This window comes from Elephas maximus, chromosome 12 (assembly GCF_024166365.1).
Source record: "Elephas maximus indicus isolate mEleMax1 chromosome 12, mEleMax1 primary haplotype, whole genome shotgun sequence".
Classification (NCBI taxonomy): Eukaryota; Metazoa; Chordata; class Mammalia; order Proboscidea; family Elephantidae; genus Elephas; species Elephas maximus.
The window spans coordinates 99951934-100527018 of NC_064830.1; the positions used below are offsets into that span (position 1 = coordinate 99951934).

General features: G+C 48.6%; 8 protein-coding genes, 1 long non-coding RNA gene and 1 other non-coding gene across 29 annotated transcripts; 5 read left to right on the forward strand and 5 right to left on the reverse strand.

Annotated features, from left to right (window-relative positions):
• Positions 1–21357: 21357 nt before the first annotated feature.
• SLC29A4 (solute carrier family 29 member 4) lies at positions 21358–40448 on the forward strand. The gene is made up of 11 exons (XM_049903448.1): positions 21358–21438; positions 26133–26318; positions 28144–28275; positions 28582–28695; positions 29611–29739; positions 31135–31209; positions 33524–33774; positions 35583–35724; positions 36063–36250; positions 37655–37895; positions 39306–40448. Exons 2-11 carry the CDS (start codon positions 26144–26146, stop codon positions 39446–39448), a joined length of 1590 nt encoding a protein of 529 aa, XP_049759405.1. The 5' UTR covers positions 21358–21438; positions 26133–26143; the 3' UTR covers positions 39449–40448.
• Positions 40449–42800: 2352 nt separating this feature from the next.
• On the reverse strand, positions 42801–162318 carry TNRC18 (trinucleotide repeat containing 18). 7 transcript variants are annotated; one of them, XR_007519518.1, is made up of 31 exons: positions 162227–162318; positions 159848–160284; positions 129907–130062; positions 127635–127760; positions 125562–127229; positions 116025–116127; positions 115285–115490; positions 114522–114668; positions 113642–113832; positions 111969–112392; positions 109375–110361; positions 102790–102965; positions 101824–101960; positions 101493–101621; positions 99599–99770; positions 97565–97928; positions 93765–94040; positions 88289–88534; positions 79839–80257; positions 70448–70600; positions 69656–69797; positions 66268–66385; positions 65271–65346; positions 65067–65175; positions 58376–58492; positions 57365–57529; positions 55537–56903; positions 46259–46495; positions 45553–45627; positions 43615–44524; positions 42801–43223 (listed from the first exon to the last, which is right to left on the reverse strand). XR_007519518.1 is itself a non-coding variant. In XM_049902652.1 (30 exons), exons 2-30 carry the CDS (start codon positions 160032–160034, stop codon positions 44318–44320), a joined length of 8877 nt encoding a protein of 2958 aa, XP_049758609.1. In that variant the 5' UTR covers positions 160035–160284; positions 162227–162318; the 3' UTR covers positions 42801–44317. The 7 variants fall into 7 exon arrangements, 6 of the variants coding, with proteins under 6 accessions (XP_049758609.1, XP_049758607.1, XP_049758610.1 ...); XM_049902652.1 differs by having other exon boundaries at positions 42801–44524; positions 111969–112389; XM_049902650.1 differs by having other exon boundaries at positions 42801–44524.
• LOC126087541 (protein FAM246C-like) lies at positions 160157–162520 on the forward strand. The gene is made up of 3 exons (XM_049905066.1): positions 160157–160179; positions 160218–160284; positions 162227–162520. Exons 1-3 carry the CDS (start codon positions 160157–160159, stop codon positions 162518–162520), a joined length of 384 nt encoding a protein of 127 aa, XP_049761023.1.
• Positions 162521–171782: 9262 nt separating this feature from the next.
• On the forward strand, positions 171783–195510 carry LOC126086636 (uncharacterized). The gene is made up of 3 exons (XR_007519563.1): positions 171783–172538; positions 178974–179142; positions 189646–195510. It is a non-coding gene; the product is annotated as an uncharacterized LOC126086636 (long non-coding RNA).
• On the reverse strand, positions 178555–178616 carry LOC126087613 (U7 small nuclear RNA). Its single transcript, XR_007519793.1, has one exon. It is a non-coding gene; the product is annotated as a U7 small nuclear RNA (small nuclear RNA).
• A 3311-nt stretch (positions 195511–198821) lies between the features above and the next one.
• On the reverse strand, positions 198822–252569 carry FBXL18 (F-box and leucine rich repeat protein 18). Of its 4 annotated transcripts, XR_007519562.1 has the most exons (6): positions 252438–252569; positions 248146–248361; positions 243537–245080; positions 235129–235347; positions 212572–216507; positions 211885–212391 (listed from the first exon to the last, which is right to left on the reverse strand). XR_007519562.1 is itself a non-coding variant. In XM_049903135.1 (5 exons), the coding sequence occupies exons 1-5, from the start codon at positions 252453–252455 to the stop codon at positions 199144–199146; spliced, it is 2016 nt and encodes a 671-aa protein (XP_049759092.1). In that variant the 5' UTR covers positions 252456–252569; the 3' UTR covers positions 198822–199143. The 4 variants fall into 4 exon arrangements, 3 of the variants coding, with proteins under 3 accessions (XP_049759092.1, XP_049759091.1, XP_049759090.1); XM_049903135.1 differs by lacking the exons at positions 211885–212391; positions 212572–216507 and adding an exon at positions 198822–199162; XM_049903134.1 differs by having other exon boundaries at positions 211885–216507; positions 235129–235254.
• Positions 252570–264503: 11934 nt separating this feature from the next.
• Positions 264504–268309, reverse strand: ACTB (actin beta). The gene is made up of 6 exons (XM_049904810.1): positions 268213–268309; positions 267033–267161; positions 266663–266902; positions 265758–266196; positions 265483–265664; positions 264504–265272 (listed from the first exon to the last, which is right to left on the reverse strand). The coding sequence occupies exons 2-6, from the start codon at positions 267153–267155 to the stop codon at positions 265129–265131; spliced, it is 1128 nt and encodes a 375-aa protein (XP_049760767.1). The 5' UTR covers positions 267156–267161; positions 268213–268309; the 3' UTR covers positions 264504–265128.
• A 73524-nt stretch (positions 268310–341833) lies between these two features.
• FSCN1 (fascin actin-bundling protein 1) lies at positions 341834–352629 on the forward strand. Its single transcript, XM_049904809.1, has 5 exons — positions 341834–342754; positions 350157–350313; positions 350408–350529; positions 350692–350859; positions 351237–352629. The coding sequence occupies exons 1-5, from the start codon at positions 341923–341925 to the stop codon at positions 351437–351439; spliced, it is 1482 nt and encodes a 493-aa protein (XP_049760766.1). The 5' UTR covers positions 341834–341922; the 3' UTR covers positions 351440–352629.
• Positions 352630–357571: 4942 nt separating this feature from the next.
• Positions 357572–519438, reverse strand: RNF216 (ring finger protein 216). 4 transcript variants are annotated; one of them, XR_007519747.1, is made up of 18 exons: positions 519307–519438; positions 490113–490248; positions 482646–482776; positions 480891–481724; positions 478984–479060; positions 472887–472989; positions 471451–471615; positions 461188–461302; positions 455615–455754; positions 454851–454901; positions 453126–453263; positions 449144–449292; positions 447928–448006; positions 393584–393681; positions 383193–383415; positions 363041–363110; positions 359271–362135; positions 357572–357784 (listed from the first exon to the last, which is right to left on the reverse strand). XR_007519747.1 is itself a non-coding variant. In XM_049904808.1 (17 exons), the coding sequence occupies exons 2-17, from the start codon at positions 490177–490179 to the stop codon at positions 361816–361818; spliced, it is 2589 nt and encodes an 862-aa protein (XP_049760765.1). In that variant the 5' UTR covers positions 490180–490248; positions 519307–519438; the 3' UTR covers positions 358017–361815. The 4 variants fall into 4 exon arrangements, 2 of the variants coding, with proteins under 2 accessions (XP_049760765.1, XP_049760764.1); XM_049904808.1 differs by lacking the exon at positions 357572–357784 and having other exon boundaries at positions 358017–362135; positions 480891–481553; XM_049904807.1 differs by lacking the exon at positions 357572–357784 and having other exon boundaries at positions 358019–362135.
• Positions 519439–530695: 11257 nt separating this feature from the next.
• Positions 530696–563543, forward strand: LOC126087167 (zinc finger protein OZF-like). 8 transcript variants are annotated; one of them, XM_049904338.1, is made up of 7 exons: positions 530696–530821; positions 543324–543456; positions 551318–551375; positions 551599–551694; positions 558520–558670; positions 558960–559055; positions 560101–563543. In XM_049904338.1, exons 4-7 carry the CDS (start codon positions 551665–551667, stop codon positions 561183–561185), a joined length of 1362 nt encoding a protein of 453 aa, XP_049760295.1. In that variant the 5' UTR covers positions 530696–530821; positions 543324–543456; positions 551318–551375; positions 551599–551664; the 3' UTR covers positions 561186–563543. The 8 variants fall into 8 exon arrangements, with proteins under 8 accessions (XP_049760295.1, XP_049760291.1, XP_049760294.1 ...); XM_049904334.1 differs by lacking the exon at positions 530696–530821 and adding an exon at positions 540626–540908; XM_049904337.1 differs by lacking the exon at positions 530696–530821 and adding an exon at positions 540626–540908 and having other exon boundaries at positions 543324–543372.
• Positions 563544–575085: the final 11542 nt, after the last annotated feature.

Genomic DNA, 575085 nt, shown 5'->3' on the forward strand with positions numbered 1-575085 from the left:
ATATGCAGGCAAGTGTGTGTGGCACTGTGTGTGATCTCTCGAGCTGAAGATATGGTTTCCAGTGAAAACGAGGCTGAGCATAGGGGGTGACATCCTCTACTCCAAAGCTCCAATTTGCTTGCAAGTGCCTTTGAAGAGGCGAAGGGGAAGAAAGGAGAAGAGGCTGCCACTGGAAAGGAGGGGGCAGGGTGGGAGCCAGACAGAGGCAGTGCCAGGGCAGAATGGAGTGGGGTAGCAGAATCCCAGGGGCTCCTAAGTCAGTGGCTGGATGAAGTGCCCCAAGACCTTTGGGCCTACCCCCGCCCCTGCAGGCACAATGGGCCCTGGAGGAGACCACGGTCCTTGCAAAGGCAATCATTTGGGAGCAAAGAAGGATTCCTAGATAAAAATATAAACTTTGTTGTTTACAAAAATCACTCATGGCTTAAAAGAGCTTATCCCCTCGTTGTCATGGGATTGGCAATGCCTACAAGGATCAAAGGGACCAGAATAGATTCAAGAGCTCTGCTTCCCACTTAACTCTTGGAATCCTTTTCTTCAACCTTAGACTCTCTCCTCTCTCTGAAGAATATTCTAGACCCTGTAGGCGGATCCTTCATCATTCTGACTACCAGTACAGTCCCAGTTCTGGAAACAACACTTCTTTCTTAGGAAGAGCCACTCACTCCTCCCCAGCCATGTGGCTGCCCACCTGATTGCCACCCTCGAGCCACCAGGCAGCCATGTTATCCAAGCTGGGCCAAGCAGAATTCTTCCCTGGGATTTCTCACATTGGAATCAAAAGAGGCAGATCAGGCCTTCTTGGGAGATGAAGGCAGGTAGCTGTGAGCCAGGAGCTGTGGGTGGCCCAGACCACACAGCAAGCAGCTGGCCTGCAGTAGCTTTATCTTATCTCCCTGTTATGGATTGAATTGTGTCCCCCAAAAATACATGTTGAATTCCTGGCCCCGGAACTTGTGAATGTGATCCTGGTTAGAAACAGGATTTTTCTTTTGTTATGTTAATGAGGTCATACCAGTGTAGGGTGGGTCCTAAACCTAATCATTTCTGAGTTACAAAGACTAGAATAGACACAGAGACACACGGGGGGAGACAGGTGTCATGTGAGGGTCGCAAAGGAACCCAGGAATGCCTGGGGCTACCAACAAGGAAAGAATCAACATGGCTGAGACCCTGGTTTGGACTTCCGTTGTCCAGAACTGCAAGAAAATAAATTTCTGTTCTTTAAAGCCACCCACTTGCGGTATTTGTGTTACAGCAGCACTGAGTAACTAAGACACCCCCCAAGTTAAAAGGCATCACAGAACACGACTCACACAGGGAGAGCCAGTGGAAGTTCGGAGGATGGCTCTGATGGGCCGGCTGGAGTCTGTGCCCATCCTCAGTGGATGTTGTTCCGTGATTGGCCAACCCTGACAGCAGAAGGTGGTGACATCATGCTTCAAGACTGAGACCCCCACCTTTCTCCAGGAGCAGTTGGGGTGATGAAGCTTTCCAAACAGACACACATGATAGCAACCACAGTCTACCCCCTTAGCCTCACACCATCTCAGGGGAACCCAGACCACCTCCAACCCTTCTTCTTTACAGCTGGAGGGACAGACGCCCAGCTCAAGGTCACATAGTGAGTTAGGAGCAAAGTCTGGAGCTGCAGCAAGTTCTTTAAATCCCTCATTCGGTGCTTTCCTTGGAAAGCCGAAGCCTATTAAATCCTCAAATAGCATTATCAAGGGAACGTGCTTTGAGTTTCCTTAATCCTCCAAGAGGATTAGGAGAATTCAGTCAAGATAAGCTCCTTCCAGGTAGGAAACAGCCGCCTTCTCCAACCCTGCCCTCCTTCTGAACTGGACTAACCCCCTTAGGATGGGTGGGGAATGAGCCCCACAGTAAACGCCTCAGAGTGTTTGTCCACTCAGGCCAAAGGACCACCTCATTATACCAATCACAAACACAGTTTCTATTCCGACAGGTGTAGAGAGGCTTCCAAGGGGGCAGACAAAACAACGTGAGGGAAGGTATAAGCATCAGGAACATAGGGTCAGGCCCACCCCTGAATTTACAGCCTGGGCATAGCCCACACAGGTCTCAGTAGTTGAGACTTAGAAACCAAGTGAACAAAACTGTGAACAGATTTGCTCTATCCTCAAATTCTTTCTAATCACCTGGGAGGCCAGTGTGAATTGAGTTTCCTGCCAGAACATAATGGCGGCAAGTGACACCCTGCTGGCCTCTGACCTCTAGTTCCCGATGGTGGCCCACTGTGGCCACCACCTTCCTTCTTCCCCATCTCTGCCAGCTCCATGCTCACAGCGAGACATCACGTGTGCATGCATGCAGGTGTCCCAGCCTGCCTGTCCTCTTCCCTTCAAACACACACCGTGGCCCCCTCGGGTCTATGGGTGCTCACACCAGCCACGTGACCTTCCCTCAGAGCAACGTCCATGCAGGCCCTGGAAGCTGACTTGGGGCTATTTGGATGGGAATTCTAGGGTCCCGGGAAGACCAGAGAGGGGCCTAGGGCGGGGCCCCATCCTAGGTTTACAGGCAGTTCCTTATGGCTATATCCATTTGGCAGAATGTGGGGGGCAAACAATGAGGCGGGTGGGGCTGGCAGTGACCAGCCTGGCTAAGGAACTTGGGTTTACTCTGAAGGCAGGAGGGAACCATGGAAGGCTCTGGAGCCATGGGTGGCATAGTCAGCTTTGTCCTGGAGGAGATGCCTCTGGAGGCTGTGGGGAGAAGTGGGTAGTCTTTGTTACCTAGTGCTGCCATAACACAAATATCACAAATAAGTGGCTTTAAAGAACAGAAATTTATTTTCTCACAGTTCCGGAGGCTTAGAGGTTCAAATTCAGGATGTGGCTTTAGGGGGCGGTCCTTCTCTGTCTATTTCAGCTTCTAGTAGCTGGCAATCCTTGAAGTTCCTGGGCCCATAGATTTATCTGCCTCCATTGTCATCACATAGAGCCTGTCTTCCCCCTGCATCACTTCTCTGTCTAATCTGCACTTTCTATAACTCAGAAGTGTGGTTTAGTATCCACCCTGCACTGGTATGGCCTCATTAACATAACATCAGATAACATTATGGAAGTTGATTACATTACATCGTACTGTGTTACATCCACAGGTATAGGGGTTAGGATTCCAATATTTTGAGAGGACACAATGCAATCCTTAACAGGGCTGAGGGTGGGGGAAGAGAGGTCCAAGAGGCCAAGGAGGAGGCTGCTCCAGTTGTCCAGGAGAAAATGTGATGGAGAGGAGACCCCAGGCTGGAGCTGAGGGGATGGAAAATCTGGGATGTGCTTGAGGGCCCCTCAGAGGAGAGGTCTGCAGGATGCTCCAGACGTAGGGTTGGGGTCAAGTTGAAACAGTGATGTGCTGGTAAATGCTTAACAACCGTCTCTTGGGTAGGAAAAGCCTGTTTTGTAGCTGTTGCCAATTTCCACGGTGTAAATAGTCCCACCAGGGCGGATTTCAAGCTACCAGCATGATCATTGAACACAGCTGGGAAGAGATGTGCAGTCACACCCCGTTATCTACAGATACAGTGGACACAAAGAACCTCCAGAGCATGCTGTTGTTGTTGTTGGCTGTTGTCCAGTTCACCCTGACTCATGGTGACCCCGCACACAATGAAAGAAAATGCTGCTCAGTCCTGCGCCATCCCCATGATTGGTTACAGATCGGACCATTGTGATTCATAGGGTTTTCATGGGCTGAATTTTTGAAGTAGATCACCAGGAAGCTCTGCTGAAACCTGTTCGGTATCATGGCAACACATGAGCCTCCGCCGACAGGTGGGTCGTGGCTGCACATGAGGTGAATGGGGCGGGAACTGAACCGGGGACTCCAGTACGGAGGGCGAGAATTCTGCCAGTGAATCACCACTGCCTCAGGAGCACAGATAATGGTAAAATAATCGGGAGACAGCGGGGTTTGCGTATATATTATCTTTATAAAAAAAAAAAAAATACGTTTCTGTAATTGAATTTTTTTAACAGCGACTGAGTTTAATGACTTTCCTGCAAAATTTCCTTTCCTTTCAGGAAATTTTCTCCAGAACTGGTGGGGGCCAGCACAGCACTGGATAGGTAGAGTTGGGGTATCTGGAATATTCTCTCATTAAATCCCAGGGGATGGGAGGTAAGTGGGACTGGGCCCCCACCTCCCAACGGCCATATCCAGCCCCCTTTCCTGCCTGAGGGACGGGCCTGGCCACCAAATGGCAACCACCCCGCAGATCCTGACCACAGCCTGACCTCACTCACTTTGGAGACAAGGCCATCCTGCACCCCACCCTGGGGGAGGCAGTCCTGGGCTCTTAAAGAGGGAATGCCCACTGTCCTCCACCTTGGCATGGAAGACGCCTCAGAGACAGCAACATGGACATGCTGTGGTCAGAGCCAGCTGGATCCACACGCCCTCTGTGACCATGAGCAGGTGAAGGGCGCCCCCCCCCCCACCTCGGAGGTACTTCCTGTGCCAACCCCAGCATCCCAGCCTGGGCTTTGCCCTGCCACTGTGACAAGGTGAATGGGACTCCCGGCTCAGATTTGCCCTGGCCGTCTGTCCCCCAACCCTGCAGACTGGAACAGTGGGGAAGGGGCATCCTGCTGGTTTCAGGCCACACAGGCCACAGGTCAGTGGGCCCATGGGTGGGTGGTCCAAGGGCTGCCCTTGGCCGTCCATTGCCAATGTTCCTGACAGGGCAAACAGCTCCAGGCACTGGTCCAGTGCCAGCCCAAGCTCAGCCACAGCCACACAATTTTAATTTAACTTGCAACCACTCTATGACAGGGCATCTGTGCTACCTCACGGGTGAGGAAACTGAGAAAATTGAAGCAAAGGAACCTGTGGCTAGGAGGTGGCCAGGCCATGCTAGAACCTAGGTCTGTTTGTCTGGTGGCAAAGCTGGAACTCCACCTTCACGCTCCCAAGGGGGAAGAAAAGGACGAAGGTGGTGAGTGTGAGCACCTATCTACAGGAGCCTCCTCCCCTGAGGCTTAGAAGCTTCCAGGGAACCTCCCAGGATTCTGGGGTGAGAGTAGGAAATTCCCTCTCTCACTCTCTCTCTCTCTCCTTCTTGTCTTTTCCTCCCTCTCCCCTCTCCTGTCCATTCCTCCTTTCCCGGCTTCCTTCCCTGCCTGCCTCTCTATCTATATGTCTATCTATCTACCTATCTGTCTGTCTATCTCTATGTCTCTCTCTCCCTCCCTCCCTCCCTCCCTCTCTGCCTCTGTCTCTGTTCCTTCCTTCCCCTCTCCCTCCATCTCTCTTATCCCTCCCTCCATCCTTCTCTCTCTCCTTCTTTCTCCCCTCCTCTCTCTCTCCCTCCCTGTCCTGTCTCCCTCTCTCTCTCCCTCCCTCGCCTTCTTCCTCTCTCCTTTCCTCTCCCTCCCTCCCTCTCTCTATCTCTTGCCCCCTCTCTTCTTCTCTCCTCTCCCTTCCTCTGTCCCTCTCTCTTTCTAGCAAAGATGCGGTGAAACCCATGTGAAATTGCTCACAACAGATTTGTAAGTAAGCACAAGTAAGCCCACCACGCTTACCTTGCTTGTTGGGTAGTCTGCCCCGCCCCCATGGACGATCTCACCCCATACATGGACCCAGAAGCAGCGAGCTGCTCACAGAGAGGACTGGGCAGATGTATCTCTCCACCCAAGGAGAGATGCTACTCCCCAGGTTTACCTTTCTGCATCATGAATTTCTGAATTGAAAAACCAAAAAACCAAACCCATTGCCATCAAGTCGATTCCGCCTCATACTGACCCTACAGAACAGAGTAGAACTGCCCCACAGGGTTTCCAAGAAGCAGCTGGTGGATTTGAACTGCTGAATTACTACCTTTATATTCAGAGGAAACAATAAAGCCGTTTCAGGCTTAGAACCACACGGGTCCGATGGGCAATAAAATCCACCAGTCCTCTTGGCAGTTGACTGCCTTCCTCTACTCGGCTGAGGGTGGCTTGGTCTGCACAGAGAGTGGGGCTGGGGATCGAAGAGGAGAAGGGAGGAAGTGGGGGCTTCCTGAGGTGGACAGATCCCTTGGTTTTACAGCTCTCCCCACTGAGGCCCAGAAAGGGCATGGCCCTGCCCAGGCCACACAGCCCTCAGCCTGCTGCTCTCCTGGCTCAGCAGGCGCTGTGGCTCCAGCCTCAGCTCCCGTGTTTTCTCAGCACCCTGGAACAGATGGCTCCAACTCCCTCCCACTGAAGCCAAACATTTTCCCTGGTTACCCTGCTAATTTGCTCACAAGCCTCCTCTTGTAAATAGAGAGTACAAAGGCGCCTCCGCACAGCCTGTCTGACTAGCGAATTCTGACTCCACAGGGAGAAGCTTTTGAGGGTGCCTGGGAAAGGCCCAGGAGAGGCCAGGTAAGGGCAGGTAAGACTAGGTGAGGCCAGGAGCCTCATAGTTGGCAGATCATATAGACTGGGGCCACTCGCTGCCTGGGAAACCTGGGCTCTCTGCCTCAGTCTTCTCACCTGTGAAATGGAGAGCTCTCATTCTGAAGAAAGGAGCCTGATGGCACAGTGGTTAAGTGCTCAGCTGCTAACCAAAAGGTTGGCGGTTCAAACCCACAAGGGGTTCCACAGGAGAAAGACCTGGCCTAGGAATTTTTTTTTTTTTTTTAGGAAACCCTATGGGACAGTTCTAGTCTGTCACACGTTGTCACTATGAGTCGGAATCAACTCGATGGCACACAACAACGACATTCCAAAGGAAAGTCCCATAGGGGCTCTGGAAGTGGGTCTGTCTGTAGGAGCCTGGCTGCCCGTCCTGCCTTCCTCCAGGTGGGCACAGGGGGGACCAGGCCTGGGCCTGCATCACTCTGCCTCACCTCCACATCAGTCCTTTCACCCAAGCCCTGGTCACCAGCGTTTGTCAATGACACTTAAGAGCCCCTTCCACAGCCTGCCCTGTTCCGGGCCCCTGGGAGGATTTGGAGGCCAAGCCTTCTCAGCTGTGTGGCCTTGGGCCAGTGCCTTCACCTCTCTGAGCCTCCTCCCTGTTGGGAAATGGGAGAGCCATGGTGCCTCCCTCAGAAGCAGAGGTGGGGATTTGAGGATGCCTGAATCCCCGGGAGGCTTCCTGGAGGAGGGGACAGGGCCCTGAGATTGGAAGCATGCATAGGCGTCCATGCGTGGAGGTGAGTGAGCAGCAGTGGGCAGGGAGTCCAGGTGGACGGTACTGAGTGGGAAAGAGACCCCTCATGGTGGGCAGGAGATGGGGAACCCCATGGAATCCCCTGGGGCTGAGGGAGGGGCAGGTGCTGGGCCCAGGACTGGTGGGATCCAGCTGGAGAGAGGAGGAGGGAAGGACTCCCAGGTGCAGCAGGCCTGGAGTCCCCTGAGGTTCCTCCTTCCCCGCCTGCCAACCTCGGTCCCCAGCAGCCGGTAATGAAGAGATCTTTCCTACTTAAAGCTGCTGGCGCCCATCCAGCCAGCTCCTCAGGCCTGGGCCAGCCTCCAGCAGCTGCCCACAACCCAGGGGGAGCCTTCACCAGCCTCCCTGGCCTGAATGTCCTGGGAGACAGCCCATGAGGCCGCTTACGACCTGGGGCCCCAGAAACCTAGGGACCTGGGGTTTGGCGCCCTTTGACCTCCAGGTCTAGGCAGCTTAGTCCTGCTGGACAGACAGGGGCCCTGGGGGGATCACGCCCCCCTGGCCTTGCTGTGTGGCCTGGGCGCGTCCCCTCTCGGGGCCATGGCTGCCTCTTCTGTGACAGTTTCTCCTCCCGGGGCCCTCGTGAGGTCCGGCTACATCATGCATTTGGCACAGAGCCCTGTGTGTAGCCGGTGCCAATAAACGCCAGCTCCCAACCCGTCCTGCTCAGCACTTGCTTGGTGCCTCCGCAGCGCACGGGTCCTTGTCCTCTGAGGACAGAATCATAGGTTCTGTTTGTTGATTTGATTTGTCTTCTGGACCCAGATGGCTGTGTCTCTTGTTCTCCCGTGAGTTTGACTCCATGTCCTTGAATGGAGGGTGAGAAGGCAGAGATGAGGTCTGGGGAGTTTTGGGGGCATTTCTATCCTTGGTTAGAAAACCAGGCTTTGAAGCCCATGACCTGGGTTTGAGCCCTGGATCCCTGGATCCACCCTAAAGTGGCCCAAGAATACCAGGTTGGATTCTCTTCTCTGTGAGCGCTACGCTGTTGATATTGATGTGATTATGACTAGTGTTGCAGGTATAAGACCCACCACACCCAGTCCAAATCCCAGCCTCCTCAGTTACCAGCTGGCTTCCTCGTCTGAAAAGGGGCTCTTGGGGTACCCGGGGCCCCTGCAAAAATTAGAGGAGATGGCATCTGTGGAGGCTGTACCCTGCACCCAGGGGTACCTGAGGAAGTTAAGACCCTCACCCTTCCAGATCCTGCTGGGGCGGCCCCAGGGTGGCCTCCCCCTGCCCACACCCCCCACCCCGCAGCCAAGGCTGGCCTTGTTCTGGGCAGGCCCCCTTGTCTCTGTCTGGCTCTCAGCCGCATGGGCAGGTTGATGGGAAAGATTCTAATGGGCTTTAAGTTAATAAGTTGAGAATAAATTAGGTTTGAGCTTTGCAGAAAACAGATGGCCTGGAACAACCCTGCCAAGCAGTGGAGGGCAGAGGTAGGGGGCACCAGTGACCTGCTTTTATTTTTCTCCCCCCACCCCAGCATTTGATTGTGAAAATTTTAAGCATAGAGAAGAGTTGAAAGAATTGTACAGTTGTTGTTGTGTACTGTCGAGCCGATTTCAACTCCTAATGACCCCATGTGACAGGGTAGAACTGCCCCATAGGGTTTCCTAGGCTATAATCTGTATGGAAGCAGGTCACCAGGCCTTTCTTCTTCAGGGCTGCTGGGTGGGTTTGAACTGCCAACCTTTTGGTGAGAAGCCGAGCACTTAACCACCATGCCACCAAGGCTCCTAATTGTACAGTGAACACCCCTGTGCCCATGGCCTGGATTCTACATAGCATTTTGCTCCCTTTGCTCCATCTCCAGATCCACCCATCAATCCATCTTACTTTTTTACACATTTCAGAGTCAGGTGCAGACATCAGCATCCTTCATCCCTAAACACGTGTATCATTAGCTAGAGGTCCGTACTCATTGTCTTAGTTATCTAGTATTGCTATAACAGGAATACCATAAGTGGGTGGCTTTAACAAACAGAAATTTATTCTCTCACAGTCTAGGAGGCCAGAAGTCCAAATTCAGGGTGCCAGCTCCAAGGGAAGGCTTTCTCCCTCTGTCGGCTCTAGGGGAAGGTCCTTGTCATCAATCTTCCCCTGGTCTAGGAGTTTCTCAGCACAGGGACCCCGGGTCCAAAGGACAAGCACTGCTCCTTGTGCTTCTCTCTTGTTGGCATGAGGACTTCCTCCTTTCTACTTGCTTCTCTCTTTTATATCTCTAAAGAGATTGACTCAAAATACAACCTAATCCTGTAGATTGTGTCCTGCCTCATTAACATCACTGCCTCTAATCCTGCCTTATTCACATTCAGAGGTTAGGATTTATGACACATCAGATCACAAAATGGAGGACAACCACACGACATTGGGAATCATGGCCTCGCCAAGTTGATACGTATTTTGGGAGGACACAATTCAATTCAATCCATGAGAGTTGCAAGCCACCACAGTATGACAGACTGACAGACAGGTGGTAAAAGCAAAATTTATGAACTGTGAAATGTACATATCTTAACTGAACATTCGTTGACTTTCGACAAGTGCAGAAATCTTTGTAAGCCAAACACTTATCAAAATCTAGACCATCACATTACCCCAAGTGTGCTCTCATGTTCCTTCCAAGTCAGGCCCACCCCCAACGCCCCCAAGGGTAATCAACATCTTGATCACCTTAGATTTGCTTTGACTATTTTTCACATTCATATGAATAGAACCCTGTATGTGTTCTTTTGGGTCTTTTTAACTCAGCAAAATACATTTGAGATTCATCCAAGTTGTTGGTGTATCAATAGCTTGTTCCTTTTTATGGTTGAGTAGTTATTCCATGGAGGAGTCCTGGTGGTGCAGTGGTTAAGTGCTCAGCCGCTAATCGAAAGATTGGCAATTCGAACATATTGGCAGCTCAGTGGGAGAAAGACCTGGCAATCTGCTCCCATAAAGATTACAGCCTAGAAAACCCTATGAGAGATTTCTACTCTGTCACATGGGGTTGCTATGAGTCAGAACACTCCCTGACTCCCCTGTACATAACAACAACAACAGTAATCCATGATATGGCTGTACCGTCTCCTCTTGATGGACACCTAGGCTGTTCCCAGCTTTTTACTATTATGAATAAAATGTCTACATATATCCTTGTACATACATGTCTTTTTGTGGACATTCATTTTATGTTTAAACTTATCTTGAGTCTCTCTCCTCTCCCAAACAAGACAACTCTACTTTTCAGAAAGACCACACTACAACTGGAGGGGATAGGAAAAATACCTTAATTTAGTCATTGGTCTTTGGTTGGCATGTCTTGGTGGGCATGGTGGGACAAGATGATATGTGGCAGCTCCTGTCCCTCAGGGAGGGAAAGACAAGGAGTAAGGAGGATGGTGGCCATTGTCACTGCAGTCCCATTGCCCTCAAGTCAACTCTGATTCATAATGACCCTATAGGACAAAGTGGAACTGCCCTATAGGGTGTCCAGGGAGCTGCTGGTGGATTCGAACTGCCAACCTTTTGCTTAGCAGCCAAACTCTTAGCCAGTGCACCAGCGAAGCTGGTAGTTATTCTAGAAAGTCCAAATTTACCCAGAGTGTCTTCTCCCGGGATTCAGGCACAAGGGCATACACCTGGAGGATCAGTTGGATGGGCCACTAGAAATAACAAACCTAAGAGCCTCTTGGGAAAGAATTCACCTTAAGGGCGAGATCAAATTCAGAGTGTCGCCAATAAAACATGGTCTCATATTAAGCAAGATCTCAGGAGTGCACTCTAAGGCCCTCGTTACTAAATATTTCAGGCAGTGCTCAAAACCTTCTCAGCTAGACAAAAAAACTCCAACTCATGTCAATCCCATAGTGGTGCAAACAGTTAACATGCTTGGCTGATAACTGAAAGGCTGGAAGTGATCTACTTCCAAAAAAATCAGCCATTGAAAATCATATGGAACACAGTTCTATACTGACACACATAGGGTTGCAAAAAGTCTTCTAAGAGTCTTAAAAAGCATGCATCTTATATTCTCTCTGTTAGACTAACAGGATTCCAAAAATTTTAAGGGTCTGTCTCACAGTACCATGACTTGTTGCCTAAGGCAGAGAGAGGAAATTTCAAAAAAGATTTGTGAATGTGGCTTTTATCAAATGGAGTGTATTTATAATTTGATACACAGGAAGCCCACAAAGTTTTTAAAGGAATTATATCAGCTTGGACTGAACAGAGGCAAGCCGAATCCCTGATGGTGGGGCCTGAGATACAGGAAGCTGAAATTTAACCTGCCCACCTTTACCCTCCGTTCATAAAATTGAGTGCCTGGTGGGAAAAAGGTGGAAAAGATCAGCAGGAGATTGAACACTTTGGGCTTTGGGTTTTATCCCTGCGGGCACTGAGGGATCATAAGAGAGATTTAAGCTGGAAGAAGACCTGATTAGATTTGCTTTTTGGAAAACTCTCCCTGCCTGTATAGGGAAGATGGATGGGAGGGTGTACTGAGGAAAATCAAGAGGCCAAGGAGGGGATCTTGGCAGCCATCCTAGTGAGATCATTTTCTTGAGAGTGTCTGAGGCTATTTAGAACAGAACTCGGCACTTGCCAGGTGAGAAAGAGCCGGTGCTTTGGTCCCCAGCAGGAGAAGCCCCCTCATCACCTTGTCCATGATGTAGACCCCACTACAGGCTCTCCCCCACCAGCCCAGCTACCCTGCATGAGCCCAGATGACAAAACACTGGTGGGCTACTGTCCCCTCCCTAGGTCCCTGCCTCAGCCTGTCACCTGCTCATTCCATGAGCCCTTAATTGGATCCATTTTTCATCCTGACAAATGGCTGTTCTCCAAGGGAGAGTTGCTAACAGGGGAGGGAAGACAAACATCGATTACCAGAGCCTTTGCTTCTGTCAGCAAAGAGGGCTGCTTGGGCGAATGGATGTCACTGGCAGTGACAGCAGGAATGGCCCTGAGCCTAGCCCTCCTGGGACCTCTCTGAGAACCCTCCCCCTAGTCTGCATTCCACCCCCAAAGAGGCATCTGCACCTCACAGCAAACACACAAGACTTGGAGCCTCAAGACCCAGATTCAACACCCGGATTTGACATTGCAGCCAGGGGCCTTGCTGGGCTTCAGGTTGCTCATGTGCAAAATGCAGGATGACAGTAGTAGTCCCACATAGTTGGGAGATGCCAGTGGAAGCATGTCTGCAAAGTGCTAGCAGCAGGCTTTGGCTTTGTCCTTAATATTCACTGAGGGCGCAGTGAGTTATCTTTTTACTCCTGACAGAAGTCCTATAAGCTGGCACTCTTTAGCCCTTTTGCAGATGAGGCACAGGGAGGGTCACACAGCCTTGGTGTATTAGTGCTTATAATTTGAAACAGAGTAGACTTTAATGTTTTGCATTAATTAACTGATACTCAAGATGCATTTCTCTAAAGCCCTCCCCAGTGTCTGATCAAAAGAGTAGATCCTCTAATCTATTGATTTAAAAAAAATTTTTTATTGTGGTTAAATATACATAATATAAAATCTGCCCCTTTTAACCATTTTTAAAAACAATATTTTATTGTGTTTTTGGTGAAAGTTTATACAGCAAATTAGGTTCCCATTTGACAATTTCTACATAAATTGTTCAGTGACATTAGTTACATTTTTCACAATGTATCACTCCTCTCTTTATTTGTGTCTTGGTTGTTCCATTTCTAGTACTCTAGTTTCCCTGCCCCTTTATTGTCTCACCTTTGCTTTAGAGCAATTGTTGACCTTTTGATCTCATATATATTTTTTAAATGAAGCACTGTACTCATAGGTAATATCCTTTATTTTGTCCACCAATCTGTTATTTTGCTAAAAGGCGACCTCAGGGGATAGTTTCCATTCAAGGTTTAAAGAGTATCTCAAGGCAGTAGTCTCAGGGAGTCCTCTAGTCTCAAATGGTCCAGAAAGCCTGGTCTTTTTAAGAATTTGAGTTCTATTCTGCATTTTTCTCCCATCCTGTCAGGGTCCATCTCTTGTGGCCTTGATCAGAAAGGTCAGTAGTGATAGCTGGGCACCATCTAGTTTTTCTGGCCTCAGGGTCAATGAGGCCATGGCTCGTGTAGGCTATTAGCCCTGTAGACTTGTTTCTTCTCTGAGACTTTGGTTTCCTTCTTTCTCTTCTGCTCCTGATGAATAGAGAACAATAGTTGTACCTTTTAACCATTTTTAAGTGTACAATTCCATGGCATTAAGTGCCTTCACAATGTTGTATAACCATCTCCACTATTTCTAGATCTTTCTTTCTTTCTTTTTAATTATGGTGTAGATAGGGTTGCTATGAGTTGGAATCGACTCGATGGCAGCAGGTTTTTTTGGGGGGGATAGATAAATACGTAGATGCTGTTGTGTAGTTGCCAACGAGTCAATTCCAACTCATGGCGACCCCATGTGTGCAGAGTAAAACTTCCCCATAGAGTTTTCAAGGCTGTGACGCTTCAGGAGCAGATTGGCAGGTCTTACTTGTGAGGTACCTCTGGGTGGGTTCAAACCACCAATCTTTCAGTTAGTAACCCAGCACTTAACCATTTGCTCCAGGGATTCCTGTGACGCAATATGTGTACGTATACATATGTGTCTGTGTATATATACACATATATATGCAATATGTATATGTGTGTGTACATATATGTTGTTGTATGCCGTCAAGTCGATTCTGACTCATAACAACTCTATATAACAGAATAGAGCTGCCCCCATAGAATTTTCTTGGCTGTAATCCTTATGGGAAGAGATCACCCTGTCTTTTGTCCCGCGAAACCACTGGTGGGTTCAAATCACAGACCCTTTGGTTTGCAGCCAAGCGCTTAACTATTGTACCACCAGGGCTCCTGTACATATACCCACACATACACATATAAAAGTGTATATATATATATGTATGTTTGTATATTTGATATTTCAACAATTTTCACATGCCCAGATCTTTTATTATCCCAAACAGAAACTACTATACCCAATCTTTTGCTGTTACAACTGTCCCAGTTTTGAACAGCTATGCAAGTATAATGTACAAATGCTTAGAAATAGAACTAATGGGACGAAGGATTTGTGCATTTTAATTTTTTTAAATAATTTATTTTATTTTGTTGTTGAGAATATAGACAGCAAAAACATACACCAATTCAATGTCTACATGTACAATTCAGTAACATTGATTACATTCTTTGAGTCATGCAACCATTTTCACCCTCCTTTTCTTCGTTGTTTCTTCCCCATGAACATTAACTCACTTTCCCCTAAGGCTCCTATCTTTTGAGTTGCTATTGTCAATTTGATCCCATATGGATAAATCCTGAAAGAGCATAATGCTCAAGGAAGATATTCTTTACTAGTTTTAGTTTACTATTGTTTGGTTTTAAGAAGACTTCGGGGGATATTTTTGGCTTAAGGTTTAAAGATTATTTTAGGGTAATAGTTTCAGGGATTCATCCAGCCTCCATGGCTCCAAACAGTCTGGATTCCATGAGAATTTGAAAGCATTTTAAATTTTGATTGGTGTGTCAAATTTCTTTACATAGAAGTTGTATAAATTTACACTTCCACTGTAATGCATGGGCAGGCCTGCTTGCCCTCACTGTGCCAACACTGACTTCAAACATTTTAATCTTTGCCAATATGCCGAGAGAAAGATGGTCTCTCAATGTAGCTTCCAGTGCTGGAATTGCTCACTCGTCTATGCCAAGAAATTTGGAAGACAGCTACCTGGCCAACTGACTGGAAGAGATCTATATTTGTGCCTATTCCCAAGAAAGGTGATCCAACCGAATGTGGAAATTATCAAACAATACCATTAATATCACATGCAAGCAAAATTTTGCTGAAGATTATTCAAAATGGCTGCAGCAGTATATGGACAGAGAACTGCCAGAAATTCAAGCCGGATTTAGAAGACGACGTGGAAACAGGGATATCATTGCTGATGTCAGATGGATCCTGGCTTAAAGCAAAGAATACCAGAAGGATGTTTACCTGTGTTTTATTGACTATGCGAAGGCATTAGACTGTGTAGATCATAACAAATTATGGGTAACATTGCAGAGAATGGGAATTCCAGAACACTTAATTGTGCTCATAAGGAACCTGTACATGGATCAAGAGGCAGTTGTTTGAATAGGACAAGGGAATACTGCAAGGTTTAAAGTCAGGAAAGGTGTGTGTCACAGTTATATCCTTTCACCATATTTATTCGATCTTTATGCTGAGAAACAATCTGAGAAGCTGGACTATACGAAGAAGAACAGGGCATCAGGATTGGAGGAAGACTCATTAACAACCTGCATTATGCAGATGACACACCCTTGCTTGCTGAAAGTGAAGAGGCCTTGAAGCACTTACTGATGAAGATCAAAGTCCACGGCCTTCAGTACGGATTACACCTCCACATAAAGAAAACAAAAATCCTCACAACTGGACCAATGAGCAACATCATGATAGAGAAAAGATTGAGATTGTCTAGGGTTTCTTTTCACTTGAATCCACAATCAACACTCATGGAAGCAGCAGTCAAGAAATCAAAAGGCACATTGCACTGGGCAAATCAGCTGCAAAAAACCTCTTTAAAGTGTTGAAAAGCAAAGATGTCACCTTGAAGACTAAGGTGCGCCTGACCCAAGCCATGGTGTTTTCAATCGCATCATATGCATGCGAAAGCTGGACAATGAATAAGGAAGACCAAAGAAAAGAATTGACACCTTTGAATTGTGATGTTGGCGAAGAATGTTGAATATACCATGGATTGCCAAAAGAACGAAAGAATCTCTCTTGGAAACAGTACAACCAGAATGATCCTTAGAAGCAAGGATGGGGAGACTTTGTCTCACATACTTTGGACATGTGATCAGGAGAGATCAGTCCCTGAAGAAGGGCATCATGCTTGGTAAAGTAGAAAAAAAAAAAAAGTAAAGTGGAGGGTCATCTAAAAAGAGGAAGACCCTCAGCGAGGTAGATTGACACAGTGACTGCATCAATGAGCTCAAGCATAGCAACAATTGTGAAGATGGCGCAGGACCGGGCAGTGTTTCATCTGTTGTGCACAAGGTCACTATGAATCGAAACAAACTCGACTACACCTAACAACAATTTAGCTTTAGTTTGTTCTTCTCTTACTAGGTATAAATTTGAGCGGTTTTTCATATGTTGAAGCCATTATGTTTCCTTTTTTGTAAATTGTCAGCTCACGTACTTTACCCATCTTTTCCATCGGGTTGTGGTCTTTTTCTTTATTTGTAGGCACTGTTTATATATTAAGGAAGTAAGCCTACTACCTGTCATTTGATGCAAATAATGGTTTTTACCCTGCACTGATTTTACATTTTTAATGAAATAGTCATTTCCTTGTGGCTTCTGAGTTTTGTATCTTGCTTAGAAAGACCTCACTACAAGATTATCAGAACGGAACAATTGGTCTGGAATTTTTTGGGGGGCATACAAGGTAGGGACCCATTTTTTTTTTTAGATTGTCACCCAACTGTGCAAATGCCATTTACAGAATACTCCATTGTCCCCCTGTAATATGAAAATCTGCCTTCATCAACACATGCATTAAGGTTGACTTCTGGAGATTCCTTTCTGTTCCCTTGTTGGCCCAATTATAGGAGTTTTATTATATACTTTGCACATAGCAAATTCTCTCTCCTTATTACTCTTTTTCTTTCCATCTCTTCCTGGCTCTTGCAAATTTGTTTTTCCATATGCACTCCAGAATCAGTTTGTCTAGTTCCAAAAGAAGGCTATCTTGCTGGTATTTTTACTGGGATGATGTTGAATAAATAGACTGATGTAGGGAGAAATGAAATCTTGGTCACATTTTTAATCTCTCTCTCCAAGAACAGGGTGGATGTTCCCATTTTTTCCAGTCTTCCTTCCTGCCCTTCATGATGTTTTTCATAATGCCATTCCAACTGTTTTATGTGTACAACGCAGTGACGTTAATTACTTCCACCATGTTGTTCTCCCATCACCACCATCCGTCCATTTCCATCACCCATAACAGAAACTCAGCACCTCTTAAGGAACACCTCGTTGTTTCCCCCCTCACCCGCCCCTCGCTACCACAAATCACCTCTGGTCCTCTATATATGTGCCTATTCCCTATAAGTGAGATTATACACTATCTGTCCTTCTGTGTCTGTTTTACTTCAAGCAACATAATGTCTTCAAGGTTCAGCCACCTCATAGCATGTATCAGATCTTCATTTCTCTTTAAGGTTGAGTAATATTCCATTGTATGAATAGACCACACTTTATCTATTCATCTGTTGTTTCCACTTTTTGGCTATTGTAAAAAATACTACTAAATTGTCCCTTTACATTTTTTGTTCATATAGATGTTGAACATCTCTAATTAGGATTTTGTAGAAAATTGTATCTATTTTCTTGGCACTGTAAATCAATCTTTTTTTTTTTTTTTAATTACATTTGCTAATTGTGTCTGTGTAGGAAGGCTTTTGAAATCCATTATAAGTTTTTCATTTGGGTCACTTGAATCTTGTAGCTATAGAATCTTGTCATCTACAAATAACAACAATTTAAGCTCTCTTTTCCAATTTGTATACAGTCTTTTTTTTTTCTTTTCTTATCTAACTATGTCAGCAGGGGCTCTTCCGGGATTAAATAACAAAGGTGAGAATAAATATTCAAGTCTCGTTCTTGAGTTTAATGGAAACTTGTCTTCTGACTTGCTACACATGGAGAGACTATCTACTGATTCCTATTTTATGAAAGTTTTATGTTGTATTTTTTCAAATGCCTCTTTAACACTATGTAGATGATCAGAGGATTTTTCCTGTGATCTATTAATATGATGAATTATGTTCATAGCATTCTTCATAGGAGACTATCCTTTCCTTTGGAGCATAACTTGACTTAGTATAGAGGATTCTCACTGCTCCTAAATTCTGTTTGCTGATATTTTATTTTAGGATTTGATCCTAATACTCATGGGTGAGGCCAAGTGTAATCTTTATCAGGTTTAGGAAGATTTTGTTTTCTTTCTTTTTTGCTCTGGATATCTCTCTTAGTCATCTAGTGCTGCTATAACAGAAATATCACAAGTGGATGGCTTTAACAAACAGAAATTTATTCTCTCTCAGTCTAGGAGGCTAGAAGTCCAAATTCAGGGTATCAGCTCCAGGGAAAGGCTTTCTCTCTCTTTCGGCTCTGGGGGAAGGTCCTTGTCATCCATCTTCCTTTGGTCTAGGAACTTCTCAGCTCTGGGACCCCAGGTCCAAAGGACGTGCACTGCTCCTCAAGCTTCTTTCTTGGTGGCATGAGGACCCCCTCCTCTCTGCTCGCTTCTCTCTTTCATGCCTCAAAAGAGATTGACTTAAGATACTACCTAATTCTGTAGATTGTGTCCTGCCTCATTAACACAACTGCCTCTAATCCTGCTTCATTAACATCATGGAGGTTAGAATTTACAACACATAGGATAATCATGTCAGATCATGAAATGGTGGTCAATCACACAATACTGGGAATCATGGCCTAGCCAAGCTGACGCACATTTTGGAGGGACACAATTCAATCCACAACAATATCTTAAATTCCCTTGTCATTCTCTCTTCTTTGGGTAGGTGCAGTGTTGGGAGAGGGAGATGGTAGTTCTTTAACAAATTTGTCATTTTCCTGTCTAGTGGTTGTTTTATTTAGATTTCTTTCTCTTCTGATGGCAGCTTTTCTGTTCATTTATGTTTTCCCAGATCATTTTACCTAGGTTTTTCAATATTTTTACATGGAGTGCAAAGTATCTTTTGCATTTCTTCCCATTTCTTGCTTTTGTGTTACTTAATATTTTCACACAAGCAGTTTTCCATGTTATAAGTACTCTACAACCATATATTGCAGTGGTGACATAAAATTTCTCTGCAGGGTTAGACATTATTCTGCTGATTTTCTTGAGTTTTTCAGATGTAACAATCATGTCATCTGTTCCCCACTGTGAGGAATACCACTTATCCATTCTTTTGGGGCAACTGGGCTATTTGCGATGTTTGGCTTTTATGATGAACATCTTTGTGTAGAAAGCCTTTTCTGTACTTAGAAGTATTTCCTTGGGCTAGATTTTCCATATCAAAGGGTAAACATGTTTTTTTAGTTTCTGGAAGGGTTGTTCCAATTTTCATTCCCCCTAGCAACCCAGCAAGAGCAAAATTTTTAAAACCTAAGTCAGAATAACTCAAGTGTCCATCAACAGATGAATGGATAAGCAGAATGTGGTCAACCCATACTAGGTAATATTATTTGACCAAAGAAAGGAATGAAGTTTTGATACATGCTACAACGTGGATGAACCTTGAAAACATTACGCTGAGCAAAATAAACCTGTCACAAAAGGGCAAATATTATATGGTCCCACTTATAGGAAATATCTAGAATAGGCAAATGCCTAGAATCTAAAGCTGATTAATGGTTTCCAGGAGTTTGAGGGATCAGAAAATGGGGGAGTTATTGCTTAAGAAGCATTGAGTTTCTATTTGGGGTGATGAAAACCATTTGGAAATGGATCATGGTGATGGTTGTACAACATGATGAGTGTAATTAATGTCAACGAATTGTATACTTAAAAATGGTGAAAGTGGCAAATTATATATATTTTATCACAATAATTAAAAAAAAAAGATGTAGTTAGTTAAAACAACTGGCCATCTTCCCTGTCCTAGACAGCACCCAGATGAAGGGTGGGGGGACACTGTTCACCCAGGACCCTCCCCAGCACAGTTACATTTCACTCAACACACCCTTACTCAGCACCAAATTCAGTCCACCCTTCAAACCTGTATTTGGTTGCTGAAGGGTCCAGAGGGAAATAAAGCCCCCTGCACTGAGTGGGCTTCCAGTCTTTTGGAAGAGACAGGGAAGTCCTGGTGGAGTGCTGGCCTCAGCTATAGGCAGAAGCATCTCTGCAGGCCTCCCAGGGATGATGACAGCTGACCTGAGTCTTGATGGAAAGTGAGGGAGGTCAGCAAAAAGCTTCCCATCTGGTCTCGGATCTCCCCTTGAGGCTGGGTCACCCCAACCCAGGTAACACCGTCCCCATCCTTGGTTCACTTCCCGTGCCGGGACCTGTGTGGGCGCTTCCTGAGACCTCCCCTGAGGCTCAGCACTGTCCCTCTTAGGGCCATTTTACAGATGGGTAAGCTGAGGCTCAGAGAGAAGTGCGCGCCCCTGGCTCTACATGCTGCAGGGAGAGTTCTAACTCCCACTTGCCTGTGAGAAAATTGAGGCTCAGTAATGGGCAGCGACCTTGTCACCCAGAGCTGCGGTGAGCTGGGCAGGGATGGGGCCCTAGCGAGGGAGCGATGCGGGGGGCACCGCAGCCCTCAGGCCTGGCAGGAATCCGTGCTCTGGCCAGGAGCTCTCCTACCCATCCCTCAAAACTTAGATTCTGTCGCTCCTACTCCGACTGTTCGCCAGCCGGCACCGGCCGCGGACTCTGGGTGGGGGCGGAGGCCTGGTCACTAAGGCTGAGGGGTCGGGGGCGTCGGGTGGGGTCACCAGGAGGTCCCTCTGGCCACCACGCTTCGCATCTCGCTGGGGGATCGGGGATTGCCGGGTCCCCGCCCCACCTCGTCCCCGCCCCACCTCCCCGCGCCTAGGGGAAGGAGGGAGGGGAGAAGAGAAGAGGAGGGGAGGTGTGGGGTGTTCGGGGTGGCCGGGGTCACCACACCCCGCCCTGTCCCGCCCTGAAGTGTCAGAATCGCGACCTCAACCTTAATCCCGCCCCCCGCACCTGCCAGCCGGCGCGGCTTGTAGGGGCGAAAGGAGAGAAAGAGGGGGGAAAGGGAAGGGAGAAAGGTGGGGGACAGGCAGGGTAGGGGACAGGGAAGGGACAGGGATGGGGTGGGGAAAGGCAGGGGCGAGAGAACAGGAGGAGGAGGAGGGCAGGGGGTGGAAGGAAGGGGACAAGAAGGGGAGGAGTAGAAGGGGCCAAGGTGGGGGGCGGGGGGAGGAGGGGCGGCCAGGGGGCCGGGCGGGGAGAGGGAGGGGCGAGGTGGGCGGGGCCGGGCTCCGGGGGGCGGGGCGGGGCGAGGCGCGGCCCTCGCTGTGCTCGCCGCTGCGCTCCCCAGACGCGCTCCGGAGCCGGGGGCGCGCGGCCGGGCGGTGGTGGCCGGCTGGGACCGCGGAGGACGCCCAGCCGCGCCCGGCCCGAGCAGCCTAGTGCGCCTGGTGCGGGCGCGGGGCGCGGGCGCTGCCGGGCCGGGGCGCGGGCTGCGGGCGGGAGCCGAGGACCCCAGCCCGGGCTGGGCCAAGGTAAGCGGGGAGCGGGAGCCAGAGCGCGGGGACCTGTCGGAGCCTTTGTCTGCGGCGCCCGCCCGCGCGTCCCCCCTGCCGCCGCGCCGACTAGGGGCACCCGGCCAGGGCGGGGGGAGACGTGACCTTCGAGGACCCGGGACGCCAGGAAAAGGATCCCGGTCCCACCCAGCATCTGGGCCGCCTCCGGTCGCATGGCCCTACTCGACCACCAGCCCCGCCCCCCCCCAAGTCTGAGGGTGCAGAACTCAGACCCGGGAAGGGGCAGACTCCGGGGCCCTGGCCATGCCCGGGCCTTGGCACCACCCCTTCTCCCGGGCACACCCCAAGAGTCCTGCCCCTGAAGTTCCTTCTCAAAACCCCTCCGCCCCAGCGCGCCCCTTTCGCCGGCCAGCCCCCTCTGGTTGGTGGAGAAGCGCTGGAAGACTGCGGGGTCGGTTCCCAGGGGTCACCTCGTGGACAGGCCGTCGCCTAAGGGGCCGTGTTCTTTGCCTGGGGGCGCAGCAACTTTGCTGCTGTTGGGGTCGTGCAGGGGGCAGGTGGAGCCTTCAGGGGCTACGGAGCATCTAAGCTCCCCAGGAACCAGGGCCAGGCGGGCCTGCCTGGGTGGCCTGGGCTGTCCTGACCGGGGGGAACTGCATGGGCACTGCCTGGCCCTGCCCAGCCTATGTGGTGGGTTCCTTCCTCAGCGCTCTGAGGGCTCTGGGAAGTGGCTGGTGGGAGCGTCTTCGGGTAGAGCAGATGGGAAGGAGTTCAGGGGTCTGGAGCTTGTGGCTGAGAGAAGGCAGCGGCATAGAGGGCCCCAGTGTCCAAGGAGCCGACAAGCTGGGCCATGGCGGAGGCATCCTGAGCGAGGCTCGGAGAAGGCAGGGTGCTGGCTGGCTCTCCCAACTGAGTTGAGTTTCTGGGTGGAGCTGGGCCCCAAGACAGGCCAGCTGCTCAGTGCCCCCACACCACCCTGGGGACACATCTCAGAACCAACATCCTCTTCAATCTGATGGATCCCAGGGCCCAGCTGAAATGGGGAAGGACTTTGTAGTCAAGGAGGCTCCAATTCTCCCTGAGCCTTGACTTGACCTCCCAGTGCCTGTCACCCTTTCTGCAAAACAAAGCACAAGCCCGGCTTTGCAGAACTATGAGGGCTCTTTAGGTGGTGGCTTTTACAGCTATTGAGCACCTACTGTGTGTAGCCAAGCCTTTCCTGCAAACCTCTCAGCCTGGCACCTACTTTCTCTCCATCTTCTGTTGGGTCCTCACCATAGTGTGGGAGGGGGGAAACAGGTGGCCCAGTGCCCTGGAGGTCAAAGAAATGACCACTGTCATCTTGGCTTCCTGGGCAGGCATCAGGGGCCCTGACAGCTTTGTGGGGGGCGGGTAAGACTCAGGGTGGAGGAACCTGAGGAGAACCTTGTGAACTCTTGGATGTTTAAACCTGTATGCATTTTTATTTTTATTTTAATTACAGAGGAAGAGGAGAGGGGTGGTGGTGGTGAGTGGGGGGAGAGGGAGCTGGGGAGAAGAAAACTGGAGCCTGAGACCCAGGAGAGGCTGGGCAGCCTCTGCAGAGGGCACCGTGACCACTGTGTGAGAATGACAGGCCTAGGGGTCATGGGGCGGGGGCAACAGGAGTTGGAGCCCCACCCCAGGAGGGGTCCTAGAGGAGGCCAGGGCAGCTGAGACAGGCAGTGGGGTGGCAGGTGCCTGCTGGCTCTGGCTGAGCTGGAGTGAGCAGGGGTGCCCCTCCCAGCTCCATGCTAAGCACGTCTGCCCTTCCAGCCAGTGTGGTCGCCCAGTGAGGCGGAAACCTCAGCTCTCAGGGAGAAGTGTGTTGTTGTACTGTATCTCCGGAGCCCCTGCTCAGCCGCATTCAGAGTTCAGATGCCCTCCAGGACAAAGCTGACATCCTCAGCGGGCTGGAGGCAAGGAGCCTCTGAGTTTTGTAAACGCTTTTTTACCTCCGGGTGGGCTGGGGCTGAAAGGGGGCCAGGAGCATCTCCATTGTCCCCTGGCTCCGTAGGGGGGACAACTCCAACAAGAGCCCCAGGCACACATGCTTGTCCTGTCGCAGGCCACCGAACTGGGCTACCATCAGTCCAACCTAGCCCAAGCTCTGTCCCACGCCCTTCTCAACACCCAAGCTCCAGATATGGCAGGAGGGGCTGAGGTTGGGGGTACTCGGGAAGTACATTGAGCCTGGTTGGGGGTTCTGCCAGGCACAGCTCATGGGGGCCTTCTCTTTCCTATTGGTCTTGGGTACCAGTCAGCTGGCTCAGCCCCAGCAGGCAGAGGCAGGATGTCCCCAGCACCCCAGGAGCTGGCCCTTGGGTCCCTCTCCCTGGCCTCAATTAAAACTCTGTATGGAGCCAGACAGGGGTTACATTAGTGGTTCAATGGTAGAATTCTCACCTTCCATGTGGGAGGCCCAGGTTCGATTCCTGGCCAGTGCACCTCTAGGCCAGCCACCATCCATCAGTCAGTGGAGGCTTGCTTGTTGCTATGATGCTGAACAGGTTTCAGCAGAGCATCCAGACTAAGACAAACTAGGAAGAAAGGCCTGGTGACCTATTTCTGAAAATCAGACAAAGGAAACTCTATAGATCACAACTGATGATGGGGATGGCAAAGGACCAAGCAGCTTTTTGTTCCACTGAGCATGGGGTTGCCATGAGTCAGCGCCGATTCAACAGTAGCTAACAACAACAACATGGAGCCAGCCAGAGACACTTGGTAACTGCTTGGCACAACCCATCCAGGATGGGAAGGAGGTAAACTGAGGCAGGGGAGCTGGAGGAAATAAGGGCCAGGAGATGGGACAAGGGCAGGCATAGGTGGTGTGGGGATCCTAGCACGTGGGATCCCTTGGAGAGTGGAACCTGCACCCTGCTTTTCTGGTGAATTCTCCCACATACGCCCTTGGGGCCAGGGAAATCAAGGCACCACATTCAGTGCCCCAGGCTTCAGAGTCCCATCTCTGTGTTTGTCCCAAGTCCTCAACAATGACCATGTATCCGTCAGATAAATGAAGACATGCTAGTAGAAAAATAAGTCCATAAATATTTTAGGTGGAAAAAGTTAAGATGCCCCCATATACACAGAGGGTTGCCTATGGAGTGGGGATATCTCTTCACTGTGGCTTGGTGAGCTCCTTCCTTTCCTTCCAAAGGTAAACCAAAACCCGTTGCCATCGATTTGATTCCGATACATAGTGACCCTATAGGACAGAGTAGAATTGCCCCCATAGAGTTTCCAAGGAGTAGCTGGTGGATTCAAACTGCTGACCTTCTGGTTACGAGTCGAGCTCTTAACCACTGTGCCACCAGGGCTCCCCTCCAGAGTTAAGGGCTAGCAAATTTGAATTGAAGCAAGAAATACTGAGGCAAAGCCAAAGAAAGAACTTCCTGGCCCTGTAGGTGGTTGGCCCCAGAACTAAGGGCCAAGGTGGCTCAGAGCATCACACAGACCTGGGTCCAGGCCCTACCTCTTACCTCCCCTGAGATTGTGGGGGGTTATTTACCCTCCAACCCTCACTTCCCTGGACTGTAAGATAAGTGAATAGCAGCCTCTTCCTCCCAGAGTCACTGGCGCGCAGGGAACTTCCAGCCCAGGGTACACACAGTCAGGGCTCAACAATGCCACCTGGTGATTCTGACTGCTCACCAGGTCCTGGAATTCCACCCCCATTATTTCTCCAATCCATCGTTTTCTGTCCAGGCCCATTGCCACAATCTCCACACAGACCACTGTCATCGCATCCCTGGATTCTGCAGCGGCCTCCGTGCTGGTCCCCTGGGCTCCATTCTCTTCCCTCCCACACCTTCTCCAGAGCATCTAGGGTGGATTTATTGAGATGTAATTATCACACCATACAATTCACCCATTTAAAGCGTACAATCCCATGGTTTTCGGTACAGTCACAGAGTCGTGTAACTATCAACGCTCTTAATTTTAGAACATTTTCATCACCCTCCAAAAAACCCCGTACCCTTTAGCTATCATCCCCTAGCCCCCATCTTACCCCAGCCTTAAGCAACCACTAATCTACTTTCTGTCTCTATAGATTTCCATATTCTGGCCTTTCATATGAATAAAATCGTGACTGGCTTCTTTCACGTAGCGTAATGTTTCTGTGGACCATCCACGTCATAGCGTGTAACAGAATTTCATTCCTTTTTATACCAGTTGCCAATGAGTCGATTCTGACTCATGGTGACCCCACGTGTATGAGAATAGCGCTCTGTAGGGTTTTCAGTGGCTGATTTTTCAGAAGTAGATCGCCAGGCCTTTTTTCCGAGGCAGCTCTGGGAGGACTCGAACCTCCATCCTTTTGGTTAGCAACCAAGCACGTTAACCATTTGCACCAGCCAGGGAGTCCATTCCTTTTTATAGCCACATAATACTCCACATAGCTAGACCACAGTTTGTTTATCCTTCGTCTGCTGATGGGTACTTGGGTTGTTTCCATCTTTTGGCTGTTGTGACTAATGACGCTATGGACATTCATGTACAAGTTCAGGGTGAACTTAAATCACACAACATCATTCTCTGCTTACATTTGTGTTCTCCATTACACTGTTTAGAAATTGCTGGAATGAATAGGAAGGAGGGTCCCCTAAGGGATGCAGGCTTGGGGACGGGGCAGTGAGTGTGTCCATCCTCGTTTATTCTCTCAGCTTCCCCCTCTCCTTTCTCCACAGCATCGGCAGCCATGGGCCAGGTTGGAAGCCAGCGTCTCAAGGAGCCCAGCCTGGCGGCCACTCCTGACAAAAACAGGGCCGTGAGCTTCAGCTTCGACAGTTACCAGCCGGAGGAGGAGGTGGCAGCAGGGGCAGTTCAGGGCCAGGGCAAGAGAACCAGGGGAGTCCCAACTTTCATGGACCCCAGTGAGTGAGGGTGCAGGAAAGGGGTGCATCTACTCCAAAGCAGGGATTGGCCAAATGCCCCCTTGTTTTCATTTCCCAGGGCTACTGTAACAAAATACCTCAAAGTGGGCGGGCTCCTCTAGGGTGTTACAGATTGAAGCATGTCCCCCCAAAAGACATGTGGAAATCCACATGGGTGGAAAGCCTCAGGGAGCAATTCAGCACCTGAGGCAGTACCTGTCTAGGTGGATTCATCTTCTGCAGCAACAAACAAGCCCATCCTCGCAGTGTCTTGACCCTAATGCTACATGTCCAGTATGTGAGGGGGCGCCGCTCTTGGATCCTGGCTGAAAAGGCTTCATCTCATCATTGGCTTTCACTATCCCTAAAGCAAGTAAAAGGACAGCTGGTGAATCATGCACTGACCAGAAAGCCTCTATTTGGAAGTGACACATATCACTTTGGTCACATTCATTGGTCAAAGCAAATCACGCCTAACATCAAAGGAGATGGGAAAGTGCCTAAGAGGACGAGTACTGGGTATAAGGTTCAAAGACCTGGTTTTTGCCCAGCTGTGTGACCTTGGGAAAGGGCCTAAACCTCTCTGTGCCTCAGTTTCCCCACATTGAGGAAATGGGCCAATTGAATGTGAGATCAGACCTGCATAGTGGGCAGCATGCAGGCTTCGGAGACAGAGGCTTGGGCTCAACCCCAGCTCCCATTTCCCTTGCCAGCTCGGAGACCTTGGGCAAGTCACTGCTCTTCTCAGGGTCTCAGTTTCTTCATCTGGAAAAGGAGAATACTGGTGCCAACCTCAATATAGTGCAACAAAATCCATAAAGCATTGTGTAGGACCGTCCCCTGCACTGAATAGGTACCCTGTACGTGATAACGATTTTCTGGTGGTTCGTACTTGTTTTTACTAGTATCACTCCAGGCTCAGAAATATGGGTCTCTTGTTGCATCCACTCTCTGCAGATGGAGGGGGAGAGGTTCTGGCCAGCCCTGTGGTGGGTCGAGGTAACCTCCCTGCTCCTTTGTGCATAGATGGAGCCAGTACAAGGCCAATTCTCAAAATGCTAGACTTCTCCTGGGCTAGTGTGGTAACAGACAACATCGTAGCAGTGGCTGCATCAGATGTGGGCATAGACGTGGATGCCCCACTTCTATTAACAGTGACATCCACCATGGTGCTGGTGTCCATGGTGATAGCGTCCATGGTGGTGGCATCCACAGTGGTGGTGTCCATGGTAGTGATGTCCACAGTGGTGGTGTCCACAGTGTTAGTGTCCACGGTGCTGGTGTCAATGGCAATGGTGTCCATAGTGTTGGAGGCCATGGTGGTAATGACCATGATGGTAATGTCCATGGTGGTGGTGGCCACACTGTTGGTATCCATTGTGCTGGTGTCCGTGGTGCTGATATCTATGATGGTGATGTCCATGGTGGTGGTGTCCATCGTGGTAGTGTTCCTGGTGGTGGTTTCCATGGTGGTGGTGTCCCTGGTGGTGGTTCCCATGGTAGTGGTATCCCTGATGGTGGTTTCCATAGTACCAGTTTCCATGGGGTGGTTTCCATGGCAGTGGTGTCCATGGCAGTGGAGTCCATAGCAGTAGTGTCCATGGTGGTAATGACCATGATGGTGATGTCCCTCGTGGTGGTATCTCTTGGTAGTGGCCGTGGAAGCAGTGACTCTGGTGTAGCAACAGTGGTGATTATAGGTGGCATGGAAGGATGGAACACTGTGTCTATAGTGATGGCCATGGTGGTGGGCGGTAGCTCTGGTGGTGGAGGTGGTGGCTGTGAGTGGGCTTGCCTGCTTTTCACCTGGTGTCTCTGGGTTTAGTGGTGGAAGAGCCGGTGCCAGATGACCGCTACCACGCAATCTACTTTGCAATGCTGCTGGCTGGTGTGGGTTTCCTGCTGCCGTACAACAGCTTCATCACCGATGTGGACTACCTGCACCACAAGTACCCAGGTGGGTTCCTCCATGGTTCTCCCCCTCCTCCACCAACACAGGCGACTCTATGGACCCTTCCTGTCACAGCACCTCAGCTCTGGCCTGTGGCCTTCAGGAACCCTGGTAAGCAGCACCCTGCTCGGGGAGCCCATTTGTTCAAACCTTAGCTCAGCTGTGAATTGCTGAGTGGCCGTTGGGCAGCCACTTACCCTTTCTGGGCATTCAGTCCCTTTTTGGTAGAGTGAGGAGTTAGCTCCTGGCAGGGATAAGTACAGAGGTAAGGGCTCCCTCCTTGAGCACCTGCTGTTGGCTGACCCTCCACAGGGACCTCTATTGTGTTTGACATGAGCCTTACCTACATCTTGGTGGCCCTGGTGGCTGTGCTCCTGAACAACGTCCTGGTGGAGAGACTGAGCCTGCACACCAGGATCACCGCAGGTATGCCTGGCCCCACCTGGCACGTCACACCTGCCCACTGGGGCTCCCAGCTCACATGCCCAGTACAGCAGCCACCTATTCAATTCCCCCGAACTTCACTCTCCCTATCTGTAAAATGGGCACATCTCCTGAGAATGTTGTGGGGTTCAATTAAAAAAAAAACAACACTCAGTTAAGGGTCAGCCTGTGGTGGGTGCACAATAAATGGTAGCATCATCTTCCTGGTCTATGTAGGCACCTTTGGGGGCCTTTGTGGACCCCACATTCTGTCCATGGGCCTTTGCCCAAGCTGTTCCTTTGCCTGGTGTGCTCTTCCTTCCTCACTCCTCATGACAATAACATCCAGCTTCAAAGGCCAGCTCAAACAGCACCTCCTGCAGGAAGTCTTCCAGGCTGCCCCACTTAGATTTCTGGCCCATCCAATACCCACCTACCCAGTTTCTCTGCACACCGGGATCACTGCAGATACATCTCGCCCCACCCTGCCAGGTCATACCTGCCCACTGGGGCTTAGCTTACATACACCCAGCCCAGCACCCACTTACCCAATTCCTCTAAGCCACATTCTCCCTAGCTATGAAATGGGCACACCTCCTAAGAACGTTATGGGTTCAGTGAAAAAAAAAAACAGGAGAGTGTCACACAACGCATACCCACAGGGACATTTAGGCAAGTGCCTGGGTTTCTCATATAAACTAGGCCTCAAGGACTATATCCATGTTACCGTTTCTCTTGGGCAGTGGGCTTCCATATTTGGGTTTTTTTTTCAAACTTTATTTTGAAAAAATTTCAAACCTATGCCCTAGTAGTAAGGGGCAAAGGCAGAGAGAGCTGGCTCTACAGGAGGGGTGGGATAAGGGGAGCCCCACCCAGCCCAGCCGGCCCACTGCCCCCTCACTGACCTCTCCCCTACAGGCTACCTCTTAGCCTTGGGCCCCCTCCTCTTTATCAGCATCTGTGATGTCTGGCTGCAGCTCTTCTCCCATGACCAGGCTTACGCCATCAACTTGGCCGCTGTGGGCACTGTGGCCTTCGGCTGCACAGGTAGGGAGGGGCTGGAGATGGGAGGGTGGGGACAGGGGCTCGAGATCCCATCCTACCCTACCCCCATCCTTGCTGCCGGGCCCCCATGGTGGCATACACACAAGCTGAACAAAGCATGGTGCACACCCTTCACATGTGCACACACGCTGTATACCCACACTTGCCCATGTGTGCTGAGCATAGGCAGTGTCAGGTATGCACGCTGTGCATGCAAACATGGATACCGCATACGCCCACAGAGACGTTTAGGCGGGTGCCTGGGTTTCTCCCTTATAAACTGGGCTTCAAGGACTGTGCCCATGTCACTGTTGCCCTTGGGCAGTGGCTTCCAAACTTTTTTTAACTTTTTATTTTGAAAAAATTTCAAACATATGGGAAAATTGTGAGAATAATACAATAAATATACCCTTCATCTAGATTTAGCAATTGCCAACATTTTGCTGCTCTCACTCCGTTCTTCCATCCACCCATCCACCCATCCACCCACCCATCCACCCATCCACCCACCCATCCACCCACCCACCCACCCATCCATCCATCCATCCATCCATCCATCCATCCATCCATCCATCCATCCATCCATCCATCCATCCATCCATCCATCCATCCATCCATCCATCCATCCATCCATCCATCCATCCATCCATCCATCCATCCATCCATCCATCCATCCATCCATCCATCATCATCTATCCCCTCTAAACCATTAAGTTAATGGTCATCACATTTCATCCCTAAATACCTCAGTATGCATTTTCTCAGAACCAAGACATTTCTTCTAGAACCACATGCCAGTGACCAAAATCAGGAAGTTTAACATTGACACCACACTATTATCTAATCTACCATCCATATTCAAATTCAGAAATTATCCAAATAATGTCCTTTGCAGCAATTTTTTTTTTCTCATCCAGAACCCAACCTGGAACCATTGGTTTAGTTGTCATATCTTTATATCTTTCACTGCACTTTCACCCGGAAAGGTCCTCAATTTTCCTTTGTCTTTCATGGCATTGGCATTTTGCAAGGGTCCAGACCAGTTGTTTTGCAGACTTTCAAACTTTCTTGACTCTGACCACTAAGGAGAAATATATGTTATGTTATGACCTGGCACACACATTTATATGTGTGTGTATATGTGTGTGTTTATAAGTGAAAGCAAGGTTTTGTGAAGTAATACCCCAATCCAGGCACCTTGCTGAGATATTTTCTGTTCTCGCCTGTTTTATTCTTCTCTTTTCAGCATGGTTGTATCAAATCCTTCTGCCTCTAGTGGCGTTAAAATCTATTTTCCCTGCATCCTTGCCAACACACTACTCTCAAATGTGCATTTTTTCCAAGCTAACAGATGATAAGTAGTGTCTCACAGTTATCTCTCTCTCTATCTCTCTTAAGTGCAGCAATCCAGCTTCTATGGGTACACGGGAATGTTACCCAAGAGGTACACACAGGGAGTGATGACCGGGGAGAGTGAGTATCAGCAGATGCTGAGGGGAGGGGCTGCTGGGCTGCCGGGCTGCCGTGGGCTCTGGAAGGGGTATCCCTGGGTGGATAGCTGGGTCCATGAACTCTGGGGATGCTGGGCTGGGGACGGTGGCCACCGTCTTCCGTCGCCTGGCTGGGGGAGAGGTGGGGTGGACTTACCGGGGAGAGGACCATGTGTGCAAACGCATGTGTGTGCTGTTTTCTGGGACTGTGATGTACGTGCCTTTCTCCAAGTGTGGGCTCCTGGGTGACGTGAGAAGCACATGCCCAGTGGGTATGTCTTGATTGTCCTTGCATGCCCTTCACCTAGATTCACCAGTTGCTGACATTTTGCCACTTTCATTCTCTTCCTTCATCCATCCATCCATCCATCCATCCATCCATCCATCCATCCATCCATCCATCCATCCATCCATCCATCCATCCATCCATCCATCCATCCATAACTATCAATCATCTATCATCTATCTACCTATCATCTATCTATCATCCATCTATCTGTCATCTATCTGTTTGTCTGTCATCTATCTACCTAGCTATCATATGTTTGTCTGTCTATATATCTATCACTAGGAAGAAATACATTTTATGTTATGACCCAGTACACATATTCATACGTGGTGTGTATGTGTGTGTTTATAAGGTTTTGTGAAATAGTATCCTCAATCTGTCTATCATCCATTTTGTGCCTGTGCACGTGCATGTCGAGGTGTTACCCATCCGCACAATACTCAAACTTTCTTAGGAGCCCTGGACCCCCAAGCCATCCCCCACTTGCTGCACCACTATAGCTTCTCAAACTCAGTCCTCCCGAGTCAACCCCGTGATCTCCCTTCCTGCCCCTCCTAGCAAATGCCCCCCACCCGCTGCTCAAGCCCGAAACTCACCAGACACCTAGTCCTCCACCAGGTTGTTTGGATTTGCCTCCAGACTGACTTCTAGTCTGTCTCTGTATGAGTGCACTGTGGCTGCTGTAACAAAATACCACAAACTGAGGGCTTAAAACGACAGAAATGTATTCTCTTAGGGTTTAGGAGGCTGGAAGTCTGAACCCAAGGTGTCAGCAGGGTTGGTTCCTTCTTGGGGACTCAGAGGGGCATCTGTTCCATGCCTCTCTCCTAGCTACTGGTGGTTGTCAACAATCCTTGGGACTCCTTGGCTGTGGCAGCATGATCCCAACCTTCCCTCCATACCCACATGGCCTTCTCCTTTCTGTGTCCGTGTCCAAATTTCCCTCTTCTTAAAAGGACACCAGGGATTGGATTTAGGGCCTACCCTGATCCACTCAGCCCCTGGGTGGTGCAAACAGTTAAGTGCTCGGCTGCTAAATGAAAGGTTGGTGGTTTGAATCCACCCAGAGTTGCCTCAGAGAAGGGCCTGGAGATCTACTTGCAAAAAATCAGCCACTGAAAACTCTATGGGGCACAGTTCTCCTCTGACACACATGGGATTACCATAACTAGGAAGGAATCCCAGCTGGTCTCGTCTCTGGTCTCTAATCCAGCCTGACTTTATCTTAACAAGAGTATATCTGCAAAGACCTAATTTCCAAATAAGGCCACATTCATAGGTTCCAGGTGGACATGAATTTTAGGGGGATGCTATTCAACCAGCCCCTGGTCCAGGCGGCTGACTGTCCCCTGGACAACCTCTCACGCCCTTCATCTCCCCTGGTCCTGCCCCCACCCTTCTCTACACGGCGGCAACACTGCCCTTAGCCCTGGCCTGCACTTCCTCCAAATGTTCTCAGCAGTGCTACCCAGCAGGAAGCGCTGAGCTCAGGCCAGGACCCACACGGACACTGTCCTCCATTTCTCCCCATTTGGGATACTCTCTAACTTCTACCTTGCCATGAGGTTGACCAGATGCCCTGAGGAACTTCAAGACTCATGCCTACGGGGCCCTGGTTTCAGGAAGGCGGCTGGGCACATGGATGGCTTCTGCTGGCCAGTCTATTACATTTACGGCTATGAGTGAGACTGGGCTGCCAGAGTGGTGCTATTTGCTGATTTGGGGTGATTCGGGTTATTTATACAGTATGGTCAATCAAAAAGCGAAACCAGTTACCACTGAGTCTATTCCAATTCATGGTGACTGCATGTGTGTCAGATTAGAACTGTCCAGCTGGGCTGAGCTCGGCAGGGCTGGGCTGGGCTGGGCAAGGCTGGGCAGGGCTAGGCTGGACACAGCCTGGCTGGGCTGATCTGCGCTGGGCACAGCTGGGCTGGGCAAAGCAGGGCTGGGCTGGGCTGGGTACCTGAGCTTGGCAACATCCCAGCCCCTGGCCGCCCACTTGCAGGCACAGCAGGGGTGATGATCTCCCTGAGCCGCATCCTCACCAAGCTGCTGCTGCCGGACGAGTGGGCCAGCACGCTCATCTTCTTCCTGGTCTCCGTGGGCCTGGAGCTGCTCTGCTTCCTGCTGCACATGCTGGTGCGGCGCAGCCGCTTCGTGCGCTACCATACCACCCGGCCCCGTGACAGTCGCACGCACCGCCGGGGCTCAGGCTACTGCGTACACCACGACGTGGCCACCGGGGACATCCACTTTGTAAGTCCATGCCCTCGGCCTCAGTTTCCTCATCTGTCCCTGCCAGGAGATGGGGGAGGGCAGAGAGCATTACTCAGGAGTTAGAAAGCAGCTCTAGGTATGGGTGTCACCTCCAGGGCTCAGCTTCCCAATCCACATTGTCGCTGAGAGTTCCCCAGCTATGACTCTTCCCCCATGGGTAGTCTGGGTGCCATCTGTGGCCTGAGGCTTCATCCTGCTCCTGCTGTCCCTGATCGAAGACCCCCTCCCCTGTGGTAATCCCACGTCTGTGGTCCTAGGGTACCTCCTCTGGGGTAAGACCACATTCTATAGTCTGAGGCCCTATCCTCTGTGGTAATCCCATGTCTCTGGTCGGAAGCCCCTCCAGCTACCATATCCCACAATCCTAGATGCACTGTCCCAGCCTGCTGTGACAGCCCTCCTTCTGCCCTCGTTGAGGCTGTGTTCTGCTGCCTCAGCCAGATGGTCAACTCTCCGTAGCTCACACTTTCCCCCACCTTCACTGTCCATGTTTTCTAGAGATGAACATATCAAGAGGGAAATCAAGGCCCACTTATACCCTGGGCTCCACCAGGGTCAGGGGAGAAGAGCCAACGGGGTGTAGAAGGGCCCCCAAACCCTCACAGGAGGGTACACTGGAGCCAGCCAGGAAAGAGGGTGGGCTGGCAGATGGGACCAGAAGAGAGCCAGAGAGAGGGTGAGAGACTAACTCAGGCCTGTGGCCCCTTGGTCTGCTGAGGTCAGGGCCCAGCTGGGGCTGACTGTGCTGTGCTCTCCCCTCCTCAGTCACATTCCTTCTGGCGTCACAACACAGACACCATGGTGGTGGCCCCACACGACACTCTCCATGGGCACTGGCAGGCCCCACAGGACCTCACGGAGCCTTCCTAGGGAGCTCGGCGCCCTCTGGTGGTGCAGGGCTGCAAAGGCACCCAGGGGGCAGCTGGTGTGGAGGTCCCAGGACACCTGCCAGGTGAAGTCCAGGAGCAGGGAAGGGCAAGCCAGGGATACTCGCTCCTAAGTGGACCATGGCTCTTCAGTGTTCTCATCAGCAGAGCCAGGATGGTCACGTGGGCCTTGGACAGCCAGTCACCAGGCCCTGAGCTGAGGACACTGCAGTGAGCCAGAAAGGCCATCTGTTTCAGGGGCTCACAGATAAGGGGACGGATCACAGGGCATGTGGGGAGGCCCACAATGGAAAAGGACAGGGCTGAGAGGGAGAAATGGGGCCTCTGAATGGTCAGGGAGGTTCCCAGGGAGAGGCTTTCAAGAACCATGTGAAAGTCAGCAGGAAGGGCCAGAGGGGATAGCATGTGCAAAGGCTGAGGAGTTTGGTGTGTGGAGGGACAGCGAGGAGGCCAATGTGGCTCTGGTGAGGGGTGAGGGAGAGCCCTGTGGCACATCTGGGCAAGGTAAGAAAGTGAGACACAGTCCTCTGTTGGTCAGAAGCTGGTGGCAGGTTTAATGGGAATGACAGGATGGATTTGCCACCCCAGAAATCTGAGCAACCTTGGCGAAGTGAGATGCACAGTACGTGCTAACTGAACGTCCTTCTGAGTATGGCTCCTTCTCTGACTGGGCTCAGGTGTCCTCAAGCACACCCCAGTGCTGAGCTCCTCCCATCCACCACCCCCACCCACTGAGGTCCTCTGAAACAGCCCATGTTCTTCAGTCTAAGGTGTCCATCTTATTGCGACAGCCCACCTCTGTGGTCTGAGGCCCCACTCAGCTGCAACAGGCCATGGGGTTCCTGAGGGCAGCAGCTGTTGCTCCCCTAAACCTGACCTACCCCTCTATCCTCCCTCCAGGAGCACCAAGCCCCAACCCTGGCCAACAGCGGGTCCCCAAAAGACAGCCCAGCACATGAGGTGACCAGTGGTAGGGGAGGGGCTTACGTGCGCTTCGATGTGCCTCCGCCCAGAGTCAAGCGGAACTGGCCCACATTCAGAGGTGAGGGGACCCCATCCTAACAGGGAGCAGCCTGGAGGCTCCCCCCCCTATGGTAACCCTATGTCTGTGGTCCATCTGTACCCACCTCTGGTAATCCCTGTCTGTGGTCTGAGACCCTCTCCCCTGTGGTAATCCCACACCTGTAACCCAAGGCTCCCCTCCCCTGTGGTAATCCCACGTCTGTGGTCTGAGGCCCCCTCCACGATCCTTGGGCTAGACCCCTGTGGGCCTCAGCCCCTCCAACAGAAGCAGGTGGTGCTCAGGCTGGAGGAGGAGGCAGGTATGGGGGCCCTGCCCCCCATAAGTACTGCCCTCTAATCCCCGCCTCCTCCCCCCAGCCCTGCTGCTGCACCGCTACATGGTGGCACGCGTCATCTGGGCCGACATGCTCTCCATCGCCGTCACCTACTTCATCACGCTGTGCCTGTTCCCCGGCCTCGAGTCTGAGATCCGCCACTGTGTCCTGGGCGAGTGGCTGCCTATCCTCATCATGGCTATCTTCAACCTCTCGGACTTTGTGGGCAAGGTGGGCCACCTACCCCAGCTCCTGCCCTGGGGTGGATGTGGGAGCCTTGGGGAGGCACTAGCCCATCTGGGGCAGGGGCCCATCTTAGCTTGGGGTCCCTGGATGCAGCCCCTGAGCTGAGGGTGTATGTGCAGGCCATTCGCTAAGGCTCCCCAGGTGTGGGGCCAGGGGGCATGGGGACAGGCGATGGTCCCATCTCAGACAATGTCTGAAGAACGTGGCCTCATCCTGGTCCTTGGAGTGTAGTTGCATCTCAGAGAGCAGAGAAACTCAAGCCTGGGCTTCAAGAGGGAGCAAGACCACCCCACAGTCTCTGGGAGTCCACTGAGGGGGCAGCAGGCACCAGCAACAGTTACGAAGAATCTGGGCAGAGCACTGTCTGCCTCAATTGAGGGTGGGGATGGGGGCAGAACAGGGCCGGGGCCAGATCAAAGCTGCCATTTCTAGTGCTTTGGACATGAGTCTTCTCTTACTGAGTGAAGAAAGTGAGACTCAGAGAAGGAAAGCCATTTGCCTGAGGTTACACAGCTGAGATGTCTGAAGAACTCAAGTCTATGCCTCAGGAGGGAGCAAGGCTTCAAAAAACCTGTTGCCATCGGATCGATTCTCATAGTGACCCTATAGGACAGGGTAGAACTGTTCCACAGGATTCCAAAGCTGTAGTCTTTACATGAGCAGATCACCAGGTCTTTTCTCCCTCAGCGTGGCTGATAGGTTTGAACCCTCAACTTTTTGGTTTAGCAGCCGAGCACTTAACCACTGTGCTACCAGGGCTCCTTGAGTGGGTCCAAATCTTAATCCTGCTATTTCCTAGCTGTGAGAGGCAACGAAAGTTCCCCTGGGCCCTGGTGTCGTCATTTCTTAAATTGGGTCAGTAGCCCCACTCCGCAGGGGAACCGTGAGCATTGAATAAGGAAACATGCGTGAAGTGCTTAGAACGGTGCCCAGCACAGAGCAAGCATGTTGCTATCATTGGTAGTATTTGAGGTATTGGTGGTTCAGGGGTAGAATTCTCTCCTTCCGTGCAGGAGACCCGGGTTCGATTCCCGGACAATGCACCTCACGCACAGCCGCCACCTGTCTGGCAGTGGAGGTTCGTATGTTGCTATGATGCTGAATAGGTTTCAGTGGAGCTTCCAGACTAAGATTAGTTAGAAAGGCCTGGCGGTCAACTTCCAAAAATCAGCCAGTGGTCCGATCTGCAGCCGATCATGATGGTGCAAGACCCGGCAGCATTTTGTTCTGTCGGCCACGAGTCAGGACCGACCCAACAGCAGCTCACAAGAGTAGTATCGAGTGGTTTGTTGTGGAAGGCTTGGGGGTGGGCTGGGGGCTAGGCTGCTGGCTCAGGGAGAGGCAGGGGACGCGAGTGGGGTCAGCACCCACATGCCTGGCTCCCCGCAGATCCTGGCGGCCCTGCCCGTGGACTGGCGGGGCACCCATCTTCTGGCCTGCTCCTGCCTGCGCGTCATCTTCATCCCCCTCTTCATCCTGTGCGTCTACCCCAGCGGCACGCCCGCCCTCCGCCACCCAGCCTGGCCCTGCGTCTTCTCCCTGCTCATGGGCATTAGCAATGGCTACTTCGGCAGCGTGCCCATGATCCTGGCGGCTGGCAAAGTGAGCCCCAAGCAGCGGGAACTGGCAGGTAAGGCCCTGCTGGATCTCAGGGTGCCTTCCCAGCAGCTTGACACCCACAGGACTGGTAGCACCCCACTGCCAGAAGGGGAAACCGAGGCCCATCGGAGCCAAGGCCACCCGGCGAGAAGGTGCCTTTCGGTTTCAGGGGTCAGGTCAAACGCAGGGAGGTTGTAGGTGTGTGGGCATTCTTAAATCCCTTATTCATTCATTCATTCATTCCCCAACTACTTTTGGAGCCCCACTGTGCATCAGGCACTGTTCTAGGAGCCAAGGCAACAGTGCAGACAAAAGAACAATCCCCGTGGCTGTGGGGCTGACATTCCAGAGGTGGAGACAGACAATAAACAAATAACAAAAAGAAGTAGTGTGTTGGATGGTGGTGAGTACTATGGATAGAACTTAACAGAGAAATGGGATGGGGGAAATGCAGAATGGAATGGTCTGGGAGGGCCTCCCTGAGGAGGTGTCTTTTAAGGAAAGACCTGGAGGAAATCAGGAGACAGCCGCGTGGAGGTATAGGGGAAGAGCTGTTCTAGGCAGAGGAAACAGCACTTGCAAAGACCTTGAGGCAGGAGGCCCATGTGCTCTGGGTATGGGAAGGGAGCTGCCTCAAGAGTGCAGAAGAGGAGGGGCTGGGTCAGACAGTGTTTAAAAGGGATCCTTCTGGCTGCTGTCCAGACAGACAAAGAAGGTCATGGGCAGAGGCAGGCAGGCAGGTGAGGTAGTTACTGAAATGGTCCGACCCAGTGAGGACAGGCTTGGACCAGGTGGGGCTGTGGAGCTGCGAGAAGGGGCTGGATTAAGGGGCTGGGTTCTTGATTATTTTCATGAGGCTTCTGGATCTATTTTGACATTGAGATTGGGATATGGTAGTAGGGTTGGGTGGAGTCAGAGAGGACACCAAGGTTTGGGGCCTGTTGCTCAGGGCAGAAATAATGTCATTGCCCACAACTGCAATGAGGAGAGGGGCGTTGATGGAGGGTCATTGGGAGTTGGGTCTGAGATGGACGTAGTATGCTTGAGATACCCACTGGACAGGCCACACTGCCTATGACAAGGAGGCAGCTGGAGGTTGGAGTCTGGAGATAAAATGGGGGCAGCCAGAGGAATAGGAAACCCCAGGGGAGATGGAGGGCAATTGCTGGGTCAGTTAGGCTGGAGGGGGTTCCCAGGAGGAGCTCGGGGCCATGGGGTGAGCCGCGAGTCAGACCATGGCCAGTATTTGCACCAGCGGTCCTGTTTCCCCAGTCACCGCCTTCTGGGAGCTGGAGTCACCACCCGCCTCACCCATGAGAAGCCTGGATGATGGTGACAATATGGGTGAGGTGGTCATAGTATGTTGGCTCAGGTCCCGGCTGCTGCACTAGAGGGCGGCACTGCCCTGTCCTCCACAGCTCAGGACTCTTCTTGTCCACAGGGAACATCATGACCGTGTCCTACATGACAGGGCTGACGCTGGGCTCTGCTGTGGCCTACTGCACCTACAGCCTCACACGGGATGCCCCCAGCAGCTGCTTCCACACTGACATCACCAACGGCTCCCTCCCCACTGGCCTCTGACTGGGCCTGGGCTGGCCCCTGCCAAGGGAGGGCCACTTGGCTCAGGCCTCAGCCTCTTCACCCCCAGGCCTGAGGGCCCCTCCCCATCCCTGCCTGCAGTGCCTGCGGGGGCCCCCGGCCTCCTCCTGTGCCAATCACACCACCTTCGCTGGGTCCAGCGCACCCATCACTCTGGCCCCAGAGTTCTGCCAGATTCTGTGGGGCCCGGAGCTCTGCCCAGCACTGTGGTCTGTGTTCTCCATCTCCAGCTGGCTCCTCACTGTCCGTCTATGTCCCGTGACCCCCACTGTACCCAGGCCAGTGCTCCATGGGGTCAGATTCTCAGACGTCCCCACCCAGGAGAGACCCCCAGCCAGAAGCCGGGGCACACAATGTCCCCCACCTGGTGACCCACCCCAGGCTCTGCTCTGAGGGCCCCACAGCCCTGGGCACACCAGCCACAGTTTTCCTTTCACCAGGAAGTCCCCTCATGAGCCATCAGCAGAGAGGGCAGTTCCAGCCTTGTCACTCCAAGGGCCGCTGCCCCTCCAGCCCCTCCTCTGAAATCCTGGCTATCCTAAAATTTTGTGATGAAGGAACTGCAGCCCTGGGTCTGAACAGACTCAGACTGCCGTCTGCAATGGCTTCTTGGGGACCGTGGCAACTGTGTGTCCTGGGCACGCCCACCCCAGCTGCCACATGCCCAGAGCCCCCCAGCACCCACCTGATGCGATGAGCCAGGGGGCACTGGGCCTGACTGGGGGACCTCCATGGCCTTCCCTGACTTCCAGGTGATACAGGAGATGGGACAAGTTTGGGGAACCAAAGGAAGGGCCCCCGCACCCTGCAAGGAAGGCCCTGAAAGGTAGGGGGCTGGACTCAAGCCCCAGTCTGGACCCTGGGGCAGGAGGACTCAAAGGCCTGCCTTCCCACACTCACCACTCTGCTGTGACCACTCTGCCCCAGCTGTGTCACGTCCATTTGTCTGTCCACTAACTACCGCACTGGCCATTAAAGATGGACGGCCTTGGGGCTGCCCCACCGCTGCCTCCATGGAGCGTTTGTGCGAATGACCAGGCAATCCTGACTTAGCCCTGGGGAAGCGGGAAGGACGGGCCTACCCTGCATACCCAGGGCCTCGTTCCTCCCACCCGTGAAGTGGCCCTGCCTGCACCCAGGCCAGAAGTTTCTAGGGGGCAGGTGTGGGTGGATCAGGTAGTGGGACGGTCTCCACATACCTGGTTGGTGTGGAGGGGACGCACCGCGGAGGCATGGAGGGGGGAACCACTTCGGGCCCCCTTAGACTTCACCACAATCCAGGGAGAACGTTACGTCGAACGCATTCGGAGGAGGAAAGTTCAGAGCTTACCCTCTGGAACTATTTCCTCAATGAGAGGGGTTGGTCCACTCCAGATTCTCTTTGATGGGAGTCCCCTGGAGGACTACTTGGGAGAAGTAAATGCCCAGCCGTGGGCAGGGAGGGGGGTTAGATGGCCGAAGGGGACCCCTGGCCCCGGGTAGGCATCTTTGGACGGGGGACCCCAGCGGGCACCCCAGTGGCCACCACATGGCCGGAGACCCAAGGGCGATGCCCGAGGCGGCCGCCTGGTGGCGCTGCTCTCCCGTGATCCGCGTGTGGGCGGGGCCGCCGCCGCCACGTACTCGTGTCTGGGACTTGGAGGCTGGTCCTGGAGCCCAGGCAGACCCCTCCCCGGCCAAATGCGGGCTTGTGCGTTGGTGTGTGAACTCTTAATCATCCGTCATGACAGTCCTTGCCTGCCCTGGACACGCAAGTATTGAACAGCAAAGGTCATCCACACTGACCAGACCCCACCCTCCCAGGGCTGCACCTGCGGGTTCCATAAGAGCCAAGGTCTCAACGATGAAGGGGTGGCAGCGCAGGACCAGGGCCAGCCTCAGGCCCAAGCAAATGCCTTCCCTCCCCTCCCTGCCCTCCCCCGAGAGTGTCAATGGCCTCCCTGCCCCTAGGACACTCAGCTCCAGCCTGGCCTGGTGCCTGTGTTGGGCTCCCCGGAGCATGGGGCCAGCAGTTCCTTCTCGTGGGGCCCCAGGACATTGGTGGGGTCTGCCCACCCTCTACAGAGAGAACCCCTTCCTGTAGAAGCTACTTTTGCTGGTTCTTGAGGTTCCACAAGCGGGGGCGAAATCTCCACTCTGACTCTGGGTGGTGCAGTCAATGCACTCAATTGCTAACCAGAGGTTGGAGGTTCGAGTCCACCCAGAGGCACCTCAGAAGAAAGGCCTGGCAACCTACTTCCCAAAAAATCGCCCTTAAAACCCGATTGGGTGCAGTTCTACTCTGACACACATGGGGGCACCATGAGTTGGAACAGATTCCACAGCAACTGGGTTTTGTGGTTGAACCAAGAGAGCAGTTCATGCAGCCCCTCCTCCATAGTGACCTGGCTGCAGGAGGGCCACCCCACCCTATCATGGCCTCAGACCATGCCTCCTTCAGGCATGGACAGCAGCAGTGTGGGCACTGGCCAGGAGCGCCCGGCTCTGCATTTTAAAAGAACAAATAGGAGATGGAAGCCCTCCCACCCTGCACTGTCCACCAGAACTTGGTGCAGTGATGCAATGTTCTAGAACTTCACCACTGCCCGATACAGTAATCACCAGCCACATGTGGCTGTTGGGCACTGAAAGTGTGGCTAGGGAAGGTCCCTGGGTGGTGCAAACAGTTTACACTCAGCTGGTAACCAAAAGGTTGTTGCGTCAAATCCACCCAGCACCCCCATGGGAGAAAGACCTGGCCATCTGCCTCAGTAAAGATTACAGCCTACTCTGTGACACATGGAGCCTCCAAAGTCACAAATCAACAATGAAAATGTGGCTTACGAGACCAAGGAATTGAACTTTTTTTCTTTCATTTAAACTGTTGTTAGCTGCCGTCAAGTTGATCTCTGACTCGTGGCGACCCCAAGCATGACAGGATCAGACCATTGTAATTCATAGGGTTTTCACTGGTTGATTTTTGGAAGTAGATCTCCAGGCCTTTCTTCCTAGTGTCTTTGGAAGTTCTGCTAAACCGGTCTAGCATCACAGCAACACGCAAGCCTCCACAGACATACAGGTGGCAGCTGCACATGAGATGCACTGGCCAGGAATCCAACCCAGGTCTCCTGCATGGAAGGTGAGAATTCTACTACCGATTTAAATTAATTCCAATTTAAATAGCCACATGTGGCCAGTGATCAGTCCTCAACAGGCCTCTGGTGTCCTGAGATGTCAGCCTGCCTGGCAGGCGCATTCCAACACCAGGAGCCACTGTGTCGCCTTACCTCTATCCTAAACACCCAATGCCAACCCCACCAGGCCCTGAAATAAATCACTCAGACAACAGTGCTTTTCCAATGAAATCTTTTTTTCTTTTCTTTTTTTATGAAAAAGATCACACAGAATTCTCCAACAAACAAAATTCCAAAAGAAACTTAAAAAAAGAAAGAAAGAAAGAAAACAATAATCCCCCAAAAAACAAAACCAAAGTCTGGCTTTTCCTTCCCTCAAGATTGTCTGGGCAAGCTCTCCTGTTCCCAGGGGGCTGAGTAAGTGCTTTCTGGGCCAGAGGGGGGACTCACAGCTGGGCCGGCTCCCTCCCTCTCTCCCTTGCTCGAGTCTCCTCTCTGCTTTCCCTAGCTCCTTATCCATCTGGGGGGCAAATACAGTACGGGGGGGGGGAGCTGGGGGGCAGGAGGGCCGGGCAGGCAGGGGTGTGCGTAGGGACATGGGTGAGGGTGGGGATCCGTGACGCCGGCTGTTTGGCACTCACAATCTAACAGGAAATAAAAAATAATATTCTGCACATCAGAATGTGTTTGCTTTTTATAATTTCATAGCTATTTTTCACAGTTTTAAAAAGTTTATATTTATATATATTTATATATATTTATCTTTATATATATAATTAAAAAGTTGACTCCATTTAAAGGCGTATGATACAGGGGCGGGGCTAGAGTCTCTTGGTACAATAAAACTGTACAGGTTAAGAACTGCCTCCTCCCGGGGTGGCCAAGGCCTGGCCGTGGAGCGGCCAGGTGTGATTGGGCCGGGGCAAAGGTTTCAGCACCATAGGGGTTGTCTGTAGTGTGAGGGTCTGGGCCAGGTGCGGCCAGCGCCTGGCCTCCACCTGGTGCCTTGCCGATGCTCCAGGGCTCTGCCCTCACCTGGCTGCGTTCCCCAAGTTCCAGGCCGTCCTGAGAGGGCGGAGGCCCAGGCTCCTGGCAGGGCACCCAGGAGCAGGCCTGGCACCGTTGGTGAGACTGGCTGGCGCTGAGCTGCCCCCTCCCATGGTAGGAGGCCTTGGGTTGGGCTCCATGCTGAGGTGGCTGGACCCTGGCAGCCCCAGGAGGGTCCAACGTGGGGGGAAACACCCTAGAGCGTCAGTTTGGTTCCTTAGAAACCCCCTCCTCCCCAACCGAGTCCCCAGTCCGAGTCTTGGATACTTAGCTGGCGTGGGCCTGGGGGCACCTGGGTTCCACGCAGCAGCCTGGGGCCTGGAGGGCCAAGTGCTTAAGAGGTGCTGGGGAGGCCTGGGGTGCGGGTGGGCAGAGCTATACCCTGATCATTGGGAGAAGCCCCTGTCTGGGGGGGGGCACCAAGGGGTCTAGAAAGGGGGTCTGGAGGCGTGTGCACATGTGTGCACACACGTGCATGCATACGGGCACACACATGTACACATCGCACTCACACCCCCGTGGGCGTACGCACACGCCCACGGGCACACTGCATGCACTCAGCCGTGGGCGCATGCCCTATCAGGGCTTGCACAGCCCATGTGTGGCCTCTGGCCGTGGCAGTGATGTAAGCAGTCCCCGGGGCCTGGGGGGCAAGGCAGCTGATGGAGCCCTTAGCCGGGGCGGCCGGCGCTCAGCAGAGCACGGGCACGCCGTCGGTGGAGAAGATCATGCCTGTGGTGGGCTCGTAGGTGCCCGCGAGGTAGTAGAGGCCCTCGCTGTCCTGGTACTTCTTGGTCTTCAGCATCTGTTCATACTGCTCCAGGCCCACCACCAGGCACTTGTGCGACACCGTCTGCACGTCGTTCTCGTCCACGTGAGAGGACTGGTATAGGGCACGCTGCGGGCAGGCAGGCGGGCGGGCAAATGGTCAGGGGACACGGGGTGAGCAGGGGCCATGGGGCAGGTGGGTAGTGGTCAAGGGACACAGGGCCAGTGGGGGAGGTGCATGGGGTGAGCAGGGGCCATGGGGTGGGTGGTCAGAGGCACAGGGCAGTGGTCAGGGGGCACAGGGCACACAAGGTGTGGGGTGTGGTCGCAGGGGGGACGAGGCAGTTGGGGTTGGGGCCGCAGGGCGGGGGCTGCCGGGCAGGTAGTGGTCAGGGGCACTGGGCGAAGGGGTATGGGACAGGTAACGGTCAGGGGGTGCAGGGTAGGTGGGGCAGGGAAGAGAGGCCAGACCCCGCTCCTGGAGTAGAAGGACCAGAGACGGCCTAAGAGCAAAGACCCAAAGATGGAGACACACAGAGGGGGGACTGCGGACAAGGACAGAGACTGAGAGAGACACAGAGACAGGGAGAGACAGCCCAGGAAAGACAGAGATCGAGAGAGACAGATGTGGAGATCTAAAGAGGCAGAGACAGACACAGAGCCTGGGAGAGGCAGAGATGGAGGGAGGCAGGGACAGATGCAGAGATCTGAAGAGACAGAGATCGAGAGACCGGGAGAGACAGAGACAAGGAGAGATGCAGAGAGATAGAGACAGATAAACCAAGAGAAAGAGACTAAAACAAAGAAACCAGGAGAGAGAGATATCGAGAGAGAACGAGACAGAGATCCAAGAGACAGAGATGGAGACAGATGTAGAGACCGGCAGAGCAGAGAGGAGTCCTGAGGACAAGGAGAGGCAGACCAAGAGAGACTGAGGGACAGAGGCGGAGCCCAACATAGAGGACGCAGAGATGGGGACCAGGAAACAAAAGGTCGAGAGTCACAGTGACAAGACATTTGGCGAGGGAGGAGGAGAGCAGGACACAACTTGGACACAGCTGGCTGCTGGACCCCACCCCCTGAGTGCAATCCAGAGCTCCCCTAGGCTATGTTCAGGAGGGTCTGGAGGTGGCGTCCGCTTCCTGGCGGTCCTCCTACCTCCATGAAGTCCTTCCTCTGACTGGAGGCCTGCAGGGCAGTGGGGAGGCTCCGGCCCGACTTCTGGTCCCAGGGCTGCTTGTGGTACAGGAGGGTGGGCGTGAGCCAGGCCGGCCTCACCTGGTCCTCAGCCCAAGGGCAGGGCTGGCCCATGATGGGCAGATGGGGCAGGGCCTGGGTCCGGAACCTCCCTGTTCTGTCGGGGCCACTGCAAGAGGCCACTGTCCACTGTCCTATAATGCCTGGGACTGCCTGGCCCCCGGGACTTCCAGGTGTTCTTTGTCCCTGGTCAGCCCTGTATCACCCAGACATTGTGGACCTGGGCAAGGGGATGTGGGCTAGGCCCATAGGGATCACCCAGCCTTTGGAGTTCGCCAGGACACTGGGAACCTGGGTAGAGGGATACAGGGCAGGCTGCAGGGCTCACCTGGCCATGGGCTCACCTGGCCACAGGGATCACCTGGTCCTGGCTGGCCCTAGGGCACCCAGACACTGAAGCCATGGGCAGGAAGACACAGGACAGGCAGTGGGGCTTACCTGCCTACAGGGCTTACCTGGCCTTGGTTGCCCCTAGGGCACCCGAGCACTGGGACTTGGGCAGGGGACGCAAGCCAGATTGCTAGGTTCACCTAGCCCTGATCAGCCCTAGGGTACCTGGACATTGAGGCCGTGGGCAGGGGTGCACAGGTTGGGCTGCGGGGCTCACCTGGCCCTCGTGAAACTGCTTGCCCGGGCTGGTCTCTTCAGGGTGGTAGAACCACTTGACACGGACCACCATGTTGTTGCCCCAGGACTCCCACATGCTCTGGATGCGGCCAATGTAGGGCAGGTTGGGGCGGCCGGCCGAAAGGAAGACGGCGCAGTCCCCAATGCGGATCATCTCCTTGCCACGCACAATGGCCTTGTAGAAGAGCTTGCGCGCCTTGCCCTTCATGCCACGCCGCTGTGGGGGGGCAGTCAGCAGAGAAGGCCAGTCAGCGCAGGCAGCCCTCCACTTACCCCTTGGGGCCACACCATGCCCCTCGGCCTTTGCCCAGGCAGATCCTACATCCTGGAGCCCCTTCACCTCGGCCTCGCTAAGTCACCTCTGTCAAATCTGGGGGTTCCTGGCTACCATTACTGAATGTTTTGATCAAAGATTCTACAGAAGAATCCAGATCAAAAGGGGGAAAATGCAGAACAAAATTTAAAAGTCCCATGGAATCCAGACTTTCTGGAGCTATGGAGGCTGGATGAACCCCTGAAACTATTGCCCTGAGATCGCCTTTTAAACTTAAACCAAAAATACCCTCTGAAGTCTTAAAACCAAACGATAGTTTAACTTAACTGGTAAAGAATGTCTGCCTTGAGCACCATGCTCTTTTAAGAATTACCTACTTGGGATCAAACTGACAACGGTAACTCGAAAGGTTAGAGAAGAAACTTCGGGGGCAGTAAGTTCATGTTAATGGGGGAGGAATAACTCGCAAAGTGGGGTGAGGACGGTTGTCCCACTTGAAGAATGGCATCAATGTCCTTGAATTCTACATGTGAAAATTGTTGAATTGGTGTATGTTCTCCTGTGTATATTCTCAACAGCAACAACAAAAAATAAAACAAAAATTTTAAAAATCTGGGGGCTCTCTGGGGGTGGGGGAGGAAACCTCTGACTTGTTGTAATGGAGAAGCCACTGCCATGTCTTTTGTACACTGGGTCTCCACTCCCATGTCTTTTGTATACTGGGCCTCCACTCCCATGTCTTTTGTATACTGGGCCTCCACTCCTATGCCTTTTGTATACTGGGCCTCCACTCCCACGTCTTTTGTATACTGGGCCTCTACTCCCATGTCTTTTGTATACTGGGCCTCTACTCCCGTGTCTTTTGTATACCGGGCCTCCAAGAGGGATTTCACTGAAACCTTCAATTAAGGATCCTGATCTGAAATGGACTTTCAACTCCCTGTTCCAGAGCAGCATGGCCACACGAAGCCTCCCAGGGTCCAGAGATCCCCACACAGAGGGCGTCCCCATGTGTGTCAGAGCAGAACTGTGCCCTATAGGGTTTTCAGTGGCTAATTTGTGGGAAGTAGATTGCCAAGCCTTTCTCCCAAGGCACCTCCAGGTAGACTCGAACCCCCAATCTTTCCGGTAACAGCCGAGCAGATTAACCATTTGCACCACCCAGGGACTCCACGTCTACTGCGTATTGGGCGTACTGCAGCCGGGCCCCTGCTTTATCCCCACTTCACAGGCAGGCAAAGAGGGGGGCAAGGAGGAGACAGGTGGGAACTCATCACTGTGTCTCTGGACAGAGCCCAGCATCAGGCCTACAACCGTGTCAAGTGTAGCAGATGCTGTGTGGGTGGCCACCAAATAAAGATGCACTCAACATGCCACTGGGTCATGGAACCCTCTGCCCCTCGTAGTACAGTCTCCATTGACAGTACAAACGGTATGGCTCCAGGGTGGGGTCACTCACATGATGTTTAAAAGTGGACCCTTGTCGCAGACACAGACTCTAAGACAAGCCATTTGGGCAAAGGTGACTTACTGGGAAGCGTTCCCGGGAAATGCAGGTAGAGTCAGGGGTCAGGGAGTAGGGCCAGGAAGGGCAGGAAGCCAAGGGAGAGAGATTACCAGCAGGAGGCTGGGGAGACAGTCTGAGCCACTTCCAGGGTGGCCTGAGAAGCTGCAAGGGAGCTGGGGGGTTTATACCACTGCCCCCACCCCCGCAGGCATGGGCTAAGGGATGTGGTGAGGTGGGGTCGTGAATCCACAGGCACTGCTCCTCCCTCCGCCTCAGGCAGCCAGAGACAGGTGCAGTACATGGAGCCCACCCACAGCTGCCTGGGCATTAGGCTTCAAGCACTGTGTTGGGAGTTTGCTTAATCACTCAACAAACATCTCCTGTACCCTCCTCCGTGCCCGAACCTGGGCCTGCAAGGGGATAGACTCACAGCTCTCTCTGGTCCCTGAGGCTCAGAGGAGAGATCTGCTGTCAGAATAAAAAATCCACCCCCAGTACCAGGTGGCTCAGGGACCTGCCTGCCTCCACTGTCACTGTCCTAGAGGAGAAATTTCTTTAAGCACCCAGGGCTAAGCAAAGCTCGGCCCACCCAAGGAACCAGCAGGTTTTTTCCTCAAGAAACTAGATCTAAAAACTCCTTCTTCCCTTTTCACTTTGGCTGCCAGGCAGCTTGAAGTTAATTTTTTTTTTTTTTCCTCTAAATTGGGGAAATCTACATGCAAATTTCCTACCTCATTCAATACTCTGCTTTTTACTTTTAATTTATTGGGTCCCTAGTAGTGACTGGACTTCATAATGTACATCTCACTAGAAGAGCTCAAATTCTTTTCAGTTCAAAGCACAGTATAAATTCAAGGTGGGAGAGGGACGGCCAAGACTTCTTTTTTGTTGTTGTTGACTGTAATTTTTTTTTAATATATATATGTATATATATATATATATACATACATATATAATTTTTTTAAATATATATATGTATATATGTATTGTGCTTTAGTGAAAGTTTGCAAATCAAATCAGTCTCTCATACAAAAACTTACATACCCCTTGCTATATACTCCTAGTTGCTCTCTCCCTGATGAGACAGCACACGCCTTCTCTCCACTCTGTATTCCCCATGTCCATTCAGCCAGCTCTGTCCCCCTCTGCTTTCTCATCTCCCCTTTACGACAGCAGCTGCCCACATAGTCTCATGTGTCTACTTCAGCCAAGAAGCTCACTCCTCACCAGTATCATTTTCTATCTTATAGTCCAGTCCAAGCCCTGTCTGAAGAGTTGGCTTTGGGAATCGTTCCTGTATTGGACTAACAGAGGATCTGGGGACCATGACCTCCGGGGTCCTTCTAGTCTCAGTCAGACCATTAAGTCTGGTCTTTTTACGAGAATTTGAGCTCTGCATCCTACTGCTCTCCTACTACTCCATCAGGGATTCTCTGTTGTGTTCTCTATCAGGGCAGTCACTGGTTGTAGCCAGGTACCATGTAAGTTCTTCTGGTCTCAGGCTGATTTATGTGGCCCCTTCTGTCTCCTGGGCTCATAATTACCTTGGCCGAGATTTCTAAACCCATTCGTCTTTGAAAGCAGTTATATTCTTCCCAGCCAGCCTTCTCTCCCTTTCTCACATACCCTCATCCCCACCCCCAGGAGTGAGCACATGACTTGAACATCCCATCCTCCTGGCCATTGTGATTGGTTTGGGGAGTGGGCACCTGACTTGGTCCAGGAAATTGGAAGAGCCCATCCTTCTGGCTAACAGAGCTCTGGTGGCACAGTGGTTAAGAGCTCAGCTGCTAACCAAAAGGTCAGCAGTTCAAATCCACCAGTGGCTCCTTGGAAACCCTATGGGGCAGTTCTACTCTGTCCTATAGGGTCACTATAAATTGGATCTGACTCCGAGGCACCTAACAACAACATCTTCCTGGCTATTGTAATTGGTTTGGGGATGGACTCAGTACCCAATCACCACCCCCAGGACTGGGCACATGACTTGATCTGGCCAATCAGAACATCCCATCGTCTTGGCCATTGTGATTGGTTTAGGGATGGGCTCATGACTTTAGCTTGACCCGTTTAGGAAAGAAAAACTTACTTCTGGTGTCACTTCTAGCTGCTAGACTGAGCTGAAAGCAGCTAGAGCTTCTTGTCATAAGAGGGGAGATAAGGCTGGCACAGAGGAAGGAGGTAAGAGTGACATTTGGACATGAGAATGAGTCTGAAGACACCCTCTGAGCCCTTGGGTCCAGCTGTACCTGTAGCCAGACACCCTGGACTTTTCTGTTAAAGAGGCCAATCAATTTCACTTTGTGCTTTAGTTCATTTCCCTAGTTAGGTCTCTATCCTTTGTAGCAGTGAGAGACATCAGTTGATCCTGGCACTGAAACCTGTGAATGGCAGATGCTAAAACGAGGAATGGGTACATCAAGGTGGGGGGAGGACGGTGGGATGGCCCTATGATCGACTCAAATCGTGTCACTCCTCCATCAAGTGCCTGCCAGGCTTAGCGCTCTAGGGACTTTGGTTTTAAAATACCAGGAGTTTGGAGTGCCTTCCAGAAAGAGCTTACAAGAATCTGCAAGCTCAAGGTGGCCTTTGGAAACTGTGGCCTGGCCTTGCCAAGAGAGGCTCTTTCTGCCTCAATCCTAGAGAGTTTAAATTCAGACAATCCTGTGCCCTGTAGGGTTGGAGGAGCCAGGTGATCTGCCCCAAGTTCAGGTTAGGGCTCCAAAGGCAGGGAGGCCCGAAACAAAGCTGGACCTGGAGAGAGTGGGGAGAAGCCAAGCCCTCGCTCCTCTGCCTGACAGAGGGGGAAATAACCCCCCTTCTAAAGAACCCTCAAGGAGCCCCGGTGGCACAATCGTTAAGTGCTCAGTCAGCTGCTAACCGAAAGGGTCTGAGCTGGGTTTGAGCCCAGCCAGCAGCTCCTTGAGAGAAAGACCTGGCTATCTCCTTTAAAGATTACAGATTAGAAAACCCTACGGGGCAGTTCTACTCTGTCATGTGGGGTCGCTATGAGTCGAAAATCAACTTGAAGGCACCCAACAACAACAACAACAACGAGCCCTCCATCGGGGTGGGGCAGATCAAGCCATCCTCCCACATGGGGGTTTCAAACTGCGCCTGGCTAGTGCGGGAGAACCCTAAAAGGCGGCTGCTAGGAGACAGAAACCCACAGGCTATTCTCAATTCCTAACACCCCACAACTTCTCCTTTGAATCACCCAAAGGAGTTGACGTAAATACGCCAGGAACTTCCCAAACTTTGAAGAGTTGCAATGCCTGTCACTGTCAGCCCCAAGCCCTCAAGCCCACACTGGCAGGAACTGAGCGGTCACAGAACTACAATGTACAGAAACTGGAATCCTCCCGCACTGCTCAAGCCCGTTACCGTCAAGTCGATTCTGACTCATAGCGACTCTACAGGACACAGTAGAACTGCCCCATAGGGTTTCCAAGGAGCAGCTGGTGGAGTCCAACTGCTGACCTTTTGGTTAGCAGCCAACCTCTTAACCACTGTGCCACCAGGGCTCCCTGCATTGCTCAGGGGTGGTAAAATGCTACAGTTGCTGTGAAAAGGTCTGGCAGTTCCTCAGTAATGCAAACTCAGAATTGCCATATAACTTGGTAAGTCTGCTCCTGGGTATATGCCAAGAGACTTGAAAGCTGGGACTCAAACAGATACACGTACACCAGTGTCCGCTGCAGCACTGTTCACAGTCACCAGAAGATGGAAACAACACAAGTGTCCATCGGTGGATGAAAGGATTAACAAAATGTAGTCTATCCACACAATGGAATATTACTGGGCCATAAAGAGAAACAAGCAAAGTTCTGATAACATGCTACAGTATGGATGAGCCTTGGAAACTTCATGCCGAGTGAAATCAGTCAGTCACAAAAGGACAAATACTGTATGATCCCACTAATGGGAAACATCTAGAAGAGGCAAATGCAGAGAGACAGAAAGTAAGTTAGAGGTTACCAGGAGCTGGGGAGTCACCGATGAAGGGGGAGATGAAAAAGTTTTGGAAATGGATAGTGGTGATGGTCGTACAACATGGCAAAGGTAATTAACGTCACTAAATTGTGCACTTAAAATGGTTAAAATGGCAGTTTTTATGCTTTTACGTATTCTACCACAATTAAGAAAAAAAAAGAAGAGGTTCATGCCCAGGACAGCATCCCCTCAAAGCCCATCTCTCATACGTGGCTTGGAGGACCCCGGACAGAGCGCGTGGGCAAAGCCAGGGCTGGGCGCGCCAGCCCACAAGGAGCTCGACCCCTTGCCAGCCAAGAGCTTTTGGCCTGGACTGGTGGCCACAGAGGGTCATTCCCCTTCTCCACACGGAAGCTTTTGGAATAGCTGCCCCCCATTTTTCCACCACTGCATGCCCAGCGTGTTGGGGCTGGCTCCACACCCAGAGACAAAGGAGGGCCTGCCATGGTCTGGAGCTGGCCACCCTGCTAGGGCAGTCTCTAGGAGAGAGAGCGGCTATGTCTGGGGTCAAAAAATAACCAAATCTGTAGACTCAGCGACTCTGTAGCAACGCTATAGGCTTTCCAAAGATCAGCTGATGGATTCACACTGCCAACCTTTCGGTTAGCGGCCGAGCTCTTACCCACTGCGCCGCTGGGGCTCTGTGTCTGGGGTAACACTATTTAAAAAACAAACAGTTGGGAACAATTCAAAAAGGAGGATGAGAATGGTTGCACGACTGAAAGAAGGTAATCCGTGTCACCGAATTGTACGGGTAGAAATTGCCGAACTGGTCTACGTTCTGCTGAGTACAATTTCAAAAACAACAAAAAATAAAATAAATTATTAAAAAAAAAAAAAAAAACAGGTTTGCTATGGAGGCGACTCCGGCACATGGACACCCATGGGTGTCGAGGAGAACTATGTGCCATAGGGTTTCCAGGGGCTGATTTTCCAGAAATAGGTGCTTGGTGTTAGGCAGAAGCACCAAGGTGCTGGGCTGAACGTTTTTGTATGCGGGAAGAAGTGTGTGCGTGTGGGTGTTAGGGACCCCCACCGTGGATGGGGAGGGCTCCTTCTGGAGAAGCACCCCCTTCCTCCCACTGTAAGGGTGGACAGGTGACAGAGACCTGGCTACTCAGAAACTCCTGTCCTTCTGGCTACCCTGATCACTCAGGCATGATCTAGGTCAGGCTGATGAGACCCAACCCTGGACTTCTGCTGGCAAATAAAAGGGAAGAAACTCTTTCTGCTGGGACTCCTCAACAGCAAGGCTGGGAGCCCTGAGCCATTTTGCCCCCATGAAGTTAAAGAGTAGGGGAAAATACAGCTACGGCAAAGAAAAACAGGCTCTTTGACTGAGAGGACTTGAAAGACCCTTTGGTGTCGTCAACAAACACCTGTTAGCGCGAACTGTTCTCTATAAGACTGGATAACAGTCCTAGAAAAAATAGAAGCAGAAGGCTCCTTACAAATGAGATGGCTAGCTTGCTTGCTTTAGACATGTCATCAGGAAACACCAGTTACTAGAGAAGGACATCGTGGTTGGTAAAATGGAGGGTCAACAAAAATGAGAGGAACCATCTGCTATGGTTTGAATTGTGTTCCCCCAAAATATGTGTTGTAAATCCTATACCTGTGATTAAAATCCCATTTGGGAATGGGTTTTCTTTCTTATATTAATGAGGCAGTATTATTACAGGGGGTGTTTTAGTTCATCTCTGTTGAGATATAAACCAAGAACCAAGCAGAGCTGGGGGAAGACAGACGCCACGCCACATGAAGATCACCAAGTAGCCAAGGAACACCAGGCTTACAGATGCTGCAAAGAGACAAGAACTTTCCCCTAGAGCTGACAAAGAATGCCTTCCCTCAGAGCCGGCACCATGAATTTGGACTTCTGGCCTCCTAAACTGTGAGAAAATAAATTTGTCTTTGTTAAAGCCACCCACTTGCAGTATGTCTGTTAGCACTAGGTGACTAAGACACACCGTCCATGAGAGAGATCAACACAAGAGCCACAACGACGGGCTCAAACACACCAACAACCATGAAGATGGAGCAGGACCGGCAACACTTGGTTCTGGTATACACGAGGTCACCATGAGTCAGAGCCAACCACCACCACCAAGGCGGCTCTGTTGGTTCTTCCAGATTTCCTGAATTTGGGTTCCATGTGGGATGGATCTGGGTCCCAGCGGGGAGAGGGCAGAGCTGCTCTGTAAAGGGCACTGGGCTCGGTTGAACAGTGTCTCCCAAAATTCATGTCCATCTGGAACCCATGTATGTAGCTACATTTAGAACTAGGGTCTTTGCAGGTGTAATTAATTAAGATGAGGACATCCTGGATTAGGGTGGGCAATAACTGGCATCCCTATAAGAAGAGGGAAACTATGGACACAGACACACAGACGCACAGGGGAGAGGGCCATGTGAAGACAAAGGCAGAGACGGAGCAATGGCGTCCATCAGCCAGGGAACACCAAGGACTGCTGGCAACCACCAGAAGCTGGAAGACACGAGGAAGGATCCTCCCGTAAGCCTTCAGAGGGAGCATGGCCCTGCCGACACTGATTCCACGCCAGGGATACTAGTTTCCAACTTCTGGCCTCCAGGATGGAGGCAATAAGTGTCTTTTGTTTGAAGCTGTCCGGTTCGTGGCACTTTGTATGGCAGCCCTTAGAAACCAGTAAGAGTCCCTGGGTGCACAGGTCTATCTACGGAAAACAGCGCCGGTGCCAAGCAGGGACACTGCGCCCCGACAGGGCCAGGAGGATGGTAACAAGTGCCCAGAGCAATCTAAGCTGCACCCCCCCATTTCAAGATGAACAGACGTTGGTAGCAGCGACGCTTCACAGAAACACCTGTCCCCATCTTGTCCGGCTGCCTCAGTCAGGCGCCTTTCATATTTGTGACACCTCAAATAGTCATTCTGCGCTTCATCTGGTGCCCCCTTGGACTTCCGCCTGGAGGCAAGCGCCCCCCTCTGTGCCCCCTGACCCCCACACCCCACTACCCTTCTGTGTCTACTGTGTTTAGGGAAGGATGTTGGGCTGTACCTGGTTAACTGAAACTGCTCAGTGGTGCCCCCCCTTCAGGTGGCACCCAGGGCATGTGCCGTACCTGCCACACCTTAGATACACCTCTGCGTGGTGATGCAAATGGTTATATGCTCAACTACTAACTGAAAGGCTGGCCGTGTGAACACACCCAAAGGCCTCGGAAGAAAGGCCTGTCCATCTACTTCCAAAAGTTCACAGCCTTGAAAATCCTATGGCACACAGTTCTACTCTGCACACACGGGGCTGCCGGGAGTTGGAATCGACTCGACAGCAACTAACAACAGTAGCCAACACGGCATGGTCCCTGGGCACTCGGAGACTCAGCGTGGGCATCCGTAAAATGGGACTCCACCACACCCCCTCCCCCCGCCTGCCCCTCCACCGGACCTGCTGGGAGGACACGGAGGAAGACAGCGCAGGTGACCCTCCGACGCCCCGGGTACCTGTGTGGGTTTCCCGAACCACTTCCAGAGCTGCCGCGCCGGCAGGAAGGCAGCAATCTTGGGCCGGTTCTCCACGGATGGCAGGCGCTGCCGCTTGGCCAGCTCCTTGGTGGTGGGGAGGTGGACGCCCTCCCTCTTTTTGGGCCGGCTCTTGCCACCGGCCCCGGCCTGGGCCTTGGGCTGCGGGGGCTGCGGCGGTGGGGGCGGCGGGGGCTGGGGGGCCGGGGCCTTCTTGCCAGGGGAGTGGACTGCAGCCCTTGCCTTGCCCGCCTGCTTGGAGGCCTTGGTGGGGAGGACAGGCTGGGGGGAGGGGGCAGCTGCAGGGGCTGGAGGGGCCTCGTCGTCCGAGCTGCAGGAGGAGTCCTCGTCGGTGGTGGAGGAGGACGAGGAGGAGGAGGAGGAGGAGGAAGAAGAGGAGGAGGAGGAGGAGGAAGACGAGGAAGAGGATGAGGAGGAGGAGGAAGACGAAGAGGAGGACGAAGAGGAGGAGGAGGAGGAGGAAGAGGAGGAGGAGGAGGAAGAGGAGGAGGCAGGAGAGGAGGCCCTGGAGCTGGCAGCACTGCAGGCCCGGCCCCCGCCGCCCCGGCTTTCCTCCCCGTTCTTCCCGCCCTCCTCCTCGGCCTCTGTCTCCGAGCTGCTGCTGCTGCCGCTGCTGCTGCTGCTGCTGCTTCCGCTGCCGCTGCTGTCCCCGCTGCTGCTGCTGCTGCTCTCTGACTCCTCCGCGCCATCCTGCTCAGCCTGGCCCTTGTCCGGGCTCTCGGGGCCCCCCGAGTCCTCAAATTGCAGCCCCGGCCCAGGCTCCGGGGCCAGCTCACCGTCCAGGGCCTTGGGCCGCCCAGGCTTGGGCTCACCGCCGCCTGTGGCAGGGGGGAAGCTGCCCAGGCCCGGGAGGCCCTTGGGCTCCTGCCAGCCGCCTGTGGCTGTGTCCTCACGGAGGAGCAGGGCCTCCTTGGCCTTCTTGCTCTTGGGTGACATCACGCCCTCGTGGTCCAGTTTAACAAGCAGCTCGGTCTCCTCACCGGACCTCCTAGGGCCCTTGGCACCCGGCTCCTCGGCCGCCCGCACCTTCTTGGGCTTGGGACGGGTGGCGGGCATGGTGAGGGGCATTGCCACAAGGGGCGCCGGGGCCACAGCCGTGGGGGGCACAGGCACCTCCCCAAAGGGCTCGGGAGTCGGGCAGCCAGCAAAGCTGGGGGGCACAGGGCTGGGCTGGGGGGGTGATGAGCGGGCCTTGGGGGCTTTAGGGCGCTTCTCCATGGGCTCTGGAGGGCTCTTCTTGGAACTTGGGGTGCTGATGGGCTCCAGAGCCAAAGGGGTGCTGGGGACCTCATCTGTGGAGCCCCCCTCCTCCAGGACAGTAGTTTTGTCTAAAAGAGAGAGGAAAACGTAGCAGGGGCTGCTGTTGGGCGAGGCAGGGATCACCTCATTTCAGTGACTCCCGCGTGGGGCTCGGGATTGGGCACAGCCCCCTAGCCTCAGGAAGACTGTGGTTCCCTCATCACAAGTGCCCTAACTCCTGTGGACCCAACGTCACCCCCTGGTGGCCTCAGCTTTTAGTCCCAACCCTGTTTTCCCAATTCCAGAGTCAAACGCGCTCAGGTTATGCTAGAACCTCCCTCCTGCCTCTCAACCTGGAGCGACCCTCCACAGACCAATTTCCCTCCTACAGCCTCAGTTTCCAAATCTGTCCACTGCTCCACACAGCCCTTCCCATGCAAGCAGGATTCTAACAAAGACGGAAGTGGTCGCCCACACGGAGACCCTGGCCGCCCCCACCCCGGTGGACACGTCCCTGGTGTGGCCCCTGTTCCGCATCTGCCCCACATACCGCCCTTGGCCTTGGTGCTGGGCTTTCGGCCACGGCCTCTGGCTTTGGCTCCGGGCTCCTCTGTCCCCGCTGTGCCCCCATCTTTGCCTTCCCCAGTGTCTTTGCTGGTTTTCCGGATACGGCGCTTGGCGCTCGGCACCAGGAGGGCTGGGGACGGCTCAGCACCTGCAGGGCACAGCAGACATAGACTCAGGCAGGTTCCTTCAGTAGGCTACCCCTGCTCATGTGTCAAGGGGGCACAGCCTTTGCAGGGCTATCGGGGGAAACAGATGACACCATGTAGTAGACTCGTGCCTGCTTTCCCAAAAGGCTGTGAGGTCAGGCAGGACAGCCATGTCCGAGGGGATGCGGCTCAGAGCTGTCTGCACACACAGGATGCTGGATCAGTGCTCATGGACATTAAGGGGCAAGGGCCCAAAATGGAGTCCTCTGTGGTTTCCATGGCTCCCCTGGTAAACGTTCAAAACGACTGGAGGTACCAATCTCTCTAAGTCGGGTAGTCCCAGGCCCAAACCTACCCCTTACGGATGTGGGCCCTGGGTAAATCACGTCTCCCTCCCCTCCAAAGCCCAATTTCCTCACTGTCAGTCAAATGAGATGGGAGCCCCAGCAGCACAGGAGGAAGGCAGGAACTCGGTGATCTGTGGACATGCAGGGCCCAGAGCTAACAATCAGTGCTCAGCCTCCTGCTGTCCAGCTGCCAGCCTGGGGCTGCCCTTGTGGACCACGGAACCCGAGAACAAGCCATGGGGGGAGCCAGGGCTTTACACATGGGACAGAAGAGAGGTGCCCCGGGACGCCCTCTCCCAGCCCATTCTGGGGGCCCTCCACCTATGGTTTCTGCCATTTCCATCTCCAGTGGGTCAAATGAGTGGGGCCCAGGGCGGGCAACCCAGAGGCTCCTGGGCCAGCAGCCACAGCCTAGAGCCGGGCTGAGGGAGCTGACCAGTGGGGGATCCTTGCCCTAGGCCAGGGCAGCAGGTCCCAGAAGGCAGCAGGCTCAGCACTCACACTGGATCTTGTAGTCGGGAGGCAGGAGGCGGATATGGGACAAGGGGATCCTCCCAGTGTCTCCGTCATCAAACTCCACGGTGATGAGGTCCCCATCGTCCTCGAGGTCAAGTAACCCTGGTGGGGGAAGGGCAGAATGAGGGGGGCCCTTGAACCTCTGGCTGCCTCGTGGGGCATGAGAGTGAGCAGTAACTGGTCCCTAAGTAACCTCAAAGGTCCCTGGGTGACACAAACAATTTGCACTCGACTACTAACCTAAAGGTTTGCAGTTCGAACCCACCTAGCAGCACTGTAGAAGAAAGTCCTGTCGATATGCTTCCATAAAGATTACAGTCAAGAAAACTCTATGGAGCAGTTCTACTCTATAACACACGGGGTCACTATGAGTCAGAATCAACTCAAGGGCAACTAACAGAAACAATTACTAAGTCAAATCCGATACTTTTAAAATTATTATTTACATAAAAAAATTTTTTTTTATTTTTTAATGGGTCTAAGGAAACCCTGGTGGCATAGTGATTAAGAGCTGCAGCTGTTAACCAAAAGGTTAGCAGTTCAAACCCACCAGGTGCTCCTTGGAAACTTTATTCCGTCTTATACGGTTGCTATGAGTTGGAATCAACTTGACGGCAGCAGGTTTGGTCAGGATTAATGGGTCTAAGGCATCAACTGTGTGGATCGTAACAAATTATGAATAACGTTGCTGAGAATGGGAATTCCAGAACACTTAACTGTGCTCATGAGGAATCTGTACACGGATCAAGAGGCAGTGGTTCGAACAGAACAAGGTGATACTGCATGGTTCAAAGTCAGGAGAGGTGTGTGTCAGGGTTGTATCCTTTCACCATACCTATTCAATCTGTATGCTGAGCAAATAATCTGAGAAGCTGGACTATATGAAGAACGGGGCACTAGGACTGGAGGAAGACTCATCAACAACCTGCGATAAGCAGATACACAGCTTTGCTTGATCAAAGTGAAGAGGACTTGAGGCACTTACTGATGAAGATCAAAGACCACAGCCTTCAGTATGGATTACACCTCAACATAAAGAAAACAAAAATCCTCACAACTGGACCAATGAGCAACATCATGACAAATGGAGAAAAGATTGAAGTTGTCAAGGATTTCATTTTACCGGGATCTACAATCAACAGCCATGGAAGCAGCAGTCAAGAAATCAAAAGACACATAGTGCTGGGCAAATTGGCTGCAGGAGGTCTCTTTAAAGTGTTAAAAAAGCAATGGTGACACCTTGAGGATTAAGGTGTGCCTGACCCAAGCCACGGTGTTTTCAATCACCTCATACACGTGAGAATGCTGGACAATGACTAAGGAAGACCAAAGAATTGATGCCTTGGAATTGTGGTGTTGGCGAAGAGTACTGAATATACCATGGGCTGCCAAAGAACAAATCAATCTGTCTTGGAAGAAGTACAAACAGAATACTCCTCGGAAGCAAGGATGGTGAGACTGTGTCTCACATACTTTGGACATGTTGTCAGGAGGGATCAGTCCCTAGAGAAGGACATCATGCTTGGCAAAGTAAAGGGTCAGCGAAGGGGAGGAGGACCCTCAATGAGACGGATTGACACAGTGGTTCCAACAACGGGCTCAGGCATAGCAACAATTGTGACGATGGCACAGAACTGGGCAGTGCTTCAATCCGTTGTACATAGGGTCCCTGTGAGTCAGAGCCGACTCGACGGCACCTAACAACAACAATGGGTCTTCAGAGCCCTGCTGGCACGGTGGTTAAGAGCTTGGCTGCTTACCAAAAGGTCAGCAGTTCAAGTCCACCAGACTCTCTTTGGAAACCCTATGGGGCAGTACTACTTTGTCCTATAGCGTTACTATGAGTTGGAACCAACTTGACAGCAACAGGTTTGGTTTTTGGTTTTTTAAGGGTCTTCAGGAGCCCTGATGATGGAGTGTTTCGAGCGCTTGGCTGCTAACTGTTTGAATCTATCTGCCACCCCGTGGAAGAAAAATATTGTAGTCTGCTTTCATAAAGATTTACAGCCTTGGAAACACTACGCAGCAGTTTTACTCTGCCCTATGGGGTCACTATGAGTCAGAATCAACTTGACAGCAACGGGTTTGGTTTTTTGGCTTTTAATGGGTCTTCAAGAGTCCCTGGATAGAGCCAACAGTTAAGCACTCAACTACTAGCCAAAAAGTTGACAGTTTGAATTCACCCAGAGGAACCTTGAAAGACAGGCCTGGCGATCTGCTTCTGAAAAGTTATAGCCTTGAAATCCTATGAAGCACAGTTCTACGCTGCACACTGGGGTCACCGTGAGTCAGAATCAACTCGATGATAACAACAACAGTTAACCTCAAGGCTGGCAGTTCAAACCCACCTAGCAGCACTGAGGAAGAAACGCCTGGAAATGTTTCCATAAAGATTACAGCCAAGAAAACCCTATGGAGCAGTTCTACTCTAACACATGGGTCACCATGAGTCGGAACCAATTGACGGCAACAGGTTTTTAAGCAGCCTTGATCTCGGGACACCCATGGCAGGTATGCAATGGCGCAGAATGTGAGCTTTAGAACGACACAGTCCTGGCAGGATACTGGCTCCCTCCTTTCTAGCCGAGTGAGCTCAGTCAACGCAAACGTTTCAGAGTGTGTGTCCTGGACTTCCTGCTCTAGCTGACAGCTGCTCACCTGCCCCACCCACTGAAGGCCCAAGAGCCTCACCAAAATAACAGTAAAGGAATCAAATGGGCTTAGACCCCAAAGACAGAGAAACCAGGCCAGGAGCTAGCAGCACATGAGAGGTGGCAGCATCTAGAAAGATGGAACTGCCATGGACAAGTGGTCACTGGCGTTTGACTCAGTGTTCTCTGCTTTGTTTGGTGCCTGAAGGGAAGAGACGCCAACAAGAAGACATCTGGCACCTCTGGAGGTAGGGGTGCTGGGGGCGCCAAACAGCGATCAGGCTAATGGTCATGGAGCCAGCATGAGCTAGGAAGTTTACTGCTGGAGAGGGGCTCTGGACTGAAGGCTATTAGGTACAGGGGAGGATGGTGGTACAGGTGAAGGTAAGGTGAGGGTACAGGTGAGGATGGTGGTACAGGCAAGGGTACAGGTGAAGGTACAGGTGAGGATGGTGGACAGGCACCACACCCAAATCATGGATAATAGAGAATTTTGCATCCTGAATGATGACACCCAATCCCTTTCCCAGATGCCGGATGTTAATACTAAAGCCCCAAAGATAGAGATTTTGGGGAACCTGGCTGGTAAAAGGGAAAAGAAGGTCCCTGGGTGGTGCAAACGGTTTGCACTCAGCTACTCATCTAAAGGTTGGCTGTTTGAACCCACCCAGTGGCGCTGTGGAGAAAAGGCCTCACAATCTACTTCCGTAAAAGATTACAGCCAAGAAAGCTCTATGGAGCAGTTCTACTCTGTAACACATGGGGACGCAGTGAGTTGCAATCGACTTAACTGCAATGTAAAGGGAAAAGGCCTATAGATGCTGGCATCTACGAGTCCCCCACTGAAAGATTCCTGTCTGCTCACTGTCATGAGGCCCCACCCACCAACAGCTTCCTCTTGTTAATGTCTCACTCTTTGCTCAAAAAATTTCTTTGCTAGGAATGACCAGAAACTTAAGGACAGCCTCTAAGGAAAAAAAGAACCTAGAACTAACAGAAGTGAAAAAGAAGGTAGAACAAACAGATAATAGAGTAAACTAAAGAAAAATACAATGAAAAAGATTTATCATTTGAAAAAAAAAATCTTTTTGTAAGGCAATGTATCCAGAAAACAATAAGATGTTATTTAAAAAAAAAAAAAAAAAATTCAGACAATATGAAAGAACTCTTGGGAATTTTTTAATGATGGCAGAATTTTTTTAATTAAATAGAAGGAGTAGAAGATAAAGATGAGATCTCCCAGAAGGTTAAACAAAAAGATAAAGAGATAAATACTAATTAAAAAAAAATATGTAAACACTGAGGGGTCAATCCAGGGAAAATACATAAAACTAGGGGAGGAAACTATCCAAGGTATAATACAGTAAAACCTGCCAAAGCCAGAACCTGTGTAAAGCAGAAACCTATCAGAGAGGGAAAACTCAAATATTTTCCACTAATAAAGAGCGACAGAAAACTAGTAAGACTGAACCCTATTAAAGACAGAAACCCTGTGAGAACCAGAAAAACGAGACAGTTCCATCGAGTTCTGGCTCTCACAGGTTTCAGCGTACAAGAAAAGTTTCCAGGGCTAAAGGAAATTTGCTTCAAAATCCAAGTCCTCCACCTCAAAATTCAGCATGATGAAAACACATACATGCACACGCACACCCAGAAAAACCACATGAAACTCCAGATCTAGGGATAATGACAAGATCCTAAAAGTTTCCAGACAATGATTTTGAAATGGTGAGAGGAAATTATTTGCAACCTAGAATTTTATACCCAGATCAACTGTCTCTGGGTATGCTGACACCCAGAGATTTCAGACATCCAAGTACTTGAGAAAGATCCCTTACTAAAATGAAGAAATGCACAAAGAGAAATACATGAGATTCCACACAAGAGGGAGGTAAAAGGAATTATCAGAAGGAGGAAATTCTCTTGGGGAAGTTCCAAGAATGACAGCTGTGTGGCCAGCCTAGAAAGCAACTAGTCCCTAATGGTACAGAGGGACAGAAAACTTCAAGAGACATGAACTCAAGACAAACTTTTACTGTATTAACAGCGCTTTCAGAATTTTCGGAAGAGTTTGATGATAAATTAGTAACTATTCAATGGAAAAATAAGCCTTCCTAGCCTGACGTCCAGTGTCAGACATCTGAGACAGAATTAGACATCTGTTGTTTTGCCTGCTAGTATCCCTTTTCCCAAGGAACCCTGGTGGTGCAATGGTTAAGTGCTTGTGCTCAGCTGCTAACCAAAAGGTTGGCAGTTTGAACTTCCTGAGTGGCTCCACTGGAGAAAGACCTGGTGATCTGCTCTTGTAAAACCCGATGGTTTCCTACTCTGTCCTATAGGGTCTACTCTGTCCTAGAGGGTCGCTGAGTCAGAATCAAATCAACTGCAATGGTTTTTTTTGGTTTATCTCTTTTCCCATATACATTTTATCCTCATTATTTGCAGATTCTGTGTTTGCAAATTTGTGTACTCACTAAAAATTATCCGTACCCCCATAATCAATACTTGGGGTGCTTTTGTGGCCATTCATGGACATGTACGTGCACAGTGTGTGAAAAACTCAAGTCGTTCAACATGCTCATTCCCAGCTGAGGTCAAGCGAGACTGGTACTCAATAATTCAGTGTCCATGGTGACATTATAGAACATAGCTACTATAAATAACTAGAATTGATTGTATGTGTGGATGGTCGGTAGCCAAGGGCTGGACTGTATTTGGCATCGAGTTTCTGTTTTTCTTACCAACTTCCTCCATACTGCCATCTTCTGGATGTGTTGGGTTCGCTAGAGCTAAAGATGTACCATTTTGAGTATCTGCTGTTCTTCTCTGCCTATGTCTTCTGGAGTACCTGTTATTTCTGTCTACCCAGCATCCATTCTCTCTTATTCTGGTAACAACATCCCAATTTTCCTTGGGAAGCCAACTTCCCCATCTCCCTCTGCCACGTGCAAGAGAAAGCTGACTTCAATTCTTAGCTTCAAGGATGAGAACATGAACAAGGGCTAGTCAGGACCCACAGTGAAGAGTTCAGTGACAACCACACGACTCAAGTCAGTTCAGTGTGACACCATCGTGTGTGGGAAAACTTGGGGAGCAAGAACTTCTTGGATCATAGGATTTGTTGAAATGGCAAAGACAGTCCCTAAGGTGCTGAGAGCCACCCGTGCCTGCCTGGGAGTGAAGCTAGCACACATGAGAGCATTGCTGAAAGGTGTTGAGAGCTAAATCCTAATGACATCGTTTGAATAACATCTGGGCCCGTGAGCTGGTAAAATTCTTTATGCTTAAGCCAGTGTTATGAATTGAATTGTGCTCCCCCCCCCCAAGATATATGTTGCGATCCTAATCCCTCTACCTGCAAAAGGAGCCCTGGTAGTGCAGTGGTTAAGCGCTCTGCTGCTAACTAAAAGTCAGTGTCTCGAATCCACCAGCCACTCAGTGGGCGAAAGATGTGGCAGTCTGTTTCCATAAAGATTTCAACCTAGGAAACCCTACAGGGCAGTCCTACTCTGTCCTATATGGTCACGGTGAGTCTGAATCGACTAGATGGCAACGGGTTTATACCTGCGGATGTGATCCCATTTGAGACTAGGGTTTAATCTTTGTTATGTTAATGAGGCCATGTCAGTGAAAGGTGTATCTTAAACCTAGTGACTTCTGAGATATAAGTAGAGCAGATCAGTCACACAGAGACCAGCAAGCACACACAGGGGGAAAGTAGATGTCATGTGAAGATCACCAAGGAACTGAGGAACACCAGGGCTACAGAAGCTGAAAGACACAAGGATCCTTCCCCAGAGTGGACAGACAGCAAGCCTTCCCCTGGAGCCAGTGCCCTGAATTCGGACTCGTAGCCTCCTGAGCTGTGAGAAAATTAAGTTTTGTTTGCTAAAGTCTCCCACTTGTATTTTTGTTACAGCAGCACTGGGACATGGAGACAGCCAGTTAGAGTGTAACTGTGGTGACCAAACGAAGCCATAGTGATATGTCAGGGAACAGAAGAGCCCCGGGGAGGGCAAGCTCACCTCGGACCACGGTGCCTGGGTAGAGGCAACGGTACTGCTGGCTCCAGTAGGCAGCAATTCTGGTCCCCTGGGGCAGGAAGCGTGCAGAGGCCGGCCTCACATCGATGATCTGAGGAGAGTACACGCATGAGGTGGAAAGAAGTCATAGCCTTAGCCTCTGACCCTCCTTGCCAACCCTCCCAGGCCCGGCCCCGCCCCCCTCACCGCCTCCTGCAGCAGCTGCTCCAGACAGTAAATGTGGGGTCGATTCCCGCGCTCGCCCTCCACCACCACGCGGTATCTGCAAGACCAGGTCAAAGGTGGGTGTGGTGGCAGAAGCCCAAGACCCCCCCATTGGGTGTCTTCCCCAGGCCTAGGCTCCCAGGCCCACCACCACTAGCTCCTTCCCTCAGAGTGCTGGGCCAGGAAATCAGAAACTGAAGGTTGGCTGATTTGCTGCAGAAAGTGGGAGGCCAAGCCTCAGTTTCTGTCTGTATAATGAGGGGTGCTAGGGTAAGATGGAGTCCCTGAGTGGTGCAATTGGTTCATGAACTCAGCTGCTAACTGAAAGGTTGGAGGTTTAAGTCCACCCAGAGGTACCCGGATGAAAGGCCTGGCGATCTACGTCCACAAATAAGTCACTGAAAACCCTGTGGAGTACAGTCCTGCTCTGACACACATGGGATCACCGTGAGTGGGAATCGACTCCATGATTTTTGGAGTCCCTGGGTGGTGCAAACAGTTAAGGCACTCAATTGCTAACTAAAATTTGGAGGGTCAAATTCACTCAGAGGATTCTTGGAAGAAAGGACTGGCAATCTACTTCCCAAAAAATCAGCCACTGACAATCATACGGAGCTCAGTTCTACTCTGACACGCACGGAGTTGCCATGAGCTGGACTGACTTGATGGCAACCGTTGGCAGCGGCGGTAGAGCAAGCTGAACCTGTCCAACCCAGATCCCAAGGGAGGCCACCACTCTCTCTCTCTCCCCCCTTCCCACTGTGACCCTGTGACCAGCCCCCTGCTCAGGGACCCACCAAGTGCCTTTCCTCCTGTCTCCCTGGAACCTGGCTTCACCCTCATTCACCCCATCTGACAGAAGGGAGCCAAGGCTTGGACAGCAGGTGCAGCTTGCCCAGAGGCACAGGAGGGCCCTGGTGCAGGCCAGGGGCAGGTCCCCCACACTGGCCTGGCACCCCCCGCCCTGATGCTCACTCACATGTCCGGCGAGTGCACAGTCTGCACATGCCCGGCGTACAGCAGCTTGTCGTCCATGGGGATGAGCACACGCAGCCCATCCTTGAGCTCGTCCTTGTCGATGACACAGGAGCGGGGGGCTGCAGGAGGGAGCAGTGAGGTGGGTAGAGTGGGGCGGCCCTCCTCTGCATGGCCCCCCTCCTGGGCCTGCCCTGCCCCCTTACTGAGTCTGTGGCCCTGTGTGCACCCCTGGTGCACGTGTCTGCACAGAAGCACGTGCGTGTGCATGCCAGCAGGTACTTGGGACCCTTGCCTCCCTCCACCCCTCTTCTCAGCCCTCAGAAAGATCCCAGACATGAGGGAGCCCCTAATCCCAAAGACCCACAGGCCCTGTGCCCAGACATGAAGCTCTGGATCATCAACCTACTCACCTTCCACTCAGGTCAAAGTTCGGGACCCTCTCCCTTCCAGGCCCACCTACCCCTTGCTGCTGCTGACCGAAGCTACACCCAGAACCTCAGACTGGCCTTTTCTTCACCTGGAACACCTTCCTCAATCCTCCTAGCCAGACTTCCCAAATGGCTCTCTCACCCCTGGGCCCAAGTCTACCCCCTCAGGCCCACAAAACTGCTCTTGCCTAGCCACCAGGAGTGTCATCCACACGAAGGCTATTGTTCAGTCTTTGCTCTCCTGACTTTTCACTAGCATTTAACACCATGGACCACTCTCTGCCTTAAACCACCTCTTTTTGGACCCCTTGCACACCATACTCCCTGCTATGGGTTGAATCATATCCCCCCAAAAATTTATGTTGATGTCCTAACCGCCGGTGCTGTGAACGTGACCTTGTTTGGAAATAGGGTCTCTGAAGATGTTATCAGTTAACATGAGGTCATACTGAAGTGGGGTGGGCCCTAATCCTAATCCCTTCTGAATGATATAAAAGGGGAAGAAGACCACAAACCTTTGCCATGAGACCAGCAGAACTGGATGGTACCTGGCTACCATTACTAAATGTTTTGATCAATGATTCTATAGAAGAATCTTGATCAAAAGGGGGGAAGAATACAGAAAAGGATTTCAAATTCTCATGGAATTCAGACTTTCTGGAGTCATGAGGCTGGATGAACCCCCAAAACTACTGCCCTAAGATAATCTTTAAACCTTAAACCAAAAATATCCCCTGAAATCTTAAAACCAAACAATAGTTTAGCTTTATTAGTAAAGAACGTCGGCCTTGAGCATCATGCTCTTTTAAAAACTACATGGGATCAAGTTGACAACAGCAACTTGTGAAAGATGACATAGGAACTTTAGGGAACAGTGATTTTATGTTATCGGAGGAGGAAAAAACTAGAAAAAGAGGGTGAGAATGGTTGCACAACTCGAAGGATGCAATCAATGTCACTGAATTGTACACATAGAAACTGTTGAATTGGTTGGTGTATGTTCTGCTGTGCATGTTTTCAACGATAATAAAAAAAAGAAAGAATTTTTTAAAATGAAGAAAAAACACTGCAGACCAGCTCCTGGGGCAGATGGAATGACCACCCACTTCCTCATCCCTCCCACACCCTGGCCATGGCCTTGTCCTCCAAGGACTGCACCTCCTGTCCCTTGATCTGGGTTTGGCCACACCACTTGCTTTGGCCAATGGCACAAGGTAGAGCACAGAGTGCCAAATCTGAACCTAGCCCCAAGAGGCCACACACATTTCCATCTTTGCTCTGCCCTGGCAGCATCACCATGAGAAGAAGACATCCTGGCTAGCTCACTGGCCTGAGGCTAGCTCACTGGACATGTGAGCCATGGAGCCAAGCCAGCCAGCCCAGCCCAGTCTGTCCCCAGCCTGCCACTGCATGGGGCAACCTGGCAGAGAGCATGCCTTGTTGTTCGTGAGATGTGGTGGTTGTTTGTTACGCAGCCATAGCTGACTGACCAACTTCCCCAGGTGACCAAATACCTCAGGGATGGCCCTGTTCCTCCTCTCACTGCATGCTACCTGCTAGAATGGTCATGTCCACCACCCTACTCTCAAAGGATCAATAACTACCCCTGCTCTGACATGTCCCAATTCACACCTGTGGTCTCTCCTCTGCGCTCCAGACCCCCAAGCCCAAGTGCCTCCTGGACATCACTTCCATGGGACGTCCACCTGCACCCCACACTTTACCCATCAGAGCCCAGTACACAATCTCTCCGTTCCTTCCCTGTGACCCCGGTCTCAGTGGCTGCCTCCCACCATCCCCCTAGCCACACTGGGGACTCTGCGCCACCACCAGCTGCCCCCGTCTCCTCTCTCATCTGTTCACACAACCCATCACCACATCCCAACCTGCTAATGTACTTAAACTCACCCCTTATTATGGATTGAACTGTGTCCCCCAAAATTACAGACCGAAATTCTGGACATACGCTGTTACAATTAATCACGAGATGAAATCAGTTCGCCTTGGGAGAGCGAATCACCTCCCACAATGCTATCTAATGAAATGTGATGACCACATGTCTAATGTGATGTAATGTAATCACCTTCCATAATGCAATGTAATGTAATACGTAATTAACTATCAGATGACATCATACCAATGTAGGGTAGGTCCTAAACCTAATCACTTCTGAGTTATAAAAAGAGCAGAACAGACACAGGGACACACAGAAGGAAGAAAGGCACCATGTGAGGGTGTTCTACAAGCGAAGGAACCAAGGAATGTCCAGGGCAACCAACAAGGAAGGAATTAACAAGGAAGGAATAGACATAGCTGAGGCTTTGGTTTGAGTTTGTAGCCTCCAGAACTGTGAGAAAATAAACTTCTGTCCTATCAAGCCACCTACCTGTGGTATTTGTGTTACAGCAACACTAGAACACCAAGACACCCTCTGTCTCTATCCTTGCTACACCCACAGCGGCCCAGGTCACCACCAAATCCTGCCCGGATGCTTGTAAGAGCCTCCTCACTGGACTCCCATCTCCCCTCAGGGCCCTTACAGTTCACCATGTGCAGCAGCCAGAAGGATCATTTCAAAACCAAATCCAACTACGCCACTCCCCCATGTACAACTTTTGATAGACAGCTTCTTGTTTTTCTTCAGGAGAATACAGAACTCCTCACCAAGGCCCACGAAACTGTGTGGACCTACTTCTGCCTCCCTAGGCCGTTCTCTCACCTCCTAAGCCACAGCCTAACTGGCCTTCTTTCAGTTTATCTTGGGGGACTATATTCCTCCCTACCTCAGGCCCTTTGCACATGCCCTTCCCTAAGGCACCCCCATCCCTGGCCCTTTGCCAGCTCCACCCCTACTTCTCTCAATCCTTGGCTCAGATCTAACTGACCCAGGGAAACCTCCTGCCTCGCCCCTTGTCCAGGTCTGAGCAGCCCAGAAGCCCCACCCCCAGTACAGGCACCCACCTGGCGTCAACGGCCGCTCCAGAGCCCCACCACGTGGGAGGTGCTCGTCTTCTGAGAAGCTGGAGTCTTGGTTGGGCTCAAAGTCCTCCTCGGCAGCCATGCTCTCCATGAGCTTGCTCACAGCGCCCCCCTTCCCACGGTTCTGGAACAGAGTGGAGGAGAGCAGACCCCAGCTCAGAGGAGGGCATGCCATCCTGCCGGGCTGGGAGGCTCCCTGAAAACCTGGGATCCTGGGTCAGGCTGCAGAGTCGTCCAGTAGGTGCTCTGCGGACTGTGCTGGCCATCTGCATGGGGGGACTTCAGCCCAGAGGCCACGCCCATGAGCCCCTGGCCAGGCCTTGATGCTGTGCTGAAGTGACCATCATGCAAGCACCTCAGCTCCCCACAGAGAAAACAAAGGGCACATTGGCAGCCCTGGGAGATGGAAGGTGGGAACTGGGCCCAGGTAGGCACTAGCTGGAACGAGGAGCAGACACGAACAGGTACACCCAATCTGCCATGTGGGCAAAGGAATTCGCCCAGGCCTGGGGGAGCGCTGTGGGCCCCCTCACTCAGATGTCATGTGGGGGTCACCAGCACCTCTCATTTTGGGGGCAGAGGCTGAGTCCTATTTATCCTCAGAGACTTAGCCATGTCCCTTTGCCTCTGGGACCACCATTGTGGCAAGGGTCCAAACGAGAGCCCCTTAGCACAGAGGGGACCCCAGCCCAGCCCTGGGAACACATGACACTATACCCCACACCTGGGCCTGTCCCACCTGCACCCCACCTCATACAGGGTGTGAAGCCTCACCTCCTTCTTCACTTCCTTCCCCTTGGCCTTGGCCTTGCTCCTCTTGGTGGCAGCCAGTGAGCTGGTGTGAGGGGCCCGGGCCTCAGAGGGCAGGGCAGGTGTGCGGGGTGGCGGCAAGGAGGCTGCAGACCCCGTCTCCTTCCCCTTCTTCTTCTGCAGGAAAAACAAGGCAGAGGGTCAGGAAGGCCCGGGATCCCTCCCAGCCTCGGCCCCCGCCCCAACCCAGCCTCAGCCCCCACACCCACCTATTCACCCTCCTTTCCACACCACACTAACACCCAGGAGTCTTTCTGTGAGAGGACCAACCACCCTCTCTCCTTGCAAATTTGTTTCTAATCTTGTTTTATTACTACTCTACATCGTCGTTGTTGTTGGGTGCTGTCGAGTTGATTAGACAACTCATATGGACTCTGTATGACAGAGTAGAGCTGCCCCATAGGGTTTTCTAGGCTGTAACCTTTACAGGAGCAGATAGCCAGGTCTTTCTCCCACGGAGCTGCTGGTGAGTTCAAACTGACAACTTTTTGGTTAGCAGCCTAGCGCTTAACCATTTCGCCACTTAACCACTTACTCTATATTACTTGTTGCAAAAACATATATATATATATGTATATATATATTGAACTGTATATAAAGCTGTGCGAACTCCTCCCCAACTCTCCTACCAGCCACACAGAGGTAACCTCTAGTGACAATTTTTTCCAGAGATTTCCACAAGCACACACAACCACATAAACACGAACAGTATACGAACACAAAAGAGCCCTGGTGGTGCAATGGTTAATCATTCAGTTGCTGACTGAAAGCTTGCAGTCTGCTTCTGTAAAGATTTACAGCCTTGGAAATTCTATAGGGCAGTTCTACTGTCCTATAGAGTCATTATGAGTTGGAATCGACTCAAAGGCAACAGGTATATGTGAACACATTTATACACAGGCAGTACTTTTTTTTTTTTTAAATACCAGTGGGCACTTGCTGAAAGTCCTGCTTTGCAACCTCCCTCCCCCGCCAATGCAGTATGCCTGGTACCAGATTCCCTGCGTGGCACAAACCGTTAAGAGCTCAACTATTAGTCGAAAGGTTGGCAGTTCAAACCCACCCAGAGGCATCTCAGAAAACGGGCCTGGCAATCTGCTTCCCAAAGGTCACAGCCTTGAAAACCCTACGGAGCAAGTTCTCTGCACACATGGGGTCGCCATGAGTTAGAACTAACTCAACTGCAACTAGCAACATGTCCGATATACACAGAGAGCTTCGTGTTTGTTTTCTAACAGATGACCAGTGTGCCATGGTGTAACCAAAAAAAGTTGCCGCAGAGTTGATTCCAACTCATAGCAACCCTACAAGAAAGGGTAAAACTGCCCTAAGGTTTCCAAAGAGCGGATGGTGGATTCGAACTGCTGACCTTTTGGTTAGTGGCCAAGTTTGTCATGGTACGGAGGAACCATAATTCATTTAATGCCCCCAATGGGGGACACGTAGGCTGTCTCCATTTTTTCATTCTTCTAAATGATGCCAGAAAAATATGACATTACTGATTAGTTCTATAACCTTCTTCCTGGGAGGGGAATGTAAAACCGTCTACTAGCTCCAGCCTCTAAACTGTTTCCAGAATGTCTGTGTTCATTTCCACCTGCCTGGCAGCGAGGGCAGGGCCACACGCACCCCCACCTCAAAGTCACCCCTACCATGGTGAGATGGGGGCTCTCCCCCACTGCAGGTGGGTGTGGAAACTGGTCCAAGAAAAAAAACAAGCCTCTTTAAAAACACCACATCCTACACTGAGCTTCAGTTGTTGTTGGATGCCATCAAGTTGATCTCAACTCATGCCACCCCATGTGACAGAGTACAACTGCCCCATAGGGTTTCCTAGGCTGTAATCTCAACGGAAGCAGACTGTCAGTCTTTCTCCACTGGAGCGACTGCTGGGTTCAAACCACCAACCTTTGAGCTAGCAGCTGAGCGCTTAACCACTGGACCACCAGGGCTCCTTAAGCTTCTGTTAAGGGTAATGATATAATTTTGGGAACAGAAAAGGGTGATGGCCGAACAACATGATGAACGTTACTGAACTGTATGTATATAAGGAGCAGGGGTTAAGCACTTGGCTGCTAGCCAAAAGGTCAGCGGTTTGAACCCGCCAGCCGCTCCACAGGAGAAAGACTCAGCAGTGTGCTTCCATAAAGATTTAAAGCCTCAGACACCCCACGGGGCAGTTCTACTCTGTCTTATGGGGTTGCTATGAGTCGGAATTGGTTCCATGGCAATTGGGACGAGAACTGTACGTGTGAAGCCTGTTGAGATGACAAATGTTTTGTTACATATATAACTACCACAATTAAAAAAAAAAAAAGTTCTTACTAAAGAACAAGACGCCCTGGACAAAGTAGACCAGAGGTTACCAGGGGCTGGGGGCAGGGGAGAATGGGAGTTATTGCCTAAGGGGCCCAGAGTTTCAGTTTGGGGAGATGAAAAAGTTATGGAAATCGATCACGGTGATGGTTACACAACTTGGTGAACGTGATTAACGCCACCGAGTTGCACACTTAAAAATGGCTAAAAGGGCAAATTTTATGTTATTTATATTTTGTCACAGTAAAAACAATATGTTCCATGACATTAAGCATCTGTCAAAACCCAAAGGGCTGTACAGAGGGAACCCTGATGTGAACTACGAGCTTTAGTTAATTATAGCATGTCAATACTGGTTCCTTAATTGTAACAAATATACCACAGGAATAGATGATACTAACACGGGAAACTGGAGCCCCTGGGTGTGCAAATGGTTAACGCAGTCAGTTAAGGTTGGAGGTTTGAGTCCATCCAGAGGCCCCTCGGAAGAAAGTCCTGGCCATCTACTTCCAAAAAATCAGCCACTGAAAATCCTGTGGAGCAAAGTTCTACTCTGACACAGACGGGGTCACCATGAGTCGGAGCTGACTCCATGGCAACCGGCTACCGATACGGGTGGAGGGGAGAGAGGCTATGCAGAGCTTTACTTTCCGCACAGTTTCTCTATGAACCTAAAACTCCTCTAGAAGACAAAGTCTATTAAAAACTAAAACAAAACCCACAACCATGTGTCCTAAGGAGTCATCAGAGACGGGAATAAGGCATTCTCACAGGGAGAGTATACAGCTTTATTCATCAGAATCCCCAAACTGGAAACAACCTAAATGTCCAGCGACCTGTTGGGGAAACGCAGGTCCGTCCACACATTGCAGTTACGTGCTTTTATGACAGCTGCCAACAGCCACGGCTCTCAAGAGCTGCCAACAGCGTGGGAAACGGGAAGGATGATACTTCGTGAAAAAAGCAGGACTCAGAACTACAGTCAGCATAACCCGGAAGCTCTCAGATTCCAGAGGAATATAATTTTATGCTTTTGAAAGAGAGAAAGAGACCTGCCTAAAATAAAACGACCAAAGAAAGGGCCCTGGGGAGGTTGAAAATAAACAGAAAAAGATAACTGGGCAATGGCTATCAAGACAACAATAGAAGCCACCACGTTCATATTAGACAAACCAAAATTGCATTAAAGGGAACAAAAAACAAAAATGTTATAAGGATAAAAGGTAATCTCCATTTTGGAAAAATCTTTAATAAAAAAGCTTAATCTCTATTTTGGAAAAAATATATATATTTATATACATGGAACCCTGGTGGCTTAGTGGTTAAGAACTCGGCTGCTAACCAAGAGGCTGGTAGTTTGACCCCACCACCTGTTCCCCGGGAGCCCTATGGGGCAGCTCTACACTGTCCTATAGGCTTGCTAGGAGATGGGATCCACTTGATGGCATCAAGTTTGGTTCGGGTTTATTTGTGTGTGTGTGTGTATGTATACACACACACACTGTATTATTTTCTCAGTTCTGATGAGCATTTTAATCATATCCATATTTCTGACAGCATGAGGCATTCTAAGGGTTGAATGAACGTTTAGCATGGTTAAATTTCCTTTTCCCTCTAACGTCTGTTATAAAAGAGAGTTCATTTTATGGGATACGTCCTTGCACCTATATACACAGGAAAAAAAAAGAAAACATTGTCTCTGAGTGGACTTTACTTCCTTCCTTTTCTTTATCTTCATTTTCCAAACTACCGTTATAATCAGATAAAACTGATAACTTCCTTTCTCTTTGGTCAGAAAATCTATTTCTGAGACTTTTTTTTTTTTTAATAAGAAAATAATGCCAAATGTGATAAAATTCTGCGCATAGAACAGAGATGTTCACTGCTATGGTTCTTTATAATGGCAAAATACTATCATCAACCAACTCACCTACAGGCAGCCTGGTCAACAGGGAGATAAAGCAGACCACAATGGGCTGTTACTCAGTGTTTACAAAAAAGCTCCTAAGATCTGGACGCGCATGTGATATAACGCTAAGTTTAAAAAGCTGAAAATAAAAGCATATTGCAAAACAAAATGTTAACGGGGGTTGTTCTTGGGATGATGAGATGTGGGGTAATTTCCTTGGGTGGGTGTTTTGTACTTTTTTTTGGACAATTAATCTGTTCTCTAGTTTCTTGGTACATCATCAAAAGGCTGGGATTGTGTGGGCCCCTGGTCCTCTCAGGTTGCCGGGTAGCACAAACGTTTTGCCCTTGACTACTAACATAAAGGTTGAAGGTTCAAACCCACCCAGTGACACTGTGGAAGAAAGGCCTGGTGGTCTGCTTTCGTAAAGGTTGCAGCCAAGAAAACCCTATGGAGCAGTTCTACTCTGAAGCACACAGGGTTGCCATGAGTCAGAATCAACTCCACCGCAATGGGTTTTTTTGCTTTTGATCTGGTCCTCTTACCTAATGGCTCTGGCTCTTCAGACACTAGGAAATGGGAAGCCTGGGGCTCCAGGGGGAGATCCAAGGGGGGACTTGGGGTGACTTGGGGTGAGGGGCAGTGGTGATTGTACAGTTAACAAGAGAAAGGGTACCATCTTGAGCAAGGCCCAGAGGCAGTGTGGTTCAGTGGATACAAGCCCAGCTCTGGGGTTCAACTCCCCCCCAGGTTCAAAGCTCAGCTCTGAGGAGTATTAGCTGCTATGGCCTTGGGCAAACCACTTATCCTTTCATGTGTCACCTGTAACATGAGTAGCCTATCACCCATCGTTTTTTTAAAAATTGTAGTAAAATATACACAACATAAAATTTACCATTTTAACACTGAAAATGTTTTAGTGTACAAGTATACAATTCAGTGGTGTTCAGTGAATTCACAAGGTTGTATAACCATCACTACTAACTATTTTCAGATCTTTTTATCAGCACAAACAAAAACTCTATCCATTAAACAGTAACTCCCCTCTCCCCTCTCCTTAGCCCTTGGTAACTTCTAATCTACTTTCCGTTCTTACATTTGCCTATTCTAGATATTTCATGTAAAGTGGAAAAAAAAAAAAAAAAAAACCCACTGCCGTCAAGTCGATTCCGATGCATAGCGACCCTAGAGGACAGAGTAGAATTGCCTGATAGAGTTTCCAAGGAGTGCCTGGTGGATTTGAACTGCCGACCTCTTGGTTAGCAGCTGTAGCACTTAACCACTATGCCACCAGGGTTTCCAGTGGGGTCATACAACATTTGTTCTTTTGGGTCTGGCTTCTTCCACTCAGCATCATGTTTTTCAAGGTTCATCCATGTTGTAGCTTGTATCAGGACTTCATTTCTCTTTATGGCTGAGTGATATTCCCACGTATGGATGGGGCATGTTTTGTTTATCCATTCTTCTGTTGACGGACACTTCGGATGTTTCCACCCTTTAGGTATTGTGAGTAGTGCTACAGTGAACACCGGTGAGCCTGTATCTGAGTCCTGCTTCCAATTCCTTTGGGTACATGCCCAGGAGCAGAATTGCTAAGTATTCAATAAGTTAAGTATATGGGTGACACCATTAGCACAGTGCCTGGGCCCTACTATGGGTCAGCTGGTAGGGTCATCTTCATTTTATTTTTATTACTCTGGCACTTTCATCTCCAAGGCCCTGAAAACTTGAGACGGTTTCAGCCACGGCTGAGGGACAAAGGAGACAGGAGATGGGTACAAACCCAAGGTGTCTGGAGATGACACGCAAACGCAGCCCATCCTCACTACCACCTGTTGTCTGGAGCTCAACGCTTGAATCTCATCCTTCACTGGTATTTGAGGGTTCATCCTCCGTGTTCTGGATTGAACTGTGTCCCCCGAACGATATGTTGAAGTCCTGTACCTGTGAATGTGACTGTGATAGTTAAGATCGCGTGTCAACTTGGCTGGGCCACGATTCTCAGTGTTTTGGCCTTGTACAATGTTGTGACCACTATCCTGTTGAAATCTGATACGCCGTCACCCCCAGAACGGAATCTGCTGAGTAGTACTGGTGGAGGTGGGGCCTGTGGTGGCTCACCGCCCCCTCACCCTTCATCTCTCTGCCCTCCTCTGCCTACTTCCTTCTTGCTCACCTTGCCCTGGCTTTTTGCTTGTTCCAGGTTCTACAGCTTGCTCTGTTCCTCTGGCTGGCAGCTTCCCAGAGGTCTTGCCTGCCGACCTTGAATTTGTTGATCTTCACAGCCTACAGCGACACTAATCTTGGGTTCACCAGCCCCTGCGGCTACGTGGATCAAGAAAGTCCTCTTTTCCGAATTACAGACTTTGAACTTACAGCCTCTAGGGGCCTGTGAACCATTTCCTTGATGTAAATCTCTCTTTATATGTTTATATACATATACACATACATTTTGCCTGTCTTTATATATATACGTTTTGCTTCTCTAGAGAATTCAGCCTAAGACAGTGACCTTGTTTGGAGTTCGAGTCTTTCTTTGAAGATGTTACCAGTGAAGTTAATGAGGTCTTACTAGAGTAGTTGTTGTTGTTAGTTGCCATCAAGTTGATTCTAACTCATGGAGACCCCAAGGGTGTAGAGTAGAACTGTGCTCCACAGGGTTTTCAAGGCTGTGACCTTCTGGAAGCAGATCACCAGGTCTTACTTCCGAGGTGCCTCTGGGTGGGTTTGAACCACCAGCCTTTCAGTCAGTAATCCAATGCTTAACCATTTGTGCAACCTAGAGACTCTTAACTAGAGTAGGGTGCGTCCTAACCCTATATGACTGGTGTCTCATAAAACAGGAAGACAGACATGGAGACAGAGTCACACACAGGGAGAAGGCACTATGTGAAGATACATCCACAAAGAAGCAAAAAAACACTAAGGATTGCTAGCAGCCACTAGAAGCTAGGAAAGAGACATGGGACAGTTCCTCTCTGAGAGCCCTCAGAAGAAATTGACATGGCTGATTCTGATTTGGACTTCTAGCCTCCAGAGATGTGAGACAATAAATGTCTATTCCTTAAAGCCATCTACTTTAGGATACTTAGTTATTGCAGTCCCAGGGGACTAAAATATTCCATTTGGGACACAGGGTGGACAGGCTTGAGTCAGAGACTCCTGTTGAGGGCTGGCTGTTAAGTCTGAAGACAACCGTCTAAAAGGGGAACACTGGCTTTCAGCTTCCTAGCAGCCAGTGCAAAAAGGGAAATAGGTCTAATCATCACAGAGTTCTTGAAAAGCAAATGTTGGTAATGTGGGTGTCTACAGAGGTTCAGAGAATCTGTGAACTTGGAAGGGAGAAAATTCCATCTCTGTTTCCACTAACCTCTCAAGAAATGAGCCTTTCCCTTGGGTTTGCACAGAAACCACGGCAGTATGTGCCAGGCTTGTGACTGTCACCAACAGACATCAGAGAGGCTCATATCACATGATAGTTATTACAGATACCTTGAAATATGATTGATGCTTATTTCATCATCGCTACTTCAAAATTACAGCAGTTTTTAGAGCTGTTGCCAAATATCCTTATTAACTACGTTCATAAAGAAACACATGGGGGACGAGATGACAAATTCATTTTTAAAGTATTTTGACAATCACATTTCAAAATCACTGTTTTCCCTTGTGAGCCTGTGTATTTTACGCACATTTTAAAATGTTATTCTGTTAAAGAGAGTCGTCATGCCAAACAAAAAAAAAAAAAACAAACCTGTTGCCATTGAGTCAATTCCAGCTCATAGTGACCCTACAGACCCAGCAATTCCCTACGTAGGTATATACCCAAAAGGATTAAAAGCAGGGACTCAAACAGACACTTGTACACCAACGTTCATAGCAGTATTATTCATGATAGCCAAAAGTTGGAAACAACTCAAGTGTTCATCAATAGACAACTGGATAAACAAAATGTGGTATATTTGTGCAATGGGATATTATTTGGCCATAAAGAGGAATGACGTACTAATACATGCTATGGTTTGGATGAACTCTGAAAACGTTACACTGAACTTCAAAATACGCCAAGCACAAAAAGGACAACTGCTGTAGGATCCCACTTATAAGAAATATCCAGAACAGACAAATTAGAGACGAAAGTTTATTGGTGGTTACCAGGGGAGGGGGAAAGAGGGGAATGGCAGTTATTGCTTAATGGACACAGAGCTTCTGTTTGAGGTGATGAAACATATTTGGAAACAGTACTGATGGCTGCACAATGTGGTGAGTGTAATTGTTGTTAGATGCTGTCCTGTGACAGAGTAGACCTGCTCCGTAGGGTTTTCCAGCCTGTAATCTTTACGGGAGCAGACCACCAGGTCTTCCTCCTCTGGAGTCGCTGGGTGGGTTTGAACTACCAACCCTTCCATGAGCAGCTGAGTATTTCGCCATTGCACCACAATTAATGTCACTGAATTGCATACTTAAAAATTGTTAAAACCCAAAAGGGGGAAAAGGCAGAACAGAATTTCAAATTCTCACGGACTCTAGACTTTCTGGAGCCATGGTGCGTGGATGAACCCCCAAAACTATTGCCCTGAGATAATCTTTAAACCTGAAACCAAAAATATCTCCTGTAGTCATCTTAAAACTGAATAGCTTAGCTTAACTAGTAAAAATGTCTGCCTTGATATTATGCTCTTTTAAGATCTATCTGGGTTCAAATTGACAACAGCAACTGAAAAGGTTAGATGGAAACCCTAGGGAGCAGTGAGTTTATGTCAGTGAGGGAACAACTCAGAAAAGGAAAGTGAGAAATAGTTGTACAACTGGAAGAATGTAACTGTTGTTATGGTGTCATGTTCTGCTGTGTATATTCTCAACAGCAAACTAAATAAAATTTAGGAAAAAAAATTGTTAAAAGGGCAAACTTTACGTTATACGTAGTTTATTGCAATGAAATCAATTCTTTTAAAGTTACTCTAAGATAGACTGCAAAAGGGGGTCCATGACGCAAAAAAAGAGCTTAGGAGGGATGGCAAGTCCCCGGGAGGGGCAGCCATCAGTGACCACAGTACCCAGGTAGGAGGGGCCGGGGCTGGGCACTCCAGCACCCCAATCCCCTCCCGCCGCCCACACCTGCCGCCCTACCTTGCGGGGGTCCTTCCTGTCCCTGGCGCGGCCGGCGTCCTTGCGCGGGCTCAGCGCGCCGCCCTTGGCACCGCGCGTGGCCTTGGGCGCTGGAGCCGCTGCGGGGGCAGGGGCTGCCGGGGCCGAGTCGTGCAGGAAGATACGCTCACTGCGCCGGCGTGTCCACAGGTCGTCGTCGCTGGCCTCGGGCCCCGCCTCGAAGCCAGCTTCCTTGGGGCCGCGCAGCTTGCGCGCCTTGCGCCCCTTCTCTGCTGCCAGCTTGGCCTTGTCAGGGCTGGCAGGGCCGCGGGTGCTAGGCACAGGCCCGGCCAGGCCGCCCCCCGGCTCCCCGAGCCCCTTCTTGGGCCGCAGCAGCCCGGCAGGTGAGCGCTTCCGCACCTTGACCTCGCTCTCCGAGTCGGTGTACTCGAACTCTGTGCCTGGACACAGGGGGCGGGAAGCATTGTGGACAGGGGTCCTCTGGGGCCCCTTTTCCCACCCACCCTGCTCACTGGTCCCCAGCAAAAAGGCCACAGGCAGGGTCCACCCTCCAAGGTACTGCTCTGTGAGTAGGGGCGTTTCTCCCCATTTCCAGAGGGGGTAACTGGGGCCCAGAGAAAGGCAAGCACTCACTGCTGGGAGTAAGAGTGAGGTACAGGCCTCACTTTTACCCTAAACCTCCCTCTGTGGCCCGGACTCGGCTTCCTAGCCCTCACCCCAAGAGGAGCCCTCACCCCAAGAGCAACGTCTGGGAATGTGAAGGTTAGTGCTTAGGCCAGCAAGAGCCTCCCCTGGGTGCTCCCATGGAAATCCCAGAAGCCAGGCCAGGTGAGCAGTGAGGGCCTCACACCTGGGAAAGCCCCACAAAACCCGCAAGCCCTCCAGGCCTCCTCTCCCCGTTCCTGGTGCCACTTTTCAGAGCTGGGAGGCCCCTAGCCGCCCCCTGCCCTCATACAGTGAACCTACCCACAGAAGGCAGAGACCCCAGAACAGCACAGCTGAGGAAGCAGCTTCCCATCGCCCAAGGGCAGCCCTGACCCAAAGCCTCAGTCCTGCCTGGGCTCTCACCCACCCAGTTCTACTCAGTCCTTTCGGACCCCCCAGACTTTTGCTTCTGCAGTTGCCTCTACCCGGACCCCTGTCTCTCCTCCAATCTCTACTTGGAAAACTGCTGTGTCCTTTGTGACAAGATCTGCCTCAGTGTCCCCTGGCAATCACGTGTCCACCTTCTGTCACAAGAGACATGCACTGCCATGTAGAATTTCTGTATCTCTGCCTGTCCCATCCTGCCCCCAAATCCCCAAGTTCCCCAGGAGCCCCCGGTATTGCATAGCTCAGAGCTGGCCCAAAGCTGGCACCTAGGGAGAGTATGTGATGGGGGTTGGCGGTGCTTCTCCCCGGGGCCAGGAGCCTCAAGGGGCATTCAGCCCATAGGGCATGAAGAAGGCCCGCCTCCTCCAGCCAGATTCCTGGATGATACATCTCCAGAGCTCCTTAGCACTCACCCCTAGAGAGGCCCAGCAACTTGCCCTGCGGCCCCACAGCACAAGAGCAGAGAAGCCACTTCCAACCCCCAAGCCTATGGACTCCTGGGGGGCAGCAGCCTGTCAACAGCTGCTTTGGGAGACCCGGCCCCATGGCACCGAAAGACACAGCCACAGCAGCAGGGACCTGTCTGGGGCCCCTTAGCACGAAAGATCCACTTGCAAAGCTTAATGATGCCGTTAATTAATCTTTTATTAACAGACTTCCCGATGCACAGGGAGGCAGCTGGGGGCGGGGGTTGCGGTTGACTAGGGTGAGGGCCGTGAAACACAAGCGTGAGAGCTCTGCTTCAGATATGACGGAATAAGACCCTACCTGATGGCACCTCCTGTCTGCAGAAAACAAGCGTAGAGCCTAGATCTAGGAAATACCCTGTAGTGCATTATGTATGGAGACGGTGCTGGAGAGAGGGCAGAAACAGTGAGCCTCTAGCGGGGAGCAAACACTCACTTGGAAGCTATACAGGTAAAGATCCCATCCTGAAGCTTCTACCCTGAGGCTAAGTGCATTCTTCTTGGCACGAATATTTGGGAGGCTGGGGCACCCATAAAGAGCCCGAGTAGCACAGAAGTTAAGTGCTTGACTGCTAACTGATAGGTCAGCACTTTGAACCCACCAGCCACTCCGAAGGAGAAAGATCCAGCAGTCTGCTTCCATAAAGATTACAGCCTTGGAAACTCTAAAGGGCAAGTCTGCCCTGTCCTATAGGGTCTCTATGAGTCGGAATCAATTCAACGGCAACGGGTTTGGTTTGGGGCACTCATGGAAAAAAAAAAAAAAAAAGAAGTCTGTATGTTCTCAAAAACCAAGAAAGGAAAGTCCGGAAACTGAAAGCAAAAAAGAGGCGGAGGGATCCCCAAACTCTACCTACCCACGTCTCTCACAGATCCCTGAACCACACATGCATAGGACAGACTCAAAGCCACCCAGGTAAAGGCAAAAAAAGATCTGAACAGAGACCAGAGCTGCTGCCAAGAAAAAGAAATTGGTGGTCAAGCCCTGCCAAGGAAAAATCCACTGAAACGAAGGCAATAATACTCATTTGAGAAAAATCAGAGAATTCAGACTCTCCACAGCTTAATTTTCAAAATGTCCAAATTTAGATATGCAATCTAAATTTACTTGAAAAATGAAGAACCAAGAAAATGGGTAACATTTTGGAGAGAAAAGAAAATCAACTGAATCTGACCTGGAGAAGAAACCAGATGTTGGAACTAATGGACAAAAATTTTGAAGTGGCTACCATAATAACTACCTTCGATGAAGGAAAACAAAATTATTTTAATGCATAAACATTTCACCAGAGAAATGGGAAGTATCAGCAAAAAAATAGCAACAACAGAAAAGAACCAAATGGAAATTCTATAAGTGAAAGATGATTTCTGAAATAAAAAATTAACTGAAAAGGACTAAGAGCTAGGTGGACATGATTAAGGAAAGAACCCTGGTGGCACAATGCTTAAGTGCTCAGCTGCTAATCAAAAAGTTGGGGTTTGAGCCCACCCAGTGACTCCACAGGAGAAAGACCTGGAGCTCTGCTCCTATAAAGATGACAGCCAAGAAAACTCTACAGGGCAGTTCTACTCTGTCACATGGGGTCACTATGAGTTGGAAATGATTCGACAGCACCTGACAACGACAACTGATTGGAAGCCAAAAAACCACACTCGTTGCTGTTGAGTTGATTCCGGCTCACAGCGACTGTAGAGGACCATAGGGCTTCCAAGGAGTGGCTGGTGGATTCAAACTGCCAACCTTTTGGTTAGCAGCTGTAGCTCTTAACCACTGGGCCACCAGGGCTCCACTTGATTGGACTAGCAGTCAAGAAATCAAACAACGTAATGCATTAAGCAAATCTGCTGCAAAAGACCTTTGAAGAGTGTTAAAAAGCAAAGGTGTCACTTTGATGATGACTAAGGTGAGCCTGACCCAAGCCATGGTCTTTTCAATCACCTCAGATGAATACAAAAGTTGGACAGTGAAAAAAGAAGACAGAAGAACTGATGCATTCAAACTGTGGTGTTGGCAAAGAATGTCTGCTCTCTCCACTTCTACTGAACATTGTACTGGAGGTTCTAGCTAGGGCAATCAGGCCAGAAAAAGACATAAGAACATTCCGATTGGAAAGGAAGAAGTTAAACTGTATTTGCAGATTACCTAATCTTGTATGTAAAAAAATCTTAAAGAATCTACTAGAAAACTATGAGAATGAATAAATGAGTTCAGCAGGATTGCAAGATACAAGATCAATATACAAAATATATGCTATTTTCAAAAGTACCTGTTATGGGTTAAATCATGTCCCCCAAAAATATGTTTTAAATCCTAACCACTATGTCTGTGATTATAATCCCACTTGGGAATGGGTTGTCTTTGTTACGTTAATGATGCAGGATTAGTGTAGGGTGTGTAACCCTTTCGTTATTACATTTTTCTCCTTAAAAATTTTTTTTTTGATGGCATGCGTTTTCAGTACTGGAACGCATGCTTATTAATCGAGTGTGTTTAAATTTCTGTTTTTTTTTTTTAATACGGATTTTGGGAAATATGATCTGGTGATAGAAGCCACCAATGAGGCAAGTGGCACCTTGGCACCACTGATCTGTGGTACGACGATATACCAGTGAGAGATAGATAAGTAATTTATTGCAGGTGCCTTTTTTCAATTAGGTTACATGGAGAACCTCTGGCTTTCCAAATATGGCACAGAAAAACCAAAACAAAGCTTTCAGGGCTCCCTAACTATCACATGGGAAAGCCATAATTATGCTTGCAGTCCTTATCTCACAGAAGTAAAGGAAAAAATGCAAAAGTTTATAAAACTAGCACATCCAGGAGGCATCACTTAATAGAATGCTCAACTTACACAACAATAAGCCTCCAACATCAGTCTGCTGAGCTTCACACATTTCAAAAGGGAGCCACCTTGACGCTAAGTACATTAGAACAGAATAACACCTTACCTCTGAGATCCAGAGGCATAAAAAGTGACTGGCATACCAGTTATCCCAATGGTAAGGAAATTAAACAAGCGAGCAGAGGAAAGATGGGGTAAGATAGATGCCAAGATACACGGAGATCTCCAAGGAACGAGGAAGCAGAAGCTGAAGAGACAAGGACCTTCCTCCAGAGCCCACACAGAGAGAGAGCATTCCCCTAAAGCCGGCACTCTGAATTCGGACTTCTAGCCTCCTAAATTGTGCTAAAATAAATTTCTGTTTGTTAAAGCCATCCACTTGCGGTATTCTTGTTATAGCAGCACTAGATAACTAAGACAGAATTAAAAAAGAATAAAATACTTAAAAATAAATTTAGCAAAAGAAGTACAAGACTTTTACACTGAAAACTACAAAACATTGCTAAAAGAAATCAAAGAAGATCCAAATAAACACAAAGCCATCCTATATTCATGGATCGAAAGACTTACTATTGTTAAGATGCCAATACTCCCCAAACTGGCCTAAAGATTCAATGCAATTTCTATCAAAATCCCAGCTCACTTTTTTGCAGAAATTGACAAGCTGATCCTAAAATTCATGTGGAAATTCAAGAGACCCAGAAGAGCCAAAAAAATTTGAAAAAGAGCAAAGCTGGAGGACTTACACTTCCCAATTTCAAAGCTTACTACAGATCTACAGTAAGCAAGACAATGTGGTGCTATAATAAGGATAGATTAGTGGAACAAAATTGAGAGTCCAGAAATAAGCCCTTGCATTCATGGTCAATTGATTTTCGACAAAGGTGCCAAGACCATTCAGTGGAGGAAAGAACAGTCTCTTCAACAAATGGTACTGAGACAACTGGATATCCCCATGCAAAAGAATTAAGTTAGACCTCTACCTCACACCATATGTAAAAATGAACTAAAACAATCACAGAACTAAATGTAAGGCCTAAAATTATAAAACTCTTAGAAGACAACAGGAGTAAAGCTTTGTGACCTGGGATTAGGCAATGCATTCTTAGACATGTCACCAGAAGCACGAGTGGCAACAGAAAAAGAGATAAATTAGATGAAATTAAAAACTTTTCTGCTTCAAATTAACACCACCAAGAAAGTGAAAAGACAACCCACGGAATGGGAGAAAGTATTTGCAAATCGTATCTCTGATAAGGGACTTGTAGCCAGAACACATAAAGAACTCTTATTCAACAATAAAAAATGGGCAAAAGGTTTGAATAGGCATTTCTCCAAAGAAGATACACAAATGACCAACAGCAATGAAAAGATGCTCCACATCATTCATCATTTAGGAAATCCAAATCAAAACCACCATGAGATAACATTTCACACACAATAGGGCAGCTAGAATAAAAAACACAAACAATACCCAGTACTAGAGAAGATATGGGGAAATTAGAACTCTCACACATCGCTGGTGAAATTGTAAAAAAGGTGCAGTCGCTTTGGAAGGCAGCTCGGTGGTTCTTCCAAATATTAAACACAGAATCACTATATGACCCAGCAATTCCACTCCTAGGTATGTACCCAAGAGAATTAAAAACATATTTCTATACAAAGACCTGTATATAAATATTCAGAGCAGCTTTATCTATAATAGCCAAAAAGTGGAAACAACCCAAATGTCCATCAACTGATGAAGGGATAAACACAATGCAGTCCACCCATACAAGGGAATAGTATTCAGCCATAAAAAGGAATGAAGTTCTGACACTTGCTAGGATGTGAATGAACCCTGAGACCATTATGCTAAGTCTAAGAAGCAAGACTCCAAAGACCACATATTCTATGCATGCTTCTATTTATATGAAATGGGCAGAACAGGCAAATCCATAGAGACAGAAGGTAGATTAGTGGTTACCTAGTGCCAGGAAAAAAGGGAGAATGGAGAGTGACTACTACTGGGTATGGCATTTGTTTTTTGGATGATGAAAATGTTCTGAAATTAGACAGTCATGATGGCTGTACAACTCTGTGAATATATAAAAACCACTAAATCTTTCAAGTTGTTAGTTTTATGGTATATGAATTATATCTCAATAAACCTGTTACTAAGAAACTAAAAGGATAAAATCAAACCAAACTTTATCAATAATTATATTAAATATTAATAGATTAAATACTCAAAAGGCAGAGATTACATGAGGCATAAAAGAAAAACCCCACCTATATTCTGTCTACAAGAGACTCACTTTAAATAAAAGACACAGGTAAAATGAGAGTAATGGCTGGAAAGAAGATATATCATGGAAACAGGAAGCATAAAAAAGCTGGAATGGCTATACTAATACCAGATAAAATGAATCCCCAAACAAAACACATTACCAAAGATAAAAAGGAACACGTCATAACAAGAGTCAATTCAAGAGGAAACAATCAAGTGTGTATGTACCTGATAATATAGCGTCACATACATGGGCAAAAATTGATTTAAATTAAATTAAAAGGAGAAATAGAGATTTCTGCAATCATAGCTGGAAATTTAAACACACCTCTATAAGCAACTAGGGAAAGGACTAGAGAAAAAAAATCACCAAAGGTATACAAGATCTGAACAACAGTGTCAATTACACTGACCGGACGGGTATTTATAGAACACTACACCTAACAAAGGAGCCCTGTCGGTGCAGCACTTAAGCGTTCGGCTGATAATCGAAAGGTCGGCAGTTCAAACCTATCAGCCACTCTGTGGGAGAAGGATGTGCCAATCTGCTTCCAGAAAGATTACAGCCTTGGAAACCCTATGGGGCAGTTCTACTCTGTCCTATAAGGTTGCTATGAAGCCAAGTGTGACTGTGGAGGCCTGTGGGGGGACACGGGTGGCACCACAGTGCCCTATTTCCCTTGTCCCAGCCCCTGACAGGAGGGCCTCAGGCCTATCCTGTTGCACAGAGAAAAGCACAAGAGGGGCGGGGAGGACCCTGCAGGATCCTCAGTTTCAAACACCAACCCCAAATTCAGGCTGGGCTGGGCCAAGCACGGACGCAAGTTCCCGGGAAGAGTGGAGGTGGGGCCCGAGAGGGTCCCGAGGTCCATCTGTTCCAAGACAAGATGATGACCCAGGATGTAATGACAGATGCAGACACAGGAAGGAGGGAGTCGAGGGGGAGGCAGAAAGACCTCGCCGTTATCCTCCATCCAAGCAATGGGCCGATCAGACAGAGTGGCCGGGAAGATCAAATGCAGCCACGAGTGCACCATCAGGCTGAGGAAGTTCCTTTCTATGGGTTTCCGTTTCTTTAAGCCACGAATGGGTATTGAAAGCGGTCAACGAATTTTTCTTTTTGCATCTATTGAGACGATCACGTGGTGTTATGGGGTTGAATGGTGCTCCCCCAGAAAGATGGGCTGACGTCTTAACCCCTGTACCTGTGAACATGGCCTTGTTTGGAAGTTGGGTCGGCGACCCCACCTCTGACCTCCTTCAGGCCCTAACCCCAGCCCCCACGAGGCCTGCCCAGCTGGGCCAAGGCCCTCTTGCCGAGTCACCGCCTCTAATCCTCCCGCTCTGGGGAGCCCCTCCCTTCAAGCCTTTGCACACAGCTGTCCCTTCTGGCTGCACCATTTTTTCTCTACAAGCTGGGTCAGCTTCTACTTTTTGCTTATGGTTCAGTCGGGGTGTATCCAACCTGCAGGGCCCTCCCAGACCCCCAGGCTGGAACAGGGCCTTTCCTTGGTCTCCCCCCAGTCCCCCAGACACATTTGTGAGGACTCTTTGCTCCCCAAAACTGCTTGAAGGGGGCACATGAATGCCCAGAGAGGTCCCTCTTTGCAGAGCTGGTTGAGGGGGGGGCCTTGTTCCTCGGCAACAGGAGGCCAGGTGGAGATTACGCTCAAGATAGGCAGGCCCAAAAGACAGGCTGGCTCCCCAGCTCTGCTTCTCTCTCCTCCAAGCCTCAGTGTTCCCACCTGCAGAATGGGCCTGAGACTCCTACCTCCCTGCCCTTCGCTGACCAGTGCTCACCCATCAGGCTCTGCCGCTCCTCCTTCTTCCGCGCCTTCTGCTTGGCCTCCAGCTGCACCACCGACAGGGCCGGCCCCACGGTGGGGCTAGGCAAGGCGCTGGCTGCGAAGCGTGCCAACAGGCCCAGCCCGCTCTCCTCCAGGCCTGGTGACAGGGCCCGCTCCCGGGCCCCCAGCCTATAGCCGCCACCAGCCTCGTCCTCCTCCTCCTCCAGCCCCTCGTCCTCCTCCTCCTCGGAGCTCTCATCTGGCGTGCAGAAAACAGGGGGCAAGTCAGCGCTGTGGTCTTGGCGCATATCACCACCCACCGCCACCCAGGCCCGGAGCCACCATTTGGTGTGGCACCAGCCCAAGATGCCATGGCTCCTAAACTCCTCCCCTGGGGCAGCTGGGGAGTGGTCAGAACTGGCCGGTGTTTCCCACCCTTGTCCCCTCTGCCCCATCACATGGAGCCCAAGACGAGAAAGCCCTGAGCGGCCTAGAGATGGCAGGGCTGTGGGTATCAGAATGGGCATCTGTAAGGGGGACACCAACATGCACCTCAGCTCGGGCGGGGGACAGATACATGGACAAGGACTGGAGACAGCTTTCTCCACAGTCTCACACACATACACACACACACACACACACACACACACGCACGCCCCAACACACAACATGAAGGCTGAGAAGGAGGCAGGAGAGAAGAGAAGGAAAGAGGAGGCTGAGGGAAACGAGGGGTGGGAGGTGTCCTTGGGGCACGGCTGGGGATTCTGGGTGCGGGCATCCTCGAAGGAGCTGGAGACTGGCAGGAGAAGGTGAAGTTTGGTCTCTTCGGGGATTGGGTGGAAAACCCCCATGGTTCAAGTCCAAAGTCGACTCCCACCAACACCCCCCAAGCCGCTGGCCTTCTCTGAGCCCCTATTTCTCCTCTGTGGCAGGGGGGGTGCCCCTCCCGGCCTCCCGACTCAGCTAAAGGGAAGGCTCAAATACGATCCTATGAGAAAGGGCTTTGCAGGCTCCAAGGGAAACACAATAACAGGACCACCCCCTCAGTCTGCCAAAAAGTAACAGTACTGTCCCCACTGCCATGGGAATTGCAAGCTGGATATCACTCTTGACTCAAAAAGAGCCAGCAAGGACTTAAACCCAAGGCTTGCTTACCCACAAAAAAACAAATCAGTCAAGTCAATTCCAGCTCATGCCAACCCCATGTGTTACAGAGAATAGCTGTGCTCCATGAGGTTTTCTTGGCTATAATCTTTACAGAAGCAGACTGTCAGGCCTTTCTTTCGTGGCACCACTGGGTGGCTCAAATCACCAACCTTTAGGTTAGTTGTCAGGTGCAAACTGTTTGCGGCACCCAGGGACCTTGCTTACCCATAGTCTAATGAAAAAACCCATTCCTGGAAAAAAAAAAAAAGCTCCAGCAGGGGGCTTCGGAGTGGTGGGTCGATGCAGCCACCCTGCTCACACCCTGATGCAACCAACCATCTCTCAATTTGGTGAGCAGCTGACAAGGCAGCCTTCTCCTCAGCCATCGGGCCTGCCTCCCTGAGCCCAACTGGGGCTTTCAGGACACAGACCACAACTCAGTGGGGCCTGCAGGGGAGAGCAACGGAGGGCAGTGTGCCCCGCAAACAAGACAAATCCACTACCAAAAAAAGAGACTGTCTTAAGGTGGAAACTTGCTTCTGATCTGAGGCAGGCAGGCAGACCGCTCAATGAACCTGACAACGGTAGGTAAGTGGGAGGCATCTGAGGGGCTAAGTCTAAGTCTGACATGCCACAGCCAGGGTCCTGTCAGGAGAAGCTGAAGGGCAGGTGCCACACTCAGGTCTGTGCACCCGCTACAGGGTCCCACCTGCCCTGCGGGCCTGGGTGGGGACGGTGGCTCACAAGCTAGACGCCATGGGCAGGGCCCAGGCTCGAGGCCTGAACAGTGACTATTCTGCCAGAAAAGGCAGGACAGAGAGTGTGAACTACCTCCCCTCTGCGCTGTCTCTGGGACAGGGAGCTGGCTGGCTCTGGGGGATGGAAACGTGAAGAGAGACGGCCAAGTTCACGTTCTCCTGACACCCTCAGGGGTGCCAATGAGGACGGGGGCCCTTTGTGCGTGCCCAGTTACAGAGGAAGCCCAGGTCCCTGCTGTGATGAGCTGAAGGATTACATCAAGGAGTGGAGAGAGGAAGAGGCAGAAAGGGGGGTCTGTTAGGAGGAGCGTGAGGCAGGGAGGGGAGCAATCCCCAGAGCAATGGATGGCACAAGATGGAGAGGCCAGCGGGCAGGCGGCAGGGGGGCAGGCAGACAGTGCACACGTGCAATCCATTCACATGGCGACGTCACATGGTTCGTCTCCGCCCAGCGGGCCACAGCGGCAAAGCAGGCTAAGTGTGGGCAGACTTCCCACAGCACCTGGGTTCTCCCATCAGTCCTGCTTGGGCCTGGCCAATTCGAGAAGGGAGGCTGGTGGGGGGCTGCCTGGGGTGGAGGCGTGGGGCTGGACTTGTGGCCAGAAGGTTTCCCTTCCAAAGACCCCCTTCCCTGGCTGCTCAAGTGTGGAGACTCCAGAACTCCAGGAACTGTGGGAGAGGGGAGGGAGAGGGCTGGCTCCGGCCCTGGAACATTCCGCCCAGAAATTTAGAACATGGGCAGGGTTATGAGACTTTGACATCAGATCCCAGAAAGCCAGGAGCAGCCCGATCCCAGCTCCTTGGAATGGAAGAAGAGTGTTTGGGAGACAAAAAAAAAAAAAAAATGGGCGGCATTTCCGCAAAGTGGAGGCACCATTTTTTAAGTGCAACAGGCTTCCCGAGGTGGCTCGTCTTCAGGGGCAAGTGTCATGTGTGGGCCAGGGAGGTTGGGAGCCTGCAATATCTTAGCTCTTCCACGCGGGAGCTGGGAGAGGGGCCTGGGAACCACAAAAACCCTTCTGGAGTTATCCACATATGAGGCAAAAGAGCTAGCCAAGGGTGGGGGGAAAATGTCTCCAACAAAGAAACCCAAGGAAATCCAGAAAAAGTTTTATTTAAATCTTGGATCCGTATGTGTGGGGTTGGCTGTTAGAACTTGGTTTGGTTTCCCCAAACCCAAGAAAATGCCAAGGCAACCTCCTGCTGCCATACCCAGTGGGGGCACACCCCAAGGAGGGGAGGTGTAAGGGGACAGAAAGAAAAGGGTTTTGCCTACCTACGGAGCAACGAGCCGGGCTGGGGCTCAAGCTCGGGGACCTGCTGCGCTGTCTGCCTACTCCCAGCCTCCGCTTTGCGTCCAGAGTGCAGCGTGAGAGCAAATGCAAGAGACCGAAACAGACATTCAAAGCATCATGGGTAGGGGTCAAGGGTGAAGGGATGGTCAAGCTGCTGGGGGAGAAGCAGACACACTAGAAAAGCCAAGCCAATTAAGGGTTTTAGTACTGGGGATCATTAAGGCCCTATTACCCAAATATCCCTTTTTAAGACCTGACCAAAGGTCTGTTTGCAAGGGGGCAACCAAGTCAGCATCTCAAGCCGAGGGGCCTTGTCCCCCACCCCACTCCCTCTGCTCCTGGATCTGGTTTCTCACAGGGCAAACAGAGGCCCTGTCCCCTGGTACTGTCATGTCCACCTCTGGGTTAGGGTCCCCAGCTCCCTCTACCCACTTCTTCCTAAAAACTTGGGGGGCCATCTGCTTCAATGTGGGAGCTGAGCTCTGGCAAGAGGGTGCAAAAACCGGGGAGCCAAGCCCTGGCTTTGGAAGAAAAGGAAAAAAACGGTGCATGGCGGAGGAGCCATGGGCACTCAGCCAAGGTTGGGAAGTAAGGCTCAGGGGCACGAAGAGAGAGCGAGATGGAGAACCAACCAGACTCCCCCCCTACTCCGAGGCTCCAGGCTGGGGGAGGCCTCAGAAACCAGGCTGGATGGAGACGTGGTGGCCTCTCTTCTCACCCTGGCAGCAGCCCAGGAAACCGTGAGCCTATGCTGTGCTACTTCCTGGTCACCCAAATCGGTCTTTGCCAATTTGGAGGGGAGGTATGGAAAGGGAGAAGAGAGACCAGGAATATGAGAACAAGGCTGGAAAACAGAGCCGTGCAGCCCCAGGGACCTCTTCTACATCTTGCCCAAGCAAGTTTGTGTCCAGATATGCCAGGACGCACCCCGCAGCCTGGCTCAAGCAGCACCAAAGGTCAAGAATCTGACATCTAGGTGCTGCTCCCCAGGCTCTGGGGGTTCCTCCAGCCCTAACAAGACTCTGCCCTGAAGCAAACCCTAAAACTATACCTAGGACACATTTCCCAGGATTCACTTGCTCCCTCTTCTTGGAACATTTTTGATTGAAGGATCTGAAGGGTCTCAGACATTTCTAACCTGAGAAGTCCAATTCTTAGGTTAGAAAAAGTCAGAGCCAAAATGTTTTCAGAGCTTACCGAGTCTGACCCTTGCTTTTTATAAAGGATGCGACAGAGGCCCCCCGGCTGAGGCAGGGGCTGAGCGGAGGCCAAACCAGGCCACTGGACTCCCAGACCAGTGCTCTTTCTGAAGCCCCACACTGTGTCCCTCAGCATGGCCATGAAGCCGATGCTTTCGCATTTAAAAAAAGCGAGAGATGTCCAACTGTCTTGCCCCTGCACTGCCCACATGCCTTTCAAAACAGAAATCCCTGTTGGAACACAAATCTTGGCAAATAAATAGTTCTTAACCAGTGCTAGGTAGGAATTAGAGCTTAAGAAAATAAAACACAAGCAAACAGCTCAAAAAAATAAAAAGATGATGCTGGCGGTGAAAGCAGTTGACTTTAAACCTGCAAAATGGAATGAATGCCAATAGCAACCAGGGATATTTGAATAATAGAGAAAAGCAGTAGGCTGCATTAATTTCATCGCTACTCCTTTTGGGGTGGTGAGGAGGAGGGTGAGGGAAGAGGAACAAAATGGAGAAAAGCATCAACCTAATTGTCTAGTAAAGACACAGCAAGAGAGACAATGCACACGGGTTTAGTTAAAAATGAACTCGATATGTTTAATAAAGCTTGGTATTACCAAAATTGCGGTACAGACATCAAGTCACACGCCCACACGACAGAATTCCATTTACAAAATGTTCCTCAGGAAGCCTCCACCGGGCCGCCCATGCCAAAAGAGAACCCAACCCAAGCCTGTTGTCTAGGTGGGCAAAAAAAGTGAGAAGGAACTTAGGGTGCGGTAAGGGAGGGGCGGAGAGGAGGGAGAGTGGACAAAAGTGAAGACTAAAAACCAGTCCATAGAAAAGCTCAAAAAGAGCTAGCCAATGATATTATCACAATGATACAACTAAAAACAAAAATAATTAGGCGAATAAGGCAGGCTACGCTGCCAAGAACCAAGATGGCTGCCCTTCCTGTGGCCATCCAAGATGGACGACCTCAGTGTCTGCCATCTCTCTCCTGTGGGCATGCTCTCTCGATCTCTCTCTTTCTCTCTCGCTCTCACGCACTCTCTCGCTATAAAACATGGAAGGTATTTTGTGTTTTGAGCTAGTAACCTTGGTCAAACGAGTCCTCCGAAGAGTCGCTGAAGGAGGAACGAGCGTCGGCCTCTCGGAGCAGCAAACAAAATGGCTGCTTCCTGCTAGCGGCCGGCTTGGGTTTCAGAGTCCGGGTGGCCACTAGGCCCCGCTTGGACAGCTTGGGGCCTCCGGCGGGCTTGTTGTTCTTGGCCACCATGCCACACAGAAGGGAAGATGTCAATTTGGAGCTGGAGGGGCCTTGATCAGACCACTCATCCTTCAGGAATTCCTCATCTTCCTCGGAGTCGGTATCTGCAGTCAAAGTAGTTTTTAATAGAGATAAGTCACAGACGCTAGTGGAGGAATTGGTCTCTTTATTTTATTGATTTTAGAAGTTTGGGAAACATTCTGGTGCAAGCCAGAGCAGAGAGGTCCAGGTGCCCGTTGGCCATGGAAAAAAACTTGGTTATGCCACAGGCTCTCCTCCCTGGCCAGGGCTTCTTGCCTTTCACCTGGGGAGGCCTCCCAGCAGCAGGCCTCGCGTAGCTGGTCTTTTGTGTGCTTAAGAGTCAGGCCCATTCTAGTCTGGACGCTGCCAGCATCACCCACCATCAGTGACTTCAGTGAACACCAGAGGTGAGGCAGTTTTCCCAGGCACGAGAGGACATGGTGATCACTGCCGGCTGCCCCCTATCCCCAGGGATTGCGCCCAGCCCAGGGGAAAAAGAGCTCAACCAAAGCTCTTCTCCCCAAAATACAGGCACCCGGGGGCAAGTTGGAGCCACCTCGTGTGGGCTGTAATTGTGTACATCTCTTTCCAACTCCCCAATTAATGATTTCACCTTGTTGGATTGAAACCAGCCGTGGTGAGAGTATTTACACCAAGGCAAATGGCAAACAATTACAAGTCAAGGCGTTTGTTTTTTTTCTTTCTGAGAGCTGAATGACCAGCTCACCACTGCTGGCTTCCCCTCCCCTAAGTCTTCAGCCTGTGCGGTTGAGGCCAAAGGTTTTCAAACTTTCCTGGCAGAAGGCCAACCAACTTTGGGGAGGGGTACTGCCACAGGTGAATAGTGCCAGTCCCATCCCAAGCCCACCCCAAACCCGCTCACACCCTTCATATCTGTTTTACATATTGGGCTGCCAAACAAGATTGCGATGGAAGAAAGGGCTCCACAGCCAAAGATCATAATCTCTTGATCTGACACAATCCATACAGAACGTGAGGAATGTTAACAAATGCAGCTACAGCGCTGGCTTGTCCAAGTCCAAAAGAAACTGCACATGGGGGAGGGAGGTAGGTCTCTGGCTGCTTCCACAAACATCTACATCTTCCGCTCCAATCAAGACCAGTCACAAGGTTGGCCTAGCAACGCAGGGGTAGGATACATAACACCAAGCTGCCACCCACTGCCTAACCCAACCATAGTTCTCATGTTCTCCTGCAACACCTGCCCTTCATGAGATCACATCCCAGGCTGGAGACTCCTGGGAGTGACAATAACCAAACTGCCTTCCCACAAGAACCCACCAACCATGCCACCTGCCCCTTCCAACCCTGACTGAAAGAAGAAAAAAGTCCTGTTCTCTCATTCCTCATCTCCCAGTACAGCAGCTCTCTACTGGAAAGGCACAGCCCCTGACCTCTTTGGAACCTTGTACTCTCAATTTGCCTAAAAAAGCAAAAGAGCAAATAAAAAAATTGTTTTTAATTAAAATAAGAACAAAGACAAGAGCTCTACCCACAGATAGTGGCATACCATAGCCATCCTCTAGCTGGAGATGGCCTTCTGACTTTGTTATTACAGTTAGAACCTATTTCTCTTTCCTAGGGAGTCCGTGGGTGGCACAAATGGTTAAGCACTCGACTATTAGCCAAAAGGTTGGCTGTTCGAATCCACTCAGAGGTGCCTTGGGAGAAAGACCTGGCAACCTGCTCCCAAAGGGTCGCAGCTTTGAAAATCCTATAGAGTACGGTTCCATTCTGAGACATATGGGGTCACCATTATCTGGAATTGACTCAACGGCAACTAGTTCTCTTGCTGAGACTGGTGTTTTAGGTAAAGGCATAACCAGGTCACGTAGACAACTGTGAACATTCCTTCACACATAAACACACACACGCACACCTGGCTGCAGGAGACTCACCACCTCAGAGCACCCACGTCTACCTCCACCCCATGCATTCCCACCTGTAAATGCAGACAGTGGGGGTTCCTCTAGCAACCTGCCAGGCCACACTCATAGATCATGCTCCCCTAGAAGATCAAAGGAGCAGCAATCTCCTCCCCACCCTCATTCTGCACCGCCTGGTAACAACTGAGATGGAAAGAGCAAAGGAAACCCTTTTCTTCTTCATAGTTACAGGTCTCTGAAACTGTTCCTTTTCCACTTGTGCCCACACTGTGGCCTGAGGTCTGGGTGATACCATTCTGACCATGCCCATATCAATCAGGGAGGCACAGGAGCTATATCAACCTCAAGTGTCCATAGCACTCATCCTCAGCACAAAAGGAGACAAAAAAGAGCGGCTGGCCTCATGTCCACTTAAGCGTCAGACTTGGAGGCCCTCTAGTCAGAGCACGAACATTGAAAAAATAGCCACAGCGTAATCCTGGGCCAGGTGCCACAGTGAGCTTTACCCACATGAGCTCACTTAAGGCTAACATCAGCCCTGCCAGGCAGGTAAGGATATCTGGACTCCATATCAATAAAAGTTTTCTTTTCTTAAGAAAACACATTTTATTGTAACATTAACTTGCACTTTGACATTCAAACTCTGCCCAATGAGCCACCCAGAACCAGTTAAAAGCTAGAGATACACAGCAGCAGGCAGGTGCCAAGGAAAACGCCCTGCACCCCAGCCTGAATGAACAAGGTTGGTCCATCCAGAGTCCAAGAAGGGCCTCCTGGCCTTCCTGTAACTGCAAAATACTTGTTACCTATCTGTCTTGGGGGTAGGGTGTTCAGTCAACAAACATTTAGTGCACACCTACTACACCCTCTAGGCCTCAAAAGGCCATGGAGGGAGGCCATTGGGTGAGCCAAGGTCATCTTCCTCAAGAAAACCACAAGGGCACAATCCGAGTTTTCAGTGAAGGAGCCCCAGTATGGTAGTCCCGAGTTACATATAGCTATTAAATTAAAAATTCAACAGAATTAAATAAATTTGGTTCTTCAGTTGCATGAGCCACATTTCAAGTGCACAACTATACGTAGCTAATGGCTACCATATTGAACAACAGAAATATAGACTTTCCAGAAAGTTCTATCGGACAGTTGAAACAAGCCGACCTAGATTCACGCAGCTCCAACCCTCTCCACCCAAAGGGCACACAGTTTACTTAGCCCCTCCCCTAGCCTCGGCGTCAATAAATACGTTTTCACCAATACATATGGTGCAAAAGCTGTAGCATTTATTGTCGCTACACGTTCCCCGGGCCCCAAAGGGCGGTGCGTCTCCTAACGGTAGGCAAGGCCCAGTCATCGCCACGACCCTCAAACACTCGGAGACCACCACAAACCCTGAGGCTCACAATTAGTCCGAACTGGCCACTTCCGGCAAACAAGCGGAGGACAAAGGTGTGCAGGAAACTTCCGCTCCAACCCACCAATCATGGGCCGCGAAGCCCATGACCCACCAATCACAGGCGCTTCCCTACCACCGGTGCCCGCCAATCGCAGGCACTTCCGCTTCCGGCGCCCCTTCCCCCACCCGCAGAACTAGTGCAAAGAGATGGAAACAAAGAAGCCTTTGACTGTCTCAAACAAAGAGTAAGAGGAGGAGAAAGAGAAGAAACGGCCCGGAGGCGGCGCAGCGCCCTTCCGCTACTTACTGTAGGAGTAGCTGCTCACTTCCGAGGCGAATGGGGAGTGGGCCGACTTGGGCGGGCCTCTGGCCTTGAACCCCACCTCCATCTTCCTGGCTTTGGCCGCCCTTTTGTGTTTACCTTCCCTGGAGGCTTTCAGCGACAAGCTGAGGCCTTTGGCCAGGGCTTTTCTGTCCTTGCTGAGCAGGCCGTCATAAGGAGTCAAGTACCTGCTACAGCCCCCGCTAGTTTTCGATTTCCCCCCAGCACTGTCCGAAAACTTGAAGGTCGAGGACTTCAACTTGTCCTGCTTGGTGAGGGAGAGGGCCTTGTCTAGCTTGCTCGCCAGTTGCTCCTGGTCGCTGGCCATCTTCTTCTTCTTAATCTTCAGCTGGAGAGGAAGATGGGTCATAGGTTAATACGGGGCAAAATGGCAGAGGGGTTTCAGAGCGCACACAAATGAACCTGGGTCGTCATCCTTCAGACTGGCTCTGTGACTTCTGTAAAGGTGCTTAACTTCTTTTTGCCTCATTCTTAAACTGCAGAATGGGGAGCGTTATGTATGGGAAGCAGAGGGCTGTGCTGAAGATGGATAGAGATGAGACACAGAGCACTCATCACAATGCCTGGCACAAACTAACCACTTATTAAGTAGCTGCCACTGTGGTTACAATTATCATTGGCACGGGCACTTCCACTCTGGCTTTCTGGTGCCTCCTAGGGAACTGCTTAGGCAAGCCAGGCTCACCATGAGCTAGAGAAGGCAGCTGGATTAGAGGAGGAGGAAGGGAACCAAGATGGAAAAACCAGACTGTAGCAGGGCGGATCTGCTCATCTCAACCACCTAAGCCTGCTGAAGAAGATGGCTGCATGGCCTAAATCTGCACATCCAACTAAATGGGCAGGAGCTGCCAAGGAAGTGCCTCGCATGTGCCTTGGCTGCCTGAAGCAGAAAGAATGATTAGAGATTTCTCAGATTAAATTCCTGCTTGCGCCTCTACCAGCAAGGGTAGCCATTTGTTGAAGTGAAATGTGCCGTTTCGAAGCCATTAATGCCTCTCATTTGAACGTTTTATCTCCATTTTCTTTAATTGGGTAGCATTTCATAAGGAGGAGAAAAGCTGGGACAGCATCATTTGAACAACACAAGTATCCTTCACAATTTGAGTGTAAAAAGGAGCCAAAGGTGCAAACTGGCTGTCTTTCCCCCTTCCGCATCTGGTCTCCCTATGTGAGTATTCCTGATGGCCAGATCAACCAAAACCGCTCCTTCCCACAGGGCTTCCTGGGCAGGGATGACAAGGTGGACTAGTATTTAGAGATGAGGGCCTTAAGTGGATGATTCCAACGCTCCGCAGGAATAAGAAAAATCAAGGAGTTGGCACTCGCCCATCACCCCTGGAACGTTCACAGAGGAAATTACAGCAGCATCAGCCCTTGTTCCTTAGCACTACAGAATGGTGAAGCTGCTCATTAAACAATTACACTGTTCAACAACAGAGTAATTGTATTATTTGGCTAAGAACGTGCAGTCTCCTTGCTTGGCTTCAGCAAAGGGTCATGTAGATGTGTCAGAGGAGATAGAGCTGCTAGTCCCAGCTCAGCCTTGGAAGCTGTTAGTTGGATAGGTCCCTGACTGCCTCTGGGCTTTAATTTCCCCCTCTCTACAATAAAAAAAGGTCCCTTGGTGGCACACAGTTTGCACTCAACTACTAACCTAAAGGTTGGCAGTTCGAACCCACCCAGTGGCACCATGGAAGAAAGGCGTGGCAATCTGCTTCCATAAAGAGGACAGCCAAGAAAACCCAAGGAGCAGTTCTACTCTGTAACACATGTGGTTGCCATGAGTTGGAATCAACTCAATGGCAACAGGTTTGGTTGGGTTTTTTTGTACAGTAAGGAATGTGGGACAAGAGTCATTCTGACACTGGGATAATCATTTCTAGCATTTCTGTACTACAGTTGGGGCCAACAGACCTGCAAAGGAAACGTAAACTCCAGTGCATCCCCGGGCCTCCCCCCCGGAGGATCTAAGCACACCCAGGAGACAGGGCCACTGACCTGGCTCATGAAGTCATTAGAGGTTTCATGCTCGTCCCAAGTCTGGCTCCTGCCCCTCGCTTTCCCAATTCCAATGAGGGCATCATGTTCCTCTTCGGCCCCCTTGTGTCTTTTTCTTATCCCCGCTCCCAGTTCGAAGTCATCGGATGTCAGCAGGGACTTGCTGCTCAGCCTGAAACCCAGATGCACCGCTGGTCAGCACCCTAGCTGGGCAACATGCACGGGCTCGGGGGCCACACTCGCGGCCCTGCAGGGCTGGGCGCTGGACGCTGCAGCACACACAGACGACAGGGACAGGTCTGGGATATTTGCAAGTGAGGCAGAATGAGAGTTTCGTGTGAAAGAGAAACTTCAAGTCAGCATCCTCTGCCGGCCTCTTCTCTTGAGCTCTTTCACACACACACACACACGCGCACACACGTCTCTGCATGGTTAGGTACTTCTCTACGAAAATGCGCCAAGAACAAGGATCAGAAATGCCAACGATCCACCAAGACGGGAGGGAGAGGATTAAGGCCCAGAGGCTTTGATGAAGGACCGTTCACTGGTCTCCTGTATCGGAGTATCCTGTACCCTGCCCTTGAGCTAAAGCTTCATGAGTAATTATAATAAAAGCAACTCGTTTTTATTTGGCACATAATGTCCTTGAGGAGCCCTGGTTGCGCAATGGTTAAACACCTCGGCTGCTAACGGAATGGTGGGCGGTTCAAACCCATCCAGGGGGAGAAAGATCTGGCAATCTGCTTCCATTAAGATTACAGCCTAGGAAACACTATGGGGCAGTTGTACTCTGTCACAAGGGGTCCCTAGAAGTCAGAATCGACTCAAGGGGACCTCGCAACAATAATACGTGCCCTGCACTGTGTGAGCAGTTTGTTTCACGCCGCCCAACAGTGCTTTGCCGTACGTAGTGCATTTTATAGATGACAACATTGGGGCTCAGAAAAGCTAACCGTCGACCAAGGTCATGATCAGTGGTGCAGTGGAGCTGGGACTCAAAAGCAGGAAGGTCACCCAACTCAAGGGGCCGAACTACCCATGAGGCCCACGGTGCCAGCAGCCCCGCCTCTGGCTGTCTTTTCCAGGAGCCCCTTCCCTTCCCAACAGTGGCTGATGATGACGTGTTTCTTCCTTTCGCCTTCCTCTTTTCAGTCAGGAACATCCCAAGAGGTTCCACACAAGACGAGGGGGCCTACGGGGCCGTTTTCTCCCGGAAAGACCCGTGCTGCCCCACTGCCTCCCTCTGAGCCTTCCAAAGGCACCCTGGGGGCCCCTCAGCTTCCACTGGGCTCCCCAGCGTCCACCCGCCCTGATGTCCCAGGCTGAGGGATGCTCCGGCCTGTTCTGATGGGTCTCCTTTGGCTCGCGCTACCTGATACGCAGGGAGAATCAAAGCATCTCCCCTGTCTATCTGGGGGTCCCACTGGAGGGAGTGTCCAGGAAAACCTCCAGGAGGTGCCACACGAAGCTTCTGCTGCTGCCCAAGGAGCCTGTCAAGGTGTTCGAAGGAGGTGCCCCTGGCAGCAGGGAGTCAGGCCGAGTCAGGTGCCGTGGGGGCAGGTGCTGTGTGGAGAAGAGCAGGAGCGGGTCCCTAGCCGTGGAGGACACAGGCGTGGCAGGAAGACAGCGGCACAGCACTCAGGTTGTGGCATGAAACAATCTCCCGCTGGGGTCCTTCCTCCCGCGCTCAGTCAGCCTATGCCGCCGCCATTCCTCGCTCACCCTCCAGGCCCAGGCACTGTGCTCCTTAGGAGCTAGGTTCCAGGCAGGCTGAGCCCCAGGGACCCAAGGTCCCACAGGCCAGCCGCGGGAGTGCGAGGGCCGCCGGGCCCCAGGCGGTCTCCTCCCCTCCGAGCTCTGTGCAGCCCCCGACCCACCGAGGGGCCAGCCTTACTTTCCGCTACTGTCGCGGCTCTTCCCTCTCTTGCGGGGGGGTGACAGGGCGCTCAGGGCGTGGGTCCGTTTCCGCGGCCTGCCAGGGCCTCTGCGTGCCAAGCTTCTATGGGGGTCCTCGCGCCTGTCCCTTAAAGAGAATCACACGCTTGGCTGTGAACCTGGGAGGGCGGGAGGGGGGGCACGGAGAAAGGGCGCACAATGCGCACACATCACCCAGGTCCACACACACGCGCAACCACACGTCTGAGCGCCAGCACCCACGGCGTTCCGAGCAGGCCCTGCACTGCCTAACCTGGCCCGGCGGGAGGCTATGGAGGGGGCATACTCACTCAGAGTCCCGGCGCCGCTGCAGCTTCACCAGCTCGCGCTGCTTCTCCTTGTACTGCCGCTGCACCTCGGCCAGCCGCATGCGGAAGTCCAGCTCCATGGCATCCATGCTCTCCAGGGAGGACTTCATGGCATACATCTGCAGAGGGTGAGGGACAGAAGGAGGGTGGGATGAAAGGTGCTGGCGGCCTGGACCCAGAGACTCCCGGCCTGCTCCCAGACCTCCTTCCACAGTGGGGACACATGGGGCTCACGGTGAAGAGCAAGGGCTTTGGAGTCACAGAGACCGCAGTGTGAACCCCCCTTCCTGCTGCTGACTAGCTGTGGCCTGGAGCAAAGTGCAGACTCCTCACCTTGAAGATAACCAGCTGCCGTGGAGTCAGTTCCGACTCACGGTGACCCCATGTGTGTGTCAGAGTAGAACTGTGCTCCACAGGGTTTTCAATGGCTGCTTTTTCAGAAGAAGATTGCCAGGCCTATCTTCCGGGGCACCACTGGGTGGACTCGAACCACCAACCTTCTGTGAGCAGCGGAATGCATTACCGTTTACACCACCCACTAAGTCCACCTTGAAGACAGGCCATGGTTCGGACTCTGCAGGGCTGTTCCAATGCTACTTTAGCTCACGTATGAAAGCACAGCACACTGCCTTCAACCATTGCCTTGTACGCTGGACTATTTTATCTGTGGGGGCTCAGGACCCCGCAGAACCAAGTTTGGCCCAAGGTCTGCCTTCTCCACAATCATTCATGCATGCTGGGAGGCATGCCCAACAGGTTATCGGATGGGTAAACTGAGGCACAGAGAAGGGGAAGCGCAGCCAGGCAAGTCAGGGGCAGAAGCTGGGTGCAGGTCTGGCCCTTCTGACCCCAAAGCCAGACAGGCCCCAGCCGACACAGCATCTCCGGAGAGAACCCCCACCCCACCCTGCCCTGCCCTGCCCCGCCCACCCCAGGCCAGACCCTCACCCGCTCTTCCTTCTTCTGCATCCAGCTGTACTTCTTGTTGGGGTTCAGTTCACGGGGCAGCCGTAGACTCTTAAGTGGGTCCACAAAGGGGCTGTCCAGCACCTCCTGTAGCATATGGCTGCTGGCTGCCAGCAGGCTCTCCAGTGAGGGCCGTGTGGCCACACCCCGCTCCGCACCTGCAGACACAGCCAGGTGAGCCCATGTAGCAGAGAGGTCCAGCCCAAAGGCATGGCAGCCAGTACCCCTCTGGGCCCAAAGCGGGAGGCAGAAGCCGGAGTGAGCCACAGGACCCCACCGAGATCCAACTGGATCAAGCCCTCCCAAGACTGGGAGCTAGTGCTAAGAGGTGAGAACAGGTGAGAAGACAGAGGCCTGGCACAGCCAGTGTGTGCTAACCAGAGAAAGACTCAGGACAGCCGCTCACTGCCAACAAGAGGGTCTTTCTAGGAACATGCCTCTTTTTTGCTCTTCTGTACTTAAAATTTCCCAAGATAAATATGCATGGATTTCATCATCAGAAAAAAACAAACCCAAAATTAAAAAGAGCCCTAAACTGTAAAAGTGATATGAAGCCTTCCTCCTCCGCAATGAACAGGTGTCTACCAGAAGGGTGCCACTGTTGACAGTTACTGGTAGAAGGTTCCGGAAAAGGCTACACATATCCAAATATATGTAACATACATGGACATCTTATTTTTTTTATATATATAAATGGTATCAATCAATACAGACTACACTTGGCTTTTTTCTACTTAACATCTTTTCATGCTGGCACATAACAAACAAATCCACCTTCATCCATGAACCTTGGAAAATTGCTATTTCTGTAGCTCAAAAGCATTAGAATATTGGCGATTTTTATATGGCTCAGCCCAACAATAGACAAGTGGTAACTCTGGTGAAGGGTAAGACAATACACAACACTGGAGAAGCCAGCATAACCTGTCCAAGGCAAGATCATGGAAGCTCCATAAACACATCCAAACTCCCTGAGGGACCAAATTACTGGGCTGAGAGCTGTGGGGACCATGGTCTCAGGGAACATCTAGCTCAATGGGCATAACATAGTCAAAAAATATGTTCTACACTCTAGTGAGTAGCTTCTGAGGTCTTCAAAGCTTGTGAGTGGCCACCTAAGATACCCCACTGGTCTCACCCTGTGTGGAGCAAGGGAGAATGAAGAAAACTAGAGATACAAGGGAGTGTTTAGTCCAAAAGACTAATGGACCCCAACTACCACAGCCTCCACCAGACTGAGTCCAGCACAACTAGATGGTGCCCAGCTACCACCACTGACTACTCTGTCAGGGATCACAACAGAGTTCCAGACAGAGCTGGAGAAAAATGTAGAAAAAAATTCTAACTCACCAAAAAAAAAAAAAAGACCAGACTTACTGGTCTGACAGAGACTGGAGAAACCCCCAGAGTATGGCCCCCGGATACCCTTATAGCTCAGTAATGAAGTCACCCTGAAAATCACCCTTCAGCCAAGGACTGGACAGGCCCATAAAGCAAAATGAGACTAAAGGGGCACACCAGTCCAAGGGCAAGGACTAGAAGGCAGGAGGGGATAGGAAAGCTGGTAACAGGGAACCCAAGGTCAAGAAGGGAGACTTGACACATCGTGTGGTTGGTAACCAATGTCACAAAACAATACATGTACTAATTGTTTAATGAGAAGCTAGTTTGTCCTGTAAACCTTCATCCAAAGTACAATAAAAAAAAGACTCTCAAAAAGTAAAGTAAGATAAAAAAAAAAATTTTTTTTAAAGAATATGCACTCAAAAAAGAAAGCTGCTTCTAATTTTCTACGGATGTTTTCTTTGTGATCTAATACATGGATCAACTTTTGTGCACGCTCCTCACGCGCTTAGGAAAAAGCACATTCTCCATTATCAATGCATAAGTTCCTTAAGATTTTCGTTAGTGATTGTTTAGGTCAGGGTATCTCGACCCCGGCATTATGGGCATTTTGGGTCAGGTCGTTCTCTGCTGGGTTGTTCACTGCAGGGTTGTTCATAGCATTGCTGGCATCTAGCCACTAGATGTCAGTGGTACACCTGCCCCTAAGCTGTGACAACCACAAATGTCTCCAGACTTGGCCAAATGTCCCCAGGGGCGGGGGGGGGGGGGTAGAGGAAGCACTCCTAGTTGAGAATCGCTGGTTATGATCCTCTAGATCCTTAGAGAAACTGAGGCCACAAAGCAGGGCCTCGCATCAGCTTTCAGATATGAAAGGAACAGATTAGGCACAGAGAAGCAAGCAGGAGGAACAGGGGAAGATAAATGCCCCACTACACGGAGACTACCAACAAACCAAGGAGCAGAGCTGAAAAGAGACAACGACCTTACCCAGAGCCAAGAGAGAGAGAAAGCCTTCCCCTAGAACGAGCACCCTAAATTCGGACTTCTAGACTCCTGAACTGTGAGAAAACAAATTTGTTAAAGCCACTCGCTTGAGGTATTTCTGTTATAGTGGCACTAGGAAACTAAGAACTGGGTATTAGATGAAAGCCTTCCAGCCCCCACAACGACAATGTTTACACATCCCCACCCTACTTCCAGCTCCTCCGAGTCACAGGGGTCTTTGGTGCTGACAGACAAGAGACCGAGCATGACCCTGTCACCCCCTCGCCCTCCAAAAAGCTGGCTTGCCAAGTTCTCCCTGCTAGTAGCAAGGAAAACCGGGGGGACCGTTAGGCCTGCCTGGGGGTTCCACCAGTGAGAAGGCCCCTGGGAGGCACCATAACACTGCAAGCCAGGGCCAGGTGGAACTAGGTGGCATCAGAGGCCGAGGGCAGCTAGAAGGAGAGGAAGGGAAGTGACAGCCCGCCAGGTCACCTGGTCCGGTCAGACACATCTGTGGGGAGCTGCACGCAGAGGCAAAGAGGGAGGGCCCAGAGGCTCCAGAAGTCAGGTGAGGCATGGGAAAACTCAAAGCCTGGCCCCAGGAGGCTAGACCCTGCCTGCAGCATGAACCAATGCAATTCACAGCCCAGCCCAGAACTGCGTCCTAGTCTGTGACACTGTGGGGGATGAAGCTCATTCAGAAAGGGAAGAGGACCCCCAAGCTCCTCCCACCATCTCCTGTGGTTACGTGCCACTTCTACATCGAAGACCTCAAACCAGCCCCAATTTGCCCCCAAACTCCGGATCACAGACCCAGAAGGTGAGACACCCCCGCGGGGAACGATGACAGGCAGCTCAAACCTCACATGCCCAAACAGAACCCCCAACAACTTCCCCCAAAACCTGCTCCTCCCTCAGCCCCCCCTACCCCTCTCAGTATCTGGCAAGTCTGTTCTTCCCTGGGTCAGGCCCAAAACCTGGAGCCCCCCTTGTCCACCTTCATCCAACCCAGCAGCCAGCACAGGTGACCAGGGCTTGGCCCTCCACACCCATCCAGAACCCACGGTTTCTCAGCTCCACCACCACATTATGCTGGCCATAGCTGCCAGCACCCAGGCGCCAGCACCCTGGCCAGGCTACAGCCGCCAGCCCCCAGGCTGGGCTATGGTCTCTTCTCCACACGGCAACCCAAACGACCCCATTTCCATCCAGCTCTATCATTCCAGCTCAAACCACCTTCCCTTGGCTCCCCGTTTCACTCCAAGTAAAATTCAGTTTTATGATGTTCACAAGGCCCCCAGGACCTGCCCTCCGTTTACCTCACCACCAACCTCCCCCCTTGCCCTCCTTCTCCCCCTACACTGGCCAAGTCCACTCTCGGGGCCTCAGAGCCTTTGCATCTCATGGCCTTCTGCCTGGAATGGTTTTCTCCAGAAAAGCCTTCCTCCCTCACTTTCCCCTGGTCTCTACTGCAGCGTCCTGACCATCCCCTACAAGACCGCACCCTGCCCACCTCTACCCTGTCTCCTTCCTGCTGCCTGTTTCTACCTGGCACCTGTCACCAGCAGAGAGCTTCCCACGGGCTGGCCGTGGACTGTCTGATCACCACCAAGCACACAGCAGGAGCTTAATAAGTATTCATTAAAGGAATAATGAATGTAGGGCCCCCAAACAGGAAATCAATCGGCCAAACTGAGACAGGTGTGCAAAAAGAGGAAAGGTGGGCAGCAGCCCCCAAAAGGATAGTTCTGGAAACTCCCTGGCCCCCCAGCCCCCTACTCCTCCCCAGGCTCCCCATCAGCCCCCTTTCAGTTCCCATTTAAACACCCACCAGTTGGTAGGACCAAGGGGATTTTAATTTTCTTCTCAACTTTTTTTTTTTAATCGAATATTTCGGTGAAAGAAAAGCACGAAGAGACTTTAGAACACCACCACGAACAGGCGCAGGCATCAGCTGTGGGGAAACGGCATCTGTACCCATCACGGCTCTCTGGAGACAATTCCAACACAACTACCAAAGAACATTGAAAATGTGCCCTTCTACTTCCATGAAGATTAAAAAACAAACCCTGCCATCGAGTCAACTCCAACTCACAACAACCCTAAAAGACGGGGTAGAACTGCCCCACAGGGTTTCCAAGGCTGTAATCTTTATGGAAGCAGACCACCACTTCCTTCTCCCACACAGCAGGTGGCGAGTTCCAACCGATGACCTTTCAGTTAGCAGCCGAGCGCTTGAGCCACCGCACCACCAGGGCTCCTCCATAAAGATTACAGCCTTAGAAATGCTATAAAAAAACATAGGCCAGCTCTACTCTGTCATATGGGGTCACTCTGAGTCAGAAATGGCCTCAACGCCACCCAACAACAACCACCTGAGATCTGCCCTGAGGAAGAACAGAGCGATGGACCAGGACTTTCCTTCAAGGGTAACCATCACGTGATTTGCCACAAGAAAATGGCCAAGAACAGCCTGACACTCTAGGGTTGGGTACTCAGAGGCTGGGTCCTTCTCCGCTGAGCCAAAACCAGGCAGACCGTAAAACTCACAGCCTTAAAACATGTTTAACGAAGAATATACTGGATATGGAGCACTGAATTTTAAAAAATATGTATTTGGCGAATGAAAAAGCCGGAAACAGATAATGGTGATAGCTGCACAACGCTAAGAACATAATTAAGGTCTCTGAGTTGTACATGTAAAAGATGTTGAACCAGCAGATTTTAATTGTAAGTATTTTTACCACAAAAAAATAGCATATTAAGTGAAGAAGGCATGTTACAAAACACTCTTTACAGTGATTTTTAGAAGTAAATATGCATATGTGTGGGTAGAAAAAGTTCTGGAAGAAATATACCAAAATATTAGCCATGGCACTATCTCTTCAACAGGGCTGTCTGGGCCCCTCCTCTGTGCTGGGCGAAACGGTTGGCGCTCCCTTCTGCTGACAGCTCCCCATTTTCTTTTTTTTAATTTGTTGTGGTGAAACACGTATACAACAAAACTTGCCATTTTAAACATTTTCAAGTATACAATTCAGTCAGTGACATTATCTGCCATATTGTACAGGCATAACACCACCATCTATTTCCAGAAACTCAGCACCCCTTAAGTAATAATTCCCCATTCCTCCATCCCCCCAGCGCCTGATAAACTCTAATCAACTTTCTGTCTCGATGCGTTTGTCTCTATACGTGGAATCATACGTTTGTCCTTTTGCGTCTGATTTATTTAACTCAGCATAGGGTTTTCAGTGTTCATCCGTGTCACAGCATGTGTGGGGACTTCTTTTCTCTTTATGGCTGAGTAACACTCCACTGTATGGATATACTAGATCTTGTTTATCCATTCATCAGTTGATGGACACTTGGGTTGTTTCCACCTTTTGACTACTGTGAGTAACGCTACAATGAACAACGGTGTATGAAAAAACCGTTTGAGTCCCTGCTTTCGATTCTTTTGAGTATACCTAGGAGTGGAATCGCTGAGTGATAAAAAGCCCATTTCCATCAAGTTCATTCTGACTCATAGCGAACTGCCTCACAGGGTTTCCAAGGAGTGGCTGGTGGATTCAAACTGCCAACCTTTTGGTTAGCAGCTATAGCTCTTAACCACTGTGCCACCAGGGCTCTGCTGGGTGATAAGGTACCCCATATTCTTTTATGGACCATCCCTAATTGAGTGGAGGGAGGTGACACACCCCAGCCAAGGGCTGGGAATGGGTCCATCAGCTCCATCTCCCTGGCTTCAGGGTTTGCTTCTGCAAAAGGCGTAAACCCAGGTCAGCCAACGAGAGCACATCTCGGCATTTCTGCCAGAGCTACTAGGAAACTCAGGGCCTTGGGAGAGAGAAAGAGACTGCTGAACTGACTGGCCCACAGGCCTGGGAGAAACTCTTGCTGACCCACCACAAGGAGAGTGAGCCTGTCTTGAAGGAGACAAACAGAAAAAAGGGGAGCAGAGAGAGAGACTGGAAGGAGGTATGAAGAAAGAGAAATTTCAAACGACTTGATCTGAGCACCTGGATCCAGCCATACTTGAAATTCATCACCCAATCACTGCTGGACCTTGGTGTCACGCATCAATAAACTTTCCCGACCTTTTTCTAAAGCCAGTTTAGAGTTTTTATCACTTGCAACTCAAAGGACTGCTAACGCAAAAGATACCAGCACTAGAACGAGAGAAGAAGCATGGCCACAGAGAAACCCTCAGAGCTGACGGCTGGGCACGCTCACCTCCCACCTCCTGGCTCCTCTTCTCCAGCTCCAGCTCGGCGATCTCACTCAACAGGGTGATCCCATGCAGGAAGCTCTGCTCCAGGACGAGGTTCTGGGCGGCTTCCAGCTTCTCCAAGACCTGGGGTCCAGCACCCGGGGAGGGCAAGGACCTGGCCTGAGGCAGCTCCGCTGCTGCTGCCAGGGCGTTCATGCCGGCCAGCGGGTCCTCCAGGCTGGGCAGAGACTCCTCAGAGCCTGCCTCCTCCAGGTAGCAGGAGCTGCCAGGCACAGGTGTGGCCTCCGGGGCCTCAAGGCTCAGGCACTCCCCCTCCCCGGCGGGCAAGTCATGGCCAGGCAATTCCAGGCTGGGTCGGGGCTCACTAGGAGCCACTGGGGCTAAACCTTTCTCAGGCACGGCCTCCCCCATGGGCACATCGACAGGCACCTCCACCGGCTCCTCCTTGGTCTCCACCAGTGTCTCGGGCGTCAGCCTCCCCCCCAGGTCCGGGGCACCCGCGCAGGATTCTGTTCGGCCTGGTGACTCAGTCCGTGCTTCAGCCCCCTCTGCAAAGTCTGGGCACTCAGAGGGCGCTGCACACCCCTGCCCCTCAGGGCTCAGCACCTGGGCTTCCAGCAGACTAGCTCCACAGCCGCCCGAGGGGCTGGGGGCCGGCACGGCCTCGGCAGCAGGCAGCACCAGTGGCGACCCTAGTGGGTGCAGCTCCGAGGGGCTCTCATCCAGGTCCTCCACCTCCGCCTTCACCTCCCGCTCCACCAGTGGCTCTTCCTCTGGGGGTCCCCGCAGCGGCTCAGGGATCTTGGAGGGGGACAGGCGGATGGGCTTGTCTTCAGGCGAGAGCGCCAGGCGCTCAGGTCCATCAGCTGGGAGTGGCACATCAGGGGCCAGGCCGTCGGCATCGGCGGCTGCTGTGGGCTGCAGCAGGAACGGGTAGGGCCTTCCGTAGTGGGGTGGCAGGGCTTGAAATGGATACCTGGGTGGGATATCTGACAAGGATACCGAGAGTCAGTATGCGGCCGAGCCAAACCCCGGGGCCCTCCTCCCACCACATCCCTGGGGGGCTCTGGTCTGATGTCCCCTGGATCCACGTAATACCCCGAGCAGAGACCCATCAGCCACCCTCTGCTTGGCCTGCCTGGGGTTTCTTCTAGTTGGACATCCCAAAGGCCCAAAGGTCACAGAAAGAAAAATTGCCACCATCTTGTCCCCAATGACCTTGAGGTCCTAGAAAAGGCAGGTATCTCTTTTTCTTCCCTCTCCCACCCTGGCACCTGGATCCAGCCATACCTGAAACCACAAGTGGGCCAGGAGTAAATGTTCGGTAAAGTCTACAAAGACCTAAGAGGCCCTCTCCCTGCCTGGACTACCTCTGGTCCCCATTCCCCCAAGGACTCTCACACATTAAAGCAGAGTTGGGGTATCCAATTGGTTCAAAAGTGATAGAGTTCTGGTCCCTTCCCCCCCTTTACTTTACTCAGACTCCCACTTCAGTGTTCTCTGTTGGACGGCGGGGTATCTCTGCTATGCTCTCACTCTAGCCCAGGGCTAGGCAATTGCAGGTGCTGGTCAGAAACCAGATAAAGGTTAGAGAAAGGAAGGCGGCACCCCGTGGGCTGGCGCCGTGCTCAGCACTGGCCATTAGCATCTCATCGAATCTCCCCAGAGATGGGGAGCCACTGGCCCAAGCTCACACAGCATCATGGTGCCACAACCTAAATTCGAACCCAAGTCTACCTACATGCAAACACACGCTCTAATAACTACCAAGAAGGGAAAACACAAGCTCGGTCCCCATCGAAGTCATCTGCCTGCCAAGTCCCTAGACATGGAACAAGGCGCGGGAGCAGGCAGCACATAAAAAAGGGGGTGCTGAAAATGGGCATTTCTGGGCTATTATCATCAGCACGACAATTCAGCATCTACTATGTGCCAGGCAGAGTCCCGGGATGGTACACACGTTTAATGCACTTGGCCGCTAATCGAAAGGTTGGAGGCTCATGTTCACCCAGAGGTGCCTTGGAAGAAAGCCCTGGTGATCTGCTTCCAAAAACTCAGCCACTGAAAACCCTACTGGGCACAGTTCTGCTCGGACACACACGGGGTCGCCATGAGTCAGAAACAACTAGGCGGCACCTGGTTAGGTATTTCCCAGTCTCACAAGACTGTGACAGTGTGGGCTATTCCACAGGTCTTACTTGAAGGTTTAATGCTCAGAATAAGTGGTCCTGAGCAGGTTCTAATGCTAAACCCATTTGTCTTGACACCACCACTGAGGAAGTGGTGCGCAGGGCAAGAAAAACTCTGGTTGACTTGGTTTGGGCACCTGGATCCAGCCATACCTAAAATGAGGAGCTGGAAAGAGATCACATCTGACTGTGTGCTCATGCATTCATTCCAGAGCCTAACACAGGCCCAGTACACAGTAGGTGCTCAACAGAGACAGAATGAATGAATGCATGAGTGAACGAGCTGAGGAGGGATTGGTTTCATCAGCAGCCAGAGCCTGTGCTGATGAAGGCTTGGGCTGCCCAGAGTCAAGGCAGCCAAAGACCCAAAGTCCCAGTCCACCTGATGAGGGGCCAGCACTGCTCACCGGAGAACAAGGCCTGGAAGGGGCTGGGGGCTTCCTTCTCCAGCTCCAAGTCCTTCTTCTCAACGACGTTCTCGGGTGCCTCCTCCTTGCGGGTGATGCTGGGGGCAGGCGGTGGGGAGGCGGGCGGCGGGCTACTGGGGTGGGAGCTAGGCGTGGCAGGGTAGGCATAGCTGGGTGGCTTGGACACGTCCTCCAGCTTCTGGATGACCTTGGCCTTCAGGGCAGCCACAGGGGAAGCACGGGGAGACAGGGGTGGCGGTGGGCTCATGGTCTTGCTGTAGGCACCCGTGGGGCCGGGGGGCTTCCGAGGCAGCAGCCCGGGGCCCGTGGAGGCCAGGCTGGCCTTGCTTGCTGCCTCTAGGCCCCGCCTGCCCACCTTCTCCTCCATCTCCACACGGTGCTCCTGGGCCTTCAGCCGCTCCTGCTGGGGAGGGGGCAGCAGACAGCGTCAGTTCAGCAGGAGCCGTGGGCGCCACTCATCCCGGGGGCCCACTGCCCGGGGAGAAGCCCAGGCAGGGTCCGGGGTCCAGGCCACCTGGCCCCGCCCAGGCCTGACACAGAAGTTCCAGGATGGTTGGCGTGTAACAAGCACAAAGTTCCACATGGAACCCCAGCAGAAGGACTGAGGGTGAGGCCCAGGATGGGGGGCGGCTGCAGGGAGACCGGGGGACGTAGGCGCCTTAGGGGGCCTCCACCTGGAGCCTGAAGCCCTGCTGTGACCCTCCCAGGCAGGGGGTGGGTAGAGGTGTGAGTCTCCTGTAGTGAAAGGCACTGCCCCCTCCTGGACACCTTCAAGTGTCAGGACGTTGGGGGCACCCACACTGAGCTCTCAAAAGCCCTCGGGGCAGCGGCAGCCCCAGCCCTGGCTTTGATGAGCAGCATGTCAAGCCCAGTCTGGCTGTGCTTGCTGAGGCCCATCAGTCCACAGCCTAGGGTAGAACCACCCCACTGGGCTAAGTGCTCCCGTGGTGATAATACCTCCTGAAGCAAGCCAGGGAGGTGGGAGTTATTAACATCTCCAGATGATGAAACTCAGAGAGGTTAAGTCACTTGCCCAAAGGCACCCAGCCAGGTGAGCCAGAGCTAAGATTCGCACCCAGGGTAGTGGCCCCAAGCACCATATGCTTCCAGCGCTGCCTCCGCTAGCCTCCGAGAGGCTACTGAAAAGGATGGGTGTTCCAGAACGCCTCCAAGGAGCCAGGAGGACCGGGGACCTTAGTGAGTCAAACAACACTGAGGGGACCCCTCGCGTCTCCTATCTTAATGGGAGCAGGCCACACAGGTTGGGCAGCCCAGCCAGGCCCTCCACAATTCTGAGAGGCCTCATGGAGAGAAGCCAGGCTGGCCTTGGGCAACAGAGGGAGTCCCCCAGTGCACAAGGCTGCCTCTCCTGCCTCCGTTTCCCTACTGGTCCATGCTGACAACGCCCAACCTGCAGGGCTCCTTCACCTCTGTTCCCTCTGCCGGGAAGACATTTCCACCATTTCTGCTGAAATGCCACCTCTTCCAGGAAGCCCTCCCTGACTGCCCCTCCTGCAGAGTCTGTAACTGGACAAGTTAACTATTCTGCCTCACCATCGATGGGGGTCCCAGGAGGAAGGAGTCTCCACTGCACAGCCCCCTGCACAAAGCAGGCACTCAGTGCCTGTACTCCCAGCCCCACCTGCACTCACCACCAGCTGGGCGCTCCTCTGCAGCTCCAGGGCCTGGGCCGCCTGCTGCTGCAGGTACAGAAACTCCTGCTGCCGCAGGAAGTGCTGCTGGGAGAAGAGCTGCAGCTGCTGGGCATGATGCAGGGGGCTGCGGCCCGGCGGGTACAGGGCCGGCCAGAGTGGGGGCCCGGCGGCCCGCTCCATCAGCTCCGCTGCGGGCGAGACAGGCCGTGAGGCCGCAGTGACGCCAGCGCCACCCATTTCACATGGCGGTGGGCTAGGTTCAGCCTGGGCCCCTGGCCCGCTCCCTGGGGGACCAGAAATTCTGTCCTTGTCTATCAGCCACCTGCACCTGCCCCCCAAGCCCAGGGAGCATGGTCCTGTCCACAGCCCAGGGGGGCATCTGAGACCCTCAGCGAGGAGTGCCTAGGGGGGTCTGTCCTGGGGATGATGGGGACCCGTCCTGGAGACCACGGGGGAGCTATCCTTGGCCCGTTGTGGGGCCTGTCCTGGGGCTGACAGGAGCCTGTCCTGTGCAGACAGGGATCTGTCCTGGGGCCAACAGGGACCTAAACTCAACTGTCCAGTCTCCCAGCTCCCAAACTCTCCCACAGCACCCATAAGTCTGCAAACTGGGTCCCCTGAAGGGGTGGGAACTTGTGAAGTACGGGATAGGTCCAGGCCCCCACCTAGGGCCACTCTGTGCTGCTTCTACAGACCTTCTGGGTAAGATATCATCTAAACGAGGACCTCTGTGGCTTTCAAACATGTGTAAACCACTGACGTCAAACGTTCTTCCCAAGCCCGGGTCTGTCCCCCATCCCTGTCCTGCTGCGATCCCACCCTACTGGGACCCCACCCCACCTTGCAGCCCTGCCCACCACCCCCAGTGCCCACTCACCAAAGTGAGGCAGGTGATCGCTGGGAATGACCACCAGTTGGCCCGACTGGGGGTCCCTGACAAACTGGTAAGCTGAAGGCAGGGAGCCTCCCAAGCCAGGGGGAAAGGCGGGTGCCATGCCCTGGTGCAGAGAGGGGGGGCCCAAGCCTAGGAGAGACATCCAGGCTGTGTCAGCGCTAGGGCCGACCCCACAGCCTTTGGGGCTACCCCACCCTGCTTCCCCACATTCCCGAGGCCCCATCCAAGAAGCCGAGGGGGCAGGGGTGCTGGCGGGCTGCACACAGGCCCCCAGAGCCTCCCCTCATCAGGCACCTCCCCTAAAGCAGGCACAGCACTGAACCCCACAAAGCTGGTACTAGAATTAGCCTCTCAGGCCAAATGAGAGGACTGAAGCTTGGCAGGAGCGGGCACGTGACCAAAGAATAAGGAGCCGCCTCAACACTCCCCACCACCCACCAACTCCACTGCTGCACCCAGCCCTTTGAAGATCTCCACCGACTCTCACGAATCACACCCCGCCCTCGTCCACCAGGTGAGGGGAAGGGCCGCCATGCCCACTCACCCAGCCAGTCAGGCCCACCCCCCACCATGCCAAGTCCCCACTCACCATAGAACTGCTCCCCCGGCCCCCATTCATTACAGATGTGCCCAGCCCCACCCCAGTCCCACCCCCACTCGCTGTAGGGGTGCCTGCTCCCAGCCCTGCCTCTGCTCCCCCACTCCACAGGCATGCCCGCCCACCCTCAGCCCTGCCGCTACTCACCGTAGGGGTGCCCAGCAAGCCACATGGACGTGCTGCCAGAGCGGGGCAACCAGGGGTGCGTGGCCAGGTGGGCCGCAGGGTCGGCAGACCATCTGCCGGAGCCCGACAGTGCCGGGCCCCCAGTCACCATGAGGTTGGGGTTCAGGCCATTGGCTGCACAGCTGGTGGGGTGTAGGCGGGCCAAGTCTGCCAGCTCCTTGCTCTCTCTGGAAGAGGGTACAGAGGCATCAGCCACCAACCGGCCAGTGGTCCCGAGGCCTGGGTGGCGACAGCAGGGTGTAGCCCCAGGGACTGGCAGAGGGAGGGATCCAGGCCTTATCCTGCCCCAAGGCCTGGTCACCCGTGCCCAGTGTCCCCACCCGCCCCAGCACGGCTTCGGCCCACCCACTGGGGCAGCCAGGGGTACACGGCAGGAGAGTCTCCCCAGAAAAGAAGGGTGTGGACGGGCCACGTGGCAGGGACCTCGTCCACCGGCCACTGAGACCTTGGTGCCCAGCATAGTGGGGGCAGAGGCTGCCCCTCCCTACACTGTGCCCTCCTCACCAAGCAGCTGCTCTGGGCTCCCCCTAAGCCGGGCACACTAAATTCCTCCTCTCAACTGTCAGGACAGCGCAGGTCCCCACCCTGCACTGTCCTGTACCCATTGTACCGATGAGAGTGTTGAGACTCAGAAAAGAAGTAAAGGCCCCACAGGATAGGCTTCTCAGACCAAGCAGAGCCAACCTCCCTGCAAGCCTCACCTGAGCAGCTTCTCCTGGTCCCGGTCCAGCCGCCCATCCAGCAGCCGCTCCTCCCGGTGCCGGCCTCGCTCATCCGCACAGCCCTCCTCCGCTCGCCCATGCCCTGAGCAGGGGACCAGGCAGGGCGTCAGCCTCCAGCCAATGAGACCGACACCTACCTGCCCCCATTAACTCCAGGCTCCGCACCTTGCCCCTCCTACCGGCCTCTTCCCTTAGCTCCCGCCCCCCCACCATCCTCAGAGCCCCCCACCCTGCAGTGTCCTAGATGGCATCCTTCACATTCACCTGCCAGCTGCCCCGTGACCCTCCAAAGCCAGCCCAGCGTCCCCGTGCTGGGGAACATCCCTCTGTCACCCTGTAAACAGGCCATCTCTGTAACAGGACAAGAACTGTGGCCATGATCATTAAGTTCATGTTGTTGTTAGGTGCCACCAGGTTGATATCGACTTATGGTGACCCTAAGTGACAGAGCAGAACTCCCCCACAGGGTTTTCTGGGCTGTAATCTTTACAGGAGCAAATGCCTAGCCCTTTCTCCCAAGGAGCCTGGGTGGATTCAAACAGCCAACGTTTTGGTTAGCAGCTGACCACTTAACTGTTTTTGCCACCAACGTTCCTTCACTAAACCCAGAGGTATCAGCATTACAACAAAAACTGTTCAGTACATAATAATAAACCAAGAGGCCCAGTTTAACTCGCTGATATTATTTTAATGACAAGAAGGCGGGTTCTAAAGTTGGAGCTTGGCAGGGTGGGGGGGAGATGGAAGGGGAAGCCACAACCCAAGAGTGGTGACACACTGAACCACAGCTAGACCCATCCAGGGATCAGCTGCCAGGCTGAGGTCCCACTCAAGACAGTATAGACACACACGGCTAACTCTGTAGAACTCAAGATAAAAGGTAAAGCACATTCTCCACTTAGTGGGCTGGACACGGCCCTGGGGCAAGAGGTGCCCCAGCTTGCCTATCCCTCACATTCCGGAGTTGGGCACTTATCCCTAGACACCTGCGCTCAACTGTCACGACAACCCTGAGCCCACTGTACAGATGAATACATGTCACCCCCCACCATGGCGGACCCAGCTGCAAATTCTAGGGGCTCCCCACCCTATACACCCACACACACGCAGAGAAGGTGTGTCCCCAAGTCCCAAATGTGGCATACGACCAGTTACTAAAGGAGGAGGGGACCAGGAGTGGATGGGGGGTAGCAGTACCCTACCACCATCCCTACTCGTCCCTCCTCATCCCTGCCACCCAGCATCAAGCCCTACCCTGCCCCTTGGTCCTGATGTACCCAGTAAACCGGTACCTATGGTGGCAGCCCCTGGACAGGCAAGGACATGGAAACCAGCGGCGGGTGGTAACAAAGGCTGCACGGGCACATGGCAGTGACTCTTCCTTAACGAAAAACTGTTCATCAGCTCCCAGGGCTGGTGCTGTCGAGTTGACTCCAACTCATGGCGCCCCCATGCGTGTCAGAGTAGAACAGTGTCCACCGGGGTTTTCACTGGCTGAGTTTTTGGAAAATCAATAGGCCTTTCTTCTGAGGCACCTCTGGGTGGACTCAAACCTCTAAACCTTTTGGTTAGCAGCCGAGCATGTTCACTGTTTACACCACCCAGGGACTCCCTGAGGGGGGCACTGTGCATTTATTCCAGTGTGAAGCTCTGCCCCGTCCTCTGTCCACGGCAGGCAGAGGAAGCAGAAACACGGGAGGGATCCTGAAGGAAGAATAGCAATGCCACCTCCAGTCAATCACAGTCAGCAGGACAAGTGATTGCTGGCTCAAGTCCACCCAGAGGCACCTCGGAAGAAAGGCCTGGTGGTCCATATCTGAAAAATCAGCCACTGAAAACCCTGCGTAGCACAGTTCTACTCTGACACGCTGCTGTCTCACAGTAGCCCTGAGTAGCCTCCCCATCCCACCCCCTTCAAGCAGGACCCTGAGTCCCGAGCACTGGAAGGGGCCCTGCTCATGGGGAAACTGAGGCCCAGGCAGGACAGGGCATGGAGGGCCACCTCAGGATCTGCAGCACCTACTGGGGCATCACAGGGCGTGTGCTCAGGCCCCCTCTCAGGGGCAGACGGCCTCCCAGGCCCACACACCAAGGTTCAGCCACCCAAGGAGGAGGCCCAGGTCAGTGCCACGGCTGCCCTATGGGTAGGCCGCCCACATGCCCACTGGGTCATCATGGAGCCTGGGACAGGCTCTGGGCAGGATGCTCCTGGAGACCCTGGAAGGGGCAGACACTTGGAGCACAGCTCCAAGCTCTCTGCTCTCAGCGGCCCAGACACCTCCCGGCTCCCCTGGCCAGTACCACCCACAGCCTCAGGGCTTACTCTCTCAGGGTCCTTGCCCACCACCGGGGACCAGAAACCTGTTTGCATGCCACTCATTGTAGAGGTCTCCATGCTGGAGCACCCCAGCTCCCTGGAGCCTCAGGCCTCTCCCTCCAAATTCCGTTGGTCTCAAGAAGACAGCACACCATCCTCTGTCTCACCCCGCTCTCAGCTGGGCTCCAGCTCCACCCTCCGCATTCTGTGCCTCCCTGTTCCCCTGACCCTGCTCACATCCACCCCTCCTGCAGAGCCCGTGCCACCTCTCCAGGGTGCCCCACCCCTCTCCCCTGCACTCTGCACTCACACATGCTCCCCTCCCCCCCCTCAAGGCCACACACACACCGCTCCGCCCCCCGCAAAGTGTCCCTCCCTGGCCCACTCCCCTCCCCCACCAGAGCCCAGCTCAAATGCCACCTCCTCCAGGAGGCCATCCCTAACCACCTCTCCTCTCTCAGGCTCCCTCACGGCACTGACCACAGTGCACAGTGACTTTGCTTTTTGGTTGTTCACTGTCTGTCTCCTCCATGAGACTGTGCACTGCTGGGCAGGGGCCACATCTGTCCTGTCTGTGGCTGCCTAACCCCCAGCCCCACACAGTGCCAGCCACAACGGATTCATGTGGAAATCTAGAGGAAGAGTGAGCCACACAAAAGGAACGGCAAGTGCAAAGGGCCCGGGGCAGGCGCATGCCAAGGAACAGCAAGGAGGCCACTGCAGCTAGAGAATAAGCCAGAGAGGGTCTAGAAGAGACCACAGAAGAGGGGTAGTAGGATTGGGAAGGGGAATCGTAGGGCTTTTTGGGCCATGGGAGGGAAAGTGTTTTAGAGCTTATTCAAGGTGAGAGGGCAGGGGTGTGACAAGAACTGACCCCTCTAGTCACTGTGGACAAGTGAATCAGAGGGACCGTCGCCATTCTGGCCTGAGTTCCAGGCTAGGCTGGCGTTATAGATTGAATGGTGTCCCCCAAAAATATATGTTGTAAACCCTAACCCTATGGATGTGATCCCATTTGTGAATAGAGTTCTTTCCCATAGGTTGCTGAGGCTGTATCAGTGTCGGGCGTGTCTTAAACCACTCGCTTTCGAGATATCAGAAGGGCAGATCAGGCACAGGAAAAAGCAGACAGGAGGAAGACAGACACTCTCTGAAGACGACAGAGGCCATACAGAAATGCCAAGGATGGCCAGATAGAGAAGCTGAGACAAGGGCCTTCCCCCAGAGCAAACAGAGCTTTCCCCTATAGCCTGAGCGGTGAATTCGGACTTGTAGCCTATTGAACTACGAGAAAATAAATTTCTGTTCAGTAAAGCTACCACTTGTGGTTTTCTGTTGTAACAGCACTATGTAACTGAGACAGCTGCAGACCAGGTGAGGTCCCCCAAAGTCCCTCCCCAAGGAAACCCCAGCCCGGTAGAGGACCCAGCTCCTCTGGGAAGCAGAGGTACAGGGAGAAGGTCGGTGCCCCAAGGTTCCAGAGACACAGGCCCTGACCCCGGGGTCCTCCGCCCCACCCTCAGCACTAACAATGCAGACCAAGCATTTACATGGCCAGCACTGTCCTCCACACCCCACATGCCTTCACTCACTCCACTGTCACCACCTGGGGGGCCCATTGCTCACGCCCACCTTGCAGAAGGGGAAACCAAGGCACACCTGCCCAGGCCCCACAACTAACAAGCAAGCGCTGGGGCTAGTGCTGTCTTCCTGACCCCCGCAGGACCTCCACTCGAGCGCCTTCAAAGAGTGCTCTGGGGACACTGGGGGCCCTTTCTAGCAGCGTCATTGTCAGCATCTGGCTACAGAACTGCCTGGCAGCCCCACCCCACTCAGTGCCCCTCCCCAGGGGAGGAATCCCCAGCATGAACCCCACCATTGTCCCTGGGGTGACAGCCAGCCTGCGTCACATGCTCTACAGCATGGCCATTAAGCCTGAGGCCTCAGATTGAGCCCTGGTTGCCATAGCAACCCCGTCCCAAGCATCTCACCAGGTATGGTGGCCAATTGCTCAGCACCCATCTAGAGGGCTGAGGCAGCAGCCCAGTGGCCCACCCCTCCCAACACCACTGCTTAGGCACCCGCCCTGTGTGATGGCAGGGGTGGGGGACACCGTTCCCTTCCCCTCCTCCTCAGATCTGATCCCCAACTTGCCTCCACCACAGAGGGGATGGATAAGCAGAAGAGGGGGCCCTAGCTTGACAGTCCAGCTCAACTCCACCTCTCTAGCTGTGTGACCCTGAGCAAGTCATTTCACGTCCATGGTCTTCCTACTCAGCTGTGGGGAGGAGATGACGGCTGGCCCTTGTCATGACAGAGTCCTCATAATGGTGTCTGTACATAGGGGACAGCTCCTACTCAGCAGGGATGTGGGGAGGATATGATGGCCGGCCCATGTCCCGACAGAGTCCTCATGATGGTGTCTGCACATGGGGGATGCTGCCATGTGGCAACGGTTACCGTGATGGGTGAGCTTCTCAGACACCAGCACACTGATGGCTGGAGGCTCACAGGCGTAGACAATGGCCCGTCCTGAGCTCATCCCTGGGCCCAAGACGCCTCTAAAGCGGGACACAGACCCTTCGGGAGTCCACATGGGCCTTTCTCCAGAAGGAGGACCCGGGGCTCACACACATGGTCAGAGTCCTAATACCCTAATGCCCTCCACACAAGCACAGGAAAGGCAAGGCTGTTCATTAAGCATTTACTATTTGTCGGTCGGCCAGCCTGACATCACGCTAGTGAGGGGCTCCGGTTACTGCCAAATAGTAAAGGGGAAAACCAGAGTCCCTGGATGGTGCAAAGTGGTTAACGTGCTCAGCTGCTAGTCAAAAGGTTGGAGGCTCGAGTTTACCCAGAGGCGCTTTGGAAGAAAGTCCTGGCAATCTTCTGAAAAATTAGCCATTGAAAATCCTATGGAGGACAGTTCTACTCTGACGCACAGGGGGCACCATGAGTCAGAATCCACTGGTTTTAAAGGTGGAAACTCAAGACCACAGAGCTTAAACCTCTGGCTCAAAGTCACATAGCTAGAAGGCGAAAGGGTAGAGCTAGGATTTGAACTCATGACAGAGGCAGGGGGTTCCCTTTAAAAAGGAAGGACAACTTGAAAGCAAGGACTCAAACAGACACGTGTACACCAATGCCCACTGCAGCATTATTCACAGCAGCCAAAAGGCGGGCACAAGCCAAGCATCCATCAACAGATGCTGGATAAACACAATGTGGTCCACCCGTACAAGGGAACGTTATTCTGCCATAAAAAGAAATGAAGCCCCGAAACATGCCAGGACCTGGATGAACCTTGAAAACATGATGCTGAATGAAGGAAGGCAGACACAAAAGGACAAATACTGTATGACCCGTCTTACACAAACACCTGGAACAGACAAATGTATAAAGACAGAGAGTAGGTTGGTGGTTACCAGGGGCTGGGAGGGGGATGGGGAGTTGCTGCCTATGGGGCGCTGAGTTTCTGTTTGGGGTGACGGTTGCGTCATGTCGTGAATGTAATTAACGTTACTGAGTTACACGCTTAAACGTGACTAAACTGGCAAATTTTGTTATATATGTTTACCACAATAAGGTTTCTTAAAAAGAGAGCAACTGACAGGGTAGACAGGGGATGAGAGACCCCTGGAGACTCAGGGTGTGGACAACCACCCACTGGACGGGGGGTAATCCCCCCAACACATACACACAAATGGTGTTTAGCATGGGGCTGGGGCTGCTTAGAGAAAAACCACCACTTTTATGGGATTTTTTTTTTCTTTTAAGGAGAAAGAATCCAGCCACCTACCTACCTACCTCTTAACCATCAGCACCAACAGGAAGTCAGCTTCAGACAAGTCCCTGAATATCTCATCTCATCCCCAAGTTTCTCCATCACATTCTCTCTCTCTCTCACATAGACACACGCACAGACACGCACACACACTCATGACCCCATGGACACAGGGCCCATTTCTCAGCACAGGCAGGTATGCTGGGCTCCAGTATGGGCCCAGAGGGCCACAAGTCCCCAGCAGGGGGGCCACACTGCATCACCCATATATGCCACTGCAGCTATGAACATGGGCCCATGAACAGGACCCCACAAGACCTCCCAGAGGAGTCCCCTGCTCCAGACCCCCAGGCTAGTAGAAGGGGCTTGCTCACCACCCAGCCACCCCTCAAAGCCAAAGGCTGTTGCCACTCCTTCCATCCCAACATAAGGAGACCCTCATGAAAGCCCCCAAGTCAGAGGAGCCAGGGCCTCCCTGGCTTCCAGGCCCTGCACAGAGCAATGGGCTCCTTCAGTCATTCAACAAACACTTGCTAAGCGTCCCTCACTCCAATCCATCCATGCTGGACAAAGAGAATTCTGAGACAGACAGCCCTCCCTCCCGGCTCCAAATCCAAAGATCTGGAGGCTGCTCCCAGGACACAGGACAGCCAGAGCTCAGCAGGGGATGGTGTCAAGGCCGGCCCCCAAGAGACGGGGAAGACTGGCCATTGAAGGAGAAGTGGGCATTGACAGGCAGGAGTAGGGAGGGTGGGGGAGGACACAGCTCCAGCCAAGTGTACCTCAGGGGACTGCCAGGCACAAGATGGGTGTGAAATGTCACAAGCGAGATGGCCCAGCCCCTGAAGCCCACCCCAGAAGTGTGGGCATTGACGGGCAGTGAGCTATGGACAGGGCAGCATCAGGGGCCAATGGAGGGGCTTTGGGTACTTCACCCGCTCAGCTGGGAATGGGGATGATGCTCAGGAGTGAGCTCGAGGTGGGCACGGGGTACCAGGCCAAGGGAGGGACGGAGACCCAGGCGACTTGCACCTGGAGACACCTACGTAGCCTACAGGAGGTAATGCCTGGGAGGTTCAGGGAAGGGGACGGGCAACGGGCCCAGATGGGGACCAGGCCAGAGTCCATGGCCAAGGGGGCAAGCTGGGGGCTGGGAGCAGGAAAAGACACACAGGAAGACTGTTGAGACGTCACCTGAGCACGGAGAACCCAGGACTCAGCCTTCCACAACCAGCACCCCAAGTCTGGTCACCATACCCCGCAGCAAACCGAACACAGCCTGGGCAGAGAGGCTGGCCTCGGTCCCCAAAATGTAAGCCGACCAAGTCCCCAGTTCCAACAAAAATGCCACAAATACAAGCACTCCAAAACCCCAGAAGGGATCCAATAGCTCATGTGCAAGGGACACAGGAAACACAGACAGCCACATCCTGCAAAACATTCGCCCTCACTAGCAATTCAACAAATACGCCATTCTCACCCACCAAGTGAGCAACCATTGTAACTTTTTTGTATTTGTTTGTTTTTAAAAATATTAAAACAATTTTAAGGCATCTCAACTGAAAACAGAGACTGAGACACTAACCAGCAGGGAACATCGCTGACTACTTAGGAAGGCGCTTAGGTGTTATACGTCAAGATCCGTAAGAGCGCTGCTGTTGCTGTCAGCTGCCATCAAGGTTAGCCCCAAGTCCTGTGACCCCATGCACAACGGGATCAGACCACTGTGATCCACAGGGTTTTTGCCGACTTATTTTCAGGTGTAGGTCAGCAGGCCTTTCTTCCTAGTCTATTTTAGTCTGGAAGCATTGATGAGATCTGTTCAGCATCACAGCAACATGCAAACCTCTACAGACAGATGGGTGGTGGCTGCGCCAAGAGATGAATTGGCCAGGAATCAAACCCGGGTCTTCCAAATGAGAGGAGAGCGTTCTACCACTGAACCACCACTTCCCCCTACAGGAATACTGACCCCCTCACCCCCCCAAAAAAGAATACTGGAACCCCTGTATATGCCCCTCAGGAGCTCAAACACTCAACTCACTCATCAAATACCTACTGTGTGCCACGGATACAAAAAAAAAAAAAAAAACGCATTGCCGTTGAGTTGATTCCGACTCAAAGTCACCTTATATGACAGAGTAGGACCGCCCAATAGGATTTCCAAGGAGTGGCTGGTGGATTTGAACTGCCGATGTTTTGGTCAGCAGCTGTAGCTCTTACCCAATGCGCCACCAGGGCTCCCTGAGTTATATAAGACACGATTCCCTCCTCAAGTACTTAAAAATCTCGGGCTCAACGCTAGTCTATTCCTAGGAACCTATTCTTAGAAAATGACTCAAAATACCATAAAAGCGCAATGCACAAAAATATTCAACACAACGTTATAAACACAAAACATCACAGAAGGGAAAACCAAAATGCCCACCAGGGGGAATGGTTAGCTCAACAACGGGACATGCTCTCAATTGAATATTAAAGGCTATAAAAAAAGACGCTTATAAGAAGCTTGCAATAGTGAAGGGAGACAGCCCACACTCCTCCAAGACATGAAAAACGTAGGCCTAAGACTGTACGTGCACGCTAAGAGCTCTGCAAGTAGAGGCAAATGGCACGGGAAAACGAGTTCCAGGAAAGAAACAACAGTGTTCAGGGTGTCGAGAAAATAGAACGCTCCTTTTGCTTCCTTCTCCTTTTCTGTATTTATTTTCTACATTTCCTATGTGCATAATGGAGAAAGCAATAAACTTTAAACAGGAGCAGCAGCCCATAAGAGGGACAGAGGACAAATGGAGTTGGGAGCCAGGAGAAGAGGGGGCACAAGAAAGAGGCAGGGGTGGGGGATCAGCAAACAGGTAGAAATTTAAAGGAATGGAGGAAACAGGAATAGTGCTCAGCTACTGTTATTGAACATTTTGATCAAAAAGTCTATAGACTGATCCTGATCAAAAGGGGGAAACTGTAGAGCAGAATTTCAGATTCCTATGGAATCCAAACTTTCTGGAGCCACTGAGGTTGGATGAACACCCCCAAAACTATTGCCCTGATATAGTCTTTAAATCTTAAACCAAAAATATCCCCTAAGGTTTTCAAAGCAAACAACAATTTAGCTTAATTAGTAAACAATGTCTGCCTTAAGCATTCTGTTAAGATTTATCTATATGGGATCAAAGTGATACCAGCAATTTGAAAGTTTAGATAGGAAACTTAGAGGGCAGTGAGTTTATGTCAATTGGGGAGGAACACCAAGGAAAAGGAGGGTGAGAACGATACAGAGCCTGAAAGACGTAATCAATGTCACTGCACCATACATGTAGAAATTGTTGAATTGGTGTATGTTCTGTGTATATTTTAAACAGAAAAAATAAATTTTTTTTAAAAAGCAAAAGGGGGAAGGGGTGGAGCCAGATCCTACCTTTGACGTTGCTCAGGGATAGAGAGCGCTCCTGGTCCCCTAGACCAGGCCCTAGCCGGCCACTCCCTCCACTGTCCTTCTGTCGGGCCACGGCCACAGCTATGCCCACCGGAGGGTGCCGAACCTCGGCTTCACCCTGCGCACCGGAACCCTCGCGTCCAAAGGCCTTGGCACTCTCAGGTCTCTCGGGGTCTCGCTTCAGCTGCCGACCGCTGCCTGCTGCGGGGCCTCCGGGGTGCTGGAGGCGACCCTGGGTGCGCGGGGCTCCAGCGGTGGTCGGGGCTGGCTCGGGCTTCATGGTACCCAGGCCTCCAAAGGGGCTCTTCTTGCCGCAACCCCCAGGGCGCACAGCCACGGCCTCGCGGGGGAAGCTGCCACTGTACTTGATGAGGCTCTGCATGGCTGAGGCCTCGCCTGGCCCGTGGGCCGCGGGGTGCATGTCCGCGCTGGGCCTCCCGCAAGTCCCCGAGCGGGGCAGTGCGCCCCCAGGGTCCAGGTAGCCCTTCTTGGAGGCAGCAGAGGCGGCCGCAGCAGCCTCCTCCTCCGCGCGGCTGACCTGGTGGTGCTGTGCTGCTAGCACAGCCATCTGCGTGGTGGCGAAGTTGCCCAGCTCGAAAGGCTTCCACTTGTGGTCAGCGGCGGCAGGCAGGGGTGGTCGCCCGGGCTCCAGGCCAAAAAGCTTGGCGGCCTGCTGGGCGGCGCTGGCAGGGACACGGGGTGCGCGCTCGCAGGCCCGCGGCTCGGCCTCGGGCTTGAGCAGCTCCTTGGAGGGGAGGTAGGCCCGCGGGTCTGGGGAGGCGCGCGCTGTGCGTCCCGGCGGGGCCTCGACGGGCGGCAGCGGCCGCTTTAGCGAGCGGATTACGGAGTTCTTCTCGCGCAGCACCTCCGGCCGTTCTGGCGGCGGCCGCGGGGACCCGGGCGGCGGCTGCAGCACCCCGGGCCGGCCCACCTCGCGCTCCCGGGCCCGCGCGTCGCGCGCCTGCGACGCGATCTGGATGGGCCCCGGGCGCTCGTCGCAGGCCTCCACGGAAGGCACGAAGGTGGGCGCCACTACGCGGTGCTCGCGGCCCGGCTCCCGCGCCGCTGGGAAGATGGTGTAGACGCCCGCGGGCCCGGGCTGCGGCGGCGCGGAGAAGGCCCCGGCGGCAGCGGGGGGCGCGGGCGGGCCCTTGCCTGGCGGCAGAGGAGAGGGGCAGGGGCACGGCCCGGGCAGCAGGGCTTCGGCGCGCCGCAGCCGCGCGCCCTCGTCCTGGCGCGACGCCTCCTTGGCGCCTGGGTCCCCAGCGCCGTTGCACAGGCCAGGCGGCAGCGCGCCCTTGCCCTTGGCTTCGGTGTGGGCCCGCGGCGGGCCTGGCTCGGCCAGGAAGGGCGACAGGCGCTCGGCAAGGCGTGGGGGGCCGCGGTCCGGACGGCCATCGGCTCGGGCCTCCTGGGTCAGGTCCACGACGCTTCGCGGCCCCGCCGCCGCTGCCTCCTCGCGGGCCCGGGGATCCTTCTTGCCGAACAGCGGGGGCGGCTCCCCGCCACGGCCGGTCCGCTCCTTGGCTGCTCCCTCCCGCGACGACGAGCCTTTGGCTGGAGCGCCGGAGGAGGCACCGCCTGCGGTCCTGGAGGGCGCGTGGGAGTGCAGGGCGCCCGCCGCCGCCGGGGCGGGCAGGTAGAAGCCGTCTGCAGAGAAGAACATAGCGTGAGCCCAGGGCAAAAGGGGACCCTGGGAGGGTGCCCGGTGTCCCCAGGGAGCCAGAGAGGCAAACAAGAGGGACCCAGACAGCCCACCCTCAGGGAGGGCAGGCTCTGGAACTGGGCCCAGCTTGGCCACCTACGACTTTTCTGAGCCTCCCTTTGAAAAGGCACCTGTAAAAGGGTTGCTTCTGAGTTGCTGAGGGCTTAAGGGGTCTGGATGAAATGAACACAAGCTAGAAGGCACTGGAAGGCTGTAATGGGGGCCTTGGGGTCTGGGGTCTCAGCTAAAGCATCTGGGCAAGGTAGTGCCTGAAATACCAGGTAGTGGTGAGGACCCCCGAAGGTCCCCAACCCCCACCTTTACCCCCTCCCCCACCCCTGCCCCCTGACCTTTCTGGGTATCGAAAATGCTGGGCTGACCCAGCTGGCTGAGGAGGGGGCTCCCGCTGTTGGGAGGCTCCAGGTGGTTCAGGTGGAGGTAGGACGGGTATAGCCCGCTGGGCAGGTGGGAGAAGCCTGGAAGACAGAAGAGAAAACAAGGTGGGCCACCTCATGCCTGCCAGGAGAAGCTTCCTTCCAGCCCTTTTCCTTAGAAATAAGACTACTTTGGCCGTCCGCCTCCTGGTGGAGGGAGTCCTGGGGCTGAACACCAGTTCCCCTCCCATCCCTGGCACTGCCAGCCTCCCTCCCATCCTGGGCAGCCCCCAAGGGCTTGGGTTTTCAAATACTCTGGGAAGAGAGTCAGAATGACTCCAATCAGGAGGGGAATGGCAATGGTACCTTGAGCCACACCCACCAAGCCCATCACCTGCTTCACCCTCATTATTCTCATTTGAACCTCAACATAACCCTGAGAGATAGTTTTACAGATGAGAAAACTGAGGCTTCAAGAAGCCAGCTTGCCCTGCTTGCAGGACAGAGAAGAGAGAGAAGGGTGACTATGAAGAGAGAAGCAGGATGCCTGAGGGGACATACGGGGGCTGGGGGACCAAGAGGCCGCTCTGGAGGGCTCAGAAGACCAGGCAAGGGAGTCCCACCCAGACCAGGCAGGTGATGGGGTGCTGGGGGGAGGGTCTTGATGCTCTGTTGGGGCCTTGGGACCTACAAGGACCACTGAAGATCCCTGAGGGCCTTGGGTTCCCCATGTCCCCAGTCACTCCCTCTGAGACCAGGGAACAAAGAACCTAGCCCTGCCACCCTGGGCTCCCACGGCTCCACCAAACAATGACACTGACAACAACAACAGCACAAGGAGGACTGCCCGGTACCCATGAGGTCATACCATCCTACACGACCCCAAGGTCAGCCTCCAGCCTCTGCTTTCTCACCTGTAAAATGGAAAGCTTGGTGCCTGCACGCAGGCTTGTTCGGAGGATAAAGGGGCCGAGGGAGGCAGGGCCTGGCACGTGTAAGCACCCCATGTTTGCCGTTGTGACTACGATTAGCTAGGACTTGTGCAGAAGAGAAAACAGTCTCAGGCAGTGCAGAACAACGCTGCTTTTCCACCCAGGCTGGCTCAAGGGGGAGATGCGGACACGGCCCCAGCATGAAGGGCGCCCCCAGGCCCACGGTAAACCCCAGCAGAGGCGGGGTACGCCCTCATTGCTGGATTTAGATGCCTTCCCCAAGCAGCCTGGAAGGAGCCAGCCTCCTGGCCTCCTCCTCACAATGGATGCGACGTCGTGGGAACTGGACAGGTTGTGTGGCTGAAGCGCCTACATTTCCTCCTGGGCTAAATGCAAAAGACCATGGTCTCGCCCCTCGGGATCTGGGAAGCTTAAAAGGATGCTGGGAGCACTCCAGAAGGACTCGGGAAGTGGAAGGCAGCAAGCTCCGAAGAGCCCAGGAAAGCCCTGAGCCACAGTGGGTGCAACCGCCAAGACCAGGGAGCACCCATAAGCCACCTGGGAGGCAGGAGGAGGGCCTCTAGTACCCCAGTACCCAGCACCCAATCATGGGACTTCACTGAGGATCAGCATCCCATACCTGCCAGAGCTAGAGCGGGGGGATTTGGGGTCCCCCAGTCAGTCTCTGCCCTGACAGAGGAAAACCGAGGCTCCAAGAATGACGAAGATTTGCTCTAGTCTGCAAGAGACCGGGCTTACAGACCCCCACCTCCCCATTCAGGGGCATCGCTACAGAAGTGCAACAAGGGGGCCTAGCGGCCCCAGCCCACTGCACCTACAATGATTAACAAGCCTACTGTGCTCCGGGAGCCAGCAGTGAACGGAACTAGACTCTCGGGGCTCACTCTGGAGGGAATCAGACATCCCCCCCATCATCACAGACACAGCCATCATCACAAGCAAGGGAGAGTGCAGGGGCTTCCCGGAGGAGGGGACATTTGAGCTGAGCCCTGGAGGGTGAATAGGAGATGGCCAGGCTGGGGTAGGATTGGGGGCTGCAAGCAGCGGGAACAGCACGTGCAAAGGCCCTGCGGCATTTGAGGACCAGCAAGGAGGCCGGTACAGCCACGCTCTGATAAGCCAGGGTAGATGGCCATGGACAGCTGAGCCCAACAGCCACACAGGGAAGAGCCAGTTCAAGGCGACAGGGGAGGGGAGGACAGTAGACAGAGCTGAGGTGTGCTGGGGATATAAATTCCCAGCACGGTGGTGACAACGGCCCAGCCCCTGGCCCGCCCACCTGGCCCGCTCCTTACCTTCGTGGGCATGAGCAGCCCACAGCTGCACCATGGGCAGGTTGCTGGGAGTGGGGGAGCGGAAGGAGAGGTCAGAGGGCAGGGGCACCGGGCTGCCATGGGCTGAGGCTGAGGGCCCCATCCCGCCGGCCACAAAGCTGCCCAGGAAGGCCTCGCCTGCGGAGAGAAGGGGGGCCCGTCAGGCAGCCACCGCCCTAGCCCACCGCCCCAAGATCCCCACCTCTCCCCGCTGCAGGGAGGCCAAAGAGACCTCCCCTGGCCCGGCAGCAGGTCTGGGGCCACTCCACCAGACCCAGGGCTTGAGACAGGGAAGGTAAGACCCAGGACGGCAAGAGGAAGTTCACACAGCAGACCTGCCCTCAGGGCACATAGCACCAGCAGCAAGAGAGCACCACCATCCTAATGGCCCCACAAACCAAGACCCAGGGGGCTGTTCCCCCCATTTGCTGATGAAAAGCCAAAGTTCAGGGGCCGGAGACACATGGTCACATGGCCAGTGAGTGGGAACCCAGAACCTGACCCAGCATTGTCCCCAGTGAATTAGTGAATGAATGAGAGCAATGAACATGGCAAGTGCGAAGGGCAGAGGCGGCCTACAGGGCCATCTCAGCAAACAGGACACTGCTTAGGATGACAACTGACTTGGGCCCGAGTGGAGACCACACCCCACCGGCCATGCCTTATTTGGCCAGGCTCAACCCCCACATCCGACAGGGACACCTCCCACTCCCCGCCCAGGGTGCCTGACCCGCCATGGGCACCACACCCATCAGCCCACAGGGAAAGTCCCTGGCAGACCGCCTGGTGGGGTCTCCAGCCCCAGAGGGAAGCTAGTGAGCCCTGGTCAAGGGACTTCCCTCACCTGGCCTCAGTCTGCTCATCAACAAAAAGGGGACAGTAACACCTCCCTCTCTGAATTGTGCAGAGGGAAAAGTGTCTAACAATGACAGTAATAACAGCCACAGCAGCCCATTCACCAAAGCTGCAGGGCACTTGGCACAAAGTGACCCACGAGGTCAACACCCACCAGGTGCCGACTCAGGCCACCCTTTGCTGAGGGCTTTCTGGGCACACCCTCTGGTGACCCTCTTTAAGTTCCCGTGACGGGTAGCTTCCAGGTGGCACAGAAGGTCAGTGACTTTGCAGAGAGCGTGCAGATGGTGTGTGTGGCTTGGAGCCCAGACAGCCCCAACCCAGCCCATAGGTGGCTCACAGACCCCAGCCAGCCCCATATACAGGGCCTGCATACAGCAGGTGCTCACTGGTCACATCCCGGGGCACAGGGACCCCAGATGTCCAGCCCCCTGGTGGTATATGTGGGGAAACTGAGGCCACAAGGGGCAGGGCCTCCATCTTGGCTGGTGTCCCCGAGTAAAGGCAGCAGGTGGAGCAACGGGAGGACACCCTCTGGCCACGTGCCCCCGCCGCCACCCCGTGTCCAGACCCCCTCCGGCCCGGCACCGCCTGGCTCACCCGACTCCAGCGCCAAGCCCTCGGGACCCAGGGCCATGGCGGCCAGTCCGCGCACCCATGCAGCTGGGCTGGGCAGCAGGGCCTCGGGGCCTGCCAGGCCTGGCTTCCTCCTTGGCGGGCAGGCAGGCAGGCGTGCGGCAGGCTCCGGAAGCCGGCAGCCTGAGGTTTGCGCAAGGGCTTACATCAGCGCCAGCTCTTCCTGCCCCAGGCCTCGCGGAAGCCCAGTGGCCCCAGCCTGGCCCTGCCTGGGCTTGTGAAACCCGCCCAACAGCCCCAGGCCCTCCAGAGCCCGGATGCCACCAACGGATCCCACCCGCCACAGTGCACAACTGTGCCCAAACCCCACCAGGGCTGGGGTGGGGCCGGAGAGCTGGCTTCCCCCAGGCCCATGGGCTCTCACAGCTGCCATCAGAGCCTCAGGCTGTTCCTCTGTCAAATGGGCACAGCGCCCCATCTGGCTGCCTGCTATCAGGCAGCAAGAACAACGTAAGTTCTATTTATTTGCACCTACGCACTGCCTCCACCTCCTCCCTGCATCACCCAGCAGCCAGAGGGAGCATCTCAGAGACAAACTGGGTAAATTTCCAACTGCTCACAGCCCTGGGGCCTGCCTTCCTCTCCCCTCGATGCTCCTGCCTCTGCCCCTACCTGCGCCAGCTCCCAGGCCTCCTTCCAGAAGCCTCACGCTCACTCCCACCTCCGGGCCTCCTTGGGCCTAGAGAAGCCCTCCCGACCACCCAATCCAAGCAAGCCAGAGTCACTGTCTCTATGGCAACTTGGAAATAGGGATTCATCAGCTGGATAACAGATTTAATGCCTCTCTCCTCCATAAAGGGGGCCCGCCTGAGGACGGGGCTCTGCCTGGCTCCTCCCCAGCGCCCCCACCTGTCACACAGGACAAATCCATGCTAGGAATAACTGATCACACGCCTGTTATTCGAATCCATGCAGGCTGCTGTGGAACAGTGTTACGGATACTCACAAGTTAAACATGCCAGTTGCCGAGGAGTCAATTCTGACTCGTGGCGACCTCATGTGTGCAGACTAGAACTGTGCTCCATAGGGTTTTCACGGCCGGGGCCTTTCAGGAGCAGATTACCACGCCTTTATTATGTGGTAAGTCTAGTGGGCTCCAATGGCTACCTTTTCAGTTAGTAGCCGATGACTTGGCTGTTCACAGCACCTAGGGACTCGGTCAAGTTAAACATAGAATTTCACGATCCAGCAATATACTCCTAGGCATATACCCAAGAGAACTGAAAGCCGGGCCTCCAACAGACACATGTACACCAACGATCATTGCAGCGCTGTCCACAATCACCAAAAGGTGGACACAACCCAAGTGCCCATCAACAGATGAATGGATAAACAATACATGGTCTATCTATACATCGGAATATTACTCAGCCATAAAGAGAAACCAAGTCCTGATACCTGCTTCAACATGGGTGAAAGAAGCCAGACAGAGGAGGACAAATAGTGTATGACCCCACTTACGTGAAATATCTAAGAATAGGCAAATGTATAGAGACTAAAGTTTATCCGCGGTTACCGGGGCTGGAAGGAATAATGGGGAGTTATTGCTTAATGGGCACAGAGTTTCTGTTTGGGGTGATGAAAAGTTCTAGAAATGCATAGTGGTGATGGCTCTGCAACGTGGAGAAGGTAATTAATGCCACTGAGTTGTACCCTTAAAAATGATTAAAATGGCAAACTTTTTGTTATATATTTTACCATAATTTCTTAAAAAGGAGAGAAGATAAACGCAACCCCCCAGCCCAGAAGCACACACCCGTAGGCTGTCCACCTGGTCCCACTAGAGGGTATAGCTGACCTCCCACCCTCGCGTCCTCAGAGGCTCCATCGGTGCCTGTTTGCTGAGCCCCCACTATGACGTTCTCAGGGTCTAGGTGTACACCCTTCTGGCTCCTCACACCCATCCCTGGGGACCCAGCAGGGTCACCCCCAGATTCCCAACAAGGATGCAGGCCTTGGGACTCTAGGGGGCAGTGACAATCAAGCCTGGAGCCCTCTGGCCTCTCCACAGACTTTGCTGGAAACCCCAAGCCAGCCTGCGGTTGAAGGGGGGTGTCTCCCTTCCTCCCACCCTGGCCTGAGCTCAGGGCAGGGCTCCCAAAGCCTGGCCCCCTCCAAACCTAGCGCCCTGGTGGCTAGAAGCCTTCATGCCATCTGCAAAACAGTATCTCACTTGACAAGAAGCACCGGTGCCTCAGTGGTTAAGCTCTCAGCTGCTAATCTAAAGGTTGGTGGTTCGAACCCACCCAGCCTCTCAGCAGGAGAAAAGACCTGGCAATCTGTTTCTGTAAAGATTATAGCCTAGAAAACCCTATGGGGCAGCTCTACTGTCACATGGGGCCCTAGGAGTCAGAATTGACTGAACAACACCTAACAACAATAATCTCACTTGACACCCTAGAAGCTAAGACCCAGGATGATCAAAATCTAGAACACGGACGTGTAACCATCATTACTTATTATGGTTCCTGATAATCCCAGAACACCTTCTAAACACCCAGTGCACAGGGTCACTGAACCTACTTCCTGGTTTCAGGAATCCACTGAATATCCTCACTAGCCTTCTTGTGGAGCTCACAGTGGACAATGACATCCTAAAGTCACACAGGTGGCAGAGCTGGGATCTGCACTCAGGCCAACATCAGGGCCTAACTCTCCACCTCTACCTCCCTCCAGCAGAAACAGTCACACACGACCACAGAGTCATGCTCAGAGAATGTTCCCTGCTACACCGCCTGCCACCCTAAGCAAGCTGGACACAACCTGTGTCCATCAGACGGGAATTGGGCAAGACAAACGACACACATGAAATCCAGGCATCATGATCTTTTAAGATCTATCTATATGGGACCAGAAGCCCTGGTGGCGCAGCGGTTAAGAGCTCAGATGCTAACCAAAAGGTCCACAGTTCGAATCTACCAGCCTCTCCTCTGAAACCCTTATGGGGCAGTTCGATTCTGTCCTATAAGGTCGCTGTGAGTCGGAATCGACTTGATGGCAACAGGTTTGTTTTTTTTTGGGTTTTATATAGGATCAAGGAACCCTGGTGGCATAGTGGTTAAAGCACACGGCTGCTAACGAAAAGGCCTGCAGTTCGAACCCACCAGTTGCTCTGTGGGAGAAAGATATGGCAGTCTGGTTCCATAAAGACTACAGCTTTGGAAACCCTATGGGGGGCAGTTCTACTGTCTTATAGGGTCGCTATGAGTCGGGAATCAACTCAACGGTAGTAGGTTTGGTTTTGGTTTGATATGGGATCAAAGTGATAACAGCAATTGGAAAGGTTAGATAAGAAGCTTAGGGGGCAGTGAGTTTACATTAATGAGGAAGCAACAATTTGGAAAAGGAGAGTGAGACCGGTTGCACAACTCCAAGGATGTAATCCATGTCATTGAACTGTACACGTGGAAACTGTTGGGTTGGTGTATTTCTACTGTCCGTATTCTCAACAACGACAAAAATAAATCATATTTTAAAAATAAACAAATAAAATAAATGACACATACTAACAGTGGCCAAAAGGAGGTTCCATCATCTGTGCCGTGCACTGCGGCGGCCGCTGAGAATGAGGGATACGACTGGTGTAGCTGAGGAATGAATCTCTCGTTTTATTCCATTTTAATTAGTTTAGGTTTAATATTGGAGTCCCTAGGTGATGTGAAGGAGTCCCTGGGTGGCTCAACGGGTTCAGCATTCAACTACTAGCCAAAAGGCTGGTGGTTCGAACCTGCCTCAGAAAAAAAGCCTAGCGAGCTCCTTCTGAAAGGTCACGGAAGACCCTATGGAGCAAGTTCTACTCTGCACACATGGTGTCGACGTGAGTTGGAATGCACTCGACAGTAATCGGCACTAGTGAAGGTGGCACAAGCGGTTACCGTGCTAGGCTGCTAACTGAAAGGGTCAAAGTTTGTGTCTACCCAGAGCACCTCAGAAGAAAGGCCTGGCGATCTGCTTCTGAAAGGTCACAGCCTTGAAAACCCCATGGAACACAATTCTACTCTGCACACATGGGGTCGCCATGAGCGGGAACAGGCTTGATGGCACCTAATAATTACATGTCATCTTAACAGGCAGTCCTATTTTGCCTCTGTAATGGACAAAGTCGCTGTGGATTCTTCTAGAAGCTATGAGATGGGCACGTGATGTGTCTGCTGGTGAGAGCAAGGAGGGAGACTTGATGAATTACTGTGGGTATGAAGAATCCAAAAAGGGCCTTGGTGGCGAGATGGCTAAGCATTGGGCTACAAACAGAAAGGTCGGCAGTTCAAACCCACCAGCCACTCCATGGGAGAAAAGACCTGGCGATCTGCTCCCTCCTGTAAAGATTACAGCCTAGAAAATTCTATGGGGCAGTTCTACTCTGTCCTATAAGGTCACTATGAGTTGGAATTGACTCTACAGCACACAACAACATGAAGGACCGATGGAATGTTATCACTGTGAACGGACTGGGCTGGAACATGAAATAAACCAGCTGCCGTCGAGTTGACCCTGACTCATGGTGACCCCACGTGTAACAGGGTAGAACTGTGCTCCACAGGGTTTTCAATGGCTGATGTTTCGGAAGTAAACTGCCAGGCTTTTCTTCAGAGGTGCCCCTGGGTGGACTCAAATCTCCGACTGATGGCATTAACTGTGCGCACCACTCAGGAATGTGAAATAGCCTGGGATCTGTTCCTCCCTCCAGAGAGGCCAGGCTCCCTCACTGCCTTCTCTTACAGCTGACGGTAGATGACAGAGACCTTCCCTAAGGACCTTAGGTTAAACTGCAACCCACTCCATACCCCACGCCCTTCCCTGACTTACTTTTCCCCACAGCACTTACCATTATCTGTCCTACTATGTAGGTTAGTTCCTCTACCATTATCTGTCTCCACCCACAAGCACAGGGCTGGCTGGCTTTTTCCTGAATGAGCCAAAGAATACATATTTTAGACCTATTCTGCCGACTAAAGCAGGCACGGGCAGTACTTAACTGAGAGGGCGTTGGTTGGTTCCAATAAAACTTTCTTTATAAAAACAAGAGGAGGGCCAGATTTGGCCTGGTGGTATGCATTAGAATGTGGGCTTTGCTTTTGCTCTGTCCCCAGTGTGGACACATAGTAGGGGCTCAGTTCATATCTAGAGGTGGGGGGATGGGGCAAGGTCATATCAACTAGGGCTGAGGAGGGGAGGATGGGCCTGGGTGGGGAGCTTTCCTGGAGCCTGGCTTCACGACCAGCGTAGCTCTTACTCAGGGCTTTGCCTCATTCTGCCTCCCCCACCCACCCCCCTCAGCCCTGGGAGGGGGATTCTTATCACTTTGCGGATAAGGAAGTTGAGGCTCCAAAACCTACACTTTGGTGCCAAGACACAACGGGAACTTCCCACCAGACGACAAGATGCAAAGCGTCACTCCCAAAGACCCCTTCACAACCAAACACGGAACAAATACCTTTTGGATTTATATTTTAAAACATTCTGGCCTCACAAAGGAAGTATATCCCTTAAGATGCCATCAAACCCTATCTGACCTAATCAGGGTTATCACCCAGAAATAGCTCAGACATATGACTTGGGCGTTCCTTTGACAGCAGTTAAAATAGCGTGAGGACCCTCTGATAAAATGACCTTCAAACTCCCATTGGTCTCGAGAACCAGAGATTTCCGTCATGTCTAAGCTGAGAATGGGCTAATGCCCAGTTTCTTGGAAAGTAAAACCTGCAAAAGCCGAAACCTATGTGAGGCAGAAACCAGTCAGAGAAGGAAAACTCAAAATTTTCCACGAATTGAGAGCAACAGAAAAGTGGTCACCTGCACCCTGTCAAAGGTGGAAAACTGGCAAGACCTGGTCCCACCAAGTTCCGGCTCTCACAGGTTTCACTGTCAGTTCAGTCAGAATCTGCAGCAACTGGCAAAGATCCACGCACAGCTAACTCGATAAAAGGGTACAATGTCAGTAATCACACAAAGAAGTATTAAAGCAACAGGGTGCTGTTTTCATCTATCAGATCAACAAATTTAGGGTCTGGCTGTGGACGGCCCGGGGGAGGGGAGCGGCCCGGGGGAGGATAAGAACAGAACTAGCTCATCATACCCAGCTTCTGGAAAGTGACTGGGCTGTACATATCAAGTACTGTAAAAAATACTCAGACCCACATCTGGGACCCCTCCCACGAACATCATCAGACATGTGGGCAAAGATGTACTCACAAAGGTGCTCGCCACAGCCAAACTGATCGATAGATTCAGTGTAGTGCCAATCAAAATCCCAGCAGGTGTGTGTGGATATAGAAATTGAAAAGCTGTTTCTAAAAGTTCTATAAAAATGCAAAGAAACAAGAATAGCCAAGGCAACCTTTAAGATGAAGAACAAACTAGAAGCACTTACACCATCAACTACCCAAACGTATACACCAATAATAATGCAGACAGTGTGGCACAAGGAGAGATGGACAGACCCACAGAACGGGACTGACCTACAAAGACAGGTACAGGCAAAGGACGGCCTTGTCAATAAATGCTGCTGGTCATTTTGGACATCCATGGGGGACAAAACACGAATCTTGGTCCCTACCTCACACCATACACAAAAATCAATTCCAGGTGGATTGTAGATCTAAATGTGAAAGGTAAAACAAGAAAGCTTCTAAAAAACAAACTGGAAAATATCTTCATAATCGAGAGCAAGTAAAGATTTCTTAAAGCCACATAAAAGCACTAACCATAAACCTACTAGGTGCCATGGAGTCGATTCTGACTCATGGCGGCTCCATATTTATCAGAGTAGAACTGTGCTCCACAGAGCTTTCAATGGCTGATTCTTCAGAAGCAGATCACCAGGCCTTTCTGTAAACTCGAACCTTCAGCATTTCGGTTAGCAGTCAAATACATTAACCGTTTGCACCACCCAGGGACTCCAAAGGCAAAACTGATATATTGGATTACATTAAAGTTAGAAACTTGTACTCAAACGACACACCATTAGGATAAATAAAAGGTAAGCCACAGCAAGGGAGAAAATATCTGCAATATGTATCACCAACGGAAGAATTGTATCCACAATATATAAAGAGCTCCTGCAATCAATAAGAAAAAAATAGGTGACTCAATGTAAAAATGGGCAAAAGACTTGACAAGAATGTCATAAGCAAGGCTGTCCAAATAGCCAGTACACCTATGAAAAGGTACTCAGTCTCTTAAATCATGGGCAAAGTGTGAATTAAAACTACTACACCCCCACCGGAATGGTTAAAATGTCAAAAAGATGAAAAATACCATTACGCTTCTGATAGGAGTGTAAATTCGTACAACCACTTGCGAGAAGAGTCTGGCAGAATCTACTAAAGTAGGATACACACACACTCACACACACCCTCTGACCCAGCACTGCCCTCCTTGCGCATCAAAAGTAGAGTTCCAGAATCTTCCTACCACTAATGCTATCAAAAATAGAAAACCACCCAAATGCCCGTCAACAGCAGAACAGATAAATCAACTGTGATACCATGGAACAACATGGATCAACGTCCTAACGGGAACACTGTGTGAAAGAAGCCAGGCACAAAAGAGAAGGTACCATGTGATTCCAACCAGCAACACTCTGGTGGCAGAAGTCAGGAATAGGGCTACCCCTGGGGGAGGGAGAGGGACAAGGGAAGAGGCTGAAGCGGGGGGGGGGTACACCTGGGGTTTGGTTTTTTTAAACCTGAAACGTGTGTTCAGTTGGTGAAAAAATTCATCAAACTGTATACAGTGAAACCTGTGAGAGCCGGAACTCAAGGGAACTGCCTTGTTTTTCCCTGTCTCACAAGTTATCTGCCCTTTGACGGGGGCAGTCTGAGAACTTTTCTATCACTCGTTTTAGTGGAAAATATTTGAGTTTTCCATCTCTGACGGGCCTCCACCTTACACTGGTTCTGGCTTTCACAGGTTTTACTGTATTTATGATCTGTGCTCATTTTTCTCTCTTTGTTGTTGCCAGCTGCCGTAAAGTAGGCTCTGGATTCATGATGACCCCAAGCACAATGGAACAAAGTGCTGCCTGGTCCTGTACCACCCCTGCCATCAGCTGTAGATCAGACCATGTGATCCATGGGTCTTCATTAGCTGATTTTCAGAAGTAGACTGCCAGGTCTTTCTTCCTAGCCCCTTAGTCTGGCAACTCTGAAGAAATCTGTTCAGCACCATAGCCAACACATAAGCCTCCACGGACACGAGGTACACTGGCTGTGAATCGAACCTATGTCTCCCACACGGAAGGTGAAAATTTACTAGTGAACTAACATGGTCCTCCTATGTATCTTAAAACCCCAAAAAGTTTCCTTTAAAATGGCAGGGGGCACTAGCAGAAGGAAAGAGGCCAGTGGCTATCTGAACACAAGTGTGGTAAATATTACGTTCTGAGTAATTTTCACAGAACCCTCACACTGACGTCATTTACAAAAACCAAAACAATAAATAGAAATGGGCAGAGAAAGAAAAAAGGAACAAGAAAGAATGTTCCTATAAGCACCCACCTCCCCCCACCCCTTGGCTTTACAGGCGCTGCGGTCAAGAGCCCAGGCCTTGCTCCCAGATCCCACACATCCCTGCTGTGTGACCTTTGGCAAGTCACCCAACCTCTGGGTGCCATTTTTTCCTCTAAAGCGAAACAATGGCAATAAAAGGGAAAGAGGCTATGCCTGGGCCTGGCCCTTTGTCCTGGACTTCTTCGAACCCACCTCTCCAGGAAGAAGAGGCCATTGGGGGAAGCAAAGAGGAGGGAGGGAAGGAGAGAGAGGCTGGGGCTTACCCTGCATGACCTTGGTGCTGTGGCCCGGCCATGGGACCTGTGGCCGCTGCCACGGACCCCAAGCTCCCATTAGCGTAGAGTGAGGGTCCTGGGCTGTGAAAGGGTCCTGAGCTGGAGAGATACTATCAGGCCACGCTGCCACCAAGGCCCAGCCCAGATCAACCAGTTCCAACCCCACCCTCTAAGGTGGAGAATGGGACCAAGCAGGGGCGGATGGTCCAATCAGGCCTGGGGGCTGACCTGGGGGTAGCCTGGCTCCCCTCCCCAGTGGGCCAAGTCACTAAGGGACTTCCCTCACCCTGCTACCTCCAGCCTCCCACCCCACTCCTTCTGGAAACTACCCCTCACCCTCTAGGCACTCAGATCCCAATAGGCACCTTTTCACATTCTACGTTGTTGTTGGGTGCCTTCAAGTAGGTTCCGACTTATTGTAATCCTATGTACAACAGAATGAAACACTGCCAGGTCCTGCATCATCACAATTGTTGCTATGATTGAGCCCATTATTGCACACACTGTGTTAATCCATCTTGTTGAGGGTCTTCCTCTCTTTCGATGACCCTCTACTTTACTAAGTATGATGTCCTTCTCCAGGGACTGGTCCCTCCTAATAACATGTCCAAAGTACGTGAGACAAAGTCTCACCATCCTGGCTTCTAAGGAGGGTTCTGGCTGTACTTCTTCCAAGACAGATTAGATTTGCTTGTTTTTCTAGCAGTCCATGGGATATGCAATGTTCTTCACCAACGCTGTAATTCAAACGCATCAATTCTTCTTCAGTCTTCCTTATTCGCTGTCCAGCTTTCTCACGCATATGAGATGATTAAAAATTCCACGCCTTGGGTCAGGTGCACCTTAGTCCTCAAAATGACACCTTTGCTTTTGAACACTTTAAAGAGTTCTTTTGTAGATTTGCCCAATGCAATACGTCCTTCGATTTCTTGACTGCTGCTTCCAAAAGCGTTTGATTGTGGATCCAAGTAAAATGAAACCCTTGACAACTTCAATCTTTTCTCCATTCATCACGATGTGGCTTATTGGTCCAGTTGTGAGGATTTTTGTTTTCTTTATGTTGAGCCATAATCCACACTAAAGACTGTAGTCTTTGGTCTTCATCAGTAAGTATTCTAAGGCCTCCTTGCTTTCAGCAAACTAGGTTTTGTCATCTGCATATCTCAGGTTATCATATCCTATAAGCTCCTGGTTCCTCCCCACCAGAGGCCACTTCCTCCCTATTACGTGGGTGATTTTGTTGAACTCCAGTCTCTCCCTCCCCCACCCTAAACACAGGCCCCCTGCGGACAAGAACTTCCTCTAGCTCCAGATACCCAGCCCATGAAGTAGGTGCTCAAGAATTCTAAATGAAGGGAATCCCAAAGGCAACAAGGTCAACGCCAGGCTCAGGCCAATGACTTACAAATACGTTCACCCCAGCCTTGCCCCCAGGCTCCTGATGGCCTCAATTCTAAAGCAATTAACAGGATTCCCCCATTGATTGATATTTTCCCCTACGGGAGGTCTAGCCCCAGGAGGTGAGTTAGCTGAAGGGGGTTGGAAGAAGAGGTAGATGGAAACCTTCTAAGAACTGCTGGGGCAAAGGCCGGGAGGCTGGCAGCAACAAGGGGCGCCTGTGCAGAGAAAGCAGAGACTAAGAGGAACCCCAGAGGTGGTGGCGCAAATGCCAGAACCTCACTAAAATGGCAGTAATGTGGTTTAAAAAGAAGAGAAAATAACACAAACAAAAGAAAAATGGAAAGGAGGCAACTCCAACATTTTGGAAGCTGGAAGGCAGATGGACAAGAGGTGTGCAATTTGGCAGGGTGGGGAGTGGGGAAAAGTGACACCTCACCATGGAGCCAACCATCAAGAAATATGCCATTCCTGGGGTCTTAAACGCTAGCAAGCAGCCGTCTAAGATGCATCAATTGGTCTGAACCCACCTGGATCAAAGAAGAATGAAGAACGCCAAGGACACAAGGCGATTACGAGCCCAAGAGACAGAAAGGGACACGTGAACCAGAGTCTACATCATCCTTAGACCAGGAGAACTACATGGTTCCCGGCTATAACAGATGACTGCCCTGACAAGGAACACAACAGAGAACCCCTGAGAGAGCAGGAGAGCAGTGGGATGCAGACCCCAAATTCTCATAAGACCAGACTTAATGGTCTGACTGAGACTAGAAGGACCCCGGTGGTCATGGCCCCCAGACCTTCTGTTGGCCCAGGACAGGAACCATTCCCGAAGCCAACTCTTCAGACATGGATTGGACTGGACAATGGGTTGGATAGAGATGCTGGTGAGGAGTGAGCTTCTTGGATCAGGTGGACACTTGAGACTATGTTGGCACCTCCTGCCTGGAGGGGAGATGAGAGGGTGCAGGGAATTAGAAGCTGGCAAAATGGACATGAAAAGAGAGAGTGGAGGGAGACAGTGGGCTGTCTCATTAGGGGGAGAGTAATTGCGAGCGGGTAGCAAGGTGTACGTAAGTTTTTATGTGAGAAACTGACTTGATTTGTAAACTTTCACTTAAAGCACAATAAAAATTATTAAAAAAAGAAATATGCCATTCCTAATGTTCTACATCCTACTTTGGTGAGTAGCATCTGGGGTCTTAAAAGCTAGTGAGCAGCCATCTAAATATGTCTGTCCCATGTAGAGCAAGGGAGGATGAAGAAAATCAAAGACACAAGGGGAATATTAGTCTGAAGGACTAATGGAACACAGCTACCACAGCCTCCACTCCAGACTGAGTTGAGCATAACTAGATGGTGCCCAGCTACCACCACCGGCTGCTCTGACAGAGATCACAATAGAGGGTCCCGGACAGAGCTAGAGAAAAACGTAGGACAAAATCCAAACTGACAAAGAAGAACCAAACTTACTGGTAGACAGAGACTGGAGAAACCCTGAGTATGGCCCCCAGACATCCTTTAAACTCAATACTAAAGTCATTCCTGAGGTTCAGCCTTCAGTCAAAGATTAGACAAGACTATAAAACAAACAATAATACACGTAGCTCAGCCGTGTATATGAGGCTAGATGGGCACACCAGCTCAGGGGCGAGCACGAGAAGGCAGGAGGGGACAGGAAAGCTGGACGAATGGAAATGGGGAACCCAAGGTCAAGAAGGAGAGTTTTAACATGTTGCGGGGTTGGCAACTGATGTCACAAAACAATGTGTATTAATTGTTTAATGAGAAACTAATTTGCACTGTAAACCTTCACCGAAAGCACAATTGAAAAAAAAAAGAACGAACGAAGGAAATAAGTCATTCCTGAGAGTCTCTGAACCAGGGGACCTTGGCAGCCCTAAAGGCCAGAGCGTGTGGAGAAGATGAGGACTGGAAGGCTGGTTTCACCCCAGAGGAAGGATTTGGAGCCCCCAAAAGTCCTCGGTTTACTGGGGGAAGATGGAACCACTGAGGCTCTGGGCTGAATTCTCAGGGCTGAGATGCAGACCATAGTGAAAGAAAACCAGGGCTTTGGACCGGTTCATTCCCGTTCAAACCCCTGCTGAGCATTTGCTTTTCCACCCCAGATATACTGAATCAGAATCTACATTTTAACAAGACCCCCAGGTGATTCTTATGTGTAATAAATATTGAGAACCACTGCTCTACTAGTGGTTCTCAGAATTGGTCCCTACAAGATGACAAGGCAGAGGGGGACAGGACACGTGGAATACAGGGTGAAGAGGAGGAGTGTGCTGTCAGTCACATCGGGGGAGAACAGCTAGGGTTACACAGCAAGGTGTGTATAAGTTTTTGTACGAGAGACTGACTTGATTTGTAAACTTTCACTTAAGGTGCAATAAATAAATAAATAAATAAAAATTGGTCCCCAACCAGCAACATTAATTTCACCTGGAAACTTAGAAACGCTAACTCTCAGCCAGGGTTCAAACTAGAATGAACCAGTTCAAAGCTCTGAAGAAAACAGGAGGCTTGAGTGCAAATTTTATTTATTTTTGGATGGGTTTTATTTGTTACTCTTTTTTTTTTTTTATCTACAATTTAACTTCAGGTAAAATTTAATAAGCAACACATAAAAAATATGTATTTCTGCTATCATGTAATTCTCCACTGTGAACACTGTGATAAAGCTAATGAAAACTCTCTGCCATCCCAGACTCTAACTTCTCATACAGCTGGTATTTTTACAACTCCTATTGTTCATGAAATCTCAATACGGGTAAGATTCTCCTACAAATGGCAAAGGCATCAAAGGGGTAATTAGCTTACTGACCCCTTACAACCCACACTCCTGAAACGGCTGAATGTCGACCAATTCTTTTTGGTACAGTGATTCTGTGTATTCCTTCCATTTGCTTACGATGCTTCCCGAGTTGTTTAAAATTTTCCCGAAAGAGTCCTTCAATGTTGACCTTGGGTTCCCCATTTCCATTCGTCCAGCTTTCCTGTCCTCTCCTGCCTTCTCACTTGCCCCTGAGCTGGTGTGCCCATTTAGCCTCATATACACAGCTGAGCTACGTGTATTATTGTTTGTTTTATAGTCCTGTCTAATCTTTGACTGAAGGCTGAGCCTCAGGAATGACTTTAGTATTGAGTTTAAAGGATGTCTGGGGGCCATACTCGGGGTTTCTCCAGTCTCTGCTCAACTTGAGGCTTGAATTTTTTCTTCAGTTCTTTCAGCTTACAAAACGCTGAGTGTGTTCTTCCCTTTCAGTTTTCCATCTCCAGGTCTTTCCACATATCTTTTTTTTTTTTTTTTTTTGCTGCACATATTATTATTTTACTTTGTCTTCTCCAGCCACCCTTTGAAATCTTCTGTTCAGGTACTTCATTTCTTCCTTTCACTTCAGCTACTCGACACTCAAGAGCAAGTTTCAAAGTCTCTTCCAACATCCCTTTTGGTCTTTTCTTTCTTTCCTGTCTTTTTAATGACCTCTTACTTTCTTCATGTATGATGTCCTTGATGTCATTCCACAAATCATCTGGTCTTCGGTCTTAATGTTCAACGCGTCACATCTCTTCTTAAGATGGTCTCTAAATTCAGGTGGGATATACTCAAGGTCATACTTTGGCTCTTGTCAAAAGATGGAAGGAATACACAAAGTCACTATACCAAAAAGAACTGGTAGATATTCAACCTTTCAGAAGGTATATGAGCAGGAACCAATAATACTGAAGGAAGAAGTCTAAGCTGCACTGAAGGCACTGTCGAAAAACAAGGCTCCAGGAATTGATGGAATACCAATTGAGATGTTTCAACAAAGGATGCAGCGCTGGAAGTATTCACTTGTCTACGCCAAGAAATTTGAAAGACAGCTACCTCGCCAATGGACTGGAAGAGATCTATATTTACACCTATTCCCATGAAAGGTGATCCCATCGAATGCAGAAATAATCAAACAATATCATTAAGATCACACATAAGTAAAATTTCGCTGAAGATTATTCAAGAGCAGCTGCAAGAGTATATCGACAGGGAATTGTCAGAAATTCAAACCGGATTCCGAAGAGGATGTAGAACCAGGGACATCACTGCCGATGTCAGATGGATCCTGGCTGAAAGCAGAAAATACCAGAAAGATATTTACCTGTGTTTTATTGGCTTTGGGTAACACCGCAAAGAATGAGAATTCCAGAATACTTAATCGTGCTCATGAGGAACCTGTACGTAGATCAAGAGGCAGTCATTCGGACAGAATAAGGGGACACTGTGTGGCTTAAAGTCAGGGAAGTTGTGTGTCAAGGTTGTATCCTTTCACCAGACCTATTCAATCTGTATGCTGAACAAATAATCTGAGAAGTTGGACTATATGATGAAGAGTGGAGCACCAGAATTGGAGGGAGACTCATCAACAACCTGCGTTATACAGGTGACACAACCTTGCTCGCTGAAAGTGAAGAGGACTTGAAGCACTTACCGATGAAGATCAAAGACCACAGCCTTCTGTATGAATTACATCTCAACATAATGAAAACAAAAATTCTCACAATATCATGATAACGGAGAAAAGACTAAAGTTGTCAAGGATTTCATTTTGCTTGGATCCACAATCAACACTCACGGGAGCAGCAATCAAGAAATCAAAAGACGCGGTGCACTGGGCAAATCTACTGCAAAAAACCTCTTTAAAGTGTTGAAAAACAAAGATGTCACCTTGGAGACTAAGGTGCACCCGACCCAAGCCATGGTGTTTCCTATGCATGTGAAAGCTGGACGATGAATAAAGAAGACCAAAAAAGAACTGATGCCTTTGAATAGTGGTGCTGCTGAAGAATATTGAATATACCACAGACTGCCAAAAGAACGAACAAATCTGTTTTGGAAGAAATACAACCAGAATGCTCCTTAGAAGCAAGGATGGCAAGACTACGTCTCACATACTTAGGACACGTTATCAGGAGGGATCAGTCCCTGGAGAAGGACATCAGGCTTGGTAGAGAGTCAGTGAAAAAGAGGAAGACTCTCAATGAGATGGACTGATGCAGTGGCTACAACAATGGGTTTAAACGTAACAACGATTGTGAGGATGGCGCAGGACTGGGCAGTGTTTTGTTCTGTGGTACACAGGGTCGCTATGAGTCAGAACCGACTCAATGGCACCTAACAACAACAACACTCCCCACACTGGAGCCTCAGTGTTACAAATAGAAATATAAAATAATGAAGGCGATGAAAGCCCTTGAGCCGGATCCAGGCTGGCACAATGTTCCAAAGAATTCCACAACACAATAGGTTGGTTACATGATAGTGAGGCTTTAGTGTCATTTAGCTTCCCAAATACTCATACCTGATCTTAAACTTCGATACACCACACACTTTTCTTTGACCAAAAAAGTAAAAGTGGAAGAGATTTCTCCATAATTCGTCTATAACTCAAGCGCTGAGGGACTGGCCAGACTGACTGTTAAGTGATCCAGATGGGTTTTTTTCAATTACAATAAAAAAAAATATATAAGAGCCACGATAGATAGCTTTGGAGAAGGCTTAATCGAATATACGGACACTAACTGTTCATTCAGTTGTTAAGGAGAGCCGTGAACAAGGAATCATTTAAACAACTTTAGAAATAGATAAAAGAACTATCGCCAGTGTCTTCTTCACCACAAAGGCTGAGATGTTTCATGTAGGAGATATCTTCATTTGATTGGACAATAAACTCTGCCAATAGGTAAAAAATCTGAAGTGTACCAACTCCTTATTCTTAGAACAAGAGTATCAGGGAACAGGAGTAACGAGGCTTAAAGTCCCAAAACGCAGGAACTAGAGGAGACTTACAAAAGAAAAGTGTGACAGAAACTGACACTCTCGAACTTCCTCGACAGTCAATAAACCCCACCACCTTTGCGTCTGAAGAGTTCCATGAGCTTTTTTAGTGCCTCTTTTTTTCTTTTTCATCCATGTTTGCTATTTATTTAGTCTTCTAGTATGGAACAAAAAGTAAAGAACTCACAAATACCACCATCTAACCACCTGTTTTCAAATTAAACACCAAACTTCAGTTTTCAAAATAATTTCTTTACAATCAAGCAAACACCAGCAGAAGACCCATGTTCACGTCTCTTCCGTAAATATGAAAGGTCCCTAGTGGTGCAAATGTTTTACCCTTTCCTACTAACCAAAAAGGGGCCCTGGTGGTGCAGTGGTTAAGAGCTCGGCTGCTAACCAGAAGGTCAGCAGTTCAAGTCCACCATCCACTCCTTGGAAATGCTATGAGGTAGTTCTACTCTGTCCTATAGGGTCACTATGAGTTGGAATTGACTCAATGGCAATGGGTTTGTTTGTTTGCTTGGTACTAACCAAAAGGTTGGCTGTTCAACCCATGCAATGGCAGCAGGGAAGAATGGCCTGGCGATCTGCTTCCATCAAGATTACAGCCAAAAAACCCTATGAACCACAGTTCTACTCTGTAACACACAGGGTAACCATGAGTCTGAACTGAATGAAGGCAACAGGTTTTTTCTTAAATATGAAGAGACATCTGAGAAAAGTCTCCAATATGAAAAGCAGAAATGAAGAAAAAGGAGACTCAGAGGAAACATATAAGGCATGAAAGAAGAAAATTCCAGAAAAAAATACAATATCCTCCAATTCAATGAGAATTACTGCATCCATGAAACAAAAACAGAATACTATAAAAAAAAAAAAAAAAAAAGAGGTGCATCCAAATTATAAAAAAGCCCTCTTGGAAATTAAAACTATGATACCCAAATGTAAAATCCAATTGGAAGTTTAGAAGACAGAGTTGAGGTCATCTTCTAGGAAGCAGAAGAAACAGAGAGACAGAAATCAGAAAAGAAAGTATTAGGAAATGAGATAATTGGTCGGGAAGATTCAATATCCAACTAACGAGTACTAGAGAGAAGAGCAAAAATAATAAGAAGGAAATTATAAAATACTAATCAGGACAGATCAGTCCCTGGAGAAGGACATCATGCTTGGTAGAGAGTCATCGAAAAAGAGGAAGACCCTCAACAAGATGAATTGACAGTGGCTGCAAAAATAGGCTCAAGCATGACAACAATTGTGAGGATGGTGCAGGACCAGGCAGTGTTTCATTCTATTGTACACAGGATCGTTATGAGTCAGAACCTACTTGACGGCACCTAACGATAACATAACAACAATAAGAATACAGCTATTATTGTTGTTAGGTGCCATTGAGTTGATTCCAACTCATAGTGACTCCATTTGACAAAACAGAACTGCCCCCTAGTGCTTTCTGGGCTGTAATCTTTACAGGAGCTGATTGCCAGGTCTTTATGCTGTGGAGCCGCAGGGTGGGTTTGAACCGCCCACCTTTTGGTTAGCAGCCAAACGCTTAACCACTGCACCACCAGGCTCCTTGATAAGAATAACAGTAATTCAAAAATAAATTCAGACTGAGGGACTGGAGCTTCCCGAATGATAAGCCCTACGGAGCGCCCCTAGCACAATGAATGTGAAAGCACTCAGAGCAAGACACAGTAAACAAAATCTCAGAACACTACTGATTAAAGAATAATAATGGTAATAATAACTATGAGGCTTACTTTGTGCCAGGCAGTGTTCTGAGCATTTATGTACATAAACTCATCTAATCCTAATACAACTGTACCAAAACAAAAACAGTCAATGTCGAGTCAATTCCAACTCACAGAGACGCCAGGAGTGCCAGAGTGGAACTGTGCTCCATCGGGTTTTCAATGGTTGGTTTTTTGGAAGCAGATCACCAGGTCTTTCTTCTGAGGTAACTCTGGGTGGACTTGAATCACCAACCTGTTAGCCTCCCAACCTTTTGGGAAGGCACGCACCATTTACAAAAAAAGAACACTGAGGTATAGAAGGTAACATGTCCAAGGTCACATAGCTTGTAAGCAGTAAAGCCCATATATGAATTCCAGAGTCCATGCTCTTAATTATTATGTGGTTCTAGAAGATTTTAAGCAACTGGAAAAAAAAAACAAAAAAAGTTTACATACAAAAATCAAAATGGAATCACATTTCTCAAAAGTAACACTGGAATTGAGAAGGCAATGTTGCAATTCCTTCAAAATCTAGGGAGAAATTATTTCCAAACTGCCACTCAAGCGTGAAGGTAGAATAAAGGCATTTTCAGGCACGCTAGACCTCAAAAAATTTACCTTTCACGCACCCTTTCACATAAAGCTATCGCAGGATGTCCTCCAGCAAAACGAGGAAGTAAATTAGGAAAAAGAAAGGCATGGAAATCCAAAAACAAGGGACCCAACGCAGTAGAGGCAAAAGAAATTTCAAGGATTACATTTCTACGACATGCCCAAGCACCAGGCAAACCATACTAGTGAAAAGAAAAAAAAAAAAAAGTGAAGGAAGATGGAAAATTCCACGAAGGAAATCTCCAAAAAAAGAAAGGGGTTGCTCATCTGATAGGTTTGACCAAATGAAAAATGTATTGAGAGAAACTTAGCCAGGGATTCTAAAAAATCCCAGCAAAAAAAAAAAGAGAGAGAATAGCTCAAAGAAATATAAAAGAAATGAATTTTAGTACACCACTTGACTCAGGTGTCAATATTAACAAAACTTATAATGGTAAAAAAATCATTTTAAACAAAACTGTATTTCATATATATTGACAGAATGGAGAAAGTAGTAGGTGGGAGAGGACATACAACAACAGCAACAGTAATAATAATAAACATTTACTAAATGCTTATTAAGGAGCCCTTGGTGGCGCAGTGGTTAAGCACTCGGCTGCCAACCAAAAGGCTGGCTGTTTGAATCCACAAGCCGTTCCCCAGGATACGGACAGATGTGGCATGGCAGTCTGCTTCCATAAAGATTACAGCCTTGCAAACGCTATGGGGCAGCTCTACTCTATTCTATAGGGTCACTAGGAGTTGGAATCCACTCTATGGCAACAGGTTTGGGTTTTTTTTTTTTTTTTCCTGGAAGTACTAATCATGTACCAAGCATTCTACGAGCTTTACATGTATTAACGTTATAATCCTCGCAATCACATGAAGTGGACACTAATATTATCTCCTGTTTTATAGTGAGAAAACCAAGGTCCAGAAAGGTAAAGAAATTTGCCCACGGTCTCACACTGAGAGATGGCAGAGTCAGGATTCAGACTCGGGCAATCTATACAAAAACCTCATCTTCCGTAGTAGAAGTCAAAAGAAGGTCTCAAAACTGAAAGATTACTAGTTGTAGAAGCAGGACATTTATGATCTAAAAATATGGATTAAAAAAAAAAGAAATAGCCAAAAAAGTTAAAAGTGGCCATCAGGAGAGATAGGAAAGGGGATTGCTGGTTTTCTTTATAATCTACAACGGTCTCCCATACATATAACGCCTGGGTGGCACAAGCAGGGATACCCTGGTGGCATAGTGGTTAAGTGCTACAGCTGCTAACCAAGAGGTTGGCAGTTCAAATCCACCAGGCGCACCTTGGAAACTCTATGGGGCAGTTCTACTCTGTCCTATAGGGTCGTTATGAGTCAGAATCCACTCAACGGCAATGGGTTTGGTTTTGGATTTTGGCACAAGTGGTTTTCGCTCAACTATTAAAGGCTGGCAGTTCAAACCCACCCAGCTGCAGCACAGAAGAAAGGCCTGGGATCTGCTTCCGTAAGACTACTTATTTTTTATCATCTACGACAGGCCCGAAACTACTTAACCTTTTAAATTATGTGTAACTTCGATTTTTTAAAATTATATTAAACATAAAGCAGAACCATATACTTTCAAATGGGTAAATTTTATGGCATGTAAATAACTCAATAAAACAGAAAAATAGAGCAGAAAAAAAAGTTTAAACTTAAAAGGTTAAAAATGCCATTTTTTAATCAGCACATGTTTAGATCTTAACTACATACCCACCACAACTGATAAAATTTAAAGAAACTAACAGTATCAAGTGTTAGCAAAGACAGGGAGCACCCGGAACTCCTGCACTGCCACTGGGAATGAAAAATAGTGCAATTGCTTTGGAAAACTGGCAGCTACTAATGCTGAACATGGAAACCCTGGTGGTGTAGTGGTTAGGTGCTACGGCTGCTAACCAAGAGGTCAGCAGTTCGAATCCACCAGGCACTCCTCAGAAACTCTATGGGGCAGTTCTACTCCGTCCTATAGGGTCGCTATGAGTCAGAATCTACTTGACGGCACTGGGGTTCTCTGGGTTAATGCTGAACATACACATACCCTGTGACCCCACACATACACATTTCTAGTTCCTCCATCCTCCCGATATATGTGAAATACAATTTTGTTTACATCAGTTTTCTTACAATTTTGTTTCTGCAAATATTCACATCTGAGTCAAGTGATATAATAAAATTTATTCCTTTTATATTTCCTGGAGTTATTTATTGTCTCTTTTTTTTTTTTCACTCACTGGGATTTCTTTAGAATCTCTGGCTAAATCTTTCAATCGCTCAATACATTTTTAATCCCACACCTAAGTGTAGTTCATTGCGCAAATCTGCTGCAGAAGACCTCTTTCAAGTGTTAAAAAGCAAAGATGCCACCTTGAAGACTAAGGTGCACCTGACCCAAGCCATGGTGTTTTCAATCACCTCATATGCGTGCAAAAGCTGGACAATGAATAAGGAAAACCAAAGAAGAACTGACGCCTTTGAATTATGGTACTGATGAAGAATATTGAATATACCATGGACTGCCAGAAGAACAAACAAATTTGTCTTGGAAGAAGTATAGCCAGAATGCTCCTTGGAAGCTAGGATGGCCAGGCTTCGTCTTGCATACTTTGAACATGTTATCAGAAGGGACCAGTCCCTGGAAAAGGACATCATGCTTGGTAAAGGGTAGGGTGAGCAAAAAAGAGGAAGACTCTCAATGAGACGGACTGGCACAATAGCTGAAACAATGGGCTCAAGCATAACAATGATTGTTGAGCATGGCACAGGACCAGACAGTGTTTTGTTCCATTGTACATAGAGTCGCTATGAGTTGGAACCAACTTGACCGCACCTAATGACCAGAACAAGGTATACAGCCAAAGAAATGTGCAACCCAGCTGTACACCAGAGGGCATGTTTACAGCAGCACTATTCAGAGACGAGGAACAGCCGAAATGTTCATCAACAGGAGAGTGGATAAATTGTGCTATATTCATGCAGTGAAATACTATAGAGCAGTGAGAAATAACAAATAACTTCTGCACACAATATGATGACTTTCACAAACATAATATTAAGTGAAATCATCCAGAAATAAAAGAGAGCATTCTGTATGATTCCACTTACAAAAAGTTCAAAAACAGGCCAAACTAATCTAAGGTAACAGAAACGAGAATGTTCTTCTGGGAGGGAGCAGAGGGAGCCTTCTAGGGCTCTGTGAAGGTTCTGATCTTGAGCTGGGTGTTGGTTACAGGAGCATATGAAGTTTGTAAAACCCCAACAAAACCAAATGCTCGAGACTTAAGCATTTTACAGTATATTTATTATACAAAAAAGGAGAAAAATAAAACCGATGAGCTCGGGCCAGGATCCTTGAGTCTGAGGAGCCTGTGGGCCACCCGGAGGAGCTCGTTACACAATTCCAGGAGGCCTCAGAGAGGTCTGAGAGAAAGTGAGGGATCTGTGAGTCATGGACAATGGTAACTGCAATTACAGCAATCACAGCAACTAAAAGGAGCCCTGGTGGCACAACGGTTAAACACTTGGCTAACTGAAAGGTTGGTGGTTCAAACCCACCCAGTGGCTCTGGAGGAGAGAGAGCTGGTGATCTGCTCCCATAAAGATTACAGCTTAGAAAACCCTGTGGGGCAAGTCTATTCGGTCACATGGGGTCACCATGAGTTGAAATCAACTCAACAGCACCCAACAACACAACTATTGCAGAAGAGTGTACCTGTCCTAGGCACCTAACTTGGCCTCATTCATTTAAACTTTGTAACAACCAAACTCAGTACCCATTTTATAGATGAGAAAATAGAGGCGTGGAGACGCATCACACATCCAGTAAGCAGGGGAGGCAAGGTTTAAACCCTAAGGCTGATTCACCAGGTTATCCTGCCTCCAAATAGGGCAGGAGTTCTTATCTGGGAATTGCAAGCTCATGAAGGCCAAGAAATGTGCAAAGGTGTTAGTGAGGGTGTGTGAAGAGGGTCATCCCCCCATCCAGGACTGAGGGTTCATCACTTTTATTAGCTCATGAAGGAACCTTAGATGCTAACTAACAATGAGTGCATTCGTGGGCTGGGAGAGGTGGCCAGGAGCTTTGGGGGCTCCCACCTGGTGGCCTTAACTTCCTAGAAGGCTGACCCCTGCAAGGCTGATCCCTGACCAAAGCCCCCAGAAGGACTGAGCAGGCCCAAGACCTGTCCTGGCAACAGCACCAGTGGGTCCCTCACAAGCTGGGTTAGAAAGCAAAAAACAAGGATACCAGCAGTGTCAGGGCTGGAGTGTGGGTGGAAGGACAAGGCTACATGGGACATGTCACAGCAAAGTCAGTTCATAGGCAGCCAAGAGCATCCCAAACTGGCCTCATCCAAAACCAGAATGTCCAACCCACGCCCTCCTCCCCAAATCTACTGCTCCCCATTCCTCTATAAGTAGCTCTGACAAAAGCGAGGCTTTTTCCTTCTTCCTCCTCCCTTCCCCATCCATATCTATCAGAGCAGCTTGGCCTCCACGGGCACCCTGAATCCTCACCACCCCCAGGCTCCCTCCCTAGCCTCCATCACCCCTCTAACAGCCTCTCACCACCGACTGCCCACCCTGCTTCTCTCCGTGTACCACAGTCTCTGGCTGGCAACCCAGACTCAGTTCTTCAAGTGTTTATTTTGAAATAACTTCCAATTTAGAGAAAAGTTTGATATGGTACAACTAATTGCCTTATGCCCTTAACCAAATTCACCAATTGTGAACTGTTTTTGCCCTGCTACTAACCAACAGGTCGGCACTTTGAAGCTACCCGGTGATGCCGCATAAGAAAGACCTGGCAATCTGCTTCCACAAAGATTACAGCTTAGAAAACCCTATGTGGCAATTCTACTCTGTCACATGGGGTCACTAGGAGTTGAAAATCAACTCAACAGCACCGAAAAACAAAAACACGTGTTATTTATCATTGTCTCCCACATGTAGAAGGTCCCTAGGTGGCGTTTTACAGAACGACTGGCCTGGACTCTACTACTGAGCTAAGCTCAACTACTAAGCTAAAGGTGGGTGGTTCAAACCCACCCAGCAGCACCATGGAAGAAAACCCTGGCAATCTGCTTCCATAAAGATGATGGCCAAGAAAACCCTATGGAACCAGACTCACTGGTCTGACAGAGACTAGAGAAACCCCAGGAGTATGGCCCCAGACACTCTTTAAACTCAGTACTAAAGTCACTCCTGAAGTTCACTCTTCAGCCAAAGATTAGACAGGCTCATAAAGCAAGACTAAATGGACACGCCAGCCCAGGAGTAAAGACGAGAAGGCAGGAGGGGACAGGAAAGCTGGACTAAACGGAAAAGGGGAAGCCAAGGTCAAGAAAGGGGGAGTGTTGACATGTCCCAGGGTTGACAACCAATGTCACAAAACAATATGTGCCTTAACTGTTTAATGAAAACCTAATTTGCTCTGTAAACCTTCACCTAAAGCGCAATTTAAAAAAAAAAACAAAAAACCCTTTGGAGGTCAATCCTACTCTCTAACACATGGGATCTCCGAGAGCCTGCATCAACTCGACAACAACAGGTTTGGTTTGGCTATTGGTTCCCGTATATATACAATTTTTTTTTCTTTTTCCTTGAACCACCACCCCTAAACATTTCAGTGTTCTTATTTCCTAAGAATGAGGACATTCTCTTATATAACCATAGTGCAGTTATCAACTTCACAAGAGGTAACGCTGATTTGGGTCTATCAGGTAATCTCCCGTCCATATTCCAATTTGGTCAGCTGCCCTCGTGACGTCCTTTGGAGCAATTTCTCCCCTGATCCAGAATCCACTCCCAGGTCAGGCACTGCCTTCAGCTATTGCATCGTTTTAGTGGCTTTTAATCAGGAACAGCTTCTCAGCTTGCCTTTGTCTGGCATGCCGTTGAGATATTTTTAAAGAGTCCAGGCCAGTTGTTCTGTAAAATGTCCCTCTATTTGAGTCACTCCTTCTGTTTAAAACCCTACACTGCCTCATTCCGCCTTGTTTAAAATTCCAAGCCCTCATTCCTGACCTTCCAGGAGCTGCAGGACTCCCACCCTACCACTCACCTCCTCCATCTCCTCTCTGAGGCTCCCAGTCACCCCAATCCTTCTCTCAAATGGGTCAAGCTCTTTGCATCAGCTCTTCTCTCATCTAGATTGCACTTCTCTGCTTTTCACCAAAAAGGCTGGCTCCTTGGATCCCTACCTAGTGTCTGCCCAGCTGACACAGGCCCCTACCACTCTAGGCAAAAATAGACCCTCCCAGTTGTATCTCTCAACCTTTAGCTCTGTCTAAAGTGATTTCCCGCCCTGCCTTGAGGGTTTACTACCTGGCTCCCACACCAACACAGGAGCACCAACCAGGGCGAGCGCTTCTCTCTATATGGTTCACTGTTGAGGATCCCTGGTTGATGAAAACCGTTTGTGCTGGGCTGGTAATATAAAGGTTGGTGGTTCAAACCCACCCAGCGGTACCTCAGAAAACAAGAACTGGTAATCTGCTTCTATAAAGGCGACAACCAAGAAAACCCTATGGGGCAGTTCTATCTGTAGCACGTGGAGTCACCATAGAGTCAGAATAGACTGCCCATGAGTCAGAAAAAACTGGACAGCTACAAGTTGGGGGGGGCTTCTGGTTCACCGCTGGGTCCCCAAAAGCAGAAGGGTGTCCGCTTACAGTAGGCACTCAGAAATTACTTCCTGAGTAAATGAACAAGTGAGGAAAGAAGAAAGCCCTGGAGTTGGGCGCTAAAGAACCAGAAGCTCAGAGAGGCAGGGGGCCCATGAGACCCTTCCAGATTCCAGAACCTTCCCTAGGCCTCCCTTGCTGCCTCTGACCAAAGAAAGAAGCACCCTGCAAATCTCCCTTATCCTGAGCTCCCATCACTCCACCCGAAGGTCCCACTGATTAATCTTTTTAAGTCAATCCCACCAGGCTGATGGGCTGGATTCCAGAGATAGATCCGATTGGCCCTGGAGAAGGTCCATTGCCCTCTATTGTCCATTGATAAGTCCAAAGTGCGGGTCCACAGCATGTTGACACTTCCAGATGCTCCATTCGGTACTAACCTCTGGGGCCACCACGTGAGTACAGGGGCAGGGAGAGTAAGCATGCAAACACCAAACCCTGCTAATAGCTCTTTAATTGCAACGTGATGAGGATTCGGGCCAGGCTCCCAAGCCCAGGGAGTGACGAGCCTGCCAGGTGCTTACCATGTACCTGTCCATTTCAGGTGCTGGGCTGTGAACATTTACAGCTTACCCAACATCAAAACTCAAGGTTACAGGAAAAATAAATCATCATCCTTTCCTTTATCCCAAACCCCAGCCCTCCCGGATTTCTGCAGGTAAAAGGGCCAAATCCCTCCGCTTATACCCACAATGCACAAAGATCTCCTTCAGGGGTCCCTCGCTCACTCACGGGGCTCCACCGCCCACGGCCAACCCTCTGTCAATGCTTATTTGGATGGGGTCCCACCACCAGTGTCCCCTCCGCCCCGGAGCTCTCTCAGAGTAGCCAGATGCCTCTGCCAGGGCGGCCTCGATCACGGTGGCCTCCACTAGCGCTGGCCGAGCTGACGCGCAGTCACCAGGCTCTAGCAGCCGAAGCTGGAGTCCAGGGCAAGGAGGAGCTCGAAGGAAACGTGGCCTCTCCCTCTCTCGCTGTGTGACCCCGGGCAAATCACTCAGCCTCTCCGGGCTTCCCGGTACCGAAAAAAAAGCATAAAGATAGGCTGATAACGCTGGCGAGACGTGGAGCTCACAGCCAAAAACGAAGGGGCGGTGCGTCTGAAGGGGAAATTTAGCACCTGCACCCGGCAAAGAAAATGAGAGGAGGGTGCTGGGCTGGGGAATTTCTAATCTGGGCCCCGCCCCAAGCAGTGAATGGAGAGCAGCTCCGGGCCTCGTGGCTAATGTGATTAGCACCGACCTCCGCTCTGGGCGTTGGCCTGGGGGTCTGAGGTCTGGTCACTTGAGGTGGGGACTTAGACGGGCAGCAGGGCGCCCCATCCCTCGCCCGCCCTTCCCTCCCGGATGAGCGCTCGGGCGCGGGAACTGCCGCCTTCGCGAGAAGCGCTCCGGGCGCGCGCCGGCCATTTCCTCCGTGACCTCAGCCGCCGAGACACAGAAGTCCAGTAGCTCCCAGCTCTGCCGCGGAGAGCGGAATGCGCAAGGCCAGGCCTCTGTAGCCACCTCCCGCTCGGCTCCCTCGTCCGGCCTGTCCCCTGGCCAGTTCGCTGCCTCTCCGAGCTTCGGCCTCCCCATTTCCCGAATAGAGACAGCCCCTCGCAAGGCGACCAGCAGTTGAGGCTAAGCGCCTGGCCCGGTGAGCGCACACTAGGAGCACCCCATTAGCGTGGGCTTCTCTCACTGCTTCTGATGAGGGCACTTGGTCTCTGCGAAGCCAGAGCCAGTTCCAACACGGGGGTCCGCAGAAGGCGCGCGAAGGCTCTGCCAGCCAGGGAGTCTCGGGTCCGATCCCAGACCGCAGGCCCCCCACCGCCAGCCAGGGAGAACTAAGTAGCCTGAAAAGACCCAAAATAGCCAAAAAATTCACTGTGACCTCTAGGGGTCCGCAAAAGGGGACGTCCTGGACGGCCCTTTGTACACAGGCGCCGCCTCCAAGTCCTTCCCCTGTGGTCTCCGGCGACTGTCTTTCACCCGCAGCGAGCCACTCGGAAGAAAACCCTTGCTCTCGTTGCGGTCCCCAGGCGGAATGCAGCCCCCGCTCCTGGAGGGCACACGCGCGCCCCGGGGCCGCATCCCGGCCCCAGCCCCCGCCGGTGGGGATCTTCGCGCCCCTCCCCTGCCCCGGCAGCACAAAGGCCCTTTGTCCCGGCGGGCCCCCGGACTCGGGTTCCTGAAAAGTTCCAGGAGAAAAATCAAAAGGGGCGGGGGGGGGGGAGACAGCGAGTGCGGAGGCAGGGCGGGGCCGGTGGGACCAGGCCAGGGCCAGGCGGTCGCTCCAGGCCCGGAGGCCCTTCCAGGATGCAAAGGCCGAGGGGAGAGTCTGCAGCTTCCCAAGAAATCGCAAGAGTCCTAAAACGCCGTTTGGAAGAAACAAGTGGGTTTTTAAAGTCGATGAGTGGGAACCCAAGCGCAGAGGCCGGGGCACGTGCGGTGTGGAGGGCCCAGGCCTCCCGAGGCAGCTGCAGGACAGTTCTGGGACCCCCCCACCATGGCCCCGTCAAAGCCCGACCGGCCCGGCTGTCGGCCCCACCGCGCCGGGCAGCCCTCTCAGGGAATGGCGTAGACGCCGGGCCTGGTCGGCGCGCTCCGCCACTGTTCACTGCTCCAACCGGGTTTCCCTCTGCCGCCGGAACCCGGCCGGACACACTCCTGGCGCCACTTCCTTCCCCGCAGAGTCCGGGCGGCTGCGGCCGGGTTTCTGCAGACCCGCTGCGCCGCGCGCCCGCCTTCCCGCTGGACCCAGAGGTCCCCGGAGCCAGGATAGCCGCCTTTCTGCCTGGGGATGGGTTCCCGGGGCCGCCGCCCGCCGCCGCAGGAGAATAAGGTGCCTGGGCTAGGGTCGGTGTCCTCCCGCACAGCGCGGCGCTCAGGACTGGCCGGACGGAGACCCCGCACAGCGCCAGGGAAGGCGCTGGTGGAGGAGCTGAGAACGGACCCCGGGCCCACAGGCGCCAGGCAGGGGGTTTGTCAAGAAAAAGATCGGAGGTCGGGGAGCAAGGGGTCTCTCGGGGTGTCAAGCTAGTGTGTTCTTTTCTCGCCCAGAATTTGAAAATCCCAGCGCAGGCTCGCGCCCCCGAAGCCCTGGGCTTGGAGTCGTCCCTGGTGGCTCGGATTTCGGCAAACGCGTGCGCCAGGGGAGGCCGCCGTGCCGCTCGCCCCTCTCTGCCCGGGCCCAGAGGTCTCTGCTCCCCGGGAGCTGAGCCCGCCCGCACCCCCATGAACCCCTAAGAAAGAGGGAGCTTCCGAGCCTGCCGCGATCGCCTGCCGGGGAAACGGCCGAGCGGTTTTTCCTAGGCCTCCCTCCCCTAGCCGGTTCCGGGGCCAGGATCCCGGGAGGGCGGACAGGCGCGGGCGCGGCGCTGTGCAGCACTTACCCGGGTGCGGGTGGAGATTGAGGCCGGCCATGTACTTCCCAGGCGGCAGCGGGCCGGGCAGGCCCGACGCGGGCAGGCGTCCGGCTGCGGCCGCGCCCACGCGATGGCTGTCCATGGCCAGGCCGGACAGCAGCGGCGGCGGGGGGCCGTGCACGGACCGCGGGGGCCCGAAGTCTCGGCCATCCATCCTCCGCGGGAGTGCCGCGGCCAGCCCCCCACCCCGGCCCGCGGGCCGCGCTCAGTGGGACCTAAAACTTAGGCCTCGGCGTAGTCCCAGAGTCCTCGGGCGGCGGGGGTTCCGCGGTGGGCATGGCGGCGGCGGCCAGCGGCGTGTGCGCTCGGCGGCGGGCCGGCGGCCCGGGGCGCACAGGCGACAGGCTGTGGGGCCCCTCCGGGCGGCCGGGCGGAGCTGGGCGGTGCGGCGCACGCGGCGGCGTCTTGGCGGGGAGAGGAGGTGGCCGCAGGAGCAATAGAGATGAAAAAAGAAAAAAGGGGGAAAAAAAGAAAAACAAGTTCAGAAAGTAGCCTCGCCGATCGTAGTCTGGGGTGCCGTTCTGGTGACCAGAAACGAAATCAGAAAGAGCCCATTTTCCATGAAAAGTAAAAATCCATTCTCCTTCCACTGGCGGCTTCAGGCTCCTGGGGACCCGGCTCCGAAAAGTGCCCCGTGGGGCGCTGCGACTGGGCCACACTGACACCGGCTTTCTCCCCGATCCTCCCGAAACCAGGAAGGCCTCTCGGCCGCGCCCAGGGAGTGCAAATCCAACCCTACAAAATGTGTTTGATTCCTCGGCGTCACATGCTCCGGGCTTTAAAACCCTGAAGGCTTTTCAAGAGCAGCTCGAAAGGTCTCCCCCAAACACTCGGTCACTATCTGAGCCGGAAAGTTTAATATTTAACCTGCTTTAGCCCTCGCCTCCCTTTTCTGAGTTGTTTGGTTTCCCTTAACTCGCTCTGAGCCGCAGTAGGGGCCTTTCGAGTGGTTTTTCAGAAGGGGGGGGGCACGGAGGGGACTTATTATTTTTAAAGTGGCTCGTTCCCTCACCCCTACCCCTACCCCACCCCCGCCCCCGGCCCCTGCAAGTCTTAGACTCTGAGTCCGAGGACCCGAAACGTGGCATTCTCGCCTGAGGACTGGAAAGATTCCTTCAAAACAAGCTTTGGTTTCATTTTTCAACGCCCTGGCTTGGGAATCCCGCGGACCGAGGACGTGGACCGGCGCGGGGGACTGGGGGACGTCCAGGAGAATGGAGCTGTTCAAGGGTCTCGCTCCTACCCCAGCTTTTTCCCCCACCCACCCTCCAAAATAATCTATAAGAAGACCTTAGTCGCGCGGACCCGCTGAGGGGCGCCTCCCCCAGCGCTTGATAAATCCCCCAGTATTTCCAATTTAAAGCTGTTTGTTTAAAAGATTTGTCGTTTGCCGACTGGGGGCAGGGGGGCTCTCTTGGAGCCAGCCTTCCCTGCAGAAGGGGACGCCAAAGACCCGCTGCAGTTCAGCGCCCTAGGATCTGGGGAGGCTCGGGCGCTGCCAGCGCCACGGACCACGCCAACCGCACTGGCTCGGGCTCGCCGTGGCCGCCGCTGGCCCCCGGGTGCCCGCCCTGTGAGCCCGGCCCCCCGGGCTGCAGACCCGTCGGCCGCAAACCCCTCGACCAGACCCACCCGCCTTCTTCTCCAGCTCCCACCCCAACTTTGCTAAGAGTGCTTATTTTAACCCGGTTTTGGTTACAAACACCCCCTCCTTGCCTCGTTCTCGCCCAGCAGGCTCTGGTTACCAGATCCGCGTTTACTTTGGAAAAATCTAAGATCGCCACATCCGAGGTTACACGTCTTAAGGAGACGATGACCTTCCTATGATTTTTTTTTTAAAGCTCTTGGAGTCTATGTTTCTTTTAAAACGAAGGGCCTCGGAGACTGCCCAGACGCCCTAGTTTGGGGAAGTCGGGGTGAAGCCCCCCAAAACACCCTCCCTCGGGCAGAGGCTCTGCTTCAGCCATCTGGGGGATCCGCTTCATCCTCCCTACTATCCTTCCCTCTTAAATGCAGTTAAAATGGCTGAATTCCGGCTTTTAATTAAAACCAGCCTCTAATCTGAAATGTCTCTGCACCCCCAGCTCGCCCGCCGCCTGCAGGGAACCGAGGGGGGAACCGACGCCCCCCGGCCCGGCTGCGCGGGCTGCACGGGACTGCGAGCTCCGTAGACACCCGGGCCGCAGCGGCTCGCCCCCACCCCTCCCCGGACGCCGGCCCTCCACTTCGTTCTCAGAGATCCCCAGCACACCCCGAGGGCTTGGCGGGGTGGGGGGGGGGGCGGACTGGAGAAGTTTGGAGAAAATCGCGCCCGGCCAGGGCCAGGCGGGCTGACCGGCAGCGTACCTGGCGCGGCGGGACTCCCGGCTCCGGGCTCCGGCTGCGGCTCCGGCGGCCCCTGCTCCCGACGCGGCTAGGCGCCCGTGCTGCACGCCATCCCGCGGCCGCCGCTCCCCTGCGCGACCCGCAGCCGCCTCACACTTTTTGCCCGCCTTTCCTTTTTTTGGTAGAAAACTGTTCCCGTGGCCGTGCGCTCGGCGCGCCAACTCCTCCGCCCTCCCGCCGCCGGGCTCCCGCAGCCCCCGGAAAAGCCAGCTTTCCTCCCGCCGAGCTCCCTGCTTTTTAATAAAATCCAGGTAGCGCCGGTTTAAAGAATCCCAAATCTCCATATACAGCCCGGGATTGGAAAAGGTACGTTACACAACCCCCCTTTCAAGTTCCTCTCGCTGGATCTTAAAAAAAAAAAAAAAAAAAAGACCCAGCGGGGGGGAAGGGGGCGGCGGGGGAGGGGCGCACTCCCGGCGAAGAAACACGCATTGTTCGCGGGCGCCCGCCCCTCCCGCCCTAGTCCCGGTCGCCAACCCATTGGCTGAGCGCGCCGCCAATCACGCGCATGTAAACACCTTGGCCCTCGGCCATCCTTATAAAACCAATTACGGACCAAGGGGCTGCGGCGGTTTCCAGGCTCCCCCCGGCGGGGCTGAATGATGCAAACTGGTGGTGAGAATTTTTACGGGCCGTTTCTAGGCAGCCCTCCCCCTCCACCAGCTCGGGCCCCCCCTTCCTCCCTTCTCCTCCTCCTCCTCCTCCTGCCTTTTCCTCCCCCCTCCTTGCTCCGGCGTCTGGGCTGAGTGATCAAAATAGAGGAAGATGGTTGTCGCTGCAATCCAGGGCTTTGCAAGGCGCGGTTTAATGGGCCGCCTGTCAGCTTCCTGCTCGCAGGAGGAGGTGACAAGCCGAGCGAGCCGGGAAAGGCTTGGGGCCTGGCGGGCCGCACCCCGTGCCCCGGCCCCCTACCTCCCCTGTGGCGCGCCTTCCAGAACGCGCGGTGGAGACGCCAAAACAGACAAGGGCTTGTTGCTTTTCCCCCTTTTTTTTTTTTTCCTCGTTTTAAAACAAAGCCACGATTCATTCCCTCCACCCCACCCCCCCAGCAGCGCGGTCGGGTGGGATGGGCAGGCGAGAAGGCAGTTTTCCTAGCCCCGGCCTGCGGGCCCTCCCTGAACCGCAGTGTCAGATGGTTACTGATTAATATTTTGGAGAGGCCGCGGCGGCGGGCAGCGGGTGAGTCTCTAATCTTCTAAAAGGGGTTCCTATAGAAACGGGGACCGGGCGCACCCCCCGCTCGGCTCCGGCCGGGGTGCGGCGCTTTGGATCGCGCGCCCCTGTCCAAAGCCCCTCTCTGCGTGGGCTTCCCCTCCCCCAAAAATACAAGCAGAAAAAAGGATTAGCTCGGTTGAGCGCGAACTGAATCCCTCTCGATTGTGACATTTCAGCCTATTTGCACTTCTCCACAGGGCCTTCTGAAACCTATTAAAGTGTAATATTAAAAACCTCTTGGCTGGGGGCCTCTCTCGCCTTCCATCCGCCGCGCCCCCTCCAGGGAGGGCGAGACCGGGAAGAAAAAAAAATCTGTTGAGCTCAGAGGAAGCCGCAGCCAAACCCAAAAAGTGCTTGGCTGGCCGCGGCGGCCGGTGGCGGGGGGGGGAGCCTCCATCCCCCAGACTTTGTACTTTACATTTTGCGCTTTCAGCAAAATCCTTTCTATGTCCAGTCGCCAGGAGCTGCCCGCGGCGGCACATCTACCTGGCTGGTGCCTCGGAGGGTGAGGACCCGGTTGGAGGGGCCGCCCTGGGGGCCCCGCACCCTCTCTCCGCAGCCCTGCAGGGCCCCGTGCCCGCCCAGGCATTACATACCCAAGAAAAGCAGCTCGGAGGGGCAGGAATCCTTGCCGATCCTGCCTCGCAGAGGAACCGCGGCGATTCCTTTTTAATTAAAACAAGAGAAGCCCGCTCTTTCGCCCCGCGCTGCGGACTCAGCGTTTTCGCATCGCTTGTTCTATTTTTTTTTTTAATCCATTTTTAAGGGAACTTTACTGGAAGGGGAAAACGAGCTAGTTAGCGCCCATTCGTCATATTTTCTTTTCTCCGCTTTTAGGAAAAAAAGGGGGGGTAAGCTTCAAGAGGGAAATGGGGGCGTCTAATTTAATTCCAGGATAAATTTGAGGGAGAAAAAAAAAGTTGAGCCTCTTGAGGGCAGTTTCAAGTTGCCCTTCCTGGAGCCTTTTTCGCTGGTTTCTAGGCTGCCCTCTTTTGGAAGCTGGAGTCGGGGGAGGAGGGTATAGGGAGGGAGGAGTGAGAGCAAAGAAAGGAACGAAAATAGCCCAAGCCGAAGGGAATGCACGGCGGTGTCCGCGCTTGGAGCTGGGCGCGTGGGTCTCGGTTGCCTCCCGGGCGGCGAGAGGCTCCCGGCGCAGCCCCAGGACGGCCGGGAGCAAAGACGGAGAGGAGAGGGGGGTTAGAGAAAGGAGGTATTGTGTCTGTGTGCCTTGGGGGAGGGGGGCGACTGAGGAAAAACAAACAAATGCAGTAGAGCTGCGCGGGGCTGCTGGAAGGGAAGCCAGGGGAAGGGGCCGGGGGTGGGGGACGCAGCCCCCGTGGGCGCCTAGTGCTCTCAAGTCTCATCGAAAGACCGTTGTCGGTTCCCAAGTAAACTCACCCCAAGGCCGAGTCCCTACACACACACACACACCCCTCCTCCGTTTCCTTCCACTATTCGGAACCCAACCCTTACTCATCCCTCCCCCCCCCCATCATCCCCGTCCAGGCTCTGGAATGTTTTTATTTCAGTATAGCTCGAGAAAAAATACAATCTTGAGAGAGTGCTGGTGGGAAATACAAAAGGCTTGTGGGGTGGAAAAAAACAAAAGCCTATTTTTATAAATGTTTAATGTTTTCACCCTTGGATGCTCCACGACGCCGTAATTGTGACGGCGGGGTATGTGTGCCATAAATCATTTAGTTGCTAATAAAAATTCTGCCTGTTTGCCCAGGATTTGCTGCCAATGGCGTTTGCATTTTTCAAGTATGCGCCTGGTTGGCGTGGCCAGGAGGCTGCTTTTCATTAGAGCCGCGGTTCGCGGCCTGCGAGCCCCCTCCCAGTATCCCCCACCCCCACGTCGCCTCCGTGGCCTCAGCCCCCTCGCGCCGCCCGCCCAGCACACCCTCGCACTCCCGCCGCGGGAGCCTGGCCCCGACGCGGGGTTTTGGACGCGGCGGGGCAGGGTGGGGCGCGCACAGCCTGGACTGCCCGTGCCGGTCCCGGGACGACCGAGAGGATAGGATCGCGGGCGTGCCTCGTCGAAGGGTAGCCTGTGCGCGCCCTGATCTTTGCCCTGCCGCGGAGTCACCGCTCCCTCTCCGGGTCCGCGCCCTGCTCTCCCGCAGTCTCTGGGTACACAGCGGCCGGGAGCCATCTTGGGGCGGAGGACCGATCCTAAGTGGAATAGTGGGCGACTCCCGCCATTCCTGGGGTGCTTCGGAGTCTGGGAAAACGTACTCCCCTCTCATGCTGGCCACGTTTAAGTATAAAAGCTAGGACCCGAGCGCGTGGCGCGGAATGGTGGAAGCGCACAGCACACTTTGTCCGGTCGCCATCTTCCGCATTCCCTCCTCCCGCACACCCACTCAATACTTGTTTACCCGGTGAGATCGGTGGCCAAAAAAGTGTGTTGACGCAGTGAGGTGTGTGTGTTGTACTGACTGGCAAGAAAGTCGGCTGGAGGCGTGAGGGGGCCTCCTCGCATTCCCAAACCGCAGATCCGGGAGAGGCCCACCGTCGCCAGCCCCGGTGCCGTGGTCCGCAGCCAGCCTGGGCTGCCGGAGCCGAGGCCTTTGTTTGTTCCTAGGCCGCCAGCCCCGGCTTCGGCTGCCTGGACGCGGCCGGACTGACAAAACTCGGCCCCTTTGTTTTAAGACCGAAAGACAAGCCAAACTTGAGCCTGGTCGTCTTCCCCCGCCGCACCTTTGTCCGCTCTTAGCTGGCTGGGAAAGCTGGCGGAGAGGGGAGGGAAAATGCGGTAAGGTCGGAATCTAGCGCCCCGGTATCCTGCCCTATTCGGGCGCGCATCCGGCGCTTTTAGGAACCCCTGTGTTGTTGACCGCGTGGACACGTTCACCCCTAGGCCCCACGCCCAAAAATAAGTCATCCTTTCTTAGGTGCGGACAGCTGAGACGATCGCCCCCACCCATGGGGACTGAAGTCCCCAATCTCCGCCGGCGTCTTGGTGTAAGGCAGGCCCCGGAGGATCGCCAGCTCTGTGGTCTGCGCGGAAGGCCGAGGCCGGGAACTAAGTGCAAGCTTCCGCAAGCTCCAGGCCCAGCAGCCAAGGTGCTCCCGGCCCGGGCGCCTCTAAAACCCGGAGAGGCTGTGCCAGGAAAGCCATGCTCGCCGTCCTTTTGCCGCGATAGTCCAGACCCGACTAGGCGCAGAGCCGAGCTTCGGCCAGACCGACCCCGGCCCGCCAGGCAGCGCCAGGGACGAGGCACCAGCGTCCGTAACGTGCGGGGACCAGGGCACACCGCGGGCAGCACGGTCGGGCCAGTACCGGCGGATCCCGGGCTCCTCTCGCCCCGCCTCCGGCACCCGACTCTTCTCCGGCCTTGGTCGGCTCTTCCACGCCACTGTTTGGCTCGGAGAAGACGGAGACGCGTTTGGTGCGCCGGGGGCCGGCTCTAGCCATAAATCTCGGCGCAGGCCCTCCTTCCTACTGCTCTCGCGGAGCTGCTCCAGGCCGGCCTCACATCCCGGGCTGGGCTGGACGCCCCGCTCTCCGGTCACGGCATGGGGGCCCCGAGACTGCGCAGGCAGTCAAACCAGGAGCTTTCTCGTTTGCCAAACAGGGAGCGGTCTTCCCAACTCAGGACTCCGAGGCGGCCTGGGGCTCGCTGGATCACCGCCTGGGGTAGGACGCCAGGGCCGGGCACTGGATCCTAGGAAGGCACAGTGAAGCCGGGTTGGGCGCTCGGCCACCCGCTCGAGCCCAGCTCCGGCGCCACTGCACCCTTGAGGGCCGACGTTAGGGTCAGGGTCGGGGCGGCTTCTCAAAACTCTGCCCGCCACCCCCTCCGCGGCCCCTACGCTGATTCCACGCCCTTGTTTTGCCATCAGAGCCCCCGGCGAGCGCACGATACGGGGAGGGGGCTTTTTTTTTTTTTTGCCCTCGAGGACTCAGCGGGGTGTCTGCAGGCGCCGCGCCCAGAGGCGGGGGCTTCCTCTTGCTCGACACCCCATATTTCTCGGACACCCCAGGCTTTTCGCCGCCCAACCCGGGCTCGGCGCCCTAGGCGGCCGCCCACTTTAGCGCAAACAGCCGAGCCGCCTGGAAAGCAGGACTCCGCGACGCGGGTGGAAGAAGCCTGGCGGCGGCGGCGGTTTTTCTACTGGAACAGAGTAGGGGCGCTCGGGGGGCAGACCCGGAGAGGTGCATTTGCACCAAGTGTGCGTAATGTCACCAGCATTGTTTGCCTCTTAGCTAGAAGGGCGGGGAACGGGCTTCCCCGCTGGTGTCCATCACCGAGCAGGCCGTGCGCAGTTCGGAGACAACCACCCCGGACCGGTCTTCGCTCCGGACTCCGGGTGGGGACAGCGCGGGAGGCAGCCACATTCACACACCTTCTGGGGACCTCCCAAGATCTGCAACGTGCCAAGGGCAAAAACCGAACGGCCGATCCGGAACAGATGCGGAGACAGCGGGCTTGGAAACCTCTCTCCGGGGATGGTTTCACCCAGAAGCTTCGGCTCCTTCCTAGAATTTCTAGAAGCTATTTGGAGGGGCCGGCGGCTTCCGGCCCGGCCCCAAGGAATTTGAGACCTTGGCCTGCCGGCGCGAGCGCAACGAAAGCGTGGAGAGGCGACCGGGTCGCATTCCCAGCCATGCCTCCCCGGCTAGGCGCGGGCCCCACCGCGGCGCCCCAGGAAGCGCATCGGAAAACAAAGCGCTGCGGTTTCAGCCCAAGGTTAAAGTCCACCGCGAGCGTTTTTTCCCCCCGGAATCTGAGAGCGCTAGCGTTCCTCCAAATAAACCGCCAATAAATCAGCTCCGGGGGCGCCTCTGCAGGGCTTCAGTGACCTTGGGGAATGGCTTTCCTGCCAGACCCGTCCGAGGACAGGCATGGGCGGGGGGACAATGTTATCCCTCCCCCGTCCAGAGAAGGGCGGAAGAGAGGACAGCCAAGGGCATTCGTGGGTGTTTATTGTGGTCCGCATGGACCCGGAGGGGCTGGGGGGTGGGGAGACCGGTTAATTGTGGGGTGCGAAGTGCCAGGTTGTGAAAGAATTTGTGATTGTGGGAGACTGGCAGTTTGGGGATGCTGCGTGTTTGGGGGAGGTGGTACTTGTGCTCATCCGACAAATCTGCCCCTGCGCCGGGCACTGTTCTAGGATGTGGTGATAGAGCCAAGCAGGCCACACCAGGCCTCTTTGGGGCCCTCATCCTTTGTCTGGGTGTGCCTGGGTGTGTTCGGCGGGTGAGTGTGTACAGAGTGTGACTAATGGGATTTATGGATGTCACTGCGAGAGTGACTAATGGAGGGCTTTGCTGCACGCGTATTTGGGGAGGGGCGCCGCACCTATGTGGGGAATCCGCGCCCCAGGAGGGGCTGCCTGGTCGCTTAGAGGCTCCCTCCACGCCACCGCCCGCTCCAAGCTTTGTTGGGGCCTGGGCAGCGGTCCCGGGCAGGTTAGTGCCTGTGCAGGGTTGTGGGGCACATTCCACTACAGCCTGTCCCCTGAGGCCCCTCAGTCCCGCCTCCTTGACCCACGTGGCCTCTCCAAAGCAAGCCGTCCCACCTCCTTCCTTAGCTGAGCCCTCCCAGTTTCCTCTTTTTCGGTCTGCAAATTCCTTTAGAGGCAAAGGGCATCCTGCTTGGGGCAGGCTTTGCTGACCAATTGATTTGGGTACTGTCATACCCATTTCACAGATGGGAAATCTAAAGTGCAGAAAGGAAAAGTGAGGCAGCCAAACTCACACAGCTAGGAAGTGGCAGCCAACCAGCACCCTCAACCAATCTGCCTTCCTTTACCAGGTAGGGGAGTGGGGATACATGTGTGAAGTCCCAGCTCCCCTCCCAGATCTGATGGAGACTACACTAACACCTTGCACCTTGGTTTACTGCCCTTCCCCATCAATCCTTCCTACTCTAACTTCCATCTGTTCGAGGCAACCCAGATGTCAGCCGGAGTCTCTGATTGGCCTGGGAGAGGGGTGCAGGGGTAGGATGGTTGTCTATACCTGGTATTCCAAGATGGAGGCACCAGCTGGGTAGAAACCCAGGTAGGAGGAGCAGGAGTTCAGAAGGGCTTGAGATTCCACAGATTCAGGCTCAGGAAACACCTGGAGAATGGAGTTTCTCATCTCCCTTTGGATTTCTGATTTCCGACACAATCTCTGCGTGTTCACGCAGGTGCTATTTCTGCTATTTTCGCACACATTCTGCCCCCCATATCTGTGCCCCATCACAGACCCCCTCATCATAGGGCCCCTGAGACTCAGAAGTGGAGTGACCTTTCCAAGGTCACCCAGCATCGTGGCAGCCACCAAGCCATACCAGGGCTCTGCCCAGCTCTCTCCACCTCTGTGTAGGAACAGAGGCAGGTACCCCCTGATCTGTGATGGCATCTCTGGGATGGGAGGGGCGGCAGGGCCTGACCCTTCTTCCCAGATCTCCAGGAGGCCTCCCTACCCAACAGGCTCTAGGGAAAACTCACTCACTCACACTCTCTCTATCACCTCCCTCCCTCCCGTTTTTTTTCTTTTTCTTTTTTTTTTTTTTAATCCTCCTTTGGCATTTTCTTTCAAGCAGAAAATAAAAACATTTCCCATGGCTACAGCTTTGAAAGCTCCCCTCTCCCTTCCGCCGCCATCCCATCCCCTCATCAATCCATTTCCAAAGCCAGCATTTTAAAGTCAAGAGCAAACCCGCAAAGATCAAGCCTGACAGGCCCCCTTCCCACTTCCCTCCACTTTCTCTTCATGTCTGGGTCTGTCTTCAGCCTGAGATGAGCAGGAGGAAGGCCTCCCCCACCAGCACACGCACACACACGCTCTCGCCCACGTCTGCCCAGCTTCTGTGGCCACAGGCAGCCTTTCCAGAACCTTCTTGAGCTGCTCCTGCAGGAAAGACCTGCTCGCTTCTTTCCTTCTGGAAGTGTCTGGGTTTCCCCTCCAGATTTTCTTGTCTGGCCCACCTCCCTTGGGCTCTCCTTTAGGATGTCATCCCAAATTTAAGTGCCTATAGGAATCGGGCCACCACCCATCTGTCAGTTTGTCATACTGTGGTAACTTAATGTATTGCTGTGATGCTGGAAGCTATGCCACTGGTATTTCAAATACCAGCACGGTCACCCATGACCTAAAACTAGGAAGAAAAGCCTGGCGATTTCCTTCTGAAAATTAGCCGATGAAAACCTTATGGATCACAACAGAGCACTGTCCGATATAGCACTGGGAAATGAGCCGCTTAGGTTGGAAAGCACTCCAAATAAAAAATACCAACAATTGTGAGGATGGCCAGGACCCAGTGATGTTCCATTCTCTTCTACATGGGGTCGCTGTGAGTCGGAGCCAACTCGATGACAACCACAAAAATAACAACACAGCAATCAGACAGGAAATAGATGAGCGGAAATGGGAGAGCACCTACAGGGAGCAACTCCTCACAGCTCCAGCTGACACTCCCCAGATCTGCTGTTGTTCGTGGAAAGCTAGTGTTTCAGTCAGCATGGGCTAGGCTGTGCTGCAGTGACAAAAATCCCATACATCTCAATGGCTTAACACAACACATAAATTTATTCTCATCTACACATTGTCTCTTCAGTCTGGGTGGCCCTCCAGGGCAGCCAGCCTCCATGTGGTGACTTGGCAATCCAAATCAATTAGATTTCATGGTTGTCTGACTCAAATGAGGCCGCCAAGGGAAATGGAAGATTTGCACAGGAAATTTTCACTGCTGGACTCCAGAAGTCACATGTCACTTATGCTTGCAATCTATTGTCCAAAGCTAGTCATGTGACTCCACCCAACTGAAGGATGTTGGGAAATAGAGTATTCCCATGCCCAAGAAGGGGAGGAAATTCAGATAATGGTGAATAAGGGCAATGTCTACCACAGCTGGAATGTGACCTGTCCTAATTGTTTCACCTAGGTGCTTTTCTGAACACTGTGCTGATCCTGGCTGGTGCAAAGGGTTAACGTGCTCAGCTGCTAACCAAAAGTTCGGAGGTTCAAGTCCACCCAGAGGCACCTTGGAAGAAAGGCCTGGAGATCGCTTTCTGAAAAATCAGCCATAGAAAACCCTGTGGAGCACAGTTCTCCCCTGACAGGCATAGGATCGCCATAAATAAGTCAACTTGATGGCAACTGGTTTGGTTATGTTGACCAAAATAAAGCACACATGTAGGCCACCTGCTCGTCCTCGGTGGAAACGGACAAGATAGGATCTGTCCTCATAGAGCTTCCACTGCTGAGCACTACCAAGGAGGACAGGGGACCCCAAGAGCAGTGTGCTGGGACCCAGACCAAGACTCCATCCAGGGGAGGAAAGAGATGTTGTAAGTAGTTGATACCCAACTTTCTTAAACAGCAGTTTTATTAGGTCCCGTAACAAGGAAGCCCACAAGTATAACAGCTTCAGGTACAGATGGATCCAAGACATACCTCTCTCAGTTTTACTTCCCTCTCTATTTGGCCCCATTCTGTCCTACAAACGTGGGTTTCCCCTATAAGGTGGTATTTGGCCAGCCTCAGATTTGCAGTGAACAAGGGGCAGTTCCACTAGGGGATGCTGGGAGAGTTGGTACTCAAAGGAATAATGCTGGACAGACACAGATGACTCTCAACCTATCCAGCTCTGCTCTAAGGGCAGGATTTAATCAGACCCAAGAATGACTGATGATGAGATTTAGCACATGACCTTGCCCAAGAGGCTAAACTTCTCACAGCACTTGTATTGGCCACAGATCTCACGCACCTTCTCAAATCCATCCTCCTCCCTCCTTTTCCCCTCCTTCCTCGGCTCCCTTTCTTCTCTTTCCTCCTTTCTCCTTCCCTTTCCCTTTCTTCTTGCCTTCATCCCCCCATCTTCTTTGTCTTCTCTTCTCTCTCTCTACCCTACCTATAGCAGGCCACCTTTCCAATTCCAGACTGAGATGAAATACCACACTGTGGGGCATAGGACCAGGCTTCCCCAGTGGCTGCCATGACATTGTATCTTCTGAAGACGGCCACCCAATTCTTTCCTTCTGCAATGTGACCCTGACCCATGGAGAGAGGGGAGCTGCATCTAATCGCCAGATGCAGTGGAAGACTGGGTCACAAAAGGTGATAGCACTTCAGCCTTCTTCACTGGGACACTCACCCTTGGAGCCCTAAGCCACCATGTTAGAAGTTTGAGTATCTGAAGCCACCATTGATGTAGGTGTTTCAACCAACACCTCCAGCTGAGGTCCCAGCCGACATAGACTCAGCCCTGGCTATTCAGTAGAGCACTTTGCAAACGTTATTTCTAACCTAGAATATCCTAGAAAATAACGTGTGATGGCCCCCTACTTTCTGGGTCTCTACCTTCCTCCAGGTGTCAGGGCCTGATTCACCTTTAGGTGCCCAGGGCCCAGGAAGGCAGTGCTCACGTCTGCTGTGTTTTGAGTGCCAGGCACTTTCCACTGAACCCTCTCAGTGCCCTGTGTCACCAGTGCAGAGCCCAGTGAAGCCAGGTTCTGAACAGACAATGGGGTTAGAACTTAATTCTGTCCATCCCCAGCCAACCTGCCCTCGCTAGTAGGGGTTGATTGAATGAATAAGGAAAGGAATGGGTATGGACTGAGTTCAGGTTCTGCTTCTGCCGCTCATTTGATGTGTGACTTTTGCAAGGTCACTTCCCTGCTCTGGGCCTCAGTTTACCTGTCTGTGAAGTGGGGCTTAACGTATCTCCCCCTTCCTGGGACCAAGTGAGAGGGTGTGTGTATTGAGTGCATTGTAGACACTCAGTAGACGGTGGCCGAGGCAATCTTTCTGAACACTAGCAGGAACCCCATGCCCAAGGGTGACCACCTCCTCCCTCCCACCACTAGTGGGGGGCTGGGCAGTGACTAGGTGCTCAGGAAAGGGTGGTTTCCCAACTAGTCCTATATGGGGCCACAATCAGCCCTGTCCCCAAGCCATTGGCTCAAGGTTTCTTTCTTTAATAATTTATTTTTGTTGTTGTTGAGAATATACACAATAGAACATACAACAGCTTCTACATGTGCAATTCAATGACATGGATTAAATTCTTTGAGTTGTGCAACCATTCTCACCCTCCTTTTCTGAGTTGTTCCTCCCCCATTAACATAAACATTGCCCCCTAAGGTTCCTATCTAATCTTTCCAGTTGCTGTTGTCAGTTTGATCCCATACAGATAGATCTTAAAAGAGCACAGTGCTTCAGGCAGATATTCTTTATTAGATAAGCTAAACTATTACTTGGTTTTGAGAAGACTTTAGGGGATACTTTTGGTTTAAGGTTTAAAGATTATCTCAAAGCAATAGTTTCAGGGGTTCGTCCAACCTTCATGGCTCCAGAAAGTCTGGATTCCATGAGAATTTGAAATTCTCCATCCCTCCCCCCCTTTTAATCAGGATCCTTCTAGAGAATCTTTGATCAAAACGTTCAGTAATAGTAGCCAGGCATCATCCAGTTCTTGTCTCATGGCAGAGGAGCCAGTTGTTCATGCAGGCAATGAGCCACACATTCCTTTTCCTGACTCTCCTTCCTCTGTTGCTCCAGGAGACTAGGGCCAAAGGTTTCTTGACAAGGACAGGACAGAGGCCAACCTTGGGCCCTTGTCCCTCTGTCTGTCCCAGCACTAGGACACAACTTGAACCCCCTTTCTCACAAAGGATGGGATCCTCCAGCCCTCCATGATGAAAAATGGGAGACTGAAGTCTCATGGTATAGGGTTAATGTTGGTGCCTGTGATGGTTAATTTTGTGTGTCAATTTGGCAAGGTTGTAGGGCCCAGTTATTTAAACAGATACTGATCAAGGCATTGCTGGGAAGGTATTAAATCTACTATCAGTTGACTTTAAGTAAAAGAGAGTACCCTGGGTAATGTGAGTGGGCCTCAGCTAATCAGTTGAGGGCAATAAGAGCAAAAACTGAGGTTTCCTGGAGAAAAATTATGCAGCATCAACTCCTGAGAGTTTCCAGTTAGCCTGAGGAATTTTAGACTTTCCAGCCCCATAGTCATGTGAGACAATTCCTTAAAATAAATCTATTTATAGAGATAGGGAGATATAGATAGATACAGATAAGGAGCCCTGGTGGCACAATGGTTAATCGTTGGCTGCTAATGGAAAGATCAAGATCAGGGTTTGAACCCACCAGTGGCTCCTCAGGACCAGGACCTGGAGATCTGCTGCCATAAAGATTACAGCCTAGGAAACCCTGTGGGACAGTTCTGCCCTGCCATACGGGGTTGCTATGTGTTGGAATCAACTCAATGGCACAACACAACAACAAGGTAAATACAGATATTCTACTAGTTTGGTGACATCTTTGCTTTTTAACACTTTAAAGAGGTCTTTTGCAGCAAATTTGCCCAATGCAATAGGTCATTTGATTTCTTGACTGCCTCTTCCATGAGTGTTGATTGTTGATACAAGTAAAATGAAATCCTTGACAACTTCAGTCTTTTCTCCATATATCATGATGTTGCTTCTTGATCCAGATGTGAAGATTTTTGTTTTCTTCATGTTGAGGTATAATCCATACTGACACAGTAGCTGCAACAATGGGCTCAAACAATGGCACAGGACCAGGTAACCACCTCGTTCTGTTATATATGGGGCCACTATGAGTAGGAACCGACTCAACGGCCCCGAACAGCACAACAACTAGTTCCGTTTCTCTGGTGACCCCTGACTGATACTGTGCCCTACCCACATCCACCCAGCACATATCATTCCCTTGTATACCAAAAGGAGGGCTTCCCACCATAAGCCCCTGCAACTCTGGGGAGCTTGTCTTGTCAAGTGCAAGGCAAGCCAGAAGGACTGGAAATTTAAGATTGTTGCACCCAAGCAACCCTCAACTAATGACTGACCCAAGTGGAGAAATACTCTACTTCCCTTGCCCATGTCCTCAGGGGCGGATTACTCAATAAACAAGGTAAGCAAGGACTCACCTGTGCTTACGTCCTAATCTCCTATGTTTTCCACCATACCTTCTTCACTGGGTAATCCAGTCCCTGTCAGGAACTGTAAATTTGCAAAGAGGCTTTGATTCTGTAGGAAGATGCTGTGGTGTTGGGAGAGAGACAGATGCCAGCCGTATCTAGAAGCAGAATCTTTGATGTGGTGAAAAACGTGAAATCATTCGCTATAGATGATCTGGTAAGCAAGGCAAGCACCGTGCTTACCTTGCCTATCGGCTAATCTGCCCCTGTACGTTCTACACTGTCTCCTGGAGTTCCCCAGCAGGACTGAGCCCCAGTTGCCCAGCGTGGTAATTCACCTAATGATACATCATGTTCTGCATTTTAATCAAAGATGCTTTATAAGAATTCTGATCAAAAGGGGGAAAAGGCAGAACAGAATTTCAAATTCTCATAGAATCCAGATTTTCTGGAGTCATGGAGGCTGGATGAATCCCCAAAACTATCACTCTAAGATAATCTTTAAACGAAAAGTATCCCCTGAAGTCTTCTCAAAACCAAACAGTAATTTAGCTTAACTCGTAAAGAATGCCTGCCTTGAGCATTGAGCCCTTTTAAGATCTATCTGTATGGGATCAAACTGACAACAGCAACTAGAAAGATTGGATAGGAACCTTAGCTGGCAATGACTTATGTTAATGGGGGAGGAACAACTCAGAAAAGGAGGGTGAGAATGTTGCACAACTTAAAGAATGTAATCCATGTCACTGGATTGTACATGTAGAAACTGTTGAAATGGTGTATATTCTGTTGTATATATTCTCAGCAACAAAAGTAAATTAAAAAAAAAAAAATACACCATGTTCTAGCTATATTTTTTCCGTATTTCACTCCCCCTGCTGGTGCTTCCTAAGGTCACCTCCCATGTAAACTACTTGCGCTTGAATCCTTGTTTTGGAAATCTGCTTCTGGGGGCACCTAGCCTGAGACATATGGCAGTGGCTCTCCCAACACCAGTCCAGTCTCTGCTCACCCCAGCCTCCAGCCATGCTGTCCTCTACAGAAGCCAGCAGAGCGAGAGGGACTCTCCACCCGAGAGAAGCCAACAGAGGCTCAACAAGGACCACCTCTGCTGAGGCCACCCAGCCCGCAGCCGGCAGGGCCAGGACTCAGACCGAAACCACGTGACGCAGAGTTCCTTCCACTCATCCTTTGCTGCTCTGAGTGTGGGGGTGATAGCATTTCTATGTTGGGGGCCTGTGTGCCCAGTTAGCTGCCTTGCCATTTCAAGGGAGGAGCGGTGGCTGGAGCCTGGGGGCTCTAAGAGTGGAGTCTTGTTATGCTGCAGAAATGGAGACCCAGACAAGGGAAGTGACTTGTCCAAGGTCACACAGCTGAATAGTGATAGAGGCAGGATTTGAACTCAACTCTTTCTGACCACGTTGTGTCTTTCCCATGCTCCCATCGCCTCTGTTATAACTGTCACCCCTACAAACCTATGAGGTCCTTTGCAAGACCAGACCATGCTCGATTATCACTTTCTTCCCCAGCCCCATGGCCAGCCCAGTAGACCCCAGTGAATGTCTGCTCAATGAATGAAAGAATGAAGTGGCATCCTTTTGGTAGGGTTTTCAAAGATGAATAGAAGTTTACTAGGTAGGAAGGCAGAGAGGGACATTCTGGGCTGAAGAAACAGCCTGTGCTAAGATGTGGAGGTAGCATGATGGGCCCGAATGGGAGGGAGCAGTGTGGAGGCCAGGCAGGGCCTCCCATCCTTAGGTGGCTGGTCACCCTTGGCCAGCACAGGCAGCAGTAGCCCTTGGCTGTCCATCTCAGCCCTGCTGACCTGCTCCTGTCCACAGGGAGCAGGGCCCCAGCACCTCCGCCCTCGAGACCCCAGCTCAGACGGTTTTAGGTATCTCTTTTCCCCTTCACACCTGGGTGGGTTGAGCAGTATTTATTTAAACTTTCAAGTTATTGGTGTTTTTGTTGAAAGCACAGGAATTACTCATGGTTGGTTTCAGTTCTTTTCTGGCCACCACCATGTCTTTGTATGCAAGGTACAAATTATACGTCAGCTCAATTCACCATCAATCAGAGGCTGCCAGCCCAGCATCAAGCAACAGAGGTTTGGAATGCTCTGGAAGCCAGCTCTGGCTAGAGGAGGCTAGGGTCTCAAATGGGTCATAGTCCTTGAAGTTGCTTGGGATGAGGAACCTGGGTGGGAAATAGGGAAGTGACCCAGGAACAAATCGCACCTCTGTCCCTTTCCCTCTGTGATCCTTGCCAGCGGAGCTAGCCACTCTGAGCTGTCTCCTCATCTGTAAAATGAGCACATAGAACTTTCCACATCACCATCTGCTGATGTTATCACCCATTGCCTGGGTGAGCCTGGACAAGCTGTGTGCCCTCTCTCGGCCCCAAGGGAAGAGCAACAGGGAGTGCTGAAGGAAATGAGAAACCAAAACATAGGGCCAGCCTCTGCTTAGCAAGCACATCTTCAGACCATCTGGCCTCCTGGGGTGTGGCATTTGAAAACATGGTCCTAAAATTCCTTGACACTCTTGCTATTGAAAGGTGGGTCTGTGTCTCCTCCCCTTGCTTCTGGTCTCCATGACTTCTTGACCAATAGAATGCGGCAGAAGTGACCGTGTGCCTTGTCCGGGCCAGGCCTCAAAGAACTGGCTACTTCTGGGCATTTCAGCCAATTGGCTTAGTATTGATTTCAATGGCTCTGTTCTACCTTCTACTCCAAACGTAGCGTCTGGTGTCTTAAAAGCTTGTGAGCGGCCACTCAAGGCAAGGCAATTGGTCTCTGTTTGCCTGGAGCACCAGAGGAAGAAGGAGAGTCAGAAGTAGGAGGAGGAGATGGAATGTGTAGCTAATTGCCACCGTGAACAACTGCCTCCTTTGTCATGAGACCAGAACTGGATGGTGCCTTGCTACCATTACCGAACATTTTGATCAAAGGTTCTATAGAAGAATCCTGATCAAAAGGGGAAAAAATGCAGAACAGAATTTCAAATTCTCATGGAATCCAGACTTTCTGGAGCCATGGAGGCTGGATGACCCCCCTCCCAAAACTATCACCCTGAGGAAACCTTTAAACCTTGAATCAAAACCATCCCCTGAAGTCATCTTTTTAAATTTTTGTTTGTTTGATTTTTCTTCCCCCATCCTTTTTTTTTTTTTTTTTCTATCCCTTAGGGTCTTCTGGAAAGAACTGGAAAACCTACTAGACAAATTCTAAAAGAGCTGTAACACACCTGAAGTCCCTTTAAACTAAATAATAGTTAGAAAAGAACATCTGCGTTAAGCATTACACTCTGTTAAAGAATTATCTGCATGTGATCAAATGACAGCAGCAACACAAAAGGATAGCCGAGAAGCTTAGGGGGGCAGTGAGTTTGTGTTAATGATGGTGAAATAGTTTGGAAAAGGTTGTCAAGAAAGGTGGCACAACTTGAAGGATGTAACCAATGTCACTGAATTATATATGTAGAAATTGTTAAAGTGGTGTATGTTTTGTGGTGTGTATTTTCAGCCCCCCCCCATTAATTAATTAAAAAAAAAATGGCACCGTCTGCTTTTTGTCTCTTGGGATGCTCACTCTTGGAACCCAGCCACTATGCTGCGAGTAAGCCCAAGCAGCCCAGAACCCTGGTCCAGAGCCCCAGCTGAGCTCCCAGTCAACAGCCTACACCAACTTCCCAGCCACATGAGTGCGCCATCTTGGAAGCGGATCCTCCAGCCCCAGCCAACTCACCCTAGCTGGTGCCATGGTGGGCAAAGGTGAGCTGTCCCTCCTGAGCTCTGCCCAAATTTCAGATCCATGAGCAAAATAAACAATGTTGCTTTTAAGCCACTAGTAGTGGGGTGGTTTGTTACGCAGCAATAGATAGCTAAAACATGGGTGTTATGAACTGAATTGTGTCCTCCCCAAAATAGGTGTTGTAAATCCTAAACCCCCATACCTGTGGATGTAATCGCACTTGGGAATAAGATTTTCTTTGTTATGCTAAGGAGACTACCTCAGTGTAGGGTGTGTCCTAAGCCAATCACCTTTGAGATATAAAAAGAACAAATTCGGCACAGAGAAGGAAACCGGAACATGAAGATCGCTAAGGAAATCAAGGGTCAGATGCTGAGAAAGAGACAAGGACCTTTCCCCAGAGCCTACAGAGAAAGACTTCCCCTAGAGCCAGCACCCTGAATTTGGACTTCTAGCCTCCTAAACTGTGAGAAAACGAATTTCTGTTCATTAAAGCCACCAACTTAGAGCCACCCACATATGGTATTTCTGTTATAGTAAAAAACAAAAACAAACATAGTGCTAAGAAACTAAGACAATGGGGTTCAGTAAAAGGATTTCTGGGGGTATGCTTCATAAAACTCCAATAGGACTATACCCCCATCTCGCACATTTCCTAGATTTGCCTGTGTGGAGACCACAGCAATGGTGTATTGGTAAATGTTTAACAAGTTCCCAGGGGTTGAGGAGGGGAGAACCCTGATTTGTAGCATTTGCCAATCTCCATGGTGTAAATACTCCTGAATTCAAGCTACCAACGTGACATCACTGAATGTAGACCTGGGGAGAGATGTTCAGTAGCACACCATCATATAGGATTTCTGCCTTGTTGTTCGGCGCTGTCAAGTTGATTCCTACTCATAGCGACCCTGTAGGACAACTGCCCTATAGGGTTTCCAAGGCTGTAATCTTTGCAGAAGCAGATCACCAGGTCTTTCTCCCACAGAGCCTCTAGGTGGGTTTAAGCTCCTAAACCATTGTGCCACCAGGGCGCCTTATTTCCACCTTAATGATACAATAAATGTAAACAACCTTCAGAGCACAGATAAAATAAGCAAAGTATAGTAAATAATTAAGAAATGATGAGTTTTGAGTATTTATTTATTTTTAATATATGGTGGTTCAGTGGTAGAATTCTTGCCTCCCATGTGCGAAACCCAGGTTCAGTTCCCAGCCAGCACACCTCGTGGATAGCCACCACCCATCCATCGCCGGAGGCCTGTGTGCTGCTATGATGGTGCACAGGTTTCAGCCGGGCTTCCGGGACTAAGATGCACTAGGAAGAAAGGCCTGGCGATCTACTTCCGAAAATCAGCCAACAGAAACCATGTGGATCACAATGGTCCAAAATCCGAAATCGATCTTGGGGCTGGTGCAGGACCAGGTGGCAATTCTTTCTATTGTGCGTGGGGTCGCCGTAAGTGGGATCAGGCAATATTTGCCCTTTTGTATCTGACTTCTTTTACCCGGCATGATGTTTTCAAGGTTCATCCGTGTTGTGGCATGCACGAGAACTTCATTTCCATCGTAGGTATGCACCATATTTTGTTTATCCATTCATCTGTTGGTGGACATTTAGGGTGTCCGTAGGGTCTTCAGTGGCTGATTTTTCAGCAGTAGATTGCCAGGCCTTTCTTCCAAGACACCTTCTTCCAAGGTGGACTTGGTTAGCAGCCAAGCACGTGAACTGTTTTCGCTGCCCAGGAACTGACTCTTTCCTGCATGAGACTTCAGTTTGGAGTCACACGGAATCCTTTTTTTTTTTTGATAATATTTTATTGTGTTTTTGGTGAATGACATTGGTTACATTCCTCTCAACGCATGACAGTCTCGTTATGTCTGTTTTGGGTGTCCCACTTCCAGTCATCTAGCTCCCTGACCCCTTACATTCTCATCTTTGTTTTAAAGTAATTATTGTTTGGTCTCATATAGATGATTTTATGAAGGAGCACAGTACTTATGGGTGATATTCGTTATATTTTGAGCCAATCTGTTATTTAGCTACCAGGTGACCTTGGGGGTTAGTTTCAGTTCAAGGTTTGAAGGGTATCTCAGGGCAATCATGTCAGGAAGTCCTCCAGTCTCAACCAGTCCAGTAGGTCTGGTTTTGTTTGTTTGTTTTTTAAGAAATTTGAGGTTTTGTTCCACATTTTTCTTCCATTCTGTCAGGGTCCATCTAGTCACCCAGAATCCATTCTCTGGAGAGTGTGCCACCAGAGGTGTGCCAGAGATGTGGATCAGACACCTGAGGCAGGAGGGGCAGGGCCCTGGTGTGAGAACCCCTTGACCTGTGCTGTGGAACATCACTGGGGTGGCAGCAGACCACTTCTGAAACAGTCTTGCGGTAACTGGGGCACTTTCTTGGCCGGGTGATTCTCAGAACACACCATAAGCTACTAATATCCTTGATGACATTTCTTTCCTCCTTAACCAAGCTGGAGTGGGTTCTTTGTCTACAACTGAGAACTCTGACTGATTCAGTCCCCCAGCGCCATCTCCTCTCCTGGCTGGCTGCCCAGGACTGTCACATAAGCTCCATGCCTTACACATAGGTGGCGGGTTATAACATTTCCCAAAGCAGGCCACAACAACATCGCCCAGCCTACTTACTTTGGACATGCTGTCCTGAGGGATCTGCCCCTGGAGAAGGACATCATGCTTGGTAAAGTAGAGGGTCAGCGAAAAAGAGGGGGGACTCTCAACGAGATGGACTGACAGGATGGACTTAGACACAGCAACAATTGTGAGGATGGTGCAGGACTGGGCAACATTTCGTTCTGTTACTCATGGGGCCGCTACGAGTCCGAGCCAACTCAAGGGCTCCTGCTTTTCTAGAATCTTGCCATTCCCCCAATCGAGAAGTGGGAGTCTATGTCTCCTTTCAAGTCGACTGGACGTGAGACTCACTTGTAACCAGTGGAATGTAGGAGAAGAAGTAACATTCTCATTGAAGGTCCAAATCTTGTGACTTCAGTTAAAAAAGCCTTCCGGATCTGAAAGCAAACAGCTCATAATAGGGAGATTCAAAGGCCTTGCTCAGTCTGGGAGCGGGGCTTTCGTGGGGTGGGAGGGTGTGGGTTGGGGCTGGGAGGGGCTAGCAACAGGGGTGGGGTGGGGTAAGGACAGTGGGAGAGCAGGAAAGGGGTGGCCGCCAGCTGCTGTCTGAGCTCCTCCCTCTACAAATGCCTTTTCCAGCTGCTACTAAAGCCTGTGACATTCCACCATTACTGCTCCACCCTGTGGCCTAAAGCTGTGGCCAGGGTAGGAGCCATGAGGTGCCACAGCCACGTGCTGGCTGGACACAGTCCAGATTGGCTGACTCACCTGGGGTAGGTCACCCTGCATTTCTGGGCCTCCTCAGTATCCCCATCTGCAAAATGAAGACAAGAAGGCGCCCGCCAGGCTGTCCACAGGAGTTGAGGGGATCCTAGGGCCCGTTCACACATGCAGCAAATAGCCCCAAGCACCTGCTCTGACCAGGAGCAATGGCTGGGCTGGGGGCCTAAAGCCAAGGTGGTAAGCAGGACCAATGTGTCCCTCCACCATGGGAGAAGAGACAAAGGACAAAAGCACTCCCAGCGGCTGGCGTGTCTACAGGGGCCTGACTCCTATAGCTGGCCATAAGCCCAAGCTCTCCCCGCCCAGCTCCCACCCTCTAAAAACCCCACAAGCCACCTACCACCCAGGAAGAGGCAGTGTCTCCCCTGAGAGCAGTGGTCAGGTAGGAGGGGCTGGTCAAGGCCAGGGGAAGCTAGATGCCCTTCTTCCCAATGAGGCCCATCGAGGCTGGCACCAGCTGGAAGTCATGGCCAAGCCAGGTGCAGACTGGATCCTTCAGGAGCCCAGCTGAGCCTCCCACATCATGTATCCCCAGGCACCCTCAGGCTCTCAGCTGGTTGTCCCAGGCTATTTGCCCTGTCTGCTCTCTGCTCTAGTGGTTAAGTGCTATGGCTGCTAACCACAGGGTCGGCAGTTCAAATCTGCCAGGGGCTCCTTGGAAACTCTATGGGGCAGTTCTACTCTGTCCTGTAGGGTCACTATGAGTTTCGTTTTTTGGTTTTTTGGGCCCTCCCCTCATCCCACCCGCACCCCTGCCCTCACCCCAGTCCAACCACACCTCTCAGCTTGCAGCTCCATCTGGTGGCGGAACTAGCCAGGCACAGGCATGTGGCCAGCTTCTAGACCCCCAGAACACTCACCTCTTATCCTTAAAAAAAAAAAAATCCTTAGGGGGACAGAATATGTCTGGGACAAGGAACAGCAGCTGATAGGGATGCTAGGTGGTGCCCTAGGCCCTGTGTCCATGATCCTGGGTTGGAGAGAGACCCCCAGACTGACCTTTCCACATGGCTTCCGGGATCAAAGCAAAGGCACAGCCTACATCTGAGGCCCCGCCCACCCTCAGCCCACACCCCCTGCCCTGGCTGCAGCCTCACCATGGGACCGACAGACCCCAGAACGCCTTGTGGCTGTTCCACCTCTAAGCTCTCACATGCATTGTTGCCTTGCCGGGAGCCCACCTTCTTGGTGGAAGAGCCTTACTTGCCATGGCCTGTCACTGCCCCCTACACACGCACACAGGCTTTCTCTGCGTGGGCCCAGGACAAAGACAGCAGGACTGCAGGGAGGCAGGGGACTGTCCTCTGTGATGGAATGTTCAGGCAATGAGACCTACTCAAAAATGCCACAGCCCTCAGAGAGGGGGTGAGCACCCTGTGGTTGGAAGCAACCAAGGACTGGCCAGGGGAGACAGGTGGCCAAGGAGGACCTCCAAGGGTGTTTATTCTATCCCCACCCCTCGAAGCCTTCTCTTTGCCAGGCGCTCAGAGGAGATGGTGGCCCCACAGACCCGCCCCAGCCCCTCTTCCCCAAGGGCTGCTGCCCAGGCTGGCCGCCTCTCCACCCAGGCCCACCTGCCCCTCCTCAGACTCCCATTCCCTGTGCTCCCCTCCCCAGGCTCATCTCCTAAGACCCAGCCTCCCAGATCTCATCTTGCTGTTCCCTCTGCCTGAAATGCTTTTCCCTACACACACCCTGACTTTTCCTGTCATCCTGCAAGGTCCAGCATGCCCTCAGAAGAGGGCAGTGGGGAGCCATGATGGAATAAGGAGGGAGGGGTGGCCAGGTCTACTCCGCTCTGGGAAGATACACACTGAGAAGCAAACGCTGTGGTGATTCATTAAGGAAATTGCTGAGGGAAGGGGCAGACAGAGCAGGGAGCAGAAGAAGCCAGGTGAGACTTCAGGCAGGTCCCAGCTGGCCCCACTGGGTGCCCTAGGGATATGTATTACAACTCAATGTGGCCTGCCACCTTGATGCCAGGGAGCCACATTTTCAACCCCTTACCTACTGGGTTGGTACCTCCAGGAGGAGAGGACCCTCGCAGGGACCTGGCCCCTGGCTCTGCCATACAGGCGCAGCAGCTGTGTAACCCCGGGCAGCCGTCAGTCCAAAGGTGAGAGCGTGAGCTGCAAGGAATGAGCCCACAGAGCCCGAACCAGGAATCTAAGGGGTCAGGCAGGGATAGGGTCCACTACAGGCACTTAGCATGTCAGCCGGATGATGTCACCCACGCTGCCACACCCCAACAGTATTCCATGCAAAGTGTCACCAACCATACCCAACTGCAGGACACAATGTCCATCCCTAACAAGGTCAGTCACTGTGGCATTTTCCAGAGGTGGCCTTCAGGCCCCCCCAGGCGACTATGCTGCCCACCACCCCCTGCCTCCAGGACTCTCCTGAGGGGACAGCTTTGACCCTGTCCCCTGGGCCACAATGGGTAGAGAGGTTCAGGGGTTCAGGGCCTGAGGTTCAGGGAGTGCAGGAGGTAGGGGGTGGGGGGTTCAGGGTGTGGAAGGGGATGCAGGGGTACCAGGGATGGAGGGGTGCAGGGGGTAGAGGAGTGCAGGGATGGAAGGGTACAAGCGTGGAGGGGTGCGGGGGTGCAGGGCATGGAGGGGGTGGAAGGGTGGAGGGGTGCAGAGATCCAGGGGTTGAACGGTGGAGGGGTATAGGGGTGGAGGGATGCAGGTGGTGCCGGTGCAGGGCATGGAGAAAGTGGAGAGGTGGAGGAGTGGAGGGAGCACGGGGGTGGAGGGGTCTAAGGGTGGAGGGGTGGAGACAGTGGATGGGTGGAGGGGGTAGAAGGGCGGAGGGGGTAGAAGGGTGGAGAGGTGCAGGGGTGGAGGGTAGAGCGGGTGGAGGGGTGCAGGGGTAGAGGGTAGAGTGGGTGGAGGGGTAGAGTGGGTGGAGGGGTGCAGGGGTGGAGGGGTGGAGGAGTTGAGGGGGTGCAAAGGGGTGAAGAGATGGAAGGGGTGGAGGAGTGGAAGGATGGAGGGGGTAGAGAAGGTGGAAGGGTAGAGGGATGGAGATGATGGAGGAGTTGAGGGGGTGGAAGTGTGGAGGGGTAGAAGCGTGGAAGGGAGGGGGGTGGAGGGGTGAGGGGGGTGGAACCATGGAGGGGTGGAGAGGGTGGAGAGGGTGGAGGGTAGAGGTGCTGCGGGGGTGCAGGGGTGGAGAAGTGGAGGGGGTGGAAATGTGAAGGGGTGGAGGAGGTGGAAGGGTAGAGGGGGTGCAGAGGTAGAGGGGGTGCTGGGGTGGAGGAGGTGCAGGGGTGGGGGTGGAGGGGTGGAAGGTTGGAGGGGATGCGGTGGGTGGAGGGTGCTGGGGCAGGCTGAGCTCTTGCAGGAATGTCTAACTTAAAAGGGGAGGCAAGCTGGCACCTTGGTGCCGTTTCCTCCTGGAGCAGGCTCATCCTTTCTGAGGATTTAAAAGAATCAAAGCTGCCAAGGAGGAGGCCTGCTCCTGGCCCCAGGCTATACCAGGTCCCATTTTAACTGGGACCATTTTTAGTCCTGAGCGGGAGGCTCCCCGAGGCTCTGGTATCTCCCTCAGCTCCGTAGGAGCAACAAGGGCCCGGCCTGTGCCAGGGGCTCCCCACCTCTCCTGCCGCCCAGTCTCAGGGGACGGGAACCCCACTGGCCAAGCTGGAGAGCTTTTCTTATACAGAAAGGGTTTTGTTTTAATTGTGATAAAAAACATATAACAAAAATTTTTGCCATTTAACCCCTTTTAAGGGTTTTTTTTTTTTTTTTTTTTTACCATTTAGTGACATTAATGACCTTCACCCTGGTGTGCAACCATCACCACTTTCCATTTCCAGAAGTTTCTCATCACCCCAAGCAGAAACTCAAAAACTGAAAAAACTGAATCCATTGCCGTGGAGGTTGTTTCCGACCCAGGGTGACCCCGTGTGTTACGACGCAGAACTGCCCTGTGGGGGTTTTGGCTGTAATCTTTCCAGAAGTCGATCGCCAGGCCTTCTGTTGCACCACTGGGTGGACTGAAATGCTAACCTTTAGGTTAGTAGTCAAGTGCTAACCATCTGTGCCACCCAGGGACTTAACAGAAACTCAATATCTCTTAAACAGTAACTCCCCAATCCCCGCCCCCTTCAAGTCCCTAGTAACTGTAGATCTATACATTTGCCTACTCTAGATATTTCATGTAAGCGGGATCCTACCATCTTTGTCCTTTTGTGACCGACTTCACTCAGCTTCATGTTTTCCAGGTTCATCCATGCTGTAGCATGTATCAGAACATCATTTCTTTTTCATGGCTGAATAATACTCCACTGCATGGAGAGAACACATTTTGTTTGTCCCTTCATCCGTTGATGGACACTTGGGTTATTCGCTCTCAGAAGGGGCGTGGCACAGCTGCATCCAACGGGCAGGTCCACAAACGCTTAGAAAGTTGCTTGTCACCTTCCCCATTGTAGCGCTCTGAAGAGTATCTCAATGTCATGGATTGAATTGTGTCCTCCCAAAATATGTGTCAACTTGACTAGGCCATGATTCCCAGTATTGTGTGGTTGTCCTCCATTTTGTGATCTGATGTGATTTTCCTGCTTATAAATCCTAATCTCTGCCTGAGGTTAATGAGGCAAGACTGTCGTGGTTGTTAGGTCCTGTCGTGTCGGTTCTGACTCATAGCAACTCTATGCACAACAGAGCGAAACACTGCCCAGCCCTGCGCCATCCTCACAATCGTTACTGTGCCTGAGCTCATTGTTGCAGCCACTGTGTCAGTCCATCTCGTTGGGGTTGTGATAGAGTGATAGTGCCAGTGGACATGTGTGCAAGGGTGTGTCAGTATGTGTGCTGGTAAGCATGTGTGCAAGGCTGTGTGTTCTGTGTGCCAGTGCACGTGTGTGCACATGTGTGCCCCATGTGTGCCATGCACATGTGTGCAGTGGTATGTAAATGTGTGTAGGTAAATGTGTAGGCAAGAGTGTGTGCCCTGTGTTGTCGTGCATGTGTGTGTGAGGATGTGGACCCTGTGTGCTGGTACACATAAGGGTGCGAGGGCATGGGCTCTGTGTGTGACATGCACATGTCTGAGTGTGTGTGCCATGCAGGTGTGTGAGGGTGTGTGCCGTGCATGTGTGTGAGGGTGTTTGCTGTGCACGTGTGTGAGGGTGTGTGCCATGCATGTGTATGAGGGTGTGTGCTGTCCACATGTGTGAGGGTGTGTACCATGCATGTGAGGGTGTGTGCTGTGCACGTGTGTGAGTGTGTCCCATGCATGTGAGGGTGTGCGTTGTGCACGTGTGCGAGCGTGTGTGCAGTACACATGTGTGAGGGTGTGTGCCGTACACGTGCGAGAGTGTGTGCCGTGCACGTGTGTGAGGGTGTGTGCTGTGCACATGTGTGAGGGTGTGTACCCTGGTGGCCCTTGCTTCCTGGGTCGAAGTGCTTTCTGGCCCAGAGATTCTTCAGAGCCTGGGGGGAAGACCAGAGCAGCACTCCTATCAGCTCCTGCTCTGGGCAAGCCCCATGCCTCCCTTCTTGGCCCAGTGTTGCAGAAGGTGATACTGAGGCTCAGGGAGGTTAGGTCCTTGCCCAAGAACTCACAGAAGATCCTGGAGCCTGGACTCTCACCAGACCTACTGAGGAGAGAAACCCCCCTAGGGTTCTGCCCCAGTCAAATGCCCACCACGGTCCTCCCAGGGGTCCTTCTGCCCTCAGCTATGTGCTGGGTGGAGGGGCTGCTGCCCCAGGCTCCCAGCAGCAGGCATTCTGAGGGCCCTCTGGGCCTGGCAGGACTGGACGGTCCCTCCTGGCAAAGTTGGAGGAGGCCCCAGGAGACGGGCCCTGTGGGCACCACCCCATCCCCATCCCCACCCCATTCTGTAGGCTCTGATGACCCCTGCTGGCCACATGTCCCACCACCATGGAAACCCTGGCTGGGCCTCCCAGGCCCCCAATGAGGAAAGGATGGGCTGGGGGTGTCCTGGCCGATGGTGAGGGTGTCAGGGCACAGCGGGACCACCAGCGGTGACACACCTCTTCTAAAACACTCTCCCATGGCTCCCATTAAGCACCCCAGACCTCCCCTCCCTCCCCTCACCCCACACGCTTGACCCTCAACCCACACCTGCCTCCCTCTTCAGCCGCTCCCCCAGCCCTGCACCTCTGCTCCAGGCCTCTGGGGCTCCCATCTCAGGCACAGAGACATCCCCACGGGACCCCAGACCGGAAGCCACCTCCGTCCCCTGCCCCACTTGCTCCTCTAGGTCCGGCCTCTTCTGTCACTCCAGCGTGTATCCACTCAACTCCAGCTCCTCTCCACACCTCCGTCTGGTCCTCTCATAGCCCAGGCAGCTCCAGGTCCGCACCACTCTGTCACCCAGCTGTGCCACCTCGGTCCCCCTGAGCCTCCACACCCTTGTCGCGTGTGCGTGTCTGCGTGTGTGTGTGTGTTGTGTGTTTTACTATTTTTTATTGCAATAAAATGTATATAACCTCAAATTTGCCATTTTAAGTGTACGTACAATTCAGTGGCGTTGATTACATTCACCACGTTGGGCAACAACCACCACCATCTCTTTCCAAAACTTTTCATCCCCCCAAACAGAAACTCAGTAGCCCTCCCTCTGCTCCCCCTGGCCCCTAGTAACCACTGATCTATTTTCTGTCCCCATACGCTTGCCTATTCCAGATATTTCATGTAAGTGGGGTCACACACTATTCGTCCTTTTGTGTCTGACTTACTTCATGCAGCATGACGGTTTCAGGGTCCATCCATGTGGTAGCGTGGATCAGAACTTCATTCCTCTTTATGGCTGAGTAATATTCCATGGTGTGGATTTAAGACCACATTTTGTGTAGCCATTCGTCTATTGATGGACATATGAGTCATTTCCACCTTTTGTCTATTGTGAACATTCATGTACATGTTTTCTGTTGGCATCCCTGTTTTTAAGTCTCTTGGGTAGCTGGGTCATAGGATAATTCGATGTTGAACTTTTTTCAGAAGGGTCATAATTTTCCATCATCGAAGCAATAGCAAAGCACTAAGCGCTGTGCTAGACCCTGGCAGATGGTGGAGAGTAAGATCTCTTCTCCATCTCCTCACCAGTTGTTTGGATTTTGCTTGGGCTTGGTTGTCACCATCGGCTCTGCATTCATTTCCTGCAGCTGCCACCAACGAAGTACCACAGAGAGTCACAGAGCCACACAGAGGGAAGAAGCTCACACGAAGACGGAGGCAGTGGCTGGAGTGATGCTGCCACAAGGTGAGGAAAGCCTGGGGCCACCAGAAGCCAGCAGAGACAAGGAGGGATCCTCCCCTAGAGCCTACGGAGGAAGCCTGGCCCTGCTGACACCCTGAATTTAGACTCCTGGCCTCCAGAACTGTGAGACAATACATTTCTGTCACTATTTCCAAATAAGGTCACCTTCTGAGGTCCCAGGGGGACAGGAATTGTTGGAAGACACTATTCAGCCAGAACAGTCTCCAATCTGAGATGGATTCTTTTACCTCTAATCTGAGATGGATTATTTTACTTATTTATTTATTTGGCAGGCATTTTCTTAAGCCCTGTGCCCAACTCATAAACCATGTGCCCATCTCATAAGGATTAGCTCAGTTAATCTATAAATCCATTTAACTGGCTCCATGCCAGCCTCCGAGTGTCCCAAACTCTGAAAGCAAAAGGGTGAGTCAGCTGCTCAGCCCAGTCCTCTGCCTCCCTGCATGCCCGCTCCCTCCAGGGAACAGTGACAGCCACAGCTCAGCACCTCGAGCTGTTTCAGGTCTCTCAACAACCCTTTGATGGCACAGCTGTGATCCCACTTTACAGATGAGAAACCTGAGGTTAGGGCACTGGGCTGCCTGCCTGGCCACACAGGCCAACCTGTGTGTTAATGTCAGCGAAGTTTTTTTTTTTTTTTTCTTCTCAGTTTTTAGAGAAAAACAGCCTTAATCGAGTGTTACTATTTTCCTTCCTCGCCTCAGTCTCTACCTTGGGTGGCCATTTGGAGACCGCTGGGCTAATATCAGATCAAAGCCAGTTAAGTGTCTGTCTGCCCCCCTGGACTGTGATTTCCGTGAGGAAGGGAGGGAGGAAAGGAATTACTCATCAAATGAATGGAAACCAGACTAGTTGCAATCAAGTCAACTGCGACTCACAGTGACCTCATGTGTGTCAGGGTAGAACTGCACTCCACAGGGTTTTCAATGACTGATCTTTCAGGAGTAGATTGCCAGGCCTTTCTTTCAAGGCACCTCCTCTGAATGGACTCAATCCTCCAAGTGTTTGGTTTGCACCACCCAGGGACTCTGAACGAATGAAAGGGATCTCTTTTACAGATGTGGCATTCGAGACTCAGCGAGATTAAGGCAGTTGCCCAAGGAAAGTAAGGGGTGGACCCCAGGGGCAGGGGCAGGGCCCTGCTCTCCACCCCAACGGCCCTGGCAGCACCCGATTGCACAGTGGAGGACTCACTGATGGAGAGAGTTGCCCAGCAGGGACACCAAAAGATGAAGGGGGCCTCCCTCACAACAGGCCAGCCCCTCATCAGCTCAGATGCTCACGGACACTCCCCACACTGCAAATGAGAGATATAAACCTCTTGAGAGCTGGTTTCAGGCACTGCTGCTCTGGAGTTTCTGTCTCTCACTGCAAACCTGAATACCAAAGAACGGAGTGGGTTTTTTTATTTCACCCTTCAAACAACCCTGGAAAGCAAGTGCTTCAATTTCTACCTCACAGTCGAGGAAACTGAGGATTGGAGAGGGCGGCATTCTAAGAAAAGGCTGGAGCCCACCTTCCATGCCTTCACTGTGGAGGAATTTTTCTGGAAAGTTAACCTGGTCTGGAAACTCTAACAAAGAGGCTCCGATAGTCCCCCTGCCTTGGGGAGCACTTTCAGGGGTACAGGCTTGAGGAGAACTCTTGGGGACCACTCTCAGGGATGCAGTCTCAGGGAGCATTCTTGGGACGCAGTCTCGGGGAGCACTCCAAACAGGTCCGTCCTTTCAAGGAGCACACAGACTTGCAGCAAACAGTCAGAGAACTGCTCGTCAGATCCACAATAGTCATTACACTTGTATATTAGAAAAGAAAATTAGTGAAATTTGTGTCCTCCCCAAAATCCAATCTGTCCCTCTCCTTTTCTGCAGCAGCCATGTGGTTTGAGTGGATCCTGACTGGTCTAACCAAATCAGGGTATTCCCATACTCCTGGTCACAGCAATTGGTTCAGGGGTAGGAATAAACAAGGAGCCCCCTAGTCCAGCTAGTAGGTATCCTAAATTGAGTCCTTAGAGACACTGCTGAGCTGCTGGATCAGCCCTGACCTGAAGCCTACATAACCCTACCATTGCATTTTTCCATTACAATAGATTCCCTTTATTGTCAAGCTGTTTTGAGTAAGGGTTTATGTTATTTGCTACCAGCCCCATTCTGGCTGATACAGGGGGCTGGGACTGAGTTTCCTACAGAGACTCAGTGTAACAATGAGGCCACCTCAGAAGCCAGACAGAGCAGTTTCTTAAACCAGGGAATGACTCTCCAATGTCAGGGAGGACCAAGCTAGAGTTTAAGAAGCAACAGAAAGTCTGGGAAATGTGGTCCTTGGGCAGCCAAGGCCTGCAATGGCCGGAACGGGCCCCATTGGCAGGGGAGTGAGGAAGAGGGGGTGGGAGGGAGGAGGTGGCCGGCTGGGATTGGAGTCCAGGCCCATTGCTCACCAGATCCCCAGGCCCACACTCCTCCAGCTGCTGCTCCAGAGGCTGTGCCTGGCTGGCCCACACCCACGGCTTGCTTGCTTTGGAGAGAAGGCCAGGTGCCACCACCAGGCCTGGTCCAACTCTCAGCGGGTTCGCTGCCAGCTTCCTCACCACCCGAGCTGAGCTGGAAAGTTGCCCGCAAGTTGAAAGAGATTTCTTTCCAGCAGACATCGCTCCGACAGATCCGAGCCTTATCTTTGCCTTCCAGAAAGAGTGCTGTTCATTTCACTTCCTAAAAAAACCCCTAAACCACCAACTGCAGAACAGGTGGGGCCGCTTCAGGATTTGGCTGGAGTTTGTCTGGGAGCTGATAAGAAGCAGCCTGGGGCCCAGCGACACAGTGGGGAATGGTGGGGGTACGCTCAGTGTTTCCGGGGCGTCCCCTGATGCTTCCCTAGAAAACAGCCAGACACAGCATGCTGAGGGTCCCCAAGGCCTGTCTCTCACTACAGGGGTTTTCACCCAGGCGTATTTGGGGCTGCGATGGAGGGGAGCAGGAGAGAAGAGCCTGCCTGGGCAGAGAGGGTGAACCATCTTCGCTGAGCCAAAATGCCAGAGCTGACTGCCCCTGGGAGCAACTAGAGAGCTCTCTGAGCACATGCCTCTGACCTGGAGCCCCACATACTGGTGGCAGTCCCCAGGAGACATTCCAGAGACAGGTCTGCAGACGTGTGCCACAGGGCTCTGGCCTTGGCCCAGCCCTGACTTCTGTACCCTTGCGCCAATGATTGATTCATTAGCGGACTCCAAGGCACACCTGGCGCACCTCCGCAGACCTGTCTCCAGAATGTCAGTGATCCAAAAGCTGCAAGAGACAAGAACGTTGCATTTCACCTCCACCACCCCCAACAAAGCAAAACCAAACCCAGCAGCACATTCAATGTGGCGTGGGTACCTACAGCTATGGCCCTGGGTCCCTGTGAAAGTGGCAGTCAGCTGGCTAAACATGGGGCCAATGATAGCACCCTATCATAGGTTGCGGGGGTTAAGTGAGTTCATATAAGGAGAGGGCCTAAGACAGTGCCTGACACACACAATCCTGAACTATATCTAACATAAAGTTTGCCATTGTTAGCATTTTTAAGCATACAATTCAACGGCATTAATTACATTCTCCGTGTTGGGCAACTAGAACCATCATCTCTTTTCAAAATTTTTCCATCCCCACAAACAGAAACTCTGCCCCTTAAGCAATAACTCCTACTTCCTCCCTCCCCCCGTCCCTTGGTAACCTCTAACCTACTCTGTCTTTCTATGCATTTGTCTATTCTAAATATCACTTATAAGTGGGATCATACAATACTTGTCCTTTTGCCACTGACTGATTTCGCTCAACAGGATGTTTACAGTGTTGGCCCATGCCATAGCATGGGTCAGAACTTCATTTCTCTTCATAGCTGAGTAATACTCCATTGTATGGGTAGACCTCATCTTGTTTACCCATTCATCTGTTGATGGGCACCTGGGTTGTGTCCACCTTTGGGCTCCTATGAGAATAGCGCTTCTGTGAACGTTGGTGCATACTTTTTTTTTTTTTTTTTACTTGTGCTTTAGGTGAAAGTTTACAGCTTAGGTTCAATTCTCATACAAAAGTTTATACACATATTGTTATGTGACCCTAGCTGCAATCCCGATAATGTGAGAGCACACCCCTTCTTTCCACCCCCGGTTTCTCGTGTCCATTCAACCAGCTTCTACCCCTTTCTACCTTCTCGTCTTGTGTCTGGACAGGAGCTGCCCATTTAGTCTTGTGTATCTGTTTGAACTAAGAAGTACACTCTTTGCAAGTATTATTTTCTGTTCTATAGTCCAATCTAATCTTTGTCTGAAGAGTTGGCTTTGGGAATGGCTTTAGTTCTGGGTTCATAGAGTCTGGGTGCCATGTCTTCTGGGTTTCTCTAGTCTCCATTAGACCATTAAGTCTGGTCTTTTTAACTGAATTTGAGCTCTGCACCACACTTTTCTCCTGCTCCATCGGGGACTCTCTGTTGTGTTCCCTGTCAGGGTGGTCCTTGTTGGTAGCTGGGCACCATCTAGTTCTTCTGGTCTCAGGCTGATGGAGTCTCTGGTTTATGTGGCCCTTTTTTCTCCTAGGCTAATGTTTTCCTTGTGTCTTCAGTGTTCCTCATTTTCCTTTGCTCCAGGTGGGTTGGGACCAACTGATGCATCTTAGATGGCCGCTCACAAGTTTTTAAGACCCCAGACACCACTCACCAAAGCGGGATGCAGAACATTTTCTTAATAAACTTTGTTATGCCACTGGACCTAGATGTCTCCCAAAACCATGGTCCCCAGACCCCTGCCCCTGCTACTCTGTCCCTCGAAGTTTTTGGCTGTGTTCAGGAAATTTCTTAGCTTTTGGTTTTGTCCAGTTGGGTGCACACGTTTTTATGTTGACATGTTTTCAGTTCTCTTGGGTACATATCTAGGGGTGGCCTTCCAGCCAACATCTTGACCACAACCTCATGAGAGGCCTTAAGCCAGAACCACCCAGCTAAGCTGCTCCTGGGCTCCTGACCCCCAGAAACTGTGGGGATAATAGAGGCTGTTTTTGTTTTGCTGTTGTTTTAAAGTACTAAGTTTTGAGTAATTTGTTCAGCAGCACTAGTTAATGACAATACAATTCCACCATTCAGCAGGGGCTGCTGTGTACCAGGCCCAGGGTGAATACTCAGCATGTTACCTCTGTGGTCACCCAATTCTGGGAGGTAGGTGCTGTTATGACCTTTATTCTGCAGGTGGGGAAACTGAGGCTCAGAGAGGAGGACCGATAGCCTAGGTGGCACAGGTGGTGAATGATGGTGGAGTGGTGATGGGGACAGTACCTGACATCTAGTTGGTGCTCAGTAAGTGTTGACAGAATGAATGAAAACAGGGCACCCTGGGCTTATAATGAATCCATGATTGCACTTTTCTTTCTGTGTTCCGCAAAAAGAGGTTTAAAACTCAGAGTCAGTTTCTTTGCTTAAAAAAGAAGTAGGGGACCCAGCAGGCCAGCCAGCCCTCCTGGGGGGCACACAGGAAAACAGTAGGAGCTTCAGTGCCCGAGAGGCCATGGGAGTGGGCTGCTGGATCATGAGTGGGGCCCAGCACTCATGATGTTGGGGGACATCTAGGTCAATTGGCATAACAAAGATTATTAAGAAAATGTTCTGGATCCCACTTTGGTGAGTGATGTCTAGGGTTTTAAAAGCTAGCAAGCGGCCATTTAAGATGCATCGTTTGGTCCCAACCCACCTGGAACAAAGGAAAATGAAGAACACCAAAGACAGAGGAAAATATTACCCTAAGAGACAGAAAGGGCCACATAAACTAGAGACTCCATCAGCCTGAGACCAGAAGAACTAGATGGTGCCCAGCTACCACCAATGACCACCCTGACAGGGAACACAACAGAGAGTCCCCGATGGAGCAGGAGAAAAGTGTGCTGCAGAGCTCAGACTGAGGCTCTCGAAGGACGAGGGGTAAGGCCCACCAAGGAGGCAGGCTACACCAAGGAGGTAGATGTTATTCTAAGGGTGAGATCTTCCCAGGGCCCCTGTCCAGACAGGTGTGTATACAGATACTACATACATAAATATTTATATCTATACCTATATCTATACCTATATCTATGTATAAGCTCAGCTACTAGCTGGAAGGTTGATGGTTCAAACCCACCCAGAGGCACCTTGGAAGAAAGGCCTGGCAGTCTGCTTCCAAAAGGTCACAGCCATTGAAAACCCCGTGGAGCAGTTCTACTCTGACACAATGGGGTCACCATAAATCAAGTTGACTTGACTGCAAAGGGTTAACAGATGTGTGTGTGTGTGTGTGTGTGAGTGTGTGTCTTATATATGAGTGTATTTTATATACGTGTGTATTTTTTATGTGTGTTTTATACATGTGTGTATTTTATATACATATGTGTGTGTATGTATATATATTTTTAATGGGCTGTAGAGGGGAAAATCCGTTTCTACTTCAAAACAGACTGCTGTGCCAAAATGGCAAATGCGTCAATGACTAATGGTGTCCCCGCCCCAGTTCCTGTAAGCAAATGTGTTTGTATGGGATTTGAAGTCCTTGCAGAAGGGCCCAGCTCTCTCCCGCCCAGGGCACTAATTTGATGGCGGAGGCCCAGTTGCAGGGCCCTCGCTCCTCCGGGAGCCCTGTCTGGCCTCGCCCCTTGCAGCCCCGGCCCTGTCAGCACCTCCGAAGCGTTTGTTCTGCGGCTGCAGCGGCTTTTCCTTCTCCCTCTCTCCCTCGCCGTGTTTTTTCTTTTCTTTGGAAGCAGCACTATTCTGAGATAATAGTGCTTCTGGGAGACAGGACTCAGAGGCTTGTTTGTTCAAAGACAGTGTTTTTCCTCCACACACAAGTGCTGTGTGTCGGCTGTAAGCCGCCCCTCTTCTGCTTCTGGTCTCCCGCCTACCTTTCTTCTGGCTTCTGTCCCCATGCTCACCCCAGTTGAGGGCGGGGCAGGGGACACTGGCTCAAGGAAGGGCCCCCAATTTGTGTGCTCCACAGGGGGAGTCTGATTTAGGCTGCAGCCAGAGCTGGGGGACACTCAGCTCAGAGGAGGGCATGAAGAGTGAGGGCAATAGCTCATACTTATTGAGCACCTACTGTGTACCAGGCACCGGCCTGGGCACTCCCTCCACTTGACTGCTTTTTTGTTTAATTTATTTTTGTTGTTGTTGTTGTTGAGAAATACACCAATTCAACCATTTCTATTGTACAATTCAGTGTCACTGATTACATTCTTCGAGTCGTGCAACCATTCTCACCCTCTTTTTCCAAGTTGTTCTTCCTCCATTTACATAAACTCACTGCCTTCTAAGGTTCCTCTCTACTTTTCTGAGTTGCTGTTGTCAATTTGACCCCATATAAATACATTTTATAAGAACACAATGCTAAAAAAAGACTTTCTTTACTAATTAATCTATTGTTTCATTTAAAGAAGACTTCAGGGGATATTTTTGGTTTAAGGTTTAAAGATTATTTCAGGGCAATAGTTTCAGGGGTTCATCCAGCCTCCATGATTCCAGAAAGTCTGGATCCCGTAAGAATTTGAAATTCTGTTCTGCATCCCCCCGCCCCGCTTTGATCAAGATTCTTCCATAAAATCTTCAATAAAAACTTTCAGTAATGGTAGCCGGGCACCATCCAGTTCTTCTGTTCTCATGGCAAAGGAAGCGGTTGTTATGGAGGCAATTTGCCACACATTTCAAATCCTCCTTCTATTCTTGACTGTCCTTTCTCTGTTGCCCCAGGTGAATAGAGACCAATCGTTGTACCTTGGATAGGTGCTTGGAAGCTTTTAAGACCCCAGGCATTACAGAATGAACTAGAAGGTAGAACAGAAGCTCTAAACACGTTATTAGGTCAATTAACTGGGATGTCCCATGAAATCATGACCCTAAACCTCCAAAACAAGGAACCAAATCCCATGAGGTGTTTGGTTGTACCTAAGCAGCCTCAGAAGCTGTTCTTTTTTGTTGTTATAAATAGATCTATCACAAAACATTTGCCAATTGCACTTAATCCTCACAATGGCCTGTGAGGTGGGTCCACCTTCACCCCATTTTATGGATGAAGAAACAAAGTTCTTGAAAGTGAGACTGCCAGTCCTTACAAAACTTTATACCAGATAGGGAGAGATTTCTGCAGGCCAAAAACCTGGTGTCAGCTTGAAGAAGTTACAGAAGAGACCTCCGCCCCTACACTGTCATAAAGAATCATGAGTATGAAATCTCTCGGGGGGGATTGAGACAGACAGGGTTAACTGTGCTGGTGGAACAAAAGAGCTGTTAAAAGACTACCATCTATAAGTTGGGTAAACAGGAAGCACACCCTGTCAACATGAGATAAGGTTGAAACAACCTGTGAATTACTATCTCCTTCTTAGTGTCTTTCTAGTCCCTTCCCACTTTACAGGCTCCACATGATCAGAAGAACAAAGTGTGACCGCTGTTTAATCTTCCTCACCCCTCCGAAGATGGCGATGTAGTGCCGAAGATCAGTGCACTTGCGCTATATCCCATAGTAAGTGATGTCAAGGGCTGCTGAGAGGACTCCATCTTGAATATCAGTGGGTTCCATCTTGGATTCCAGATGCATGCACAACCTAATTAACATGCACTGCCATTCAGAGAAGTACCCGCCCCTTGAAAGAAGCCCACTAAATATTCATTACTCTATTGTCTCCACCAAACCCGTATAAGCCCTAGCCTTGCTTCCCTTTTCGAGTCAGTCTTTTGGAGAGGCTTAGTCCCCCGCTGATTCCTTTTGCTTGACTCAAGCAAAATAAAGCTTGCTGAAGATAAAAGGAAAAAAAAAGAAAAAGAGTCTTTCACTTGCCCAAGGCTGGGATAGAAGCTCAGGTACGTCCAACCCCAGAGGGGTTGTTAGTGGGTTGGGGAATAAATTCATCTCATGGTGGCCTATATTTTTACTTTTAGATATTTTTAGATAAAATAGCACAAAAAAAAAAAAATTGTTGCTAATTCTGACTCATAGTGACCCTATAGGACAGAGTAGAACTGCCCTATAGGGTTTTCTTGGCTATAATCTTTAGGAGAGCAGATCACCAGGTCTTTCTCCCATGGACCAGCTGGTTGTTCTACCCACCAACCCCTGGTTAGCAGCCTAGTGCTTAACCACGGCACCACCAGGGCTCCTTTTAGATAAAATAAAACAGGTCATTGTGTACTAGTTTTCTAGAGCTGCCATAACCAAGTGCCACAAAGTGGGTGGCTTATAAGAATACAAATTCATTGTCTCACAGCTCTGGAGGCAGGGAGTCTAAGATCAGGGTGTTGCCCGTGTTGATTCCTTCTGAGGCTCTGAGGGAGAATCTGGTCCATGCCTCTGTCAGCTTCTGGTGACAGCTGGTGATCACTCCAATCTCTGCCTCCATCTTCACGTCTTCCCTCTGTGTCTGTTTTTGGAAGGACAACTCTCAGATTGGATTAGGACCCACCCTATTCTTTTTTTTTAATTGTACTTTAGATGAAGGTTTACAGAAGAAACTAGCTTCTCATTAAATAATTAGTACACATATAGTTTTGTGACACCGGTTACCCAACGCCACGACATGTCAACCCTCTCCCTTCTAGACCTTGAGTTCCCTTCTAGACCTTGAGTTCCCTATTACCAGCTTTCCTGTCCCCTCCTGCCTTCTAGTCCTTGCCGCAGGGCTGGTGTGCCCCTTTAGTCTCGTTTTGTTTTATGGGCCTGTCTTATCTTTGGCTGAAGGATAAACCTCAGGAGTGACTTCATTACTGAGCTAAAAGGGTGTCCGGAGGCCATACTCTCAGGGTTTCTCCAGTCTCTGTCAGGCCAGTAATTCTGGTCTTTTGTGTGTGTGTGAGTTAGAATTTTGTTTTACATTTTTCTCCAGCTCTGTCCAGGACCTTCCACTGTGATTCCTGTCAAAGCAGTCAGCTGTGGCAGCCGGGCACCATCCAGTTGTGCTAGACTCAGTTTGGTGGAGGCTGCAGCGGTTGGACCCACCCTATTCTTTTTAAGAGCTGCATACTCTAACACGTTTTTTAACAAAAATAATAATTGCTTTTATTCGCTTTCTTCATTATTTTAGGGTTGTGTTTTCTTTTTACATCTCAGAATCAAATTCATCCACACCTGTTGCAGAAACATCTGGCAAGGACAGGAGATAACTTTTCTTAAAGGTCACCAGAAATCGTTCCATCTGAGGAAGGGGTGGATGGTGTTTCCTTCCTATCGTTCTTTTATTCACCTGCTTTCCCCCCTCACTTCACTGGCTGGCTGGGAGCACGGCAAGGGCAGGAGAGGCCACTGGGGAGCCTTCAAGGTGTGTGAGTTTCCTATGCTGCTGTGACAAATTACTACAAACTAATTGGTTTAAAACAGATGTATTTTTTACAGTTCTGGAGGTCAGAAGTCCAACATAGGTCTCCCTGGGCTAAGAAAGACCAACGTGTCAGCAGGTCTGCATGCTTTCTGGAGGCTCTAGAGGAGAATCAATTTCCTTGCCTTTTCCAGCTTCTAGAGCATCTTGGAACAGCTCTGCTCTGTAACACAGGGGGTCGCCATGAGTCAGAACCCACTCAACAGCAACAGGTTTGGTTTAGGGTCCCTGGGTGGTGCGAATGGTTTGTGCTTGGCTGCTAACCAAAAGGTTGGTAGTTTGAATCCATCCAGTGATGGTGCAGAAGAAAGACGTGGCCGTCTGATTCCATAAAAAGATCAGTCGTGAAAACCCTACGGAGCTCAGTTCTCCTCCGACACAAGTGAATCAGAATAGACTCAACGGCAATGGGTTTGTTTTGTTGTTGTTGTTTTGTTTTGAAGAGGCCTCTTGTATTCCTTGGCTTGTGCCCCCCTCCTCTAGCAATCTCGCGCAGAATCCGTCTCATGCTGCCATCTCTAGTTCTTCCTCTTCTGCCTCCCTCTCCCACTTCCTGTGATGATGTTGGACCCAACAGGATAACCTAGGATCATCTCCCCATCTCAAGGTCCCCTCATTAGCAACCTTAATTCCATCTGCAACTGTAAATCTGCTTTGCTATGTGTTATTGGGTGAACTGTATCCCCCAAAAGATAGGTTGAAGTCCTAATCCGGTACCTGTGCACAAGATCTTGTTTGGGGAAACAGAGTCTTTGAGGATATAATCAATTAACACGAGGTCCTTCTGGAGTAGGGTGGGCCCTGATGCCATCTGAGTGGTGTCCTTATAAAACAGGAGAAGAGCCACAAACGCACAGAGGGAAGGTGGCCACATGAAGAAGGAGTTATGCTGCAGCTGCAAGCCAAGGAGCCTCTGGGGGCTTTCAGAAGCTGGGAGAGTCAAGGACGGATCTTCTCCTAGAGCCTTCGGAGAGAGCATGGCCCTGCTGACACCCCGAATTCAGACCCAGAGCCCCCAGAACTGTGACAGAATCAATTGCTGTTGTTTCAAGCCCCCACTTTGTGGTACTTTGTTCCAGCAGGCCCCAGAACACTCAGACACCATGTAACCTAGCTTAGTCACGAGATCCGGGCATCAGGGTGTGGACATTCTGGGGGTCAGTCATTTGTCTCCACAGAGCGATGCTGCCAGGCCCCAGGCAGAGGAGCCTGGGCCCCTGGGGCTAACGGAGGAGGTGGCAGCTGAGACTCAGGCTCCTCAATCCCGGGAACAGCCACCTGGAGGTCACTACCCTCCCTGGACACAGACGTGGGGGGTGTGGGGACGTACTGTTTGATGGGATCTATATCCACTTAATTTTTTTTTTGGCTTATCTGCAGTTCCTAATTGGCATGACTTCACAATCGTTCCCACCCCCCGTCTCAGTGTGTCGTACTGTGTTGGCTTGCATGTTACTGTGTGATGCTGGAAGCTATGCCACTGGTATTTTAAGTACCAGCAGGGTCACCCACGTTGGACAGGTCTCAGTGGAGCTTCCAGACCAAGACAGACTAGGAAGAAAGCCCTGGTGATCTGCTTCCAAAAATTAGCCAATGACAACCCTTGTAAAAAAACCAAACTCACTGCCGGCGAGTCGACTCCGACTCCGAGCGACCCTGTGGGACAGAGCAGAGCTGCCCCACAGAGCTTCCGAGGAACGCCTGGCGGATTCCAACTGCCGACCTGTCGGTTAGCAGCCGTAGCTTTTAACCACTACGCCACCAGGGTTTCCAGTGAAAACCCTATAGATGACCACAGATCATTGTCACACACAGAGCTAGAAGATGAGCCCCTGGGTTGAAAGGCACTCAAAATACACAGAAGCTGCAACAGTGGACTCGGGCGCAACAACAACTGTGAAGGGGGCTCAGGACCAGGCAGCGTTTCCTTTCATTGTGCGTGGGGTCGCCACAAGTCACAGCCAACTCGAAGGCAGCTAACAACAACAACAAATAACTATTTCCTGAGCAATTAATAAATTTGAAATCAAGAGAATTTAGCAAATAAAAATACCCATTTGGAAAGCGGATGGGAAGGGGCCTCCAGGTTTTGAAGGCCGGTCTGGAATGTGGGCCAGATCCTCTCGTGACAGCTGCTAAGCCAGCACCCAACGTATAGTCTTGGCTCTGCAGCTTCTCAAAGCTCCTCCGGGCTGAAAAATATTCAGACTGAGACCTGCAATTTCACTAACGAGAGCCTCTCCTAAGGAGATAATCCTAAATATAGAAAAACGCCCCAGCACCAGGAGGTTCGTAGCAGCTTTCCTTAAAAGAGCAACTAATTAGAGACAACCTAATTGTCCAACAGGGGTGCAGGGTGGCTGGGCAAAGCCGCATCGTTTAGAAGAAGAGTCTGGAAGAACACAAGCAAAATGCATTCATCGTGGTTAGCGGAAAGCAGGACCCTAAATCATAGGATCACAGCCACCGATGGCTTTTAAAACCGTGGAGCACAGATGCAAAGAACATTGACTAAAATATCAGCAGAGGTTCTCTCGGCCTGGGGAGAGATGTGATTTCTTTCCCTCTTTGTTCTACTTCTCTGAATTTTTCAAGTTTTCTGGAATGGCCTCATAGAAAAGTTCCCTTTTAATGAAACCTGTTGTGTGTTTAACAAAGCCAGTCCCTCTGTGTGTCTGTGTGTGTGTGTGTGTCTGTGTGTCTGTGTGTGTATGAACGTGTGTGTGAATGAGGATAGTGGACATGTGAGTGTGAATGTGGGGGGTGTGTGGGTGTGAATGTCAGTGTGGGAGCCAATGTGTGTGTGTGAGGGTGTGTGTACAAGTGTGTGAATGTGTGTGTATGAGAATGTGTGCGAACAAGTGTGTTTATGAGTGTGTGGATGAAAGTGTAGCTGTGTGTGTGAATGTGTGGGTAAGTGTGTAGGCAAGTGTGTGGATCTGGGAGAGCATGTACAAGAGTGTAGATACGTGTGTGAGTGTGCAACTGTGTGGATGTGTGGGCAAGAATGTGTGTGTGTGTAGACGAGTGTGCATGAATGTGCGTGTGTGCCTGAATGTCAGTGAGCGTGGCTGACTGAGCGTGTGCTTTGAGGGGCAGTCAGCTCTAACCAAGCACCCAGGCTTCACCAGTTCCAGGGCCTGTCAGTTGCCTGATTCTCCCTGCAGGTTTCCCCTCAAGAGTCCAGCTCCGCCCAGGGGAAGATTCAGCCTTGAGAGACTGAGGGCCTAACAGGAGTCAGGGCTGCTGGGGAGCCTTTCCCAAGCAGACTGCCCCTCCCCCAGCTTCTGCCCAGCTAGCCACTCACTGAACAAAGGGGGGCCTGACACAGAGGCCCACCCACCCCACAGGGCGGACAGGGAGCTGAGGAAACAGCACCAGGAGGCCAGAGCAGAGGGGTGGGGTATCACCCTTGGAAGATCCCCATGTGGGTTGGGGTGTCACCCTCGGAAGGCCTCTGTGAGGGAATGGAGGTGCCACTCACAGGAGGTCCCATGGAGGATGGGGGTGTCATCCTTAGGAGGCCCCATGGGGGATGCGAGCATCTCCCCCAGGAGGCTTCTGTGAGGGTGTTATGGATTGAATTGCATCCCCCAAAAATATGTGTCAACTTGGCTAGGCCGTGATTACCAGTATTGTGTGGTTCTCCTCCATTTTGTGATCTGATGTAATTTTCCTGTGTATTATAAATCCTAACCTCTATGATGTCAATGAGGCAAGATTAGGGACAGTTATGTTAATGAGGCAGGACACAACCTACTGGATGAGATTATATCTTGAGTCAATCTCTTTTAAGATGTAAAAGACAGCAGCAAGCAGGAGAGAGACCTTGTTACCACCAAGCAAAAGCCAAGAGCAGAGCATGTCCTTTGGACCTGGGGTACCTGCACCGAGAAGCTCTTAGACTGAGGAAGATTGATGACAAGGACCTTCCCCCAGAGGTGACAGAAAAAGCCTTCTCCTGGAGCTGGCACCCTGAATTCAGACTTGTAGCCTTCTAGACCATGAGAGAATAAATTTCTGTTTGCTAAAGCCATCCACTTGAAGTGTTTCTGTTACAGCAGCACTATATGACTAAGGTTCCTGATCATATGCCACCTCTTGAAATGGTTGAATATTGACTAATTCTTCTTGGTATAATGACTCTGTATATTCCTTCCATTTTCTTTTGATGCTTCCTGCATCATTTAATATTTTCCCCATAGAATCTTTTACTGTTGCAACTCAAGGACTGAATTTTTTCTTCAGTTCTTTCAGCTTGGGAAATGCCGAGAGTGTTTTTCCCTTTTGGTTTTCTATCTCCAGCTCTTTTCACATGTCATTATAATACTTTACTTTGTCTTCTCTAGCCGCCCTTTGAAATCTTCAGTTCAGTTCTTTCAACCATTTCAAGAGGTGGCATATGATCAGGAACCGATGGTACTGAAGGAAGAAGTCCAAGCTGCTCTGAAGGCATTGGCGAAAAACAAGGCCCCAGGAATTGATGGAATATCAATTGAGATGTTCAACAAACAGATGCAGCGCTGGAGGTGCTCACTCGTCTATGCCAAGAAATATGGAAGACAGTTTCCTGGCCAACTGACCGGAAGAGATCTATATTTATGCCTATTCCCAAGAAAGGTGATCCAACCGAATGTGGAAATTATAAACCAATATCATTAATATCACAAGCAAGCAAAATTTTGCTGAAGATCATTCAAAAATGGCTGTAGCAGTATATCGACAGGGAACTGCCTGAAATTCAGGCTGGTTTCAGAAGAGGACATGGAACCAGGGATATCATTGCTGATGTCAGATGGATCCTGGCTGAAAGCAGAGAATACCAGAAAGATGTTTAGCTGTGTTTTATTGACTATGCAAAGGCATTCAGCTGTGTGGATACAACAAATTATGGATAACATTGCAAAGAATGGGAATTCCAGAACACTTAATTGTGCTCATGAGGAACCTTTACATAGATCAAGAGGAAGTTGTTCAGACAGAAAAGGGGATACAGATTGGTTTAAAGTCAGAAAAGGTGTCCTCCAGGGTTGTATCCTTTCACTATACCTATTCAATCTGTATAAAAAAAAAAAAAAAAATGCTGAGCAAATAATCCGAGAAGCTGGACTATATGAAGAAGAATGGGGCATCAGAATTGAAGCAAGACTCATTAACAACCTGCATTATGCAGATGAAACAACGTTGCTTGCTGAAAATGAAAAGGACTTGAAGCACTTACTGATGAAGATCAAGGACCACAGCCTTCAATATGGATTGCACCTCAACATAAAGAAAACAAAAATCTTCACAACTGGACCAATGAGCAACATCATAATAAACAGAGAAAAGATCGAAGTTGTCAAGGATTTCATTTTACTTGGATCCACAATCAACAGCCATGGAAGCAGCAGTCAAGAAATCAAACGACGCGTTGAATTGGGTAAATCTGCTGCAAAGGACCTCTTTAAAGTGTTGAAAAGCAAAGATGCCACCTTGAAGACTAAGGTGCGCCTGACCCAAGCCATGGTATTTTCAATCACATCATATGCATGTGAAAGCTGGACAATGAATAAGGAAGACTGAAGAAGAATTGATGCCTTTGAATTGCGGTGCCGGCAAAGAATATTGAATATACCGTGGACTGCCAAGAGAACGAACAAATCTGTCTTGGAAGAAGTACAACCAGAATGTTCCTTAGAAGCAAGAATGGTGAGACTGCGTCTTACATACTTTGGACATATTGTCAGGAGGGATCAGTCTCTGAAGAAGGACATCAAGCTTAGCAAAGTACAGGGTCAGTGGAAAAGAGGAAGATCCTCAACGAGGTGGATTGTCACAGTGGCTGCAACAATGAGCTCAAGCATAATAACGATTGTAAGGATGGTGCAGGACCGGGCAGTGTTTCGTTCTGTTGTGCATAGGGTTGCTATGAATCAGAACCAACTCAAAGGCACCTAACAACAACATATGACTAAGTCAAAATCTGGTACCGGGTGTGGGGTGCTGCTTTAACAGATACCTACAATGTGGAAGTTTTTTTGGAATTGAGTAATGGGTAGAGGCTGGAAGAGTTTTAAAGTGTCTAATAGACTAGGAAAAAAAAAAATGTGGAAGTTTTTTTGGAATTGAGTAATGGGTAGAGGCTGGAAGAGTTTTAAAGTGTCTAATAGTTGGAAACACTGGTGATGTACTGGTTAAGAGCTACGGCTGCTAACCAAAAGGTCAGCAGTTCGAATCCACCTGATGCTCCTTGGAAACCCTATGGGGCAGTTCTACTCTGTCCCGTAGGGTCACTATGAGTTGGAATTGACTCAGTGGCAACAGATTTTAATAGTAAAAGCCTAGATTGCCTTGAAGAGACTGTTGGTGGAATTATGGACATCAAAGACAATTCTGGTGAGGACTCAGAAGGAAATGAGGAAAACTGTAACACCAGAGATGATGCAGATGGCAAGAAGCAGCAGCAGACAAATGGCAGTGGCAGAACAAGGAGACCAGCACATGATGGCACAGGAGCCGACCCACAGAGAAAGAAAGCTGAGAGCTTTTGGGCAGGAGGCTTCCTGGCAGAGTACGGTGCCTCCAGGAACTTATTGGCAGAGCTGACGAGCTTTTTTGGGACAGTTGCCTGAGAAGAGCCTGAGGGGCCAAGAGGCCAAGGAACCAGGAAGCAGAAGCTGAAGAGACAAGGAACACAGGAAGCAGAACACCTCTGGGACCTCAAAGTGTGGAGCCATGGCCAGCTGGGTCTCACAGGACAGGGCCATAGACTTCTAGGTTTCGAAGAGTCAGGTTTTCACCAACTCAGTTCCAGAGTGTGGGGCTGCCTTTCATGAGTGCCAGTGGGTTGGGACTGGATCTGCTGTTCAAAGCTGAGGGGGCAAGGTGGCCATGCCCAAGGAACAGAATGGGGCACATTGGGGCCGAGGGGTAGGGTAGCCACTCAGATGGACTAGGAGAATGGGGCTGCCCAAATTCAAGGGAGCAGGTTGCCATACCGGTGGGCCTGGAAGGCAGAGCTGAAGCCCAGGGCCAAGGGGCCTCCATCCAGAATCTGGAGTGTGGCAAACACCCAGAGTCTGCAAGGCAGGGTTATGGCCTAAGTGGTCTCAGAGAACAATGGATTATTTTCAAGCCTTGAGAGCTAATGTGTTCTGCTGACTTGCTTGGTGCCTGTTTTTCCCCTTCTTTCCCTCCAATTTCTCCCATTTGTAATGGAAATGTCTACCTTGTGCCTGGTCCACCATTGTACTTTGGAAGCAGATAACTTGTACTCTAGATTTCACAGATGAAGAGGAATTTTGCCCCAAGATACAAGTTGGATTTGGAGTTGATTAAAGACTTTTGGGGTGATATGATGGGGTGAATGTGTTTTACATGTGGCAACGACATGAATTTTGGGGGGCCAAAAGGTTGGACTATGATTATGGATTGAATTGTATCCCCCAAAAATGTGTGTCAAATTGGCCAGGCCATAGTCCCCAGTATTGTGCAGTTGTCTTCCATTTTGTGATCTGATGTAATTTTCTTCTTGTGTTGTGAATCCTAATCTCTACAATGTTAATGAGGCAGGATTAGAGACAGTTATGTTAATGAGAATTAGGTTATATCTTCAGTCAATCTCTTTTGAGATACAAAAGACAGAAGTGAGCAGAGAGGAGAGGAACCTCATTACCAGCAAGCAAGAAGAGCCAGGGGTGGAGTGAATCCTTTGGACCTGGGGTCCCCATGCTGAGTTCCTAGACCAGGGGAAGACTGATGACAGAGGCTTTCCACAAGAGGTGACGGAGAGAAAGCCTTCCCCCAAAGCTGGCACCCTGAATTCAGACTTCTAGCTTCCTAGGCTGTGACAGAACAAATTTCTGTTTGTTAAAGCCATCCACTGGTGGTACTTCTGTTATAACAGCAGTAGATAACCAAGACAGAGTGGATGGGGGTGTCACCATCAGGAGGCCTCTGTGAGGGGATGTGTCTCCCTCAGGAAGCCTCTAAGGGGATGGGAATGTCACCCTCAGGAGAGCTCTGTGAGGGGATGGGGGCATCACCTTCAGGAGTCCCCATGAGGAATGGGGTCTCACCCTTGGAGGTTCCCCGTGGGGGATGGGGTGTCACCCTCAGGGACCCTCACAGGGGGAGAGACTGTCACCCTCAGGGGGACTATTTTCTTGTAAATTCTAGAACATGGCACGTGGTTGGCATTAGGTGCTTGGAAACCATGAGCCCTGCCTGTGCTTTCTCCATCCCACATTATATTGTTTAATCTCCTGCTCCTCCCCTCAGCCAGCTGCCACTGACTTGGCTGCCCGCTGCCTCTACCATGGGGCAAAGTGGCAAAACTCACATCTAGCAACTTCCCCACGAAGCTCTGGCCACAGATTTGAGAGGAAAGTTTAGAGATAAAGAGTGTCTTTCACGAACCTGGCTATCTTCCAGCCTGGGCTCTGTTTGCTAAACTCCAGCCGTGGAACCTCAGATAAGTTGATGACCCTTTGGGCCTCGGTCTCAAATCGGTAAACCAAGGCAGTCACATGAGATCACCTGAGGCTTCTTGCTCTGCAAAGGTAAGATCCCACAACACCCCTCCCCATCCAGAAAGTTCAATGTTGGCCACGAATCCTAGTGCTATCGGTGAAAATCAAAGCTTTTCATTCTTGTTGTTCCTCCCTCCTCCAGCCTTGAATCCTGAGGCTCTGAATACAAACCTTCAAAACCCAAGGTTCTTGCCTTTTTCATCTCAGCTGCAAAGAGCAGCTGAAGTTGAGGTAGTTTTTATTTTTTTTAAGGCTCGGCAAATCAACAAAGGCGAGTCTGCTGCATATACCGGTAGATGCCAAGTACGGACCTTGACCCTTTCAGGGCCATGGAAAGTTCTTCATGTATTTTGTGATAGATATTCCTGAGTACACTGCTCCTCACAAAATGTGGGTGTCTGCTTGAAAGATGTTGGAACACCAGTCTTCCCACACTTGGGCAGCCCCCGTGCGCCCCACAGCTAAGCCTTGGGCCTCAGGCTGGACACCAGCCCTGGGTACAGACGCTCATCCCCATCATGATGCCTTACCCATTGGGGCCACCATAGTATCTCCCATGCCACGTTATCTTCTGCCATGAGATCCTGACACTCCTCCTGTGGAGTGGCGGTCTGGATCCCCTCCCCTTGAATGTGGGAGCACCCCTGTCACTGCCTCAGGCAGCAGAGGCTGGTGGAAGTGACATTATGTGATGTCCAAGGCTAGGTCACAAAAATGCCACACTCATCCTCCTGGTTTTCTTGGAATGCTGGCTCTTGGGACCCAGATGCCATGCTGTGAGGAAGCCCAACTAGCCCCCCAGGAAGAGGCTGGATGGAAAAGCCACATGTAGATGTTCTCACCACAGGCCAGCTGAAGCCCTGGTCGACAGCCAGAATTAACCACCAGACAAGTGAGTAAGGATGCTTCCAAAAGATGCCAGGCCTTACCTGTTGAATCACCCCAGCTGAGATTCTAGGCCACCTGCACTGCGCCCATCCAGATACCTGGCCCATGGACACTGAGCGCCTCATGAAATGGCTGAAGTTGGTGGGGGCGGGGGGCATTGTTATACAGCAAGAGGTTACCTATCCAGGATTATTTCTCAGCTGTGGCTCCTCCTCCCGCTTACCTGTTATCATAATGATCAAGTCACAAGTGTGGCTCTGACATAAAGGCTACTGTCATTGCTCTCACGTACACAAATACTCATCTAATTTCACCCTACTTGGGCATTTTACTTCAGCAGTTAGAAGGATCAGCTCTCTCTCCCCTAGGAAAGACACCGGGGAACTCACAATTTCTCACAAGCCTCACTTCTCTCCCATCACGTTAATTTTTCCTTCCTGGCACCCCAGCCAGAAGTGAAACATTGGGGGGAGAGGTCTCGCTGTTGAGCGCTCAGCTCTGGTGATAACTCAGGCTGACTAGAGGACAAGGCTCCCTGCCCAGTGCCCCTCACTCCGAGGGCCAGGCAGGACCTGTGACGCATTGCCGGAGCCCATGGCCACCCTCCATCCAGGCCCCCGTTCCTCCCTGGGCATCTGCCCACCTGCCCTGGTCTCCCTGCCTCAGTCGCCACACCCTGGCCAAGTCTCTCCCGAGGGCCCAGGTCTAGTGAAGGGGGAGTTTCTGCCTAAAGCTGGTGCTGCCCCCCCGGCCCCTAATGGCGTCCCCCTGAGCTCAGCCCTGCCTGCTGCTCCCCTCCCTGCAGACCTCCCACCTCCTTCTACCACAGCCTCATACTGCCACAGCCAACTCAGCGGTTACCCCCAACACCCACCCACCCAGCAGCGTGCTCCCACCTTGGTCACCCCCCCATACCTCAATTTCCAACCCCCAGCACAGCCCATGCCAAGCACAGCACCTTTCACCTGCTCAGCACAGGGCAACTGATGGCTCTGCCATGACCTCTACCCTGGATGGTCACAAAGAGACAGGCAATAGACACAGGAAAGCGCCCCCACCAGAAAGACCACAGGCTGCGGGGTTTTCTAAATCCATTTCACTTTATTGGAAATGTTTCACATGCCACAAATTTACATGAAATTTCCATTCAAGATGTAGTTTGCTACCATGAACATGAAAATCCAGGTGTGAGCATCATTGTGAGGCCTGTCACGGAGATGGGGGGCCCGGGACGCTCTGTCATTTAGCACCTCATCAGGGACACAGGGAGCCCCAGGCCTCTCAAATCTTAGTCCTCACCCCTAGCATACATCCATGCTGAACACAAATGGCTTCCAGTCAAAATCACACAGGGATGGGCAGAGGTTGGGGAGCGAAGTAGGGCTAGAGGAGTGGCCTAGCGCTGGGGCTGAAGGGAGACACCACCAACGGTGGTAGTGAGGGAGATGCGCACACGTCCCCTCACACACCCACCTCACACATACGTCTCCTCATACACACGTGAGCACATGCCTCACACAGTCACCTCCACACACATACTCACAAATACACCTCACAAAAGCACCCCCTCACATGCCCACTGGCACACACACCCACCTCACACACACACCCTCACATGTACACCTCCTCACACACATACATGAGCACATGCCTCACACACTTACCCCCACACACATAATCACATACATCACACACCACCCCCTCACACACATGCTTCCTCACACACATGCCTCACAAGCACACCTCACCAACTACCTCCTCACGTGCCCACTGGCACACACACACCCTCACATGTATGCTTCCTCACACACACGTGAGCACATGCCTCAGTCACCTCCACACATACACTCCTCACACAACCACCCCTCACATGCCCACCCCCTCACATGCCCCTGGCACACACATCCCTTACACACACACCCTCACATGTATGCCTCCTCACACACACATGTGAGCACTTGCCTCATACACTCACCTCCACACACACGTGCACACACACCTCACATACCCACCCTCTTACATGCCCACTGGCACACACACACACACCTCACACACACACCCTCACATGTATGCCTCATCATACCTCCACACATACCCACACACCTCACACACCCACCCCCTTACACACATCCACCTCACACACACATCCTCACATGCATGCCTCCTCACACACCGGCCCCTAACACACCCACTGGCACACACACACCCTCACTTGCACACCTCCTCACACACCTAGGTACACATCCACATCACATACCCACCCCTCACGTGCACACCATGAGCCCAAGCCTCACACGCCCACCCCCTTACATGCACTCCCTCATACCCACACCCCTGCACACACACCCCCCTCACATACATATACCCCCATGCACACCTCTCACACATACACCCACACACACCTTACACACTCTCATGCCTGCATAAATCAGCACTTCAGCATAGCAGTCAACACTCTAGCTCACACTGTTAGGCTTCCCTGGAAAGAAGTTCCTTCATCCCTTGGGTCCTCATCTCCCCACCCTGTGCCTTGATTTTGGACCCCCTGCTCCAGCCTATGCCAAGCACAGCCCCCTACATCTGTTCCGCATAGCAGCAGCTTCTACGTCAAAGCCAGGCCTGTGAGCCTGACCATGGGCTCTGTAACCGAGCACTCCTGACAAGGGCCCTGGATCACCCTCATCTCCAGGTGCCTGGAGCCTGAGACATCAACGGAAAGCCCCACATATCAAGATCTTTAGAAAGAACTCTGTGAAGTGGAGAGATTTAGATGGCAGTGATGGGCCTGTGTCAGACTCAGGTTTTTAGAAATTTCCATGGGTATATGTTCACTCCGCTCAGCAGGTCTTGGAAACTTCTAGTTAGAATCTTGCACCCCTAAATGCAGACAAGATAAATGACCACCACAGGGGTCTTCCTCCCCAAGCCCCTCCACACACAGGGAAAAGGAGAGGGAACTGGGCATCCAGAGGTGGATAATGGGAAATCAGTGGGCATTGGCACCTCCTCTCACACCAGGACCCGTGGCTGACACCAGTGTGCACCACCACACCTCACCTTGACATCGTAACATTTCTTCTCAGGAGATCTCAGCAATGTTCAGATCCTGAGAGAAGCAATGACAGTGAGGGCAGGAGGAAGTGGATGGCTCTTCCTTCAAGAAGGAAATGAGGTGCGTATTCACCAGGGCCCAGCCACATGGCCCGCTCGCCCAGCCAGGCCCCTGACAGTGTCCCCTTCCTCTTGGTCACTTGACCTTGGCCACCTCTTGGGGATGGGGAAGGAAACCACTGTGGCCAGCAGCACCTGCTTTCCACAGCATCTGAGGTTCTATGGGATGGGTTTAGGCGCCCACTGGTCAGGAAAGGCTCAGCCCCTGCAGCTCCCACAGCCCTCGCCAGTGTTGAGGTTGAGGGGGCTATCTGTGTGGGGCCAGCAGCTGTGGGTCCTGAGCGCAGAACACACAGTAGGGCATGGAGGGAGGCTGCCCCTGCAGGGGGGTCCAAGGGACAGGAACCCCAGCGAGCCCCATGCTCACCCTGAGCACCCAAGGACCCTCGCCTGGCCTCGCAGACCCACCTCGGTCCTGGGCTGAACAGTGAGGCCATGAAGTAGGGCCTCTCAGACACATGTCCTGGCTGACAGGCGTACAAGCCATCCCCCTCTGTTTACTGAAAACAGAAACACTCTCACGTGGAAAGGAAGAAAGCCACCCACAGCAGGAGGGGAACCTGAGGGCCAGAAACATCCCTGTTCTGGGCCTCCTCAGGCTCAAAATGCCTCCCCTCGGGGCCTGAGCCCCAGTGCTGCTTGGTTGTGTGGCCAGGCCACAGCGCCTGGGCTTGAGCTCAAGGGCAACAGGGAAAATGCCTTGGGGGCTTATTCCTCATCATCACCTCCCTCAGCCGCACGTGCACACTCATGCACACACTCACATGTGCTCATATACCCACATGTGTGCACATACACACGTGCAAACTCACACATGCATGCACTCACACAAACACACTCACACACGCATTCTTGCACACACATGCACACACAGGCGCTACTGCTGACCAGGCGAAGGCTACGCTTCCCTCAGCTCGCAGCATATGGTCCACCGCTTAACGGCCCACTCCTGCCAACTAGGGACCATTAGGGTGGGTTCTTTCCCAGTGTAAAATGCTGCAGAATATAAACTGCAATTAACACCGGTGCCAAAACAGCACTTAGAGAAAATAAGCACATTATTAACATCTGGCGAATACGGCTGAGTGTCGAGGCGGCGGGAATTCTCACTCTAAGTGAAAGGATTACTGCGGGGACACTAAGCAAGCCAGGGCTACCGTGGGGGCTGCTCTCCCAGCAGCCTGCTCCCCAGCCTCTGAGCACAGGCCCTCAGCCCTGGCTGTCAGCATAAATCACACTGCTGGTCAAAACTGCTGCTCGGGGAGACGGGCCACCCAGGCGCCATTGTAAAAACACACCACAGCCTTCCTGATACATTCTCAGGAAAAGACGGCTCTGTGGACAGAGCCGAGATGGCTCTGGATGAAAGGGGACATGACAGCCACGGCACCCAGAGCAGCGGAGGCCCATGAGTGGGCCCCGGGGGGTCTGCCAGGCCGTTCCTGCCCAACCCTGCCTGACCTGTCAGGCTGTGAAGGCCACCCCTGGTCTGAGGACAAGCAGCCCGGCCCCTTCCCCACCTGATTCTCACCGCATGGTCTCCAGGTGCCACTCTGAAGGTCTGAAATGTCCAGAAGTGGGGGCTGGGTCCAGTACCTGAAGCCCTTCTCCACCAGGCCACATGGTCCCTGGGGCCCTGGGCAGCCTATCCTGCAGCCAGTGGAGTGGCCGTGTGTCACTTGGGGTAGGTCCTTGGTGGGGGCTGCGGCAGGCGGTTCCCCGACTCTCAGCCGGAGATGGGCCCTCTGGGCTCTGCCTAGACGGGGACAGGGGGCGTGCTGTGCTCAGAAAGGAGGAAGCCACCTCTCCCACAGTGAGAAAAGTGGGCCGAAGAGGAGCCCTGCCGTTCAAATGGGCATAGCCCCGTCAGTCGGGAGGGGAGACTAGGGCAACGCACAGGAAGGGGCTGCCATCACCCCGCAGGTGCCATGCAGAGAGCTGGGGCTGGCCAGGTAGATGCACACACAGGAGGGCCCGGGAGCACAGGTGGCGTGTGCTCTCCTGGCCCGACCCCGCAGCTCCTGTCCATGAAGCCCCTGAAGGCTCCCAGCCTCCCCCAGCCAGGGCTCCTGGAGCTGCAGACACAACCTGCCCAGGGAAGAGCAGGTGGGTGATGCCCAGAGACCAGCATGCCCAGCTCCTTACTTTAAGGTCAACTCAGGGCCCACACCCACCACCCCACAGAAACACAGCAAGAAGCTGGCCAGCGGGGCCTGGGGGTGCTGGGGCAGGTGGCAGCCAAGGTGGGGACGGCCTGGTGTGCTCTGCGCCCCAGCCCCAGCAGGACATTCCAGCCCCCAGGGCCAAAGGGGACAGTCAGTGAGGGGCAGCCCTGCAGAGGCTGAGTGGGGCGCCTGGAACAGGAACCTGCCAAGCCCACACCCCCTGGCAAGTCCCCATGGGGGCCAGGGCAAGGGCCAGGTGTGCAGGAGGAGCCTGACTGAAACCCCGCAGAGTCCTGTGGCTGGGGGAGGCAAAGGTGCCATGTCCAGCAAGGGTCAGATCTCAACATCAGGAGCTGGTGACTAATTTTTGGAATCACTGTGCTGCATTTGTTTTAAAGTGCTAAATGAGCTGATCTAAAAAGGAGGAACCCGACCACTCCTCAGGCCTTCAATGTTTTTCCTGGGTGTTAATATTTCAAGTTCCTCTACTGAAGTCAAGTGCGTACATATACATACATGGGCGTGCACATGTATGTATGTATATGCAGGCACTTCCCCACAGACATGCATCAGTGTTCACGAGGGAACCAGTGCATTTCCAAGAGGAATGGGCTGGATCTTCCATGGAGGGGAGATGAGGAGGCCCCTCTGGTAAGAAATGGGCTCTGCTCTCAGGCTCAAGGGCCCTAGGGGAGGGGACTGTATAGCTGCCCCAGCCCTGGAGTCCTGCTGAACATGACTATGAACGTGTCTGTCCACTGCCTCCCTGAAAACACCCCAGGGACACATCTGTCCCAACAGGAAGGAGTTCCCAAATCTGCAGTCACAGCTGAGCGTGCCCCTTAAGGTGTGTAGCGTTCACCCCATCACAGCGGGCCCGGCAGTCCTTGGCCCGCACTGTGGGGACGTCGGTGTAGTGTACACAGTGGTGTGTGTGGTGTGCTCACTTGAGTTCCACCAGGAAGAGTTCACGTGCACCCCACACCCCCCAGCACGGACATCCCAGCACAGGTCACGTGGCCTCGTGAGACCCAGGGAGTGGGGTGGACGAGAACCAGGAAACCAGGGGTGGGACACAGCCACATGGCTCCCTGGGAACTTGGTCAGGGCCCTGAAAAGTTCCCACTGTGATGACACACGTCTCAGGTCAAAAACGCCCTGCACCAGGCCCTGCGCACCCCTCCAGGCCCCCAACTCACCTGGCCCTCCCCTGTCTAAGGCCACGGCCCACCTGACTCTCCCATCACCTCAAAGCACAGACCCTCAGCCCAAACGTCACTGCACAGCAGGTTCCTGTGGAGGGAGCGGGAGGGAGGAAGACGCCGGCACCACAGGCCAAGGCCAGGACGTGGCAACAGAGCAGGGCGGTGCAGGGAGGGGCTGTCTTCCTTCTGAATGAGCCAGGACTCCCAGCATTCAGCAGGCTTCCAGTCCTTTCTCTCAGCTGTGGCGGCAGCGGGCAGGGGCTGGGGCAGGGGGAGCAGCCCCCAGTGCGGCCCCTCACCACCACAGGTTGGGCGGCTCCTCAGCCACTCTGCTCTTGAACAAGGTGACCTCATCCAGGTGCACCAGGGGGACGTCCCGGATGACATCGGTCAGGCCCTCATGGAGCAGAGGGAAGATGACCACATTGAGCGCCGGTCGCTCCGCCTGGAAACTGAATCAGAGACACCATCAGCGGAGCCAGCCCGGCTACAGGAGTGTGCCGGACACAGGGGGACCCCAAGGCCCTTGGAGCAGCTCAAGCTGACTGGAACCTGGGGGATGGAACTTAGGCCAGCACCTCACCTGTCTAAACAGGCCACTATGTTCCCAGCAGCTGGGGGTTGCCCTAGGGGGCAGGTCACACCGAAAACCAAAAAACCAAACCCACTGCCGTCGAGTCAATTCTGACTCCTAGTCACCTCACAGGACAGAGCAGAACTGCCCCATAGGGTTTCCAAGGAGCACCTGGTGGATTCGAACTGCTGACCTTTTGGTTAGCAGCCGTAGTGCTTAACCACTAAGCCACCAGAGTTTCCGGTCATGCCAAGGGAATGCAAAACTCCATGCCTCTGGCCAGGACAACACCCAGGGCTTGGCCTGACCCCTTGGTGGAAGGGAGGGAGGAAGGGTGGCTGAAGAGGAGGGACAGGCAGCTGACCCAGCACAAAGCCCCAAGTAAGATAAGGCACTGACGCTAGCCCTGGGAGGGTGACCAAGAGGCAGCACGATCCAGCATGTTCTGGAGCCAAGTATTCACATGAATTACCTAGGTCACCTGAGAACATCTATCTGACAAGCAGCCGCTTCATAACAGGTGACAGTGGCCACCCAGCTCCTCAAAGTCTTGTCAGAGTACCCTAGCCCCACACAGGGAGGACAGGCCCCTCCACACCAAGGAGGGAAAGGCCAGGGGACTGAGCACAGCACTTCACCCTCCCATGACCCCCCTGTGCTGGCCACGCTGTCCCTTTATGCCCAAAGAGATTGGGGTTCATAAAGGTTACACCCCAGTCCTCGGGCATCCCCAGGCCAGGGCTAAACCAAGGTCACATCTGCACCCCCCAACCCTCGTGCTGTCTCTCAGCCGGTGAAGAAGAACACGACAGACCAACAGCCTCACTAAAGAGACAGAATGTCAAGTGAAACCCCTGGGTGGCATGAACGGTTAAGTGCTCCGCTACTCACCAAAAGGCTAACAGTTCAAACCCACCCAGAGGCCAGCGATCTGCTTCTGAAAGGCCACAGCCTTGAAAACGCTATGTAGCAGCTCTACTCTGTACACATGGGGTCACCACCAGTCAGAATGAACTTGACAGCAACTAACAACAGCAGCAAAAACAAAAAAACCCAAGCTCAGGCCAGGAGATCTCATGGCCGAAGGGAGGACACAGCCGGCCCCAGTGGAGCAAGCACAGAAGACATCAGACCCAAAATAACTCTCATCACAGGAGAAGCGTCCAGTCTGCGGGTCTCACAAGGGGTGAGAGGAAGGCACCCACACTACAGGGAACCTTGGCATTTGCCGGAACCAAGACAGTCTCCCAGCCTGGTGGCTCCCAAAGGAACAAGGAAGACTGTGGTCTGGGCCTCGCTGGGGACACTCCCAACGGAAACAGCAGCCTGCCGGATAAAGGGCTGGATTCACGACATGTAAAGCAAACCCTAGAAAGGCATTCATGAAACTTGATGTTTTGGCAATAAAGATGCCAAGAAAATACCTCCCGGGTTTTATGCCGGCGCTTTCTCTCTAATCGGCAGCTGCACCTCTGTGAGGAACTGGAGGCCGTCGAGCAGACGAGTCCCAGCCTGCGCGTCCTCCAGTGACTGACTTGACTTGAAATAGGATCCTCTCAGAGCTGTGCATGCCAGTGCCCCACTGCCCCTCCCAGCCGGTGCCCCCACCACCCCACCCGAGGTGCTCTGAGAACTGCTGTCAAGATGGGGAATTGGGATTAGTTCTCACCAGAAGCGAAGAATGCACCCCGCCCACCCACGGCTGGCCAGGTGGCTGCGGGAGCAGCACTAAGGACCTGGCATAAAGGCCCCAATGGAGGTGGAGGTGCAGCAAACACACCACTGTGCGTCCTTCTCCAGGGCTGTACCTGCAGGTCACACCTGGCTCAACTCTGGACCAGGCTGGACCTCCTAGCATGCCCTACAGTAGTGGCTTCTTTCTTTTAGAAGCTCCTTTCTGGTTTTCCAGGGGACTCCACACACGGTCTCCAATGGGATTTAGAGTCCTGAGCCATTCAGGTCCCACAGCCTCGCCCAGAGGGAAGACCTAGAGTCCAGTAGCAGCAAATGGAGAGAAAAACCATCTGCTTCAAAATGAGGGCGGGCTCCCTGCAGGGAGGCATGTTGGCGGTATCTCCTTCCAGTCTTTTTACATCTGTTTGATGCTGTCCCAGCGCAATCCTGATTTTATGTCCCGCTGGGTTTTTTTTTTTTTTTTGGTAGCATAACAGACCATGTCCAGGCATTTTCTGGGTCCTTATGATGTCACTTCCTGTGGCTATCATCCCAGCTGGCATGTAGGCCACGTTAATTTAGCCACATCCCTAGTTTGACATAATTTAGGGACATCTTTTTTACTATGATATCAATAAACATCTTTGAACACAGTATAGTTGTTTCTGAATATCTGAACTGTTTCCTCAGAATAAACTCCAGAAGTAGGGTTATTGAGCCAACAGGCACGAATGTAGGATTGGACTGGACAATGGGCTGGAGAGGGATGCTGGTGAGGAGTGAGCTTCCTGGATCAGGTGGACACTTGAAACTATGTTGACATCTCCTGCCTGGAGGGGAGATGAGAGGGTGGAAGGGGTTAGAACCTGGTGAAATGGACACGAAAAGACAGAGTGGAGGGAGAGAGCGGGCTGTCTCGTTAGGGGGAGAGTAACTGGGAGTGCGTAGCAAGGTGTATAAGGGTTTTTGTGTGAGAGACTGACTTGATTTGTAAACTTTCACTAAAAGCACAATCAAAATTAAGAAAAAAAAAAAAAGGCATGAATGTTTTTATGCCTCAGAAGGCACACCTATGACGAGGGAATCAAACACTACTTTAGGGCCACAGTGAGAGCCAGGGAAGGGATCCCTTACCATGAAGACTTCCTTAGTTTTACAAATTCCCTGCGTATTTGCTATGACCCTTTCAGAGAAGCAGAAAGAACGTGCCTGGAGTCAGGAGGGCAAGGCTCCAAGTTCCTCACCGACAAGGCACAACCCCGGATGACAAGGAGGAGGACAGCAGCAGCCCCATTTGCTGCACCCAGTGCCACATGCCCTGGACCCTGGAAGGTTACACATGTTCACTCAACCCCACAACACCCTCTGAAGTGGGCATCACTAGCCCTACTGCAGAGAGGAAACGGAGGCTCGGGAAGGGTGAGCCCTGCCTAGTTGTGATGGGAGGTATTGGATCGCAGGTGAGGAAATGGCTCGTACATTGTTGAGGGGACCTAAACTGAGAAACCTCCTCAGAACGGGCCAGTTCAAACCCAGTCTCTTAGCCAGTGTTATGGGCTGAATTGACAGGTCCCTGGGCACTGCAAATGGTTTGTGCGCAACTACTAACAAAGGGTTGGCAGTTTGAACTCCCCAGAGGCTCCACAGAAGGGCCTGGCAATCTGCTTTTGTAAAGATTACAGCCAAGAAAACCCAACGGAGCATAACTACATTAATGGAAACAAAACAACCAGAACAGAAATAATGAGAATGTTCATGCATTGTGGAGAATGTAACCAGTATCACCGAGCAACCTGCGTAGAAATTGTTGAATGGGAACCTAAATTGCTGTGTAAACCTTCACTCAAAACACCATAAAATATTATTTAAAAATAAAAACCCTATGGAGCACAGTTCTACCCTGTAACACACGGGGTCACTATGAGTCGGCATCAACTCAACAACAATGGTTTGGTTTTTTTGGTTTATGGTTTGAATTGTGTCCCCCAAAAAGATACGTTGAACTCCTAACCTCTGTACCTATGAACGTGATCCTGTCTGGAAATGAGATTGATCTTTGATGATGCTGTAGGTTAAGATAACATGAGGCCACGCTGGAGTAGGGCGGGTCCTAACCCATCATGACTGGTGTCCTTAGAAAAGAGAAGAGACACAGAAGTAGGAAGACAGAGGAAAGACACCATGTGACTTTGCAGCTGCAGGCCAAGGAACAGCGGGACTACCAGCAGCTGAGAGACGGGCAGGCACAGATTCTCCCCTAGAGCCTCAGAAGGAATCAGCGTGGCCAACACCCTGATCTCGGACTCCCAGCCTCCAGAACTGCAAAAGAATAAATTTTTGTTCTTCTGAGCCACCCAGCTAGTGATACAAAAAACAAACACGGCCAACAATCCCATTTCCAGGAATTTATTCTATAAAAATACCCGCCCAGGGCACGTGTGTGAAGACATTCTTTGCGGCGCTAGTTTTTATAGCAACACTGGAAATAACCAAAACATCCATCAACAGGGTTCTGGTTTAATAAATTACAGTTCAGTCAGCCAAAGGAATACTCAACATCCCAAAGAATGAGGCAGGTCTCTGTGCTAATATTTAACACGGAAGAGACGTGGCTGGCTGGTTGGGGAGCAAGACAGAACGCAGACCAACTTGCATAGAACACTCTGGTCTCGTGTTAACAACATGGGGAGGAGACACACATACATGTATGCTCATAGTCACAGAAACCACCATGGAAGGAGACGTAAGAAGCTGGTAGCAGCAGCTGCCTCGGGATGGGAGGAAACCTACTTTTCCATGAACTTTTTGTACCGCTTCAGTCGTAGTTATCAAGTGCTCCTATAGGAGTAACACAAAGAAGTTTGTTTTCTCACTGTCTAGGGTGCTGGCTCTAGGGGAAGACTTTCTCTCTGTCGGCTCTGGAGGAAGGTCCTTGTCTCTCTGGGTTCCTGCTCCCCGGTGATTATGTGGCTTGGCATCTCTCTCCCCCCATCCTTGCTTATCAGCTTGTGTTTAATCTCTTTTATGTCTCAAAAGAGACTGACTTAAGATACACCCTACACTAATCCTGCCTCATTAACATAACAAATGAAATCCATTCCCAAATGGGATTATAACCACAGCCATAGAGGTTAGGATTCACAACATATATTTTGGGGGGACACAATTCAATCCATAACAGCTTGATTTTTTAATTTCGTATATTACTTTCATAATTCAGAAATCTAAGGAGCCCTGGTGATGCACCGGTTAAGCGCTCAGCTGCTGACCTATAGGTTGGCGGTTCAAACCTACTCAGTGGCTCCGAAGGAGAAAGACCAGACAATCTGCTCCCATAAAGATTACAGCCAAGAAAACCCTACGGGGCAGTTCTGCTCTGTCACATGGGGCCGCCACCAGCTGAAATCGACTTGACAGCACCTAACAACCCTAAAGCAGGTGCGTCATATCTCACGTGTAAAATATAACACAGATTCATTTTATGTCAACTGACTTGACGTGGAGAACAATTGCGGGGAGTGTTATACGTGGGGCCCTCAGCTGGCCCCTGAAGATGTGCCCTGCTTTAGATCTATACAGGATGCCTAAAGTGCTGCAACTGCATTTGTTTTTCTAGAAATTTCCTGGGGCTACTTCTCCAGAAGGTAGCGTTTCCTTCCATAGCTTCCAGGTTCTAGCTCTTGTTACGTGATGGGAGGCCGAGGCCCCAAGTGAGGGGCTGGGGGAATGAGGTGGCTCCCTGACCAGGCCTATACCAAGCAGGAGGGCGTCAGCAGAGCCTAGTATCACCAGATGATCTTGTCCCAGCCTTCTGGAGCCCCAAGCCTGGCCAGGCCACACCTCACTGTCCCAGAGTTTTCCTCACTCCTTCCTTGAGGAGAGTCCTAGCAAGGGGGAGGGCCAGAGATCAGCGTAGAGGAACACGGGCAAAGGTGTCCTTCAGTCACAGAAAGGACGGACGGCAACTCTCGTCTCTGCAGGGACAGGGCCCATCCGAGCACAGGTACGTGCCATCCAATAAGTCCTCGCAGTGCCTGCTCTGCCATCGTCTCAGTGCCGAGCTCAGGCCCAGCTGTGCACAGAGGCAGCAGCTGGGCAAATGGTGAACCCTGGGCCCCCCTGTCACCGAGTAATGGTAAAGCCAGGAGGGCAGGTGCTCTGGTGGCAGAGGAAGAATCCCCAGGCTACTGAGTGACTGCTCCACACCCAAGTCGCCAGAGACGGGCTACCGCGCTACCGTGAGACGCAGAAAGTTCCCTGCCGACAACACATGCAGGTCTAGGCCCCCGCGGAGTCCGATCTGGCCTCCCCCAGGGGCGGGCAGCCTTGAACACAGACACTTCAACAAGAAAACACCTTCTACCTACTGTTCAAACACCAGGCCACAGCCCAGGCCCTGGAAACTCCTTCTAAGCCTCAATTGGGCAAGAACAGGGAGAAGCAGCCCCATTCCCATCCCTGGGAACTCTATTGGGACCAAGGTGCCCTGGCCACTCGCCTTGAGACCACCAGACCCCCAGACCCAGCTCCTCGGCCTTCCTCCCCAGAGCGAGAACTCACCTACCTGAAACCAAGCTCTGGGTGAAGGTTCCCCCAGTCGGACCTGCCAGCGTGACCTGTTGGCCTTTCCTGTGGCACGTAGGGACTGGTATCCCTGGTAGGGATGGCAGACAGGCCCTGAAGACCCACCCCAGAGCTGTGGTGAACCAAGGTCACACGCGGTGGGTTCTAACTGCCTCTTCAGGAGGTGATGAAGGCAGCAAAACAGCACTTACTTCACATTTTAAAATCCACTCTCCATTCAGAAATGCCCCAAGTAGCCCAGACTTAAACAACCAGCAGCAGCTCCATCTGTAACTTCACTCATTTCATTCCTCAACCTGTCCACAGCAGACGCATGCCTGGTCCTCGGACCTTCCAGGGATACACACTGCATCTGAGCAGGGGGCCCCAGGCCTCCCTGACAAAGAGGACCCAAGAGCCACCAGGCCCAGGTGTTGACCAGGAGCATAAGATGCTCAGGCAGCCATTTCCCCAGCCCTGTGCAAACCCGGAATGTGGTGCCATAACTGTGTGGCCACACTTCGCTTCTACTTCTCTTCACCCCCAGGAAGTGATACAAGGGCACCCTGTCTGGCTGGCCTCCCCAGCCCACATTTTCTCACCAGCATGAGACCCTATCAAGGAACACATCCCAGGACCGCTTGTTGGGAAGAATTCCCCACCAGGCCTCGGGGACAGGCAGAGTGTGAGCCATCCATGGAATGTGAGGACCAAGTCACAGCAGCTACCAGGGTTGAACTCCTGGGTGCCCTGGAGGAGAGAGGCTGCCGGCCCCACATGGAGCCCCCACAGACCCACGACCATGGCCATGAGGACAGGTGGCCCATGAGGCCCTCTTGAGGGGCACTGGTACCTGTGAGTGCCCACAGGTGTCAGTCCTGTGGAGCAGGCCATCCCTGCCAGGCTTCACGCCAGCCAGGCTTCACCTCGAGGGCTCAACTACAGAACTGGGATGTCTTGGGTCCTGTGACATGTGTTTCCCAGCTCATCCTCTGTCTAGGGTCTGCAGACAGGAAGAGGAATATTCTAGAAGAGATGATTTTGCAAAATGCAGAAAAAAGAACACAGGCATCAAGAGGTTCTCCTGGAGCCCAAGACCTGGGATTTAGCAGCCACCCGGCTTCAAGACGCAGCTGCTCCCTACCCATGCCCTGTTCACCTGTCCGGCCAGGTACTGTGGCAGTCCCCAGGCAGTCGTCGTCAGGCTCCCAAGGGCTACCTCCTGGCATAGACCCGGGCCTCTCTGCCCACCCATTTCCCTGAGTGCCAGCATTCAGATGGCACCCTGGTTTCCTACCGGAGGCAGGAGGGGGTGTGGGACCACATGGTACCCGACGTCTGCTCTGCCACTTGCTTTCAGTCCAACTACAGCAATTCCCAAAACCTCTCCAGGCCTGGGTTTCCCCATACGCAACGCAGGGGCGGCATCCAGCCGCCATGGGATGGCTAGGAGGGCTGATGTGTCAACGTGCACCCAGTGCGGCACACAGTGCTCAGTCAAGGTCACGCAGGAGGTCACAGCAGTGTTGGGGAACAGGCACGAAGGCTGCTGTTTGACAGACAGGAAAGGAGGGCTTTGAAGGAAGGAACTCTGGCCAAGTCACAAAGCCAGAAGTACGGCTGTGGAATGGGGGCCTAGACGGTGGGAGCTGTTGGGCAAGTGAGGCTGCAGAAGAGGGCAGCGGCTTCAGGAGTTGACAAGGCACGTGAGGCCACGGAACAGGGACATGGGCACAGGAGCTGGCGGGCAAAGCTGGTTTGACTCAGTAGGGTGCCACACGGACCAGAGCCTCAGGTGTGCTCTGGTGAGAAATCAAAGAGAACCTGAGTGTTGACAGCCAGGCCAGCAGATGCCACTAGGCCTGGCAGGACAGTGCCAGGAGTGGGGGAGTCAAATGCAAGCTGAGGGAGCCCCGAAATTCCCTCTCAGACCAGGGTAGCTGCTTAGAGCAGGCAGCAGAGATGTGGTTCAGTGCATGCTGGAAGGGGACAGATCAAAGGGTAGTCCCTTGACAGAGGGCCGTGTGGTCTGGTTCTCCACTCTTGACACTGCCCAGGCCAAAGGCTGACAGGGATCCAGGCCCATCGAGGCTGCGGCCCACGCTTGTCAGTGTTAATGGACCAGGAACTCTGTGTTGGCTCAGCCCAGCACAGAATGACTCAGGGGTTTCTGGGAGAGGCAGGAAGTGAAGCAGACAGAGAGAGGCGATGGCCCTGCGTGCCGCAGACAGCCCAGGCCTGCTGGCTGTGGCCACTCGGTACCCTTGAGGCCAAGTGGGAGGTAGGGGTGTTCACTGCAATCTCATGGACTTAGAAGTCCATTTCCACAGCCAAAGCAAGAGGGAGACAGGCGGGAAGCGTCTCACCACCATGTCCACGAGGTGGGGTCCCTGTTCAGCGCTGTCGTTACCCAAACTTTAAACCCAGACCTGGCACGAGGGCCACTAGACAGGGCCAAAGAGGGGGAATGTGCACAGGAAAGCCAACTGAAAGCCGAGGGGAGGCTAGATGCTACAAGAAGTCAGAAGAATGCCCAGAAATTTAAGATTTAAACCTGAAAGAGCAAAATCAAGATATGGAAGATGAAAAATAGAGAATGAACGTTGTTCAAGAGTCTGTGCTTGGCAGGGCATTTTCACAGCAGTGAAACTATTCTGCACAATTCTGTAATGGTGAACACGTGACACGATGTACTTGTTCAAACCCACGGGCTGTACAACACAAATGGGTTACCCCTGGTGGGCGGAAACCTGGTGGCGCAGTGGTTAAGAGCTACGGCTGCTAACCAGAGGGTCGGCAGTTCAGATCCACCAGGCACTCCCTGGAAACCCTCTGGGGCAGTTCTACTCTGTCTGATAGGGTCACTACGAGTCGGAAACAACTCGACGGCAGCGGGTTTGGTTTTGTAGGTTTTTGGTGGGCACAACAGTTAAGCACTTGGCTGCTAGCTGAAAGGTTGGCAGTTTGAATCTGCCCAGCAGCTCTGCAGGAGAAAAGTCCTGCTGATCTGCTCCTGTACAGATTACAACCTAGAAAACCCTACAGGGCCGTTCTACTGTGTCATTGGCGTATGTGTGCGTGTGGGGTGGGGGGGGTTGCCAGGAGTCAGAATGGACTCAACAGGCACCCAACAACAAAGTAAACTAGAGATTTTAGTTAATAACAACGTTATCAATACTGGTTCACTGATTGTAACAAGTGTACCACAGGAACGTTAGTAATGCTAATCAGGGAAGTAACCGTGTATGCAGGGGAGGGTACACGGGAACTCTCTGTTCTTTCTGCACAATTGTTCTGTAGACCTGAAACTGCTCCAAAGAATAAAGTCTATTCAAAAAGGAAATTAAAACAAAAGATTCTGTTCTCAGTGTTATACCCTCATCATCTCCAACATTAGGACTACCTCCCAGGGCAGGCCACAAACTGGCCTTACAACGAGGAAGCTGAGGCAGCCTGCTTCACCAGCCCTTCCTGGGCAGCAGAGCTAGAATCCAAACCCGGGGCCTGGTGGGGCCTGCGCTGCAGGTCCCTGCCAAGCCCACCCAGGGCACGGCCCCAGGAAGAAGCAGCGGCTGAGGACGTCCACCTGAGAAGCAGATGATGCCCACAAAGCAGGTGACACTGAGAAGGTGCTGACCGTGGGGCAGGACTGCAGCACTGGCCACCACAGAGCCAGGGAATGCAGGCCGGCAGGACAGCCCTGGGCCAGGTCCGTCCTCCCATACCACTCAGCAATTCCCTGAGCTCCCAATGGGTGGGGGATGGATGGGTTAGGAAAAAGAAAGGCACCAGACAAGTGAAAACAGATGCCAGCTCGCTCCTTTTACGTTACTTGTCACTAGTGTGGTGAAACCTGGCCTGTGGGGAAATTGAGCAGAAAGGAGGACCGGTGACAGAAGCCACAGTGCCACCTACTGGGGGCCCTGCAGAGATGCAGCGAGAGCCTGGACTCAGGCCAGCTCAGCTCCATTAGGTTCTACGGCCCCAGCAAAAGCCTTGGGAGAGCCAAACAGATGGGCAAAGGCCTAAAGGCAGCAGGGGGGCCCACTACGGTCCTTCACCAGTCTGAGGCCTCCGAGGCCGAGCCACCCAGAGCAGGTTCTGCCGGCCATGGGGTATAGCCCAAATCTGTAGATGGGGCAGCCAGACGACGTGTGGGCAAAGCCAGGAGGAGCAGGGCCGGGAAGACACTGGCCGGTCTCCACACAGACACATGAAAGGTAGCTTCACATGCCTGTCTCTGGGGCCATGTCCCAGCCCTGCAGCTGGCAGTGCAGCCAGACAAGAAAGGCTTTCAACAGACCTGGGTGGACCCCCACCACCAGACCCTTTGTGCTAGAGCCACTGTCACCTGTAGACCTTGGTGGGCTCATGGCAGGGGTGGGGTGAGATGCTGACACACAGGTGGGCCAGGCACAGAGCTGACCACAGCACTCACCCCCAGCACCACATCCTGGGGGACACCTGTGCCCTTCTCCTTTTAGATGCAAACTCCCCGCATGGGGGGTAGTGGGGGGATACTGTCCCTTCAGTGGCAGGAGTCCTGGCTTCACTACTCAGGCTACCGCTTTAAGCCTCGGCTTCCCCATTTATAAAAAAATTAAAAAAAAATGGCACTTTTACAGGGTTTTCTGCAGTTTGAACAACAGACATGACACCCAGTGCCCGGCAAAGAGCACGCTCAGGAAGCCGGAGCCAGCGTGGCCCCCGGACCCCCAGCCCAGCCCCCAGGAGCTGGAGGACAAAGGCCACAGGGCAGGAGCAACCACACATTTGCTGCAGGGGCATCCAGAGAAGGGGCGCTCTGGGAGAAGAGGCAGGGTCTCCACGGGCAGCAAGTACTGGGGCGGGGGGGCGGAACGGGGGATGGAGGTCTGGTCATGAGCCCAGGCAAGTGCAGCGCTGGGACACAGCTGGGGACAGAGGGGCAGGTACAACATATGCCCAGGAAATCCACTTAATGGAGGCCAGCCTGGGCCTGTCTTCAAATACCAGGTGCCCACCCTAGGCTGTCAATGGCCTCCCTCCAGGTGTCACCCCAGCACCAGCACGGGGGTAGGGAGGCACAGAGTCCAGATGGGCCAGGTTTGGGCTTGGGGGAGGGTACAAAAACGCAAAGGGAAAGAAGAGTTGCTGCATTCCAGCCCTCAAAACCCTAAGCATCTAAACCAGTTTAACCAGGTGCTGTCCAGTTGACTCATGGCGACCCCATGTGTGTCAGAGTAGGGCTGTGCTCTATAAGGTTTTCAATGGCTGACTTTCGGAAATAGACCACCACCTCTTTCTTCTGCAGTGCCCCTGGGTGGACTCAAACCTCCACATTTTCAGTTAGCAGCTGAGCACATTAACTGTTTGTACCACCCAGGGACTCTGAGCTTCTAAAGGAGGGTGCAAATAATTTATTGAGTAGGAGGCACCAAGTCCCCCAAGTAAGGATGTGGCATGCTCGGGGCAGAAGGGGTCAAAGGAGGGCTCCCAAACCCACGGAGGCGGCCAGGGAAGTGAGCTGCCAGCAGGAACCAGTGTGCAGATTGGGACCAAGAAACACCCAGAACACGGACTGGCATTCAGTGCAAGCCCAATGGAGTGACCTGGAGCACTGCGTTCACAAGGGTTCTGAGGGCCACTTGGGGCTGCCTCTGAGGGGCCTTGAGGCACAATCTGCTGCCCTGACGTAAGCATGGCTCTTGCGAACCACTTGGTGGTCACAGGTGTTCTCTTTAGAGAAGGTCTGTGTGCGCACACACAGATGCACATGCTGGCACACACGCTGGCACACACGCAGGTACACACAGGTACACACACAGGCACACGGTCCAGACACAGGCATGCACACAGATACACACACAGACACACATGGGTGTACACACGACCTCACCTCTACAGAGGAAGCCCCTCAGGGCTAGGAAATGTCAAGGTCCAGCACAGGCTGGTCTGGCACCCCCCGAGTCTTGGCCAGCAGGAAGGAGCTGGTGGTCCCAGTCCGAGCCCCTCTAACAGAACACAACCACCAGGAGGTGTCAGCCCAGGGCCACCTGGCCACCACCTCCCCAAAGCAGGAGCCCCAGTGAGTGCAGACCTACTGCAAACTGACAGGAGTCCCAGCAGCTGGGAGGGCAAAGCAGGCACAGGGTGTCCTCATCTGCTGCACCTAAGAAAATCACCCTTGGTCTGCTGGTAGGGCAGCCAGGCAGGGCGCGGGTGGAGGCAGACAGGCACGCGTGGAGGCAGGCAGTTGCTGGGCCAGAGCTACTACACCACTTTTCCCTCTGGTTCGCAAATCAGCTACCGTCAATCCCAAAGCCCACTGCGCTCAGCATTTTAGAGCCTGTAACCACCTCCATCTGTCTGTCTGCCATACTGTGGTGGCTTGAGTGTGGCTGTGATGCTGGAAGCTATGCCACCAGTATTTCAGATGCGAGCAGGGTCACTGTTGTAGATTCAGTTGGGTCCCCCAAAAATGTGTGTCAACTTGGCTAGGCCATGATTCCCAGTATTGTGTGATTGTCCACCACTTTGTCATCTGATGTGATTTTCCTACGTGTGGTAAATCTTACCTCTATGACGTTAATGAGGTGGGATTAGAGGCAGTTACGTTAAAAAGATAAGACTCGGTCTAGAAGATCAGGTTGTGTCTTGAGTCAATCTCTTTAGAGATATAAGAGAGAGGTAAGCAGAGGGACAGGGGGATCTTGTACCACCAAGAAAGTAGTGCCAGGAGCAGAGCACGCCTTTTGGGCCCAGGGTCCCTGCACTGAGAAGCTCCTAGACCAGGGAAAGATTGATGACATGAACCTTCCTCCAGAGCCAACAGAGAGAGAAAGCCTTCCCCTAGAGCTGGCACCCTGAATTTGGACTTCTGGCCTACTAGACTGTGAGAGGATAGATTTCTCTTTGTTAAAGCCATCCACTTGTGCTATTTCTGTTACAGCAGCACTAGATGACTAAGATTCAGTCACCCATGGTGGGCAGGTTTCAGCAGAGCTTCCAGACTAAGAGAGATTAGGAGGAAAGGCCTGGCAATCTACTTCCAATAATCAGCCAATGAAAATCACTGTCCAATGCGGTGCTGGAAGATGAACCCCCCAAAGTTGGAAGGCACTCAAAATACACAGTGGCTGCAAAAAAGTCCTCAAGCGCACCAACAATCATGAAGACGGTGCAGGATGGGGCAACATTTCACCCTGTTATACGTAAGGTTGCCACGAGTCAGAGCCAACTCAATGGCAGGTAACAACAACAACAACAAGACAGAGGTGAATAATCTGATAATAAGTAAATGCAATCAATTATTTTGAGACTTCAATTTCTGGGACTAAAGGGGTCATCCCCCACCTCCCTGACTTCTGAAGTGGTAAGTTGGAAGGCCCAGAAGTGGCAAGTTTCTGCTTTCACACCGGCTGCATTCGCATGGCCTACCTCGGGCCTGGAGAATCTTTGCCACTCTGTACAGGCATATACGGGTGAGATAAGGTATGGAACCAGGAGCAGTCCGCTACCCTGAGCCTCCGTGAGCATACTAAATCTAATGTTTTCCTACAAATCGACGACAAAAGTGAACTCGCTGTCACCTACGGGATGAACGTAGATACTGACTTGACCAAAGGTATCTGGTGACTGGTTTAGTTACCATACAAGCACAGTTTGCAGTCATATGAAGTCTGAACTTCCTTCACGTGCAAGCAGTAAAGTTCAAGTATCGTAGTCACTGGTGAGATGCCCCATCGCCCTCACATTGTATGACTTGTTTTTTTGCACACAAACCAACACACTTTGATCACTGGCTTCCAAGACCAGAATAAAGGATAAAAGCAAATTTAAAAGGAGGCTTTGGGTGCACAGGGGCGTGTGTCATTAAGCTCATGAAACAGCAGTGAGCAGAGCAGCTAAGAAAAATGAGAAAAGAATCCTCCAGAAACCTAACCACCTGGGCCCACTGAGTACAAGACCCCCGGTGGAGTTTCATAGATGGCATGGAGCCCACGGACAAGACACCAACTGGGGCCTCAGCAAAGCACACAGCTGGTTCCACACCTTCCCCTTCTCCTGCTCTAAAGAAACTCAACAGACAAGCTCATGAGGGACCTGAAGAGACAATCACAAAAGAGGAACTGTGAATCTCCAAAGTTGTCATTGTTGTTGTTGTTGTGAGCAGCCATCAAGGCAGTCCTGACTCATGGCAACCCAGGGAACAAAACACTGTCTGGTCCTGTACCATTCCCACAACTGGATGTGGGCTGAGCCATTGCGATCCACGGGGTTTTCACTGGCTGATTTTCAGAAGTAGATTGTCAGCCTTTTCTTCCCGGTCCGTCTTAGTCCAGAAGCTCTGCTGAACCCTGTTCAGCGTCATAACACACAAAACTCCACTGACAGATGGGTAGTAGCTGTGTGTGAGGACCATTGGCTGGGAATCAAACCCGGGTCTCCCACAGGGAAGGTGAGAATTTACCATTAACCAGCACTGCCTCACCGTGAACAACCAGTAAGCACATAAAATGATGCACGTTAGAAAGAGACAAAACGCAAGCGCAAACACCATCACGTTTCCACCCACGACTGGGAAGAATCTGATAGACTGACAGTAATCCAGGTGGCAAGGAGGTAGGCAAAGTGGAACTCTCACACCCACGTGGGGCAGGGCTTGGTCAAATCACTTTGGAGAACAATTTCGCAATTTCTCGAAGCATCCCAGTAATGCCCCTTCTGAGAATACCCAGGCACAGGGAAGTCCACGCGAAGATATTCACTGCAGCACAGGCTGGATAGAGGACGACTGGAACACCCATCAACAGGATAGAAACACAACGTAATGAACTCGTCTGATGTGTGACTACGCCCAGCACCTAAGAGGAAGAACCAGCTCTGTGGGAACAACGTCCACAGGCCTCAAAACCACCTCATGAGAACCACGATTTGTGTGCATGTGACAAACACACAAAAACAAACTGAAAACTCAGCCACTGGAAACCCTATGGAGCACAGTTCTACTCTGACACACGTGTCGCCATGAGTCACAGCTGACTCAACCACAACTGGTCTCTAAGAGGTGAGTAATCTAACAGTAAGTAAACGCACTCAAGTATTTTGAGATTTCAATTTCTGGGACTACAGGGGTCACCCCCACTACCTCGCCAATTTCTGTAATGGTAAGCTGGAAGGCCCAGAAGTTACGGATTGAATTGTGTCCCCCCAAAATATGTATTGAAATCCTGGCCCCAATACTTGTAAATATAATCCTGTTTTGAAATGGGATTTTCCTTATGTTAATTAGGTCATCCCGCGGGGATGGGTTCTAAACCTAATCACTTCTGAGTTATAAAAAGAACAGAAGGGACATAGGGGAAGACAGACATCATATGAGGATTACTACAAGACAAGGGACACCCAGGGCTACTGACGCGGAAGGAATAGACACAGCTGACATGCTGATTCGACTTCTAGCCTCCAGAGCTGTGAGAAAATAAATTTCTGTTCTTTAAGGCCACCCACTTATGGTGTCTGTTACAGCAGCGCTAGGAAACGAAGGCAGTGCTGTTCCTTCTGGATTCGTGTATGTCACAGATTTCAAAAGCAAACTCATGCTGGTAGGTTCAGAGGGGTCAGGGAGCTTCGGGTCAACCGATAACAATGTTCCTTTGTTTCTGAATTTTTTAAGCTTCTTGAAATCAATTTGAAAATGAATGCAGAACTGTAAAAAGAGTAAGTGCTCTGTGAATTGATAAGGAGTGACTCCCAAAACATACTATTCAGTGAAAAAGCAAAGTGCATGTAAAAGGGAAGGGGACCTAAGAAAATAGACATGTATCTGCTCATTTGTGCAGAAGAAATACAGAAAGGCTGGTTATCAATAGGGGTGGGGAAAAAGAAAAGGGGACTAGGGACAGGGTAAGCAGGATGGGGGTGACATTTGTCCAACTGTCCTTTTCTACAGCTCTGACTTTTAGAACTATAGTAAGGCTTCACGTATCAACAAAAATAAATAAAATCAATGGAGATGCGGGGTGAACGCAACATGGAATATTAAACAGTAACAAATGAACTTAACTGTATGACAAAGGAGTATCATAACCACCCTAAAGGAGGTGGGGAAGAAGAAAAGATCCTAAGTAACTTCCACAAACAGTATTTTGACTGGATATCATGAAGCTAAAAACAAAAACTGTACATAAGTAGCATACCCTAATCAGTAAATTTGTTTCTCATGCTAGGACTGGACAAATAACGTATTGTGGATGATGAGAGCCAGATTCCTCACTGTTAGGGAAGGAAAGAAGGAAGGCTACAAAGAGCAAAGGCTACCGTACGGACTGGAATCAGTGGTCTCAGTATGAACTCACTGTTCTTAGTATCAGTAGATGGATATAAAAATAAATACAGATGTGTGTGCCTTTATCAGTCTATACAGATATGTCTAAGCTCTGTCCACTGGAAAGGCCCAGAAGCAGTGATGACATCCCAGGAGCAATGAGCACACCCAGCACCCAGATCTGCATTTCTAAATACCATTCTCCAATAAAAGGAACCAGGGCACCTTGGCGAAACAATTGATTCCAGGGCTGAAAAAACACCCAATGGTCAAATCTGGAATAATTTGAGCATCAACATAAAAAATGACCAATGGATATTAAAGGCAGAAAATAAATAAATAAGCAAATCAAAAAAACCCTAACCAAACCCACTACCATCGAGTTGATTCTGACTCATTGCAACCCTAGAGGGCAGAGTAGAACTGCCCCATAGAGTTTCCAAGGAGCACCTGCTGGATCTGAACTGCCAACCTTTTGGTCAGCAACCATAGAACTTACCCACTATGCCACCAGGGTTTCCACATAAGTAAATAAATAACGATAATTAGTGATCACCAGGGACTGGTGGGAGGGGAAAAGAGGTGCTGTTTAAGGGGCACTGAGTTTCTGTTAAAGGTGATGAAAACACTGGGAAACTGATCGTGGTAACGGTTGCACAACACCAGGAACGTTATAGATGTCGCTGAATTGTACGTGCAAAAATGGTTAAAACGGTAAATGTTTTGTTATATAAAATTCTCTACAATGAAAATAAATAAAGATAGGGAAGGAAGGGAAAGGAGAAAGGGAAGGAACTGGGCAGGTCATATTAGACTACAGCCCACCAGATAAAATTAATATCCCTAAGTTCATACTGATACAAGTAAGCAACTAAATAAACACATCGGTGGGAGAAGGGACAGGTCTTCCTCACAGTGTACTCCAATTAACAAAGGCAGGAGGAGAGAAGGAAACAAAAAATCACCACTCAGCCAACACCACAGTAACAACTGTTGCAGGCAAGAACCTTGAGCGTGTGCTAGCATTAGTGAGCACAAGTGTGGTGAGAAACAGGATATCTACAGAGTCTCAAAGTATCTCTCTCCACAGGATATTTATTAATTTGAAAAGAAAAAACAGCAACTTTACCATGGAGAAAGCTGGCATCCATCACCCAAAACAAGCGGTCAAGGTCAACATCTCCAGTAGTAAGACACGACAACGTCACATACCTCCTGATACGATGCACTAAGATTTCCGTGACAAAAAAGCACAAGCTCCATCTAATCATGAGAAAACACCAGGCACACCTAACTGACGGGTGCTGTACAAAATAACCGGCCAGTGTGCTTCCAAAGTGTCAAGGTCATGAAAGACAAGGAAAGACTGTCACAGGTTGGAGAAGGCCAGGGAGACATGGCGACTAAATCCTGAATTGGGTCCTGGAACAGAAAAGGGGTGTCAGTGGGAAAACTGATGACATCTGAAGAGCGGTGGATGTGTTAGTGTTCTGCTTTATTATAATCTCCTCATTTTGGTAACGGTGTTATGGTTAAAACACAATGTTAACATCAGGTAAAGCTGGGTTAAGGGTATTTGGGAATTCTTACTTCTTTTTACAACTTTTCTAAGTCTAAAATTATTTCAAAATGAAGTTAGAAAAAAAAAGAGAGAGACTTCCTAGGTGTATGTTTTACACACAGAGAAGCATCTCTGGCCAAACGTGGACAAGTACAGAATATCCTTGCACTTGAGAGGTGGGCTTCAGCTATCTGAATTCACCGTGTGGCAGAGAGAAGCCCCATGCCAATGAGGTGTTCTTGTACAGCAAAACCTAACCCCTTGTTCTTGTTCCATCAAAAGAGCTAATTTTTTTTATCTCAGCTACACGATTTCTGGGCACTCAAGGAGGCCCGAGGAACACCACCCCGATCCCTCCCAGGCCTCAGAGGCCCCGCCCTGCCCCCACTCACCTTCGGAGCAGGGACTGCTGCAGGCTCTTGCAGGTGGCGAGGGACTCCCCGGTGAACATGTGGCACACGACGACTTGCAGGCAGCGGCCCATGAAGGCCACTACGGCGTCGGGCTGAAGCGTGCCGCTGCGGGAGACCAGACACAGGCGCTGCAGGCAGGAGCACTGGCTCAGCGCCTGGAAGAACTGCGCATTGGCACTGAAGTAGGGCTGCTCAAGCCTGCGGGGGAGAGGGGGCAGTGTGAGAGGCCGCGGGGAGGGACTGCCTGGCCACTGCAGGACAGACAGATGGACGGACCAACGGATGGGCCCACTACCAGCAAGGCCCCCTGGCCGTCCCCATGTCTGCTGGCACTACCCCTCCTCTGCCCAAGCGCTGAGTGGGCACTCAGATCCCAGAGGACCCCCTGGAGATCCTGACCTGGGGGAGACCCCATGGGATTGAAGGAGCCAGCCAGCCCCTGTCTACAGACCCAGCTAAGCGTTTCTGGCTGGTTCTTGTCCTGCCACCCATTCAGTGTGCCCGCCCACCTGCCAGAGGCTTTGGCAACCCCAGCCCTTCTCAAACACTGCCACACTTCACAGGGAGATGGGAGGACAAAATTAGGTGTGGTCCCTGCCCTTGGGGAGCATGTGCAACGGGGAACGCAGATACACCCAGCACCGCTCAGCCTGGGAGGAATGGGCACCCTGGGGTGGGGGGAGTTCGGGGAGAGGGTGGGGAACCTGAGCTGGGAGGGTCTGCGCTACTTCAGCCAGGACAGAAAGGTGGGGACAGTACTGGACAGACCCAAGGCCAGAGGGGTGGGCTCAGGCAAGTGGGCCAGGCATAGGAGTTAAGACCTCAGCCTGCAGACAGCAATGAAGGATCAGAGGCTTCAGCCTGGGTCGGTTCTGGAAAGATGGACAGGGAGAGCCGAGAGTGCACAGCAGCAACCAGGCAGGAGCCCCCGTGACAGGCGGGAAGGAGGTGCCAAGCGTCTGCACTGAGGCCACAGCTAGCAAGGGGGACGAAGAAGGGGCGAACCCAGGGAAGTGGCAGGATTTGGGAAAGCAGAGTAGATGACAGCATTCCAGATCCTTCCACAGGAGTTGGTTTTGAGGGTGCAGTGATGATGGGGGGGTACGCTGCTTGAGGAACTGAGGAAAATCTAAAGAGAAGTGCAGCTGCTGGCTGGAAACACAGTGCCGGAAGCTGGAGATGATGCCAGGGCCTGTGGAAAGTGCTGGCTGCAGGTGTGCAAGCTCCTCCAGGCTGAGAGTTGGGTGATGCGCAGGGAGGGCCAGAGAGAAAGAGAAAGGACCCCGCAGACTGCCGGACTGCAAGACGGATGAGAAGGGAGTAGAGGAGGACAGGCTGAGAACCCTAACAGGGAAATGGGCTGTTGTGGGGTAGACTGTGTCCCCCCAAAAGACATGCTCAAGTCCTAACTCCTGTACACGTAAACATGACCTTGTTTGGGAAAATGGTGTTTGCAGCTGTAATTAAATGAAGATAAGGTCAAACCATTTTGGAAAACAATATGGCACTTCCTTAGAAAGCTAGAACTAGTAATACCATATGATCCAGCAATCCCACTCCTAGGAATATATCCTAGAGAAATAAGAGTCGTCACATAGATAGACATATGCACACCCATGTTCCCTGCAGCACTGTTCACAAGAGCAACAAGATGGAAACAACCTAGATGCCCATCAACAGGTAGATGGATAAACAAACTGTGGTACGTACACACGATAGAGTTATTACAAAACGATAAAGAACCACCATGAACCTGTGAAGCATCTCATAACATGGATGAGTCTGGAGAGCATTATGCTGAGTGAAATAAGTCAATCACAAAAGGACAAATATTGTATGAAACCACTACTGCAAAAACTCAGGAAAAGGTTTACATACAAAAAAAACCAATCTTTGATGGTTACCAGGGAGGGGTAGGGTGGGGATGGAAAAACACTTAACAGACAATAGATAAGTGGAAACTTTGGTGAAGGGTGAGACAGTACACAGTACCGGGGAGGCCAGCACAACTTGTACAAGGCAAGGCCATGGTAGCTCCACAGACACATCCAAACTCCCTGAGGGACTGAACTGCTGGGCTGAGGGCTGTGGGGACCGTGATCTTGGGGAATGTCTGGCTCAATTGGCATAACATAGCTTATAAAGGATATGTTCTGCATTTTACTCTGGTGAGTAGCGTCTGGGGTCTTAAAAGCCTGTGAGCAGCTATCTAGGATACTCCACTGGTCTCATCCCTTCAGGACTAAGGAAGAACAAAGAAAACTAAACATACAAGGGAAAGATTAGTCCAAAGAACTAACGGACCACATCTACCACGGCCTCCACTAGACTGAGTCCAGAACAACGAGATGATGCCTGGCTACCACCACTGATTGCTCTGACAGGGATCACAATAGGGGGTCCTAGACAGAGCTGGAGAAAAATGTAGAACAAAATTCTAACTCAAAAAGAAAGACCAGACTTCCTGGCCTGACAAACTGGAGAAACCCTGAAAGTATGGCCCCAGGACATCCTTTCAGCTCAGTAACAGGTCACTCCTGAGGTTCACCCTTCAGCCAAAGATTGAACAGTTCCATGGAACAAAACAAGACTAAAGGGGCACAGCAGCCCTGGGGCAGGGACTGGAAGGCAGGAGGGAACAGAAAAGCTGGTAATAGGGAACCCAGGGTTGAACAGGGAGAGCGTTGACATGTAGGGTTGTTAACCAATGTCATACAACAATGTGTGTACTGTTTGATGAAAAACTAGTTTGTTCCGTAAACCTTCATCTAAAGTACAAGAAAAAAAAACAAAAACCGAAGATGAGGTCATACGGGAGGAGGGTGGGCTCCAACTCAATATGAATGGCGGCCTTTAAGACGAGGAGAAGATTAATGATAGCCTACAGAAGAATCCTGACCAAAAGAGATGAAAATGCAGAACACAACTTTAAATTCTCATGGAATCTGGACTTTCTGGAGTCATTAAGGCTGGATGAACCCCTGAAACTATTATCCTGAGATAATCTTTACAAGTTTAGCCTTAAACCAAAACTATTCCTTGAAGTCTTCTTTGAACCAAAAAATGGATTAGTAAAGTACGACTGCTTTGAGCTTCCTGCCCTTGTAAAGCATTACCTATGTAAAATCAAACTGATAATGGCAACTCGAAAGGCTGAATGGGAAGCTTGGAGAGCAATGACTTTAAGATACTGGTGGCGGAACAATGTGGAAAAGGACAGCGGGAATGGTAGCTCAACTTGAACAATGTAATCAGTGTCATTGAACTACACATGTAGAAATTGTTGAAATGGTGCATCTTTGGGAATATTTTCATCAAGATAAAAAAATTAATGGAAAATAAATGAATAAAAGGGGAAGAACAAAAAAGAGGATACGAAGACACAGACAGGGAGAAAGCGAAGACAGAGAAATTCCACTGAATGAATTTCATCTCTCAAGAAACAGAGGGAAGAATTCAGACAGACTAGCAGACACCAGGGGCTCCTTGGAAACTCTACGTGGCAGTTCTACTGTGTCCTATAGGGTCGCTATGAGTCGGAATCGACTCGACAGCAGTGGGTGGGAGCAGACACCAGACCCCTGCAAAGAGGACATGCGGATGCGTGACGTTCTGCTTCACCCCGGCCAAGGACAAGGTAACTGCCTAGGTCGGGCCGAGCCCAGAGAGCAAAACAGTGGCATTTCTACTATTGAGTTGAATTTTGTGCGGCTCACTTTTCACATGAAAACATCTGAACACACCACTCGTTTCTATCTTTTAAAAAGACCTTTAAACTAAGTAACAATTTAGCCCAAAGAGTAAAGATTGTCACCCTTGAGTATTATGTTTAAAAATTATCTATATGAGACTAAAGGGTCAACAGCTATTTCAAAACGCAGATGAGAAAGTTGCGGGGCAGGGAGATAAGGCCAAGGGAAGTGAAACAACTAGAACAGAAATAACAAGAATGTCGACAACGTGAAGAATGGAACCAACATCACTGATCGTTATGTCTAGAAACTGCGGAACCGGAGTGGGTTCTGCAGTGTGTATTCTCACCAAAAATAAGAAAAATCAATGAGCTTTAGATAAAAACATCATAAAAAAGTTATCAAAAAAAAAAAATCCTAAGGCAAGTGTCCCTTTGCAGACAAGAGTGGGAGTTGTGAGGCTGCTTGGGGTACCAAACCACCTGGACCTTTGGCTGCTGAGCAGCAGGGCCCACCCAATACAGCAGAAAACAAGAGAATGGCGGGCGGAGACAGCAGGCCTGCTCTCGCGTTGGCCACTAGGTGGCAGTACGGGTTCGTGTTACTGCGACACTCCCTCTGGAGTCCTCAGGATTACACACCAAGCAACCAGTGCGTGCATGCGCATATGTGTGCATGCACACGTGTGCGTGTACATGTGTCTATTTCTGTGCACGTGTGTACATACTTAGATTTTTTTTTTTTTTTTCAGCTAGAGAGCCACTTCCTGATTTTTCTACCCTGAAGGATGAGGGAGGCCTGTGAACCAGACCCTGTGTGGCTCTATCACGCACTCCATGTGCCCCATGCCCCACAAAACCCAAATGGCATGATCACAAGGGAGCCAGCACGGCTGGACCTCCTCCCAGCGCCCCAAGGGCGAGTGGGGCCTGACATGCCCCCACGAAGGCAGAAGTGGGCCCAATGCGGGGACAGGGAACAGGAGAGCCATGGTAACGAGCCTGACATGGAAGGCTTGACCCTTGACGCTACCAGTGCTCCCTCAAGCTCCCACCAGCAAGGCGCTGGCTGGTATCCACCACCCAGAGAGTGCTAGGGTCTCGCCTGGCTTTGTGCACACAGGAGGGCCCACAGGATCACGGTGAGGGGCCTCCCTGGTGGCCTACCCCTCATCCTGCTTGCCCAGCACCCAGGTTCTTAGGGTACCTGGTCCTCAGGCCATGCAAGGGTTTGGTTCTGAAATGGTTCCCTTGGGCTTCCACCCAAAGACGCTGCCCTGGTTCTGGATCCCAAGAGGCCTGGGGAAATTTGGGGTAACTTCTGCCCCCTCCTCCACTACCAGGCAAGGCTTAATTAAACCAAGTCTTCAGAGAGAAAAGGCCAGTGTCTGCCTAGCCTGTAATCCTCTTGCTGCCCAGGTGCCACCAAACTAAAACTCCTTGTTCCCACGCCGTTTCCTCCCTATGGGAGCTGCCCTAGCAGAATGAAGCAGAGGCAGCTCCTGGCCAGGAGCAGGCTGGTACGGACCGCCAATCCATGGAGGCCGAGTCCCGGAGGAGTGGCTGAGAAGGGCGCAGCCGGCCTGGGCTCCCCAGCTGCCACTCAGGAAGACTCCACTGAGAAGTACAGCTACCCTGGTAGCCAGGAGGCCACCTCGCCTGGGCCAGAATGCCACAGTGAGCCGGTAGGCCACCTCTCCTGGGCTGGAATGCCACAGCGAGGGGCACCACCTGCTTCTTTCACTCCCGGCCCCAGGTTTCACTGGCAGCAGATGTGGGAACCCAGAGGAACGGGACCATCTGGCTGCGTCTCAGTCGTGTTTGCTCTGTAGTCTGTCCTGGCTCGGAGTAGGCGTGGTGCACAGCCAGCCACTGGGCACAGGAACTGGTCGCGTTACCAGGCTGGCCTACAAAACCCCATGTGTGGCCCAGGCGCCACCGGCCACCAGCCTCAAAAGCTACCCTGTGTGGACACAACAGAGGAATCCTGACAGAACGGGAAAAAACATGGAACGGAACTTCAAATTCCCAAGGAATCAAGACTACTTGACACACAGGGCTGGAGGAACCCCGGAGACCACTGTCCCGAGATACTCTTCATGCCTTGAAACGAAACTATCCCCTGAAGTCATCTTTAAACAAACAAACAAACAAAAAAAACAGTTTAGAGGGTAAAGAACGCTACCCTCAAGTATTGGGCTTTTTAAAAAAAATTATCTCTATGAGACCAAAGGGGCAACAGTAACTCTAAAGAATAGATAAGGACTTGAGAGGCATGAGAATAAATGAATGGGGTGAAATAAGCGCAACAGAAAAAACGAGAAGATTAACGTAGTGCGGAAGATGTAACCAATGTCAGTGAACAATATGTGCAGAAACTGCTGAACAGGAACATGTTTTGATGTACATATTTTCACCAAAAATGAAATTTTTCAAAAATGTAAAAAGCCACGCTGCGTGCGTGGCCCAGCTCCCATGGGGACACTCAGGCACAGGATCCCATCCAGGCCGCTGGAGGTCACGCAGGGCATTATCTCATCTGATGTTCCATGGCCCGGGTGGGAAACCCTCCCCACCCCACTCAGAGCAGCAGATGAACTGGGCAAGTTCATTCCCTCTCTGCGAGTGGCCTTCCTCATCTGCAGAATGGAGACAATCACTCCTAGACGTGCAGACCGCTGGCAGTATTGAGGGGTCAGCACGTGTCAGCATGTGGCAAGCACCTAGCAGACGGCTAAGAGCTCACGTGTGCCAGCATTTCCACACTTGGCTCCTGGAGCACGGCAGCTCGGTCGGTCTCCCCCTCGCCGGGAGCTCCTGTCTGCCTCCCTACCGATCCTCTGCCTCATCCTGGTCAGTCCCTGCTGGAGCCAGCCACAGCCCAACCTTCCGTCTCATTGAGCCGCTCGGCCCACAACCAGCCACACGTGGAGGACTGCGCCCTCTTGGGCCTGGCCTGGCACATGTCCTCAACTCCAGACCCGTGTACAGCAGCCCAGGAGAGCACACACCCAGGGGTGACGGCCCCTCATACTCCATGTGCGCCCTCAACCAGTCTTGGCTGCGCCAACCCTGTCGGTCCAACCGTTCAGGCCAAAATCTGAGGGACCATCTGATCTCTCTCTCTCACCCCACGTATCTGATCAATCAGCAAATGTTCTGGATTAAAGGCAAAATCTGGCCATTTCTTGCCGCCCCCACTGCCACTGCCTGTCACTTTCACCTGAATGACTCGTGTTGCCTTCCGGCGGTGGCCTTGCTTCCCCATGCCCCTGTCTATTCCCAACGCAGCAGCCAGGGTCACCTCTGCGTCTTCCTTCTTCCCTCCAAGGCATCGTCCAGCTCCATGGGCCTCCTGCCACCCCGTAAAGACTCAGGCCCACTCCTGTCTCAGGGTCTCAGCTCTAGCCCAGCTCAGCCCACCAATTTCCAACTGTGGGGACTGGGGATAAACATTCTGGTAGGAATCCATCCCATATAGGCTTGGGAAATGGCATGGGCCCAACAGCAGCTGGGGTCAGGATCCCGAAGCCAGGTCCCACCTCCTTTCCTCTCTCAGAGGGGCCCTGCCATCCTGCCCCAGAAGCAGCCGTCCCGCCATGGTCCCGGCCCTTCCCGGCTGATCTCTCCATAGCCTCCATCCCACCCCTCTGGCTCACGCTGACCTCAGAGGCCTTTCCAACCTGGAAATCCAGCCTGCCCCTCTCCTAGTCCTGCCCCGCCTACCCTGTCTCCCCCACCCCCACCTCACCTCCCTGCGTCCCCACACTGAACCCTGTCCCACCTCGCTGAACCATTTGGCTTTCTGAGCACGTGGCGCAGATTTAAGTCCCTGGGGTTTGTGCACATGCCGCTAACTCTTCCCAGAATACCTGGCTACCTCCTACTCACCCCTGAAGAAATGCAACGTTGGGTCAGAAGGCCCCAGGGTCGAATCCAGGCACCCGCACTTAGCAGCTCTGTTGTATGGGAACAAGAGCACCCGCCTCCGAGGATTACCAGGATTAAATAAGAGTAGTATCAGCAGCATGAGGCAGTCACCCATGGTTCTGTGGTGGGACTCTCACCTTCCGTGCAGGAGACCTGGGCTTGATTCTGGCCAACACACCTCATGCGCAGCCACAACCTGTCTGTCAGTGGGGGCTTGTGTGTTGCTGTGATGCTGAACAGGTTTCAGCGGGGCTTCCAGTCTCAGAGAGACTAGGAAGAAAGCCCTGGCAATCTACTTCCAAAAATCAGTGAAAACCCTACGGATCACAACAGTCCGACCTGCAACCAATCGTGGGGATGGCACAGGGCTGGGCAGTGTTTCATTCTGTTGTGCACGGGGCCTTCATTGGTCGGGGGTCGATGAGGGCAGCTAACATCAACATATTAAGAACACCATCATATACAGAATCACCAAGATAAGCACGGTTAATAAAGATAACAATGTGACATTCAGGTCTCAATCCTTCCTGCAAACCCTCCCTATGGCTCTGGTGGGTTACTGGCTCCCCTCCAGACCTCATGCACTTTCCCCCACCCCACCCCCAAGTTCTGTCACCAACACATCCCTTTGTAAGGCCCCCGCCCAGACTCTGAGCTTGAGGACAGGCCTGCGGCACATCCACCCGGCGGCTAGAGCGCCTGGTAGCCATTCAGAGTGCCCAGTGAGAGACAGGGCCCCTCACGCCCCCTCGGCCAGCCCCCTCACCTGAGGTCCTTGAGGCGCCTGCAGTACTTCAGCATGTCCGAGAGGGCAGACATGTAGACCACCTTTCCCATCATGCCTAGGTTGGCCAGTGAGAGCGACTGCAGCTGCTGGCACTGCAGGCCAATGCTGACCAGCCCGGAGCCCGTCAGGATGCTGGGCAGCTGGGCCAGCGTCAGGTGCCGCAGGAAGGCCAGCTGGCCGATGGCAGCCACCTCAGCGTCACCGACACTCTGCGCCCGGCTGCAGGGTGGCAGGGAGTTCCGGATGGCGGGCTCGTTGCGGGGCATGGCGGAGGAGAAGCTGGAGCCTATGAGCTCCAGGCGCTCCAGAAAAGGCACGCTCCGCAGCAGCGACCAGAACACAGAGGCGGGTTGGGGCGCTGGCTGCCCTGCGAAGGGGCTGGGCCCCGATGGCACACCGATGCGCACCTTCTTGCCGAAGCCCCGTGGCACAGCATGCAGAGCCGGTGGTGCGGGTGCGCGGTCGGCCCGGGGTGCCGAGTCAGCGACGGCACAGACGGGTAGGGCCAGGGAGCGCAGGTGACGGAGGCGGGCCAGCAGCTGGCAGAGGTGCCTGCCCAGGCCCTCGGCGCTGTGGTGGTGGGCAGCCGAGAGGTTCAGATGTCGCAGGTTGCAGCAGGCGCCCACCAGCGTCTCCAGGATGCTGCTGTCAATCTCGTCCTCTGCCTTACGGAAGAGGGTGTCCGGTGAGAGGCAGTGGACACAGCCGCTGAGGTTCAGGCTGGCCAGGCTGCGCAGGTCCCGGCCACCGTTGATGACCCGCTGGATCAGGTGGCCACCGGACAGGGAGCAGCGGCTGAAGCTGAAGTAGAAGGGGTTATGGAAGCGCATGTGCTGCAGCAGGGCCGAGCCATTCAGCCAGGACTTGGGCAACTGCAGGGCGTCCAGACAGGCGTTGCGGGCCATCGAGTCCAGCAGGTTCTTGGTGGCCCCGCTCTCGGCGAAGCTGCCAGGTACGGAGATGAGGAAGGCGTGCAGGTTCTCGGGCGTGCGGTCGCTGAGCACGGCCAGGTAGAGGCGCACCACCTCCTGGTTGATGTAGCCGGGGGCCAGGCGGGCATAAAAGACCCGCAGGTTCTGGTAGTGGGGCACGTTACTCTGGCCCACCATGAGCTGGCCAGAGAGGATGGCACCCTCGCGTGTGCGGTCCAGGATCTCGAAGTAGAGCAGCAGCTTCTGGAGGCTGGTGCAGCAGGGCACCACGCCATAGGAGGGCGTGAAGAGTGTCTGCCGCAGCTCCTGCACGCGGCTCAGGGTGGCCTTGCACTCGCTGCTCAGCTGGCTGGCGTCGAAGCCAGGGCTCACGTCGATGGCCAGTGAGCGCAGGTGCTGCAGTGCCGAGAGTACCTTGGAGAGGCGCAGGGAGGTCAGGTGGCAGCCCGAGAGGTTCACCTTCACCAGGTTGCGGCAGCGGGCCACGTGTTCAACGGTGGCGCCCGACAGCCAGTAGCAGCCGGCCATGTTCAGCTGCTGGATCTCACGGCCAATGGCCTTCACCAGCTGCTTCACCTTGTCCTCACTGGCCTGCAGGGTGGCAGGGAGGGAGAAAACGGCTGAAGGCACCCAGGGATCTCTGTCACCCCTTGAGGACTCACCCCCTACAACAGTCAGGGAGCCACGAGGGACCCTGAGACACTTGGGAAAGCTGGCCTCCTCCTCTCCCTTCTGTTATGGGTTGAATTCTATCCCCCAGAAAGGGATGCTGAAGTAAGTCCTAACCTGGTACCTGTGAACGTGACCTTGTGTGGAAATAGGACTTCTGAAGAAGTTATCTGTTAATGTGAGGTCATACTGGAGTAGGGTGGGCCCTGATCCAATATAAGTAATGCCCTTATAAAGAGAAGAGACACAGAGAGACAGACACAGGGGAAGACCACCACGTGAAGGTACATCTGCAAGCCCAAGACCACCTGGGGCTACCAGAAGCTAGGTGAGAGGCATGGACCAGATTCTCCCTCAGAGCCTTGGAAGGAATCAACATGGCTGACACCCTGATTTTGGACTCCCAGACTCCAGAACTGAGAAACAGTGAATTTCCGTTCTTATACGAACAGAAGAGTTTGTGGTATTCTGTAACAGTGGCCCTAGGACACTGAGATACCTTCCCACAAACCTATCTGGAGCCAGCAGTCACAAACACCCAGCGCGGAGGGGCCAAGCTACAAATCCTCCTGCCCTGAGAGCACGAGAGAGCCAGCAGGACCACGGGTCCCACCTGGACGAGGCTCCTCAAGTCCTTCTAATCCACGAACAAACCTCAAGTCAGGCTCTAGCACACGAGCCGTGGCTGCTGCTTCCCTTCATATCATACACATTTTCCCATCATTAAACACTCCTCAGAAACATGCTGAGATTTTAAATCTTAAAGCGAAAATATCCCTAGGTCTTCTTAAAAGGCACCACTTTACAACAGATGAGAAGAGTTGGGGGCAGTGGTGGTTCAGTTGGGAATCCCGAGCGCCTTCCAGCAGACCCAGGTTTGATTCTCAGCCAATGAACACCATTCACAGACAAAGCCCGTCCGTTGGTGGAGGCTTGTGTGCTGCTATGATGCTGACGAGGCCTCAGTGGAGCTTCCAGACAAGATGCAGTAGGAAGAAAGGCCTGGCAATCTGCTTCCAAAAATCAGTCAGTGAAAACCCAAGGATCACAACAGTTCAATCCCTAACCAATTATGGGATGCCACAGGACAGGACAACATTTTGTTCCTTTATGCGTGGGGTCACCACGAGTCAGGGGCCGACTCAATGCCAGCTAACAGCAACAACAAGGACAGTTAGAAGCCCTTTCCGTATCTCCTAAAATTTGGATTCAGGTCAAGGCCCTAAAGAATTCTGTTTATTTATCTGTAAGATATATCATCAACGATTTTCGATACAGGTTCCAAGGCAATTCAACAATGAAAACAAAATCTCTTCAATAAATGATGCTAGAACAATGAGACGGCCATACACAAAAAAGGGAAGCCCGACCCTTATCTCATACTACATAAAAAAAAATTAACACAAAATGGATCTAGACTTAACCTTAAGAGATAAGCTTATAACATTTCTGTAAGACAACCTAAGAGAATTCTTCGTGACCTCGAGTTTAACAGAGACTTCTTAAATATGACACAAAAGGCATGAACTCAAAAGGAAAAATTCAGTATATTGGACCTCACCAAAACTAAAAGCATCTGTTCTTCAAAAGGCTGGCCCCCGGACACCTTTTCAGCTCAGTAAGGAGGCCACTCCTGAGGTTCACCCTTCAGCCAAAGATTGAACAGTTCCATGGAACAAAGCCAGACTAAAAGGGGGTGCTAGCCCTGGGGCAGGGACTGGAAGGTAGGAAAGAACAGGAAAGCTGGTAATAGGGAACCCAGGGTTGAGAAGGGAGAGTATTGACATGTCGTGGGGTTGTTAACCAATGTCATACAACAATGTGTGTGCTGTTTGATGAGAAACTAGTTTGTTCTGTAAACTTTCATCTAAAGTTCAATTAAAAAAAAAACCTCCAAAAAAAAAAGATATTCCAGAAAATGAAACAGCAAGACTAGGAGAAAGAATATTCACAATACATATACTTGACGAAGGACTTGTATCCAGAATATATAAAGAACTCCTACCAGTCAATAAAAAAAACAGAAATAACTCAATAATAAGTGGATGAAAGACCTGAACTTGTGAAAAGAATACATACGAGCAGCCCGTACTTTATGAAAAAATGAGTGACAGCATCCTTCCTCAGGGAAATGCAAGTGAACACCACAAGGAGATACCATTTCCCACCCAATGGAATGGCTAAAGGGAGCCCCAGTGTCTCAGTGGTTAAAGCAACTGACTGCTAACTGAAAGGTCAGCAGTTCAAACCCACCAGCTGCTCCATGGGAGGAAGATGTGGCATAAAAATTACAGCCTTGGAACAGTTCTACTCTGTCCTATAGGGTCACTATGAGTTGGAATCAAGTTGACGGCAACAGGTTTGGTTTGGCATTTTTGGGAATGGCTAAGAATTAGACTACTGACAACACTAAGAGCTGACAAGGATACAGAGCAACTGGAACTCTCCTGCACCGCAGGTGGGGTGTACAATGGTGCACTCCCACTGTGCCGCTGAGAAGCGTATGTCTGTAAGAACTCCAACACCTAGCCTAAATCCAAAAAAAACCAAACCCACTGCTGTCAAGTCAATTCCGACTCATAGCGACCCTAGAGGACAGGGCAGAACCGCCCCATAGGGTTTCCAAGGAGCACCAGGTGGATAGCTGTAGCTCTTAACTACTATGACACCAGGGTTTCCACATCTAGCCTAGGACTCAGCTTTTCACCCGTAGGTACCTACTAGAAAGTCAGTTTCCTTCCTGTCCCCATGCCTGAAGCCCCTCTCTCCTGGAACAATGTCTACCTATATCTGCCCTCTCCCCAAGGACCTACTACACACTTTTCTGCCCCTTGCTCTTGTCACTTAACGTATCTTGGAGACTGTTTCAGCCAAGCTTCTGCATGCCCGCCTCCTGGCTGAAGGGCTGGGCCAGGCCCTAGACTGGCTGGCATTCAGGTTGTTTCCAGCCTTCTGCGCTTGCCCCTTGGCCCCTGCTCCCGCCTCACCTGATAGTCCTTCTGCAGCAACACGGTATGGATGAGGCTCTTGTCCAGGCAGAGGGCCGCCAGCTTCCGGCAGGTGCGCTGAACGCTCAGCACCAGGTCTGTGCTCGGCACGTGGCTCAGGATGTGCAGCAATATCTCATCGGAGAAGTCCAGGAGGTGGATGCCGCCCGCCACCGGGGCCGCCAAGGTGCCTGGGTCATCCTCATTGTGCATGTCCTGGAAATCGGGAGACTCAAGTTCCTGAGGGCTCCCTGAGAGTGGCTCTCAGTTCGGGAAGAAGACAAGCCAAGAGAAACCCATGGGAAAGTATATGCTAGAAGTCTTAACCACACAGCAAAGAATTTGTCAAATTCTGCAAGAAAGGCTACATGAAATTAGAGAAACCTCCACTGAGCAACAAACTATAAAAATCCTTGTAAATAAGACACACAGCAAACAGATGACATTTTTCAATCTGAAAATCAGTAATAAATAATAGGAAGTGTGCAACCTATTCCCATTTATCTTGCTTTCTGGTTAGAAACGCATTTTGGTGTTTCCAATGTCTCCACATTTCGTTTTGCTTTGCTATAGATACCTGGCAAGCTTAACGGATTTCTGCCCAAATGTGGCCTTCCACCCAAATGATCAATGCCTCTTCCATTTATATAACCAAGAAGGAGAGGGACCCACCCTGGGCTAATGTGACATGAAATCCTCAAATCGAGCACAAAGGAATTCAGAAGGATATGTTAAATGGAGCCCATGAGGGGCAGAGAGGGCATCACTGGTCCAGTGGTAGAATTCTCACCTTTGGTGCAGGAAGCCGAGGCCTGATTCTAGCTAGCCGCCACACATCTGTCAGCGGAGGCTTGTCTGTTGCTATGATGCTGAACAGGTTTCAGCAGATTCCGGACTAAGATACACTAGGAAGAGAGGTCTGGCAATCTACTTCCGAAAATCAGTCAATGAAAACCCTATGGAGCACAATGGTCTGAGCCACAACGGATCACAGAGATGGTGCAGGCAGCTGCAAACAACAACAAAGTGGGGGGCGGAACCCTGTTTCCTCCCCAACACTTTAAAACACCCCAAAATGTCTCACCAAGGGTCCCCTCTCTCTGATGACCACTCTCACAGAAAGCCCAGAATCACTGCTACTGCTTTTCCTGGCTAGTCTGTCTGCAAGGAAACCCTCCAGTCCAGCCTGCCCCTTCTCCACCCTTCTTCCTGTACGTATTTGGAAGGATGGAAGCTTCGAATTTTTGAAAGCCCTGCCTGTTGCCATAGCAACCTTGAGGCCATGGAGGAAGCGCCTGTCTGCATACCTCCTGCAGCAAGGGCGAGGGTGGGAGCCAGGGGTTTTCCGGGAAGTCTGGCTGCGAAATCCCTTTACCCTGTCCTGCTGGGCTCAACATCCTGCAGAGCTCTCAGAGAGGGTTTTCAGGAATACTTCCCACCCATTCTCCCTGGGAGCAGGAAGCCTCTCTCATCTGCCAAAGAGAAAGCCACAGCAGACCCCCGAGGGCCCGGCCAGGGTTGTCGTCACTGCTGTTGTTAGGTGCTGTTGAGTCAATTCCGACTCAGTGACCCCATGTTTCAGAGTAGAACTGCCCCATAGTGTTTTCTAGGCTGTAATCTCTACAGGAACAGGAAGTTTATCAGGAGGGTCCAGAGTTCCAGGGCTCACCACAGCGCAACGGTCTCTCCTACCTTTTCTTCTTCAGTGGGAGGCAACGCCGGGTGGTCTTCTACTTCCCCTCCCTCTCTTCATTTGACTTTCCCACAATACCTTCCTCCTGCTTCACCTTCTAGAAGGTCAGAGGCCAGCAGTCAGACCCCAGAACTCAGCTGCACCATGTCACTATAATCTGGGTCCAGGGTTTTCAGTCATAAGAAACTTTTCCCTAGCACACAACTGCCTAGCGTCCAATCACAGAATCACCTAGGAACCTGTCAAGAATGAGATTTCCAGCCCCCACCTAACAACAACAATAGAAAAAGCTGCTGTTGTGTCAACTCTGACTCGTGGAGCCCCCATGTGTGTCAGAGTAGAACTGTGCTCCACAGGGTTTTCAGTGGCTGATTTTTCAGAGGTAGATTACCAGGTCTTTCTTCCGCAGTGCCTCTGGGGAGCTTCAAACTGCCAACCTCTTGGTTAGCAACTAGAACGTAACCATTGGTGCCACCCAGGGACTCCAGACCCCACCTAGGCCTGTGGAATCCATCTCCAGGAGAGAGACTTGGGGACCAGCCTCATTAGGTGAGTTTGGGAGATGGGGCTCTGGCACAAGAGGGCCTGGGGTAAAGAGGAAACCAAAGGGCTTTGAAGTCACAAGACTGGTTTTGCATCCAGCTGACCAGCCTGAGATGCACCCCTTCTGAACCTCAATTTGCAGACTTATCAAAGTAAGAAAACCGTCACAAAACTCACATGGTTAAGGCATTCGGATGAGAACACATCATAGAACATGTTGCAAAAAACTTGAGCATCATCTAAGTTCTGTAGTTCTACTAACTATACTGAATTTTTCATAAAAACCACCTAGAAAGCACAAAGAACCCATTGCCCTGGAGTCAACTCCAACTCACGGCAACCCTATAGGGCACACTAGACGGTAACCTTTACAGAAGCAGACTTCTGTATCTTTCTTCATAGTTAGCAGCCAAGCGCTTAACCACTGAGCCACCAGGGCTCCTTTAGAAAGCACAAGAAGAATCCTGATCATAGGGAGAAAAGATGGAAGATAATTTCAAATTCTCATGGAATCCAGACTTTCTGGAGCCACTGAGGCTGGATGAACCCCCCCCCCAGGGACTATTGCCCGGAGATCATCTTTACACCTTAAACCAAAAATATTCCCTAAGATCTTTAAACCAAACAGGAGTCTGGCTTAACTAGTAAAGAATGTCTGCCTTGAGCACTGTGCTCTTTTAAAGATCTATATGGGATCAAACTGACAACAGCAACTTGAAAGGTCAGATAGGAAACTTACAGGGCAGTGAACTTATACCACGCAGGGAACTCCTTATTCACTAAACTCAACGGCTGATGTGTACTTGGAGGAAGGGAGGGCCCTGAGAACCAGGACCCTATAAGACCAAAGCACCAGACCATCATCACCGTCATCATCCCCAAGCACAAACAACTAACCCAAACCTGCTACCACAGCCAGGCTTCCCAAAAACTCTGCCTTGGGGAAATGGGGCTTCCTGGCCCTGCAATCCTCTCATCTACAGTTACCCCACACCCTTCCCCCTCAACCAAGAAGACACAAGGGCCACTTCTGAGCCAAAGTCACTCCAAATGAAGTGGAGCTGCCAGCAACCCCTATTCACTCTGTGAAAACATTTGAACCTCTCATTCTGTCTCCCCAGAACACAGACAAACCCCAAAGACTTAGGAAGCAGGTTCAATCAGGTGAGCCCTGGAGGGTGACGGGCATAAACACAGGAACACAGACCTGTGGGCAGAAGGCAACAGAAAGAACTACAGGCCAGACCTGTTCACAAGGTGTGATCAGGAGCAAAGCATTTCCCACAGAAGAGGAGTGTTTGCCGCTGTGGCTGGGAAGACCTTGAATGTTTACCTATCACAGGCCCAGAGCAGCTGGAGTAGGGGAGGCACTAGTCAATATTCCCTCTACCCTTATCTGCAGAGAAAATACCTTGCACTACAATACAGGGACGCACTGGGATTCCCCATCGGACCCAGTTTTGTGGAGACTCCTGGGAGGAATTTCAGGGTAAGTTTCCCCGGTGAAATGACTTTTCTTCCATCACTCCTTCCACACACACACAAGTCACACAACAAGCAGACTCCAGATGGAAGTGAGCTAGACTGAAATTGACCGTTGAGAGAGAGAAGACGGGTGGGAAGTGGGGCGGAGGGGGAAAGTCTCAGAGCTGCGAGAGCCGAGCCAAGACATGGGAACATGAGGAAAGGGCCAGGGAGGCCTAGAAGAGCCTGCAGACTGGAAGGGCGGCGGGGCGGGCAAGGAATGGAAAACTGAAGGGGAGGACAGGGCCGGGACTGGGGGCGGAGAGGACGGGCTGGATGGGGTCAGAGACGAGGTTAGGGTCGGGAGCAAAAGGACGGGGCGGGGTGTTCGCCATGGATCGGGAGGGAAGGACCAAGACCCGCCGACACCAGGGTCGGAGAGGAAAGGGTCCAGGGCCGGGGTGGGAAGAACAGCGCAGGTGCAGCGTGGGAATGGGAAGGACCGAGTGGGGCCGGGGTTGGGCTGAGAAGGACTGAATGGGGCCGGGACCGCCGGGGCAGGGAAGAGCGCGGAGAGACGTGCAGGCCGTACCTCTCCGGAGCTGGCCATTTCGTGCGCGGGCCGTGCAGCGGCCGCCGGAGCTGCAGCCCCGGGGCCACCCGCCTGCCCGGCCAGGGATGCTCAAAGCCGGCGCATTCGCGGCTCAACAGAGACCCTGGCAGGGGGCGGGGTGGCCTGCCACTTCCGGCGCCTTCCGATACGTACTTCCGTCAGCCCTTCGGCGTGCCCCCGCACGGCCGCCATGTTGGGTGTGGCGACTCCGAGGGCGCGGGTGGCCTCTGGGCTTTGCCCAGGGGGAGAGTAGCTCGGCTAACCCGAAACGCCCCATGTGGCCGGCGCCTCCCACCCATGTGGACGCTCTTGTCTTTGTACCCCAGCCTCCTTGGGCCGGCCCGGCACCCTCCCGCCCTTGGGTCTTCACATTTGCTGTTAAAAAGCCACCTGTCCTAGTCAAGGTGCTTGTCTGCCCTGCGTAAAACAGCACCCCTCTCCCCCACCTTCACGCACATACACATACTCGAAGATTTTTCTCCATACCTCTTTCCATCATCTGTATCTTTTTTTTTTTTTTTTTTGCCCTTTTCTCAAAATGTGAGCATGGACAGGACCCCAGTACTCAGAATACTCCTTGACATGTAGTAGGCACTGAATACATAACTGCTGGTGCATGAATTTATCAATGACACGCTCTTGCCCCTAAGCCCGTGCATTTTTTAAAAGTCTATTATTAACAAAATTTGTGGGAAAAGCTTGTGCCCAGGAGGCAGAAAGAACTGGGTTGAATCCTGGTGCTGATTTCAAGTCTCAAATCACCACCCAGTGAACCTCATTTCCTTCTCACCACATAGGACTGAAAACAGGGACAGACTCAAAAAAATGGCAGTTGTAATGGCAATTGTTATTACTGAGACCACCACACGTCTGTCAGTTTGTCATACTGTGGTGACTTGCACGTTACTGTGATGCTGGAAGCTATACCACCAGTATATCAAATACCAGCAGAATCACCCATGGTGGACAGGTTTCAGCAGAGCTTCCAGGCTAAGCCAAGCTAGGAAGAAAAGCCTGGCGATCTACTTCCAAAAATCAGCCAGTGAAAACCTTAGAGAACACAACAGAGTATTGTTCAGTATAGTGTGGGAGTTGAGGCCTATTCAACAGCAGTTAACAACAACAGTGCTGGAAGATGAGCCCCCTAGGTTAGAACGTGTTTAAAATACACAGTGGCTGCAACAATGCACCAGAGCAGATCATGAAGATGGTGGAGGACTGAGCAACATTTCATTCTGTTGTGCCTGGGGTTACCAGGAGTCAGTGGCGACTTGATGGCAGCTAAAAACAACATTGTTAATCCTGACGAGAATTCCAAGTTCTCATGGAATCCAGACTTTCTGGAATCAGAAAGGCTGGGTGAACACCCAAAACTGTTGTCTTGAGATAATCTTTAAACCTTAAACCAAAAATATCTCCTGAAGTCTTCTTTAAACCAAACAATAGGCTAGCTTATTTAGTAAAACATGTCTACCTTAAGCATTGTGCTCTTTTAAAGAATTATCTATATGGGATCAAATGGACAACAGTAACCAAAAGGTCAGATAGGAAGCTTAGGGGGCAGTGAGTTTATATTAATGGGGGAGGAGCAACTTGGAAAAGGAGGGGAATAGCGGTTGTACAACTTGAAGAAAGTAATCAATGTCATTGAGTTGCACATGTAGAAATTGTTGAATTGGTGTATTTTTGTTGTATACATTCTCAACAAGAATTCAAAAATGAAGAGACTGCTGAAGAGCTCCTACTGTGCACCATAGTGGAGGCGGGCAAGTCCCTGCCCTCAAGGAGTTCATGGTTTAGCTCTTATTGACATGGTTTAGTCAACAGTTCAAAATTACATCAGGTATAACAAAAATGAGTGTTAATGGGGGGCTTCCATTGTTTACTACTGTGTTTACTTCTGGATCTCAAACAATGGAGCAGAACCCTGACCTAGGAAAGCACAGAGGGAGTTTCACAGAGGCCCTGCCTCCCCTCTAACCCTCCAGACCCCCACCCCATCCTCTCCCTTCCTGCTTCCTTTATCCCTCGCAGCCTCCCCCACTCCAGCCACCCTGTGCCTGTGATAGGTAAACATTCAAGGTCTTCCCTGCCACGGTGGCACACGCTCCTCTTCTGTGGGAAATGCTTTGCTCCTGGTCACAGCTCGTGAGCAGGTCTGGCCTGTAATTCTTTTTCTCAGCCTCCATGACTCAGTCCTTCTTTTCCCCAATAATCAGTAATTAGATGTGTTTTTCACTTGTTGATTTTCTGTCCTCCGCTAGAACAGCACTTGGCAATAGCAGGCCCTGGATAAATGTTTGTCAAAGGAGTAATTGGCTACATGAGATCATGCGTGTAAATGTCGGAAGCTGTTACCACTCAGACTATTATTAGTTCTGCTGAGGAACCAAAACCAAAACCAAATCAGTTGCCGTTGAGTGGATTCCGACGCATGGCGACCCCATGTGTATCAGAGCAGAACTGCTGTTAAGAGTTTTCTTGGCTGTAATCTTTACAGAAGCAAAATGCCAAGCCTCTTTTTTTTGTGGCACTGCTAGGTGGGTTTGAACTGCCAACCTTTAGGTTAATAGTCAAGCGCAAACTGTGCCACTCAGGGACCCTAGTGAGGACACAGTCCCACATTTTATGGGCAGCCCCAATTTTTAGGAACATGTATGTTGCAAGCACTGCATGCTGTGTTTATGGAGACCCACATGGGAGTGGGTTCCAGTCTCACTGCTCTCCCTGTCTCACAGGCTTGTCTGGAGAGGGGTCACATTGGGATGACATTTTCTCATGGCGGTCCCAATGGCTCATGGTCTGACAGCCACCCCTTGGAGGGCCTGGCTGGCCCCAGATATAGAACCAGACTGGAGGCCAGGTCTGAGCTTGGGGTGTGCAGGTCCCCTGAGGGCTTGAAGTAGAGAACAATGTAGGGGAACAATGTAGGGGATGGCAGTAGTCTGTTTCCCGTCTAGTTCATCTAGAAGTGGGGTCTGGAGGAAAGAAGTTCTTCCCTAATATAAATGACAGCAGCCCCCACTCCCAAGCCCCTGATTGTAACTGGCACTTTCCACATGGGGTCCCTCTTGAAGTGTCCCCAAACCCCAGAGGGTTGTATCCTATTATCATCACCATCTTCCAGGAGATGATCAAGGGCCAAGTGAGTATCAAAGCTGAGACTTGAGCCCACATCTCTGTTCCAGAACCCACCAGGGTGCCCACCAGAGAGGCCTTGGCAAGGCAGAGGAAGCCTCTAGTCAGCCCCCTTAACTGTGCTGAAGAGAGATGCCCCCCACTCCAAACTGGGAGGCCAAGGTGAGCCTGATGGGAGTGTGAGGGAGGGGGTTGTTACAGACAGAATTGTGTCCCCCAAAAGATATGTTGAAGTCCTAAGCCCTGTACCTGGGAACCTGACCCTATTTGGAAATAAGGTCTTTGAATAGGTTATTAAGGGTTTCTGGTGACACAGCTGCTAACTAAAAGGCTGGCATTTTGAACCAACAGCTGCTCCATGGCAAAAGATGTGGCAGTCTGCTTCTGTAAAGATTACAGCCTTGAAAACCCTATGAGGCAGTTCTACTCTATCCTATAGGGTTACTATGAGTCGGAATTGACTTGAAGGCAATAGTTTCAGGGAAGATGCTCTCAGTTTGGTCATACTGGAGTAGGGTGGCTCCTAATCCTACATGACTGGTATCCCTATAAAAGAGGAGAAGAGACCTAGAGACAGGAGACAGAGAAAGGATGCTATGTGATGCTACGGCTGCAAGCCAAGCAACAACCGAGGCTGCCAGAAGCTAGTCTGTTGAACATCCTTTTCCCTGTGCCAAAGGTGGGTCCTCCGGTTGGTCACCCCTCCGCACTGTCCCAGCGCCTCCCCTGTCCCAGGCCTGTGCTGATCAACATCACCCCTCCCCTGATGGGCAGCAGACATAGCCTTTCACCCCTAGTTTAGAGCACTGATCCTCAGTTTTGCCACATGGAAGATGATGGCCCCACAGCAATAGCAGGGCTCTGGCCCCAGTGTGACAGTGAGTGGCCTCCCTCAGCTGTCACCAATGGGCTTCATGAAGAGGTGTCAGGATGGTGGGAGGACCTGGGTTCCAGAGGCCCAGCATTTGCCTGGGCACTCCTGCTGTGAGTGGTTCCCTTAGAGTGGAGTTCGACCCGGACAGGGGGCGCTTTGCACAGGAGGGACATTCCAGCAAGACCATCCCAGGGAGACAGGTTTCAGTTCATTAGAAAGGGGAACTCCAGGTGGTCAGAGCTGCCTCACAGGGGAGTCAGCCGCCTGAAAAAGCCCTGAGTTTTTTGTACTACTCAGGGTCCGTGGGTCCTTGCAGAGCCAAGATTCCACAAGAGAAAAGTCAGGTCTTGTGTGCTGTGAGCCTTGATATGTCTGGCCCAGTGGACTGTCTGGGGAGGCAGAGCAGGGCAGTGGCCAGGGCTCTGTAGGCATTAGGGTCACAAACAGACCTAGTCAAGCTCCAGATGCATTATTCATAATGCGGCTTAGCCGGGGCTAGCCACCTGGCCTCTCTGAGCCTGTGGTTTCTAATCTGTAAAATGGGTACTGAGAGGAAAACAGGAGCAAGGTGGCAGCTTCCCCCTTAGAATGGCCTGGGATGGGGTTCTGCGCACAGCCTTGTTTCTGGCCCCGGGAGGAATGGATCGGGCCCTAAAGGTCTCTCAAGGTCAAATGTGTATCCCAGCTGCACTTTCAGAGCCTTTAGAAGGAAACAATCTATAATTGGAATTAGAGTTCATTATTTGTGCATGGAGGTTAAGTGTTTGGCTGCTAACCAAAAGGTCAGCAGTTTGAATCCATCAGGCACTCCTTGGAAACCCTATAGGGCAGTTCTACTCTGTCATATAGGGTCGCTATGGGTCAGAATCGACTCAAAGGCAAGAGTGTTTTTTATTTGTGTTGTAGAGGAGCCCTGGTGTCATGGTGGTTAAGCTCTCAGCTGCTAACTGAAAGGTTAACAGTTTGAACCCACCAGCTGCCCCTCAGGAGAAAGATGTGGCAGTCTGCTTCTGTAAAGATTATAGCCTTGGAAACCTTATGGGGCAGTTCTTCTCTGTCCCATAGGGTCAGTATGAGTCGGAACTGACTTGATGGCAGTGGGGTTTTATTTGCGTTGTATGGTGCTATGGGAAACCCTGGTGGTGTAGTGGTTGAGAGTTATGGCTGCTAAGCAAAAGGTCAGCAGTTTGAATCCACCAGGTACTCCTTGGAAACTCTATGGGCCATTTCTGCTCTGTCCTATAGGGTCGCTATGAGTCAGTTTGGTTTTTCTGGTTTGTATGGTCCCATGGGTCTTGACAAATGTGTAATGTCACGAGTCCACCATTACAGTATCATACAGAATAGCTTGATTGCCCTAAAAATCCCATTTTCCACCTGTTCAATCCTCTCCCCTCCCCCTGAATGCCTGGCAACCCCTGATCTTTTAGTTGTCTCTATAGTTTTGCCTTTTTCCAGAATGACGTATAGCTGGAATCATAGAGTATGTAGCCTTTTCAGCCTGGCTTCTTTCACTTAGCAAGGTGCATTTAAGGTTCCACCCTGTCTTTTCCTGATAGCTCAGATCTTTCTATCCCTGAATAACTCCATTGTATGGATTTACCAGTTTATCTCTTCACCTATTGAAGGACATTTAATAATAATGTATCAATGTTGTTGTTGTTGTTGTTAGGTGCCTTGGAGTCAGTTCAGACTCACAGGGACCAAAGGTAAAACAGAAAAAACACTGCCAGGTCCTGTGCCATCCCTGCAGTTGTTGCTACATTGAAGCCCATTGTTGCAGCCACTGTATCAATCCATCTCATTGAGGGTCTGCCTCTTTTTGCTGACCCTTGATCTACAGTCTTTCATTAATTGTATCAAGACTATTTCATTAAATGTATCAACAGTTTTTCATTAATTGTAGCAAACATACTACAGGATGTAAGATGTTAATTACAGAAACACTGTGGGGGGGGGTGGGAGGTGGGGGTACATGGAAACTCTGTGCTTTCTGCACAATTGTTCTATAAACCTAAAACAGCTCCAAAAAATGGCCTCTTAACAAAGAAACAGAGTCACAAAAGGAGAAATTCTGTATGATCCCACTTGTATGAAACACCTAGGAACAGGCAAATACATAGAGACCAGAGTTTATTAGTGGTTACCAGGGGTAGGTAGAGGGGAAGAGAAGTCACTGCTGAGGAGACACTGACCTTCTGTTAAGGGTGACAGAAAACTTTGCAAAAGGGTAATGGTGATGTTTGAACAGCGTGATGAATATCATTAATGTCACTGAATTGTACAAGTAAAAGATGTTAAAACGGCAAATGTTTTGTTACATATGTATTTACCACAATAATAAAACCAAAAATAAAATATGGTGCTACCATTTGCCAGAAAGAATCTATGCCTTATCACTGACTTCCCAACATATGGATTTCTCTGAAGTCTTTCATTTTGGCGAATTTAAAATCAATTACTTTTTTTTTTTTTTTTTAAGAAGTCATAGAAGATTCTTTAACCAATAAAAATAGTTACAAAATCACAACCATCCTTCCACGTTGCTAGTGATGTCCTAATTTTTCAGACGGAACATGGACAATGACAGGGCTTCTCAAGGCCACACAGCTAACACTGTTCTAATACCCCTTCATGATCTAGCCCCTCCGTTCCAACCTCGGTGGGCCGTCTCCAGTCTCTGGGCCTCAGTTCCCAGTTACTCTGTACCTGCGTCTGAGACCCTTCCCATCTTCCATCTGTCCCGGTGACTCCCAGAGGACCCCCCCCCCCCCCGCCAGCTAGCTCACACATCCTTCTCACAGGAAATCTTCTGCGAGGTCTGCTTCCCGCCCCCACTTCCCCATTCAATATACCCGATTTTAGGTTCCTTCATTCCTTTCTCCTTTTTTTTTTTTGTCCAAAAAAGATAAAATGATGATTGCTTTTTTTTCCCTCTATTTTAATCTGTATTTGTTTTTGTTTGTTCAATTTTGGTCTATTTTTAAATAAAGAGAAAATTTTTAAAATTCTTTGGGGGGGTGTTTCATAAGTAAAAACATCAGCTTTATTTCAGTTGTACAAATGTCTCATTTATGACAAAAAGTGAACAGCTTGATTGAAAAGATTCTAAAACATTTTGTCATTAGAAGTGTAATTTAAAGTTAAAACATAGAAACACATTGAACTAATATAAATCACCGTTAACACTCTATTATTTTTCACAAAATCCATAATTAAGAACAACAGGTTGGGCAAGATACTTCTTTTTCCAGTATCTGGTCAGACTAGCTAGAACACCCTGGGCAAGCCATACGATCCGCCAGCCTCAGAGTCTGCATCTATCAAATGAGGGCGCTAGACCAGCTCCCCTTCCACGTCCCCTCCAACCTACAAACATATATAGTTATTGCTATTAATTTTACATAATCTTTTCAAGAATGAGGTGTTCCAACTCAATGCATTTCACAGATCAAAACTGATTTTATTTTTAAAAATTTTAAAAATTTTGGATTTATTATTATTTTAAACTTATTAAATTTATTCAGTTATTTTGTAGTTGACACACAATAAACTGCACGTATGTAAAGCATATAATGGGATGAGTTTGGCTATATGTCTTTACCCATGAGGCTGTCACTGCCACCATTTCCCCAAGGTCCTGTTTTCTTTCTTCTTTTTTTAATTGTACTTTAAGTGAAAGTTGACAATTCAAGTCAGTTTCTCATACAAAAACTTATACATACATTGCTCATGTGACCCTAGTTGCTCTCCCTCCAATGTGATGGCTCACTCTTTCTCTCCACCCTGTATTTCCTATGTCCATTCAACAAGCCCCTGTTCCCCTCTGCCTTCTCATCTCACCTCCAGACAGGAGATGCCCACATAGTCTCATGTGTCTACTTGAGCCAAGAAGCTTACTCCTCACCAGTATCGTTTTTTGTCTTATAGTTTAGTTCATCTTCTGTCTGAAGAGTTGGCTTTGGGAATGGTTCCAGTCGGGCTAACAGAGGGTCCGGAGACCGTGTTTTCTTTTTCTTTCTTTTTTTAAATTGCACTTTAGGTGAAAGTTTGCAGACCAAATTAGTTTCTCATTCAAAAATGTATACACGTTGTTTTGAGACATTGGTGGTCCTGTTTTCTTTCTTTCTTTTTTAAATTTTATTGGGCTTTAGGTAATGTAGTAGTTATGAGTTCGGCTGCTAACTAGAAGGTTGGCAGTTAAATCCACCAGGCGCTCCTTGGAAACCCTATGTGGCAGTTCTAATCTGTCATATTGGGTCTCTATGAGTCGGAATCAACTCAATGGCAGTGAGTTTGGTTTTTTTTTAGGAGAAAGTTTACAGCTTAAGTTAGTTTCTCATTCAAACATTTATACACATATTGTTTTCTGACATTGGTTGCAATCCCCACAATGTGACAGCCCTCTCCCCCTTTCCACCTCGAATTCCCTATGTACATTTGTGCAGTGCCTGTCCCTTCCTGCCTTCTCGTCATGCTTTTGGGCAGAAGTTGCCCATCTGGTCTCGTGTATTTGACTGAACTAAGAAGCACGTTCCTGATGTGTGTTATTGTTTTATAGGCCTGTCCAACCTTTGCTTGGAAAGTGGGCTTTGGGAGTGGCTTAATTTCTGAGTTAGCAGGGTGTCCAGAGGCCATAGTCTTGGGGGTTCTGCCAGTCTCTGTCAGACCTATCCAGGACCCTCTGTTGTGATCCCTGTTAGAATGGTTGGTGGTGGTAGCCGGGCACCATCTAGTTCTTCTGGCTCAGAATGTTAGAGGCTGTGGTTCATGTGGTCCACTAGTCCCTTGAACTAATATTTTCCTTGTTTCTTTTGTATGCTTCATTCTCCTTTGCTCCGTATGGGATGGGACCCATAGATGTATCTTAGATGGCTGCTCACAAGCTTTTAAGACCCCTGCTACTCACCAAAGTAGGATGTAGAACATTTTCTTTATGAACTATATTATGCCAATTGACCTAGATGTCCCCTGAGACTATGGTTCCCAGCTCCCTGCCCCAGCATCTTGGTCCCTCAAGTTGTTTGGATATGTCTAGGAAACTTCTATGCATTTGCTTTGGTCAAGTTGTGCTGACTTCCCCTACGTTGTGAGTTGTCTTTCCCTTTACCAAAGCTGACACTTGTCTACTATCTATTTAGTGATTGCCCCTCGCCACCATCGTAACCATCAAAGAATGTTTTTTTCTGTGTGTAAACCATTTTTTGAGTTCTTGTGATAGCAGTCTCGTACAATATTTGTCCTTTTGTGACTGGCTCATTTCACTCAGCACAATGGCGTCCAGATTCATCCATGTTGAGATGTTTCATGGATTCAGCCTTGTTTTTTATCTTTGAGTAGTATTCCCTTGGAAGCCCTGGTGGCGTAGTGGTTAAGTGCTACAGCTGCTAACCTAAAGGTCAGTGATTCAAATCTGCCAGGCGCTCTTTGGAAACTCTATGGGGCAGTTCTACTCTGTCCCGAGGGTATCTATGAGACAGCAACAGGTTTGTTTGTTTTTTGAGTATTCCATTGTACGTATGTACCATAATTTGTTTATCCATTCATCTGTCAATGGGGCATTTAGGTTGTTTCCATCTTTTTGCTATTGTGAATAATGCTGCAAGGAACACGGGTGTGCATGTCTATTCGTGTGACGGCTTTTATTTCTCTAGCTCATTATTTCTAGGAGTGGCATAGCTGGATCATATGGTATTTCCAGCTTTTTAAGTAAGTGCCATATCATGAATTTCCAAGTGGTTGTACCATTTTACGTTCCCATCAGCAGTGCCTAAGAGTTCCAGTCTCCCACAACCTATCCGACATTTCTTATTTTCTGTTGTTTAGTGCCAGTATTGTCAGGGTGAGATGGTATCTCATTGTAGTTTTGATTTGCACCTAATGGCTAATAATCACAAGCACTTCCTTGTGTGTCTGTTAGCTCTCTGGGTCCTATTTTCTCGCTTATAGCCTCTGCTGTTTTTCTTCTTTCTTTATAAACCTTGTAATTATATATTCATTCCTTTGCCTATGTATTTATCTCTTCCCCCATTAAACTGGGTGCCTCGTGAGGACAGGAACCACATATGGTTTGTTCTCCACTGTACTCCAGCACCTGGCACAATGTTAACCAACAAATAAGGGCTGAATGAAGAATGAATGAATGGGGTCCTTGTTTGCAGACTGAGAGCTCGCCCAGAGCAGGGGCTGTGTCCAGTTCATTTCAGTAGCCTCAGGCCCAGCATACAGTAGGCACTTAATAAACATCTGTTGAATGAGTAAGAGACCCGAGGTGGAAACTTACTGGCAGCTTCCAGAGCCTCTGCCTCAACACTCCCAAATTGGACCAAAAGAGACAAAACTGGCCCAAGGGACTTCCTAGGACAGACTCTTCTTCCTGGGATCTCTAACACAATCACAGAGGAGGTTGGGGCCACAGAATTTTCCACAGGGCTCTGGCTTTGTCCTTTATCTCTGCATCTTTGGGTAGTGCAAAAAGTCAACACGTTCAGCTGCGCTTCTGAAGAAGGCCTGGTGATCTACTTCCAAAAAATCAGTCATTGAAAACTCTACGGAGCATAGTTCTACTCTAACACACAAGGGGTTGCCAGGAGTAAGTAGGGAGTTGACTTGATGGCAAATGGTTTCTTAGCCAACAGCTAAAAGGCAACTCCAGTATCCCATGGACACAGGGCCATTTGCAGAAGGTGCCCTGAAGCTCGGCTGTTTTATGTACTACCTGGGAAAATCAGCCACCGGTGAGCTCAGAGGCCTGCACTCTCCTATTTGATTTTGGAAGCCCTTTAGGTCTCAGGACTGTCTCCTTTACTGCAAGCAGATGATCAGCTTTGACTAATAAAAAACTTCTCCATGTTCCTCTAACCCCGAAGTGGCCACTCAACTCTGGGATTCTGGGCAAAGCATGTTCCTTCTGAGGGGCACAGAGCAGAGGGACTACTGAACTGGCCAGGGCCAAGGGCCGCCTCCGGGGTTCAGCGGGGCCCTGGGCAGTGACTTTCCTTAGAACATGGAGAGGGGCATCCCCCAGAATCACCATTGTCCTGGGGCTTGATTTCTGCACCTCCCACTTCCTTTGCAGATAAGGGTCAAAAAATGGCAACTACACATGTCCCCTCCCTCCCATTCTGCCAGGGTCTGCCAGCAGAAGATGGAGGGAAGGTAACTAAGCTTGTTTCCTCTGGGAGAAGTGACAAGTAGACCCCTGCAGAATGGAGTCAGGGTAGCAGCCCTAGAGCAGAGCCCACTCCCCAGGAGCCTGGCTGCTTCCCACCCTGTGGAGCACAGAGGAATCAGGCAGACTGACTGGACAGGTTGGCTTCCCACCCTTGGCCCCAAGGCAGAATCCAAACCTTGTCCAAGCACCCCCTCTGAGCCATATCTGCCAACAGGGTTTCCTCTCAAGTTGGGCCTTGGACTCCTCTAGGTTCCCAGGAATCATCCATGTGAGGGCAGGCAGGGTAACCAGCTGCAGTTTAGGGTCTGTGTGCCCTGGCAAGGAGCTACGGCCTCTCCCTCAGCTGCTTTGTGACCCTCATTGGGGCAAAAGGACAGCAAGAGTCATGAAGTGAGGAGGGCAGTAATGTGCGCCTAGAAGGCCCGTTTTCCCTGCCCCATTCCAAGAGAACTCTTCCAAGAGCCCTGCTCTCCAAGGGAGCCTCCCTCAGCAGCAGGTATGAAGGTGCGCACCAAACCCCAGAACCCTGCCACAGGCCACCTAGCCTGACAAACTCCCGTTATGTATTCTGGGGGAGCTGCAGACCTGAACCCTCCTTAACCTCTTGAGGCCAGCATTGACCCCAGGACCTCAGTATTAAGGCTACCTAGGAAAGCAGATGGGAGAGTCCCATGGGTCAGGCCAGTATGTTTTCTATTAGATTTAGGAGGCTCCACCTCCAGACTTACTTGAGATACCCCAATCCTCCCAGTTTGAGGTTGGCATGGTGTAACCCCCCCCCCCCCAACTGCCCTACCCTTCTTCCAGCTGCAACCTCTGCTGCAGGGACACCTGACATCACCACAGAGCCATTCCTTGCTTCCTTATGGTGTGCACTTTATTGAACTGGTCTTAAGTCAGTGTACAGGTAAGCCCTGGCTGCCTCCACTTCTCAACCAACCCAGGGAGACCAAAAGCCCTCACACTTCTAAAGTTCAGGGAATAAAAAAAGGGGGGCTGACCATTCAAAATAAAACAAAATAAAAAGTATTAAGGCGGAAGTTTTTTTTTTTTTTAAAAAAAAATTTGGATTACATAATTTACACAAAAGCAATCCTACCCGTCCCCTGCCCCTGTGTGGACCTGGGGCGGGGACCAGGCCCTTCTCCTTAGGGGGAAGTGGGGCAGCTTTTGGGAAGGCAGGAACTTCCTGTCACATCGCATCGCACAATATTTGGAATGACTATTAAAAAAAGAACAATGTACAATCAAAGTCCTCGGCCACATTGTAGAACTTTGGGGATGCTCACTCCAACCAACTGCTGTCACCCTCACCGTTCCAGTTTTTAAATCCTGAGTCAAGCGCCAAAAAAAAAAAAACAAAAACATAAACCAAAAAAAAAAAAAAAAAACAAATAAAGCCATGCCAATCTCATCTCTTTTTTTTTTCTGCGCAAGTTAGGTTTTTGTCAAGAAAAGGTGTAACGCAACTAAAGACAGTCCGCCTAGAAGCATTTGCGGTGGACGATGGAGGGGCCGGACTCATCGTACTCTTGCTTGCTAATCCACATTTGCTGGAAGGTGGACAGCGAGGCCAGGATGGAACCGCCGATCCACACTGAGTACTTGCGCTCAGGAGGAGCAATGATCTGGGGAGAGAAGCAGACAATCTGTGTGAGAACTGGGATGTGGCGGCCCTGTGGGACTGGCACATGGTGACAGAAAAGCCTCCTGAACATCCTAGGGAACCACACGCCAAGATGGCTGACGACCGCTTGGACAACCACTGGGACCATCCCACACAATGGCCAACAAACTGGTGGCCGTCTCCCAACTCATGTGACTGGACACACACTCACCTTGATCTTCATTGTGCTAGGTGCCAGCGCTGTGATCTCCTTCTGCATCCTGTCAGCAATGCCCGGGTACATGGTGGTACCGCCGGACAGCACTGTGTTGGCGTAGAGGTCCTTGCGGATGTCAACGTCGCACTTCATGATGGAGTTAAAGGTAGTTTCGTGGATCCCACAGGATTCCATTCCTGGAAGAAAATGGAAGGCAGACTAGATTTAGTTTTGCTGCAGGGACACCTGGCCCTTGTGCAGGGCAGGGGCCAGGAGCCCAGCTTACTCACCCAGGAAGGAAGGCTGGAAGAGGGCCTCGGGGCAGCGGAACCGCTCGTTGCCAATGGTGATGACCTGCCCATCAGGCAGCTCATAGCTCTTCTCCAGGGAGGAGCTGGAGGCCGCCGTGGCCATCTCCTGCTCGAAGTCCAGGGCAACGTAGCAGAGCTTCTCCTTGATGTCACGCACAATTTCCCGCTCAGCCGTGGTGGTGAAACTGTAGCCTCGCTCCGTGAGGATCTTCATGAGGTAGTCCGTCAGGTCCCGGCCAGCCAGGTCCAGACGCAGGATGGCGTGGGGGAGAGCATAGCCCTCATAGATGGGCACAGTGTGGGTGACCCCATCGCCGGAATCCATCACGATGCCGGTGGTACGGCCAGAGGCATACAGGGACAGCACGGCCTGGATGGCCACGTACATGGCGGGGGTGTTGAAGGTCTCGAACATGATCTGTGGGGAAGACATGAGGCCTTGTCAGGCACAGGAAGCTGGCCCTGCCCACCCAAGAGGGGAGGGAACAGCCAGACCAGACCAGCGACATGCAGAAAGTGCAAGGAACACAGCTAAGAGTGCTGGGGGTGGGGATGAGGATTCAGTTCAGACCTACTGTGCACCTACTGAATACACACTCTGAGGCCATCTTACACCAGCCTCTTGGTTCTGGCATAGAACCAGTGTTAGTACCTACACCCACAGCACTAAAGGCTTAAAACACCTAGTCACTGAGACAAACACCAGAAAGAGACTGCGTCTGGGGAAAGGCAAACAGAACCTGTACAGTTCCACAGGAGACTGAGATCAGAGAAGAGACTCCTAGGAGAACGGCAGAAAGAAGGACAAGTGAGAAAGAGCGTGGTGGAGAAAGTTAAAAAAGGGTGGCGGATGCCACCCAACAGGACCCCATCTGGCCACTGACCTGGGTCATCTTCTCGCGATTGGCCTTAGGGTTCAGGGGGGCCTCAGTCAGCAACACAGGGTGCTCTTCGGGGGCCACACGCAGCTCGTTGTAGAAGGTGTGGTGCCAAATCTTCTCCATGTCATCCCAGTTGGTGACAATACCATGCTCAATGGGGTACTTGAGGGTCAGGATGCCTCTCTTGCTCTGGGCCTCGTCGCCCACATAGGAATCCTTCTGGCCCATGCCCACCATCACACCCTGCGGAAGAAGGGCAGGAGGCAGTCAGCATTGACCCCCGCCCATATGGCCTTCCCAAGGTCCCAGGGGCCGCGCCCAAGAGAGAGCCCCACCCACTCACCCACCCACTTCGAATAGACTGTCGCCTTACCTGGTGCCGGGGGCGCCCCACGATGGAAGGGAAGACGGCCCGGGGGGCGTCGTCGCCCGCGAAGCCGGCCTTGCACATGCCGGAGCCGTTGTCGACCACGAGAGCAGCGATGTCATCGTCCATGGCGAACTGCGGGGAGCAGTCTATGAGCAGGACGCCCCCGCCCCGCCCGCTGCGCCCCTCCCCGCTTCCGGCGCGCGGCAGCCTCGGGCCGCCAGGGGGCGCCGGCGCGCGGCCTCGGGACAAAGGAAGCCGGGCCGGCCACGTTATTACCATAAAAGGCAAAGGTTGTTCGGCAACGGCCGCAGGCCAGGCCCCGCCCCCCGAACGCCGGCCCCGCCCAAGCCCCGTTCAAACCCGGCTGGGCGCGCGGCCACACCCTCGGCGGGCGGAGGGAGTTAAGTGCGCGCAGCCGCCTTCACGGCTGCTGCGACCCCACCCCTTCCGGGACGGCCGCCCCGCCCTCACCCTACAGGCCCGGCCCGCGCTGTCCGCGTTCGCGGCTGCCGGACGCACGCGCAGTAGCGCCCCAGCCCCCACACGGCCCCGGCTTGGGCCCGCCGCGCGCTCCCACCCACTTAGCCAGGCGGCTGGCAGCAAGCAGCCTGCCCGCTCAGACAAAGGCTGGGTCTCCCCAACCCCGACCACTGAACCCCTCAGGGCCGTGCTTCCCAAGCCCTTGTTCCCGGGTCTTCACTTGTCGCGGGGCCGCGGTTTGTGGGCAGACACCAAGGCAACCCGGCCAAGGGGTGCTGGCTGCCCAGAAAGAGGGCACGGGGACTGTGCGCGGGGTCCCGCCATTAGCGCGGGGACTGTGCGCGGGGTCCCGCCATCAGCGGGGGGGACTGTGCGCGGGCCCCGCCATTAGCGCGGGGACTGTGCACGGGGCCGCCATCAGCGGGGGGACTGAGTGCGGGGTCCCGCCATTAGCGCGGGGACTGTGCACGGGGCCGCCATCAGCGGGGGGACTGTGCACGGGGCCGCCATCTGCGGGGGGACTGTGCACGGGGCCGCCATCAGGGAGGGGACTGTGCGCGGGGCCCCGCCATTAGCGCGGGGACTGCACGGGGCCGCCATCAGCGGGGGGACTGTGCGCGGGGTCCCGCCATCAGCGGGGGGACTGTGCACGGGGCCGCCATCAGCGGGGGCACTGTGCGCGGGGTCCCGGCCAGGGGCTTACCTTTGGGGTGGCGGGTGTGAATCGGCGGCGGTAGCGGTGCGGTGGCGAAAGGCCTGTGCTCGCGGGGCGGACGCGGTCTCGGCAGTGGCTGCGCGACGCGCCGCCGGGTTTTATAGGGCGCCGCTGCGGCAGCTCGAGCCATAAAAGGCAACTTTCGGAACGGCGGCCGCTCATTGGCCGCCCGCCGCTCACTCACCGGCCTCGCCGCACAGGGCAGCATTTTTTTACCCCCTCTCCCCTCCTTTTGCAAAAAAAAAAAAAGAGAGAGCGAGAGCGAGATTGAGGAAGGGAGGGAGAGTTTTGGCTTTGGCCGCCCTTGGGTGCTGGGTTCGTGGGCCAGGGTGCGCGCCCTGGGCCACCGCCTGCCCCGCTCTCCGCACCCCCTATCCGGGACCCTCGGGGTGTGGATGTCACATGAGCAGTGCACGCCCGATTGGCACGGGTCAGCTTGGGTACTGCCAGAGGCCTGGTTGCTGTGGGCACCTGCTTGAGGAGCAGCGGGAGAGGGGAAGTGAGGTGGGGGCAGTCAGGGGTCACTGCCCGTTGCCAACATTAGCGAAACTGCCTGGACGGGCTGGGGGTTTCTGGCTGGAATGCTCAGCTTGCTACGGAGCAGGGGGGCCCTACTCAGAGGTCTGGGGCTGAGGGTAGGGGTTGGGGGAGTCAGGGGGCTTGTGGCCACTTAGAAGGACCTCAGGGCCCAGGCCCCAGGACCCCAAGGTTTCACTGTGCGGAAGTCTCCCAGCCACCCCAGCCACAGGCTTTGGGCTCCATGGAGCAAGGAAACTGTTCCCATGGTGCCAGGCTGCCTCTGAGGGCTGCCTGGGCACACCCAGGCCAGACCAGGGCCGTTAGCCGGTGGCCGAGCAGCTGCTAGGCCCTGCTGGGCTCAGTACAGCCCTGAGGACTGGGTCACCATCCATTGTCATGTGTAGCTACAGCTGAGCTGCCTACCTGGACCATCTGGAGTCTGCAAAGAACACTGGGGAGGGACACTGCCTGTGCCAGAGAGGAGCTGGGGGACAGTGGTGGTGGGAGCTGTCCTTCAAGAGCCTCTGGTCACTCTTTCTTGCCCTGGGTCTGTTCACCAAACACTGGGCAGGACCTCTATGCCCAGGAGTGTTCCAGGTGGTCAGCAGTGAGTGGCCCACTTCCCTGTTCCGGGAGCTACTAGCCTGATTTGGGTAGCCACATCTTGGTCAGTGTGTCCAGACAGAAGCCCAGGGCCATGGGATCCCAGAGTAGCATGTGGCTCTGGCTAGGGAGGCATGCAGGCCTTCTGGAGCTGGTGACAAGAAGTTGGACTTGCATATGAAGAAAACAGGAAGGTGGTCCAGCTAGGGGCACACACTAGTTGCCACCACTGGTCCATGCTGGACACCCTGTCTGCCCAGGGCTTTGCAGCACATAGCACGTGCTTGGGGAATGTGTGTGGAAATGAAGGCTCCATTAGCCCTCATAGGGGTGTGGTACCTGTGGCCAGGAAAGAGGTGGCAGAGCACTATGAAGATGGACAGAGTGACCACCACCCAGCTTACAGAGGAGGTCATAAGCTCCGAGCCCCATGCACACATTCCCAGAGGCCTGCCAGGTGACTTGCCACTGCTCCACTGTTACCGCCCAGGCCTGGGAGCACTTTCTCAGCCTGTCCACTCCCTGCCTCCCCTCCCTGGGGGCTGGACTGCCCTGTCCCTGGCCTTGTGTCTCTCAGTGGCAGGAGTCTTGCCAGCCGCCTCAGAATCTGCCAACCCTGTGATTCAGCAGGCTGGGGGGCAACCTTTTCCACTCACTGTTGATGAGGCTGTGCTCCCGTTGTGTGCACAGAGCCTAATGGGTGCTGAGCAAGCGGGGCGGGCCAGAGCTATAGGGCAAGGGTCCTGAGCTCTACCTGGCCTCTTCTCAGAGGCCTCTGCCCAGGCACCCAGCCAGGGGCCTGTCAAGTGACAGGCACTCCAGCTCACCTCGCCTCAGGCTGTAACATTCCTGGCCTTCTGGCTCCCTCTGCCTGCAACCGCCACTTCCTTTTGCTCTCCTATGCATCCTGCAAGGCCCATCCAAGAACACCCCTCCTTGGGGAGCCCATTAGCATGGTCCACATACACCCTCCTTCTCACACAAGATCACTGTGCTGGGCCCACATTTATAACTGAACCTTTGGAGGGTCTTGGCCTCCCTACTTCCCACCACATGCACCCCAGGGGCCTACTCTGCTAAATGAAAAATTGACCACCTGTCTGTCCTCAATCCCTGGGAGGTGCAGAAGGTTAACTGAAAAGCTGTAACTGAAAAGCTGGGGCTTCTAGTATACCCAGAGACACTTTGGAAAAAAGGCCCTGGCAATCTATTTTTGAAAAACCAGTCTTTGAAAACCCTATGGAGCACAGTTCTCTGACACACATGGCATTGCCATGAGTTGGAATGGACTCCACGGCAACTGAGTGGCATCTGACTGGGTGTCCTCAGCCTTCAGAGAGGACCCTGTGGAGATGGGGTGCAGGAGGGGGCTAGGGCAGCCAGCCTAGGTGGGGGAGGCGCTCAGTTGGCCAGTAAACAGGCCAGAGAGAGAAAGCAAGCAGAGGAAGAGGAAAAGAGGAAGTGGAGAGCTGGAGGGAGGGGGTGGAGAGGGCAGGAGAGAGGAAGTGAACAGGTTCTTCTTAGCTTGGGAAATTCGCTCTTGCAGGGAGTTTCACAGCTGGGACTTCAGGTCTCGGCAGAGCCACAGCAAGACCTCAGCTGGGGCCCAGCCGCTGCAGACTCCACCTGCTCCCCTGGTACTTTTTCTTTCAGCGCCTTGGTCCCACCTCCATGCCTTTGCTCTAGGGATTCCCCCACCCTGCAAGGCCCCCAGGCAAGGGGACATCTCTAACACGGTGTCTTGTAGCATTTACAGTGCCTATGGAGGGGCCACTCCCTTGAAGCCCCACTGCCAGGCGGGGGTCCCACGCTCCATTTTTTTGAGAAGGGAGGCTGAGCAGGGCAGGAGAACTCCCTTTCTAGACTTTTGGCTCCAGTAGGGCAGAGACCCCACATACAGTAGGTGCTCAGTGAGGGGTGACTGAGTGCTGGAGTGAAGGAGGAGCTGAAACATCTCGTTTTTACAGATGAGGAAACTGAGGCAGGACTGGTAAAGCACGTAGGGCTGGCACCCCTGTGTGAAGGATCCAAACTCCAGGCACCCAGAGGTGGCAGCCTCACCTTCCTTCTGACATTGCCGCTCCCTGGCTAAAGTGTCCCCTGGAATGTCCCCAGGGACCTGGATCAAAGGTTCTTCAAAAGGCTGAATTCCTGGACCCTTCCCTCCTCAACACTTGCCTCCTGAGGACCAGAGAGGACAGCACCAGCTCTTGGTCACACAACAATCCATCCTGAGGCCCCATACCTGCTCTCTCCTGCCACTTCTTGCCCCCATCTCCCCTGTTTCTAGAATGTTCTCAAGGCACAACCCAGACCCCTTTGAGCAACTGGACCTCAGGAATCTGGAGAGCATGTGCTGGGGGTCCCTCTGCCTCCTGCCCAAGATCTCCTCAGCCTTCAGTGTCCCCTCTTGGGCTGCCTCCTCCAGGAAGCCTACCATGACTTCCTCCCTCCTCTGACAGAATAGCAGTAGCTTTCCTGCTCAGAAAGGCAAAGAAGTCCAGCCAAGATCACACAGCAAGGGCACAGCCAGGAGCTGAATCTGAAAGGCCTTTCCTCTGGAGCACCTCCTAGATCACACTGATCCTGCTTCCCACGCACCGATCAGCCAGACAGGCTTCCAGAGTTCATTAGGCACTGTTCTGAGCAAGGATCATGAGTGTAATCCTTGAGACAGACCTCGAACAAAAGAGCAAAGAAAAACAAGTCTAATGCCTCTCTGAGGGCAAGCACAGGTTTCCTTAAGAAGGAGAACCTGAGACCAAATCCACTGCCATCAAGTAGGTTCTGACTCATAGGGACTTTATAGGACAGGGTAGAACTGCCCCGTAGGGTTTGGGGGCAGTTGACCTTTTGGTTAGCAGCTGAGCTCTTAATCACTGTGCCAAAGGACAGTCAGGGAGGGCCTCTCTGGGGAGGTGACAGGCAGCTGAAGGAGGTGGTGAAGAGAAAGGGAGGGTTTCAGAGGCAGGAGGGCTGGGCTGGGCCATGGCCAGGGTCACGGACTCCACCTAGGCCAAGCCTCCAGACATTGCCTTTCCTTGTGCCGGACAGTCGGGGCCTTCCCTGCTCCCAGCCACTCATCTGGCAAGGGGGGACATTGCCCTAGAGAAACTGGGAACTGCTGACGCTTCTTGGGAGAGTTCGAAAAAATCCTTAAAAACTACCCTCTCTCTTGCAGTCCCCAGGGCACCCAGAGAAACCTGCCTTGCCCTCCCGGGGAGTTCCCAGCCTTGCTCATTTGATTCAATTATTCAGACAAAGAAAAAAGTCTCCCTGTACTTTCCCTTCTAGACACACACAGATACATATACGCATATGCATACACACATATACATACATACACATGTACTCTGTACTCATGTACACACATACACACACATCAGCTGGTTCCTTTCTTCTTGTCCCTGAATACGTCGGCCATAGGGCCAATTGTCCCTGTTCTCCAGATGAGAAACTGAGCCAATCCAGATAGACCCAAAGAGCTGAGAGGGAGCCTCCCAGGCAGCCTGGGGTCGGGGGCGGCCAGGGGTCCTGGCTTCCCAGGCCCTCTCGTAAGGTTGTGGTTATTACAGGCGCTTCTTCCAGCCCCTCCCTTGGCTCCCCACAGCTTGCCTGGAGTGGGTGGCCAGCTGGAGGCTCTGGCAACCCTTGGGACCCCTGGGCCCCTCTGCTTGAGATGTTGGCAGCAGTTCAGGCCAAGGGTAGGGGGTGGGGCGGCAGCAACTTCAAGTTCAGTCAAGTGGGATTCTAGGGGCTCTGGGTATTGATGTTTGGGGTGTTGGCCCACGCACCCAGCGCAGGGTTGCCAGAACAAGCAGCTGGGAAACCGGGCAGGGTGGCCCCCAGCTCACAGAGGGTGGCGGGGAGAACAGTCAGTGTGAGCTTGGGCTTCCAGGGACGTGGCCAGTGTTGGTGTCTCACTCCCTTCCTACCGGGCGGCCTTATCCCTGTTGATTTCCTGCCTGGCCCTGGGACTCAGAAATGGGTGCTTGAAGTGCCCATAGGAGTGGGGTAGTGGAGGTATGGGGGGCACCCCCCTGGAGGGGCCTGAGGAAGTGAAAGGGGAAGGGGGAAGGGAGGTGTTGGGAAAGTGAGGGTGGGCGGGGCACAGCTGACTCACCATCTTGGGCTCAGCCTACCCTTCCTGGCCTCCCCCCCACCCCCCCATGTCCAAGAGAGGAAAAGGGAAGGCAGAAGTCCTGAGAGCCTACTGTGCGTTGGGCATGCATCCGGAGCTCTGCCTGGATCACCACATGCTCCGGCCAGAATCTCCCCATTGCTCAGACGGGCAAACCAAGGCCAATGAGGGTGAGAGATTTTCCCCTGCAGTTAATAGCACAGTCTGGCTATTACCAGAACCTAGGACTCTAGAGCCTCACTCAGGGCTTAGGACCTTGGAGAGCCTTGAGGGGGCTCCCTGAGTCCTTATGCTTTTATGTGGTCACTGTTCACAGCTTTATGTCCCAGATGGGCAAACTGAGGCTCAGAGCAACAGATAAATCAGCCAGGTGGTAGCAGAGCCAGGTCCCCTGGGCTGACGGTAGGGAGCACACTGGGCTCCACATGGGGCCCTCCTCAGCTGGCACTGACTCCTCGGCCACGGGCCTGGGGCCTGTCCAAGTGGGAATTCAATAGGGCACGGACACATAGCCACGTAACCAGACCTTGCTCGGCCAGAAATCTCTGCTGCTGGCTGGGCTGGCCTGACCAGGAACCTCAGGCAGCTGCCTGGGTTTCCTGATGTCACCCCCAAACCCAGCCTCTTGCTAGCTGCCAGGGACGTGAGGGGCCCAGCCCACATGGTCCACTGCGGGGGACACCAACACAGTCATGACCCCATGGGATTGGTTCCCCAGTGGCCAGAGAAGACCCCAACCCAGTGAGGGCTAGGGAGGAGGCCCAAAGGTGTTACGAGCCTGGGATGTGACAGGCGAGGTCAGGGGAGGGCAGCAGCCAGGGCTTCCCAGAAGTAATTAATGGAGGCCCCGTGAACTGAATCTCCCAGGCCTCTAGGGAGTAATTTTAGCTACCTAATTAAGTCAGCTGGGCTGTCTGCTAGCCAGGGGCCACCAAGGTCAGAGGTGAGCAGGGCTCAATCCCGGGACACCATACTTTGGCTGGTGGGCTCCTTAGCTGCTTAGACCTGCTCTAGGGAGCCTGTAGCATTGGGAGTGTTTAAGGGGGACCAGGGATGTTCCTGAGGGCCTATGTGCAGGGGAGTTGTTCAGGCCCAGGTAGGACCTGGCAATAAGCCAACTGAGCACAGAAGCAGGGGGCTGGACACTGGGACTTCTTCGCTCAGCCCAGCCAGAGTGATAGAGCCCAGTTGGGTACCTGGGAATGAGGTAGCATCGTCCCACCCCAGAGGCCCTCTCTTGGGGCCCAGCCTTCCCCTCTTGGAACTACGTTCAGCTCTGTGTTGAAGGGATCCAGCTCTGCTACCCACCTGCCAGACATTCCTGGGAGGTGACCCCAGGACTCTGAGCCTGCAGGGTCAGTGAGACCAGGTGGTGGTGACACAGTCTGGGCTGGGCTTGTCACAGGCACCTTGGAAGCACACACCCCCTGCCTATTTACAAAGGGGAAGCTGAGGCCCAGAGATAGGCAGAGGCTTACCCAGAATCACACAGCACTCAGGGAAAGCCAGAGCCTCAGTACTGGGGGCTTTGCATTTTGTGTGCCACCTGGATGGTACAGACAATGCTTTGTCTTCTGCCAAGAGAGCCAGGGTGTCCAGGTCCCCACTTCCCTAGGTCAAAAGGGAACAGTTCTTGACCTGGGCAGGTCCCACCCTGCAGGCCCTGGCTCTGCACTACCTGGTTTCCAGGATAGAAGCTGCCCTCCTTGCCCTGTCCTTGCAGCCCTGCCACCCCTACCACTCTCCCTTTCCTGAGTCAGATGGATATGCAGGTCCCACGCAGGACTGGGCTCTGTCGTGCCAATGCCAACTTGTAGCTGCTGTCCCCACTACCTACAACACCCTTCTGGGTTATCTTGGAAGCGAGACTCCAGCATCATGTCCTCTATAGAGCCTCCAGGTTAAAACCAGCAAGAATTCCTGCCCCCTCCTGAGTGATGGGCCTTGTGCTGGGCTCGCTCAGAGACTCAGCAGGGAGCCTGTCCCACCCAGTTCCTTTCTTGTGGGCCTTCCAAAGGCTGGGGGCCTCATTGCACTGCACCCTTCTTGTGGCCTCTGCTCCATTCCTGCAGAACAGGGCTCCCAGGGGCTACCCTCCCCCCCAAAAAAGAACAAACCAAACCAGTTGATTCCAACTCACAGCAACCCCATGTGTGTTCCATAGGGTTTTCAAGGCTGTGACCATTTGGAAGTAAATTACCAGGCTTTTCTCCCGAGGCACCTCTGGGTAGATTAGAACTACCAATCTTTCAGACACTAGTCAAGCCCTTAACCTATTGCATCACCCAGGGACCCAGAAAGCTGGCTCATCAGGCTCCCAGTGCACAGGAGGCAGCTGGGACGGTAGAAGCAGGTAGAAAGTTACAAACGTGCAGCTTTGCCATCTCCCTGCTGAGGACACAGTGATGTGTTGGTGGCAGCAGTCATGTGGCTGACCCCTGCCTCAACCTCACAGAGCTGTAGACAGGGGACAAGAGTGGGTGTACAGAGACTCTGGGCTGGGGCTGTCCAGAGCAGGTATGTGGGGGCCACACACTGGAAAGTCACATAGGTCTCTGCGATGTGATGGTGACGCTGCCTCTTCTCTGTCCCAGAGCTGCTGGGGGGCTGGAGGAGGGGAAGGGGTGTGGTGAGGGCCTCCCAACAGAGCAGAGGAGAGGCCGTGCAGGGGCCCAGGCACTACCTCTGGGGTTGCTGGGGAGCTGGAGGTGGGGGGAGGACACGCCCCTCCTGCTCCCCATGTAGCAGGAACATGTGCCAGGGCTAGATCGGCCACCTGGAATTCTGCCAACTGCATCTGTCAGGGCACCCAACCTCAGAGGTGGGAGGCCCCCAGATGAAAGCTACAGCTGGAGCTGGCCATCACTTCAGAGGAAAAGGAAACCTCCTGAATGTCCCCTGGAAGGAACTCAGTCTATGCAAACCCTACGGGAGCACCCTAGGGTACGAAGCATCACAAGGGGGATTTTGTGGTTGGGGGGTTAGCCCATTCGGCACAGCTTCTAGGGTGTGCAGTAGAAGCTGTGATGTCCCACGCAATGTCCAGTGCTATAAACGGAATTAACCACACCCATTGCTGTCGAGTTCATTCCGACTCATAGCAACCCCACAGGACAGAGTAGAACTGCCCCATAGTTTCCAAGGAGCAGCTGGTGACTTCGAACCTCTTGGTTAGCAGCTCAGCTCTTAACCGCTGTGCCACCAGGGTTCCATAGATTGAATTATGTCCCCACAAAAGGTATGTTGAAGTCCTAACCCCTGTACCTGTGAATGTGACCCTGTTTGGAAATAGGATTTTTCTTTTATTATCAGTTAATGAGGTCATACAGAGTAGGGTGGGTCCTAATCCCTTCTGAGTGGTGACTTATAAAAGGAAAGAGCACGAAATAGGGTCACACACAGGGAAGATACCGCGTGGAGATGCGTCTCTAAATAGCAAAGGGACACCAAGGATCACCAGCAGCAGCCAGAAGCCAGGAGAAAGGGGTGGAACACATTCTCCCTCAGAGTCTCAGAAGGAGTCAACTTGGCTGACACCATGATCTCAGACTCCCAGCCTCCAGAACCATGACGAAATACATTTCTGTTTTTTTAAGCCACCCACCCTGTGGTATTTTGTGACGGTAGCCCGTGGACACTAAGAAATCCGGTCGATGAAGGGCTTTGCAGAGCCCAGCCATCTTGGCAAACATGGGGCAGCTTGGAAGGGCCGCTCTTGCTCCGGAGGTCCCCATAGGTCGGCCCAGGCTGCCACTGCACGCCCGCCCCTCAACCTCTGTTGGTCCCAGGGACCCCCAGGTAAATGGCTCATCAGACTCCCCCTCAGAGTTAGCTTTTCGGGTGCTCACCCTGTGACACTGTGCTGTGTGACCCCACAAGACAAATCGGTTCCCTCCTCATGGGTGCACATGCCTGTGATGCACAGAATGTGCAGAGTCTGGGAGGAAGGGCTCCTACTCAGGAGGGGAGGGAGGGGGAGGGAAGGAGAGGGGACATGTGGTGGGGGAGCGGTGGGGGAGGCGTGCGGGAGGGGGTGCAGGGGGACTGCCACCCTTTCCTTTATGTCTTTCTGGATTGCTTTTCAACAAGAGAATGTTGGCACAGTATTTGAGCAAGAAAGAAAAGAGGAAAAAAGGGGGAAATGAGCAAAAGGCTTGAATAACATTTTATAGGACAGGATATCCGAATTGCCAATAAACGTAAAAGGAGTGTCATCGTCATTAGTCATCAGGTAAATGCAAATCAAAACCATAAGGAGATATCACTTCACACACCCACTAGGATGGCTAAAATCAGAAAGTCAGATAATAACAAGTGTTGGCAATGCTGTGGAGAAATTGGCGCCCTCCCACTCTGCTGGTGCCAATGCGAAATGACGCAGCTGCTGTGGGAAACAGGCTGGCTGTTGCTCAAATGGTAAACTGTGTAGTTACCGTGTTATCCTTGTTAGTTATCCTGGAGTTGGCTCTGACCTTATGTGTAACAGCATGTGTCATCTTCACAATTGTTGGTATGTTTGAGTCCCTTATTGCGGCTACTGTAGTGCCTTCCAACCTGGGTGAGTCGTCTTCCAGCACTATGTTGAACAATATTCTCTTGTGATCCATAGGGTTTTCACTGGCTAATTTTTGGAAGTAGATGACCAGGCCTTTCTTCCTAGTCTGTCGTAGTCTGGAAGCTCCACTGAAGCCTCTCCATCCTGGGTGACCTTGGTGATATTTGAAATACTGATGGCATAGCTTCCAGCATCATAGCAACATGCAAGCCACCACAGTGTGACAAACTGATAGTATGTTACCATCCCCACCCCACTGCCGTCTAGTTGATTCCGACCTATAGCGACCCTATAAGACAGAGTAGAACTGCACCACAGAGTTTCCAAGGAGCACCTGGCGGATTTGAACTGCCGACCTCTTGGTTAGCAGCTGTAGCACTTAACCACTAAGCCACCAGGATTTCCTATGTTACCAAAAAAAAAAAAAAAAATACGACCTAGCAATTCTCCTCCTAGGTAGATACCCAAAAGAAATGAAGTCATATCCCTACAAAGCCTGGTATACCAATGTTCATTGCAGCATTGTTTACAATATCCGAAAGGTGGAGACAAACCAAGCATCCATCAACAGATGAGTAGAGAAATAAAATGTGGTATATTCATACAATGGAATATTATTCAGCCAAAAAAAGGGCATGATACCTGCTACGACATGGGTGAACCTTGAAGACATTATGCTGAGTGAAAGAGCCAGTCACGGAAGACCACATATTATATCGTTCCACTCATATGAAATGTCTAGAACAGAGAAATCTATACAGAGAGAAAGTAGATTATTACCGGTTGCTTGGAGTGGGGAAGGGTAGAGGGGTAGAGAGGTAATAGCTAAAAGGTACAGGGTTTCTTTCGGGGTGATGAAAATGTCCTACAATTGGCTGTGGTGATGATTGCATGTATGTGGGAATCTAGTAAAAACTAACTGAATTGTACATGTTAATGGGTGAATAGTATGGTACCTGAATTATATCGCAATAAAGTTGTTTTCTTAAAAAATAAAGAAGAAACTAGTCTATGCTGGTAGAAGTCAAGGTAGCTGCTTTGATTCTCGATCTAGTGGCACACTGGTGGTGGTGGTCTGGTTGGGAGAGTGTGGCGCACCTCCGGCAGCCTCACCTCACATCCCGGACACACTGGCCTTCCCTGCTCTTTACAGAGCCAAACTCCTGCCTCCCTCAGGGCCTTGGTGTTGCCCTTCTTACTGCCTATAATGGTTTCCACCCACCACACACACACATACACCTTTTTGGGTTCTTTAAGTCCTGCTCATCTTTCAGGGCTCAGTGCCAACTTCACCATCTCCGGGGAGCCATTCCTGATCACTAGACTTGACGGCACTGGGTTTTCTTAGACCTGGTCAAGGCTCTGGTACCTCCCTAACCTCATCACAGCTGATAATTAGATATATCTGTGTGATTACAGGTTTACTCTGTCCCTCAGGGCTCCAAAGTCCACAGGCAGGGGCCACATCTGCTTTGCTCACTGTGGCTGCCCCAGCTCAAAGCATGTAGTTGGTATTCAATAAACTCAGCTCCTATCTGCTGAAAGAAGGAAGGGAGAAAGGAGAGAGAGGGAAGGAGAGAAGGAAAGAAGGAGCGGGGGAAGGAAAGAAAGAAGAAAGGAAGGAGTGAGAGAGAGGGAGAGAATGAAGGACAGAGGAGCGAGAAAGAGGGAGGGAGGAAGGGAGGAGGAAAGAAGGGAGAGAGAAAGGAAGGAGGTCAGAGGGGGAGGGAGGAAGGAAGGAAGAACAGAGTCAGGTCTGTATCAGAAGGTCCAGAGGTGACAAGCATGGATGTGCTGTCTCTCAAGGGAGTGATCATCCTGCCCCAGGAGGGTGTGCGCACAGTCTTGGCAGGGAGGAACGGGACTACGGAGAAAGGGGCTGGGCTGGCACAGGCACAGGGCTCACACCTCCCATCGGGTGTTGGCGGGTGGGGAGGAGGAGGGCCAGTATCACCGGAAGTCCTCAGGTCTCAGGCTGCAGCTGACTCAGTCTCTGATAATAGTCACAGGTCAGGCTCCAGCCGGGTACTCCCAATGCCCCCAGGGAAAGCAATGACTGATATCCTGAATGTATGAGGGGTTGATGTAGAGGAGGCCAACCCAGACTAGGGTCTGGCAAGCCTTCCCAGAAGAGCTGTCTTTTTCTCTGGGCCTCGAAGTTTGAATAGGAGTTTACCAAGGAGGCAGTTTAGGGAGGGCTTGACAGGAGGAGGGGTTGGGGGAACCACAAACATCTGACACGGCTGGGTTGCTTTGGAAATTGAGTCAGGTGAGATCTTGGTGGGGAGATAAGGACTCAATACTATTTCTATCTGGCCGACACCCAGTAAAGTCCTATCATTTTACATGGAGGCCTCAACTGAGAGAGAGGCCAATTGGGTGAGGGGGTTTAGGGTGGCCATGGGGGCTGGTGAACCCTCTTAGCACCGCCTGGCCCCCTCTCTCTGCCCTGCTCTCTCCCAGGACATAATTTTGGGAAAGGAGGTCAGAGGGGGCTGAGGGCCCTTACTCCTTGAAGGGAAGTAATATACTGGGCCTTTATTAGTTCAGGTCCCATTGTACAGATGGGGAGACCAAGGTGGACAACAGAGCCTAGGCTTACGTAGCTGGGCCAGGATTGGGTACTGGAGCCCATAAGAGCAAGGGACAGGTCCCTCTGGGTGTTGGGAACCCCATGGACAGCTTCTGGGGCCAAGAGCTGTGGGTACCATGAGGTCTGCCAAAGAGCTAGGCAGAAACTGGAAACTAGAACTCAGAACCAGGCCTCCTGGTTGACAGCTGTGGGACCACTGTGCTTCTTTCCCCCAAAGATGATTAACTGTCCGGAGAAGGAAAGCTAAGCTGCCTGGATCACACAGCAAGAACGTGGCATTGGACCTCAGCCAGGAGGTGGGAAAGTGCTTCAGGAGTGGAGATTAGCTGGCATCTGGAATGCCTGGGGCAGTGGTGTTCTCAGAGGACTCAGCAGGGCTGGGCACAGGTTCAGGAGCTGGGACTTTGTTCTGCAAGGGGTGGTGGGAGCCATAGAAGGTACATGAGCAGGAGAGGGGCACGACCAAGTCTAATGTTACAGGAGATGGCTGTACATTAAAAAAAAAAGGCCCAAGAGGGCTCTGAAACAAACTCTGTAGTCTTGCTTCCAGATTTCCCTCTGCCTCTGGCCAAGTAGAAGTCTGTATTAGAAGTACGAGACCTATAATAATAATTATAATAATACTAATGAGAATAATAACCTGTGTGTCTGTGATGCTCTTTCGCTTTTCTGATGCTCTCTGATTTGATTTTGTCCCCATAGCAACCCCAAGAGGGAGGCAGAGCAGCTCTCATCACCCCATTTTATAGTTGTGGACATGGAGGCCAGCAGTGGAGGTCGAAGACATGCCTGGGGGGGTGTCACTTACTTCCCCACCTTCGAGCAGGGCCTTTCCTGCTGCATTTGCCGCCCACCAGGTCCCTCCTGGATGAGGTAAGGTGGTGGGCCCTGTCTGGGACCCAGTGTGCCTCCATCCCCCGCAGCCAGGTCCTGTCCTGCTTGATTCCTCTCAATCGCCCCATGAGGCAGGTGCTTCTCATACCACAGGTGAGGCTAGGTCAGGTGAGGGGACCTGTGCAAGTTCACACATGGCTAGGAAGGAGGTGAAGCTGGGACATGTCTGACATCTGTGTGGCCCTGGGCAAGTCACTTTACTGGAAGGTCCTCGGTTTTCTCATCTGTGAAATAGGAGTGTAAACCAGATTTGTGGGGCTGTCCTGAGGACGAAAGGAGGATGTGTATTGTGTGCTCAGGACTGCTCTGGTTCCCAGAAAAGTGCTGGGGCCCTTGATGGGCTGGGGTGGCAACAGGGATGTGGACAGGGAGGAAGAGAAAGAGGAGGGTGTTCACGAATCAAGCTGAGGAGCTGAGTTTCCGGGCCATGCCCCAGCCCACTCCCAGGGGCTGCCTGAGCCCAGGTCAAAGGGCAAAGTGTGAGGCTGGAGTCAGGCCTCTCCCTGTCATCCTGGGGCCACTTTGTCCTGGGTGTGGTGCCAGCCTTGGAGCCCAGCACTCTGCAGGCATTCCCCCAGCCCCCACTGTACTGAACCGGAACCCCAGTCCTGCGGGGGCTGGGCCACTCACATGCACACTCAGGAAGGGGCCAAGAAGGAAGGTGACTGTAGGGTATGGGGAGGTCCCAGGGCCATGCTCAGAGCCCCACAGGCCCCGCCCCTCCCTCAGAGCTCAGCTCTTTAGGCCTCAAGATCTGGGAATTTCTGGGGGGCTGGGGGAATCCCCCTTGGGACTGCCTAAGAGAGCCTTGTGGGTGTCCGGAACCCTCTAGTCCAGGTCCACATGGCTCTACAGCAGAAGAGTGGCCTGTTTGTACCACCTGCTGTCTCTGGGCTTCAGTATGCCCATCTGGGTAATGGGATCGGATGGCAACAAATGGCCTCCAGGGGCTGAAGGTGGGCACTGGACAACCCTGGGGGACGTAAATTGGTGGGTTCTCAGAGCCCTAGGCCTTTCTCTGACCTCCTTCTGCCCTGTGGGCCAGGCTGTCCCTGCTGGGTCCAGACACCAGGCCTCTTGGGTCACTGGACTAGAGGACTGAGGCCCTAGCTCTCCCAGGTGTCAGAGAGGGTCTTGCTCTGAGCCCCTGGCGGTTATCAGAGAGCCCTCTCCATCTACAGGTGAGCGCGGCCAGACCCACTTGCCAGGCCAGGGCTTCTAGCGGGGGTGGGGGACCACCGCCTGGGCAGTGCCGGGGTCAGCTGGGTCCAGGCTCACCCATGTCTGGGTTCAGCCGGGGTTCGAGCCCAGGGCCACGCCAGGCTCGGGCTCAGCCCGGATCGGAGCGGGGGGGCGGGCTCTCATCGGTGCTCCCAGGCCGGCCGGTTTCCAGGGCGCGGGCTCCGCGCCTCCCGCGGCCAGGTCCCCGGCGCAGCCGGAGATAAACTACCCGGCCTCGGCCATCGGGCCGGTCCCCGGCCCGGCCCCCACCCCGCCCCTCTGCGGCCCGGCCCACTTGGCCCAGCTTCCTCTCCATAAAAGGTGAGGTTTGGGAGCGCCCGGGAGGGGGGCATTGGGGAGGGGGAGGGGCGTCGCCCAGCGTCCGGGGTTCCAAACCCCCGCCTAGCCGGTCCTCCCGTCCCTAGGTGAAGACTCTGACCTACTCCCCCCGCTCCGCGGCCGACCCCGCAGCCCCACGCCCCGGCCCCGGGGGTCCCCGCCGGCGACACTGCCTGGCCCCATTTTGCTTTTGAGGATACTGAGGCCCACTCCAGGGCGGCGGCGCGGCCGGCCTGTGACATCTCAGGGGCTGAGAAACCCGGCCTGGGCTCCCAAACCCGAGCAGGAAACTGCAAACTGGCCATGCGTGTCCCATCGCAGGGCAGTTCTTGCAATAAATGTATAAAAATGTATTCCATGGGCGGTGTGCGTGCATTTTAATACCTCCAGGGGTGAGAGACGTCCCCTCCCGGGCTACTTGGGTTAGGCCCCTAGCGTTGTCACTTACCTGCCTGTGCCCTTGAGCAGTTACTTTGGCTCACAGCCTCAGTTTCCCAATTTGTGAAAAGGGGAGATGATTATAATTCTGGTTTGTGCAAATGTAACTTTACTGCTCTGCTGAGGGCCTGGGGCATGGTTAAGGGGAGGAAGGGAGAGGGGAGCGAGCGGGGTTCCATTCCTGTCTGCCCCCCACCAAGTCCCTCAAGGAGTGCCTGCGACTGGAGTTAGGTGGGTCGGATGGTCCCTGCCCCTCCCTCCCTGCAGGACTCGTGAGGAAGAGAATTATGGTTGCCAAGAGGCAAACACTGGGCGCTAAATAAATGTAGCCCAGTCCTTCCCTCCCCTCCCCGTGGGAGCGTGAGTCATCTGGGTCCTGGCCCAGGGCTGGAAGCAGGGTCTTTGGGTGTCACCTGGCTCCACCCCGCCTTGCTATGTGACCTTGGCAGGAATCCGCCTGGCTCTGGGACTCAGTTTCCCTCTCTGTGGAAGTCAAGCCTGGCCTGATCGGCTAGGGGTGGGGAGGAGCCAGGTGGGAAGGGAGGCTGGGCCCAGGCCGGGCAGCCTTCGGTCCCCGGCCCTAAGTTCCTGCAGCCTGAGGCGGGCTGGGCCTCCGCCGGCCACGTCCACTGCCCACAGGCCGCCATAAAAGGCAAACGGCGGCGGGTCGCGCAGCCAAACTTAGTCATCCGGCCCGCGGGCCGCCTGCCGCCGCTCGGCGGCAATTTCCTCCCGAACTTCCCGTTTTCAAGGGAGGCCCGGGGAGGGGGGTCCGAGTGGGGCCGGGCTTTCGAAAGGCCCCGCGGCTCCTCCTAGGGGGCGGCTGGACCGGGGTGGGGGGCGCCCTCGGAGAAGGAGACCCAGGGGAGAGCGGCCCCGGTTTGGGGATCTGCCGCGACGCCCCCTCCCCGCCCCGCCCTCAGGAATGAGCCTGAAGTTCCTTAACCCCTGAGCTGCCGGGCAGTCGGGCGACAGCGTGGAGGGTGGGGAGGGAAGGGGCTGAGCTCGGACCCGGACCCAGGAGGGCGATATCTGCCTCGTTAAATCTCCGCGAGGTATCCTTGGGAGAAAATCGCAGCGATGCAGGAGTAGGGCCACCTCGAGACATCCTATGAAATTTAAAACCACACAGAATCGAACAAACCTGTCCATCCCAGGAAAATGAATAAGTAAAGGCGATATGCAGTGGAATACCCCCCAGCCACCCAAAGGAAGGACAACTGCCACAGCACCAATGGCATGACTGTCACAGACCCTATGCTAGCCAAAGAACGCCACAAAACCCCATTACGGTGGAATCCATCCCAACTCACGGCGACCCCATGTGCTACAGAGTAGAACTGCTCCATAAAGTTTTTTTGGCTGCAATTTTTACGAAAGCAGATTGCCAGGCCTTTCTTCCGCTGAGCTGCTGGGTGGGTTTGAACCACCAACCTTTAGGTTACAGCTGATCACAAACTGCAAAGAAGCCAGACTGACAAGAGTTCAGAGGATGTGGTTCCATTTATACCAAGTTCAAGAAAAGCAAAACGAATATGTGGTGATAACACTTAGGTTATTGGTTCCCTCCAGAGGAGGGAGCAGATATTGATGGAAGGGGGCACGGGGAGACTTCTGGGGGCTGGAAATGTTCTGTATGCTAATCGAGGTGGTGGCCACATGGCTGTATGCTTATATGAAAAGTCACTCAAGATGGGTGACCTCCCTGTACCGAAGTTATACCTCAATACAGAACAGTAAAAAACAACAACCCTCTGGGGCACTCCCTTATACTGCTTAGGGACATCCATATAGGTACAAAGGTAACAGAGACTCAGATGGAATGGGGCCACCCCAGCTTCTGGGTCAAGGGGCCAGAATGAAGGGAAGGGAGAAGGAGGGTGTGTGTTGATTCTGATGTCCTGTATTTCTTTGAGAAAATAGAGCTGAAGAAAATATGGCCAAACAATATTTGCTCCATCCCTGTACTTTTCTGTATATTTGAAATATTTCACGCTTTTCAAAAAGGAGAAAAAAGAAAGCACAAGGGCCTGGGAGTTGGACAAAGTGGTCAACCCTCTGACCCTCAGTTTCTTCTTCTGTACCATGGAGCAATAAACTCTTTGAGGCAAGTTTATTATGAGAATTGTAGGAGACAGTGCATGCAAAGTGCCTAGCATGTGCCCCAGGCACACAGTAGATACTCAACAAAGAGGTCTGGTGTGGGCCCCCCTCCAGAAGGGAGGACTTGTTGAGGTGGGGGACCAGGTGGGCCCACAGCTCTCTGCAGAGGCTCTTGGCCTGGCCTGGCCTGCCTTGGCTGTGAAGGTTCGTGTTTCTGACAAATGGGGCCAGTCAATCCTGTGCCCTGTCTGTCCTGCCCTGTTCTGTCCTGTCCCCAGGCCAGGGTCGCTCCAGGTGAGTACCCAGTAGAATGCAGGGGAGCAGGTCACCTCACCTCAGATTCCAGGTGGCCAGGTGGCCGGATCCCCAGGCAGCCCATCTGGGCAGTGAGGACAAGTTGGGGTGGTAGGTGCCAGCCGGGGTCAGGCCTGCAGCCTGCCCCAGGAGCACTGATGGGGGAGCACTACTGAGAGAGCCCCAGAGGGGTGTGGGTGGCTAGAGCCAGGCAGGGAGGAGGGCTGGGGTTACTGAGGGACAGCCAGAAGAGAGGCCCGTTAGAGGAAAAAGAAAGCGAAAGGGCAGCAGACTGCTTTTTCTCCGTTACTTTTGAGCACCCGGTTTGTTGGGCACTGCACCCAGGCTCTGGCGGGGCGGGGGGCGGTAAACCTCCTACGATCCTAACAGGGGGAGTTAAGACCCCAAATACAGCAAGGCTAAGCGGCTGGGCCAAGGTCACTCAGCTGAGCAGGGCAGAGTTAGGAGGAAGTGTGAACAAGAGAGAGGGAAAGACATTTCCAAAAGGATGGCCGAGGCTGGAGGGAGTACAGAGCCCCTGGTAGGGGGTCTGAAGGGGAGGCCGAGGGAGGAATGGAGGAGGGACGGGGCCCAGAGGGGAGGGACAGAGAACCAAGGCTGGGTGCAGCGGATGGAATGAGCGCAAGCCAGGCTGGAATGGGCTGCTCTTGGGCGCCCTCTAGTGGAGGATTTTCTGCACACCCCCCCCCCAATCCTACCCCCCACGCTTGCCACACTGGCCAGACTGGGGTGAGGAGGCGGCCGATGAGCTACTGTACTTGTCCCAGGGGCACAGACTTGGGGGCAGGGACTTGGGGGGGGTGGGTAGCAGCCCTTGGTTCCAGCCCTGGTGCAGCTCAGCTCCCCTTGAGCCTTGAAGTCCCTGGCACGGCGGACCTCTGATGTCGGCACTCAGTGCACTAGAAACCCAGCTGGGTTCTGCCTGTGTGGCCCATCCTCCATGGGCACCCTCACCCATGAGCACCCCTTTCGTGCCCTCCCGAACCCCCACCTCAGTGACCCTGTGTATGGAGCATTGCTCTTCCCTCTTACAGATGAAGAAACTGAGGTCTAGACAGCTGAGGGCATTTGCCTAGTGTTGCCACCGACAAAGGGCGGAGCTGGGGCCACTTTTGCGGGATTCTTGGCCCAGCACTTTGTGCCAACCCAAGCAGCTCAGGGAGCCGAATCATGGATGCAGTATGAGGTTCACACTTCACGCGTGTACACGAATGCACACCTGCATGCTCAGCTCATGTGGAACTGGGTCCCCAGAGTCTTTCCATGGTGTACCTGGGTGGAGGTGGATTGAGCTGAGACTCTTCAGAACTCCTTGGGCTTCCGAGTCTCCCAGGTTGGCAGAAGCTGCCCCTCCTTCCCTGTCTGGGGAATCGGCCTTCCCTTGCTGGAAGGCCCTGTGAACCCTCACCGGGGGGAAGCCTCAACTTGCAGCCTCCCCCCACTGCTGGCCTCCAGTTGCCTAACTGGGGTCAGATTTCGGCCTGCCCCGGGGATACACATGTCACATTTGGCCTGAGAGGAAATAGTTTAAACATTAGAAGAATGGCTAGATGTTGCTAATCTGCATCCCTAGCAAACTGAGACTATGTGTGGGAATGGATTCCAGGGGTGTTAGCCCGAGGAGAGCGGAATACCCCACTGGATTGGGCCAGATTGATGGCTATGGGCACATGTCCCAGATTCAGCATTTAATGTGTTAGCTGGTGCAGTTGAAAGTGGCTCCCACAGTTTGCTTGGTTGATTGGCTAAAATTTCAAGCCATTCATGGTATCCATTCAGGGATGCAGAGATTCCAGAATGTTTCTGACAGAATTCCAGGGAAGAATACAAAGGGAGTGATTTATCATGCATGACCTGCACACTTGCTCCCTTGACCAACATCACCCCAGTGGACAGGGCCCTCTCCTTTCACTAACCCTTCAAGAAATTTGTCAGTAAGGGCAGAACCTTCATCTCTGAAGATCCTACAGTCTGGGGTGGGGGGGCCATACTCCACTCAGGTGGCCTCCCTGATCTCAGAGCCCAAGTGTTGGTGGCACCTTGAATGGCAGAGCCTGAGCAGCAACCCTTAACTGTTAAAGACAAAGGGGGTAAATTACTGTTCCCGGCACAGAGATGGAGTTGTTTCCAGAATGTTCTGGCCTGCAGGGATATCTGGTAGAGGAGACTCACTGATCATAGTGTTCTTAAGAATGAGGTAGATGGGCCACATACTAAAGTGTTACTTGAGCTATTTAATGGGAAAGGAGTCCCTGGGTGGTCCAAACGATTGATGCTGGTAACCAAAACATTGGTGGTTCAAATCCAACCAGAGGTGCCTTGGAAGAAAAGTCTGGCAATCTACTTCCAAAAAACCAGCTACTGAAAACCCTATGGAGCACAGTTCTACTCTGACACACAGAGGGTCGCCGTGAGTCGAATTGACTTGACGGCAACTTTTTAAAAAAAATATATAATAGTACAAACTATTGGTCTTGGTGGGCAGCAACTTGCCTGGAGTCACCACAGAATAGAGACTGTGCCTCTCACCAAGTTTCTAGATTGCTTTTGTGTGGCCTTTCTCGCCATGGTGTTGTAGCTCCCACCCAAGTGATTGGGCAGGACTGTGTGATAGGGTAATTGTGGCCCACTAAATTTTTTTTTTTTTTTAAAGGGACTGGTCAGTTTTGCCATTCTGCTGGGCTTGAAATGATGCACCGCAAAGGCGGGAAAGAGAAGCTCCCACCACCACCAAGTGCTGTAGGGGAAAAGACATCACAAAGTTTAGTAAAGTAAAAAGAAAGTTTTATCCAGCATATATTCAAAGAGGCAAGTGGACAAGTGGACAAGCATGGTGGCAGAATTAATGTCCGTCTGAGTCCGAGGAAATATTACAAAATAAGCAAGAATGGGGAAACGGACAAACATGCTGCCACAGACCTGTCTCCCCAGAGTCCAAAGGAAGTTACAGTCATTAGTATATATTAACATTACAAAACGGGCAAAACCATTGAAATCGTCACCTTTTCACAGATTGGCTAGAAACTGTGATCCTACATTTTGAATTGTCTTTCTTAGTGATCACTGGTGCAGTCAGGAAGGTCTTCTTTGGTCCAACTAATGTTCTATTCACTAAATGCTAATAGAAAGAGATAAGAGTGGAAAGTCTTTTGTGTTCTGGCTTACCTGAAAGGTTCCCTAAAAGATATTTTCCAAGATTATCTTAGCTATTGTCTTTAGACCTCAGGGCCCAGTTGATGTGTCCTTGTGAGTCCTTGTGAGTCCTTGTGAGCCCTTGTGAGGCCAGCTCTAGCTGGGTCACATTCTTTATGCTCAAGGAGAGGGATCGGTGACTCCAATATTATTTCCTAAATCACAGGGAAGAACAGCCAGAAGCCAGCTGTCCTTTGGACCCTGGATCCCTGCACTGAGAAGCTCCTAGAACTGGGAGACAGAGAGAGCTGTAACACCAAAGGCAGCAAGAAGCTACAGTAGAGACTGCAAAGCAGGAGACGGTGTGGTTGGCTTCCCAGCCCACGGAGTGAGAAAGTGGAGTACCCGTGGGCAGAGGCTGAGGGCCAGCGAGAGGTGTGCCTGCAAGAACTGCCGGGAGGGGGCTGTCCTGATGGAAGAACTGTGTCCTGAGTGTTCCTGAGCCTGAATTGTAACTGTGACTTCCCTAATAAATCCCATAATTGCGAGTATTGTCTGTGGGTTCTTTGTAGTCATTGCAATGAATTATCGAACCCATCAGAAGTAGAGAGTGGCATGGGAGGGATGGTTGGTGTCAGAACTGGTAAAGTTGGCAGAGAGGAGGCATATCTGACTTCTGCCTCATAGGAATCAGCCTTGGGCAGTTGATCTTGACTCCCCTTCCCCCTTGTAAAGTGAAAGGAAGTCACATACGACCCCCGTGCCATTTTTACACTGGGTCTCCATGAGGAAGGGCACCAAATGCCACCATATTGGGTGTACAGTCAATCTTCAGTTATGCAATTCAAGAGGTTAAGACTGTGTTTACTTCTACGGCATTCATGAAAGTGCCCACACCATGGAGGATAAGTATATTGAAAATCTACCCTACCAGAAAGCCATCCAGATGTGCCTAGGGGGTAGACATAGACTTGGGGCTCAAAGAGAGTGCTCAATTTATGCTGTACATGCTTAAAAATGCCAAGACTATGCTGACTAGCCACCATCCCCCAGTCTGTCTGTCATACTGTGGTGACTTGTGTGTTGCTGCGATACTGGAAGCTATGCCACCGGTATTTCAAATACTCATGATGGATTGCTTTCAGCAAAGCTTCTAGACTAAGGCTAGGAAGAAAGGCCTGGCAATCTGCTTCTGAAAATTAGTCAACGAAACTCTTATGGATCACAACAGAATATTCTCCAAGATAGTGCTGGAAGATGAGCTCCCTAGGTTGGAAGGCACCCAAAATACACAGTGGAGAGTGGGCTACTTGCATCAGGTGGACACTTGAGACTGTGTTGGCATCTCCTGTCTGGAGGGGAGATAGGAGGGTAGAGAGGGTTAGAAACTGGCAAAATCGTCACGAAAGGAGAGACTGGTTGGAGGGAGTGGGCTGACTCATTAGGGGGAGAGTAAGTGGGAGTATGGAGTAAGGTGTATATAAGCTTATATGTGACAGACTGACTTGATTTGTAAACATTCACTTAAAGGACAATAAAAATTATTTTAAAAATAAAAAGCACTTCTAGACAAACAAAAACCAAGACACTATGTCACTAGTAGATCCATGCTGAAAGAAAAAGGCAATTCTTCAACCAGTGGGAAATGGATTCCTAGAAGAAGGAACAAACAAGAATAAATGAAATTTTAAAAAGCAAAAAAAAAAAAAAAATACACAGTGGTCACAACAATGGACTGGAGCATATACCAAGCATTGTGAAGATAGTGTAGCACCAGGCAACATTTAGTTCTGTTGTACATGGAACAGCTGTGAGTTGGAGCCAACTCAATGGCAACCATCAACAACAATATCTTAATCTGAGGGATTAAGTGGAGTTTCTGGTCATTTTACTCATGCAAATAAACCAAGCCCCCAAGATGTGCCACCAAAATACGGAGTTTGCAGATAGATAGATCTCCCCGCCACCCCCACCACACTGAGATGAGCCTCACCAAAAGAAAAAAAGAAAGGGGTGTTGTTCTCCAGCCAAAGGAATCTGAAGAAACAAAGCAAAAGAGAATATTGTTGTTCTTAGGTGCCCTCCAGTCAGTTCTGGTTCTGACTCATACTGACCCTATGTACAACAGAACAAAACACTGCCTGGTTCTGCACCATCCTCACAATCATTGTTATGCTCGAGCCCATTGTTGTAGCCACTGTGTCAATCCATCTCGTTGAGGGTCTTCCTCTTTTTCGCTGACCCTCTACTTTGCCAAGTATGATGTCCTTCTCCAGGAACTGGTTCCTCCTGATAATATGTCCAAAGTATGTGAGAGGTAACCTTGTCATCCTTGCTTCTAAGGAGCATTCTGGCTGTACTTCTTCCAAGACAGATTTGTTTGTTCTTCTGGCAGTCCATGGTATATTCAATATTCTTCCCCAAGATCACAATTCAATGGCTCAGTTCTTCTTTGGTCTTATTCATCATCCAGCTTTCACATGTGTATGAAGCGACTGAAAACACCATGGCTTGGGTCAGGGGCACCTTAGTCTTCAATGTGACATTTTTGCTTTTTAACACTTTAAAGAGGTCTTTTGTAGCAGATTTGCCCAATCCAGTGGGTCTTTTGATTTCTTGACTGCTGCTTCCATGTGTGTTGATTGTGAATACAAGTAAAATGAAATCCTTGACAACTTCAATCTTTTCTCCGTTTATCATGTTGTTACTTATTGGTCCAGCTGTGAGGATTTTTGTTTTCTTTATGTTGAGGTGTAATCCATACTAAGGGCTGTGGTCTGTGATCTTCATCAGTAAGTGCTTCAAGTCCTCTTCACTTTCAGCAAGCAAGGTTATGTTATTTGCATATCACAGGTTGTTAATAAGCCTTCCTCCAATCCTGATGCCACGTTCTTCTTCACATAGTCCAGCTTCTCAGATTATTTGCTCAGTTTACATATCGAATGAGTATGATGAAAGGGTACAATACTGACACACACCTTTCCTGACTTTAAACCACACAGTATCCCCTTGTTCTGTTTCAACAACTGTCTCTTGATCTATGTACAGGTTCCTCATGAGCAAATTAAGTGTTCTGGAATTCCTGTTCTGTGCAAAATGAAATAAGTATAGCATAATATGCATGCAAGATCCCTAGGTGGTGCAAATGGTTTGCACTGGCCGCTTCCATAGGCCTGGAGATCGATCTGCTTCCGTTAAGATTATAGCCAAGAAAACCCTGTGAATCAGTTCTACTCTGTAACACATGGGGTCCCCCTGAGTTGGAATGGACTGAATGGCAACTAACAACGATATAGGGCATATACGAATAAGGTAAAATCTCCCGCCTTCCGCTCTTGGCTCTAGAATCCAGGGTGGCCCATTAACTTGATGGGCGAACAATGCCATGATTTATTTTCACTAACTTTCTTCTGAAATGTAGCATTCCGTTCCATTTCGAACGTGGCAACAAACCACAGAAACGGCAGCCGGCCTGTGAATTTTATCAGTAGAAACCTCAGATGTTTTAATTATCACGTTACAGTAGCTAGGGGCATAACTAACTCACAATAATAGCAGTTAAGAGACCGGTTAGTCGTCAGTCCTTGTTACTTAACGCATTAATAAACACATATATTGATTACTGTATCGCGTTTATTCTTGCAACATGCTGTCAACTGCATATAGTTTCCTTTGTAATTCTGTGCATTTTACTTTATACGTTTAAAAGCATGATTCTGAGAAGGGGTCCTAAGCATCACCAGATGCTAACGGGTCCACAGGGGTCCAAGGCACCCGAAGGGTTAAGAGCCCTGGAGTTCCTATTGGCGGAGTCCGGCAGGAAGCTGGCGGCAAGGGGTTCTGGGAAATGTAGTTTGCAGCTCCCAGGCCGGAGCCTCGCGGAGCTGAGCTGGTAAGGGTGGGCTCGGAGCTGGGAGACAATAGCTCAGTGATCTGAATACGGGTGGCTGGGGAATTAGCTAGATGCGCGTGTGGCGCGCCTGTCCTCGCACTGCCCAGGGATAGCCGCGCACACAGTCACACACACCAGGGTCCATGCACACACACAGTTGTCCACTTAGTACCGTGGGCGCTCCCGCCCCCAAGGGCACCTAGGGCCGCTGCATTGTGCACTTGGATGTCTTAGCCGAGACCTCGGTAGTCACAGTGGGGGTCCCAGGCTACGTCCCGGGGGAAGCGTGCGCAAGCAGACAGCACAGCGGTGCAAGGGCCCTGGGGCGGGCGCCTGCTCGGCCATTAGGGGATGGGGGGCGGGCTGGACTCGCGGGCCACAAGAGGCGTTTGGACCAGAGCTTGGGCGGCTGCCTGGTGACTAGAATGACATTTATTGTTCTCACCGAGCTCGCAGCTGCGGGCTAGGAAGTGACTCAGCAGAATTCCTGAGAGCTGATGGGAAGAGGAAAGCTCCGGCTGGATGGGGAGCGGCTGTGTCCCGGCGAAGGCCCCACCCCGAGCTCCTGCTGACCGCTGGGCACGCTCAGCCTCGTGTTCTCCTTTCCTCCCAGGGTTCTGCTGGGGACCAGCTGCCTAGGAAGAGGGTGGGTGGGGCGCTGCCGAACGCTTGAGGGAGGGAGGGAGCTGGGAGCCAGGCCTTTCGGGGTCGGGGGGAATCTCAGCCACCACCTCAGAGCCTGGCCTCCGGGGCATCCAGGCTTTTCGCAGGGGGCTGGGGGAGGAGGATTGGTCCTGTCCACGGAGTAATTCCCGTGCTCCCCTCCTTCCTTTGCGAATAAAGGTAATCATTCAACAAGCAATTCCTAAGCGAGTCTTCTGTCTCATTTTTCTCATGCATAAAATGGGTATAACGATCCCACGCCACGACTGAGGCTTGTTGGAGCACATGCTGTCGGCCTAGTTCTGAGCAAGAAATCACTCAGGCCCTACACCCTGGGGTAGCCGGGCTGAGAAGGCACATTAACGCGCGTCCCTGAGGGCTCATCTCCAACGGCCCTCTTGGGGGAAGCCGTTTACGGCAGCCGAGAGAGAAGACACTCCTAGAGGCAGGAGAGGAGAGGGCCCACCCAGGACTGCGCGGCTCTGGGGACACGGCATGGTCTCCCGCTGCCCTGGGCTGTGAGGCTCCTGGCCGCCGCCAGGTGGCGATGGAGACGCGCCCGCTGCGCCAGGTTGGGCGGGGTCCACCGGATCTGTTGAAGGGGCCACACTTGGGGACCCTTCCCAGACCCATTAGTAACCCTTTGGATCGAAAAAGAAAAATATTAATATTGGCTGTAAAAATGCAAAATAAGAGTCAATACAAGTTTAATCTGATGACCAACGGTCATTATGTACTGAGATGGTCAAACTACAACTCTTTGTGTCTCTCCCCCCCCCAAAAAAAATTCCCAGGCAGAGTTTTTTGGGGGGCGCTTGCACCCCACTGAGTTGGGGTCCAGAGCATAGTCCTGAGAGTCCTGTTCTGGCAGAGTTAGAGGAAGGAGAGCTGGGGGAGGGGAGCGTCTCTGAGGAGGGAGGTTTAAGCTGGGGCTTGAAAGGTTGGTAGACTTTGCAGGGGAAGAAAAAACCCACTGCCGTCGAGTCGGTTTCGACTCTTAGCGACCCTATAGGACAGAGTAGAACTCCCCCATAGTGTTCCCAAGGAGCACCTGGTGGATTGAAACTGCCGACCTTTTAGTTAGCAGCCCAACTCACCTAGCTCTTAACCTGAGGGGAGAGAAAATTCCAGAGTGAGAGAGGGACAAAAGTTAGGAGGTGGGACTGGTGGGAACAAGGACAGAGCCAGGAATTCATCCTGTTTGGTTGGAGGGTAGAATTTGGCAAGAGAAGCAGGTGGGGATGGGGGTGGGTGCGATGTCCCTCGCACTGCCTAGCTTGGGGCTGGCTGCAGCTTCTCCAGTAGCAATCACCTGGGGGACTTTACACGAGAGGAAACATCGCCATACACAGTCCTGAGCCAGGGCCTGTCTACTCTCTCCTAGCTGTGGCGTCCTGGCTCCCACAATCTGCTTTAGTTTCCAAGGGCTGTCTTAACAAAATACCACCAACTGGGTGACTTATAAAAATAAAACCAAACCAGTTGCCATCCAGTTGACTCCTGAACTCACGGCAACCCCATGTGTTTCAGCGTAGAACTGTGCTCCACAGGGTTTTGAATGGCTCTGATCTCTCAGAAGTCGATTGCTAGGCCTTTCTTCTGAGCCATGTCTGAGTGGATTCGAACCACCAGCCTCTCAGAGGCCGTGCCCTTAGCCATTTGCACCACCCAGAACTCCTTAAGAACAGAAGTGTATCGTCTCACAGTTCTGGAGGCTAGAAGGCCAAAATGACGGTGTCAGTAGAGCTGGTTCCTTCTGGAGGCTCTGAGGGAGAATCTGTTCTATGTCTTTCTGCCAGCTTCTGGTGGCTCCCTGCCATCCTTGGCATTCCATGGTTTGCAGCTGCATCTGCTCCGTCATCGTATGGCTTTTGTTCCCTACCTCCATGTCTCTTCTCCTCTTTTATAAGGACACCTCTCATTGGATGAGGACCCGCCTTACTTCCGTAGTAGTTTTTACTCATGGCGACTCCCTGTGTACCAAGAATTGTGTTCCATAGGGTTTTTGTTTTCTGAAGCCAGAAGAATGTAATTTTATTTTTTATATTTTTGTTATTGTCGTTGCTGTTGAGACTATACACAGTAAAACATACACCAATTCAACGGCTTCAACATGTCCAATTCAGTGACATGATTGTGTTCAAGTTGGGCAACGCTTCTCCCTTCCTTTTCTGTGTTTTTCCTTCCCCATTTACATAAACTCACTGGCCCCTGAGATTCCTATTTTGTCTTTCCTGTTACTCATGCCAATTTGATCTCATATAGTTCTTAAAAGAGCGTAATGCTCAAGGCAGACATTCTTTACTAGCTAAGCTAAAGTATTCTTTGGTTTTAAGAAGGCTTTAGGGGATATTTTTGGTTTAAGGTTTAAAGATGACCTCAGGACAATAGTTTCAGGGGTTCATCCAACCTCCACGGTTCCAGAAAGGCTCGATTCCATACGAATTTGAAATTCTTTTCTGCATTGTCCCCTTTTTGATCAGGGTTCTTTTATACAATCTTTAATCAAAACATTCAGTAATGGTAGCCAGGCACCATCCAGTTCTTCTGGTCTTACGGCAAAGGAGGCAGCTGTTCATGGAGGCAATTAGCCACTCCTCCTATTTCTGACTTTCCTTCTTCCTCTATTGCTCCAGGCAAATAGAGACCAATTGCTATGGCTGCTTGCAAGCTTTTAAGACCCCAGACACTACGCAATGAACTAGGAGGTAGACTAGAAGTGCTAAACATGTTATTCCAAACCAAACCAAACCCAGTGCTGTCGAGTCGATTCCGACTCACAGCGACCCTATAGGACAGGGTAGAACTGCCCCATATAGTTTCCAAGGAGCGCCTGGCGGATTCGAACTGCTGACCCTTCGGTTAGCAGCTGTAGCATTTAACCACTATGCCACCAGGGTTTCCAAACATTTTATTAGAATGTTTAACTGGATGTCCCATGACACCATAACCCTAAACCTCCAAAGTGAGGAACCAAATCTCATGAGGTGTTTGGCTGTACATAAGCAGCCTCAGCTTTTTGTTGTTATAGATATGTCTATCAAATAACTTTTGCCAATTCAACTTTTTACAAGTGTACAACTTACTGACAGCTCTTACAATGATCAGCTGTGAAACTGTCTTAGTCATCTAGTGCTGCCATAACAGAAATACCACAAGTGGATGGCTTTAATAAAGAGAAGTTTATTTCCTCACAGTAAAGTAGGCTGAAAGTCCAATTTTAAGTTGTCAGCTCCAGGGGAAGACTTTCTCTCTCTGTCAGCCTTTTTTCATCAACCTTCCCCCAGACTAGGAGCTTCTCTGAGCAGGGACCCCGGATCCAAAAGATGTGCTCTGCTCCTGGCACTGTTTTCTTGGTGGTATGAAGCCCCCCTGTCTTTTTCTCTCTTTTATATTTCAAAAGAGATTGCCTCAAAACACAATCCAATCTTGTAGATTGAGTCCTGCCTCACTAACACAACCGCTGCCCATCCCCCCTCATTAACATCACAGAGGCAGGATTTACAACATAAAGGAAAATCACACAATACTGGTAATCATGGGCCAGCCAAATTGATACATACTTTTTTTGGGGGGGGGGGGACATAATTGAATCCATGACAGCAACCATACTCTTAATTAATGTGATTTTTCCATCACCGTAAACCCAAACTCAGTACTCCATAAGCAATACCCACCCCCTCCCGCCCCTGGTAGCCACTAATAAATTTTGTCCTCTATACATTTGCCTTTTCTTTTCTTTTTATTTAAGTGAGGTCATACAATATTTGTCCTTTTGTGATTGTGGTTTGAAAAAAGGTTATCTCAGGGCCGGACTTTCGGTGGGGGGGCTCCGTAGGGTTTTCATGACTGTGGGCTTTCAGAAGCAGATCACCAGGCCATTCTGCCAAGGTACTTCTGAGTGAGTTTGAACCTCACCATGGTGTCCTGCCTCCCACAATCTGTTTTAGTTTCCTAAAAATTGGGTGACTTATAAAAACAAAACCAGACCAGCTGCCTTCGAGTTGACTCCCAACTCATGGAGACCCCATGTGTTTCAGGCAGAGTAGAACTGTGCTCCATAGGGTTTTGAGTGGCTGTGATCTTTCAGAAGTAGATTGCCAAGCCTTTCTTCTGTAGTATCCAACCACATGAGTGGGACTGGACTCAATGGCAACTGGTTTTAGTTTTACTCCTGTATGATACCATGTTAACTGATAACATATTCCAAGACCCTATCTCCAGTCAAGGTCATATTCACAGATACCAGGGGTTGGGACTTCAACTTATCTTTTTTGGGGACACAGTTTAGTCCACAAATCTGCCCTCTGCCCCCCACCCCAACTTCTTTCCCACATGCAAAATGCATTCGCCCCATCTAGCATCCACAAAAGTCTTAGCCCACTGGCATCTCACCCCAGCAGTGACCAGCACTTACTGAAGGCCCCTTGTGTAATGAGCCTGGCTCTGGAGATACTGCAGGCCTGCCTGGCTTTTCCCAACCTAAAATCTTCCATAGCTCCCCAAGGCCCTTGAGTCCAAATCCCAGCCCTCAGCCTGAACCTCAGTGCCAATGACAGGCTCAGCTGAGAATCACATGGCGCTCACCAGACCGAGGTCAGAAAACAGGGCCTGTGGGAAGCTGGGCCACAGGTGACCTCCACGCTCCTTGGATCAACAAGGCAGGGGTAAGGAGGCGTCTTAGTCATCCAGTGCCGCCATAACAGAAATACCACAAGTGGATGGCTTTAATAAAGAGAAATTTATTTCCTCACGGTAAAGTAGGCTAAAAGTCCAAATTCAAGGAGTCAGCTCCAGGGAAAGGGTTTCTCTCTCTTTTGGCCCTGGAGGAAGGTCCTTGTCCTCAATTTTCCCATGGTCAAGGAACTTCTCAGGCACTGGGAGCCCGGGTCCAAAGTACACGTTCTGCTCCTGGTGCTGCTTTCTTGGCAGTTTGAGTTCCACAGCCCTCTGCTTGCTTCCCTTCCCTTTTTTCTCTTGAGACAGAAAAGGTGGTGCAGGCCACACCCCAAGGAAACTCCCTTTACCTTGGATCAGGGAGGTGACCTGGGTAAGGGTGGTGTTACCATCCCACCCTAATCCTTTTTAATATAAAATTACAATCACGAAATGGAGGACAACCACAGAATACTGGGAGTCATAGCCTAACCAAGTTGATACATTTTTTGGGGGACATAATTCAATCCATGACAGGAGGTCTCCACCCAGATGCTGGAGTCAGCTGGGCAGTGGCTCCACCCTGGGAGCAGGGAGGGGGCAGTGTGGGAGATTCAGGCCTCATCTCCCCTCCTGTCCCAGGCTTGAGCTAGGGGTGGAAGGGCAGTGTTCTGGGAGGCAGAGCAAAGTATAAATTTCAGAACGCTAAAACGCGACTTATCCAATTAGAAGATGAACATTTGCTGAAGATTTAATTCAACTCATTAATTAATGAGGGTCAGTAAGCTGGTTAAGGAGGCACAAAGAACATTTGAGAACCTGGGTTTGTATGTTGCGGTTAGCTGCTGTGGCATCCCCCCAACTCATGGGTACCCCATGCACAACAGAACAAAATGGTGCTTGGTCCTGCGCTACCTGTATGATTGGTTGTGGATCTGACCATTAGAGTCCAGAGGGTTTTCATTGGCTGATTTTTGGGAATAGAAAGCCAGGCCTTTCTTCCTAGTCTGTCTTAGTCTGGAAGCTCCGCTGAAATCTGTTCAGCGTAACAGCAACACACAGGCCTCCATTGACAGACGGGTGGTGGGTACATACGAGGTGGATTGGCCAGGAATGGAACCTACTTCTCCCATGTTGTTGTTAGGTGTCACAGAGTTTTTTCTTTCTTTCTTTTTTTAAATAATTTTTATGTGCTTTAAGTGAAAGTTTACAAAACAAGTCAGTCTCTCACACAGAAACCCATATACACCTTGCTACACACTCCCAATTACTCTCCCCCTAATAAGACAGCCCGCTCTCCCCCTCCGCTCTCTCTTTTCATGTCCATTTTGCCAGCTTCTAACCCCTTCCACCCTCTCATCTCCCCTCCAGGCAGGAGATGCCAACATAGTCTCAAGTGTCCCCCTGATCCAAGAAGCTCACTCCTCACCAGCCCATTGTCCAGTCCAATCCATGTCTGAAGAGTTGGCTTCGGGAATGGTTCCTGTCCTGGGCCAACAGAAGGTCTGGAGGCCATGACCACCGGGGTCCTTCTAGTCTCAGTTAGACCATTAAGTTTGATCTTATGAGAATTTGGGGTCTGCATCCCACTGCTCTCCTGCTCCCTCAGGGGTTCACAGAGTTTTTTCTGACTCACAGTGACTCTGTCTAAAACAGAACAAGATACTGCCCAGTCCTGTTCCATCCTCACAATTGTTGAGTTTGAGCCCATCGTTGTAGCCACTGTGTCAATCCATCTCATTGAGGGTTTTCCTGTTTTTTGCTGACCCTCTGCTTTACCAAGTATGACGTCCTTCTGCAGGGACTGGTCCTTCCTGATAACATGTCCAAAGAATGTGAGACAAAATCTCTCCATCCTTGCTGCTAAGGACCATTCTGGCTGTACTTCTTCCAAGACAGATCTGTTCATTTTTTTGTCAGTCCATATTCTTTGCCAACACCATAATTCAAAGGCATCAATTCTTCTTTATTCGTTATCCAACTTTCACATGCATATGAGGTGATTGAAGTTACCACGACTTGGGTCAGGCGTACTTTAGTCCTCAAAGTGACATTTTTGCTTTTTAACACTTTAAAAAGGGTTTTGCAGCAGATTCACCCAATGCGATACATCGTTTGATTTCTTTCTTTCTTTTTTTCATTGTGCTTTAGGTGAAAGTTTACAGAGCGAATTACTTTCTCAGTCAATAATGTGAACACAGACTGTTTCGTGACATTGGTAGCAATCCCTACGGTGTGTCAACACTCTCCCCTTCTCCACCCTAGGTTCTCCGTTTCCATTCATCCCATTTTCCTGTCCCTTTGTAGGGTTGCTAGGAGTCGGAATCGACTCGACGACAGTGGGTTTGGTTTAGTGGGTTCAGTGCCTTCTTATCTTTGCTTTTGGGCAGGTGTTGTCCATGTCATCTTCTATACATGATTGAACTAAGAAGCATGTCCCTCACGTGTGTTATTGTTTGTTTTATAGACCTGTCTAATCTTTTGCTGAAGGGTTTGTTTGATTCCTTGACTGACTACTGCTTCCATGGGCATTGATTGTGGATCCGAGTAAAACGAAATCCTTGACAACTTCAATCTTTTCTCCGTTTATCATGATGTTACTTATTGGTCCAGTTGTGAGGATTTTTGCTTTCTTTATGTTGAGGTGTAATCCATACTGATGGCTATAGTCTTTGATCTTCGTCAGTAAGTGCTTCAAGTCCTCTTTGATTTCAGCAAGCAAGGTTATGTTACCTGCATGTAACCAGAAAACCAAGCCCATTGCCCTTGAGTAGATTCTGACACATATAGCAGCCCTATAGGACAGAGTAGAACTGCTACATAGTGTTTCCACGGAGTGGCTGGTAGATTCGAACTACCAACTTTTTGGTTAGCAGCCAAATGCTTAACTACATGCCATCAGGGCTCCTGTCTGCATATGGCAGGTTGTTAAAGAGTCTTCCATAAAGCAGGAGAAAAGTGGGATGCAGACTTCAAATTCTAGTAGAAAGACCAGACTTAATTGTCTGAATGAGACTGGAAGGACCCCAGAGGCCATGGCTCCTGGATTCTCTGTTAGCCCAAATTTAAAACCATTCCCGAAGCCAACTCTTCAAAGATTAGACTGGACTATAAGACATAAAATGATACTGGTGAAGAGTGTGCTTCTTAGCTCAAGTAGACACAGGAGACTATGTGGGCAGCTCCTGTCTGGAGGCGAGATGAGAAGGCAGAGGGAGACAGAAGTTGGTTCAATGGACATATGGAATACAGGGTGGAGAGAAGGAGTGTGCTGTCACATTGTAGGGAGAACAACTAGGGTCACATAACGCGTGTACAAGTTTTTATATGAGAAACTGACTTGAATTGTAAACTTTCGCTTAAAGCACAATAAAAAAAAAAAGCTTTCAGGATTATTTGCTCAGCATCTAGATTGCATAAGTGTGTTAAAAGGATACAGCCCTGACATACATATTTCCTGATTTTAAACCACAAAGTATCCCCTTGTTCTGTTTGTCTATTTACAGGTTCCTCATGAGCACAATTAAGCGTTCTGGAATTCCCATTCTTCATGTCATCCAACAACTCGTCTGGTCTTCAGTCATCAGTGTTCAATGTGTCAAATCTATTCTTGAAATTGTCTCTAAATTCAGGTGGGATATATTCAAGGTCATATTTTGGCTCTCGTGGACTTGCTCTAATTTTCTTCAGTTTCAACTTGAACTTACATATGAGCCATTGAAGTCGGCCTGGCCTTGTTCTGACTGATGATATTGAGCTTCTCCATTGTCTTTTTCCACAGATGTTGTTGATTTGATGCCCGTGTATTGCGTCTGGTGAGGTCTACGTGTATAGTTGCCGTTCATGTTGTTGAAGAAAGGTATTTGCAATGACTAAGTCATTGGTCTTAGAAAATTCTGTAAAGTGATCTCTGGCATTGTTTCTATCACCAAGGCCATATTTTCTAACTACTGATCCCTTTTTGTTTCCAACTTTCACATTCCAATCACCAGTAATTATGCATCCTGATTGCATGTTTCATCAATTTCAGACTGCAGAAGTTGGTAATAGTCTTCCGTTTCTTCATCTTTGGTTCTCCCATATAAAAAAAAAATCCAAGAAACCATTGCTGTGGAGTTGATTCTGACTCACAGAGATCCTATAGGACAGAGCAGAACTGCCCCATTGGGTTTCCAGGGAGTGACTGGTAAATTCGAACTGTCAACATTTTGTGGATTTTTTTTTTCCAATTGTGCTTTAAGTGAAAGTTTACAAATCAAGTCAGTCTTTCATACAAAAAAAAAATTTTTTTTTTTTTGCTGTGTACTCCTAGTTGCTCTTGCCCTAATAAGACAGCACACTCCTTCTCTCCACCCTGTATTCCCTGTGTCCATTCAGCCAGCTCTGTCCCCCTCTGTCTTCTCAGCTCCCCTTTAGACAGGAGCTGCCCACATAGTCTCATGTGTCTACTTGAGCCAAGAAGCTCACTCCTCACCAGTATCATTTTCTATCTTATAGTTCAGTCCAATCCTTGTCTGAAGAGTTGGCTTTGGGGATGGTTCCTGTCTTGGGCTAACAGAAGGTCTGGGGACCATGATCTCTGGGATCCTTCTAGTCTCAGACCATTAAGTCTGGTCTTTTTACGAGAATTTGAGGTCTGCATACCACTGCTCTCCTGCTCCCTCAGGAGCTCTCTGTTGTGTTCCCTGTCAGGGAGATCATCAGTTGTAGCTGGGCACCATCTAATTCTTCTGGTCTCAGGTCGATTTAGTCTCTGATTTATGTGGCCCTTTCTGTCTCTTGGGCTTATAATTACCTTGTGTCTTTGGTGTTCTTCATTCTCCTTTGCTCCAGGTGGGTTGAGACCAATTGATGCATCTTAGCTGGCCACTTGCTAGCATTTAAGACCCCAGATACCACTCACTAAAGTGGGGTGCAAAATGTTTTCCCAATAGATTTTATTATGCCAATTGACCTAGATGTCCCCTGAAACCATGGTTCCCAGGCCTCCACCCCTGCTACGCTGGCCTTCCAAACTGAACTGCTAACTTTTTGGTTAGCAGCTGAGCTCCTAACCACTGTACCACCAGGGCTCCAGGGATTACATAGGCCTAAAAAAAAAAAAAAGAAGAATTGTAGAATAAGATTCCTAAATTTAATAAAAATGAAAATTTCCTACTGAGCAATAAAGAGTAACCTTGGGTGTTATCTTTTGTGGCAGATACAAATTCACGTGTTAACCTGTAACATCAATGAATTTGAGCTCTTAATTAATAGTAAATAACAAAATCAATGGCACATTTCCTAGGCAATTCAATAGCCCTTAGGTGGCCTTGTTATACAATGCAATCTTTCTCTTGGCTTCATTTTTAGGTTTCAAATAATTTCCCTTAACATGGGTGATGTGGGTGCTTGGCAGAACCCCGGTACTGATGCATCTGCCTTAGCCAAAGGCCTTGGTCCAGATCTTCCCTGAGGGTCCTTCCAGCTCTGACACTCCCCTTCACCCCCAAGGTAGATTTAGCTCCAAATATATACCAAAGCCTTCATTCCACCCACACCTCTACTGTGACCCCACTCTGTTCCATCTGCCTTAGATCTCCCTGGAAAGTAGTGACAGCTGGGTTCAGAGGGACTTCACTGGGGCAGCGGCACTCCCCAGCTCTGCCCCAGATGCTGTGTGATTCTAGGAAAGCTTAGTTCCTCTCTCCACGTAATATCTTCCCAGAGGTGATGTTAAAATGGATCAGCATATTATCGGTTAGGATCTTCACATTGCAAGACATAGAAAATATCAACTTATGCTGGCTAAGGGGGTTTCAGGTATGGTGTAATCAAGGCTCCATAAGGGTTTGCATGTCTTCAGTGGGGCAGGGGGCAGGTGGAGGCAGCACTGACCCCCAGATTTGAGAATTTGGGAAACCTCTTTTCTTGTAATTTGGTTGGATTCCATTAAATTCAAAAGGATTGAACCTTTGGGGAGGAGAGAGACGATAAGATCTCACTGGCCAGGAGCCTGAAAACATAGTCTAGTCTCCTAATAGAGGGGTCATGAAGGACCTTTTCTGGATTCAGCAGGATATAGTTTGGCAATTGATTGGTAATGTCTGCCATGGGTGCAAAAATGAGACTAGGACACATATTGTGCACTTGCTCGCCATGGTCTACTAAATACAGCACCCAATAGAAAGTCAAGAAAGCCCAGGTTCTGGTTTCATTTTGCCAGATTCTGAGAAAACTGGCTCCTCTGGTCCTTAGCTTCCTTAGCTGTAAAATTAGGCCCAATATCTTCCCTGGGGTGATGTGAGGATGGAATGAACATATTATCAATTAGGATCTTTATAAGAAACAGAAAATACCAACTTATCTTTTTTTTTTTTTTTATCCTGGCTAAGTGGACTTCAGGTGTCGTGTGATCAGGGCCCCAGCTCCATTTCTCTGACTCTCTTAGTACTGTCTTTCTCTGTGGGTCAGCTTTGTCTATACGGTGGCCAAATGACTGCTGCAGTGCCTGCTGGCACCTAAAAAAGCCACATTGCCTTGATTCGGGGGGGCAGTTTCTCTCCCAGCATTCTGAGCAACAGCCCTTAGATTACTCCTGATTGGACCATTGCGGTCACGTGTTCACCCCTGACCGGTGTCTGTGATCTGAGAGTGGAGTGTGCTGATTGGCTTAAGGCTCTCAGGGCCTTGGAGCTGGGGGTGGAGGGATAGGGCTGCTCCCCAGGCACAGGAGATGAATGAAGAGTGGAGGAGGCCGAATGACGACCTGGGCCGTGGTTAAAAAGGGGGGAGGGGATGGATATTGGATATTAGCCCCCTGGTGTCTCCGGTGGACGGGAGGGGACTGAGTGACAAGAAAACCCCTTAAGCGGTCAGTGGCTTTGGAGGAGTCAGTTGGCCTGAGGGGGAATGCAAGTGGGGAGACGAGGGGGTTGAAAGCCACTGGGTGTAGGTGTGGCAGGGGGGCTTTGGGAAAGTGGGCCTCTAGCACTGCTTTTCAAGCGGGGGAGACCGAGAAGGGGAGGGGATTTCTGAAACCACACCCCGCAGGAAGCCGTCAGGGTCCCGGCCAGGCGCCTCCATCTCCCGAAACCTGCTGCTGCGCTCCCCGCCTCCTCGGCGCGCAGGAAACCGGGGGAGGGGACCCTGCCTGCAGAGGAGGGAAGCCACCGCCGTTAGAGCTTACCCAGGGAGAAGGAACCGGGGGCGCGCGCAGGGCGTGCCAAAGGCGCCCCTTTCAGCCGCGCCCACAGTTGGGCCTCCCCCATCGCGGACAGGGTCCAGGCCCAGCCTGATGTCCACGGCTGGACTCCAGTCCCTCGCCCCTAGGCACCCATCTCCGTGTCCCACAGCTCCAGGGACCCCAGCCAAGGCTGCAGGCTGGGAACCAGGACCCCGCACTCCCCTACAGACCCCGCCCCGTGCCCCCTCCCAGTCCCCGATTGGCCCATCTCTGAGGGGCCGCGCCCCTCCTCAGCACAAAGAGACTGGTCTTCGAGCCCATGCTCACCCCGCGCTCCAGACCTCGGAGAGATTGGGGCGGGGTCCCCAGCCTGTGAACTCCGCATCCCACCCGGACCAGGGGCCCGGTCCAGACTCGCGGAGGCTCTGGCGAAGTCGCAGCCCCGCGACGTGGGGGTTATAACAGTCACTCTGGGCACAATTTCCCCGGGGACCGAACCTGCTCCCCAGGCGCCTATCACGTTCCTATGCTCCCCCCCACCCCCATCACCATTAGTGCTTGGGGTCGGGGCTCCTTTGATGATGATTCATTTGATTGGGAAGCTGTTATAGATAAGAAAGCTGTGACTCAGAGAGGGTAAGTAAACTGCCCCAGGCACACAGCAGTCAGAGGCTGTTGTTAGGTGCGGTCTAGTCAGTTCCGACTCTTGGTGACCCTGTGTACAACAGGAGGAAACACTGCCCGGTCCTGCGCCATCCTCACCATCCTTGCTGTTTGAGTCCATCGTTGCAGCCACTGCGTCAATCCACGTGGCTGCAGCAGAGAAACAATTACAAGGGGGAAGGGGCGAAACTCGCAGCTCCCTCCAGACACAGACTCAGACTCATCAGCTAACCTCTGGAGGAGTCTCCAGGCAGGCACCAAGCCCGCAGGCTGTGGGTGGAAGATTTAAGTAAGAAAAGTTAGCAGTGGTGTGTGGAGAGCAAAGACTGTCTTTGTTACCACCTCAACCATGAAGGCAAGTTTTGCCTCCCTGATCTTTACCTTTCATATCTGTAAAATAGGAGTCCTGGTGGCGCAGGCTTTAAAGCCCTTGGCTGCTAACTGAAAGATAAGCTGTTGAACCCACCAGCCCTCCAAGGGAGAAAGATGTCGCAGTCTGCTTTTGTAAAGATTTACAGCCTGGATAACCGTAGAGGGCAGTTCTAGGTGCTATGAGTCAGAATCAAAAGATGTCGCGGTCTGCTTCTGTAAAGATTTACAGCCCTGATAACCCTATGGGCAGTTCTGCGCTATGAGTCAGAATTGATTAGGTGGGTTTGGTCTCTTGGTTTATCTGTAAAATGGGATGATAACAGCTATGAAGATTGCAGTAGGAGCTCGACACACAGCCCTTCGGGTACCAAGAATGGGGGTTTCTCAGGGCTGGTGGAGTCTGTGGGCCTGGGAGCAGGGCAGGGCCAACTCTGCAAGGGTGGGTGTCGAGGCGGCTCAAGCAGGCTGGGAGTGGGGGTAACAGTTGAGACTTACAAGGCAGAGAATGGTAGGCGGGCAGCGTGTGTGGGGGGAGGACAAGGGACAGAGAACTCCAGACCCCGCAAAGACCAGGATGGGGTGTGGACAGGTGTGAGGGCCCCCAAATTCCCAGAAGCACCCCAAACTGTCAGAGTAGAAAGTGCTTCTGAAAGCCTGGAGCAGATAGGCAGGGGTGGGGATCCTGACTAGGACTCCTGGGTTTTCCAACCAGCTGGGACCACATGTGATTCACTGGTGATGCAGGTGGCTGTCCCTGGGAGTCAGTCTTTCACATGTGTCTTGAGGGACCAGGGCTGCCCCTCTGACTGCCCCCCCTCCACTGGTCAGCAGCCTTAGAAGCAGACTTCTGCTACCTCCACTTCCCTTGCTGGTCCCTGGGGTCTGTCCATCCTCTTCCCTGAACATCCCAGGAATCCAAAACCTCCTGCCACCTCCATGGTAAGTGCCTGGGTTCACGCTCAACCTCCTATGGCCAGATCCAGCATCCTTTCTACAGTGTACCTGGACCACAATCCTACCTCGCTAGCCCCTGTGTGGGTCCCCATCACCTCAGCTGTTTCCCAAAGAGTCTCTGCGACCTGACATGTCCTTTCAATTTCTTCTTTTTAAAATTTTACTGTTAAATTTTAAAGCAATCACACACTTAAAGTTACAAAGTACAGTACCAAATAATTTTTTTCTTAAAAGAATTTGAGAGCATGTTGCCAGCCTAATGCCCCATCACCCCTTAAACTTCCTTCCAACAGGGACATATTGTTGTTAGGGGCCATTGAGATGATTCTGACTCACAGTGACCCTGTATGACAAGAGTAGAACTGCCCCACAGGGCTTCTTAGGCTGTAATCTTCATGGGAGCAGATGGCCAGGTCTTCTCCCTCGGACCTGCTGGTGGGTTCTAACCACTGACATTTTGGTTAGCAGCTGAGTGCTTAGCCATTGTACTACCCAGGACATGTTGTTGTTGTTGTTAGGTGCCATCGAGTCGGTTCCGACTCATAGCGACCCTGTGCACAACAGAACAAAACACTGCCTGGTCCTGCCCCATCCTTACAATCATTGTTATGCTTCAGCTCATTGTTGTAGCCACTGCATCAATCCACCTCGTTGAGGGTCTTCCTCTTTTCCGCTGACCCTGTACTCTGCCAAGCATGATGTCCTTCTCCAGGGACTGATCCCTCCTGACAACATGTCCAAAGTATGTAAGACACAGTCTTGCCATCCTTGCTTCTAAGGAGCATTCTGGTTGTACTTCTTCCAAGACAGATTTGTTCGTTCTTTTGGCAGTCCATGGTATCATTCAATATTCTTCACCAACACCACAATTCAAAGGCGTCAACTCTTCTTCGGTCTTCCTTATTCATTGTCCAGCTTTCACATGCATATGATGTGATTGAAAATACCATGGCTTGGGTCAGGCGCACCTTAGTCTTCAGGGTGGCATCTTCGCTCTTCGACACTTTGAAGAGGTCCTTTGCAGCAGATTTGCCCAATGCAACGCGTCTTTTGATTTCTTGACTGCTGCTTCCATGGGTGTTGATTGTGGAGCCAAGTAAAATGAAATCCTTGACAACTTCAATCTTTTCTCCGTTTATCATGATGTTGCTCATTGGTCCAGTTGTGAAGATTTTTGTTTTCTTTATGTGGAGATGTAATCCATACTGAAGGCTGTGGTCTTTGATCTTCATTAGTAAGTACTTCAAATCCTTTTCACTTTGAGCAAGCAAGGTTGTGTCATCTGCATAATGCAGGTTGTTAATAAGTCTTCCTCCAATCCTGATGCCCCATTCTTCTTCATATAGTCCAGCTTTTCGTATTATTTGTTCAGTATACAGATTAAATAGGTATGGTGAAAGAATACAACCGTGCCACACACCTTTCCTGACTTTAAACCAATCAATATCCCCTTGTTCTGTCTGAACAACTGCCTCTTGGTCTATATAAAGGTTCTTCATGAGCACAATTAAGTGTTCTGGAATTCCCATTCTTCGCAGTGTTATCCATAGTTTGTTATGATCCACACAGTCAAATGCCTTTGCATAATCAATAAAACACAGGTGAACATCCTTGTGGTATTCTCTGGTTTCAGCCAGGATCCATCTGACATCAGCAATGATATCCCTGGTTCCACGTCCTCTTCTGAAACCAGCCTGAATTTCGGGCAGTTCCCTGTCGATATACTGCTGCAGCCGTTTTTGAATGATCCTCAGCAGAATTTTGCTTGTGTGTGATATTAACGATATTGTTCTATAATTTCCACATTTGGTTGGATCACCTTTCTTGGGAATAGGCATAAATATGGATCTCTTCCAATCAGTTGGCCAGGAAGCTGTCTTCCATATTTCTTGGCATAGACTAGTGAGCACCTCCAGCGCTGCATCTGTTTGTTGAAACATCTCAATTGATATTCCATCAATTCCTGGGGCCTTGTTTTTCGCCAATGCTTCAGAGCAGCTTGGACTTCTTCCTTCAGTACCATCGGTTCCTGATCATATGCCACCTCTTGAAATGGTTGAGTATCAACTAATTCTTTTTGGTATAATGACTCTGTGTATTCCTTCCATCTTCTTTTGATGCTTCCTGCATCATTTAATATTTTCCCCTTGGAATCCTTCACTATTGCAACTCGAGGTTTGAATTTTTTCTTCAGTTCTTTCAGCTTGAGAAACGCCGAGCGTGTTCTTCCCTTTTGGCTTTCCATCTCCAGCTCTTTGCACATGTCATTATAATACTTTATTTTGTCTTCTCGAGAGGCCCTTTGAAATCTTCCGTTCAGTTCTTTTGCTTCATGAATTCTTCCTTTTGCTTTAGCTGCTCGATGCTAAAGAGCAAGTTTCAGAGTCTCCTCTGACATCCATCTTGGTCTTTTCTTTCTTTCTTGTTTTTTCAGTGACCTCTTGCTTTCTTCATGGATGATGTCCTTGATGTCGTTCCACAACTCGTCTGGTCTTTGGCCACTAGTGTTCAATGCGTCAAATATATTCTTGAGATGGTCTCTAAATTCAGGTGGGATATATTCAAGTCATATTTTGGCTCTCATGGACTTGCTCTGATTTTCTTCAGTTTCAGCTTGAACTTGCACATGAGCAATTGATGGTCTGTTCCACAGTCGGCCCCTGGCGTTGTTCTGACTGATGATATCGAGCTTTTCCATCATCTCTTTCCACAGATGTAGTCAGTTTGATTTCTGTGTGTTCCATCTGGCGAGGTCCATGTGTATAGTCGCTGTTTATGTTGGTGAAAGAAGGTATTTGCAATGAAGAAGTCGTTGGTCTTGCAAAATTCTGTCATTCGATCTCTGGCATTCTTTCTATCACCAAGGCCATATTTTCCAACTACTGATCCTTCTTCTTTGTTTCCAACTTTCGCATTCCAATCACCAGTAATTATCAATGCATCTTGATTGCATGTTCGATCAATTTCAGACTGCAGCAGCTGATAAAAATCTTCTATTTCTTCATCTTTGGCCCTAGTGGTTGGTGCGTAAATTTGAATAATAGTTGTATTAACTGGTCTTCCTTGTAGGAATATGGATATTATCCTATCACTGACAGTGTTGTACTTCAGGATAGATCTTGAAACATTCTTTTTGACGGTGAGTGTAATACCATTCCTCTTCGAGTCATCATTCCCAGCATAGTAGACTATATGATTGTCCAATTCAAAATGGCCAATACCAGTCCATTTCAGCTCACTAATGCCTAGGATATCGATGTTTATGCGTTCCATTTCATTTTTGACCATTTCCAATTTTCCTAGATTCATACTTCGTACATTCCAGGTTCCGATTATTAATGGATGTTTGTAGCTGTTTCGTCTCATTTTGAGTCGTGCCACATCAGCGAATGAAGGTCCCGAAAGCTTTACTCCATCCACGTCATTTTTTTCTACTTTGAGGAGGCAGCTCTTCCCCAGTCATCTTTTGAGTGCCTTCCAACCTGGGGGGCTCATCTTACAGCACTATATCAGACAATGTTCCGCTGCTATTCATAAGGTTTTCACTGGCTAATGCTTTTCAGAAGTAGACTGTCGGGTCCTTCTTCCTAGTCTGTCTTAGCCTGGAAGCTCAGCTGAAACCTGTCCTCCATGGGTGACCCTGCTGGTATCTGAATACCGGTGGCATAGCTTCCAGCATCACAGCAACACACACGCCCCTACAGTACGACAAACTGACAGACACGTGGAGGTCCCAGGACATAATCCTATATAAATAACCACATTGTTGTTGCTGGGTGCTGTTGAGTCCTTTCCCACTCACAGAGACCCCATATGACAGAGTAGAACTACCCTATAGGGCTTCCTAGGCTAAAATCTTTATGGGACCAGATGGTCAGGTTTTTCTCCCTGGTAGCTGTTGGATGAGTTCGAAGCATCAATCTTTCGGTTAGCAGCCGAGCATTTAACCATTTGTGCCACCAAACCTGTTGCTGTCAAGTCGATTCCGGCTCATAGAGACCCTTATAGGACAGAGTAGAACTTCCCTATAGGACTTCCAAGGCTGTAAATCTTTGCAGGAGCAGACTGCCATGCCTTTCTCCTGTGGAGCAGCTCGTGGGTTTGAACTGCCAATCTTTCCGGGTTAGCAGCTGAGAGCTCAACCACTCTGTTGTGAGACCTCCTCCCTGTGCCACCACCCACCACCCACTGTGCCACCAGGGCTCCTTAAATAACCACATACAACCATTAAAACCAGGGAATTAACACAGATACATTATTCCCATCTAATCCTCAGACCCCATTCAGGTTTCCCCAGTGTCCCAGCCATGTCCGTTCTAGCAAAGGCTCCAGCCCGGAACCATGCTGTGTTTAGCTGTCCTGCTCTTTAGTCCCCCTCCATCGTCTGGAACACTTCCTGGGTTTGACTTTCATGACCTTGACTCCTTTGAAGATTACAGACCGGTTACAGGCCAGGAGTAGAATATTCTCCAGTTTGGGTTTGGATTTGTCTGATGTTTTTTCTTTTTCATGATTTAATTCAGGTTTGCCTCTTTGGCAGGAGTATCACAGCGATGAAGCTATGTTCCCTCCCAGGTAGCACGTGACCAATTTATCCCATTTCTGATGGTGTTCACTCCCATCATTGGATTAAAGTAGTGTCTACCAGGTTTTTTCACTTTCTCTTATATATAATACATATAATAAATATTACTGTATTTAATAAGTCTTAATATATAATAAGTATTTTGGAGGATGGTACATTGACACTATAAATACCACATTCCTTTTCAAACTTCCAATTTATTCATATATTTATATCTGTCCAGATCATATTTACCTGTTTTAGTCAATGGATGATAATCCATTAATTTTTTATGCTAAAATTATCTCAGATTTGGTCTCTGGGAGCCCCTTCTAGATGGTTCCTGTGTCTTCCTGATGTATTCCCACTATTCTTGTTTTTTTTATAGCCTTGTTGTTGGGTGCCGTTGAGTCGATTCCAACTAACAGTGTCACCTTGTGACAAAGTAAAACTATCCCATAGGGTGTCGGAGGCTGTAATCTTTGTGGTAGCAGATCACTAAGTCTTTCTCCTATGGGGACGCTGATGAGTTCGAATCACTGACCTTTCGGTTAGCAGCTGAGCGCTTAACTGTTGCGCCACCAGAGCTCCTTATTGAGATATAATGGAGATAGAAACGATATAATTGCTAGCCTTATTGAGATATAATTGACATACAGTAAACTGCACATATTTAAAGGGTGCTATTTGATGACTTTTGACATAGACACATAGACACACCTATGAAGCCATCAGCACAATTAAGATAAAGAACATACCCCTCTCTGCTAAAATTTTCCTGTGTGTCTCTGTAACCCACCCCTCTCTTCCCACCCCCCCCCCAGTCCGTAGATAATGGGCGATCCGTTTTCTGTCACTACAGATCAGTTTGCTTTTTCTAGAATTTTACATCCATGAACTCATACGAAGGAGCCCTGGTGGCGCAGGGATTAACTGCACGGCTGCTAACCGAGAGGTCGGTGGTGCGAACCCACCAAGCCACTCCATGGGAGAAAAGACCTGGTGATCTGCTTTCATAAAGATCACAGCCTTGGAAACCCTACAGGGCAGTTCTACTCTGTCTTATAGGGTCGCTGTGAGTCGGAATCGACTGGACAGCAATGGGATTGGTTTGGTTTTTTTGCAATGCGTGTGTGATGTACCCTTTTTGGCCTGGCTTCTTTCACTCAGTATCATCGTGGCAAGATTCATCCACGGTGTTCCTTGTATTTCTAAGTAGTATTTCACTGATGTACCACACTTTGTTTATTCCTTTAATCTAGCTCCTGTATCCTTTTTTCTAAAAAATTGAAGTGAAATTCACATAACAGAGTTAACTATTTTAAAGTAAATAACTCAGTGGCATTTAGGACATGCACATTTTTGTGTAACCGCCACCTCTCTATCTAGTTCCAACACATTTTCTTCATCCCAAAAGGAAACCCAACCCATTAAGCAGCTATGCTCCATTTCCCTATCCCTGCAGCCCTGGCAACCACCTATCTGCTGTCTGTCTGTAAGGTTTACCTATTATGTCATATCAATGGAATCATACAATACTGTACGTGAGCTTTTGTGTCTGGCTTCTTTCACTTAGCATAATATTTTTGAAGTGTATGCACACTGGACCATGCCTCAGAAGGTCATTCCTTTTTCGGGCTAAATACTATCCCTTTGTTTGTACCTACCACAGTTTGTTCATCCATTCATCCGCTGAGGACATTTGAGCTGTTTCCACCTTTTGGCTATTGTGAATAACGCTGCTGTGAACATGCGTGTGTATGTATTTGTTTGAACACCTGTTTTCAGTTCTTTTGGGTAGATACTACCCCTAGCAGTGGAATTGCTGGGTCCTGTGGTAATTTTATTTTTATCTTTTTGAGGAACAGCCAGTTTTTTCAAAGCAGAACCATTTTACATTCCTACCAGCAATGGATGAAGGTTCCAATTTCTCCATACCCTCACCAGCACTTGTTATTTTCCTTTTTTTTATTTTTTATGATAGCCGTCCTCATGGATGAGAAGTGGTATGTCATTGTGGTTTTGATTTGCATTTCCCTGAGGACCAGTGAGGTCCCTGGGTGGGCAAGGCTTAAGTGCTTGAATATGAATCTAAAGGCTGGTGGTTCGAACCCACCTGGTGGCACTGTGGAAGAAAGTCCTGGCCATCTGTTTCCATAAAGATTACCTGTTGTCATAGAGTTGATTTTGATTCATAGTGATTCTGTAGGACAGAGTAGAACTGCCTCATAGGGTTTCCTAGAGTGTTTTAATCTTCACAGGAACAGATCGCCGAGTCTTTTCTCCCTTGGAGCCACTGGGTAGGTTTGATCTTTTGGTTAGCAGCCAAACACTTAACTGCTATGCCACCAGGTCTCCATCCATAAAGATTCCAAAAACCCGTTGCCATCAATTCGATTCCTACTCCTAGTGACACTATAGGACAGGGTAGAACTGCCCCATAGTGTTTCCAAGGAGTGCCTGGTGGATTTGAACCATCGACCCTTTTGTTAGCAGCCAAACTCTTAACCACTGAGCCTCCAGGGCTCACCCTATAGAGCAGTTCTACTCTGTAACACATGGGGTCACCAGGAGTCAAAATCAACTGGACAGCAATGGGATTTGGTAATAGACTCAAACATATGAATGATTGTGAAGATGTCACAGGAGCGGGCAACATTTTGTTCTGTTGTACATAAGGTTACGATGAGTTGGACTCAACTCAACAGCAGTTTATCTGACCAACCCCCCTTCGTCCCTCTCACCTCTCCCCTGTGCAGGCATCTTCCTCTCCTGCTCCTGGTATCTGGTAATTTCCTCCTTTGGTCATGACCAGTGATGTTGAGCATCTTTTCATGTGCTTGTTGGCCTTGTATGTATCTTTGGAGAGTCCTTTGTCCTTTCTACATGTGCCCATCATTCTCTGAGCACTTCCTGGCCTCCTCCTAGCACAACAAGTTGTTCCAGCCCTGGAATCAATTCTTTCTCCAAGGAGCCCTGGTCCCTCCTTTCACAGAGAATGGAAATGTAGATACCAGATGTGTAGCTGTTCCCAGCCCTTTGTGGGCAGAGCTAGGAACTGTGTGTGTGGGTATACTCACACACATCTGTATTAATTTCTATATCTGCCAGACCTAAGCTATTGTGTTTTTAATTGCCTCATATGCATGTGAAAGCTAGACAACGAAAAAGGAAGACTGAAAAAAAGTTGATGCATTGGAACTGCGGTATTGGCGAAGAATATTGAATATACTGGGGGCTGCTAGAAGAATGAACAAATTAGTTTTAGAATAAATACAACCAGAATGCTCCTTAGAAGTGAGGATGTTGAGACTTCAACTTGCTTCTTTGGGCACGTTATCAGGAAAGACCAATGGCTAGAAAAGGACATCGTGGTTGGTAAAGGAGGGTTTCACTGAAGATGACAGAGGCCCTCAGCAAGATGGATTGACGCAATTGCTGTGACAAAAGACTCAAACATACCAGTAATCATGAAGGTGGCTCAGGACTGGGCAACGTTTCTCTCTGTTGTACATAAGGTCGCCACGAGTCGGAGCTACCTCTGTGGCAACAAACAACAACCAGCTTATTTGACCAGTCCCCCATGTTTCCTCTCACCCCTTTCCCATTGCACGTACCTGCCCCTCCTGCTGCTGACACTTAGCATTGCTGTCTCTCTCTGGGGCTCTGACACCAGGAATCAGGCCACCACTCCTGCCCAGATGCGCCCCCACCCCTACTGAGACCTCACTTCTCACTGGCCACTGGTCAGAGGGTCGCCCTCCCCACCCCACATGGACTCTGAATCCCTGCCAGGCCAACCTTCTAGATGGAAGCCCTCCCACCTGCCCTTCTCACCTTGCTTGGCTCTGACCCCTACTGGGAACCCCCATAGCTCCCTGGACCCCAGGCCTGGATGCCTTCTTTGCCCTGCTCTGCCTCTTCTAATGGTTTAAGGCTAGATTGTTCCAGCAGAGAAAGGAAAAGGGAAGGAGAAGAGGCCTTCCCTATTTCTTGCTCTATCTTAACTATTCAGGCAGTTTGCATTCTACTCAATACTTCCTTTTGTTTTAACGTTATACTGTGCTTTCTCTCCAAATCTCCAATTACTGTTGCTGCGAGACCTGGTTTATCCAGGGGCTGGGGGTGGCTTAGAGACAGGGCTAGGTCTCTGCTCCAGGAAGGCTGGTGGGGGTGGGGTTGGTGCCCTGGGGGAGGGGTGGGCAGGCAGGGCGGGGCTGCTGGAGAGAGGCCTTTTCTTCCTTCCTGGAGACAACGGGTGGCCATCTGCAGCCAGAGATAAGGGGCTGGAATCACTGCAAGGGTCCTGTTGCCAATTGGGGAAGGGCAGGCTTTCAACCCCTTCATGAGAGGGGAGTGCGGAGAGCCCTGGTGTGTGGGGTCACTGGGAGGAGGCAGGGAGGCTGGCTGGGAGCCTGGGAAATGGGGGCAGCCCCTACCCTGGCTCTGCACCCTAGGAAATTCAGACACCTCCCCTTGTCCTGTTATATTGAGGGTGTCCAGGGAGGGGGCACCCCGCTGTCTCCCTGAACCCCAGAGGTGCTTACCATCTTGGTTCTTGAGGCCCATGATACTGCTCGAATGGGAAAAGGAGCTCTGCCCCACCATCGCTATACCAGTGACATTGATAGTCAGACCCTGCAGTGGGCCCACGCTAGCTTCTAAGATGTTCCTTCCTATATGAGGAGTCTGCCTTTTAACAATCACCCTGTGAGCAATTAACATTGACCCTATATATTGTTGGAAACCCTGGTGGTTTAGTGGTTAAGAGCTATGGCTGCTAACCAAAAGGTCGGCAGTTCGATTCTACCTGGTGCTGCTTGGAAATCAAATGGGGCAGTTCTACTCTGTCCTGTAGGGGCACCATGAGTCGGAATCAACTAGATGGCAACGGATTTTTTTTTTTTTAATGTGTCATTGTTGTTAGTTGTCCTCATTTGATTCCGACCCACGGGTGAAGAGTAGAAGTGCTCCGTGAGGTTTTCAAGACTGAACTTTTGGAAGCAATTCTCTGTGTTAGCGTGTGAGTGCTGCCACACGTGGGTGACTTTAAACCACAGAAATTTATTGTCTCACAGTTCCAAGGTCTGGGAGTCTGAGATCAGGGTGTCGGCAGGGCTGTGTTCCTTCTGAAGGCTCTAGGGAAGACCCTCCCAGGTTTCTCTCAGCTTCTGGTGGCCCCTGTCCCCCTCAACTGCTAACTGGAAAGTTGGCGGTTTGAACCCACCCAGCGGCTCTGTGGGAGAAAGACTTGGTGATCTGCTCCCATAAAAATTTGATTTAGAAAATAATATTGGAATCATTATTCCCTGTCCTTGAGCATAGAGAATGTGACCCAGCTGGAACTGAATTCACGAGGACTCACAAGGACACACCAACTGGGCCCCAAGGTATAAAAACAATAGCTAGGACAATCTTGAAAACATCTTTTAGGGAAACTTTCACGTAAACAAATCATAAACAGAGCACAAAAGACCCACATACTTTCTGCTGAGTAGTAAGATTTGTCGGAACAGTGAAGACCCTCCTGACTGTCATTCCTGAAACCTGTACCAGTGATTATTCAGAAAGACTATTCAAAATGTAGGATGACAGTTTCTAGCCAATCTGTGCAAAGGTGATGCTTTCAATGGCTTTGCCCATTTGTAATGTTAATACGTACTGATGACTCTGTCATGTTCCTTGGACTTGAGCAGACATGGCTCTAGCAGCATGCTTGTCCGTTTTCCCCTTCTTGTCTATTCTGTAACGTTTCTTGGACTCGGGCAGACCTGGCTGTGGCAGCATGCTCGTCCGTTTCCCTACATACGCTGAATAAAACTTTCTTTTTGCTTTACTAAACTTTGTAATGTTTTTATGCTACAGCAGTTAATGGCGTAGTCGTCAAGGATTTCTGAAGCTATGAATCCAGGCGAACTCGAGGAGACCTGGACTGCGGTACAAGCTGGAGAAGGGAGGTCCTGTCTTTTGCACCACGTGTCCGCACTCCATGTCCCTTCAACACCGAAGGGGTAAGTGCTCTCAGAAAAAGAACCTTTGCTTATTCTTTTTTGTTCTCTTTTTCATGTTTTCTTAAGTTTTGTTCAGTATATTTGTTTGAAAAGCTGATTGTTTGATTAAGGAGAATCTTAGATTTCTTCTTGGTCATTTGGTCAAGAGTGATATCTAGTAACCCTCTTGGTGAACTGCAGTTTAGGTCTGGATTCGGGCGTTTGAAACATTAAAGAGGTAATTCTATTTTCAAAGAGCTCTGGATCACCATAAGCCGCAAAATTCGGGCCTTTTTGTGACTCAGAAGGTCTGGAAAATCGTGCTCTGTTTTGCCAAATTTGTAGGGGGAGCTGCTAACTGAAAGGTTGGTGGGAGAAAGACCTGGCCATCTGCACTCGTAAAGATTAGAGCCAAGGAAACACCTGCAAAGACCTTATTTCCAGGGAGTTATGCCTAAGGGCCATTGAGAATAATTTGGAAAGGCATAACAATGAAGTTTGTATAACACGAAGAATGTAGTCAATGTCACTGAACTGTACATGCAGAAAGTGTCGAATTGGTGAAGATTTTGTGTACATCTTCACCACACACTCACAAACAATGACCCTATTTCCAAACAAGGTCACGTTCACACGTACAGGAGTTAGGACTTCCACATATATTTTGGGGACACAATTTAATCCATACCACGTTCCTAATGTGGCAAGGGCCTTGACAGTCTGCTAGGCCAGAGACCAGGCTGAGGGCACCGCAGCCCCTGGCCCACCACACCCACCACTGGGAGCTAACCAGAGCTGCCAGGAAGGAGTAGGGGTGTGAGCATTTCCCCGCTTGGCGTCTGCTTCCCTCTCAGCTCAGAGTTTTTCCTGCTCTGACAGGGATGACAGGGCTGGGATGGGAGTCTGGATGTGGGAGGCAGAGAGGCTTGGGGAAAGCAACCCCTCAAAGCCACTGACCTTGATCATAGCTGACTAGTGGCCCCTAGAGATGCCTGTGATTCTATTTATGCACCCCCCCACCCAGCTGCCCTAGTCCCTCATTCCAGGCCAAAGTTCTTCCTGCTAAACAGAAACTGCTTTTTGGACACATGTGCTGGTCCCTCGGGTCATCCTCAGAATCTGGGGTCATCCCCACTGGGCTGAGACACCCTGCTGGGTGCTGCTCTTCCTCCTCCCCGTCTCAGCCCCAGGCTTATTCTTTTTGGGATCCTCCTTTCTCCAGGCAGCAACTGGAATATGACACACTCCAGCTCAAACCTTCTGTGGCTCCCCTGAGGATAAACCCCTGAGCACAGATCTGCAGGGTCTGGTCACTCCATCTTATCTCCTTCCCTGCACCAAACTCCAGTGGGTCCCTGAACGCCTCCTCTGTTGGCTCCATGGGACTTACCACGGGAGCCCCACAACCCTGGGAGGTAGGTAGTATTGCACCCATTTTTCAGATAACAAAATTGAGCTTAGAGACCCAAAGTTAGAAGACGAGTAATGACCTGAAGCCAGGTGTCTTATGCTGCCTCAGTGTCCCACTTGGGGACTGTTTCTGTGTTTGTGGTGTTATTAGTTGCTGTCAAGTTGACTCCGACTCATGGAGACTTACGCATAATAAAACAAAACGTTGCCTGGCCTGTGCCATCTTCATGTGGTTGGTATGTTTGAGTCCGTTGTTGTGGCCATGGTGTCATTCCATCTCATTGAGGATTTCCCTCATTTCTGCTGACCCTCTACCAAACATGATGTTCTTTTTTATAGTGATTGGTCTTTCCTTATGTTGTGTTGTTTGTGTTATTGTTGTTGTTGTTGTTATGCGCTGCCAGGTTGGTTCCGACTCATAACGACCCTATGTACAATAGAACGAAACACTGCCTGGTCCTGCACCATCCTCACAATTGTTGCTATGCTTGAGCCCATTGTTGCAACCACTGGGTCAATCCATCTCATTGAGGGTTTTCCTATTTTTGCTGACCCGCTACTTTACCAAGCGTGGTGTCCTTCTCCAGGGACTGGTCCCTCCTGATAACATGTTCAAAGTACATGAGACAAAGTCTCGCCATTCTCACTTCTAAGGAGCATTCTGGTTGTATTTCTTCCAAGACAGATTTGTTCATTCTTCTGGCAGTCCATGGTATATTCAGTATTCTTCGCCAACACTGTAATTCAAAGGCATCAATTCTTCTTCCGTCTTCCTTATTCATTGTCCAGCTTTTGCATGCATATGAGGCGATCGAAAATACCATGGCTTGGATCAGGCGCACCTTAGTCCTCAAGGTGACTTCTTTGCTTTTTAACACCTTAAGGAAATCTTTTGCAGCAGATTGCCCAATGCAATACATCATTTGATTTCTTGACTGCTGCTTCTGTGGGCATTGATTGTGGTTCAAAGTAAAATGAAATCCTTGACAACTTGAATATTTTCTCCATTTATCATGACGTTGCTTATTGGTCCAGTTGTGAGGATTTTTGTGTTCTTTATGTTGAGATGTAATCCATATAGAAGGCTGTAGTCTTTGATCATCATCAGTAAGTGCTTCAAGTCCTTTTAGCTTTCAGCAGGCAAGGTTGTGTCATTTGCATATCAAAGTTTGTTAATTAGTCTTTCTCCAATCCTGATGACCTGCTCTTCTTCATATGGTCCAGTTTCTCCTATCATTTGCTCAGCATACAGATTGGATAAGTATGGTGAATTGCATAACTATGCATACTGTGTGGATCATAACAAATTATGGATAACATTGCGAAGAATGGGAATTTTAGAACACTTAATTGTTCTCATGGCGAACATGTACATAGACTAAGAGGCGGTTGTTGGAACAGAACAAGGGGATACTGCACGGTTTAAAACCAGGAAAGGTGTGCGTCAGGGTTGTATCCTTTCACTTATTCACTCTGTAGGCTGATGTCCTTCTGCTGACCTCTATTTCTTTGACACCTGTGTCAAACATTAAGTGATCTATGTGTTGATCTTTTATTCCAATACTACACTGCTGTAGTGTTATACAGTAAGCCATGAAGGCAGGTAGTAGAAGTACTCCAACTTTGTTCTATTTTCCTTTTTTTTTGGTAGTCTGCCTTTCTTCATATATGTTAGAATTAGCTTGTCAGTTTCTACAACAGTGCCTTCTGGGATAGTACATGGGACTGTGTTAGAGCTATAGATCAATTTGGGAAGAATTGCCATCTTAAAAATATTGAGTCTTCCAGTCCATGAACCAGGGCTGTCTCTCCACTTGATTCGCCCTTCTTTAGTTTCTCTCAACAATGCTTTGTAGTTTTCAGTACATAGGGCTTGTATGTCTTCTGTTAAATTTATTCCTATATATCTTATGCTTTTTGGATGCTATTGTAAATGGTAAACCAGTATCCAGTTGCCATCAAGTCAATCCTGACTCATGGTGATACCATGTGTGTCAGAGTAGATTTTCCAAAAGTAGATTGCCGAGCCTTTCTTCCGAGGGACCGCTGGGTGGACTTGAACCTAGAGCTGAAGGCGTTAACTGTTTGCACCACCCAGGGATTTTGTAAATGGAATTGTTTATTAAGTTTTGCTTCCCAACTGTTTGCTGTTAGTATATAAGTGTATGGTGTGAGGTAGGCACTGGGTCGCCCAGCACTGGCCCCATGGATATCCACTTGCCCCAACAGCACTTATGGAAAAGACTTTCCTTTGCTCATTAGATTGCTTTGGTGACTGTTATGGATTGAATTGTGTCCCCCCAAAATATGTGTTGTAAATCCTAACCTCTATGCCTGTGGTTATAATCCCATTTGGGAAAGGGTTGTTTTTATTATGTTAATGAGGCAGGATTAGTGTAGGCTGTGTCCTGAGTTAGTCTCTTACAAAATATAAAAGGAGCAGATTATGTACTCAGAGATGGGGGAAGATAGATGCCACACCACAGGAAGATCACCAAACCCGTTGCAGTCGAGTCAATTCCGACTCATAGTGACCCTATAGGACAGGGTAGAACTGCTCCATAGGGTTTCCAAGGAGCGGCTGGTGGATTTGAACTGCTCATCTTTTGGTTAGCAGCCGAACGCTTAATCACTGTGCCACCAGGGCTCCAAAGATCACCAAGGAGCCAAGAAATAGAGGCTGAAGAGACAAGGGACTTCTCCCAAAGCCAACAGAAAGAGAAAGCCTTCCTCTAGATCTGGTGCCCTGAATTTGGACTTCTAGCCTCCTAAACTGAGAAAATTAATTTCTGTTTGTTAAAGCCACCCACTCGTGGTATTTCCATTTTAGCAGCACTAGATAACTAAGACAGATGCTTTCATCAAAAACCAAATGGCCGTATATATAGGTATATGTGTATGTATACATCTGTGTGACTGTATGGTCACATATTCATATACTTAATAAGGCTTACAGGGGCACAGTTATGGATACTTCTTAGATATAACCAAACACCTCATGGGATTGGATTTCTGGGTTTGAAGGATAGTCTTGTGGGACATCTTGGTCAACTGCATAATAGAGTTCCTAAAGTTATGTTCTATATCCTAGTTTGGTGAGTAGTGTCTACGGTCTTCAAAGCTTGTGAGCAGCCATCTAAGATACAGCTATTGGTCTCTTCTCATTCAGACAAAAGAGAAAGAAGGAAACCAAAGACTCAAAGAAGAAACTAGTGTACAGGACAAATGGTCTACATGAACCACAGCCTTATCTACCCTGAGACCAGAAGAACTAGATGGTGCCCGGCTACCACTGCTGACAATTCTAGTCAGGGCCACAATAGATAGACCTTGATAGAATAGGAGAAAAATGTGGAACAAAACCTCAAATTCCTAAAAACAAACAAAAAACCCAGACCTACTGGACTGGTTGAAACTGGAAGACTCCCTGAAACTACTGCTCTGAACTATTCTTCAAACCTTGAATCAAAACTAACCCCTGAGGTCACCTTGTAGTTAAATAATGAATTGGCTCAAAAAATTGTGAATATTGCCAGTAAGTACTGTGCTCCTTGAAAAAATCACTTATATGAGACCAAATGGTCATCAATCACTTTAAAACAAAGAGGAGAATGTAAGGGGTCAGGGAAACTAGACAATGGGAACTGGAACAACCAGAATGGAAATAATGAGAATGTTCACAAATTGTGAAGAATGTAAGCAATGTCACTGAACAACTTGTGTAAAAATTGTTGAGAGGGAACCAAACTGCTATGTAAACCTCCATCAAAAACACAACAAAGTATTACTTAAAAAAAAAAAAAATGGCTATATAAACACGGGCTGACCCCTACCCTTGTCCTAACAGCTTGGGTGTTGGATCATAGCTACAGGATGCAGCAAGGAAATATACAATCCACCCCTCCACCTCTCTTCTCTCCCGGCTCTCTGCCAGCTTCTCTACCACTCACTTTTTTTACTGGAGAAGTTTATTCTGATAACCACTCATTGGACAAACTACTATCAGGTGTCACAGTGTTCCACACACTGTGCTAGGCACTGGGGGGACAGAGATGAAGAAAACTTGTCCCTTAATCTTGGCATTCTTAGGCTGGTGGGAGAAACAAATACAGAGTACAGTGTGGTGAGAACACACCCATGTCCTAATTGTCCCTAACGGCTAGCTGAGGTCAACACCTGTGACAGATGGAATTTTGTCCCCACCAAATATGGGTTGTAAATACTAAGCCCTATGGGCAGTTCTACTCTGTCCTATAGGGCTGCTATGAGACAGAATGGACTTGATGGTAACAGGTTTGGGTTTTTTTTTTTGTTATACCTGTGGTTATAATCCCTTTTGCAGAAATAAACCAAACCAGAGCAGATTAAGCAAGCAACCAAGTAAGCAGAGATGGGGAAAGATAGATGCCACACCACACGATAGCTCTAAGGAACCAGAAAACAGAAGCTGAAAAAAGCCAAGGACCTACTTCCAGAGCCAACAAAAAGAGAAAGCCTTCCCCTAGACCCGGAGCCCTGAATTTGGACTTCTAGCCTCCTAAACTGTGAAAAATAAATTTCTGTTTGTTAAAACCACCCATTTGTGGTATTTTTCTTATAGCAGCTCTAGATAACTAAGACACCTCCCTTGTGAATTTGAGCAACCGACCAGAGTAAGGGCCTGTGGCTCTGCCACCAATAGTCATCAGGCTCAAATTACAGTAGTTCTAAGATTGGTCACTAGATGTTATGTGTGATGTATTAATAAGAAGCACATATATTAGCATAACACAATTTAAAAATATTTTGGCAATTTCAGTGTAATTGGTTTCTGTTGTAATCCTATGTATTTGGTTTTATGCATTTGAGAACAGGATGCTAAGGAAGGGTTCATAAGTTACCAAAAGACTAGTTCAGGTGATGGTGAGAGTATGTGATGGCTGGTGGTGTGGCAGCCATTCTGTGACCCTGAGGAGCTCAGTCTGAGGGCAAAGTTGACTTAACAAGGATGGCAGAGTGAGGCCTAGGGAAGTTCCAGGGTCCTTTCCCAGCTGCATCATCTTGAACATCAGTACTAACCAACCCTGGAAATTTCCCTCTTCTGAACTTTTTATTTCTTCCCATAAATAACAGTCTTGTTGTTTAACTAGCTAGGTCAGAGTTTTCTGTTACTTGCAGTTAAAAGTATCATGACTGAAGGAAGATGTTCCCAAAAGAGCAGAGGCCTGGGAATGGCCCAGGGGAAGATGGGTGAGGGCAGCAGCCTGCTGGTCTGTATAGCACTTCTGTATGAGTTAGAAAAAGGTGCTCCTTTGGGTGGGTAAGTTTACAAAAGGTGCCCTGACCTTCCCACTTTGAAGAGTGGCGTTTGGGGTCTTAAACTCTAGCAAGCAGCTATCTAAGATGCATCAATTGGTCTCAGCCCACCTGGAGCAAAGGAGAATGAAGAACACTAAGGACACAAGGCGATTTACGAGTCCAAGAGACAGAAAGGGCCACATAAACCAGAGATTACATCAGCCTGAGACCAGAAGAGCTAGATGGTGCCCGGCTACAACTGATGATTGCCCTGACAGGGAACACAACTGAGAACCCCTGAGGGAGCAGGAGAGCAGTGGGATGCAGACCCCAAATTCTCATAAGACCAGACTTAATGGTCTGACTGAGACTAGAAGGGCCCCAGTGGTCATGGCTCCAGACCTTCTGTTGACCCAGGACAAGAACCATTCCTGAAGCCAACTCTTCAGACATGGATTGGACTGGACATGGGTTGGAGAGGGACGCTGGTGAGGAGTGAGCTTCTTGGGTCAGGTGGACACTTGAGACTATGTTGGCATCTCCTGCCTGGAGGGGAGATGAGAGGGTGGAAGGGGTTAGAAGCTGGTGAAACGGACATGAAAAGAGAGAGTAGAGGGAGAGAGCAGGCTGTCTCATTAGGGGGAGAGTAATTGGGAGTGTGTAGCAAGGTGTACATGGGTTTTTGTGTGAGAGACTGACTTGATTTGTAAACTTTCACTTAAAGCACAATAAAAATTATATATATTAAAAAAAAGGTGCCCTGACTGAGGGCTGTGACTTTCCACAAAGATAAAAGCCACCCCCCCCCCCCGCCTTTCTCCAGGCTGATGAAGCCCCCAAACTAGGAGGAGGGCTTGTTCAGGGGAACCGTTGCTGACTCACCCCACACAGTTTTTTTTTCCTGCCTGCACTCCAGGCTCTGCCTGCTCCCCGCAGGCCCTGCTTGGCCAGGCAGCCCTGTGGGGGAGGCCAAGTCTCTCCAGCTCCTTCCCAGTCTCTGCCTCCTGCATCCTGCGGGGGTGGGGGTGGAGGACAATATTAGGAATAAGGCATCTAAGGCCTGGTAATTGGTGGGGGGATGGGGAGGAGAACAAGAGCTGGAGGGAGAGAAAGAGACAGACAGACACCCGGAAAGAGGATGGGAAAAGAGGACGAGAGAAAGGAGAAAGCTTGAAGATGGGTAAAAAAAGATTCATCTGGAGAGAAAAGCCCATTGCCATCAAGTCAATTCTTACTCATAGTGACAGTATAGGACAGAGTAGAACTGCCCCATAGAGTTTCCAAGGAGCACCTGGTGGATTTGAACTGCTGACCTTTTGGTTAGCAGCTGTAGCTCTTAACCACTGCACCACCAGGGTTCCCAGTCTGGAGAGAAAGACCGATAGAAATAAGCAGAAAGGCAGAACAACACAGAGAAACCAGAACAGGAGAGAAACAACAGACAGACAGACAGACAGGAGAGAAAGACACGGACAAGCTGAGGGTGGAGTCAGAGAAAAGGAGAAAGACAGATTCAGACCAAAGTAAGAAAGAGTGGGATGAAACAAGACAGATGAGGGAGAGAGGGAAGGGGGGGGGGAGAATGGAGGGGGAGGGAAGAGATGGCCAGACTTTCTTCAGAGGCTCCTGTGGGTGGACTCAAACCTCCAATCTTTTTGTTAGCACCTGAGCATATTAACCATTTGTATCACCTAGGGCTTCAAGAAAAGAATAGAAAAGGAAAATGGAGATCCCATTTGATGGGGTAGAGTGTTGAAAGGCAAGGAGAATGGGGCTCCTCTCCTGGGTCCCCTAGGCCTAGGGGTGCACAAGGCTGCCTGAGAGGGGTTGGGTGACAGGAAGGGGGCATGGCTGCTTCTCTGATCAGTCCTGGGACAGAAAAAGTTCCAGAAGCCCTGAGCTTGGGAGCTGGAGAGGGTTGTCGGGCCACCCCTGGGGCCTTGGAGAGTGACGCAGCCTGAAAAACAAAGACCCTGAGGATCTCAGGACGGCTGGGCTGTGCAGGGGGGCTGGGCAGGGACCCTGGCATCTACCTGTACCCACCTCCCCTCCTGTGCTCCATACCCACTCACCACTGGGCCCTGTGTTTTCCTCAAGGGGTGGTGATGGAGGGCTGACGATGGAGGAGGGATGGAGGGGTGACAATGGGGGGGATGGAGGGGTGACGATGGAGGGGGTGAGGAGGTCTGCACCTCAGCAGCCTGAGGCCACTTTGCTCATCCCCCATCTCCTGATCTTGGTCATCTCTGTCCTCAGGACCTGGTCTTTCTGGCTCTCTCACCCATCCCATCTCTGTGTCTCCCAACCTTTTTTTTTTTTTTTTTTAAATTGTACTTTAGAGAAGGTTTACAGAACACACTGCTTCTCATTAAACAGTTAGTACACATACTGTTTTATGACATTGGTCAACAACTGCACGACATGTCAACGCTCTCCCTAAATGGGCTCCCTATTACCAGATTCCTGTCCCCTCCTGCCTTGTAGTCTTTGCCCCTGGGCTGTTGTGCCCCGTTATTCTCGTTTTGTTTTATGGGCCTGTCTAATCTTTGGCTGAAGGGTGAACCTCAGGAGTGACTTCATTACTGAGCTAAAAGGGTATCTGGGGGCCATATTCTCAGGGTTTCTCCAGTCTCTGTCAGATCAGTAAGTCTGGTCTTTTTTTTGTGAGTTAGAATTTTGTTCTACATTTTTCTCCAGCTCTGTCCAGGACCCTCTATTGTGATCCCTGTCAGAGCAGTCAGCGGTTGTAGCCGGGAACCATCTAGTTGTTCCGGACTCCTCTAGTGGAGGCTGTGGTAGTTGTAGTCCATTAGTCCTTTGGAACCCCACAGTTTTTGTGCAGGATACAACCTGGGCAACTGCCCATGGAGGCCCTGGGAGATGCCCCCAGGTTGAGGAGAGCTGGTGGGGTGTACCTTGACAAGGCTTCATGGGCGGGTCTGTAGTGGGGGCAGGGCCTGGGGAGACCTTCAAACAGCCTGGCCCCCCTGAGGTCCTGCAATCCCTGCTCTGCTTGCTGGTAATTTCCTCTGCTCAGGGACTGTCCTGCAGACATGACCTTGTCCCTGCTTTCAAACTGCCCTCACCCCACCCTCATCAATGCCTGGACCTTGTACAGGGTCCTGGACATGTGCTGGGTAGGGTGGAGAGGACCCCTGAGCTGTGAAGGTGGTGATGCTCCTAACTCCTCTGGTATAAGCATTTTGATGTCCTGGCCTCTGTTCCCAGACAGCTGATTCATCCTGAAATGCCATGCTTTGTGGGCAGACCCCACCCACAGGCCTAAGCATTGGTCTGCGGGTTGTATGTCCACTTAGGGAACTGTCAGGGTCTGGGGCCCCCTAAGGCTCATGTGGCCACAGGGCATTCCTGAGAGAGGGTCCACAGGTGAGGGTTGAGCCAGTAAAGGCCTGGGTGGTAGGGAAGTGAGGGAGGGTCTGACTCAGCCTCCCCTGCCCCCCCTCCATGGGGCCTCTAGCTCCCACCTGGCTCCGTGCCCCTCTCTGTCCTTCCTGGGGCTGCCTGGCTTCTGGGGGCCATAGGCGCACTCGGCAGGGTTCACGGAGGCTAGGTCTGCACGGGGTCTGCAATAGAGAGAAGACAGACACAGCTCTGCCCCCAGGGTCACAGCGTGGACAGCTGCAGGAGGGTAAGGAGGCAGAGTCACCAGGGTTGCTGGGGGCGCCCACAGCCTGTGGTCATATCTGCCAACTCCTGGAACATGCCTTGAGTCCCCAAATTCTGACTCCAGCCTCTGGAGGTTGTCCCTGCTGTGGCGGGGACACCAGTGATGTCTACACGTGTGCTGCCCAGCAACTTACCACCACATGTGGCTTTTGACATTTAAATCAATTACAGTGGAATAAAATGAAAGGCTCAGCAACTTGGTCACACACGCCACATTTCAAGTGCTCAATAAACACCCATTGCCATCAAGTGGATTCCGACCCACAGCGACCCCATGTGACAAAGTAGAACTGCCCCATAGGGTTTCCAAGGCAGTAAATCTTTACAGGAGCAGATCCCCAGGTCTCTTCTCTCATGGAGGCTCTGGTGGGTTTGAACAGCTGACCTTTTAGTTTGCACCTGAGCACTTAAGCATTGTGCCACCAGGCTCCAAGTGCTCAATAGTCACTTGTAACTTGTAGTGACAGGAGCCCTGGTGGTGCAGTGGTTAAGCAGCGCTCGGCTGTCAACCAAAAGATTGGCAGTTCGAACCCACCAGCTACTCCACAGGGGAAAGATTCAGGAGTTTGCTTCCATAAAGATTTACAGCCTTGGGAAACCTATGAGGCAGTTTTACTCTGTCCTATAGGATCGCTATGAGTCAGAATTGACTCGAAGGCAGTAGGTTTGAGTTGGTAGCTTGTAGTGACTGTCTTGGACACAGCATACTATAGAATATTTCCATCTTTGCAGAAAGTTGTATTGGACAGCCCTGAGCGAGAGGCCTGTCCTGACCACTGGGACTCCCAGACTTGCGTGAAATGTGCCAAATTTCCCGTCTGTGCTGAGGGAAGGAGCCAGGAGCTCAGGATATAGGCTTGGGGCAAGGCAGGGGGCTTTTGAACTGCGTCTTCAGGATGAGCAGAACTTAGACAGGTGGAGAATACAGGGAAGGGCGTAGCAGGCTGAGGGCACAGCATGTGCAAAGGCACTGAGGCTGGAAAGACCTGGGGTTTGGGGAGCTGCAGCTCTCCACGGGTGAAGTGTAGTGAAAGGCAGGGAGGAGGAGAAGAGCGGGGGGAGAGGAGCCAAGGCCAGACCAGCAGGGGCCCTGACTGCTCTGGGCTTTGGGCTGTCTTGTGTAGGGGCTGGGAGCCATGGTGGAGGTGTAAGCTGGGGAGGGGCAGGATCAGAGTTGCCTTTTTGGAAGCCCACTGTTATGAATTGAATTGTGTGCCCCAAAGAGCTGTGTGATGACCTAACTTCCAGTACCTGTGAACATGGCCTTGTTTGGAAATGAGTCTTCGATGATGTTATCAGTTGACATGAGGTCATACTGGAGTAGGGTGGGTTCTAATCCCATTGGTCTGGTGTCCTATAAAAGAGAAGAGACACAGAGGAAAGACGGCCACGTGAAGACAGAGGTAGGGATTGGAGAAATATATCTACAGGCCAAGGAACGCCAAGGATTGCATCCTGTCACCAGAAACCAGGAAGGAGGCATGGATCAGATTCTCCCGCAGAGCCTCAGAAGGAATCAACATGGCTGATGCCCTGATCTTGGATTCCCAGCCTCCAGAGCTGAGAGACAATGAATTTCTCTACTGAGCCACACCGTTTGTGATAACTTGTTACAGCAGCACGGAGACACTCATACACCTCTCTGACTGCCTGGAAGATGGATGTGAGGCCCTGGGAGGGGAGGCTGGGAGGTGAGAGGAGGTGGGGCAGTTGTACTAGTGCCAGATGCCTGTTAGTATTATTCCCCCCTGCCCCCCTCCGCCCAGCAGCTGAAGTCAGTCAGAACAGCCTCAGAATTTGCAGAGTTCAGGGCTAGCAGGTGCCTTGTCCTCAGCAGCTGGCTGTGTAGCTCATTGAGTTTCAGACAGACTTAGGGAGGAAGAATGATGCTGTCATTGGACACTTGGGAGCCTGAGACCAGCAATGGACTGTCTGGCTGAGGCTGCCCAGCACTGGTGAGGGGCTGGGGAGCCTCAAAGGAGAAGGCCCAGGACCTGGGGAGCAGGAGTGGGGGTGGCAGCCAGGTGCGGGGAAGGCCCAACCCTGGCACCAGCCGGCCAGCCTCTCCAGGGCCCAGGAATCAGCCCTGTTCCTGGCAGGGCCCGCTTGGCAGGCTCTGGGCTCTGCCCAGGGCACTAATGCCTTCTTAATTAGCCAGGCACTTGCCAAGCACCCGCCGACACAGCCTCACTTCCAAACCCCACTCAGGCCTTGGCACTTGGCCTGGGTCTGCCATATCGTGAACTGGTGGTAGGCCAGGTGGGTGGGGAGTCCTGGCCCTGGGAGATAGCCTCTGAGTGACCTGCTGAAGCCAATCCTGGTCCTCCCACCCCAGGAGGACGATAGAAATAATTTCTAGGGACATGTTTTCAGTAGCCAACACTGGGCAGGCCAGCCTCCAGACTTCTTCTGGAACTGTGCTTGGCCACATCGCTGGCAAACTCATATTCACCCAGCTTAGCCATCACTACCTCCTGGAGGCCCTCCTGGATTTCACAGCCAGCTCAGGATACGCCAGCCCTCCCTGTCCAGGACAACTCACCTCATGGGCTATGCACTGGGGGTCCAGGGACAGACCAGGCTTGGTTCTTGTTTTTGAAGGGTGACGGTTTAGTGTGGGGGGCACAAATGCCTTTGCAAATCTGATGATAGCCATAAGCCTGAGCCCCTGAAAACTGCATGTCCCCCCTTTAAAGCTGGGCCAGATCCTCCTGGTTCTGCCTAGCCCTGTTTCCTTTTTTGTAACCTGAAGGCCCTGGAGCCACAGATCTGCACCCAGTGTGTGTTTGCTGGGAGTGGATGAGGGGTGATGGGGTGCAGCCTGGTCCAGCTGCCTCGACTCTGAAGTGACAGTGCTGGGTGCTGCTGTGGTCCTTGACAGCACAGCTGTCCTGCAGCTTGGCATGGGGGCCCCCGAGCCTGCCCTCCTGGGCCAGGCCCAGTGGTCAGCGGGGGGTGGGCCAGGCTTGGCAGAACTCCTCTGTGGAACTACCCCCTCCCTGTCACTGCTGGGCACCCTGAAGGTGCTGGCCGTACCAGGCTTCCCAGCTCCAGGGGCCCACAGGGGCAGCAGCTGCTGGACAAAGACATCATTCACGGCCTCCCAGAGAGGCCAGTCACTGGTGGTGGGCTGAGCTGTTTACATCTGTGCTTTTGTAAAGTGGACAGTGTTTTTTGGCCCCTGAGGCACAGCTGGGCCATACTGACTATCTTGAGGGCAGAGAAGGGAGACTGAAGCTCCATCGGGGAGGGACTCCCTTCATGCCACATGACTTTAAGCTGAGGTTCTGGGTAGGAAGCTGCCAGGGCGGCCTGCCAGAAACCCAGGACTACCAGTCCCTGTCCTTTCCTAGAAGAGGACCGAGAAGCTTGGAAGGGGCCTGCCTTTTGCTTGGGGCCACCCAAGGGGCCTTGACCCTGCCTCTGGACCACAGCCAGGCCCAAGCCAGGGCCCAGGCCTAGACAGGTGGGCAGTTCCTGGGCAGGTGTGAACTGAGGCTTCCAGAAAAGTCAGGCTCAGCCTTACCCCAGACATGAGGCTGAGGAATGAATGGGAAGGGGGCCGAGGGGAGGGGAAGCAGTAACACCACTAGGGTTGTTGTCACCCAGTGCAGTAATTCATGGTGTCACCCCCCCATAGACCGCCTCCCATACCAGACCATACAGGATCCTTAGTAATGTTTTTTTTGTACTGATGTTACTGGTAAATTGTAATTCCTGTATATTACTTCTTCTTTTCCTTTAATTACTACTTCCTCCTCAAAAAAGTTATTTATATAGATTCTCAAATACTAACTACCACAATAATGTAGCTAAAACACCAGAAAATTTGACAAAATCAGCTATTATAAAAACAAGGGCCTCAACGAAAACAACAGTGTGTGCTTCTAGCAGGTACAGACGAAACCACATGATTGGAAGCATCACTGTAATTGGGTAATAATGACGGCTCTGACCAGAGCGCATTAGAAGGTTCAAAAAGTAAATTAGCAAAGAGCTGTAGATACATGTTAGCTGGGCTCACGAAAAATGTTTTTGTCGTTATCACTAACTACAGGGATATTTTTATAGACAGTCATTTTGGTCTCACCCCTCTGCTGACAGTGTCAGCCAGTGCAGTCTGCACCACCCCCTCCCCAGTGAGGCCAATGGTAGGAGGCCTCTGGAAAGTTCCCTTGGCTCGCACAGAAGGCTGTGCAGCCAGGAGAAGTTCTGTGGCCTTCGGGTTTGCTGAGTTTAGTAATTGCACATTGATTTGATTGTTAGTGTGTGGTCTGGGTGGCGAAAGTGGTTAAACACTCGACAACTAGCCAAAAGGTTGGTGGTTCGAACCCACCCAGAGGTGCCTTGGAAGACAGGCCTGGTGATCTGCTTCTGAAATTTCAGACTTGAAAACCCTACGGAGCACAGTTCTACTCTGTACACGTGGAGTCGCCTAGGTTCAAATTTTGGGTCTGCCTCCTCCTAGCTGTGTGAATTGGTCATACTTCTTTGCCCACCCCTCCCGAAGATTGACTGATATTTTTAATTGAAGTAAAATTCACATAACAGAAAATTAACCATTTAAAGCGTAAAATCCAGTGGCATTTAATACATTCATGATACTATACAAACATCAACTTTATCTAATGCCAAAATGTTTTCATCATCCCAAAAGGAGACCCTGTTCTCATTAAGTAGTCACTTCCCGTTCCCCTTTGCCCCATCCCCTGGCAACCACTAAACTGCTTTGTGTTTGGTTAGAATCTGATGACCCTCCATGCCACTGTGAATAAGGCAAAAGTTGCTGTGGTGACATGGGGGCTCCCTGGGACAAGTCGAAGAGGGATGGAAACAAGATGCAGAACAAAAAAATTGCAGCCCAAACCAAAGAAACAAAGAAAAACAACTCAGAAATAAAGCTATGCATTTCTATATTTAAATATCTACTAATATATCAGCTGTCTGTCTATCAAAGGAGCCCTGGTGGTGCAACGATTAAGTGATTGGCTGCTAACCGAAAGGCTGGCAATTCAAACCCACCAGCCACTCTTCAGAAGGAAAAACCTGGCGATCTTCTACCATAAGGATTACGACCGAGGAAACCCTACAGGGCAGTTCTACTTCGTCACATGGGGTTGCTATGAGTTGGAATCGACTCAAGGCACTCAACAACAACATCCATCTGTCTGTCTATCTATCTATATAATACATTTCTGAAAAAGAGAAAGGTCTGGTAGGATGTGGTCCAAACACAACTAAACAACAGCACTAAGGCACAGGAGGAGTCCCTGCACGGCCCAGTGGTTCATAGCTGGACTGCGAACAAACAGGTTGGCAGTTCAAACCCACCCCGAGGCACCTCAGAAGTAAGGAACGGTGATCTGCTTCCAGGACTTGACTCGATGGTAACTAACAACAGAGAAAGCACAGAAGAAAAATTTAAAATTTGTCAGGTTTTAATTAAAAATTTTTATTACAAAAGATTTCACATATAACAGAAAACATTGAAGTGTCACAAACCTATAAAGTATAAATGAAACAATAATCCATATTCTTTTTTTTTTTTGAACTGGGGTCTTTTATTTTCATTTATTTATTTATTTTTTAGTATTTTTATTATGGAAATCTTCAAACATTTATTGGAGTCGAGAGAATCGTGACGTGAACCCCCAGGTACTCACCAATATTTGAACGCAAATCCCAGGCATCACACCATTTCACCGGCAAGTATTTCAGTGAGCATTGCTGACAGATAAGGATTTTTTTTGTTGTTTTTATGTAACCACCACTGTGTGCTAATTATGTCGACATCTGGGTTTTCAAGAGAAACTCTTCATGTGTTATTATTCCCATTGGGCAGATGAGAAAACTGAGGCAGAAAAGTGAAGCAGCGTGTGGAAGGTCTGGAGCCAAGTCTGGATGACCCAAATCAAGGCCATCTGACTCCCTGGCCCAGTTTCTTGACCTCTTGGCTGGCTGTACCTTGTAAATTCATTTCAGAAAGTCAGTGCCCAGCCCAGGGAATTCCCCGAGGCTGCTTGGCTGGGGACAAGACCACATGTCCCCACCTGGGGTCAGGAGCCTCACTTAGGGAATTGGGTCCAGGATGAGCTGACGAGCCCTTCCTGGCAGCCTCATTTCCCGCCTTGGTGCCCGATGACCAGCCAGGAGTCGCTCAGCCCTGGCCTTAGCCAAGCTCCTCACTGATCCCTGGCTGTGCCTTCTTTCTAAGGCAGCTCAAGTGGCACCTGGGATCCCGTGGGGCCCAGGGACACAGCGTCCATGTCCTCGACCTTCCCGAGAGGGACTGAGGTGAGGCCTGAAGAAAGGTCCCTGTGACCTGCTCAGGGGGCCCAGTGTAATTGAGACCCATGTCCGGCAAAGGCACAAGGCAGGGACACTCACTCGGCACTGGTGCGGAGCAGGGAATGAATTTTGAAAATGCTCTTTTGCTGAACTTGCCTGAGATTTTTGTTCCTATATTCTTTCCAACCATAATTAATTATAACTTCAAAAACAAGATGAGTTCTAAAACATTAGACGAGGTGAAAGAAGCGAGGCACAAAAGGTCACATGTTGTATATGATTTCATTAAAAAAAAAAATTTTTTTATTTTTATATGAAATAGTCAGAATAGGCAAATCCATCAAAACAGAACACAGATTGGTGAGTGCCAGGAGCTAACCAAAAAAACCCAAACCCACTGCCATTGAATCAATTCTGACTCATGACAACCCTGTGTGTTAGAACTGCTCCATAAGGTTTTCTTGGCTGCAATCTTGATAGAAACAGATTGCCAGGCCTTTCTTCTGAGGTACCACTAGGTAGGTTCAAACTGCCAACCTTTAGGTTAGTAGTCAAGTGCAAACCTTTTGACCCACCCAGGAACCTGCCAGGAGCTAAGGAGAGGTTAATTTTAATAGATGTGGAACAAAAGCCATTATTATTATTACTTAATTTTTAAAATAGACAATATAGTACAGTCACTTAGTTCGAATATCAAAAAACGTGAAGAGGTCCACCCAGTTCACCCCTTACCACTTCAGGTAACTGCTGTTGCATTTTTTTCTTGTGTGTCATTTTTTTTTTAATATAAAGACAAGTAAACATGAATATAGATTCTTATTTTTTCTCTCCGTTTTTAAACTGTATTTCCAACCCTGCTTTTTTTATTTACTTAATGGTGCTGTTGTGCTTGGGTCCATAAGCAGCTGAGTGCTATTCCACTGCATGAATAGACTGGAGTTTATTTCATCAGTACCATATTGCTGCAGGAGTCTTGGTGGTGCAATGGTTAAGCGCTCAGCTGCTAACTGAAAGGTTGGTAGTTTGAACCCACCATGGCTCCACAGTGGAAAAGACCTGTTAATCTGCTCCCATAAAAGTTACAGCCTAGCAAACCCTATGGGGCAGCTCTACTCTGTCCTATAGGGTTGCTATCAGCCGGATTGACTTGACTTGACGGCACCTAACAACAACAATAATATATTGATGGACATTTAGGTTGTTGCTGTTGCTGGCTTGCTTCGGCCAGAGCCCATCCCAACAGTTAAGTCCCCAGCCACGAACCAACATGCTTTTTGTGTTACTTTTTGCCTGGCCCTGGGCCAAACACCAGATTAAAAAAAAAGATGTCCAGTCTTGGCTTAGGAGCCCTGGTGGCACAGTTGTTAAGTCCTCAGCTGCAGACCAAAAGGTCTGTGGTTTGAGGCCGCCAACCCCTCTGTGGAAGAAAGATGTGGCAGTCTGCTTCCACAAAGATCTACAGCCCTGGAAACTCTATGGGGCAGTTCTACTCTGTCCTGTATAGGGTTGCTCTGAGTCAGAATCGTCTCAATGGCAGTGGGTTTAATTGGTTTAGTCTTGGCTTGAATGCCCTGGTGGTGGGGAGCTCACTCTTTTCTCCATCCAAAGCCTGTATGTTGTTGTTAGCTGCCAATGAGTTTATTCCAACTCATGGAGACCCATGTGCACACAGTAGAACTGCTGTGACCTTTTGGAAGCATATCACCAGGCCTGTCTCCCGAAGAGCCTCTGGGTGGGTCTGAACCACCAACCTTCTGGCTAGTAGTTGAGCACTTGACTATTTATGCCACCCAGGAACTCCAAAGCCATTGTGGTGATACTTGCCCTGCTTTAGGCTGGGTGGGGGTTGGGGGGAAAAGCCCTGGCTCACAGTGGCTCTGGCACAGAAAGGTGTCCTGTGGACAGGGTAAGCTGCCTGATGGCTGAGCTACGACCCCAGGTCCTCAGAGGAGGGAAGAAAAAAAGCATCTTTTTAAAAAACAAGACATTTTTTGAAGTGAAATTCACATTACATAACATGAACCATCTCAAAGCATACCATTCAGTGGCATTTCGTACATTCACAGTGTTCTGCAACTATCACCTCTATCTGGTTCCAGACTTTGTCATCACCCTACAAGGCAGCCACTCCCAGTAAGAATGGCGTGGTGGGCGGTCTGACCTCTAACGTCACGAGGGGGCAGAGTTAGTATTAGTATCCACGGCCCAAAGCTGGTTCCTATGAGGCCAAGGTCGGACACGCTTCACCCTCCAACCTTTTCACCAATTCCTATACCAGCTGGCCCTCCCACGGCACCCTCTTCAACTCTGCCGGGTTCCATAATTCGGTGCGATGGCCACGCCCAACTCACAGCCCATACTCATGATTATGAGGTTTATTAGGGAAATAACAGTTACAATTCAGGATTAGGAAATATTCAGGATACAGTTCTTCAGTAAGGACAGCTTCTCGGCTGTGCCCACAGGCAGGCCTTTTCCTGGCCCTCGGCCTCTCGACCCCTCAGGCCTCTTGGACCAGCCTAGCTTCTGCCCTGTTCAGGCAAGTGTTACAAAGTTCTTCAGCTCCACCAATCACTGCCCAGAGGCACCCCACTCCGCCAGCAAGCCTCGGGTCAAAGGCGCTCAGCTATCTAGCTCCGCGGGCCAGAAAGCCTAGCTCCACCGACAAGTGTCCTGAGGCACCCCATTCCACCAGCAAGCCGCCTGCCCGAAGGTGCTCAGCTCTCTTGCTATAGTGAGCCTGTACGCCCACTGTAGCCACCTTGCTCTGCCAGCTGGAAAGCCCACCACACCGTCTTGTGGTAGTCTCCTGGTTCTGCTGCTGCCGGTTCTCTGCCGCACTTGCTGCTTCCCACTGTCTCTGGGTCTAGGAGGGTTACAGCTCTCTGTCTCCTGGGTCTAGGAGATTCTCAGTGCAGGGATCCCGGGTCCAAAGCACGTGCTCCACTCCTAGCTCTTCTCCTTGGTGGTAGTGGCTCTGCCCTCTCTGCTCGCTTCTCTCTCCTTTTATCTCTTGTAAGATAAAAGGTGTGACTCAAGTAGGGCATGAGTTGAATAAGGTGGCAAGGGTGGTGACTGGGGTAGTGGTGGTGACTTGAGTCACACCCCTCCAGCAAGGGGGGTACTCAAGATACATCCCACCTTGATCTGCTTCGTTAACACAATGGACAACTCCCTCCTAAATGGGACCATAACCATAAGCACAAAGCCAGAATTTACAACACATCACAAAATGGAGGATAATTACATCAGATCACAAAATGGAGGATGATCACATAACTTCCAAATTACATCATTACATAACTTCCAATTATGGCCCAGCCAAGTTAACATATATAACCATCACAGGTTCCATACACCTTATTTCCATAGTTCCACCCAGTCATTGTGTAGGAGTCACAAAGACTACGCCTAGAAGGGCAATATTAAATAATTCACTGCACCATACCCACCCTGCTCCTGGCAGCTACTAATCTGCATTGTCCTTATGGGTTTACCCATTCTGAATATTTCGTGTGAATGAAATGATACGATATGTGTCCTTTTGTGTTTGGCTTCTTTCACTCAGAGTAGTGTTTTCAAGGTTCATCCATGTGGTAACATGTATTAGTACTTCATTTCTTTTTATGACTGGATAACATTCCATTTTATGGATGGACAACATTTTGTTTATCCATTCATGAGTTTATGGACGCTTGGGTGGTTTCCACTTTTTGGCTATTGTAAACAGTGCTGCCATGTACGTTATTGTGTTCATGAGTGTACACATACTCCTTTGAGTACCTGCTTTCAATTCTTTGGGGTATACACCTTCCGGGCACTGTTTGAAGAGCATGATGTATATGGTGACCACTTTGTCCTCGTTTGCCCAAGACTTTCCCGGTTTAAAAACTGAGTCCCAAGTCACAGGAACTCTCTGAGTCCCAGTTCATGTGTGTTAACTCCTTCAGTCCTCTCAGTTATCCTCCTGATGCATCTACTATTATTATGCCCCTTTTAGAGACGAGAAAACTGAGGGCCAGAGATGTGAATGCGAACCCAGGAAACCCAGTTCTCGCATCCAGGCTCCATTACTCATTAGGCCTTGCCAGACTTTTATCCTCTCTACCCAGGTCTGACAGAGGGGCAGGCGCCCCCAGCCCCCTCCTGGCCTCTAGCTGCAGTGGTGGCCCCAGACCAGGGCAGGGCCAGTTCTGATCCTAGGAGGTGGATTCAGTATACTCCATCCCACAGCCCTCCCACCACACCTGAGGCAGTCAGCTCTCTCCTCTGAGCCTCTGGGGTTAGCCAGAGGCTGGGGTCTCCCTAACTAGGTGGAGGGCTTCCTGAGGGCTGGATTGGGTCCTGAGGATGGCAGAAGGAGTGTCTGACTGAGCTCTGTGCCTCTAGGGACTCTCAGGCTATTCTAGCATGGGGGATTTACCTCTTGTAAAAAGAGGAAACTCCCCTTAGGAATCTACCCAAAAGACTTGAAAGCAGGGACTCAAACAGATACTTGTGTACCCAAAGTTCACTGCAGTATTACTCACAACAGTGAAAATGTGGAAAACAACCTAAAAGTCCATCAAGAGACAGATGGAGAAACAAAATGTGGCATATACATACAATGAAATATCAAAAAAAAAAAAGTTGCCTTTGAGTCCATTTTGACTCACGGCTACCCTACGTGTGTCAGAATAGAGCTACGCTTCACAGGGTTTTCGATGGCTGATGTTGTGAAAGTAGATTGCCAGGCCTTTCTTCTGAGGCACCTCTGGGTGTACCCAAACCTCCAGTTTTTTTGTAAGTTAACTGTTTGCACCACCCAGGGATGACAATGGCATATTATGTAGCCATAAAAGGAATGAAGTTCTGATACATGCGACGATGTGAACGAACTTTGAAAACATACTGAGTGAAAGAATCAGACACCAAAGCACAAATACTGTATGACCCCACTTATATGAGGCATCTAGTATAGGCAGATTTATAGAGACAGAAAGTAGGATAGAGGTTACCAGGAGCTGGGCAGAGGGTAGTGGGAGTTAGTGTCTCATGGGTAGAGTTTTTATTTGTGATGATAAAAAAGATCTGGAAATAGATAGTAGTGATGGGTACATAACCTTGTGAATTCACTCAGCACTGCTGAATTGTACACTCAAAAAATGGTTAAAAGGGCAATTTTTATGTATATTTTACCACAATAAAAAGAATAAAGAAAAAAAGAGGAAACAGAGTTCAGAGAGGTTGAATAACTTGCCCAAGGTCACACAGCCAGTTAGTTACTTGGTTTCAAGCCCAAGTCTGTGTGACCCACTGTTGTTAGGTGCTGTTGAGTTAATTTTTGACTCATAGTCACTCCATGTGATGGAGTAGAACTGCCCCATAGAGTTTTCTAGGCTGTAATCTTTACAGACGCAGGTCTTTCTCCCATGGAGCGGCTGGGTGGGTTTGAACCGCCAAGCTTTCAGTTAGCAGACAAGCACTTATCCGTTTTGCCACCAGGGCTCCTCACATGACCCATTAAACCAAGAAAACCAAACCCATTGCTGTCAAGTTGATCCTGACTCATAGTGACCCTATAGGAGAGAGTAAAACCGCCCCATAGGGCTTCCAAGGAGCGCCTGGTGGATTCAAACTGCTGACCTTTCGGTTAGCAGCTGTAGCACTTAACAACTACGCCACCAGGGTTTCCACATGACTCATTAGGTAACCTCAAAAGGGGCAACTTTTGATTTCCCTGGCTCTCAAGGGGGTGGGCTCTGTGGGAGGGGGTGGTACCGCCATGCCTATCTGGGGATAGGCGGTGTCATCTTTCTCTCCCTGTTGAAAATCCCCAAAGGGGATTGCCTGGAGACAGGCTTAGCCGCACCCTAACCAGCTCAGAGCACTCTGCCTACCCAGAAATGGAGGCTGAGGACAGTAGCCAGCCCAGTGCCCTATGCTTGTGGCTGGGATGGGCCTCTACCCGAGACCTTGTGGGCAGCCTGTGGTCACACTGGCATTCCAGGGCCCTTCTTGGCATGTGGGGAATGTCCCAGGGAAAGTTGTGGCCTTCAGAGAGGCTCAGAAAAGGGAAGTGTTCCTACACCGGGAGCAAGGGAGGGGGGTCCTCAGAGAATGTCCCCCCTGGAGGGAGGAGGGTTGGGAGCTGGGGCCTTACAGGATGGGGGGCTGGGTCTGTGTATTGGCCCAGAGTCCCCTGAAGTCAGGGCTTTCGGGGGAGGGTCCCATTGACCTTGAGCCTGGAGACCTGACATCTACCCTTCAGGGCTGGGCCACCCGAGCTGTTGGACTGCTCTGATCCACCTCCTAAACAGGAGCAGTAACTGTTGTCCATGCCCCTGCCTGGTAGACCAGGCCTGTGGCTTATGCATCACCAGAAGGGGATGTTGGCCATTGACTTGGCCACTGTTCTGAGGCTTCTTTGGGCCAGCAGGCTGGGCGCTGGGGCCACAGGGAGGGACCTGGGTAGCCTTCAGGGACAGCGCCCTGGGAGGGAAGCCTCAGGTAGCAGATTCCCTTCTCTGGAGGGTCAGAGACCCCTTCAGCTGGGTGTGTGGGCTCTCAGGCCCCAACCATCCACGCACAGACGCTCACAGGGCCCAGATCCCACCACTCCCGTTCCTGATCCAGTTCCCACGCACAACTGTGCGCTGGCCTTCCTCCTTCCGCCACTTCTCCTAGGGGTCTTCCCCTCCGCCTCCCTCCGGTCTCCGCTTTCAGGCCACCTCCTCCGAGAAGCCCCCGGACCCGCCTCCACCCGGTCCCGAGCTGCACTATGGTCCTGCCGTCTCTGTTATAACCTAATACCTGCCTTGTCCTTCTTCCCCGCTAGGCTTGGTGTCAGGGGCCTCCGCGGGGTCACAGGGTCGGCGCACGTAGCTGCCGGCGAGTCCCCAGGGCGCGCGCCACGGGGATGGCTTTGGAGGAAAGGTGCGGTGGCTTGGAACTGGGGAGGGGGCGAGGGCCTCTCCTCGCAGCCTCGGAGGCTATGGCTGCGCAGGCCGGACGTGCCACTGGACGCGGGGACGCGGAGAGCGCAGCACCGCGCGCGCCCCTCTGGGCCCCGCGTCCCCGCCCCGCAGAGCTAGCTCCTCTGCCCGCGACCCCCTCCCCGCGGGCCCGGGGCGGGGCGTGGGCGAGGCCTGGCGGCATGACGTCACCCCGCCTATAAATCGGATGAGGCGCGGCGGGCCGGCTTTGTGGAGCGCTGCTGAGGGTGCGCCGGGCCCGCCGCGAACAAAGGAGCAGGCGCGCAGGGGACCGCACGCCCGCCGCCACCATGCCCGCCAACGGCACGGCCGAGGCGGTGCAGATCCAGTTCGGCCTCATCAACTGCGGCAACAAGTACCTGACGGCCGAGGCGTTCGGGTTCAAGGTGAACGCGTCGGCCAGCAGCCTGAAGAAGAAGCAGATCTGGACCCTGGAGCAGCCGCCCGACGAGGCGGGCAGCGCGGCCGTGTGTCTCCGCAGCCACCTGGGCCGCTACCTGGCGGCTGACAAGGACGGCAACGTGACCTGCGAGCGCGAGACACCCAGCGCCGACTGCCGCTTCCTCATCGTGGCTCACGACGACGGCCGCTGGTCGCTGCAGTCCGAGGCGCACCGGCGCTACTTCGGCGGCACAGAGGACCGCCTGTCGTGCTTCGCGCAGAGCGTGTCGCCGGCCGAGAAGTGGAGTGTGCATATCGCCATGCACCCGCAGGTCAACATCTACAGCCTGACCCGCAAGCGCTACGCGCACTTGAGCGCGCGGCCGGCGGACGAGATCGCCGTGGACCGCGACGTGCCCTGGGGCGTCGACTCGCTCATCACTCTGGCCTTCCAGGACCAGCGCTACAGCGTGCAGACGGCCGACCACCGCTTCCTGCGCCACGACGGGCGCCTAGTGGCGCAGCCTGAGCCCGCCACCGGCTACACGCTCGAGTTCCGCTCCGGCAAGGTGGCCTTCCGCGACTGCGACGGCCGCTACCTGGCGCCGTCGGGGCCCAGTGGCACGCTCAAGGCGGGCAAGGCCACCAAGGTGGGCAAGGACGAGCTCTTCGCGCTGGAACAGAGCTGCGCCCAGGTCGTGCTGCAGGCGGCCAACGAGAGGAACGTGTCCACGCGCCAGGGTGAGTGGCGACGCCGCCCGCCTTCGCCTTGCACAAAGCGCCTCTACCTCCCCCTGCCCTGCGGCCTCCCGCCCTTTCTCGTCCGCGGCGCTGCGAGCACCCCGAGCGGCGCCCCGTGCGCCCCAGCCGAGCTCGCCAGCCACCCCACCCCAGGACGTGCGTCGCGCCCGGGGGAGGGGACGAGAGGTGGGGCTCTGCCCATCTTCCGGCGCCGATGCACCCCCCCCGACCTGGCACTGGAGTGGCGGGTCCCCTAGGCCCCGCGTGGGAGCTGTCCCGTGTGCTACCCTCAAAGTCCCTGCTCCGTATGGGTCTCCCCGAGCGTGCTGACTCCCTGGGACAGACGGACCCAGCGTTCGGGAGCAGGCGCCCGTATCGGTTTTCTCCTGCCCCTCCCCCTGTCGGTGGGCCTTGTCCCTCCGGCGGCTCGGGGGAGGGTCGGAGCTCTCAAAGGGTGCGTCCCTCCTCCCCCGGGTCGCCTTCCGCAGGCGGGTGTGGGGGAGGTCAGCGGGGCCTTTGATCCCCGCGGGGTACGCCTCTAGCTCCCGGTCTGCCCGGCCCTTTCCCACCCTCTCCCACTGCCAGGCGGGGTCTGCTCTGCGGGGCGGTGGGTGGGGGCGCCCCGAGTGGCCGCCCTTTCCTCCGCCCCTCCCTCCGCCCCTGCCCCGCGCTCAGGGCCGCGGCCTTTGTGAGCCGGGGGGCGGGACGCCTCGCAGGGCCCTCCCTCGCCCCCTTTGTCCTCTCGGGCGCTGCAGATGGGGAAACCAGATGCACGCGTGAGGCAAGGCATCGGGGCTCTGTACGGTCCCGCGCCCCCGCCAAGCCAGCGCCCGGGTCCGGAACCCCCGCAGGAGGTGGCTTCCCCAGTCGCGCCTCGGGCCGGCCGGCGTGGCGAGGATGGCTCCCCGCCAGGCACCCCGCCCTTTGCCCGCCGCTCGCGGCTCCCTCCCTCAGCGCGCTCTCTGCCTTGCAGGCGGCCACCGGAGAGGGGAGACCCCAGCCCGGCGCCCCGGGAAGCTCCCTATCCTCGGGTGAACGCATACCCAAGGGCTCCGCCAAGAACAATTGGCTGCAACCGGATCCGTCTTCTCCAGGGGCATCTGGCCTGGCCATTTCGGACCAGCTGCACACCAGAAGCTAGCCCCCTGCTTCCCTTCCCCCAGACCCTCACCGCTGGAGGCTTTCTCTGACATCTGAGGTCTTCCCTATTTTGGGGCAGCCAGCAGACCCCACCTTCTGCAGGGGCCTGCAGGGATCTTGCTCCCTTTGGTAGGAGGTTGGCCTCAGCCTCTGGAGACAGCTAGATGGGAATCTCCTTGGTGGCCACCCTGCTGTCCTTGGGTTCTCTTGAGGAGGGGTGCTCCCCTGGCCTGGCTGTCCCCATATGGAGACCTCCCCAGGCCCTCATGGCTGTGGGGAATGGAGATGGAGACCTGGATGGGGTAATGGCAGCTTTTGCCTGTGCCATCTCTTCTCACTCATTCCCACTCTGACAGAGGGGGCAGTACCACTGCCATCTTACTGAGGAGCCTGTTAAGGCCCAAAGAGGGGAAGCCACTGGCTTAAAGTCACCCAGTAAGTAAAGAGCACATGGAACTGCGCAGGCTCTTATCTGGACCCCTGCTGCCTCCCAGGCAGCCACCATTTTCCCCAAGCAAATCTATGAACCTCCTTTTGGGCTTACTCAGTGCTGGATGGGGCTGCATTCCCACCCATTCAGCAAACTTTGAACTCTTGCTAAGCACTGGGGCATGAGTGGTGAACAAATGGTGGTGGTGGGAGGGGAGGCGGGGTATGTGTGTGTGCCTGGACCTTCTGGACAGACTTGATAAAAATCCAGTTTAGATGGAGGAGGTGGTCTGCCTGAGCAGATCTGAAGGGTGAATGGAAGATAGCATGTACTCAAGTGGAAGATTATCACAGGCAAAGGGAATAGCTTGTACAAAGGCCCTGAGGCAGGAGGAGCTTTGAAAGCCAGGTGTGGCTGGAAAGAGGTGAGCGAGGTGGGAAATGGGACTGGAGGGGACACAGGGCCCATGATGGGAGCTCGTCAGTGCAGAGACAGGTTCCAGGGCCTTCCCTGGGGAAGGTGGGGCAGAGCAGGAAGCCCTGGCTCTTGGGGTCATGGGTGTTGGCAGCCAAGATGAGCGAGCCTAGGCAGGTACCCTCTCTCTAGTAAGTCTTGCAGCATCATGATTGTGATTCAGGCTGATGAGGCAGGATGCAGGGGAGCTGGGGCCAGGAGAGGTGTTTGCTCATCTTTGAGTTTAAAGGGGGTGGACCTTGGGGGAAGGGCTTTGGGGCCAAGTTGGAGCTCAGCTGGCTTGGAGCTTGTTGTTCCAATGGTGGCTGGCCCCAGCCTTCCTGGGATAGGATTGCCGCCCAGAGGGTCACCCCCCACCCCAGCCTGGGGGCGGGTGTGAGAAGGCCATTTTGGACTCCCTGCGTGGCAAGGGGGCGGGGTCTGTGCCTCCACCACGTGTTGGGAACTGCAGGTGTGGAAGCTGAGGGTGTGAATCATCCCTTCAGGCCTGTACAGGCTGGGTCTGGGGGGACGAGGTGCTTCCTGCTGAAGCTGCAGCCTACTCTCTGCCCTCAGTTTCCCCATCAGTAAAGTGCGAGCTCCCTGGTTACTGCACCTCAGGCTGGCTTTGCCTCTGTGAGGTCATTAGAGGCTGGGCTGGCCACCAGAGTGGGGGTCCTGGTGCTACCTCATCCCGCATTTGGGTGGGGTTACAGTGTCAGCTTCTCCCACCATGCTCTTCACCTTTGGTCACTTGTGCCCTGTACTCCACACTCCGCCCAGGACCTGGCCTGGAGCTTGGCTCAAGTGCTGTTTCAGACACTGGGGTGCTGTTCAAGCTGGGTTTTGCAGGGTGTATAAGAGTTCTCCAGATGAGCCAGGGAATGGCTAAGCCAGGATAGAGGAGGGATTTGAAGGGGTCACAGAGCAGACTGCAAAAAGGGAGAGGGGGGAGGCCACAGGGTTTCCAGGTCCCTTCCCTAAGTGGGATGAGAGAGGGGAAAGGGATGCATATTTTGAACAAGCTCAAGGGAAACTCCTGAGACACAGCTTTGCTTAAACTAAGGCCTGAGAGCAGTGGGGAGCCATGGAGGGTCTTGGGGAATGGGGTGCCCCCTCTGGCCACTGGAGAGGATGTCTCAGCCTGGAGGTCGCTCCAGGGGACCCAGGGATATGTCTGCAGAAGGCCATTTGGACAGCTTGGGTGGCGAGGAGGTGGGCCTGGAGGGGCGGAAGACAGGCAAGGGCCTGAGGTGCCTGCTGTCCTTGTCACCCTGGCTCCCACTAGGGTGATGTGCCCGTGGGCTCAGTTGAGCAGCCTCCGCTTCCCAGGGCTCCTTAGGGTGTGTGACTCAGGGTTTCTGTGCTGCTGTTGCTGAAAAGAAAAATCCCAAAGAAAACCCGGTTCCCATAGTAACGCGGCTCTAATTAGAGACTTCAAGGCCAAGTGGGCCTTTTCCCCTCTGGGCTGGGCCTTGAGGCCAGGAGGGCCTGCTGGTTGGGGGACAGCTCTCTTCCCCCACCTCCTTCCAGGTCAGGTAGGAAGGGCTGGCATGTACTTGGCACCTGGCCCCCAAACCCTTTCAACATCCTGGCAAAATGGGAGAGAATGGACCCTTTTTACAGGTGGGGAAACTGAGGCTGAGTGAGATGGAGGCACTTGCTTAAGGGTGTCTGGTGCCCTTTTGGGTACCCTAGTGACCAGCCCAGACCTTTGCAGCCAACCAGTTCCAAGATGGAACGAAATCAGCTGATGGGGTCTGAGTATCTGAGCAGAGGATTTTACTGACCCTGGCTGAGCCTCAGTTTCTTCCTCTGTATAATAGGGTAGCATTAGTATTAATTCCTGGTGTTGCTATGAGGATGAAAGCCTGTGTATGTCAAGCGTACCCCCACCACTCATCCGTCCGTTTATCATACTGTGGAGGCTTGCTTGTTGCCGTGACACTGGAAGCTCTGCCATTGGCATTTCAAATACTAACAGTGTCACCCATGGTGGACAGGTTTCAGCATAGCTTCCAGGCTAAGACAAACTAGGAAGAAAGGCCTGGCGATCTACTTCTGAAAGTCAGTCAATGAAAGCCCCACGGATCACAACAGAACATTGTCTAATGTAGTGCTGGAAGATGAGCTCCCTGTGTTGGAAGACCCTCAAAATACACTGTGGCCACAGCAATGGACTTGAGCATACCAAATGATCATGACGATGGCACAAGACTGGGCAACGTTTTGTTTTGTTGTACTTGGGGTTGCCATTGGAGAACAACTAACAACAACATGTCAAGCCTTAGGTGCAGTGGCTGTCCTGGCTAAGCTGCTCAGTAACCATAGGTCTTCCTGCATTTGCTCTCGGGCTGGTAATCTCCAGGCTTATTTGCAGCTTCTCTTTTGCTGTCCCGTCCCCATCCCGCTTCCCCCAAACCCAGCCAAGCCCAGGGGAGTGTCCCCTTTTCCCTCTTTGTGGGAGCTCAGAGCCCCCCTGTCTTTTCTGCTGCTGGTGAAGGATGGAAGGGTTTCTCTCTTGTCTCTTCCCTTTCATCAGCGATCACACAGCCCCCCACACACTGAGCAGATGGTGCTGTATGGCCAGTGGGGACTGGGACTTCCCAGGGCAGGTGTCCTGGCCTAGACGGGGGAAGGGTGTGGCTGTGCTGCTGACTGACCCAGTGCTGGGGGTCTCCTATAGATGTACAGGGCCCTTTTGGGTAGAACAGGGCATGTGAGGAGGGGGCTACCTCCCTGGTGGTTCCTAGCAGCCCTGTGGCTCCTGCAGCAGTGGTGGTAGGGTAGGTTGCCCCATTTGTGGGGCCTTTGGCTGGAGGATGCCTGAGAAAGGGGATCCCAGCCCTGGTTCTATACGTGGTGGTGGCTCAGGTGCCCAGCGGGCCCCTCGCTAGCTTCTTTGGAGAGGGATGGTGGATGCAGCTCATATACAGGACCTGGGCAGACTTAGGGTGGCCACATCCATGAGTGCCCAGGTGGAGGGAGACAGGGTGTGGCAGGAGGGCAGAGCAGCCCGCCACAGAGGCCCTTCTTTTCTTGCTGTGTGACCTTGGACAAGGACACCCCCTCTCAGATTCAGCCTCTGTGAAGCGGGGTGACCATCCCTACTCTGTGGCACTGATGATGTGGAGGCGTGTGATGGGGTCGGGAGGATGCCGACATCCTCAGGCCTGTGGATGATGGTCGTAGAATGAAGGCTGTGGCCTCCTGGCTGACCAGCCTCAGTTTCCTCATCTGGGAAGCACTGTTGTGCAAAGTGGTGAGCCGGTGCTGGAGCGGGTGCGGCGGGCTTCCTGGTTGCTGAGGCTCTTAGAATCTGGGATGCTGGGGGAACACGAATTGGATGTTGATTGACCCAAAGGCCCTGCTTCCAGGTTATGCTGGTGGGAGGAGGGGTGGGAATTTGCAAAAGGATGTAGCTGTAAGAATGGCCCCTGCATGGGAGCAAAACCTGGGAGTGACCCCAAGTGTCTTCCGTTAGGGATCATATGGTCACATCCAAGGTGATTTAGTGATGTGAAACGTGTGAAAATATTATGGAGAAAAAACTGGTTTGCACAGATATACGTATCTGTCAGCTATATGGTGAATGTTGCTGTGAGCTGCTGTTGAATCAGCCCCCAACTCATGACAACCTCTTGCACAACATGGAAGAAAATGCCGCCTGGTCCTGCACCATGTCCACGATTGGTTGTGCATCGAACTGTTGTGATCCCTAGGGTTTTCACTGGCTGCTCGTCAGAAGTGGATCGCCAGGCCTTTCTTCCTAGTCTGTCTTAGTCTGGAAGCTCCGCTGGAACCTGTTGGGCATCATAGCAACACACAAACCTCCACTGATAGACAGGTGGTGGCAGACAGGTGGTGGCTGCGAAGGTGCGCTGTCTGGAAATCAAATCCAGGCCTCCCTCGTGGAAGGCAAGATTCTACTGCTGAACCACCACTGCCCCACTGTGTGTTCACATGTAGTGTATATCTGTACATGTGCGTATACATGTGTTGCAGATCTATATACAACCTGTCAGCATACGGTAGCATACGTGCACTATGGACAAAGCAAGTGTGCATCAGTATGTACAGTGGAAAAGACTAGAAGGGTATTTACCAGCAGTGGTTCTCACGGTGGGGGTAACACCAAAAACAAACAAACAAACAAAAAACCAAACCCATTGCTCTTGAGTCTATTCAACTCATAGCAACCCTATAGGACAGGCTAGAACTGCCCCCATAGAGTTTCAAGGGAGCGTCTGGTGGATTCGAACTGCTGACCTTTTGATTAGCAGCCGTAGCCCTTAACCACTATACCACCAGGGTTTTCAGGGATGGGAGGTAGGGATGAGGATATATATATGTGACTTCATGTCTTCATATTTATGCTTTCTTAAATTTTCTGAAAAGAATGGGGCTAGTTTGTGTTTTACTCTTTTAACCCTTACACATATACAGGACAGGAAGGATATACTGGTGTCTACCCTGAAACTCCCTGTACACTGTCCTGCCACCCTCGTTTCATCCAGCCCTTTGTTGGTTGGTTTTGGTTTATTTAAAGCACATCCTTGACATCATGTCATTCCATTTCCAAATGCTTCCATATGTCTCTCTAAAGAATGAGGCCATGTTCTTACATAACCACACCACCATTAGCAAAAAACCCTTAGTGTCTAACCCCAGGCCATGTGCCGATTCCTCCTCTGGGGCTCAAGAATGTCATTTCACAGTTGGCTTGTTTAAAGTTATGACTTCTGTGATCAGAAGAGACAGATGTAATGGCCTTGGGTCCCGTCTATGCAGTGGTCTCACCCATGTCAAGCCCATTCCTGGGCCTCTTGACTTAGAGGCTAAGGGGGTGTATCTCCTTTTGTGTTTTGGTATGTGAGGGTGGGGAATGGGGACCGGCCAGAATGAGCTGGGTGTTTTAGCGTCCCAGGGCTGCCATAACATTAGAACAAAAATTTATTGTCTCATGGTTTTGGAGGCTGGGAGTCTGAGATCAGGGCGTCAGCCCTGTTGATTCCTTCTGGAGCTCTGAGGGAGAATCTTGTCCTGCGTGTCTCCCAGCATCTGGCGACACCTGTGATCCTTGGCGTTCTTTGACTTGCAGCTCTGCCTCCCTCAATCTCTTTTGTTGTCACATCGCCGTATCCCCTCTGTGTTTCTTTGTCTCTGTGTCTCTAAGGACAATACTTAGATGGGATTAGGGCCCAACCCTATTCAATTATGACCTCATGATAACTGATAGCATCTTCAAAGACCCTATTTCCAAACAAGGTCATATTTCCAGGTTCTGTGGTTAGGACTTGAACATACTTTTGAGGGACAGGGTTCAGCCCACATAGTGGACATGGGGACCCCTGTACCACCTCAAGGGTCTCTCCACAGGTATGGATCTGTCAGCCAATCAGGATGAAGAGACTGACCAGGAGACTTTTCAGCTGGAGATTGACCGTGACACCAAAAAGTGCGCCTTCCGCACCCACACGGGCAAGTACTGGACACTGACGGCAACTGGGGGCGTGCAGTCTACCGCCTCCACCAAGTGAGTGTCCCCCAACCCCCACAGCCCCCCTTGCTCCCCTGGTTGGCCTTTCCTGCCTGGGGCGGCCCCCTGACACTGTCCCTTCTGCCCCCAGGAATCCCAGCTGCTACTTTGACATCGAGTGGCGTGATCGGCGTATCACCCTGCGTGCGTCCAATGGCAAATTTGTGACAGCCAAGAAGAACGGGCAGCTGGCAGCCTCGGTGGAGACAGCAGGTAGTAACCCCGGACACAGCCGAAGCCGCTGGCTCCCTGGCACTGCCCTGCTATCCTGGGGGGTCTGAACATGTCATGGTCACTCACCAACCCGACCTGAGGCCCACTCTTTCGGTGTCCCACTGTGAGGCTCACTGTCCCCCTCCCCCCCCGCCGGAGCAGGGGACCCAGAGCTGTTTCTCATGAAGCTCATCAACCGGCCCATCATCGTGCTCCGTGGGGAACATGGTTTCATTGGCTGCCGCAAGGTGACCGGCACCCTGGATGCCAACCGCTCCAGCTATGACGTCTTCCAGCTCGAGTTCAACGATGGTGCCTACAACATCCGAGGCAGGTCTCCCCCGGGCAGCACTGGGTTGAGGGGTGGCCCTGCCCACCCCAGACAGAGAGAAGGTGGGAGGCCAGCAGGCAGGGAGACAGGTCCCAGAAAGAGGGGGGTGGGCAGGCCTGAGCAGTGGGATCAAAACTTTGTGTAGGGAGGATCCCCAACAACTCAGAGGTGTCAATTTGGATTTCGAACAGCTTCCTGAACCCCATTCATGTGTCCAGCAAACTGGTAGGAGTAAGGGGGTGGGGATAAGGACCTTGCTCCCAGTTGGTCCCATTCGGAAGCCATGACTGAGGGAGGGGGCATTAACCCTTGAAGACGAGGAGGGGACCAGGCGCAGGGTGTGTGGGGGCGGCCTGACATGTCTTCTCCTCCCCAGACTCCACAGGCAAGTACTGGATGGTGGGCAATGACTCCTCGGTCACCAGCAGCAGCGACACCCCTGTGGACTTCTTCTTTGAGTTCTGTGACTACAACAAGGTGGCCATCAAGGTGGGCGGGCGCTACCTGAAGGGGGACCACGCGGGGGTCCTGAAGGCCTCCGCCGAGGCCATCGACCCCACCACACTCTGGGAGTACTAGGTGCCGCCCCGTCTTCCACCCCATTCCCACCCCATGCCCCACTGCCTTTCGGTTCTGGAGGGCTCCCCTGTTCCTCAGTCCCCCGCTAACTCCCTTCTCTAGGTGGGCTCCACAGTGGGTGTCCAGCCCCTTGCCTTTCAAACTGGAAACCCTGGAGAAAATGGTGCCCCCACCTGTTGCCCCTGTGGCTCCCTTGGGCGGGTCAGTGGCTGCACTGTCACCAGGGAGTGTGGTGGGTCGTGGGGTCCCTCTGCCCTCTCTTCTCTGCTGTGGGCAGGGCTGGCACCTCTTCCTTCTGACCTCAGATGACTCTGAGCCTTATTTCTCCAAAGTGGCTGAGAGAAGTGGGTGGCCGGGAGGCCCCCTGAGTCCCTGGGTGTGGTTGCAACTGGAATCTCCTGTCCCATTCCTGGAGCCTCTCCTTGCCCCTTTGAGGAGCCCCAACGTGCCCCAAATCTTCTAGCGGCTCCTCTGGGTGTTGTCCTGGGTGGGGCTGGGGGCCCTCAGCTTTGGCCCCCTTTGCACAGAGGGGCCAGCTCTGCCCACTGCATGACTGCTGCGGTTGGGCTGTCCGCTTCTATCTTGGATCTAGTCTTTTCTTTCACCCTGGCCTGACTGGAAGCAGAAAATAACCAAATCAGTATTTTTTTTAATGAAGTTTATTGCTGGAGGTACCCTTGGCAAAGCCTGGTTGTAGGAGTAGTCACCAAGGGCTGTTGGGGCTCAGATGGGTTGCTCCAAGTCTAGAGCCTCTGTCTCCACTTCTCCAAGGGACTCTCATCAGGCCCTTCCCCTCCCTCCTGGACATGGCTGGTCCCCCTCCCCGCCACCCCGGCCCTGGCCCATGTCCCCACCTGGTGGTGCTGGGCCCCCCTGCATCACGGCCAGAGTCCTGCGGTGGGATTGGTGCTCCACGTGTATGACTGGAATCTTCTGGAATCCTGGGGTCTCCCAGGTGGATCGAGCCAGTGCTGCTCTCCATGGGGTGAGCTGCCTGGGCCTCCTGGCCCCCACCCCACCTCGCTGCCCGCACCACCCCATCCCACCGCTGGTTTGTCAGCCTGTATCTCACTCGGGGTGTCTTGGTCTTTTATTTTTTGTAAGTGTCATTTGTATAACTCTCAACGCCCATGATAGTAGCTTCAAACTGGAAAGAGCAAAATAAAGGAACAAGAGTCCATAGCCCTGTAGCCCATGGTGTGCATCTTGGGGGTGATGAGGGGTGGTCGGGCCAGGTGGGGTAGGGCGCTGGCCCAGAGCTGGCCAGTAGGAGGCCTGGACATGGCAGGAGTGGACGTGGAGGGCTCTGGAAGTGTCTCAGAGGTCCACCCAGGTGCCATGGGGTGGCCGTGAGGGGGAAATGCCTGAACCTGGGGCTCCCACTGGACCACCCCAGTGTTGGCGAGACCTGAGCAGGAGTCTGATGGGGTGGGCCCCATGTACCTCTCGTCTCTGTACTTAGGATTTAGAATTTACAGATCATGTGAACAGACTAACAGAAGGACTTTTGTCCTCTGGCACATTCGCACTCAGGACTTGCTGGCACAGGCAGGTGCTGAGCACACCTTTCCTTTCTCCCATATTAACAGCAAGGAGCCTTGTGCACAGTCTGGAGCCCCCTGATCCTCTCATGCGCCACAGACAGTGGGCTTCGGATGTGCCCAGGGATGGGGTGGGCCAGCTCAGGAGGACAGGTCCCCATGGAGGCCCTGAGGGAACTGGAACCCAGTGGGCTCAGGTTGGAGGCCAAGGAGTGCCTCCATCAAACCCAGGCACCCAGGCCCAGGTCTGGGAGGCAGAGGAGAACATTGAGGAAGTTTCTAGACTTTCCTGGAGTTGTGCAGCCAGCAGGGGCTCCTGGGCCCTCCTGCAAGTCTGATTCATCCCAAGCATCCTGGGGATAAGGAGCCTTGGTGGCACCATAGTTAAGCTCTTGGGTGCTATCCAAAAGGTTGGTGATTCAAACTCAGACAGCTGCTTGTTTCCTGGGAGAAAGACTTGATGATTTGCTTTTGTAAAGATTATAGCCTAGAAAACCCTATGGGGCAGTTCTGCCCTGTCTGGTAGGGTCACTGTGTGTCGGAATTGACTCTATGGCACACAATAACATCCCTGGGGTGGGGACCACCTGCCCATTTTACCCAGCAGAAAATGCATTCAGAGCAGCAAGGACACAGTAAATGCTCCACAAGCAGGCAGTGACACCAGGGTGTCCCCCATGTCAGGTGGTACAGCGCCCCGGCCCTGCCCCTCCCGCAGGAGGCTCTCTCCTGATTGGCTGCCGATGACGATACCGGGATGTGGGGCCTGTGATTGGTGGTCCCCGGGAGCTGGAGTCCCGAGATTGACAAGGGCAGATGGCGGCTGCGAAGGGGGATGCAGGGCCCCAGCCGGGTCCCAGTGGCCAGCCCCCGCCCCCATTAAAACCAGGCCAGGAGCCAGAAAATCTCCATGACGTGAAGGAGGGAACAGATTAACCGTGGGAGACAATCTTCCAGGCCACGGAGGTGGGGACGCCCTGGAGGGGGCCCCCGCGGCGCCTCCGGCTGTGCCTCTGGCCCTCCACCGTGCCCACCTGGCGGAGCCGTGTCCTGGAGTGACGCCCTTCCCGACCCGCTTTCTCGAGCCAGGAGCTGATTCAGAATTTCATTCATTCTGCAAAAATGCAACGCGGCTTAGGGCGTCCGCCACGTGGCTGCAGGAGCCCCGCAGTCTGATGAGGGATGTGCTCCCACCGCCAGCCTGGCTTCCTGGAGGAAGTGTCCCTCATGAGCAGGAGGAGGACCTGGGCACGCAGAGAGCGAGGAAGAGCAATCCAGGCGGAGGGGACAGCTCAGCAAGGCCTGGAGGGAATAAGCGGCTGGGGCGGGGCTCGGTTTTGGGTCCCAGTTGATGCTGGGTCTGAGAGAAGGAGGCAGATTGTTTCCAGGTTCCCCTGGAGGCACCCGGACATCTTGGGGAAGATCCTGTACTCCTACAGACTCCGTGTGGACCCCCAGACTCACACAAGGCCCCCCACTTCCTGGCCTTTTCCGAACTTCAGGCCCCTCCTTCTGTCACAGCTGCTCCTTGCCCAGCTCCTGGGCTCGATATCAGAACTAGGGAGGGGGTTCCTGATCCCATGGGCAGCAATGTTGCTTTCTCAGCAATTCCCCACCACGCACGTGCACACATGGGAACCTGTACACACACAGGGACTTGTGTACTCACACGGGCATGAGTGCACACACGAACACGGACATGCACATAGATACGCACACACATCCACACTTGCACAAGGCATGTGCACAGGCATGCACATGTAAATGAGCACGTGTACACACATGCACACGTGTGCACATACACATGCTCACACAGACGTGTGCGCAAGCACACAGATGCACCCAGTGCAGCCCCCAGGAATGCCTTACTACCACAGGTTGCTCTCCACCTGCATTTACTTAGTTCCAGCCTCGGAGCCCACACTTTTCCCTGCCTCCAGCACCTGGTTTCCCCCCAGTTGTCCCAGACCCTGAGTCACTGGCTGTCTCAGCTGGGTCAAGGGACATCAGGAACCCCAAAGCCCTGAGGGTAGGTCTCCCAAAGCCTGAATGAGGGGGAGAGAATCCAACGCCCACTGCTAGAGGGCCCCAGGGGTCCCAGCAGGGCCAGCTGGCTAATCGTTGCTCAGTGTGATTTGGGGAGTCTAAAGGACCATGATTCAAAAAAAAACCATTCAATTAAACTTGTTAGAACAAAGAAAGGAGAAATGGGTCCTTCTCTGCTGTCTTCACTGGTATGGAGGAGGCCTGGTCAGGAGCAGGAATGGTTGGAGGCAGGGCGGGTGTGGGCAGGCTATGGTCTCCAGGATGGGATATAGCCAGAGTAAACAGGGCTGACTCCAGCCCTGGGCCTCCGCATTCCTGTCTGCTGTGACAGCTGAAGGTTCCTCAGGATGCCGCCTTGGGATGGGACACTCAGCCTGCTGGGGGGCTGTGACTATCACCAGTTCCAGGAGGCCCCAGGGAGCCCTTCTAGTGGGTAAGGTCCCCAAGTGCCTCTCCATGGGACCCCCTCCATGTCGGTGCTTCCCGGGGGACCTCTTTGGAGGATGCCCAAGCCCTGGCTGGGCCCGTCTCTCCAGGGTCTGTCGGCCTCTCTAGGAACTGGGGGGAATGAGAGTGGATCTCCCTTTCAAGTTCAAAGCTTTTCCCTCAGGTGTGACCTCTGAGGCCTGTCACTCACAGACATGTAAGCTGGGAGAAGCTGCCAGGGTCCCCTGGCTGCCCATCTAGATGCCTTGGGCAGCAGGAATCTCTAAATGGAGGGAGGGGCTCTGTCTGAGTGACCTGGGGCTGCCCTAACAAACCAGCACAAAGGTGTGGGGGAGGTGTTTTAATAACAGACATTGTCTTGCAGCTCTGGTGGCTGGGAGTCAGAGATCAGGATGTCAGCTGTGTTAATTCTGAGGCTCCGAGGGGGAGTCTGTTCCATGCCTCTCTCCCAGCCTCTGGTGGCCCCAGGCATCCCTTGGCTTTTGGGGCAGCATAACTGTACCATCACACGGCTGTCCTTCCTGTGTGTCCTGCTGTCTCTTCTTTTCGTAAAAGCACCAGTTTTGGGATTAGGACCCACCCTACTCCACTGACCTCAGGTTAACTGGTAACATCTTCAAAGCCCCTATGTCCAAACCAGCTCATGTTCACAGGTATAGGGGGGTTAGGGTTTCAGCAGATCTTTTGGGGGACATGGTTTAGTCCATAACAAGCTCTGAGACCCTCAGGAACCAAAGGGCAAGGGAACAGATGGGCCTCCCAGATTGGGCGAGACTGGAGGAAGGGATGGGGTGCAGGGCATTTGCCCTGAAAGCCAAGCTGCTTTGTGGGCCCCTGAAGGCTTCACTGTGAGCCTCCATGAGGCATGAATAATGAAGAGAAGAGACCTTGCTGCCCTGGGGGTGGAAGTGGGGGTGGGGGTGGGGGTGAGGGAGAGTCTATTTTCACAAGCCCGGGTGATGAGGACAGGGGCCAAGCTGGGGCCGTTCCCCCACATGTCACCCTCAGCCCTGGGCACTTCCTCCATGAAGCTCCCAGCTGTCTGGTGTTTCGGTTCATGTCTCTCCCCTGCTCCGGCCCAGCCAGGCCTGTACTCAAGTGAAGCTCAGTGATGTGAGCACAGATGACCGAACGGACAAGCCTTGGTGGCAGGGCACGGGGTCAACCAAGTGGCCTTGAAATCCTGATGTGGTTGGTTAGTGCAGCCCTGAATGTATCCGAGACATGGGGTGGAGGTGGGGCTGGTTGTGTCAGGAGAAAGGAGCCCCCAAGAAGCAACCCAGAGCCCACCTGGATGAGAATTCCAAGAGGTGACATCTCTGCTGACCATCAGCCCCCACTACCCAGCCAGTCCTGTGCAGGGCCCTCGACTGAGCACTTTCCACATCTTGTCTCAGTCAATGCTCAGCACACCATGAAGGAGATGCTGTCATTAACCCATTCACTGTCAAGCAACAGGGTTCTGGAACTTTCCCGAAGCCACCCAGCTAGGAAGTAGCAGGGCGGGAACACACCTGTATACACATATACACACATATGGATACCAAAGCCAAACCCACTGCCCTGGAGTTGATTCTGACTCACAGTGACCCTATAGGACAGAACAGAACCGCACCACAGGGTTTCCAAAGCTGCTATCTTTACAGAAGCAGACTGTCACATCTTCCCCTGAGGAGCACCTGGTGGGTTCGAACTACTCATCTTTTGGTTAGCAGCTGAGCACTTTAACCACTGCACCACCGGGGTCCTACACATGTATACATATACACAAATACATGCATACGCACACACATACACACCCATATATACCCATATAAACACACATGCACACAAACACATATACATAAACGCATCTACATACACACATATAAACCCCAAACCAAACCCGAGTCACAGCACCCATACAGAACAGAGTAGAACTGCCGCATGGGGTTTCCGAGGCACAGCTGGTGGATTCGAACTGTTGACCCTTTGGTTAACAGTCGAATACTTAACTACTGTGCCACCAGGGCTCCCACACACACACCTATATATACATAAAAAAAAAAAACCTATATATACATACACACACGTATATATATGTACACGTAAGTACACACACACCCCCGTCCTGACCCACCAACTCCCCATTTTGAAACAGCCACTGAGCCATCCGAGCACCAGATGTGCAGGGCGTGTTACCTGAGGTGCTGTGTGTGGTGGCCAAGTGCTGAGCACGCCTCAGTAGTCATCGGCAGGGGCTCGGTTGAAGAACTCGTGGCAAATCTCTATGCAGAAACAGCACGGAAACACACGGACTTTGGACAAAACCCTGATTGTTAAGGGAGAGAAGCAAGGGCAGTGAAACGTATGAAACAGCTTGTTAGCAGCCCTGAAGCCACCATCTCTGGGCACGGGTGGCACACACCGGTGGTGACAGGGGAGGACAACACAGGCCCCCTGGGGCGGAAGGCTGGGAGAGATACAGGGAGTGGGAAAACAGCCACCATTGATTTATGGCTTTCATCCTAATGAGTGGAACTACAAATACGTGAACCACCGGATGTGTGCAGAAACAGGGCCCGGGTGGAATGTGGGTAACCTGTCGGACATGCACTCACAAAGAATACATGTTAATAAAAGCTGTCCATATTGGGCAAGGAGACCCCAGGTTTTATGGACACTGAATGCTGAAGCGCAGCTGTCCCTAGAGCCCTCGGGCCCCTTCTCAGGCCAATTCCTGCTTGGGCCTGGCACAGGGCAGTGGCTTCAGGGAACCTGAGGTCCTGAAGTATGGGCCGGGGAAGGGGTGGGACTGGGTCTGCAGACTCTGTGGGTTCTCTGCCAAGGCACTTGGTGTTCTCCAGCCTTCTCCTTCCCCAGCCCGAAGCTCTGTTTGCACCCACTTCAGAGGGAGCTCTCAGGACTGACCTGCCTGAGGGCCCTGGAAGAGGGGCTCAGACTGCTACACTTTTTGGGATTCGGTGCCAAAGGCCCCCATAATCAGTCCCTTATCCTCGGCCTGGGCCTCAGGAGCTTGCCAGCAGGATGGGTGTGACAGAAGGCAGGTGGCAGAGGTGGGAACCGGGACAGCCCTCTCTGGGGTCAAATCCTGCAGCTGCTCTGGCCACAGCCCGCCAGGCCCTTGCGCTCTGACTTGGATGTTATCTTGGCAGACCTAATCTCTCCAGAGGAAACCTGGCACCATGCCAGCCCAGAACTTCCCGCCATAGCTCTGTGACTGACTGGCCAGCAGGCCCACCAGGCTGCCCGTGTGGAGATGAGACAACAGCAGAGTGCACTAACATTTATTTACAAAAAAATCCAAGTTACATATGATACAGTTTTTTTACACACAGTAGTTTAAACCCAACAGCTAGTTTATGCATTTTTACTACTGGAAGGTAAAGATAACCATTTTCTTCATAAACTACGTATTCATTTTTAGCTATTTTTATACAAAGTGACAAACATGCACTTTTTCTGGGTATTAACTCTTTAGCTATGTGCAAACACTACATCCCTCTCTCCAGTTTTAAGGCAAGTGGACTGTCGTGAGCGGTCTCTCCCTTTTGGGAGCAAGAAGGGCTGTCACTGCGTCCCAGAGGGGAAGGTGCAGGCTCTTGCTGTTTCTGGGATAAGGACCAAACTGGGTTTCCTGTCACTGTCACTGGCAGGTTTGTCAGGAGCTGCCCTGGTCCCTTCTGCCCCCAGGCCCCTCTCTCAGCAGCTCAGACACTGGATTCTGGGAAATCCCTGGCCCATGGGGGTGGGGCTGGGGTAGGTGGAGAGGGCCAGAGAATTGAGGCCTCACTTACTGTTCCTTCTCGTCCACGGGGCCTCATGCTTGTCTAGAGCCGGTGGCAGGGATGTTCCTGCTGGAAAAGGACCACAAAGGCAGGGCGCTTGAAGGGGCAGGAGCAGCTCCCTAGCTGCCAAGTGTGGCTGGGAACCATTTGAGGCCACCTCACAATGGACGAGCTCTCACTTGATCAAATACAGGGACTCCTCTTGGCAGGGGTTGGGCCCCATGCCGAGGGGGACGTTTATTCTGGGCACGGTGGTGGTAGGGCCACCGCTGGAGCTAGGCCCAGAACCAGCCAGCTCCTGTGCTCCTGCCCTGGGCCCATGAGGAAGGAGCCTGCACAAAGCAGCTGCAAGGCTGGGCGTGTGAGGACCTCAGGATATAGGGGACACTCCCTACTTGATGATGAACTGACTCCAGGTCCAAGAGGTCCCCTGTGGGCTCTTGGTGAGCTATCACCAGGTGGGCAGGGCAGGACAACGCTAGGGGCCAGCCTCCCCATCTGAGAGGGGTGTCGGTGGCACCTACCGCTCTCAGAGCTTTTCTGGGGGAAGCAGCAGGAACATGCTTTAGAGGTACTTAACCAAGTAATGACAAGAGGCTTTGTACTCAACTACTCATTCTCACCCCAAGGCACGCCTGTGGCACACACGATGTGTGTTGGAACCCACAGATGGCAGCTTGTCAGAAGGCACTGGTTACTTAGGCTGGCACCCAGTCCAGACAGCCAAGCAGGGCGGGACCTGGGCATAGGTGACCCCACGGGGAGCTGCTCTGAGCAGCCTTGGCCGTGCCCCAAACCCTCACTCCTCCCGGACGCCAGCCTTCCATCTTGTCCCCTCACCCCCACCCCAAATGGCCACCTGTCTCCAAAGCCCTCATCCTGGGGAAAGGCAGAAAGAACGGGTACCTCAGGAATTCTTTTTTCTGTTTTAATCCTTTAAACACACTGAAGAGGTTGGTGGGCAGCAAGTGAACATGGCAGGCGGGCCCTGGGGGTGGACTCGCTGCTACAACGCAAGCGCTAATGTCCCTGCTTCGTGCACCTCAACCCCTCCGGGCACCTGGTTCACCCTTCCTGAGGTCTGGGTGCGCATGCTCGCGCTGAATTCCCAGGACAAACAGCTGGTGCAGACTGTGGCAACATGAACAAGGAAGCTGAGGCAGGACAGCAAGAAACAATGTCTGCTGGGAGAGGACAAGCTTGTTCACAGTCGAGCATAAGGTCTGGCCTCTGCTCTGCAGTGGGGACACTGGAGCTCTGGAGGAGGCCCCACGTGTGGCTCAAGGGCCTGGCTTTGGGACACAACCATGGGGAATGGAAGGTGGCAGTGAGTGCTGCATGTGGACTGAGCGGAGACCTCTGCCTGCGCCCTCGTTCAATTACTGAGAGAATGTGAGGGAGCAAGGACCCTGGGTTGGCTGCTCTGGCCCTGCTAGCAGACACCTCTGAGGACCTTCGGGACACACAGTCCCCCCCACCCAAACCCCATGGGAAAAGCTGCTCGTTGCCTGGCTGGTGGCCAGAGAAGGCCACTCTGGGGCCACAGGTTTCTGCAGAAACACAGCCACCTCAAGTCAATGTGCCAGGACCATCCAGCCCCCTCAGCTGCCCAGTGTGGGGTGACAGAATTCTTAGTTTGACTTTGCAGAGACAGAGGAAGAAGCTCTAGCAGGCCATGGAAAATTGGGTTAGGTCAAAATGAGTAAACTGCAGTAAGACTTTCTTTAAACTACAGAACGGAGATTGTACCGTGAGGTGGCTCTTGGCTGGGGTCGGATCTGAATGGGTCAAGAAGATGAGGGAAAAGCCCCGGGAGGTTACGGCTGCAGCACCCTGTGGCCCAGGTGCTGGGGCAGGTCCCTGAGGGGATGCAGTCTGCAGCCCGCGTGGAGGGAGGGCCCACCAAACACAGGGCTCCAACGGGCTCACCTCAGGGAACAAGCATTAGGGGTGGTTGCTGGGGGGCCAGAATCTGGGTTTCTCGACACTGGTGCCAGCCCCTCACCCTCTTTCTGCTGAGCAGTCGGGGCTGTGCAGGGAAGGCCTCCATGGTTTCTGATTCCGAGAGGCAGCTTCTCCTGGCAGCGCCTCCCTGGTTGTCTGCAAGGGGCTGGGGAACAGAGGAAAACAGTGTCTCCGGGTCTCTCTGCAGACGACTTGAGGGACATGGCTGTGAGAGTGGCAGACCTCTTCAGGGAAAGGGTTTTGCTGCTGGAATACCCAGCCCCATCACCATGCATCCCAGTGAGACCAGAACAAGCCTGTAACTGGCGACTAGAGGCCCTGGCCTGCTCTGAGTTGAGCAATTCCAGAAGGCAATAGCCCTTCCTAAGAAAGGGGCAGGAGAAAGCCCATTGTTCCAAGGGCCAAAGCTGCCCCCTATTAGGAAGGCATCAGTGGAGGTCTCAGCCTCAGGAGCGAAGGGGAAGGGATCAAGTAAGGTCTTAAATGTCATCTCAACAAACTGTAGCCCCACACAGGCCAGAGGGACTGCTCTGGTCGGGAACTCAGTCCTGGTGGGCTGCTCCAGGCCAGGCGGGGAAGGGCCATGCCGTCAGAACCGGTGCCGAGGCTGGGGACCGAAGTGCATGGGCAGGTTGTGCTCCAGGGGTACGTTGATGGGGGCAAAGTCATAGTTGACCCGCATGTTGGGCAGAGGGGGCACGTAGGGGGCCGGGATGGGGCCCAGGTTGAGGGGGAAGTTGTTGAACATGGGCCGCACGGGTGGCAGGTGGAAGGGCGGGTGCACGAAGGCGTAGGGAGGGATCTGTGGCTGGTGCAGGTTCTGCGGGACAGGCCTCCGCAGGACTTCAATTCTCTGGACTTTCTCTGGAGGCTTCTCCAAGGGGGGCCCAATGCGTTTGAAGGTGTTCTCTGAAAAGGACATGAGGTTCAGTGCGGAAAAACAAGCTAACACCAACTCAGTTTGAAGCCAGCTTGGAAACAGGGGATGTGCGTCCTGACCACAGTCTACACCCGCCCAGAGCTGGGAGTGCTGACCGGTGTGCTGGGCGCACCCAACCAAGGGGCAGACGTGCCTGATGAGGTGCATGCAGAGCCCAGGGACCCGCTGACCTTCAGCGTCATCCTTATTGCTGGACATAAGAGGGGAAGCTATGAAATGATAATGCTGCATACACCATACAATGCCAGCACAAAGCACACACACCCACACCCACACCCACCTGCATATGCTCACAAGTGGCACGCACATCTGCACACACTTGTCACATCAAGGAAGCAAGCACAGTGACCCCTCCAGGAGTGCTACACTCCAGAGCAGTCACCCTGGGGTGGGGGGGTCACACACCGATTCCAGCACAGAGCAAGGAGGGTGTGGGTGGAAAACTTTCCCTTAGAGCCAGAGACGGAGGGGACTGACAAACACCATCCACTTCTTTAACCTGCAAAGGATCCGGCCAGGCCTCTCATCTCTTCAGTCAGGTTTGGCTTCTAGTTACTTCCTAAGCTTGGCCCACCACTGGACCTTCCTGGCATCATGGAGATACCATCACTGTATGGCCTCACCCAAAAGGGAGCTGTACTGTGCCCTGGGTGGTGGCTGAGAGGGTGCAGTCATGTCTGTGGCCACCTAAGGGGAGGCACTCCTGCCCTCTGGGCTACCTGACCCCTGAGGCTGGGTCGAGTGCTGGCATCTCCAGGGAGCCTGAGTGGTCCCTTGGTCTCCCCCAAGTCCATGCCGTAGCCTCTGAGGCTCACACAGGCAAGGGGCGGTGTGGGGACCCCTGGGCTGGGCCTGGTGCTGGGGGTAAACTTGCCTCCATTCTTTCTCTTCTGCTCCTCTTCAGCCTCCTTCTGGATTTCCTCAATGAGCTTCTCATCGTCTTCCTAAAATAAAAGCCATGAGATGACTGAGCTTGCTGACAACAGGATGACTGCAGTGCTTGTGCCTGGTGGTGACAGCAGGTGAGGCCAGCTGACCAGGGGCTCGCAGCCTACGTAACACTCACTCCCACTAGCCTTCACCGGCTGGTCAGCACGTCCAGGAAGCCTGTCTGAAAGGCTGGGACAGAGGCGTCCATACACTGGCAGCTGTTGGGGCTGAGCTGGGCTGAAGGCCGCTGGGTTTACTAAGCTGTTGGCAAGCAGAGAAAGGGCTTCTGCCGTGGAGGACGCAGACGGACAAAGGGCTTTAGGAGAGGTGAGTCTGGTGGGCCAGCCCTGAGACGTTTCTGGTACTGAGTCTGCAAGCTGTGAGCATAGCAGACCTTTGTGCAGAGCCTGGCCAGTCCTGCTGACTCCAACCTGAGCTAGACAGATGTCCTCCCAGGAACCACCGACCCCCAGACCTGGCCTTAGTTCCTAGGCCGTCATGGGCTGTAAAGCCATCAGAGAGCGGCAGGCCATTTTAAGAACAATTCTATGCCAGACCCTGCCATCTCCCTCCCCAGACTCAACTCATCAAATCTGCTAACTCTGGGTTTTTCATGCTGATCTGCGGTTCTGAGTGGTCGGTGACGTTCAGGGAAGTTGAGATATGAGTGTAGGGCCATACAGGGGCATGTGCGCTGACAAGAACCCCTTGAGCCAGAGGAAAGCATAATGGCCTTGATTATAGGACGGGGCAGTGGACAGCTGGCACAATTACCTAGTAAGCTCTGAGTGTCACAGCCGACAGTAATGAGTGATTTCACCACACAGTTATGAAGATGCAAGGATCCCGGAGTTGGGAATTTTGTTCAACACGTGCGTCCTGAGTACCAATGGGGCTAGACACTGTCCTAGGTTGACTGGTTAAACTCCTAGTCAACAATGAGATGGGAAGTCAAACATGGAATGAATGTATTGTTATGTAACACACCCCTGTCTGGTAGATAATGGGATGTTAGAACAGAGTTCCTGGAAACTGCGGGCTGTCAGATTAGCAGGATCAATACCTGGAGACTCTACTTAATTCACTCTCCTTCTCCAGGCCTCCAACAGCCAGTGACGAGTTTGGACTGCATGGTCTCGAAGGCTGCTTCCCAACACTAACATCTGAAAATTCTTGTTAAAACCCCAAGTCTTTCACAGCAAAAAAGCCTCACCTGGCCAGAGGCTCTGAGCGAGGCAAGGCAAAGAGGAGTGCTCTGAATCAAGTGGCAAGAATAAGCTCCCATCAACCATTTCAGAAGTTGCAAAATGCCGGGCACATCAGAGAATCATAAATCTGGGAAAAGCCCTGGTGGCATCTTATCCATCTCCCCTGTACTGCATAAAAATTGCCCACAAAAACCCCAGGACATGGCCCTCGAGCCACTTTGTGAACACTCTAAAATGGGGAACTGACCACCCTACAAGTTCATCACTAAGGAATCAACAGAGACAGCTCCAGTAACTCAGTCACGTTTGGTGGACACAGTTTAAAGGTCTCCATACGACCATGAAGTTTTCTTCTAATTGTCTAGATTAGGGGCTAAGCTGCTTCTTGGCCTTTTGGCTAAGATCAAGGGTAGACTGCTATGCACTGCCAAGTCGATTCTGACTATAGCGACCCCATGTGACAGAGCAGAACTGTCCCATAGGATTTCCTAGGCTGTCATCTTTATGGGGCCCACACGTCTGTCAGTTTGTCGTACTATGCTGGCTTGCGTGTTGCTATGATGCTGGAAACTATTTCAAATACTGGCAGAGTCATCCATAGCTGAGCTTCCAGACTAAGACAAACAAGGAAGAGGGCCCTGGAGGTGCACTTCTGAAAAAATCAGCCACTGAAAACCTTATGAAGAACACCAGAATATTATCTGATGTAGTGCCGAAGCAGAGCCCCTCAGGTTGGAAGGCACTCAAAACACGACCGGGAAAGAGCCGCCTTCTCGAAGTAGAATCCACCTTAATAACGTGGATGGGGTCAAGCTTTCGGGACCTTTATCTGCTGATGTGGCAGGACTCAAAATGAGAAGAAACAGCTGCAAACACCCATTAATAATAGGATATGGAATGTACAAAGTGTGAGTCTAGGAAAATTGGAAATCGCCAAAACCGAAATGGAACGTATAGACATCGATATCCCAGGCATTAATGGGCCGAAATGGACTGGTATTGGCCATTCTGAATCGGACAATCGTATGGTCTACTATGCTGGGAATGACAAATGAAGAGGAATGGCGTTGCATTCATCATCAAAAAGAACATTCCAAGATCTATCCTGAAGTATGACATTGTCAGTGAGAGGATAATATCCACATGCCTACAAGGAAGACCAGTTAATGGGACTATTATTCAAATATTTACGCACCAAACACTAAGGCCAAAGATGAGGAAATTGAAGATTTTTTATGAACTTCTGGAGTCTGAAACTGATCAAACATGCAATTAAAATGCACTGATATCACTAGTGATTAGGAATGCGAAGGCTGGAAACAAAAGAGAAAAAACAGTAGTTGGAAAATATGGCCGTGGTGTGAGAAATGACGCTGGAGATGGCATGACAGAATTTTCTAAGACCAATGACTTCTTCATTGCAAATACCTTTCTTCAACAACATAAATGGTAACTATACACATGGACCTCGCCAGATGGAATACAGATGAATCAAACTGGCTACATGTGTGGAAAAAGACAGTGGAAAAGCTCAATATTATCAGTGAGAAGAAGGCCAGGGGCTGACGTGGAACAGACCATCAACTGCTCATATGAAAGTTCACGTTGAAGCTGAAGAAAATTAGAGCAAGTCCACAAGAGCCAAAGTATGACCTTGAGTGTATATCCCACCTGAATTTTGAGACCATCTTAAGAACAGATTTGACACACTGGACACTAATGACTGAAGAATAGTTGTGCAACAACATCAAGAATGTCATACATGAAGAAAGCAAAACGTCGTTCAAGACAGGAAAGAAAGAAACGACCAAAACGGACGTTAGAATAGACTCTGAAACTTGCTCTTGAATGCAGAGTAGCTAAAGTGAAAGGAAGAAATGATAAAAGAGCTGAAAAGAACATTTTAAAGGGTGCCTCAAGAAGGCAAAGTAATACAATGAAATGTGCAAAGACCTGGAGTTAGAAAACCAAAAGGGAAGAGCATACTTGGTTGGCATTTCTCAAGCTGCAAGAACTGAAGAAAAATCTCAAGCCTCAAGTTGCAACACTGAAGGACACTATGGGCAACATATTGAATGACATAGGAAGCATCAAAAGAAGATGGAAGGAATGCACGGAGTCACTGCACCAAAAAGACCTGGTCAACATCCCCTCATTTCAGGAGGCGGCATGTGATCCAGAACCGACGGTCCTGAAGGAAGAAGTCCCAGCCGCACTGAAGGCAGTGGGGAAGAACACGGCCCCAGGAACGGACGGATACCAACTCACATGTTTCTACAAAGGGATGCAGTGTCGCAGGTGGTCACTGATCTACGTCCAGAAATTCGGAAAACAGCTACCTGGCCAACTGACTGGAACAGATACATATCTGTACCCATTCCAAAGAAAGGTGACCCAAAGGAATGCTGAAATTATCGAACAATATCATATGCAAGTGAAATTTTGCTGAAGATCATTTAAAAGCAAGCAGTTGAAGCAGTGCATCAACAGAGAAGTACCAGAAATTCAAACTGCATTTAGAAGAGGACGTGGAATGTGGGATACCATTGCTGATGTTAGACGGATCTTGGCTGAAAGCAGAGAACACCAGAAAAATGTTTACCTGTGCTTTACTGACAAGTCAAAGGCATCCGACTGTGTGGATCATAACAAATTATGGATAACGTTGTGAAGAACGCAAATTGCAGACAGCTTAATCGTGCTCATGAGGAAACTGTACACAGACCAAGGGGCAGTCGTTTGAACAGAACAAGGGGATACTTCGTGGTTTAGAGTTAGGAAAGGTGTGAGTCAGGGTTGTATCTTTTCATCAGGCTTGTTTAATCTGTATGCTGAGCAAATTATCTGAGAAACTGGACTATATGAAGAAGAATGGGGCACCAAGACTGGAGGAAGACTCGTTAACAACCTGTGACATGCAAATGACACAGCCTTGGTTACTGAAAGTGAAAATGACTTCAAGCACTTACTGACAAAGATCAAAGACTACAGGCTTCAGTACAGATTATATCTAAGTATTAAGAAAACAAAAATCTTCGCAATTGGTCAAATAAGCAACATCATGATAAACAAGAAAAATATTGAAGTTGTCAAGGACTTCATTTTACTTGGATCCACAATCAACACCCATGGAGGCTGCAGTTGAGAAATCAAATGCTGCATGGATAAATAAATTATGGTATTTTCACACAATGGAATACTACACATTGATAAAGAACAGTGAGGAATCTGTGAAACATTTCATAACATGGAGGAACCTGGAAGGCAATAAGCTGAGTGAAATTAGTTGCAAAAGGACAAATATTGTATAAGGCCACTATTGTAAGAACTTGAGAAATAGTTTAAACTGAGAAGAAAACATTCTTTTGTGGTTTTAAGAAGGGGGAGGGAGGGAGGGTGAGAGAGGAATAATTAGATAGTAGATAAGAACTACTTTAGGTGAAGGGAAAGACAGCACAAAATACAGGGGAGGTCAGCACAACTGGACAAAACCAAAAGCAAAGAAGTTTCCTGAATAAACTGAACGCTTCAAAGGCCAGTGTAGCAGGGTCAGGGGTCTGGGGACCATGGTTTCAGGGGGCATTTAAGTCAACTGGCATAATAAAATCTATTAAGAAAACACTCTGCATCCCACTTTGAAGAGTGGCGTCTGGGGTCTTAAACGCTAGCAAGCAGCCATCTAAGACGCATCAATTGGTCTCAATCCACTGGGATCAAAGGAGAATGAAGAACACCAAGGACAGAAGGCAATTATGAGCCCAAGAGACAGAAAGGGCCACATAAACCAGAGACTACATCACCTGAGACCAGAAGAACTAGATGGTGCCTGGCTACAACCGATGACTGCCCTGACAGGGAACACAACTGAGAACTCCTGAGGGAGCAGGAGAGCAGTGGGATGCAGACCCCAAATTCTCTTAAAATTCTCTTAAGACCAGACTTAATAGTCTGACTGAGACTGGAAGGACCCCGGTGGTCCTGACCCCCAGATCTTCTGTTGGCCCAGGACAAGAACCATTCCTGAAGCCAACTCTTCAGACATGGATTGGACTGGACAATGGGTTGGAGAGGGATGCTGGTGAGGAGTGAGCTTCTTGGATCAGGTGGACACTTGAGACTATGCTGGCATCTCCTGTCTTGAGGAGAGATGAGAGGGTGCAGGGGGTTAGAAGCTGGCGAAACAGACATGAAAAGAGAGAGTAGAGGGAGAGAGCGAGCTGTCTCATTAGGGGGAGAGTAATTGGGAGTGTGTAGCAAAGTGTATATAAGTTTTTGTGTGAGAGACTGACTTGATTTGTAAACTTTCACTTAAAGCACACACACACACAAAAATCAAATGCTGCAAAAGATGTCTTTAAAGTGTTAAAAAGCAACGATATCACTTTAAAGACTACGGCGTGCCTGAGATTTTCAACTGCCTCGAATGCATGTGAAAGGTAGACTACAAATAAGAAAGACCAATGAAGAATTGATGCCTTTGATTTATGGTGTTGGCGAAGAATATTAAACATACACCATGGAGTGCCAGAAGAATGAACCAATCTGTCTTGGAAGAAGTATAGCTAGAATGCTCCTTAAAAGCACGGATGGCAAGGTTTTGCCTCACATACCTTGGACATGTTATCAGGAGGGACCAGTTCCTCAAGAAGGACATCATGCTTCGAAAAGCAGAGGTTCAGCGAAAAAGTAGAAGACCCTCGACAAGATGGACTGACACAGTGCCTGCAACAATGCGCTCAAACATAGCAACGACTAAGGATGGCGCAGGACTGGGCAGCATCTTGTTCTATTGTATGTGCACAGGGTTACCATGAGTCGGAACCTAGTCAATGGCACCTAACAACAATCTTTATGGGAGCAGACCACATGGTCTTTTCTCCCACAGAGCTGCTGGGTGGGTTCAAACCACTGATCTTTTGGTTAGCAGCCAAGTGCTTAACTGCTGTGCCACCAAGCTTCTTAAGGGTAGATTAGGGGCTGGCAAACCTCTCTACTTCTGTGCTAGTGGTAGGGCTGGGAAAAAAGATTAGAGGAGGAAAAAAAAAAAAAAGAAAATGAAAGAAAAGGAAGGTGAGCAGAAACCCTGGCAAGCAGGAGGAGTGGCAGCTCTCCAGGTCTCAGCTCAGAGTCTCCAGGCACATTCCCAACCCTCTAACGTTCCAACCTTGTCACTTTGCCTTCATGACAGGGTGTCATAAAGATGGAAGGAGATGAAGCACAGAAAGCGAACCCCCGTTACTAAGGGGCAGAGAAGCTGTAAAGAACAGGAGGGATGAAGATTCTAGAAAAAGGAGAGGTTTCAAGAAAAAGTGCTAAGAGACTGGGAAAGACCCTCACACTTCTATCAGTGGCTCCTTCATGGTATGAGCAAGACAGGTTTGCTGATTCTAGTCACTTATGAATTGTAACTTTAGTCCACCATGGTGATCACCATCATCTCACCCCCTCTACCACTGCCACCATCACCTGAAGGGGGGGGTCACACTTACTGCAGAACCATGGATCACTTTTATATGGCCTTTCTAGCCATGGTCTTATAATTCTCACCAAATGATTAGGTGGGACTATGCAAATAAAATGCTTGTGGCCTACCTAAGAGTTTGGACAGCTTGTTAATAATGCAAATAAGTTGCACGGCACGCTTGTGGGGATGGAACCATGAAAATAAGGTATATGGAACCCTAATAAGGAGACTGGTCGGTTTTGTCATCTCTCTAAGGCTTAAACTGAGCCATCCCAGAGATGGAAAGGGGAGACCTCACTACCACCAAGAAAGAAGGGCCAGGAGTAGAGCACATCCTTTGGATCCAGGGTCCCTGCACTGAGAACCTCCTAGATCAGGGGGAGGGAGGGAGGGAGAGAGAGAGCGCACTGTAACATGAGACAGCAAGCAGCAGCAGCAGCAGCAGCAGAACCAGGAGACTGGTGCGAGATGGCATGTAGGCTTCCTGGCCCACAGAGTGAGGCAGCTACAGTGGGTGTGTTGATCCAAACAGTATGAGCTGAGTGCCTTTGGGTCGAGGCTTACTGGTGCAGTGGGGTGCCTCTAGGCACTTACTGGAAGAGCTAAAGAGCTTTGTAACACTTGCCTGAGCAGGGAAGAATGAGGTCAAGGGCCAGAGAAAGCTCTGCCTGTGGGCACGGCTGAGAAGAAGCTGTCCTGATCCAAGAACTGTATCCTGAGTCATTCCTGATCCTGGATTTCCTGTTACTTCCCTAATACACCCCACAATCATGAGTATCATCTGTGAGTTGTGTGGCCATTGCAATAAATCATCAAGCCCAGCAGAGAAGCAGAGAGTGCCATGGGAGGGATGGCTAGTGTCAGAATTGGTAAAAAGATTGGAGGGTGGAGGTATGTTTGACTTCTACCTCACAAGGATCAGCCTTGGGCTGATGATGGTGAGTCTCTCTTCCTGCCCCGGTGAAGTTAGATGAGGTCAAACAATGCTGTCGCCACACCGTTTTTGTACCTATCAAAATCCCACTTAGGGTATTCCATGGCACTGGAAGGTACCCTGGAGATCACTGGCCATGGCGAGCAAGGACCCAGGCTCTATCTGCTCCATGGTGTCACTCAAGTAGTCTCCATGAAGAATGTCCACAGGAGACACCAGAAGGTGCCCCTGCCCTGCTGCTTATTTGATTTCAAACACTGGGGTACTCATTCTTTCACCCCAGGAAGCCTTACATGCTCCTGTGCAGCAGGCACCATGTGGATGCTGGACACATGGCCAAGACCAAGGGAGATCAGCCCCTCCCCAACCCGTGGAGCTGGCATTTTTAGGTTGTGATTACAATTTTGGCTGACATTCCACTTGGAAATGGAAAATTTCACTGTTTTAAAGGCTCACTCTCTCAGACTCTCTCATGATACTTCTGATGGGACAAGTAAAGCAGGAGGGACAAGAGTGCCCCTGCAGGTGGGAGCACACAGAGCACTGCCTGATTGTCACCAATGTTACCTGTCCTATAATAAGCCCAAACATTCCTGACAGAAGTTCGCCACAGAATAAATCCAAGTTAGATCTCCTCTAGGGTTTGGGGGTGGAGTGGGGTTCTGAGCTTATGGCCCTGGACACCCAGCAGCCACATCCATTCGTGTGCAGATACCCATGCTGCATTCCAGGTTCCTTCCTGGAGAGGAGACACCTCAGTGTCCTTAGGACACAAAGCCAGGTTCCCTGCCTTCCGAAGAAAGCCTCCCTGAGCCTTTGCCTGGTCCTTCTTGGCATGGACTGCCCTCCTGACTTGGTGAGTGGACTCTAGGTCATCTGTTCTCAAGTCCTCTCTTCTCCTGGTAGGTGCTGTCCTTGGGTTCTAAATGCAGCCTACATCTCACCATGAAGTGCTGGCACTCAATGATTCTGAGAAATGATTTTTACCATAAATCCTAAGTGTCAGTTATGCCTAGAATATGGGTTAGACAGCTCAGACGTCTACTATTCCCAACTGGCTGGAGTCACAGGACGCTGGAACTAAAGCAGTCTTTTGTTTTTTAAAGAAAAAGATTACATTTTTAGCTAATATGTTTGACTCCACTTGGGGTAGAAGTTTCTTCTACAAGCAGTTTTCCCATTTTTAGTTCCTCAAGTCAGTAGTAAAGACAGTGAAATGGGAACCTAACTTGTTGTGTAAACTTTCACTGAAAGCACAACAAAGTATTATTAAAAAAAAAAAAAAGTAAAGACAGGTTTCAGGTTTGATTTTGAGTTTAACCACGCAGACTGGTCCCTCCTCAGAACACTCCTTGGGTTTGGGCCTAAGTGACAGATGGGGGCTGCTGAATCCTTTCTGGAGGAAGGTTCCCATGAGAAACATTCTAGGCATCTCCTGAGTACAACTCACGGTGAATAAGAACGCTTGTCAAAAAGGCTTGCTATTTTGCAAATCTAGAACACACGTAGGCTGGTGGAAGGGGGAATGCCAGGAGGAAAGAAGGTGAGGAGAGGCTAGAGAGGAGTAGGTGAACTCACTGCCCCCCACTTCGTCCTCCCTCCACGCTCCAGGGGGAGTCATGGTCCACGAAATGCAGGCACTGTCCACAATGAGGTACACTGAGTTATACCTTAAAGTGGCGCTGGTTTCCGATGGAGAGGCTGTGAGGTAATGGGAAGAGCTACAGTTTTGCGGCTCCCCAGGCCAGTGCTATCCCAGACCTAACCTGGCATTTATTTATTCCTAAAACAGGTTTTGCTGTGAGAAGTAAATGACCTCTTCTAAAGCGTCAAGGACAGTGGTAACAACGGTGGTAGGCGACACTGACTGGGCACTCACTATATGCCAGGCTCTGCTGCCAGTCCATGTACTTGTTTAATCTCCTTAACAACTCCAGGAGTTGGGTGCTGTTCACTAACCCCCACACCACTGACGAGGAACCTGAGGCACAGTGAGGCTCGAGTCCCAGCAGTCTAGTCTCCAAGCCCGAGTGCTTAACCACCAGTTAACCACACGCTCTCAGCCACAGAAACCACCCAGTCGTGAACTAGAGTCTCGGGCAGAACTCTGTCCGCCTGGCCTGTACACTGTGTCAGAGGGGACTATTTTTAGTTTCTGTTTTATCCTAGAACCAGTGCATCCTACCCTCTTTGAAGTACAATAAGGCTCTTCTTTCTCTCTGTGATGGGTAGAGCTCAATTCCTCTGAAACCTTCCTTTCTCCACTAAATACAAGATGTGAGAACGGGGCAACGCAAGGAAGAACAAAACATCTCTGCTCAAGGAGGTGAAGAGTCAATAAAGCAGAGAAAGGGCCACTTCCCTGGCAATTTTTAGGCAACAATTGTTATTTTCTTGGGCTCAGTTCTCCCAAAGTACAGGTGCCATCTCTTACAGGGTCCACTAGACAGGCTTCAGCAGGCTCCCTAACCACAGGGTGCGCAGGGAGCTCTGAGGGTGGTGGTGCACATACCTTACCTCTTGGGCCAGAACCTGATGTTTCAGAGCAGGGTCCGTCACTGAAGCACAAAGGACTGGATGACCCACTGTGTAGCTAAGTCTCCAATTCCCGTGACCCGGTGCAGTTCTTATTACAGCTGTAGTCTGGGCCCTTCCTGAGGAGGGGAACCAAACCTTCAGCATTTCCTTGCTGACACATCTTCTCAGGAGGCTACCAACGTCTTGAATACCATGGGACCCCATAGAATTCTCTTTTTCTACCCTCTTCTTGCTACACAAAAATAGGGTTTTTATTTCAGGTACATTAAAGCTCTTTCATTTAAAAAAACTTCTTTTGATGCTATGTGTTTTCACTAATTATGGCATGCTGATTCAAAGATCAATGTGGAATTTTTGATATGAGCTATGGATTTTGAGATATATGATCTAATAATATAAGCCACCAATAAGGCAAGTGGCACTGTGGTGCCACTGATCTGTGGTATGACAATACAGCAATAAGAACTAAAAAAAAAAAAAATAGTTTATTGCAAGCACTGTTCCACTGGGTTACATGGGGGAACCTCTGGTTTCCCAAATGTGACACAGAAAAACCAAAACAAACCCATCAGGGCCCCTCAACTATCACACAGGAAAGCCACAATCATGCTTGCAAGCCTTATCTCAAGGAAGTAAGGGAAAAAAGGCAAAAGTTTACAAAACACATCCAGGAAGCATCACCTAATAGAATGCTCAACCTACATAATAAGGAGGCTCCAACTCTGGGTCCACTGAGCTTCAGGCATTTCAAAAGGGACCCACCTTGATGTTAAATGCTTTAGAACTGGAATAACGACTACCTGTGAGGAAACCCTGGTGGTACACTGGTTAAGAGCTATGGCTGTTAACCAAAAGGTCGGCAGTTCATATCCACCAGGTGCTCCTTGGCAACTATGGCGCAGTTCTACTCTGTCCTATAGGGTCACTATGAGTCGGAATCAACTCGATGGCAACAGGTCTGTTTGTTTCATGAGGTCCGGAGGCATTAAAAGTGGCTGGTATATAGTTATATCAATAAAAACAAAAGGGTTAAAAAGTATTTCCCTTCTTAATAATTAAAATAGTATATATCCATTGAAGCAATTTTAGGGAGAAAACAAAACAAAACAAAACACAATGACAAAAAGAGGGGGGAAAGAAAAAACCCCACCTGCAATTACTCCCCAGAGACAACTGCTGGGAACACAGGTGTGTTTCCCACTGGCTGTTCTGTATTGGCGCCCACATGCTCAGAAGGGATATGGAGATGGTAATTGACAGGCTCTCCATGCGGGGCAGTATCCACAGCTGCCTTCTGCTTTAGCTCACACCCTTCTTCCCAGCACGGGTCGGGGGTGGGGGTGAGAGCTGAGTGGGGGATCTTACCCATGAGGAAACGGAGGCTCAGAGAAAGATCACTAGATGGTAAGGGATGGGTCAGGACCAGCTCGGGCCCAGCTGCTGCCTGTCCTCTGCTCCTGGAGTCTGGGCTTACAGAGCCTAGGCTGGCCGGCAGTCAGTTGGGACTGGGGAGCTTCAGGGTGACCTGCTGGGCCCCTCCACCTACTCTGCCCTCACTAGGGTTGTTGGTGAGACTGAAGCCGCTTGAGGCCTGTGCCCCTCTGCCCCCTCCCCTGTCTGGGATGGGCGGGAGGTTCAGGGACACAGCAAGACTGCTGGGTGTCTACCACTGGGATGGATATCCCCAAGGGTCCCAGGAAGCCACCACTAAGGGTGGCGGGGACCCTTCTAGCAGTCCCCTCCCTGGCCTTTAGCATGGGTGTTCAAGAGGGGTCGAGCTGTCCTGGATCAGTTCCCTTCTCTGCTCTCCTTCAAGCCCCTGTGACCTTAACGAACCCATTCAGAGCGACACACAGGCTAGTTCCTTTCTGACAAGCCAGGCTAGGTGGACATGGAGGAGGAGACACTGGTTAGCAACCAGGCTGTCCAAGATGGGCAGGGTGTCAACAGACTGAGTGTGAAGAGACATTAGGCTGAAGTAGAAGGGAGACAACCTGCACCTCCTATTGCTGCCCACAGCCACTCTGAGAGGGGACACAGGTGAGGAGCCCAGTGCAGGGAGCAGGCGGCACCCACTGACACTGCCCACAGATGCAAAGTTGAGGGCAGAGCGTCCCAGCAGTTGTAGACAGAGCTTTAAATAAAGACCAAGCTGACTGCAACTAACACGGAGGAGGTTTTATTTCCGTTCTCTGACTTCCTTTGAGCTCAGCAGGATGCAGGCAGTGCTGGGCCTGAACCAGCTGACTGAACCAGGGACACGAGGGCTTCACATGGAGGGGGATAAGCACAAGCAGAACGTGTGTGTGTGTGTGTGTCCGGGGGGCAGGTCCAGCCTCTTTAGAAACACATCGGGAAGGTTTCCAACAAGAAGAAAGGAAAAAACCCAATCCTGTAACTTGTCCCTCATGACAAAGCCCTGGTAGCCCTGCCCAGGTAGCGGGGCCTGGACAGTAGACAGTGAAGGAAGAGAAACTACAAGTGGTTAAAAGGGAAAGAGAATCATTTCACAAATTAGGTATCAGCATTAATCACCAGTCATAGGCTGGTAATTTCCCAAAATACACGTTTGTGCACTTGGCACAAAGATGTTCTTGCAAAACCTCTTAACTACTTTTTAGCTGGTTTCTCCAACGTTCCCAGTCACCAGGCTGGCAGCCTATGGCCTGCTTCCTGTGAACACGGAGAAGGGATAGGAGACTGTTCTTGCTATAACTTCTCCCCTTAAAAAGCATGTCAACCGCTGCCCCCATCTCCCTGGGATTGTGGGGGTGGGGCTCGGATCCAGAGCAGGCCGGCCACAGCTGTTGTTAATAAACTGGCAATGATTTCATGAAAGGCTTCCCAAGAGCTGAGATTCAGTTTCAAATTATTCCCAGATCAGCTGCAGATCGCCTGAGCAACACCAGACTCAAACTGCCTCCCCTACTGTCCCCCTGCAACAGGAAATGGGGGGGCTGGCAGAGGGGAGCACTTGGCCCACCATATGCTGTGCAGCTGGGCGGAGCAGCCCCCACAGGGCAGGACGCTGTGCTGGGGGTGGGGAAGATGCGCCAAGCCACACAGCCTCCTGCAGGCAGCTCCAGAGATCACAGACGCCCAGCATCCAGCACCTTTCTGAAGAGGCGTCTCCTCCAGAGGGGGCTTGAGGCGTGGTAGAGGGGGAGCGGGGGCCTTGTTTTGACTCCAGTCAGGGTCAAGTGCGCCGCCTGTGGCTGCTGAAATTGGCTGGGGAAGATGTGTACCAATAGTCCATGTTTACTAGACTGAGGAGACGGGCTGAGCCCTGCCTCCTATCCTCCTTGTAAAGCTCTTCAGTGGCATCTACACCCAGTGTTGGGTCGTTAGGGTGGCAAGACCTGCCACGCCCTTCTACCGTTCCCAATCTGCCCAATAGTGATGGAGCCAGGTGAGGGTCCTGGCCCTCTGAGAGGCCCTCTGAGAGCCCCTGGTTCAGGGAGACTGTGTGTCTGCACCACTGCCACTATTGCTCAGAAGGCCTAGGGCTGTGCACAGTAGAAGGTGGCCAGAAAATGGTGTGCAGTCTGCCTTTGCCAAGTTTAAGGTCCTGGCTGAGTGGCCTGGTCTCTCTGAATCCCACTTTCCCCGTGTGCGGGGGGATGGGTGTTGTAAGATCACACTCCAGCTGGCATCTGCTGCTCTGCCACACAGCCACCAAGAGACAGCAAGGACCTGTGCTCAGTGTTGGTGATGGCGCTGCCACCACACTCACTCAAGAAACACTGGTGTTTACACAGTGACCAGAAGCCACATGCCGAGGCCGTAAGAGCTGCTGACTAAGGAAGCTGGTGATGGGCAACACGGGGTTCCCGTCACTGTTTTCTTTTGAAAAAAGTAAACTTAAAAAGCTAAAGAAAAAATGATGAAGCCAAAACTTAGCCACCAGCCCAAAGTTTGGTGTATCTTTCCTTACCAGGCACCCGCCTTTTCCTCCTCAGTCCTCTCTGAACACCCTTCTTTCACCCCCGCCACGTATGCCTTTCTCTGGCTGCTCAAACAAGGGCCACAGGTGCCCAGTCCCCTTGCACAGGCCTTGGCCTCAGCAGGAGGCGCTCGGGAATCAAGGCTGTGCTCCCAGACAAGGACACTGGCTCTGGTGGTGCTGGAGCACCCAGGGGAGGGAGGGGCTCTGTTTAATACGCCCAGAGGACAAACCAACCCAGTGCTACCATTTACTGGTCACAATCTTCAGCAAGGTTCCTCCTTGGTAAATCTGGGCTGGTACCATCTGCCTTTGGGAGCTGTCCCAAGAATCAAATATATTAATATACATAAATGCTAGGTTCAATCTACTGTGGGCTTGGGCAAAGTGAGTAAGTCTAACCAAATGGCCAGGCCTCCCGAGTGGAACCAAACTGTAAACTGGTTGTAAAAGCCTCAGGGTTTTAAGTGAGCGGGGCATGCATCAAACTCTTTACTGCAAAAAATAAAGGCTTTGTAGAAAACAATTCTCAGCGGTTTCTCATAGCCAAACCCAAGGCAGACACAAACTTAGCCTTGTATTTACAGAGAACATGCTGTTATGATCCTGCCATATTTCTAGAAACCAGACTGTGGACAACTATTCTCATGGTGACTCCTAACGGTCACATAAAGACACATCTCGGTGAAACCCAGCTCCTGCCCCCTTGGGCCGGCTCACAACCACAGCAAAGACGCCAGATATTTGCACTCTGACATCCTAGGACGCCTTTTCATACTGCAAAATCATGTTTGCTCATTTGTGGGTCTAGATTTAGGCTTTGAACGCTGCCCCCAACCCGGAGAACTGTTTGCTTCTCTGTCCCCCTTGCCGTCACCTCCTCCTCCAAAAAATATATATTTTATAAAACTCTTGGTTGAATCTTTTTGGCTTACATTTGACAAAAAATGTCTGGCTTTAACAAAGAAGGTAAGATACTCTTCACAATGTCCACTTTCTAACAGGGAGCTAGTCCAGTTTCCTGAGCCATCTCTAGTCATTAAGGATGAAGACTCAGTCCCTCTCCAGCCCGCGTGGGGACAACTCCCTCACTGACAAATGCGCGCTTCTTCTTCGCCGGCCTGGCGGGTTAATGAAGCCAAGAACAGCTCGGGTGACAGTGCCTGCTTTGTCTCCCTCGCTTTCTGAATGGCTTTGTGTTCTCAGAAGCCCCAACAGATGCTGGGCTGGAATTCAATCGGTGTCCTGGTGAGAATCAAGGAAACTGGGCTGATTCCGGACACAAGAACCTGCTCTGATGGGAACGGGACGAATGGAACAAAATCTCCGGCTCTGGCGACCAGAGGAAATCGGAGGCATCTGCGTTTGCCTGGCCTTCCTTTCGTTTGAGCAAATACAGAACTTTTCTGAGGCAAGAAGACGATGATACAACAAGAAAACAAGATGGCAGTGACAGCACCCAAACAGGGTGACAGGCCATTAGAGACCTTTATAATCAATTCCATGTATGGGAAGAAAACAGAGGTGGCAGGAGAAGTAACAAGAGTAAGAAGGAAAAAAAAAAAAAAACAACAGCGCAGAGGATACGCTGGACTGTTAGGCGGCCTCCCGTGCGGTAACTCCCAGCCTGCTGTTTCCAGAGTGGTGAAGCGCAGCTCTAGGAGCACTATTCCAGCTGAAGGAAAAGGGTCCCTTTCCTCTGGAAGCTCTCGGCAGCCATCCCTGGGCCCCACTGGAGGCGGCCAGTCGGCAGAATTCCCAAGGCCTGGGAAAGTCTGTCAGCAAGGGCGGCATGCATTACTTCAGGGAATGCCGCTCCCACTGCGGCTGCACCCACCCTCCCTCGGCCTCCAGGAGAAGAATGCCACCGTCTTTCTATTAAGAAAAGCCCTCTGCTGTGTTCACAGATTTCCTGTCACTGGAGAAAGGGCCTCGCTCTGTCCTCAAGCCTAGGAATCTGAAGCAATTTCTTCGATCCCTCAGTCCAACTGCCCACCCAGTGGGACGGAGGCTGTTCCTTGATTCAACATTCCTGATGTGCAGACAGCTGGTTTCCAGAGAATGTGCTGTGTTTCAAAACTTTAGGTAGTTCTGAGGATTAGGGACCATTTTTTAACACTGGGCTGAAGGTGGCCACCCTGCTGCCCTAACACCTCTTGTCAGCCCCCCTGGACACGTTCTGCACCGGAGGTCAGAGGCTGTGGCTAACAAGACCTCTCCTCTGGCTGGCCTACAGAGTGTTTTAAAGATATTTGTATTAATAACTTATCTTTAAAAATCGGAAGATTTCACATCAAAGTACAGATTTCCAGCTTCTCTGGAAAAACTTGAAGACATGGTAACTCTGAGCACAGTCCCTTTGATGGGGGCCACACAGTGGCTTGTCTGTCACAGTCCCCACCATCCTTATTGTCTCTTGTGCCTGATCCATTGCATATTCACCCATCACTCATGCCTCTGGGGTAACATGGGTTACCCCATGCTCTACATGCTGCTGTATTCTATGTATAAACCACTCTCTGTCTTTAAATATAGATATACAGCATCACTTTCTGTAGCTGTATGATATTCTAATGTAAACATATACAATAATTTATTTAACACATCTATTTCTTGAAGTATTTACAGGTGGTTTCTAAATTTACACAATTCTAACTGACGACCTGTTTTGCAGATACGCCTTTGTGAACATGTCCAATTACTGCCTTAGGATACATTTTTTTTAGTAGGTGGAGCTGTTAGCTCAAGGGTATACATGTTAAAATTTTGGATTTGCACTCCCCATCTGCCCGTCACGCCCATTTATATCCCCACTGACAGTGTATGAGAACGCTGCCCTCCTACAGCCTCACCAAGTACGGGCGGGTATCGCCCACCTGACAGGTGCTTCTTCGTTTGCGTTTATCTGATTATTAGGGGGCGGCTGATACAAGACTCCAACAGACTGGTGCTGGGTAGAAAAGCCGGTAGCTTTTTATAAGCTTTCTTGCCCACTTGTATTCCTTCTTTTTTTTATTCCCCTGCCCATTTTTGGAGTGAAGAGATTAAGAATTGACCCCCAACATATTATCTTCCCTTCTTCCATAGTAATAGGGTTTTTAGCTGGATCCATGATAACCCAAAAGAAAGACAACGTGCCCTAGCCTCTTGCAGTTGGTGAGGCCATGTGATTAAGCTCTGGCTAATAAGAGCAAAGCAGCAGTGACTTCTGGAAACATTCCCTCCTTAGTAGACAGCTAGGCAGGTTCTTTGCCCCTTCTAACTCCTGCTGCCTGAGCCCCTTCTCAGACCATGACCAGACGGGAATTTTGGCTAGACATGAAGGACGGCAGAGTGGAAAGCTGGAAGCCATGGGTCCCTGATGATTTCATGGGCAAACGTGCTATCCCATGCCTGGGCTGTTCACCTCTGTCTGTATTCATGAGGGAGAAATAAACTTCCATTTTGTTTAAGCCACTGCTGTTTTGGGGCTTTCTATTATTCACAGACAGATCGATCCTTATTAATACAGGGATGTTTACTGATTTCTTTTGAGTTATATTACGCTTTACATATTAAGAACATTAATCTGTATCTTAAATGTTACAACTATTTCCCCAGCTTTTCATTTACCTTTATCTTTGTTTACAGTGCCCTTTGCCAAAGAGAATTTAAATATTTTTGGCCTGACCTTGATTTATTTCCAAATGATTACCAATTCGCAAAAAAACTGTTATTGAATGTCCTCTCTCCCCCACATAGTAGCCAGTATGATCTGGGAACCGTAAATCTGGTCAATTTAACTCCCCTAATTACAGCCCTGCGATGCCTTCTCATTAAACTTGGAGTGAAATTCTGACCTGAACCTGTGCCAGCCTCTCCTACTTCCCTCCACCCAGCTCTCTACCTTCAAGCCATTGTGGTCTTCCTTCTGTCCCTCAAACAGGCCACACTGGTTTCTGCCCATCTAGCACCTCCTCACCACATAGGCCTCACTGCAAATGTCCCTCACAGGCATGCTTTCCCAGATCATGCAATCTTAAGCAGGCGCCCCTCCTCCGGCTCTGGCCATCCTACCCTCATACTTCCTTTGTAGTACTAACTAGTGAATGACTCTATTATTTCTCCAGTGATGTGAAATGATATTTTCATCATACAATAAACTCTCATGGGTGTGTTTCTGGGGCTCTATTTTGTCCCTTTAATCTATTGTTTACTTCAGTATTATATACGTCCACATGGTTTTGATTAGTGTAGCCTTATAGTAAAAATTCGTCTCATTTTCAAAACCTTCTTGACTAAACTCAACATTTATCCATATAAGCATTATTGTAAATTTTCAAGAAAAAACAAATCCTACAGAGTTTTGATGGGAACTGCATTATAGTTCTAGATTACTCTGCAGAGAAGTGACCTCCCTGTAATACGGCCTTCCCTTTCAGGGACAAAGTATGTTTCTCCTCTATGCAGGTAATCGTCACCTGACCCACGTAAACGCTGAGAAGTGACTGTTTATCACCAGGCTGTCTCCAAGGTCCCTTTTGGGCACTTTCTCAAGACCTTTCACTTGCTCCAAGTTAGTAAGGAATTCTGTTATACTGAAGCAGGCGTTCTCACATCCTGTGGCTTTGTAATACATTTTACTATTTCATAGAACAAATCTTTTCACATATGACACAGTTATTCTCCCAGGTCAACTTAGAACTGACTGTGATGGCTTCAAATTTAAAGATTATTTTAAGAACTGGTAGCTATCTAATATCAAAACGTATCTAAAAACAAAGCATATTTCTCGACATGTCCAAGTCTCTTTACGCCCTTCAAGAGAGCTTATAGTTTTCTTCCTGTTTCTACGTATTTCTTGTTAAAATTCATTTCTAGAGTATTTCATGATTTGTATTGCTACTGTGAAGCCCCAGGTGGTGCAAATGATAAGCGCTTGGCCGCTACAGAAAGGCTGGAGGTTCAAGTCTACCCAGAGAGGTGCCTCAGAAGACCTGGCGATCTACTTCTGAAAACTCAGTCACTGGAAACCCTCGGGAGCACAGTTCTACTCTGACACACGAGGTCACCATGAGTTGGAGTTGACTCGATGACAACTGGTTTGTTTTTGTTATTGCTACCGTATGAATGATACGATGTCCCTTTATTTTGTATTTCGCTATCTTTCCAATGCTTCTAATAGCTTTCTAGTTATTTATATTTTTCTAGTTTAAAACGGTAAATTTCCCTTTCTTCTTTAAATGTAAGAATGATTAAAGCAGTGTCTGACACACAGGAGGTACCCAGTAAATATCAGCTATTACCTTCTCCAATGTTTATGCCTCTTATCTTCATCTCTCAACTAATTTCACTAACTGGCAGTTTCAGAACAAAATAGCAGTGATAGTCTCTTCCTTGACTTTACTGGGAAAGGTTCTATGTGTTTTCACTATTAAACACATGCAAACAACTATTTTAAAGTAGGTTTTAGACTTCATTTAGGAAGCATCCTTCTGATACTGTTTTTAAAACTTAAATCGTTACTGGATATTTGATTTTATTAAAATGCCTTTTTACCAGGTGAAGATATCATGTAGTGAATTATATTAACAGAATTCTTAATATTAAACCATCCTTGCATTTCTGGAATAAGTCCACCTGGTCACGGTTTCTATTTGCTAGGATTTTAAAGTGCAAATTCATAAGTTAGGCCATGACTACGTTTTTTTTTTGGTCTGTATCTGTCAAGGATTTGTTACCAGCGTTATGCTGGCTTTATACAAATACATGTAAAACTTTCCTCACTCTTCTACGCTCTGGAATATTTCAAAGGACAGAACATTCTTATTCACTAAAGGACGGAAAGAATTTATCGGGGCATGCAGCTTTCTGAAGAGTAGCTTTCTAATTACTTTCTCAGTATTTCCTGGCTATCCATCTATAGAATCTGCTATCTTTTCATGAGTCAAAATTCTTACAAATATACACCGTCTTCCTGGATTACACTCACTGATCTGCCCTCTCCCCTCGATGCACGCATGCACTCACAGTGGGGTCGGTCCAGAGAGAACATCTGGAGCACTCCTGGCAAGGGGCTCCTGGGGACCGAGGGTGCTGGCAGAAATGGTCGTATCCGTTGATAGACACTCGGCAGAGGTAGCACATTTGGGCGCCGCAGCGGCAAGACATGCGGTTGCAGCCTTCAGATTTGATGAGGCCGGTTCCACACTTGTGGCATTTCCTAATGCGGGCAGCAGTCATTTTTTCTTCACTAAAAAAAAAAAAAAAATCATGATTGTAGATGGCAGGAAAGATGAAGAGGCAAGAAAAACATTATGGCAATTAAGTATTCATTCCTTTCCATATATAATGATTGCACAGCCTGCCCTTCTGGAGTTGGAGAACTGGGCTCAAAGTTTATCAGCTCTATGACCTTGGACAAATTACCCAACTGCTTGGGTTTCCTTATTTTTTTAATAGGAAAAAGTCAGCTTTCTGAGTGTTTCGAGGGTTACAGACAGGACATTAAGTACTGTGGCACAGTGCCTAGCACTGAACATTTAGCAAAGGCTTGCTGTGTTTGTTAAAGGGGTCCCTGTAGGCTTAAGTTTGAGCAGAAAAACGAAGGTCTTCCTAAAGAATGTGTTACATACACAAAGCTGGATAGCTGGGAACCAGGAAGCCAGAGTCTTCGCTACACATCTGTCTTAGTTATCTAGCGCTGCTATAACAGAAATGCCACAAATGGGTGGCTTTAACAAACAGAAATTTATTTTCTCACAGTTTAGGAGGCTGGAAGCCCAAATTCAGAGTGCCGGCTCTAGGGGAAGGCTTTATATCTCTCTGTTGGCTCTGGAGGAAGGTCCTTGTCTGCTTGAGTGTCTGCTCCAGGGTGATCTCCATGTGGCTTGGCATCTCTCCTTCCCCATCTGGCTTCTCTTGCTTGCTTGTTTAATCTCTCTTTTATCTCCAAATACATTGACTGAGACACACCTACACTAATCCTATCTCTTTAACAAAGAAAACCCATTCCCAAAAGGGATTATAATCACAGGTATAAAAAACCAAACCTGTTGCCACTGGGTTAATTCCAACTCTTAGTGACCCTATAGACAGAGAACTGCTCCATAAGATTTCCAAGGAGTGGCTAGAAGATTGGAACTGCTGACCAACTGGTTGGCAGCCGAATGCTTAACCACTACACCACCAGGGCTCCACCACAGGCATAAAGGTTAGGATTTACAAAACATATTTTTGGTGGACACAGTTCAATCCATAACACCACCACATGGTTTTGAATACTTGGCTTGGAGGTGGGGTAGACAGGGTTGGGGGCAGTCCAATAGCCAGTATGCCTTTTTCCCGGCTGGCAGAGCCCACCTCCCATGACAGAAGTTGACGATGTCAGAATCTCACATTCCCAGACTGCCTGCCACCAAGGATGGGCATGTGTACAACTCAGCCTGGCCAACGGGAAGCCTGCAGGGAGGATGCTGATTCCAAAAACATTTTCACTCATGTGGAGGGGAAATGACTAAAGAGTCAAAATGACAAATCTTGGTTCTTTGTCAAAAGTGGACAGTGCTGAATTAGCTACACCCACAGTGTAGCTCTGTTCATAACTCCAAACAAAGATTTTTCACCTTGGCCTACTGTTGTCTATGTCTGTTGTCATCTGTGGAGCTGAACTCCTGCAGGGAGAGGCTGTACCGCTGGACTACTTGGCATGATCCTGACAGAAGGGAGTCAAGAGACTAGGGACCAGTAGAAAGGGCCCAGAGGGGGACAGTCCTGAAACTGGGTCTCTTCCAACCTCCTCTGAGCATGTCTTATCCCCTCAAGTAGGAACCCAGAGTGGTGGCCAGGAAGAACAGCTTCAGTTTTTACAGCCTGTAGTGGTCTAGATACGAGTTCAGATCTGAAGACCCTCTCCTGAAGCTGAGAAAACTCAGCCTCCTTCTTCCCACTGCTTTGTTTTTCTACTAAGTAAAAGAGCAGCCAGGTGAGTCTGGGGGCAGGCAAATGTTTTAAATTATTAACATTTACAAGACTATTCTAGAATGTTCCTTAGAAGCCAGATCATGTGTATAAAAATAGCAAAAATGCATTAAAAAAAATTGGCTGGTATTCATTCTCGTCTCATTTGTGAATGGTCCCAAATGAAGGAAGGCAGATCCCCAGCTTGGAAAGAATCTAAACCTAGTTCAAGTTACAGAAGAACAAATGAGTTCTCAGTTTTGCTGAACCGGAAACACTGTCAAGGAGACAAAGTTGAAATAAAGCAAAATTTATTAGTGCCAACTTCATAGTATAGAAAATATGTTTGTGATTTTAGTTACTGACTGTGAGGACACTTCCCAATGCTTCCTGTTATGACTCACAGGGTTCGATGAAAAAGTTTCCAATATGAAAGTCTGTGCCCAAAACACAATGCCAATTTTACTCCTGCACAAACATGCTCTGTAAGAGCACTCCTGAGACTGAGACGTGGCTGTAAGCTGGAGCACGCCGGTCGGCTGGCTGGGGCAGGCTGCTTAGGCTGCGGTGTGTGAGAGTAGTGGTTGGAAAGAATCCTGGCTAAGAAGTCCTTTCCAGAAGGCTCAGGAAGGAGGGTGCTTTTGCTTACTCTGTTCTATCAAGCTGTTTGTCACCCATGAGAATTAAAAATGGGTGTTGGGCGGGGGGAAGAAAAGGTACTTCTCAAGTGGATGGAGAAATGGGCTTTTGCATTCAAACCAACAGTACTACATAGGGCCAGTATGACCCTATACTTAAGCTGAATGGCCCCATACCAAAAGGATCGCTAATAGGATGCAGTGACCCCCCCGCCAACCAGTAACACAGAAGTGCAAAATGGGATAGGGGAGAAGTCAGAGATGAATCTTTTACGGGGTGAAGATGGTTTGGGAACTACTAGATTCTGAACTTGCAAGAAACAAACAGCTCAGGAATGACTTCTGGCTGGAAGTGACTCCACAGGATGTGCTCCAAGGGACAGGACGGGAAGGAAAGCCTGAGCTGCAGCTGGGTCTGTGGCCTTGTGTGCAAACAGGAAGGCTCATTGCCTTCCCTGACACTACCAACCCTGACCCCCTGATTTCACGACTGTTTGTTCTCACCACTACGTTGGGAACTCCTCTTTGGGAGCTGGCTTTAGATCTTCTGGCGTATGCTTTTGAAATCTTACGAGGCTTTCCTTTTTGAGTGTGTATTTATTATAGTGGCACACACAGTATTTACCACTTTAAAGTGTACAATTCAGTGGCATTTGCTACCTTCACAACGCTATGCAATCACCACTACTATCTACTTCAAGAATATTTTTATCCCAAAAGGAAATCCTGTATCCACTGATCAGTTACTTTCCATTTCCCTCCTCCAATCACCTCGCAATGACTAATCTGCTCTATATCTCTATGGATAGGCCTGTCCTGGATATTTCATATAAATGGAATTACATTTATGTAAGAAGCCTTTTATGTACAGTTTCTCTCACTCAAGCATAATGTTTTCAAGGTTCATCCGTGTTGTAGCATGTATCAGTACTTCATTCCTTTTTATGGCTGAGTCACCTTCTATTGTATGGATACACCACATTTTGTTTATCCATTCATTAGCTGATGGACGTTTTGGTTCTTTCCACCTTTAGGCTATTGTAAACAGTGCTGCTATGAACATCTGTGTCCAAGTTTTTGTTTGAACACCTGTTTTCAATTCTTTCGGGTATATACCTAGGAGAAGAATTGCTGAGACATATGGTAATTCTATTTTAACTTGTTGAAGAACTGCCAAACTGTTTTCCACCATTTTATATTCCCAGGAACAATGCATGAGGGTTCCAATTTCTCCACATCCTTGCCAACACTTACTATTTTCCTTAAAATAAATAAATAGATGATAGATAGATAGATATAGATTAGACAGATAGATAAAGATAGATAGATGACAGATTAGATAGATAGATAGGTAGATAGACAGACAGACAGATAGACAGACGATAGATAAATGGCTATCCTGGTAGGTGACATCTCATTGTGGTTTTGATTTGTGTTTTCCTGATGGCTAATAGGAAACACTGGTGGTGTAGTGGTTAAGAGCCACGGCTGCTAACCAAAAGGTCAGTAGTTCGGATCCACCAAACGCTCCCTGGAAACTCTATGGGGCAGTTCTATTCTGTCCTATAGGGTTGCTATGAGTTGGAATTGACTTGATGGCAATGGGTTTATGTTTTAATGGCTAATAATATTTGGCATGTTTTCATACACTTACTGGCCATTTATATATCTTTTTTGGAGCTATACCTATTTAGATCCTTTGTCCATTTTTAAACTGGATTATTCAACTTTTTATTATTGAGTTGTAAGAATTCTTTATATATTCTATATAAAAAAAATATTCTATATACAAGCCCTTAATTAGATATATGATTTACAAACATTGCCTCCCATTCTGTGGGTTGCCTTTTCATTTTCTTGTTGGAATCATTTGCAGCACAGAAGTTTTTAATTTTGATAAAGTCCAATTTTTTCTTCTGTTTCTTGTGCTTCTGGTGTCGTATCTAAGAAACCATTTCAAATCTAGGTCATGAAGATTTATTCCTATGCTTTCTCTAAGAGTTTTACAGTTTCAACTCTTATATTAGGTCTTTGATCCATTTTGAGTTAAATTTTACGTATGGTGTGAGGTAAGGGTATAACTTCATTCCTTTGCATGCAGAAACACAGTTGTCGCAGCACCACTTGTTGAAGAAACTATTTTCCCCCCATTGGATGGTCTTAGCACCTTTGTTGAAAATCAATTCACAATAGATATATGAGTTTATTTCTGGACTTTCAATTATATTCTATTGATATGTCCATCTATCCTTATGCCACTGCCATACTGTTTTGATTACTGTAGCTTTGTAGTAAGTTGAGAGCTGTAGCCATCTGTTTGTTTAGTGATCTGTCCAAACTATTTTTGCAAAAAGTGCATTCCTTGTCATGGGTAGTCACTGAAGTCTCTTCTGTTATCTCAGTGGTCAGCCAGTAACTAGAGAGAGGTTTCCCTACATGTTTGGAGCCAAACAAACAAATGGATACAAAAAAAAATGTTCTCCTGGTCTTTGCAGATTGGACTGACTGTGATTTGGGACACTCCTTAAATCTTAGCCAGGCTGTTTACAACTCTTTCTTAGCCTTCACTTCCTGCTTGAACAGCATCTAAAGATCAACAGGAGATTAAAGCTTAAGGTCTTCTCAAGTCCTTTCTGAGCATGCTTCTAGCCCTGGGCATGAAATGCATTTTAGATCCCCTGGTCTACACAGGAGCTTTTCAAAGCTCCCATTCCCTCATGCACCTCTGTCCCGAGCCTCTTCCTTTTCAATATGTCTATTGCTCGCCCCACTGGTTATCCCTTGCCTCAGGAAGCTGTGGTTAGTATAAAAAACAAAAAAGGCCGACGAGTGGATTCTGACTCACAGTGACCCTATGAGTTTGTGGTTAGTGTATATATGTGTGTGTATATATATATATATATATATATACATACACACATACACATATATACCTTTAAATTCTTTTGACAAAAGCTGCTCAGGGGGCTATTCGGACCCTGAGAAAATCCGATGGTGGGGGGGAAGGGTAGCAGGTGTGAAACAAAAGTAAACCTACAAGCTGATTCCTCAGGTCAGCAACCAAACCAAAAAACACATTGCCACTGAATCCATTCCAACTCATAGCAACCCTATAGGACAGAGTAGAACTGCCCCACAGGGTTTCCAAGGCTGTAATCTTTACAGAAGCAGACCACCATGTCTTTCTCTCACAAAGTGGCCGGTGGGTTCAAACTGCTGACCTTTTGAGGTCGTCAACAGAGAGGTCAAAACAATCACGATTCCTGTTGCTGTTGTTGTATGTGCCGTTGAGTTGGTTCTGACTCATAGCGACCCTATGCACAACAGAACGAGACACTGTCTGGTCCTGCGCCATCCTCACAATTGTTGTTATGCTTGAGCTCATTGTTGCAGCCACTGTGACAATCCACCTCGTTGAAGGTCTCCCTCTTTTCCGCTGACCCTGTACTCTGCCAAGCATGACGCCCTTCTCCAGGGACTGATCCCTCCTGACAACATGTCCAAAGTATGTAAGACACAGTCTCGCCATCCTTGCTTCTAAGGAGCATTCTGGTTGTACTTCTTCCAAGACAGATTTGTTCATTCTTCTGGCAGTCCATGGTATATTCAATATTCTTCACCAATACCACAATTCAAAGGCGTCAACTCTTCTTCGGTCTTCCTTATTGATTGTCCAGCTTTCACATGCATATGATGCGACTGAAAATACCATGGATTGGGTCAGGCACGCCTTAGTCTTCAAGATAACATCTTTGCACTTCAACACTTTAAAGAGGTCCTTTGCAGCAGATTTACTCAATGCAATGTGTCTTTTGATTTCTTGACTGCTGCTTCCGTGTATGTTGACTGTGGATCTAAGCAAAATGAAATCCTTGACAACTTCAATCTTTTCTCCGTTTATCATGATGTTGCTCATTGGTCCAGTTGTGAGGATTTTTGTTTTCTTTATGTTGAGGTGAAATCCATACTGAAGGCTGTGGTCTTTGATCTTCATCAGCAAGTGCTTCAAGTCCTTTTCACTTTCAGCAAGCAAGGTTGTGTCATCTGCATAATGCAGGTTGTTAATGAGTCTTCCTCCAATCCTGATGCCCCGTTCTTCTTCATATAGTCCAGCTTCTCGGATTATTTGCTCAGCATACAGATTGAATAGGTATGGTGAAAGAATACAATCCTGACGCACACCTTTCCTGACTTTAAACCAATCAGTATCCCCTTGTTCTGTCCGAACAGTGGCCTCTTGATCTATGTAAAGGTTCCTCGTGAGCAAAATTAAGTGTTCTGGAATTCCCATTCTTTGCAATGTTATCCATAAATTTGTTATGATCCACACAGCTGAATGCCTTTTGATAGTCAATAAAACACTGGTAAACATCCTTCTGGTACTCTCTGCTTTCAGCCACGATCCATCTGACATCAGCAGTGATATCCCTGGTTCCACGTCCTCTTCTGAAACCAGCCTGAATTTCTAGCAGTTCCCTGCTGATATGCTGCTGCAGCCGTTTTTGAATGATCTTCAGCAAAATTTTGCTCGGATGTGACATTAATGATATTGTTCTATAATTTCCACAGTCCATATTCCCCCTTTTGACACCAGCAAGCTGCACCAGAAATGTGGGCTGCTGTCCCCATTGCTGCCACTATGCTGGGGAGTGGGGGGTGGTAGGTGATTAAGTAAAAACACCACAAAACTCTTACCAAAATTTAGCAGCTTCTCCATTAAAGGAGTGCTGATGGTGTAGTGGTTAAAGCACTTGAATGCCAACCAAAAGGTTGGCAATTCCCCACCGTACGCTCCAGGGGGGAAAGATGTGGCAGTCTGCTTCCATCAAGATTTACAGCCTTGGAAACCCTATGGGGCAGTTCTACTCTGTCCTACAGGGTTGCTATGTATGGGAATCAATGCAACAGCTGTGGGTTTGGTTTTTTGGTTTTCTTCATTAAGCACTCCCCCGGTGGTTTTAAGTTTATTAGACTCCAAAGATCAGGAAAAGTTGATTCTGACAGTTTTTGCCAGGTTAATAGTTGCTTTACCAGAGAGATGGGCTGCTGACTTCCCTACTTTGCCATTTCCAGTGACATCACTCTTTTGAGTGTCTAGTTTTTGAGAAGACTCAAAGTTTGTTGAACAAGGTTACTGACTTGACACGGCCACAGCAGAAGCCTTCATTTTCCTTCACTCCACATCTTACCCTCCTGATTCTCTGTGTTCATTTGTGTAGTTCTGTCACCCAAACTAGAAACCTGAGTCATCCTTGACTTCCTTCCATTCTCACCTCCCATATCCAATCAGCCACCAAAGTCCTGCTATTTTACTTCTTAAATTATTTCTTAAGTCCATCCCCTCTTCTCCATCCACAAGATCATAGCTATAAATTTAGGGCCTTATAATAGAGTGACTTGGACTTAACCCCGGACTTGCTTTCCTTAAAGCTATTTACCATAGAGCCATCAAACAATGTAACTTTGGCCATGCCATTAAATTGCTTAAAAGCATTCAGTAGAGGGACCAGACACTAGGGACCTCTTGGTGTGATGTAATAGGAAATGCACAGCATCACCTATTCTTGCCAAAAATGTTGATCGTGAATCTAATGAAGCTTTTAGACCTGAATTCTAACTTACAGGAAATACAAGGACAGAGAAACAAGTTAAACGACACCTTGAGGAAGGAGCCAAATCCAGAAGTAAGATACACTACAGGTCAACTGTCTTTGGTCTGTTCACAATTAATGGGCCTTGTCTGGATCCTGACCCGAACAAATTGTAGTGCACAATGAAAGCTATTTTGAGACAAGTGGGGAAATTTGATTGTGAACTGAGTATGAGATGTTATCACACACAAAATGTCAATTTTGTTAATAGTTCTATGTAAGAAGAAAACATGCATATGGAAGTATTTAGGGATGAAATGACATGCTGCCAGGGATTACATTTGCTTTAAAATACAATAGCAATTTCAAAGCAAGTAAGAAAAATGTGATAGATGAAGCAAATATGGCAAAATATTAATAACTGTTGGGGATTCATTACACTATTATTTCCATTTTTGTGGATACTTGGCAATCTTCCTAAGTAAGATAATCAAACAAAGAAGCTGTAATGGCTTTTCGCTACTGACAGGTCAAAGTCTAAGTTTCTTAATATGCCATTCAAGGTGCCAAGATTTAGCCTCTGGTATCTCTTATGCTGCATTTTATGATTCGGCAACAACAAACTGCTTATAATTCCCCGTGTGTACCCTGCTGTTTCTTGTTTTTGACACTTTGGAACTGGTAGGATTACTTGGTTCGCAGATCCATGGAGTGAGGGCTAGATGGTAGAGAGAAGCACATGGAAGCCCCTGGAGCGCTTCCTCTCTATAAAAAATAATGCCAGCTTCCTGTGGGACTCAATTTTGACACTGGCACTTCCATCAAAGATGCAGAGGTGCTGATTCCCACACACCTCCTTTGCTTCCCTGTTCAGCCTAAACAGGAGAATGGGTCTTGGAGAAGAACAGTGCATTACCATAAGCCTAATCAGGTGCTGAGGCCAATTGCAGCTGCTGTTCCAGATGTCATTTTTTACCAGAGCAGATAAACATAGCCCCTGGCAACTGGTATGCAGCTACTGATCCAGAAAATGCTTTTATTCTCTGCCCAATAAGCAGAGAATACCACAAGCCATTTACAAAGACCTTGATAATCTGTCATCCAGCAGGACAACATACTGGTCTGCTATTCAAATGACATGTCGATAGAGCCTGGTGAATAGGAAGCTGCAGTTACTCTAGGATGTATCCTATGTAAGGTACACTCATGCCAGAAGGTGGGAGATAAATCCCTTGAAAACACAGGGACTTGTATTTGCTATGAAGTTCTGGGGCTCGGGGGTGTGTGTCAGCATATCCTTGGCAAAGTCAAGCACACATTGCTGCATGCTGTATTCCCTGCCGCTAAGAAGCAGCCCAACACTTGGTAGGCCTTTTTGGATTTTGGGAACTACAGTCTACATTTTGTGTCTACCTTGGAGCTAGGTGTGGCCACATGACTAAGTCTAGACCAATGGGTATGAGCAGAAGCAGTGGCTTTAACTTCTGTGTTACTTACAGCTTAAAGGCAAACTGCCTGCCCTGGTAACTTGTCTCTTTCTTTCTCCACTCCTAGGGGCTGGACCCAGTCACAATCATACAGATGAGGACTATACCTCGGGGAACGGGGGAATGGTGAAGCAGTGAGAAGGAACCTATGCTCCTGAATGACCTTGTGGGACGGATGTGCCTATCAACCCGACAAGGCTGGGTGGTCTATTTTATGACAGAGAAATAGGCTTCTGTAGTATTGAAGCCACTGTATTTTTGGGTTTCCCTTCTACAGAAGCTTTGCCTTTAACTTAAACAGCAATAAGTTACCATCTGTAAAGCGCTCAGCCACATAGGGAGGGCTAGATAAGCAATGATTCTTATTATGCGATCGCATGCTTTTTCATTCTGGAGGCTGGTAATTCTACTTAGTATCTGAGGCCACCAGTATCCTAATCTAATTAAAATGTGTTACTTGCTTATTTATCTAGACAATAAGGAGAAGAGGGACCAACATTTACTGAATTCCTATGTGCCAGGCATTTTATACAAGTTATATCTGACTTTCAGCATAGCTCCATGAGGCTGCAGAGATAAGGAAACAGGGCTCCAGGATTAGGTCACTTCCCTAAGACCATCCTAGACTGGGGTGACTTCAGAGCTTGCTGGCCCCACAATACACAACTGCTTCCTGTGCCAAAAAGACAGGGCTGACTTGGAAGTTGAGAAGTGTTTGGTAAGCCCCTCTGAATAATGTTACTCACATAGATGTTCGGTACTTGATGTCGTCTTTCTCAGCCAGCTCTTCACAGGTGAGACCATTGTGCTCTTTCCAGAGTCCCTGACACTTCCTACAGGTTTCCTGGGGATAAAGAACAGACAGACAGACAGATCCTGATGAGTGGACGCTACGCAAGTTTATGTTCAACAAAAGAGAAGGCGAAATGAGCCTTACTTGGCCTGGGTTCGTTCAGACGCTCTCTTTCCCTCTCAAGCAGGGGGTTTTTCTAAAGAAATCGCCAAATAGAAGAGGTGAAAATCATTACAGGAAACCGTGGGGAAAATTTTCTCTGCTCAGATGAAAAGGAAGAGTCATACCCATCTCCCAATTTGTACAAAGCTTTCTATAATGCCAGGGCCACCCGAAAAAGCCACATTAAGACAGATTTAAAGTAACCTTGGGTTTTTAAAAATAAAATACTATGAGCTGCTTGAGGGCAGGGTCTGGATCTTATTAATTTCTGCAAGCCCTACACCCAGGATCGGGCCTAGCACAGAGTAGGCACTTTTGTTGACCTGAACTGCAGAAGGGTCTACGCTGGGATCAAGGGGCCCTAAGGGAGAAATTCCTCAGTCATCATTACTCACACACATGGAGGATATCCTCCATAGCTTAGTTTTGTTTTTAAACATGGATTAAAAAATCACCACCTTTATTGTAGGATTCTTCATAATTTATAAAACATCTTCATATGTGCCAAAAACTATCCCACGTCACCAACAAGAGTTTACTTAAGAGTACCTATAATATGCTAGGGATTAGGGCAACATGGTGAGCAAAACAGCCTTGGTTCGTGCCCTCATGGAGCTCACAGTCTAGTGAAGGAAAGAAAAGTGAACCTGATGACCACAGACAGAAATGGAAAATCACAACCCTAGTAAGAGCAATGATGTAAGAAAGGGTGTCATGGGCTTTAACTGGGGGTCTGATCCAGTCTGGAGAGATAGTGAAGACTTAGGAGCTGAAAGACGAGTCAATGAGAGCTAGGTGAGGGTGTCCAAGAGAGGACAGGTTCTAGACCAAAGGATGGTGAGTGAAATCTCTGGTTCCCATGACTGCACAGTCTACACAGGGCCTTGTGGGGTGTCACCATCAGTATGACCTTTGTTCGAAGACTGATAGGTTTTAATTATGGAAGTGACAGGATCACACTTGTGATTTTAAAAGCTCATTCTGTGTGGAAAACAGGCCGGTGGGAAGAAAGGGTGGGAGTGTAGAAGGCAGAAGACCGTTAAAAGTCCTCCAGGAGAGAGACACTGGGGCTTGGGTGAGGGAGGTGCGTGGCCAAGTGAAGAAAGTTGACTGATTTGAGAGACATTTAGGAAGTAAAACTGGCAGGCCTGGGGATGGCTCGGCCGTCAGAGTGAACAGGAGGGAAGTGTCAAGGACAAAGACTAGGTTTCTGGTTTGTGTAACCAAAGAGAAGGGTGACACTTGGGGAGATGTGAATAATGGAAAAGGAGGACAGGTGCTCAGATGGTGATTTGATTTGGCAGTGCTGACACAGAGGCGGGACACTCAGAGGAGATGCCAGGCAGGGAGTTGGGTAAAAATGTTTGACACTTAGAAGGGGGTCAGGCTAGAGAGTCAGGACCAGGAGAGGTACCACAGTGTATCTTCACATCACTTCTTGATATTTCTCCTACAGCTGTATTCTCACACTTCAGATGATATATATACAAGGTAACAGTGTTTAATAGGAAAAGATTAAAAATGACATCTGTCCATCCATACAGTGAAATATTCTAGTCATTTAAAAGAATAAGGCAGTGCTTCAGAGACTGTTCTCGAACTTTCCCTAATATATACTGCTAAGAGGACTCTTAATAAGGCACAGAATAGTAGGGATAACATGTGACCATTTCTATGGCAATGCGTGTAAGCATATAACCATGTATAAAACATACCTGTAAAGACACCCAAGAATTGGTAATACTGTTTGACCCCGGGTGGCCAAAAGGCAGGCATCAGAGACTTTTCATTGCATGTTCTCTGAATTTTATACTCTGCAAATATGCTACCTAATCCAAAAACCAATAAAATTTAAAAAGAATGAAAAACAAAACAGGCGCTCAGGGAGACGAAAAATTAAACAACCATTTGGTGGGATGCTGTAAAAAGGTTTTGATCAATGGGTAGGGTAGAGACAAGCTCAGCTGAGCTTCTATATTTAAATAACGTCACTTCCAAGGGATGTTCTTTGGTCCATGACCCACACCCCATCAGTAAACAGAGACTAAGTCAGAAGTGTACTTAATTCTCACCCACCCAAATGTACAGCAGCATAAAACCAGTGTCTAAAAGATCTTGTGCTCAACTATTCTGGGAAAGTGGAGGATAAACAACAGTTGGAAAGTAGATGAGCTGGTATCTGAATCCTAACCTGCACAACAATACCTTACCCAACCCCAGAAGAGCAGCTGAAAACAAAAAGTGGCATTTATCTAGTGCTTTGCAGCATTTCTGGCAAGTCATAGTTATTAATTTATGGAACTTTCTTCACAAGGGAAGAAACCCATTTTCTAGGTGAGGCACAGGACCACGAGGGGTCACTATGAAGCCACTGCTCACTTTCAGCATCACAGTGGCTCCAGTGTAGGTCAAGATGTGGGTTTTCAGCCAGGGTTCTCCTCACGGAAGGGCCCAGGGGCCCCAGAGAATAAAACCAAAATGCCTTCAGAAGAGACAATGTAGCTAGACACTGAGACCCGCAATTAAAATGAGGTGAGCAAATCCAGGCCAGGCAAATTTTACACGGGGAGCCCCCTCTTGGAGACATACCCTCTCTTTTAAACATAGCGTGTCTGGTTAAACTGCAATGCTCTCCTCAAACACAGCTAGGCTCTGTCCTAAACCCAACACAGGCTTAGATGATGTGAGGCAGAAGAAACGCTCTTCAATGCTGATTTAAAACAAAGATAATCATTCCTCAAAGCAGGGTTATAAGAAAGTCCACAGGACCAGACTGGGAGGCAGAGTACACGTTGACAAGCAGCTTCAAACTGGAAAGGACGCTCACAGCCTGGGCTGCTACCACTTGCATGCACTTCCAGTACCAGGAAACAGCTGAATTCACCATCATCAAAAATGCAACAATGAAGGCAGCACCTTCCTTCTCAACCAGGAAGCAGCTTCCACACTGTTAATGTACTAGGGAGTGGCTGCCAGTCGGCGTTCTTTGTGACATCGTGGGAGACTTCTGGTGAAGTTTTGTGATGGCCCTTAGACCTCAAAACACTAAGGTCTTCGCTTCGTAACAAAAGGAGACACTCACCTCTTCAGTCTCCCTTTACCCATTTTCAGCTGCCAGCATGGTCTTTTACTGGCAAAGCAGAAGACTAAACTCAGTTTCTTCCTATAAAGTTTCCTCAAAAACTGAAGGTAATATCCTAGGTGGTCACAAGTCTAGGCAAGCAGGATTTCCTTTCAGGCCTAGAAAGGTACAGTAATCTGCTGGCAAGGCTAACAACCCAGAGGAGACGGAGCCAGGAGGCCTGAGTCACCTGAACCTGCCCACTTTGAAGCCGCTTAGCCCCTGGGCACCCTGGGTATTACTGACTTGACTTCCAGCCCCGTCTCAGAAGTGGAACACAGCAGAAATATGCTCACTTATTCCTGAGCGGTTCCTCCACAGAAACTTCTAAATTCACTCTTCAGGGGTGAGGTGCTAGCATAGATCAGGGGCCTGAGGCTGTCAAATCTAAACTCCAAGACTCCAGCTCTACCTGGACAACTTGGGACTCAAAAATGGCTAGGCCGTAAACCCCCACAACTCTTGAAGTGAAAGCTGAGGATCAGGTGCCCGACTGCTCACCAAGGTGCCCACCTCGTCGTGGGCGTCAGGCTACATGTCTTCCTCTTGTGAAGTGTTGCCATCGCTCCCCAGCCCCAGGCCCGAGTGACGTAAGGACAGCAGCCAGAAAGTCCAGAAAGACACTGACTCTAAGAAGGGGAAACAAATACTGAGACAGATGCTGGAATCTTTGAGAATAAACGGACACGAGGGTCGGGTAGGATCAGGGGGCTTTCCTTCCATTCTCTCTGAGAACGGCTATTTTCTCTTGGGCAAGGAGACACAACACCTATCAGCTGAATAAGGCTTGGTCCTGGCCCTCAAAAAGCTCCATCTACTGAGGGAGCCAGGTATATGAGCACACAGAGTTAAGTGTAATAGTCAGTGTACACACACGTACATGGGGCAAAGAGAGACAGCAAAGAGGGGGAAGGGGAAGTCAGACAAGGACGAGGAGGTGACACCTTCACTGGATTGAACAGAATCAGCATCCTGAATGATGAAGACACCCACGTCATCAACCAAGAACTTCTCCCACCTGGAGCTACCGGACTGTGCACTGCCTTTCTCACCTACGAGAGTCACTGTATCTAAAACTTAGAACCAGACCCTCATATCAACAATATTTCCACAACTAAACATATTCAATATATTAATACTTCAGTGAGCACAAAAGGTCTTTATATTGTTAACTACCATTATTTTAAACGCGTCCACAGGGTGGGGCCCTGCTGTACAGAACTTTCCGGACATGAGAAGCACAGGGGAGGTCTGCCCAGGCCTGCGCTTTAGGAGGCTTCAGTGGAAGACAAGAGGCTGAGACGAAGGCAGACGACAGTCGGCAAGGGAATGGAATCACCTATGGAAGAGAGGGGCATCCAAGCAGTGGGTAGGAACAGACTGCGAGAGGGTGAGGGAGGCCTGGAGTGGTTTCTAGGGTTCTGACTTGGGCTCCTGGCGTGGCTGGTGGAAACACTAACTCAAGAGTGATGCAGGAGGAGGGCAGGAGGCGGCAGGGAGAATGGGATTGTGTTAATTTTAGCCTAGTTGTTCTGTTGACTCACTCGCCCATTTGCTCTCCCGCTATTGCGGAGTTTCTGTCATCTGCCAAGCACTGTAATAGATGCTGGGGATGCAGCAATAAACAAATTCGACGCAGCTCCTATCTCCTTGGAGCTCATGTTCAGTGCTGAACACAGATATTAAAAAAAAAAAACAGAAATACACAGTTACAACCATAAAGGAGCATTTCAGAGGAAAAGCAGAGGGTGCTGGGAGTGTCTAACGACAGACTGAAAGTAGACAGGGGACTAGGAAAGGCCTACGAGGATGTGGCCGTGAGGCTGGGACTTGAACGGTGATCAGGAGTGGGCATGCCTGGGGGAAAGGGTGTTACAGCCTGTGCGAGGGCTTTCGAGGGCCCGGAGGCCGCCGGAAAAGCTCAGGGGAAGCGGGTGTAGCTGGAGGGGGGTGGGGGGAATGGGACAAGAGGAGGTCAAGGGTAGACTGAGGCTGTCTGTAGGAGTTTGGATTTTATCCTCAGTGCCATGAAACCAGTGAAAGGTTTGGAAGGGGTGGGCACATGGGAAGTGTGATGATTAGATTCACATTAAAAAAAAATCCTTCTGGCTTCTGCCAGAGTAGGGACGGCTGGCAGGGAGCAGGACCTTGCAGGAACCCCCTCTCTCAACTAGGCCAAGTAAGTATTTTCTAGGGAGCAAACCCTAGAAGCCTGGGTTTGATTCTTGGCCAGACTTCCTCAATAGCTCTCCACAAGACAGGCCTCGACTTGATTCCCTGACCAATTTGGGCCCAACACTAAGCCTAGCAGGAGAGAGGGCGCCCTGTGACGGATAAAGGCAACCGGCCTATCTTTTCTTAAGAACAGAGGACTATGTGTTCCTTTATGGCTTAAGAAAGGGACTTTGCTATTATTAAAGTAGGTGGTTCTGGCTCTTTAAACAGCTTTCCTGTTGTAGTGTTCCTATGTAGCAGGTGGAACACCGTCCGTCCACCACAAGGGTCTCAGCAGCACACCTTTCCACGTGTCCCCGGAGCACTGGCTCTAGGGCCCTCTGTAGGCTGTCTTTTTGAGATCCAAAGATGAGCCGCCAGGTGCTGAAGATGGGTCTATTTTCTCTGATTGGAGTGCTTTATATACATGCCTTATTCCATCTCGACCATAAGTCTGCAAGAGGGTGTTGAATTATTCTTTTTTTTAAACAGACGAGAAACTGGAGGCTGAGAGAGGCACAATAACTTCGTCAAGGTCGCAGAGCTGTGAACATAAATCTGTCGGATTCCAAACCCCACTGCTCTTTCCATTTTATTCTCACTGCATGTCAGCGTGGTGCCTGCTGGCAAGAACAGACCATTGTCTGCCGGAAAAGGCAAGGGCGTGAGGCGATGAGACGAGCCCTTAGGTTACAATGGCCACCTTGTCTGAGGAAGCCCAGATGAACGGCTCAGCAGGGCTGGCACAGCCAGGCGTCCAGGCGTCAGGGCCCCGGCCCCCAGCTGCAGCTGTGCTGGATGCTGAGTCCACGTGCTTCCTGGAGAGCTGGGAACGCCCGTTGAGAGGCAGGCTGGAGCAGGATACAACCTGAGGACTCCGTTCCTAGGGGAGCTGAGAGGAACCTGCTAATCAGAGTCATGTCAGATTGCAGATCCTCGAGGAAGGCGCTGTTCCTGCCACCTTCAGCCAGTTGTGTTGGCTGGAGTAACAAAGGGAAGTATATTTTTAGATTTCCATTACCCAAATAAACAAAGACAGGCTCAGTGGAGCTTTCCACACCAGAACCAAGCCATCAATGACTTATCCACTCCTTCAACTTAATTAATCCACTCCCTGGCCCTTAATCATAAATATCTGCCACTCAGTTCCTCGGAAGTGGCCAGGAGTATAAGCTATTATGATTTGCTAATTATGCTGCTTGAGAGCACCATCATCCCCCAAACTGCTGTGGGTCAAAGTTTTGTTCAGAGAGATTCTGGAAATGGAGCCACTTAAATGCCTGCACTGAGAGGAATCAGCATTCTTGCTTGACCTCCCTCCCCCCCTTCAATAGGTTACGTCCTAAGAGCCAACCATCCGACCAGGCTCTGCCCTCAGTAGGGGGATTGAAGAACAAAATTAAGTTCCTGTCCTTTCAGTGGGGACACTTCACCTGGGCGGGAGTGTACAGACCACAGATAGGTGAATGTACATTCTGTGAGGGGGTGAAGGGCACTGGAAGGAAAGCAGGGCAAGGTGAGGTGACAGGCAGTGTGGACAGGGAGCGGTTGCTATTACATCGGAGAAGCTGCTGGCACTGGCCTCATGGTGTCCTGAGCCCGGCGCCCGGGGCGGGCTAGTCGGCCTCCTGTTGCTGGGTCCACTCTCTGTCTGGACAGTCCTTTCTCTTCCGGCAAACACTTCCTCCTCAGTTCAAGGCTCATTTCCAATACCAGTGGCTCTGTGAGGCCCTTCCCGTGCCCTGGACTCCAGAAGCGGCTGGCTCACACTTCTGGGACAGCACCCTTCCTAGAGTCTTGCAATGATCTGACTGCACCACACTAATCCGGAAGCCAAGCTCTTCTTTCGGCAAAGAATGCCCTGGTGATCATTCCGGATGGGACAGAGCATCCAAAGACATTTCCTGAGAGCCTGTTTGGCTGGTTCGTGGGTGCACTGTGGAACCAGTAGGCAGAATCTTGAACCTCAAGGGGCTTCTACTCAGCCACACTGGGGTCTCAATTATCTGACCAGACCAGGGGCTAAATGGAGGAAAAACTACAGAGGCAGAAGCTGGCAGGACAAAGCACATTCTTCTCCCCCCAAGGCCCCAGCCCACTCCTGGGGCTTTTGCATTTTACGGGAGGAAGAGAAACATCTTAGTATACCAATCCCCTACCCAAAAGAACGTGATGTCCTCCCTCTCAGGTCTTTATAATTATGCAAAAAACAATGATGATTTTATGAAATACAGATTAATTCATGAGCGTTTAAGTCTCACAGACGCAGGCTATGTCTTTTTCATCTGTCCCTTTCTTGGGTCCGTAACTCCACCCCATCTACTACATTAAATGGCAAAGAGCAGTTGCTACCAAGTAGCTAATGACCAAATTGCTGCAGACGGCACTGAGAGTGTGCTGCACGTATTTCACTATACAGCTTCTCTGTTAATTTTCTCCTAGAGCTGCAGTATCTGTGAAATCGGTATCTCTTTTCATTTACAGGAGGAGCTTCACAAACTGCAGCCCCTGCAAAAGGGTGCCCCAAGAACCCCACTTTCAGAGGAGTCGGCAGTGACGACCTGCGTGCCCCAGCTTTGTCCTTCTCGCCACTCGCCCCCCCCCACCCCCAAGCTACTACCCCAGGACAGAGCCCAGCGTCCTCCACCTTCTCTCCATTCTCTTCTGGCCCCACTCCATGGAACAAAGACAGTCCTCCCTGCCTGGATCCCAATTTCTTGAAGGACAAACACAATCTTCACATTAATTCTTTTAATGACGTCTTGGAATAAGCCCATTACATCTCATCTCTCCAAGCTCTCCTTCCAGATGTCCCTGTCTTTCCCTCAAAGTAAATAATTTCTCTGAGGCAGGAGAACTTTGTATTTCTATACGCAGAATTTAGATCTGGGCCTGGCCAGGCCAGCGTTCAGGAAACCCGGCTACCCCCTCGTTGTTAGCCGCTGTTGAGTCGATTCTGACTCACGGATGCCCCATGTGTGCACAGAACTGCTCCACAGGGTTTTCGAGGCCGTGACCTTTCAGAAGGAGACTGCCAGGCCTATCTTTTGAGGCACCTCTGGGTGGGCTGAACCACCAAACTCCATGCTAGCAGTCCAGGCATACCTGTTTGCAGTACCCAGGGACTCCTCCACACACCTTAGCACTAAGGAAAAGGACTTCTTTGGGGACGATTTGATACTCTTATTTTTTGTTGGTCATATGTACATACACTAAATAATAATAAAAAACCCACTGCTGTCGAATCTATTCCAACTCATAGCGACCCTATAGGGCAGAGTAGCACTGCCCCATAAGGTTTCCAAGGAGAGGCTGGTGGATTTCAACTGGCAACCTTTTGGTTAGCAGACAAATGCTTAACCACTGCGTCACCAGGGCCCCACACTGAACAGGGATTTAAAAAACTGTGTGCACTAGACACGCCCCCTGCTGTTTCTCAGCACAGAAGCAGACCCTGGAAAGAGAAATCTCTTCCTCCAGCAGATGAGAAAGAAACCAGCACTTCTTTCCCCTCAGATCAACCAGGATTAGGTGACAAATTGGAATGGGTGGCATCAAATCTGGTTTCTGTGCTAATGCTGCCCCCTAGGGGCAGAGAGCGACAGAGGCACCAAGACAGTTGCTGACCTTCCCTGGCCTGTCCCAGGGAGAGAGCTGAATATTGAGGAATACTGATGGGAAAAGCCAGTCACATCCTGCCACAGCACCTGTTCATTATTACACTGAGAACCAGGGCTTCCAAGATCAAGTGGGATGGCAATTCTTTCTGGAATAAAAGTTCACTTTTACCTGTATCAGAATAACTACAAATAATATCAATTCCTCCAGAGTAGTCAAACACTGATGATGGCTTCTTCTGAAAGCCCCTTTAGCAGGATCACTGTGACTATGTCAGAGACAGCCAGGGCCATGCTGAGAGGTGGACATGCATACAGGAATCTGTACAAACACCTGAGTTCCTGCTGTGTACTCCTAACCATCTGGACATTGGGCAATAAGGCAGTGAGCAAACAAAAACTCCTATTTGCAGGAAAGTTAAATAGAGGGGGAAATGGGGGAAAGAAGAAACATTAAATATGTAAAATACATAGTAAGACACATGATTACAAGTGCTAAGAAGAAAAATTAAGGAAGTGCTTGGGTGGAGAGAGGGAAATGGCTCACAATTACAAACTGGGTGGTCAGAGAAGGCCTGAGAAGGCATATTTAAGCAAAGACTCAAGAAAGGTGAGGCAGTAAGCCTTGTGATGAGGGGAGGGAAGAAATCCAGGCAAAGGCCCTGAGGCGGCAGGTGGTGGTGGGGAGGGTTAGGGTTAGGGAAGTTGAGTAAGAGCCAAAAGAAGTAGGGGTGGGGTCCTAGAGGGCCTGGGAGGTCAAGATAAGGGCTTTGACACAGGCTCCACGTAAACAGATACAGACGTTAAAGAGGAATCTCTCCATAAAGGCTCTGAAGGAAGTAACCCCTCTGCCGGCACATTTGTCTTCCAACCCACGCCCCACAGGGCCCTGGGTCCCTTCCTGCCTCCATGGGGTGTTCAGGTGCTTCTCACTGCCTAAGAGCGCGGGAGGGCAGTGTCCTTGTGACCAGACCTCACCTGATTCTACCACTCCCAGCAGATGCTCAATAAAAGTGAGGCACCAAAGTCACTTACAGCCATAATTTTTAAACCATGAACCTCAATTCATTGGTGGGTTGTGAAATCAATTTTGTAGATTATGTCCAGTGGGGTTTTTTTTTTTAATGGAACAGAAAATACTAGAATGTATTCTATGTAGTATTTCTTTTGTAAAACTATTGTTTTGATTATACACAGACACATATGTATGTTTTTGTTTTGGTCTCATCGGGAGCTATTTGGTTGATGCCAACTCATAGCGACCCCATGTCATAGAGTTCCCTAGGCTGTTATCTCTATGGAAGTCGACTGCCATGTCCTTCTCCCTCAGAGCCCGATGGGTGAGTTTGAACTGTCAACCTTTTGGTTAGCAGCTGAGTGCTTAACGGTTGCATCGCCAGGGTTCTTCATGTATTGGCTTTAGGGAAAAATGTATTTCTTACTATAGGTCACAGTCAAAAAAGCTTTGGAGCCATCGCCTTTGGATTTATTCATTCATAACTGAAAAGGTTTTCTGTGAAAGTGTGAGAACTGCTCTTGAAGTAGGAACTCCCAGGGATTCCTGTGAGAACTGAAAACGGCCACATCTCTGGTTACGCCGGCAGTGCTGTTTCCAGTGAGGAAAAATGCCCGAGGATTGCGCAGGCAGGCCTTCAGGAGGCCCAGTGAAACAGCAATGTATTAGGAAGTGGTAGATCTAGTAACAGAATATTTCAAACTGTTAAAAATAAACACGGCTGTAACTTGGGCAAAATCCAGCCCAAGCAGACCTTGGCGCCTCTGTTCTGCATGGCAACCCCGCGGCTTCTTGGAGCTGCACTGGCAGTCTCAGCCTGGCAGCACACTTGGCTTCTCCCTCCACTGTCACCATGCCACCACACCCTCAAAGAGAGGTTCCAGATCTCAGGAAAAAAGACATGTCTCCTACAACATGCTTATGTCCTCCATCTACAGTTCCTATGTTAGCTGATGAGGGCTGACTAAAGGCCCACCACAGCCCTGAATTTGGAGAGAAGTCACCTCCTCCTCCAGAGTTAAAACCAGTAACTCCACATACTTACTGGGGGGTGATGAACAAGTACAGAAGTGCTCAGGGAGCAAGACCGCAAAGTCACATGGTAGGCGTGGCTGCTGCCTCCTCCCCACCCTACACAAAAGTGTGACCTGGTTATGTGAGGTGGCCAGAAAGCAAGAGGGAGCCAGGCCTGGCCAGCTCACGTATCACAGTGCTTGTCCCAGCTCCAATCCTAGAGCTGTGACAACCGGCCATAAGGTGACTAGATTCCAACCCCGGCCTTAGGATGACAGCTCAGCCTACCTCTCGGAAGTGATGAGGGCCAACCAGAGTGCCAACCTGGCTGTTCTGTAACTGAAGGAGTGTGCCCGTTTCTCTCTTGTGGCGTCTATCTCCCTCTTGCGGGTTGTTAGGGCCAGCCCAGCCCGAGCTTAGTCCTAGGTGCTCTGACAAAATATAGTCTCTGGACTAGTCAAGTGTCAGACCAAACCCCTGACCCCAGCATGCAATCACGCAAGTACATAAGAATCATGGCTGCTTATAAAAGATGCCACCGATTCCAACGCTGTGGTCAGGTGGCCCCAGAACCGGCATACAGAAGGCCTCTCGGAACACTGCTGCAGATGGCTCACTGGTGACACTCTGAGAAACCTTGTCCAGAGGACTGCTTCCCTGGGAGGTCCTGGCCTTAGCAGAGACTGGCTTGCCTCTGGAACCCTCACAGCTATCCCCTCAGTGGTCTGATTTCCTACTAAGGGAAGAGCAGATCAATGTTCACTAATCTCCCTCCCCCAGGAAACTGCCTGGTTTCCTTTTATGCATTCCTGAGTAGAGAGACCATTCTTCTTTCCCAAAGTCTGAAAGAAGGTCTTCGGGACGCACTGCCTGCTTTGACTTTGGCCAAGGTCTGATGACGCTCCACAAGTTAGAAAAGCAGCAAGCCAGGCACTGCCACCTGCCCTGAGACACCTGTAAGGTGAAGGCAATCGCAGCAGTTCCTCCACCTGCACCTCTGGCCACAGGTTGGGAGGTTTATATAGCTGGGCCTAAAATAGATTGGCCCTGGAGATGGGAAGGTGCCACTTAGCGCTGCGCACAGGGTAGGGAGAGGCAAGGAGACATCATAACGGGCTCAGCAGAAGGCTGGTTCTAAGGTGTAAGTGTAGGTTCAGGTTCAGCAAGAGAATTCAGCTTCAATATTTTAGGGCATTTTGTAAAGCTGGCAGTGCTAACTCATGTACCCAGGGCCAAAAAGAGTCTATGTAGTCTCACTTGAGGTTTACAACACCCCTCCACGCACAGCAGATAGGACTTCCCATGAAGGTTTGTTACCTAGTCTTTTCCTTACAGGCAGAAGTTTCCAGAGAGGTAAACACCCTTAGGCTAACATCTCCCTATAATTACTGAGGCATCCTACTTGCTTTTCGCTCTGGTCATGTCTTGTAAAATCTGATACAGAATTTCTGTCATTTTTGCAGTCCTAGAGGAGATATGAGCAGTCTCTGGTAGTGCAGTGGTTAAGCACTCAGCTACTTAACCAAAAGGTCAATGGTTAGAACCAACCAGCTGCTCTGAAATACGTGGCAGTCTGCTTCCAAAGATTACAGCCTCGGAAACCGTACGAAGCAGTTCTCTTCTGTCCTATAGGGTCACTATGAGTCAGAATCGACTAGAAAGCAACTTGTTTTAGAGTGATATGAATCCAAAGTCCTGCCTGGTGCTGGGCTTCCTGAAACCAAGAGAGATACAAGTAACTGGCTCAGCTCTGAGCTCCACTCATTCAATCACCAGGTAACACTCAGATGAAGCCTTGTTCAAATTTTGTTAATTATCGGTGGGTTGGAATTGCAACACTCGTGATAAAATCACAAGTTAGCAGCAGCTTCCTGGAGCCACAAATGTCAGCTGGAACTTACAAAGAAAGGAATTCTTAGATGGACATCCAAACGGAATGTATCGCCACTACCTTTCTGGTATTGCTGGATTTAACCGTTTGGTGATCCAATCATTTTCTACTTTTAATTTTTTGTCGATACCATGTGTTTTTACTAATGGAAATTAGTGAAATTTAATGCTGATTAAAGGACCAATTCGGAATCTTTGTTATGATTTACAGATTTTGACACCCATGATCTGGGATCCCATATGTCCCAGCCGACGCTGGATGTAGTAAATCTTACCCACGAGTCAAGGGAAACCCTGGTGGCATAGTGGTTAAGTGCTACGGCTGCCAATCAAGAGGTCAGCAGTTGAAATCTGCCAGGTGCTCCCTGGAAACTCTATGGGGCAGTTCTACTCTGTCCTATAGGGTCACTATGAGTCGGAATCGACTCGATGACAGTTTTTTTTTTTTTTTTTTTGGTTTTTATATAAGTCAATGATCAAATCATTAAAAAAAAAAAATTAAATTTTATTTCTTGAAAATTTGTAAGATGAGTAAAAAACATGAAGACACCTGGCAATGGCTGCACATACATTTTATTCTAGCCTCCTTCTTCTTAGCCTTTTTATTATTTGCCATGAAAACTTTTCAAAATATGGTACAATGCATTCTTCCTAACTGCAAAGGCAGTACTTACAGCCCAAATAAATAATGCCAAGGGATTTTTTTTATCTCAGGAAAATTACAACTACAATGCATTCTTCATGACTGCCAGGGAGTAGCACTTACAGCCTAAATAAATAAAACTAAAGGAATGTGAATCTCAAAAAAATTATCACTACTCTGTACTCTTCATTCTAACAAAAGCAGTTCTGATAGCTAAGAAGCAGAAACAGCTGCCCTGGAATATTGCAGACCTGCTCACGGTGACGTTTTACACCTGCTACATGCGGAAGCAATGACTGGGCTCTAAGACTGAGCTGCCTCCTCAAAGGAGAGATGAACCTTAATGATGTGGATGGAGTCAAGCTTTCAGGACCTGTATTTGCTGATGTTGCACAATTCAAAGTGAGAAAAACAGATGCAAACACCCATTGTAGAAAAGAGGAAGACCCTCAACAAGATGGACTGACAGTGGCAGCACACTGGGCTCAGGCGTAACAATTGTGAGGATGGTGCTGCATGGCGTGATGTTTTGTCCTGTCATACGTGGGGTCGCTATGAGCCGGAACCGACCTGACGGCACCTAACGAGATTGAATGCGGGGTAAGAATAACTTACAGGAGTTTGAGCCTCTTGAGAAGTACCACTGCAATGCACTATTCCTTGTTGCAAAAGCATTATTTACGGTTCAGGAGCTAGAAAAGCAATCCTGAAAGACCGCAGAGCAAAACTCAAAAGCAGAGCAAGGAGCCAGTGACAACTTGGAAACAGCAAATGGCATCAGGCAGAAAATGCCACTACGACTGAATGAAGACTTAAAAAGAAAAAAAAAACCTGTTGCTGTCAAGTCGATTCTGGCTCACAGTGACCCTATATTCTTGCGATAAGTAAGTTCTCAAGAGAACACAGTCACTGAGAGCATAGCGAGGAGGCTATTCTCACAAAAATAAAGGCAAACCAATCAGAAGTTTCCCAAATGCACATACCCAGGAGCCATCACCTAACACACTGCTCATTCCATACAATAATGAAGCTCCAACTCTGGGTTCTTGAGTTTCGCGCATTTCAAAAGGATCCCACCTTGAGGCTAAAATGCCTTAAAATCAGCTGACTTGCCTTCACAAAGAATTCCAGGGGCGTAAAAAGTGGTTGGGATACAGTACATCCCACGAGTCACTAAAGGGTTTAAGGCAGGTATTTGTGGTGCAAAGGGTTTGTGTTTGACTACCAACCTAAAGGCTGGTGGTTCAAACCCACGCAGCGGCACCATGGAAGAAGGGCCTGGTGATCTCCTTCCATAAGGACTACTGCCAAGAAATCTCTATGGAGCACTTCCACTCTGTAACATGTGGGGTTGCTATGAGTGGGAATTGATTAAATGGTAACAAGTTTATTCATGCTTGAAAGGGTATGTATAGAAGAACACAGCTTCCGTATAGTTATAAAACTGACGGTTTTATTTCACACGACCACATTTGATACTGAGACTGGATAATGGTTTCTAGACAACTAGGGAGCAGGAGAACAGGTCCGTGGAAGAAGGCAGAGGAGGCAAACACCGAAGGAGAGTAATAAGCTGGATGGGGAGGGAACGTTCTTCACGCCATCTCCCCACAGTGGCTGCTTTCTGCACCTGCGCGTCCTCTTGGTGACATCTGTCCCCTATGCGTGTGCTTCACCTGCTCCTATCTTCTTGAGGCCCCCACCCCTCCCATCCTGCTCCTTCTCTGGTGGCATTTCTCCTCTCCCTCCAGACTGGCCTTTCTGAAGCAAGACGAGCCACCGTGGGCCTGCCCTTCCCTTCAGAGTGGCCTCCACTCCTCTTTCTCGGGCCCTCACAGCAATGCGGTTGCTCTAGCTTCCTTTTCCTTGCTGTCCCTGAGAAAGACATACAGACATGTTTTGTTGCAAAGATTTTATTACTTGCCACTCTTAGGGAACAGGCTGGAGATAAAAACGACTTACAGGAAGTCAGTTTTCAGATACTGCTTTTTTTTTTTTTTAAGTAATGGTTTCTGAGCTGGGGTTTTGGGTGCACTTCTGGGCTGGTAACTGGAAAGTCCCAGTGGATTTCCTTCCGTTTTTATTTTAAAGCTCACTCGCTCTCCCACCTGCTGCCCACAACTCCTCTGACAAGAACATAGTCAGCATGAGGTGGCGGAAAGAGCAGAGCACTGGCGATTTGGACAACCCGGGTTTCAGTGTCTCAGTTGTGTCACTGCTGTGTAACCTGGGCGAGCTGGATGGCCTCTTCTCCACAACTTACTCTTCAAAGCTCGCCAGAGCAGTGCAAGGGTTAAATGAGAAAACACAGCCCCTCAGGTCCAGCCCCCCTGGTCTGGTGCTACGCTCTCTGCAGGCTGTCCCTGCTGTACCTCACCACTCCCGTCACCTGTATTCTGAACCCTAACAATGAAAGCATCTGCAGTGAGCCTGAAGTTCCCTGTGGCTTGGTTTATATACCTCCATACAGTGGAATCTGGGTGCCTAACTGTCTCTTTTTCCCTCTATTTTGCTAATAACGTTTATAGGGCAGAGTCCATGCTGACATCACCATTTAAAATATTTCCTAAGCGCCCAGCGGGGGCCGAGCAGAGTGCCAGGTGCTGTCGGCAGTCCTTGCAGTTACCATTATCGTGTGCTCTCATCAGGCTTCAGAGAGTGGGTGCTCCTGGGTAAGAAGGCCTAATCCTGCAGCTGGGGACCGCCACAATTCCCTTCTTGGACTGCAGAGCACCACAACGCTCTTTCTTTATAGTTCAGGGCCTTCCTCACTGCCAGGGACAATAGAGGCAAAGTAAAAAAACAAAACAAAACACAACTGAGCCCCGGAGGCCCCTGTGCCTCAGTGTCCCCCCAGCACTGAACAGACCTCCCTTATTCTAAGTGAGAGCCACGCCCAAGGCCATGGTCAGCTCCTGGCAAGGGGACTGGGGCCAAAAGGGCCACCTACTCTCAAGGAATTTTAGAATGGCTTTTCTCCAAAGGGTTTAATGTTGTCCTGAGTTCTTTGCATAATGAGGTAACAGAATCCTCACTGTCTTGCCAGGAAGCAAACAGCAGAACAAAGGTAAAGCAAGTGAAGGAGCATGGTTACTTCTGAGCTCTACTGTCCACTTCAAAGGAGCCCTGTTGGCGCAGTGGTTAAAGTGCTCAGCTTTGAACCAAATGGTCCATGGTCTGAACCCACCAGCTGCTCCGTGGGAGAAAGATTTACAGCCTTGGGAACTTGTGGGGGCAGTTCTATCCTGTCCTACAGGGTCGCCATGAGTCAGGAGTGACTCGATGGCAGTGAGTTTTGGAGTGCACTTCAAAATGTAATCATTCTGTTGTGGTACTGGCTGAGGTGGTACCGTAACATGGCGTTTAATTCCCATCAAGCAGAAGGGCTACCCGGCTTGGTGATGTGACAGCAATTGATAGTCCCTTTTCTCTGATGCTCAAAGGAAGGCACTCTCCTTGACCTCAGCGGGGAGGTCAGAGTTGGGGGGCAGAGTTGATACCACCCCTGATGCGCCATTTATACAGCATTCTCATAAAAAAAGAATTCCTTTTCAGAGACATCAACAGGGAAGGTGAGCCTTCAATCTGCTGCACTTCACTACTGAGACGTGACAACAAAGGAGCCCTCTTAGGTGCAGGAGAAACAAACAGATCTGACGCTCAAAGAAGGGAGGAAAAAATGTTGACGTGACGTGCAGTTGTTGTTGGTTGCCAACTTATGGTGACCCCCGTGTGTTTCAGAATAGAACTGCTCCTTAGGGTTTTCAAGGCTGTGACCTTTTGGAAGCAGACAGCCAGGCCCGTCTTCTGAGGTGCCTCTGGGTGGGTTCAAACTGCCAACCTTTCAGTTAGTTGTCAAGAACTTAACCAACTGCGCCACCCAGGAAACTCAATAGGGGAACATCAAGAAATCCCAGTGGAGGATCCCCTGCTTGGAAGGCACTGAAACAGGAACCTGGGCACTGACCCCAGAACAGAAACGCCTCCTGATAAACAGGGAGGCACACTACTGTTCTTCCAGCACCTACTGCCTTCCTTCTCCCAGGTCACAGGCTCCGGCAATTCCAATTAGGCTGTGACTTAGACACAGCTTTGTTATGGGCAAGAGTGCAACAGGATTTGGTTAGCATGCTACCCACTTGATGCCTCCAGACACTATTATTCTTACACCCCTGCTCATGTGGCCATGTGGCTCTTTATCGGGTTGAAAATAAGTCCTCTCCCTGGGTGTATCAGCAGTTTCATAAATGGTTTTTAGTTCTGTGAGATATAATACTCTAAAGAACATTAGCCAAAGCTTAACAGTATTTTAACCAAGGCGAGTGGCTATGGATGTTCCCTGACGAACATCTAGTCCATGCTACTCAAAGGATGAGCAGCACTGTGTCCACCTGGGAGCTTGTTAGAAGCTCTCAGGCCCCACCCCAGACCTACTAATCAGAACTGCAGTTTTTCAAGATCTCCAAGTGGTTCTGATACACAAGTAAGCTTTGAGAAGCCCTGACCTCTTTTTACACAGGTCTCAGTTTTTGCTAGTCCTGTGATACCTTTAGGAACCCTGGTGGTGCAATGGTCAAGCAGCCGTAAAAGGTTGGTGGTTCAAAACCCACCAATAGCTCTCTGCAGGAGAAAAGACATGGACGATTTGCCTAGAAAACCCTACGGGGGCAGCTGTACTCTGTCCTATAGAGTTGCTACGAATTGGAACTGACTCAGTGGCACACAACAACATGATACCTCTATTCAGGGAAGAAAAGACTGGACAGCCAGGGTTCTTTGGAAGACCGATATTTGCTACTGGCAACTGTAGGGACGTGACTATATTCACAGTCCATTCTTTTCAGCATGACTGTAAGGACTGGCGGAGTTTACTCAGTGTTTATGAAATCATTCCATCTTGCTTCAAGAAAGACAATCAACTGACCAGAGAGTGAAGTGACAGGAAGGGTCAGTAGTGAAATCTGCTACTATTCCTATTTGTAAATCAAGACCTAAACTTCATATCAAATTTGCCAAATACTATTGTTAAAAATGAGACTGTGGATAACACATTTTGGGAACAGAGAGCTTCAGGACTGCACAAACGGTCTACACTGAACAAACACGTGTGTGCACCTGACCCATAGTGGGGGCTTCTCATGGGCTGAGAATGACCCAGCCATGCACATTGAGGAAGGAGTGCAAAACTGATTTCCCGATGAAGAAAAACTGTCCCTTACGTTCTCTTTTGCTTACTCTTGGATTTAAATTTTTGGAACAGTTAGTACTCAAGTATAAATCAAACCTTAGGATCCCACCAGCTCACAAAAGGCATGTCTCCACCACTGTGGTCCCAAAGCAAGCTTACCCCCCACCCCCCCAGCTTTTCCACTGGTTTCTTCACATCTAACAACCCAAAGTGACCTTTAGAAGCAAAAGTGCAAGCTAGGTGTCGTAACACAGCATGCTGCTAATGTAACTTCCCTCTCCTCTTTTTCAAGCTTTTGTTTTCAACTTTAATCCACAGTGTTGATTCTCAGTTCCAGGTCTGAGGCCTGCCCAGGGGGAACTTGGAGTGCTGGCCATATAAGGAGCCCATCTGTAGCCTTTTTCAAGGGCAAGAAACCGCTGTGGTCAAGTCCCCTTTCTAGTCCCTCTGCTAGAAGGTCAGCACTGATTTCAATGACCTGCTTGGCCTCTGGCAAGTTGCCAGAGGGGTGGCAACCTGCTCTGGTGTTTGCTAGCATCTTTCTTTCCACCCTTCTTTCCTTACAGCAACTGCTCAAAATAACACAGATGGACAACAGGATAAAGCTTCACCAGGGGCAACCTGCCCTTTGCTGGGCTCCCTGCGCTCTGTTCCACTCAGGCTCGGCAGTAATTAAGACATGCCCTCGTGAAGGCTGTGTAACTTGAGAAACACACAGGAGACACCCTTGATAATACGTGAATGGATTTTTCTTTGGCTCAACCATAGGCCCAATTCTAACTGTTCCTGCTTTATGTTACTTTGCTAGCTGAATCAGACATGCTAGAAAAGAAGCGCCATTCATTTGTGGACTTCAGTGAAAATCAAACACTACATGCTGGTGGATTCTTGCATGTACTGTACGCTCTGATCATCTTCATACACGCTGGAGACTTTCCAAGTCATTGTTCCTAGGGGAACAGGTGGAAAATGCATTGTAGAGACTATGACCAAGTCCAAAAAACCAAGAGTGCTATCCATTTACTTTCCATGCACACACAGCTTCCTGGGCACAACTCCCCTACTTCCATGTTTCCTTTGGGGGAAAAATAACCTTGCACTTCCGGCAGTCCTCTCCCTACCTGACCCTGGCTAACTGGAAAAGGCCCTTGTGAAAAGAGTTGTCTTCTCATAAACCAGACACCATCAGGGTGTTCTAGAAATAGTAGTGTCTCCCCCTCATAACTCACTCATTCGTTCAAACACACATTCCTGCCAGGGCCTAGATGGGTATCCCTGGGTTTCTGCTCAAGGGTTAGCTGGTAGTGGAGGGGACAAGGAAGCTGTCAGGGTCACATAGGGCCCTGGGTGCTGAGTAAGGAGTAGACATCACCTGCCAAGGCCATCTGTACAAAGGAGAGGGTCTAGACAAGTCTTCAAGGCTGAGGAGGAGCCATCCAGGTGTGACAGACACACAAGCATGGAGATGCGAGAACACCTGGCTAGGGCAAACCATATGTGGCTGGAACCAGGTGCTGGGGAAGGAAGAGGTACAGGAGGAGGAGATGGCAAGGCAGACAAATGCAGGGGAGTGCACCTGTTCTAAGGAGTGTCTTGAGAGCAATGGGAGCTGCCTGACAGAAGGTCTTACACAGGAAACGATGTGGTAACGCCTGGTTCTAGTTCTCGGGAGAAGGGACTACGAGGCAAGTGGGAGCACCCTTGGCTAGGAGGAGAGAGGGGCTCCAGGTGAGCAGCCACTGGGCAGAGGATGGATTTGAGAGTGCGCTTAGGGACCAATGGAAAGTAGAGGGGACGGGGCTGAGAGAAGGAGGAGGGGTGTGGGTCTGGGAGCCTAGGGAGGTGAGATGCCAAGGCCCCTGGGGGCCTGTGGAACATAGTCCTTGAACATTGCCAAGGAGCTCCACTGGGCAGAGGGATTTGTATTGATCTCTCTGCGTTCTTGCTCTTGACCTCTGGGGAACCTGGGAGTCAGAAAGTCTACAGAAGTAGAGACTCCCTGGACCTGAGCTGCAGGAGCCAATGTTTATAGGCTTGGGGTGTCTTAACTGAAGATGTAGGGTGGTGTCTACTGTCCCTCCACCATCAAGGATGGCCAGGGACATGCATGTGTGGTACGACTGTCTCCTCCACTCTTACTGGGACCCCCGAGACCATTTACCGAACAGTCTGTTGCTGAGACATACCTGTTCTCTACGGCACCAATGCTACACCCCTGGGCAGTACTGCACCTGGCACCAGCAACAACCCAAGTGCAGAAGGCAGGTTTAATAGGGTGGCCTTACTGAGATTCCTCCATGGAGGCCTCTGCTGCCTGCCTGCAGGGACCACATGAGGTGAAAAGGACAGGGAGGGCAGTCCAGGTGGAAACATCTTCATGAACAGGGGCAGGCAGGTGAGTACTATCAGAGGGCAAGAGGAAGGGGCCAGACCGGAGACAGCGTCCATAGTTGGGTTCTAGGCCACTGTAGGCTCCCATGGGGGGGAACATAAAGGAAGAGCCAGGCTGCCCTGACATCGAGGGCCAACGGGAGATGAGGAGTCACTGTAGTAGGGGCCAGCCGAGGAGGCAAGGCCACAACCCAAAGTGAGTGTCTGGACCAGGTGAGATGGGAGAAAGGGAGGGTCTTAAGAAAGCCCACCACTGGCTGGATTCAGGACAAAACACTTCATCATCACAGTCTGTGAGAAAAACGTGCTACTGGGGATATCACCCCTGTTAGGACTGTGTCAAACAGGTGGGGCTGCTCACTTCTTAGTATAAGCAGATATAGTGGTGCCTTTAGGGCAAATGCAAATGTAACATGGTTAATGTTTAAAAACGCTAGCTTCATCTATAACCAGAGTAGAAATCCCACAACTTAATTAAAAGGTTAATTTTTAATTCTGAGATAATGGAATGGAAGGCAGTCATTCTAGAACACATAAACAAGGTACAATGCATAAAGTGCCTGTGACATGCTACTTAGCCTGCAGGGGCTCATGACACCCCATTATTCCTCATCCTGCACAGACTCCGGGCTCAGTGACAGACAAGACCAAGGCTCCTGGAGGTGAACTGGCTCTCCTGGGCTCACATCTCCACAGGCAGAGGAAGACAGGCAGGAACTGTCGTGCAGACCTTAAAATGCAGAGTCCTATCTCTGCTCAAGTTCTTCTCATTCCACGAAAAGTTCACTTCCTAAGCTCCCTACTTAAAAATGGATGCAAATTTTAGCACAAAATAAAGCTGATGGTGAAAGTGTTGACAGCAGGTGCAAAAAACACATATGACTTGGAAACAAGGCAAGCATGGCCTGGCAGAGGGGCTGCCAGCGGGCCTCTCAAAGCACTTGGAGCTGTCTGTACTCAAAGGCAGAGGCACAGCCCCCCAGAGCCCTGCAGTCCTGCTGGCCTTAAGACAGCTACTGCGACTCAGGGCTCAGAGAGGCCATGCGCCAGCCAGAGCACGGGCTACGTACGTGGAAAAACACGGTCTCAGGCCGGAACCAACGGGTCCATCCTAAAACCCTGATCTTATCCAGAGGGTGGCATTTCAGTCTAATAACAGCAGGGAAAGGAAGAAAACATGCACAGATGCACAGCACGGTATGAACTGTGACATACAGAAAAACCTCCAGCCTTCCTTTGGATTCAAGGTATTTCCCTCTAGCCATTGTTCCCACCGCCGTTTTCAAGGCTGACCCTGGTTCCAGACCAGGTGTGTGTGCAGCTGGGGCCCTCAAAAATGGGACCAGTGAAGGCCGGACATAATCTCATCCAAGGCCCACAATTCCAGCAGGCAGGATGATTGTTTCTTAATAACAAAACAAACCCAAAGCAAGCCAAACCACATCAAATGATCTTCTTAAAAAACTCTAGTGACCTAACTTAAGTAAAGGAAAATACCACCACAGAACACACACATGCAGGCGCATGCACGCAAACACACCATTAAAGTTTTGGGGGCACTGTGACACACAGCTTAGGGTGCAGAAAGCTGAAATGACTTTGTTATTGGTCTTGTTTCTGAACTGTCAATGTGTTCATTTCAGAGAAGATACACATTACTTAAGGACTACTGACCACTTGCTTCTATCTTGCTTTTGAATATCATATGCCCTACTGACTGCACGGGAAGGAAGTGCCACCTGCATTCACCAACGGTGGGCACGAGGTAAAATAACATATTATTTTGACTTCCTTGTTATTTTCCCATCCTATTCACTATAAGGAGCCCTGGTGGCACAGTGGTTAAGAGTTCGCATGCTAACCAAAAGGTCAGCAGTTTGAATTTACCAGTCGCTCCTTAGAAACTCTGGGGCAGTTCTATTCTGTCCTATAGGGTGGCTATTGGTAGGAACTGGCTCAACGGCAACGGGTTTGGTTTTTGGTTTTCACTATAAAGGAGAAAAAAAAACGAGAAATTTAGAAATAATAGATTCAGGCCATAATTCAAATGCCACTTTCACAGCTTTTGGTAGATTATTGTTGTTAGCTGCCCTCGAGTTGATTCTGACTCACGGTGACCTCGTGTGAACGGAGGAGAAACCGCCCCGTAGGGTTTACAAGGCTGTGACCTTTTGGAAGCAGATCACCAGGACTGTCTTCCGAGGCACTTACAGGTGGGTTCGAACAGCCAATCTTTCAACTAGTAGTTGAGAGCCTGAACATCTGAACCACCCAGACACTCCTTGCATAGTTTACCATATAATAATAGTAAGCATGTATAAAGGCACTGTTCTAAGTATTTTTCACATAATTACTCATCCATGTATCTTTTACACCTACAATTAGAATGATAACACTGGAAAAAAGTTTCACCAATCATGAATTCTGGGGTTCAGCGCCTGCGGGGTGAACCTGTGTTCCCCCACTCCACAGACTGGATGGTCCCGAATGTGGGCTCTGAAAATCCAAGGAAACTGAAGAACCTACAGGGGCAGGCTCATGCAGGTGGGTACCCTTCGAGTTACTGAGTTAGGACCCAGTAACAATTGGGGTGGGGCGATACTAGAAAGAGAAACAGCTTCTTGCTCTCTTCTAGCTTACTGCCGAGGCCAATTCGTTTCTATTTTACACACGATGGCTCACAACACAATCCTATTCTCCCGCCCCCCATCCCCACCACCCCTGTAAGCTCTTCACCAAACAAAAGTACACAGAATCCTATCAGAAGGTCACCAACTTCTGTAGCTAGAGCTGAATCTTGGTGGCGCACTGGCATGTCCTCCCAGCTCAGTGATGAGCACATGTACTTACCAGAAAGCACCCTGCGGAGCCAGAGGGCTGCGTGCCAGAGGAAATCTGCAGACACTCATGGGCAGCCAGACCCAGGTCATCTGTGAGGCTCTGCGGCCCTCTGCTGGCTGCCTATTTTAACTGTGGTTCCACCTAAACCGACCAGAAAATCTCCTGCAGAAACGTTCCCCATTTCACTGCCGCCTACCGGCGTTCAATTTACTTACAACGCCCAGATGCACCTCTATGTTGTCAGAACCCCTGTAACACAAATATTTTACCCACATTTAATAGGTAACAGAATCGCAGAACGTGGAAGCTATGACAAGCCTTAGGAGGGAACTGACACCATCAAGGATATGGAGGGCCACAACTCACCAAGTCTACACCACTGACCTCTTACAGACGGGAAAGCTGACATTCGCTGAGACTAGTGGGATTGGGACCCCCATGTGGCTCTGGGCTGGTCTGCATATTCCACCTCCATCACTTATTAAACGGTGACCTGGGAGAGCAACCACTCCTCTCCAGGCTTTGGTCTTCTTCTCTATAAAAGGGCTGGGACAAGGCTGCCAGGTGAAGGAAGCGACACAAGCGCATTGTGAGGTGCTGGGCACACAGTCATGCTTAATGAGTGTCAGCTTCTTCACTGGTGTTCACAGCTGGGCTCCTGGGCCTCCTGCCCATGGGGCCCTACAGCGGTCAGAGGGTTTGAGAGGCTGCTCCTCACACTGACTAGCTTGGAAGGGAGGAGAGTGAGAGCTGATCCTCTAAGTTAAAAGGCAAAGGGAAGCGGAGAGAACAGAGAAAGCAGTAACTGTCAGGGAGCCGAGACACCATGTCTGCGGAGACGGTGGAGGTCCCCGGGGATGAGCAAGCTGAGAGATCACATATCCGGAAACTCAAAATGGGGAGAATTGTTTTATCAGTTACCTTCGACAACCCTGATCACATAAAGGACTAGAACAAGGGAGCCGCAAGTGCCTAAATGAAAAGATTATCGAGTGAGGTTACAAAACCTAGGAGCAGGAGAGGTCAGGCACAAAGGAATGAGTAATAATAATGGCTAACTTTACTGAGTGCTTATGGACAAATTCTTTTTTTTATGGACAAAACACCTTACATACATTAAGTCACGTCATTTTCATAATAAACCCTAAGGAATGTGCTATTATCCTCCCCATTTTTACAGATGAGGAAACTGAGGCAGAGAGCAGCAAAGTGGCTTGTGTAAGGTCACAGAGATAACAAACTGTGGAACCGGGGTCCAGAACAGGCTGTGTGGTTCCAGCAAGCCCTTGCTAAGAGCACTGGACTGAGAGTAGACAGTGGCAGGACTTTGGGCAAATTCTTTAGCCTCCAAATGGTGCCCAACAAGGAAAACTGTTGCCCAGCCAACCCCACGAGAGGACATGTTGTGAGGAGGCAATGGGAGCATGTCGATACCTAGAGAGAGCAGCACTGAGTGTGACAAGGTTGTGAGTAAGCCAGGAGAACTTGGGGGAAGGCTCTCAGAAGCAGGGGAGCTGACCAGATAGATAACCCCTTGAGAGTCCTTCCTGCCTCCTGTTTCTGGGTGTCTAAGTATTCACCAGGCTCGCAATTATCTGATAAGGCCGAGGCTCCAGCTGCTATGGCAACAGACCACAAAACCTAACTGCTGAGACCAAGCAGGTGAAATGTTTCCATAGTGGACTCTGCCAGTGGAATGTGCTGGGGCAGGATGCAATACACGCCCCCACCCCCAACTGTTGAGAGTGTGCATGCTTGTGTGAATGTGTGCACTTTTAACAAGTGGTCTTATGGGAGTAAGAGAATCTTCAGAATTGCCCTACGGAGGGTACAATTAGAGTCATCAGACCATCATGCCTGAACCAAGCAGGCTGGGCCTGCTCTCATCCGCCTCATGGCTAAGCTCTGACAAGCTCTGAGCTGTCTCTGTGTGTCTGATCTGGCTGAGCCCAGGCCCCATGTGGGTCCCTGTTGTCTCTGCCTGGAATAATCTTCTGAACAAAGTTTGATTCCATCATTCCTGTGTTTACTAACCTGGGTGCACTTTCATTTGCTACAGGAACAAGGCCAAGTTCTTCAGCACAAGGGGCCACACCCTTCACAGCCTGGCTCTGAAGCCCCCAGCCTCATCACCTGCCACAGTCCCAGCCACCCCATCTTCTCGGTCCACCCTGGGACACACACACTCCTCTCTCATTTAGTACACTATGTCCCTTCTGGAATGCCGCTCCTTACTCCCCTGCTCCTGCTTTCCTGATGTAGCCTTCAAGGTCCAATACTAAAGCCACTTCTTCTGTGATATTCCCTTCAACTTAGTAACTTCTAACTTAGCATACTTAGTAATTTCTTCTCTTTGCCTTTGCAGAAAGCCGTCCTTCCTCTCTCCACAGCCCAGGCCTCCCCAGGCCCTGAGTCTCCTCCAGGGCAGGCACAGTGTTCTCTTCTCCCTCCATCTCTGACCCCTCCCCTAAGCTGTTGTTAGGTGCTGTCCAGCCACAGCGACCCCATGTGACAGAGTTGAACCACGCCACAGGGTCTTCTAGGTTGTAATCTTTACAGGAGCAGATTGACAGGTCTTTCTCCCATGAGGCGCCCTGGTGGTGCCGTGGTTAAGAATTCAGCTGCTAACCAAAAGACTGGCAGTTCAAATCCATCAGCTGCTCTTTGGAAACCCAAAGGGGAAGTTCTACCCTGTTCCACAGGGTCGCTACGAGTCGGAATCGACTCAACAGCAACAGGTTTTTCGTTCTCCCATGGAGTCACTGGGCAGGTTGGAACCGCTAATCTTCCAGTTAGCAGCTAAGCACTTAAATCGTTTGCATCACCAGGACTCCTTAGCAGCAGGCTTGTGCATCTAACTCAACATGTCCATCTGGATGTCTAAAAGACTCACAAACAAATATGTCTGAATACCCACAGAACGAGTACCATCACCCTGTGAAAAATGGACGCCAAACCACACACTAAAGAGACAGCATCACCTGGGGGGCAGAGCTGGGATGATGGGGCACCACAGGGACCTGTGTGACCTGAGCAAGTCCCAGCCGCTCTGCTTCCTCATTAACGACAACAGGGGAAACAAGGGCCTTGTAGGACTTTTTTAAATGAGAAGATACATGTGCTCAGTAAAGGATGTTGTGCGCCGTCTGGTCAATTCCAACTCATATCGACCCCACGTGACAGAGCAAAACTGCCCCATAGGGTTTCTAAGGCTGTAATCTTTTTTTCTTTTTTAAGGTTTTACTTTTTAAATTTTTATTGTGCTTTAAGTGAGAGTTTACAAATCAAGTCAGTCTCTCATACAAAAATTTATATACACCTTGCTATATACTCCTAGTTGTTCTCTCCCTAATGAGATACCACACTCCTTCTCTCCATCCTCTATTTTTGTGTCCATTCAGCCAGCTTCTGACCCCCTCTGCCTTCTCATCTCCCCTCCAGGCAGGAGCTGCCCATATAGTCTCATGTGTCTACTTCAGCCAAGGAGCTCACTCCTCACCAGTATCTTTTTCTATCCCATAGTCCAGTCCAAACCCTGTCTGAACAGTTGGCTTTGGGAATGGTTCCTGTCTTGGGCTAACAGAAGGTCTGGGGACCATGACCTCTGGGGTCCTTCTAGTCTCAGTCAGACCATTAAGTCTGGTCTTCTTAGAAGAATTTGAGGTCTGCATCCCACTGCTCTCCTGCTCCCTCAGGGGTTCTCTGTTGTGTTCCTTGTCAGGGCAGTAATCCGTTGTAGCCAGGTACCATCTAGTTCTTCTGGTCTCAATCTGATGTAGTCTCTGGTTTATGTGGCTCTTTCTGTCTCTTGGGCTCATAATTACCTTGTGTCTTTGGTGTTCTTCAAACTCCTTTGCTCCAGGTGGGTTGAGGCCAACTGATGCATCTTAGATGGCCGTTTGCTAGTGTTTAAGACCCCAGATGTAACTATGTAATCTTTACAGGAGCAGATTGCCAGGTCTTTTCTCCTGCAGAGTAGCTGGTGGGCTTGAACTACCGACACTTCAGTTAGCAGTTGAGTGCTTAACCACTGCACCACCAGGGCTCCTTCAATAGAGGATAGCTGCTATTATTATGCAACAAAAAGCTATACATGTCAAAATGGGACTGGGGGTGCTCTCATTGTTCCTCACAACCTGAGGCAGGTGTTGCTGTCATCCTTACTTTATGTGTGATGAAACTGAGAGCCATGGTCACACGGGTTTCCATTTCGTTAACCACTTCCCTAGAACTTTCTAAGCAAATGCACACAAGAACTTTCCTTAAATCTTGTAATGGTGGAGAGGCCCTGGTCTCCACATTGGCCTTGCCATCTCTGAGCATGCACCATCCCTCTGAGCCTCTGTCCTTGTCTAGCAAAATGAGAGGAATCACTGGCAATACTTTCAGGAGGAGTAACACACAGTAGGTGATCACTAAACCATACAATTATTACTGGGGAAGTCGGAACTGAGTCAACAGCACCTAATAACAACAACATTTTTTGAGGCAGATAAAAGAGAGGCCCATGAAACGCTGTTTCCCAAGAAGGCAAAGGGTACTCAGGAGTGTCTTCACACCTGCAGGCTTCGGGCTGCTGAGGATGGCATCTGGTCTGAGCAGAGCAGCCACTTCACAGCCTCTGGCCCTGTCTGTGCAGGCTTGAGTTACCAAGGGGTCCTGAGATCCTTGAGAAAGGCAAACTGCATGCTAGATGCAGCCAGCTTCTGCTGCCAAACCTCTGTTCCCCCATCACCCCAACATCTCTGCTACTGCACACTCACTCCCCACCAGCCTTGGACAGGGAGCCAGACGATGACAGGAGAGTGGGGAACCCGTGTCCCAGGCTCGGGGCTGATGGGAGCTAGAGAAATCCCCCAGGACCATCACCTGCTGCAGATGTCTAGGCTCGAAGGCAGCTCCCCTTGCTAGGGCAGTGAATGTGGACAGGAATACAGTAAATTTTAACAAAATCCATCCTCGTCTGGGCCTCCACAGGCCCCTTGGTCTCCTCCATGTTTGGAATTAGATGGATAAAAGCCGAGATTCACATGAGGGGAGATGGGGATCCCACTCGTCCCCCTTTTGGGTTCCTATAGGGTCACTATGAGTCAGAATTGACTCAACGGCAATGAGTCTGGTTTTTTAGCACTTTGGCAGGCCTCTGCCTATTCCTCCTTCCCAGACAGGCCATTAGGATCTAAAGACCCAGGGTGTCAGAGGGGACTCCGAAATCTTTGGGAGAGCAGGACAGTAGAAATTGCTCTGTCACCTTTATTTTCCTGGATGCTAAGGGATGCATGTTGATACTTTGAAAACACAGTGCCCCACAAGATGAACGTCAAAGCCAAAAGAAAACCAAACTGGGTGCTGCTGATTCCAACCCATGGCAACCCCATGGGAGTCAGGGTAGAACTGTGCTCCATAGGGTTTTCTGTGACCTTTTGGAAGCAGATCATCAGTTCTTTCTTCTGAGGTGTCTCTGGGTGGATTCAAACTGCCAATCTCTTGGTTAGCAGCTGAGTGTTTAACTGTTTGTGCCACCCAGGGACTTCTGAATGTTACATAAAGGCAAATTATATTCTTTTCCTTTCCACCCAGACTGTAAAGACGAATTAGAGGTGAGGAGGTGGAGTAAGAAAGGAAGTAAAAAACCCAGAACTGAAGGCGAGAGAAGCCACAGTTCAGCCGCTCTCCTCTTGTACTCACATCCAGACCAGCATATCACCAAGGCTGCAAATATCTATCTCAGAATTAAATCAAGTTAATCTTGAGAAAAGAGCTTTAAATATTCAAAGCCCCATTAATCCTGATACCTTGTAATTAATTATGTATGTTAAGAAGGCTTGAACAAACACAAGACATTTTCAAAATGTGAATTCTTTACGTTGTAGTATTGTAATGCACTTTCACATACTGACCTTGTAAAAGGGTGGAAAACTATGTAAAAAATCCCGTGAAGCGCATGCTGTAAAAACATGGCAGAAAAAATGCAGATACAATCTCAGTCCATACTGAGCTTCCAAGGAATGTGCCCGGGTAAACATCTCCACTTTTACGGCTCCACACGATTTAGCCAATGACGGCCTCTACTTGGTTTGAACACTCCCTGATCTCTCTCACCAGGTCCTCAAGGGGCTGCTCACACACACCTTGGAAAAGTCCTTTGCTTGGAAAAGTACTGGAGCCCTCTTACGCTTACTTCCTTGTTAGAACACATCTTTCCATCAATCTCCCAGGAATGACTGTTTGGTAATCAACAATTAAAAAGGCTGCTCACCCAGCATATCAGGTGTCTTGGAGGGAAAGTATCTACCTAGTCTCCCATCTCAGTAATCCAGTGTATTTCTCAAAAGTCTCAAGGAACCCTACTGCTGCCATGTGGTCTCAGTACAGCTCTCGACTCCTCAGGTTATAAAAAAATTTTTTTTTTTTTATTAGAGCCCCCAAAACACCTTACAACCACCCCGAGAGTAGTGTGTACGTTTTTCTGATGAGGAAAGTTTGGTCAGTGGATTAGTTCAGAGTCTGCATGTCATCCACTTTCTGCTTAAAGCTGCTGGTCTCAGGAAAGGCTGCCCGATGCTGGCCAAATCACGTACAACGTGCTCAAAATGCTTGGCTCTATTAGAACTGTAGCTTACACCAACTATTTCTTAAAAAAAAAAAAAAAAAAATGTGGTCTGGGTCAACTGGCATGACAAAGTTTATTAAGAAAATGTTCTGCATCCCACTTTGGTGAGTGGCATCTGGAATCTTAAAAGCTAGTGAGCGGCCATCTAAGATGCATCAGTTGGTCCCAATCTACCTGGAGCAAAGGAGAATGATGAACACCAAAGACACAAGGAAAATATTAGCCCAAGACACAAAAGGGCCACATAAACCAGAGACTCCATCAGCCTAAGACCAGAAAAACTAGATGGTGCCTGACTACCACCAATGACAGCCCTGACAAGGAACACAACAGAGAGTTCCTGATGGAGCAGGAGAAAAGTGGGGTGTCGAACTCAAAAAAAAAAAAAAAGGAGAACTTGTACTTGTGGTATTTGTGGTAGTGGAATTTCACCTATGGAAGATCTTAAAAGATAGAAACAGAAGCCCTGGTTGTTCGAACTGGACGAATTACCATGCTCAATGGATGTATCTGTCAGTAACACTGGGTTCAAAATCAAAACTGAGTAATGAAGGGAGCATGTGGGATTTTTCTGGAAATCAAAGAAAGAGTTCACACAAACCCAGCTCTTGGATAAAGATACTGTACAAGGATTCTCATATTGGCACCATGGACCTAAGTAAAATCTTCAGTTTCTTCTAGGTTCAAAAGTTGGTGCCAAGCTCCTCTGGCTCTTGCAAGACTCTGAGGTGAGTGGATATCACTTCCGACAAGGAAACCAAGTGACCCATTGATATCATTCCAAATCCCCCGATACGAGATCACCAGGGCATTAGGCTTTTGTTTACTTTCAAAGCCCACAGGTGGGGACGAAAAAGGAGTCCATCCACATCCACACGGATTTACAGGCTAACAGCTCTCTCTCAGAGTTCTGCAAGCACCCTCTCCTTCAATCCTCAGACAACCAGAGAGACAGAAAGGTATCATCACACCCATTTTACAGATGAGGTAACCAAGCTGCTAACAGATTAAAGGACTTGTGTAGGTTACACAGATTATGTCTAGAATTCTTACTCTCACACCACCATTAACATCCTATCACACTCTTTCCTCTATGTTTTCCAGTGAGAAAAAACAGCTGTCCTGATACTTTTACTTGTGCTTGACAGAAGATAGTGGATTTTGGAAATGAAACTAAAGAGGAGATTGCAGCAGTAAATAAACATTAGAGGAATAAACACATTCAGTGAATAAAGTCTTTGTGTCCTGTATACTGATTCCATTTGCCAATTGAGAAAACCTAAAAAGCTTACTTTCGTATCAAAGTTTTTGCCAAGGGAATTTCATTTACTGTTGTGTGCCATCGAGTTGATTCTGACTCACAGAGACCCAAGGGACAGAGGAGAACTGCCCCATAGGGTTTCCTAGGCTGTAAACTTTACGGGAGCGGATCGCCAGGTCTTTTTTACCACGGAGCAGCTGGGTGGGTTTGAACTGCCGACCTTTTAGTTAGCAGCCAAGTGCTTAATCACGGTGCCGCCAGGGCTCCTTAAATTTCACTTACTCCTACACAATTACAAATAAAGTCCATGACACAGCTCTCGGTCTACCACACTTTAAGTGAATAAAATGGAATTCAATCACTAGCTGCATCTCTAAACTGCATGAAGCCCTGCCAAACATTCCTGGAATAGTCACAAGAGCATTCCTAACAGAAGACACTCCTGCTTCAAGGCCTGGATTCCTATGGCTGGTCGGTGAACACCCTGCCTTCACTTTTGCTGTTAGAAGCCCAGGACTGGGTAAAACTGAAAGGTATTTCCAGCAGTCATTAACCTTCTCTCAATTATTCTCATATTGAGAAAGAAAGGAGAGTAAAAATCTATAAAAAGTTTAAGTAGACAATAAATGAAGCCAGGTAAAAACTATGTAACATGACAGCCATTTCTAAAGCTAACTCTTCAGACAGGGATTGGACTGGACAATGGGATAGACAATGCTACTGCTGAAGAATGAGCTTCTTGGATCAAGTAGACACATGAGACTATGTGGGCAGCTCCTGTCTGAAGGGGAGAGGAGAGGGCAGAGAGGGTCAGAAGCTGGCCGAATGGACAGGAAGAGAGAGTGGAGGGAAAGAGCGTGCTGCTTCATTAGGGGGAGAGCAATTAGGAGTATATACCAAGGTGTTTATAAATTTTTGTATTAGGGTCTGACTTGGATCTGTAAACTTTCACTTAAAGCACAATAAAAATTTAAAAATTAAAACAAAACTAAACTATGTAACAGTACACACTTGCATATCTAGAAACTATTAAGAAAGAGCCAAGGACCATTAGCTGGCTCATTCCAAAGAGACTGAATGACAAGGGAAAGCGCTCACCTAAAACCTCAAATCTCTATACTGAAGTTTAAAAAAAAAATTTCTGTTGACACCAGTGGAGGGAGTGGGGGAGGGGGGAGGAAGCATGTACATGCTAAGTATTATGTCCTTGCTGCTGTGTGCTGTCAAGTCAATCCTCACTCATTGCAACCCTATAGGGCAGAAGACAACAGCCCCATAGGGCTTCCAAGGCTGTAACCTTTACTACAGCAGACTGCCACATCTTTCTCCCAGAGCTGCTCGTGGATGTCAACTGCCGACCTTTCAGTTAGAAGGTGAGCACTTAACCACTGTACTACCAGGGCTCCTTAAGAAGTATTATAGAGCAGTATAAACAAAGAGTGAAATTCCGCCTCTCATCTCAAAGCTCTCCATTTTGGAAAGTAACAGATATTAGCAGTTTGTATTTCTTTCTAGAAAAAACTTACACATGTATTTAACAGATATATGTTATAAGCACATACAAACCAAAACCCAGCGCCGAAGAGTCGATTCCGACTCATAGCGATCCTATAGGACAGAGCAGAACTGCCCCATAGAGTTTCCAAGGAGCGCATGGTGGATCTGAACTGCCGGCCCTTGGGTTAGCAGCCATAGTACTTAACCACTATGCCACCAGGGTTTCCAAGCATATACAAAAGGGAGCAAAAATATCACACTCTGTTCTCTTGACCTTGCTTTTTGCACTTGACAGCATATTTCTTGGAGAGACTCCCCTGTGAGTACTAACAGGTCTATCTCATTTTTTGCAAAGAGGTTATGCACAATGTTGTTGATGACTTTCTAGCCCTGAGCAATTCTCAGTTTATCTCGTTCACTTTCTTATCAATAAAAAGGTTGTTTTTGCTAAAGTCTGACACAGACAGGCTCCTAGATGATGACAACAGCCGGCATTACTGAGCAGGGTATTGTGTTCTCTAAAGTGAAGTTTAAGAGATGAGAAATTTCAAAGAACTGAATAAAGGTAATAGTCCGCTTTCCCCAGGTGGGTCTGAGATGTTCGTGGCATCTATGACCCTACAGTGGCTCCTTCCCTCAGCGAAGCACAGGAAGCCAAACCTGTAAAATGACAATAAGCTCCCGATAAGCTGCACCACCACCAGCACCATGGTGGCCACTTGGAGAGCCCAAAGCCCTGGTGATGAAAGGTATCAAGTCCAGCCCAGAAGGCCTGGCAGGCTTGCCTCTAGGAGCTCCTTCGAGGTCAAAGTCCCCCCAAAGAGCGCGGCTCCTTCCCACAGGCACTTCCACAGTGCTGCCAGGTGAGATATGAGAAAAGCGACAAGGGTTTACTTTCAGTTTTGAGGACCATGACTCACTCTCTCAACTATGGCCATATTTGTTACATAAACTATGGCTGTATTTGTGAAATGTATATGCGTGTATATATATATAAAGGAAAAGAGAAAAGCAGAACATCTCAAGGCTAGGAGGCAGGGCCCCTGAAAACCTAGGCCCTTTCAGTACTACTGTCAAGTGATCAACAATTTCTCACTTTCATGAAGCTGGTTTTTTATCCCCAAGAAATACTTAAGTGTGTGTTCTCTCAAAACGGCCTCTCCTGCTTTTTCAACAGTTAAAAATATTATTTCAAAGTCATTTTCATTTTCTCCTGGACTTTCTGTAAGTGGAGTTTCTAAAGCATGAGGAATTTAAAGTTTCAGGGCTATAATACCATAATTTAGACAAGCAGAGTTTAAGAAAATGGTACCAGAAGTGGGCAGGCAGGCCACGTTTATAGCATTCAACTGTATCACAGTCTACGTACATCTATCTCTGAAGGCCCTTTTACTTCCAGTTCCTCTAGAAGATGTGGTCGGGGTTCCTCAGAAGCTGGGTGAACTTGCAGTCATAGGCCACTCTGCTAAGGCGTCCCAGGTAACGTTAAGGCCTGGCATTTATCCATCGCTGCCACGGAAGGCACGGCTCCTGCCCTGGAAGCACATACTACTCCACTCTCACCACATGGGGAGGTGTCCCTGGCTCCTCACAGAAACAGCCACAGCACCTTCCACCTTGCACGTCACTGTCAGTGTGCTCACGTGCCTTGCACATATGTTTGTAATCACCAAACAACCCTACACAGTAAGCGGGGCTGGTACTAGTATCCCCATTCTACAGAAGCAGCAGCAAGTGCTGAGAAAGGCACTGGGAACTGCCCATGGCTGGTCAGAAGCAGAATTAAGACCAGAACCTTCTCTTCTGACGATGCTCCCTAGCGCTCGGGCCGCCGGATATGTTGCAAATTAGGTAAGTTCAGATACATGTGACGCCAGGATCACCCCTGACCTAGCAGGCTTACACCTCCTGGTAATGGGTGTGCACACATGTAACTGGAATGTGGGGGGCTGGACGGCTCACCCACACACCCAGCCAGCGTGCCAAGGCGGGGTGGACCTCCCTGAACTGCCTTTCCTCACGCAGTCCTCCTGGATCATACTGCTGGCATAAATCGCTTTGTTTTCAAAGGGGCTATTCCTCTTGAACGAGAATTCTGTCATGTCTTTAAGTTTTGATAGAAATGAATCTCTCCTCTACCCATGTATACAGATGGCAGCCTAGGATGACTCACGGGAAGAGCGCCCTCCTCCTGCCCCAAGGTGTTCCACTGTGTCTGCCCGTGATGGCAGGGGACAACCCACCTCCACCCAGACACACAAACTGAGCCGCTCTGCCCAGCAGCGGTATTTTATTGTTATGACACCGTCTCGTGAGCCACTTCATTCCCTGCTCCCTACTTCTCGGTTATAAGCGGTAATTAGTAATGTCAGTGTTCTGGCTGCATCACTCCTGCCCCATTAATAATACAAGATAGGATGAATGCATAAGTGTACAACAGAGGTTTCAAGGTTAAAAGCAGTAATGGAGAAAGCTACGGGGGGAGGGGGGCAGCAGTGCTGCGGTTGATAGAAGAGGAAGTCTGTGTGAGAGAGGCAGGCAAAAAGAGGGCTTATTAAAGCTGTTCTTTAAAAAGCCAGTTTCTCTTTTGGGGCAATATGTATGGTGACACACCTTCTCAGAGTCCTTGGCCACAGTAAGTTCAGTGTTATTCTGGGATGCATGCGTATCTCCGGCCGCCTGGCAGGCACTGGAGAGTTACCAGTGTATGAAATTGAGGTCAGAGGGAACGGCACCAGTATCTTTCAAACATATTTCCGGTGTTTTAAATGACTTCCCTTGTAAAAGGCAATGCCTGCTTGTTCAGCAGAACTGGTGCCTTCCTATTTAACATTTTTACAGCTAAAGTCAAGACCAGTAAGATAGAGCAGGCCCCGGCTTGGCAGCCAGGCACTCCTTCTTCAGTGGAAGACACAGAAGACTTCATATCCTTACCACTGCCTTATCTCTCCACAAAGCTCCACACGCTGTGTTTCCAAGGGGGTTTCAGAAGGATTCTTACATTCCTCCATGGAGCTTTGTAGAAAAAGGGAACAAAAGGAAACGCGCCTGCCAAAGATGCCTGGAAAAGGATTAGTTTGGTTACTTGTGAAACGTGGAGGTGGGGGAGGGGGCTACCGACCCAAGGTGATGGCCACCTGAGCACTTTAGCTGATTACATCCTCCACGGTTTCTTCCTCACAGAGAAGGATGTACTGTGACATCGTTTCCTCGTCCCTCACAGACCAAAAGTGAACTGTTTTACACATGAGCAAAGCAACAACTCTATCTGCTGGTTTCACAAGCCAAATCAGACATCTTTCCAAAGCAGTCACGGCAATGCTTGCGTGGCTCAGCCCATCCTTGCTTGTTAGTAAGGCACCTTCTCTGTGGGAGAGGAACCAGCTGGAAGCAGGTCTCTGGCTGGCTGCACGCTGCCCACAGCTCCTGAGTGTCTGCTGTCAACAGGCTCCTTCTGCAGAAAGGCAAGTGGAGAGAGGCAGGTCTGCCGAGTTCCAGTGCTTTCCACTCAGCACAAAACCCGTGACCTCATCTACAACCCAAGACAAAGTAAAATACTTCTTTTTAGGGCTGTAAAATAAGTCCCAGGAGCCCTGGTGGTGCATGGTGAAACGCTCAGCTGTTAACCAAAAGGTCAGTGGTTTAAGCCTACCAGTGGCTCCACAGGAGAAAAGTCCTGCTCTTGTAAGGATTATAGCCTAGGAAGCCCAGTGGGGCAGGTCTACTCTGTCACATGGGGTTGCCCTGAGTCAGAATTGACCCCACAGCACACAACAACAACAACAACAACAAAACAAGCCCCACAGGGAACCAGGAGAAATACGTACGAGTTTGAAAATACAGAAACATATTTGAAAAATTACTTTTCTTTCTTTTCAAGTTCTCTTGAAACAAACAAAACAAAATAAGATTCTTTGCTTAAAACTTCAGAGCGCTGACTGGGTTGACAAAAACAGGTGTGATTACTTTTTTGACTGGACGAGTAAGACACTCTTCCTCCTTCTGACCCTCAGTGATCCTCCCCAAACGCAAGTAACTGCTCCCAGTTTCCTATCTATCCCTCTAAATGTATTTTATGTATATGTAAACATACAGAACCTTCTCGTCCCCCTAATGCCCAGATGCAAGCGTACTATACTCACAGTTCCACATCTTGCCTTTTTCATACCATGTATCTTGGGCACGGCTCCATAATACCACAACTGGACCCATGTCATTCTTTTTCATTCTATGGCTTATGCCAGAGGTCAGCAAACCACAGTTCACAGGCCAAATCTGGCCCACCACCTATCTTCTGTAAATGTAATTTTACTGGAACACAGCCACATTCGTTTGTTTATAGTTACTCTCACACTACACAGGCAGAGTTGAGTTGTGACAGAGACTGTGTAGCCCACAAAGCCTCAAATATTTACTATCTTCCCCTTTATAGAAAAAACTTTTTGCTGAGCCCTGGTATATGCCACTGTATAGATGTACCAAACTGTATTTAACCTGCTCCTTGATGATGACCATTTAAGTTGAAAATGGGTATCTTTAAGAATAAAACTGAACTCCTGAAATGTCGAGGGGCTTTAAGCAGGATGAGGAAGGAACCAGCAGGAACCAGCAAGGAAGAAGGCAGCATGAAGCACCCAGGCTTAAAGAAGGAACTTCAGAGTGAGCTCTAAGCCCCCAAAGTGTCACTTCCTCTTTTTGGAGGAAGTAAAGAGGCGAACAGTATGTCTTTTGATAAAAGGAAATTCCCCTTTGCTCTATCAAAGCTACTCCCTGTGTCTGTGCTTTTCTAAACTAAGGCAAGATTGCTGAAGCATACTGTGACCAAATTAGGAAGCAGGCAGGCTGAGGGCTCTAAGCTGGTCACCACACAGCCAGGAGGCCTAGGCATGCGCAGACAGTGCCGGACGATGTGGGAGAGATTCTTGGTTCAAGGAGGAGAGGCTATCTGTTTGAGAAAGCTTAATGATGATGAACAATTGTCCTATGAGACAAAATTCACCTGCTGCTGCTCACAGAATGCAACGGCATCCACAGGGAAGAGCATGTGGAGTGCAGAGTGGAGATGGACAATTCTGGGCATTGTTCTGTTTATTTCAAGGACGGTGAATGTTTTGGGAAGGACCAGGGGAAAATGTACCAGTCAGATCTTTCTTAGGCTAAAGCACTGTTTTACACTATAAAGAAAAAAAATTTTTTAGAAAGGTCTTGGAAAACAAACAAAAAAAAAATAAGAGTTGTGTGTAAACTCTCCATTTTGAGACTGCCTGCCCAACTGCTTCATCTGCCAGGATGTTGAGGTTTTAAACTAATCCTACAGCTTCATAACAAGGTCTAGGGAGGGGGTACTTTAGTAATTCACACCGTGCTGCTTTCAGTAATTTCTAAACGATGATACTCTCTTTCAGAAATGAATTCTGAGTTAACTTTTGATTCCGAACCAATGCGCCCAGAGTCCATTCTGACCACCAGCACTATCTGGGCAATGAAACGTAACCTTGAAAATCCTTGCTTCCCTCCCAAATTCCCAGATCAGCAAGATTCCTGGACACACTCGATTCCCTCAGGAATGTGCCCGGTTCAGTTCCAGCATCCATTATGAAATCAGACATGCAGGTAGAGCTAACCTGAGTTTCAACAATGAAGGAATTCTCAGTTCTTTATAAGAAAAAACTTCAAGGAAGCCAGAGTCTTAGTTACCTAGTGCTGCTATTACAGAAATACCTCAAGTGGGTGACCTAAACAGGAATTAATTTTCTCACAGTTTAGGAGGCTATAAGGCTGAATTCAGGGAGCCAGCTCTAGGGGAAAGCTTTTTCTCTCTGTGGGCTCTCAAGGAAAGATCCTTGTCACTTTTCACCTTCTCGGTTCCTTGGAAATCTCACGTAGCATGGCATTTATCTTCCCCCATCTCTACTTGCTTGCTTTACTGCTTGTTCAATCTGCTCTTTTTATATCTCAAAAGACACTAACTTAAGACACACCCTACACTAATATGGTCTCATTAATTTAACCAATTCCCAAATGGGACTACAACCACAAGTATAGGGATGAGGATTTATAACACCTGTTTTCGGGGGACACAATTCAATGTGTAACTTTAAACAAGAAGCTGTGGGCACCACTCTGGGCTCAATCTGAAAGCCTGCTCCACCCAAGGTCTCAGAGCTGGAGGTCCATGCCGGGGCCATGTTCTTAACACAGGGCTCCCTGCCAGAACACACGGCCAGCTAAAGCAGCCTTCTCTTTGCGGCTGGTCAATCTGGGCTGCACTGATATCCCAGAACCCCTCTAGTTGCAGGAGACAGGAACTACTCAGCCACTGTCTCCAAAGCGCTCTGGTAAAACAGCTAAGTGTTTGCTTTCTGCATACTCCTGTACTGATTCTGGGGAACATCATTTATTTATAATCACCTAAAGGGCCATGAATTTTACAAGTAGCCCTACAAAGACTATATACTTTTCAGAAGACCCTGGTTGACTACCATGTAAACCCACCAATTAACAACTGTACTAACGTCAGCAGAGGTTTCTACGGCTCACCTTCAGTGGAGTCAAACTGTCCACTAATGGATCACTGGGGCATGTACAGGTTACAGAGTTGGGCCAGGACCCAAAGTCCATCCAGAACCAAAAGACTGAAGTTCAAGGATTTCCCCAAGTGGTATGAACTTGGCACTTAACTTCTCCAAGGTCTTTCTGCATCAACAAAACTGCGGTGTCTGGGTTATATGATCTCCCAGGTCCCCCTCCCACCCCCCCCAATAAATCTAACATCTACAACAATTACAAATCAAGAGAACCAACTGCTGCCAACTGAAGAGTCACTTGGGCACGCTCAGTGCAGTTCCACGTAATGGGGTTTGTGCTACCCATTTGCACACCCCCTGCCCCCAGATGACCATCAGATGTGAAATGAGACACAATTCTGTTCTGACCTCAGCGTCCCCGATTTGATGGCTCCACACTGCCTCCTACTCCCTGTTTTCCTACTGATGTTGCTGCCCCGAAGCAGAGGCTACAGCAAGCAACGGAGGCTCAGAGTGGGGCTGCTGTCATCACGACTGAGAGCACAGCTCTCCCTTTCTCTCTGCTTTCTCACCGCAGTGCAGAAGGCCCACAGCTACAGACAAGTCTTGCTGCCCTTTTATGGTAGAAAAATGAATTGCATGCCCAGCGGTGGAGCCGAGAGAAATGACAGAACAGAAAGCTGTCATTTGTTGTGGTTTTGGCAGCAACATAATAGTGTTCTCCCCTCAGCCACCTTTGGATGGACGGGCTCATGCCAGGCACTCATGAGGGAAAAGTCAATGCCCAGCCAGGCTGTTCCCAGATGCAGGCCCCCTTGCCTGGCCTGGGAACCCATGTGTTTCTTTATGAACAGCGTCAGCCTTTAGTTGCATGAAAAAGCACTTTTTACAAAACAAGGTGTAAAAAGGAGGTTGCGTGGGTTCCACTGGAAGGCCTAACAGAGGTGACCCAGAAAACACTGTTCCAACACGCAATCAGAATGCATCCCAGAACAGGTATGATTTTCTTACACGACAAGGCCACTGAATTGGAGCTGGGCAGGGAGCAGGACACATCACCAAAGAGGGGCTGTGGCTTATTGCGCCCAGTGCAGAACGGGCCTCTCTCCCCTGTGAGGCACAGGGGACAGGAAGCAGCCACTAACCCCAGATACATGCATTCTCCAAGAAGACACCAGATACCCACGGCCCTGTGGTAATACCACGCGGCCTTCACTTGTTTGCATTCCTGTCAGGCCTCCCAACATCTGCGTAAACACTTCGCAAAAGGGGAAAGGCGCAATTCTCTGTGTGCCCGTCAGAGTTAGGGGAATTAAGCTGATCTAAAAAAAAAAAAAAAAGAGAGAGAGAAATTACATTTATCCAACATGTTTCCAGCTGGAAAACAAGACTTCTTAAACGGGTGGAAAAAACTTGTACTGGTTACATGGTTCTTCCATCTTTAAATGACACAAGGAGTAAGAGTCATAGCCCAAAATCTACTGGCACATGGACCTATACCAAAGCAGCAACTGCCATGTGACCTGGCAAGTCCCTGCTCTCCTGCAGCAAGTGATGCTGTCACCTGTACCAGACCCGCCCCTGTGGTGCCCCATGGAGGCCATGCCGCCCCAAGGAGGAGGTGGTCTCTGGACATACATGCCTGAAACAGTACCAGCCTCTTCCTCAACCACCTCTGCCGTTGCTCTTGGCTCCCATTACCTTTCCCCTCCACCACCACTAACCCCATCACCAGAAAACTGTATTTTCTTCAGGTCAACCTAAGCCACCTAGGTCTTCAGGCGAATGGGAGAGAATCCCACCAAATACGTCGAGCACCGTGCATGTGGGCCGTGGGAGCAGAGGATTTGCTGACGGAGGACTTTAGTAGCACCGTGTGTGCCCAGGTCTCGGGTCGGGAGATTGATAGAAATGACAAGCTGTGATAACCGAAAGGACAAGACGTTCCAGCTCCCAGCGTTCTGTCGGCTCTCCCTTCGCCACCCCCTCTTTCCTTGCTCTACAAGATCCACCCCCTAAAACAGCACTTTGGTCACATCGTCCCTATGCTAAGCCTTCGAAAGCTTCCATCGTCTCCAGAGTCAAACTGACCTCCCTTATTCTGCTTGCAAAGCCATCTAAAATACGGGGTCTCAGTATTTTCCCAGTCCTCCTTCCTTCTGCAGACAAGTGTCTACTTGCTGACCCTGCACACAGTTTTGCTCCCATCATTCCCTGACACCCACCCATTTAAAGCCATAAGGGCTGAGTCAGGCTAAGACCCAGCCTTTTATGAAGTATCTCCTCGTCGTGCCAAACCAAAGTGACCCTTCTGGTCTCCTGAAGCGGTCATCACTGCTATCTCACTATTTCACTGTCGGCGTATGAGCCTCCCCCACTGATCTCCCGCCCCCGGATCTTAAGCTGGGATTGTGGCTGTCCCTCTTTATATTTCTGCTGGCAAAGCAATGCTCAATGAATATCTGCTGAACGAATGAATGAAAGAACCAATGAATGACCAAATTCTGACCAAGGCAGTTATGTGCCACCTGTCCACCCCAGCCTATGCCAGGGGAGCAGCTCGTGAACATGTGCAGGGTGGAGGACAAAAGTGTCAGGGAGGGTGAGGGGCAAGTCTCTGGTCAGCTTCTCCTGCACCACGGGAAGCAAAAGGCTTTTAAGAAGAAGTGGGTGCAAAGAAAGAACAAGGATGTGTGAATGAGCTTCCATGGTGTCCACAGCCATGATGACAGAGGGTATAGGTGACAGAGGGTGTAGACAAGTAAGGGTGCTTGTCTGGAGAAGGGACACAAGCTAGGAAAAAGGTCGGATTAGGTCTGAGCAGCAGAATTCTGATGGAAGAAGGGGAGAAAGCAAGAGGACACGCTTCAGCCAGAGAGGAGAGAAAACACTGCGATGGGCCTCATGCTCTTGGGGCTGGGATTCAGGTCAGCTTCTCAGACACAGGGAGCCTTTGAATGCAAAATCCTTTTCATATGAACTTTTGATGGGAAACCAACTGAACGGTACTTTGATGAGGCTACAGGGATTTGATCTGAGATACTTCCTTAGCCTGTTTCTTTTTGAAAACCACATGCCAACGCCTATGAAAGACACATGAAAGGCCATCTGGTCTCTCCTCCGCCTTGAGACTGCCTCGCACACAGGTCATCCTAGAGAGAGGCATGTTCTAGGCCATCCTGGCACCTCCGGGAGGCCTTGGGGCAAGGCCCCAACTTCTTGGGAACCCCCTCACGGGTTACAGTGTGCCTAGCAACTCACCTTGGAATCTTTATGGTAGTTTAAAGTCTGTTTTCTCTGTGAAGCTGGAAAACATCAGCTCACCACCACTCATACAGAAACACCTTGTACAAATAGAGAAACTACACGCATAAAGCCCCCCTCTAGGACCTTCTGTCCTTCCACAAATATCCACGGACATTCTCCTATTACGTTACAAGTTTTCTCATCTCTTAAAAAAATGATCAAGCCACAAAATATTCAAGTAAATGTCTTTTTTAGTTCCCAACAGTGATGCACCCTCAAGACAGCAAAGCAGTTAAGTGTGTGCGCATGTGCATAAACTTTGGAGTTAGACCTGGGTTCTTTTTATTGTGGAAAATTTTAAGCATATACAAAAGTGGTCAAAATAATATAATGAGCCTCATGTACTCATCACTTGTGTTTAATAAACATCAATTCATGGCCAGACTTAGCTACACCTACTCTCCTGTTTCCTCTCCTCCAGTACAATTTTGAAGCAAATCTCAGATTAAACATCACTTCATCTGTAAGTACTTCAGTTTGTTTCTCCAAAAGATCAAAGAGTCTTAAAAACAACCCAGCATTCCAAAATCAGACCTAAAAATACAGAATGATAAGTTAAGGAAGCCCCAGCTTTCTGTCCTGGTACTATTGCTTAATAGCTGTAGGACTTGGAGCAGATAGGAATATACACTCCCCAGTATGCTGCCTAAAATCCAGTAACACTCCATGAGCAGGCATGCTAGGATCCAGTCTGTCCTAACCATGATGCCAAACTCCCAACTCAAGACATCCCTGCTGTATTTGCTCCGACCAGCAAGCCATTCTCTGGTGGAGTCACTCACTAACTCATTCTGCTCCCCACCCCTAACCTTCGCAGACTAGATTTGTTTCTCATCATCACTCAGCATTACCAAAGTTATTCCGAGTCCTGATTCCTGGGGGCATTACTGTGGAGTGCAGACACAGAGCACACAGTTGTCATCTAGTTTCAAAGGCAAGAGCGGGGAGGGTGCCTTGCTCTGACACACCAGAGACGGGGCAGTGGGTCCTCCAGGTCTCAGCGGCTGACTCCCTGCTGTGCAGAACCCTGGCTGTAGACCCATACATTTCCTAGTTATGGTCTGTGAAAAGGGCGCATGGCCTTTGGGGACTGAAGACTTGACAGAGGTGGTCCTTTTTCTATCTTTGTCTCAAAGGCAGAAGAGGGCATTGAGGAGTTAAAGACTGTTTACGTTTCTCAGCTGCCACATAGCAACTGGAAAATGACCTTGAACTCGACAGTAAACACAAGGTTCCCACCCAGCTGCAGCTTTTGTCCAGGCTTTGCGTGAATTTTGCTCAGTGCTCCAAATGTCCCTCTTTGCTATCGTTTCCCTTCCCCACATTCCTCCTCGCTGACAGATGCCCATGGGGATATGGGGTGTTTTCATGCTTGTGTTATTGCCATAGCAACAATTTCTCTTCTACCTGGAAGGCTGGAAACCCTGCAGTGCTCTGTGCTGAGAATGCAAAGTGGGACACGATCGAGCTGCACTTACACGCACACACACAATTTCTCAAGGACATCACGATGAGAATCATGAAGACAAATTAAGATGCTGACGCCTGGTAACGCACAATTAACGTAAAGAAAAAAGAGATAAATCACTCTTCACAGAAAGACATTTTGTAGATAGTAATTTTTAAGTGATTTTTAACATAAGATTTTTAAAGACTTTAAATCAAAATGCATCTTTCTCTCGCTGAGGCCACAGGCACAGAAAAATGCCACTAGATTATTTGAATAAAACACATAAAGGCGCTAAACAAGCAGCTTGTGGTTTCCAGAAAGAGAGGCACTCGAAGCTTGCAACTCCACAGTCTGTGAGCAGGGTGAGGCGGTGGCAGGGCAATGGCTAACTGGTGGCTACAAAAACCATGAAAAAGGGTTAGGGTTTCTGTTTTAGCAAAATGCTTACACGAACGGCTGCTAAAAATTTGCAGAGACTTTTTCTGTAAGTGCTATATAGACAGTTTATTTTAGTAGACACGGAAAAAAAAAAAAAGCCAAAAAAAGAGGAGAACTGAGGAGACCACATCCACAATGACAGTAAAAGGTAAGGTGCTGCCTCAGAGTAGTGGTGGGGGAGGCAGTGGTCAGGACCCCCTGTAAAGGTGGGCGCCCTCCCATTAATACAAAAAACCTCACAAACTAGTACCCATCCGGGAGATGACCCACGGGTTTTGATCTTCACTTTGTGACTGACTCTCAGGTCTCCAGCCAAATCTCTTGTCCTTGTTGTTTCCAGGCTTTTCTGGCACTCATCTTTTGGAATGTTGTCCCTGAGATTCTCAATCCCTCTGAGATGAGGCACACGACGGGAGGGGGGCAGTGGCATTGACAGCCATGGCCCTGGGGAACAGCTGCCCCAGACGCAGGCGTCTTCCTATGCAGTCCTCTAGGGGGCACAGGTCCTTCTCTGCGCTTGACTAAGGTTGGCTAAGAGCTGGCATTTCTTAAAGAACATACTGTTGAGCTAAACATGTGGCTTTAAAACTCTATCCCCTTTATGAGAGGTCAGCACAAGGGGACTAAACCAAAAGCAAAGAAGTTTCCTGAATACAACCGAACGCTTCGAAGGCCAGAGTGTGTGTGTGTGGGGGGGGGGGGGTAGGGTATAGGGACTTTGGTTTCAGGGGACATTCACGGCAATTAGCATAACAAAACGTCTTAAGAAAACGCTCTGCATCCCACTTTGGTAAGAGGTGTCTGAGGTCTTAAAAACTAGCAAGCGGCCATCTAAGATGCATCTATTGGTCTCAACCTACCTGGGGCGAAGAAGAACAAAGAACACCAAATACACAAGGTAAATATGAGCCCAAGAGACAGAACGGGCCACATACAGCTTGAGACTTAAGAACTAGATAGTGCCCGGCTACAACTGATGACTGCCCTGACAGGGAACACAACAGAGAATCCCTGATGGAACAGAACAGTGGGATGTAGATTTCAAATTCTCATAAAAAGACAAGACTTAATGGTCCAACTGAGACTAGAGGGACGCAGAGGTCATGGTCCCCAGACCTTCTGTTAGTCCGGGACTGGAACCATACCTGAAGCCAACTCTTCACAGAGACTGGACTGGACTATAAGACAGAAAATGATACTGGTGAGGAGTGAGCTTCTTGGCTCAAATAGATACATGAGACTATGTGGGCAGCTCCTGTCTGGAGGCGAGATGAGAAGACAGAGGGGGACAGGAGCTAGTTGAATGGACACCAGGAATACAGGGTGGAGAGGAGGAGTTCGCTGTCTCATTGGGGGAGGGCAGCTAGGAGTACATAGCAAGGTGTATATAAGTTTTTGTACAAGAGACTAACTTGATTTGTAAACTTTCACTTAAAGCACAATTAAAAAAAAAAAAAAAAAAAACTCTATCCCCTTTACACTGTAGCATTTCGAGGACCTAGTAAGAACTGTCATGTGTGAGCATATGATCTGAAAACTAAGATAAGTGAAAAGTCATCTTTTGCTTCCCCAATGGGATTTTATACTGGGCCACTGTGAGGGAACTCCTTGCTCTTGGGGTGGCAGACTTAACAAAACTGGAAGGAGCTCCTCCCTTCTAGGAACTCCTCTCATCACCCAAGCCCACACCATACCACCCACTGTCCACCAACTGTCACCCTAAAGTGAGTAACGACCAGTGATACGATGTGCTAGGCCCTGGACTGAGTGTCTCACCTACATCATGCCACTTATTCTTCACAAAACTCCAGGAGGCAGGTACAACTGCTCCATTTTACAGACAAAACAATCACAGTTCAGGGGCATGATGTCTTTAGGGCCCAACGCCACAAAGTGGAGGGGCTGGAATTCATCCGTTACCAGCAGGTCCAACATTCAAGCCCTGGTCTTAACCACTGCAGACGGCCTCCCTGGCTGCAGGTAACTTACTAGTGAAGCTAAACAAAAGCACTGTCCCAAACAATGCTGCAAAGTAGGAACCTGAAGACTCTTCTTTTGCAACTGGACAGGAGCTGCTGTGATTTGTTTCCTGGGAACATGGTGACATTGTAACTGTTGAAAGCAGCATCACCAGGGCTAGGAAAGGAGACTGGCTTGGGTGGACAAGGCAGAGCACTGCCATGGCCTGGGGCTGAGAAGTTGGCAGACATCACCTGAGGCCACAGGTGCTGCCAGATATTTGACTCCTCAGAGCTGGCTCTGACAGCAGAGCCTTCTAGGCTGTCTAGGCTCTGAGACCCAGTCAGGGTGACGGGCACTCAACCACCTGCCATGAAAGTCAGCCTGCGAGGTTTTCAAGTGGAGAAATCCGAGAGTTCAGCAACACACAGTAGGAGACAAAATGGCGGTGCTCACAACAGCCCTTTGCTGCCTCTCTCCTCCACACACCCAGGCAGGGCGCCAGGTAGAAGCAGCTGGTTTCACAATTCAGTGTCCAATATAAACCGATGAACTAGATGAAATGCAGGAATACAAACTTTCTGTAGGGCTGAGGGGAACAAAATAAAATTCTTAACCATATGTGGCATTTTAACTCATGTATATTTTTTACCTTCCCTATTTCCTAGATATCTACCTCCCTTTTAAATAATCACTGCAGACAACAGAAAACATGGTATTTATCTGACTTTTAATGTGAAGGCAGTGTGTGAAGAAAGGGAATCAAGATTTGCCTTTTGTTGCTTTTATTCTTCTTGGGACAAAACAAAACAGACCCTGAAATAACCAGGTTTTATACTCAGAGCGTTTTAGGCACTGTAATGTCGAGCAAGAGAAGTGCATGCATGCGTGTGCGTGTGCGTGGGAGTGATTATAAGCCAGAGTCTTTCAGCACTGAGAAGCCTAGGAAGAACAGGTCCACTACGCTGGTTACTACGGGGGATTTTAAAATGTAGAGACCGACAAAAACATTGAGACAAAATAGAGTGAGATTCTGTTACCTTGTTGCTTTGATACTTCTGCAGGGACATGGTTTGGGGTCCTCCCCAGACAGTGTTTTGGGACAGGGGCTCCCCGTCAGGTTCTGAGTGCACCAGGTTAGCCGCGGCTTCATCATTTACATCACCTGACTTAAGGTCTCAGCGTCCACTTCTTAGGGTGCTGTGGAGACCAGAATGAGCTAAGGGTTTTGTGAGCCACCTGAGGAATGCTCCACCTGCTGGGGAGCATCACAGCCTGAAGCTCTTCAGCCTGAACTACCACGGCTCTAAGGAAGTGGCTCACCTTTACGGAAGTCAGTGCAGTGCGATGAGTTGCTTTTATATGGCCTTTCTCACCGTGGTCTTGTGATTCCTACAAAAACGATTGGCGGGACTATGTAAATAAGGTGCATGGAACCCCTGTGGGGGTGGGACCATGCAAATAAAGTACATGGAACCCTAATAAGGGGATTGGTCAGTTTTGCCATTCTGCTACGCTTAAAAAAAAGCCAATCCTAGACCAGAGGGGAGACCTCACTACCACCAAGAAGAAGAGAGGGGAGTGGGTTATGTCCTTTGGACCTGGGATTTCTACTGAGATCCTTCTAGACCCAGGAGACAAAAAGTGAGAGAGAGCTGTAACACCTGAGATGGTGTAAGATGGCAAGAAAAGGCAGCAGCAGCAGAACCAGGAGATAGGTGTGAGATGGCACAGTGGGCTTTCTAGACAACAGAGCAAGAGAACTGAGTGCCTTCTGGCAGGAGGGTTCCTGGTGGAGTGGGGTTCCTTCAGGCACTTGTTGGCTAGACTCTCCGACCACGGAGTGGGAGAATGGTGCACCTTCGGGCTGAAGCTTGGTGGAGTGGGGTGCCCCTGGGCACTTATTAGAGGAGCTAAAGAGCTTTGTAACACTTTGTAACTCTGTCCGAAGCAGGCAGAGGCTAGGCCGAGGGGCCCAAGAGCCATAGAGAAGCCTGCCTGCAGGCATGGCCGAGAAGCTGTCCTGATCAAAGAATTGAATCCTGAGTCATTCCTAATCCTGAATTGTAATCTATTACTTCCCTAATAAACCCCGTAACTGTGAGCATAGTCTATGAGTCTGGGTGGCCACTGCAGCAAATTATCAAACCCAGCAGAGCAGCAGGGAGTGCCGTGGGAGGGATGGCTGGTGTCAGAATTGGTACCAAGGGTGGAGAGAGGATGTATCTGACCTCCACCTCATAGGAATCAGCCTTGGGCTGCTGATCTTGGTTTTCCTTCCCCCTTGTTAGAAGAGATCAGACTCCCATACACCGCCATTTTTTACAGTTGGGTAGGTCACCTTTCACGCTGAGGAACATTCACACCACCGTACTGCTCTTGCTGACATCAAGGATAGCACTCCAGTGAGCAAGCCCTTGTTTGAGGCTTTTGTTATCCAGACATTTAGTTCTTGTCAATGCCACTTCCGGAATGAAGGCACTCCCTGGTTGCAGGAACAAGAGACTCATGCTTCACTCATGTCTGGATCAACGTAAAGGCCTGTGTCGGTGCAGGAGCCCGCTCACAGGGTGGGGCCTAGAGAGAGCACTACAGTGAGTGGCAGCCCTGTCTCTCACAGCTGGAGCTGCTCAGGCACCAACAGCTGGTACAGGTGTGTTGAAATGTTCTTCACGCAGCCATCCAGTCACCATGGCTGCTGCAGATGCCTGCTTTTCAGCAATGAACCTGGTCACTGCAGATGTTTTGATTACATTCCACTGCCAGAGAGTCAGTCATACTGAATGTCACAAAGGCTAGGGTGGAGACTGGAAAGGGTACAAAGTAGGGAGGTGAGAGAGAATAAAGAGAAATAAATACCAGAGACATGCAGTTACACAGCCACAGTCACACCCTCGGGCTTTGTACGGAAGGTGCCACACTAAGTGTTCTCACAATTATCCTGATTACAGTCGCACCCCCAAACGGTCTCATCTCCTCAGCACTCGCTTTGTGAGCGCTCCTAAACCTTCACCTCGTGGCCTTGGTTCACTTTCTGAAAACCTCTACTTACATACCTCTGGGTTTATGTAGCCAAGTTATGGTTCTACAAGGGAGGAAAAAGATTCAATAAATTTCTGACCCTACCTAGGAGTAAATCTTCCAGAAACATCACTTTCAAATTGCTTTTTATCTCACCCTCTGCTGTCCCACACCAAACATTCGATCTGTTTCTAAAAGCAGCACTGAAAACAAACTGATGAATTCTTTATCTTGGAACCCACGAGGGAGCTTGGGGCCTTGACAAAAGCATTCCATCGTATCAGAGAAACAAAGACTCACTCCCTGTTTTATCAAAGACAGAGCCTCTTATTCTTCAGGGATTCCAGGCGAATCATTCCAGGCACGCCATCCCTCCTCCAGATAACGAATTAATATTAACTCCTCATCTCCAAGTGATAAGTTCCTAGAAATCAAACTGGAGTTCCGATTACTGGCAAAGACTCTGCAACAAGGAGGCAGATGCCCTTTGCCTCACGTGGGGCACAATTAGTTATATGGCTCATTTCTTAAACATTAGGAATCCTCAAGGATTAGTGGTTGGCTTACCCATCTTGCTGAGGAGGAAGAATGTCAAGAGAATTTGCACAAGTGAGAAAAGTAAAAACACTGCCATCTGCTTCCAAGGCCATATTTTGCTGACATGCATACTTTTCAAATGCCCCAGACTAAAGAAACAGCAGTCACCTTTCCTCACGGAGTATCAGTGCCATCTAGTGGCGACTCTCTGCAGGCTCATAAATGAAGACCAGCTGACTGGCATTGTAAGCGCTCCCCCTTTCCTTTCTAACGACACGGTGGGCACTTCTCTGTGACCTGCTTGGCTGGCCGATCCAGCTCCATGTGCTGTCACTGTTCAGGCTTCCATGAGATGCAGTTTTTACCTTATTTTCCATGGTGCTTCCAGCCAAGCACCTGCAGACCTGACCCTAAGCAGCAGAAAATGTGTCTAGAATGTGAACGTGACCACTGCGGATGAGAGTCAAGTTCCAAAGCACACTAACCGATAAAGCTCTACTATGTATTCTCTTCACTTTAAAACAGTACCAAGGGACACGAATAGATTCGAATGAGTGGAAAGACACACTCTGAACTTAGACAGCAGCAGCCAACATTTTTAAGGTAATACTTTTCCTAAGTTCACAGAGAGATGTGATTCTAATCAAGATGCTAACAGCATTCTTATTTACTTATTTTTTGTGCTTTAAGTGAAAGTTTACAATTCGTTTCTCATACAAAACATACATTGTTATATGACCTTATTTGCTATCTCTATAATGTGACAGCACGCTTCTCCTCCCCACTCTGTGTTTCCTGTGTCCCTTCAACCAGCTCCTGTCCCTCTCTGCCTTCTCATCACGCCTCCAGACAGGAGCTGCCCACTTAGTCTCAGGTAGCCACTTGAGCTAAGAAGCACACTCCTCAACAATATCATTTTATGTTTTACCGTCCAGTCTAATTGTTGTCTGAAGAGTTGGCTTCAGGGATGGTTTTAGTTCTGGGCTAACAGAGAGTACAGGGACCTTGTCTTCAGTCCCTCCAGTCTCAGTCAGACCACAAAGTCCGGTCTTTTTACTAGAATTTGAGTTCTGCACCACAGTTTTCTCCTGCTGCATCAAGGACTCTGTTGTGTTCTCCGTCAGGGTGGTCTCCGGCTGACGGAGTCTCTGGTTTACATGGTCCTTTCTGTCTCTTGGGCTCATATTTTCCTTGTGACTTTGGTGTTCTTCATTCTCCTTTGCTCCAGGTGAGTTGGGACCAACTGATGCATTTCAGATGGCTGCTTGCTAGCTTTTAAGACCCCAGATGCCACTCACCAAAGCAGGATGTAGAAGATTTTCTTAATAAACTTTGTTATGCCAATTGACCTGGATGTCCCCTGAAACCATCGTCCTCAGACCCCATCCCCTGCTACTGTGTCCCTTGAAGTGGCTAACAGCATTCTTGAGCCCCTGTGACATAATTCCTAGATCGCCCCACCCCAATTTCTGGTGCTCCCTGTTGGGCTCCCCGGCCTCTGCCTGTTCCCAAGGGCACAACTGCTTTTCATTCTTGATTCTGAAATCTTTCTCCAGCCTAGACTGTCATTGTGTTCTTAACCCTAGTCACTTACCAAGCATTTTCTAAGCACTCACTCTGTGCCGGACATTGGGAAAACATATGCATCCTGGACGTCCCCATGCATCCTGGACGACCCCACTCTCAAAACTCAACATGTCCAAACGGAATTAATTTTCCCTTGTCTGAAATCATTTTCTGTTCTATTTCCAATTTTATGAGTAACGCCATCTACTTAGTTACCCCAACCAGAGAAACTTGAGTCACTTTCCTCATCCTCACATTCAGAGTATCACCACCTAATCCTATCTCTATTATTCTTCTCCACACCCAGAGTTCTGGTTCTCATTATCAGCCGGGGCAGGCTAGGTTATGCTGTCGGAACAAATGCAAACCTTAGGAGCTTACAACAAAGATTTATTTCTCGTTCATGCTGTGTCTCCACCTCAGCAGAGGGAAAAGACCCACGGTGCTTGCTCTTTTCCCTCAAGTGACTGCTCTCACTTAACACCCACATTGCACTGGCCAAAATAAGCTACCTGGCCATCTCCAAGTTCAACAGGGCATGTACAGTCCTACCACAGGGAAAGCAAAGTATCTGGTGCATCTGCCTAATGTATTAAGAACTTCTGAAAAACTCTCACTGATGTTTCAGGTTGGAGGGTTCTCGAGACACCTGGATGCTGTCTCAGACCCACGTGAGCCTCACAGCTGTCTGGAACTGTCTTTTGAGAATAATAGCCTCCCGCCTCCTCTTTTACCTTCCAAATTGTATGGCACTCTACTAGGAAATGTGGTTCCCAGCACCTCCTTCCACAGCAAACAGATCTCCCTGACATCACCTCCACCCAAATCAGGGCTGCGTCCAGACTCCTCAGGATGGACTTCAAAGTCTTGCATGGTTTTGCCCAATCAGCTCATGAGGCTACCCCTTCTTACTCCTTGTACATCATGGGCTGCTGCTCCATGGGCCTAGAACATCTCTCCATTTTCACTGTACCTCCCACCCTTTCATCCCTTGCCTACTGCCTCCTTGCCTATGTGTTTTAGCTTGGGCGGCCCCATCCTAGGCAAGCCAGTGCCTGACACACTGCGAGCACAGAAAACAAAGTTACTATGGTTTCTTAGTTCCAAGATGCCAGAGGCTGCTGGAACAACTGCTATAGCAATAGCCTGGGGCGGGGCCCAATTTTTAAATGGCTACATCAGTTTTAAGAATGCATCCAATTCCACACAGAAATGTTAATGTAAAAATCAAAAGGAGCCAAGTTTTAGCTCATTCATTTGTTTATTTTCTTCCTTCTTCCCCACTCTCTAACTTTATTCCTCCATAAGAAAAAGATATTGCCATGTTTGACTCCAATGATGCTGTTTTAGAACACGGTTTAAAATTTACACGCTCGTCTAGGTAGATGCCAATATTAACTAAAAACTGTAAGTGGCTTATAAACAGGTGACAAATTTTAAGACATTCTTAGTTCACAGGGTAGGAGCACAGCTGAAGAGTGAAAAGATTTTCAGAAGTGAGGTAACCAGATAGCTCTTGTCTCATCCAACAGTCAGTTCTTATAAGGAAAAGAGTTATGTGAATCACCTACCAGACTAGGTAAAGATGCCACAATGATGCCTAGTCCTTCAGTGAGAGAAGCGGCGTGTGGACTTTGAGAACGGTAGGAAGTGGGTGGGGGTGGGGATTTGAGTACAGGGTAGGAAGAAGAACCAGCAAGAAAAATGCTGGTGCGGCAGAAGAAAAACAAAACCTTCACATACATTCTTGCATCTGCCCTTATAAGAAGAGAGCCCAAAACAGACACTCAGAGCTTTGTGGCTCTAATTCCACAAGCAGCCCACATCCCTGTAACCACGTCAACCACTGTTCGTTCGCAAAGTACCAATCTTCATTTTCGTTCATGAAAAGGCAAGCACTCAAATCCTTCTCCTGGGTCCACTTGCAGATAAACAACAATTACAAACAACTGACAACTGGGCCATTAGGGCAGCCCGAACTAATTGTAATTCGGACACACACGTAGGAAAAAACTTGTCTCCCTACCTTTCGGCAGCGAGGATTGGGACAGCTGAACCTCTTCACATCACTGTCCAACAGTGCAGGAAAGCTACAGGAGGGACACCTAGAGTCGAAGAGCAGATTTGTATTTACCTGCAACACTTGAGTCTGATTAGGTTCCATGGGACTGTTCATACCAAGACAGGGTTTTGAGTTGGACAGCCATATTGCCTTTTTTTTTTTTTTTAATTTGTACGAAAGGCTCAGTACCCTTCCCTCTTTTAAAAATTTTATTGTGGTAAAATACATATAACAAAAACAGTTGCCATTTTAACCACTTTTAAGTGTACAATTCATTTAAAAACAAAAACAATAACAAAAAACAAACAGTTGCCATCAAGTCAACTCTGACTCATGGCGACCCCATGTGTGTCACCGTAGGACTGTGGTCCGTTGGTTGTTCATGGCTGACATTTTGGAAGTAGATCACCAGGCCCTTCTTCTGAGGTACCCCTGGGTGGACCTGAACCTCCAACCTTTTGGTTAGCTGTGAGCACACTAACCATTTGCACCACCCAGGGACTCCTCACTAAAATTACATACTTCTTTCTTACTCCTTGGTTTTCATCAAACATGGAGAGAACACCCCTTTGTGCTGGCTCTCATCACAAAATACAGACAGCATCCTGGGGGCTGGCTCAGTGTAAAACACTCAATAATCACACCCTGTACCTTGCTGAGAGAAGGTCCCCTGGTGGCACAGTGGTCAAGAGCTTGGCTGCTAACCAAACGGTTGTTGGTTCAAACCCACCCCGAGCTCTGCAGGAGAAAGGCCTGGCTTTACGTGAGAGAAAGATCTGCTCCCACAGAGATTACAGCCCTGGAAACTCCATGGGGCAGTTCTACTGTCACATGGGGTCACTATGAGTTGGAATCAACTTGATGGCACCCAATAACAGCAGCCTTGGTGAGACCCCCTGGCACATGTCATTTTTCCTCCAACTCAATGGCCAATGGTTGTACCTATCAAAGATTAAGAACCTTCTAGGGAATGTTGATAAAAATTTGAGCTGCAGATTTCCCCATCAATAACACTATCCTTTTTTGTTTTTCAGCAAGAAATGCCAAGTGATCTAGAAGTCATGGCTTTGCTAAGGAATTCTCATCTCCTGGTGGAAGTGCTCAGGTGGTCTTCAGGATGGGGAGTGACACCCTGATTCAGAACAACATGATGGACGAACCCCGGACTCTGAGCACTCACCTGACGAGCTCATCAGCGTAGGCTGCGGCAACCTCTTCTTCCGCTTTCCGCTCGTAGTATTTATACAGGATGGTTTGGGGAAGCACCTTCTCCAGTTCACTGGTCGGGAAGGAGCACGTGCAGCTCCCTTCCATGCAGCTGAGCTCGGACTGCAATGAAAAAGGAAAATTCAACCAATTTTCCAGAACACAATCTCAGTGGTTACATGCATTTTCAACAGGAGGCAAATAGGTGGTTAAAAAAACAGATTGTGAGATGGCAGAGTAGAACTCTCTCTGGACCCTCTTCTCTGAAAATGATCACAATCAAAACAAGGAAATCATGAAGCAAAAACACCAGCTCCATCTCTGATACCACTAGATGGCCTCGATCAGCCCAAATCACAATACGTGAAGAATGTGAGACAGATGGAGGGAGGTCACAGTTCAGTGTCTACTTTTAGTAAATGCTCCCAGAGGGCTTAAAAAGAACCTGCCTGGATTCTGCTGTTCTTGGGTGGAATGTTCTATCATTGTCAACCAGATCCTGTTGGTTGATGGGTGTTAAGTTTTCTTCTATATCCCTGATGATATCTACTAGTACTACCCATTTTTGAAAGAGGGGTGTTGAAGTCTCCAACTATAATTGCAGATTTGTCTATGCCTCCTTTCAATTCTATCAGTTCTTGCTTCATGTGTTCTGCAGCTCTGCTGTTTGGTGTACAGAAATTTAGGATTGCTACGTATTCTTGGGAAACGCTAGGGGCACAGTGGTGAAGTGCTAACCAAAAGGCTGGCAGTTTGAATCCACCAGGCGCTCCCTGGAAAGTCTATGGGGCAGTTCTACTCTGTCCCATAGGGTCGCTGTGAGTTGGAATCAACTCGATGGCAATTGGTTTATCTATTCTTGGTGGATTAATCTTTTTATTACTATATAACATCCCCCTTTATCTCTGGTAATTTTCTTTACTCTGAAAGTTTTTGTTTCTGGTTTTAATCCATTGTGCCAATCTGTCCTTTATTATTAATTACATATGAACACGTGAGGTCTTTAGTCTACCATCTTATGGCTGTTTGTTCCCTGTTTCCAGGAAGAATAACTTACTATATTAACCTATATTTCCTACTTTCTGTTCTCCTACCTTCATTCCCGATATTACTAGGAACATGTTACTTTCCTTTTTTTTTTTTAAATCATTTCCTTTGTGTCTTGAAGAAGTTTCTTTTACCTATTTTTCTTTAGTGAAGAACGGCTAGTGACAAATTCTCTTCATTTTCCTTCCTCTGAGAATGTCTTGATTTCACCATCATTCCTGAATGATAATTTGCCTGGGTATGTAATTATGGGTCCAACTTTGTTGTTCCTCTATACGTAATGTGTTGTATCTCTAGCTGCTACAAGAGTCTTTGTCTTTAGTGTGCAAAAGTTGGATTAAGATGTGTCTGAGTATAGATCTCTTTGGACTTATTCTGGTTGGGTTGCAGTCAGCCTCGTCAATCTGTAGGTTTATGTCTTTTGCCAAATTTGTGAAATTTCAGTCATTATTTCTTCAACAGAGTCCCTGGGTGGTGCCAACAGTTAACATGCTTGGCTATTAACCAACAGGTTGGAAGCCTCAATCTATCCAGAGGTGTCCTGGAAGAAAGGCCTGGTGATCTATTTCTAAAAGATCGCAGCCACTGAAAACCTTACAGGGCACAGGTCTACTCTGACATACATTGAGTCGGCATAAATCAGAGTTGACTCGACGGTAACTCATTTACAGAGTCCTTAGATGCTGCAAATAGTTAATGTATTCTGTTGCTAACCATAGGTTGGAAGTTCAGCGCTACCCAGAGATAGTTTGGGAGAAAGGCCTGACAATCAACTTCCGAGAAATCAGCTATTAAAAACGCCAGAGAACAGTTCTACTCTAACACATGTGGGGTTGCCATGAGGTGGAGTCGACTCAAAGGCAACTATTTTCTCTTCTTCCATTTATTCAAAAGTTTTTTTAGCCCCACTTTCTCTCTGCTTTCCTTCTGGGACTCTTATGACACAAACATTAGATCTTCTGTTGTTGTGCCACAGGCCCCTGAGGCTCCGTTGATTAATTTTCATTCCATTCACCGAATTTTTTTTTTTTCCTCTGCCATCTCCATTCTTCTATTGAGCCCACCGAATGAGTTTTCATTTAGGTTACTGTATTTTTCAGTTCTAAAATTTCCATTTGGTTCTTCTTTAAATCTTAGCTGAGACTTTCTATTTTTTCCATTTGTTTAAAGCTAGTTCGTAAATTGCTTTTTAAACCGGCTTATTTTTTTGTTGTTGTTTTTTGTTTTTATCATAAAAATGCCTCAAAGTCCTTGTCATGATGTCTTTTCTCATTCAAGTTGAGATTTTCCTGGTTGTTAATATGATGAGTGGTTTTCACTTGTGTGGTGGACGTTTTAGGTATTATGAGACCCTGAATCTTATTTAAAATCTTCTGTTTCATCAGGCCTCCAGTGAAAAGGTTCTGGTGAGGGAAGGAGGGTACTGACCCTCTACCACTGATGGGGCGGCGGCGGTGGCGGGGGTGGTGGTGGTGGTGGTGGTGATGGTGGTGGTGGTGGTCATAAAAAATTCCAGGCTTTCCACTTGGCCTTCACTGTAATCCTGGAGTGGTGCTGGTGGATGTCCAGACTCCCCTTTGGTCTCTGCTAAACATCATGAGGAAGGGGAAGAATGCCTAATTCCTTCTGGGTGGAGATTTTAAGTCCAGGTTCTTCAGGTGGTCTCCACTGACACCATGGCAGTGGAGGGAAGAGGGGGGTAGGGAGGGGCACCTCTACTGCTGGATAGTGGTGTTTGAGGTTTTCTCATGGTTACATTCACATTTGGCATTTCAGGCAAGAATGCCATAAAGGTTATACTGTGCCCTTCCCAGGACACCACACCAGGGAGGACAAGATAGAGATGTGTCTTATCACTGGTGATCTTAAAAAGACCACGGTCTTAACTACTGCCATTAGTTTTCTATTGCTCCTACAACCAATTACCACAGACTTAGTGGCGTAAAACAATACAAATTTATTAATTTACAGTTCTGTAAACTAGAAATCCAACCCAGGCCTCACTGGCTTAAAATCAATGTGTTGGCAGGGCTACATTCCTTTTGGAAGATCTAGGGGAGAATGTACTTCCTTGCCCTTGCCAGCTTCTAGAGGCTGCCTGCATTCCTTGGTTCATGGCTCTCTTCCGCCATCATCACAGCCAGCTCTCCTTCTTAGGTCACGTCACTGTCATCTTCTTTTCTGTCTCCCTCTTCCACCTTTCAAGACCCACTGATTTCTTGGGCCCGCCTGGATAATCTCCCTATTTGACTGGCGACCTTAGTTCACCTTTGTCACGTTCACAGGTTCTAAGGATCAGGACGTAGACATGATTGTGAGACCTTTATTCTGCCTACCACAATCACTATGTAATAACTGTTCATCAGTTATCAACTAAACTAAAATTGACTTTATAATAATTGATATTATATGAGGTGAATATTGGTTGGGTTTTGGTAAAAAGCAAGTTTGGTTTTTAAGTGTTCATTAAGACAAAACAAAACCAAACTCCTTTCTACACTGTGTAATGCTGGTGACTTCGGTGTTATATAAAGCCACTCATTTTTATTCAACTATAAGATGCGTAAAAACATTTGTAAAAACATATCATTGCTCTCTGATACACTCAAATAGGCTGCAAAGTTTTCTTTTTCAGTTCATCCTTCACTGTGATTACGAACAGGAAGGTAAGTGAAGCGTGCTTCTCTACATGAGGGCATGGAAGCACACCGTTCTCTGAGAAGAAATCTGCTGCACTCATGATCACACAAATCAGGGCAAGTCTAGGAAGACATATACTTAGTGTACCTTAACAGAGCTCACTTCAGCCCAAAAAAGGCACTTTCGAGACATTTAAACTTGTATATAAACCTGGTGTCTACAGACTCTGTGAATGTTTCCTATGTAAGGAGATATTACACACTTCTTACCTTTCCAGACCCAAAGACTGCCTCTTGAGCGTATCTGATGAGACACTCTTTGCAGAACAAGTGAGCGTCTGCACACTGCGTCAGCTCCTCAAATGGAAACTCCCCATAGCAGCAGCGGCACTCGATCAGTTGACCATCCTGCAGGCCATCAGAAATACAAATAAAATGAGGCAGGGGGCAGTTCAAGTAGGGGGCAGTTCAGGTAGGGGGCAGTCTTGTCTCTACCCCTCCCAAAGGCATCCTAAGGTAAAAAGCATCTCCAGAAGCCATAAAACAAGGAAGAGCTGTTTTGTGCTGTATTATCTAGCTCAAGATGCTAGTACAACATAGCTAGCTAGCACTAACCCATAGCTAAAGACAGCAAGATTTTCATACTTCCCATATTCTTTGGAGAACTATTTTTTGGATATTAATAATAGAGTTTTATATGCCTATTTAGGAGTGCTGGTGGCCTAACAGTTAAGCGCTTGGCTGCTAACCAAAAAGGCTGGCACTTTGAACCCACCCAGCAGTTCTGTGAGAGAAAGACCCAATGCTCCACTCTTGTAAAGATCACAGCCTACGAACCCCATAGGGCAGTCCTACTCTGTCACAGAGGGCCATATATGAGTTGAGATCAGCTAGACGGCACCTAACAACAACCTAAGTCCGTTTAAAATTACATGCTATATACCTAACATAATACATTAAGAAATACGTCTTTTTGCTCCAAGCTTATAATCATGAAATAATGTTCTTCAAACCACCCTCCTGCACCTTTGACATCTGTGTTTTTGAGTCATCACCGTCTGGCTGATCCCATTTGCTTTCCTTATGTCTCGAACTTTTTGTTTTATTTGGAGTAATTCTTCATATAAAGTTACCATATTCATGAATTGCAAGGTGCCAGCAGTACTATCATACCTGTAATTAGATGCTAGATATGACTGTAAAAGTCAGGAACCAAGAGGTACAAGAGATGTTACCCAAAAAAATTTTCCAAGTTGAATTTTTCTCTCCTAGTTGTAAGACAGGAACACGAGGGGGTCAAGCACAGCAGGTCAAACCTCTGAGAGTAACGTACAGTTTATCTTAAGGGACTACTGATAGTTGATAGTTGCTAACAGAAGCAGCAGCCTCAAGCAGCCTGAGAACCAGGAAATTTACTCTTTTTATATTAACTGCAATGATCAATCCAGTCACTAACCTATTCTTAACCACATTAGAAAATGCTGCTACGTAAGGATGTAAAAAACATACAAAAAAGTCATCTGGCCTCGAGGTTGGACACAGCTCTCAGTTTAACTGTACAAGTGATACCTGAGCTCCAAATTTTCTTCTAAGAGTCTCCCTAATGGATTCTAGAAAATGCTCTTTAACAGGAACACCTCTATCGTTACCTCACCTTCAATTCTGGTGTCAATTAAGAGGGACCATACTGGTTCAGGAGCCCTGGTGTCACAGTGGTTAAGAGCTATGGCTGCCAATCAAAAGGTCTGTAGTTCAAATCCACCAGCCGCTCCTTGGAAACCCTATGGGGTAGTTCTACTCTGTCCTATACGGCCACTATAAGTCAGAAACAACTCGACAGCAACAGGTTTGGTTTTCGTACTGGTTCATGTATCAGCAGATCAAAAGGTGGTTATACATGAACATATCTGCCATCAAAATGCTGAAAAATCTGATGAGAGGGAACAGCCCAAGAAAATACCCAGAATCAATGAAGTAGGTGAGATTTCAAACTACCTTTTGATATTGTTCTTCATTCATCTGCAAGGCAAGCAAAAAGTCTTCATGCTGAGAAACAAACAAAAAAAGAGTTTCTTGTAATAAAGACACACATTTAATAAAGATGCCACATACCATGTAGTACTTATTTCCATGAACATAAAAGAACTTTATTATTAATAATCATTTCCTCAGGGGTGTAGTTTAGTAGTTTAAAAAGCTACCCGAGAATAAATTTAAAATGGATCAGAGAACTAAATGGAAAAATGAAATCATCAAGTATTACAAAACATGGTGAAATTTTTCTTAACTCTGACTCAAAGTGCAGAAGCACTAAGGGAAGAAACTGACACAAAACACTTCCGAATAGCGAAGAATACCATAAGCAAACAAAAAAGCCAAATGTCAAACTGGAAAAAAAATACTTGTAACTGATACCACGAAAGGATAATACTGCTAACAGATAAAGGGCTGCTAAAACTTAAGAGAAAGATCAACAAGCTGACAGAAAAAGTGGTAGAAGATACAGAGTTCACACAGAAGAGGGAAAATGACTTTTAAAAGTATAACGTGCTTAATCTCACTCCTAATAGGACAAAAGCAAATTAAAAACACAGTCAGATTAGGATATCATTCCATACCTACCAGAAAGGGCAAAAAAACGAACTTTGACAACATGCTTTGTTGAAGCTGTGGGAAACAGACACTCTGACATTCTAGTGAGAATACAAAATAATACAACCCCCAGAAACACGCTCGACATCAGAGCACATCTTCCTTACCTCTGCCATCTCTTTGATTTTCTGCTCATAGAATTCCTGCTCTTGTTGCACGGCTGGAAGAAGGGCACGTCGGTCATATGATCTACAATGTCGCCGTTTATTTTCCAGAAAGAACATCCTTTTTTCTATTTTTCTATCACCTAGAAGATATAAGACAATCCAAAATCATTCAGACAACTGTTGCCAGGAATCTAGGCCAGCCTCTCAGTCTTCTGCACTCTGGGCCCTCCACTGACCGCATTACTCTCCTATAGCACTGACCCTTTGAGAGATCCAGGCTCCTTATCATTCCCTGAACCTACCAGGCACGTTCTGACCTTCAGGTTTCCTCTCCCCTTGCTATGCTCCAGTTGGAGTCTCTCCACTGATCTGTCAATTCTGAATAGTGCGAGTATACCCCAACTCATTTTCCAGTCTACTATTGACGGATATTTGGGTTTAGTTCTGGGTATTATGAATAAGGCTGCTTGTAGCTGTCTACTGGTGAACAAAGGTCCACACTTCAGTTGGGAACGTATGAAGGAATGGAACTGCTTGATGATCTGCGGTGTAAGAAAACAGTGCCAGTCTTCCAAAGTGGTTGTACCAATTTACACGTCCCTCCACCAAGAGTGTAGGTGAGTTCTAGTTATTCCACATTCTCAACAAAACTCGGTACCATCAGTTTTTAGTGCCATTCTGGTAGGTGCAAATGTGTTTGTTGTATGTACGTGTTTCACCTTCCTATTTTGATGTTTTTGAATACACAGAACAGCTGAAAGAGTAGAACCTAGATTCACAACAATAAATAACATTTAGAATAACATAGCAGGCTTTGTAATTGATCTGTTCAGGTTTTCTACTTTTTCTGTTGATTTGGTAACATATTTTTCTAGAACCTGCCTATTCCATCTAGAGTTTCAATTTATTCACAAAGATCTATTTTTGGTAAACTCTTGATTTTTAACAATTTTTTCCCTTGCTCATCCTCGTTTTTTAAAAAAGTTTTATTCAGAAAACCAGTTTTTGGTTCCCCAAGTGTGGTGCAGTGCAGTGTTTAGGAGAGCAGGCTCTGAAGTCAGACTGCCAGGGCTGGAATCCCTCCCTGCTCAGTTACTTACTGTGTAATCTCTGCAAGTTCCATAACCTTTCTGTGCTTCAGTTTTCTTATCTGTAAAATGATGGCTAATAGCACATACACCCCCAAGGGCTATGTGAAGTGTAAATGAACTAATTGACATAAGGCACTCAGAACAGTGCCTGGTACATACGAAGTGCTCCCTCAATAGATGTGAATATCATTATGGTTTCTGCTTAAGTTTTTTAAAAGTAATTTTTGCTCTATGATTTTCTCCTACTTTGTCTTTATTCAGTTCTTTTCCTAGCTTCTCCCATTAAATTCATAACCTTTATTTTCACTTCTATTTTTTAAACAGATGAAATTTAAGCTACCAATTTTCCTCTATTTCTTTGGCTACATCTCATGAGTTTTAACGTATTTTTTAATTAAGTTTCTTATTCTGAGGTAGCTGTAGATTCACATGCAGCTGAAAGGTTCTTGTGTGAACACAAGTTTTCAGTTCCCTGGAGTAAATGCCCAGCAGTGCAACTGAACGGGAGCTGCAGGTTTAGTTTTAAGAAAATACCAAACTGTTTCCCTGGTGGTGGCGTCATCTTACTTTCCCACCAGCAATGTACGAGTGATCCAGCTTCTCTGTATCCTCACCAGCAACTGGTGGTGTCAATTTTTATTTCTGCCACTCTGAAAGGTGTGTAGTGACACCACGAATGTCCACAACAGCTTTATCTGTAATAGCCCAAAACTGGAAACAACCAGACGTCTTCCAATGGCTGAATGGGTAAATAAATTGTGTGGCACCTCTGTACCATAAAATGCTGCTGTTGCTGGGTGCCACTGAGTCAATTTTTGACTCACGATCACCCCTTGTGACAGGGTAGAACTGCTCCATAGAGTTTTCTAGGCTATAATCTTTATAGGAGCAGATCTCAGGTCTTTTTCCCACAGAGCCACTGGGGGGGTTCAAGCTGCCAACCTTTCAGTTAGCAGTTCAGTGCTTAACTGTTATGTCACCAGGGCTCCTTATGCCATGAGATGTTCCTCAGCAATAAAAAGCAACAAACTACTGACAAATACAATGATATGGATGAATTTCCAGAAAATAATGCTGAGTGAAAAAGTGAACCCCAAATGGTTATGTACTGTATGATTCCATTTATATCACACGTTTGAAATGCAAAATTATACAAACGGGGAACAGATTAGTGGTTGCCAGCAGTTGCAGACAGCGTGGGGACTGGAGGGAAGTAGCAACATGAGGGATCCTTGTGGTGATGGAAATGTTCTATATCTTGACAGTATCAATGTCAATGTGCTGGTAATGATATTGTACTGTAGGTTTCTAAGATGTTCCACTGGGGCAAAATAGTTAAAGGGTGCACAGGGTCTCTCTGTACTCCTTTCTGCAACTGCACAGGAATCCACAATTACCCCAAAATAAAGTCACAGACTGTATCATTCCATCTAAGTAAAATGTCCAGAACAGGCAGATCTAGAGAGACAGAAATTCATTAGTGATTGCCTAGGGCTGAGCGAGTTAGGAGAAATGGCAAATGACTGTTACTGGGCACAGGGTTTCTTTCTGGGGTGATGAAGATACTCTAAAACATTGTGACAATGGTTGTACAACTGTTTAATTTCTTCATTCTGGTGTGTATGCCTTTTATTTCCTTTTCTTGCTTTATTGTGTTGGCTGGAACTGCCAGTACTACGTGCAACAGCAGTGAATAGAGGACATCCTTGCCGTGTTCCTGCTCTTAAAAGAAAGGCATTCAGACTTGTATCGATGAGTGCAACCTTAGCTAAAGGTATTGCATAAATGTTTTCAAGTTGAGGAAACCTCTCCCTCTATTTCTGAGCTTTCTGAGGTTTTTTATCATGAACGGGTGTTGAATTTTATCAAATGCCTTTTTTCATCAATTGATACAATCATGTGAATTTTCTTCTTTATATTAGATCCGGGCAACAAACCCTTGGTCATGGTGTATAATTCTTTTATATATTGTTGAATTCTATTCCCTAGTATTTTGTTAAGGATTTCTGCATCTACGTTTACGAGGGATATTGGTCTGTAGCTTTCTTTTTTGGGCTGTTTTTATCTAGTCCTGGAAATACTGGCTTCCTTAAATTAACTGAGAAGTGTTCCCTCCTCTTCTATTTTCCAGAAAAGGCCGTAGAATTGGTGTTAATTGTTCTTTAAATGTTTGGCAGAATTCTCTAGTGAAACCTAGTAGGGTTGGAGACTTCTTTATTGAGAGATTTAAAATTACGAATTCAATTTCCTTAATGACTCTAAGGCTATTCAAATTATTTATTCCTTACGCAGTTTTTGTAGTGGGTGTGTTTTGAAGAATTGGTCCATTCGTCTAAGCTGTCAAGTCTGTGTGTAGAGCTGCTCACAATAATTCCTTATTACTACTCTTTTGATGTCCGTAAGGTCTATAGTGATAGCCTGCTTCATTCTTGATATTGGTAGTTTCTGTCCTTTTTTTCCCCCCCGTCAGCCCTGATAAAGGTGATGTGTAATACACTTCAGTTTACGTTAAGAGGATTGTGTAATTATCAACACACAGGACCATACAAGGGACCATGGAGGAACGCCCTGTTTCCCTCTTGTAGTCAAGCAATGTACAACTCAAACAGCAGTGTTTGGATGAAAAAGAAACTGAAAAGGTAAAAAACAGGATTCCTGGAACAGCTGAAGGATTCTTAGCCTATGTGCTACCTAGAAAGGCTCTGTGCACCTCTAAGTCACAAATATTAAACTATTTAAGTAAAGGAAGTGTATTTCCTATTTCTCACTTCCAGTGTCCTTAAAGATGATCTACTAAGTGTAAGATAAGAATCTGAATCTAAAATTAAAGAGTTATACCTGAAATAATGGGCTAAAACTAATAAGATGACGTTTACAGGGAAAAACGTCAGATGTAGCAAAACTGAGAGAGAAAGAGAGAGGTATGTGACTTACAACCACTGTGAGTGAAAAGACCAAGGCTTACTGTGAGCCAACAGTGGGACATGTTTTGATTTTAAAAAGCTAAACCCTGGTGATGTAGTGGTTAAGTGCTTTGGCTGCTAACCAAGAGGTTGGTAGTTCAAATCCACCAGGTGCTCCTTGGAAACTCTATAGGGCAGTTCTACTCTGTCCTATAGGGTTGCTATGAGTCAGAATCGGCTCGACGGCAGTGGGTTTGGTTTGGTTTTTAAGGCCTTCTTAGTCTGTATGCATCGGAGTCCAGATGCTAAATCCCACTGGTGTCTCTACAGAACAGACCGCACTTGGAGCACTATGTCCAGGCCTGTGTACACCTAAACTTTCCAGATACTGACAAGTAAAGAAGACACAGAGAAGGACAATCAAGAAGGTGGAGAGGGAACAGATAAGACTCTGAGTCACTTCAGAGGAATGAATCAAAAGCATGGCAGGAAATTTCAGGAAGGTACATTTTGACTTGATATAAAGGAAGAACTTTCTAAAAGACACAGTTAACCAACAAGAATAGACTGCCTTGCAAAGCAGCACTTTCCTTTCTCCACCGCTCAAAGTCAGAAGCAAAGAACCCATGACTATATATATCAGGATTCTTGGTCTAAGTTGTGGATCCATTCATAGCTGAATGAAAAACTGCCTACGCACTGCCCTTATTTTTCTCATTTTGCTATAGACCAGTAAAGCAATAGTGTTAGAACAGCTGTTCTCCACAGCCAGCTTCAGGGACCTGCAGGATCGCAGCCTAGATGCTATCAGATCCCGAAGAACTCGTACATCCAAATCCTGCCCAACTCTGTAGTCACCTTATGGACTTTCTGTTTAGTCACACATGACATCAAATTATATAACCAAGTACAGATGGAAGAGAAAGACAAACAGGAGAAAAAGAAAGGGAGAAGATACGGATATTTATAAAGTTACAGCAAACTCTTTTCTTGAACACAAGCAACTCAGATGGAATTTTTTTGTAAAATCCAACCATTTTACCTCTGGAAAGGGCTTTCAGCAGTTATCAGTGAGAACAGAATTTTTAAATAAACGTGGCTACTGAAGAGCTGTCTGTTTTTTCTGTGCAGGAGCCCACTCTGTAGTGAAACATCTCAAAGCCCTCTCTCTCAGGTGGTTAAGTGATCCTCTGCGAGAAGCAGTCAGCCACTAGTCCGGAAGGATTTTACTAGTGATAAAACTAATTCTTATCCAACCTTCAAGACCAGTTTTTTTCCCCCTAAGCTTGAGCGCTGCCCCGAACACTTTCCTACACACGAATTCTCTGGCACTGTACAAAATGTTTCTGTCATAGTGTACTCTAAACAGGAAGAAGAGAGTGGCAACTGTAGCCACTTTCTGAAGGTTGTGATGTGCAGTCCAAACAGTTCCTGTCAGAACTACTCCCCTGAACAAGCTCGCCAGGGCATTCCGTAAACACCCTATCACTCAGCCTCATCTACCAACTGTGCAGGACAGGGCTTAGGTTTTACGTCACAGCTTCAGACAGTGTCAGGAACACTCACGGTTTGCCATTACCTTGTTCAAATTTGAAATCTATGTAAGAATATTGATTCATTTCTTTTCTCTTTTTTCTTTTTCCACTGGTTTCTGGCGATAGCTCCTGCCACTTTTTAATGGCATCAGAAAAGGCCTAAAAATTGAGAAAGGGAAAGGTTACCACCGCGAATAGAAAACAAGAACAAGTGAAACCCAGGCAATCCCCAAATCTCATCTCAACTCCTAGTCTCAGCTATTTTTCCTGCATGTCTTCCCAGAAACAGGCAGCAGCAAAATCAATAGGTAACATGCCATAATTTTCATTCTCTTTCGTAAACTGTTACAGTGGCAGAACCAAAATGCTTACTGACAGATTAAAGGATGATAACAAGAAAATAAGAACCGTCCAAGCTGTCCTTGAATAAAAACTGCTTGCCGTCAAGCTGACTGTGACTCATGGCAACCCCGTGTGTGTCAGAGCAGAACTGTGCTCCACAGGGTTTTCAACAACTGATTTTTCAGAAATAGATCACCAGGGCTTTCTTCTGCGGTACCTCTGGGTGAATTCAAACCTCTAACCTTTCAATTAGTACCCAGGTGTTTAACCATTTGTACCACCCAGGGACTCTGCCCTTGATTAAGTACAAGTTAAATCTGAAATGACAGTAACAAATGTACACTGAATGACATTCTGTAGGCAGACCCGACGTGGTGCCTCTCTGGTCAGTGCTCTCTTCCATTCTCCACTGACTTCCTTTCCTCGCACTCTTCTTCACTTTCACCCACATCCTATCTTTCTACTGCACGCTGGAGTTTAAAATTCTCACAGCAGTAATCATCCCTTTTCTTCCAGACCTTTCAGCCTCTCCCTCCTTCCTAGGCCTTTCCAATCAGCATTTAAATGTACTCGAGCCTTTGCCATTGTAAGAAAAGAAAATCCTCCCTCCCTTGACTTCTTCCCACTTTCGGCTATCAGCTCCTCTCCATCTTCTTCCTCTTTGTAGCCAGACTTACCTGAAGGGCTATCTATCTCATTTCTTCACCTCACCACCCATGAGCATTTCATTCCCCCCTCATCTAGCACCCAACCCCTCCTTCCCACTTTGCAAAGGTCTAAATCCAAGTCCCATGTTTTAGTCTTCATCTTCCTCAACCTCTTAGCAGGATTTAATGATGTTGACCTCCTTCTTAGAACACTCTCCTCTTGGTTTCTATGACACCGCTGTCCTGGTTTCTCCTTCCTCTGCCTGCTCCTTTTCGGTCATCCTCCTCCACTTGATCTTTGATGTTGTATGTTGTCAGGTCGATTGTGCCTCATAGTGACCCTACAGGACGGAGTAGAACTGCCCCATAGGGTTTCCAAGGCTGTAATCTTTACAGAAGCAGACTGCCCTGGAGCAGCTGGTGGGTTCTGTCAACCTTTTAGTTAGCAGCCAAACGCTTAACCTCTGTACCACCAGGGTTCCTTACTTGATCTTTACATGCTGGGAGTTCCTCAAGGCAGGAATTTTGGCCCTCTTCTCACCTGATATCCTTCGAGGTGACCTCATCCAGGCTGGTGAGGTCACCTTCCACATGCCGATGATTCTCATATCCTCTCTCCAGCTCATACTTCCCTTCTGACCTGCAAACCTTGTCCATTCAACCACCCAATGAATTGTTTTTACTTGGATGTCACACAGGCCCTACTCAGCGTGTTGGCAATTCAATGTGTCCAAAACTGAACTCATGGTCCTCTCCTTCCACACCAGCTTTTACAGTATTCCTCATCCCAGTAAACAACATCACTATCTTCCATGTTCCCTTCGCCTGACTCCTACTTATATAACACAGAGGCTTAGGATTAAACATCACTTGCTCAGAAAGGCCCTCCTGGAGCCCCTTGGTTACTTTTCTCCTGTTATATCCTTTCAAAGCACCAGTATTTTCCTGTCAAAGTACTAAGCACAGCTTTGATTATATACTGATTTGTTTGACTCTCTGCTTAGTGTTATCTTCTCCCAGACTGTGAGCCTCTGCGGGACAGAGGCTGTTACCACAGTGCATGGTGTGTCCTCCTTAGCAACCTGCATAGAGTTTGCATTTAATACTCATTTGGTGCATGAAGGGCTGGTTACAGGAGTGTGTGTGTTTTTTAAGAATACTGCTAATAAACACATCTGGAGTCTGTTTATCCTAGAGAAGCACCTGATACAATATATACCCAAGGTGAAAAGCTAACAAAAGAAGTTAAGTATGTTAATCACAGAGAGGAAAGGATTACCTGTTCACCTTAGATCTGCCCCCTACTCCTTCCTTTTCCCAACTCCCAGATCTGGGAATCAGAAGGGAATTTTTACATATGTGCTAAGCACTACACTTGGAACTTTCTATTCTTTATCTCATCTAACTCTCACAATAATCCTGTGAAGTAGGTATTATTTATTTTACAGTAGAGGAAAGCAAGGATTAGAAGTAATTTGCCCCATGGATTAGAAAGAAGTTCAGTAAAAGCTAGGATTTTAACTCAGACCAATCTCAGAACTAAACCTTTTTGACAACATCACACTGTCTTCACAGATAGATTCACTGGCCCAGAGCTCAATTCATCTGCTGCCTTTCCGCCTCTCCTATCAGTGTATTCCATGGCTGCAATACCTCCTCCCCTGCTTTCTGGTTTTTCCTTCTGAAATTCCCACTACCCAAGATGTCCACCCACAAACTCTTAGGCACCAATCTTAAAGTCACATTTTTGCGCTCAGATGCAAGGCTACTGATTTCTACCAAGTTTCATCTAAAGGTAAATTCTCTAACCTCCCACCAGGGCTATTTACAAAAACCCACATAGGTAAGCATGACAGGTATTATAATTTACATTTTAAAAATTAGTTCATCGAAGGATAGATATCACGTATCAGCAACTAATGAAACTGGGATGTGAACTCAGCTCCTGAATGGTAGTCTAGTGGTTTTTCAACTACTCCATACTGCCATTAAAACTTAGAGACTCCTGACAAGGTTACCTTTTAAATACTGTTTCTACCTATCAGGAGAAACGCCATATCACACTAACACTTCAGCACAAATTGGTACTTCTCAAACTACCTTAAAACGTTGTCTACACATTACTTTAATAGTTGTACTAACAATTAGCACTTATTTTAATACTGACTAAAGTCTAATTAAGTAGACCAGATAAAAATCAGATTATAGAATCGGAATCCCTTTTTTGGAGACCTGCTAGTCATATTCACACGTAAGGACCCCAAAGGCACCACACTATGATTATTTTCTCTTGCCTCTAAGCCTTCATGCATATTGTTCCTCCGGCAAAAGTGTCTTTCCTTCCAGTCTCTGCTCAGATGACCCTTTCTCTATTTCTTCCCTAGCACGCTCCTCCAGCTCTACCCATTCCTTTTATGACACCCACCACACTGTGTTAATCACGCTTTTTAATCTCTCCAACCAGATGGAAAGCTCTTTGTGCTCTGCTGGTCCCAGCATCCTTAGGGTCTAGTCTGATAATGATCACAAAGTAAGCACTAACAGAGCCTAGTAGGAGGAACATAGGAACAACAGATGCTCAAGGAAAAACTGTCCTTTTGCTGTTATTTGGCTTCTGTCCCTCCAGCATGCTCACATTTCATAAATTTCAAGGTAATATCTACTCAATGTAATTAATTGAGAATCAAGGATATAGCTGGGTAAGATCCTGAGGACATCTGGGCCAGTGGCCAAAGTTCCTTTAAGGGATGAAGGACTTGGAAACACTATCAATAAGCTCTTTGATGATGAGGACACAGAAACTATGGACAGAGACTCTGGAGCTTGGAGGAGAAGTAAAGTCCAGAGACGGAGTTGGATCACCTGTACAGAGACAGACATGACAGTGAAAACCATGCAGTAGATGAAATCTAGGAAGCCCAGAGCAGAGACCCTGAGAATGGTAATAGATAGAGATGCTAAAGAAATGAGGGAGTTAAAAAAGATGGCCCACTCCACGAACATGTAAGCTCCACAAGGGAAGAGATTTTGCAGTGGTCACTGATGTTCCCAGTGTGTGGCCCAATGTTTGAATAAAAGAGGGAGGTCACCTCTGTAGCAGAATTTTCAAGAAAAATTCTGAGGGAAAATAGTTTTCAACCCAGGGAAACTATAAGACAAGTGTGAGTGTACAAACCAAGAATGAGAAAGTCAGCAGATCCAGAACCAGGAGAAAGGCAGAGGAAGTTCCCGCAATGATGCTGAGGGAGTCTCAGGATCACAGCTGTGCAGCAGGCGGAGGAATGGTCAGAACAGGCTGGAGGAGGAAGGCTCAGGAAAAAACTAACCCAGACTAATTGGTCTGCCAATATGCAAAACTGTAATGAGAACTATGACATACAGTTGTTGAGTGTGGGAGACTTAAAAACCCAAAACCAAACCCAATGCCATCAGGTCAATTCCAACTCGCAGCAACACTATAAGAAAGGGAAGAACTGTCCCATAGGGTTCCCAAGGCTGTAAATCTTTACAGATGCAGACTGCCACATCTTTCTTCCACGAAGCATCTGGTGGGTTCAAACCGCCAACCTCTGGATTAGCAGTCAACCATTTAACCACTGAGCCAGGGAGACATAGGGTCAAGGAAAAAAAAGCAAAGCAAATGAAAAACTGAGCCAAGAATTTTAACTCTAAGAAAAATAGCGAATTCTAGAAAGGAAACTACCACAGCACACTACTTGTGAACATTCCCACAGTCATAATGAAAACTCTGAAAACAGATTTAGCAAAAGCTGTGTATAACTACATCGAAAACATGAGTGTGTGCGTATGTGTCTATGTGTGTATAAGAGGTAAGACTAGAATCCTCACAGGCCATAAGAGAAAGCTACCAACAATTTATAAAACAGATGAACCAGCGACAGACTGACTTGATTTGTAAACTTTCACTTAAAGCACAACAAAAATTATTAAAAAAAAAAATCAAACAATCCAATCCAGAAATGGGCAAAGGCCTTGAAAAGACATCTCACCAAAGAGGTTATACAAATGACCAATAGGCACATGAAAAGACCCTCAACATTATTAGTCATTACGGAAATGCAAATCGAAACCACAATGAGGTATTACTTCATGCCCACTAGGATGGCTATGATTAAAAAAAAAACAGAAAGCAACAGGTGTAGGTGAGGACATGGAGAAACTGGAACCCTCATCCGTTGCTGGTTGGATTGGAAAAGGTACAGCTACTGTGGAAAACAGTCTAGTGGTTCCACAAAAAGTTAAACATAGAATTACTACACCATCCAGCAATTCTGCTTCTAGGTATATACCCAAAAGAACTGAAAGCAGGAACACAAAGAGATATGTGTAAACCAATGTTCGCTGCAGCACTGTTCACAGCAGCCAAAAGATGGAAACAGCCTAAATGTCCATCAACAGAGGAATGGCTAAACAAAATGTGGTCCATATATACAACAGAATACTACTCAGCCATGAAGAGAAATGAAATCCTCACACATGCTATGACACGGATGAAACTTGGAAACATCATGCTGAGTGAAAGAAGTCTGTCACAAAAAGACAAATATCGTATGATTCCACTTACACGTTTGGGATGATGGAAAAAGTTTTGTAAAAAGAGAATGGTGACAGTTGCACAACATTGTGACTGTAATTAATGTCACTGAATTGTACACTTAAAAATGATTAAAATGGACAATTTTATGTTATAAATATTTGATTACAATAAATTTTTACCAGAAGGAAAGAAAAAAAAAAAAACAAACAAACAGATGAACCAAACATAAGCATATGTCCATAAATACGGAGGTAAATAGATAAAAGAGTAGAGGGTTGCCTCTGGAGAGTAAAAGGAAAAGGATAAAGATGTGAGAACTTAAAAAAAAATTATGAATAAGCGTTTTAGCATTACTTCTGAAACTATGCAAAAGAATGTTTGATAAAAAGAAACATTTCCAGTTGTGACATTTAAGGCTTTATCTTTAAGTAATTAAAAACACTTAGCACTGAAAGAGCATTTTTGTCCCTAGAGAGCTTTATAAGCAGAAAAAAATTCCAAAGGCCTTAAAATACTTACTGTAGCTGCACTGGAGAAAAGGTTTACACATAGAAAAAAAACAATCTTTGATGGTTACCAGGGAGGGGAAGGGAAACCACTAACTAGACAGTAGACAAGTGTTAACTTCGGTGAACGGAAAGACAGCACACGATATAGGGGAAGCCGGCAAAACGTAACCAATGCAAAGTCACAGAAGTTTCCTAGACAACATTCAAATACCTTAAGGGACCAAGTTACGGGGGCTGAAGGCTGGGGACCATGGTCTAAGGGGACAGCTAGGTCAATGGTGCAACATAGTTCATACAGAAAATGTTCCACATCCTACTTTGGCGAGTACCATTGGGGGCCTTAAAAGCTTGCAAGCACCCATCTAAGATACTACTATTGGTCTCATTCCATCTGGAGCAAAGAAGAATGAAGGAAACCAAAGACACAAGGAAAATATTAGTCCAAAGGACTAATGTACCATATGAACCACAGCCTCCACCAGCCTGAGCCCAGAACTCCTAGTGGCCACTACTAGTGGCTACCGCCACTGACCACTGTGACAAGGATCACAATAGAGGTATAGTTGTGGGACAGAGCAGGAGAAAAATGCACAACAAAATTCAAATTCACAAAAAAAGACCAGACTTAGTAGTCTGACAGAGACTGGCGGAACTCTCGAGATTGTGGCCCCCAGACACCCTGTTAACTCAGGACTGAAGCCACTCCCAAAGACCACCTTTCAGCCAAAGATTAGCAAGGCCTATGAAACAAATAATAACACATGAGGAACGTGCTTCTTAGTTCAATCAAATAGACGAGACCACTGGGCAAACACCTGCTCAAAAGCAAAGATGAGAAAGCAGGAAGGGACAGGAAAACTGGACAGATGGACACGGGAACCTGGGGTGGAAAGGGAGGGAATGCTGACACATTGTGGGGACTGCGACCAATATCACTAAATAATTCGCGTATGAATTTTTTAATGAGAAACTGAATTTGCTCTGTAAACTTCCAACTAAAGCACGCACACACACAAACATTTAACAGTTAAAGCTTAAACCAAAAATATCCCCTTAAGTCTTCTTAAAACCAAACAATAGTTTAGTTTAACTAGTAAAGAATGTCTCCCTTGAGCATTGGCTCTTTTAAGAACTACCTAGATGGGATCAAATTGATAACAGCAACTTGAAAGATTAGATAGGAACCTTAGGGACAGTGAGTTTACGTTAATGGAGGAGGAACAACTCAGAAAAGGAGGGTAAGAATGGTTGTACAACTCGAAGAAGGTAATCAGTGTCACTGAACTGTATGCGTAGAAATTGTTGAACTGGTATATGTTCTGCTGTATACATTCTCAACAATAACAACAACAACGAAAGTTGGGCTAAAAAAACATGTACAACTGCACATACACAGGGCCCTGTGATACCGTGGATGCAGCAAAGCAGTGCAGGCCTGTCTGGGTCAGTCCTCTCTAGCTCAGGGCTGCGAGCCTAAGAAGGCTGCACCACCAGAGGGCTCCTGCCGTAACTTACTTTGCTCTAAGGACAGACTGTTTCAGGCAGTACTATGTGGCAGCTAGAGAGTAACTTAAATACAAAAGCCGGAAAGCTGATCTGTAACACACAGAAGTGTGAAGGATGGGAACAGAAACCTGACTGACCTAGGCTAGGTTCTTTATTACGGAATTTGTATGTGTTGTTAGCTCATTTAGTCCTGATAGCCATTATATATGGAAAGAAAACTGAACCTCAGCCAGTTTCAGACACTTGTTCAGTCATAGGCTAACAAGTGGCAGAAATGGAATTAAAATCGGGGGGTGGGGGTGGGGGTGGGGGGGATCAAACCTGACTTTGAGCAAGATTCTACATCTAATTATCAATATACAGATAATACAGAAGACAGAGGAACCAGTTAAATGGCACCATGGAGGTGTGACTGACAAAATCTAAACTCTAAAATCCTACAGGATAAACCTGATCTTTTGAACACGTAAGTTCCAAGAAAAAGCACGGGGGAAGAGAGGAGAGAGAACTTAGATATTAAATGACATTTAAGTGACACAAGCCATTAAAGAAAAAGTTTTTTTAACACATTCAGAGAAATCTGAACACTGGCTGGGTATTTGATGATGTTAAGGAACTACCGTTAAGTTTTAAGGTATGATAATTATATTTTTATGCCTTTTTTTTTTTAAAAAAAAGGGTCCTTACCTTTTTAAGACACACACGAAAATATGGATAAAAAAAAGAAATGTTTAGAATATGCTTCAAGATGAAGTAGGGAAGAGTACAGATGAAACAAAATTGGGCAAGAGCTAGTAATTACTGAAGCTGAATAACAGGGTAAATGGGGGCTCATTATAATACAATCTCCACTTTTATGTATGTTTGATGTTTTCCATTACAAAGGGAGGAAAAAATACAGGAAAATGTAGCTGTGTCTACGCAACGACAGGACTTTCCCTGAGCCACCATCACATCTGCAGATGTATATAGAAGCTGGGCTAATCTGAAATGTTTCTGGGAGCGTTTATGTTACTACACACTTGTCCATGTGACAGTCACTTTCTATGGTGAACAGCTCTTATCCCTGTTTGCACATAGCAGGGAAGAGTTCTAAGCTCTAACTGAGCGCATCCTGTTTTCCTTCTGCCAAACAGGATTTTTCTCAAACATCCCTCGATAATTCAAACAGCCTAACCCTACCCCACTGGGAAACCTACATATGTTTCTCAACTACCCAATACAAATTACCATTAAAAAACACAAAGGGCTAGAAATCTGAGGAACAGGACAAGAAAGGGATGAACAAGGACAACTGAGTAGCTCTTCAAGCAGAAAAAGCGTCCAACAGAATCATATAACTAAAGCTACAGAAGGAAGCTGAGGAGATCATCTGGATAAATCTCAGACTTTAAATAACCTCAGGTCTGAACAGTGTCTACGGAAGAGTCGCAGAATAGCCAGAAAACTCTGTTAACAACCCCTCCCGCAAAGAATGAGCGGGTTATACAATGATCAGTCTTTGGGGGAAAGAAGCATCTGCTAGCATCATTCCTTTCACTGGTCCCAGGATGGTGGCCCATCCCTGGGCTGGAACCTTACTAACGAGGACCGAGCTACCACCAGGCCACAGGAGCTGTCTCCTGCCGCTGCCCTTGTACTTTCATTTGGGCTCCTTGAAAGCTCAGAACAGGTGTAAAGGAACCACTGGAGCAGTAAAGATGCCAGACAGAACCCAGAGATGAAAACCCTTTCTGTCCTGTGGTCATTATTCTTGTGGGAGCTCATTCATTTTTCAACAACAGTATAGGCATTCTGTGTTTAACATGGCATATAAGATTCAGAAATAGAAAGCACTCACTCTGTGTTCCCTTCAGAGTAATTTTACCTAAAATTAACCCACAATTAGAAGTTTGTGGACAGTTGCCCTCATCTTCTGGCAATCTTCAGGTAAGTGTGGCTCCACCTTTGCTCAGTACAAGTCCACATTCACCTGACGTTCACCTTCCTTTAGGTAAGATCCAGTGGGTATTTTAACAAAGTAACTCCACAGTTTTTTGTCCTTTGGGAGAAAAGTCAGTGTTTGCTGGGAATCACCATAACTAGAGCAGGAGAACAGGATTTAATGGCAGCAGAGAAACCAAGAGGAGTAACCAAGGGCTCGGCTGGTGCTCACTCCTCTGTCCTGGCTGAGTGCACTATGAAATGGGCACTGTGCAGGGTATGTTATCACTAACAACCAGTACCTTTCAGAGCCTGGGACGGAGGTCTTTAACTGGTATCTTATTTAAGGACCTGGGGGAAAAAAAATTGGGAGCCACTGCTTTCAGCAGCTGCTAACTCTGTTCTGTGTCAAATCACCACTCACTGGACGCCATCATGCCCCTGGGCTCTTTACATACCTCACCTCAGGTAACTGACAGGGAGCCACCTGGGAGAAGGACGAGTGATCTGATGCTCCAAGTCAGGCAGCCAGTTGGGGAGGGACAGGACTAAAACTCATCTTTCCCACTCCAGCCCCCAGCATTTCACTGTAGAAAGGGTTACCCTCCATACCTCTAGGGTCAAACGACAACGTCTCTGATTCTTTTCATCCCACTCTTTCTCATCAGCAAATACCTTTGTCTATTTCTCTTTACCCTGACAAACTCCTTAGCTCTCTGCCATCATAAACCATCCTAATTTCCGCAAGCTGACTCTTCATTCTGTTTACACGGGAAGGCGCAGTCAAGTGGTGTGACCCCATAGGAAGCCCCGGGAGAGCACCTTTCGGGTGATTGCATAGTGTCCTTTGAGCTCATGCAGGGCCCACTTGATGTCCTGACTGCTGAGCATTTTGAAGTCGGCCATCAGGAGGTCAGCAGCTTGGATGAAGCAGCGCTGGTCAAGAGGAGTCAATTTAGAATAGTCAAAAAAGTCTATCTTAGGCAACTGCAACGAGAGAAGCACAAAACTGGTGGCAAGATAGTACATTTCCCAAGGGATTTCCCCGACGAGGGGGCATCATACAGAGAATCACTTACTGCAGAAAAGAATCTGGTTCAGAATTACTCTGTAAAGGAAGTTTCTAGCCTATGATACCAAAACCAAAAAAACCAAACCCAGTGCCGTCGAGTCGATTCCGACTCACAGCGGCCCCATAGGACAGAGTAGAACCGCCCCATAGAGTTTCCAAGGAGCACCTAGCTGATTTGAACTGCCGACCTCTTGGTTAGCAGCCGTAGCACTTAACCACTACACCACCAGGGTTCCCAGCCTATGACAGAGATGAGGAAATGGTGGCTCAGAGAAGTTAAACAGCTTGTCTGGAATCCAGTACACACAATATGTCAGGCATCTTCTTTCCATAAAATGCTCAGAAAAAAAACATTTCTTTTCTACTATGGAATATGTAAAAGACATAGTGAAACCAATCTGTGGGGAGAAGGAAGATCTAGCAATAGACTCCAATGGATTCAGTCTGAACTAATTTTTCATCACCATCTAACATACTAAATGCTAGTTCTCATCACAAAAAAGGACAGTGATTAAGGTTTTTAAAAATCAAACTGTTCACATCTTGATAAAGATTTGGTTACACAGGTATATGCAATGCACACAAATCTTACATCAAAAGAAAAAAAACTATGTTCAGATATTAACTCAGTTAATTAGCTTCACGCTGAAGTATTTACAGGGAAAGTGCATTAATATTTGCAATTTACTGTGAAATGTCTTGTAAAAAAGTACTGATGAACAGAGGCATGGAGACATGATAAAGTGGTTACAGTAAAATATGAACATTTAGTAGTACTGGTGGTACGTATATAGGTGTTCGAGGTAAAATTCTTTCAACTTTTCTGCAGGTATGGAAATTTCCATAATGGATTAAACAAACAAATAAACAAAAAGACCTGAAAAACCCTAAATGATACAAAGAATCTTAGCCAATTCTTGCTTTTAGGATTAAAAATATGGAAAATTTGTTTAATTCTTTGTGGGAAAGGGAAGACACAGTTACAACGAAAGACAGATGTTAAATACAGAATACAAAGTAGCTTAGATTGGAAAATCCCACAGAAGTATAAAACATATTCTGAAATCCTACTTTTCATGCTAGTCTTTAAAAATGTGCCCTGACAAGGCACTTTCTTCCCCTCCAGGAGATGAAACGGGCTGAACATTTCCAAGTAGAGAGAGCCAAAGAAGAGCATGACACTTGCCTTTGTCTCATCTTGGCTGGCAAGCAGGCTGCTGCTGGGGTTTATAAGGACTCTATCTTCTCTCTTTGGGTAATCTGGGTTCTCCAGAAGAAAATTACAAAGTCTGCAGAAACAAATGATATTACTCCCACACTGCTTCCAAACCCCACACCTGCCCACTGATTCAAATGCAGTGTTCAAAATAGAAAATCCCAAGTCACACATTACAGTCAATCAAGGAATTAAATTTTTGCTGCTCAGAAAAAATAAGCAAATAGACAAATACCAATGACATTGAAATTCTATTTCTGCCTGCTAGTTTAACAAGCAATGAACACATTGATGATGGTAGGCTCCTCTGAGGCTTATCTGTTAGTTGGGTGTCAATGTAATGAAGTCACTGAAATTACTATCCGTGTGTAACTGGAAAATTTAGATGAATGGTATCTACTGTGTGCCAAGAAAATTATGAAAAAATAAGGGACAGGAAAAAGTATTCACAGTCACAATTAAAAACAGCTTGGTAAGAGTTAATAAATGAAATATAAAAGGGCTTCTGCTAATTCATTAATAGTTTTTGTAACGCTATTGTAATATACGTCTCTATAAGCCACTTGAGTTACACTAAGTTTACTGAGTTCACTGCAGGCTGAATGAAGAGACCAGGTTTTGGAAGATCGGACTCTGTTCACACCAAACCCATTAGCCCCGTCTCTTTAGTATTATTACAAAGTACTTCAAGGGTAAGGATACAGACAATAAGGCAACACACACCCATCAGTCTACCTACCACCCAGACTGAATAAGCGGTTACTATCCTGGCTTTGGAAACTGTGGTGGTATAGTGCTTAAAAGCTACGGCACTAACCAAAAGGCCAGCAGTTTAAATCCACCAGCCACTCCTTGAAACCCCAATGGTGCAGTTCTACTTTGTTCTATGGGGTCACCACGAGTCGACATCAACTTGATGGCAATGGGTTTGGTTTTTTGGTTTGGGTCCTGGCTCTAAAGAGCCCTGGTAGTGCAGTGGTTGCTAATCAAAAAGTTGGCTATTTGAACTCATCAGCTTTTTCACAGGAGAAAGATGTGGCAGTCTGCTTCCATAAGATTACAGCCTTGGAAACTCTATGGGGCAGTTTTACCCTGTCCTGTAGGGTCACTATGAGTCAGGATCAACTCTACAGCAATGGGTTTGGGTTTTTTGGATCCTGGCTCTAAGGAGCCCTGGTGGCACAGTGGTTAAGCACTTGGGTGCTAACCAAAAGGTTAGCAGTTTGAACCTACCAACGGCTCTGTGGGAGAAGGATGTGGCAGTCTCCTTCTGTAAAGATTACAGCCTTGGAAAAGCTATGGGTAGTTCTATCCTGTCCTATAAGGTCGCTGTGAGTTAGAATTGACTTGATGGCAGCAGGTTTGGTTTGGGCTTTATCCTGGCTCTTCAACCTGTAACAAAACCAAACCAGGCAACAAATGGTCCACGTAGGATGATTCCACAGTGGTAAGGGCAGACCTGGAGGTGTGCGGCATTAGCCACATAGAGAGGCAAGCAAGCTTCTCCTTCCCTTGCTCCTGAAGACTCTTAAGGTGACCCCACCCCTTCTTAGGTGCCACACTCATATTTCTCACTTGGCTCCCTTCGTCCCATTTCTCTCTTGTCTCACTTGTCATTAGCAGGGTTGACAGTATTAAGACAGGAACAGTAAGACAGCTCAGCAGGTAAAGGATAGAGAAAAGGTCCCCATGTCCACCTGCTCATCTGACCAGGTGCCAGTGTTGTGGGACTACAGCTCCCCCAGGACCTCAGTCTCAGCCCCACCACAAAGCCCTCTACTTCTCCAGCCCTAGGACCAGTCAGAAGACTCAGCACCTTTTCTTGACCATCACTTCCAGGAGCCCCACATGCCTCTCATCTCTAAACTCTCCTCTTCCACATCACCACAGCCTGCCCAGGCAACTGGGACGTAACGTAAAAGGCCCAAAGTAGGAAAAATGCCTTTTCCCATAGTATAGTTGCAGCAAATGGAGAGACACCACCGACCAAGAATTCTGCGTACATTTTCCTTCTAAACCATTGTCTTCAAAGATGATTTTTGTCCTAGTATATACTGGTATAAGGAGCCCTGGTAGCACACCAGTTAAGTGCTCAGCTGCTAACCAAAGGGCTGGCAGTTCAAAACTACCCAGCACTACACAGGAGAAAGACCAGGTGACCTGCTACCATAAAGATTATAGCCTAGAACCATTCCCAAAGCCAACTCTTCAGACAGGGATTGGTCTGGACTATGCAGCAGAAAATGATACTGGTGAGGAGTGAGCGTCTTGGCTCAAGTAGACACATGAGACTATGTGGGCAGCTCCTGTCTGGAGGGGAGATGAGAAGGCAGAGTGGGACAGAAGCTGGCTGAATGGGCACGGGGAATACAGGAAGAAGAGAAAGATTGTGTTGTCTCATTAGGGGGAGAGCAACTAGGAGTACATAGTGAAGTGTCTACACATTTTTATATGAAAGACTGGCCTGATTTGTAAACTTCCACTTAGGGCACAATTAAAAAAAAGAAGAGTAGCTGCTGAGGCTGCTCATGGGATTTGGTTCCTTGGTTTGGAGGTCTAGGATCATGGTTTCATGCCACATCCCAGTTAACTGTCCTAAAAACATTTTAATTTGTTGTGCAGTGCCTGGGGTATTAAAAGCTTGCAAGTGGCCATCCAAGGCATAACAACTGGTCTCTATTCACCAGAAACAACAAAGGAAGGAGTCAGGAACAGAAGGAGGATATGGAACATGTGGCTAACCGCCTCCGTGAACAACTGCCTCCTTTGCCATGAGACCAGAAAAACTGGATGGTGTCCTGGCTACCATTATGGAACATTTCATCAAAGAGTCCACAGAAGGATCCTGATCAAAAGAGGCAAATTGCCGAACAGGATTTCAAATTCTTATGGACTCTAGACTTTCTGGAGCCATGGAGGGTACATGAACCCCTGAAACTATTGCCCTGAGATAACCTTTAAACCTTAAACCAAAAATATCCCCTGAAGTCATCTTAAAACTGAACAATAGTTTAACTAGTAGTAAAGGTCTGCCTTGAGCACCATGCTCTGTTAAGAACTATCTTTGCTGTTGTAAAGTACCATCGAGTCGGTTCTGACTCACACCAACCCTACAGGACAGAGTAGAACTGTCCCACAGGGTTTCCAAGGAGCAGCTGGTGGATTTAAACTGCCGACCTTTTTGATTAGCAACTGAGCTCTTACCACTACACCACCGGGGCTCCAAGAACTTTCTCTATGGGATCAAACTGACAACAGCAACTCGAAAGATTAGATAGAAATCTTAGGGAGCAGTGAGTTTACGTTAACGAGAAGGAACAACTCAGAAAAGGAGGGTAAGAATGATTGTTCTCATGGATAAAATTCTGTTCCCCAAAAATGTGTGTCAACTTGGGTAGGCCGTGATTATTTATATGTTGTAATCCTAACTCTATGATGTTAATGAGGTGGGACTCAAGCTACAGGATTGTCATACCTTGAGTCAATCTCTTTTGAGATATAAAAGAGAGAAGCAAACAAAGAAGAAAGGACCTCGTACCACCAAAAAGGAAGAGCTGGGAGTGGAGTGCATCCTTTGGACCCAGGGTCCCTGCACTGAGAAGCTCCTAGACCAAGGGAAAATTGATGACAAGGACATTCCCCCAGAACCAACAGAGAGAGAAAGTCTTCCCCTGGAGCTGGCACCCTGAATTCAGACTTCTAGCTTCCTAGACTGTGAGAGAATAAATGGCAGTTTGTTAAAGCCAAAAAAAAAAAAAAAAAGATTATAGCCCAGAAAACCCTATGGGCAGTTGTACTGTGTCACATGAGGTCACTATGAGTTGAAAATCAACTCAATAGCACCTAACCTAACAACATATACTGGTGTGCATTGTAGGTTATACAGCTCTTTGAGGGCTGACCTGAGGATCAATCATCATTTGGAATACCATTATCTGTGGGGAAAGCCTGGTGGCACAGTGGTTAAGTGCTATGGCTGCTAACCAAGAGGTTGGCAGTTCAAATCCGCCAGGCACTACTTGGAAACTCTATGGGGCAGTTCTTATCTGTCCTATAGGGTCTCTATGAGTCGGAATCGACTCGACGGCAGTGGGTTTGGTTTGTTGGGGAAAGCCTAGAGTTCCAAACAGCTCCTTAAGCATACACACCTGGACATCACTATAAACATGGCCTAGCCCCTCTCTTTCAAATCTATCTGTCTGTAAGAGTCTGGTAACAGTGCCTACCACATGCCAGTCAACTGCCAGGTACTAGAAATTTGGGGAAAGATGAAAAGGTCCAGTAGAAAAGACTAATCTTTGGCAGAATGGTCGTCCGTGGGTTAAGCCAGTGGTATCCCAGTGGGGACATGAAAGAGGATCTACTGGGGTGTTGAAAAAACACCAAAACTTCTATTTTTACTTTTTAATCTTATCCTTTAAAATGTTCTATTTTTATGTGTTTCCTAAAATATATGATATAGAAGTAGAATAGTAAGCATATGTTCTAAAAATAAATAAATAAATAAATAAATATTCTAGGGGTGTGTCTCTTACCAATTCATTTTAGATTTTCCATATGAAGAACTTCAGGTACTGAAATGCTTCAAAGTGGGAATTTTACATGGCAGAAATCAGAGGCCCTCACTTTGAATAGTCAAAATTCATTTATATTTTAATACTTCCTCTACCCTTACCAACAGAACTTTCCTGGAGGTTAAATGACATTTGGTGGGATAGATAATTAAAGACATGGCTTCCCTTCTATAGAAACAAGCTGCAACCTAATTCATTAGTATCTGCACCCTGGAACAAATGCAGTGGGGACACCTGCTGGAACTCAAAGGTGGCCCGCCTACTTACATTATTTCCTGCTTGATCTGGCCCGACATGTTAACAAGAAAAAGTGCTCCTGCGAAGTATTCCAACCTTTTTTTCCTCAGATAGAGGTTGCTGCTGTGATCCAATTGAAGCAGGATCACAATGTGAGTGAAAAGTCTTAGTTAAGCAGCCAAATAACAGACTGCCTGTCATCCAAGGGTCTCCAGTGAAAGGGTCCCTCCTGCTTGAAATGACCAGATGGTGACATCTAAAGGCTATTTAAAGGTAGCACATAAAGTGACTGAGAGTCAGCTACAACAAAAATCCCAGACTGCTCAACTCTGCTTTGGGCCTCATTTCTGTTCTGTATGAACAGCACTCAGTGAACCGCAAGTTCATGCTGGCCCCCACTTGCACACTTGGTAGTACTGGTGATTAGGACACCTTGGAGGACAGAGATTTAGTGTACTACCTCTTTTGCTAAATTTTCTAACATCTGTGCTAACTACTTGAAAATCTGATTAATTAGTTTCAGTACTCTACCATTCTTTCTTCTAAGAAATACGTACTTTCTCGAAAGAAATACAGCCAGAGTGCTCCCTGGAAGTGAGGATGGAGAGACTTCGTCTCACACACTTTGGACATGTTATCAGGGGGGATCAGTCCCTGCAGAAGGACATCATGCTTGGTAGAGGATCATCGAAAAAGAGGAAGATGCTCAATGAGATAAAGTGACACAGTGGCTGTTACGACGGGCTCAAACGTAACAGAGACTGTGAGGATGGCGCATGACCGGGCAGTGTTTCGCTCGGTTTTACACAGGGTTGCTGTGAGTTGGAACCAACCTGATGACACCTAACAACACCACCACCACTCTTCACAAATTTACAACTGTTTCACCTCTGCAGACTAGAAGGGGAGGAGAGTCAGAGGAAAAAGACTTATTTTGCATTCTGTACCCTTTGGGACAATTTTATTAAAAAAAAAAAAAAATTTTTTTTTGTAATAAAAACTAAAGAAATGCCTCCATCCATTTCTCCAAACAAGTAAGACATGTTCTGGTTGCAGAACACTTTCTATTACAACTGGGAACAAAATGGCTCTTAACATCCTGACCAAAACACAGGCAGTCTCAATGCTCAGAAACATCTAGACAACTTAATTCCATAACCATGCAGTATTCCACAAGGTCCAGAAAACAGCCTGCATATGACTCATGTTAGAACTCTTCTAATAGGATCATTAAAGAGACACGGTGGTATACTTACACATTCAAATCATAATAATTCTTCAAATGAATGATTTCCTCAATATATCCATTTGCTACATCTGGGAATCTTGCTTCCTGGAAAGGCATAAGAACATTGTTTATATCTCACTCACTAGAATGGTTTCAAACAGCAGGAAAAAACAGAATGCAAAAACGGTATCAAATGACTAAAGACTAGAATAGGCAGGTCTGCGCCTGGCTTAAAACTCAACACTAGGTTCCCAGGTTCACCTGTCTGCACAAAATACACAATCTAGAAAAGCCTTAGAGATCAACTTGGTCCTCTGCCCCCATTTTGTACATCCATTCTGCATTCATTCAACAAATATTGGGCATCTCTGCCCAGACAAAGGGACTCCAAAGACAAAGTACAATACAGTGCCTACCCTCAAGAAGGATACGGGCCAGATGAAAAGCCTTGGGCAAAGCAGGGTTAAGAGACTTAATCAAATACCAACAGACATAGCCATGCCTACTCTCTAGGATCAACGCTACCCAAGAAAACTTTGTAAAATGATAGAAATTATTCTATTCTGAGCTTTCCAATATGGTAGCCATTAGCCAAGGAGCCTAGGTAGCACAAGCGGTTTGCAATTTGCTATAACCTAAAGATTGGTGGTTTGAGCTCACCCAACGTCTCTGCAGGAGAAAGACCCAGCAAGCTGCTTCTGTAGAGATTACAGCCAAGAAAGCTCTATGGAGCTCAGTTCTATTCTGTAACATATGGGGTCACTATGAGTCAAGGGCTGACTTGACGGCGGTGAACAACAGCCGTTACAACCCCATGTGGCTACTGAGCACTTAAAATGTGACAAGTGCTACTAGAAGTGAAATTTTTAATTTTATTTAATTACAAGACATTCAAAGATAAAGAGCCACATGGGGCTAGTGGCTACCATATTAGGACAGCACAGCCCTAGATAATCCAGATCCACTTGCTTCAGGTATTTACATTTGGAGTCCACTCAAGACCTTCCAAGAAACTGTGAGGACTGTTAATAGGACAGCACGAGGGCACCCACAATCTGTAGCTAGAATCTCAGAGGACTTCTGGGGGTTGAGTAGATTAAGGAATCCTGATTCCATTTTTACATGTGTTCAGAGTTTTTTTTCTATTCTATATACCTAAATATATACCTCTTAGGAAAACCTTCGGGAAATCCACAAACACAATATTCCTTGTTTTTTTAAATATTTTATTGTGTTTTAGGTGAAAGTTTACACAGCAAATCAGGTTCCCATTTAACAATTTTTGTACAAATTGTTCTGTGACATTGGTTATACTTTTCACAAGGTGTCAGCATTCTCATTATTTTCATTCTGTTTCCATTGATCTAGTTTTCCTTCTCCTTGCCTTTTCATCTTTACTTTTGGGTAAATGTTGACCATTTGGTCTCATATAGTTGATTATTTAAGCGAGCATATTACTCACAGGTGATATTGTTCATTTTATAAGCCAATCTATTATTTGGCTGAAAGGTGACCTCCAAGAGTAGCTTCTGTGCCAAGTTCAAAAGGGAACCTTAGGGCAATAGTCTCAGGGGGCTCCTCTAGTCTCTATCAGTGCAGTATGTCTGGCCTTTTTTTTTTTAATTTGAATTTTGTCCTACATTTTTCTCTCATTCTATCTGGAATCTTCTATTGAGTCCCTGGTCAGAACGGTTGGAGAGTCTCTCTTTTTCCCCCACTAAATTTTATTTTCTTGTTGTTGTTGAGAATCTACACAGTAAAACATACACCAATTCAACAGTTTCCACATGTACAATTTAGTGACTCTGACTACATTCTCCAAGTTACCCTTCTGAGTTGTTCCTCCCTCATTAACCACACGCAATGTTTTTGCAGTGAAAGAAAACTCAGTAGATCTAATGTCTATAATTATTTATTTGGTAAAATTGAACTTACCGTTTCTTTCACTAATAATGCAACGAGTTCTTGATCTACTTCAGCAGCTCCTTGCCCCCAAATGTTTTCCAAATTGGGCTCCTGAGATCCTTGCAGTGGAAAGGCTGGCCCTGGTTCATCATCATCTATTGCTAGCTGTTGGTCTTCAAGTTCTCCTAAAGGATGGGCAGGCTGAGGGGAAGAGGGGCCTGGAATCCCATCCTGCTGGGGCTCTGGCCTTGGAAAAGCTGGCCTTGGGAAAGCAGGAGCTGGGGGTTCATGCTGATATAACAGTGGGCCCAGTTCTGCTTCAGGACGCCGCTCTCGATGAACAACCTGGCTTGTTCTCTCACGGGTCTCTTGGTTTAGAGGCTGGAAGTAAGGATGGTCTAACCAGCAGTCTTCCTCGATGGCACGATCATCTACTGCTGCAGCTGATTCTCCAAGCTCTGTCTCTGAGTCTTCAGATGACTGGTTTAGGGGGTCACTTTCTGAGTAAAGAAGGCTACTGTCTTCCAAGATGGCTTTTTTCTCTGATCCAGGGTTGACAATGTCATTTGCTGGTTGGCTATGACTTGGTCCAGGTTGGGGTTCTCTGCCTCTATGGCTACTTGGCTTAATGAATTCAGAGACTCCAGGAGGCCCAAGATCCAGAAACTCACCGTAGTCATCCTCAGAATCATCCTGTGCCCCAGAATTAAACAATGGGTTGTTACACACTGAAAAATAGCTGTTCATATCTGATTCAATTGCTGCTCTAGACTTTTTAGGCCTTTCTTCTCCCAATCTTTTCAGATCTTGCCACTGGGCAGCTGGTTTGATGAGATTGGGTCGTGATGTTTGAGGTTTATTTGTCTAAGAAAAAATGAAATTTTAATAATAATAATGGTCAATTTCTTTCCTATGTACTTACACTGAGTTTAAGATAGGAAAGAAATAAAAATAAAAACACCCCTTCAAATAAAACCTGTTCCTCACATTTATCTTAATATTGAAATTTGATTAAACTATACTAATTCCAAGAATCAATGTGGCCACACACAGATTACAGCTTGAGTTATAGTTTCAAGATAGGCCAGATGTCCTCCCTCGAGCTACTACAGAAAATAAAAATAAGGTGATGGAACCGCAAAGCAACATAAAAACCAACAGACTTATAAATAAAAAAACAAAGGGTACAACAGAAGAAATGGTGCCATTTACAAAAACAAGAGAAAGGAAAAAATAATCAGGAACAACCTTAACAAAAAATGTTTCAGATTTATATTAAGAAAAATTCAAAATGTCCTGGCTAAAGAATGTATAAGACTAGGCTAAATGGAAAGGCAAAACTTGTTCTTGGTCAGAAAGGGTCAAAATTATAAAGATTGTAAATATAATAGCAAGATCTGCTTTGAACTACACATTAATTATCAACTGATCTATCATTTAATTTTCTAACTAGAAAAGCTGACTGTAAACTCATATAAAAATATAAGTCTAAGAACATCCTGGATGATTCTGAAAAACGTAGATATGGGGAGATGAGCTCTATCTGATAGTAAAATGCATTATAACATCATAGCAATTATGACTGTGGACTAGTACAGGAATATTCAGGGTATGGTGCAAAAGTTCAGTACTGAAACAGACCAAAACAGCCCATTCTAAAACTAAGTGTCCTCAGAAATGTAGAAGAGCTCTTCTGCATGGCCCAATACCCACCCCAGAGTAGCTTAAGAATCAGACCACTAACTTGCAATAAAGCGTCCCCATGGGAAGTTTAAACAAACTCACTTCCGTCAGGATGACATCATCCAAGTCCTCTTCTTCCTGTTGCTGAGGGGCTGGGGTGACCAGCATCGGAATCCCTTCCTCATCAGAAGAGTCAGATATGGTGATGGGTCCATCTCTGAGACTGATCCAGTCTACAGGAAGGCGGAGAGCACTGTTACTGGGAGGCCAGCATAATCACATTCAGTCCACTAATTCAACTTTGGCCTGAAAAGGGTTAAGCCTAAAGCCAAGTTCATGGCTGCCTGTGCGTTAACTTACCTCCTGAAGCAGCACAGAGGCACTTCAGCAGTATAACATTATAACTTCAGCATTAACAGCCAGGCTTCCATGCTGGCCTTTAGCAATAATACATCTTGGGAATCGCTAGAGAAAACCTAACAATTACTAAGTTCAAGACCATAAACTTGTTCTTATAGTATGTTGGAGAATTCTACTGATAAAATTTGCTTGACCACCAATTTCTTAAAAAGTGGTATCATGCCCCCTGTCATCGACTGAACTGTGTCCCCTCACAATACGTGTCAACTTGGATATGCCATGGAAACCCTGGCGGCGCAGTGGTTAAGAGCTACGGCTGCTAACCAAAAGGATGGCAGTTCAAATCCACCAGGCTGTCCTATAGGATGTGAGTCCTAATTGACTGGACTTGTTGCCAATGGGTTTTGGTTAGGCCACGATTCCCAGTATTGTATGGTTGTCCTCCATTTTGTGATTGTAATTTTATGTTAAAGAGGATTAGGGTGGGATTTTAACACCCTCACTAGGTCCCATCTCTGATCCGTTGTAAAGGGAGTTGACCTGGGGTGTGGCCTGTACCACCTTTTATCCTACAAGAGATAAAAGGAAAGGGAAGCAAACAGAGAGGGGGGACCTTAAACCACCAAGAAAGCAGTGCTGGTAGCAGAGCTATGCTTTGGAGCATCTCCTAGTCGGGAGGAAGATTGATGAGAAGGCCGACAGAGAAAGCCTTCCCCTGGAGCTGACTCCCTGAATTTGGACTTTTACCCTACTTTACTGTGAGGAAACAAACTTCTCTTTGTTAAAGCCATCCACTTGTGGTATTTCTATTATAACAGCACTAGATGACTAAGACATCCTTTCAACCCATTTCTATTCCTCCCAGGTAATGGAAGACTGCTGTATTTAAACTGACAAGTCTGAGAAAAGTACCACTCGAAAATAACAAAATTTTCATTTAATATTTAAAATATCAAACTTGTTCTCTTTAAGCATTATTTAAGCAAACATATTTCAGTGTTTTAGCCTAACACCCACTGAGCATCTATGACAGCAAACAAATAAGTTTTCCTAGCTTCTTTTTTAAATATAACTAGAGTTAAACTAACCATCTAGATGTAATAATTCTGAGGCCTCTACTTTTATCTGCTCAAAGATGTATCATGTTAGGTATGAATTACTGGGTAACATGGACTTGTTTTTTTTTTTCCCTGCCTGGATCCATGGGAATGTTAAAGGATAGAATGGACGAGAAAAATAAAATGTCCTGGTGGAAAGGTTAAAAATTAAAAAAAAAAAAAGGGGAGGGGCATCATTATCATAACTTTTGAATTTCCTCTATTAAAGCTCTAATATTTTTCTCAATGTCTAATATATTTTACAGCACACCGCAATTTGAAGAGCAATCTAATATCAATCACAATTGACCCTTGGTATTTGTGGGGGATTGGTTCCAGGACCTCCAGCAGATACAAAAATCCATGGATGCTCAAATCCCTTACATAAAATGGCGTAGGTTTTTTTGTTTGTTTACATACCACAGGAATGAACAGTGTTTTGCTTTGAAGCAGAATACTAACAGTTGGGCCAGGTCAGGGCGGACACGTGAGGCGCTGGATCAAAGCAGACACTTTTAAGGATGGTGGCACCGGGCCCTCCTGCCACAGGCTGCCCTCCAAGCCAGGGCTCCTTCAGGTAAGAGATCCTGGTGACTCTGGACAGTCGCACATACACGGTGTAGAGTGTTAGGTCCTGGGCCTGCCAACTTTGTTGTCTCCTTCCGGACCCAAAACCTCTGCTGCAAACATGGTCCCTATATCCTTGGTCAGGCCAAAAAACACCCAAGCATAAGTTTGTGGCCCCATTCCTAGTGTCCTCACTTGTCCAAACTGTGTCAGGGTACAGCTGCCTCTGTCCCCCAGGAGTTTCTTCCTTCACAGCCACATGCCATTCCTCCAGTGCCAAATCCTGTCTAGCCTTATGCTGCCCTTCACAGTGTCCCCGGGCCCTTGAGCGCTTTCTTTTTGTACCCTGAATATTTTCAATCTGCGGTTGGTTCAATCTGCCAATGTGGAACCCAGGGATATACAGGGCTGATTGTACCTCATTTTATTTTTATAACAAAGCTGTGGTGATGGTGGCGTGGCAGTTTAAAACAATGAATGGGTCAGCCTGTGGGATCGAAAGCTGGACTACCTGGGTTCAATCTCAGCTCTATCACATACTTGCGATACGAGTTCTCGCAACCTGTTTAAGCACCCACACTGCCTTGACAGTAAAAAGAGTTAACAATGGTGTCAAACTCAAATAATTGTTAGGATTAACTGAGAAAACCCACATAAAAAGTGTACGTATTATTGGACTGATTTTCAAGTCCAATGCTCTTTTCACTACGTCACAGCTACATTTCACAGTGAATTAATAAATGTAACGAGGAACTGAACTCAGGCCCTGAAAAAGACATTATAAAGGACTTCCAATTAAACCTGGTAGAATGCATCCAAGTGATTATTTGCACTATTATCTCCTGAAATTCCACTAAAATGACAGTAAAGAAACTTTTTAAAAAGTATAAACATGCAAGCACACAAAAAAATAGGAAAGGCCATGACAGCAGGTGAGAGATTGAACAAAAATCTAGAAAATGGCATTACAGACAGCAAGTGATTCAGCAGAGTGGAGAATGCTGAAACCCAGAGGCTGCAGAGGGGAGAGTCACCCAGAAGCTCAATTTATGTTGCAGAATCCCAGAAAAGGACAGAAGCTGGTGACATATGGCACTTCTACAGGCAGGGACAAGAGGTGCTTCCAAGTCTGTATAATGAGTGATGAGAGTCCCGTATTTATTCCTCTACTCCATGTAGCCAGGTGACAACTGCCCACTCAAGCAAAAGACCATATGGTTTTGTATTTATCCTTCTTAAAGTCTGCTGAGTTTCTAAGATGTAAAGATTAATATTTTTCACCAATTTGGGAAGTCTGCCGCCACTGTTCCTTCAAATATTTTTTCTGCCCCCTTCTCTCTTTACTCTTTCTGGGACTCCCATTACGTGTACGTTGGTGTGCTTGGCTTCTCCTTCCCCCCATTCTTTTTACTTTGTGTTCTATAGATAGCATAATCTCAGCTGATGTATCTTCAAGTTTGCTGATTCTTCTGCCAGTTCAGTTCTGCTGTTGAGCCCCCTTAGTGAATTTTTCATTTTAGTTATTGTACTTTTTAACTTTAGAATTTCCTTTTCTTTTTTTTGAATGTTTTCTCTCTACCAATACCCTCTATTTGATCAGTCACTGTCATCATAACTTCAATTCTTTAAATGTGATTTTCTTTAGTTCTTTGAGATGCCTGGGTGGAGTAAACAGTTTATACTCAACTACTAACCTAAAGGATACAAGTTCAAACCCACCCAGCAGTGTCACAGAAGGCCTGGTGATCTGCCTCTGTAAAGACTGCAGCCAAGAAAACCCCATGGAGCAATTCTATTCTACAACACATAGGATCGTTATGAGTTGGAATCGACCCAATGGCAATGGGTTTGGCTTTTTGGTTTAGTCCTCTGAACATATTTTTAAGTGCTCTGAAGTCTATTTAGTTCAACAGCTGGGTTCCCACAGAGACAATTTCTATTGACTGTTTTCTTTCTCCCTGTGTATGGGTCAGACTTTCCTGTCTCTTTGTATGTCTTGCAATTTTTTGTTGAAAACTGGACATTTAAGATAATATACAGTAACAACTCTGGACTCTGATCCTCTTTCCCCAGGAGTGGAGGTTACTGTTGCTTTTCTTACTTTAGTAATTTATGTGGGCTTATTCTGTACAGTCTGCGTTGGCTATTAATGATTTCAGCTCAGTTTTTTGTTTTTTAATTCTTGTTTTTAAGTCTTGATTCCAAGGGGTCACCCCTGGGTCGGCATAAACTTAGTAGCCAGCCAATGACTGATCAGACATGTTGAAACACCTTCAGTCAATAAGGCCTCTATCCTTTGCCAATGGATCTGTGTGGCTTGGAAAAAGCATTCAAACTTCAGTCACTTTCTAAGCCTGTCCTGGCTTTTACTTTTTGCCTTATGGAAGCCTCATGTTCTGCCAGAGATGAACAACTTGCTAAAACCCTTTCAGGTCTCTCCTGCACCATGTGTACTGTCTTGGGTATGCAAACAATCAAGGTTATATGGAAGCTTATCAAGGCGCTCTTTGGCTGTCTCATTCCATGGATCTCCCTGCTAACTTTCTGGATGGACTATTGCTTGCCCTAACCAGTATCAAGACCTCAGGCTAGCTGAAATGTTGGCCTTCCCTGACTCTCACTAAGATTGGCTTTATTCTTGACATGCCCTGTGGACATGGAATTTTCCATGAACAGTCCAAACAGTGTCAGCCCCTTTTACTATCCATCTTCTGGGCCTGCCCAACTCATTCAGGTAGAACTTCCCCTCCATACTGAACAAAAAGACCTGGGTGGGGGAAGAGAAGGAGGGGATGAGAGTGGACCCAGGCTAAACCTTACCACAGACCTTCACTGTTCTTATCCAGACTCAGTAGACTTTCTTGAACAAATGCTTCTCAATTCTTCTATGCCTTTGGTCAATTTCCAATCCTTAAATGGTTGTTTTTGACAATATTATCTAGTTTTGCTGTTGCTTTCTGGGGACAGGATTTGCCAAGCCCCTCACTCAGCCATTCTGGAAATCCTACCTCCTGGAAGTTCATTCTAAAGAGACTATGAGGCAGAGAGGCTCAAGACTTGGGTACTCCAGGCATACAGTGACAAGAGAAACATACTCTGATTTCATTCCTCTGAACTTAAAACTTTTTTCCTGGATCAAAATATGGTCAATTTTGATAAATACACTGGATGCAGTATTCCATGCATTTCTTTATGTCAAGTTTGTTGATCATGTCTTTTTAATTTTTTATATTCATATAAATGTTTGTATGTACTTGCCCTTTCAGTTACTGAAAGAAATCTGTTAAAATTTTGCACTATGGCTGTGGATTCATCCATTTCTCCTTTCAGTTTTGTCAATTTTTGCTCGGTATATTTTGACGTCGTGTTAATAAGCGTACAGAGATTTAGAACTGTTGTAACTTCCCAGTACACTGACATTTTTATCATTATGAATTCTTGAACTCTCATAATTCTTCTTGCTAGAGTGTCTATTTTATCTGATATTATACAGATGTACCAGCTCTTTCTGTATTTTTGGCTATTATTTGCATGATATACCTTTTCTAACCCCTGTACCTTCAACCCTTCTTTATTTTACCTTTATTTTTTAAGCCTATTTTCACTGGGTATAGAATTCTAGGTAGGTAGGTAGAATACTATCGGGCAATTAAAAGTGAATGAATTATTGATACATGCAACAACATGAATGAATCTCAAAAAAATTTAGACTGAATAAAAAGAATTCAGGCACAAGAGTATACACTTTATAGTTCCATTTATATGAAACTCCATGATGACAAAAGACAGATCAATGGTTCCTGAGGCCAGGGTGGGGTGAGGATTAACTGCAAAGGGCACAAGGGAATCTGTACCTTGATTGAAATAGTGGTTATATGGGTGTATTCACTTGCCAAAAGTCATTGAACTATACACTTAAAGTATGTGCATTTTATTGAATGTAAATATATCTTAAGAAAGGTGATTTAAAAAGAAAAAAACTACAGCGGTTGTTTAATAAAAATTATCAACATGGCTAACAAAAACAAAACAGCTTTCTATGCTGTTTTGTGATGGATGCAAGGTATATATAACCTAAGAGAAATTTGTTTTGTCAGTAAATTTGACAAAAGGAATTAGCTGATGGCCCCCCAACACCGTTTCAGCTCAGTAATGAAGTCACTCCTGAGGTTCACCCTCCAGCCAAAGATTGGACAGTTCCATAAAACAAGGCTAAAGGGGCACACCAGCCCTGGGGCAAGGACTAGAAGGCAGGAGGGACAGGAAAGCTGGTAATAGGGAACCCGAGGTTGAGATGGGAGAGTGCTGACATGTCATGGGTTAACCGATGTCATAAAACAATGTGTACTAACTGTTTAATGAGAAACTAGTTGGTTCTGTAAACCTTCATTCATCTAAAGTACAAAAAAAAAAAAAAAAAAAAGGAATCAGTTGTTCTTAAACATTGTTCAGGGGTATTTAAGTCTCAATTAAAAAGCAATGACAACCACAGCATTAATTTGATATATGTGTTTAGAAAACTTGGAAATGATCATATATATAAAAGTTATAACTAAGATTTAAAACTTCCTGCATCACAATAAATCATGGCCACAATCACTACCAAGTTATGATATGCTATTGCTAAAATTCTAAAAATCATTATTTCTTTTGTATTCATAAATTGCATAGGTTGAGCAATTTTATTTATTTTGCTTGATTTATCTGCTTAATAAAATGTGCTCGATTTTAAATTCACTGAAAGCCAAATATAATTTACAGTCTGCTGAAAGAAAATCATCTTTGCAAGGCACAAAATATTCTGAATAGGGAAAAACCAAACTAGCGCAACCTCTTCCATGAAATTTATATTTGCAAACAATGAATACATTAAGGGTTCTTTCCTACTCATCAGCATATTTTTCCTTCAGCCCAAGTTTAAATGGGAATGAGGAATTAGGGAAATAGTTTTCATATATATTTAGAAATTTTATAGAATTGCAGGTACCTCTTCTTTTATCAATCAATAAATTTCCCCCCAAAATTAGCTATGAAACTGTTAACTGTAAAACAAAAGAACAAGTTTCCTAAAATTCCTCGTAAGGCTAAACCAGAACCTCCCAGCAAAAAAGAAATTAAGCATGTTATGGATCAAGAATGCTCCAGGAGCACCTTTAATATTTTTCGGTCGTACACGCCGGGAGGGCCTTGCTTGCAGCCACCATTCCTTCAGAATCAGAGAACTGCCACTGTTCCCATAATCCCAGGTCTTAGAATCTAATGACTGTGCATTTGTAGCTCTTTTGTGCTGGCGAATTAATAGCTTATCAATCTACATGTAATAGATGATTCTTAAACTTAAATCTGTGCCAGTACGTACCACCATCTGACACATATTCTAGTCTGAAAAATTCTTTTAAGTCCGATATTCTGAAGTCTAAAAATTAAATGTCTTGGGATTCTGAATAATGCAGAACATGTTCATTTCAAACAAGATCTAACTGTAATACTAAAAAGGAAAAGCAATGAGAAAAGGGAGAAAGTAAGAGTCAAGCAAGTGGCTCACCTTGACCCCGGTGGCAGTGAAAGCTGTTCAAGTGAATTACCTCTTCATTGCTGTTGCCCTCTGCCATTTTCAAATGCAGACGTACACCTATGTGCCTGCTAATATCGAAGCATGGTGACCAACTGCTCCAAAGGATCTGAAAACGAAGAAAACGGTACACTTAGAATCAGGGAGTATCAAAACTCTTCCCACATGTCTAGTTAAGGAAGCATTCTAAGCTTATGCTGAAAATGTCCTCAAACAAAAACCAACAAATAACTAAAAACACCTAGAAGTAAAAAAAAAAAAAAAAAATCTTTTTTTCTTTTCTTACTATATTTGAAGAGCCAAAGACCTGGTAAAGAAATTAATACCCAGATACAAACTGCATAACAAAAATCTGGCAGAGGACAATTCACACACACACAAAACTCAACTGCTCAATAAACAAGATGTTCAACCTCCCTAGTAATCAGAGAAACGGAAATCAGAAAATGAGACATGTTTAAAACCATTAGGGTAGAAAATATGGCAAGTATATGGGAAATGGAGAATCTTATACACTGCTGGTTTGGAGGGTAACCTGGTACAGGTATCCTGGAGGTTAACTGGCAATACTCAGTAAGTTGAAGATGCACATTTCCCATGATTGTGCAGCCCCACTTCTAGGTATATTAGCTAAAGAACCATGTACATGTGTGCCAGAAGGCATGTATGATATAAGATACGGACAAGGATGTTCACTACAGAATAACTTTTAATTTGAAATGATCTTTTTGGACATCAATAAAGGAATGGATAAGTAAAATTCACGCAATGATGCAACACGGATAACTGCAAATGTTAAGTGAAACTAAGCATGATTCCATTTTATATAAATTCATATAAAAATTTTAAATGCGCTAAACATATATTTAAGTATTAAGCTAAAAAATAAAATAAATTTGCATGGGAATGAAACTCACCAACTTCAGGAGAGTAGATATTTCTGGAAAAGAGGGATTGAAAAGGAACTATGGTCTGAACTTGAGTTACATAAAACCCTGTCATATAACTTAAAAAACAGAGAAGATTTAAAGCAAAGAGGGCAAAACATTAACATTTGTTAAATCCTGGTAGTATGTATACACTTTTCTGTATTTTTATAATCTCCTTCCTTCCCTTCCTTTTTAAAAAAGACACTGTGGTGCTAAAACCAAGTTATTACATCTCCTTGGACCAGCACTGGAAGTGAAACACACAGAAGTTAAGAAAGGGACTAAAGCTGCAGAATGGCTGGATTCCAAGGCTGAGAAACAGAGAGAAGTACTTAGGAGATGGGTTAATGCAGACCAAAAATACCATGCCTATTTTTTATTAGGGGAAGGGAAACGGGGGTTGGAGGGAGATTAACTGGGAAGTGGCGCAAAGAAATCTTTTGGGATGACAACATATTCTGTATCCTGACTGGTAGTAGTCACTAAGGTAAATAAATTTGTCAAAACTCACTGCACTGCACGCTAACATGGATGGATTTTATTTCATGTAAATTATATCTCAATAAAGGCTGTGGGAAAAAAAGAGACATAAGAACCAGCAATTCCACTCCTAGGTATATACCCAAAAGACTTGAAAGCAGGGCTTCAAACAGATACTTGTACATCAGTGTTCACTGCATTACTCACACCAGGCTCAGAAATTCCACTCCTAGGTATATACCCAAAGAGAACTGAAGTAAGGACTCAAAGATACTTGTACATGAGTGTTCACAGCAACACTATTCACAACAGCCAAAAGGTGAAAACAATCCAAATATCCATTAACAAATGAATGGGTAAGCAAAATGTGTATATACATTAAAAAAAAAAAAATTTTTTTTTTACAACGGATTAATCAGTCATAAAGAGAAATAAAGTTCTGAGACATGCTATGACATGAATAAACCTTATGCTGAGTGAAAGAAATCAAACACAGAAAGACAATACTTGCATGATGCCATTTATATGAAAATATCTAGATTAGAGGAGCCCTGGTGGTGCGGTGGTTAAGAGTTCAGCTGCTAACCAAAAGGTCAGCAGTTCAAATTCACCAGCCACTCCTTGGAAACCCTATGTGGCAGTTCTATTCTGTCCTATAGGGTTGCTATGAGTCGTAGTCGACTAGATGGCAAAGGATTTGGTTTTTTTGGTTATCTACAATGCAGACATGCATACACAAAGGTGTACAAGTACCAGGGACTGGGGGTAGGGGTGAATGGGTAGTTATTGCTTAAAGGATCCTGAGTTTCTGTTTGGGGTGATAAAAAACTTTAGGAAACAGATAGTAGTGATGGTTGTACAACATGCTGAATATAATTAATGTCACTGAATTGTATACTTCAAAACGGTTAAAATAGCAAACTTGGGTGTTATCTACATTTTACCACAATATAATTTTTTAAAAAGTTACAGATACATTAAAGGCTTAAATGTGTGAAAGGTAATTTTAGAAGAAACTATAGAAGGATGTTTCTTCCAAAAATTTCTTCTAAAATAGTTTCTTGTAAAAACTACCTTTAAAAAATTACCTACTGATTGGTTTAAAGTCAGGAAAGGTGTCCGTCAGGGTTGTATTCTTTCACCATACCTATTTAATCTGTATGCTGAGCAAATAATACAATAAGTTGGACTATACTAAGTACAGGGCAACAGGATTGGTGGAAGACTCATTAACAACCTGCGTTACGCAGATGACACAACCTTGCTTGCTTAAAGTGAAGAGGACTTGAAGCACTTACTAATGAAAATCAAAGACCACAGCCTTTAGTATGGATTGCACCTCAACATAAAGAAAACAAAAATCCTCACAACTGGACCAATGAGCAACATCATGATAAACGGAGAAAAGGCTGAAGTTGTCAAGGATTTCATTTTACTTGGATCCACAATCAACAGCCACAGAAGCAGCAGTCTAAGAAATCAAAAGACGCATTGCACTGGGTAAATCTGCTGCAAAGGACCTCTTTAAAGTGGTGACAGGCAAAGATGTCACCTTGAAGACTAAGGTGCCCCAACCCAAGCCATGGTATTTTCAATCGCATCATATGCATGTGAAAGCTGGACAATGAATAAGGAAGACCGAAGAACTGATGCCTCTGAATTGTGGTGCTGGCAAAGAATACTGAATATACATACCACAGACTGCCAAAAGAACGAACAAATCTGTCTTTGAAGAAGTACAACCAGAATGCTCCTTAGAGGCAAGGATGGCAAGACTGCAGCTTACATACTTTGGACATGTTGTCAGGAGGGATCAGTCCCTGGAGAAGGGCATCATGCTTGGCAGAGTACAGGGTCAGCGGAAAAGAGGAAGACCCTCAACGAGGTGGATTGACACAATGGCTGCAACGATGAGCTCAAGCATAATAACAACTGTAAGGATGGCTCATGAGCGGGCAGTGTTTTATTCTGTTGTGCACAGGGCCACTATGAGTCAGAACCAACTCGACAGCACCTAACAACAACAACACAGAAGGATGAATTTGGCTGCTAACCAAAAGGTCGACAGTTCGAATCCACCTGCCTCTCCTTGGAAACCCTATGGGGCAGTGCTACTCTGTCCTATAGGGTTGCCATGAGTCGGAATCAACCTGATGGCAACAAGTTTTTGGTTTTTATAGAAGGGGGAAAAAAAAAACTTGTTACCATTGAGTCGATTCTGACTCATAGTGACCCTATAGGACAGAGGAGAACTTTCCCATAGGGTTTCTAAGGAGTGGCTGATGGATTCGAACTGCCAACCTTTTGGTTAGCAGTTGAACTTTTAACCACTGCACCATCAGGGCTCCACAGAAGGACCAAAAAACCCAAAGGACAGAAGGATATATTTATGACTTTGAGGTAGGAAAAGATTTAAGAAATCACACATAAAAAAAAAGCATAAGAAATTAAGAGACTGGTAACACAGGCTTAAAAAAAGAAAAAGCTTCCATAAAGAAGGTAAAAAGTCGCAAAAAGAGCATATATGTGCGATATATACATACATGTATTCGTAATGCACGTACCTGGACAGAAAACTCCTACAAATCAGTAAGAAAACGACAGACAACCCCAAAATGAAAAAGAACTAGAATAAGCAATTCACAGAACAGGAAACTTTAATGGAGAATTAACATACAATGAGTGGCTCAAACTCACTAGGTAAACTCAGATTTCCAAAAGTTAAAATATCTTCCAATAATCAGTTGCTGGCAAGAACACAGAGAAGTGGGAACTTCACACATTTCCGCTGGGAGTGAAACTGGGGCAACCATTTTGAAGGGCAATTTTGTGCTACTCAGTTAAGTTGTCAACACTGACGACATTAAACCAAAACCAAACCCACTGCCATCGAGTCAATTCTGACTCATAGCGACCCTATAGGACAGAGTAGAACTGCCCCATAAAGTTTCCAGGGAGCACCTGGCGGATCTGAACTGCTGACCTTTTGGCTAGCAATCATAGCACTTAACCACTATGCCACCAAGGTTTCCATCATAACTCAACAATTCCGCTTTCAGGTATACAGTCAGGTGCATTTGAAATAAAGCTAGTCTAAATTGAGAGCTGCTGTAAATGTAAAAATAATAACCAGATTTCAAAGACTGAGCACAAGAATGTATAATTCCTGACTTACGGAAGGCGGGAATTCTACCACTGAACCACCACTGGCCTCCAGTGAAGCCTACACAGAGAAAAAAGAATGAACTCTTGATACAGGCGATAACGTGTCTGAACCTCAAAAACAGTATGCTGAGTGAAAGAAGTCAAAACCACAAAAGAGTACACAGTTAATACTCCATTTACATGAAGTTCTAGACCAGGAAAAACTGACGTATGGTGACAGAAGACAAGGGTTGCTTTGGGGAAGGGCAGAGGGTTGACTGTGAAGGTCAACAAGGGAACTTTTTCAGGTGATGGAAATACTGTACTTGTTAATGGAATTGTGGATTACATGGGTGTATGTATCTGTCAAAACTAATTAAACTGGACTCATTTCATTGTATGTAAATTATACCTCAAGAGAGGTTAGCGGTCATGGGGATTGAAGGCTTATAACATAGGTCTAATGGGAGTTTTAGAATGAGAATTGAAGGAATGCTGTAAAAGAATATTTGAAAAGATGATGGTTGAGATTATTTTTTTAGAACTAAAAAAATGAATCTTTACATTAAGTATATGAGCTAATGAAAAGTAGCAAAAATAAAAAATACAGACATCACATGAAGTAGAATGTCAAAATCATAAAAACTACCAGAGTAAAAACTGACTCCTCAGAAGCAGCAATTAATTACAGAAGATAATGAAGCATTATCTTCAACGAAATGAGAAAAAAAAATTGTCAACCTAGAATTCTATGATCAGCTAAATGATTATTCAAGAGTAAGAGCAGGATAATTTTTAGACATTCAAAGACTAAAAGAGTTGGCCTCCCAGAGACTCTTACTCCAAGAGGTATTATTAAAAGATGAACTCCATCAAAAAGAAACATGAATCCAGAGAAAATGGGTGGGATTACTGAAACAGTGTATAACACAGAAAATGGTGAAATAGAGTCTCAATTTCAGGTAACTGTCTTAGTTACCTGCTGTGATGGTTACAGTTATGTGTCGACTTGGCTGGGCCATGATTCTCAAAGTGTTCTGGCAGTTATGTGACAATGTAGTCATCCTCCTTGATGGGATCTGATGTGATCAGCCGATCAGTTGTAAGAGGAGTTTCCTCGGTGGTATCGCCTGCATCCAATACATATATGGGTGTGCTGGCAAAGCTCACTGGCTTGCTCTGGATCCTGTTTCTAGGTCGTCATCATCTGACCCCCGGTTTTTGGGACTTGAGCCAGCAGCCTGCCGTCGGACCTGCCAATTCTGGGTCGTCAGCCCTTACAACCACATTAGTCAGGAGAAACCTCCAACCGTTGCCTGACCCATGGACTTTGGGACTTGCCAGCCTCTAAAACTGCAAGAGCCATTTCCTCGAGATAAATCTCTCTCTCTCTAAATATATAAACACACTAAACTAGTTCTGCTTCTCTAGAGAACCCAGCCTAAGACACCTGCTGTGACAAAAACACCACAAATGGGTGGCTTTAAAAAAGAACAGAAATCTATTTTCTCACAGTTCAAAAGGCTAGAAGTCTGAATTCACATTATGGCTTTAGGGAGAGATCCTTCCTTATTTATAAAATTTATAAACCTCTAGCAAGACTGATTAATAAAAAAAGGGGGAAAAACTGAAACTATCATTATTAGTAATATAAGACACTGCTACAGATCCTACAGATAAAATGAAGAATATTATGAATAACTTTGTACCAATTAATATGAAATTCTGGATGAAATGATCAACTCCCTGAGACACAACTTACCAAAATTGACACAAAAAGAAAAATTTTAAAAATCTGAGTAGTTCCCTATGAAATAAATTAAATCAATAATAACCTTCGCACAAAGACCACTCCAGGCCGAGAAAGCTTCCTCAGTGAAGTCTCCAAATATTTGAGGAAGAAATGTAACTAATACTACAAAAACTCAGAGAACAGAAACAGAGGAAATGTTATTTCTCAACTCATTTTATGAGGCCGGCATAACTTTTGACACTAAAATCTGATAAGAACATTACAAGAAAGACTAACATCTCTCAGCAACAGAGATGCAAAAATCATAACCAAATCAATGTGAATTGCGTTATTAGAGTAAAGGAGAAAGGCCACATAATCATCTACCAAGATAGGAAAAAAAAGCATTAGCTAAAATTCAAAACCTATTCATGATGAAAAACTCTCAGCAAATGAGTATTAGAAAGAAACTTCCTTTATCTGATTAAAGGCATCCCCGAAGCCCTAGAGCAAATTTCATACCTAACACTGAAATGAGGAGAGTTTCCACCATTTCTTGTGAACACCATACTGGAGCCTGTAGCAAGTGCACTAGGCCAATAAAAAGAAATAAAACACCACGTTGAAACGAAGAAATAAAAGCATTATTTGCAGGTGACAAGACTGTGGTACTAATGCAAGGATAGATGGAAAAACAGAACAGATGGTTCAGAAACAGACCCACCTATATTTGGTCAACCACATGAAAACAAAGAGGCCACTGCAATGCACAGAAAGAACTGTCTTTTCAATAAATGCTGCTGAATCAAGTGGGTGTCCATATAGGGAAAAAGTGAATCTTGATCAATGCTTCACACATACCATACGTATAAATCAATTCCAGATGGATTATCAATGAAAGATAAAGCAATAAAAAATTGGAAGATAATACAGGGGGACATGATTATGTATGATTGTGTATGTAGTTGTATAGAGAGAAACCACTGGAATGAGTAAGTGAATTTAAGTCTTTAGATATAAGGCCAATGTACAAAAATAAACTCTATGTGTATTAGCTTCCTAGGGCTGCTGTAACTAAGTACCACAACAGAAATATCTCACAGTTCTGGAGGTTAGTAGTTCAAATTCAGGTGTTGGCAGAGCCATGTTCTCTCAGAAAGCTCTACGTGAAAATCCTTTTGGGCTCTTTCAGTTCTGGTAACCCCAGGTGTTTCCTGCTTGAAACTGCAGCATAACTCCATCATATGGTATTCCCTCTGTCTCTGTGTCTCTTCTCTTTTAAAGGAAGCCACTCGGATTGGATTGAGACTCATTCTAATCCAGAATGACCTCCTGGTAACTTAACTGATAACATCTTCAAAGACCCCATTTTCCAAACAAGATGGACTGACACAGTGGCTGCAACACTGGGCTCAAACAAAGCAACGATTGTGATGGAGCAGGACTGGGCAGTGTTTAGTTCTGTTGTACACAGGGTCCTGTGAGTCAGAAGCGTCTTGATGCCACCTAACAACAACCTAGGGATGTACTCTTAGGTGATAAAACTTTTCTTAAAAAAATCCGTAAGATGTGATTACAAAGTCAGAGTAATGGTTACTTTTGGGTGAGGAACCAGTTGTGACTGGAACACAACACACGGAGGGGCTGTGGGGACGGCTGCAAAGGTCTATAGCTTGACCTGAGTGGTAGACACAAGCATGTTAGGATAATTCCGTAATTTGTTTTGTGTGGTTTTCTATATTTGTTTTATTTTCAAATAAAAGGGTAAAAATTCAAGAACAAGAAAACCATCAGGTATTATGCACCCATGTAGTTGCTGAAATGAAAACCAAGTTTTGTCGAGGATTTGGAGCAATGAGGACTTTCATATACTGTCGGTAGGAGTATGAGTTGGAACAACTCCGCAAAAAAAGATACTTGGTCTACTATAGTAGTGTATGTTTATACCCTAAAAAAAAAAAAAAAAATTATTTTTTATTTTTTATTTTATGTTTATACCCTAAGACCCAACAATTCCAAGACTAGGAATGTATTTTATAGAAATGTGTGATTATACGGACCAGGCATATGTACAAGAATGTTCACAGCAGCATTATTTTTAAAAGCCAAAAACTGAAAATGACAGCAATGATGGAAATATATTGTGGTACGTTCAATTAAAACCTATACAACAATATAAATTAATCAATTACAGCCACATGTAACGGGTAGATCTTAAAATGTAACGGCTTGAGTGAAGAAATTCAGACACAAAAGAATACATACCGAATGACTATTCAGGGGGGAAAAGTCATTATAAAAAAGGCTGCCTCTGTGAAGCACTAGTTGAGGGTCAGCAGAGAGGGCTGCCATAGAGGTCTGCTGCTTTATTAAGAGTCTGTACAGTTTTATTTTTGAACCATGTCCTTACTTTACTTTGATGAAAATCAATAAATAAGAATCATTGTAGAAATGGCATATGTTTTATTACTTATATATTTACCACAATTTAAAACAAAGGCTCAAAGGAACAAATTATAACTACTATAAAGAGCCCTTTTAAGGAGCACTGGTGGCACACCATTTAAGTGCCTGGCTTAAGGTAGGAGGTTCCAAACTACCCAGCAGCTGTGCAAGATAAAGACCTGGTGATCTACTCCCGTAGTAAAGATTACAGCCTAGAAAACCCTACGGAGCACTAGGAGTCAAAACACCTAATGGCAACAACTTAGAGCCTTTTTAGTTTCAAGATCCTATCTGTAACCTACTCAGTCATTCAGCCCTTTTACTTCCTGAGAAAAATTTCATTTCTCTTTGCCCTCCTGGGAGTGCTTCAGAGGGGGTAGGCCCAGACCTTGGCTTCTCATTAAATGATGCCTACAAGAGTCAAATAATATCAGCATTTTCCCAAATTACAGAATGTTGCTGTTGGTGTGTTCCATCAACTTGATTCAGGCTCATAGCAAACTTATAGGACAGAGTACAAGAACCCGATAGGGTTTCCTAGGTTGAAATCTTTACAAGAGCAGATCACCAGGTCTGTCCTCCTGCAGAGTGGCTAGCAGGTTCAAATTTTTCAGTTAACAGCCAAGCTGTTTAATCAATGCACCACCAGGGCTCCTTACCTCCAGAATATAAAGTTATATATATGATATTTAAAAAAAAAAAACAAAAAACAAACCCACTGCAAAACTAAATTAACAAAACACACTATGCTCATGGACTGGAAGACTTAACATTGTGAAAATGCCAATACTACTCAAGGCAACCTACAGATATGATGCAATCCAAATCCCAACAACTTTAACAAAATGTAAAAACTAATATTCAATTTTATACGGAAAGAAAAGAAACCCAGAATACCTAAAACATCACTGAAGAAGAACAAAGTAAAAAGCCTCATACTTCCCAATCTCAGAACTTATTATACAGCCACAGCAGTCAAAACAGCCTGGTACTGTACACTGACAGAACACATAGACCAATGGAAGAGAATTGAGAACCCGGAAGGAAATCCACCCAGCTATGGACAGCTGGTCTTTGACAAAGGGTCGAAGCCCATTCAATGGTGAAGAGACAGTCTCTTTAACAAACGGTTCTGGCAAAACTGAATATCCATTTGTAGAAAAATGAAACAGGATCCATACCTCACACCATACACAAAAACTAACTAGAAATGGATCAAAGGCCTATACGTTAAACCTAAAACTATAAAGATCCAGGAAGGTAACAAGGGACAAAGCTCAGGGTCCTAATCTATGGCATAAAAACACCATCAAACATAACTAAAATGTACAAACAACAGAAGATAAACTAGATAGCTGGGACCTCTTAAAAATTAAATACTTATGCTCATTAAAAGACTTTACCAGAAGAGTAAAAACAGAACTGATAGACTGAGAAAAAATTTTTGGTAATGACATATCCGAGAAGAGTCTAATTTCTAAAGTACATAGTAAACTTCGATACTTCAACAACAAAAAGACAAACAATTCAATCCAGAAATGAACAAAGAACACGAAGAGACACTTCACCGAAGACGACATTCAGGTGGCAAACAAACACATGAAGAGATGCTTGTGATCATTAGCCATTCGAGATGCAACTCTAAACTACAATGAGATACCATCTCACCCCTGCAAAATGACAATGACCAAAAAAATAGAAAAAAACAAATGCTGGTGAGACTGTGGGGAAGATTGGAACTCTAATACACTGCTGGTAGGATTGTAAAATGGTACAATCACTATGGAAAATGGTATGGCGCTTCCTCAAAGAGCTAGAAATAGATATATCACACGATCCAGCAAATCCACTCCTAGATATATATCACAGAGAGATAAGAGCAGTTACAAGAACAGACATAAGCACACCCTTGTTCACTGCAGCATTATTCACAATAGCAAGAAGATGGAAACAACCTAAGTGTCCCTCAGTGAATGAATGGATAAACAAAATGTGGTACACACATACAATGGACTAATATGCAAAGGTAAAGAATAATGATGAGGCCGCAAAACATCTTTTAACATGGATGAATCTGGAGGACATTACCAAAACTCACTGAGTGAAATAAGTCAATCACAGACGGACAAATATGGTATGATACCATTTTTACAAAAAGTCAAGAATAGTTTTACACACAGAAAGCAACATTCTTTGATGGTTAACAAGGATGGGAGAAGTAGGGAGGGAAGGAGACTCACTTACTAGATAGTAAAAAAAAAAAAAAAGATAGTAGACAAGAGTTAATTCTGGTGAAGGAAAAGGCAATACACAACATGGGGTAAGCCAGCACAACATGACCCAAGTAAATGAAGGCACTGAGAGGTACACAAGACTAAAGGACAAATACAGTAATTGCTATAACACATACAACTCTGCACCAAAAGTAATACTGTTGTTAGATGCTGTCAAGTGGGTTCCAAATCATAGCGACCCTATATAAAACTGGAAGAAACAATGTTCAGTCCCATGCTATATCCTCACAATCGTTGCTATGTTTGAGTCCACTGTTGTAGCCACTGTGTCAATCCATCTCCCTGGGGGTCTTCCTCTTACCAAGCATGTTCTTCTTTAGGAACTGGTCCCTCCTGGTAACATGTCCAAAGTACTTGAGATAAAGTCTCACCATCCTCACTTCCAAGAAGCATTCTCACTGTACTTCTTCCAAGACAGATTTGTTCGTTCTTCTGGCAGTCCATGGCATATTCAATATTCCTCACCACCATAATTCAAAGGTATCAAATCTTCTTCAGTCTTCCTTATTGTCCAGCTTTTGCATGCTTACGAGGCAACTGAAAACGCCACAGCTTGGGTCAGGCACGCCTTAGTCCTCAAGGTGACATCTTTGCTTTGCAATGCTTTAAAGAGGTCTTTTGCAACAGACTTGCCTAATGCAGTATGTCATTCGATTTCTTGACTGCTGCTTCTGTGGGCATTGACTGTGGATTCAAGTAAAAGGGAACCCCTGACAACTTCATTATTTTCTCCACTTATCACGATACAGCTTTATTGGTCCAGTCATGAGGATTTTTGTTTTACGTTGACGTGTAACCCATACTGAAAGATATAGTCTTTGATCTTGATCAGTAAGAGCTTTAAATCTTCTTCACTTTCTCAGGAAGCAAGGTTGTGTCACCTGCATATCGCAGGTTGTTAACGAGTCTTCCTCCAATCCTGATGCTGCGTCCTTCTCCATATAGTCCAACATACCAACTAAGTAAGGTGAAAGGATACAACCCCGACACACATCTCTCCTGATTTTAAACCACATAGTATCCCTTTGTTCTGTTCAAATGACTGCCTCTTGGTCTATGATAGGTTCCCCACGAGCAAAATTAAGTGTTCTGGAATTCCCAATCTTCGAAATATTACCCGTAATTTGTTATGATCCACGCAGTCAAATGCCTCTGCATAATTAATAAAACACAAGTAAATATTCTTCTGGTATTCTCTGCTTTCAGCCATCATCCCTATGACAAGCAGAAATGATACCCCTCATTCCACATCCTCTTCTAAATCTGGATGAATTTCTGGCAGTTCCCTGTCGATGTACTGCTGCAATTGTTTTTGAATCATCTTCAGCAAAATTTTACTTGTTGTGATATTAGTGATATTGTTTAATAATTTCTGCATTCTGTTGCATCACCGCTCTTTGGAATGGGCACAAATAACGGATTTCTTCCAGCTGGTTGGCCAGGTAGCTGTCTTCCAAATTTCTTGACATAGAACAGTGAGCACCTCCAGTGCTACATCCCTTTGTTAAAACATCTCAATTGGTATTCCATCAATTCCTGGAGCCCTGTTTTTTGCTAAATGAAGGAAGATATACAAGCTGCACTGAGCCCAGAGTGGGCTGGGCTCAGTGCAGCTTGTATATCTTCCTTCAATACCATCCATTCTTGATCATATGCTACCTCCTGAAAGAGCTGAATGTCGACCAGTTTTGGTATAGTGACTGTGTATTCCTTCTATCTTTGCTTGGTGCTTCCTGCGTTGTTCAATATTTTGCCCATAGGATTTGTCAAAATTGCAACTCAAGGCTTGAATTTTTTCTTCATTTCTTTCACCTTGAAAAATGTCAAGGATGTTCTTCCCTTTTGGTTTTCTAACTCCAGGTCTTTACATATTTCATTATAACAGTTTATCTTCCTGAACTGCCCTCTGAAATTTTCTGTTCAGCTCTTTTACTTCATCATTTCCTCCATTTACTCTATGTTCAAAAGCAAGTTTCAGAGTCTTTTCTGACATCTATTTCTTCACGTATGATGTCCCTGACATCATCTCACAACTCGCAGGTCATTAGTGGTCAGTGCATCAACTCTATTCTTGAGATGGTCTCTAAATCCCAGTGGGATACACTCGAGGTCGTATTTTTGGCTCTCGAGGACTTGTTTTAATTTTCTTTACCTTCAACTTAAACTTGCATGTGAGCAACTGATGGTCTGTTCCATGGTCAGCCCCCTGGCCTTGTTCTGACTGATGATAATGAGCTTTTCCAATACAACATCTCCTTGCACAGATGTAGTTGATGTGAGCCCTGTGTTTTCCATCCGGTGAGGTGCACATGTATAGTCTCCATTTAAGTTGTTGAAAAAATGTATTTGCAATGAATAAATTGTTGGCCTTGCAAAAATCTATCATGCAATCTCTGGCATGGTTTCTACTACCAAGGCCATATTTTCAGCTACCAACCCTTCTCTGTTTCCAACAGAGGTCCTAGTTAGAATAGGAGAAAAATGTAGAACAAAACTCAAATTCATAAAAAAGACCAGACTTACTAGACTGACAGACACTGGAGGAGCCCCCCAACCCCAAAGTATCACCCTAAGACATGCTGTTAACCTGGAACTGAAGGCTTTCCCAGAGGTCAAAAAATAGACCGGCCTATAAAATAAATAATAACACCTGCGAGAAATGTACTCCCATTTGCCCAAAAGCAAAGAAGAAAAGGCAAAGAGGAGGAGGTAAACTGGAGAGACAGAAATGGGGGAGGCAGGGTGGGAATGGGGCAAATGCCGACATATTGAAGGGATAGCAACCAATGTCATGGAACAAACTGTGTATAAATAGTTGAATGAGAAATTAATTTGCTGTGTAAACTTTCACCTAAAACACAATAAAATGTTAAATAAAAAACTGTATAACAAAGTTATTACAACAGAACTTTCTGGCACTTATAACTGATCAAAGGTATCTCTATTGTTAAAAATTATAAACTGAAGTGTAAGTTTGGGTCTTTCGCTTCAATAATGATGATGAGATTATGTGTAACCAATATGGTATAAAGGGAAGAGGTTTGGTGTCAAAGTATGAACTGCATCTGTCATGGATTGAATTGTGTCCCCCAAAAATGTGTCTACCTGGTTAGGCCATGATTCCCAGTATGGTGGTTGTGTGGTTGTCTTCCATTTTGTCATTGTAATGTTATGCTAAAGAGGATTAGGGTGGGATTGTAATACTCTAAGGTCACATCCTTGACCCAATGTAAACAGAGTTTCCCTGGAGTGTGGCCTGTACCACCTTTTATCTTACAGGAGATAAAGGAAAAGGGAAGCCAAGCAGAGAGTAGGGATCTCATACCATCAAGAAAGCAGTGCCAGTAGAGGAGCACATCCTTTAGACCCAGGGTTCCTCTACAGAGAAGCTCCTAGAAGATTGATGACAAGGACCTTCCTCCAGAGCCAACAGAGAAAGTCTTGCCCTGGAGCTGGAGCCTGGAATTTGGACTTCTAGCCTACTAGACTGTGAGAGAATAAATTTCTCTTTGTTGAGCTATCCACTTGTGGTATTTGTTATAGCAGTACTAGATGACTAAGCATCTAATCAAGTATTTTACTTTTCCTTCAAATATCATTTTTAAAAAAGTATTTTGAACACTTAAATCCAATAGCCAAGTTTCTGATTCTTTCTTCTACCACAACTAGGTTCCTTCAATTTTACACTGGAAATCAAAGGGAAACGTGATTGAACCCTGGTCTCACCATTTAGTAGACAGGTGACTCTGGGTTAAGCTGCTTAACCTCCTGGGCCTAGTTTCCTCATTTGCAAGATGGGAATGATACAATTGCTTTAAAAATTGAGTTAATCTTATACACTGCTGGTGGGAATGTAACATGCTACAACCACTTTGGAAATCTATCTGGCGTTTTCTTAAAAAGTGAGAAATACAACTACCATACAACCCAGAAATCCCACTCCTCAGAATATACCCTAGAGAAATAAGAGCCTTTACACAAACAGATATATGCGCACCCATGTTTACTGCAGCACTGTTTACAATAGCAAAAAGCTGGAAGCAACCAAGGTGTCCACCAACAGATGAATGGTTAAATAAATTATGGTATATTCACACAATGGAATACTATGCATCGATAAAAAACAGTGACAAATCTGTGTAACATTTCACAACATGGAGGAACCTGGAAGGCATTATGCTGAGTGAAATCAGTCAGATGCAAAAGGACAAATACTGTATAAGACCACTATTGTAAGTTCTTGAGAAATAGTATAAACTGAGAAGAACACATTCTTTTGTGGTTACCAGAGGGGGGGGGAGGGAGGGAGGGTGGGAGAGGGTTATTTACTGATTAGTTAGTAGATAAGAACTACTTCAGGTGAAGGGAAGGACAATACTGAATACAGGGAAGGTCAGCTCAACTGGACTGGACCAAAAGCAAAGAAGTTTCCGATAAACTGAATGCTTCGAAGGTCAGCAGAGCAAGGGTGGGGGTTTGGGGACTATGGCTTAAGGAGACTTCTAAGTCAATTGGCATAATAAATTCTATTACGAAAACATTCTGCATCCCACTTTGAAATGTGGTGTCTGGGGTCTTAAATGCCAACAAGCGGCCATCTAAGATGCATCAATTGGTCTCAATCCACCTGGATCAAAGGAGAATGAAGACCACCAAGGTCACACAATAACTATGAGCCCGAGGCAGAAAGGGCCACATGAATTAGAACTTACATCATCCTGCGACCAGAAGAACTAGATGGTACCCGGCCACAACCAATGACTGCCCTGACAGGGAGCACAACAGAGAATCCCTGAGGGAGCAGGAGAACAGTGGGATGCAGACCACAAATTCTCATAAACAGACCAGACTTAATGGTCTGACTGAGACTAGAAGAATCCCAGCAGTCATGCTCCCCAAACTTTCTGTCGGCCCAGGACAAGAACCATTCCTGTAGACAACTCATCAGACATGGAAGGGACTGGACAATGGGTCGGAGATGCTGATGAAGAGTGAGCTACTTGTATCAGGTGGACACTGGAGACTGTACTGGCATCTCCTGTCTGGAGGGGAGATGGGAGGGTAGAGAGGGTTAGAAACTGGCAAAACGGTCACGAAAGGAGAGACTGGAAGGAGGGAGCGGGCTGACTAATTAGGGGGAGAGTAAATGGGAGTATGTAGTAAGCTGTATATAAGCTTATATATGACAGACTGACTTGATTTGTAAACTTTCACTTAAAGCACAATAAAAATTATTATTAAAAAATTGAGTTAAATATACATAAAGTGCTTAACATAATGCATGGCATATAGTAAGTGCTCAAAAAGAATATGACATTATGACAACTATCATTACCTGTGTAACAGAAAAGGCTATTTACCCTATAAAACTGTAGTAAAGATTAAATACAAAAACCATGTTGTTTAAGGCAAAAAGCCATCAACACAAGGGCTTTGTTACCACAAGTGTGTGGCTGTTGTTGTTGATCTCGAGTTGATTCTGATTCATAGTGACCCCATGCGACAGAGCAGTACTGCCCCATAGGGTTTTCAAGGCTGTAATTTTTACAGGAGCAGATCACCAGATTCATCTCCCACATGATGGGAAAGAGCTCACATTTTAATGGTCTGTTTTTTCCAAAAGCTCTTGACTACGTCTTGCACATAGCTGTATTCTCAGTGCCTAGAACAGATGCTGAATGAATGAATGAATGGCTTGAAAGAAATCTTCCTTTGTCAAAGACTGTAGTTGTTCATCATAGCCACGTAACCAGAATCAGATAGCACAAAAGAAGTGACAAATACCAGTTTACTAGGATTTTCTTCAGTTACAAAGTATCACCCACTATAAAAAAAAATGGAAAACAAAGGAAGTCAGAAAAAAAAAGAAGAGGGAGATAATCATCCATGGTTCTTGACCCAATCAATTTTCTGGTTTTCAAAGTTGCATATTTACCTCCATCTATAACTTTTTTTTTATAACTAGCATCTATAATTTTCCTTATGACCAGGAGAACCATTTTCTTCTTGTTTTTCCATACCTGTTGCTTCTCCATTTTTCTTCCACATGCCCCTACTGTAACACTACATAGTCTTGGGGTTTTGTTGTTGTTGTGTGCCGTCTAGTCAATTCTGACTCACAGCGACCCGATACATCAGAGCAGAACTGCTACAGAAGGTTTCCTAGGCTGTAATCTTTACAGAAGCAGATCACCAGGCCTTTTCTCCCATGGAGCCACTGGGTAGGTTCAAACTACCAATCTTCCAGTTAGCAACTGAGTGCTTAACCACTGTACCACCAAGGCTCCTCTAATAAATTTGGGGTAATTATATATTTTTTGCCTCCTTGTAGTTTGATTTTTCTATCCTAAAATTAACATTATTTATGTTAACTTTTAACACCTTAAATTAAAAATACACTAAAATAATTCAGCAAATATTCACTGTGGGCCTGCCAAATGGCATGTTATATATCACAGAGAACACATACAAAGAAAATCCAACATGGATCTTGCCTGACAGACATTGGAATCCCATCAGAAAGAAAAACTATGCACACAATTAGTTATACTACAAAGTATAAAGTCACTGGTACAATAAAATGTTATAGTAGCTTAGAAAGAGGCTCTGTCCAGTTGGGGGAGGGCATGTAGCCAGAGAAGGCTTAGCAGAGATAGCTGGATTTAAGCTAAGCTTTAAAGGAGGAGTAGGATTTGCACAGATGAGGTAGAGGACACTCCACAAGAAGCGAACAACCTGAACAAAAACACAGAGATCAGAAGTATACATGGGATCCAGTTTGGCAAATGACATGGTACATCAAGGTAAGATGACTGAGGTGGAATTTCCGGAAAGGCCTTGACTGATTACTAAAGAACTTGTGGCAGATTAAAGATGGCCCCATTTTTCCTGTTGAAAGCCAAGTGGTCTATATCTCCTCCCCCTGAATCTGGGCTGGCCTGTAACTGCTAGGACCACAAGATCTGAGCCAGTCTCAAGCTCAGCCTTTAAGAACAGCAGCTTCTTCCTAGAGCTCTTAGAGAGACCACTTGGAGAGGCCCTGAGACTATAAGGAGAGGGAAAGTGTGGGTTCAGCCCAGCCTTCCAGAGGTCTCTGAAAAGGGATGTGAGTGAAGAAGCATTTCCGAAGTGGACCCTCCAGCCCCAACCACCTCAGCTGACACCATGTGGATATCAAAAAAATTTCCCAATTGAGCCCTTTCCAATTTCCCAACTCACAAAATTGTGAACAAACTAAAACTGTTTTAAGCCACTAAGTTCTGAGGTGGTTTCTTATGCATCAACAGATAACTGAGACAGCTCAAACTTTATTTTCTAGTCAATGGGAAACAATGCAAAGAGAGTTGTATTTTCTTTTCATCTTTTTGCTGCTCATTTTGTATTTGCTGAGACTTTATGTTTTTATTTTGATGTGTAGGATTATTAGTTTCCTTTGTGATTACCTTAATATTTACCCTGTTTTTCTAAGTTCAAACCAATATTTTATTTCTTGATATCGCCTTGACTTCCTCTCCATATGAAAGCTCTATGACTACATTTAGTCCCTCTTTTCTGTTTTCATGTTGTCATCTGTTATATACTGACGTCTGTTTCTCTATTCTCAGCGTTTGAGCTCTGATTTATTTTTGTGACTTCCCTGTCTGTGTTGGTATCTGGCTGCTCTGTCCTGTGTTCTGGTCTTGGGCTGTTATCTGATGTTACTGATTCTCTAACTGGAGGACTCTTCTTATAATTGTGGTTTGGTTTTTACAAACTCCCTAAACTTCTGTTTATCTGGAAATGCCCTAATTTCGCCACCATATTTGACAGACAGTTTTCCTGGTTATGTAATTTTTGGCTGGAAATTTTTTTCCTTCAAGGCTTTCCATATGTCATCCCACTGCCTTCTTGCCTGCATGGTTTCTGCTGAGTAGTCTGAGCTTAGTCTCATTGACTCTCCTTTGTAGATGACTTCTCCTTTATCCCTAGCTGCCCTTAAAATTTTCTCTTTATCTTTGGTTTTGGCAAGTTTGATTATAATACATCTTGGGGACTTTCTTTGGGGATCTAGCTTATGTGGAGTTCAACGAGCTTCCTGGATAGGTACGTTCCCATCTTTCACCATATCAAGGAACTAAGTTTTCCTCCAACAAATCTTCAACAATTCTCTCTGTATTTTCTGCTATCCACCCCTGTTCTGGTACTCCAATCACTTGTAGGTTATTCCTCTTTACAGAGTCCCACACAATTCTTAGGGTTTCTTCATTTTTTTAAAATTCTTTCATCTGATTCTTCCACAAATAAGTTGGTGTCAAGTGCATTATCTTCAATCTTACTAATTCTGATGTCCACTGCTTCAATTCTGCTCCTATTGCTTTCTACTGAGTTGCCTAATTCTGAAATTTTATTGTTAATCTTTTGGATTTGTTTGCTATCTCTCTGTGGATTCTTGCAGCCTGTTAAATCTGTCATTATGCTCTTGTATAACCTCCTTAAGTTCCTCTGTTGCTCTGTCTGCATGTTTATTGGCTTGGTCTGCGTCTGATTGCCTTCCTAATCTCTTGAAAAGCTCTGTATATTATTAATCTTTTGAATTCTACCTCCAGTAATTCCAAGACATTATCTTCCTGTGGAAGGTTTTTTGGTTACTGTTTTGGTTGCTTGCTGAAGTCATCGTGGTCTGCCTCTTTATGTGATTTGATATTGAATGTTGTCTCCGGGCCATCAATAAGTTATTTATTTTATGTTTGCTTACTGTGTCCTAGCTTCTTGTTTTGTTTTGATCTGATATGCCCAAATAGGCTTCATGTGAGCTACTTTGATCATTGGCGTCTTTTAAGCTCTCACGTCCTGTCACCAGGCAGTCAGAGCTGTTGCTAGGTATGTGAGCCCAGATGTCCATTTACTCTTCTTGTGTGGATTCAGCTCAGGTGTCCAGGTTGTTGGGCACTGAGTGTGTGATGCAATCTCTCACCTACAATCCTAGATGGGGAGGGGGTGACTGGAGTAGGTACAGGTATCTGGCTGCAGTAGGGGGTCATGTGCTGAGCAAGGCAGGGGGCTGACGGCTGCCCCAGAGTGCCTGGGTGGAAGACATGTCCCTGTTCCCTAAAGCGTGTAGGTGGGTGGGTTTTGCAGCCAGACTTTGGACACCCAATGCTGTTGGCTGTAAGGAGTGGGAGGCACCACTTATTCTTGGACAGCTGTCGTAGGTGGCTAGGTAGAGTGGGTGGAGCCACCAGTTCACAGGCCCCTGATATGGGTAGGTGAGGACCCTGCTTAATGGGCAGGGCAGTGTCAATTGTCACAAATTTCCACTCCCCCTTAGCTGTTAAAAGTTGAAAATAGGCTTTGGGTATATACCCTGTTGTACTGTGCTAATGAGAGCCTATGCTGTTGAAATGGGCCCACACAGCCCTGGGAAGGGGTAAAAGTCAAAGTCCGTGGACCGCTTATGTCTGTGCCTAGGCAAAGGGGCTGTGCCTGCCCTGAGTTCCCAGCTTAAGGGAGCTGGCGGATTACTTTTTCCTATTTGTTAATTTGTTCCCTCTCCAAAGCTGGAAGAATGGCTCAGGTGTGCAACACATCCTACTTCCAGCCCAGGGGGCACAGCAATTGCTGAAGCTGAACCAATCCCGGAGCAGAATGGGGAGGGGACAGGTAAATGGGAGAGAGATACTTTCCAAGAGGAGAAGCGTTATTTTGATCTGCGTGGTAGGTTAGATGCTTGTACTTATCTTTCACCAATTTAGCACCGCTTCTCCCTGGTTCTGGAGGTTTGAGCTGACTCTCTGCCGCTCAGTTTCTGCCAGTATGAAAAATGCATCCCGAGTGCTACTGCTTGCCTCAGTATGTGCACACGCGAGCTGATCCAGCCTGCAGGGTGCTAGCCAGGTCAGGTCTAGCGAATCCTCACTGCTTCTGAACTGTCTCTCCCTCCCCCTGCCCTTTAGTACGACTCCTCAACTTTGTCTTTGATGTTCAAGGCTCCTAGGTTGTCACATATAATCGATTCACTTGTTTTTTCCAGGCTTTGTTGTAAAAGGGACCACAGGAAGCGTCTGACTACTCTGCCATCTTGGCCCTGCCTCCAAGACCTGTACTTTAGAAAAATCAATTTAGCTATAACGTATAAGACAGACTACAGAAGATCTAGGGGCAGAAATCCACCTCCAACCTCCCCTCAAAAAAAAAAAAAAAAGCCAGTGAAGTCTAAGCTAGAGGTAACATTAAGAAGGGGGATGAAAAATAGACAAGATACTGATTACAGAGTTAGACTCAATAGGATTTTTGCATATAACTGGCCATCAGGGCAAAAGGAAGAAAAGAGTCAAAGTCGACCGAATGTCTGGGATCCAGTGCCTGGAGGATGGTGACAGTATTAAGAAAGAAAAAGGCAGATGAGTTCAGAATGAGAAAATGCAATGAGGTGTTTATTTTAACACACAGACAAAATGAAAAAACTAAAATAAAAAAGCATCCATAATTACAGATATGGAGCCCTGGTGGTGCAATGGTTAAGAGTTCAGCTGCTAACCAAAAAGGTCAGCAGTTCAAATCTACCAGCTGCTTCTTAGAAACCCTATAGGGCAGCTCTACTCTGTCCTTTAGGGTCACTATGAGTTGGAATCCACGCAATGGCAACTTTTGTTTTGTTTTCTTTGTTTTGGTAATTGCAGACAAGATTAGTCCTGAATTTAAGCAGAGTTTAAAAGAGCTGTAAAAGTCCTCTTACCAGTGTCTTCCTACAATAGAAAGGTTCCAGACCAAAAACTGTATTCAAAACACAAGGAAAATATTAGACCAAAGGACTGATAGATCACATGAACCACAGCCTCCACCAGCCTGAGCCCGGAAGAACTAGATGGTTCCTGCCTAACACCAATGACTGTTCTGACTGGGATCACAACAGAGAGTTCTAGGCAGAGAGGGAGAAAAATATAGAACAAAATGAAAATTCACGAAGTAACACTTACTGGTCTGACAGAGACTGGAGAAACCCCTGAGACTATGGCCCACAGACACTCTGCTAAACTCAGAACTGAAACCATTCTTGAAGCCTACTTTTTCAAAGATTATACAGGCATATAAAACAAAAAATAACACGTATGAGGAACATGCCTCTTAGTTCAATCAAATATATGAGACCAACTCCTGCCCAAAAACAAGACGAGAAGACAGGAAGGGACAGAACTGGATGAATGGACACAATAAGCTCAGTGGGGAAAGGCAGAGAGTACTGACACACATTGTGGGGATTGCAACCAATGTCACAAAACAGTATGTGTAGGCCACCTAGGATACTCCACTGGTCTCACCTCTTTGGGAACAAGGAACTAATGGACTACATCTACCACAGCCTCTACCAGAATGAGAACAGTACAACTAGATGGTACCTGGCTACCACCACTGATGGCTCTGACAGGGATCACAATAGAGGGTCCTGGACAGAGCTGGAGAAAAATGAGGAACAAAATTCTACCTCAAAAAGAAAGACCAGACTTGCTGGCCTGACAGAGACTGAAGAAGCCCTGAGAGTATGGCCCTCAGACACCATTTTAGCTCAGTAATGAAGTCACTCCTGAGGTTTAACCTTCAGCCAAAGACTGAATAGGCCCATGGAACAAAACAAGACTAAAGGGGCCCACCAGCCCTGGGGCAAGGACTGGAAGGCAGGAAGGAACAGGAAAACTGGTAATAGGGAACCCAGGGTTGAGAAGGGAGAGTGTTGACATGTCGTAGGGTTCTTAACAAATGTCATAGAACAATGTGTGTACTAACTGTTTGATCAGAAACTAGTTTTTTCTGTAAACCTTCATCTAAAGTGCAAAAAGAAAGTGTATAAATTTTTGAATGAGAAACTTACTTGAGCTATAAACTTTCACCTAAGGTGCAATAAAATTTTTAAAAATTACATTAAAATCTTTAGTCGGTGGGCTAAAAAGCTGAAATACAATAGTAAGATTTTCTTTGTCAACTGAAAACTGGTTCAGAAACTAGGACAGATAAGTACATCCTCATCGATAAAACCAAAAAAACCTGCTGTTCTCAAGTCAATTCAGACTCACAGTGGCCCTATAGGACAGAGTATAACTGCCCCATAGGGTTTCCAAGGAGCAGCTGGTAGACTCGAACTGCTGACCTTTCAGTTAGCCGCAGAGATGTTAACCACTGTTCCATCACGGCTCCTCCTCATCCATACAGGGGAAAATCAATATTTCCAATGATCTTTACTTACAACTGAATCCTCCATGAACTTACAGTATACTGCCCCTTTCACCCAGGTACTGCCTACAGCCTCTACCCCAGCATGATTTCATACAACAGTATGTCATGGATTGAATTGTGTCCCCCCAAAATATGTGTCACCTTGGTTAGGCCATGATTCCCAGTATTGTGTGGCTGTCCTCTACTTTGTGATTTTCCTATGCATTAGAAATCATAATCTTTGCCTGTGGTGAAAAAGGGTTAGGGTGGGATTTAACACCCTTGCTCAGGTCATATCCCTGATCCAATGTAACAGAAGTTTCCCCGGGGTGTGGCCTGCACCACCTTTTATCTTACAAGAGATGAAAGGGAAGCAGCAGCGAGTTGGAGACCCCATACCACCAAGAAAGAAGCACCGGGAGCAGAACGCATCCTTTGGACCCAGGGTTCCTGTGCAGAGAAGCTCCTAGTCCAGGGGAAGACTGATGACAAGGACCTTCCTCCAGGGCCGACAGAGAGAAAGCTTCCCCTGGAGCTGATGCCCTGAATTTGGACTTCCAGCCTAGTTTACTGTAAGAAAATAATTTCTCTTTGTTAAAGCCATCCACTTAAAGTATTTGTTACAGCAGCACTAGATGACTTAGAAACACAAATCTCATCATGGTAGAATCAAAATCTTTTCCACAACCTACAAACACTGCTTCATATGACCCTCGCTGATATAGCTCATACCTCCTACCTCTCCCCCCACTCACCATTCTGCAGTGACAATGGCTCAGTTCCTTGAACATGCCATGTCCCTTTCCTCCCTTCAGGCTCTTTTCCCTGGCTTTTCTCTCTTCTTCACTGCCTCTCTCTGTGCCAAACCAACACTATTCATCCTTCAGTTTTTCACCTTAAATGCCACTTCTTCAGAGAAAAACCATTCCTGACTATCCCCTACTTACCTAGTGTTCACTCATACAATATCCCTTGCTTTTTCAAAGTATTTAAAACAATAATAATCATATACCTATTTAGGGTCTAATATCTGTCTTCCTTGCTAACACTTAAGTCCCAAGAAGGCAGGACCCTGCATCTTACTCACTCTCATGGCCTTGGGACATAGCACACGGCCTGGCACAAAGTAGATGCTCCAGAAATACTTTTTGATTAAATATCATTCATGGGTACAGTGGGATAATTAGAAGCAGGAACTCTGGAACCAAAATGAGCTCAAGTCCCCTGGCTCTGTCCTTTGCAAGCTGTGTGACTAGGTAAATTGCCATCAAATAGATTCTGACTCATGGCGACCCCATGTGTTACAGAGTAGAATTGCTCCATACAGTTTCCTTGGCTGTAATCTTTACATAGGCATATTACCAGGCCTTCCTTCCACAGCCCCACTGGGTGGGTTCCAACCACCAATGGGTAGGTTAGTAGTCAAAGACAAACCATTTGTGCCACCCAGGGGCCTCTAAGTCATTTCTCAGTGCCTTGGTTTCTTTCTTCCTTTTAAAAGTAAGGATAATAAAACAACCTACCTTACTGAGAGGATTAAAAAAGATAGAAAAACGCTAAATAGAAAAGTGGTAACTTTAGTGAAGGTTAAGTGTGCACAATACTGGGGAATCCAGCACAACTTGCACAAGGCAGGGTCACGGAAGCTCCACGGACACATCCAAACTCCCTGAGGGACAAAACTACTGGGCTGGGGGCTGTGGGGATCAGTCTTGCGGAATGTCTAGCTCGACTGGCACAGGACAGTTTATGGAGAAGATGTTCTACATTCTACTGTAGCGAGTAGCGTCTGGTCTTAAAAGTTTGTAAGTGGCCATCTAAAATACTTCACTGGTTTCATCCCTTTGGGAGCAAGTGAGAATGAAGAAAACTAAAGACACCTCTGACTGCTCTGACAGGGATCAGAGTGGAAGGTCCCAGACAAAGCTGGAGAAAAATGTAGAACAAAATTCTAACTCACAAAAGAAGACCAGACTTACTGGCCTGACAGAGACTGGACAGACCCCAAGAATATGGCCCCTGGATACCCTTTTAGCTCAGTACTGAAGTCACTCCCGAGGTTCACCCTTCAGCCCAAGATTAGACAAGCCCATAAAACAAAACTAGACTAAAACGGCACACTAGCCCAGGGGAAAGGACTAGAAGGCAACAGGGGACAGGAAAGCTGGTAACAGGGAATCCAAGGTCGAGAAGAGAGAGCGTTGACATGTCGTGGGGTTGTTAATCAATGCCATAAAACAGTATGTGTACTGACTGTTTAATGAGAAGCTAGTTTGTTCTGTAAACCTTCACCTGAAGTACAATAAAAATTAATAATAAACCAAAAATGTTAATATACGGAAAATGCTTAGAACAGTGTCTAGCACATAATTCACACTATATACTTTTCTCTATTATTACTACTAATAAAACTGAAGCTAAAAAAAACCAATCAGGTATGAAAGTTAGTTGATGTTCGAACTGCTGACCCTTTGGTTAGCAGCCGTAGCGTTTTCCCACTACACCACCAGGGTTTCAAATATAGTCTAGATTACATGATATATTCATAGTAATCAAACACAAGCTCACTTATTTATCTTCATAAACCTCCAGTCTCCCTGCCTCGTATCTCAACTTCCTCTACTGTATTTCTTCACAGAGGCTGCAAAGCTTCTCTTTGATTACTGGCTGATGCTGTTGTTAGGTGCCCTCGAGTCTACTGCAACTCACAGTGACCCCACGTGACAGAGCAGAACTGCTCCATAGGATTTTCTAGGCTGTAATCAAAAAAAAAAAAAAAAATCTTTTTTTTTTTTTGTCTTTACACAAGTTGATCACCAGGTCTTTTCTCCTGTGGAGCAGCTGATGGGCTCGGGTTCAACCTCTGACCTTTCGGTTAGCAGTAAAACACTTAACTGAGACAGAACCCCACGGTGCTGTGTTCTTTACCTGGCTTCCTCCCCCACAGTGCTGTATTGCAAAATAGTTCCCTTTGCTGGGCTCCCCCACCCAGCTTTGCATTTGAATCCTGCTTTTGCTTGGAGGGAAACCCCGGTGGCATAGCAGTTAAGTGCTAAAGTGCTAAGGCTGCTAAGCAAAAGGTCAACAGTTCGAATCCACCAGGTGCTCCTTGGAAATTCTTTGGGGCAGTTCTGTTCTGTCCTATAGGGTCGCTATGAGTTGGAATCGACTCGATGGCAACAGGTTTGGTATTTTTGGTTTTTGCTTGGAGGGGATCCCTGGTGATATAGTGGTTAAGAGCTACAGATGGCAGTTTGAATCCGCCAGGCACTCCTTGGAAACCCTACGGGGCAGTTCTACTCTGCCCTATCAGGCCACTACAAGTTGGAATTGACTTGATGGCAACGGGTCTGGGTTTGCTTGGAGGTTATACGTAAACCTCACTGTGCCTGCGTCGTATGATTAAGACTGTTGCGGAGGTAACCTGTATGAACTCCCTACTTGTAAACCCCTTTGAAGCCTGACTGTCCTTGGCGAGCAGTCTTGGCAGCAGTAGCTCCAACTGACTCCATTCCTTGTACAACAAAATAAAGGTGCCCTTCCTGTTCTCTCATCTCTGTCTCTCGTTTATTGGCCAATAAGAGTCACGCAGAGTAAGAGCCTGGGGTTTCCACCCAGTAACATAACCACTGTGCCACCAGTGTTAGGGGACTCTGGAGGCTGAAAACACCTAATTAATTACTACTCCACCAGGTATCAGGCCACTCCCAGTCACCTCCCCACCATGTCACTCACTTCCTCTAAGTTGTTATTCAGACCCTGGTGAGCCCTGGAAAAGGCTAGATCTAACTGGCTCAGAGTAGCCTGACATGCGCAGAGCAGGCCAGATGACTGACAACTGACCCTGGGCTGCCACGCGTGCTCAATAATGCAAGAGAACTTACGTCAAAGAACCAAAACACTCATGCCAAGGAACCAAAATCACCAGAAATGCATCATCGACAACAGTCGAGCCCACTTCAAAAGCGTTTGGTCCTTCGGCGGCTTCCTTGCTGAACTTTTAGCCCCGCCTTGTAATAAATAATCAGCAGAAACTATGAATAGGTAAAACCTCTAATGCTGCCTACCGTCTCCCTCCACGCCTAAATGAATATGTGTAAGAATAAATCGTACATTGCTCACGCAGATCGGGGAACTCAATCTGAAGTCGATACCTCTGAGTTCCCGCTTGCTAGCCTATGAAATAAACTCTTTCCTCCTCTCAAAAACAGGGACTGCGAGTTTGGCTTCTTGCACGTTGGGCACGGACCTGGATCCGTTGGTCTGGTTTCACCAAGACTCCTAAGTGGCTTACAGGATTCAAGAAAAGAACGTAAAGCTTCCATTTTACACTTATTGTACCCTTACCCTTTGCCGTTGGATCGATTCCGACTCATAGTGACCCTACAGGACAGGGTAGAACTGCCCTGTAGGATTTCCAAGGAGCGCCTGGTAGATGCGAACTGCCGACCTTTTGGTTAGCAGCCTGAGCTCTTAACCACATTGCCACCAGGGTTTCCACTTACTGTACAGTGGTGCAGAAACCCTGGTGGCATAGTGGTTAAGAGTCTGGCTGCTAACCAAAAGGTCAGCAGTTCAAATCTACCAGGTGCTCCTTGGAAAGGCTACAGGGCAAATCCGCTTTGTCCTATAGGGTCGCTATAAGTCGCAATAGACTCAACACCAAAGGGCTCGGTTTGGTTTTGGTATGGTGATGCAAACCACCCAGCAGTACCTCAGCAGAAAGGCCTGGCAATCTGCTTGTGTGTAGACCTGCCCCATAAAGTTTCCAAGCCTATAACCTTTATGGAAGCAGACTGCCACATCCTTCTCCCTTGGAGTGCCTGGTGGGTTTGAACCACCAATCTTTCGACTAGCAGCTGAATGCTTAACTGTTGTACCATCAGGATTCCTCCATAAAGATTACAGCCAAGAAAACCCTACGAAGCAGTTCTATTCTGTCACATAGAGTTACCATGAATCGGGATTCACTTGAAGCCAATAGATTTTTTTTTTTTTTTGGAAAATCCAAAATCTGGCCCCTGAGACTCTCCAGTCTTTTCCTCACATTCACTACCTTCCCCCCAGCAAACAGGCAAACAAAAGAAAACCAGAACAAACAAGGCTGTCTTCCTTCAGGCAAGTTGATTAAATTGAGGCCTCTCATCCAGTCTTCCCTCTCAGAACGGGGAAAACTCTTGGCTTAATCCAAGTATCCAGGACAACCTCTCCCAAGGCGCTTATCAAGACGCACTCGTGGCAGACTTACATCTAAATATCCGGCCAAGGAAACGTAGCCGGCACCTAAAAACCACTTGACTGAAGTTGCCTGAAGTTCATCTGAAGGTTCAACGCCGTGTGGCTGCCACGCACCGTTAGAAAACCTGTGTCCCAGTCCCGCCCGGCGCCCGGGCACAGCAGTGGCAGTAAGAGGATCTACCCACAAACACTGTGCCAACTTCCGCCAAGAGACAGACCCTCCAGAACCGGGTTAGAAGGCTGGAGCCCGGCGCAGCCTGCGGGCTCCAGGACTGGAGTTCAAAGTCACCGTCCGGCTCCCTGCACTCGCCCCGGGCGGCGGGCACTTCTTCAGACACCGCCTCCCGAGGCGCCTCCGGGCGCTCGAGAAAGAGCGAAGGGAAAGGACAGCGAACGCAGCGCGGTCCTTGCACCCTTGCGTCCGCGCCCGAGCGGTCTGACCGCGAAACTTCACCAAGTGGTCAGAGCGGCGGCGAGGGGTGTTCGCCCGCCGGCGCCCTTTGTCGCTCCCGCCTCAGCGACGGCCCCCACGCCCGGGCCACCTGGGGCGCAGTGGCGCCCAGCGCGCTCCCCGGCCCTGGTGGCCGCCCGAGCCTCGGGTCCGTGCCAGACGCGGCCCCTCACGGCCACGGCTTCCCGCCCCCGCCCCCACCCCCGGACCTCCCCTCGCCGCAAGGAGCCGGCCGAAGAGCCCGGTGCGCCCCGCCGCCCACACTTACTTGTCACTCAAGTCCTCGGCTCGCGAGGTGGGCTCGGCGTACTCTGCTGCGGCGGCTTTTATTCACACACGGCAGCAGCCTACGGCTCCGCCGCTGACGCCGAGGCCGCCGCCGCGCTCCTTCCGGCCCTACCGCGGCGTCACCTCGCGCCTGCGCACAGCGCCCCCTCCTGACTACTGACAGGAAGAACCATAGAGCGACGCTGGGTGCTGGGGCGGAGGGGCTGAGAGAGGGGACCATAGAGAGGGACGCCTATCCGCCCCTGCAGCCCAGTTCACCGTGTACGGAGTCTTGACTCCCCCATTAGGCGGGAGGACAAAAAGAAATGAGTCTCCTGCCCGCATGAGGGGGTACTGTCTCCCCACAGGTGGGACGGGTGTGGGGGTGGAGGGCTATGGAAATTGATGTCCAGCTATTTGCCCTGCTGCCTTTGGGAAGTCATTCATTCATCCAACAGATATTTTCTGAGGGCTTCCTGCGTACCAGGCAGTATTCTATGGTCAAGTGGGTCCCTGTCTCTCGAAGCTTATGTTTTAGCTAGCAAGTCAATAACTGACAAAGAACTAACAAAAATACTGGCTCAGATATAGGTGTTCAGGCAAAATACTACGAAGAAAAACAAAGGAAGAAAAAGGACAGAGTGATGGGAATAGATTGTGGTGAGGTGATGCCCCTCCTGAGGAGGGGACATTTGAGAAGAAAATGAATGAAGTGAAAGAGTGAGCCAGTGGTGGCCCCTGGTGGAAGAACATTTCAACCTGATGGTATAGAAAGGACAAAGGCCCTGAGATGGAAATACAATCAGTGTGTTCCAGAAACAGCAAGGATGCTAGTTGGCTGTAGTGCAGTTGAGTGAGATGGAGTGGGAGCAGATGAGGCTGGAGAGGGAGCCAGGAGCCAAATCACAAAGGGTCTTAATAAGGAATTTGGATTTTATTTTAAGTGTGACGGGGAGTTACTGAAGAACTCGGAACAGGGGCGTGAATTCATTTTCTTATGCTTTTCAATGATCACTCTGGTGACTGTGTGGAGAATCAACTAGAGAGGTAAGAGAAGCATGAAGCCAGTTAGGAGGCTATTGCAGTAGCCTAAATGATAAGGAAGGAAGGAGCCCTGGTGGTACAATGGTTAAGCATTCGGCTGCTAACCAAAAGGTCTACAGTTTGAACCCACCAGAAGCTCCCCAGGAGAAAAGACCTGGCGATCTATTCCCATAAAGATTACAGCCTAAGAAACCCTATGGGGCAGTTCGACTTGTCCTGTAGGGTCGCTATGAGTCAGAATTGATGCGATGGCACCCAACAACCACAAATGATAAGGTGATGGGAACTTGGACCAGAATGGTGAGGGAGGAGGTAGTGAGAAATGGCTAGACTGGGGATATTTTTAAAGGTAGAACAGACAGCAATGCTAGAAAAAGGAGCCCTGGTAGCGCAATGGTGAAACACTTGGCTGCTAACCAAAAGATTATCAGTTAGAACCCACCAGTGGCTCTTCAGGAGGAAAGACCTGGCCATCTCTCCCGTAAAGATTACCCAAACCCCAAACCAAAACCATTGCCATTGAGTTCATTCCAACTCATAGCGACCTATAGAACAGAGTAGAACTGCCCCATAGGGTTTCCAAGGCTGTAAATCTTTACAGAAGTAGACTGCCACTTCTTTCTCACATGGAACAGCTAGTGGGTTTGAACCACCGGCCTTTCATTAGCAGCCGACTGCTTAATCACTGTGCCACCAGGGCCCCTTCTATAAAGATTACAGGCTAGAAAACCCTATGGGACAGTTCTGTTCTGTCACATTGGGTCGCTATGAGTCAGAATTGACTCAACAGCACACAACAACAATGGAACTGAGAGGGACTTGCAGATGGATTGGGTGTGAGGTACGACGGAAAGAAAAGAGTCAAGGATGACTACAAGGGTTTTGGCCTGAGCAACTGGGTAAATGGTAGTTCCATTCACAAAGATGGGAAAATTGGAGAGAAACAGATTTTGGTTAGGGGTACGGAGAAGTAAATATGTTTTGACTTGTTAAGTTGCCAGGCAGTCATTCAAATAGCGACGTCAAGTAGGCAATTAGATATGAGTTTGTAGCTTACAGGGGACAGGAGATCTCAGAGGCTAGGGATTTAAATACGTGGCACAAACGGTTTGTGCCTGACTACTAACCTAAAGGTTCGCAGTCTGAACTCATCCAGTGGCACCACAGAAAAAAAGGCCTGCTGACCTGCTTCTGTAAAGATTATAGACAAAAAAACCCTGTGGAGCTCAGTTCTACTCAGTAACAGATGGGGTTGCCATGAGTTGCAATCAATTTGATGGCAATAGGTTTTTTTTTTTTTAAACATAGATAATATTTAAAGCCATGGAATTTGAGATATTTATACCTAGAGAATGGGCTAGAGGAGAGAAGATAGCTGAAGACTGAGCCCAGGATCACTTCAACATGTAGCATTTAGGAGGAAGACACTGAGAAGCAGGGGCCAGTGAAATAAAAGGAAAAGCAGAAGAGGGTAGTATCCCAGAGGCCAAAGAAAGAAAGTATTCTGAGAAGTATATTAGTTTCTTAGTGCTGCCGTAACAAAATATTACAGATTGGGTAGCTTATAAGAAGAGAAATTTATTGTCTCTCAATTCTGGAGGCTAGGAGTCTAAATTAGCCTGTCTGCCAGGCCATGCTCTCTCTGAAGTCTCTAGGGCAAGATCCTTTCTTGTCTCTCCAAGGTTCTGGTAGTTCCAGGGATTCTCTGTCATGTAGATATACCTTCACGTGGCCATCCTTCCTCTATCTCCCTGTGCCTGTTATCCTCTTTTTAAGAACACCACTCCAGTTGGATTACGACCTATCTACTTCAGCATAAGCTTATGTTAAGTGGTAACACCTTCAAAGCCCTTATTTCCAAGCAAGATCACATTCACAGGTACCGGGGGGTTGGGTCTTCAATTTATCTTTTTAGGGGACAAAATTCAATCCATAACAAGAAGGGAATGATCAGTGATGCCAAATACTGCTCACAGACTCAATGGAATGAAATCGAGTCTCAATGAAACAAGAAAGAGGACATTAGCTGAGTGTAAGACCAGGGAAAGGATCTTTGAGTATGTGGGGGAAAGAGCGGAGAGTGAAATGAATAGCGGAATGTAGGAGGCTTGCTGGGCCTGGAGTCTTGTGATGATAGGTTTAAAGTGAGACCAGATAGCATGGATACAGATCTTTCTCCTCCAGCGACCTACTCAGATGCAGAGGAAGGGAGCTGAGAGACAGGAGGCATAGTCAGAGAGAGGGATGCTTGAAATGGAAATCTTTGGAGATGGTGCAGTTGTTGGGAATGATGAAAACTAGTATATGGCTATGAGAGATGGTGCCTGAGGTAGAGAGAGGTCCAGGTCATTGCAGGCGAGGGCATCAAGAAACTAAGAAGCCTGGGTGTAGAGAGATCATTTAACAGGATGTTAAGATACCAAAAATGAGGGAGAGAAAGGAAGAAAGCCAGCAAGACAGGACCCAAAATTTTCGATGAATGGGAAGGAATGACCAGGAGGCCAGCAGATGGCTGTAGGAGAAAGATAAACCAAAAAACCAAAACCATTGCTGTCAAGTTGATTCCAACTCTTGGTGACCCCATGTGTCACAGAGTAGAACTGCTCCATAGGGTTTTCTTGGCTGTAATCTTTACAGCAACAGATCACCAGGCCCTTCTTCTGTGGCACCACTGGGTAAGTTCAAACTGCCTACCTTCAGATTAGTAGCCAAGCACATGTAATCTGTATCACCCAGGGACCTAACAAGAAAGAAAGAAGATAGTATAGTCTGATGGCATGTGTGTGCCAAATAACTGAGGATTCAGTTGTTTATGGATTGAATTGTGCCCCCCAAAAAGAAATACGGAAGTCCTAACTAGTATTTGTAAATCTCTCTCTACTTGAGAACAGGGGGTGTCATGGATTGAATTATGTCCCCCCAAAAAATCTGTGTATCAATTTGCCTGGGCCATGATTCCTGGTATTATGTGACTTTACTACATGTTGTAAATCCTGTTAATAAGGGAGAATGGGTGGCAGTTGTGTTTGTGAGGTGGGACTCAACCTACAAGATTGGATTGTGTCCTGAGGCAATGTCTTAAGGTATGAAAGGGAGAGGTGAGCAGAGAGATGGGGGACCTCATACCACTATGAAAGCAGTGCTGGGAGCAGAGCGTGTCCTTTGGACCCAGGGTCCCTGCACGAAGAAGCTCCTAGTCCAGGGGAAGACTGATGAGAAAGCTGACAGAGACAGAAAACCTTCCGCTGGAGCAGACTCCCTGAATTTGGACTTTTTAGCCCACTTTACTGTGAGGAAATAAACTTCCCTTTGTTCTGTTATAGCAGCACTAGATGACTAAGACAGAGAGTTTCTTTTGCTATGTTAATGTGGGCATACCGGAGTAGGGTGGGTCCAAAACCTAATCACCTCTGAGTGGTGTCTTATAAAAAAAAAGCAGAATAGACAAAGACACACTGGAGGAAAACACCATGTGAGGACCTGTCTACAAGCAAAGGAAGCCAAGGACTGCCAGTAGAAACTGGAAGAGAGGCCCACCGAAGGAATCAATATAGCCAACGCCCTGATTTGGACTTTTAGCCTCCACAACTATAAGAAAAAAGTTTCTGTTCTGTAAAGCCACTCACTTGTGGTATTTTTTGTTACTGCAGCACTAGGTAACTAAAACACAGCTATTTGTCAGTGTTGTGGTTTTGTTTTGCTTTGTTTGAGGAAAACAGCAATGCATCACCTTCTTCAGGATGGTGGATCGTGGCTTAGGGTGCCTTACATGGGAGAAAGCCACTACTTGGGAGGGCTACAGGGGAAGCAGTGTCTTAAGGGGACAGTCTTACTTCATTTAAGGTGAAGGCTGTTCAGAGAAGAGGGTGGAGGTATTGGGATTTTAGTGATGACAGACCATGAGTTTCAGAGGGCTAGGAAAAGCTTGGAGGGTAGACAGGAGTGAGAACTTAATATAGAGACTTATCTAGGGTTGGGATCCTGGGATGATCTGGAGGGTAAAACAGGGCCATTAAGGCTGACAGGATTACCCTTCGTGATGGCACAGGGTTTGCAGTAGGTCTTCTTGGCCTTGTGTTTCTAAGGCCTAAGCCCATTGGGGAAATTATGTTAAGTCTTATGCTGTCGTTGTTATTGGGTACCTGTGAGTCGATTCCAACTCATAGTGACCCCATGTGACAGAGTACTGCCCCAAAGGGTTTCCTGGGCTGTAATCTTTATGGGAGAAGATTGCCAGGTCTTTCTCCCACAGAGCTGCTGGGCAGGTTTGAACCACCAGCCTTTTGGTTAGCAGCCAAGCACTTAGCTCTTTGTGCCACTGGGACTCCTAAGTGTCCCAGAAAACCAAAACCCATTGCCATCAAGTCAATTTTGACTCATAGCAATCCTACAGGACAGAGTAGAACTGTCCCACAGGTTTTCCAAGGAGCGGCTAGTAGATTTGAACTGCCGACCTTTTAGTCAGCAGCCAAGTTCTTAACCACTACACGAAGTGTCCCATAGGTAGACTTTAACACAGAAGGTGCACATTTTGAGGGGAAAATATTAAGTGATTTTTTTCCAGAGATGAGTAGAAAGAATCTTCTGGGCTGGAGAAAGGAAGAGATAGAGGGAAAATGATGGAAGTGGTGATGATAGTGGGTCCAAAGGCAGTGTCGAGGAGTGGCAGCAAAAGGCTGGAGGGAAATGGCTATAAGGTAATGCATCCAGGCAGGCCATGCCTGGTGGTGTCATGAAAGTGGCCACAGAGAGCCACTTGATGTGAAGAAGCCAAGGGCACAGGAGCTAAGATGACCCATGGCCCATGTGGTTGACTGCTGGCTTAGAGCACATAGGACAATCAATGGACCATCAGGTGCCCTATGAGCAGGTAACCTAAGTGCCACATGTTTTCCTTCACCACCTTGGTACCACCCAAACCCTATGTAATGTAGACATATCCCTGGGAGGGAAACAGGGTGTGGGGGGCACTGAATTGCCTGGGATTCAGGTTCTGGCCTCTCTGTGTATTTAGAGCTCAAATTAAATGCAGTCATACTAAATTGAGAATTAGAAAAGTTGTATTTTCTGCACAAAGGTGTTTAAACCTTGAGATTCACTCCAACCACACTAACAGCACTCAGGAGGTGAAGGGAGCAGGGAGGAAGGGAACATGATAGGGTCAGCAGGAGGGGACTGAGGGTGGTCCACAGTTGGTAAGTGACATAGCCAAGTCACACAGCAAGTCAGACCACAGCAAAGTCCCCTGACCTCTCCTTTTTATCAAGATGCCACAGCTGAGCCCACACCCTCCCTCTCAGAATCACAAAACAGCAGAGCTGAAAGGGTGCAGCAGTTCCCAAACCTCAGACATCCAAGCAGTTCCATCACGATGTTTGCCTAATCAATTTTATCACCTGTTAGTAATAAATCTTTTTCTTTACAATGACCAATTTTTTCATTAAAATACATATTTAAAAAGAAAGCTTTACCTGACTACTGGAAATAGCAAACAAATTTCATGTTCCAAAGCAGAAAGTAATCATGAAAATATTCAATGAAATAAAATGTTAATAAATTTAAAATGTATATTTAGAAGAAAGAATCCTAATCAAAAGGGAGGAAATGAGAAACAGAATTTCAAATTATTTTTCTTTCTTTGTTGTGCTTTAGGTGAAAGTTTACAGCTCAAATGAATTTCTCATTCAAAAATTTATACACGTATTGTTTTGTGACATTGGTTAAAATCGCCACAACATGACAGCACACTCCCCCTTTCCACCCGGGTTCCCTACGTCCATTCGTCCAGTTCCTGTCACTTCCTGCCTTCTAGTCCTACTTTTCAATAGGAGCTGTCCACTTGGTCTTGTATATTTGATTGAACTAAGAGGCACATTCCTCATGTGCGTCACTTTTTGTTTTATAGGCCTATCTAATCTTTGTCTGAAAAGTGGGCTTCAGGAATGAGTTCAGTTCTGGGTTAGGAGGGCGTCTGTGGAACTGTGTTCCTCCAGTCTCTGGCAGACCAGTAAGTCTGGTCTTTTTACGTGAATTTGAATTTTGTTCTACCATTTTTCTCCTGCTCTGTCTGGGACTGTCGTGATCCCTGTCAGGGTGGTCACTGGTGACAGCCGACGCCACCTAGTTCTGGTCTCAGGGTGGTGGAGTCTCTGGTTCATGTGATCCTTTAGCCCTTTGGATTGATATTTCCTGGTGTCTTTGGTTTTCTTCATTCTCCTTTGCTATACGTGGGATGGGACAAATAGAAGTATCTTAGATGGCCGCATGCAGGCTTTTAAAACCCCAGACACTACTCATCAAAGTGGGGTGTAGAACATTTTCTTTATAAACTTTGTTATGCCAATGGACCTAGATGTCCCCTGAGACTACGGTCCCCAAGAACAGGCCCCAGCTACTCGGTCCCTCAAAATGTTTGGACGTGTCTAGGAAACTTCTATGCGTTTGCTTTGGTCTGGTTGTGTTGGCTTCCCCTGTATTGTGCATTGTCCTTCCCCTCACTGAAGTTGACACTTGTCTACCATCTAGTTAGTGAATCCCCCTCCTGCTCTCTCCCCAGTCTCAGAACCATCAAAGAATGCTTTTTCTGTGTGTAAAATTTTTCTTGAGCTCTAACAATAGTGGTCTCATACAATATTTGTCCTTTTGTGACTGACTTATTTCACTCAGCACAATGCCCTCCAGAGTCATCCACATTGTGAGATGTTTTGCAGACTCATCATTGTTCTTTATCGACGCATGGTATTCCGTTGTGTGTGTGTACCATAATTTGTTTATCCATTCATCATTTAGGTCGTTTCCTTCTTTTTGCAATTGTGATAGTGCTGCAATGAACATGGCTGTGCATATGTCTATTTGTGTGATGGCTCTTATTTCTCTAGGGTGTATTCCTAGGAGTGGGACTGCTGGATCCTACGGTATTTCTATCTTTTTAAGGAAGCACCATATCGTTTTCCAAAGTGGTTGTACCATTTTACATTCCCACCAGCAGTGCAAAAGAGTTCCAATCTCCCCACAACCTCTCAACATTTGTTATTTTGTGATTCTTTGGATTAGTGCCAGTATTGCTGAGGTGAGACGGTATCTCAGTGTAGTTTTGATTTGCGTTTCTCTAATGGCTAACGACTGCGAACATTTCCTCGTGTGTCTGTTAGCTGCCTAAATGTCTTCTTTGGTAAAGTATCTATTCATATCCTTTGCTCATTTCTTAATTGGATTTTTTGTCTTTTTGTTGTCGAGGTGTTGCAGTATCTTATAGATTTTGAAGATCAGACCCTTATCAGATATGTCGCAGCCCAAAATTTTTCCCCCGTCTGTAGCTTCCCTTTTTACTCTTTTGGTGAAGTCTTTTAATGAGCATAAGATGTTTGATTTTTAAGAGCTCCCAGTTACCTAGTTTCTCTTCTGGTGTTTGTACGTTGTTAGTTACGGTTTGTATACTATTTATGCTATGTGTTAGGGCCCCTAGCATTGACCCTATTTTTTCTTCTATGATCTTTATCCTTTTAGATTTTATATCTAGGTCTTTGATGCATTTTGAGTTAGTTTTTGTGTATGGTGTGAGGTATGGGTCCTCTTTCATTTTTTTACAAATGCATATCCAGTTCTGCCAGCAACATTTGTTAAAGAGGCTACCTTTTCCCCATTTAATGGACTCTGGGCCTTTGTCCAATATCAGCTGTTCATAGATGGGTAGATTTACCTCTGGGTTCTCAATGCTGTTTCATTGGTCTATGTGTCTGTTGTACCAGTACCGGGCTATTTTGACTACCGTGGCTGTATTATAGGTTCTCAAATCAGGTAGTGTGAGGCCTCCCTCTTTGTTCTTCTTGTTCAATAATGCTTTACTTATCCAGGGCCTCTTCCTTTTCCATATAAAGTCGGTGATTTGTTTCTCCATCTCGTTAAAAAATGCTATTGGAATTTGGAACAGGATTATATTGTATTTATAGATCACTTTTTGTAGAACTGACATTTTCACACAGGATTTCAAATTCTAATGGACTCCAGACTTTCTGGAGCAATGGAAATTGGATGGGCCCCTGAAACTAGTGCCCTGAGATAATCTTTAACTCTTAAAACAAAAATATCCCTGAAGTCTTCTTAAAAACCAAACAATAGTTTAGGTTAACTTGGAAAAAATGTCTGCCTTTAGCATTATACTCTTTTAAAACCATCTATATGAAACTCTATGGGGCAGTTCTACCCTGTCCTATAGGGTCGCTATAAGTTAAAATCAACTTTATGGCAACGGGTTTGGTTTTGTTTTTTTATACGGGATCAAACTGACAACAGCAACTCAAAAGATTAGATAGGAACCTTAGAGGGCAGTAAGTTTATGTCAATGGGGAAGGAACAACTCGGAAAAGGAGGGTGAGAATGCTTACCCAACTCGAAGAATGTAATCAATGTCACTGAATTGTACATGTAGAAACTGTTGAATTGATGGATGTTTTGCTGTGTATATCCTCAACAACAAAATAAACAAAACTAAAAAAAATTATAACTAGAGAAAACAAACGCATGAACAACAACAAGTAAAAATGAAATTTACAGCAAGGTGAGAAATGTATAACCGAAAATGAGCTTCTTCAGGAATAGTTTGTGATTCATCACAAGTAAAGGAATATTTATCTGCTCCGTGGTGTTTTATCTAAGGGAAAATTGAAGTTCTATGTCATAAGGTGATTCATTTTTAGTTTTAATGTTGACCAGCATACCAAGAGTGAGAAAAGACAAAAGATATCTGCCTGCAGATTAAACTACTGTCAATTTCTGCAAGTGATGTTTTGATAGTTTCCTGGGAAGAAGCATGGAAATTCCATCTATAAAAATTCTTATCATCTGTACTGGACACACTTTCACACAGTCATGGCAGAAGGTGTGGGACATATGCCTACCAGCGTGCCACGGCCATAATTCATGCCTTCTCTGTGAGGCCCATCATCACCAAACCCAAAAACTGTTGCCATACAGTGGATTCCGACTCATAGAGACCCTACAGGACAGAGTATAACTGCACCATGGGGCTTCCATGGAGCGGTTGGTGGCACCCAAGCTCTTAAACACTGCGCCCGCCACCAGGGCCCCTCCCAGTCATCACAGCACTACTTTCTTTTCTGGTTTCAGTTATTTTAACATGCACGGAACTTGTAAAACCATTTACAATAGTGAAGGGTAGGTGTTATGCACAATTTGAGCCTCATCATTATGTCCCCAAGAGCTGCAGGTATTGCCACTTTCATTACCTTTATCTAAATGGTGCTGTGCCGGTCTCGTTATTAAGGAAATCATTCTTGAACTCTGCTTGTAGAAGCAGTAATCTTCTGCCATTCTGGCTCATTTTTTTTTTTAATCAACGTTATTGTAGTGTAATTTGTATACCTTACAATGTATTGTTTAAAATGTACATTTCTATGAATTTTGACAAATTTATATACCCATGCAACCACTACCACAATCAAGATAGAGATCTTTTCCATCACCGCAAAACACTTGTGCTCCTTCCTAGTCAACCCACCAGCCCCATCCCTGGCACTAGGCAACCATTCATCTGCTTTCTTTCTTCTACCCACCACTGCCCCCCCCCCGACCCCAGCAAAAACACTCCCCTGCTCTCCAGTCGATTTCAACTCACACGACCATATAGAACAGACTACAACTGCCCCATAGGGTTTCCAAGGAGCAGCTGGTGGATTCGAACTGCCGACTTTTTGGTTAGCGGCCAGACTCTTAACCACTGCCACGAGGACTCCGAGAGAGCGCCTTTTAGTTGGCCTTGGCGTTTGCCAGGCGCTGGGCGTGCGCAGAGGCAGTCCCCCTACAGCACCGAGGCGAGACGGGATGGAGGGACCCACCCCGCCTGAGGCGAGGCTGACTACCCGCCCGCCCCAGCGAAGAGAGCCCAAGGGCGGGTTTCTCCCGGTGCCTCCCCTGAGGCGGGCGCGGGAGCAGCGGCTGGGGCTCGGGCGGCCCCGACACCACTCACCGCGCTTACACAAAAAGAGGCTCGCGGATTCGCCCTCCGGGAACGCGGGGACGGCGGCAAAGGCCGGGCAGGCCGGGACTCGACGGCGCTCGCACGCGTGCACCAGACCTGGGAGTAGAGGCTGTTCCGGGGGAGCTCCTCGGCGGCGGCAGGCGCGGAGCGGGGTTCCACCCGCGGCCCGGGAAGCGACACACGCCAGGACGCGGCCCCGGATCAAAACCCGGACGCACGAGGGCAGAAGGGCGGGCGACCGAGGGGCGGGCACCGGAAAGGCGGGGGCGGGGAGGGGTGTCGGACCCCACCTACCCACGATGGCTGCGGACCCCAAGGCCCGTTTACGCAACTCTCGCGCGCTCGATGGCGGCACACAGCTGAACCCCCCGACGCGCGTGGGGTCCGGGATCGGTCCGAGGGCATGTCGCTGAGTGACACCACCTGCCGGCGAGGCCGGTTTCGGTCCCGGGCCGGGAGCCACACCGCACGACCGGTCAGACGCCGGGGGATCTAGGGCAGCGAAGGGGTGGGTGGCGCGCGCAAGGGCGAGCGGGCAACAAGAGGGCGGGGGTGCAGGCACGCGCGGACGACCTTGGGGGGGGGCCTCGGACCCAGTCGGTCGCCAGGAAAACGCACATGTGGTCTCACCGTCAAAGTATCGAGCACACGGGCGGCCCCGACGCCGGGAACGCGGACTTGGCTCTGCAACCCCGAAATCCCCCACCTCCCACGGTCCGGCCAGCCTCCGGAGCTCCAAGCGACCTTGGGCGGGGCCGGCTGCTCCTCCCCGCTCCTCCCCTCTCCCACCTCTCCCCGCCTCCCCCCGCCCCCGCGGTCTAGGGGCGCGTTCTGGTTTCGTATAAATGGAGTCATATAGCACGTGCTCCTTTGTGTCTGGTTTCTTTTGTTCAGCACAATGGTTTTGAAATTCATCTATGTTGTTATGTGTATCGATAATTTGTTCCTTTTTATTACTGAGTAGTAGTCTATCAGGAGGGCAGAGGACCAAGCAACGTTACCTTCTGTTATAGATAGGGTCGCTGTGAGTTGGAACCAATAAGACGGGCATCTAGCAACAATAATATTGTTTTGTATGGATATATTGCGATAGAGAAGAAACGGGGACTGAGCCCCTAGGCAAGGAGCCCTGCAACTTGTAACTTCAATACTGTGTGCTTGGCTGGTGACAGAAAAACCCCATCCTGGAATATGCGAGAAGGAAAGAACAAACGATATACTCTTTTGTAAGATGTTTTTCACAAGGACCGGCCAATTTGGTCCCTGGAGCATGTGCAGATATCCCCAAGGTGACCTACGGATGACTTCTCCCTGATTCAAGTACCAGTGACAGGAATCGAACTAGCACTGCAGGGGGACTGTGCGGGCGCAACACCCCATAATAAGTCCTGCCACCCAGTCTCAGGAGCCTTTTCTGTGGCGTCCATCTTGGGTTTCAGATGCGCCGCAGCTTAATTTGTACACACCGCCATTCTGAGAAGTACTTGCCCCTTGAAAGAAACCTACTAAATATTCATTATTTTAGCTTGCCAAACCCATATAAGCCCCAGAAAAACCTTTGTCCGGGGGAACAGAGGCTACCCTTGCTTGGTCCCTCTCTGTTCTCTGCTCACAAGCCTTCACTTTCTTTCTGCCACTAATGAATCTTTGTTGGTGTGGAACCTCTGAGCCTCTGCTGGTCATTCTTGGTGAGTAGAAGGCAAGAACCTAGGCAGGGCTTAGTCCCGAGCTGGGAAGCCTTGCGCTGCAGCAATATCACAGTTTGTTTATGCCTTCACCGGTTGCTGGACATTGGGCTGTTCCTAGTTTGGACTATTATAAATAACGCTGCTACGAACATTTATGTACAAGTTCTGGCGTGGATATGTGTTTCCGTTACTCTAGGAGTGGAATTGCTGAGTCATAGTGTCAAGCTTTTCCTGAGTGGTTGTACCGTTTTACTTTCTTCATGGCAGGTGAATGGGAATTCCAGTTGTTCTATATCTTCTTCTACACTTGGTACTGTTGGTCTTTTTAATTTTAGCCATTGTAATGGGGGTGTTGTGTTGTTAAGTTGCAATTGAGTCGCACCTACTCATGGTGACTTTATGTATAACAGAAGGAAACATTGCCATCCTCACAGTCGTTGGTGTGTTTGAGCTCATTGTGGCAGCTAGTGTTTCAGTCCATGTCATGGAGAGTTTCCCTCCTTTTCGATGACCTTCTACTTTACCAAGCATGAGGTCCTTTTCTAGCAATTGGTCTTTCCTGATGATGTGTCCAAAGTAAGGAAGACGAAGTCTCATCATCTTCACTTCTTAAGGAGCATTCTGGCTGTACTTTCTCCAAAACTAATTTGTTCGTTCTTCTGGCAGTCCACAGTATATTCAACTTCTTCTGCTAACACCATAGTTAGAATACAGCAATTCTTCTGTCTTCCTTTTTCATTGTCCAGCTTTCACATGGATATGAGGAGATTGAAAAGACCATGGCTTGGAGTGGGTCATGAAAATGACATCTTTGCTTTTTAAAATTTTAAAGATGTCTCTTGCAGCAGATTTGTCCAATGCAATATATGTTCAATTTCTTGACTTCTGCTTCCATGGACACTGATTGTTGATCCAAGTAGAATGAAATTGTTGACAACTTCAATTTCTTCTTCATTTATCATGATGTTGTTTATGAGCCCAGTTGTGAGAATTTTCATTTTCTTCATGTTCAGGTGTAATTCATACTGGAGGCTGAATTTAGTCTTTCACCTTCATTGCTAAGTGTTTCAAGCTGTCTTCATTTTCGGCAAGCAAGGTCGCGTCATCTGCATATCACAGGTTGTTAATGAGTCTTCCTCCATTCCTGATGCTGAGTTCTTCTTCATATGCTCTGGCTTTTCGGATTGTCTGCTCAACATACAGATTGTATAAATAAGGTAAAAAGATATAACCATACTGCACGTTTTTTAACAATATTGAGTCACACGGTATGGCCTTGTTCTGTTTGAATGACTGCTTCTTGACCGATGCAGAGGTTGCACATGAGCACAATTAAGTGTTCTGAAATTGCCGTTCTTCATAATGTTATCCATAATTTGTTATGATTTATACAGTTGAATACATTCACATAGTAAAACACGGGTAAACATCTTTCTAGTATTCTCTGCTTTCAGCCAAGAGCCATTTAACAACAGTAATGATACCCTCGTTCCATGTCCTCTTCCGAACCGAGCTTGAACTTCATTTCCATGCCAATGAATAGCTGCTATTGTTCTGAATTATGTTCAGCAGAATTTTGCTAGCATATGATAAAAATATTGTTTGATAGTTTCCACATTCCGTTTGATTGCCTTTCTTTGAACTGGGCACAAATATGGTTCTCTTCCAGTTGGTTGGCCAGATAGCTGTCTTGCAAGTACCTTGATATAGACAAGTAAGCATTTCCAGCATTGCATCCATTTGTTGAAGCATCTCAATTGGTATTCTATCAATTCCTGGAGCCCTGTTTTTTGCCAGTCCCTTCAATGCAGTTTGGACTTCCTTCAGTATCATTGGTTTTGATCATACGCTACTTCCTGAAATGGTTGAATGTCGACCAGTTCTTTTCTGTACCAGACCAAAACCCAGACCCACTGCCGTCGAGTTCATTCCAACTCAGAGCGACCGTAAAGGACAAAGTAGAACTGCCCCATAGAGTTTCCAAGGTGCGCCTGGTGGATTTGAACTGCTTACCTTTTGGTTAGCATGCATAGCACTTCACCACTACACCGCCAGGGTTTCCCTTTTCAGTACAGTAACCCTGTATTCCTTTCATCTTTTCATGCTTCCTGCATCATTCAATTCTTTGCCTGTAGAATCATTCAGTAATGCAACTTGAGGCTTGAATTTTCTCTTTGGTTCTTTAAGCTTGAGAAATGCTGATTCTGATCTCTTTGGGTTTCCTAACTCCTGGTCTTTGCACATTTCATCATAATACTTACCTTGCTTCTCAAGCTGCTCTTTGAAATTTTCTGTTCAGCTCTTTTACTACTTTTTACTTTTGATAAAACCTTACCAGTATGTTCCTTTATAGTTAATGATTTTTGTGTTTTTCTTAGGAAATCTTTACCTATTCTAAAACTATGAAGATATTCTTTTATATTATCTTCTAAAAGTGATATAATTTTGCCTTTCGTATTTAGATCTTTTGGCCTTATTGACGCTCTACTTTTAATTTATCTTGTATTTACTCTCCAATCTTAATATCATTTTTCTTCTAATTAGTTTGCTGTTCCTTTTCTAAAATTCTTAACTATGGAAGCATAAGAGTTTTAAACACAGGAAAAAAATAAGAAAACTTCTATACAGAGGAACAAGATAAGAAATTATGCAAGCCAGAAGAAAACAGAATGACATATTTCAAGTAGCGGAAAAAAAAACAAAAACCTGTCAACCTAGAATTCTATGCCCAGCAAAAATATCTTTCTCTTTAGAACAAACCATAGGTAGAAATCTGTGTAGCTGAATCTGCAAAGGACTCAAGTCCCTGAAATCCAAACCTGGCACAAGAAGTAGAAACAAAAGGAGAAGCAGTCCCATGTGACAACAGAAAAAGATTATCTTTTTTATTATTGGCTGTATCCAGTAATGCAAAATAGGTTCAGTGATAAGAAACTTACTATTTGAACATAGTTAGCCCTGATGGCACAGTGGTTAGGAGCTCGGCTGCAAACCAAAAAGGTCTGCAGTTCGAATCCACCAGCTGCTCCTTGGAAACTATGGGGCAGTTGTACTCTGTCCTATAGGGTCGCTATGAGTCAGAATCGACTTGACACCAACAGGTTTATAAGTAATTGAGATGATCCTAGTTTTTTTTTTCTTAAAAGTCCCACGATGTTCATTGTGGTCTACCCCTCTACACACACACACCACACAATACATGATATCAAAGAATCTCTGTTTTAGACCGATATCGCACTTGGTTGTTCAGACTCTACAGGCAATTCCATTAGTATTGTGAAAGTAGAATTTCAACTTACTAACACCACTATGTGATACAAGATATCCCAAAGTTTTAGGTTTTAATAACTTCAGGTGCATAAATGCTACAATGATGCAAAAAGCGTCATTTGAAATTTTAAGTACTTAAGTTTCTTTTACCATCGTTAATTTTTGTGAATTTTCAATAATAAATTTTTAATGACACACGTGAAGAGGAAAACCACACAAAAAGTTGGCTAATAAGCTGGCCAAAATAAATAAAATCTACAGAAAAATATTGGCAATTATTATTATATCTATATCTTAATGATCACCTTATCCTACCATGAGCCACAGACATAATTTTTATGCAAGGGCTCCCTGAGTACTGGTAATTATTTTGAGGGTTCGTTAGAGTGAAAAAATGTTGAGAAATGCTGATTTCATTCCTCATCTGCGAAATGACATGTTGTTGCATGGCGTGGAATTGATTCGGACTCATACCAACCCTATAGGACAGAGCAGAACTGTCCCATGGGGTTTCCAAGGCTATAATCTTTACAGAAGCAGACTGCCACATCTTTCTTCCACAGAGTGGCTGGCAGGTTTGAACCACCAACATTTTGGTTAGCAGCCCAGAGCTTAACCACTTTGTACCCAGGTTTCCTTTGAAATGGGTATGCCAAAAACCAAACCCATTGCCACCAAGTTGATTCCAACTGGTAGCAACCCTGTAGGACAGAATAGAACTGCCCCATAGGGCTTCCAAGGCTATAATCTTTACAGGAGAAGACTGCTACATCTTGCTCCCTTGGTGTGGCTGGTGGGTTTGTACTGCTGACCTTTTGGTTAGCAGCCAAGCGCTCAACCATTGTGCCACCAGGGCTCCTTATAATAACACCTATTTCAAGGTTGTCAGAAGGACTTGTCTAAGAGTAAAAACACTCACTCTGTTAGAGCAAAAGCAAAGAAATTTATTGAGGGTAATACAATTCATGAATTGTGGAAACACAGGGCAGAGGGGAGTATACCAAGTGCTACGAAGCATGAAGAGAGAGGTGTGCTTTAATAGTAAAGATGGAGAAGGGGAATGTGTGATGGTCTTATGGTCACAATGTGGGTACGTCATCAGTTGAACAACCTTCTCCCTAGACCATCTTGAGTAAACTTGTTCTCCTACAATCCCATTCTTGACTCCCACCCTTTTTATTAAGAGTGGCTAAACCACATTCCTGACTCCCACACTGATCTGCTAAGAGTGGCTTGGCGTTAGAGCCAGGCCAGTTAAACAAGATGATTGATAAGGGGCCAGAGTCTTCTGATCCCATCCAGCCGAAGGCCAAAGTTCATATCCATATGAAAGCAAGAAGTCAAGGTTAAAGTCTGAGGAATGTGGAATTCAGGAGCCTGCAACAAAATGGAGTTTTGATTCAGCTGTCATATCCGTTATTTTATTATGCCAAGTGCCTCTGTTTTAGAGGTTTGCTAGCACAGACTGACCACAGAAGTAGGTATTAATCATCAGTCTCTTCATCTTTGGCATTAATGGTTGGTTTGTAAATTTTTAATAATAGTCATATTAACTGGTCTTCTTCGTAGGCTTATGGATATTATCCTATCACTGACAGTGTTGTGCTTTAGGATAGATCTTGAAATGCTCTTTTTGACAATGAATGTGACACCATTTCTCTTTAATTTGTCATTCCCAGCATAGTAGAACATGTGATTGTCAGATTCAGAGAGGCCAGTACCAGTCTATTTCAGCTTAGTAATGCATAGCATATCAATCTTTATGTGTTCCATTTCATTTTTGATGACTTCCAATTTTCCTAGATTCGTACTTCATACATCCCATGTTCCGATTATTAACAGATGTTTGCAGCTGTTTCTTCACGTTTTGACTGCTGCCACATCAGGAAAGGAAGGTCTCGAAGTTTTACTGCATCCATTAAGGTTGACTCTCTTTGAGGAGGCAGCTCTTCCCCAGTCATATTTTGAGTGCATTCCAACCTGACGGGATCATCTTCTGGCACTGTATCAGACAAATGTTCCTCTGCTATTCATTAGGTTTTCAGTGGTCAATTTTTTTAGAAGTAGATTGCCATGTCCTTCTTCCTAGTCTGTCTTAGTCTCGAAGCTCTGCTAACTTCTGCGGCCTGAAATTGATCAAATATGCACTCAAGATGCAATAATAATTACTGGTGATTGGAATGTGAAAGTAGGAAACAAAGAAGGATCGGCAGTTGGAAAATATGGCCTTGGTGATAGAAATGAAACTGGAGCCACATGACAGAATTTTGCAAGACCAACAAATTCTTCATTGCAAATACCTTTTTAAACAATATAAATGGAAACTATACACAGGGACCATGACAGATGAAATAAATAGGAATCAAATCAACTACATCCATGGAAAGAGACAATGGAGAAGCTCAATATCATCAGTCAGAACAAGGCCAGGGGGCGATGGTGGAACAGACCATCAGCTACTCATATGCAAGGTCAACTTAAAGCTGAAGAAAATTAAAACATGCACAGGAGAGCAAAAGTATGACCTTGAATATATTCAGTCTGAATTTAGAGACCATCTCAAGAACAGATTTGATGCAGTGAACTCTAATGGTCAAAGACCAAACTAGTTGTGAGATGACATTAAGGACCTCATACATGAAGAAAGCAAAAGGTCATTAAAAAGACAGAAAAGAAAGAAAATACTAAAATGGTTGTCAGAAGAGACTCCAAAACTTGCTCTTGAGCACAGAGTAGCTAAAGGGAATGGAAGAAATGATGAAGTAAAAGAGCGAAACAGAAGACTTCGAAGGGCAGCTCGAGAAGACAAAGTATAATAATGAAATGTGTGAAGACCAGGAGTTAGAAAACCAAAAGGGAAGAACACACTTGGCATTTCTCAAGTGAAAGAGCTAAAGAAAAAATTCAAGCCTTGAGTTGCAATATTGAAGGATTCTACAGGCAAAATATTGCATGATGCAGGAAGCATTATAAGATGATGGAAGGAATACACGGAGTCAGTGTACTGAAAAGAATTGATTGATGTTCAGCCATTTCAGAAGGTCCCATATGATCAAGAACCTAAGGTACTGAAGAAAGAAGTCCAATCTGCACTGAAGGCACAAAAAACAAGGCTCCAGGAGTTAATGGTATACCAGTTGAGATGATTAAACAAATAGGTGCAATGTTGTCTATGCCAAGAAATTTGGAAGACCATTACCTGGCCAACCGACTGGAAGAGATTCATACTTGTGCCCATTTCAAAGAAAGGTGATTCAACAGAATGTGGGAGCTATCGAATATCATTAATATCACACACAAGTAAAATTTTGCTGAAGATAATTCAAAAGTAGGTGCAGCAGTACATTGACAGGCAACTGCAAGAAACTCAAGCTGAATTCCGAAGAGGACATGGAATGAAGGATATCATTGCTGATGTCAAGTGCATCTTGGCTGAAAGCAGAGAATACCAGAAAGAAGTTTACCTGTGTTTTATTGACTATGGAAAGGCATTTGACTGTGTGAATCATAGTAAATTATGGATAACACTGCAAAGAATGGGAATTCCAGAACATTTAATTGTGCTCATGGGGAATCTGTATATAGACCAAGAGGCAGCCATTCAAACAGAGCAAGGGGATAATGAGTGGTTTAAAATCAGGAAAGGTATGCACCAGGGTTGTATCCTTGCACCATACTTAATCTGTATGCTGAGCAAATAATCCAGGAAGCTGGGCTATATGAAGAATTTGGCATCAGGATTGGAGGAAGACTTATTAACAGTCTGAGATATGCACATGACACAACCTTGCTTGCTGAAAGTGAAGAGTTCTGGAAGCACTTACTGGTGAAAATCAAAGACCACAGCCTTCAGTATGGATTGCACTTCAACATAAAGAAAACAAAAATTCTCACAACTGAACCAATAAGCAATATCACGATAAAGATTGAAATTGTCAAAGATTTCATTTTACTTAGATCCACAATCAACACCTGTGGCAATAGCAGTCAAGAAATCAAAGGACTTATTTCCTTGGGCAAATCTGCTGCAAAAGAACTCTTTAAAGTGTTAAGAAGCACACATGTCACTTTGGGGACCAAGGTACATATGACCCTAAAAAAAATATGACCCTAGCCGTGGTATTTTCAGTTGCCTCGTATGCATGTGAAAGCTGGACAACGAATAACGAAGACCGAAGAAGAACACGTGCCTTTGAATTATGGTGTTGGTGGAGAATACTGAGTATACCATGGACTTCCAGAAGAAAGGACAAATCTGTCTTGGATGAAGTACTTAGTGTACATTACTGTCCAATGCATCATCTCACGTACTTTGGACATGTCTTTAGGAGGGACTAGTCCCTGGAGAAGGACATCATGCTTGGTAGAGGTCATTGAAAGAGATTAAGACCCTCAATGGGATGGATGGATACAGTGGCTCTAAAAGGGGCTCAAGGGTAGCAACCACTGTGAGGATGGCACAGGACTGGGCTGTGTTGGGCATAGGGTCACTGTGTTTGGAAATGACTGGATGTTAACTAATAACAACAGAAGTCCAAGGCCATATGCATATGAATTGGAAGAAATTATTCTGCTATTTCTACCCAGCCAGAGGCCCAGGGCTACACGCGCATAAGAAGGAATGCAGAAGCAGAAGGCACAAAATGGAGTAGGACATACACATGAGCCAGCCACCCTAGCTAGGCATGCCAGGCACCTCAGTTTTGGAATTCTTACACATTGGTAGACGGTCAGCGAAAAGGAGAAAGACCCTCAACTAGATGGATTGCCGCACTGACCGCAGCAGTGGGCTCAAACAAGGCAACAATTGTGCGGATGGCGCAGGACCGGGCGGTGTTTCATTGTTTTACGTAAGGTCGCTATTAGTTGGAACTGACTGAACAGCACCTAACAATAGCAACAGCAGCACAAACTTAAGGTTAAGCCTTTTAAAAACATCAAGTGCCTGATATGGGAGCCCCTCAGGTAGTAGACTCTGTGGGAAGGAGGCCTAAAGTCAGGCCCATGTCGTGCTTCTTTGGTTCTGGGGCCGGTTTTCAGAGACAGAACCCACAGTTCAGTATAGAGCCAGGCTTGGAACACATCAGAAGTCCAGATGGGAAGAAGCCAAGGTGATTGTGAGCCCCAGGAAGTAGGTACCAGAGGGTTTGATTACTGCCAGCCGACCCCCTTCCCAGGAGCCGCAGCCCTAGGGGGTCTCCGCAATACCTCACGACCCTTCCGTGGGCCACCCCCGCCAGCTTCCCCCACGACCGGAAATGCCTCGCGGCGATCGGAAGCCCAGCGCCGACGAGGCTTCTGGGAGCTGTAGTTCCCCCAGACTCCAGACGCTCACACGCAGTTTCGAACTTGCAGCCGAGTCTTCCTGTCTTCAGCCCCACTCTCCGCCCCGGGCTAATCCCACAGCACCTATAGCTGCGGACCAGGTTTGCCCTGGAGCTCTTCAGCTGCGGATCCCGAGAGGCGGTGCTGTCTGCTCTAAGCTGCGGAGACAGTGCAGGTGGGCCCCGCGTCCACTTTCTGCAGAGCCAGGGATGGCGCTGGAGGGGGTGGCTAGCACCGGGTACGTGTTTGGCTCCGTGCGGGTTCGCGATTCTGTGCCCGGTAGGTGAGGACTGCTGCGGGCTCGGTGTGACATCTTGTGCGGGATGCGGGTTCAGTGTCCAGTGTGGGGTGGTGGGCGGTGCAGGCGGGTGAGTCCGGGGGTGGTGGGCCGGCCGGTGCGCTCCTGGCTTCCCGCTCCTCCTGAAGTCTCGTCCAGCAGGGAGCGCGGAGGTGACAGCCTCACTCGGCCCAGTTGGGTTTCTCACTCCGGAAAGGTAACCCCTGCCTCCAGACTGTGGATTTGTTTTCGTCTTATGACCTAGAGCTTCTCTGCCCATGAGGTCTTTAAACTCAATTTGTGCCTCCTCAGGTGTCTGGTCCTCTATTTTTTGGGGGGGAGGGGGAGTGAGTGGGTGGAAGGCGACTGCCGAGGAAACCAAAAACTAAACCCGTTGCGGTTGAGTCGATTCCGACTCATAGCGACCCTATAGGATAGAGTCGAGCTGCCTTATAGGGTTTCCAAGGCTGTAAATCCTTATGGAAGCTGACTGCCACATCTTTCTCCCGTGGAGCTGCTGGTGGGTTGTATCACCGACCTTATGGTTAGCAGCTATCGCTTAACCACTGCGCCCCCAGGGCTCCTTTCTCTCACTGTTGCAGATCCTATATTGCACTCGCTGTCGGCTTTGAACTATGAGGGAAACCGAGGAAGAATGGGAAAAGATTGTTATTGCAGGGCTCTTCGGGCCCCTTTAAGAACAGTGTCTGGGTCCATTTTCCTTCTCGCCCTAGAAAATAACAGTTATTCTGAAACTGCTGTACATCCTTCCCGCCTGTATTTGCTTGTTGTGTGCTGTCCAGTCCGTTCCGACTCTTAGCGACTCCGTGGCTGTAATCTTTTTTAAATCTTAGCAGGAGAAGATCGCCAGGTCTCCCTCAGAGCCGCTGGGCAGGTTGGAACCTCCAACCTTTCGTTTAGCAGCCGATCTCTTAATCTTTATGCCACCAGGGCTCCTTCTATATTTACTTACTATATAATCTAGCCATAAACAATACGTCGAATTGTTTTGTGTGTTCATAACCTTTGCCTGTATTTCTTTGGGATTGTCTTTTTCTTACTGATTTATTTTTAGGATTTTCCATACTGTCTAGATACAAATCCTTTTTGTCTTATTTGCATTGCAAATATCTTGAATAGAACTTGATAAAATTCCTGTAAAAGCATTTGGGCCTGGTGTTTCTCTGATATATAAATTTAATTTTTATTGTGGGGAAATACAGATAACAAAACATTTGGCATTTCAACCATTTTTACGTGTCCAGTTCAGTGATATTAATTACATTCGCCTTGTTATGTCTCCATTAGCATTGTTTATTTCTAAATTTTTTCATCACTGTTAAATTTATTCATCACATCTTTTGTCACAGAAATTCTAAAAAACAAAAACCCAGTGCCACTGAGTCGATTTTGACTCATGGTGATCCCATGTCTGTAAAGTAGAACTTCATTCTGTAGAATTTTCAAGGCTGTCACCATTCAGAGCAGATTGCCAGACCTTTCTCCCAAGGCGCTTCTGGGTGGGTTCAAACCGGCAACCTTTTGGTTAGTAGTCGAGCGCTTAGCTATGCCACAGAGGACTCCAAACAGAATCTTAGTATCCCTTAACGAATATGAGTTGGGGGAAAAGTGAACTGGTACTATGAAAATAATCCATATTCAAAAAATACATCCATTTCATTTAATGTTTATTGGTTTATTCAGGTTTTCTGTTTCTTTGTCAGTCAATTTTAGTAATTTATATTTTTCTAGAAAATTGTCCAATTTAATTTCAAATTTGTGGCAGTAAATTATTTTAAAAAACCCAGATTTTTATAGTGATCAAAATCAGGAAATTAGCCTCTTTGGTACAATATCATTGTTTAACCCGCGATATGATCTTAGTAGTAGCCTCTGATCTTGGGAGATTTTTCTTCCTGTCTTCCTTCTTTTCTTTCTTATTTTGGACCTAGGCTCCAAATACACACACACGTATATGTATATACGCCAGAGAAAGATGTGACAGTCTGCTTCGGTAAAGTTTTACATCCTTGGAAACCCTATGAGGCAGTTCTACTCTGTTCTATAGGGTCGGTATGAGTCGGAATCAACTTGATGGCAGTGGGTTTTTGGGTATATGCATAGACACACACATATGTGTGTGTATATATGTGTATGTATATATACATATATATGTATACATACATCTTTAAAAACTTTTAAAATTTATGTAAAGAGATACATCTTTTTTAATTATTGCTTCTGGCCAAATGCCTTTTCTACTTCTACTTTTTTACTTGAGTAACACAGGAAACAATACATGTTCAGTATGGTTATAATTACTAATCACACTCTTTAAGTATGGAAACCCACTCAGAGATAAATTATCCTGCCGTGGTTTTCACATGATCCTTACCATGTCTTTTATTTCTTTCTAGGTTTGCTTAGTGTCTTTGCAACGGCTGGGGACCAGATTTCATAACTAAGGTGGCTCAATCCTTTCTGCCTATTTAAGCTGGTTTCTATCTCTCAGAGAGTATCTAAAGGCTGAAGCTAAGCCTCTAAAGGAAGGTAAGGTCTCAGCAAGAGAACAGAGCTTTGGCAGTCAAATGAATTTTCCGAAGTCCTCAAGTCCCAGGAATCCAAGGAATAAAATAATTCTTGTAAAGAAACCAACCCAAGGGGCAGGAATCAATCTACTTTGGAAAGAGAGAGCCCTGTTCTGAGACCTCTTGACTTAGCTTAGGGCTGAGGGTCATGCTATAGAGTAACTACCAGAGTTCTTGTCCCTGAAACAGCCCGCTTGCTTGCTGACAGCTAATTTGAGTGATACTGTCCCATCAAGGGGATCATCTAGGATTTTGTTTAGTGGAAGTTTTGATAGGAGAAAGAAGGGTATCTTGCTTAAGAGCGTGAGCAGGCGTAGACTAGTAGGGAAGGGATTACCATGAAATTCAAGTATAATCTGCCAACTGAGGATAATCTGCCAATACAGCAAAGAAAAAAAAAAAAAAACGCACCGCCATTGAGTCAATTTCGACTTATAGCAACCCTATAGGACAGAGTAGAACTGCCCCATAGAGTTTCCAAGGAGTGCCTGGTGGATTCGAACTGCCGACCTCTTGGTTAGCAGCTGTAGTATTTAACCACTACACCACCCGGGTTTCCAACATACAGCAAAACATATACCAGTTCAACAGTTTTTACATATCCAATTTAGTGACATTTGTTATATTCATTTTTTAATTTTAAAAATTAAAGTGAAAGTCACATAAGAAAGTTAACCATTTTAAAGAGTACAATTCACTGGAACTTAGTTCATTTGCAGTGTTGTGCAACCACCACCCCTGTCTAGTTCCATAGTATGTTCATTACCCTGAAAAAAAAACTTCATATCCATTAAACAGTTACTCCGCATTCTCCTCCCTCTCCTGCCCCCGCCCCCCCACCCCCCAGCCCCTGGTAACCACCAGCCTGCTTTCTGTCTCTGTGAAATTTGTCTGTTTGGGATATTTCAGATAAACGGAATCACATGGTATGTGGACTTACCGCATCTGACTTCTTTCATTCAGCATAATGTTTTCAAGATTCATCCATGTTGTAGCATGTATCAGTTCTTCCCCCTTTTTGATTTAGAGACAAGATTTTCCATAGTTTCTTTTTCTTTTTTAGTGAAGTAAATACATATTGTAAGGGGAACAAATCTTAAATGTACACTCAATGAATTTTTATATATGTACACACTCATGTAACCACCACCCAGATCAAGAAACAGAATGCTTCCATCACCCCAGAAAGCTCCCGCATGCCCCCTTCCAGTCACTATCCCCCTGTCATGGATTGCATTATGTCCCCCCAAAAATGTGTGTGTCAGTTGGGCTGGGCCATGATTCCTGGTTTTGTGTGATATTGGTGTATGTTGTAAATTCTGCCTCTGTGATGTTAATGAAAGAGGATGCGCAACAGTTGTGTTAGTGAGGCAGGACTCAACCTACAAGATTGGATTGTATCTTCAGGCAATCTCTTGAGATATAAAAGAGAGAAGCAAGCAGAGAGACAGGGGGACCTCATACCACCAAGAAAGCAGTGCCGGAAGCAGAGCACATCCTTTGGACTCAGGGTCCCTGTGCAGAGAAGCCCCTAGTTTGGGGGGGAAGATTGATGAGAAGGTGGACAGAGAGAGAAAACCTTCCCCTGGAGCTGACACCCTGAATTTGGACTTGTAGCCTGCTTTACTGTGAGAAAATAAACTTCTCTTTGTTAAAGCCATCCACTTGTGGTATTTCTGTTATAGCAGCACTAGATGACTAAGACACCCCTTTTAAAGGTTATAACTATATATATGTGTGTGTGTGTGTATATATATATAGGTATATTTATATATATATTTATATATAGGTATATTTTTTAAAACAGAAAACTTATCAATTTTATTTTCATATTTTTCAATATTACAGAAGAGTTGTGAGAATATACCTACTCCCCACTTACTATCTCATTATCTGACATTTCTCATTTAAGACAATAGTAAAAAATCTACCATCTGACTGTTTTCAAATTAACGACATACATCTAGCAGTAATGAATGCTGGGGCACAAGGCAAGAGTAACACCGCCTGTTACGGTTAATGTTATGTGTCAACTTGGCTGGGCCATGATTTCAGTAATATGGCAGTTATGTAATGATGTTATTTGGCTGTTATGTAATGATGTAGTCATCCTCCATTTTGTGATCTGATGTGGTCATCCTCCATTTTTGCACAATGCCAATTTCACGTAACATCGTGGTCTTTTGAACCTAACCATGTCAGTAAGTAAGGAAAGGGTGTATTACAAACAATTATATACCTTTATTCAGGATGTTACAAAGAATTATGTATCTTTTAGAGGAGCCCTGGTGGTGCTGTGATTACAGTACTCGGCTGCTAACCGAAAGGCGGTGGTTCGAATCACCAGCCGCTCCTCAGAAGAAAGATGTGGCAGTCTGCTTGCATAAAGATAACAGCCTCAGAAACCCTATGGGGCAGTTCTACTCTATCTTATAGGGTCACTAGGAGTTGGAATTGACTCAATGGCAATGGGTTTTTTGGTTTACCCAGATTCACCAATTGTTTACATTTTTCCCCCTTTGCTGTCTTTTTGTTTTTATTTTGTTGTTGTTCTTGAGAAAATACACAGCAAAACATATACCAATTCAACAATTTCTACATATGTAATTTAGTGACATTTACTACGTTCTTTGAATTGTGCAACCATTCTCACCTTCCTTTCTGAATTGTTCCTCTCCCATTAACATATACTCACTGTCCCCTAGGTTCCTATCCTAACTGCTGTTGTCAGTTTGATCCCATATAGATAGTTATTAAAAGAACATAATGCCCAAGGCAGACATTTTTTATTAGTTAAGGTAAACTATTGTTTGGTTTTTAGAAGACTTGGTGGATATTTTTTGTTTAAGGTTTAAAGATTATCTCAGGGCAATAGTTTCAGGGGTTTATCCACCTTCCATGGCTCCAGAAAGTCTAGTCCATGAGAATTTTAAATTCTGTTCTCCACCCCCCGCCCCTTTGATACGGATTCCTATATAGAATCTTTGATCAAAATGTTCAGTAATGGTTGCTGGGCACCATCCAGTTCTGGTCTCATGGCAAAGGATGCAGTTGTTCATGGAGGCAATTAGCCACACATTCCATATCCTTCTGTTCCTGAGTCTCCTACTTCCTCTGTTGCTCCAGGTGAATAGAGACCAATTGTTGTGCCTTAGATGGCTACTTGCAAACTTCTAAGACCCCAGATACTATGCAACAAACTAGGAGGTAGTACAGAAGCACCAAACATGTTATTAGGCCAATTAACTGGAATGTCCCATGTCCCTAAACCTTCAAACCGAGGACCAAATTCCTTGAGATGTTTTGTTGTACATAAGCAGCCTCAGCAGCTAATCTTTTTTTTTTCATTGTTGTAAATATATCACACAGATTTTACCGGTTCAACTTTTATAGATGTACAACTTATTGACCACAGTAGCAATAATTGGCTGTTCAACCCTACCCTTAATCAATGCGATTTTTCCATCACTGTTAGCCCCCTTTTTTTCCCCTCCCTCCTGCCCCTGGTAACCACTAATAAACTCTGGTGTCTACACATCTGCCTTTCCTTATCTTTTTATGTAAGTGAGGTCATACAATATTTGTCCTTTAGTGATTGGGATATTTCACTCAGCATAGTGTCTTCAAGCCCTGTCCATGCTGTAGCACGTATCAAGACTTCATGAGGAGTATTCCATTGTATATATGTACCAGATTTTGTTTATCCATTCATCTGTGGATGGGCATTTAGGTTGTTTCCACCTTTTGGCTATTTTGAATAGTGTTGCTGTGAATGTTGGTGTACAAATTTCTGTTTGAGTCTCTGGTTTCAAGTCTTTTGGGTATATACCTAGGCGTGGAATTGCTGGGTCATGTGGAAAATTCTATTTTATTTTTTTTAGGAACCACCACACTGTTTTCCACAATTACTGTACCATTTTTCATTCCCAACAGCAATGGATAAGTGTTCCAATTGCCCCACATCTTGCTAACATTTGTCATTTTCTGTTTTTTTTTTTTTTTTTTTAATCTTAGCCATCCTAGTGGGAGTGAAGTGGTATCTCGTTGTGGTTTTGATTTGCATCTTCTCTCTGATGGCTTCTGACACTGAGCATCTTCATGTGTTTGGTGGCCATTTGAATGCCCTCTTTGGTGAAATGTCTATTCCCGTCCTTTGCTCATTTTCTGATTGGGTTATTTCTTTGCTGTTGACTTCTCAAAGTTTTATATATATTTTGGTTATCGAATTCTTGTTGGCTATATGATTTCTGAAGATATTTTCCCAGTCAGTACCTTGTCTTTTTACTTTTTTGGTAAAGGCTTTTTACAAAAAAAAAAAAGCTTAAAATTTTTATACGATCCCATTTATTTATTTTGTCTTTTTCTGTTTGTGCTTTTGTTCTTATATTAGATAATCCACTGTTAAAAGCTAGGCCTGACAGAATTTTGTGGTTTTGGTTTTCACATTTAGGTTCTTAATCCATTTTGAATTTGTTTTTGTGTATGGTGTGAGGTACGGGCCCTGTTTCATTTTTCTGCATGTGAATCTAATTTTCTTAGTACCATTTATTGAAGAGACTCTTCTTTTCCCATCAAATGGACTTAGCACCCTTGTCAAAAATCGGTTGACCATAGATGTGTGGGTTTATTTCCGGATTCTCAATTCTATTCCGTTGATCTATGTGTTTATTGGTATACCAGTACCAGGCTATTCTGATTACTCTAGCTGTATCCAAAAAAGAAACCAAACCCGTTGCCTTGGAGTCAATTCCGACTTATAGTGACCCTATAAGACAGAGTAGAACTGTCCCATGGGGTTTCCAAGGAGCACCTGGTGGATTCGAACAGCTGACCTTTTGGTTAGCAGCTGTGGCTCTTAACCACTATACCGCCAGTAGCTGTATAATACGTTTTAAATCTTCGTGCTCACAGGTACCTCTAGGGACCAAGTACTACTTTTTCTGCCTCTGAAGATTTATTAGGGAGCTGCTGTACCACTGACAGTGTGTGATGCCGCAAAGCAGGGGCCTTTATGACTTAAATAGAAGAGATGGGTGTGTGTCACCAACTTGTTTTTACAGGGTATTATATGAGGTGTCTGAATTTTTGGTAGGAAAAATAGAAATTTTGAAAATTTTTATTTGTTACACATATGTGCCAATAGACTGCGGTGGGGACTCTGGGGTATAATTAGTGGTGCTTCATATATACCACTAAACACTTAGAGTGGGCTTGTGGGAGAGGGCAAAAAAAAAAATCCATACTACCTTCCAAAAATTGGGACATACTCGTGATTCAGCATGCCTCCATTAATGAAAACGCATGGTATCAACAAAAAATTCAAAGCAGGAAATAATTGGTTCACAAAATGGTTAAAATCAGAAAGTGTGAGTACTCCTACTTTGTTCTTCTCTTTCAACATAGTTTTAGATATTCAGGACCTCTTGCCATTCCATATAAAGTTGAGGATTGGTTTTACTATTTCTGTAAAGAAGGCTGTTGGAGTCTTGATTGGGATTGCATTGAAATCGGTAGATCACTTTGGGTAGTATTGACATCTTAATAATACTGAGTCTTCCAGTGCATGAACATGGAACATCTTTCCATTTATTTAAGTATTCTTTAATCTCTTTCAGCAGTGTTTTATAGTTTTCTTTATTTAAGTCCTTTACATCCCTGGTTAGATTTATTCCTAGGTATTTTATTCTCTTAGACACTATTGTAAATGGAATTGTTTCCCTAATTTTCCTTTCAGGTTTCTCATTGTTGGTGTAGATAGAAACCCAGCTTATTTTTGTTTGTTGACCTTGTACCCTGCAACTTTGCTAAATTACTCTTTTAGCTCTAGAAAGTTTTGCGTTCTTTTCTTATTGCTGGATCATATTCTATTTTACAGATATACCACATTTTATTTATCCGTTCATCAGTTGATGAATACTTCATTTCTTTCCACCTTCTGGCTATTGTGAATAATACTGCTATGAACATTGGTGTAGAAGTATCTGTTTGAGTACCTCCTTTTAATTCTTTTGGTTATATACCTAAGAGTGGAATGGCAATTTTCTTTTAAACACCCTCAGAATTATTTTATGGAGTTACTGTAATTCCATAGAGTTTAGTGTCTCCGCAGAATTCTTGGATCAGACTCAGCAATCAAGGTAGCCGAGGCCATCTTGCAGACTCCAAAGTATCTCTCTTCCAATGAAGGAACATACTTAAGGTCAAACCTTGAGCTTGTCCAAGGAGAAAGAATAATTGCGGGGTCCAGTTGATGCTTCCACTTATGGTAAACTTGCTCTTGAAGCCCCATGTTCCTGTTCCCTGGGAAAAGATGACCCTAATGAGGGACAGAGGAGCAGGGCTTTAGAAAAGTCATCAAAACTTGTCCCATATTTTGTGAGTGGCAGAGCTAGACCAGGACCACTTCCTGGGCAGACATGAGCATAGTTCAGCCAGGACAATTCTTAATAAAAGTTACTTTTGACACACTGCAACTCCAAGAGGACAGACAGACAAAACTGAGACAGCAGGATCCATGGAGAGGATCCATGGAGAGAATTGAGGGCCCCATTTGTAGAGAACCTGCAGTTGCATTAGCTCAGCTCCGTTTAGTGAACTCCCCTACAAGGCTCCCCCGCCTTTTTTTTTCCTGTGAACTTGTTCAACTCCAGAGGCAGGACTGGTGATAGAGGCTTTGTCTTTGAAGATTAGTAGGCTACAGACATTTTAAAAATAAGTTTGAAAAATGATCATATTTGAAAGCCTCATATGTTATAGAGAAGCTTAGAAAATTCATATAAATACAAAAAAGAAAAAAATTTTTTTTAATTTATTGTGCTTTAAGTGAAAGTTTACAAATCAAGTCAGTCTCTCAGACAAAAACTTATGCACACCTTACTATGTATTGCTAGCTGCTCTCCCGCTAAAGAGACAGCACACTCCATCTCTAAACCCTGTATTCCACATGTCCACTCAGCCAGTTCCTGACCCCCTCTTCCTTCTCATCTCCCCTCCAAACAGGAGCTGCCCACATAGTCTCATGTGTCTACTTTAGCCAAGACGCTCACTCCATACCAGTATCATTTTCTGTCTTATAGTCCAGTCCAATCCCTGTTTGAAGAGTTGGCCTTGGGAATGGTTCCAGTCTTGGGCTAAGAGAGGGTCCGGGGACCATGACCTCTGGGGTCCCTCTAGTCTCAGACCATTAAGTCTGGTCTCAAAAAAGAACATTTTAAAAATGATTATTGTCCTACCACCCAAAATTAACTACTACTAGCATTTGTCTTATGCCTTCTCAGAGATTGCTCTGTATGCGTGTGTGTGTGTGTTGTGTTGGATCACATCATTTTCAGCCACCTTGTTCAACTACCAATGTGCTATGAGTACATACTTTCTGTAATTTTATTTTTATTAGCTTTATAAAGTTTCCTCCACCCTCCATTTGGATGCATTATATTTCTTTAACTAGTCCTCTGTAGTTGGATATTTAGTTATTTATGGTTGTTTTCAGAGTTTTACCAAATTGTAATCAATATCTTGACAGCTGAGTCTTTGCCCAAACTCATGACTGTTTCTTCGAAATAAATTTCTATCAATTACATTTCGGGGTAAAACATCACACATTGATTACTGGGCCAACAATATACACATTCATTAAGTTAAAAAAATCCAAGTTCAAACCTCATAGGATAGAGTCCCATTACCTTTCTAAGGTGAGGGCTTTGCTCTGATTACATGGCTACTGCAGGTGTCCTTCCTCCAGGTGTGCTTGGGGTGCTCTAACAGCTGATGCTGGGCCATGAGCCCAGCTTGGACTCTCACATCCTCTCCTGTCCCCTCCCCAGTCTCTGCCTTCACAGGTGTCTTCCTGTCCCAGAACAGCAGGGAACGACCATGTACCAGGTGAGTGGGGCATTTCTTCCTACCATGCTTTGTTTTGGAAACCCTGGCGGTACAGTGGTTAAGAGCTACAGCTGGTAACCAAAAGGTGGGCAGTTCGAATCCACCAGGCGCTCCTTGGAAACCCTATGGGGCAGTTGTACTCTGTCCTATAGGGTCGCTATGAGTCGGAATCAACTTGACAGCAATAGGTTTGATTTTAACGGGTTTGTGCTTTGTTTTACAGAGGACATCAGGATGCTTATAAGAATGTATCAAAACAAACAGTTAGAAATCAGGATCAGAGAACAGAATGGAAGATCCAGTCTTGGGAAGGGTCGGGGTGAGTATATTATAGAGGCTGCTTCAGTCATTAGCTGCTCTGTAGATAAGAATAAGTTGCCTGAGGCCTTATATCTATTAAGTGGTAGAGTTGGATTCTGAATCCAGACAGACTATAGAATGGACTATCATGGTAAATAAAATATATTGAAGTTGTCAAGGATTTAGTTTTACGTGGATTCACGGTCAACACCCGCGGAAGCAGTAGTCAAAAAATCAAAATGACGTGGTCTCGCGGAATATCTAGCTCAATTGGCGTAATATAGTTTATAAAGAAAATGTTCTACATTTTACTTTGGTGAATAGTGTCTGGGGTCTTAAAAACTTGTGAGTGACCATGTAAATGCTCCACTGGTCTCACCCCTTCAGGAGCAAGGAGGAATGAAGAAAACTAAAGATAAAACAACGGAAAGATCAGTCCAAAGGACTAACACACCACATCTACCATAGCCTCCACCACCACGGACTACTCTGACGGATCACAATAGAGGGTCCTGGACAGAGCTGGAGAAAAATGTAGAACACAATTCTAACTCACAAAAAAAGACCAGACTTACTGGACTGACAGACTGGAGAAATCCCAAGAGTATGGCCCCTGGACACCCTTTTAGCTCAGTAGTGAAGTCAGCCCTGAGGTTTACCCTTCAGCCAAAGATTAGACAGGCCCATGAAACAAAACGAGACTAAGGGGCACAACAGCCCAGGGGCATGGACTGGAAGGCAGGAGGCGACAGGAAAGCTGGTAATAGGGAACCCAAGGTTGAGAAGGGAGAGTGTTGACACGTGGGGTAGTTAACCAATGTCGTGAAACAATATGTGTACTAACTGTTTAATGAGAACCTAGTTTGTTCTGTAAACCTTCATCTAAAGTACAATATAAATAAATAAATAAAAACCTAAAAAAAATAAAATTGAACGACTTATTACATTGGACAAATATGCTGCAAAAGACTTCTTTAAAGTGTTAAAAAGCAAACATGTCACCTTGAGGCCTCAGGTACTCCTGACCCAAGCCATGATGTTTTCAATTGCCTGATGATGCACACGGAAGCTGGACAATGCATAAGAAAGACCAAAGAAGAATGGATGCATTTGAATTATGGTGTTGGCAAAGAATATTGAATATACCATGGACTGCCAGAACGAACAAATCTAACCTGTCTTGGAAGAAGTACAGCCAGAGTGCTCCTTAGAAGAGAGGATGGCGAGACTGTATCTCACGTACCTTGGACATGTTATGAGGAGTGACCAGTCCCTGGAGAAGGACATCATGCTTAGTAAAGTACAGGGTCAGCGAAAAAGAGGAGAACCCTCAAGGAGATGAATTGACACAGTGGCTGCAACAATGGGCTCAAACATAGCAACAGTTGTGAGGGTGACAGAGAACCGGGCAGTGTTTCGTTCTTTTGTACATAGGGTTGCTATGAGTCGGAATCGACCCCATGGCACCCAACGACAATAGAACTGGGCCTATAATGATTGATCTGAACTTTAGTTTTAGCTATCAATACCTTATCCCCAGTGCTATGGATTGAACTGTTCCCCCAAAATTTGTGTTGTTAATCCTAACCTCTATGCCTGTGGTTATAATCTCATTTGGGAATGAGTTGTCTTTGTTATATCATTGGGACAGGATTAGTGTAGGATGTGTCTTGAGTCAGTTTCTTTTGAGATGTAAAAGTGATTAAAGAAGCAAGTGAGCAGAGGAGAGACAGTAAGATAGATGACAAGACACATGGAGATCTCCAGTGAACTGAGAAGCAGAAGCTGAAGAGATGAGGACCTCCCTCCAGAGGTCCCACAGAGAGAGAGAGCCTTCCCCTGGAACCCGTGCTCTAAATTCAGACTTCTAGCCTCCTAAACTGTGAGAAAATAAATTTCTGTTTGTTGAAGCCAACCACTTGTGGTATTTCTGTTATGCAGCACTAGATAACTAAGGCACCTGGCAAAGGAACACAATAGTGTTTGTGCAGTTCAGTGTGGTAGCCATTAGCCACATGTGGCCACTGAGCATCTGAAGCGTGCCTAGTGTGACCAAGGAACTAGATTTTTAATTTAACTTACATTTCAATTTTAATTTCATCCAGCTGAATTACAGTAAAATATTTTCCCATTAAACACAACTTTAATGTTTTGAGAGGATTGCATTTCACTTTAACCATTGAAAATATACTGTCTGAAATGAGATGTGCAGAACATGTAAAATACATACCACAGTTTTAAAATGTGATGTGGAATTAAAAAATGAAAAATAAATCAGTAATTTTAAAATAATAATTACTAGTTGACATGATATTTTGAATATATTGGGTTAAATAAAATACATTATTAAAATTAATTTCACTGTTTCTTCTTAACCTTTTTTTATACTATGACTACTAGAAAATTTTAAATTGCATGTGTGGCTTGCATTACGTCTATTGAACAGCACTGGTATAGTTTGCCTGAGGTCAGTATCGATGTTAAGGAGTCACTGGCTTAAGTAGCATTTGTTTTTTATAATTTATCTTTGTTATGGTTGAGAATATACACAGCAGAACGTACACCAACTCAACAATTTCTACATGTATAATTCAGTGACGTTGATTACATTCTTCGAGTTGTGCAACCATTCTCACTCTCTTTTTCCCAGTTGTTCTTCCCCCATTGGAGCCCTGGTGGTATGGCGGTTAAGTTCTTGGCTCCTAACCAAAAGGGCGGCAGTTCAAACCCACCAGCTGTTCTGCCGAAGAAAGATGTGGCAGTCTGCTTCCATGAAGATTTAGAGCCTTGGAAACCCTATGGGACAGCTCTGGTCTGTCCTACAGGGTTGCCAGGAGTTGGAATCAACTTGATGGCAGTGGGTTTGGGTTTGGTTTGGTTTCCTCCCCCATTAACATAAACTTACTGTTCCCTGTGTTTTCTCTCTAATCTTTCTTGTTGCTGTTGTCAGTTTGATCCTGTATAAACATATCTTAAAAGAGCAAAATGCTCAAGGCAGATGTTCTTTACTAGTGAAACTAAACTGCTGTTTGTTTTTAAGAAGACTTCAGGGGATACTGTTGGTTTAAGGTTTAAAAATTTCAGGGCAATATTTCCAAGGCTTCATCCGTACTCCATGGTTCCAGGAAGTCTGGAGTCCATGGGAATTTTAAATTCTGTTCTACATATTCCCCCTTTTGATCAGGATTCTTCTATAGAGTCTTTGATCAAAATGTTTAGTATGGTAGCAGTTCTGTGGTCTTATGGCAGAGGAGACAATTGTACCTGGAAGCAATTAACCACACGTTCCCTTTCCTCCTCCTGTTCTTGACTGTTTTTCTTCCTCTGTTGCTCCAGGCAAATAGAGGCCAATTGTTATACCTTCGATGGCCACTTGTAAGCTTTTAAGACACTAGGCACTATGCAGCGAACTAAAAGGTAGAACATAAGCACTAAACACATTGTTAGGCTGGCTTAAGCAGTATTTGTTGTTGTTTTTAGCTTCCATGGAGTTGACTCTGAATCATGGTGACCTTATGTACAATAGAACGAGATGTTACCCAGTCATCATCACAGTCGCTAGCATGTTCAAGTTCATTGTTGTGGCTATTGTGCCAATCCATCTCACCAAGGGTCTCTCAAACCCCCACAGGTTCTCCGCTACACCAAATATAATGACCTCCTCTAGTGATTGATCCCTTCTGATGACATGTCCAAAGCAAGCGAGTCAGTGTTCTGTCATGATCCATAAGGTTTTCATTGCCTAATTCTTGGAAGTAGATCACCAGGCCCTTCTGTCATAGTCTGGAAGCTAACGTGTTTCTCCTGTTTTCCCAACAGTACCACAAGCTACCCTGTTGCCCTTGTAATACCTGGAGTTATCCTCAACTCTTCCTGTCTTTACCCAGAACTAACTGTTTTTCTAAGCCCTGTCCCTGTCCTTCTGTGTATGCCAGTTCCTTTCTCTCCAGTCTTGTTACTATCACCTTAATTTTTTAGATCATATTTTATTGTGTTTGAGGTAAAAGTTTACACAACAAATTAGGTTCCCATTTAACAATTTCTACACATCATTCAGTGATATTGATTATATGTTTCACGATGTGTCATCATTCTCATTCATTCTGTTCTGGTTGTAGCCTTTCCAGTACTCTAGTTTCCCCAACCCCTTAACCTTCTCATCTTTGCTTTAATTTTTGACCCATTTGGTCTCATATACATTTTTTTTTTCAAAGGTATTCATTACTTAGTTTATGAGCAAATTTTTTTTTAATTTTTATTGTGCTTTAAGTGAAAGTTTATAAATCAAGTCAGTCTCTCACACAAAAACTTATATACACCTTGCTACATACTCCCAATTGCTCTCCCCCAATGAGACAGCCCACTCCCTCCCTCCACTCTCTTTTCGGGTCCATTTCACCAGCTTCTAACCCCCTCTACCCTCTCATCTCCCCTCCAGGCAGGAGATGCCAACATAGTTTCAAGTGTCCACCTGTTCCAAGAAGCTCATTCCTCACCAGCATCCCTCCAACCCATTGTCCAGTCCAATCCATGTCTGAGGAGCTGGCTTTGGGAATGGTTCCTGTCCCAAAGGTCTGGGAGCCATGACCACCGGTGTCCTTCTAGTATCAGACCATTAAGTCTGGTCCTCTTATGAGAATTTGGGGTCTGCATCCCACTGCTCTCCTGCTCCCTCAAGCGTTCTCAGTTGTGTTCCCTGTCAGGGCAGCCATCAATTGTAGCCGGGCACCATCTAGTTCTTCCAGTCTCAGGCTGATGTAGTCTCTGGTTTATGTGGCCCTTTCAGCTGTCTCTTGGGCTAGTAATTACCTTGTGTCCTTGGTGTTCTTCATTCTCCTTTGATCCAGGTGGGTTGGGACTAATTGATGCATCATAGATGGCCACTTGGTAGCGTTTAAGACCCCTGGACGCCACTCTCCAAAGTGGGATGCAGACTGTTTTCTTAATAGATTTTATTATGCCAATTGACTTAGATGTCCCCTGAAACCATGGTCCCCAAACCCCCGCCCCTGATACACTGGCCTTGGAAGCATTCAGTTTATTCAGGAAACTGCTTTGCTTTTGGTTTAGTCCAGTTGTGTTGACCTCGCCTATATTGTGTCTTGTCTTTCCCTTCACCTAAAGTAGGTCTTATCTACTATCTAATAGTGAATACCCTTCTCCCACCTTCCCTTGCTCCCTGCTCTTGTAAACATCAAAGAATATTACTTTAAGGTTCAAAGAGTATCTCAAGGCCATAGTCTCAGGGAATCCTCAAGTCTCAACTGGTCTAGTAAGTCTGGACTTTTTAAGAATTTGAGTTCTGTTCCACTTTTTTTTCCTTTTCTATCAGAATCATTTTGACCATATTTTGTGTAGAAGATTGTAATTGTGCCCTAATTTTTCTGCCTTTGTCTGCCCTTCTAGTGATTCCTTCTACATCAAATTGCCTTCCTGCAATTCCTTAAATACCATGATGGAGTCCCCATTGCCTATAGGAAAAGTCTTATTTGTCATACGATCTGTGCACTCTTTCTCTTACGCATACACCTTTTGTCCCCTATATTGTTGTCTTAGTCATCTAGTGCTGCTATAACAGAAATACCACAAGTGGATGGCTTTAACAAACAAATTCTCTCAGAGTCTGGGAGGCTAGAACCCCAAATTCAGGGTGCCAGCTCCAGGGGAAGGCTCTGGGGAAAGGTCCTTGTCATCAGTCTTCCCCTGCTCTAGGAGCTTCTCAGCGCAGGGACCCCAGGTCCAAAGGACATGCTATTCTCCTGGCTCTACCTTCGTGGTGGTATGAGGTCCCCTGTCTCTCTTCTTGCTTCGTTCTTTTATATCTCAAAAGAGATCAATTTAAGATATAACCTAATCTTGTAGATTGAGTCCTGCCTCATTAACACAACTGCCTCTAATCCTGCCTCGTTAACATCACAGAGGTAGGATTTACAATCCATGGGAAAATCACATCAGATGACAAAATGGTGGACAGTCACACAATACTGGGAATCATGGCCTTGCCAAGTTGACACACATTTTGGGGGGACACAATTCAATCTATAATGGTTGTCATTCTCGACTATTTGCAGCTCTCAAAATTACCAGCCTTTTCTATGACTTTTTGCCTTGACTCTTGCCATGCCTCTTAATAGGAATATCCTTCAAACATCAGAACCAGCTAACCAGTTGCCACTGAGTTGATTCCGACTCACGGCAACCTCATGTGTATCAGAGTAGAACTGTGCTGCATAGGGTTTTTAGTGGCTGATTTTTTGGACGTAGATTGCGAGGCCTTTCTTCCAAGATGCCTCTAGTTGGACTCCAACCTCCAACCTTTTCATTGGCAGCCAAGCACATTAGCCATTTGCCGCACTCAGGGACTCCAGAACACACTATTTCTCTTTTATAACTCTGCTCAGACGTGACCTATGAAGCTTAACGTGGCATCAGTAGGCTGAATTGACTACTGCCTTCTTTGGGCCCATCCTGTACTTAAATACACTTCTGTCATAGCCTTCAGTGACATCTTATTACACAGTTGCATTTGTATGTTCATCTCATTCCACCAGATTGTTAGCACCTTTAGGACAGGAGCAGTGTCACATCCAGCTTTCCATCCCAGTCACCAAGCCGAATGCCAGGTCTTCAATAAATACTTGCTCACTGCAGGAATGAATGGAGATCATTCCAGAAGGAGGTCTTTTGTAATGATCTTTTTATTTTTCTCCCACAAAGCGTAATACAAAATTAGGGGCGTGTTAAACCTTCTATATGATTCCACATGGGGAAACCTGACCTGTGGAGGTGGTAATGACAATTTCCTCTACATCTTTACCACAATACTTGTTGTCTACCATTCTAGATTAATCAGGAATGTGCTGTTCCAGCGTCAGTGTCCTTCAGGGACGTGGCTGTGGGCTTCACCCTGGAGGAGTGGCAGCAGTTGGACCCTGCACAGAGGACCCTCTACAGTGATGTGATGCTGGAAAACTACAGCCACCTGGTCACTGTGGGTGAGGGCAGCTTTCCTGTGTCCCTCAGACTACTTCTGAGTGCCTTTCTTTACTCAATTATGTACAACCGTGAAACCCTTTTAAGTACTAGCAGTGTCTGGTCCTTGAGTTTCAGTGGTCTGAGAGTCTTAGTCTCACCTGGGTGGTTTGTTTGTAAATTTACCTCCCAAGTAATGAAATATCTTCTCTTTGGCCAAGATGTAAATCACCGTGCAACCTGAACCTTCTGCTTCTGTATATGGAAGCCCATGTGGCTCAGCACAAATCCTGTAACTATTTTTATGAACAGAGTGTCAAGTCACCAAACCAGCTGTCATCTCCAGGTTGGAGCAGGGGGAAGAACCATGGATGGAAGTGGAAGAGATCCTTGGGTGGAGCCTTCCAGGTGAGACAGAACCAGCCTGCAGTGAGTCAGTGAAAATAAGGTTCCAGGTGATCACGAAATAGAACCTTGGGAGTTTTTTTGTTTCAAGAAATTGTTGGATTTTTGCAAACCGCCGCGGACATTGTATGCCCGATGTCCAAATTTGGCCCACTGTTGACATACCTGAGTTATTCTTGCCACCTCCACGCATCACACATTACCACATGTTGTTTTCTTTTCTCTGGCTTTTGGAGAAAGATATATCCCTTTTATTCTACCCTGCTGTCTTCATCTAAGACCTTGCTAGCTCAGCTTTTTCTGGAATCTTCCATCTTATGCTTTCCATATGGTTATAAAATAGGCTTACTCTTGCTTTCAGGGATTCATAAATTTGCCATATTTAAAAAAACTGTTATTTTGTGCCACTCCATGTTCCTTTTAACCTGTTGCCATCATGTTGAGTCCAACTCATAGCAACCCTGTAAGACAGAGTAGAGCTGCCTCATAGGGTTTTCAAGGAGCAGCTGGTGGATTCGAACTGCCAACCTTTTAGTTAGCAGTCGAGCTCTTAACCACTGTGCCACCAGGGCTTTTAGCGATCTTTTATTTTCTTTCTTTTATGTCATATTGGTAGATTGAAATCAGCCATGATGCAGGTATTTTCACCATGGAAATTGGCAAATGCTACAAATCAGGGTTCCTGACACTACCAACCCAAACTGGCGCATCAGCACAATGCCCTCAAACTTGAATCTGCCTCCAGTTTCTCTCTTGCTCACTTTAACTTGTATCTGTTTTCACCTTCTCCCCAGTTTACTTTGTAAAATTTGTTCATAGCAAAGTTACTTATAGTCATTGTTAATATTTATTCCAATTTCCAGAATCTCATGTTTTCTTTTCAAAAGCTAAGTGTCTAGCAAATGTTTGTAGTAGGCTTATTATTGTTAAGGTTGGGCCATTATGTTTGAAACTAAAAAGTTAACCCTCTCTTCAAACATTTCTGAGGTATTTTAATTCTATGATATGGTTCTGGGAGGATTAACAAGCTTGTGTTTTCTTTTTTTAGAAGTTCAGCAAGTTGATGACCAAGTTAATAGACAACAGGAACACCAAGGCAAACTTTTGAAGCAAGTTGCATTCTTAGACAAGAAAATATTGACCAAAGAGACGCACCATGAAAGTAATGCACTTAGAAGAATATTCTGTCTGAAGGCAAATCTTGTTCCTTCAAGACAACAAGCCCGTGAATGTAACTCATATGGAAAGGGTTTGGAATGTAATGTAGACTTACTTAGTCCAAACAGGTATCTTGCAAGAAAGAAATTTGAGTATGATAGACATGGGAACTTATTTCTCTTTTCTAAGCTAGAAAATGCACATTCCAGAATGCATCCTTGTGAATGTAATCAATGTAGAAAAGCTTCAAGCCAAGTTCTTAATATAGACCAGGTAACTGAGAGTGGTAAGAAACTCCATGAATGTACCAAATGTGGGAAAGCCTTTTCCCACAGATCAGAACTCATTGTACATCATAGGGGTCATAGAGATGGGAAATCCTTCACATGGCGTGAACATGGGAATGGCTTAAGGGAGAAGTTTTGCCTCAATAAACCTCAGAGAAATCACACAGGAGAGAAACTCAGTGGAAACAATTGTGGTAAAACATTCTCCTGGAAGACAAGCCTGTCTGTACCTGAGACAATTCATGCTGGGGAGAAACCTTATAAGTGTTCTGAATGTGAGAAAACCTTCTCCCACAACTCACGTCTCATAGAACATCATAGATCTCATACAGGAGAGAAACCTTATGGATGCAGAGAATGTGGGAAATCTTTCTCCCGGAAGTCATGCCTCATTATACATTATAGAATCCACACAAGAGAGAAGCCCTTTTCATGCAGTGAATGTGGGAAAGCCTTCTTCCAGAAGTCACACCTCATTCTACATCAGAGGACTCATACAGGAGAGAAGCCCTACGAGTGCAGTGAGTGTGGGAAATTTTTCTCCCAGAACTCATGCCTTATTATACACCAGAGAACTCATATGGGCAAGAGACCCTATGAATGCTCTGACTGTGGGAAAACTTTCTCCCAGAAGGCAAATCTCATTAGACACCATAGAATTCACACTAGGGATAAACTCTATGGATGAAGTGAGAGGGAAAATCTGTCAAGAGGTCACAATACAGCTAGAAATGAAAAATTATGGATATTCTGGATGTGTAAGAGCTTTCAGCAGGAAATCTGATGCCACCGTATGCAGAGATTAATACCTAGATGAAATTCTACCAATTTAGTTTTTTTTTAGTGAACTAGGAAAAATACATTCTCTTAAAACTTGGTGTATAATTTCTTAGGGCTGCTGTAACAAAATACCAGAAAAACAGAAATGCATAGTCTTACAATTTTGGAGGCTACGAGTCCAAATTCATGGTGTCAACAGGACCATGCTGTCTCTGTCTACTCTAAGGAAAAATTCTTCCTTGTCTCCCAGCTCCTGGTAGCCCCAAGTGTTTCTTGAGGTTCCTTGACTTGTAGATGCATCTTCGCATAGCTGTCTTCCCCCGTGTGTCTCTGTGTACGTTCTCCTCTTTCATAAGGACAGCACTCAAGTTGGATTAAGACCCCCTTACTCTGGTGTGACCTCACGTTAACTGGTATCTTCAAAGACCCTGCTTCTGAACACAGTCACGTGCACAGGTACTAGGGGTTAGCTTTTCAATGTATATGTTTGAGGGACACAGTTCAATCCACAACAGAAGGATAATGACGCTCTAGAGTGATGTTATTCTTACAGATTATATTTAATTGTAAAGGGTATCTATATTCACTGTGGATAGTAAGCTTTTTAATATGTGACTAAATTAAATCATTAAGACAATAGATCTAATAAGCATCAGAAAAATTCCAGAGACATATAAGAGTTATGTTCCTGAGTATGCTGCATAAAAACAATTTTTTATCTTTGGAACTGTATTAACTGAACATAATTGTGAATTTGTAGACACACCATAATATATGGAATGACATTTACTAAGATCTCCTACAGTAAATTATATACCCTTTTGTCTTTGAAATGCTCATTATAACTGGAACAATATTAATTATTAAACAAGAAGTCCAAATATAGTGCCACATTCCATTTCTCGCTTTTATCACATCCTCTGATATCTCTCAATCAGCTAGCTTCTAAGTTTTGTTTACATTTATATTAAGTACGTAAGGTTAAGACTTCCTGTTATGAAAATATGGTAGACTAATGTGAAAACTTGTCCACTATAAACAACTACAGATAATGGACAATAGAAGACTAATATTCTTTTAAATGTATAATGCATCTTACAAGAGAATAAGAGAAGTGTTCAGGTGCCAACTATGTAGAGGGAATGGAAAACCAGAGATAAAGTTTGTGACTTGACGCTGTAGCTGCCCTCCAAGTTTGGTTTTGTTTACCCAGAAGCTCGGGCATTAAGGACTACAGGAGGACAACAAACAGAGCGTTGGGCCCACACAAGGCAGGGAACTGACATAGAAATAACTAGTGAATTCATGTCTTAGTCATCTAATGCAACTATAAGAGGAATACCACGAGTGGTTGACTTTAACAAAGAGAAATTTATTTTCTCACAGTCTAGTAGGCTAGAAGTCCAAATTCAGGGTGTCAACTCCAGGCAAAGGCTCGCTCTGTCTCTCTGTTGGCTCTGGAAGAAAGTCTTCATCAGTCTTCATCTGGACTGGTAGCTTCTCCACACAGGAATCCCAGGTCCACAGGATGTGCTCTGCTTCTAGCAGCCTCTTTTTTGGTGGTAAGAGGTAACCCCTCTCTGCTCACTTCCCTTTCCTTTTATCTCTTGTAAGATAAAAGGTGGTGTGAGCCACACCGCAGGAAAACTCCTTTTATATGGGATCAGGGATGTGGCCTTAGTAAGGGTGTTACAATCCTACCCTAGTCCTCTTTAACATAAAATTACAATCACAAATTGGAGGACAGCCACACAATACTGGAAATCATGGTCTTATCAAGTTGACACATCTTTTTGGGGTATACGATTCAATCCATGACAATTCATAATTTTCAAAATTCTGCACATTTAGGGAAAAGGTGAACTAGAAAAAAATCTCCTTTGCACAGGAAGTTTTTTCTCACTGAGCTGTGGGTAGAGAAAGAGTTCACTCTGATGATTCCTAAGCACTGACCTGCATCTCACATGATTTTGAATTTACCCTATTCATGTGTTCCTGGTCTTTGAAACAATTTACAGGAGCAAATACAAAATATTTTTGGACTGAGACACTGTTAACCCATATTTCTCAGGATTCTGACATACAAATCCAGGATGAGTTCATAATCCAAAATTACAGAATACGTGAGGAAACAAACCACAATTAAAGTCAACAGATATTTCAGCAAAATAAGACCCCCAAGTACATTAGGTAATAGAAAAATCTGAAAATATATAAAATACATATCTTTAAAATTATTAAAGACAAAGAATTGAAACCATGTGAAAGGAAGATAAAAAGATAAGTGGTTTGTTTGGAAAATAGAATGTCTAGAAATGAAAAATATAGTCATTAAAATTTAAAACTCACTTAGCATTAAAGCATGCAATGAACATGTCAAACAGTACATTATACTCAGCTGAAGAGAAACTGGCAAATAAGGAGATAAAAAACAAATAACCCAAACCCGTTGTTGAGTCAATTCTGACTCATAGCAACCCTATAGGACGGAGTAGAACTGTTTCCATAGGGTTTCCAAGGAGCGGCTGGTGGATTCGAACTGCCAGCCTTTTTGGTTAATAGCTGAGCTCTTTACCACTGTCCTACCTGGGCTCCAAACAAGAAGATAGAGCTAAGCAAATTACAAAGAATTCAGTATATAGAGAGAAATGCAAAATATAAAAGAATGGGTGAGAAATATATAGATTAAAATGAGTAGAGCAAACAGTTTTAATACGAGTGCCAAAAACTCAAAATAGAGAAAATTGAAGAAAAGCAAATACTCAAAGATACAACGGCTCAGATTTCACAAAGACCTGAGTTATCGCATTTACTAGTTGCTGTCAAGTCAATTTTGACTCATGGTTACCCTGTGTGTGTCAGAGTAGAACTGTACTCCATAGTGTTTTCAGTAGCTGTGATCTTTCAGAAGTAGATCTCCAGGCCTTTCTTCTGAGGCACCTCTGTGTGGATTCAAACTGCTAACCTTTTGGTTAGTAGCCAAGCACTTGACCATTTGCACCATTCAGGAACTTAACAGGTTTAGGCAGCATGCTATATGCCTAGCTGGATAAATAAACGGATTTACACCTAGGTACGTATCAGAATTCTAAAGACAAAGATCTTAAAAACAACAGAGAAAAGACAGATATCCTACACAGAAATAAACCGAAGCCAACTTTTCACCAACACAATAGAAGTCAGAAGTCTTTGGAATATGATTGTCAAAGTGATGGAATAAATATAATAGGTCGATCTAGAATAACTTTATTAGGGATAAACAGGATCACTTCATAGGGATTATAAAACCAGTTTACTAAAGAGATGTAAAAATTCAAAAGTTGTATGTACCCAAACACATGGCCTGAAAAAACAAAAGGCAAAATTTGAAAGATTAGAATTGACAGACAAATCCGCAGTCATAGCAAGCTATTCTTAACACACTTCCCAGTAATTGATGGATAAAGCAGAAAAGAATAACTTTGAACAATACAATTAACAAACTTGGTTAAACAGGGAATGCACATTCTTTTTTTTAATTGTGCTTTAGGTTAAGGTTTACAGCTCAAGTTAGTTTCTCATACAAAATTTTATACACATATTCTTATGTGACCGTATTTGTTATCCTTATAATGTGACCACACGTTCCTCCTTTCCTCCCTGGATTTCCCATGTCCTTTCAATCAGCTTCTATCCGCTTCTGCCTTCTCATCTCACCTACTGACGGTAGCTGCCCATTTAGTCTCAAGTATCTACTTGAACTAAGAAGCACACTCTTCACGAGTATCATTTCATGTCTTACAGTCCAGCCTATTCTTTATCTGAAGGATTGGCTTCAGGAATGGTTTTAGTTCTGGGTTAACAGAGAGTCCGGGGGCCATGTCTTCTTGGTTTCCTCCAGTCTCAGTCAGACCATTAAGTCTGGTCTTTTTACTAGAATTTGAGTTCTGCACCCCACTTTTCTCCTGCTCCATCAGGGACTCTCTGTTGTGTTCCCTGTCAGGGCAGTCATTGGTGGTAGCTGGGCACCATCTAGTTCTTCTGGTCTCAGGCTGATAGAGTCTCTGGTTTATGTACCCCCTTTTGTCTCTTGGGCTAATATTTTCCTTGCGTCTTTGGTGTTCATTTTCCTTTACTCCAGGTAGGTTGGGACCAATTGATGCATCTTAGGTGTCTACTTGCTAGCTTTTAAGACCCCAGATGCCTCTCACCAAAGTGGGATGCAGAACATTTTCTTAATAAACTAGATCATCCCAACTGACCTAGATGTTCCCTGAAACCATGGGCCCCAGACCCCTGCCCCTGCTACACTGTCCCTTGAAGTGTTTGTGTTCAGAAAACTTCTTAGCTTTTGTTTTAGTCCAGTGGTGCTAACTTTCCCTGTGTTGTGCGTTGTCCTTTGCTTCACCTACGATAATTCTTGTCTACTATCGAGTTACCCCTTTCCCTCCCTCCCCACCCTCGTAACCATAAAAGAATGTTTTCTTCTATGTTTAAACCTTTTATTGGGTTCTTATAACCGTGATGACATATAATACTTGTCCTTTTGCGACTGGCTGATTTCATCAGCATAATGCCTTCCAGGTTCATCCATGTTGAGATGTTTCGTGAATTCATTTTTTATCGTTTTATAGTATTCTATTGTGTGAATATACCATAATTTGTTTATTCATTCACATGCTGATGGGCACTTAGGTTTCCATCTTTTTGCTATTGTGAACAGTGCTGCAGTGAACATGGGTGTACATATATCTATTCGTGTGACAGCTCTTATTTCTCTAGGATATATTCCAAGGAATGGGATTGCTGGATCATATAGTACTTCTATTTCTAGCTTTTTAAGGAATCATCAAATCTATTTCCAAAGTGGTTTTAACATTTTACATTCCCACCAGCAGTGTATAAGTGTTCCATTCTCTCCACAATATCTCCAACATTTATTATTTTGTATTTTTTGGATTAATGCCAGCCTTGTTAGGGTGAGATGATATCTCGTTGTAGTTTTGATTTACACTTCTCTAAACCCCTGGTGGCATATTGGTTAAGTGCTACGGCTGCTAACCAAAGGGTTGGCAGTTTGAATCTGCCAGGCGCTCCTTGGAAACTCTATGGGGCAGTTCTACTTTGTCCTATAGGGTCTCCGAGAGACGGAATTGACTCGACGGCACGGGGTTTGGTTTTTTGGTTTAATGGCTAATGATTGTGAGCGTATCCTCATGTATCTGTTAGCTGCCTGAATGTCTTCTTTGGTGAAGTGCCTGTTCATATCCTTTGCCCTTTTTTAATTGGGTTATTTGCCTTTCATGTTTGAGGTTTTACAGTATCTTGTAGATTTTAGAGATTAGATCCTAATCGGATATGTCGTAGCCAAAAAAATTTTCCCAGTCCGTAGGTTGTCTTTTTACTCTTTTGGTGAAGTCTTTGGGTGAGCATAGGTGTTAGATTTTTAGGAGCTCCCAGTTATCTAGTTTCTTTTCTGGTGTTTGTGCATCTTTAGTTGTGTTTTGTGTTCTGTTTATGCTATGTATTAGGGCTCCTAGCATTGTCCTTATTTTTTTCTTCCATGATCTTTATCGTTTTAGATTTTATATTTAGGCTTTTGGTCCATTTTGATTTAGTTTTTGTGCATGGTGTGACGTGTGGGTCTTGTTTCTTTTTTTTTTGCAGATGGATATCCAGTTATGCCAGGACAATTTGTTAAAGAGACTGTCTTTGCCCCATTTAATGGACTTTGGGCCTTTGACACATATCAGCTGCTCATGTTGTTGTTGTTAGGTGCTGTTGAGTTGGTTCTGACTCACAGTGACCCTATGTACCACAGAATGAAACACTGCCTGGTCCCTTGCCATGGTCACAATCATTGTTATGCTTAAGCCCATTGTTGCAGCCACTGTGTCAATCCATCTCATTGAGGGCCTTCCTCTCCTTCGCTGACCCTCTACTTCACCAAGCATGATGGCCTTCTCCAGGGACTGATCCTTCCTGACAATATGTCCAAATTATGTAAGACTCAGTCTCGCCATCCTAGCTTCTAAGGAGCATTCTGGTCATACTCCTTCCTGGACAGATGTTTGTCCTTTGGCAGTCCATGGTATATTCAATATTCTTCACCAACACCACAATTCAAAGGCGTTGGTTCTTCTTCTTATTCATTATCCAGATTTCACATGCATATGATGTGATTGAAAATACCATGGCTTGGGTCAGGCGCACCTTAGTCTTCAGGGTGACATCTTTGCTTTTCAACACCTTAAAGAAGTCTTTTGCAGCAGATTTGCCCAATGCAATGTGTCTTTTAATTTTTTGACTGCTGCTTCCATGGGCGTTGATTGTGGATCCAAGTAAAATGAAATCCTTGACAACTTCAGTCTTTTCCCCGTTTGTCATGATGTTGCTTATTGGTCCAGTTGTGAGGATTTTTGTTTTCTTTATGTTGAGGTGTAATCCATACTGAAGGCCGTGGTCTTTGATCTTCATCAGTAAGTGATTCAAGTCCTCTTCACTTTCAGTAAGGAAGGTTGTATCAATTGCCTAAAGCAGGTTGTTAATAAGTCTTCCTCCAATCCTGATGCCCTGTTCTTCTTCATATAGTCCAGCTTCTGTCAGTTTGTTGTACTGTGGGGGCTTGCATGTTGCTGTGATGCTGGAAGCTATGCCACCAGTATTCAGATATCATCAGGGTCACCCATGGCAGACATGTTTCAGCTGTTTCCAGACTAAGACAGACCAGGAAGGCGGATCCAGCAGTCTACTTCTGAGAAGAATTAGCTAGTGAAAACCTTAAGAATAGTAGTGGAACATTGTCTGATATAGTGCCAGAAGATGAGTCCCCCAGGTTGGAAGGCACTCAAAAGACGACTGGTGAGGAGCTGCCTCCTCAAAGTAGAGTCAACCTTAATAATATGGATGGAGCCAAGCTTTCAGGACCTTCATTTGCTGATGTGGCATGACTCAAAATGAGAAGAAGCAGCTGCAAACATCCAGCTACTCATAGGTGGATGAATTTATGTCTGGATTCTCAATTCTGTTCCAGTGGTCTATGTATCTGTTGTTGTACCAGTTCCAGGCTGTTTTGACTATTGTGGCAGTATGATAGGTTCTAAAATGAGGTAGTGTGAGGCCTCCCACTTTGTTCTTCTTCTTCAGTAATGCTTACTTATCTGGGGCCTCTTCCCTTTCCATATGAAGTTGGTGACTTGTTTCTCCATCTCGTTAAAAAATATCGTTGGACAAGCGGCCATCTAAGATGCATCAATTGGTCTCAACCCACCTGGATCAAAGGAGAATGAAGAACACCAAGGTCACACGATAACTATGAGCCCAAGAGACAGAAAGGGCCACATGAACCAGAGACTTACATCATCCTGAGACCAGAAGAACTAGAGGGTGCCTGGCCACAGCCGATGACTGCCCTGACAGGGAGCACAACAGAGAACCCCTGAGGGAGCAGGAGATCAGTGGGATGCAGACCCCAAATTCTTATAAAAAGACCAGACTTAACGGTCTGACTGAGACTAGAGGAATCCCAGCGGTCATGGCCCCCAAACCTTCTGTTGGCCCAGGACAGGAACCATTCCCAAAGACAACTCATCAGACATGGAAGGGACTGGACAACGGGGTGGAGAGAGATGCTGACGAAGAGTGAGCTACTTGTATCAGGTGGACACTTGAGACTGTGTTGGCATCTCCTGTCTGGATGGGAGATAGGAGGGTAGAGAGGGTTAGAAACTGGCAAAATTGTCACGAAAGGAAAGACTGGAAGGAGGGAGCAGGCTGACTCATTACGGGGAGAGTAAGTGGGAGTATGGAGTAAGGTGTATATAAGCTTATATGTGACAGACTGGCTTGATTTGTAAACGTTCACTTAAAGCTCAATAAAAATTATTTTAAAAAATCACATTATTCTAGGACAACATGCTAATATTTATATATTATCTCATTTCTTTTCCTGTCTCTTCTGTGATATATTTTATAGTTGTAAGTTAAAGGGAAAGCCATAATGTGTAACGGAAATAGAGAATTCAATTTCAGCTTTAAAAATAAAATCATGTGTATTAAGTGAAAAAAAAATATCGTTGGAATTGCATTGTATCTGTGGATTCCTTTGGGTGGAATTGACATTTTCACAATGTTGAGTCTTCCTATTCATGAGTAAGGTATGTTTTTCCACTTTCGTAGGTCTCTTTTGGTTTCTTGCAGTAGTGCCTTGTAGTTTTCTTTGTATAGGTCTTTTACATCTCTGGTTAGATTTATTCCTAAGTATTTTATCTTCTTGGGGGCTACTGTGAATGGTATTGATTTGGTGATTTCCTCTTCGAAGTTCTCTTTGTTATGTAGAGGAATCCAACTGATTTTTGTATATTTATCTTGTATCTTGAATCCTTTACTGAATTCTATTAGTTCCAGCAGTTTTCTTGTGGATCATTTAGGGTTTTCTGTGTATAAGCTCATATCGTATGCAAATAGGGGTACTTTTATTTCTTCCTTACCAATCTGGATGCCCTTTATTTCTTTTCCAGTCTAATTGCTCTGGCTAGGACCTCCAGCACAATGTTGAATAAGAGTGGTGATAAAGGGCATCCTCGTCTCATTCCCAATTTCAAGGGGAATGCTTTCAGACTCTCTCCATTTAGGATGATGTTGGCTTTTGGCTTTATATAAATGCACCTTATTATGTGGAGGAATTTCCCTTCTATTCCTATTTTACTGAGAGTTTTGTTGTTTTTTTGTGCTTTAATTGAAAGTTTACAAATCAGGTCAGTCTCTCATACAAAAGCTTATATGCGACTTGCTATGAACTCCTAGCTGCTCTCCCCCTAATAAGACAGCGCACTCCTCTCCACCCTGTATTCCCCGTGTCCATTCAACCAGCTCCTGTCCCCCTCTGCCTTCTCATCTCCCCTCCAGACAGGAGCTGCCCACATAGTCTCAAGTATCTACTTGAGCCAAGAAGCTCACTCCTCACCAGTATCATTTAATGTCTTATAGTCCAGTCCAATCCCTGTCTGAAGAGTTGGGTTCAGGAATGGTTCCAGTCTTGGGCTAACAAAAGGTCCAGGAGAGGTCAGCACAACTGGACTAAACCAAAAGCAAAGAAGTTTCCTGAATACAACTGAGCATTTCAAAGGCCAGAGTAGCAAGGACAGGGGTCTGGGGGCCATGGTTTCAGGGGACATCTAGAGATTAATGACCTAAAATAAACCGGTATTGGCCATTTTGAAATGGACAATCATATGGTCTACTATGCTTGAAATGACAAAGTGAAGAGGAATTGTGTTGCGTTCGTTGTCAAAAAGAACATTTTATTTCTAAGTAACTACTATGTTATAGGAGAAATAAAAATGGAAATTGGAAAATATCTAAACAAGAACAAAATTTATTAATTAGAAAATAAGACACACTAGAACCAAATGTGTTACTTTGAGGAAAATAAGATGAATAAAATTGACAATCTTCGATAAGATTGAGGAAGACAAAAGTGAGAAGACTAAATAAAACATGCACAAAGAGATTGATAAAGGGGCCATGGAAATAGAGATCATAAAAACTATTAATATTATGTCAGTAAATTTGAAAATATTGGTGAATTATGCAATTTCCTAGAAAAATACAACTAAACAAAACTAGCTTAGTAATAGACCTATAACCATTAACAAAATTGAATTGATAATCAAAAATTTACTCATTATCAAAATAAAAACATCCCAGATCCAGATGGTTTTACAGATGAATTTTACCAAACATTCAAGGAACAGGTAAACTCAATTTTATACACACTGTTCCAGAGTAAGAGCCATAGTGGCACAGTGGTTAAATGCTAGGCTGCTAACTGATAGGTCAGCAGTTCAAACCCACCAGCTGCTCCATGGGAGACAGTTATGGCAGTCTGCTTCTGTAAAGGCAGATCTACTCTGTCCCATACGGTTGCTTTGAGTCTGAATTGAGCATCAGGGTCAATGGGTTCCAAAGCAGAATAAAAGGAAATGTTCCAACACTCATTTTATAAAGCTTAAACTTTATAGACATCCTATTAAACCCAGACAATAAAAAACAAGAAAATAATATGCCAGTTTCACCTATAAACATGAGTGAAAAAATATTAGCCAAACAATTTCATATATAAAAAAGTATATCATGACCATATTGGTTTTATCCCAAGAATACAGGTTTATATTTCAAAACATCTTAAACATAATTTACTATGTTAACACACTAAAGGAATAAAACCACTTGATTATCTCAATGGAGGCAAAAAAAGCATCTGACAAAATCAACACCCATTCAAGATAATAATTCAGAGCAAACATGAATAAAAGAGAACTCACAACCCAATAAAGAATATCTCATTCCCTGGATGGTGCAAATGGCTAACACACCTATGGAGCACAGCTCTACTCTGAGACAAATGGTGCTGTCATGGGTTGAAGTAGAATCGATGGCAACTAATTTTTACCAGCAACCTACAGTAAACATCATATTATTAGAGAATTAGTAGAAACATTCTCTCTAATGACTAGGATAAATTGAAGATGTTCACTATCACCACTTCTATTGACAATTGATCTGGAAAGCCTGGCCAATAAAAAAAGAAAAGAAAAAAAATTTTTTTCTAAGAATTGGAAGGGAAGAAACCCAACTTAGTTATGATATTCTGTATAGACAGCCCAAGAGAACTTACAGACAAACTGATCTAATTAAAGAATCCAGGAAGGTGTTATGGACACAAGATTCTGGATACAAGATAAATGTACAAAAATCAATTGTGTTCCTATGTGCTAAAAAAAAAAAAAAAAACTGGAGACAATTAGAAAAGTATAACTAAAAAAAAAAAGAGAAAATATACAATAACCACAAACTCGCTATAATGCCTAGGACTAAATAAAATTTTTAAAACTGCATGAGATATTTATTGAAAAAAAATCATGAAACTTTATTGAAAGATGTAAAATCAGAGATAAATGATGAGATAAGCCATGCCGGTGGATGGAATAAGGTCCCTAGGTGGCAAAAACATTTTGTGCCTGACTGCTAACCTAAGGTTTGTGTTTCAAACCCACCCAGTGGTACTGCAGAAGAAAAGGCCTGGTAATCTGCTTTCATTAAGATTACAGCCAAGAAAACACTATGGAGCAGTTCTGGGGGTCCATACCTCCCTAGTACTTCTCAAAATTGTCAAGGTAAGTTTGAGAAACTTTCACAGGCAAGAGGAGCCAAGGAGACATGCCAACTAGATATAATGTGGTCTTGTAACAAAAAAGAGATTTTAGGTTAAAAACTAAGAAAATTTGAATAAACTGTAACTTTAATTAATAATAGTAATAACCACAACAATATATCAACATTGATTCATTAACTGTAACAAATGTACCATACTAATGTAAGGTGTTAATAATGGAGAAACTAAATGCGGGGTACACAACTCCTCATGCGTGTCTTAGGAAAAAGTTCCCTCCCACAGAATCTAGTCTTGGGGGTACAGTCAGATCTATCAAGTATTCTGAATGTAGTTTTTAAACAAGTTACAAAGCTGCTACTTTGAGGTTCCTTGGCATTGCTAAGCTGAGTCCAATAATTGCCAACTGGAATCCAGAGCCAGCTCTGACACTCTAAGACCCTAGAGGAGGATTCAATCTTACAGATTTTCATCTTTGGTAGGATTCAGAAGCTGTGTCCCTGGCCCTACAGTCAATATGTGAGACCCCCAAAACAATCCAGACCTTTTCTATAGTTCATTCCTCTGTCAAATATTTATTAAGAACAGTCAAGTTCATGGATCTTGAAAATAAGAATAATGTCAGAGAGCTGGCTTTAAAGAGCTCACAGTCTTTGTGTTTGGGGATGGGCGGGAATAAGGCAGATGCTAAACTTATATTTTAGAGTGACAGAAGTTAAAACTGAGGAAGGGGGAGGGGAGAGTACAAGTAGGGCTTCACAGAGAAGGTGATGTTTGAGCTGACCCCTGAATGATACAAGGGATTTTTGTAGAAGGAAAGAGAAAGTATACCAGCGACAAAAAACAGCATAAGCAAAGCATGAAAAAGTATGAAAGCTTGCTTATATTTTGTGAATAGCTTAAATTAGATGCAGTTTATTTTATATGCAGTGAAGTGCACAAATTTTAAGTGTATATCTTGAGGAAATTTTGCACATGTAGCCTGGTGACAGAACGGTTAATCACTCTGCTGCTAACAGAAAGATTGATGGTTCAAACCCATCCAGCAGCTCCACAGGAGAAAGACCTGGAGATCTCTCTTGAAGATTAAACCAAACCTGTTACCATCAAGTTGGCCCAACTTATAGCAACCCTATAGGACAGAGTAGAACTGTCCCATAGGGTTCCCGAGGCTGTAATCTTTACAGAAGCAGACTGCCACATCTTTCTCCTGAGGAACAGCTGGTGGGTTCAAACCACTGACCTGTCAGGTTATCAGCCAAGCAATTTACCATTGTGCCACCAGGATTCCTTCCCGTAAAGATTACAGCCTAGAAAACCCTATGGGGCTGTTCTACTCTGTCATATGGTATCACAAGTTGAAATCAACTCACCCGCACCTAACAACATAGTCTACCCATGTAACTGTCACCCAGATCAAGACATAGAACATTTCCAGTGCCCAAGCAACCTCCCATGTGCCACCTCCCAACTCCAATCCTTTCCCCAGGTAACTGCTACTATGAAATCAAGCTGCATAGATTCGTTTGCCATTGGCCTTTGTTTAAATGGAGCCATACCATATACATTCTTTGTGTCTTGCTTTTATACTCATATCATGTCTGTGTTGTCAGTATTTTTTGCTAGTATCCATAGTTGATTCTTTTTTGTTGATGTGTTGTATTCCATTGCATGATGTGCCACAAGCTGTTTATATCTAGTCTGTGTTGATGGACATTAGGGTTGTTTTCAACTTTGTCTGTTATAACTGATGCTGCTATAAACTTCTTGTACATTAGAACTCATTTCTCTTTAAAAGATACTATATGGCTGTAGTTTAGAGCAGGGGCTCTTAATCAGGAGTGCTTTTTCCCTTTAGGGGGCACTTGGCAATGTCTGATGGCATTTTTTATTTTGCAACTGGGGTGGGAAAAGAGTGCTCATGGCATTTAGTGGGTAGACACCAGGGGTGCTGCCAAACATCCTACCAAGTACAGGACATCCCACAACAACACAGAATTATCCAGTTCGAAATGTCAGCAGGAGCCAAAGAACTAGATTGGAGCCAGATTTTGGAGGTCCTTGTATGCTTTCCACCACCTGTCTGGCAGTCTGTTGTACTGTGGTGGCTTGTGTGTTGCTGTGATACTGGAAGCTATGCCACCAGTATTTCAAATACCAACAGGGCCACCCCTGGTGAACAGGTTTCAGTGGAGCTCCAGACTTAGACTACAAAGAAAGGCCTGGTGATCTACTTCCAAAAATTAACCAATGAAAACCTTATGGATCACAACAGAACATTGTACAATTTGCTTGCTTTGGACATGTCTTAGGCATCTAGTGCTGCTATAACAGAAATACCACAAGTGGATTTCTTTAACAAAGAGAAGTTATTTCCTCACAGTAAAGTAGGCTAAAAGTCCAAATTTAGGGCATCAGCTCCAGGGGAAGGCTATCTCTCTCTGTCGGCCTTCTCATCAATCTTCCCCTGGACTAGGAGCTTCTACATGCAGGGACCCCAGGTCCAAAGAACATGCTCTGCTCCTCGCACTGCTTTCTTGCTGGTATGAGGTGCCCCCCACCTCCACTTCCCCTTCTTTTTTATCTCTTGAGAGATAAAAGGTGGTGCAGACCACACCCCAGGGAAACTCCCTTTACATTGGATCAGGGTTGTGAC

Bases quoted from the DNA above. Each gene is read 5' to 3' on its own strand.
- LOC126087167 (XM_049904338.1), top strand. From the start codon at position 551,665: ATGGAAGATCCAGTCTTGGGAAGGGTCGGG. The intron at 551,695-558,519 runs GTGAGTATATTA...CTACCATTCTAG, and splicing joins CAGTCTTGGGAAGGGTCGGG to ATTAATCAGGAATGTGCTGT. The intron at 558,671-558,959 runs GTGAGGGCAGCT...TTTTATGAACAG, and splicing joins CAGCCACCTGGTCACTGTGG to AGTGTCAAGTCACCAAACCA.
- SLC29A4 (XM_049903448.1), top strand. From the start codon at position 26,144: ATGGGCCAGGTTGGAAGCCAGCGTCTCAAGGAGCCCAGCCTGGCGGCC. The intron at 35,725-36,062 runs GTGAGGGGACCC...TCCTCCCCCCAG, and splicing joins GAACTGGCCCACATTCAGAG to CCCTGCTGCTGCACCGCTAC. The intron at 37,896-39,305 runs GTAAGGCCCTGC...TCTTGTCCACAG, and splicing joins CAAGCAGCGGGAACTGGCAG to GGAACATCATGACCGTGTCC.
- ACTB (XM_049904810.1), bottom strand. From the start codon at position 267,155: ATGGACGATGACATCGCTGCTCTCGTGGTCGACAACGGCTCCGGCATG. The intron at 266,903-267,032 runs GTAAGGCGACAG...CTTCTTCCGCAG, and splicing joins TGGGGCGCCCCCGGCACCAG to GGTGTGATGGTGGGCATGGG. The intron at 265,665-265,757 runs GTGAGTAAGCTG...ATTTTCTTCCAG, and splicing joins CTTCCAGCCTTCCTTCCTGG to GAATGGAATCCTGTGGGATC.
- FBXL18 (XM_049903133.1), bottom strand. The intron at 235,348-243,536 runs GTGAGGGGGCTG...TCTCCCCCGCAG, and splicing joins AGGCGCCTCAAGGACCTCAG to GCTTGAGCAGCCCTACTTCA. The intron at 216,508-235,128 runs GTGAGTGGGGGC...TCTCTGATTCAG, and splicing joins CAGCAGTCCCTGCTCCGAAG to TTTCCAGGCGGAGCGACCGG.
- FSCN1 (XM_049904809.1), top strand. From the start codon at position 341,923: ATGCCCGCCAACGGCACGGCCGAGGCGGTGCAGATCCAGTTCGGCCTC. The intron at 342,755-350,156 runs GTGAGTGGCGAC...GTCTCTCCACAG, and splicing joins GAACGTGTCCACGCGCCAGG to GTATGGATCTGTCAGCCAAT. The intron at 350,314-350,407 runs GTGAGTGTCCCC...TTCTGCCCCCAG, and splicing joins CAGTCTACCGCCTCCACCAA to GAATCCCAGCTGCTACTTTG.
- TNRC18 (XM_049902650.1), bottom strand. From the start codon at position 160,034: ATGGATGGCCGAGACTTCGGGCCCCCGCGGTCCGTGCACGGCCCCCCG. The intron at 127,230-127,634 runs GTCAGGGGGCAG...TCTTCTCTGCAG, and splicing joins CATTTTCGATACCCAGAAAG to ACGGCTTCTACCTGCCCGCC. The intron at 116,128-125,561 runs GTAGGATCTGGC...TCCCCTGCTCAG, and splicing joins ATCCCTGAGCAACGTCAAAG to GGCATGGGCGAGCGGAGGAG.
- RNF216 (XM_049904807.1), bottom strand. From the start codon at position 490,179: ATGGCAGAGGGCAACAGCAATGAAGAGGTAATTCACTTGAACAGCTTT. The intron at 449,293-453,125 runs GTAAGAAGTGTG...TTTTCATTGCAG, and splicing joins CAGTCTTTGGGTCTGGAAAG to TCCGAGCTCAGCTGCATGGA. The intron at 448,007-449,143 runs GTGAGTGCTCAG...CTTCGACTCTAG, and splicing joins TACGCTGATGAGCTCGTCAG to GTGTCCCTCCTGTAGCTTTC.
- LOC126087541 (XM_049905066.1), top strand. From the start codon at position 160,157: ATGGCGGCGGCGGCCAGCGGCGT. The intron at 160,180-160,217 runs GTGCGCTCGGCG...CGGGGCGCACAG, and splicing joins GCGGCGGCGGCCAGCGGCGT to GCGACAGGCTGTGGGGCCCC. The intron at 160,285-162,226 runs CTTGGCGGGGAG...CCGGCAGCGTAC, and splicing joins TGCGGCGCACGCGGCGGCGT to CTGGCGCGGCGGGACTCCCG.